The following is a 576,716-nucleotide window of genomic DNA, read 5'->3' as shown; positions in this document are numbered from 1 at the left end:
AACTTCTCAAATTCCAGCCCCCACCCCTCTTTTTAGGGGTGTTCCGCTCACCCTGGACTTCCAGCCCCACCTATCATACCCATGCATGATCTCTAGGTTGTTCACCTTCCAGTCCACCACAATTTTACAGTGGCTCCAGTGCTTACTTTGTAAATAAATAAATAAACAAATAAATAAAAAGTGTAGGAGCCCACCGTCGGCGCTGCCAAACGGGGGCTGCTGAGTACCTCACTGCCTAGTCTTGATTCCACCTCATGTCTCTTTCCTTCCCACTCTACTCTTCCTCTTGACGATTCTTCTCCATGCCAGCTTTCTCCCTTTGTCACTCTTTTCTATTCTTTCCCTTTACCTTTCCCCTTTCCTGCCCTCCTTTCTCGTGCTCTGGTCTGATGATGTGAAATAAATCCTAGGCCTCAGAAATCAGTGCTGGTGCCCAGCACGTGCAACCACTGGTATAGATTAAGCAATGATTGCTTTACCACTAGCTGGCTCAGTGAGAGACAAGCTGCCGGTCGGCGTGACTGGGCAAGTAGCTCTCCCTGGGTGGAGGAAAATGTACTCTGTCCCTGTGGAAGCATCACAACCTCTTGTGCCCCAGCTCACTTTCGGTTACTTGGACACGCGTCCCTCCAAGACTATCATGTGTGCTGTAAAATATATCTGCTGTCGGAGTGGACAACACTGACCGCACACAAAAGGACTATAATGTGGGGTGCAGCGAATGCCCCTGTGTGAAGCCCTAACTAATCTGTGCTCTTACATAACCTGCGACCTACCCACACATATTCCGAGGCGCCCCATTGTCCATGGAAAAGGACATGGAGGGAGGGAAAAGATACAACAGGAACTGATTTGATTCCGACTTTGTTTTATTGTTTTATATAGACACATAAACAACCCACTGACATCTTGGAGCATTTGACAAACTAGGATTCTGTCACGAGATATGAATGATGACAAGTCATGACTCAGCCAAGCAAACATTAATATTTTCCAAAGGATAGTACGTTAGAAGTATCCTGGTTTCCAGCATGCATATCCCATGTTGCGTTTGCCTGCACTGGACAATTAGTACCAGCTTCCTCTGGAAATGGGTTTAAGGATGAGCATAAAATGTTCATCAATACACAAGCAGGGGCACCGAATGTAATTCCCTCCCTTGCTTCAAAGGACCTGTGATCACCCGGATATCTGATGGCAAGGAGTGCCTTAACTGCTCCCTAAGGCATACTGGAAGGTAGTGTAAGGATTTCAGAGGGAGGGAACAGAGTTATTTTTTTGATCAGAGTCTTGGTGGACGCTGCATTTTGGGTCACTCAGAGTCCCTCGAGCTGTTTAACAAGACGGATCCATAGAGAAGCGGTACACTTCAGTGTTACATGTACAGGATCCCAGCTAGCGGTCTCATGATGGTTGACTGTACAACTGAAGAACCACGATTGAGCGCACTGCCCAGATGGAGGACTCACACGTCGATCAGCAAACCCCGGATGACTCGGGTCCTTTCCTATCACTATGGAAGATGATGTATGACCAGAACGTCTATGTGTGTATGGATTACACATGTGGAAAACCTAACGAAAGAACTTGGGTCCTTAGTTAAGGCATGGTCGACTTTACTCCATTCCCCCAGATCTGCAGAGGAATGCACTCCACTGCCGTGGCAGAGTACAACCTGCCAAATGGAGACATCTCCTACAGGCAGGCAGAGACCTTTGTGCCTACAGAAGAGCTTTGAAAACCAAACTCCACAAGAAGGAATTTGCTCTTGAAAAACAAGAAAAACAAATGCCCCAGCCATGCTCAGAGATTTTCCCAGCATTTATGGAATACTCATTTGTTTTTCTGGCGGTCTCAGATATGAAAATATTAGAGCTGAATTTTCATCTTAAATAAGGCAAGCAGTCTAAGGTACTTCGACCATAGCCTAATGTGAGTCAGACTGCTGGTCCAAGGCTTCCACTGGCAGAGCCAGTGGGGTCTCCCCTGGCAGGAACAGAGCAGGGGAACTGCGAGCCTTGTGGACAGTGTGCTTGCGGCTTCTGTGGGAGAGATGCTGTTTGCCAAAACCCTAAATAAAACCCTCGGTACTTGTTTTACTCACTTTCAGACCTCCAGACCCCATGTACTCCATTACAGCAGAATACTCACATGCCACACCAAATCCCGCCAGTGGGGTCACTCGAAGACAGGTAGGGTGAGTAAAAGCACAGTACTGGGCCCTGAGTCGTCTTATCAGGTGTCTCAGACAGATGTTAATTATCAGAGGGTGTGAAGGGTCACAGGGGCACCCTCAATTTTTGCACTGATGAAAACACAATGATCTTCATTCTTGCCCACTGATCCCCATTCTGACAGAAAGGATCAGAACCACTCTATGACATCCACTTGTCCTTAGCCAATAGTGGTGCACCAGCCAATCCAATTGGAAGGTTGCATCTTCAAGGTCGAAGGTCGCAGGCATGCCTAACCTGTGGAGGAGTGAGGTCACCTGTTGTCAGCCTGCTCTAAGACGTCTTCACGAATGGGCCCAGCATTGGTTCACTCATCCATGCACACAAATCTTGACTGGCGATACCCTCTTAGATTTTCAATAAAAATACAGCTGATTTATGTCTGCCTGTTTGTTCTACTCGCGAAGAGCTCTCTAACGCCCTCCCAACCCCCTGGAGTCACGCAGCATTATTCAATAGCATCTGAACCCTCGTACTTACTAGTTATACTCACTTAGCATCAAAGGGCTGAGGCCTGAGTGAGGGATTTACAAAGTTACTCACCGCTGCCTTAGACCTGCTCCTAAGCCTCAGGGACTCGGCGATGGATCGATGGAGTAAAAGTCTATCGATCAGTCGGCCTCGTGTGGACTTAGGAAGTCGGAACCTGTGTCCTCGTCGCAGCGCATATAACGGGGAATCCCCATGACTCTCATCGTCAGTGTGGGTAAACTCGGCGGACCAATCAGTGAGACTGGTAGAGCTGTGCTAGAGGAAGTGAAATGTCAGATAAACTTGGCAACTCCGACAGAGCCAAGGCCTTGGAACGTGAGGATCAGTCACTGGGCAGTCAAGAACTGTGGTTGACTCTGCCTAAGGAGTTTCGGGAGCATGCAGACACATTTCCGTACAGGCGGTCCACCTCTAACAGCGTGATTTGGTGACTTCTTAACTAATTGGTAACCAGTGTATCTCCCTTGGAAAGTTATACACCTGATTTTTAGGTCGAAGACTACTACTACTGATAACAACATCAGGGACATTCGGAAAGCTTCCCTGGGCAAGCATTGCTTACCATTGCTTACCATTGGCTTTGTGGTTTGTATCTCACATTTGCCTGCTATTTGCTGGTCCTGTTTGTTTTAGGCTGATCAAAGCGAGAGGGTTTATGTGACAATGCTCGCTCCTGCTGGCTTGAGGAAGGTTGTGCGATGTTATTTTTTTATAGCATAACACTTCACAAAATTTAAATGTCTGTAAATAAACTGTGCAGATATTTCAGAATATGTCGGAATTAGGACAGCACAAACGAAGCACTTTTTTTGGCAATTCTGAAGTGTGGTGGAAACAAATATTTTAAAACTATCTAAACAAATGAATAACTACAAATGAATAACTAGGTGATATCTCTTCCACAGGTCATTGTTTGTGCGCTGCATTCTTTTATCAGTTAAACTGTATGTCTGTGCAATTGTAATTGTAATTTCAATTGAAGATGTGTTGTCTGTAATGGCAGTAAACTACTTCACCAGGCATACTCCACTTTACCCAACTCCACTGTACTCTACACCACTCCACGTCACTGCACCATACTCTGTACCACTGTAGTCTATGCCACTTCACTCTGTGCCTCTCTATTCTTCTCTATGTCACTGCATTCTACCCCACACTACTCAACTATGCACCACGGCACTCTTAGCCACTGGATTCTATACCAACTCAGTCTACTCTGCAACACTGCACTGTACACCACTACTCTCCGAGCCACTCTGCTTTGGATTGCTCCACTCTATGCCACTGAACTCTATGCCCTTCCACTGTAAGCCACTCTAATTTACTTTGCAGCCTACGACACTCAACTCTATGCCACTGCACTCTATGCCACTCTATACCATTCCATGCCACTGCAATCTACCCTGCGCTACTCCACTCTATCCCACTCTATTTTATACCACTGCATACGTTACTGCACTACACACCAATCTACTCTACACCATTGCACTCTACATCACTTTACTCTGTACCGCTCCCTGCCACTGTACTCTACACCAATGAACTCTATGCCACTCCACTCAACACTACTGCACTTTACAACACTATACCCTGCAACACTGCACTCTCTGCCACTGAACCCTATGCCACTCTACTCTGCCCCACTGCACTCTACTCTAAGCCACTCTACGCCAATGCACTCTACGTCATTACACTCTATGCCAATTCACTCTACGCCACACTAATGTACTGTGCACCACTGCACTCTACTCCACTTCACTTTACGCCTCTCTACTCTGCTCAGCACCATGCTACTCTATGCCAGTGCACTCTACCCCACTCTACTATGCACCACTGCACTCTTCACCACTGCACTCTACACCACTCCAGCCTAGGTCACTTCTCTCTACATGACTCCACTCTATGCCATTCCACTCAATGCCACTCTACTCTGCATCACTGCACTCTATGCCACTACTCTATGTCACTGCACTCTACCCTGCACTACTCCACTCTATACCATTTCACTCTACTCTGAAACAATATATTCTATGACTCTGCACTCTATGCCACTCCACTCTACTCTGTCACTGCTCTCTTTGCCACTGCACTCAACTCTGCACCACTCGACGCCACTGTATTCTACACAACATTATTCAAAACCAAAGCACTCTATGCCACTGCACTTTATGGCAACTACTATGCACCACTGTACTCCATGCTACTATGCTCTACTCTGCAGCACTTTACACCACTGCATACTATGCCACTCTACACTACTGCACTCTCTGGCATGCTATTCTATTCTTCACCATTGTCAACACCACTGCACCCTGCACCACTGCACTTTACAACACTGCACTATATGACACTGCACTCTATGACACTACACTCAATGCAAACCATTCCGCACCACTGCGCTCTATGTCACTGCATTCTACTCTGCAAAACGTAACTCAATGCCACTGTGCGCCAATGCAGTATGCCACTACACTCTATGTCACTCTAGTCTGCATCCATGTACGCTACACCACTTTAATCTATTCTGCACAACTGCACTACATGCCACTGCACTCCATGCAAATGCACTCTACTCTACACCACTCTACTCTACACCTCTGCATTCTAACCTGCACTACTCCACTGTTCCCTGCACCACTTCACTCTATGCCACTACACTGTACTCTGAAAAAAATCATCTCTAAGCCACTGCCTCTGCACCACTCCACTCTGACCCATTCATTGCCATTACACTCTACGCCACTGCAGTCTCCTCTGCTCCACTCTATGACACTGCATTCTACGTCACTCTACTCTACGTCACAGCACTCTACGCCAATGCACTCTACACCACTTTACTCAAAACCAATGCACTCTGCACCAATGCACTCTACGCCAAGCTACTCTGCACTACTGTGCTTTACATCACTTCACTCTAGACCCCTCTACTCCACTCGGCGACACTACACTCTGTGACACTCTACTACATTCTATGCTACTCTACAACAATACTCGACTCTATGCAACTGCCTCTACGCCATTCCATGCCACTTTACTCCATTCTATTCTATAACACACTACTGCATTCTGCTCCTCTCCACTCTATGCCACTCCACACAGCTCAACTCTACAACACTCGACTCCACTATATGCCATTCCACTCTCCTATACTTCTCCACTCTATGCCACTCAACTCTATGTAGTGTAAATAACAATTTTTTCCTGCCCTCCCCCCTCCCAACAATGCAAACCTTCATGTGATCACAACAATATTGTAAGCAGAAAGGTACATGTAGGGTCACTCCATCACTCATAGTCCTTAGACTCTCTTCCATTGTCAACTCCTCCACAGGAGTTAAACAAGCAAGTATTGGCAAACTCAATCGTCTTCTCTTTAGTATAGTGGAAAACAATCTATATAGCATCACTAAAAACACGCTGCACAAGTACAGCATGGAAGCAGTAGCGCAAGGTTCGCTAGTATAAAGAAAAGATACAGCATAGGCATCAGCAGTGCAAGCTTCCCTACGACCAGCAGCACACTTAGGGGCTTAATTACAAACCCCTAGCACCACTGGAGCATCACTTTTAGTAGCACTCTTGTGGCGCTGTCCCATTTCCATATTCCCAAGGCAGAGCTAAGCCACTTTGCGTGGCTTAACAGCACCTTGTAAATATGGGCCCCCTGACGCAGTGTCCTGTGGCAGAGGGCAGTGCAATGGGTGTTGCTGTGGGCTTTTCTACGCAACACTCATTGCTTTTGACACTGCCGCAGATCTTTGAGAAATGGTAAATGTGAAGCAGCGCCAAAAACTAACGCCACCCCCGGGATGGCATTAGAGTGGCGCAATGAGGAGAAATACTTTTATTTCTCATTTTTGCTTTTTGTATGTGTGTTGCATTATGCAGAAGGCATAGAAAAAGCAAAACGCCATTATTGATTGTTTATCTGCACATAAGCAATCATTAAATAATGATGATTTGCTACTTCTATGTGTGGTGCATTATGCAGCACACATTGAAGTAACAATTCACCATTATTGTTTGTTTTTTGTGCAGGAAGAAACACCGTCCTGCACATAAGCAATCATTCCCTGCAAAGCACTATGGTGCAAGGGTGCCTGCGTTGGTGCTAGGCAGCTAATTATAGTGCCGGCGCTAGGAAAAACACAGGGGTGTGCCATATTTTCATAAATATGGCACATCCCTGTGTCTCTGAAGTGCAGTGCCTAACTGGGCTGCTTTCTTGTAAATGAGGCCCCCAGAGTGAAAACATCAGTGTTGCATGTTTCTTCTTCTTAAACATCTGTCAGTTCCCATTGGATGCTATTGGATGACCTCAAAGTAGGCACATAATAACACAAGACGTTTTGGAGAGCAGGACAAATAGTGGGGTACAGAGGGAAACCTCGTAAAACCAGTGGGATAGATAGACATCACACAGTGCTGCATACTTTGCTAAAAGGACTAGCTTGAGTATTGTTTTGTGATCTCAAGTATTCATCTGGAGTATTGCTGCGATCTTTAAACACCATTTTTAGGATATTGCTTCCCAATTTGGAGACCACGTTTTATGTGTTTTCTGGTTCTGGAGAGCTCCACTGGGGTCACTGTGTCAAATGGTTGAAGTCCCATCTGGGGTATTGTGTCCACTTCATGAAGTATTGCCCCTACTTTTAGAGGCCATGTCTGCCACATTTTATCTCAAGTGGTCATGTTTTGCAAAATGCCTTGTAGTGGAGGCTGCACCTGAGGAACTGGTGTCTAGTTCTCGAGGCCACCCCTGGCATATTGTGTGCAGTTCAAGAAGGGTCATTGAAGGGGTCAGCTGGAGTCAGTGCTTAATTTGTAAAAATAAGAAAAGTGAGGGGTTCCACAATGTTTTTCTTAGGAGGCGGCTTCCCACTTCCACCTCTTGTACTGTCTCCGCCTGCATGAACAGTGTCCAAAGCCTACTGTAATACCTCTCCTGAATTGCACTCAGTGAGCCAGCCTTGCTCAAATTTGAGCTCTGAGGGAGGTCTCCTTGTGAAAACTTTGAAAAATGGGGTAAAGTATTGCCTTTCACGTAACATTTTTTACTTACATTTGCTAAAAAGCCAGAGACTCTGAGAGAGCACTCGGGACATCTCAATATAACCATTTGTGGGGCCTTTGGTTTTTATACCTCCACAGATTTCCTGGTGGTTTCCACTTTAGGTAATAAGTGTGAGTGTGTCTCACTAAGGGAAAAGATCAATTCCCTGAAACAAAATGTGAAGGTACACCACAAGATAAGCATGTTCTAGAACAACCTATTCATTTACCCCAAGTAGCTCAGTATGAATCTGACAGCTTAAACCAGTCACGCCTTTTAATCACACAGTACACTGCAAGCTTGGTGTTTTGAGCTCATGCTTACAATTAAAATTGAGAGCCAGGGAATGCAATATGTTGTTGGCAAAAAACCCAGGACTGGCAGAGAGTGTCAGAAGCAACATGGGACCGTGTAGCTGCATTGCATTAATGTGGTTTACTTGGGAATAGCTATTATTAAACACATTTACCAAGTACCAGTTTTGCAAACTAGAAAATAAAAACCTAATGCAAATGTACAAAATTGTTATGGATAATGATGGTTTGCCCTGTAAAAAATATCCTTTGTCCCTGTGATATGACACAAATCAAAGATAGTCGGATAGGAGGTCTGTGTAAGGGGAGCTGGCTGGGCCTGGGATGTAGATATCCATGCCCTGCATGGAGCCTGTGCTCATTCAGAACCGAAAGTAGTCCCTCTCTCAGTCAGCTCTGTTAAGAGACAGCATCTTAACTTACATTACCCACCCAGTAACTCTCTCAGCAAGTAATCACCTACCATTAACCATCTCTCCCCAGTGCTATCCCTGCTCTTCATCCTATCTTCCTCACAATAACTCACCTAACACATCAGTACCTGTATCCTTCATTAAGTACCTTTCTCTTTCAGGGCACACAATATACTACCTCCTCTTCTGCAGCTCATCTGTTCATCAAGGTACATGTATGCACTATTCCAATATTACACTTCCTATTCCTGTGTATCCCAACCCCTCTATGTACTAGTTATTATGCCAGTACCTACGACTCTTTCATTCCTGCTCACCATTGTCAAAGCTTTCCTCACTCAAGGATTCTTTCCAGAAGTTCTCAAGACTGGCAGATCGTTTTACTCCTAAAAAACCTACACTAGAACCTGAGGACATCAACAACTGCAAGGCCATCACTCATGCCCCAGTCATCAGCAAGATCACTGAAAAAGCAGTCTACGTTCAACTCCAAGATCACATTAAATGCTAACCATGTTCTTTACCACTACGAGTCTGGCTTCAGATCATGCTGCAACATGGTGACTGCTACCTTGCACATCGTGGATGATGTTCTCCTGACCAATGGCGGATATGACCCAATCAATCAATCAATCAATAGATTTATAAAGCGCGCTATGTACCCGTTAGGGTTTCGAGGCGCTGGGGGGGGGGGGTGGGTGCTGCTATTGTTCGAAGAGCCATGTCTTGAGGAGTCTCCTGAAGGTGAGGAGGTCCTGGGTCTGGCGTAGTGAGGTGGGGAGAGAGTTCCAGGTCTTGGCGGCGAGGTAGGAGAAGGATCTGCCGCCAGAGGTCTTGAGGGAACGTAGAAGTTGAGTCTGGAGTTCAGGTAGGTGGGTCCGGTGTTGTGCAGTGCCTTGTGGGTGAGGAGTTTAAAGGTGATCCTCTTGTCCACGGGGAGCCAGTGGAGGTTCTTCAGGTGGAGGGAGATGTGGCACCGGCGGGGTACGTCGAGGATCAGGCGGGCGGATGCGTTCTGGATGCGTTGGAGTCGTTTGATGTCTTTCGTTGGGATGTCTGTGTAGAGTGCATTGCCGTAGTCGAGTCTGCTACTGACGAGGGCTTGGGTCACCGTCTTTCTAGTTCCTGTTGGAATCCACTCGAAGATCCTGCGGAGCATGCGGAGGGTGTTGAAACAGGAAGAGGAGACAGCGTTGACCTGTTTGGACATGGTGAGAGCGGAGTCGAGGATGAAGCCTAGGTTTCGTGCGTGGCTGGCTGGGGTGGGTGGGGGGCCGAGGGCGGTGGGCCACCAAGAGTCGTTCCAGGCCGAGGGGGTGCGCCCGAGGATGAGGACTTCCGTTTTGTCGGAGTTAAGTTTCAGGCGGCTGTTGCTCATCCACTCGGCGATGGATTTCAGTCCCTCGTGGAGGTTGGTTTTGGCGGTGAGAGGATCTTTGGTCAGGGAGAGGACTAGCTGGGTGTCGTCGGCGTAGGAGATGATGTTGAGGTTGTGTTGGCGGGCCAGTTGTGCGAGGGGGGCCATGTAGACGTTGAACAACGTTGGGCTGAGTGAGGAGCCTTGGGGGACGCCGCAGATGAGGTTGGTGGCTTTGGAGCGGAAGGGTGAGAGTCGGACTCTCTGAGTTCTGCCGGAGAGAAAGGATGAGATCCAATTGAGGGCTTTGTCTTGGATGCCGGCTTCATGGAGACGGTTTAGTAGGGTGCAGTGGCAGACTGTATCGAAAGTGGCTGATAGGTCTAAGAGGATCAGGGCTGAGGTTTCGCCGTTGTCCATTTGTTGTCTGATGTCATCTGTGGCGGCGAGGAGTGCAGTCTCAGTGCTGTGGTTTCGTCTGAAACCAGATTGAGAGGGGTCTAGGATGGAGTTGTCTTCTAGGAAGTGGGCGAGTTGTGCGTTGACGATCTTCTCGATGACTTTCGCTGGGAAAGGGAGGAGGGAGATCGGTCGGAAGTTTTTGAGATCGTTGAGGTCAGCCTTAGGTTTCTTGAGGAGAGGTTGGATTTCTGCGTGCTTCCAGCTGTCCGGGAAGGTAGCGGTGTTGAAGGAGAGGTTGATGATCTTGCGGAGTTTGGGGGCAATGGTGGCGTCGGCTTTGTTGAATACGTGATGTGGGCAGGGGTCAGCGGGAGATCCTGAGTGAATGGAGTTCATGGTCTTTCGGGTTTCGGCATCGTCTACTTGAGTCCAGGTGGTGATGCGGTAGGCGTGGGAGGAGTTGTTGGGGGTGGGGTCCGGCAGAGGTGAGGTGTTGAAGCTGTCGCGGATGGCTGCGATTTTCTGGTAGAAGAAGGTGGAGAGATCGTCGCAGAGTTCCTGGGAAGGAGGGACGTCGTTGACGTTGGCGTTGGGGTTGGAAAGTTCCTTCACGATGCAGAAGAGTTGCAGTCGTGAGCGTTGTTGTTGAGGAGTTCTGTGAAGTGGGAGCGCTTGCCGAGTCGGATCAGTTGGTGGTGTTTACGGTTGGCTTCCTTGAGGGTGGCAAGGTTGTCGGGTGTGCCCGAGGATCCATTTTTTCTTGAGTTTCTGTCAGGTGCGTTTGGAGGTGGTCAGTTCGTCTGTGAACCAGGCTGGTTTTTTCTTATCTTGGTTGGCGGTGGGTCTCTTGAGAGGAGCTAGGATGTTGGAGCAGTTGAGGATCCATTGATGAAGGTTGATGGCGGCGGAGTCCGGGTCGGTGGGGTCGGGTGGTGGGGTTTTGGCGAGGGTGCTGGCTAGTTGATCTTCGGTGACTTTTCCCCAGCGGCAGTGTGGCGGTAGAGAGGTGCGGTGGTGTTCGGTGTTTTTCTTGAAGGTGAAATGTACGCAGTGATGGTCGGTCCAGTGGAGTTCGGAGGTGTGGCTGAATGAGATGTGGTTGCTTGAAGTGAAGAGTGGGTCAAGGGTGTGTCCGGCGATGTGGGTGGGAGTGTTGACCAGTTGACGGAGTCCGAGGTTGGAGAGGTTGGTGGTCAGTGATGCGGTGTTGGCGTCATTGTTGTTCTCCAGGTGGAAGTTTAGATCTCCCAGGAGGATGTAGTCTGGAGAGGCGAGGGCGTGGGTGCTTGCGAGGTCGGAGACGGTGTCGCTGAAGGGGGCTCTTGGTCCTGGAGGACGGTATATGAGGGTTCCTCTGAGGGTAGTGTTGGGGTCCGTGTGAATCTGGAAGTGGAGGTGTTCGGCTGACTTGAGGGTGTCGTCCGTGTGGGTGTGAATCTTGAGGGTAGATTTGTGGGCGCTGGCTATTCCTCCGCCGATTCCGTTGGTGCGATCTCTTCTGGTGATCTTGTATCCGTCAGGGATGGCGATGGCTATGTCAGGGGCCGAGGAGTCGTTCCACCAGGTTTCGGTCAGGAAGGCCACGTCTGGGGCGGTGGTGTCGAGCAGGTCCCAGAGCTCTATGGCGTGTTTTCGTGCGGAGCGTGTGTTGAGGAGGATGCAGTGCAGGTGGTTGGTGTTGGTTGTTGCTGGCTTCGTTGTTCTGTTGCAGGAGAAGTTGCAGGTGCGGCAGGAAAAAGGTCCTTTGGTGTGCTTCGGGCTGGCCTGGAAGCACTCTGTGGAGGGGCCAGGTTTGAGGGCGAGGAGTTCGCTGGCCGAGTAACGAAGGCATGGGGCGCGGGGGCGCGAGGACCGGGGGGATGGCGCTGGGCGCGGTTCCAGGCGCGGACGGGCGCAGACGGGCTTGCCCCTGGCGCGCCTCCGGCGCGCCAGTGGCGCAGACGCGCAGCACCAGCCATTAAGAAGGGAGGGGGGAGTAGCTGGGAGGCGGGAGGGAGTGGCGAATGGGGGCGCGAGGGGGGCGGGCCGCAGGGAGGCAGCGGCAGGGAGAGAACTGCAAGGGGGAGCGCCCAAGGGGCGAAAACAAGAAAAACAAGGCACAAAAAAGTCGGGCACAATTTGAAAAACAGTCACAAAAATACACTAATGGCACAAAATACAATCGGGGTACAGCAATCAGAGGGGCACAACGGGGGCAGAAGCGCAAGGAGGCAAGGCGCTGAAAAATAGGAAAAACCCTTACAGGACGGCGAAAAGCGGCACACGGGTCAAGTGAGGCTTACCAGGGCCTCGAACACGCTAGCAGCAGCGTGGGTGGGGGTCAGGGGCACGAGACAGCTGGGTGGTGCTGCGGACGTGGGGGGCGAGCTCTAGACCTAAAGCAGGTCAGAAGTCGCTCACTCGCGACGCGCAGCGCCAGCCATTAAGAAGGGAGGGGGGAGGGAGGAGCAGCTGGGAGGCGGGAGGGAGCGGCGAATGGGGGCACGAGGGGGGCGGGCCGCAGGGAGGCAGCGGCAGGGAGAGAACTGCAAGGGGGAGCGCCCAAGGGGCGAAAACAAGAAAAACAAGGCACAAAAAAGTCGGGCACAATTTGAAAAACAGTCACAAAAATACACTAATGGCACAAAATACAATCGGGGTACAGCAATCAGAGGGGCACAACGGGGGCAGAAGCGCAAGGAGGCAAGGCGCTGAAAAATAGGAAAAACACTTACAGGACGGCGATAAGCGGCACACGGGTCAAGTGAGGCATACCAGGGCCTCGAACACGCTAGCAGCAGCGTGGGCGGGGGTCAGGGGCACGAGACAGCTGGGTGGTGCTGCGGACGTGGGGGGTGAGCTCTAGACCTAAAGCAGGACCATGCCTCTTGACAATTGCTTGGCCTCTCAGCTATATTCGACATAGTCAATCATTCCACCGACAAACACACCTTTGAGTCTTGAATGGAATTCTCCTGCAATGTCCTTTCCTGGTTTTCACCCATGCTTCCAACCAGCACCAATAAGTTCACATAGGTACCTCCAGGTCCCAAACAATTCATATCACCTGTAGAGTCCCCCAGGGTTCCATACTGTTCTCTGTCATCTTCAGCATCCACATACAGCGATAGGTACACCTCACACGATTAATAAGAAGATTCACCAATATGCTGATAATACCCACCTTTTCTTGATAGCATCTCCTGCGTCAGGCATCCAATGCTGCAAAAACTGCCTACACATGCCCAGACCTGGATATCCAGGGCATACCTGAACGTCAACTCAACTGGGACAGAATTTCTGTTATTTCCCATGAACAACGAACAAGAAAGTGTACAAACCTGGCTCAATGACATGAACCTTGAACCTCAACTTTCACCAAATTCCAAGTCACATGGATTCACCCTGGACACTAACCTAACTCTCAAGAAACAATAATTCCAAATAAACCAAGACAGCCTGTTACCAGCTCTCGCTTCTAAAGAACGTGAAACTGTTTCTTCCAGAAAACGTCATCAGAACTGCTGTTCAAGTAGAAGACGAAGAAAAGGCACTTGTGGTGGCACATGGAGCTGTAATGAGAGAAGTAGGCACTGTGCAGGATTAGTGGTGGAGCCACCTCGACGGTGTCCTGCTAGGCAGAGGGGGCCCAGCCACCAAATACACGAGACAGGTCAACTCGGCTGAGGACCACACACAAAGACTGAGGAGGATAGGGCCGGGCATCCCATTCCAGTGTACATTACTGCTCCACACTGATGGTGGGTGGGCACAGGTCAGCAACCCACAGCAAGCTTTTGGTGAGGTGTAAGTAGCCCAAGAAATAACTCCTCATGGCAAATCTAAATCACTGTAAACATATCTTTGTGTGTTTTACTTGTCACATGTTACAATCCCAAGAAAATAAGTGCAGGATGATGATGTGTTCGTGAGAGAGATTTGTGTGCAACCTGTATGCCCCAGGTTTCAAAATGAATTTCGACTTAGCCTTTCATCTTTCCAGGGTGAGAAAATGAGCACCATTGAGCTCAGTAAGGTGCTGTGGAGCAGTCAAGAGATGCAACTACTGTCCCGTACCATGGCAATTTTGGACAGGTGGCGGTGGGACTGAGATGGTGAAAGAAATTAATAGATAGGAAATTCAGGGATCTATATGGCATAGATAAATGGAGGCAAAAGGACTGAATGAGACTGCTAGCTGGGGCGAATAAGGGTCAGGGTCTTTGGAGAAAGTGGAAAAGGACAAAAGGAAAAAAGGAAAAAAGGATAGGGAGCGAAGAGACAGAGGGACAGATTAAAGCAGTAAAAAAGAAGATAGAATAGTAGAGGGGATGTAGCTAAAAGGGAAAGGAAGATAGCAGAGGAAATAAGCAGAATGAATGTAGAAATAGTCAATATTTATCTAAATCAAATATGACTAAAATGACAAAAATCCAACATACACAAGCAAGGATATGAATTTTAAAAGATTAAATCCCAATAAAAACACTTAGAAACATAGTAACTACAATTGGGGCTATCATGACGTAGTTGACAGAGTGGTTCCCAACAGTCTGACGCAACTCGCGGGGAGGGCGGTACCAGTCACGGAGTCCCATGGACTCCCAGGTACAGTACCTTTGGTAACAAGGAAAACAAGTTGGTGCTCGGAGTCGGTGAGCTGGTGCTGGATCTGCTGCAGCGTCGGCTCTTTACTGCAGAACAGGAGAGGTGATGCGGGGTTGGTGCGAGGCATCGGTTCCTTACAATCCGCCGGAGTCAATGAATCTGGTGGGTCAAGACGCAGTGGGGAGACCTCTCAGGGTTACACAACCGGGGTACAGGTGCCACGGTGGAGTAAGGTGTCACGGACATCAGTGACACGGCACTCGGGACTCACAATGTCATGGGACTTCAGCGAGGCTGCGATGGCATCGGGCCTGCGTCATCTTGTCAAGGTCGTTGCACTCCACAGGTTGTCAGGGCTTTGAGTTGTAGGCAGTGGCACGGAATCATGAAGCAGTGTGGGTTCTGGAGTTGCCCGGAGATGGTGTGCCTGGTTTTTCTTGGTTTCAAGACAGTTTTCAGTCCCAAGGGCCCAGGAACTGGATTGGCACCACTTGCCGAGTCAGAGTCCTCAGCAGGAGTACCAGGTGCTGGCAGGTGAAGCTTTTGATGTCCCTGGGGCTTCTAAGCAAAATGCAAGCTCAGTCCAAGCCCTTGGAGAATCTCCAAAAGCAGCACAAGCAGGATACACAGCAAAGTCCAGTATTGTCCCTCCCAGAGCAGATGTAGCAGCAGTAGGCCAACACATCAAAGCAACAGGCAGAGTGACAGGTCCTCCTCAAGCATCTAACTCTTCTGTCTGGCAGAGGTTCCTCTTGATCCAGAAGTGTTATAAAGTTGTGGGTTCAGCCGTCCAATACTTATACTCATTTCTGTCTTTGAAGTAGGCAATCGTCAAAGGAAAGCCTTTGTAGTGCACAAGTCCCTACCTCCTCCTTGCCCTGCCCCAGCCATACTCTAGGGGGTTGGAGGCTGTATTGTGTGAAGACAGGCACTGCCCTTTCAAGTGCAGGTGTCAGCTCCTCCCTCCCACTCGTAGCCCAGAAAGACCCATCAGGAAATGCAGGACACACCTCAGCTCCCTTTGTGTCACTGTATAGAGTGAATTAACAAACAGCCCAACTGTCAGTTTGACCCAGGTGTGTATTCAGCAGCCAGGCAGAGGCACAGAATGGTTAAGCAAGAAAATGCCCACTTTCTATAAATTGCATTTTCAAACAAACAATCTAAAAAACAACTTTACCAAAAAATGTATTTTTAAATTGTGAGTTCAGAGACCCCAAACTCCACATCTCGATTTGCTCCCAATGAGAAACTGCACTTAAAAGATATTTAAAGGCAACCCCCATGTTCACCTATGGGAGAGATAGGCCTTGCAATAGTGAAAACTGAATTTGGCAGTACTTCGCTACCAGGACATGTAGCACATACCAGTATATGTCCTACTCTTTAAATACACTGCACCCTGCCAATGGGGCTACCTGGGGCCTACCTCAGGGGTGCTTACATGTACTAAAAGGGAAAGTTTGGGTCTGGCAAGTGATACACTTGCCAGGTCGAACAGGCCTGAGACATGTTTAAGGGGGCTACTCATGTGAGTGGCACAACCAATGCTGCAGGCCCACTAGTAGCATTTGATTTACAGGCCCTGTGCACACATGCTGCACTATACTAGGGGCTTACCAGTAAGTCAAATGTGCTAATCATGAAAAACCAGTGACCAATATCTTTTAGACAGAGAGCACTTGCACTTTAGCACTGGTTGTCAGTGGTAAACTGCCCAGAGTATCAAAAGCAGCAAAACGAATTACAGCGCAGAATCCAAAAACAGGAGGTCAGTAGCAAAAGGTACAGGGAAACCGCAGCAAGAGCTGCCAGTTCTAACAAATAGGTTCAGCTCTCAATACAAAAATCTACCTTGCTGTAACTAAACCAGTCCCTGCTCACTATTGCTATGGCAACGAGCAGCCAAGGCAGGACACCGCAGCTACATGTGCACTGGGCCCTTGTGCCCTGCCAGCTCTGGGACCTGGTGCATAGTGCACTACGTAGCCTGGTTGTTAGGACGGGGACAGGGGAGCATGACAGCTGTGTCCTGGTTAAGAAAGCAGCAGGGTAGGCAGGAAGACTGACACAAAATCCACTACCCTACATGCTGATTCCCAGCCACGCCCAGAACTACGTATGCATGACTAACATCACAGTGAAGCCCTAAGCCAGTGGCAGGAGGGACAGGGCACACTCAATAGGGCCTGGGTGTATGATGTTTCTTCACTACGACGGCCTTCCTCGTGATAGACTGAAGAGATTCTGTGAGCAAAAGGAAGTGGGGGGGCACTAGCAGAAATTACACAAGCTAGATACATTCAGGGCCAGTGTTTTTGTTTTTACTTATAATTACTTTAGAGTTGTCTTTGCACCTAAAGCATGATATGGTAGCAGGAGCAAATTAAACACATTCCATCTCTATCAGATCCCATCTCCTGCCAATGCTTTAAAACATTCCTTTTGGAGTGTTTTGTTTTTCTGACTTGTTATTTCACAGAATACCAGATTGTGTCCATTTGAAATTGTTCTGTATTTTTTTTACTTTTTTCTTTCTCTCTTTTTCTGGTTCCTAGTTTTCTCTCTCTCTCTTTCTCTCTCTCTCTGCCTCTCTCTCTCTCTCTTTCTCTCTCTCTCTGTCTCTCTCTCTCTCTCTCTCTCTCTATCTTTCCCCCACCCCTGATTGACTTTGTAAGCAGTTCCCCTTAGTACAATGGTAAAGTGTGTTTTTGCACCCAAAAAATCTCTTTGGCCTGTAGCATTTTTTTATTTTACATTGAGAGGGCCCACCATATTCCAAAACAATAGCATTTTGCAAAAAACATGACAAAACAAGAATTGCCAGAAGCCTGTTGACCAATGCCAGATCTATTGGCTTTGCCAATGCTTATTCCTAAATTTGCCTTGTCAGTAAAAGATCTAGGGATGATGCCTCCTCTTACAACATCCAGGTCTATTGAATTTCATCAAAAATGAACCAGCATGGCAAGTTTTCACCAAGGTGCTCTTGGATCAGATGCAATGAGAGGTAATGGATAAGGGAGATGAACGGACTGGGACTCAACCAGACAATGCAAAGGAGATGCTAGGGTAGGTGAAGGATTGTATTCCTGTAGGCCGTCATATCCCAGGATTTAGGAACCTTCCCTGGACCCTGAAAACCAAATCTGTCTGAAACAAGCTGTCAGTAACTAGAGGAGAAATGATTGTATGACCAACCACTTACACTCCACCTAAGAGTCACTTCCACCACTTGAGCAGGGCCAGTGAGGAGTCTCTTTATCCATCTTCTGAGTCTTCTTCTTAATCAAGAGATGGGGCAACCCTCAATTTGCAAGCTGGCCACATGAATTCCATGGAACAATGTACAATGGAGATTACACAAAGCACATACATTCACTGAGTGACTGTTATGAAAACAAGAAACGAAGGGGGTCTGTGAGCCGGCTGCGGCAAGCTGGCAGTGGAACAACACAATGCTACAAAAAAGAGCATTTGAACATAAGCAAATGGAGCTGAAGAGAGATAAAAAAAAGTTCAAAAAGAGCAAAAAAACATCTGAAGAAAATAGTCCGGTCTTGCACAGGAAGTCTTCAAGCATGAGGGAAGTTGTTTCTGATACACACTGGTGGGTGGATAAAATGGAAGTGGGAATGGTGTGCACCAGCCTCTGGAAGAGAGGCACCACATGCTGACGTATGCTTGCATGTAAGGTATCAAACAGCTACCAAAACAGTTTCCATTCCGACACTAGGTAGTATTGTGCAAACAGAAAATTGTGCAAGTTGAGGTGCGCCCGGAAAGATGGTGAATATGAAGCATCAAACTAATGAAAAATAGATTTTTCTTTTAAGACCAACATCAACCATGATTGAACCTCAGTCATGGAAAAGAGATGGATGTCACCTACATTAATAATGATCTATAGCGGGGTTTCTGAAACTACTTGGCCATGGTTTTAGCATCTTTAATGGGAGACTGTATATATATATACATATATATATATTAGGTATTTTTATAATGTGAGCCCAGCCAAAGGGCAGAAAATCCCTGCACATGGTCAAGGGTAAAGTCAACGAGCAATAGGAGAGGAAGTTGGGTTCTGGGTGGCTAATGCATTGTGATGTAGTGTACGTTAAGAAAGGTGAGTTTTCAACTATTCCTTAAATTGGAACAGCGTTATGGCAGTCCTGCTTTCTTGTTTTTCCCTTTTTTATATATTTCTTAGTCTGCAGTCTGCTGGTGTACGGGCTCTGGTTGCGCCGGGAACCCCCAGATATGGTGCGCTTCTCTGTAAGATAAGGGGTAGGGGGGAGGTGGTCAAGATGGCTTTGTAAATGATGCAGCTGATTTTGAAGATGGGACGAGTTGGCAAAGGAGCCAAAGGAGACCCATCAGAATGGGGCTGATGTGATCATATTTCTTCACGCCATTGATGAGACATGCTGCGGCTTGCAGGATGCCCCAACGAGGTGCAGGTGTGGAGCTTTACCGCCATCAGATGCTAGAGTAGGAGAGTTTTAAGAGCAGTCAGAAGTTGCTTTCTGTGAGAAACAATTTGACCTCTGTTAGAAGACAGAGATGGTACCAGGTCAAATTGGTTTTTGGCAATGTGTTCCTTAAGGGTGAGGTTGGTGTCCAAGGTCAATCCAAGTGACTTGGAGTTCGGTGAAAGCTGAGGTTTCATAAGTTGCTTCAGGTCTTTTCCAGAAAGAGGGGAACCAACAATCCTATTAAGGCAATGGCATTCTCCGTCCACTACACTCAGGGCCTCATTTACCAGGCCTGAAGAGCAGGGCAGCGCAGTAACTATCTTGCTGCGTCACCCTGCGCCAGCCAGAAAGAACAGAAATGCACTGTATCTACAAGATACAGAGCATTTCTGTTCTCTCACCCTGAGCTGGCGCACATATTGCTGCCCAGCGCCAATGCAGGCACCCTTGTACCATGGTGCAAAGGTGCCTGTGTGGTGGGGATGATTGTTTTTGTTCAGGAAGGGACACCTTCCTGCAGAAAAACAATCACAAAAGGTGTTTTCCCTTTATCTATGTGTGCTGCAGAATGCCCTGTTGCGTCATTCTTAGCCGCTCCTCAGGTGACGTAGGAATATGACACATTCCTAGACTTGTAAATCTGGGCATGCATCAGATTCTTGTGGGTTCCATTGGTGTTGCGTGGGAACTCGGCAAGCAGCACCAATAGAATGCCCCTTTCACGCAGTGTCATGGTTGAAATGGGTCCATATTTACAAGGCCATGAAAAGCCTCACAAGGTGGCTTTGCGTGGCCTTGTAAATATGGGCTGGCACACTGCGCAACCGGAGTGCAAAAAGGAATTACGCTCCAGTGCGCAGTGTGCGGCTACGGCCTCGAAAATGAGGCCCTGAGTGTGGAGCCTCCATTGTCCTTATAGTTTACTATGAATCACATATCAAGCCTCTTCTTTGTCTGGCCTCACGTTTCATGTAATTATATACATGGTCTGTAGATAGCTCACAACGATATCTACCGCTCCCCTCATCAATACTTGGTGCTTAATCAACATCTTCAGTAGATTCAGGGTATGCTGCAAGAAAAGGAAATTTACACAGCATTATGTGACACATTCTATGACAAGACTATCCACCGTGCTTACTTTGAACCGGTCGTAGCCGGTGGGGGGCACCGGCACTCATTTTTCGGGATTGGCACTTAATTTTAACTGGTCAGGCATTTCTCGAGAACAAGATAATGAAAAAACATAGAAAGGGGAAGGAAAAATGGAGATACAGATGGAAAGAAGTCCCATGGGGAGAAAGGAGGGCCAGGGGCAAACAGGGAGGGGGGTGTCTGGTAGAGGATTAAAGAAGCATGAGGTGGATTGAAGAATACGCAGCCCTGGTATTCACGCACCGACATTTAGTAGTGCCGGCCCCAGGCTTCTGAGCACAGCTGTGGGCACCAGCACTTGTGCTTTTTTTCAACTTAAGCATTGACTAGTTCACTATTTTTTCATTTAAGACACAGATATTTAAGGCATCCTGATACTGTGCAAAATGCAAATGTGTCTTATGGAAGGAAAGTGTACATATTTATCTTATTCTGTTGAAAATGTTATTCACCAAGAAATAACCATGCCATCTTGCCCAGTAGCAGAGGGATGCCATCATTCTAACACTGTCCGTGAATACTATCATACTAACACTGTCCCTTCTAACTCCCAGAGAAAAATAGTTTGTGTAAAACATTCGATGTTGCACTCAGCATCAAATCAGATGCACGTCACACTTAATGTAACGAAAAGGGTGCCTCTTTTATTGTGTGTATCCTAGTTATGTTTTAGAACTGGTCTTCGGTTTTAATTGTACTCTGTCCACGCCATAGGCCACTAGAAGCACCTATGTCCATCATATGTTCTATGTCCATCAGAAAAGTTGTGGAGAAATGAATTTTACATTGCAGACGTATGATGTACGTGTGTTGCCAGGATGCGCTGTATCTTCAGAAACCAGAAATGAGGCATAACATGCAGTATTAGAGTTTGTGCACCTTTTGTTTTGCTTCTTGCAAACATTTTATTCAGGTAATTTCAGCTTTGCCTTTTCCTCCTGAACTGTGTCTAGACAAAAAAATAACTATGAGCGATAATTACAACAAAAGTTGGAACTCTAATGTGTGCCCTTCCTTGTGTTTTGTGCCCGCGCAAATCCATATTTCAGCAGGACTCAGCACAAAGCAGAGAAGCCCTCCTTTAGAGTTGGGCAGATGACCACCATCTGCCAGGGGGCGGAGGGAATAACACTCCCCGGTTGGACTCCCACCCTCCGTATTTAAAGGCCTCTGGTTACCAGGCAGAGCTCTCTGTGCCATCGGAGTGGCCGCCGCCACGACCCACGGCAGTACAGATATTAAAAGGCTGCAGAGCGGCCCCCAGGTTTCATGCAGGCACCCACCAAACCCTTTTGCTTTACAAAAACAGAGTTCCAAATCGGAGGAGGTTTGTGTTCGTAAAACAAAATAAATGATGACCATTACAACCTGGGGGTTTTCTCTCAGGGTCTAGCGGTCATTTTTATATTTTTCTGTTCGGGCCCTTCAGTATTTCCTTGGGGGTCTCAAACGGAAATAAATACCCTTAAAAGGCTTGGGGGTCTCAAACGGAAATAAATACCCTTAAAAGGATGGACAAAGTGCGGTAATTAACCCTAAGGCTGCTAGTTCGTCTGCTGTCGAGTAAGGTTTCCAGAAGCAGAGGCAGGGGGAGCACCACTGGCGGAAACCAGAAGGAAATAGAGTGGGCAGACCGTCAGCCAGGCGGAGGGGGTACCCCGCCACACACTAGTGGAGTCCCCTGTCCACCAGACTCTACAGGAGGTCCAGAGTCTTATACCTGACATGCACTAAGGTAGTGCCTCACACACTATGCCAAAAGATGGGATCAGTAGATCCGGCATACTGTGAAGGTGTCAGGAGACCCGACGCGACTCGGGTCACCTGCTTGTGTGGACTCCGAGACAGCACCACTGCAGAGACCCCTTCATCAGACTGGGGGTTGGCTGGGAGCAGCTTAGACAGCGACGGAGGTTTCCAGGCCTGCAGGTGACTTAGGGCTTGTCATACTGTTTCTGGAAGTAGGGGCTCGGGCAGGAGGACATCGGCGCCACTGAGTCCATGTGATGTGACATACAAGACGCCTTTATGCTGCATAGAAAATGTTGTATGAACTTGTTTCTTCTTTAAATTTGCATATTTTGTGACTCTCAAGATCATCATACATTATACTTCAGAACCTTCCAGGCCTCAAAGCTCATTATGACAACCAGCTAGTCTGTCTCATTCTCCGAGACTGAGTATCACTCAGTAGGAGAGCTCAACCCTACCCTTGGATACTCTCAGTGGTCCCATTGTTTTTAAATGACCCACAAACCTTTGATTTTTTTTCTGGTAGAACTTGCTTTTGTTACAAAACTCGCAAATCTCACTCCTGCAAACACATTGAGCCCCGTCCGCAGTCTTCTTACACTTTTTAAAGCCTTGCCAGAGTTCTTTGCTGGTTCTGGTATTTGCGCACAACTCCTCTCCCAGACGCGCAATAGTGGGGAACCATGGTCACGGGGTACAGTGGTGGGGCAAGGAGGCTACTCAGCATCTCTTCTAAAGGACACTTCTCAAAAATACAAAATAAGTGCTACAAAATAAGTGCTCCTTTTATTCCGATTCCAGTCCAGCCACTCCAGAGATCGTTGGGCTGCAGACATCTTCTAGCCAGGGTTACTACATCAGTGGTGATTTATAATGTGTAAGTATTTGTAACTTGTGAAGTAAGAGGAGAACTGGAGGGTTCGTTTATAGCACTCTGAATGTATAGGGCACATAGCAAGGCGCTAGGCATTGCCCAGGATAGGTGCAGCAGAAGTGCACATTACCCTGGAGTGCAAGTGTAGCCGGAGTCTACGGGTACAGCAGTATCGTTGACGTGGTGAAGGCCGTGGTGTGCTGTAGGAGAGTTCGACTAGCAGAAGTACAGCCATCAGATATGCACAGCGAGTGTTACACACGACTGACTCTGTTTCAGCCCTGCTGGCCTTGCAAAGCCACATGCCGTCAGCGAAGCTCCATATTTCCCAGGAGGCCGGGCCATCTCTTACACCAGAGTGGACCATTAACGTCGTGCCAGATGTCCGGTCCTCCATACCTTGCGGCCTGACAGCAATAATCAACCCCCATTAGTGTTCCTACAGTCAATGCTTTTTCACTTAAAAATCGTATTCCGTTTAGGGGCCTCCACTGTGGGACCTCTCAGAACCCCTCAGGAAATTCACCACTGTTAACAAAAAATCAATAACGAGGGCAGATCGGCACTGCTCCGCTTCTGGGCGCCATTTTGCCTTGCTTTTTTTGTGATGAGACCCTGGTTATGGCGAGAGCGTTGCCGCGATAAATTGGCAAGGATGAATTTGCCATCGCAGGGTGTGAGCCTTTGAAGCAGGGAAGGGACGTGTGCCAAACGGGTAGATGGGGGAGCAGATGCAGTCTTCCTAGCCTTGAAAATGGCGTCTGCCAGTTGAAGAGGACGGATCGTGTTGCAGCCGGAGCCGGCCTGCTGGGATCAGACTGAGTGATGATGCAATATTGATGCAGAGTGGATTAGGAAGCTGTATTGACGATGCGCATTAGTTGGAAAGGCTCATTGCACCAGATTTCATTCTCAGTAGGCCTTTGAAGACTAGCGGGGCAGCCTGGGAGCCCGTGCTGGTGTTACTGCGTTTCCATGGGCTGTCCAAGTCACAGGACATTGTCTAGATATAGAGTCCCGCTGCTCCAACATCTTTGTACCCATCATGCGTTTTTCACCTAATAATAGCGACCATTTATATAGCTCACACAACCATTGTATTATTTCTTAGTGCTTCATAACAGGTGTTTGAAATCACTCAGTTCAAAGGTATTCATCTCATTGACCGCAGATGGATACAAGACTGAGCTACCCCACCCCTCGCACCTCTCCACAGGGTGGCAAACTATACGTTTCATACATGTCTCTGCAGCAGGGCACTTAACTCACTGAGCTTTCTTACATAAGGTACATGATCATATGTTGTGGAGCATGAGATTGTGTTGAACAACATAATAATGTTCTAAAATGCGTGTTTAATAACTTTGTTTACCATCAGTTTTGTTTTCTGTTTTTATTTTGAACTTATCTTAATTCAATTACTTTGTAGTCATTTGCGGTCTTTTTGTATACAATTTTGCACTCAGATGTTGCATCCAGGGGAGGTGGTGCTGCGTTAGCACCCCCAAAATAACCATGCTCGAGTTCCTAAGGTGAATGAGTAATAAGGCCCATATTTATACTTTTTGACGCAAAACTGCGCTAACGCAGTTTTGCGCCAAAAAAATTAGCGCCGGCTAACGCCATTCTGAAGCGCCATGCGGGCGCCGTATTTATTGAATGGTGTTAGCCGGCGTTAGCCGACCGGCGCTGCCAGGTGTGCGTGAAAAAAAGACATACACCAGGCAGCGCCGGCGTAGGGAAAAATGGCGTTTGGGCGTCCCAAAATGGGGCAAGTCAGGCTGAGGCAAAAAAATCGTCTTAACCCGATTTGCGCCATTTTTTTGGGGCGCCCAGACGCCATTAACATGACTCCTGTCTTAGCAAAGACAGGAGTCATGCCCCCTTGCCCAATGGCCATGCCCAGGTGACTTATGTCCCCTGGGCATGGTCATTGGGCATAGTGGCATGTAGGGGGGCACAAATCAGGCCCTCCTATGCCACAAAAAAAAATAAAAAAAATACTTACCACAACTTACCTTTTCTTCCCTGGGATGGGTCCCTCCATCCTTGGGTGTCCTCCTGGGGTGGGCAAGGGTGGCAGGGGGTGTCCCTGGGGGCAGGGGAGGGCACCTCTGGGCTCATTCTGAGCCCACAGGTCCCTTAACGCCTGCCCTGACCCAGGCGTTAAAAAGAGGTGCAAATGCGGTTTTTTTTGCCCCGCCCACTCCCGGGCGTCATTTTTGCCCGGGAGTATAAATACCACGCACATGCCTGGGAGTCATTTTTTAAGACGGGAACGCCTACCTTGCATCTCATTAACGCAAGGAAGGTGTTCACGCCAAAAAATGACGCTAACTCCATGAACTTTGGCGCTAGACGTGTCTAACGCCAAAGTATAAATATGGAGTTAGTTTTGCGTCGAATTTGCATTGAAAAAAACGACGCAAATTCGGCGCAAACGGAGTATAAATATGCCCCTAAGGCCCGTATTTATACTTTTTGACGCTAAACTGCGCTAACGCAGTTTAGCGTCAAAAAGTTTTGCGCCGGCTAACTCCATTCTGAAGCGGCATGCGGGCGCCGTATTTATTGAATGGCGTTAGCCGGCGCTAACAGACCGGCGCTGCCTGGTGTGCGTGGAAAAAAACCACGTACACCAGGCAGCGCCAGCTTTGGGGAGAATGGCGTTAGGGCGTCTTAAAATGGTGCAAGTCAGGTTGACGCCAAAAAATCGCCTCCACCCGATTTGCGCCATTTACATGACTCCTGTCTTAGTAAAGACAGGAGTCATGCCCCCTTGCCCAATGGCCATGCCCAGGGGACTTATGTCCCCTGGGCATGGTCATTGGGCATTGAGGCATGTAGGGGGGCACAAATCAGGCCCCCCTATGCCAAAAAAAAATATAAAAAAAATAAAAAATTATACTTACCTGAACTTTTCTTCCCTGGGATGCGTCCCTCCATCCTTGGGTGTCCTCCTGGGATGGGCAAGGGTGGCAGGGGGGGTCCCTGGGGGCATGGGAGGGCAGCTGTGGGCTCATTTTGAGCCCACAGGTCCCTTAACGCCTGCCCTGACCCAGGCGCTAAAATCCGGCGCAAATGCGGGGTTTTTTGTCCCGCCCACTCACGGGCGTGATTTTTGCCCGGGAGTATAAATACGACGCATTTGCGTCGCAGTCATTTTTTTAGACGGGAACGCCTACCTTGCATCTCATTAACGCAAGGAAGGCGTTCACGCAAAAAAAAGACGCTCTTTCCTCATACTTTGGCGCTAGACGCGTCTAACGCCAAAGTATAAATATGGCGTTAGTTTTGCGCCAAATTTGCGTCGAAAAAAACGACGCAAATTCGGCGCAAACGGAGTATAAATATGCCCCTAAATATCCCTTAAAATTTGTAGCCTGTCACATAGGCAGGCGTCAAATGTCAGGCAATGCCTTCTGACAAATTACTGCTTATTCGATTGGTGTTTACTTTTGTATCTCTGACTGCAAGTTAGAGGATTTTGTAAGTGAACTGACAATCTTGTTTGGGTGCAGGGATATGAAAGGAGAGTATGCAGGATGTCATTTTTTTCCTAACACACAACCAGGTTTAGAGACCTGTAAATGAACTGTGCACGTTTCAAAATATATCAGCAGTTAGGAAAAGCACACGAGGCACATTTTTGGTAATTCTAAAGTGTCACGGAAACAAGGATTTTAATAGGGTCAAAACAAATCAAGAGACTTTTCTTGGCGATGTACAAATGTTAAATATTTATGAAACTTGATTTCCTCACATTATCTATGCTATGTAGTTCTACATATCTTTGCTATAAAGTTTTATCGGTAACACTGAATGTGTGGAAAATGTGCTGTCTGTAAATGATGGCGCACTACCACACCAAGCTTTAGTAATACATTTGAGGCAGTGTGTTTCAGAATGCCCCCCAGCTACGTACCACACCCTTACAACTCTCCTTCTGAATGGAAGTGACTCATTTGATATACTTGTTCTTTGTGCCACGCTTGGATTTTTCACACCCCTATGACTTCAGTGAAGTAACACTGATGGCGGCAGCTCCACTCTGAAAATTGTTTTAGCACCACATGATATACTGCTGTCTGATCCTGCATGTGACAGTCCTTGAAAAGTGGGTCTGCTGTGACAACAACTGAGCCACACTTTTGTATTGTATTGTATTGTATTGTAATCGTATTTAAATAGCGCTTACTATCCCTGACGAGGCGTCAAAACGCTTTTCGATGAGTAGCACGCTACTCTGGAACCCAAAAAGAATTAGTGATGGATTAGTATCAGGAAATAATGAGTAGAGTTTTAGTATTATTATGAGTTAATTTGAGCCATGGATATGAGAGTTTGTTAGTTAGATTGACTGGAGTAATGGAGGAGGAAAGAAATCCAGAAGTGTTAATTGGGAGTATATCCTTCATTTACTCAACCCAAAGGCTTGGGATGAGTAAAGGGGGGTGGAGGAGGGAAGAGTATGTGGAAGGGTTAGGGAGAGCATAGTAGCAGGGCGAGAGAGATAAATGTGGGAGAATTTAGTAGGGTTGTGTGGGAGGTCACAGAGGTAGAGTGAGGTTTGGTGAGTTAGATGTGGAGGTGGAGGGAAGAGCTTAGGCAGAGATATTTAGGAGATTCAAGTAGTAGAAGGGATTTGGGATGAGTCAGAGTGAGAATGGAGGATAGTTTGATAGAGACATGACATATGATGATGAGTAGATAAGTGTGATAAGATGAGAGCAGGAATTCATAGATATCTAGTATAACAACCCACCCAGGAGCCATGCAATGATCCACGAACATGCCAAGCACAGAAACAACATATACACATACATATATATATAAACACACACACACACACACACACACATGAATACACACACATATGCACATACAATACATAATTAGAACCATGGGTAAAAAATACTTAGTCAAACAGGTTTAAAGAGTGTGTGTGTATTTTATTGTTATGACATAGTAGCAATACATATTTTCTAAAGAAACTATAAATAAATAGAAATATACACATAATCTGAAAAAATATTTATCAACATAGGCATATACAGTTCATAGTTGTTTGAATATGGTGGTTATGAAGGAAAGAGCCAACTCTTGAGTAGTTTTCTGAAGACAAGAAAGTTATCTGTTATCACTTCTGACACTTAGAACTTCACACACTTCTCAATCCAAGTGAAGTTAACGATCCGGTAGCAGGGACTTACAAAATCACATGGTGTGTTAAGTGGGAAAACCACAATGGTAAGTCAGGCCTCGAAGATAGGAGTGAACCCTTTCTGGTTGTTCCCCACCAGGACTTTTGTTAACCCAAATTTGCACAAATCAAATAAACGTTGGCAAAGCCAACAGGTCTTACCTATGTGAGAGCTATTTGTTTGTTAAAGTATTTTAGCCATGCAGTAGACCAGAGTGGCTTCTTACAGAATGACTAAAAGTTATTTAAAAAAATGCAATATTACACAGAAACAGAAAACTAAAAAACGCATGGATGCAGCCAGATCATTGTGCTTTTATGGTCTGGATTCACAGCAAAGCTGTCACCAAACAATTATGTGAGTATCACCAGAAAAGTGGCTTTGACTAATACCACATCTTGGAAGCCACAAGTACAGGTTTTGTTTGGGTAGACGTTGTGTGCTTCCACAAAAAAGTGCTTGCTCTCCACACAGCTTTCATAATTTTGTTTATTTCGGCATCTTGAACTTTCAGAGGGCACAGACATGGCAGTGCAGTGCTATTAAATTGTCTTAGATAAATAGATAAGGTATGCTGTTTTTCTCTGGCAGCAGCACAGATGTCAGGTGGGCAACCATTGACCTACATGAATTATTAGGTCTGGCTTGACAGAACAACTGTCAGCTGACATTTTAACCTACACCAATAATATTCTACAGTTCTTTGCATCCACACAAATAATTACCCATTCCCACACTTTTTACTTGTAATGCTTCACGTTTCCATTACCATGCAACATTCCTTTAACGACAGATCTATTGACATTGTGAATGCTTGTTTTTGTCTTATGAGTGGTTGGGGCAACACAGTCAAGGGAAGTGTAGGGGTGAGAGGGAAGAGGCAGCATGGCCAGGAAACAAAAAAACCTCTATGACGTGGCCAGAGCTGGTCAAGTCATAGCGCATTTCTTTCTTATGTAGGATGGGGGTGAGGAGGCAACACAGACAACAGGTGGCTGGGGGATGGGAGGGAAGAGGCAGTATTGACAACGGGAGGATGGAGGGTGAGAGGGAAGGAGGAACACAGACAATAGGGGTGCGAGGGGTGGGAGGGAAATTGTATCATGTATGACTGCACCAGCTATAAAGAAAAGAAAATAGTACCTTCATCACACCAGCAGAGGAAGGACCTTATTCAAATGAAGCAAACCGCACTTGGTCCATGCTCCAGATGAAAGAAAAGGAAGGGAAGCCGGCATGTATTGCCCAATTAGGAAGGATCAAATTAGAGTGAAAATGAAGCCCAAAAATGGGAAGCAATGGGTGGGCTCCAAGCCCCTTGTTGAAAACAATATATCTCGCTTGCAAGAACTCATGCGCTTGTGGTTACATTATCGTAGGTGAGACCTAGAAAGGGTCCAGAGATGACTTTTTGTATAGCTCCGTGGTACTCAAAGTACGGCCCGTGGGCCGCCAGCGGCCCCACGGACCTACCTTGGCAGCCCGCAGACACGTTGGACAAACGCCATATGATAATGGCCGCCGTACATAAACATAGAAGAGGGCCGCGGGAGCATGCGCAATAGTGGCTTCTTTGCGCATGCTCCAGCGGCCCTCCTCTATATTTACGTACGGCGGCCATTATCGTATAGCGGGGTGGTTGTGCCCCCTGTAAGCCCCACCCCCGCTGTCACTCCAGTGCAGCCCTTGGCCGCAAACCATACTGCAATTTTGGCCCCCGAGCAAAAGTTAGTGAGTACCCTTGGTATAGCTGAATTTGCATTCTTAATAAACTGTCAGATTTTTTTTTTACATTGTTTGCGTGGTAAACATCACATTATGAACGTTTTCTCTCCATGATCTCATTGGCCTTAAATTTTGAAAAATCTGATTGTGATACTTAAAGGGAATGTGACACTTAAAGACCTTAACTAGGTTTTTCAAACTTTAGAGGTTGGGAGAACGAACCTTCAAGGTCATAGGGCCTCTGCTTCAGTGAACCGAGCGAAAATGTGAAGCTTTTATTTTCAGAATTTTTAATAGATTAATTTTCATGGGACAGAATGTATGCTGAAGAGGAAAGAGTTTAGAAGTGGGGCCATTGCCCACTTGTAAATATTTGGTGGACACTGTGACATAAATTTGAAATGATAAGATGCTGCAGTGTTATGAACTGGGCCAGTCGCAAAGAGGGAAAGAGGCAATAGAGAGCCCAGCGGAGAATATCATTTGTTTTCATAGAAAAGAGGTGTCTCTATGTGAACACAGTTGTGGTTTGTAGGCCAGAAACCAATAGATTAAAAGCTTTAGGCCAGGGGAATAGCAGGGAATGGGTCATTATTTGATTTGATATTTGCTAGCAGGGGCATACACAGGGATTTTGGTGGGATGAAAAAACAGGGGGCAGGGGGCGCTCTGAAAGAGATGTGACCTAAAAAGTGTAACTAGGGAACCTTTCTTAGAAGCATGGCCTACATATAGAGAGTGTGGCTTAAAACATGTAAACTAAAGTCCTCTGCTTTGGCTTGTTGAGTAATTAGGTCTGACCTAGAGACAACTTGCAGTCTTAACTGCCTCATGTTTTCCAAAAAAATCATAAAAGTACACATACATATATATGCACATAGAGGAACTTTAGGTCACCCCTCCACAATAACTGGTCTGTTCAAGTGTCATTCATATTTTGCTTCAAGCCACCACAGTATACAGCACATGGCAATGGGTCAGCTGCCCTCTGCAGTTCACTCTCTTCACTTTTGAGATGGTATTTTGGTCTTGCACATGTACACATTCTTCTAAAAAGTAGCCCACATCAGTGCTAGGGACCACAGGCCAACCAACCTATGCCTTCATTACACCCTTTTTTATTTATGTTTGTGAAGTGCTAGTTTTTACTTTTTTTATTTACACTATATTTGGATGTTCACATTGTTACTTTTATTACTTTTACCATTTGAATGTTTATTACACTTGCCTGAAAACAAAATGAAAATCACAGCCTTGCCTAAGCCAGACCTGTTCGCTTTCCAAATGCTTGATCTGTTATGGGCCCCAGGGTGGCGAAATGGATCATGATCTGCCTAAGTGACTGGAGACATCCTGTGTTCGTAAAGAAGGAAGGGCGTTGGAAATCAATGAAGGGTCGTAAAGGTCAGAACTGTTCTTTTAGGTCTTGCATTAGCCAATATCTTTTGATTTTACCAAACCTATATGTATAATATACTTTAATATTACTGTTACTGTATCATTCACATTTTCCTTCTGCACACTACGGCAATCAGCATGGACAATGGCTCAGCCCACATACACATTGCTGTGAGCAATGGCATTCTTCCCTTCCACAAATTGCACATCCACACACAAATTAGTTCTCTTAAGTACCAGGGAGTACCATGGCAATATATTTTGAGACCAAAAAATATCTTAGTTTTTTGGCAGTGTAATTTTTTAAAAAGTTTTAAAGACCGATGAGGGCCCCACAGTTTCCCAAACAATAGCCTGTTACTAAAACCATGACAAAGCAAAACAAGCATTGGCCAAGCCAAAAAGCTGGGCACCAACACCAGATCTATTGGCTTTGCCAGTGCTTGTTTTTTAAGAACCTTAGCAATAGTTTGAGGATTGACTGTAGGGGAAGGATTCCTGTTGCAGATGATACTGACAAATGTATCACAAAAGATACAGTTTTAGCATCAGTGCAGGCAAGTCCTTATTCTTCTAAGTAGTTCATGTCTGTTGAAAATGCCAATATATTGGGCCAATCATCAGTAAAGATAATTAAGTGGGAGGGCAGCTCTAGAAATTAATCACATTTCTATTCTCTGTTTTTAAGAGCTTGAAACAATATTACAATTTATGCATCCATTGGAGTAATATAGGTTTTAAATATTTGGTATGTATGCAACCACAAATAATATATTTTAATGGTGATGTCTATAAATCATCGTTTAGTAAGGCTGGCTGAGAGCTAGCTTTCTGAAACCAAACATTGTGCACGCATTTCGGGTAGACTATGCCCCCCTACACAATTGTACAAAACCTGACTTTGGGTGAGAATAGGATGTTATTTATGGTGATAGATAAATATTATTGTTAGCTTTTCTGTTTATATGACATTGTGATACTGTATTTTTTTTGTAGATGTTCTTTTTATTGTAACCGTAATGGTATGGTTTACTATTTGCTAATATATTTCTAACTTCAACAGTTTTACCTGTGAAAACAATCTCTGGTAAAGTCAATTGGTCTGATTTGCATTTTGTGTTCTAACTAATACACCAAAAAAGGCTACTGCATTGAAAAAAACAAAACAAAAGGTGTTACTCTCTGTATACAATGTGAGTATGAGATAAAGAATGTAGGGCCATATTTATACTCTGGTTGCGCCGAATTTGCGTCATTTTTTTCGACGCAAATTCGACGCAGAACTAACGCCAACTAACGCCATATTTATACTGTGGCGTTAGACGCTTCGGGCGCCAAAGTGCCCGGAGTGTGCGTCATTTTTTAGCGTGAACCCCTTCCTTGCGTTAATGATATGCAAGGGAGGCGTTCCCGTCTTAAAAAATGACTCCCAGGCCTTTACGTGGTATTTATACTCCCGGGCAAAAGAGACGCCCGGGAGTGGGCGTGGCCAAAAACGGCGCATTTGCGCCGCTTTTTAACGCCTGGGTCAGGGATGGCGTTAAGGGACAAGTGGGCTCAAAATGAGCCCAGAGTGCCCTCCCCTGCCCCCAGGGACCCCCCCTGCCACCCTTGCCCACCCCAGGAGGACACCCAAGGACGGAGGGACCCATCCCATGGACATTAAGGTAAGTTCAGGTAAGTATTTTATTTTTTATTTTTTGTGGCATAGGGGGGCCTGATTTGTGCCCCCCTACATGCCACTATGCCCAATGACCATGCCCAGGGGACAGAAGTCCCCTGGGCATGGCCATTGGGCAAGGGGGCATGACTCCTATCTTTACAATGATAGGAGTCATGTTGATGGGGGATGGGCGTCGGAAAAAAATGGCGCAAGTCGGGTTACGACGATTTTTTCGACGTAACCTGACTTGCCCCATTTTAAGACGCCCATACGCCATTTTCCCCCTACGCCGGCGCTGTCTGGTGTACGTGTTTTTTTTCCACGCAAACCAGGCAGCGCCGGTCTGCTTGCGCCGGCTAACGCCATTCCATAAATACGGCGCCCGCATGGCGCTTCAGAATGGCGTTAGACGGCGCAAAATTTTTTGACGCTAAACTGCGTTAGCGCAGTTTAGCGTCAAAAAGTATAAATATGGGCCGTAATGTGTTATGATTCAGTTAACTTTTCAAACATGAAAGTGTCCTTTATGCATTGCAATGCAGGCACTCCATAGAAGTCAGAATTATATACCAAATAGCCAACAGCATGAGGTGAAAAAGTAATGCTCCTCTGGGAGGAGCCAAAGTCCAGTCTCTGTATATTTTAAAGACTTGGGGTCATATTTAGGAGAGGTTTCTGCCACCGCTGCGACACTTTAAGTGACTCAGCTGCGGCGCAAACCTCTCAACCATATCGATGAGGCCACGCAAGGCCACTTTGCGTGGCTTTGAATGGCCTCATCGATATGGAGTAAGGCAAGGCAGTCCAAACCGCTGCGTTGCCTTGCTCTGCATTACGGAGGTGTCCTGTGGGCATTGCTTTGAGTTTTCCAACGCAACACCCATGGATTTTAACACATCGCCAGATTTACAAGAGCTTGTAAACCTGGGGATGCGCCAAAAACATACGCCTCCCCAGGGGAGATGCACCGAGGAGGAATATATATTAATTTCTCCTCGTTTTTAACTCTTTCTATGTGTGCTGCACCTGCGTTGGCACTAGGCTTAAAAAATGGTGCCAGTGCATTTGGAAGGGACAGGAATGTACCGTATTGCATAGAGATGGTGCATTCCTGCCCTTTCCTCTTGATGCAGATCAGCGCGGAAAGATGACTTGCTGCTCTGCCCTGCGCTACATTCTCATAAATTTAGCCCTTAGTAACAATATATTGTGCAGAGAGATGCACTACCATGTCAGACCTAAAAACAGAATTTAAAACGAGCCTATACCTGGTCCTATATGCATGTTGTGAACTTTACACGTGTTGATTGCAATGCAGCGCACCTGATGCGCGGGGATTTCCTGGGCCCATCTGCCTATGTCGCGCGGTGCTATCTGCCATAAGGGGGCTGACTCGGTAACAAATGGTACATGGAAAAATTGACATTTCTAGTTCAAGGTGAAAATAGCATATTATTACAAACTTGCAGAAAGGGCATGTACAATTGTACTGAAGAAAATAGGATAGATGTCCAGTAACATATATTAGAAATTTAAACAACACTGCAGACATTGCACCAATTCACATACATTATTCAGGCATCTGCAAACATGTCATCCGACGAAAGAGCCAGTGTAAACGGTAATACATTTCAAATTTAAACCATAAGGTTCATTTTCATTGGTTTGCTTGTTAAGTATATGTTTATGTGGCCTTGGCATGTTAGTAACTGTGGACACCTTTGCATTAACAAGTTTTTTGTGTCTTCTTGTTTTGTCTTATTTTTAGCAATATGATGTAAAAAGGTCACCTGTTTAGCTTAGATTGGTTCTTAGTCTAGGAGTCATGGCACCCCAACTTTCAGCTCTTTCCTGATCAGGGGCGATGGAGTCGGTGTACACCCATCGTCATCTCACTGCCGCAGTAGTGTCCACCCCACAATGTTGTTCCCCGTACTCCTCCATCCCTAGTCCCAGGAAGAGCGCTCAAGGAAAGCAACTGGGACCAGATAAAGATATCAATATTGCTGTTCATTTATCTGATATTGAATAAACAATCAGTGCTAAAACCCATTAGCATAGCCACAGGTCTGGCATGCTTCTAATTGTACCTGCAGTGTTTTGTTGTGTGGTGTATTTGGACGCATAAGCAGAAAATGCAAGGAGACAAAGGCCAGGTTGATTGCTGTATCAAGCACAGGATTCTTGTTCATATATTCTAATCTACTAACTTTATCACCTAGGAAACTCCTCATCCAAACCTTTTTCATTCTCCTTTAAGCACTAAGGATCCATAACACAAGCTAAAGTAACATAACAATTTTCTCTTGAAATCGAGGTGTGCAGTCATGTAGGAAAAATAAAATAATTTCTCCTTTTTACACCTGATTGAAAGAGGCATTATTTTTTAGACCAAAACCCTAATATTGTTAGTAGATAGGTTTTGCGTCAAAAACCATGGGTGGTTGCATGAGAACCACCCATGGAACATCCCCATAGTCCAAGGAATCGCAAAGCAGTGGTTTGCACTTCGGTGCCTTAATTTGAAGCAACTTTCTAGTATAAAACGTGTTTTGCTCTGGAAAGTAAATAAAAAAAAAACATGTTGTGCAGATTTGCATCACAAAACCCAGCCCAAAATGTTTGTAAATGTGGGCCTAAGTGTGTAGCATGACTATGAGAAAAGAATTTGACGCATCAGTTTTGTTTACTCATATTAATTAGGCATACTTTTAAAAGCAAAGACTTACATTTTTACAACGTGGATGCAAAGTTGCTAAGTGCGGCACTTCTTAACTTCTCATACGTTTTTTTTTTAACCCCTTGGATGCCCTGGACGTAACGGTTATGTCCTCGGCTGCAGCACTGCTATGCCGAAGACCTAACTCTTACGTCCTGCACCCGGCTCACAGGGGGACCTATAACGCTCCCCGTGGGCCTTCCACCCCCTCCCCTGGGCAGGGATTGAAGAGGAAGCACTTCCAGTTCCACCCCTAACCCCCCTCCCCCGGCATCTAATGTCCCCAGCGCGCACCACACGCTGACATCTTCAGAGGCAGTCGGACGCGCTGGAAGTCATTGCTTCCAGCACGTCGAGGAGTAAACAGGTGAGTATCTCCTCTGGCCGGGGCCGGGGGTCCTCTGAAAAAGGCATCGGGGGAAAGGAAAGGCTTTTCCTTTCCCTCAATGTCTCTTTCAGCATTCCTGCTGCCCGATCGCACTTTTTTGTCTATTTCATTTGGGAGGAGAGGCCCCTTGGGCAAGGGTCGCTCCCCTTAGGGGACCATATTGTTTTAGGCCATTTCAGATCGGCCTATTATTTTTAGGCGGACCTGCACCGGAGTAGAAGCCACTAAGGCACCAGGGATTTTTTACTTTTGTTTTTTGTTGTGTGTGCGGGGCGGCACCCTTGGGCAAGGGTCACCCCCACGAAAGGAGGCACAGCACTGTTGGCCATTTCTGCCCCCCATGGGGGCAGATCGGACTATTTTATTTTGGCTGAAACTACTTAGGCACCAGGGATCGTGTGTGTGTTTTGTGTGGGGGAAGGGCTGCCCCTTGGGCAAGCGTCGCCCCCCCAAAGGGGGCACATTACTGATGTCCATCGGCCTATTTTATTGAGGCCCATCTGCCCCCAAGGGGGACAGAAGCCACCAAGACACCAGGGATTGTTTTTAGTTTTGTTTTTTATGTGTGGGGGGTGGCACCTTGGGCAAGGATCGCCCCTAAGGGGGGCACACAACTGCTGGCCATTTCTGCCCTCCTTGGGGGCAGATCGTCTTGTTTTTTTTTTAGGCCCACCTGCCCCACCAGGGGGCAGAAGCCACAAAGACACCAGGGATTTTTTCAGTTTGTTTTTTGTGTTTTTTTTGTGTGGAGGGGTGACCCCTTGGGCAACGGTAGCTCCCCAAAGGGGGCACACAGCTGTTGGCCATTTTTGCCCTCCTTGGGGGCAGATCAGCCTATTTCTTTTAGGCCCCTCTGACCCCAAGGGGGACAGAAGCCACCAAGACAACAGGGATTTTTTTTAGTTTTGTTTTTTATGTGTGGGGGAGTGGCCCCTTGAACAAGGATTGCCCCGAATGGGGGCATACAACTGCTGGCCATTTCTGCCCTCCTTGGAGGCAGGCCGGCTTATTTTTTTAGGCCCATCTGCCCCCATAGGGGGCAGAAGCCACAAAAACACCAGGGGTTTTTTCAATTAGTTTTTTGTTTTTGTTGTGTATGGGGGGGGGCGACCCCTTGGGCAAGAGTTGCTCCCCAAAGGGGGCACACAACTATTGGCCATTTTTGCCCCACTTGGGGGCAGATCAGCCTATTTCTTTTAGGTCCATCTGCTACCAAGGGGTGCAGAAGCCACGAAGACACCAGGGATCATTTTGTTTTATGTTTTGTTTGTGTGGGGTCGGCCCCTTGGGCAAGGGCTCCCACCCAAAGGGGGCACTTGACTGTTGCCCATTTCAGCCCCACTCAGGGGCAGATCAGCCTATTATTTTTAGGCCCTTCTGCCCCCAAGGAGGGGCAGAATCCACTAAGGCGCCAGGGATTTTTTTAGTTTCGTTTTTTTGTGTGTGGGGGGGCAGCCCATTGGGCAAGGGTCACCCTCCCCCCAAAGCGGGTGCACAACTGTTGGCTATTTCTGCCCCCTGGGGGCAGATCGGTCTAGTTGTTTTAGGCCCATCTGCCCCCAAGGGGGGCAGAAACCACTAGACACCAGGGAAAATTTCAAAATTTTTGGTGGCGGGGTGTTTGTCAACTGGTGAAGTATTTTCATTTGTGATTATAACAGTTTATTTCTCCTCTTTGTTTTAGTTCAAAGCTTTTGCTTCCTTTGCTGTGACTCCTTGTGGTCTTGGCAGTGGTTGACCTGCAGTTTGCGTAGCTGCATGGCTTAGGTAAGAAAAAACAAATTCCTCCAAATGAGCGTTGTGCCATGTATGAATGACATTTTTGTAAGTGGTGTACTAAATGCAGGATTGTGTGTGAAATTGTCCTTTAATTTGTGCACAATGATATTTGTGTTGTCTAATGTCTAATTTTCTTTTCTTTTTTCTTTTCAGTGGGATATAATTGGTGATTGCTGTGTCTGTGCAGAGTAGTTTCTGGTGAGTCTATCTTTTTCAGGCAAGTGAGTGTTAAAGTTTTTTAATATAACTCTTTGTGATTGGGTAAGAAAATGTTGTGGGATCCAAGCAAGCCACACCTCCCTGGACTCCACCGGATGTCTAGTTTTCAAAAATGTCTGGGTTTGGTGGGCTTCCCTAGATGACTGCCACACCTGGGATCAAAAACGCAGGTGCTCCTCTCTTCAAAAACAGGTAGTTTTGTAAAAGATCATTTTGATGTGTCCACGTTGTGTTTTGGGGTATTTCCTGTCACAGGCACTGGGTCTACCACACAAGTGAGGTAGCATTGTTATCGGGAGACCTGGTTAAACGCTGGGTAGAAGAAAGCTTGTGGCTTCTCTCAGCTTTCATAACTTTGCAGTGCCGAAATGTGGGGAAAAGTGTTTTTTGCCACATTTTGAGTTTTGCAAAGGATTCTGGGCAATAGAACCCAGTGAGAGCCCCACAAGTCCCCCCATTCTGGATTCCCCTATGTGTCTAGTTTTGACAAATGTCAGAGTTTGGTAGATTTCCCTTACTGCTGGTTGAGCTGGAGACCAAAATCTACAGCTAGGCATTTTGCAAGAAACATGTCTGTTTTCTTTGGGAAAATGTGATGTGCTCACGTTGTGTTTTGTGGCATTTCCTGTTGCGGGCACGAGGTCTACCCAACCAAGTAAGGTACCATTTTTATTTGGAGACTTGTGGAAATGCTGGGTGGAAGGAAATGTGTGTCTCCTCTTGGATTCCAGAACTTTCCATCACCAAAATGTGATGAAAAAGTTTTTTTTTGCCACATTTTGAGGTTTGCAAAGGATTCTGAGTAAGAGAACCTGGTGAGAGAGCCACAAGTTACCCAATCCTGTGTTCCCTTAGATGTCTAGTGTTAAAAAATGCACAGGTTTCGTAGGTTTTCCTAGGTGCCGGCTGATCTAGAGGCCAAAATCCACAGCTAGTCACTTTCCTAAAAACAAGTCTGTTTTCTTTGGGAAAATGTGATGTGTCCACGTTGTGTTTTGGGGCATTTCCTGTTGCGGGAGTTAGGCCTACCCATACAAGTGAGGTATCATTTTTAACAGGAGACTTGGGAAATGCTGGGTGGAAGGACATTTGTTTCTCCTCTCAGATGCTAGAACTTTCCATCAGTGAAATGTGAGGAAAGGGTGTTTTTTCTGTCACATTTTGAGGTTTGCAAAGGATTTTGGGTAACAGAACCTGGTGAGAGAGCCACAAGTTACCCCATCCCGGGTTCCCCTAGATCTCTAGTTTTTAAAAATGCACAGGTTTGGTAGGTTTTCCTAGGTGCCGGCTGATCTAGAGGCCAAAATCCACAGCTAGACACTTTCCAAAAAACAAGTCAGTTTTCTTTGGGAAAATGTGATGTGTCCACATTGTGTTTTGGGGCATTTCCTGTCACGGGCATTAGGCCTACCCATAGAAGTGAGGTACCATTTTTAACAGGAGACTTGGGAAATGCTGGGTGGAAGGAAATTTGTGGCTCCTTCCATATTCCAGAACTTTCCATCACTGAAATGCGAGGAAAAGCGTTTTTTGGCCATATTTTGAGGTTTGCAAAGGATTCTGGGTAACAGAACTTGGTGAGAGCCCCACAAGTCACCCAATCCTGGATTTCGCTAGGTGTCTAGTTTTCAAAAATGCACGTTTGCTAGGTTTCCCTAATTACTGGCTGAGCTAGAGGCCAAAATCCACAGCTAGGCACTTTAAAAAAAAAACCATCAGATTTCAATGTAAAAATGTGATATGTCCATGTTGCGTTTTGGGGCGTGTCCTGTTGCGGGCACTAGGCCTACCCACACAAGCAAGGTACCATTTTTATCTGGAGACTTGAGGAAACACAGAATAGAAGAACAGGTGTTATTGCCCCTTGCCTTTCTCTACATTTTTCCTTTCAAATGTAAGCCAGTGTGTAAGAAAGAAGTCTAATTGAGAAATGCCCTGTAATTCACATGCTAATATGGGGACCCCGGAATTCAGAGATGTGCAAATACCCACTGCTTATCTTGTGCCCATTTTGGAAATACAAAGGTTTCTTTGATACCTATTTTACACTCTTTATATTTTACCAAATGAATTACTGTATACCTGGTTTTCAATGAAAACCCATTGCAAAATGCAGCTCATTTATTGGCTCTGAGTACCTAGGGTTCTTGATAAATCTACAAGCCCTATATATCCCCACAACCAGAAGAATCCAGCAGACATAATGGTACATAGCTTTGCCGTAGTTGAAAAAAGTTAGAGAAGAAAATGAGGACAAAAATGGCCCTTTTACACCTCAATTTCAATATTTTTTTTATTTTAGTTGTTACTTTGTGTAGGAAAACCTTGAAGGATCTACACAAATTACCCCTTGCTGAATTCAAAATGCAGCACACATAGAAAGAGGAAGTGACATGGAGAAATAGAGATAGATCTCCTTGTTACGCCTCACATGGGTAGGTGTAGATTTTGGTGCTTTCCCAGTTCTACCACTTTTGGTAAATCTGGGGATGCATCAAAATTCATTGGTGTTGCATAGGAACACCCAGGCAACACCTATGGAACATCTGCCTGGGGCAGAGTAACACAACACAGCAATTTACACTGCATTGCGTTACTCTGGATTTATCAAGCCGCTCAGGGCTAAGCAAGGTGGCCTTGCGTGGCTTCATACAGTAAATCACATTTTGGACTTGCGTCATGCAATCACTACATTTTCTGATGCAAGAGCAGTGCAAACCCTCTCATAAATATGCACCCAAGTATCTTTTAAATCTGGAGAGTTAGCATAATGCAAACAATGCCAGTGGGGGAAGAATTTTGATTCATGAAGAGCAAGACATTTTGTATGTCAGAAAATGAGTGGAGTCACAACTTAGAGAATATGTTTTTCAGCTGAGAGATGACAATAAAGTCCTAGTTAGAAAAGCATTCAAGGGACGTCACCTGGGGAAGCCATGTCCTCACCCCACAAAAAACACTCACCAGACATTTTGCTGTCTCATTGAATCGCGCAGAGCACGTTTCTCCAAAGATCAAAGATTAGTTTAGCAACTGGAGGTAGACCTAAGAGGGGATTAGGCTCTACAAAAATAATACTTAGACTTGCATAGAAACCACATTTTTGACCAATAGGGCGGATCCAACTGGGATTGAGAAGCCTGTCATTTATTACTAGGAGGTGGGAAGCAGATAGCAGGAAATTATCTCCGGCATGCCCAGTTCACCATCCCAAGGTGATTTACAACACCCTCATACAGTAAGTCTTGAAACAAAGCTATGTATATTTTAAAAAATGTTTAAAAAATTGTAACAACAGGTTACAGACTGCAACGCTGGTCAAGTCAAAACCTAAAAAAATATGATGGCCGAGGTATCCCAGAGTTAAACCACCCGGCAGTGATGCAGAGTAGGATTTCACCTGCCACATCAGTAACAGGAGAAGCCACATTTTTTAGGCCAGGAATAATATGGTTAGGATATAGCTGGCCATGTGTCACACCAATCGAGAGAGGAGGTAATCAAATGATAATCTTTCAACGCGTTTGTATTGTTTCCAGGGGAAGCAGAAGAGAAGTGCACTTCACAATTTGGGGGCATAGGTAGACTTAGGCAAAGACTGCTAAGAAAGATGCAGAGAACCCTGTTGAGCTGGGGGTCAGGGCTGGAGATGAAAAGCCACATCTTTGCATGAAGCGAGACCACATCTACTATATGGTTTGCAGAAATAGAGGAGGTAGAGGCACTGCATTTCGGTGACAAGGTCCTCGTTGTGTTGCTAACATATAATACGAGATTGAGAAAGCAGAGTGAGTAGAACCCGACAGCTAGCCGTGGTTAGATCCATCAGGAACATAAGCAAAAGAGATAAAACCCATGCTTTATACTAAGCTCATAATGGGACGGCCAAGAAAGAGGAGGTAATGGCGGAAGGGGGAGACTCAAGGGAGATATTCCTAACCAAATTGCAATGTGGGACCTGGAGAGTGCCTCGTGATTTCCCAGGGGGGTTAAGAGGGTTTGGGCGGGAACAACATTGCAGCAGTGTGCCAATGGCACTAATGAGAGCAAGGACAATGAGCACCTCTGCCAACTGAATGGGAAGTGAACGACAGCCTGATTGGTGTGCAGTGGGTCTCTCAGACTTCTAGGGCCAAAAGTATCTGCTCCACTCATGAAAGCTATGCCAATTTGTACGAGGTAGCTTCACAGAGGGTTTTAGCAACCTTTACAAGTTCCATTTGGGGCACGCGTGGCAAACAACTAGAAAACTAGCATATTGCATACTAACAAGCTGCTGGGAAACAGAGGAGAAATGGAGTCTGAGGAGAGTTGCAGTCTCATTCATAAAAATGTTCTTCTAGAATTTCCAGGTGTGCAACCTGGTGAGATGCCACAAAAAGAGCTGGAGACTTCAGGGTGTAACCCTTTTTATCACTACCTTGAGTTGGAGGACTCTAAGGCCAATTGTACCTTCACTGAGGAAATAGAAAGAATGGCTGGGGTAGAGTAAAGAGGCTAAGAGCCAACATAAATTCAGAGTTTAGATTGTCATTGCTAATTTACAGACCTAGCAACCTATTTGTTTCATTATCAAGGCTATTGCTATTTTGAAACACCCTGTACTGCTTACCTTGTATTGTTTACATGGTTGTGTTATTTTTCACCTTAAGATAGCCCTACCACTATTCCTTACCTTGCATAGTTAACGTGGCACTTTTAAATATAATACCCATCCTGCCCCTTACGTTTTTTATAATTACTTTTTGTTTCCTTTTAAGTAATATTATTCCAATTATTTAAATACTTTTATTTTTCTTTTGAGTAAAATGAAATGGTATATTTGTAATATTATAGTATAACTTAATAATTCTATTACCATTTCTATTATGTCTATTAATACTTTAACATTTCCATTATGTGCATTAATAATAATACTATTAGAATCATTATATTTTGTGGGTCACCCCAACTTTCTTTGTATTATTTGTTATTGAATTTAACAGGTTACCTTTAATATTGTACTATTAAATGTTAATAGTAATATTTTGTAGTTGAACTATTTATTTAATATATATTTTTTAAATTATTAACTCACCTCTTTCAATATTTTTACAAGGTTAAATTAAATTTCAAGTATTAATATTAATATTTTTTTTATAATATACTATTTGGTGTGGACACCAACAAACCCCATTCTTTGTAAAGTGTATTTTACAAAGTTGCTTAATTTAAATTGTACATACCTATAACAATGTACTGCCTGCTATGCAGTGCTGGTATTGGTGGCGATGCAATGAAGTTGATGTAGTTGGAAATACCACGTGAAAAGTCATTCTGTCAATCATAGTCGCTGATGGCGAGGGCCTACAATGGGAGTGCCTCCTCTTAGCACCATGTCTCTGTGGCAGCCGGTGTAAAGGTGGTTTACAAGTGGACATCTGGGGCCATATTTGTGAGCTAGTTTGTGTCTCACTTGCACCACGCAACATGGTGCAAGAGCACTGCAAACCTTAAGTGAAATGTATGAAGCCACGCAAGGCCCGATGCGTAGCCCGGCATGGCTTCATAAATCTTGAGTAATGTAATGCAGTGCAAATTGCTGGGCTATATTACACTGTGCCAGGGAGGCGTTTCCATGGGTGTTGTGTGGGTGTTCCCATGCCACATTCATGAATTTTGACACATTCCCAGATTTAAAAGAACATGAAAACCTGGGAGTGCACTAAAAAGATACGCATCCCCAGGAGAGGCGTAACGAGGAGAAATATGTTTATTTCTCCTCTTTTTTCCTTTGTCTATGTGTGCTGCATTCTGCACACAAAAGCATATCTGGATTGCTTTTGTGGAAGAAGATTTCCCTTCCTGCATAAACACAATCCTGCATGAAACGTAGGCACCCTTGCACCATTCTGAAAGGGTGCCTGCCTTGATGCTAGGCTGCCCAAAGGGCACCAGCAGAGGGCGAAAGGATAGGAATGTGCTGTATCGGATAAATAGGCACATTCCTGCACTTTCCCTGTGATGCAGGGCAGCGCAGCAAGGTGTCTTGCGGCACTGCCCAGCGCCACAAAGCCCATAAATATGGGCCCTGGAGTCTAACAGTGGCATAAGGTAGGAGTGTGAAACTGTGGTGAAGGCACTTTCGGAAGTACCACATCAAAGATGGGCCTCAGTGTGAACATACAGTGACCCATCAAAGGCTGCACCAAACACCTCCTCTGGTTCAGGCCTGGTGCAAAGTGTAAGAGGATTTAAAACCCAGTCACCAACCCTAGATGAGTAGCAGGCTCAGCGTCAGTAAAGATCTGTTGCATCTACTGGGGGTTGACAGGTGGTACCAGCTGATCATCAGCTAACACAAACAACTATTTGTGGGAAGGAAGTGATATATAGTTGCCTGGGAGCGGACAGTAAACGGAAGTGTCAGCCAGCAATCTTAAATGGACAGCAGTTATGTCTGGGTCATGGACAATACGCGCCCATTTGAAGGGTTACAGTATGACATCACAAGTGAGGCAGTCCCACACTGCACCAGCTTGTTCATTCAGTTCTAGCACAGTATCCTCTTCTGCCACCTAGATCTTTACAAGCTCTTAAATTAGTAAACAGAGAGTAAATGACTCCTTGAAGACCATCTTATTTAGCATCTATGGGGCAGGTTCTTACAGTATCCTGCACCTCTTTGTCAGTTGCACGCCAGTCATTCATTTACAATGGAATTCTGAATTTTCCCTCTCCCAAAATGTTAGCTTGCTTTAGTCACCTAGACTGTGTAAGATTTATTTTCTCTCCCCATCTTCGCCCAGCCTCTTGTCTGAGGTTCATCTGGCACAATGAAGTCTCTATATATGGTTTGGTTTGTAATATGTGCAGTGCTTGAAATTAAGGGGCATATTTATACTCTGTTTGCGCCGAATTAGCGTCGTTTTTTTCGACGCAAATTCGGCGCAAAACTAACGCCATATTTATACTTTGGCGTTAGACGCGTCTAGCGCCAAAGTATGGGCAAATAGCGTCATTTTTTTGCGTGAACGCCTTCCTTGCGTTAATGAGATGCAAGGAAGGCGTTCCCGTCTAAAAAAATGACGGCGACGCAAATGCGTCGTATTTATACTCTTTAACGCCTGGGTCAGGGTAGGCGTTAAGGGGCCTGTGGGCTAAAAATGAGCCCACAGGTGCCCTCCCCTGCCCCCAGGGACCCCCCCTGCCACCCTTGCCCACCCCAGGAGGACACCCAAGGATGGAGGGACCCATCCCAGGGACATTCAGGTAAGTTTAAAAAAAATTTTTTTTTTTTTTGGGTGGCATAGGGGGGGCTTATTTGTGCCCCCCTACATGCCACTATGCCCAATGACCATGCCCAGGGGACAGAAGTCCCCTGGGCATGGCCATTGGGCAAGGGGGCATGACTCCTGTCTTTACTAAGACAGGAGTCATGTAAATGGCGTCTGGGCGTCGTTTCAAATGGCGCAAATCGGGTTAAGACGATTTTTTAGCGTCAACCTGACTTGCGCCATTTTAAGACGCCCTAACGCCATTTTTCCCAACGCCGGCGCTGCCTGGTGTACGTGGTTTTTTTCGACGCACACCAGGCAGCGCCGGTCTGCTTGCGCCGGCTAACGCCATTCAATAAATACGGCGCCCGCATGGTGCTTCAGAATGGCGTTAGCCGGCGCAAAATGTTTCGACGCTAAACTGCGTTAGCGCAGTTTAGCGTCAAAAAGTATAAATACGGGCCTAAATGAATAACAAAAGGATGAGCTAGAGAAATTTTATGTTTTCAAAGCTTTTCTGAATTTTCGGTGAGCAATATATTCAGTTGAACATGTATTTCCGTTCAATTATGGAGCCTGAGAACAAATCGAGTCTTAACGTGGCCTCCACTGTCACGCATAATTAAGTAATTTTCAGGCTTATTTGTGTTTTGCAGTGAACTTTCTCATTACTTTCTATCGAAAGGACATTTTATAGAAACTGTCCTTTTGTAAACCTTTCATTAAGTTTTACAACTAGAAAGGATTAACTAAGTTCTCAAAATTGATACCTCAAAAGATCTCGTAACTAATGATGCGATGAATATAAATAAAAGCAAACACTCCTTTAACAGCTAAATTCTGATTCGAGTGAACCAACTACAGAAAATTGAAAGAGAAGAGAAAGAAAAGAAAAAGTAGATTATTTGTGCTCGAGATCATTAGCCTACATATGTGTTGTACTACAACAAGAACGTTCTCCAGTAGAAACTCCCCTGTGGCTATAATTGAAGCAATTCCTTCACACCAACCTTAATTACCTACTCATAATAACTCCATAAGAAAGTTTTTATTTCATTTAGATACTGTGTTAAACAGTGTATTTGGCTTATTACTTGATCAACTATACCATATTTTGCTAAATACTTGACCAATTTTATGGCCAATTAATTAGCTATATGAGAGCTGACCGAAAACTTGACCATTTTCATAGAGGTCTGCCAAAAAGTTGACAAACTGTTCAGTATTTGGGCAGCTACTTTACCATCTTTGTGGCATTGGACTGAATACAGAACCACTGTTTTGGTCTTCCCCTGAATATTTCACCTTTTTAATTTTTATCTAAATAATTATTTGTGAAGACGAAACACTTGCACCGCTCTCTGGTATTTAGGCAAAATCTTCACCAGTAGTTCATCATTTTGCTGAATACTTCGTCATATATTTGGTTCAATACTTGACCTGCTATTCCTTATTTGAAAGCCTTGTTGCCCACTATTAATTATGGCAAAACATTTCTAAAAATGTTCTGCATTAGACCAACCATTTCACCAACATTTCAGTGTTGGACAACCAGGACTTGTCCAACTCTCTGTTATTTGCCTGACCACAGGCCAGAGAAAGGGTCCAGGACTGAGCCAGGGCCTATGCCCAGCAGGTCAGCGCCCTCCCATCGTGACGAGGTAGGAAGCAGGCGGCCCGCTCCTGTCAACAGGCTCGGTTCTTTAATCAGAACCTTATGCATTAGTAATGGCAAACGATATGGCCGCCCTGCTGCATCCTTTATCTGAGTGCGGAGGCTGCCAGGGAACCCGAGACCCGCGAGCAGGATTATGATAAAACAGATTGTGTGACACACAATGCACGCTCTCGGTTTCATCCGTGCAAAATTTATTAGCTGCCCGGTTTCACGTTGACGTGGCTTGGGGCACAAAGGAAAATGCACAGGATCATCTCCTTCTCAAAGGCCCTGCGTAGGAAAAGGATGGGGAGAGGGGTGTCGCGCTGGCACGAGCCGAGCAGGGTCCAATTGAGCCAGCTCAGCGGCTCTTCAGCGCATGCGCACTAACGTAACTTTTCATGCGAAGTGCGGCATCGCTCCTTGTCCTATCGCCCACCGCACTGTCCCATCTGTGCATAGTACCTGTTGTCTCTGTTTACATTTACTACTCCCAGGAAAGGGGTTTCTGATGTGATTACTTGTAATAATTTTTTTTCCATGGCACTATCAAATAGTGATTTCCAGGGCTAGAGAGGTCACTAGGCAACAGGGAAAATCCCGGGTAGGCAGGAGGCTGGGGAGTTACCTTCAGCGCTGGTTGGGGGGTGGATAGAGGCTTAACCTTTAGGGCCTTATTTATACTTTTTGGTGCAAAACTGCATTAGGGCAGTCTTGCCCCAAAAAGTTTTGCACCGGCTTGCACCATTTTTTAGCACCAGCTGGGCACCATATTTATGGAATGGTGCAAGCCGGTGCAAAGGGTAGGCTAGCTTAAAATAAAATGACGTTAGGCAGTTTTGAGTCAAAATAAATGATTCTGACTAGATTAGCATCATTTTTTGACGCTAAGGGGCACATTTATACTCTGTTTGCACTGAATTAGCGTATTTTTTTTAAACTCTAATTCAGTGCAAAACTAACTCCATATTTATACTTTGGTGCTAGACCCATCTAGCACCAAATTTATGGAGTTAAAGTCATTTTTTGGAAGTGGAAAACTACCTTGCCTTAATGAGATGCAAGGTAGGCGTTCCCGTGCAAAAAAATGACTCCATGGCCTTAACACCATATTTATACTCCCATGTAAAAATGGTGCAAGGGAGGGAGGAGGGGTCACAAAATGGGGCAAAGCTTGCTTTGCCCCATTTTTTAAGACCAGGGTCAGGGCAGGTGTTAGGCGACCTGTGGCCCTATTTCCATGGTGGAAAACCATGGAATAAGCCCAGAGGTGCCCTCCCTAGGCCCTAGGGGCACCCCCACCCACACTAGAGGGACTGCGAGGATGGGGGACCCCATCCCAGGTAAGTACAGGTAAGTGCATTTTATTTTTGAAAGTGCCATAGTGGTCCCTGAAATGGGCCCCCATACATGGCACGTGGTGCAATGGCCATGCCCAGGGGACCCCTGTCCTCTTTGCTGGCCACAGGGGTGGTGGGCATGACTGCTGCCTTTTCTAAGGCAGGAGTCATGTGGCATGGTAGGTTTAGCACCATAAAATGACGCTAATCTGGTTGAGTCATTTTTTTTTTACACTAACCTGCCTAAAGCCATTTTTTGGTGCTAAACCCTCTTCTTCTATACTGCCAGCCCCACCCAACTAAAGTCATTTTTTAAAACTCTAGCCTACCCTTTGCACCGGCTTGCACCATTCCATAAATATGGTGCCCGGCTGGTGCACAGAAATGGTGCAAGCCGGTGCTAAACTTTTTGGTGCAAAACTGAGTTAGTGCAGCTTTGCAGCAAAAAGTATAAATAAGGGCCAATATTTTGTAAGTTTGCGCCACTTTTGCGTCATAAAATGACGTTAATGCGGTGCAAAAAAAGTTTAAATCAGGGCCTTGGTGCTAGATGAGTCTAGCACCAAAGTATAAATATGGAGTTAGTTTTGCACCGAATTAGAGTAAAAAAAAATGACACTAATTCGGTGCAAACAGAGTATAAATATGCTGCAGAGTATAAATATGCCCCTAAATATGGCGTTAAGGCCATAGAGTCATTTTTTGCACGGGAACGCCTACCTTGCATCTCATTAAGGCAAAGTAGGTCTCCACTATCAAAAAATGACTTTAACTCCATAAATTTGGTGCTAGAGGGGTCTAGCACCAAAGTATAAATATGGAGTTAGTTTTGCACCGAATTAGAGTTAAAAAAAATGACACTAATTCGGTGCAAACAGAGTATAAATATGCCCCTTAATGTCACCACGCACATTTTGGCCCGTATTTATACTTTTTGACGCTAAACTGCGCTAACGCAGTTTAGCGTCAACATTTTTTGCGCCGGCTAACGTCATTCTGAAGCGCCATGCGGGCGCCGTATTTATTGAATGGCGTTAGCCGGCGCAAGCAGACCGGCGCTGCCTGGTGTGCGTGGAAAAAACCACGTACACCAGGCAGCGCCGGCATTGGGAAAAGTGGCGCTAGGGCGTCTTAAAAATGGTGCAAGTCAGGTTGACGCAAAAAATCGCCTCCACCCGATTTGCGCCATTTTTAACGATGCCCAGACGCCATTTACATGACTCCTGTCTTAGTAAAGACAGGAGTCATGCCCCCTTGCCCAATGGCCACGCCCAGGGGACTTATGTCCCCTGGGCATGGTCATTGGGCATAGTGGCATGTAGGGGGGCACAAATAAGGCCCCCCTATGCCACCCAAAAAAAAAAGAAAAAAACATTTATACTTACCTGAACTTACCTGAATGTCCCTGGGATGGGTCCCTCCATCCTTGGGTGTCCTCCTGGGGTGGGCAAGGGTGGCAGGGGGGGTCCCTGGGGGCAGGGGAGGGCACCTGTGGGCTCATTTTGAGCCCACAGGCCCCTTAACACCTACCCTGACCCAGGCGTTAAAAAGTGGCGCAAATGCGGGGTTTTTTGACCCGACCACTCCCGGGCGTGATTTTTGCCCGGGAGTATAAATACGACGCATTTGCGTCGCCGTCATTTTTTTAGACGGGAACGCCTTCCTTGCCTCTCATTAACGCAAGGAAGGCGTTCACGCAAAAAAAATGACGCTATTTGCCCATACTTTGGCGCTAGACGCGTCTAACGCCAAAGTATAAATATGGCGTTAGTTTTGCGCCGAATTTGCGTCGAAAAAACGACGCACATTCAGCACAAACAGAGTATAAATATGCCCCTTTATGTATGCACTGCTATTATTCGATGCGGCAGAGTAATAAGGCCCCCACTGCTGTGGTGAAAGATGTAAAACATTTCTAAATTGAACTAAAACATGTTTTTAGGCAGCAATACGTTTCTAAGGCAGATATTGGCTTCTCTTTTGAACAGCCTGTAAACCTCAGACCTTTAGCCAGGGTATTTGGGAAACAGTGCTGTAAAACTAATCATTTGTACCATTTTCTTACCTCTCCCCAAACGCCCCTGGAGGGTGTGGTGATCCTTTAGTGAGCCAGGCTATCTTGGTGCCAGTTTTGAAACATTTTCGAGCACTGTTTTTACTTGCCGGTATAGTCCTGGTGATGTCGCAGCACTATGCAATACACAAGGGGCCAGATTGACAAGAAACTGGCGCAGTACAGAGCTACGCCAAAATTAGCAACACTGCGCTGCGCCAGTCTTGAAGCGCTGGGATGCGCCGTATTTACAAGAATACTGCACATCCCTGCGTTTCCCCTTGCATTTCCCCCTGCGCCGGCACTAAAATAAGCAGCCTGCCCCAACACAGGCATCATTGCACCATAGTGCAAGGGTGTCTGCGTTGAGGGGTGTGGTTGTTTAGGTGCAGGAAGGCATACCTTCCTGCACCTAAACAATCATCCTTGGCATTTTGATTCTTCTATGCAGGGTGCATCACACATAGAAAAAGCAAAAAACGAGAGGGAATAAAAGTATTTCTCCTCTGTGAGCCATGCTAACGATTTTAGCACTGCCTCAGATTTACAAATTCTTGTAAATGTGGGGCAGCGTCAAAAGCAATGGTTGTTGTGGTGCAACGCCCACTGCAACACCCATTACATGCCCCTCTGACACAGAAAACTGCATAGGAGGGGCCCATTTTAACAAGGAGTCGTAAAGCCACAAAAAGTGGCATTACACCTTGTTGTAAATATGGAGAAGTGGTTATCGCCACCGGAGCATCGCAAAAAGTGACCCTCCGGTGGCACTAGGGCCTTGTACATCTGGCCCAAGGTATGAGTGTAGGAACGTGGGACATAAGGGGAATGTTATCCCACTCCACATATTTTTAGGTAGGGTAGATGTAGGGGGCAGAATCACCAGCAGATTTTTTAGTGACAACTTAAGATAAACAATTGCAGATAGAACGTTTCTCTGCCTCCTTCAATCGTTGTAACCAGAGGAGCAAATTATATGGGGTCTGCAAGACCTCTTTGATTTGTTAATTCTTTAACTGAGGTGATTAAAGTGTTGAACCTCTCCTAGAATTGCTCTGTTTGTCAAGCCGGGGGAGCCATCAGAATAAGGACATTCAAGAGGTCTTCTTTTATGTTAATATCACTGCTATTTATGCTGACATGAGAAACAGAAGGATTTTAGGAAAACCTCAACACCTGAATGACAGCAATTACATAATTAAATAATTAGCACAAAACACAAAGGTCTGAAAGCCCCACAGAGTTCACTCTTTAGTTTAAAGCTCTTTAAGGCGACACTCCTAAAGTGCAGCATATTTTTGGACAGGCATTGGCTGCCACTATGTTTTATCTTCAGTGCCTGTGGAAACATTCAAAACAGAAAATCACACATATAAATGTTATGACTACACACATACAAATCTTTACTGCTGCAAGACCTAGTTTTCCTGCCTCCCCCCATCCCTTCTTTTCATTTATTCCCTTCTCCCTACCGGCTCTCTCAGACACAAGTTGTGGGTTAGAAATCTGAACACACCCTCATCCAGGTTTTCTAATTTGGTGGTTGCTGGGCAGCCACTAGGATGGCACTTCAGGTTAACCCAAGAGCCTGAAAGAGGGTCATGACCCCACCACCAGTTTATGCTAGCCCTTTTCCCATGGCATCTCTGCCTGGGCATCAAGGCGAAGAGGGGAGAGGACAACAGCGTCTTCCCTGTTTGGGCCTGTTTGGGTTTTAACCAGGAAACAGCTGCAACAACTAACATGCACACTATCGCTTAAAAAAAAACACCCATCTACCACACCCAGCAAGAAATGTCACTCCAACCAACCCTCACCCACCAGCTACTATCCCTCTCTAAAGAACACTCCTACATACCCTTCTACGCCATTCACTTCTACATACACTGAAACTCTATGCTGAGACTATCTCTACGGTACCATGCCCCCACACTGTGTATATCCATAGCTCCCTTAATCTCACGCACCCTCTTCCTTTTATGTCTAAATCTTTTACTACCCTTTGCCAGCTCCAAATATTGCCCATGCCCTCTCTCTCAACTCTCTGTTAAACCCTCTATCATACCCTCCTCTTCTTGCTACCTAAAGCACACAGAATGGAAGTAGGCTCTGTAGGGAGCAGGATAGGACATGCAACAAGGACGCACATAAGTGGTGTTAGAAAAGGGGTCTTTGGTTGGCAGTCAGGTTACCCCCTGCCCAAGCAAGGACCATCACTCTAGTCAGGATAAGTCACACACAATCCAAATTATCCTGTGCCCACCCTCTGGTAGCTTGGCACTGAGCAGTCAGGCTTAACTTAGAAGGCAATGTGTAAAGTATTTGTGCAATAAATCATACAATAACACCATATACTACCACAAAAACACACCACACAGTGTTTGTAAAAATATAGAATCTTTATCTGAATAATTGCAGGTCAAAAACGATTAGAATGCAATAAGTATACATTGAAATATTACTGGAAAAGTAATATAAAATGTCTTTAGAATTGTAATATTACTGCAAAAGCAATATGAAGTGTCTTAAAGTCTTCTAGAAACAACTAGTGTCTCTTGCAGGGCAAAGTACCTGGTTTGCGTTGAAAAATCCTCGGAAGGGGCCGCAGAGGAGGAGATGTGTGGGAAACAGGTAGGTGTGCGTCGGTTTCGCCCCTTCGCAAATGGACTTGTGTCGATATTTTCCACGCGGGTAGCCGTGCGTCGATTTCTGGCACGCGGACTCAGATCCTGTTCGAGTTGCGGGGTTTTCGGACGCCCCCGGGTCAATGCGTGGAAAATCCTGGGCTTGTGTCGAAGTCACAAGCGCTGCGTCGATTCCAGTGGCCGATGCGTGGAAATTTCTCCCACACGGTAGGCGCGGCATCGATTCCTCTCTGGAAGTCGGGCTGCGTCGTTCCGGGTCGGCTGTGTGTCGATCCAGTGGGCCGTGCGTCGAAGGTCCAGTCGCGTCGCTGGCACTGCGTCGATCCGCCTGTTGCGGAGTCGGGCAGCGTGCAGGTTCTGGTTCAAGTTTCTTCTCCAGGAAGTGTCTCCCTAGGTAGGGCAGGGGCCCTATTTTTATACCCAAAAGTGTCTTTGAAGTGGGGGAGACTACAAAGAGTGGCTCAGAAGTGCACAAGTTTTCCTTTCAGTTCAATCCTGTCTGCCAGGGTCCCAGTAGTGGGTGTGGCAGTGCTTTCTGTGAGGGCAGGCTACTGTCCATTGTCATGTAAGTGTCAGGCCCTCCATCTCCCAGCCCAGGAAGACCCATTCAAAATGCAGATGTATGCAATTGAGGCTGAGTATCCTCTGTTTGGGGTGTGTCTGAGCGAATGCACAAGGAACTGTCATCTAAACCCAGCCAGACGTGGATTATAAGGCACAGAAAGATTTAAGTGCAGAGAAATGCTCACTTTCTAAAAGTGGCATTTCTAAAATAGTAATGTTAAACCCAACTTCACCAGTCAGCAGGATTTTCTATTACCATTCTGGTCATACTAAATATGACCTTCCTACCCCTTTCAGATCAGTAGCTACCACTCAAACACTGTATGAGGGCAGCCCCCATGTTAACCTATGACGGGAGCAGGCCTCACAGCAGTGTAAAAACGAATTTAGGCGTTTTACACTACCAGGACATGTAAACTACACAGGTACATGTCCTGTCTTTTGTCTACACAGCACCCTGCCCTATGGGTTACCTAGGGCATACCTTAGGGGTGTCTTAGATGTAGAAAAAGGGGAGTTCTAGACTTGGCAAGTACTTTTAAATGCAAAGTCGAATTGGCAGTGAAACTGCACACACACGCCTTGCAATGGCAGGCCGGAGACAAGGTTAAGGGTCTACTTAAGTGGGTGGCACAATCGGTGCTGCAGGCCCACTAGTATCATTTAATCTACAGGCCCAGGGCACATATAGTGCACTTTACTAGGGACTTATAAGTAAATTAAATAGTCCAATGGGGTATGATCCCATGTTACCATGTTTAAAGGGAGAGAGCATATGCACTTCAGCACTGGTTAGCAGTGGAAAGGTCTGCAGAGTCTAAAAACCAGCAAAAACAGTGTCTAAAAAGTGAGGGAGGCAGGCAAAAAATTAGGGGTGACGACCCTAAGGCTGTCAGGTCTAACGAGTGGTATGCCATAGCATTGGCATTCACTAAGGAGTCCTGCCCCTGATGAGGTGCTGGGGGCTCTGCAGATGGGCAGCCTTCTTCTACATTGGATGCTCACATTAGAGACTTTTTTTTTGCTTCTGGAATTACAGGGTGCCATGCTGATTGTCACACAGTTAAACTTCGTACTTGTATAGCACACTACTCACCCGTTAGGGTCTAAAGGCACTGTACGCATACCGCTGTGGAACCCCTCCTGGCTTTTCCCTGTGAGGTGCCCAATCCTGGGTAACCTCCAAGGTGAAGCCAGGCATCCCAGTGCTGTTGGGGCAGTTGTGGAGATTAACCAAGCTATTGCCCAGAGTTACAGAGTGGGACCCATGAACTAGATTAGGCACCGATGCGAGAATAATCAGGTCCGAGGAAATTGAGCCGAAGACCCACCAAGGCGGAAATTGAACCCTGGTCCCGGGCCAGATTTCTGCCAGATTTCTGCATCAGGGTCTGCCGCTCTAACTATTGAGCCACACATCTCCACACAGTTGTAATTCAGTTTGCAAAAACAATCTATCATGTACCTTGTCATACAATTTGTTATATAGTCATGCTATGAAATAGTTGTGCACGGCTGCTGCAAACATTTATGTAAACATCATGCACGCTGTCATGCAGTATCTTAAGGATAAGCAGCCCAGTAATTCACGCAGTAATTAAAACAAGAGCTGCAGTGGCGGTTCCTCCATGGGAGCGGAGGAGCATCGCCATCTTGCACTGCTGTGCGGAAAGCGTAAAAAATAAAATGGTAATAAAATTATTATATTACCATTTTATTTTTTACGCTTTCTGCCAGCAAGCAAAGTAGGAAGGCTGGGCAGGGCCAGTGCATCACTGCTGCCAATTATAGGCAGCAGTGAGGCATGGCCCCTTTATTTGAAGTGCGCATGATGGTTTGGCCGGCTACCTTACTACGGCCAAACCAACGCTCGCATTTCAAACCTCTCTAACCCGGTTGTCTTGGACAGCTGAGCTGGAGAGAAGGCACAGGCATACAGTGCCTTTTGAAGCGTGGAACTGGCCCACTCAGCCAATCAGGACACTTTTTTCATGCTGCTTAGCAGCATGAATAAAGTGTCTTGATTGGATGAGGGAGTTGGCTTTGGGCTTCGCGCTCCGAAGACATGTTGCAGAATGAGGACATGCTGCAGGACCTTGAGTAAGGTAAGTGTTTTTTTTAAATATTTATATTGGTGGTCATGTTAAGTGTGCATGTTATGTGTTTATATTATGTATGTTATGTGTGTATGCTATGTTGTGTATGTCATGTATGTTATGTGTGTATGTTATGTTATGTGTGTATGTTGTAGTTTTATGCGCCCCTCCAATTTTGGATAGCTCATGCTGTAGCATAGTGGTCTTGTAGGTGGTCATGAAACTTGGTCATGCAAGTGCATTTATAAAGTATAATATGTAAAGTTTCACATATTACTCAGAGTTAAGGAAGACTTTTCTTTGAATATCAGTAGTAATATTTTTTTCTCTTAAGTAGTCTCCATTATTTGATGTCATCCCTTTGGGCCGACTACTGCTAATCACATTGAATCCATCTATTTCAGCCATGTCTGCCACTGCTCCTTAAGTGGTTCTTTATTGGAGTCTGAGCATAAAAGTTCTTTGCAGTGTTTTCCATTCCAGTGGTTTTGATGGTATTAGTGGGTTTAAAGCATAATCCTTTCCAGTACTGATACAGCGCAATATCCTTACTTTCCTTACTGAGTTGCATTGAACTGGTCTGGTCTGTAATTACTTGTGGCATTAGGGAGAGAAAAACTAGGTCTTCATCATCCTCCTCAATTCCAGGTGGATGTCAAGGGCCCTGGTGATTGCCGGAAGCGAGTTGCTGAGGTTTGCTGCTTGTGTGATGAAAGAAGTGCCAATTATACTATTTTTCTTGTAAAGTGGTGGAGCTATCAGGATAACATTGCCTTTTTCTCTTGATTTTTACTCCCAGGAAAGCTGGATCCTTGCTATTTATGGCCCTAGGTGTAACACACAGTGTCGTGTAAGCAGGTGTTCTGGCAAGAGAAGCAAGTAAGTCAGGGGAGATGTAGTCCCATTTATTTGCATGGAGAAGTTATGTCGCCGCTGCTTTCTAAATTCTTTGTAGGGATTGCATTACTTAAATTGAGACCTGATGGTACAGTCCATTTGCATAGATGTGACATAAGAAGGTGGGAATTAATATTTTTTCATTAGCACAATGTTAAACAGCTTCAAAAATGTGTTTCTGCCCATGCTAAAAATGTTTAAAAGAGATGTCCATCTCTGGCATTTTTAGCGTCTTGTTCACATCTTGGCTTCTGGGACGAGAAATTGATTATTAGTTCGACCAACTGAAATGTTTTCATTATTGTTACAAGCTGGAGGTCATCCTCTTCCTTTCTCATGATGTCAACCCCTCAGATAGCGGATATTTTGTTACTTTGTCATGTGTTCCCCATCGCAGATCCATTTATGAACTGCTATAAATGTCTCTCTTGTCTTTGCTGCATACCTACCAAGTGCCAGGGGCGGCTCGCCCCCGCCAGCAGAAGGAGCTGCAAAACTTTTATAGAAAAAGCGTAATAAACTCAGTTTATTATGTTTTTATTATAAAAGTGGGTGGAGCCACGGGCGTGACAGAGAGGGGGTGCACAGCACTCCCCCTCAGTGCGCATGTATGTGTGGCCAGCCAAACACACATGCACAGAAGGCTCTCTCTAGCCCAGCAACACAGTTGCCGGGCTGGAGAGAGCAAGCAGAGGCTCCCAGTCTGCCTGAGAGAGCCCTGGCTGGGTGCTCCCAGCCAATCCTGATGCTGCTCTGAGCAGTGTCAGGATTGACTGACGGGCAGGCTGGGAGCTTGTGCCTGCAGCAACGGGGCGGAGCACAGTGAATGGGGCAGCGCAGTGTGTGAAAAAAGGTACGTTTTATTTTTATTATTGGGTCTTTCTTTTGGCCCCTCACCACGCCCACACGCCACCCTGCCCCATTTCTATCCTGCGAGTTGTGCCTGCCAAGCGCCATCCCAGCATTCTGAGGAGCACTGTGGCAGGCTTGATCTTTTTTTTTATAAGACCATTACATTTTCTTTAAGTTAATAACCCCGCTCATACCTCAACTGGTATGTGAGCAGATTTTCATTAACAGATCTAGTGCAGTTGGCTTGGAAATGCTTATGCCTGACCAGATGCAGGGATCAAGGTTAGACCATACACTACATCTTAGTCCCAGCCACCAAAGTAAAGGTGGAGGATCCTCTGTGGGGAGCCTGAGTGGAGAACGTCCCATCACTCATCTTGCCAATCAGATCAGACAGTGCCCACGTGTTTTCCAATTCATGAAATGCAAAGTCTGATTGTTTTTATTGATTGTGTAAGAGTGTTTTGTATACAAAACTGAAATATTGCCATCGGGACATGGGGGTGGAATGCTATAGCTAGCGGTGTGCAAGAAATACATGATTTAAGAGCAGAATGCTCTATGGAGGAACTGAGAGGTAAACGGTTCCTAGGACCCCTAACACAGACCATAACAGATGAATGTGTAGAGGTGCACAGATCCTGGCACCTCTGAACTTCTGTGTGCCTCAAAGGCTGTGACCAAGGCTTTCTGGACACAAGAGGGTTAATGTCTGAGCACGAGTACAAGTTCCACCTTCCCGCATGAGCTACAGATGAAAAGATCAGTTAGACCCACCCTTTCCCTTTTTACCCTTCTAACCCACCCCTCCACGGGACGAACTGCAACAAAAAGGGCTCACCCCATATGATGTACCATCTGTGTTCAGAACACATGCAAGTACACTGAAGATTGCATCATTTATGAATTGTTTTCCTAAAGAAGGGTCCTTTGAAATTGAGCACTTGAATATCCTTAAGAAACGGTTGACCCATCCTAAGCATTAGCCCAGTCCAGAACAATGGACCGCCTTTCTAACTTATGAAAGGATCCATTAAGAAGCCGTGAAGTGAAAGCAAGAATTTGAGATGCAGGGATTGAAAGATACCCACAAGAAACTGAGATACCAAAATAGTCACATGAGGGCTTCTGATATACTGCACCACCTCTTCCTTATAGGTCCTCCCAAATTATTAGAGAAATCACAGAAATTGATGATGAAAAGAAAAAAATAATAATACTACATGTTCTGAGTTTCCCCACACGAGCAGGAGACGCACCCCAAGGGGTGCCTGGGAATGGAGCACTACCGGTCAGTGACCTGGTGCGACAGGCAAAGCCCACAAAAACCATCACACTGAGCACAGTGAGGGCTGCGAATTTGGCGAGCAATAGTGCGACTAGTGCAAGAGTGAAACAAGAAACTGTTGCCAGGACATCCTTCTTACTGCCCCTCTCCTGGTCCCCTACCATTGTAAGACAGTGAATCGGAGCAGTCAGGCTCATAGTCCAACTATCATGCGGGAATGTCTGTGGATGACTACAGGATGAAGGGAGAGAAAGCTTGAGAGGGCAGCCCAACATGGACAACACTCTCTCAAATAAAGAGAGAGAGACAGTAACGACACCAATGACTTCTCACAAACCTAAGCAGATGCCCTTCTACCTTTGAGAGCACCCAGGACTTGGATTAGCACTGTAGTCTAAAATATGCTCAATTGACCAAAGGCTAGACTTACTACATTAGGAATACCAATTTCCTAATTTCGATTCTCTTTGAATCACAATTAGGAAATCGGTATTCCTAATGTATGAAACTCCTTTGAGTTTCATTAGCGATTCCTAGGGGGTCGCAGATAGACCTACCTCATTCACATTACTGAGGAAGGTCGCAATTTGTGACCCGTTAGGAATCACAGCCATCACAGGGATGGTGGCCTGCTTGGCTCAGCAGACCACCATGTCTGTGATTGTTTTTAAATGAAGCAATTTTTTAAAATGCAGCCCCTTTTCCTTAAAGGAAAACAGGATGCGTTTAAAAAGAAAACATTCACTTTGCTTTTTCTACCACTGCCTACTCTTAAAAAATATTATTATTTACATTCTCAAATCAATTCTTTCTTTATTCGATCACATAACAATGGATTGTGAAACAGCACATCATAAAATACAATATATAATAACAATGATAAAAGAAGGATAAAAATAGATAAGAGCAATAAATTCAAAATGTTCAGTATACAAATGACAATGGCCCTGTAAAAAAAAAAATGGAAGGAAAACAGTGAATTCTTAAAAAAGTACATCCAGTGAACACATAACAATAACATATTTTTAAAAACTGACCAAGCGTGAAAAAGTTATGTCCGATGGTGGGCATTATTGAAATAACACTGATTTAGGCATCCGTACGGCATTTTAAAAAAAAGAACTAGCCACTTTTTTTAAACCAATTTTATTAATTTTCTTATTCATACATACAGGTCATTATTAATACGTTTGTGCATTTTATACAGAGGTTTGTTTGGTGTGTAAGTATATATGTATAAATATACTAACGGTAAGGCAAGAGTCGTTGGTTCAAGGTTTAACAACATTAGGAACGAAAGAAGAAAGCATTACTTCAAATACTCAAAAAGGGGAAATAGTTGAGCACATTTGCATCACTTTGTTAATAAGTGTGTTACATTAGTCAGCAATATTCATTACAAACTACAATTGGCAGGACACATGGATGGTTGCAATACAGAGACTGCTTCAGTCCATTCCTGTCGGTGTGTGAGGTACAAGTGAATGCCGCCCGCGAGTCTTGCATCATAGGATAGCAGGCGGCTCCTAAATAGGGTTATTGGGAGGGACCTAGACCCTCATCATGTTGCGCTGGGTGTAGTCTGGTCCTGCTGCCACAATGTAACGACCAGGGCTGTATCTGAAGAACCAACCACTTTACTTACTAGGTGACCCTCGGGCTGTTGGAGAAAAATCAACACAACTTTACATCTCCTAATCTTTTGATTTCCTAACAGAGGGATTAAATACTGTTTAGTCAAGGGGGCATACAACTTACCAAAAAACACAGAGTGCAATAGTGACTGGGGAGGGGTTTCATAACAGGGACATAATAAAATATCAGCAGGTGCAAACTGACCCTATGGAAAACACAATCGAACCGGTTCGGAATCGCGTCAGTAGCAACCATTCCCAGGAGTTCTGAACAAGCACCAAGTAGGGGGCGACAGCATCCACTGTTTGGACAAGGCAAAAATCTCTAATAGATGGTTTAATTAGCTCCTCTCTCTCTTGACGGACCTTTCCATAGACAAGAAAGCGATCCTTCAGCAGCCCTTTGTCCCTGTTGGTGTTTTGGACCTCATTTTATTCAAGGCCAAGCTCCTGATGAGCTAAGAAATTGGAGGTAGACGGATGAACACCCGCAGCCATCGACAGACTCTGTTCTATTCCGCTTGTACCAGTGGCGGCTGGTAATTTTAGGAGGGAGGGGGCGGGCAGAAAGCACACTCGCACTCATTCATTCATACACACACGCACATCCATTCACAACACTCATCAATTTTCAAACAAACACGCATGCACCAAACATTCATATAAAAAACACATACACACTTACCTTCAGCTCGGAGGTCCCAGGAGGGTTGGGACTGCTGCCTTCCCTCACTAGCTGACCTTAGATCAGCCAATGAGGGAAGGCAGCAGTCCCAACTTCGTCAGAGTGGGATGGGGTCAGTGAGACTTCTGATCCCACCCCACTCTGTGACAATGTGTCACTGATTGACACTCGCCCAGGGCGCTTCAAGGCTTAAACCTGAAGCGCCCATGTCAGTCAATGGGTGACGCTTCCCTCGTCACCGAGGGGGAGGGCCTCGAGGCACCATTGCTGAGCTGAGAAGGTCATGCCCATAGGAGCTGGGCCCTCTTCAGCCCAGCAAAGTTCAGTTTAGGCAGCCAGGAGTCTGTGCATGTCTCGCTCCTGGCTGCCTGAGCTGAACATGAAGAGTGTCTGTCAGGCTGACCTTTGCTCAGCCTGACAGGCACTCTTCATGAGGGGCAAAAGGTGGGGGGCGTGGCTCCTCCGCCCTAAAGGACGGGCCGCAGCTGGCTTGTACCCTTGCGGTGTCCCCGTATCCCCAGACTCCTAAGCCATACACAAGGGAGGGGATAAAGTTCCTCCTATTTATTTCTAGAATAGGGGTAATGGGCTTCCCCTCACGCGTAGTGGCCAAGGAGATGATGGTGCCTTCAGAACAAGAATACCAACTTTACATTCTATAAGGTGGAAAAGGTCTCATGGAGGCTCTTTCCCTTTGCAAATGGGTTACCATCAGTTCAAAACTGGTGGTAAAGTATCACTGTTTCGTAACTGGAATTCAGTCGCAAAATGGTAATACATAACATACTGAATCAGTATTTTGAAGGGACACCTTAAACACCCCTCTTCGAAATACGGAATCGCAAAAGCAAAATGAGAGTCGGTAACAAGTTAAGGAGTCACATTTTGCCTTTTGTACATTGGAAAAGGCATTTTTCTGGTAGCAACTGGAAAGATGCTTTGTACAACTGGCCCCAAATCTCATATTGATGCACCCTTACCAAACTGTGTTCTTGTATATTATGTTGACTGTTCGTGTATTAGGAAAGATAAAGACATTTTTCTCATTGAACTTTCCATATTGTCCCCCCGGGTAAACATTAGCTCTCAGCTGTTGTTTACTAGGCTGACCAGAATAAAAAGGCAGAACCTATGAAGCCCCTTTACAGAGCTCTGCATGCAGTAAACAAGCTGTGTAGAGGGGTGTTTATATGCATGGGAAATAGAATAAGAAGCTGTAGCACACAAGGTTTCTTGCAGTGCTTTGGGGCACTTTTATCTACATACACACTATTAGGGACTACTGGGAACCCTTTAAACTAGCCAATTTAATGTTTTTGCTTGTCATTGGACTAGTGATAAAAACAGCCTGGACTGATGCTGAGTGGATACATAACATATTGGCAATTTTGAAGTGTCTGAAAAAGAAAAGTACAACACTGTGATTCGAGAATTTATTTATTTATTTCCCACCAATGAGGATTATTTTGGAAGTTTGATATTTCCACACAGTGGTACTGAAACTCTATTTTAAAGGCTTAGAGAGACCACAACACTAAATAGTGCATTATTATGCTCCTTAAATCGACAGCGGTGGTCTAGTTGGCCATTATGTCACAACCATCCCCATTTAGCCCAAAAACATGGTGAAACCCTAATTATATATGAAATAAAACTCTACTGGGGGCTGTGCTAGAAATATGAACTTAGTGTTTAATTCTGACATTGAACCTGTTTCGAAATTCTCATATAATAGCAGAAAGGAGACAACTAAACAGGAAGAGCATGATTTGCCTAAGACCAAACAATTTGGTTGAGTAAGAGAGTCAAGGCAGCAATGTATGACTGCTTATTACTTGTTTATAACCTTACCATTATACCAAATGTTAGTGAGTATACAATAACACTGGGCCCTGACTGCACCAAAGTAAATCCAATATATGTTGGGGTCCAGTCTTATTTTGCTATTGCACACTTACTCCAAACAATTAACCAGATTATCGGGTTTTACATTTTTGTAAAAGAGAGTAGAGGAACCTATTAAGAATGTGATTGCATAAGATCACACAATTTGATCACTGCAGGTAGCACATTAATATGAGCTATAGGCTAGAATTTGGTGGACAAGATACACTATCACAAGCATGACAGAGCCTTGGCTAGTCTATTCAGTTATGAGTCACCAAACCATCAGTTTTCTGAAGGGGGTGTGCCACAGGTGGCTCCACCATTGGAAAACCTAATCCAATGGCCCATGGAGGAGGGGCCATTGGATTAAGAAAACAAAATAATGAACCTACACCCCGGGAGAAAACTTCCTCTTTGAGAGTTTGATTCTGCAAAACAAAAAAGCTTGGTGCCGTGCTGTGAGAAACATGGTGGACGAGCTCCAAACGTTTTGTGCCTTCAAAGGAGCTGCCATGATGGCAGCATTTGTGAAGGCACAAAGATCACCACAGTGCTAGCGGTGATCTCTTAAGACGGTATGGGGGTGTGTGGCCAAGCAGAATGGCCAATTAGACGTTCCTACCCAAGCTCCCGTCTAACCCATATACGTCCTGTAGTAATCCTACCTTTATTGTGGCCATCCTTTTCCCCCACCATCCTACGACTGCCTATGGTATAGTGGAGCACTGGGGAATCTCCTGTGGCCCTTGACTGCAGAAAGAAACCGACATTTTTTGACCCGAGCAATGTGGGGGCTGGCTTATGCTTGTGGTGGTGAGTGGCCATGGCCACTGGCAAGGATTTAGGGGCTGACTGGGGAGCCAATGACTGCTGTGCTCCCCCATAAAAGCCCCCCGGACATGAGTGGCTCTCTGGGAGCCCTAGGCGCCTAGTGATACCAGAGGCCAGCAGGGAGACCTGACGTGGGTGCTGCCTTAGGCCCATGAGTGACTGTGTTGGGCCACGACTGAGTGCGGCAGCCCATGTGGTGCAGTGCCCTAGGAGCTTTGCGGCCGGATTCAGGGACTGTGCTCTGGGGATGGGATTGACTCCCGACCCCAGCAAACAAGGTCCAGCTGCATCCGGTGGGCCCCTGGAACGTGACCTCAGAGTGGGGCGCCTGAATCAGGGTCGGGCTGCAGAATCCCTCTTGTGGGCCACGGCAGGCTGCTCCCAAAGTCCCACCTGATGAACTCATCCTGCGGCTCGGGGCACCACCCTGAGCCATGTTAAAATAGTGGACCTTCAGGTGAGCATTATCCCACTCACAAAATACTGTGCAACCTATTGTTGGCCCCGGAGGAGACCTGGAGGTTGCACACTTTTCCTAGCTCTGCAGTGAGGGTCTGGAGGGTGACTAGAGACGGTCTTATGACTGGGGCAACACAGTGGTGGCTCTCACTCCTTGCATTTGGCACATCCGCGTGGTGACGGGGCCAGTGGGGGGAGAAACAGCTCCTGACATTCAAGAATGGCTGTGGCTGCGGACTATGGATACTGGCTAGCAATGTGAGCAGGGCCAACTTGGTCCTAAACTCCAGAGTGTGGGGCGAGTCCCATGTACCTTTTCCCCTGAACATGACCGACATGGCTGAAAACCTCTACCATATATCATAGAGCTGGTGCCCCTCCGGCGGGAGAGAGCAGACCGTAGGATTCAGAGATGGGGAGCCTTGACATGGCCTACTTACTGGCGCTCTTGGACGGCACTGATGCCCCTGTAACCTTTTGAAGACACACCCCAACCTGAGGATACACTTGCAGAAACTTTACTTCTGGCTAGAGCACCCCCTTAGTGGCTGAATTGGCTTTGCCTGGGGTGGGAGGTGAGCCTATGTAGTCGGCCAGGGGGGCACAAGGCCTATCCTCCTGCATTTAAGAGTCTGGACTTTGGGATGCTGAGCACCTATAGCACTATTCTTCCTTGGAGTGACTGTCCTCACTGATGGTGTTCGTGGATTTGTGAACAGCCCCCCGCTCCCTCCGTCAAATAGTTGTCCCTTTGTGCTCTGGAACAAACGAACACAGCTGCAGCTCCTGCTTGTTGAAGATTTCTGGGGTGACTGTGAAAGACTCAGGGTGCCGCTGGACCCGGACTGGTGCCGACATTGTTGGTCTGGCATTGGCTACTCGCACCACCATGTTGAAGGAGTTAAGGAAAAGAGATCCAAACCTGCCCAGGCGAACAAAATCATCAGCTACACCCACACGCTGCAGCCTCCAGCCATGGTTGAAGATGGTGGGGTCCAGGGCCCCGGAGGACGTGGCAGGGGTGGAGGATACTTCCCTGTCTCTGGTGGATCTCATGGCGGCAATCCAGGGATCCAAAACAGAAGTGGTCAACAATATTGATGCGATCGCCATCGACATCAATCTGATCCCCACGGACCTCCAAAAGGTGTCGGTCTATGTGGTCATAGCGGAACAAAATGTGGACACCCTGCAACTCAAGGTCTGCTGTTTGCGGACCATAGTCTCTGACTTACAGAAGTTGAGAACACACCTAGATGAATGCACTGAAGACTCCAAAGGGTGATCCCCGAGAAACAACCTATGCTTTGTGGGTTTTTCAGAGAAAGCGGAGGGGCAGTCAGCTGAATTGTTCCTGGAGGAGTGGATTACCACAGCCCTTCTAGCAAAACGCCTTCACGATCGAAAGGGCTGCAGGGCTCTGGCTCCTCCACCAAAACCGGGGGCCCCTCTGAGAGCCATAATTGCCTGACTGTTTAATTTTCGCAACCGTGATGCCGTTCTGCAATAGGTCAGAGTGACAGGCCCTCCATTGTTTCAGGGGAACCCATCTCTATATTCCTTGACTACACCCAGAGCGTACAAGAACAGAGAAAACCGTTTCCTGCTGCCAAGAAGCAATGAGGTATATGAACTTGAAATACAGCCTACTATTACTATTTGAGTCCAACATGGAGGGTCGGTCTTGTTCTTTTTTAGCTCTGTAGAAGCCAATGACTGGCTGGACACCCTCCTGCAACCCACCGGCCAAAGCGCGGGTCAGGAAGATCAACGTCTTCCCAGCACTCAGCAGCAATCTGTTCTTCTCCAAAAGTGTAAAGGGCGTCAGAGGAGCCTGGAGAGCAGTTGTCAATCAGAATGGATCAAGATCTGTTCTGATGGCATACTACGAGTTACAGACTAGATCCCAGATTCAAGGGAGTCTTTCCAGCGACACCGCAGTGATCCTAATACTGCTAGCGACAGTACTGGAGAAGGATGATTCCAAGGGGTTGCACAACAAACTGTGAGTACTGGGGGTGACCAGGGATAGGGTCCTGATGGCATGATATTTTTCACTCCCTAAGATGAAGCTATATGGAACTCTCTCAGCTTAGGGGACACTATGGCCCATATTTATACTTTTTGACGCAAAACTGCGCTAACGCAGTTTTGCGTCAAAAAAATTAGCGCCGGCTAACGCCATTCTGAAGCACCATGCGGGCGCCGTATTTAATCAATGACGTTAGCCGGCGTTAGCCGCCGGCGCTGCCTGGTGTGCGTGGAAAAAAACGACGTACACCAGGCAGCGCCGGCGTAGGGGAAAATGGAGTTTGGGCATCAAAAAATGGGGCAAGTCAGGCTGAGGCAAATTTTTCGCCTCAACCCGATTTGCGTCATTTTTTTTCACTCCCAACCCCTATTGAAATGACTCCTGTCTTAGCAAAGACAGGAGTCATGCCCCCTTGCCCAATGGCCATGCCCAGGGGACTTATGTCCCCTGGGCATGGTCATTGGGCATAGTGGCATGTAGGGGGGCACAAATCAGGCCCCCCTAGGCCACCCAAAAAAAAAATATATATACCTACCTGAACTTACCTTAAGTTTCCTGGGATGGGTCCCTCCATCCTTGGGTGTCCTCCTGGGGTGGGCAAGGGTGGCAGGGGGTGTCCCTGGGGGCATGGGAGGGCACCTCTGGGCTCCTTCCGAGCCCACAGGTCCCTTAACGCCTGCCCTGAGCAGGCGTTAAAAAATGACGCTAACGAGGGTAGACGTCATTTTTTTTGACCCGCCCACTCCCGGGCGTGAATTTTGCCCAGGAGTATAAATACGACGCACATGCCTCTGAGTCAATTTTTTAGACGTGAACGCCTACCTTGCATCTCATTAACGCAAAGTAGGTGTCCACGCTAAAAAATGACGCAAACTCCATGGACTTTGGCGCTAGACGCGTCTAACGCCAAAGTATAAATATGGAGTTAGTTTTGCGTCGGAATTGCGTAAAAAAAAACGACGCAATTCCGGCACAAACGGAGTATAAATATGCCCCTATGTGTGGACAATAATTCCTACTTCACTATCATCGGGGGCGTGGATGGACAATCATAATGACTGTTGGTTATTTTCTTGTTGTCTTAGTATTTTGACGGGAGGCTCTAGATGAGAGCTGAGAGACGTAGTGAGGGAGCTTGAGTGCGGTCTGGCTCACACCCCCTCTCACATCCTCACCTCTAGCATAGCATAGAGAATTATTACTTTGCCATGTTTTTGATTTAGTTTGCTTTTTACTTTGGGGTAAGAGGGCAGCCTTTGCTGGCCTTCGGCTAGCAAGATGCTGGGTGAGAGGTCATAGCGCTGCTGCCCTATGGAGGGTGAAGTTGGTAAAAAGTTTTGTGTTTATGGGGTTAATGAGTTGGGGTTTTGTGTGTTGCTGCCAATTGCAAGCCCAGCCACGGTTTCTGACCCACTTTATTGGGGAGGTGTTGGAGATGGGGCTATCCCAGATGGGAGAGTGGGAAGGACTACCGAGATGGCAGAACACACAGCTAAATTTATGACATGAAATGGCCGTGGTATAGCCCAGCTGGAGAAGCTTAGGAAGGTTTTTGCCTACCTCAAATATTATAGGATCTCCATTGCATTCTTGCAAGAAACCCTCATTTGGGGTGATGGTATACCATCTCTCTGAAAGCGCTGGAGGGGGAAGCTATATGCCATCTCATACTCTGGTTAAGCCCAAGGGGTGTTAATTTGGGTGGATCCAGGAGTGCCCTTTCTTCACCATCATATCCTGGACCTTGAGGGTAGATTTATAATCCTGCCTGGTACCCTGGATGGTCAAGAGATTTGCTTAATTAATGTGTATGCACCCAAAAATGAGTGTCCTGCTTACTACACTAACGTGGCACAGGTGGCCTCCCCCTGTCTAGCAGCTGATGTTGTCCTGGTGGGGGATTGTAATTGTGTCTTGAATGGTGAACTTGGCCAGGTTCCCGACAACGCACAAAACCCTATATGACAGAGACACTACATTATATGATATACGAATTGCACCTTAGCGACATTTGGAGGGTCAGACATCCACAAGTCAAACAGCATTCCTGTTACACTCCCGCTGTGGGTACCGATAGTCAGTTTGACTATTGTCTGGTCTCCAATGCCTTGGCACCACAGGTGTCCCGTATCTCCCTCGCTATTTGTTGGACCATTCTCCTGTTCTTTTAACTTTCAGAAGAGTGACTGGAAGAGCGGCAATCCCGTTGTGGCACCTCTGTGCGGAGGCATCAACAGAGCCCTCTTTAGAAGTCACAGTTGCAGACACACTAGTGCATTATTTTCACGAGAACTGGGGTACCTCAGGAAGCAGGGCAATGCAATGTGGATGTTTAACTGCAGGTTAAAAAGCAGGAAGCCTTGGGGTTCCCAGTTTATAATCTGTGAAGGGCGTTGCAGGTAGTAGGCAGCAGGCATTATTTTTGGGGACTAGGACTTATTTCTCATCAGCAGACCTTGAACCATAAAAAAGGGAGAAAAAGGCCAAAATGGAGAAAGAAGGTGCTGGAAAAAATAGAAAAACAGGCAAAGGGAGAAAGCAGGGTTGAAAATGAACTCCTAAGAGTGAAATAAGAGGTGTGGTGGAAGAAAGGTACCCGTGATGCAATCAAGACTAGAAAACCTTGGTATTCGGCAACCATGGCATTTTTATTATTATTATTATTATTATTGTTATCATTATTATTTTTGTTTCAAATATAATATTTTATAGGTTAAGCACTGCTTGGAGCACATCGCAACATGCTCCCTTTTTGCAGGAGGGAATAAAACTACTAAAGGGTTACTTCAGATAAATTAGTGACCTCCACCAGATGCTTTAAAGAAGAGCATGAGCTGCAGCATTAAGTAATGTTCCTAGGTTGCTAGGTCTAACATGAGTTGCAACTACTATGGTCCTTCCTTATCCTGGGCTAAGATATCTAAGATATTCACCACTGCTGTCTTCCTCCCATATTTGATTCTCAACCCTAATTGCGCAATGCCTGTAGCTCCTTTTTTTCCTCAGGCACTGTATTGTATAGGTAATGCCAATATTGTTCGGTACCTGCATGTCTAAAGCAGGTTTGTTGATAAGGGTTAGTAAGTATTGAGCTTTTTATGGCTGTGGGGCCTTTTAGTGGATCTGTACGAGATATGTGTCCACAGAATAGTGCTCGATTAACATTTCCTGGCTCGCTTTCCAATGTATGTTCCATGGCTCAATGTCGCATGGATATAACATTGTTAGCATCAAAAGTGTATCCCACAGCTCAGTATCTGTGGCTATTCAATGGCTCAGTATTTGGTTGATATTCCATGGCTCATTATCTGATGGGTATTCAATGGCTCAGTTTCTGGTGGATATTCAATGGCTTTTTGTCTACTAGGTATTCCATGGCTCAGTATATGGAGAGCATTTTTAACACACTGCTTCATATTTTTCCTTTTATGCTAAAATGCTCAGAGTTTATAGTGAAACAGTACCTGATTGTCATTTCGTGGCTGTAGGATGTTGGCTCTGTATATACCATCTCAAAGTGAGAGATAGTGTGCACAGAGTCCAAGGGTTCCCCTTAGAGGTTGATAGTGGCAAAATTAGATAATTCTAATGCTCTATTTTGTGGTAGTGTGATCGAGAAGTAGGTTTATCAGAGGGTAGTGTTGAGCATTTGTTGAACACACATAGGCAATAAATGAGGATCACACACTCAAACACAACTCCAGGCCAATAGTTTTTATATAGAAAAAAAAATGTTTCTTAATTTATTTTAGAACCACAAGATTCAAGATTTGAAGTAAAGACATAAAATGCAAGGTACTCCACACAGGTAAGTAGGGAACTTTGAATTAAAGCAGTAGTACACACAGTATAGGTTAAAATGGCAATAAGCTATTTTAAAAGTGGACACTGCAAAAATCAACAGTTCCTGGGGGAGGTAAGTATGGTTAAGTTTCTGAGGTAAGTAAAGCACTTACACAGTCAGTCTCCTGGGCATAGGCAGCCCACCGTTGGGGGTTCAAGGCAACCTCAAAGTCACCACACCAGCAACACAGGGCCGGTCAGGTGCAGAGGTCAAAGGAGGGCCCAAAACACATAGGCCACTATGGAGAACAGGGGTGCTCGGGTTCCGGTCTGCTGGCAGGTAAGTACCTGCGTCCTCGGGGAGCAGAACAGGGGGGTTTCGTAGAGCACTGGGGAGGGCACAAACAGGCACACAAAACACATCCTCAGTGGCACAGGGGCGGCCGGGTGCAGTGTGCAAAGTTGGCGTCGGGTTTGCTATAGGAAGCAATGGAGGGACCCGGGGGTCACTTAGGCGATGCAGGCAGTGCACAGGAGGGCTTCTCGGGCCAGCCATCGACTGGGCTAGGAAGAGGGCCACCTGCTGGACACTCATACACTGGAGGGTGGTTCCTCTCGGTACTGGGGGTTGCAGGTGCAGTGCTTGGTCCAGGCGTCGGGTTCCTTGTTACCAGGCAGTCGCGGTCAGGGGGAGCCTCTGGATCCTCTCTGCAGGCGTTGCTGTGGGGGTTATTCACGTCGTCGCAGTCACCTGGGAGTCCTCTCTGCAGTGTTTGTTCTCTGGAGCTCGAGCCGGGGGCATCGGGTGCAGAGTGAGAAGTCTCACGCTTCCGACGGTAAGGGAGAGTTCTTTGGAAGTTGTTTCTTTGTTGCAAAAATGTTGCTGTTGGTGAACAGTGCCGCTGTTCTCTGGAGTTTCTTGGTCCTTCGGTTTCAGGGCAGCCCTCTGAGTCCTCAGAGGTCGCTGGTCCCTGTAGGATGCGTCGCTGTGCAGGTTCTTTGAGTCTGGAGACAGGCCGGTAGGGCTGGGGCCAAGTCAGTTGTCGTCTCCGTCGTCTCTGCAGGGCTTTCAGGTCAGCAGTCCTTCTTCTTTGTGTAGGTTGCAGGAATCTGATTTCCTGGGTTCAGGGTCTCCCCTAAACACTAAATTTAGGGGTGTGTTTAGGTATCAGTGGCTACACCCTCCTTGTGCCTCCTCCCTCAGGGGAGGGGGGCACATCCCTATTCCTATTGGGGGAATCCTCCAAAACCAAGACACAGGATTTCTAAAGGCACGGGTCACCTTAGCTCAGGGCACCTTAGGGGCTGTCCTGACTGGTGGATGACTCCTCCTTGTTTTTCTCATTATCTCCTCTGGACCTGCCGCAAAAAGTGGGGGGGGTATCCAGGGGGTGGGCATCTCCACTAGCTGGAGTGCCCTGGGGCATTGTAACATGAAGCCTGAGCCTTTGAGGCTCACTGCTAGGTGTTACAGTTCCTGCAGGGGGGAGGTGTTAAGCACCTCCACCCAGTGCAGGCTTTGTTTCTGGCCTCAGAGAGCACAAAGGCTCTCACCCCAGGGGGTCAGAAACTTGTCTCAGTGGCAGGCCTTCACAGACCAGTCAGTCCTGCACTGAAGGATTGGGTAAAATACAGGGGGCATCTTCTAAGATGTCCTCTGTGTGCATTTTGTAATAAATCCAACACTGGCATCAGTGTGGGTTTATTATTCTGAGAAGTTTGAAACCAAACTTCGCAGTATTCAGTGTAGCCATTACAGAGCTGTGGAGTTAGTTTTGACAAACTCCCAGACCATATACTTAATATGGCCACACTGTACTTACAATGTCTAAGAATAGACTTAGACACTGTAGGGGAATATTGTTCATGCAGCTATGCTCTCACCTGTGGTATAGTGCACCCTGCCTTAGGGCTGTAAGGCCTGCTTGAGGGGTGACTTACCTATGCCACAGGCAATATTTTGTGTGCATGGCATCCTGAGGGGGATGTCATGTCGACTGGGCCTTTTTCTCCCCACCAACACACACAATCTCCAATGGCAGTGTACATGTATTAGGTGAGGGGTCTCTTAGTGTGGCACAACACATGCTGCAGCCCTTAGGGACCTTCTCTGGTCACAGGGCCCTTGGTACCACTGGTACCTTTTACCAGGGACTTATCTGTGTGCCATGGGTGTGCCAATTGTGGAAACAATGGTACATTTTAGTGAAAAGAACACTGGTGCTGGGGGCTGGTTAGCAGGGTCCCAGCGCACTTCTCAGTCAAGTCAGCATCAGTATCAGGCAAAAAGTGGGGGGTCACTGCAACAGGGAGCCATTTTCCTACAGTGGCACAACACATAATATAAATATTACAGTGAAGACTAAAAATGTATTACAGACTTATCAGACTGAAATTTCAAAACAACTCCAATGGGCTTGTCTCCCATCTCAATAAGCTATGTTGGAGCTCAAATCAGACTGTTTGGGGTTTAAGATGATCTCTTGCTAGGGAAGGAGGTTTTCTCACCTCCCTTTTCTCTTCCTTTGACACTGATATTTACGGGTTGAACTTCCAATGCGCATTGGAAAGAGAAATTATACTGCCTCAGAACTGCAGCATCCTTCTCCAGTCTTAAAGCGATAACCACACTGTTTAATTGTCTCCTTTCGATAGCTATTGGTGAAAATACGCTCTAGCAGGGCCAGACAGGCATTTTATGCCTCCTGATATTTCTCCGGTGACGATTTTCAAACCCCAGGGCCCTGGTGCCTTTGTCACTTTCTCCAGCTCCTCGAGGTTAACTGCAGCCGGCACAGGGAGGCTTCAAGTGAGCGAGAGACAGACGCAGGGAGAGATGGTGAACACAGAGAGAACGTGATAAGAGAGGTAGAAGATAGAAGAAGAGAAAGAGGATGAATAGAAAGAGAGAGGTGGCACAAGGAGACAAAGGGAGCGGGACTGGTTTTGAATTATGCCAGGGCTGCTTTTGGTTCCATAGTCCGGCCCTGCATACTAGCAATAATCAGTTTTGCTTGCCTATGAATCACCTCAAAGATGCTATCACTTTAAGTTCTTGGTCTTGACGATGCCCCCGATAATTTATGTTTTATGGGTCCAAACATCAACTGCTATAGTAGTGGGGTGTCTATCAATCACAATTATAAGGGGATGTAGCAGGGAAATGAACAATCATCATCAATAGCCTCTAGTTTCCAAAGTATTGACAACCATTGTTTCCCTTTAGTGTTTTGTTTCTGTTTTATGGTTTCTGCACTTCTGCATTTATCACTCGAGCACTGCGGCACCAGCCACTCAGCTTGGTAGCACCTTTTTTAGTGTTTATTCTATTGAGATTACTTCAGTTGTTCTCACAGTATATATATATATTCATTCCATCGCTTATGGTGCTTGCCTTATTTAATGAATAACTGATAAAGGATTCATTCTTTGGAACCACCATTCATTTTACCTCCACTGTATAGTTTTCATTCCATATTAACTGGTCAAAACTACTGAGCTTCTGCATCAGTTTGTTGACTTCCTGCATAAATCTTCTGCATCCTTGCTACACACTGTGATTCTCCAGCTGTGCCAATAACTCTTTGCATACCAGCCACCAAAGCATCATTGTGTCCTTGCTACGTGCACAAGCAAGGAAGAGGCCTCATTTATTTATTTGTTTGTTCATTTGTAAAGCACAAACTGTTGTCTACAGACATCCCGGTGCTAGGGCTGGAGAGGCAGAAGGTTGTGCAGAAACTAGCCTCGTAGGCAACATAAAGGAAGAATCGGAGTGGTGGAGACAAGAAATGGCACCACAGAAGCACAAATGAAGAAGGAAACAACAAAACTTCAATGAAATAAGAAAGTTTCCATTTTTTTTGTAAAAGATCTGGTCGGAGGGTGTCTGGAGAAGGTGGAGAGGAAGGTTCTTCCAAAGTTTACACCAAGGATACTGAAGGACGGTCTTGCCTTGTGAAAGCGAGAGATTGAGAGTACTAAGAGGGAGCAAGAACCAACCCACCACGGAAAACTGACGCTACAAGCAACAAAGCGTGACCACACGATCCCAAACTCCTAACTGAGTGTGCTTTCTTCATGCTACATGGGGAGAAGGGCTATACGTGTTGGAACACAAATAGTACATGGGAGGTGGGTAAGATGACTGCTGGATATACCTCACTGTAAACAAAGTGTAAAAGCAAATAAAGAGTATTTGAAAAAAAGAGACAGCATGATCTACGGAGTGTGCCTTAGTCAAAGAAGATAGGAGTTTGGGGCTCTTGAGATAGCCTGATGGACCAAGCAGAGGACCTTCTTCAAATATTCTACTTGACTTTTGCGCACCTTCACCATCTCCCATGCCCATTCCAAGACCGAGATTTATTCCAATGTCTTTATCCTCGAGGCACCTCTACATATTTAAACAGAGACAATATCCAGCCCCATAGGAGTATTATTGTCTATTCTTTGTTGTTATGTTCTTTCACTACATTACGCCTATTAGAAGACATTTCTCACAGTTAAGGATCAGTGATGCTGCAAATGAAGACATCAAGCTTAGTGAACACACAACACCCCATGTTCAAACACCAAACAACATACACACCACCTCTTATAAGAGTGGTCATTTTATTTATGATGCTCACTGTGAACTGCAACAGTTCCTTGTGCTCAAAGGAGGGGAGCTATCACTATTCAACTATTTAACACTCACATTTTGAACCTCGAAATGGATCAATCCTGCATCAGTCCGGGCACAATTTGCACCTGGAATGCCCGAACTACATGTAAACCTTTGCGACAGGTGTTTTTACCCTCTGAACCATTTTACTGTACAAACTCCTCTCCCCCGTTACATTCCCAATCCCCACCACCTTCTAAGTCGTCTTCAGCTGAGATGTAACTCTGTGCTCATCTCAACATCCACCCACCACGGATAAAGGAGAAAAACCTGCACTAGCATTTTCTCTTTGAATGTGTGCAGCAATGGCTAACTGCTTCCTGTTCTCTGTGGTTTCAATCAATGACTTGATGTTTTTAGATTTTCTGTTTTTAGATGCAGCCAAGAGACAAATGTAGCTGCCTGCCCAGCCTTATTTTTGTAAAATAAACACAAGAAAAATACATGAATATTTACAGACGTACAGGGGCTTTTCGTTTGTTCGTTCGTTAGCTTTATTTCGGTACAGATATATACCATAAAAGCACACCACAAATCACAAATTCATAATTTTACAAAACAACAAGCTCATGCACAGAAATCCTCGGATATAAAATGTTGGCCTACATAAAAAACTTTAGACATAAACATTTTCCTTCTAAAAATTTATATATATTATGGGATCATGCGAAAATGCAGAGTTTTTCATGATGGGTATCAGGAGTCAGATACATACCTAACTAGACACAATAAATAAAATAAGAATAAAACATTTCTAAAAAGAATAAAAAATATATGGACATAAGAAATTTGTTAGACAATAGACAATTGATAAAATTGATAAATGCATACATTAAAATTCACAAATGAGTTCGTCAGTGGCCACTCCCAACATCTATTGTTGGATTTTCCCCTATTTCTTTAAGCATATTCAATCTACAATGCCAAATGGAATCTAAATATTTTGCCAAACAACAAGCCACTAAAACAGATGGATCAGATTTAAGAACTCTCAAAGCCAGTAGACAATTCCTAAAACCCATTTTCCTACATAATGGAATAATCCAACGAGCCCTCTGTTTGTGGTATGCAGGGCATTGAAAGAGGACGTGGGTTATGGATTCTTCCCTGGCACAGCCCATCGGGCCCATCTTAGAGGTACAACTAGTATTAGTCCATTTGTGTGTTAGGATGCGCAAAGGAAGAGAACCTATCGTAAATCTGATATACAGTGCACGTGCATGTGGAGAGAGTACTGTGTCCATATATTGCTCAGATTCATAGTGGCATTTGATTTTTAGAAAGCTGCCAGTCATAGATGATGGTGGAACTGCGAACAGTTGTGCAAGATGGACATTAAGCCAAAATGCATCCTTCAGGGTCTGTGATACATTTTTTGGAATAGATGACGGGTCCTTCCAATATGACCCCAGACCAAGTAGTACGAGGGTCTGTTCTATGTGCGCACACCACTTGATTTTTAGGCTAGTGCTATTGGCCATCAAGTTAGCTAGCCCGCATCTATAAGGAATAAGGGAATCTAGTGACCATAGGCGGATCCAATACAACAAAGGTCTGAGAGCAGCGATCTGGCTAATGGGAGGCAAATTTAAATCCATTCGAATAGGAAGCATTGGGGTCCTAGGGGGAACTCTTAATAACGACCTTAAGAAAGAGGTTTCCACCCTTGTCAAATCGTCTAAATTGCAATGGCCCCACAGTTCAGCTCCACAGAGGGCCCCCCCTCCTTGCTTGCAATTTGTAAATTTCAATAGCGGGCGTCATGGCAAAGCTGGGAGATCTAGCTGCAAATCTTACGATACCACTCGTCCTTAGTTTCAAGCGGAGGTTTGCTTTCTGGAGATGGGAATGCCACTTGTGTGAGTCTTCTATTTTCAGGAAGAAAAGACTATCGAGGGTCCCTGGTATAATGCGTAGCCCATCCAGGGAAATACTTGAGTACAAGAACAGAGATTGAGCTACAACTAATGTCCACTGCTATCTACAATTGTAGAACAACAACAACAATCAAGATAACTGAAATACACAAAATGATATTTATTACATATGTATGTACAACAACAAAAGAACATAATGATCAAGATTAAATATAAAATATTTACATATTCACAGGGAACGACACATACATTTATATATAGTGAATAGACAGAGACAAAGAATTATGCAAAACAAAAACACAACAAATAATGAAAAATAATAGAAACATAACATTGAAAAAAGGAGCAAAAAATCCAAGTTATCCAAAATACAATACAGTACAATTTAGACATATACTTTCTCTACAACATTATTTTAAAGCCTTACTAGTATTCACAGTTTTAACATGTTAACTTAGAACCAGATCGTGTCTCCACCTAATTCAAAAAAGAAAAATTACTTGGACCCTAAAATTCATATTCCATTATAACAACTGTAGGAACTAAGCCTACGCGCGTTTCGGCGGTAAACCTCTGTTTTGTAAAGCCGCCTTCATCAGGGCAGTTCCTTTTTGATGTTAGGTAACTGATATCGCAGATCTTTTAGATTCTCGTCTTTCCCATCCGAATGTTAAAACTGTGAATACTAGTAAGGCTCTAAAATAATGTTGTAGAGAAAGTATATATCTAAATTGTACTGTATTGTATTTTGGATAACATACATATGTAATAAATATCATTTTGTGTATTTCAGTTATCTTGATTGTTGTTGTTGTTCTACAATTGTAGATAGCAGTGGACATTAGTTGTAGCTCAATCTCTCTTCTTGTACTCAAGTCTTCTATTTTCAGACCTAGGTAGTTAAAATCACCAACTCTTTCCAGCGCGGCACCCTCTAAGTAAATAGGTCGCCGCATCCTGCCTTTTTTGTCCCCAAACACCATACAATCAGGGCCAGATGTACGAAGCCGTTTGCATGTCGGAAACTGCGAAAAACGCAGTTTGCGCCATGCAAGCGGCCGAACGCGATGCTCATTCCCAAATTGCGAGTCGGTACCGACTCGCAATTTGGGAATGCGACTCGCAAATAGGAAGGGGTGTTCCCTTCCTATTTGCGACTCGCATCGCAATTCAGAGTTGCTTTCCAACTCGCAGTTACCACCAGTGTCACACTGGTGGTAACTCATTCGCAAAAGGGAAGGGGTCCCCATGGGACCCCTTCCCCTTTGTGAATGTCGACACAAATATTTTTTCAGAGCAGGCAGTGGTCCTATGGACCACTGCCTACTCTGAAAAAAACGAAACCAAATGGTTTCGGTTTATTTTTCATTTTGCAACTCGTTTTCCTTTAAGGAAAACGGGCTGCAAAATGAAAAAAAAAACTGCTTTATTTAAAAGCAGTCACAGACATGGAAGTCTGCTGACTTCAGCAGGCCACCATCCCTGTGAGTGCAGGGACTCGCTATGGGGTCGCAAAATGCGACCCACCTCATTAATATTAATGAGGTGGGTCTTTGCGACCCCATAGCGAGTCGCAGTCGGTGTCTGAGACACCATACTGCATCCGGATTTGTGATTCGGTAATTGCGAGTCGCACCGACTCGCAATTTCCGGATTGCAAATCCGGACCTTCCTACATCTGGCCCCTAGTTTTTAGTCGATTGATTTCCAGGCCATGGTCATTGCCGAAATCCATGAACCTCGAAAGCAGGGTTGAAAGGCCTGTAGCTGTTTGGGATACCAGCAAAGTGTCGTCGGCAAATAGGAGGCAAGGAATCTTCTGCCCTCCTATTTTGGGGGCATCATTGGAACACTCCATGAGATAGGGAATGCATGTATTTATAAATAGAAGGAATAAGGTAGGGGCGAGTACACAGCCTTGTCTCACGCCACGGGCAGTAGGAAATTCTTCAGTTAATTCACCTTGCCGCCCCATCTAATTCTAGCATAATTTCCAGTATAGAGATCTCTAATGATATTTAAAATAGAGCAGGGGACTCCCAGTTTGGTCAAGACCTCCCACAATTTGCAGCGGGGTACTAGATCAAAAGTTGATTTTAAGTCAACAAATGCTACGAATAGGTGGCCTAAGTCCACATCAACAACTTTCCATTTAATAGGAAAAAAAACGGAAAATCTGGTCTATTGTACTGACTCTTTCCCTGAAGCCCGCTTGGAGGTGGCTTAGGATTTGGTTTTCCACTATCCATTTCCTCAGCCTGCTCAACAATTGGTGGCAAAATATTTTTTGAAGATTATCGAGAAGGCTGATAGGTCTATAATTTCCCGGGGAATTCCTCTCTCCTTTCTTGTAGATGGGCACGATAATTGCCTCTTTCCATGAGTCAGGGTAGGATCTAGTAGTCAGAATGGCGTTGGAAAGCCTATTAATATACGGACTCCAGATGTTCTGGTCCGCTTTGAACATATCTGAGGGGATCCCATCCGACCCTGGGGCCTTCGCTGCTTTTTGTGCAGTAATGGCCAGCATAGTTTCGTTCAATGTGAAGGGAGGCAAAGGGGGCATAGACGAATAAGATGCTGTCAGCTCTCCCAAACTTGGTGCATCACAGGCCAAGGGAGCCATAAAGTTCCTTAAAATGGGAAAGCCAGGCATCGGGAGTAATATGGGACTCCAGATAAGGTGCTCGGTTCTGGTCGCTACGAGAGACCAGAAGCCAGAACCGTTTGGAGTCGTGGACCCTAGCTGCCTCAGATAGTTAGCTCCAAAGCCCCTCTTCGTACTCATGTTTGCTCTTGTTACATATGGAGACATAATGGCACCTAGCATTAGTAATTCCTAGTCTATCTTTTGTCCTTAACACATTAACCAAGGTATTTTTTCCCTCTCTACACCTCTTGTTGAACCATTTGCTGCAGGGTTGGACACAAAAATTAGTCAATGGCCTAACGCATTTAGAAAACAGCTCTTTCAGGATTGCAAAGAGGTCGAAATGTAAAGATGTAACTTCAGATGGGGCAAATATAAGGCTATCGTTGAATAGCTGGTGGATAGAAATTAGAACACACAGTTTGTCTCGAAGCTTATTCGATCTCTGAAAGGAGTCCCATCTTACCGTGCACCTATTGCTAGATAACTCCATGTCACCAGAAGGAGCAGAAGAGAATGCAGCTCCTGCTAAAAGATATCTCTTATACGTAATCTGAAGAGCGGCGTGGTCACTGGTATATGGATTACCCACTTCCACATCTAATATGTGGTGCCAAACTCTTAAATCAAAGAAAATGTAATCCAATTTATTACTGTATAAGCCCCTGAAGAAAGTTGGTCTGGCAGGAATATCAGCTGGAAAGCGGCCGTTACCAAGACGGAGACCATGAAGTATAATAAGGTCTATTATCTGCATAGCCCTAACACAAGGTTTGTATGAGTTTTGTTGTATGGGATGGGGGGGATATTCCATATGCTGTCTTCAGGCTGCATAACCTCCATGAGGTCTGAATTAAGTTCGAGTTGGACATTAAAATCCCCTGCTATTATGATGTAGTATTTTAAACGGAGGTCCGGGATTGAAGTATTCAATAGCTCAATAATAATTGAACGATGATTGGAAGGACCCGGCCTGCTATAGATATTTATACAAAGAACAGGGGAGCCTGAGATTGATTGGATAGCAATGGCCAAGATATCGGGGGAATCTACATATACCTCCTTAATTCCTCCCACCTCTGTCGATTTTACCCAGGTACATAAGCCCCCTACTGCCCTACCTGCTAAAGATGGCTTAGCTGGTTTAAAAAAGGAGCTAAACCCCTGTCTATACGTGCAGTGTGTTGCCCAAGTTTCCTGAAACATACAGACATTAAAATGTTCAACATATGCCCCCCACTCAGTGTCAGCAAGTTTGCCATTAATGCCAGCCACGTTCCAGGACAGAAGTTTTGCTGTCACCTGAGCGGTGGAGCAGCTACATTTCCTAAGAATGTCATCTGGGGGATGACTGTCAATAAGCTCCTCCGGAGGTGAATTTGTAAAGTTATTGGTAATATCGGATTGTAATTCCAGGGATGGCACGGCACCTCGACTGGATAAATTAGGTAAAGGACCTGTAGCCGGTGAATCTGGAAAAATAGAAATATAAGAGTTGGGAAGACATAGTCAATCAATGTCAGAGGTAGCCCCTGGGAAATCAAGTTTGCATGCTGTTGGCCACTGAAAACAGGACCGGTGCTAGTCGTGGGAGCTTAATCAGATGCTGTGCCTTTGGAAACCTGACGGCCTAGTGGCCTGAAATCTTGATAATCTGCAGAACAGCTCAGAGCCAAATTGGCTGTTCTGGGAAAAGGATTCAGCTGCATGTGGCCAGCAGAAGGGCGACTGTCGCTGAGAAAGATAGCAGAAGACTTCCTATTTGTGTTACGTGCTTCCATATCTAGGAGACCTGTTACCAAATGGGGATTTTTGAGATTAAGTTTTATGAAGTCCCAGCTACCAGGTAAGCCATTTACTCGTTCGGCAGATAGAATATCATCATGGATAACTGAGCCACAGCCTCTGACGTGTCTCAACCAGTGTGAGACCTTGTTAACGAGTTAGTCTTTGTCTTCCCGTGTCTTTGGGGGCAAAGATGGAACATTACACATGTATATATGATTATTATTAGTTAGATATGAATTCTGACAAAAAGCCTTTGTAGTGTCCCATTTGAAAAGAACATTGGGAGAAAGAGAAGTGTTACTTTCAGAAGGGGCGCTCATGCCGGCTGTAGAGACACTGCCTTTCCATGGGGCCTGCTGCACTTGCTGGCGATGGCAGGGGCCCAGTTGTCAAAGCGCCTTTTACAAGCGAATGTTTGATTGTCACAGGGTTTGGCTTGGGCTCGCAAGTAAGGGGGAGATGTTTGCTTTTAAGAAGAGTGGTGATTTCAAGCAGTAAGGATTTCAGCTCGCCTACTTCGTTCTTGAGGCTAGATACCAGTGCTAGCAAGTCGTCTTGCAGGGGAGCGCTCTCCGTATGTGACAAAGTCATGGGAGTTTGTTGAGGATTTTCCAGATCTTGGGGGGCCAGGGGAGAAAAGCGGTTGGAGCAGGGAATTGTGAAATTCGTTGCATTGGCATTTAATGCTTCAGATTCACGATGAGATGCAAAAAGAATAGAAGAGCTAATGATTTTGGTAGAGCCTTGGGAGGCTAACATCTGGTAAGGAGAGGTAGCTGTTTGCGAATTGGGAGCAGTATGTGATTTTGAAGTTAGGAACGGAATGAGAGTACCGGTTTTAGGCTCCTTTTGTCGAACTCTCTCCTTATTGTTTAAGATCTGTTCCACCTCTGCGATCAGGTCGTCGATTTCCTTAGCAACACAATTGGTGTGGGGTAGCACAGCCTTGTTGGTTTTGGGTATTTTAGATTTAACAGAGCCCAGTGCAGGGCTGCCTTTCGCCTTGCGCTTCCCCATTAGAGAGTGAAACTACAAAACAATATAAAAAGAAGGTTTTTAAAATAATATTCAGCACTAGGTAGCCTGACGCCGTACCTTAGGGCCCAGAGGGGGGGCCCAGCCCGGCCTCCTTCAGTCTCTGATGGGCACGGACGGGCCTGCCCTTGACCCGGGCTTGGCCCGGGCGCGTCCCGCGCAGCGGTGGTGCGCGGTGCGCTTTATAGCGCCCACGTTGTTCAAGTGGCCTCAGGTAAGGGGCAGCAAGGAAAAGGAGCCTGGGACTTGGAGTCCCACCAGGCTTCAGCAGCAGGCAAGGAGCGGTGGTGCGCGGTGCGCTTTATAGCGCCCGCGTTGTTCAAGTGGCCCCAGGTGAGGGGCAGCAAAGAAAAGGAGCCTGGGACTTGGAGTCCCACCAGGCTTCATCAGCAGTCAAGGAGCGGTGGTGCGCGGTGCGCTTTATAGCGCCTGCGTTGTTCAAGTGGCCCCAGGTGAGGGGCAGCAAGGAAAAGGAGCCTGGGACTTGGAGTCCCACCAGGCTTCAGCAGCAGGGGCTTTTCGTCAGGTCTTTTGGTCCTTTTGTCTATTCAGCTGTCACTCACATTTTTATTCTGCCCATCACAGCATGAGGCAATAGGTCAGCCCACTTTCTCCACTGACTGTGTTACACTGTGACTCATGGCATTTTGCCTGGTCACAATTGCGCAACCGCCTGCAGAGAAGTGTCTTTCTGTGCTAGAGCTGGTGTGCCTGGGCTGCTGGGCCATTTCTATTTGTAGGTATGGCCTATAGCGCGGCTTCATTTAAAAAATATCTTAAACCGAAATACATAAGTACATGTATATTTCGGAACAGCCCTATTAATTTATCCAACTGTTCAATTTTCATTCACATTTTGCTTCTGTCCATCGTAGTCAGCGCTTTAAAAGGAAATATAGAAGTGTAGATACTATTTAGAGTACCTGTTTGCTCCCGAGAAGTGCCAGTACTCGTCCATTGTAATGTGTTGCAACAGTGCTGAGAAGTGCAGGTACTCCGTACCGAACAGTACCTGCCCATTTAAAGCACTGATCGTAGCAACCATCACGGGGCAATGTGGCAGCCCGCTTCAGACACTGGCTCTCTAGACTTCCTTGGGTGTTTAAACTACGCCTTTAGGTGGCAGTAATTCTTAGCTGATATTACCTTTTCTTTGCACCAATAAAAGTTTAAATTTAAAGGGTTCTACGCCTATACTCAGTGCACCCCCCTGCTAGAATATACCCACTCTGTTCTAATAAAGTTATATGCTATGTTTTTCTTTTATAATTTTACATTTTGCATGAAAACGTACCGTTTAGGCTGTACATGTTTTCTTTAATTTGTTTATTTTTATTTTGTGGCATGTGCTTGTAATATATATTTTTTTTAAATACTCTCGCACAGGCTTCCTAAAGTAAGGACTATTGGCTTTGTCAATGCTAGTTTTATATGTTTTCTATTTTTTTTTCATATGCTGGCAAAAAAATGTAAATTACATGCTTGCGAAGAGTAAGACCAGACTTACTGGCTTTAACAATGCCTGTTTAAAGATGTGGGCTACTGCTAATGGGCAGGCATCGTTCACTTTTCTGAGCCCTTGAACTACAATGAAAATGTTGCCAGAGACTAAAAGCTGGTAACAGAACAGCGGAACCTGTACATTGGTTTACTGCTTTTAAATACAGATCAAGAATAATTATGTTCTACTTTTCGTTTAATGCGCACACTTTGGAATTTCGCTCGACGTCCCTAAATGACCCCGTCCAAGCAATAATGAATGTATGTGCAGTACTTCAGAGATACCTTGAGGGAGGGGTAAACTGTGTTGCAGTCAACAGAGCATGACCCAAAAACTGCAGGCCAGCGATATTTTATTCCTTCTGCCCAGAACTACTTCTGTGGTGCTTGATGACTTGTAACCTTCCGCAATATGTGCTGGCACAGTGGCTTTCTGGTCAAGGAGAGCTCCTATAAAAAAGGACAATGTATATAGGATTACCTAGGTGTGCTGCTTCTCATCGACTCTAATTTCAAACTGTATTAAAGGTGGTTGCTGCTGGTGCTGGTGATGTGTACTGAATTCAAGTGTCAGCGTCTTCTTCAAAGCCCTTTAATGGCAATTATTAGGTCTGGCTAGACAGCACAGCCCCAAACATGCCCCTTCCAAATACTAATCTGCAAATTGCGATTCGGTAACAGGGGACTGAGGGCCAGATGTAGCAATTCCCAATTTTGAGATTCGGAAATTGCGAGTCGGTGCGACTTGCAAATTCCAAATCGCAAAATCGGATGCAGAACGGTGTCTCAGACACCGTCTGCGAATCGCAATGGGGTCGCAAAGACCCACCTCATTAATATTAATGAGGTGGGTCGCATTTTGCGACCCCATTGCGATTCCCTGCACTCACAGGGATGGTGGCCTGATGGAGACAGCAGACCTCGATGTCTGTGACTGCTTTTTAAATAAAGCAGTTTTTTTTTTTTGTATTGCAGCCCATTTTCCTTAAAGGAAAACGAGTTGCAATAAAAAAAAATAACGAAACCATTTGGTTTCGTTTTTTCAGAGTAGGCAGTGGTTCATTGTACCACTGCCTGCTCTGAAAAAACATTTATGGCAACATTCACAAAGGGGAAGGGGTCCCATGGGTACCCCTTCCCTTTTGCGAATGGGTTACCACCAGTGTGACACTGGTGGTAACTGCGAATTGCCTTGCGACCGCGTTCGCGGTCACAATGCAATTTAGCATCGCAGTGCGAGTCGCAAATAGGAAGGGGACACCCCATCCTATTTGCGAGTCGCATTCCCATTTTGCGAGTCGGTACCGACTCGCAAAATGGGAATGAGCATCGCGATGCGCGTTTTGCATGGCGCAACCTGCGATTTTCGCAGTTTGCGCCATGCAAAACGCTACCTACATCTGGTCCTGAGTCACAATTTGGGCTTTGTACATCAGAAAAGGCATTTTTTTGTTTGCAAACTGCCCGATTCGGAGAAATGGGCTGATTGCGCATGCAACATTTTTTGTATATCTAGCCCTTAATCTATTACATGCACTTTATATAGAAAGCAATCACTGTTTGCTACTTCTTCCCCCATTACTGGCAAAGCCAATAAGTTAGGCTTTCATGTGATAAAAAAAGTATTTGTGTACACCTGTGTTTACATATGTTGGTGCATAAAGCCAATTGTTTTTTCCAGTGCTTATTTAATCACAGCAAAACCACCATATGGAAAGCTGATGGTTTGGCACTGCATGGAAGGAAGGTACAGGACAAACTCCTATAACCCTACCTTGTCACTTTTGCCGAACAGTCCTTACACTTTCTCGTCATTGCCTTCTTCCAATGACTGCCCTGTGAAATGAGCCAAGACACTGAAATATTGCATCTTTTTACAAATCACTTTAGGAGCCCAGAACTGTATATATCCTAGCAGTACAGTCGTGAGCTACAACTGACGCGTGCTCCAGCACTCCCCAACATTTCACTCATACTTCATACCATAACATTCTACTACTAATATTCTACCCCCTCAGCCACCTAGCATTTAACACATTACCCTTCATTTAAAATAAGATGAGTGACAGTCAAAACGGGATCTAAACTAAAGAGTTTTCTCCTTTACTATCCCTGCTGCCTTCCGCCTTGCGTGTTCTGCTGACAGCCATACTGACCCATCCTCGACTACCCCATTTCTTTCCATTTCTGGATGAAAACATGGCACGCCCTTAAGTGATGTGGCCCGGTTGGGGATAACACCTCAATCTTCTTCCTTTACATCACACTCCATCACTCCCTGGTGTTTATGCGTTTTCTCATCTGCAACAGTGCAGTTCTCAATGTCTTTGTGAAGGGTTTTGCTCAAAGGAAAGTTCTTGAGAGTGGATCCACACTAGTTGTACAGATAGTTCTGTCAGCCAGATTAGTTCCTGAAAATCCTATACTGGAGATTGATACACCAGAGAGGCTTGCATCTCATATTTTTGGCCCCAAGTTAAAGGGGAATATTTAGATGCGCACTGACTTTAGTAGGAGACAACATCAAGTGCATATGCATCCACCACACCTTACTGCTGAAAGGAAATGCAGTTTTGTCCACTTGGAAAGCACTTTTCTACAACAGGACTATCAAAAAGCAGCAAGCATCACATCAGTGTTGTGATACTTTTAGGTCTCCCTACAAGTTGGAAACACTGTGGAGTCGATGTCTTTGTGAGTGAGTGGAAGACTTCTTAGGGTTCTACGCACAGATCACTCCATGAGTGGATCACAACAAACATGGTCATGAAGAGGTGTAAAAGTTGTACCTTTTTGTTGAGAGGCAATTGGCCACTTTTCAGACTCTTAAAAATACCAATAGGTTCTTCAACACCTGTTTTCTTTTTTGCAGGTACAGTGGTCACTTACACACAATCCAGACTTCCCTACTATTTGGCCCGACCGCACTTAACAAGCTCTGCAACATATAAATCCACTTAAACTTGCATTTCTACCCAAGAAGCAGTGGATATTCCTCTGAAATCAACAAGGAGCTGTTTCCACAATATGAGTGCACTTCCTTCCAGCTTTTCTCGTAGCTTTTCTCTGTGACACACAGTTTTCCTCATCTACGACCAATCTTCCCACCTCGGACCATGTGCTTCCTCTACTGACATCAGCATGGGAGTGCATCACTATTTAGATGGCACGTATATGAGGCCAGAGCATATGCCCTGGTTACTTGCCAAACCATATGGCCAAACCCCTGCACGCGCCACACGTGCACCATAAATAGGCTCACACTTTGGTGGTGGTAGATGCACAATTTTATGCAAATGTACGTGTTGGGTGTTTTCATTTCGGCAACTGTAGAGCCTGGTGCTCTCTCTACCCACTACCTCATCATTCCTTAATGAACCCACATCAGTCAACATTGGAACTGCCCTCACTGTCATCTGAGACTTAGAAAGTCATAGTGTGCTTGTTTTCTGTTTTCCCAAAACCCCATTTGTGGAGTAAGACAAGTTTGCCATCGTTGAGAGTGCTGATTCCACTTTGATTAATTATTAATCTCTCACCTTTTTAGGGAGTTCACCTCTCATGGTAAAATTGGATCGAATTTATCCTTCATTGAAACAGGCTAATTTGGATTTATCTGTTATCGGCAATTGCACGAGCACCACCCGTTTATTTCCTGGTGAAGTTATTGAGAAGGTAGATCCATAGTAAGCAGGCCACTCGTCTGGCCCCTTTGATTCTGGCTTCTAACCCGTGCACAGCAGAGTCAGCTGTGCTTCATGTGAAGGATGTCCTGCTTAGCCTTGCTGTTGAGATAGACTCTCACTTGCTTCTGATGTTCGGTCACTTAGCATTCCATTCTGTGGTTACAAAGCATATTTATCTATTTTTGTTGGTAGCATGTGTTCAAATGGTAAGGGCCTCAAGTGGTTTTCATGTTTCCTCTGAGGATTCACTTGAAGCAACCAGATGGATCCCTCAAGGTGCTACCTCTGCCTGTGCTCTTTGGGGTTCCTAGAGAGTGCATTTTGCATCCAAGGGCCAGACTTATGAATTTTTCAGGCATCTCAGTGCAGCATCCAAATGTGCTGCACTGAGTTGCACAAGGGTGAATACAGAGGCACAATATACTTAGATTGGCCAGTTCCTGGTGTCATTGCCTGTGCTAGTGCTCTAACAAGGTTACCTTGCACACACACAGCCTCGCACCATGGTGCACAAGTAAGTGTGTGCTGTTCATCAAGGTATTGTATTTGACACATGCTGATCCAGTACAAATTCCTATGCTTAGGCAAACTCCGAAGGTTCTCATCACACATAGGATTTTTGTTTTTGTTTTTTAGAAATGAACACATTTCCCCTTTTTTATGCCTAATTCAAGTAGGTTTTAATTTTTGATGAACAGTCCAGTCTGACTATCTTAGTAGTTTGGGCCTTGCATCAAAACCTACTGGTGTTTGTGCTGATATGCATCTTTAAAGACCCCTTGAGACAAACAAAGTTGAAATCTGTTCTTCCGCTGTGAAAAATGCATCTTTTCAGCACAGAAATCCTTTGGTGCTGGACAATAAATAGCATGCATGCACCGATTTGCATCACTCTAAGTCTGGCACAGAGACACAGTACATCTGGGTCCAAGTATTTCTAATGTGTGGATGAAACCACAGAGAGATATATGAGTGCTCGGGGGCCCCCATTCATCAGCGTGCTTCTGACACTGACCAATATCTTTAGGTGTCATCCGAGGTCAACACCCATAACCTCAAGAACTGTCACTCTGTGACTGAGGCTTGGATGAAGGTTGAAAGAATTAAATGTAACTGAAAAATAATTGTTGATCTCTCTTAATAATGCTAATCATATAGCACAATCATGGTGTCACCATACTTGGCAAGGATGGAATTGATCTTCCCAAGTGACATTTTCCAAGTCCCTGGAGCTTTTAGGAGACTCAAAACTGTCCTCTACCTCCACAGTACTAAAAAGCAGCAAGATATCCTCTGAAGGTGTTTAAACGAATTACGCTATATATTTCACCAAGTTTCAACCAAGACAATCTCCAAATACTGTAGATTACCATGTGGATGGTGGCTGTCCTCTTTTGTTAAGTGTATCTAAGTCTGTACTTCTATCTTTAAGGCTTGTTTTTCAAGCCACAATCCAACTGAGGATGCAAGAAAACTCAATCACTTTAAACCTTTCTTTAGTCACTGCGTTGGCTTCCATTGAGTCTTTCGTGTTTTAATTTGAGATGGGATGCCATTCCTACAAGGCTTTCATCTTGTCACCGTCCCTGCACAGTTCCAACACCTAGAAGAGAATCTGGTTAAATTGTGCACCTCTTGTTCCACCAGCTGCTGAGATCAGTCATCCCCCAAATGTCCAAAGACACAGATATTGCCCCAAGTGTTTTTGGGTGCAGCACCTCTTTTCACTAATTCCCTCCCTTGCTTGCCACCATCACATTCCTGCTTTGGGGGCCAACTGAATATTCATTGGTTTTGCTAGACGTGCTCAAGGCTCAGGTTTCGTTTTCTTTTTGTTGATGTGGGCTGCTTTTTGAGGAATGCTCGTGTTAGGCTGTGCTGTTGTGTATATTTGTAAAGAGAGTTGTTCTGTTACTACTTTGTATTATTTTCTACCGGGTAGCACAGTTCAAGCCAACCATGACAAGCTTCTTGGTCAATCAAAAATATAACAAGTAATATTAGCTTGTTCTGTTAATATAAAACCATCAGTGCTCCTGGCAACACAAGCCCAGCGTGAGCCCTGCTGGCCTGAGTCTGTGCTTAGTGTGCATGTTTCTAGCTTCTTACAGCCTATAGCCGGCATTCACCACTCTCTTTATCAAATGAGGCCAGAATAGCTCTGGGTGGAAATACAGCCGTCGGGGCTTGTTATCCTGTGGTTACCGGTGACTGCATCTTGTCTAAAATTTCATGGCCGTCCTAAGCATGCTCAGAACTGTAATCTTCGCGGGGAGAGGCCTAGCAAGGTTATTGTGCGACGATGAACATCACGTGGTCTGACAACCCTTGTCTCTGGCCTATCAGAAGACACGCTATTAACTGCGCATTACATCACCCCCAATAAATAGCTCTTATATGCCTTTCCCACTTGGGCACCTCCTCGGCCCTCCTGCCCCCTCCAGAATAACGCAATGCGGACTGAGTGCCTCTGAATAATTGATCGGAAGCTGATGTTGCGCCGACCCTTCCAGGATGCAATAACACCCATAACCTCTGCTTAAAGATCGTAAGGACGAGAAGAAAGACAGAAATAGAGGGGCGGCAATGTCTCTGTGTGGTAGGCCTCACGACTCTGGAGGCAGTGGAAATACGGGTGACTAGGCGGGGAGTGCCGTAGGACCCCTAAAGTAACAAGGCTGGAGTTCAGAAGGTGAATTATCAAACAGGATGCCTTTAAATTTTGTTTGTATCATGTCACAGAAGTCAAATGTCAGGTTCGGACTTGCCATAAATTGCTGCTTTTTATCTTAACATGAAGATGGTGCTTTCTTTCTGTGGCTGCAAAGTGCCAGGATTTTGCTAAGTGAACTGTGTCTATAGGGAGTGTGAAAGGAAAGGCTGTAGAATGTCAGTTTTTTTCTAACACACAATCAAACTTAAATACTTGTAAATTAACTGTCAAATATTTCATAACACCTCAGCAGTTAGAAAAGCACACATTCATCATTTGCTTTTGTAATTTTGAAGTGTGATGGAACCAAAGATTTAAAAAAAATCAAAACAAACCAAGACACTTTACTTGCTAATGGGCAAATAAATATTTACTGTAGCCCAATTTCCACCCTTTTTTTCATTTGTGCATCGTATAGCTAAACTGCTTGTCCACGGAAACGTATTGGTCCTTTCACTGGAAAATGTGATGTCTGTAAATGACAGTGTGCTATCACACAATGCTTTATTAATAATTTTTTTACACTTTTATTTTATTGGCATTTCAAAGTAGGTGAACAAAGCACAATAGAACTTATTCAACCAGTACATACATTTGACAATAATATAAGCGATTGTACTCAGGGCTTATTGCATTTTGATAAAAATGTAACGCCTATTGCATTCTCATTATCCCTTTATGATAACACCCCTCTGGTAGGGTGTTTTGTGAAGTTAAAGTGACCATGATGACATATTAGAGACTATGGTTGGGTGAGGGTTAAGATATAAGTGAGCATGTAATATAGGACTACTGTTCATCCATTCATCTGGTTAGCACAAGCCTGCAGTGTAATACTAATCAACTTCTCTTTAAGAAACAAAAGAAACAAGAAACTAGTTACTTGCTGGTGGTATAGATATTTGTGCAGGCCACCAAGTTGACAGCACCAAAATTACATTGCATGGTTCATGCAGTATCGCCCAGGTGCTCTGTGGGGGTATTTCCCTAGGGGGCGGTGGGGTAGGTATCACTCTGACCATGCTCCTACCTCATCTAAAACTTTGGCTGTTATAGAAGCACCCTTCCGTCAGGCCACTTCTACCGGCTTCTCAGTGCTCCCTGTGTCACTCTCGGCATCTAACACGTCTCTCATACTTGTGCTCTCCCAACTATCGATTACCTGTGTCCACAGAGGGGCAATCGGCCTGCGCCTCATCCCTCTACTTACTTCTCTCCTCAGAGCCCTCTCCTCTGCTCTACCCCATCTCTTTACATCCATTGTCCAGGCTATCAAGTTGGGACCCTTGTTATGTTTCCAAGCCATCAACACTCTACGCTTAGCCAGCACCCGGGCCAGGTCCGCAAAACTGTTTCCAATTTTTAATGCTTTATTCATACGTTAGTGACAGTGTCCTCCAAAAGGCACCTTCAGCTACAGGCCACACTCTTGTACTTGCACTTTGTGTGATGCTTGTATGTGTCACAAACCCTTTGGCTGCAGTGATATAACACTGATGGCACCACCCCCACTCAGAAATTGTTCCAGCACCACTGCACGGCTCTGCTTCCCCAACAATCAGTGGTAGAGATTTGGCCCTAGTGCACACTTCATCTATTTAAAACACATTGATAGAAAAGCCAGATTTTGTTTTCTCTCTGCGGCCTCGGCTACAAGATCATGTGACTCCAAGGTCATATGTGGAGAGAACAGAGAACAGTGGAGTTAAATGTGTATACTAAGTAGCCTATTTAAAGGAATTTTAGAATACGTAAAGTAGTACTCCTATAGTACTATTTTAGTTATTCTTACATACCTTTGTAAATTGGACCACAACATCTAAAATGTTAACAAAATGGGAGTATCTACACTTTATTACTTTACAATTACTACATTCACAAAGGAATGTGCCCTCTATGCACTTTTACTAATAGGGAGTTGGACATTTCAGGGTTGATTCACAAAGGCGTGCCAGGGAAACAGCCTCTACAATGATGTCTTTACCATGCAATATCTTTAACATGAAGACATTACCATGCATGCCTTTACCACTCATGCTAAGTATAAATGAGGTAAGTATATATATGAATATGTATGTGTGTGTGTGTGTGTGCATATATAGATAAATATATATATATATACATATATATATATATATATATATATATACAAATATATATATATATATATATATATATATATATATATATATATATATATATATATATATATATATAATCTACTGGCAGATGCCAGCAGTTGGTAGTTATAGTTAGTACCTAGTTTCCATAAAAAAAGTATATTTTCTTTTGCTACTAACTTTTCCGCTGTTTGACAAATCTTCACTAATTTTTTTAAACTAGTGAGGTAGTCACTTCAGCTGCTGTCTGAAAAGTTTTAGGTTTATGAGTGAGGCGGGGGCGAGAAAAAGGTGGAGCCCCAAAACACATTTTTCCCATACAATTTCCCATAGGGATTTTAGACATGTCTACAGCCCGAACTACTGAATGGAATTATATCACATTTGCCAGGAAGCTAGATCTTGGTCCAAAAAGAGCCCTCGCCAGGCCTATTTTGGCCCTGGGATGCCATCGCTGGGGCCTGGCCTTAAACAAATGTGGGAGGAGAGCACCCGCCCCCCCTCTCTTGCTGATTTCAGCCCCGGGTACACCATTCCCCAGGACCCGGATGTATTCAAAGAGTGGGAGGGGGCACATGGGCCCCCCCTTTCCGGGCCGTTTTTGGCCCCAGGGACCCCATCTCTTGTGGCCCGGCTGCAATTACAAAGGGGAGGTGGGCCGTTCAGCTCCTTTCCATGAGCCATTAATGGCCCTGGGGACCCCCACCTCTCAGGGCTAGCTCACATGCTATGTCCTGGGGTGCCATAGCATTTTCCCTGCCTGCACTAGTGCGGGCAGGGAAATGTGTTTGCTCTCACTTGGCAGAAGCAATTTCAAAACCCCTGCCAAGCAAGAGCAAACACTAATTCCGGTCCCAGTGGGTGGGAGCTTGAAAAATGTCCCCGCCCCTAGGAGCAGACTTTTCATTTGTTTCTGTTGCATTTTTAGCTGCTCTTTGTGGGTGGGAGCAATGCCGGCTCCCACTATCGGCGGTGAGCTGTTGGGGCCAAGGACACCATGAGGCTCCCCATGCAGCTCCCAACCATAATGTGGTGGGTACCCTGGGTAGGCACCCTTTGTTGGCCGGGTATGGGGATCCCGAGGAAGAAATCAACCCTTTTGGACATTGACCCAGCCCGGGGGATGGGTTACCCAGGGTCAATATCAGTCTGGGGAGGGGGGTGCTGGCCCCTCCTCCTCCTATTGCAATACAGCTGGGCCCTGGGGTATGGTGTCCCCAGGCCGAAAATGGCCCAGTGAGATGGCTGCATGCCTACTTCCCCTTTTTTGCAGTATAGTCTGGCTTCAAGGGATGGGATCCCCGGGGCCAAATGTGGCCCAGGGTGGGGACCCTGTGCCTCCGTCCCCCTACAAAATTCATGGGGCCCGAGGTATGGGGTCCCTGGGGCCAAAGGCAGCCCAGGTAGGGGTCCCACAGGTTGGCTGCCTTTGTGGGGTTGGCCACAGGGTCTGGCCATAGGCCAGGTACTGTGGCCAACCCACCCGCTGCGTGGGGTTGGCTGTATAAAGGGGTTGCCTGCAGGGCATGCGCGGGGGTGGCTGCCTGCGGGGGGTTGGCCGACGGTTGGGTTAACATATGGTAATTAAATATTATCTAAAAGAGAGGCAGCGGGCTATAAGACAATGCACCTAAGCTAATTGAATATTACATTATATTTTTTAAAACCTAGAATTCACTGAAAAAACAAAGGTTACAGGTACGCTATAGTGAGGAAATAGCATTAAAAAATCCTGGAAATTCACAAAAAATCCAAAAAGCCAAAGGTTACAGTTAAACTTAAAGTTATTTGTGTCCTAAGGTAACTATAGTGCGCACCCTCGCCATTCACTGCTAATTACCCCACATATTACATCAACCATGACATCTTCTGTGACATCATTTATAATATCACTGCAACATTTGCAATAAAATTATTGATGAGAAAACTGCATGGTGGGGGCACAAGTTATAGCAACCTTAGTGCACGAGTTATAGTTTCTTGAGATAACTATAACTGCTGAATTTCTATGGTTTTATGTGTGTAAAATCTAAACCTAACTATAACATCCCCGTAACCTTTGGTTTCTTTAGTGTGTGGAAATATATATATATATATATATATATATATATATATATATATATATATATATATATATGGGCCTCCCCTTCCCATTTGAAAAAATTACAATCCTTGGGGATTTGGTCTTCAGAGCCTAATGAGGCTGCATGCCCCCCTCCTCTTTTAAAAACACATCAGTTGCTTTTTTTTTGGAGCACAGTCTCTTCTGTATTTAGTGTCCATAACAAGTGGGTTATTTCTTGTGATCTCCTGGTCTGAGAGCAAATTCCACGCTTCTCTATTTTAATTACTGCTGAGTATGCAATGGCGCCAAATCGCCTACAAACTGCACCCATTTGGCCACTCTCCTTCCATGTTAGTAGTATGCAACAGTATTCCTGCCATTTTCTAGGCTGATAGTGCGCTTTCTTTATAATAACACGTTGAAAATCAATCTAAAATCCTTGATGGAGGTGAAGTGACTGTCCAGGACGAGTGGGTGTATACTACATTTTAGTAGAATTGACTGGCATAGAGTGGAGTAGTGTACAGTGGAATAGCGTACACTCCAATGGTGTCCCATGAAGTGTGGCATATTGCAGTAGCATATAGTGGAATAGCGTACAGTGGAGTTGCATACATTGGAATAGCATACAGTTGTGAGCAGTATTGCGTAGGGGCATTGAGTAAAGTGACATACATGAAAGTGTAATTTAACACTGTAGTGAACAATATAATAGCGTACAGTATAGTCGCGTGCACTGTAGTGGCATACAGTGGAGTTAGGTGAAGTAGAGTGGAGCAACGTACAATGGTTTAGAGTAGAATTTAGTGGTAAATAGTGGAGTATCATAACAGTGTAGAGTGCAGTGACATAAAGTCAACTCATACAGGAATGGAATAAAGTGGAGTGTATAAATTAAATTAGAGGTTTCATAAAATCATATGGAAACATGTCAATATTATGGGGGTCATTATGAACCCCGGCAGTTCAGACTGCCATGCCGCCGCCGCCGGCAAAGAACACCACCGGCACAGCGGTCTGACTCCTCCACCGCCAGGCTGCCACCAACAGGCAGCCTGACGGTGGAGGAAATCATTTTCGGATAATGATCCCTTTTTCCACCAGCCTTTCCCTGGCGGGTTCCCCCACCAGGGAAAGGCTGGTGGAAGTGGTGCTCCTGGGCCCTCCTGGGGGACCCTGCTCTGCCCATGCACTTGGCATGGGCAGTGCAGGGGCCCCGTGCAGTGCCCCATCGCGGAGGTCACTGCCAAATTACGGGCATTGATCTGTGCGACGGGTGCTGCTCCTGTCAATGTTACGGCCCTTTTCCCTGCTGGGCCGGTGGGCAAAAAAAACACTGTTTCTTGCCCGCCGGCCCAGCGGGGAAAACATTATACGGCCAGTGGGGGGATAGTTGCGCTGAGGGTTTTCTATTGACATACTTATATAGTACACCTTGTTCCGTTGATGGTATAGTACAATAGATGGGGCTTAGAAGGAGTGATGTGATAAGTTGATGGCTGTATTAACCAAAGGTAACAATCAGCCATGTAGTTTTTATCGGAATTTTGCATTATTATTATAATACAGTCAGCGTGTTGCTGACTTGTGGGTTAGGGTGTTACATATAATTATCTTATAATTGTGATTATTGTTAATAACCCATTCCACTTTATTTAAGTAGTAATAGGTTAATTTGTTTTTAAAATTTTTAAAGATTATCCCCCTATGGATTAGTTTAAAATGTATCCCTTAATAACTTTGCACCCATTTTAGGAATATTGACAGATTTTACCACACGTCTTCTAGTGGCTAATTCTTGAAGAAGTCACACTTTTGAAGGTTTGGGTGAACTGGGTGTAAACTAAAAAGGGGGGTCCAAAAACACGTTTTAATCCAATGTACTTAACATAAAGTTTTATATTTTATATTTTGTGTTGTGCCAAAATTGGAAGTGGCATTTTGTTTAAATTTAACAGGAGTAAATGTAATGTTGCATGGATGTTATTTTGTCTAGTGCAGGTAAGCAATGTCATTATTTTGTAAGTTTAATGTATTTAAAGTTAGTGATATCTATTATTGTGGGATTTTGGTGGGAGTAATTGGCTTTAGTTCAAAGGTACATAGTTATCACAAGTCATTAGCTGGTTATCATTGACTTTCCAAAAGTTAAAGGCAGCCATGTTGTTTTTAGGTACAGTTTCCCCGTGCATCATGCCTTCTGATGTAGGTAAGTATAAGGTTATGTATTGTTGCCCTAGCTATTATCACTTTATTAAAGTGATAATAGGTAGAACAAAATAGTTATAACTTTATGTATCTTGTTTATAACTACAGGGTAGTGCGGGAGTTCTGCAGTACCCCAAAATCTTTTTCAAAGGTTAACATTTTACTTTATGATTTTTTTTACATTTGTATACCACTGTACAGTGAAGGGCTTTTTTTTTTTTTTAAAGTAGTGGTAATTTTTTGTAATTACTGCCCCACTCTGTACACTTTTATGTGCATATTTAAATATCTAAAAAATGTAAAAAACACTTTAGCACACTATATTAATAAAATATAGAGACAGATTTACAAGGCCATAGCACCTCCTTGCGCCACATTAGCGTCATTGTTGGGTTTTTGCGCTAACAAGACAAAAAACGCCGAGCCATATTTACAAAGTGATGTGATGCAATGCATGCTTTGCACCACTTTGCGACCCCTTGTGCAACATTATTCCTGTGCCAGGCATAAGGTATCCAAGGGGGCGTTCCGGCGTTCAGAGGCCCGCAAAAATGGCGCAATGAAATCTATAAGATTTCATTGGGCCATTTTTGGCATCATTTGTAATGCCTGCTCAAAGCAGGCTTTAAGAGGATGCACCCATTGAAGTCAATGGGCCTCCTTGGACTTTGCTGCACTAGCGTCAAAATTTATGATGCTAGTGCAGCAAAGAGCCACAATAGCATCAAAACTATTGAAGCTATTGGCCTAACGTGCGCCATGATGCTCCATATTGTAAATACTGCATACCCGTGGTGTTGTTAGGTGGCGGTGGGGTGGCGCAAGAAATCTGGCACATCACGCGTCACATTCTTGTAAATCTGGGCCATAGTGTCATACAGTGTGGTTCTATTTTTTATTTTATTTTTTACAGTTGTGGTACTGCAGTACTCCTGCAAAACTATGCATTTTTTAAACATATATAAACTTATAAATCTTTTTCCCAACCTAGTACCACTTTACTATAGTGATAATAGGTATATGAAAAATAGCAAACCTAATACTTACATATATATATATATATATATATATATAGAGAGAGAGAGAGAGAGAGAGAGAGAGAGAGAGAGAGAAACAAGTTTTTTTTTTGCCAATAAATCTTTTTTCGCTACTGCATGACCCTGAGTGAGAATTTCCTTGAGGATCTTGTTGTGCTGAAGTTTATGTGGGCGGCTTGCTCCGCTGTATAATGCTCTGCCCTCCATGGCATGGGATTTCCAACTGGAGCTGCAGACTGGAGAATATATATATATAGATAGGTAGATAGATAGATAGATAGATAGATAGATAGATAGATAGATAGATAGATAGATAGATAGATAGATAGATAGATATTTATATATAAATATATATATATATGTATATGGATAGAAAAAAAAAATATATATATATGGCTTCCCTTCCCAAGCCTATTTTGGCCCTTGGAACCCCATCCTGGTGGAGAAGTGTGGCTCAATGGTTAGAGCGGCAGACCCTGAAGCAGAGATGTGGCTCAAGACCAGGGTTCAAGTCCTGCTTCTGCAGGTCTTGGGCTCAATTCCCCTTGACCAGATAATTCTTGCCTCGGTGCCTAATCTAATTCATGGGTCACACTCTGCAACTCTGGGCAATAGCTTGCTTAATCTCCACAACGGCCCCAACAGCACTTGGATGCCTGGCTTCACCCTGGGGGTGCTCAGGAGTGGGTGCCTCACAGGGAAAAGCCAGGAGGGGTTCCATAGTGGTATGAGTACAGCGCCTTGAGACCCTAACGGGTGAGTAGTGCGCTATACAAGTGCTAATTTACATTTACAATTTACATCCTGCAGGTCTGAGTTTACTGTAGCTTGGATATATATATATCCACACACTAATAAAACCAAAGGTTATAGGAACTTTATAGTTAGGTTCAGATTTTATACACAAAAAACCATAGAAATTTACCAGTTATAGTTATCTCAAGAAACTATAACTCATGGACTAAGGTTGCCATTACTCGTATATATTTCCTACTGGCGGTTGCCAGGAGGTAGTTATAGCTAGGACCATATTTCCATAGAAAAAGTGTTTTTTGACTTGCCTATATCTTCGGCACCGTTTGATGAATCTTCTCAAAATGTTTTTTAAAAAGTGGCCCGCTGATTTTTGGTGCGCAGGTAAGGTCTCGGGGTAATCCATCAAGCAGGGGCCAACAAAAAGGGGACTCAAAAACATTGCATTTCCCATTGTAATTCTCATAAATTTTGTCAACATGTCTACAGCCTGAACCGCTGGACGGAATGACACCAAATTTGGCAGAAAGCTAGCTGTTGGTACGCTGATTGTACTTTTTGTTACTTGCTGTAAATCTGATTAGTAATTTTTTGAGAAATGTAAGGAAATTCAAATTTTTATATCTCTGACAGCAAAGTATTTGCGAACAAAGGCGAGCACGTGAAGGGAAATGCACAGCTCTGATTGGCTGCCAACACTTCAACCAGGAAGTGTTGGCAGCCATCTTGGGGCTCGGCTTGAGCCGAGTCCCAGAAAAAAAGTTTTTTAAAAATGAAAGGGGCCAGGATAGAGACACCCTGACCCCTTAGCACTGGTGGGGGAGTCCCAAAGGGATCTCCCCCAGAGCAAAAAAAAATTTACAACTTTTTTTTTGCCATGAAATCGCAATATTCACGATTTTGCAGCAGAAAAATAAAAAAAAAACAAGCATGGGCTCCCACCACCGCCCAGGGCCAGCTCCTGCTATGTCCCGGGGTTCCCACCCCCAGGACATAGCTGTTTGCTGTGGCTTGGCTGCAGCTCTGCAGCTGCAGCCAAGCCACAGCAAACACTTCACGTTTTGACAGAAGAACCTATAAAGCAAGTCCCACTATCAGTGTCTGAAGCTTTTATCTCTGTCCCCTGCATGTGTGCAGGGGACAGAGATGAAATGCTTCAGCAAGCACAGAGCTGCTGCAGTGAGGAAGGAACCCAAGTCTAGGCAAACCCTGACCACTTAGGGCAAATTTAGGGACCAGGGAGGACATCATCCTTTTGTGTTGCTAAAGTCACTTTAAGTGGGAAGGGTATGCCCAGACATTGGTCCCCTGCTCACTGTGCCACTGAATTCAAGCGAATGTATGATGGAACAACTAATGCGAGAACCATGCATGCCTGAACAACACGGTCAGAAAAATGACCGCATTGTTACCAAGAATGCCTTTACCACGCATGCCTTTACAACGATTTTTCGTTCTAAAAGCATGCCTAGTAAAGGCATGTGTGGGAACGGCATGCGTGGTTCTTGTATACCACCCCCCACCTGACTTAAGGCCCAGAAGTACCCCACTCCTAATACTAAAACTACCCCGATCCCAACCCTTGTCCCTAAAAACAAAAGTACCCCAACACCTCCCACCCACCCTAAACCCTAACACCTTCCCTGAACCCCCCACCCGTCCTAAAAACAACCGACGCCCCACCCCACCCCTAAAAACAAAAGTACCCTGACCCCACCACCCCTAAAAACATAACTACCCCAAACCCCCACCCGTAAAAACAAAACCACCCTGATGCCGCACCTGCCCAAAAAACAAAAGTACTCTGAACCCCAACCTCTGAAAAAAACAAAAGTACCCCAACCCCTAAAAACAAACTACCCCACCCCTAAAAAACAAAACTACCCCACCCCTAAAAACAAAACTACCCTGATCCCCCACCCTTGCCCCTAAAAACAAAACTACCCTGCTCCCACACCCAAAAACAAAACTACCCCACCCCCCACCCCTGCCCCTAAGAACAAAATTACTCCACCCTAAAAACAAAAACTTCCTGCCCCACCCCTAAAAAAAAAAAACACCCGCCCCTAAAAACAAAACTACCACGCCCCCACCTCTTAAAAACAGAACTAGCCTGATCCCCCACCCCTGCCCCTAAAAACCAAACTACCCTGACCCCCAGCCCTGCCCCTAAAAAGAAAACTAATCTGCCCCACCCCAAAAACAAAACTACTCCACCTCTAGTAACAGAACTACCCCAACCCCCCACCCCCACCCCTGCTCCTAAATAACAAACCACCGGACTCCCCACCCCACCCCTAAAAACTAAACTACCCCACCCCTAAAAACAAAACTACCCCGATGCCCCACCCCCTAAAAAATTCCCCCAACCCCACTTACCTGACCGCGTCCTTTCCTGATCCACTCTGCCTTAACCACGCATGTGCGTTGTTCAGCATATGCGTGGTTAAGGCAGAGAAAAAGGCAATTGTTGTTTCGGCAAGCATGGTTACGCTTGCGTTGTTCACAGCATCATTCTTCCGGAGTCGTTGTTGAGGACATATACTGATTCAAGCTAGCCTGGCTGATGATGGACGGAGTGTTGAAAGTGTTGAGACGTGGGTCCCTTGCTCACTGTGCCACTGGAGTCAAGCTAGCCTGGCTGATGAAGGGTGAAACCCTGAAACTGGTCCCAGGATGCTTGTTTCAGGTCCAGGGAGGACATGGCCTGGCAGTTCAGACTGGACTGTTCCCATGGGGAAAAGGGTCAAGACTGATTTGCTTATGGCTTGGTCCAAACTGAGGTGGCATGGTGAGCAAAACAACAGTGGATTAAACCCAGATCTGTGACTGGGGATGAGTGTTTGAAAGGTTCCAGAACTCCCTCCATCATCCTTTTGTGTTGCTAACGAACAGCATTGTGTCATTCATTTTCTACATAAATGTAATTCCGTTTGACATATTCTTCTCAAATATACCAACTCGAAAGAGTTACCTATTTTGCCACAATCCTTCTTTTAGGATCTTCCTCATATATTCATTCACCAGGGATATTTTACACAATTATTCATCCAGACAAAAAAACTATTGAACATTGCCATTAATACTGAAATATCATACCTGTTTGATGGCTGTCACAGTAATTACAAAGAGTAATGGAAGTCCACTAAATACGGGACTGTAGGGATAAAAATCATTTGTTGAACAAGAAATATTAATTGGTGGTGGAATATTGAGCAGCGGCTACTGCATGTGCAATAGCATCCAGTATGTAAACAAGCATTTGCAATGCAATGGCTCTCGCGTTTGTTCGAGTTAGAGCTATTAGTGTTGTAAATTCCTAACTGGATTTTTCTTGCGACATAAATTGAAAATTAAAAGTAAAACAGTTGACATAAGCAAGCCGATTCGAAGTGCCACTGCCGCCATGAGCGCGAAGGAGAGACACAAAAGGAAAAAGAAGTATGTTCGCAGTCAAACGTATCAGCAAACGTGCAATTACCCATGTATCAGGGTAGATGGCCAAGGCGGCAACAAAAATGCCCCAAGGAGGGACAAACGTAAAGCATTTACCAATGATAAGAAAGGATTTTTTAAAGGCAAGCCCAGGAACTAGTGATGGTGATGGGCGTGCGGTAGGTTAGGTTAAAAGCCCACAGATAGATTACAGCGGGTCAGAGCGCTTGCGCGCTCGACCTAAAAAACGAGGGAGGAGTGACTGAGCGTTTGTGTATTTATTCTATCTCTCTTGTTTTTTATTCGCACTGTTTTTTGGTGGGGGGGTTAGGACTACATATAGACCGCCGCCGTAGTTCTTTACTAGCAGTCACAAACCTCAGCACGTGCCTGCGAAGTTATAAAAAAAAAGCAAATGGCAACAATCCTTAGTGAATAACTCGGGAAAATATCGCCCAGCACAGCTGCAACCTGGGGAACAAGAGAGCGTGTCCTGGGCATTGTTTGACGCCTCCTGAGGCTCCCTACCTGATACCGCGGCCTCCAAGCACGCGCCATCTGCAGTGCCTGGATACATGGACAGGTGGGAACCGCGGTCCCTCGGTATGAATGGATGACGACTTCGCTTCTCCCTACAGCAGCTTCCGGGTCTGTCTTCTGTCGCTCACTGTAAAGCGTAAGATGTGAAATGACCTCCCTGGTCACAGCCTGGCCTGGATTTCAGGAGGGGTGCCTGTTTTCATATTAGGATGCTTAACGGCCGCTGAATAAATCTATTGCCACTGATATCGCAAATCCATTCGAGCACGCGTTTTATGCTTCAAAGGAGAGTTTAAGGAAAGGTATTTTAAACAATAAACCAAATAATGGGCAAAACATACTTTGTTCTTTATTTTAAAAAGTACTAAAATATCTAACTCACATAAGTACTTTTCTGGAGAAAAAAAAACACCATGCACATATATAGATAGATATTTGCAATGGCAGTGAAAATGAATTAAGTCCAATGACACCTTAATCCCTTGCAAACTGTTAGTGGATAAACAAATACAAACAAGGGTTAGCAAAGTGAAAATGTCTCAGTTTCGATAGCATTACTCAGCGTACTGACTTTGCTAAAGCTTTTTGCCGAAAATCATGATACACAATGGTCCCTGTGGTGACAAAAATACTGGATAACCTATGTTTTAATATTTAGTCGAACATTGATAAAAACGAATTTGTACCTGTATGAATGAGGAGTAAAAGACGGTGTTCAAGCAAATGCGACACAGTGTCTTCATGACAGCATATATGTAAGTATTACAGTATTTAGGAAATATGCAACAAGCATGCTGTCAATTAATATTTTCCAGACTTCCAGTGTACCGGGAACCGAAGTAACAATCTCCAACAGTGAAGGTGGGGTGTTTCTCCACGGTGAGACCGCGCGGTGTAGGCCCGCTGCGATGGTACAATGTGCCTTCACCATTGCAGATTTTTCCTCCGGGTCCCGGTTCTACCTTTGAGGCCGTCTTGCAGCCATTTACGAGCAACTATACTGGAAGTCTGGGACCATAACTCCCAGTCCTTGATTTTGCAGTCCACAGCTCTGAGGCAACCTCCACATACTTTACTTCTTGAAATGTTATCTCGGCTAAGTAATCTCTGTCTCAAATTTACATAATTTAGAGTCCTGATGATGTTCCCACAATTCTATCAGTCCTTAATCTGTGCCGGTGCTTTCCGGTGGGGAGCATCGGCACTTATTTTTTAAGACCGGAACTTATTTTTCTGCACCAGGCGTTTACTTCGAGCAAAAGACATACATGGGAAAGACGAAGGAAAGAAAGAAGGAAGAGTGTCACAAAGGGAGAAAGCAGAAAGCTGCAAGAGTGAACTGGAGGGGCAGGGAGTGGCTGTAAATGGAATAATGAGGCCGAGGTGGCTTTAGGATTACGCTGCCTCAGTATTCAGAGCTCGCACATTTAATTGCAGCAGTCGCGTGTTTCAGAGCAGAGCTTTGGGCACCAGCACGTTTTTATTTACAACTTAAGCACTGAATTCTATGGGATGGAAACAACATCGACACATAATACGGACCTGTCCAAAATATTAATTGATAATATACACACTGTGTGTTTTCTATATACTGTGATACAGACATATCTGAATTCCCACTTATGTGCCACATCTGCTTGAGAACTGAGCACGTCTTTTTCACCTCACTCACACTATCTTATACATTTGTTAATTTTTATCAGCGTTTGACTGATTATTAAAATATTGTTTGGTTATCCAATATTATCGAGTGTTGCTGTCACCACAAGGATCACTGTGTACTACAAACTACTAGACAGGCAAGGTCCCTTTGGAATCCTGGGTCTCCCTTGTGCTATATAACGCTGTTCTAGTTACAAAAAAAATAATTGTTTGTCAATGCAGCGCAGCACTGGTGAAAGCAAGCCACTACCGCTTTATAGCATATATGTGCACATGCATCACAATGCATGCACACATATGCATTATGGTGCAGCGGCCTTTTTTACATTTTACGTTACCATTCCAAGAAGGCAGACAACAATCTTGGAATGTTAGAACCAGTTGGAAATTAAGAGTAACTGGGAGCAGACTGGGCGTAAGACCAAGAGAGATTTGAGAAGTTTAAAAAAATTAAATAAAAAAAAAAGGCTGGAGAGGGGAGGGTGAAGCACAGAATGAGCTTGATTGGAGGGAGGTAAGGAGCAACAGTGGAACTGCAGAGGCAATGGGGAGTTAATAAGGGAGACAGCCTTTGACCATGCACAGCAGGGCATGGCCACAGAATGACCAGGCCCTGCCCTCCACCCACTGCATGCTGTCAACCTTTAATGCATATGGATTCTATTGTACACAGTGGGGGTTGTCCACAGGCTCACATCAGCTGTTTGGACTCTGTTGCATTTAGCACTATTTCTTAGCACAAAGTGCATCCTCGCATCCATTTTGGATGTGAGGGGCATTTTTGCACTAAGAAGATAGTTCTAAATGCAGAATTAGTTGCGTAATTCAAGCGTAATCTTGCAGAATTCTTCTGTAAATCTGAATGATTATGCTACATTGAATTACACAAGTTATGCTGACCCCTATTTGGTACCCAATCTATCCTCATAAAGTGCCAGGCTTAAGGTGTAGCACCTATCTCTGTCCTTAGGCATGGGGACCCTATGTGGGACTGGCTCTGCAGTAACCCAACTGTGTGTGGCCAACATAGGGGAAGTTGCCAACTATCCTGTGCACAGCTGCAGGACAAGGCCTATGGTCTAACCCAGCATGGGTGGCTTACCCCTGTTAAGACGACCAAAAGCTGTGTGCATGAGGAATTAGCTGATGAGCCTAGGCATTGGCCAGGTACTGTTCACAACACCTACCTGCAGCCAAACCCTGTGAGTGGCTGTTGAACAAATGCAGCTGTAGCATGCTAAATTATTTTTGATTTTTTTTTCAGGATTTGGGAATTCTACGCCAGATTCGTCAATCCTGACACTGTAGTGGGCTCCACGGAATCTAGGGAGGGTGATTTTTATAACATTTATTTTCATTTTAGGGCAGCTCTTTGGGGCCCTCACACGTAGGCCAGGGGTGTCTTGGTAGGAATACTGTGCTCTCTTATGCCCTTTTTCTTTTCATTTTTCCCAGTATGGTGCTCAGTGCACCATGTTGTGTAAGGCCAGCCGCAACAGAAATTTTAATTGTCAAGGTAGCTGTATCCTTTAACTCTTTGAAGCTCATCCAATTTTCTTTTTTTTTTTAAAGAGACATTAAGGGCCTGATTTAAACCTCTGCGTAGAGGCTACTCTGTCACAACAGTGATAGATAGCCCATCCGCTGAAATCTAAATACCATTGTTTTCTATAGTGTTTATATTTTGGCAGACGAGATATCCATCACCATTGCGATGGAGTAACCCCTACCCTGAGATGTAAATCAGACCCTAAGTTCTTGAAGACTACTGAATAGATTTACAACTATCCTAGAAAAGGCACTTCTTTACATAAACATCTTCACTAATGCTCAGATTAGTTTATTTCCGCTCAGCCATTTTACCAGGCCTGGTTATATTTTAGTATCCAAGTCCTGCTTGATATGGCCAAGCTGGAGCCAGATGCTTAGCCAGAGCTAGGTTCAACCCCTGCTTGGCTCAGCCACTTCTATTACCATAAGACTGAGATTTTGACAAGGTTAATTTTGAACCTTATATTTTTGCTAAAGCCATCTTTGCAGTCTGTATTTTCACTTGAAGTCTGTTAGCACTAAGGTAGTTTATATTGGAATAGACTTCTGGCATCGTGCATCAAAGCTAACCCCAATGGCAGTAAGGAGATCTTCTGCATAATCAAGGAATTCACCGACCCCGCAAAACCGACAAGGAACATTTCTCCTCTCAGGACCTATGCAACTTCCTCTCAGGTTTCTACCATGACAAAACTGCCAGAATCTACACAAACTTCAACCCCCAATTCAAGCCTGAGGACTTTTTCAATGGCAATACCTCCACACACATGACAATCCCAAGGCTAACCACCTGGAACCACCTCACCACTCAGCACACCATTACCATAATGAAATTCATCCACTCAGGGGGCCCATCTGACCAATGTCCCTGCCACATCTTTAACCTAGGAGCATCCAGGATGGCCTTGAACTTTCCAGCATTCTTAACACCTCACTTGATTTTGCCACCTTCCCAGAAGACTGGAAGCACACAGAAATCAAACCCCTGAAGAAGCCTTTAGCTGCCCCACTGAACTCAGCAACTACAGATCCATCTCCCTGCTCCTTTTCCCGTCCAAAGTCATTGAAAAAACCATCAACCAACATCTCACCATCTATCTGGAACACAATAACCTTCTGGATGACTCCATTTCCAGATTCTGCAGCAACCACAGCACTGAGACAGCCCTGATCGTGGCCACAGACCATACCTGGGCCCGTCTCAACAAAGGTGAGACAGCCACCCATATCCTCCAAGATCTCTCAGCAACCTTTGACACTGTCTCCCACCATACGCTCATCACCAGACTACATGACATAGGCATCCAAGGAGCTGCCATCAGATGGATCATCTCCTTCCTTGCCCACAGAACACAACAAATTAACCTTCCATCCTTCACCCTCAAACCAATCATCTGTGGGGTCCCTCAAGGCTCAACTCTTCTCAGCCCCACCCTCTTCAACATCTTCATACCCTTCTTGCCAACACAGTCAGATCCCACGGACTCAACATGATTTCCTACACCGATGACAGGCAACTCATCTTCCCCCCCTCCGAAAACTCCACCGCCACCAGAACTGACTTCCACTAATGCATGGCCAGCGTTGCAAATTGGATGAGTAATAACTGTCACAAGTTCAACACAGGCAAGACTGAAGTGCAGCAACAACTAACACTCGTATGCCTCCTGGTGGCCCACAAATTTGGGCCCACTTCAACTCTAGCTAAGCATGTCAGAAATATCTGTATCATCTTGGACAGCACACTGACCATGAGGTCCAAAGTCAACGCAGTGTCATCCTCCTGCTTCTTCATCCTGCGCATGTTACGTAAAAGTTTCAAGTGGCTTCCCCAAAATGCAAGATGACCATCACCCAAGCCCTCATCACCAGTCAACTGGACTACTGAAACACCCTCCAAGTGAGAATTGAGGTCCACCTAGTTCAAAGGCTACAGACCATCCAGAACATCGCAGCAAGACTCATCCTGAATCTCCCTTATCGCATCCACATCACCCTCCACCTCAAAAAACTCCATTGGCACCCAGTTCAGAAGAGATGTCCGTTCAAGCTCTTCATCCACACATTCACGGCCCGGTGCCACTCCAGACCTGCCTACATCAACCACTACCTTGAGATTCCACAATCCCTCCAGACACCTCCGCTCCACCTCTCTGGTGCTGGCACATACCCCCATATACAACAAAGGAGGACACTCCTTCTACCTCACAGCCAAAGCCTGGAATAGCCTCCCCTGCACCTCAGGACCTCACTAACTCTTTAAGAGTTCCATAGGACACTGAAAACCTGGCTCTTTAATTGAGATCGTGGACCCTGCCAGCACCTGGCTATCCGCACGAGTAACAAGTCACGCCCTACAAGTCGACTGATTGATTGAACACCACCAAAATATTGAGCCCCTCCCTAAATAAAAAGGGAAAAAATAGGAACAACCCTAATTCAAATATGCCCTGTTTTGTTGTATCATGAACGTAACAACCTGGGTGACCACTGCACTTTTATGACAGATTACAGGTTGTTAATGGAAAATTTGGGCATAAAGAGTGTAACTCAGTTGCCTTTTAATCTGAAACATGTTCTTGCACTTTCTCAATTCTCCATTAACTTAGATATGTCTCTGTCAGTCAAGGGTAAGCTTACTGGCTGGTGACGTCCTTGTTACCTAAAGACCAGAAAAACGCAGAAAGTGCTTTCAGTCTGGTATTGTTAGGTGTCTGTCAGATTTTACCAGGACCTTTTACATACACACAGAAAAAAACACACATACATTTCTCCCTCTCTTGGTATGGAAAGTCTTCAAAAATGTGAGTTATTTTACAAAGTATTGTAATTTCTCTCACTTAGTACCCATACCAATGCGCATTCCTCTCTTTCTTCACTGCCCCTTAAAATCCTCTCACGCGCCCTACTTGTGTAATATATTTTAAGATTATATTGTTGGAAAATCTGAAGCTCACACCCTCCAGTTTTACTGACCAAGCTACCCCTTGGGGCCTATATTTTAGTTTGTCATTGCTTTTATCTTCCCGTTTTTTGTCCTTTTTTCACATTTGCTCATCTTTTTGTATTTAATTTATGTCTTCAAATTACAATAATTCAAAGTTAAAGCTACCTTTTGTTTTGCCAAGAAGAGTCGTATTTTCCTGTCATGTGGATTGAAACTAAAAGGATTTCCATACTTAATCTATGTCGCTTGCCTGCCGGGACATACCCATATTTACCTATTAAAATTATATTTACTGATTATTTTTTATGTTTACATTTTATTGTAAGCATATGGCTGTCACATTTATTTATTCTATTTCACTTTCTTTACTCTGTAGCATACTCTTGCAAGAAGCAAAAAAATAAACAGTTGTATCAGCGAGTCGAGGCCAGATCTATTGGCTTTACCATGCGTTGTGCTTGAAGTAAAAGCGCACACTATTTGTGGAAGGGACTGCGGCCGTCCGAGGTTTGGTGACAGAGGGCAACTGGCATGACTGATTCCACCTCGGCCCGCCGTGCCCTTCAGTGGCACCAGGCATGCTGCTGGTTTCCGTAAAGGTTAGTCATGTACTTGGGCGCGAATCTGCAAAAAGAACATGGGGGAGAGCCGTCTGCGACACAGCGGATACAGTACACATGCGACGCTACAGACACCCCTTCCCCCGCCCCACACACACCCAAAAATACGGAACGTTTCACTGCAGAAGAAAAAAACGTATGTCTTTATTAAAATGTAAAAGATTTTTGGCGGGCGCGACGCTCCCGCCTGCGTGTCAGGTGTGCTCTTTGTTCGCTGCTGGGGCGCAGACAGACTCCGCTTTCACGCGGTGCCCCGAGGGGGCGGCGGCCTCGCCGCTCTGGGCAGGTGAGTCAGAAAGGATCGCGTCAAACAGGCGGGAATCCCATCCTTTTGTCTCCCGCAGGACGAAACGGGGTGTTGATGGGAAAAGCTGAACATTCAACAGAGTTAATAATGGTAAGAAAGAGAGGTCGGGTGTAGAGAGCAGTAAAAAACAGAGGCAGCGTCTGGACTTCACCCGCAACCGTAATTGTACGAGATCTGAGGCGATGAAAAGAATAAACTCAGGGGAACAAACAGTATGTGTTTAAGTCACCGGGGGACCCCCGTGGCACCGATGGTGCAGTTCCCTGGTCCCGGACTGTCCTAACAACCGCGTGCATGCTGGGAGCTCAGGTGCTGGCTCAGCTCAGTTGATCACCCCCTTTTGTTATTACAGGTACTAATTCGAGTGCTGGATTTTAAGGGGTAAAACAAATACATTATGGATGTTGTAGTCGTGTTTTGCTTCAATTGACTGACTTAGACTAATACACATAAAAATCAGGACTTGCAGGTGTAAAGCTCAGAACTGGGAACAGAGTCCTGAACGAGCCGGAGTGAGGTGGAGTGAGGTAGTCACCCCAGTTGAACTAAGATACCTTAAAACTATGAAGAAAGGCTCAGGAATGAAGCGTTGTGGTCTTGGTGAAATGGAGCCACCTGGTAACGTTAGGTATACCTCATTGAAGGCAAACATTTGTAAAACCATTGTCCTTGAGACCTGGAAGCCGTGCTCCTGGCTAAGCATTGCCTACTTACTCCCTGCTGTAATGTGAGAGCCATCTGTAACTAATTTATAAGGTCCATTGGCTGCTTCTCTGGCTTCAACAGCAACTTTTCATCTCCGGAGTAGTGTTTAGAGGGGTACTTAAGGCCACCACTATGAAACACATGGGTACAAAATAAAATGAAGATACACACTTTCTTGACAATCCTTTGGTGCTTTATTTGATGACCGAGTTTTGCATAAATACCTATTTTTTAAAGACTAGTTAAGAGTAGCCTAGTGGTTAGCCCACACAGTGACACTCTCCTTAGTTGCACTGAGGCTGGATTTTAGTATCTATCCCTTGACGGTGGTTTGGCGCTCAGCCTGGGTGGAATGTCAATTGCACTGGAGTAATCAGAATAATTTTGGTAATTCTGAGTTACTCCCAGTGTATCGGATAATACTGGGTACATCATGGTACTTCTCTCTTTCCTCATCACACCCAAGTAACTACACGCCTGCCTTCCATAGCCTCATTCAATATTGACCTAATTATTATGTATACTTTACCGCCTTGAAAAAAACCTCAGGCAAACCTGCCATAGGGGGGTGAAACACGTGTCGGCTTTCTGCTGACATATCTACGATCATCTGTCCAAAAACCTCAATAAAACTTCCTTGAACTTACCATCTTGACTCAACGTGATATATATTACTATATGCCTATAAGTATGAAGCCTTATATGTGGATGCATTGTGGGTTTCGCAATTCTCCTCAGCTTCTCAGTATTTAACACATGGAGGGGTTTAAATATGATAAGAAAGTAACTCAGGCCCAGTACAGTTCACTCACCCACTGGACTCAGCTCTTGTATGAGTGGTTGTTAACTTAAATAAACCAGTCCCTTCCAGTTGAAGACCATCCTTAAATATTGATGTAGTGCTGTCATGTACCCTGTCTGCCATCTCCTTTGGAACGTAAACGTGTATTGTATAATACCAGTCAGCCTAATAACAAAAACTCATAAATTATTCGATTTAATCTGATTACGAAACCCACTTGTTTTATTCCTAACCACAGTCGCCGTGCCGAAAAGCACACGTGATAGGAACCCCATAACTAATGTGGTGTAGTGTTGCTTGGTTTCTGTTTGTCTTTTGAACATATCTTATGTAATTGAAGAGATAAAGCCAGAAGCCCCTCAGATCTGCCCTGGTCCACAGATGCATTATCATATTTACTAATGTATTTTATATGCCATGGATAGAGAACCAGATTGGAGGAGCTGGAGAGAGATGTGGGGGAATAGCTAGAAGGGAGGCGTGGCTGTTTGTGCCTAACTCCAGCTGCCCATAGTATGACGTCATTGTGGATACCTCAAGCGAGCATGATCTCCATGAAAGACAAAAGCCATTATTACATGTTCTAATTGTGAAAAGTCGCTCTCGCAAAATATCTATAGGTAAAACAACATTAAAAACAACACTAAAAAGTGAAGGATCTAGATAAAGAGACCTTTAAAAATGAAAAATGTCTGAAAGTGCTCTATATGAAATGTCATTGCTGTATTAATTCCTGAGATATTCTTGAAGGCTGGAATATTAGTGCAGGCAGACTCACTGAGGATTGCGTTTACCTTGTGTGACACAAGGCGTCACAAAGCAAGTCCTTAACTGGGATTTATTAAGCTACGCAAAGCCACTTTACATGGTTTAGTAATTACGAAGAAACGCAACACAGTACATAGCTCTGCCTTGCATTACTTTGCATTGAGTAGGCGTTACATATGTGGAGCATGGGCTATCCCATGCATCTAGCCAGGCATTTTGATGCAAACCCAGATTTACAAAGACCCGTTAACCTGGTTTGCTCCAAAATGTTGCACCTACCCAACAGAGGCATAACAAAGAGAAATACCTTTGTTTCTCCTCATGAACTCATCTTTCCACATGTACTGCCTTCTGTAGCACATATACAAAGAGGAATATGCCTCTAAGTTTTGTTTTTGGACAAGAAAGTGTCCCTTCTTGCACAAAAACAATCCTCCCCATAACGCAGACACCTTTGCGCTATGGCGCAAGGGTGCCTGAGTTGGCACTATGCAGCACACAGTGCACCAGTGTGAGCAGAAATGCTCCTTATCTTTGTGAATATGGAGGAATTCTGCTCTCTCTCACTTTCACGCAACACTGCACAGCAAGAAGCCTTCCTGCATGTTCTGTGAAAGAATGGTAAATCTACCTCTTGATTTATTGTCAGAGATTGAAAGAGGTCAACCAATCAAATCTTTAATCATAAATGGATCTCTCGCCACATCATATCAGTACATTCAGACACCACTGTTATGTGAGTGAGATACTTTTTGGTAACATTTATACAATATCACATTCGTATGAGTCACAGCGGCTGCTATTCCTGGATGGTCATGCATTGAGCATGCTGACATGAGCATCTATCCACAGACATCCATGGCATGTTTGAGGAGCATCATGTCCATGTATGTATGCCATGCTAGTGCAAATAAACGATGCCCACTCACAAATCACGTAGAGCAAGAGTACTAATAAACACACATTCACACAGTTAATACTACAGTGCACAGTTATGTTATTTCCAAAGAACAGTGCACTTTACGCGAGAACACACTTCCTACTGTCTCAGAGACACACACAAAGACTTTACAGAGGAAATCAGCTCTGCAAATAGGCACACAGTCTATTCAGTATAACTTTATCTCAAAGTATGGGTTTAACACCTTATAAACTTATGCAGGATGAGAGTTTTTCTTCATAATTAATACAGGTGAAAATACTGTATAGTTTAAACCATAAATGCAGACCCACAAAGCTTAATATACTATTTATTGCCAATGTTGTGGGAAAAGAGAGGTGAAAAGTCTCACTCAAGGCTTCACCTCTCATGAATCGTGGCGCTTTACCACACTCAAGAATAAATAGCACAGAATGGTTAACGCTGCAAACTCAAACCTGAAAAGCGCTGTAGTGTACTAGCCATGGTATGCAATGCACCACAACCCTCTAACTCAGGCATCCCCACGCTTTGCTCTTGGGAGGTAGACTTTTTTCCTGTGCCTCGGTAAAGAGGTGTCCTGTGCATGGTGGGCAGCATGAGCTATGGTATGCATTGAATGTTGCTTATCATAACTGGCAAATCCCATGGCATTTTCAGGTTTATTTTCCCTGAACCATGATTAAACTTTGTGGGGGGTTTTCTGTGCTCGTATAGGAGTTTCATCATGTGCACATTCACCTGTCAAGCAGGCAGACAACTTTAACTGCACACAGCAGCCACAGGTGTGTGCATTCTACCAGGACACTGTTCTGACCGTGACCATCCTTGTTTTACCTTTTTTATTTAAAGTTTGCAATTTTTTATTGAAGAGTGAAATTCTGAAATACATTTTTTTTGTTAAATGTGTGATTTCGAGAAAAAAAGTTCTTATTTCTGAATACAAAACGGGGGCAGCATGATTGTGCTTCCATCACATTTGTGATTATACTGTGGCAAATTCATTCGTTTTTCCTCTATTTATCCACCTTTTCCACACCTCGACTATCCCCTAGCACTGCCCTGGTGCTGGGTGCTTCTCATGCTGCACCCTCTTTGCTGTGCGCATTGTCTTATTCCAGAACACTAAAATTGTGATTTTGAACAAAATCATGATTTTTAAGATGATGGAAAAACATGACACTGAGCCCCATCCTCAGCTAACCACAGAAATGGCATTTTTTAAAATCTTCATGTTAATCGAAGATATGTACAAAAGTGTTAACTCTTTAAAGCCCACGGCACCTTTTTCAAATGCTAATATTTTGAAAACTACTGACTGAATTTACAGCAAAGAAAGAAAAGCATGGTGTCTGAGTAAAATTCTACATTCATGTCAAGTTTGGTGTAAATCCGTTAGGCAGTTTCTTCTGTAGCTATAAGCTCAATTTCATATGGAAGCAAAAATAGACACACACCTATTTTGCTAAATCTGACTTAACTTATTTTCTGTTGAAAGCTACTACTGGAAATTTGGCGTACCAGACCTTAAGTGCATAAGCTAAGAGAATGGCAAATTTGGCGCAGATCTCTATATGGGGATCAAAGTTAAAGGTACATTTTAAAAATTGCCTTTTCAATAGAAAGTGCAGATGACCAATAGCTCTATACTCTACACAGTGACCACCACTTTAACATATATATTGCTATACCTATATATATATATCCAGTTCTATATATCTAAATATATGGGTGTGCGTGTGTGTGTATATAACATAGTGTAATATAATGCTGTATAGTTATTTATATATATATATATAGTTTCAAAAGTGCTTCCACTGCTTCACAGTATTGGATATATATCATATTTTTGTTGACATCATTCTTAGGTGCTAGCCTTAGTAGGCCACCTGATACTTTGAACAGCTCCAGGATTCCTTGCAAGTCTAAATAAATCTGGGACGAATGCCAGCAGCTGCATTCACACTATTGCCCTATTGTAACGTTTATAAAACACATATTCAATTTACTCCGACTACATTAAGCACTTAGCGCGCATCTCATGGCTCTTACCAGTTGCCCTCCACTCTTGGTAGCCCAGCGCTTTGTCTTATTAGTTCCTGCTGCATTATCTGGTTTCATTGCTTTCCCCAGATGCCGTCTGTTTCAGAAACTATGCGGTCAGCTTCTTGCAACTCACAGCGTAGAGGCCGGCTGGCCTGTAGGGAAATTGAGCGAAAGAGCCCATCATTTAACGGGACTGACTGCCCCAGCCTTACCAGTCCGGTTATATGACATCCCTTCTGATCAGTCTGTCTTCTGGATGGCCAATGCTGACCATAGAGGGTAAGTGACAGGGTGAGTATCTACCTCCCCAAAGCCTTTAAATTAACCACTGTCTTTATAACAAACCAAAAAACACCAGTATACGATTTTACACACAACTATTTATTACTAAATAACTATGGTAGACGTAAAGAATGCACCACAAACTGTACAGCGCTATAAGCATAATAACATAGACCTGAAACACAGGGTAGCAATGCTTGAGAACTCATTGAGAGTGGTCAGCGATGGGGCTTTGAATACCCGGGCATCCGCACCTCATTTATAGCGGAAGTGATGTCACATTTCCTGCCTGTGAAGGTAGTGATCGGCGAACCATTGTTTCTGTTGACTGACATGGTGTCAGAAGCCCCGCCCTATTCTCTACCCCCACTGACTGCCAACCCTGCAGGGTTTAACAAACTGGAAGAAAGCAAACAATGTCTTCCACGTGCTGAGAGAAATCTCCCAGCATATTAGAGCTATTTTATTTTGTTTTCCTAAAACAACCTATCTCTATTCATACTTTGGAGCGTTGTCTTTGGAAAACAACAAGAATGCTGAAAGGCCAGACCTGTTGGCATGGCTAGGTGGATAGCTGAAGTTGTTTTTTTTTTCTCACCAGCAGGAGCAGTTTGGAGAAAAAACTGCAGCGACACAGCGGCAATCTCTGGATTTGCCAGACACACTGTGACCGCCGCAGCGCATCGCCCAGCCGACTGGCAGCCGAATACCAAACTGGAAACCAGACCCCTAGAGTGAGGGAAGCAGTGCCTGTTGCACACTCCTTCTTTTAGAACATCAGACTGGCATCACGGAGTGTGTAAAACATGGGTGTCCTGAAGTCCCAGTGATCCTTGCACTGTGTTGGCTTCAGAGGACAACCAATGACCTATGTATGGACCAAGAAGAGCTCTGCCCGGAAAGCACATTCCTCCACATCCAACAACGTGTATGGGTGAAAAGGGGGTGCAAACTCACCCAGTCTTCAGGCACAAACAGAGCCAATTGCCTGACAGCAGTGCTTTAAAGTGAAATAGAAAAATACAGGTACTCACTCTTTAGAGTACCTGTTTACTTCTGAGAAGTGCTGGTACCCCCTCAGTGAATGGATTGCAACAGTGCTGAGAAGTGGAGCTACTTTCCCTTTTAAATTAAGAAAGTGCAGCTACTCTTCCTTCTAAATTAAGAAAGTGCAGCTACTCTCCCTTTTAAATTAAGAAAGTGCAGGTACTCTCCCTTTTAAATTAAGGAAGTGCAGGTACTCTCCTTTTAAATTAAGAAAGTGCAGGTACTCTCCCTTTTAAATTAAGGAAGTTCAGGTACTCTCCTTTTAAATTAAGGAAGTGCAGGTACTCTCCTTTTGAATTAAGGAAGTGAAGGTACTCTCCTTTTAATTTAAGGAAGTGCAGGTACTCTCCTTTTAAATTAAGGAAGTGCAGGTACTCCCCCTTTTTAAATTAAGAAAGTGCAGGTACTCTCCCTTTTAAATTAAGGAAGTGCAGGTACTCTCCTTTTAAATTAAGAAAGTGCAGGTACTCTCCCTTTTAAATTAAGGAAGTGCAGGTACTCTCCTTTTAAATTAAGGAAGTGCAGGTACTCTCCTTTTAAATTAAGGAAGTGAAGGTACTCTCCTTTTAATTTAAGGAAGTGCAGGTACTCTCCTTTTAAATTAAGGAAGTGCAGGTACTCTCCTTTTAATTTAAGGAAGTGCAGGTACTCTCCTTCTAATTTAAGGAAGTGCAGGTACTCTCCTTTTAAATTAAGGAAGTGCAGGTACTCTCCTTTTAATTTAAGGAAGTTCAGGTACTATCCTTCTAATTTAAGGAAGTGCAGGTACTCTCCTTTTAAATTAAGGAAGTGCAGGTACTCAGTACCGGATAGCACCTGCCCATTTAAAGTCCTGCCCGACAGTGAGGGTCCGACGCTGGGCACTCGGCACCCATCTTGTAATAATGATAAAGAGAAGCTGATTGAGATCATAAATATATTTAATCAAATCCGCAGAAATCGGCCCTTCCTTCCAGGCTGCGCCGTATTCCAATGATCGCCAACTTTAAGGGCAGATTGAAAGATTCTTTCAGCTGTTCCATTTTCACAAGTTATGTTGTCTATTGTATAATTGTATCTGTTATGCTGCTATGTGTGGTGATTCATTTCATTGTTAGTGTGTTTAGAGTATTGGAGCTTTGATGCTTGCACATAACTGGCAGTGTCAGAAAATAAAGGAAAAAAAACAAGAGGTATAGAATTTTTCAACCCTGTGACATAATGTTGATCCATTCCTTTGGCCCAGCTTCATGTGAAAAGTATACTTTTTACTCCTGACTCAATAGTCCTGTTGAAAAGAAACTATTTAACAAAAATATATTCTTGTCTGTCACTTCTAAACTTTGACACGATTGAATGTCACTTTTTACCACAGCTGGTTCTGGTTCTCAGACCTCCATGATATCATCAGTGTTGTGTCTGTGACATTAATGTAAGGAGCAGTACTGCGAGACTCAACTATCTGCAAAACATTGCTCTGTGTGTCTACTGTGCTCAGGTAACACCAGGCGGCAGCCCTGCAAACCTGTGCTCCAGGCAGTGCAGGGTGGGGAGGTGATGAGCATTTCTGTAGCCACTGTACGTACATAGAGCTTTTTAAGAAGCCCCTTCCCCCTAGGTTGCGTGTCACATCACGAACATCAGCCTCCACACATATGAGCTCCACAGCATTGACCACTGGCATATACATCATCAGGTTAAGCATACTTAGGGAAGCATAGAGTTACCATGCTTGACTTCACATCTACTTACTTTGCTGACATGTGGGTAGCTAATATAATTGCAGATCAATATTTAAACCTCTATCTTGTCGTGGAACCCCCACACACACCCCCTCACATTCGTCACTGTAGAATGTTGCATGACAGTGACTTCAGTCTGCAGTTGTGTGCACGGTGTGGCAATGGGTCCAGAGGAGGGCAGAGGGGAGGCCCACCCCTGTAGCTCTACCTCAGGCTGCTCTGCACATGGTGGCCTGGACATGCACGCGGCTGCAGGTGGCCTCCGATCTGCAAAGGCAGATCTGCAGTTATCTTGAATCTTAGTGACAGGTTAAGACGGGGAATAAAACGCTTTCTATTGTCCATCAAATAAAAACCAGCAATGCTGTGAGAATCAGCTCTACTGGTGTGATAGATGGATCTGTGACACGTCTGTAAGCAGCTGAGGGGACAATGCAACAGTGCTGACTGAAAGAGAATACTGAAATGCAGTTGTGTGTTCCAGAAAACTGCAATACTGCGATGTGAGTCACTAAACCCCAACACTGCTGTGCGAAACAGAAACCAGCCAAACGGCTCCACGAGCCACAGTATTGAGCCACAATAGTATTTTGTACGTTTGCGCCACTTTTGCGTAAAAAAAACTACGCAAATGCGGCGCTAAAAAAGTATAAATATCGGCCTTATTTTGGTATTCAGTCTGTTTACTGATTCTCAAATAATGAATCAGTAAATTATGAATGCAATTGTTAATTGTGTTTGTCACATTTGGGCACTGTTTGATGACCTCACAATACGGAAGTGCTGAAACACATGCCCTGTGGAGGCCTGCAGAACACAGGGAAAGGCAGACATTTTTGAAAGGACAAACATTCAAGGGATTTCTTCTAACCATCTCTTAAAATTGACACCATGTCTAGAGAAAAGTCAGAGAAAAGGCTGTCGGAGGAAGAAAAACAAAACTGAAATTCTGTGAGAAAGTGTTGTAGATACGCACTGAAGAGTGTGCTGAACTTTTTTGGGAAAAGGCTCATTTATTTTTTGCCTGGTTCCCAGAAGAAAAGAATATTGGAAATGTACCAGGGAAAAAATAAATTTGTTTGGAGTAATTCATCATACCATAGAGAAGATTTGCAAACAATGGTATGATATGAGATGAAAAACCAAAAAGAAATTGGAAATCCGCTAGCAGAGGTACATGGTATTGGTGAAAGAAGCTTAACTCAGCCACCACCCCAACATCTCTCCATAATGTTATAGAGTCAACCCTGCAGCCTAAGAGCTTTGTTGCTATTATTGACACTGCTACTCCAACACCCCTCTCTAAATCTAGAGGTAAGTGCAAAGATAAAAGTATTTACATTTAAACTTTGGAGTCAAAACACTATAAGGTAGAAATGTAAAAATGTGTAACATCCACGCCAGATAATTTTTTCATTTTTACCTTGTATTGCATTATGAAATATGTAGTGGTACATAAAATTAAGTATACCTATACAAAAGAAAATATATTTTTAATTAGCATTTAATTATGCACTTCTTTTTTAAAGTAGCAAATAATACAATATTTCTTTAAATATCAGCACACTAACAGAAATTATGTGCCATCGCAGAGAGGGGCAAGAGTCAGACGCAGGTCCTCAAGATACTCACTCTGGCATGGAGGAAGGCAATGAGACACGAGTCACCACGTCACCCCCCTGTGCCTTCAAGGTATGGACCACAAGTTCCAACACTTCCAGAGCGTCCTGAACAGTGTGAAGAACCTAAACACCCAACACCTGCATTAAGGGAAAGACAAATCGACAGGAGGATTTTACAGTGACATCGCACTGCTTTGATTCAAAGATCTTCTGGCCACATAACACCTTATAATGTGGCAAAAACCTCAAATGTGTTTGGTGGTTTGGCGGCTGCCTTGTCAGGGCAGCACCTTCAGAATAAAACCATGAAACCTATTAGCAAACAGTAGGCATTAACAAAAGTATTAATTCCATCAAAAAAGGTTTAGAAGAGGAGGGACAAAGAACACTTTTTGATAAATTTGATATCTTAACAGATGCATTTAAAACATATATTCTGTGCTGTAACAGGAAAGACCCACATATCCTGCAAGTAAAGAGGGGGCAGTATATTGGGGATGAGGCATGTGGGCTTGTACAGGTAACCAGTGCCTTAGAAAACATCTAAACAGAATAAAAAGCGGCTGCTGGAGAAGTAGGTGTTGGTGAAAGTGATGAGGCTTCAAACTTCAGTAACCTCTGTCACTGAAGGCATGAGTGTGCGGCGCACCATTCGTCACGCTGCAGGTAGCGATGTGTCTGGAACTGCTAATATCGCAAAGACGAAAAAGGGAGGTGTTGGGAGTGGGAGACGAAAGCAATAGATACATACTCTCAAATTTGTAAAAAAGTTTGCATTTCTTTCAAATTGTGAACATAATCAATGTAAAGTTTCTTGAGACATTGATAAAATGTTTGGAAAACCAAACAGTTGCACGTTATCATGAGCCTGAAATAAAGGTTAAATGTATGTTTTATAAGGGCAAAACTGCTTTCTTGTATTTTGTAGATACTGTTTTTATAGACTTACCTTAAAAATAATAAGTAGTGATGTCTGAGCCTTGTGCTCTTCCTTCGACACCTCTTTAAGCATCTTGAGGTAGATGAGGCATTGGATGTGGATCTTCTGAATCATAATCCAGGACTGTACCAACAGAGGAGAGTCCCTTTCTAGTGGCTATATTATGCAGCACAGGTTGCAATTATTTTGTAGCATGTCTCTTGGTTATATTGCAGTGCCACCCATTCTTCCAGCCTTTCCATGGTGGTGTTGACCGCCATAGAAAGGCTGGCAGAATGGGACACATAACCCCCAGGCTGCTTGCAGCGCTGCCCTGGCAGATTTGAAATGCTGACCCCGCCATGCAGCCTGGCGGTGGCAGCGTTTCGACACTGGCGGCTCCGCCACAGTCACAATATGGCAGGCGGACTGCCACTACCGCAGTGGTCCGCCCGAGAGCCTTAGTATTTTGACCATTACAATACAAATAGTAATTTGCAGATGGTAGACATATTGCTACATTACTCCCATCTACACAGCCAATGACAGGTGGGAAATGCATAATACAACAGAATTGTAGTTTTCTCTGCTGTAAGTCCTGTTGTGTGTTAGGAAAATATAATTGATTTTTCATTTTTTCTCTCATTACAACAAAAAATGTCTAAATAATCTAGACAAAGCACTTCGTGAAACACCAAATGCTACTGCAATTACACTCTGGTATCTTCCTGAGGCTAATAGGTGAAGAGAACAGAGTACTTGCACATTAGAAAGTTACTTCTATCAGTATTTCTTTGAAGAAGGGGTTTAAGCTAAAAAATGAAGTCTAAACTAACCCAACTACTAAGGGCTTGATTACGAGTGAAGGTGCTATTTATTGCACCTCATAAGTAACGATGCCCTGGGGTATGTTATTTATCTGGTGTGATAAATAGCGTCTATTATGAGTTTTCAGGGAATAACATGCAGATTTAGGTGTTTAACGCACCAAACTCTGCATGTAACAGTAAATACCGTACACATTTCCCCTGTTAAATTTCAGCAAGGTTGACCTGCCGAAATTTAACAAAGGTTGTGGTATTTTACACATCGAATAATTATCAGATATTTTAAATACCTTTCAAATTGTAATTCTAACTCGTGCAAACAGAGGTTTACACACAGCATTACACCGACCCCACTTAAAATCAGGCCCTAAATCTATACTTATCAAATACCTACTCATATGTTTGTTCAAAAAGTGTTATCCTGACCCTTAAAATACTTTCCTGTCTCTGTCTCCATCTCTGCCGGTCAGCCAGTACTCGCATATTCCTCGCTATAACATACAAAGCAGCCATTGTGAAAGGGCCTGGTGCATTCTGGGGCGGTTTACATAGGTTGCACCTGATTACCACCTGATTCCATTTGATGTTAAAGTGCAAAATCAACTTTCTGCGACTAGTCACAACTTGCAAATTCTTTATGCATACAAATAATAAATCACTTTTAAGACATTCGTAATAATGATTTCCTATTTGGAATCGCTGAGTTACTGAGTTGGTATTTATTCGGTAAGCAAAAAAGCAACCGAATGGACTTTTATATATAAGAAAATTCAGTTTTAGCAGTCGGTATCCACTTACGACTTGTTACCAAATTGATAAACCTTCGTACATCTGGCCTCCTGACTTTTAACACTGCTGTATGAGATGCAAAACTGTAGCACTTCTGTGAGACAGAAAAGTGTAACAATGTCAATTAAGACTGAAAACTGCAATGCTGCAATACTGCGGGAAACAGAAAGGTGCAGTCCTGTTGTGTGAGGCAGCAAATTCCAACACTACTATGTGACAGAGGGAAAGAGATCTGTTGTAACACTGCTATAGGAAGAAGATGAGCGCAACACCGCTGCGTAACTTAGATGATTCCACTCTGTTACGTAAGGTATAACATCACAAAACTACCATACACACTACTGTCGAAAAGGTGGAAATAGCAACACTGATGTGGCAGGAAACTTCAATGCAGCTTGTGAGCAAACTGCAAAATTATAACGCTGGCATATGAGACCGGAAATGAGCAACACTGCTTTATGTAAAAACAAATGAAAGTGATGTGTGTGATGAAGAAAAAAGCAAAAGAACGTTCTGCAAGACAAAAAAAAAGCAACATTGTTGCGTGAGATATAAAAAAGTTAAATTCCAATTTATGGGACAGAAAACTGCAACAGTGCAGTGTGAAACAGAAACTGCAACAGTGCAGTGTGAAACAGAAACTGCAACAGTGCAGTGTGAAACAGAAACTGCAACATTGCAGTGTGAAACAGAAACTGCAACAGTGCAGTGTGAAACAGAAACTGCAACAGTGCAGTGTGAAACAGAAACTGCAACAGTGCAGTGTGAAACAGAAACTGCAACATTGCAGTGTGAAACAGAAACTGCAACAGTGCAGTGTGAAACAGAAACTGCAACAGTGCAGTGTGAAACAGAAACTGCAACATTGCTCTGTGGGATATAAAACTGCAACACTGATATGTGAGACAGAAAACTGGCACATTAGCATATGAGACAAAGCAGTGCAGCTAAGCCAAAGACACACTGCAACAAAGCTGTATGAAACAGATATCTGTACCACCACCACCATTTCCGTATGGCTGGGTCCAAACTAGGGGGCGTGGTGAGCAAAAAAACGATGGATTAAAGCCAGATCTGGGGCTGGGGGTGAGTGTTTGATTTGTTCAGCATTTCGTCCACCACCTGATCTTTTTGCCATCACCAATGGTGTTGGCTCGTGTAGGACACTTTGGTGTTTCCTGTAAATTGTCTCAACAACAAGCAATCTGACATACTGGCCTCTCAGCTCAGTCTCCGTACAAAGTCGATCTGCTTCATCAGCGACTCGGATTCATCGCATCACGAAAATAAAGCCAGCATGGGATCAATTCTTTCAATTACGCAAAAAGAAGTTTCAGAAATGCTGTAGACGGTTTTCTCCTACCTGGATGGCAACTAATCCGTGAATGTACCATGACACACATGGCAAATATATTCAATGCTGCTGCCACACACTCAGCAGAGGACAGAAGAAGTTCATTCACCTCGTACCCACCTGGCACCTAAATCAGCAACCCTCCCCTCAGCTGCGTAGGCGACGTCAATCCCCCCTAAGTCACCTTGCATACAACATTGAACTGTATTACCTCCTGCTATCCCGTTCTTCTAACGGCTCTCTTGCACATTTTTGTGCATGTTTAATGTACCCACAAATGTTGGTTACATATTTTCTCTCTGTGCCTTCATTTGCTCACAGAGAGAAAGGATGTTCTGAACATTAGAGACCAGCCGCCATAAAACAGTGTCCCTTTGTTTACAACACAACTTTATTAGAAACCTCAGAGCTTTTTAAGGATAAAACACTTTCATCAACATTAAAATATTTGTACTGTAATTCACGAGTTACAGGCTAAGTATGAGTTGATTAACAAATGTCACAAATTAATTTAAAAAGTACACCAGATCTAACTGAGCCGCATATATTAAATATAGTCCTTTCATACAGTCTTAAAAATGTCCTTCAGCTGCCGTACTCTTCATGCAATATTTACTAAAGTGGTCACAGCGTAGTGCACTACCATTAACTCCCAACACCTTTATTTAACTCCCGTGATTACATTTTGCGCGAGGCAGCTCGTTTTTCCAATATCTGTCGATCGTCAGAAAATGTAAGGTACTCTGTATATGTGCTATCCATCAGGAGTGGGGCTACAAATGGTGCAGCAGGTGCAGTGGAACCGGGGCCCTGAGGGGGCCCATTGAACCCTGACAATTATGTCTTTACTACCGCAGGGGCACTCAAAGGGGCCATTTCCCCAGCATGCACCAGGGTCCGTGGCATCCTTAGAAGGCTGATCAAAACAAGCCTTCATACCGATGCCTGCTCTTTCACATGTAATTGTGTCCAGCCTTCGGGCAGCCCTTCTTTACGTGGCCTTGAGATTTGGGTCTACCCTCCTCTCAGGATCGCCACTTTATATACAGCTTTCACAACATATTTGAAAACTCTCCTCTGCAACGTCATCTCCAATCATGACGACTCAATTGCTCCAGTACTGCATATTGACCATCGGCTTCCATTTAAAGATTTTATCTTCCTTTCTTCGGTATTTATAGATGCTACATAATGTCAACCTGCATTCTCTATAAAGCGCCCCGATACCCCCTCGGTCTTGTATGCGCTAAATACAACTGAAAAAAAGGTAGAGGCTCCAAAATAAAGAAGGCTGGTTTGGAGCCAGGTATCAACAACCGGAGCCGTCCGCAAAGACCGGCAATGCTGCTGGCAGGGCCTGAGCTGGAATGAACGTAAGGTGGGCACGGCTGAGCTGCCGGCTGGCGGCAGCATCGGGCACCCGCACCGCGGCCCTTGCAGCCCACGGCTCCCGGGCACTCAGTGGACTCTGGCGCCCGTGGCGCGGGGCTCGTTGCCCTCTGCCACCCCGTTGGCTGAACGTGGCAGCGTGCGCTCTCTACTCGCAAGTGAGGCCTCACGCGGGGTGTGCGACGGAGGGGCCACCAAGAAAGAGGGGCTCTGAGGAGAGATACGTGTGTGAGGTGTCAGGAGGTTGTGTGGGGGAATTGACTGCCCCCAAGGTAGAGAGAGGATAAGGAGAAAGAAAGGTGCGTGCGAGGTGGCAGGTAAATTGTGTGAGGGAACTGACTGCCACCAGGATGGAGTGTGTCTGAGGAGAGGTGTTTATGAGGTGACAGGTGTGTGTGAGGTGACAGATGTGTGTGAGGTGTGCGAGGGAAGACACGGGCACTACGATGCTGAGAAGCCGAGGGGAGGGGTGCTGAGTGGCTAAGACGGAGTGTGAGCGAAGAGACTGGAAGCAAGACACTGCGGTGGAGGAGAGGTGCGTGTGGGCTGGCAAGGAAGATGTGTGAGGGAACCAACTGCCACCACGACTGAGCGAGCCCGAGGAAAGATGTGCGAGAGGTGGTACGGAAAATACGTGAAGGGAGAGACTGGCAACAAATTACATAGAGGGAGAGGAGAGATATGTGAGGTGGGAAGAAAGGTGCGTTAGAGACGAGATTGAACGCAAGAAACTACAGGCTGAGGAGAGATGTGTGTGAGGAGGAAGGCAGAGAGTGTGAAGGAAGAGATTCTGGCACCAAGCTACTTAGAGGCTCAGGAGAGGTATGTGAGGTGGCAAAAATGGGTGTGAGGGAGGCGACTTGCATCAAGATACCGAGAAACTGAGGAGGGATGTGTGTGGGGTGGCAGGCGGTGGCGTAACACTGCCCGCCACTGTGCGGTGTGGAGGGGGCACGGGCTGCCAAGCTCCAAGAGGCCCCATCAGCACTGTACCCGGGCCCGAGAGCGCCTGAATAAGACCTGAGGGGTCCCTCAATGTACTTTGCGTAATGTTTCGTTACGTCACTGGTGGCGGGGGATTGTGTGAGGGAAGAGCTTCTGGCACCAAGCTACTGGTGAAGCAACTGAGAAGAGATGTGAGTGGACAAAGATCTTGAAATGAGAACACACAGGAGGAGGCCGAGGGCGGGTGTACTGAGGAGGGGAACAGCGATTCAGGAATCAAGAAACATAAAGAGGGAACGATGACAGACGCGTGCGTGAGGAAAAGAGACCTTAATATTTTAAATATATTCCTTTGTCACCACTCGAACTCGATGAAAAGAAATGAATACAACACTGTCCATTTTGTGCCAGGTTGTTTCATCAATTTTTGGCATTAGTTGTTAAATGTAATTTCTGCATGTCTTCTCTGTAGATTTTCAGCACAGATCCTGAAAAAATTTCCTCAGATTCTAGCATAATTTTCTGCAGATATGGGCACCCTCTAATGAGGACCCACTAGTGTCTTGAGACCTTAGTTCTTGTTGAAAACTAATTAAGAATTGTGACCACAGAAACTCATCTGCTCACTAAGCAACATTAGTATGCACGTCACCGTGGTTCTGAATGAAGCGCATTGGCGCTCTCTGGCGAACGACGCCGGTAGTGCAACTGGGGACTAAAGTGTTAGGCGCCAAACCGTACAGGAGCGGGCCAGTCTGCCGGAGCCGGGTATCATGAAACTGCAAATGTGTTTATTTTTTGTATTATTTTATTGTGCGAAACATTCTCGGAGTGTTCCTGTTCCCAGCAAAGTTGTATTAGTGCCTCCAGTTAGCTCTGGGCCCAGGAACGTTAATATCCAGTGGATGTAAAGGTGTTTGTGCAGTGACTGGGGGTTAGACGAATATATGTTTTTGATGGTTGCCGCAATATTAGGTGTCACTCATGCCTCATCTAACCCAGTGCTAGTGGTTCTCTAACTTTCTGAAATAAGAATCGAGAATCAGGTTAACACAGTTCACCCTCAGACTTGACCCTTCTAACCTACTCATGAATTCTAGGGTTTTTCTCACCTAACCTAGCAAAAGCAGCTCCCAAGGGAAAAAAACACTGTAGGCAACCCTTTCAGTCAGAGGCAGATTATACTTCCCTTTTTCGGTATGGCTGGGCACTGGTTGTGTTTGCATTACCTACTGTTACCAATTCTTTAAAATGTACCTAGAGTAGGACGTAGGCTCCGCCCATAAGAGTATTTCATTCTGATCTCATGCTATTGGCTGTTTGGTATATCATCCAGGCCCCATAGGAAGTGCTCAAGGGACTATTCTACATCTGAGGAGTAGGCCAATCATAACACTGTTTATCACATTTAACTCTTTATCGCCTATTTATATTTCCTACAGAAAGCAATCCTTCCCTCTCTTTTTCCTCAGCACTACACGTGAATGGGACTGGCTTTTATATGCTATCCAGCATACATGCATACAACACCTGCAAACAGTATTTGTGGATGCCTGCGTTTACGTGTATTAGCATTTTTAAACCAGGTGTACTGACTGTGCCAAGGTTGGTTCCTCCATGAATTCCACCTACAGCGCAGATTTTGAGTAATCGGTTTGGAGAACCAAAAAAGTATCTAAGCTAGTTACCTGAACTACGAAGAGCCCCACCCACAAGGCAGCAGAGCTGGACCTTGTTGTGGATAATCATCATGCGTCACCTGCTTTACTGTCCTGCCTGGAGCACAAATGCAAGACCGCTGGGGCATTAAAACACCACCATACAAGAAAAATACAATAGGACATCCTTCTCTGTTCAAGCAGCAAAATTATGGAATTCATTACCCCCAAATGTAAGATCCACGGATAACTATCTTGCCTTCAGAGGACTACTCAAAAGTTGTCTCTTTGCTTCATAACCACCATATTCAAACAGCAATGGACTGCTTATGCCTGTGTTGATAAATATTTATAATCTGATTATATGTATATTCTAGATATCTATAGTTCTTAAAGAAATATGTATAGTTACTATTTCATAAAAATAAATTATACACTACTCTTTAAGTCTGTTTAACAAATGTATATTTACTCACAATGATATATATATATATATTTATGTATATATATATATATATATATATGTATATATATATATATATATATATATATATATCACCTCATCGTTACCGGAATCCCGAGGCACACTTCATGAATTACGCATGCAAGTACAAATGTTGTCAGATCGTCGTCTTCGAATTTAGGAAGGCAATTGTTGTATATATATATATATATATATATATATATATATATATATATATATATATATATATATATATGTGTATATATATATGTGTGTGTGTGTGTGTGTGAGAGAGAGTGTTTGTGTGTGTGTGTGTGTGTGAGAGAGTGTGTTTGTGTGCATGTGTGTGTGTGTATATATATATATATATATATATATATATATATATATATATATATATATGTGTGTGTGTGTATATATAGACATATATATGTGTATATTTTTCTGTGTTTAACATGTTCATAGGCCATTGCATAGCTTCTAGATAAGTTATTATATTAGCTATTTATGAATCCCTGCTTTCATTTTTATATCACAATGAGCAAATGTTATCTTAACAATTTAACAGCAATCATTTTGCTATTGAAAAATGGAGGGAAGATAAATGAATGTTAGAAAAGTACACTTATTAATTAACATCAAATATTATAAATCTTGAAAGTCTGTGTTCATAGAATACTACTTTTCTTCTCATATTATTATACACATTATTATGTTCCTTGCACATATATTCCATTACTATGTATTTACATATCTATTTATTACTCTAGTCCTACTGTACTAGAGAAAAAATCAATTAAAATAAATATTTTTAAATCTATAAACAAGATTCAAAATATAAATAATTAAAATACATTAAAAATAAAAAACTATATATATATATATATATATATATATATAATGGATAAATAAAAAATAATATCAATTTTACTCTTTTGTAAACTTTACTCTTTCTCTATCAATCTATCCTCCATCCCCACTCTGACTCATCCCAAACCTATTCTACTACTTCTATCTCCAAATAACCCTGCCCAAGCTCTGCCCTCCTCTACCGCTCCTGGCTCAACCCAAACCTCAGTTTACTTCCATGATCTCCCAAATAACCCTATTGAATTCTCCCTCATTTATTTAACATTTGACTCATCCAAAACCCCTCCTGCTACTATGGTCTCCCTAACCCCTTTTCCCAAACTCTTCCCTCCTCCATCCCCCCTTTACTCATACCAAGCCTCATCCTAATACTATAAAGTCCCAATTAACACTTCTGTATTCTTCCCTCCTCGATCCTTCCATTACTCTAGTCAATCCAACTAATAAACTCACATACTCTGTGCTCAAATTAACTCACAATAATACTAAAACTGAACTCATATATCCCTATATTAATCCACCACTAATTCCTCTTGGGTTCTGGAGTAGCGTGCTACTTGCCAAAAAGCACTTCAACGCCTCGTCAGGGGTAGTAAGCGCTACATAAATACAATTACAATTAAGGCCTCTGCAAGCAGCAGTATTACAGCGCCATCACAGCCAGGTCTGAAGCAATCGCTGCATAAATAGTCAGGATACGGATGGGTGGGGGTGTTGGTTGGTCAGAGTGTGGGGGCGTTACGGGTGACATCCTGACGTCCTAAAGGCAAATTGTAATTTTATAATCAATTCCGAATCACCTCCAAACCCCGTGAAATCATTAGTCGAAATCACTAGCGCACCATGACATCAACAACACATTTTACTTTTTAGATAGTGCTTACTACCACTGCCGTGATCTTCATAGCGCTGTACATAACAACTATTTACATTACCAACCAAAAGGTACCCAATTTATCGACCTAGGAACGTTGTAGTGCCCCTGTAACTCTGGGAATGTCTAGTCTCCCATCCGTCTCTGAAACGGGTGCAATAACATATTGCGCTATCTTTCCGGACAATGAAATTCTAAGCGTGCGCAGTTGTGTGAATGGCTGCCTCTGGCTAATGGTAGTGCAGGGTCCGCCTGTCTTCTTCGCAAACGAGGAACAAAGGAAGAGTTTGAAAGAGAGAAAACACGACCAAAGTTTAAACGTTGCAGTGTTGAACTCTGCAGCATTGTACGCAAGGTAAAGGGCACCACCTAATGGACATAATGAGAATTTACAACTGTGCGGCTACCTGTGTGCTGTTCAAGGTCACCGGAGCACAGCTGCCTTATATTTATTTTGTTGCTTCATATACCTCTCATGTCACCAGAGGTCAATTAGAGTGTTTCAAAGCGCTTTTAAGCCTCGCCGTGGAAACCAACGGTAGAAAAAGACAATGCAAGCAACGTGTCAGCCTTATGCGTATGTTATTGATGAGTTCAAACGAGTTATTTGCAAGGATACAAAGTGAACGTTTACATTTACGTTTACTAAATGTTTACTAAGTAGCTGTAAAAATGTGGATAATGAAGGCAATGCTGTCACCTCTAGCCGATGCTGATGGTAGCTTTGAAAAACCCACATACTTAGAATTACCCTCACTGCTCTTCAGGAGAAAGTGCCAGGGGCATAGCTTGGTCATTAAGATTTGGTTTGGTGTGAACTCAGATTTTCCAGCAAATAGGACAAGCAGGGCACATGAGAGGGGCTAAACAGGCAGAGGAAAGGCAGTGTATTGGCAAGGGCAGTAAGTGAGAGAAAACATAATATTTTGCAACATAACCAACATTTTTGAAGACTTTCAAAGCAGAGAGGAAGAGGGCATGTGTGCTTTTGTCTGTGTTTATGTAAATTTTCTGGTGAAATCTGACAGATACCTCAACATACCGGACCGAAAGCACCTGTACCCAACTATTTGCAGAAGGTACATTTACTAAGGAGGGTGTACACTCCAAACACACCCCCTCGAGCTACGCCCCTGGAAAGTGCATAACTGCCACTGTACCCGAGAGGAACTTAGGAGTGATTAATGTCTCCAACTTGTCCTGTGAATAAAACTGGAGTAACGCGAGGATCAGAATATACCAACCAACTCGTAACCAAGGCCTAAGAGGAAAGGCTGCAATCATGTTGGCTCTTTTGTTTCTAGACTAAATCCCTCTCTATATACTTGGAGGCTCCAGACAATGGAAGTGCATAGCCAGGCAAGCTCCTAATTATGTGTGTCTGGGACCACAGCTCATGGAACCTCACTCCTTACACAGGTTGCTTAGGGCTAGATCCATCACAGTTACACAATAGTGTTAGAAATGGTATCTCTAGTTGGCAGTGTTTTGCACCATGTCCAAGCAGGGACCCTCACTCTACTCAGGGTAAGGGAGTCACACAGCTAAGATAACCCCTGCTCACCCCCTTGGTAGCTTGGCTCAAGCAGTCAGGCTAATCTCAGAGGCAATGTGTAAAGTATTTGTACCCACACGCAGTAACACAGTGAAAATGCCACAAAAGTACTCCACACCAGTTAAAAAAATAGCCAATATTTATCTGAATAAAACAAGACCAAAAAAACAAAAATCCAACATACACAAGCAAAGATAAACATTTTCAAAGATTAAATCTAAGAATAGCACTTACAAGCACAATAGCTCCAACTGGGGCTATTACAACGGCCTGATGGAGTCGTTCCCAACAGTCTGACGCAACTCACGAGGGAGTGAGGGTCAATCATGGATTCAGACGGACCCCAGGTATAGTACCTTGAAAAACAAGGAAACAGAGATGTTGCATGGAGTCAGGGAGATGAGGTGTTGCTGGCGCCTGTACGGCGTCAGTTCCTTACTGCTACTGGGGAGATGATGCGTCAGTTTCTTACTGCTAGGCAGGGGAGGTGAGGCATCAGTTACTTATGGTTGCAGGGGAGGTGATGCGGTGTGGGTGGCGAGACCTCTGTTCCTTATGACAAGGCTGTGTTGATGAATCCAGCAGGTCAAGATGCAAAGCTTCGACATTGAGGTGTCGCAATTGCACCACGGTGCTGTGGTGGAGTTGGGTGTCACAGATGTGGGTGATACAGCACTCGGGACTCACTCTGTGGTGGAACTTTGGAGGTGCTGCAATGGCATCAGGACTGCGGCATCGGTCGCAGTCATTGCACTCAGCAGGGACCACGTTTCTGGTGCGGAGTTGGACAGTGACGCCGGTTCCAAAGTCCCTCTGGAGTTGATGTACTTGGTTTCTTCTTAGTTGCACCAGAACTCACTCCCAAGGGCCCAGTGACTGGATTTGGCACCACTTGGCAAGTAAGGACTCTCAGCAAGAGAGCCCAGGTGCTGGCAGATGAAGTCTTTGATGTCCATGAGACTTCTTAACAGCTCAGTCCAAGCCCTTGGAGAAACTTTTGAAGCAGGGTGTAGAAAGCAAAGCCCAGTCATTTCACTGCCAGGACAGAAGCAGCAAGCAGCAGGCCAGCACAGCAAAGCAACAGACAGAGTGGCAAACCCTCCTACAGCATCCAGCTCTTCTTCTTGGCATGATGTCCTCAGTCCTGAAAGATTCTAACTTAGTGGGGTCAGAGGTCCAGTACTTATACCCATTTCTACCTCTGCAGTAGGCAAACGTCAAAGAAAAGTCTTTGTAGTGCTTTCCTGCCCTGGCCTCATACACACTCCACTCCTTTGTGTAAGGACAGGCACAGCCCTATTCAGGTGCAAGTGCCAGCTCCTCCCACCACTCTAGCTCAGGAAGCCCCATCAGGATATGCAGGGCACATATCAGCTCCCTTTGTGTGACTGTCTAGAGTGAATTCACAAGCATCCCGACTGTCATCCTGACCCAGGACCAGTGTATTCCACAAACAGGCAGAGGCACAAAATGGGTAAGCAAGAAAATGCCCACTTTCTAAAAAATCTTACAATTTTAAATCCATCTTCACCAAAAGATGTATTTTTATATTGTGAGCTCAGAGACTCCAAACTCCATATCTCTATCTATTCCCAGTGGGAAATTACACTTAAAAGATATTTCAAGGAAATCTGCATGTTACCCTATAGGAGAGATAGGCCGTGCAATAGTGAAAACTGAATTTAGCAGTGTTTCATTATCAGGACAGGTAAAACACACCAGTAAATGTCCTAGCTTTTAAATACACTGCACCCTGCCCATGGGGCTGCCTTGGGCCTCACTTAGGGGTAACAAACATGTAGTAAAAGGGAAGGTTTGGGCAGTTTAAAACTACCCACACAGACACTGCATAGCAGGTCTGAGACATGATTCCAGGGATATTCATGCGGGCGGCACAATCAGCGCTGCAGGCCCACTGGTAGCATTTGCTTTACAGGGCCTGGGCACACGTGGTGCACTATGCTAGGGTCTTACTATTAAATCAAACATGCCGATAATCGATAAACCACTCACCAATACATTTTAGACAGAGAGCAATTGCGCTTTAGCACTGGCTAGCAGTGGTAAAGTGCCCAGAGTCCTTAAGCCAATAAAAACAGGTCAGAAAAAATAGGAGGAAGAAGGCAAAAAGTTTGGGGATAACCCTGCGAACAGGGCCATGTCTAACAAATGGGCATAACACATCAAGCCACCTGCCGTACAGGACCACTCTTTCATCAACATTTACTCTGCATGTACTACCAAACAATGGGCCTGATTTCAAGAGGTCTATCAAATTGTGATCACTGCATAAAAACCTATTTCTGCCGCTATTGCATTTCTAAGTGGTGCAATATTGATCACACCCACTATTTGTTGGGAGAAATAAAGTTTGCACCCTTCATTACATTTTAGAAGGGCAAACCCACCACAATTTAACAGGGGAAAAGCCAAGTATTAACCCAGATATATGGATTTTGCCAAGGTAAATATCAAAATCTGCATGTTATTCAACAAAAAGTAAGAATAGGTGTAAATTTATTGAGCCATATAAATGTCAAACGTCTCAGTTTCTGAATTTGTCAGGTCTGATAATTATTGCATATGACAAGGGACACTCATTATCAGGCCCTGTGTCTCCATTCTAAACTTTCTTCACTCTTGGCCATTCTATCGCTCAAGAAGTCTCACACCAGCAGGAGGGCTTTCACAGTCCAGAAGGCAAAGTGTGGAACTAGATTATACGACAATCACTTTCAGAGAGCTTTACAAGTCTGCCGATTTCCATTCTCATGGCACCTAGTAGACAGACATCACCTAAGAAAATGGTACATACCTGCTTGCATGACCTGACCACACCTGTGTTCACATCTTGCTGCACCACCTCATGATTAAGCATAGCTAATAGGTCACCCTAACACGATTCAAACAGATTTCAACTTCTCACACACTACACCCAACACGTCTCATAAAGACAACACTGCAAAACCGTATCCTTATAAACATGCATATCCGAAGGGCATCCCAGGAACCTGATCACGATCAAAGCACCTAGTGGTCTCATCAGGCGTACGAAGCACTATGGCCCATATTTATACTTTTTTAGTGCCGCATTTGCGCTGCTTTTTGACGCAAAAGTGGCGCAAACTTACAAAATACAATTGTATTTTGTAAGTTTGCGCCCCTTTGCGTCAAAAAATTGCGCAAATGCGGCGCTAAAGAAGTATAAATATGCATGCATATCCATTGCTTCTTCAGCCTTTATCACAGACGGTTCATGATTGTCCCCCAATTATGAATAACAAGCATGAGCAAAGCCAATAGGTCTCAACTAGGCAAGAGCTATTGGCTTTGCCAATCTAATTTATCCATATTGTACACCAACATGACTGCTGTTCAGCATAGCTAATAGTTAGTGGCATAGAGGAGAGTGGTGTGGAGTGTATATAGTGAAATGGCGAAGAGTGGAATAGAGTGCTGTAGATTAGAGTGTCATAGAGTGTTGTGTATTGGAGTGGTGTATAGTAGAGTGGACAGGGGTAGAGTGCATTAATAGAGAGTGCAGTTGCGTAGAGTGCAGCTGCATAGAATTCAGTGGGGCAGAGTGCAGCGTCATAGATTGCAGTGACATAGATAAGAGTGTTGCACAGTAGAGTAGAGTGGAGTAGTGCAGAGTGGAGTAGTGCAGAGTAGAGTGGGGTAGAGTGCAGTGGCATAGACAGCAGTACTGTAGAGTTATGTAGAGTGGCATAAAGTGCAGTAGAGTAGAGTGGCCTAGAGTGGTGCAGAGTAGATTATTGTGCTGTGTAGTGCAGTAGCATAGAGTGGAGTGATGCAGAGTAAAGTGGCGTAGAGTGCAGTGGCATTGAATGCATTTGCATATAATGCAGTAGTGCAGAATAGAGTGGCAGATAGTTCACTGGCAGAGAGTGCAGGGTTGCAGACTAGAGTGGCGTAGAGTGCAGTGGTGTAGAGTAGCATAGGGTGCACTGGCGTAGAGTGCAGAGGCGTACAGAGCAGTGGTATAGAGTATAGTGGTACAGAGTAGAATGCAGTGGAATAGAGTGCAGTGACGTACAGTGCACTTACATAGAGTGCATTGGCATAGAGTACAGTGGCATTTGCCACTCAACGGCGGTGGCAGGTGAGACGGGGGTTTTTGAAGAAAAAAAAAAACATTGAAAAAAAGCTTACCTTCGGGGGAGACACGTTCATCTCCCCTCTATCCTCATCCTCTTCCTGGCTACGCAAAGGCTCCCAGCCAATCACAACGCTGCTGTCACAAGCATGACAGGAGCATCGTGACTGGTCTGAGCCGCCTGGACATGTTCTCCACTCGGCTATGCAATACAGTCAGGTTGAGAACATGCAAAGAGTGCATGTCTGTAAGGCCGGCCCAACATGGCCGGCCCAGCAGACATGTACACTTTGTGCAGCAAAAGCCATGCCCCGGGCCCCTCCCTCTCTCCAGGCCACCCCGTCCCTCACTCCCAGGAAATATAAAATTATAATAACATTGTGTTATTATCATTTTATTTTTCCTCTTCCCACAATCCAGTGGGGCAACGCTCCTACACCGTAGTGGAAGAACTGCCCCTGGTGCAGTGATGTAGAGTGCAGTGGTTTAAGTAGAGTGACATAAAGTGCAGTGGCATAGAGTGGAGTGGTGCAGAGCAGAGAGACATAAAGTGCAGCGGCAGAGAGTTCAGTGGCATAGAGTGCAGTGTTTCAGAGTAGAGTGAAATAACGTACAGTGGAGTGGTGCAGAGTAGAGTGGCATCGAGTGTAATGGCATAGAGTAAAGTGGTGTAGAATGCAATTACATAGAGTGCAGTGGAGCAGAGCAGATTAGACTGGGGTACAGTGAGTAGGCATATGGTGTAGGGGTGTAGAGTTCAGTTGTACAGAGTAGAATGCATTAGCATAGACTGCAGTGTTGCAGAGTGGTGTAAAGTGGAGTTGTGCAGAGTAGAGTAGAGTAGCCTAGACTGGACTGGTGTAGAGTGCAGTGATGAAGATAGCTGTGTTGTAGAGTTGAGTGGTTCAGAGTAGAGTAGAGAGACATAACGTGCAGTGGCTCAGAGTAGAGTGGTGTAGAGTGGAGTAGAGTGCAGTGGTGCAGAGTGCAGTGGCATGGAGTGGTGTTAAGTGGGCTGGTGCAGAGTAGAGTGCAGTGATGTGGAGTGGTGCAGAGAAGAGTAGAGGGGAGTAGTGTAGAGTGGAGTATGCATGGTGGAGTATGCATGGCGTGGTAGTACCCTGGCATTTTAGGCATTACATTTTCAATTGAAATTACCATTACATTTCCACAGACATAGCTTTGCTAATAAAACTATACTGTCCACAAACAATAATGTGTGTTATCACCTAGTGTATTGATTTGTTTTGATCATGTTAAAGTGTTTGTTTCCAACACACTTCAGAATTAACATAAATGTGTTTTATTTCTGCTTTCCTCATTCTGATATAGTCTGAAATACTTGCACAGTTCATTTAAATGTTGTGTGCTAGAAAATACCCTTTCCTACCTTCAGTATCCAGCAAGATTGTCACATAAACCACTCTTACCTTGAAGTCAGAGAAAGAAAAGTAAACAGCAAGCTCCCTTGGAAGACAGGGCCTGACATTTGACCTCTGTCTTTGAATGCACAACAAGTGCGACATGATAAGAACAAGATTTACAGGCCTGTTTACAGAAAGGAACACTCGTGGAAGAAAATAAGAAGAGGTAATGTTAAAAGGCTTTGGGAGGGACAAACACGCTGGACAGCGTAAAACAAATAAAGCCAGCAAATAGAAAGCCAGAAAATGAGAGTAACAAACCACAAAGCCAATGGTAAGCAAAGGATGGAATGCATTCCCAGGGAAGCTCTCTGAATAACCCAGACAGCTGCATTGTCTAGTTCACTTCTACCTAAAAATGTGTATCTCTGCGCCACCCCAATGGACCCCTGGTTGCTGCCTAGCTCCTGTCACTGCAAGGCTGTGACTGTCCTATTCCTCAGTGAATCCGCTCGTGCCTTTTGTGCCCGAGATAAACACGGGCCCTTTTCTACTGCCAGTAAAAGCCTTGGTCTCCTCTTCCTCACTCCCATGTAAATCCACAGGCCTTTCTAGTAATGGCCGGAAATGAGATCACAGCAGTCAGTTCATTCTGTCCATGTAAAAATGAGGACACAGATGCTTCCCCTTTGCATCAGGGACATTAAATCCAACAGACAATGGTACATCATAGTGAATTATATTGTAAACGGATCACAAATATATATCTGATAAGGACAGTTCAAAATTTTATAAGGTGCTCCTGTTGAAGAAACAGATCAGGTGAGAACAGTGAAGACAAGAATTGCAAACACAAAGAACAGACGATATGTATAAGAGTCCTAACCACAAGGACATTTTCACATTCCAGACAAATGTTCAGAGTAGTATCAAGTCTAGCAATGAATGAATTGCTAGAACAAAAATGTCAGTGTTTTGATCCCACTGTATGACTTACACGGGTTCTTCTTCAGATCAGAAGGAATAGGAAGCAAGCAAGCTGACTAAGCAATTCTGGAGGAAATCAAGAATGCACCTGCGAAACCAGTTTTGGCCTTAGCTTCAAACACCACTCATGCACTGTGGGGCCAAAACGGAGCTTTGGAATTATGCAGTAGGGGACAATCAAACTATGTGGCAGTGCTGACTAAATTACGTGGCAAGAAAAGGCAATTATGCTGCTCAATGTGCCACATTCTGCAATAGTATTACATAATTTTTAATTTTTACACGTGAACACTATCTTCACAAAGATTTCACTTCACTAGTATCAGTTTGACACCCGAATACAGCAATAAGTAATAAAAAGATGACCAATCAACCTTCAGGAAGGCCTTAAAATGCACAGAAGCACATCACTGCATTTTTTGTTAATTTTGATTCGTTTGAGCTGGAAACACATTTTTTTTAAAAAATCTGCAAACCATGCAGTAGATTATGGATAATGTAGCAAATCCACCAAATCCTTAAAAAAGAAAATGCTACTTCCTCAAAATTATATACTTCCAGGGACCCTGAGTACATTTCACTTTTTGAAAAACCTTGAGAATTTGAGTGCTCCGCAAGGCAGTGCTGATGGGGGTCTTTATTCAGGAGCATTCTGGCCACCTAGGGCTGAATGAGCAGTGGAGATGAGGGAACATCTGTGTCAGCAAGCCACAACTGTGTTCGGTGGGCTAAAGGACCTCGAGGATTCTGAGTTTCAGATCAATGCATTGTACGTGATGAAACATTTTACTGAAATGGAGTTTTGCTGAAGGGGTTGAGCCTCCCAATGAAGCCTGTAGCAGCCTAGCTTTTGGATTGAGCAGCAGAATCTAGATTCAGGTAAAAAGCCTGGGCGCAAAAGGAATCAAAGAATGGTTCAGATCAGCAGTAGATGGATTAAAACTTTGATTGATTTGGCCTTCTAAGAAGTAGGATCTCTTTCTCATTTGAGAGTTCAGAGTAAGTCGACTAGGAAACTGTCAACCATTTTCGCAGAATTACATGAATCCACCATAGCAGACATATGTAAGGCTGCTTCCTGGGCTCCCCCATCTACCTTTGTTAAACCTTGTAGAATAATGCAAAAGGTAGATTTAAAGGATCCATTTGGTTCAAAGTAGGGGTGGGTGATAAATTCCACTGTGCCAGTGGAGTTTTGGCTACTCTGCCTTACGCATGTAACATGGAGTTCTGGTCAAATTCTGCCACCCGCTGAATGGAGTTTTTTGTTGTGCGCGGTTCACCAATGGAAAACTGGTGAGCACCAGTAAGAATTAGTATCCCCAAGAGTGATTTTCAGCTGCTAGGAGAGCACCCGGTGAGATTTTCCCAACGAGAGCTGTTGCGAGTAGTTGTAACCATTGGCGTTGAGAAAGCTTCTGCATTGGCGTTGAGAAAGCTTCTGCTTGAGTAGAAAATCTACTTGAGTGGCAGGACAGGAAAATCAACTTCAGTAACAGCGCCCTCTGACATGCCATGTGGTGGCGTTCATGCTGATTTTTTAGTGCGGAACAAACTCCTGGCACTCCAAGATCAGATCCGGCAGCAGGATGTGCCAATCTCCACCCACTCACGGTACACCATAGAATCTTGCAAAGTTTTCATGTCACTCTGCAGAATTCACGGAGTGAAACTCCGTGAGTGCCGCCCGCCCTTAGCTCAAATGTTTTTTCCTCTATGGACTAATAGGGGAATATTTCTTTAATAATTAAATTCTAAGCATTTATATTTCAGTAGTCTAGGTGTTATTTACTTGGTATTTCTCAATTTGTAAGGAATTACAGCAACGAAGTAATGCTTCAATACCTTAACAGTAATTACATTACTCGGAGCCCTTTCTCACTTTAATTAATTACATCCCTCCCTCTTCACCATGTTCAAGCCAAGTGAATCTCTGTGGCTTATATAGGAAGGTACAGGCAGAAGTTAAAAAGGCAGGGGCTTTTATAATTTTTTGGCATAAAATTGTTGGTGTCTGAAAGGCATGGCTCCCTCAATTTGTAAGGATTTAAATTGGGAAAGGACTCATAGTAATGCAATTTCCAGTAAGTAATTGAAGCATTCTTATGATTGCAATTAACGAATCCGCCCTTTTTCAAGTTCTCTGTCTCAGCAAATTGCAAGTTTCAAAATCCAATAAACATCAACAAAACTCTACAGTCTTTTCGGTACTTATAGCTGACGATCTATGTATACTGTAGGAGGGGCGTCGCTGACATCTTGTGGTGGAATACAAGAATGCAGTTCTAAGAAAGTCGTGACTTAAAAAGATAGCAAGCCCTAAAGGCAAACCAGGGGGTCCTATTTATTGAGACTCGCGCGACGCTGTTGAAATACCAGCAGCGTTATGCAAACCGCCAAATATAGTCTGTAGTGCAGCAGCTCAAGGCTTCTGACTCTCCCACATGAAGTTCATGTAGAGGAGAGACTAATGTTTTCCCTTTATGGTACAATGCTGATAAATACAGTTTTACAGAATATTCGGTGCATGCATGAGTTGTTAAAAGCCTTTGGGGCATATTTACAAGCCACTAGTGTCACCGGAGGGACAATTTTTGTGACACTCCGGTGGCGCTGGTCCCTGCGCTATATGTAGAATGCGGGTGGCGGCTCAGAGGAGCGTCGCCCCCCCCTGCATTGCTGTGCAGAAAGAGTAAAAAATAAAATGGTAATAACATGATTTTATTACCATTTCATTTTTGATACTTTCTGCCAGCAAACAGAATGCAAGGGGATGGCAGGGCCAGGGTTGCACTGCAGTGAGGAGTGGCCCCTTTCTTTGAAGTGCGCATGATGGTTTGGCCAGCTACCTTGCTAGGCCAAACCAACATGCACATTTCAAACCTCTCTAACCCTGTCTTGGACAGCTGGGTTGGAGAGAAGGCAAAGGTATACAGTGGCTTTTGGAGCAGGGAGCCTGCCTGCAGCAGCCAATCAAGACACATTTTTTTTCATGCTGCATGAAAAAAAGTGTCTTGACTGGATGAGGTAGTTGGCTTTGGACTTCGCGCTCTGAGGTTGTGCTGCAGAACATCGAGTAAGGTAAGTTTTTTTTTTTACTATTTATATTAGTGTGCATGTTATGTGTGTATGCTATTTATGTTTTGTGTACATGTTATGTTATGTGTGCATGTTATGTGTGTATGTTATGTTATGTGGTAATGTTGCAGTTTTTTGCACCCCTCCAATTTATTTTGCTTTCTGCAGCACACATAGAAAGAGCAAAGGACCCTTATTGGGTCTCTGTGTGCAGCAAGGTATCCCTTCCTGCACATAAACAATCATTAAATATATGACAATTTTCTATTTCTATGTGTGCTGCAGGAGTAACAAATCACCATTACTGATAGTTTATGTGCAGGAAGGGGCACCTTCCTGCACACAAACAGTAATTTCCTGCAACTCAGGCACCCTTGCACTATGGTGCAGGGGTGCCTGCATTAGAACTAGCCAGCTAAATTTAGCACCAGCGCTAGGGGAAACACAAGGGCGCACCATATTTTTGTAAATGCAGCGCATCCTTGCATTTCTGAAGTGATGCAGCGTGGTGCTGCCAAATCTGGCGCAGCACCATGCCGCACCACTTTCTTGTGTATTTACCCCTCAGGGTGTTATTTACTAAGGTATAGCATAGGTGCAGGTTCGTAACAAAGGCCCCCCCAGCCCCTGCGGTGCAGTGGGGGGGAGCGGCGAGCTCCAGTGGGCCCACTCAGCACAGCACCTGGCCTGTGTGAGTCCAGAGGTGGACCCCTCCATGTTCTGTGCAGGGGGGCTCTCCCAGTTTCATTACACCACTGCGTAGGTGCTCACTTGTTGCAAAGCAACACAACCATTGGCCACTGTAGACCACATTTAGGCAAAGCCCAGATTTTGGTAGTGTTAATTTTGGAGTTTGTTTTTGCAAAATATGTTTTTGAACTGTCTTTTCACATTACTGATAAAGCACCAAATTTGGGCAAGGTTTATCGTAGAGTATGACACTGAAACGTATGCTATAGTTTAGAATGGCAACTGACAGTGATGATATTGGGGTAAGTAGAAGTACTCAAAAAGCTCAAACACTGGATGCAGATCAAGAATGAGGTGCACTGGCTCACATGTCAATATTGTGGAGCTGCAAAGGGGGAGGTTCAGAAAAAAAATTCGGGGGAACTTATTTTTCCAATTGGCTTGCATGGTAGCAGAGGCAACTGTAGACAGGAGACAGCTAAAAAAAGTTGTTTGGGGCTTTAAAAATCGAGTCTCCCCTCGACCTGGGTCTGTTGGCATGAACGGAACCTGCCTCACTGGTACAGCAAAGTGACCAGACTTGCAACTATGCTGCTGCAGGATCGGTTGTCAGAATGGCAAAATATACTTTGTTGTTTCTTCCCTTACCTCTCAAGAGCATGGAGTCAGTGCTATAGCAGTCAGCGAGTGTGACAAAAAGATTGTGTACTGGGCAACAGCAGCAGGTCACTGGCAGTGCATACTCAGAGTAAGATGAGACCACTTACGAGCTTATGCTAGTTCGACACCAACAGATTATCATTCAGCAACCAAGTTTCTGCATGCAGGAATTAAGAGGCGGTAGATTAGCCTTAAAATCAGTAGTCTCCAATCTGAATCAAGAGGGTTGGCATGTAGGCATTGGTAGAGCTTCTGTGCAACTTCAGCACTGAAATAGGTGGAGGTGGTGCAGTCAAAGGCTGAAGTGTACTAGCAGCACTCTATATGGTTCATTGGGGCTCATTTACAAGCCCCTTGCGCCGCGGTAGCATAATTGTTTCTGACGCTAGGGCAGCGCAAATAGTCCCCCACACAGCACCACATTTACAAAATGGCTCAATGGCACCATTGTGCCAGTTTGTAAAGTCTTGAGCCACATTATACCTGCGACAGGTATAATGTATGCAAGGTAAGCATTCCCCCGCAAAGAGGGCCGCAGAAATAGCGCTGTGAAATCACAAGATTTCACTGCGACCATTCTGCGCCATCATAGCGTGATTTTTTTAACGGCTGCTCAGGGCAGGCATTAAAGTGACGCTGTGCTGTTTTCAATGCCCCCCCCCAGCATTGCTGGACTAGCTTCACAATTTTCACGCTAGTCCAGCAATGCTATGGTTTAGCGCCACAACTGCGTCAGAATTTCTGACACAGCTGTGGACACTGTGTGCAATGGAGCACTGTACTGTACATACAGCGCTCCCATGGCATCAACAGGGGGGCACAGGGCAGCGCAAGAAAACGTGTGCATCAATCACAATACGGTAGTTTCTTGTAAATGAGACCCTTAGTGCTTTAAAATGGCTTCACAATAAAACAGGAGAGCTGGGGAATAATGGAGAGTAGACCATATGGTTGAGGGAAGAAACCAAGACACATTATTTTCAAATAAAGAGGGATGGATATTTGCAGAAAGCGAAATGCATACTTTGAAACAAAAAACTACAAAAAATCGAAGAACCATTTCAAACTCAGTTTCACACATAAGTAGAACTAGTGTTGACACAAAAGGCAGATAAGCAGGCAGTGAGATTGCATTGTCTGTTGTGGTTGAACTGAGATTTATTGTGTGTGATTAAGGAATGACACGCCACAGTGACCAAGTCATCTATACTTTATGACAATTTAATCCTGTCTGTTAACATTTAAAATAGTCTTTGAAATCATTTACTAAGTTAAAAAAAATCTGTTAATGTCCACAGTTCAGCTCCATCCGTCTCAGTGTGTTGGCTACTTTTTATCCATCATTGTATACACCGAATGCCTGGGGCCAACCTATGAAGATGTCCCTCCTCCTTAGTTGGTTGTGGGAAGTGTGGGGGAGGGAAGAAGACGGAAGGATCGGTCCAATTAAAATGCAGAAATTGCATTGCGAAATAATGATAGACAGGCGCAAAGAAGCAACTTTAAAAGGTAGAAAACTGTAAAGGCCGAACAAACTGAATCAGCAAAAGTCCGCGGATCATGCAAGCAAATGCAGTTGCCACTAACCAAACAGTTTTACAGTAAGAAGTTGGACCAGAAAACTGTGCCTCAGCTCGAATTGAAATGCAATGAAGAAGATCAAAGCAGGGTTAACATTTCACTGAGGAAAAATAAACAGAGGAGGGAACAAATAGAGTAAACTTTTCAGAAAAAAGACTCACTCTTGGCAATTTACATTGGGAAGGCTAGACACACAAAGGCAGCCAGGTAGCCTTTAACTATAGCCACAGCCAGACCTTACTGCACAAGAGACACTACAAACCTCAAAGTAGGTGAAATGTAAAAGGATTAAACTACTTTCAACTCACACCATTGTGCACATTTGTTCCCACAGCTTGCATCAATGGATTTGGTAACTGGCTTTCTGGGTGCCGAAATGACATCAACAATCTCATCAGGAAGACAAAAGGATTCTATTGGGCACCGTTCAGTCTCCACACAGTGCCTGGGAGACTGGGTTGTAGGACCTGACCATCTTGCAACAAGTGGATATCCACTATGGATTCGAAGGATTCAGTGTGCCAGACACTCCTGATGGACCACCAGCACTTTCTACAGTACTTTAGATAGAAGCCGTTCTAACATAAATGCAATGAGCAGGCACTGAGATCATTTTAACCAGAAAGGTTGACCTGGATAACCATCCATTGGGAAGTTTGTGGCACAAAACCGAGGATATTTACTGTTCTGGCCCATGACAAAGAGAACCATGAATGGAAACCTCAATCTGGAGAACATTGTCATCTAGGCGTGTAGGTTTCACTCAGGGTCCTTCAGCAGGAGACTGATGCATCCACTTCTACACTGTTGGAGCCTGCTACTGGGAAGACTCCCTATTGCTACTTCAATGTTGATAGTTGACTCACTTCCAAACATATAGTTCACCTCCCCACATCACCCTGTTTGTTAATGTAATTGATGTAGAAGTAGTGTTCGCCAATATAATTTGTTCTTTTGCCAATGAGAAGAGAGAAAGGACTGTCTGCAGCTCAATCACACTTATGTGCAAGTGGTGCTCTGCCACGGAACAAAGGCCTCTCACTGTCATGTTGCTCAGATCTGCACCCTCAGTCCAGCAAGAAATCAAATCAAAAACATTTATAAAGCGCGCTACTCACCCGTGAGGGTCTCAAGGCGCTAGGAGAAGGGGGTTACTGCTGCTCGAAGAGCCAGGTTTTGAGCTGCCTCCGGAATGCAGGGTGGTCCTGGGTGGTCCTGAGGTTGGCGGGGAGGGAGTTCCATGTCTTGGCCGCCAGGTAGGAGAAGAATTTCCCACCTGCTGTGGTGCGGCGGATGCGAGGGACGGCGGCGAGTGCGAGGTTGGCGGAGCGTAGTTGACGGGTGGGCGTGTAGAAACTGAGGCGACGGTTGAGTTATTCGGGTCCCTTGTTGTGGAGGGCTTTGTGTGCGTGAGTGAGGAGCCGGAAGGTGATCCTTTTGCTGACGGGAAGCCAGTGCAGGTGTCTCAGGTGGGTGGAGATGTGGCTGTTGCGGGGTATATCGAGGACGAGGCGGGCGGAGGCGTTTTGTATTCGCTGCAGACGTTTCTGGAGTTTAGCGGTGGTTCCTGCGTATAGGGTGTTTCCATAGTCCAGGCGGCTTGTGACGAGGGCGTGGGTCACAGTTTTTCTGGTGTCGACGGGGATCCAGCGGAAGATCTTTCAGAGCATGCAGAGAGTGAGGAAGCAGGAAGATGATACGGCGTTGACTTGTTTGGTCATGGTGAGAAGCGCGTCCAGGATGAATCAGAGGTTGCGTGCGTGGTCTGAGGGGGTTGGTGCGGTGCCTAGGGTCTTGGGCCACCAAGAGTCGTCCCAGGCGGACAGGGTGTTTCCGAGGATGAGGACTTCAGTTTTTTCTGAATTCAGTTTCAGACGGCTGAGTTTCTTCCATTCTGCGACGTCTTTCATTCCATCTTGCAGGTTGGTCTTGGCGCCAGTGGGGTCCTTGGTGAGGGACAGTATCAGCTGAGTGTCGTCGGCGTAGGAGGTGATGTTGATGTTGTGTTTGCGTACGATGTTGGCGAGGGGGCTCATGTAGACATTGAAGAGAGTCGGGCTGAGCGAGGAGCCTTGTGGGACGCCGCAGATGATCTCGGTGGGGTCTGAGCGGAACGGAGGGAGGTAGACTCTTTGGGAGCAGTTAGAGAGGAAAGAGGTGATCCAGTCCAGGGCCAGTCCTTGGATACCGGTGGAGCGCAGGCGGGATGTTAGGGTTCGGTGGCAGACGGTGTCGAAGGCAGCCGAGAGGTCGAGGAGGATGAGGGCGACTGTTTCTCCATTGTCCATCAGAGTTCTGATGTCGTCTGTGAGTGAGATGAGGGCGGTTTCTGTGCTGTGATTGGCTCGGAATACGGACTGAGAGGGGTCGAGTAGTTTGTTGTCTTCAAGGAAATTGGTCAGTTGTTTGTTGACGGTCTTCTCTATGACTTTGGCAGGGAAGGGGAGGAGCGAGATGGGGAGGAAGTTCTTCAGGTCGCTGGGGTCTGCCGTAGGTTTCTTCAGGAGGGCGTTGACTTCCGCGTGTTTCCAGCTCTCGGGGAAGGCGGCAGAAGCAAACGAGCTGTTGATGATGGTCTGGAGATGCGGGGCGATGATGTTGTCGGCTTTGTTGAAGATGAAGTGTGGGCAGGGGTCCGAGGGGGGACCGAAGTGGATGGAGTTCATGGTAGCTTTGGTCTCCTCCGCGCTGATGTGAGTCCAGGCGTTGAGGGTGATGGCTGGGGTAGTAGGTTCTGTGGTGGTTGGCTGGGTCTGGTGTCCGAAGCTGTCGTGTAGGTCGGTGATCTTACGATGGAAGAAGGTAGCGAGGGAGTTGCAGAGGTCTTGTGAGGGCGTGATGGAGTTGGAGTTGGCGTTAGGATTGGAGAGCTCTTTGACGATGTTGAAGAGTTCTTTGCTCTTTTGAGTGTTCTTGTCCAGTCTGTCTGTGAAGGAAGTTCTTTTGGTCGCGCGGATCAGCTGATGGTGTTCGTGTGTGGCGTTTTTGAGGGCAGACATGTTTTCTGCGGTGTGGTCTTTGCGCCAGGCTTTCTCGAGGGTATGGAAGGTGAGGCTGAGGGCTGCGTCGTTGGGGTAGGTGGAGAAGGTGGGTTGGTTGTCGCTGAGAGTGGAGCGAAGCTGTTCCGTGCGGATTTTGTTCCAATGTCTGCGTGGGATGGGTTGTGTGTGGAGGTAGAGAGTCTTGCGTCTGAAGGTGAAGTGGACACATCTGTGGTCAGTCTAGTGTATTACGGAGGAGTGGCTGAAGGATACGTGGTTGCTGGCGGAGAAGATGGGGTCGACCGTGTGTCCGGCGATGTGGGTGGGGGTGTTCACCAGTTGCTTGAGACCGAGGTTGGCGAGGTTGTCGAGCAGGGTGGTGGTGTTGGGGTCGTTGTTCTGCTCCAGGTGGAAGTTGAGGTCACCGAGGAGGATGTAGTCCGGTGAGGCAAGGGCGTGCGGGGAGATGAAGTCTGCGATGGATTCGCTGAAGAGGGCATGTGGTCCAGGGGGTCTGTAGATGAGAGTTCCTCTGAGGGTGGTCCTGGGGTTGGTGTGGATCTGGAAGTGGAAAGCATCTTTGACCACTGTAACCTGAATCTGCAATGGGCTGGATGGGGAATCTTTCAGAGGGTCCTTCCACCACTCCAGATGCTGATATATTCACTGGAAGATCTGCACTTGAGCTGAAATGCTTTCTTATGTTACAGCTACTGCCACCTACAAAACTACTGAATGGCTCTCAGCCTTCACTTGGCATGAGACCCCAAAACGTGCATCAAGTCAGAAGACAGAAGGGCTGCAGGACTAGGATCCGAGTTTGAGTCAGGCATATTGGACTCATTTCCCAAATAGCTACAACCTTTGAAGTAAGCTGGAAAGGCTTTCATTATAACTGTGCCAATTACTACCCCAATAAAGATCAGCAACTGTGTGTAAGTGGGGAGGGACATCTGACTGTCCAAGAACAGAAATACGTAGATTCACCATGTCTATGCAAGGCTGCCACAGTCACCTGCACTTCCGTAGAGATGTGTCTGGCTTTCCTCTCAGATTGCTGGCTTCAGCGGAAGCTAGTAAACTGATAGTGTTGAGACCACGCTTTGAACCTCAACTAGTTCCAGCAGACCGGGAGAGTTGTAAAATGAACATAGACCTCCTAGAGATCCACAGACAACAGTCTCCAGGCAATGGGACCTGGATGACGCACAGCGTGTTGAATTTGCCCTGTTGGTTAAGCAGGTTCAGAAGTGGAAGTTCAAGAAAGGCCTCAGACCCATGTCCTTCTTTAGAACCAAGAAGTAAAGGGAGTGAAACCACACGCCCCTCTCTTCCATAATCTCCAGTTCTATGGCCCCTATGGCAAGCACAGTTCTCCAGGGTTGAGGCTGATGTGCCAAGAATCTCCTGAAGGATTGAGGGGATTCTGGGCAGTGGAGGTACAAGAAGGTAGGGACATAGCTACAGCCGACCAAATGTAAAACCCACTAGTCTGTTGAGAAAGCCTTCCACTGAGAGATAAAATGGGTGACCCCCCACCTCCCCACTGGAAGTAGATGTCGTGAGGAGAAGGAGTCAGCGGGTTTTGGAAGTGACAGAGTACACAGAGGAAGGTAAGAACAGGATCTGCTGCTGCTGTTGATGCCATCTGGCTTCATCCCTGCCACGAAAGTAGCAATATTGTTACTCTGTTAGTGAGATGGGCTAAAACAGATATCTTTGCTGCATTTCTTTCCAAAACGTGGCCCGGAAATGGACTTTCTGGGCCCCCGGTACTAAGGACTTAGTAAATTTGCCAACTCAAGACAGAATGAACAATAGATTGTAACCACTCCACAACCCACTGAGCATTAATTCAGTGATGTGCATTCTAGGTAAAGGTCGGTTCTGTAAGATTTCACAGGGATAATTAGTGGAACCCAGAACTCTCTTTCATCCTTCACAGACACACTCAAGAACACTAGGAAGCCTTTAATTAATTTTAAAGATGTCTTAAGAGTAAACTCCTATCATAGTGTACAAAATATGAATTGTAGCCATCAAAAAATGACCGATACACTAACAACGATCATATTTCAAAAATTATTCTGAATAAATGGACAAATATTATTCAAAAGAGTATACTAAAACAACAAAATGGCTGCCATTGTTAGAACACCACCACCCTAGAATAACCACACATTTCCAATACTGTTGCTGAACCTGTCATTCAGGGGAAGCAGGCCCAGAATGTGAGCTGTAGCTCTGCTGTTCTTGAAACATTACAAGGAGGTGTTGGGGTTCTCTCTGACTTGCTCCTCATCTTCAAAGGACATGTCTATAAAACCATCCTGGATATCTGGAAATCAAGTAGAGCACATACAAGCATTCTGATGGAGTGTGACATTCACAGCCATGCTCAGGATCTGTTTTGATGCATCAAAACAATAACACACGAGGTCAGAGAATGGCTTCTTCCTGAAGTCTGTAAGGCTGATGATCACAAGTTTTGCCTCTTCCGATAGATCTTCAACACAGAAGCCTAAAATGACAGGTGGCTTTAGTTGTGAGGAGAGCTAAGGTACCCGAGAAAAAAACTTTGAAATCCAAGGTGTCAGGCTTTCTGGATTCGATGACTGGGGGAACAGTAGGGAAGGTACTGGGGTTCTATTCTGAAAATTATGTTCCATCAGACACCCCAGTGATGGGTGAGAGGATAAAAAGAGTGTGTCATCCAGTGCAGGCCAGTTGAGTTTGGTGAACCTCCTGTGAACTGCCTGGCCCAAAAAGTGTTTCTCCTATGCAGTCATTCCAGGGTCCAGTAGAACCTCCTTAAACTGAAGCAAGGGCTCTGGAGAATTGCAAGATTTTCATTAGAACATTAAATTTCACTTACAACCAACTGTTGCAAAAAATTAAGTTTTCCCTGAAGCAGAATCAGAGGGGTATGAAATGTTACCCTCTGTAAAAGTATCTAGGTCACTGGAATTTTGTAAGAGGGCAGGAACTGATCAACCAATAGTTCATCACCATCCTCCAGACCATCAAGACAAAGGGATTTCAAACATTCCTCAAGTATACCACAAAAGATGTTTATGTAAGTTCTTCATAAAACATTATTAATTCTTATGACACAAAATTCATCCTTTATATAGGTTCTTTCCCAAGATCAGCATCAATAGCCAACATCTGTTTCATTTTCTATGATGGTACAATAGCAGACTTTATCATGGCTTAAGTTTCAAAAATGTCAAGGCGTGCTGCAGGCTGAATTCAGAGCTCGTGACACTCCATGTGCCGGTTTGGAGTACTCTCCTTGAAACTTATACCCGTGTTACATTGACATGGATGTCACACTTTATACCTTTGTTATACAATTTTAGATGGTTAATATTTGAGGATATAGTGCTCAGAGAGGCACGTCTTGACATATTTGAAGCTTAAGCCCTGATGAAGTCTTCTTTTGTACCATTAACACGGATGAAACATGTGTTGGCTACTGATGCTGATCTTGTGACGGAACCTGTCTGAAGCATGATATGAGTTCTGTGTGATAAGAATAAATAACTTTTGGAAAATGAAATTAAATCAACATCCTCTGTGGTATACTTGAGGAGTAGTTGAAATCCCTTTTGTCTTGTTGGCGGAATACCCGACTCAAGAAGAAGTGGTGGCTCTTAAACATTTCAAGGGTCCAAGTTAATTCTGGACTGAGCTACCTTTGGTGAAGATAAGAACATTATTACTAGAAGTGTGTGCACCATATCTCCAGCCACCAACATGTTTTGATCCTCCAACTATAGTCGTTATCCTCCATAGACAACACATCTGAATCGACAAAACATACATGGAGGTAGCTGTGATTTAAATCAATCACACATTCTCTGATACACTACATTTTTAGCGGTGGTATTTAGTTCTAATATAAGATTATAATGACCATGGACAATGTACTACACTCTGCTACCTATGGGGTGTGACATGCGTAGTGACTATATAAAGGGTTTCAATCCCTTTATGTGGTCACAATGTCACTGGCTATGGGACACTACTGTCATGGGGGTCAGTACCTGCATCTTGAGCTTATCATGGCTTGTTGCCATTTATACATATGAGCGATTGTCTATATGTTTTTGACACAAATGATACCTACCTCCATTGAAATAGATTAATACTACATTTCTATTTGGACGTACCTACCACACATGGAATGTTTACCATACTTTGAGCCATCAGAAACTAAAACTGCATTGACTGCCATTAAGCCCTGAAAAAGTCTGTACCAGAAAAAGCATGTGTTGACTGTTGGTTGGTGGTAAATACACAACTACTTGAAAACTTGAATAAACGTGAAAGAAGAAGCCTTGATTTTTGAACTGCTTGTTTGTCTCAAGGACTATTACTTATTTGAGTGCTCAGGTGGCCTAACGCAGTTTGGACATCCCAATCTGATTAAAAAAATCTCCAAGTATTTAACCCTTTGGGCCTTGGAGGCCTTGTAGATGTGCTCACAATAGGATTCATCATTGAAACTAACCTTGATGTTCTCTTTTGCCTCAAGAGTGATACTTTTACAAATAGGCTCCTTGGCCAGCATCAATATCAACTCTGTTGGCAGCTTCACACAGATTTTGAAATCTGTGCCAAAAAAGGGATGAGTGAAAGAGGGACAGCACCCTAGCTGGTTTGACGTTTGTCATGGCTTTTGGAGCTGGAAGCCATAAAGGCAAAGTGTCAAGAGGCATCAGGATCACAGCCGCCACAGTCACCAAACCTGCAGGAATGGACCCCCCTCCTTGGGGAGTAACCCAGAAGGTTGATGAGTTTTCCTTAAAAAATCTAGCATCTCTAGACAGAAGACCTTGACTTGTGTGCAGTTTGCTAAAAGACTGGGAACATTTGGGTCTCATCCTAGGTACCAGAGAAGGAGAGGTGTTACCTGATGTCAAGGAAGAGGTAGTGTTGGCAAACAAGGTCAAGACTTTGAATGGTCCATGGAACAGGACCACTTCCTTGAGGAAGACGATCTCACAAAAATATTCCTTGCAAGGTGACTTTCTTTTGGAGGAGGAAGTCTACTTTGGAGTCTCCCTGCAGGCTTCAGCCAAAGATATTTGCCCTTCCTCTCCCTGATGGCCTTCAGCGAATGGAGGCACACGAACAGCAGGCCAGAGTGTCATCTCCCGATCCCCTGCAACACATACAGTCATCATGGGGACCTGTAAAGGACAATATCTTGTGGCACTATATGCAAGGCTTAAAGCCTGGATCTCTTTGCACAGATATTTGACCTAGTCACTGTTGAAAGCTGTGGAATTTGTCAGTGAGACACACAAAGAACACTCCTGACTGCATTATTGAGGCAATGAAATCTAAGAACTGGCACCAGCTAGAGCTTTGGTGGGTGCCAAATATTCGGCGGTGATGTCATGTCTAGAGGCAGAGTTGTGGCTGGAGCTTTGTGGTGCTGCCATACTAAAGACTAGAAGAAGGTTAGTAATGGGAGAAATCTGGAGGAAGATGTAATCATCAGAAACTACAAGCCACAGAATCCAAAGTGTTATTACCTAAAATGTCGGAACTAGCATGTCCTAGATGCCAAAGACCTCACAAATAAAATATTGATCACTGGTCTGCCTTTCTTTGGGAAGATAACAAAGAAGGTGGTCACCCATGAAGTCCAATAAAACATCAAGATTGATGTACCAAGAATAGCATTCTGGATTCAAACTACAATGAAGTATGGAAATGAACACCATTTAAGTGATAGACAAGCCTTCCTGACTGACAGACAACAGTGGTCACAGAACTTTCCTCACTCTCGACATCTCCAATACTGTGAAACCATTGACCATGAGCCCTGCCTGACACTTTCACACTCCGAATGACTTTTTAAACAATTTTTGTTTCATTTAGCAAGAATCACAATTGCATTAATAATGACACTGGCTTAGGGACTCAAAGTCAATACTAGGATCCAAGACAATCGGCTTACCTTGATACATATGTTATTAGCTATCATATATTTTCCAGTCACCAAGATACAACCATGAACATAACGCAGCTCATAGCTTAAGTGATTCTCTTGTGTTGGTAGTCAGAACTAACATGGACCATGTTATGTGGTCTTGGAAAGTAGAGTTCCCTGGCCATGGGTGATACAGTATCTATTTTACAAGTCCCTTACAGTCTTCCAAAGACCCCCCCAACACATTTTTAGTGTCCCATTTTGTTTTTTAAACATCTGTTTATTAGTACTTTCAATACATAAGAAACATTACATCTTGCATCAGCAATAGGATAACAAAATCTTGTAGGAACACAAGCCTGCGCACATACCATGGCAAACAATATGTGCTAGCCAGCCAGTAACCAGTTTTTCAATCAACGCACCCAGCCTCTTTGTACACAGATTTTACATGACTTAAGATAGTATACAGTTCAATGCCAACAAGAGGATTCATATCATAGGGGTTAAGATCCCAAAGCCGCCCAAAGGGAAGGCCAACATCTAGTTATCTCTTCAAACTACACCGGAGTATCAGTGGGCCAATACAACAGATCGCTGGCAGATACATAGTATGAGCTCTCCACAGACAACAATAAACCAAAACATGAACAAGAACAGCCGCTGGAGTATTACATGTACAGTCTGTAAAGTGTAATTCAAGCATGCCACCCGGAGTACGCGATTCACTGCGTATTGCTCTGCCATACCATTGTAAGATGGGCTCGCGCGCAGGCCACAACTGTCTGCCACCTTGCGATTATGCAACACTCTGCACTACACCCAGGCCAGCCCAGTCCCACCAACACTCCCCCTCCCCCACCCCAACTCCCAGTCCAGAAACCATCACACATCTGCCTCTGCAGCTAGTCAGATTCATACACACTTGAGCCCCGACTCCCAGCCCGCAGGCAGGCTCCTAGTTCTCCCCACCTGTCTGATAACGGATACTGTCGTAGCCCCAACGCGTCTTCCTGCCTCAACGCCACACCCTCCGCTGCTGCCCACACCCCAAAAGATTGTCTCCAAGCCTGCGCGGCAGGCGGGTCAACTGATTTCCATCTACGTGTTATCAACCGCTTAGCCGTTATCAGGCCTAAGTCCAGGAAGCACACCTCCGCCCTATGCCGTTTACCCCTGGAAAATAGGCCCAGCACAAAGACCTACCAATTGAACGGAACCGGACAGGCCGTGCACTCCGAGAGGCAGTCGACCACCGCCTTCCAATAACAGTGCAGGGATCCACAGGACCATATCATGTGCAGCAAGTCAGCATCCACATAAGAGCAGCGGGGGCATGCCGCATCCTGTCGGGCAAAATACCTGTTAACACAAGCCGGAGTAAGATAAGCCCTGTGAATGATATAGAACTGGATCAGGCAAAACCTGGAATTCCGAGGGACATTAACATGCCCCGAAAGGGCTAACCTCCACTGCGTATCCGCGATTGAGGCAGAAGCATCCCGGTCCCAGGCCGCACATAGGGTATCACATTCTAAGGCCGCTGTGTATGCGCAACGCATCAGTGAACCACCTGATCAGATGCCTCCCTTGTGACATCACCTGTATGTACTGCACCAGCAAATGTGTGGGGGGGCTACCGACATGTCACCCCACCTGGACGCCAAAGACCTTAACAGTGAATTGTATAATAGAAACTGCCCTGCCGGCAACCCCGACTCCTGAACCAATGTAGGGAACGGAATCAGGTCGCCACCCTCATAGAGATCACCCAGCGTGTATAACTCCGCTTCGTGCCACGAGCGCAGCTCAGAGCTTGACGTAATCTTAGGGCCATGAGGAGTTCCCAGTAACGCTAGAGCCGGAGCAAATGGAACCACCCCCCCAGTACGACGCAAGGATCTACGATAGCAGCTACAAGCCACCTTGAGGAATATTTGTCTCAGTGACACCCCACGCGTAAGAGGTGAAATAAATGTGACACTTGCACAAGGGACCGAGGGCTCTCCGTAGTCGCTGTGTCTGCGAGATGAGAGCCCGCCAGCCACTTAGACACCCACTGAAGCTGGGAGGCCAGGTAGTAGTGCTCCAGGTTAGGGACCGCCAGACCACCTCTCTCTAATGGCAAATACAACTTTTTCAGTGCAACCCGGCATCGACCCCCATGCCAGATCAAGTCCCTCAAGGTAGATTCCAGTTTTCGAAAAAAGCTTGGAGGGATATAGTGCATGAGATTAGAGAAGTAATAGAGCAAGCATGGTAAAACTATCATTTTGAGCAGCGCTACCCTGCCTGCCGCTGACATCGGGAGTGTCTGCCAAAATGTCATCTGGGACTTGATCGAGGATACCGCCCTCTTAAGATTTTCATTCATTAGGTCTTCCTCTCCATGGTAAATACGGATGCCTAGGTACCTGAATGTATGAGGCTGCCAGGGAACCACGTTCCCTGCAAGACAAAGCTCCGGATCCGGTAGCACAGGATCAAAGGGGAAGAGGCATGATTTGGACCAATTAACTTTTAAGCCAGACAGCGAGGCAAATTGCTGCAACAGGGTCCCAACCTCTGGGGGGATACTTGTCACGTCCCGAAAATACAGCTTGAGGTCATCGGCATACAGTGACGCCACGTGCAGACCATCCCCAAGGGTAATACCCCAGTCAGTGCCCCTCTTACGCAAAACCGCCGCCAGTGGCTCCATGGCAAGGGAAAAAAGCAACAGGGAGGGGGGGCAACCCTGCCACGTACCTCTACACACCTTAATGGGCTCTGATATAATACCCCCCACCCGGACCCGAACCTGAGGATTAGTATATAGTAACTTAACCATTCGAATAAAGTGAGACCCTATACCAAACCGCGGCAGTACTCTAAAAAGGTACGGCCACTCCAGAGAATCGAAGGCTTTCTCCAGGTCAAGAACAAGGCAGCCCGCTCGCGGACATTCCCGCCTAGCGTAGTGTATGACACGGAACAGTTGCCAGATATTATGTGAAGCATCTCTCACCGGCACAAATCCATTTTGATCTGGGTGCACCAGACCCGGCGTTATAGGTGCAAGTCGTATTGCTAGAGCTTTGGCCAGAATTTTGTAATCCGTATTAAGCACTGCTAGCGGCCGATACGACCCCAGCTCTACTGGGTCTTTGCCGGGCTTGGGAAGGGACACAAGCAGCGCCTCCCCCTGAGATAATGACAAGCAGCCTCTTCGCTCTGCCTCCTCATAAACACGGAGCAACTTGGGCGCCAGTATTAAGCTAAATGCTTTGTATAAGTCGGCCGGCAGACCATCCGGGCCTGGCGTCTTACCAGATGCTAGCTCCCAAATACTGGCCTGTATCTCAGTGAGATCAAGAGGCTCCTCCGTCAGCCATGGGAGCTCCACCCCAGCCGGGAACTCCGCACAAGATTGTCCAGAGGGACTCACCTTTGAGGCATACAAGTCCCGGTAATGCCGCATAAGCGCAGTGTGTATCTCCTTTGGCGTATACAACAGCCTCCCGGAGTCCGAGCGGATCTCCATAATCGGGCCATGGTCACGGTACCCCCTGACCAGCCAGGCTAGAAGTTTAACTGACTTATCCGCCGAAGCATGCGATCTCGCTGAGTGCGCAGCATAATTCAGGCTTCGCAGCCGTTCAAGCAGCGCCAGGTGTTCAGCTCGAGCCCCAGCCAACCAGGCCGCATCCGGGGGGCTTCATGCAGCCTCTCTCCGTGGGTGTAACTGGTCTCATTCTAAGCAGGCTAGGTCATGTTTAATCGAACAAAGAAAGTTCCACTGAGTCCCCATACAATGGCCTTGGATAAATACCTTGAACGCGTCCCACTCCATTAGGCCCGAAGAGGCCGTACCATCGTTATGCTAAAAAAATTCAGGGATCGCTGTTTCCAAGGATGCCTTAAAGGCCACATCTTCTAAGAGCTCAGGACGAAACTTCCAGGTAGGAACAGCCGGGCAGGGGAGATCCCAGCTCAACCGTAAAATCTGTGGGTTGTGATCTGAATGCGTACGCCCTAAGTAATCCACGTCCCCAACCGCCGAGGCCAGATCCCGTGTGCAGAGCAATCTATCCAACCTTACATGGAGGGAGTGCGGGGCAGAGTAGTATGAATAAACTGTATCCACGGCATTCCACAGTCTCCAAATATCTATCAGATGCCACTGTTGTGTCCAATATAGCAACCCACGTGCTGCAACCACCACAGGGGACGTAGGCAAAGGGGGGGAGGAACGATCTAAGTCAACATCAAGCACACTGTTAAAGTCCCCTCCCAGTAACCAGGGATATTCGATCCAGCCCGCTAAATGGCAGGACAGACTACGTAGAAAAGGAGTCTGGTCCACATTCGGTGCGTATATAGAGCCCAATACTATGGCTCGACCCGCAAGTCGGCCACGAACCAGGGCAAACCTCCCCTGCGGGTCTATGATCTGCTCCTCGGATACAAAGGGGCCACCTGTTTTAATCCAAATCAGGGCACCTCTAGCATAAGTGGAGTGCCCCGTAGCATATAGCTGCCCTCTCCAGCGCCGCTGCAAACAAGGGAGCTCCGAATGCACTAAGTGAGTCTCCAGCAAAAAAGCGAGGTGGACCGAGTGCCTTTTAAGGTATGAGTTGATGGAGTATCAGCGCTTAGGTGTATGTACACCGCGCACATTCCAAATGATCGCAACGTAGGAATTCATGGTAGCTTCAATTTAGAACACCCCACCACCACTTCCTGCAGGCTTGCCATTGCACGTGCAGTAACAAGCTCCCAGCTCCCGGGCAAGCACCATACACATAGTCTCCAGCGGAACCAAACAAAATCAATACCATCAGAGCAGATAAACAACCGGTCTCCGCCCAAACCCAGCAACTTAACCATCCAACAACATAATCGCACATTCTAAACCTCCGTTAGTAGGAGATTGGGGCAGGCCAATGCACTCGACAGCAGAAGCGCTTACTACATCAGGCAACCTGGCCAAACCAAATAACAGAGGGGGGGCGGCAGCTATCCGCAGTTTTTGTAAGCAACAGTCAGTGACATCTGTAACACCCTTGTCCATCCGTAGGGCAGGTTCATGTGAATTCCTCTCGCCCCCCCAGCCGCAGCAGTCATTGGCATGTAGTGAAAACTATATGAACTCTGCTGCTTAGGGGGCCCAGGAGGCCCAACTAGGTGATCACAGCACCATCAAGTCCACCAAACAGGGCTCCACCGGGCCTAGAAGAGCTCATCCGCTGTGGCAGGAGTCACCGACGGGCACTCCTGAAAGCTCAACTCCGAGAGTCAGTCTGGCGTGGTCGGCCTGTCAATAGGAGGTTGCGAATTCTCAGTTTCTGATTCCGACGCAGCCGGCGAGGCACTTATAGCCGCGGCCGATTGGATCGCCTCACGCCGCTCCTGTATGACCTGTTCCAGGTCCGACGCATGTGTCACTGCCTCCACATTCGCACCGCTTCCCTTACGGCCTCGTCTCGCCCGACCACGCCTGTTCCTTGATGTGGGCGGGTTCCTCTCTCTCTCTCCCGGCCCGAGACACGCCCTGTCAACACCAACCATTCCCAAGCCGCTTCTGGCGTGGTAAAGAAATGAGCCTTGCCCTCAGCCACAATACGGAATTTGGCGGGAAACAATAGAGAGTAGTCCAGACTCAGAGCTCGGAGTCTGCGCTTCAGGGGCATATAGGAAGCCCGGTCTCTCTGCACCGCCAGCGTATAGTCTGGGAACAGCATTATTTGTGCATTGTCCACTCTGGGCGGCGAGGACGATCTCACAGACTTGAGTATAATGTCACGATCCACATAGTGGAGTAAACGAATTATGAAGGGGCGGGGACCACTCCCCGGTGGTCTGGACCGCGTGGGGATTCGATGAGCACGTTCCATCGAGAAGAAAGGAGTCAGTGCACCAGCCAGCACCAGTCCTCAGAGCAGCACTCCGAATAGGCCACGGCATCCCGGCCTTCCACTCCCTCCGGCAGACCAACCACGCGTATATTGTTCCTTCTGGTGCGGCCCTCCGCGTCTTCCACACGATGCTCGAGCTCCATCACTCGCGCTAAAACCTCCCCCATCGTGGACTCTAAACGCGACGTCACTGGTGTCAGCTCATCCACACGCGCTTCGATCGCACCTGTTTTGTCAACCAGGTTATGGTGGTCAGCGTGCAGGAGTACAAGGTCGCTAGCCACTTTATCGATCTTAGCCTCCAAAGATGTGCGAGCTCGCTCTAGCAAGTCTCCGATGCGCTCCACCGCAGCCAGCACTGCATCCAACTTCTGGCTATCCTGCGCTGCAGCTTCTTGGGACCTCCCAGCCCCAGTACCAGATTGAAGGCGGCCCATCCCCGCCATATCCAGGGTAAGCACAGGCTCCAACCAGCTCCACTCCACTCACTGGTTTCCTCACCACCAGCTCCAATAGTCCAAAGCCTGTCATTGCACACCACCTGCTTCAGGAGAACAGGCCCAAGGGTTGCCGCCTTCAATGCGGCGCTCTCTCAGCAGGCTGGGCCCTCCAAGGCGACCCCCAACCTCCACTGCTCTCCACCTCGCTTTCCCAGGGCCTCCCCGCCAGGCTCTAAAGGGGGCCCCCTCTCCGGCACATTCACCTCCTCAGCTGGCAGTAATGGTGCTCCCCTGCCACCTCCAACTGCGTGCAGTAGATCTTCTCTCCAGGCCTGCTCCCAGGGCCGGGCTGCTTGCCTGCACCTCCAATTGTGAACTGTGCAGCAGCACGAGCAGCCCGGCCCACCGTCGTTCCTCCACTGCCCTCCCGTTGCGGGCCCTCAGGCCTCTTCTCCGTTCATTCAGGCCCTTGCTATGACCCCTCCAAGCCAGCTCCACCCGGGAGAGACTGTCAGCCCAGCCACGTGGTCAGCCGGCCTGGCTCTCCCCTTCTGCTCCAGGCGCCATCAGCAGGGAGCTCTTTCCTACCTCCGCAGAGCTCTCAGGCTCCCCCCGCTCCCTTCCAGCCCCCACCGGGGCAACTGCTCACCTGGGAGGGGGGCTGCCACAATCCAGGTCTCACGGCCCACCCGCGCCGCACCGCACTCGAGCGGCACAGGTAGGCCGCGCCCACCACTCCTGCAAGCCCGCGGGCCACATCCTCGCAGGCCCGACTATGCACCGCCGTCGCTCCCCACCGGGGGGGCCGGACCGGGCTCCACCGCTGCTCGAGCCTCAACGCTACCCAGGGACGTCGACTGCGGGCGCCACCGACCCCCAATGCCCTGTACGGCGTCAGATCAGTCGGGGGGGACGCGGAGCTCCTCTAGCTCACGTCCGCCATGTTCGCCACCGTAGCCACGCCCCCCAACACATTTTTAGTGTCCCATTAGGTCCTTTCCCCTCCCATCCGTCTTAATCAGTCCACAAACATGCTCCTTTCAAGTCAATCTGTGAAGCAGCTTGCCTATCTCAAGGAATGTAAAAAGGACCTCTTCAGATTCATGCACTTTTGGGCACCAACAAAGTCCCTGTTTTCTCCTCTAAAGACTGCCATGTCTTCACTAATAGTTGTGTTTTAGTTCCTTTGCTCCACCTGGTTATGCTAGGGGCATCATACGATTTCCAGATCATTTCAATTGCTCTCCTGGCCATTAATAGAATAACATACAGGAAACTATTACCTTCCTTTTTCACTCTCAGGTGCAGGAACATTCTCAGGGGCCAGAAGTGGGTATGTACAAACACTCCCTATCTTAAGTGTATTCCAATATTATGGTTCCCTCTTCCCAGATGTGGCCTATATTAGGGCAGCCACATCTCAAAAGAAAACATCTAGCATCCAACTGTTTACATCTAGTATATTCTGCTGTATTTATTTTATAAATCTTATGAATTCATTTTCTGGTAAGATAGTTCATGGAAGTAGTTGCATTTTATGTGTTGAAATCTGGTGTATCTAAATGTTTTATGCTGGTATTTCATGCAAATGTTCCTTTCAATGTCTTCTAATTTGCATCCAAGATCTGTTTCTGACTTGGTCCAAAAGTCAGCAAGGCTTATCTTTGTGATAGTGATTAAAGTTCTGTTCAACCAAGTTATTAACTTTCTGCATTTCCATATCTTGAAGAGTAGTTGCAGTAAGTAATGTGTTGCCGGTTCAGGGTCTATGTTACCCCATCCCTTGTTGTGAGCTCTGAATGTTTCCTTATATAATAAATTGACCTGGTGGGAGCCCTTCTTCTTCCTCTGGTGAAGCAAGAGGTCACAGACCCTGAAAAGTAGCAGTTTCCTACCATCATCAATCCCACTCTTGTCATCTTTTTCCCATGCCTATAGCCAGGTGTACCTGAGAATCTAGCAAGCCCACCAGAGGCATGGCCAGACAGAGTAGCATTATCTTGGCCTTAATTACACTTTTATTTTATTTCCAGCATTTTATCGCATTATAAAGTAATCAAGGAGGCTCTGTAGCAGTAGATATGCCACCCATGAACAGAGTGGCTAATGGTCTATCTCCCATCTAATATCCAGGACCGCTATTTCTTTTAGGTGAGTACCATCTAGCCACCTCGCAGCCCGTTGCATTGAGACACCCGAAAGGAAAGTTTAGTGTCTAGTGCCACCAGGCCTCCTTCCGCAACAGGGAGCTTCAGCTTAGTGGGTGATACCCTGTGTTTACTTGTGGCCCAGACCCGGTCAATTATCTAGATCCTTGAAAAAGGTGAGGTGGACCCACGAAGGTAAGTTGATAAAAAATGGTGAGGAAGCATACCGTCTTAGTTAATCGGAGGCAGTCCATTCCCAAAAGGGGCAACGTGTACCAGAAGTAATCACATTTCCCTTAACGACATACATTTCCAGCTTGATGGTCATCACTTGAATGATAAATACACACCCTCAGGTGCCTGAAAGAGTGTAGTTCCCATGCCATTTCAGGGATATAAGGTTTTGAGGGCTCTTTACTCATGCATGGAAAAATGCAGGTCTTCTTCCAGTTGGCCTGAAGTTCGTATCTGTAAACAAATTATTTCAGGCAATTAACAAAGGGTTCCCTACCACCCTTTCTATCCCTCAAGAACAGCAACAGGTTGTCTGTGTACAACACTATGGTACGTATGCCATCTGAAAGTGGCGTGCCTTTCCAAACCCCTTTGATTATTATTATACTTGTAAACAATTCCATCACCAGCACAAATAGCACTGGAGATAGAGGACATCCTTGTCTTGTGCCTGCTGAAATTTGTGCAAGAAAATGAGTTTCCCCACCCTTTCTCTGGTAGTTGTTTTTGAGTCGAGTGTGATCCATAGAAGCATAGACCCATCAAATTCCATACAAGGATATACCCATACAACCGCACACACCAAATGAATGGCTTCTATCAAGTTCTGCCAGCTGAGCATGTCAAATGCCTTTTCTGGGGCCAACAACATAATCAATGCATCTGTGAGGTGCCTCAGTAATTCCCCAAGTAGGAAGAGGAATATGATGTTTAATGATGTGTTGCGTTTGAGTGTAAATCTATTCTGGTCTAGATTCAATAAAGTAGGGATTACTGGGCACATCCATCTAGCCAAGAGCGTGCTAAGGATTTTATAATCCATAGAAGGGTTGAGGGAGCACATTGCCTCTCATCCCAGCACACTTTACCACATTGCATCCTGGTAAATGCAGTAAAAGGTTGCTGTTGTTTTTCACCAAAGTTGGTGCAGATAGTGCTGTTATCTCTAGACACATGTTTCTGGGTTTAGCCCTTCATCAGTAGAGAGCAAAAGTAGCAGGAGCAGAGAAAAGTCAAGCTGATGTTGGTCATGGGCCCAACTGATCAGTGGGGAAAGACCATGACCCAAAGCCCCCCTATACATGCATAGTATGTGTAGTAAAGAACCATTTTTTGTATGATCACCCCCAAGGTTTCGGATTGATGCTGCAAATGTTCCTGCTATGTTGTGGGCTATGCTGCCCAGGCCTCGGTGCAGGTGCTGGAACCCCGAAAGTATGTGGGCAATTGGCTAACACCGGATTGGCTAATTTAACTTACAAGTCCCTAGTACATGAGACAATAAGTACCCAGGGCTAGTAAATTAAATGTCACTAGTGGACTGCAGCATTTAATTGTGCCACCAATGCTGTGACAAGGGGAAAACGTGGCTCTAGGCCTAAGCCACTGCACCCTAGTTGGGCAGAAACCTGCCAACTCTCCATGCCAAAATAAGCCCATCTGCCAATCAAACTCTTCCTTTTTATGGTCTGGCTTTGTCGTAGTTTGGACTCTTGCTCTGAGCAAGACTGCTGGTTTAAGGATGTCAGTACTTTTGTTTGTAGGCGACTGCGTCTTTCCTACAACAAGTCTAAACTGTTGTCCCAACCTTACCGGCTCACTAGCAGCACCTCACCAGAAACACAATAGTAAAGGGTGATTTATGGCAGCCGTTTACGCATGGACTCGAAAATAAGATATCTCAGGGAGTGTCGTGGTTAAACGGAGATTACCCTTTTCTCACAGATATATTATGTCTCATACAAACACAGGCAATGACACAGATGCAGTAAAGTTACAATAGTTTTTATTTAACATAACTGCAATTTGCGATAAGTTGCATGGGCTGCAATGATTAGGATAATGAATAAAGCAAGAAACAGTATTGTGAAGACGAGAGTCATTATTACAAAGACCCCCACCATCTTGCAATACATAGAAAAGATATATGAGATGTAATAGGCCCTAATACCCTAATGTGAAAAGGCCTAACCTCCTACCTAAAGGAGAGCTGGGTTTGTTAAACCTATTCTGCCAATGCCATGTCCATGAGAGGAGCCCCCAACCCTCGTTACCTTGGAATGAGGTCTCTATCTCAGACTCCGCAGGGACACGAAGACTGGGTCAGCGTCAAGATGACTGCAACATCGGTATCAGCGATGGTGGCGATGCCATCTGGTCGGAATCCCTCTGATTATCTGTCTAAAGTGCGATGTATTTATATAGATCTACAAGGACCCCTGACGTAGGTGTGCTCCTAAACAATAGATAACAGACACGCTTGGGACGGCAATTAATATCAACAATCCCTCGAAAGTATAGAGAGGGAAAATCCCTAAGTGTGAACACCTACTGTGCAGCTGTCAAGCCATGTGACACATCACCAGAAGAAGGGCTTTGGCTCTGCCTACATGCTGGGAGTCAGGAGTACATGTTTTGAATGGGCTGAAGTTGTGTGCTTCCACAAAAAAAGTGCTTGTCCTCCACACACCTGTGATCATTTTATTTATCCAGCTGCCTGATGTTGAATTTCAGGTGCATACACATTGTAATGCTATCAAAGTGTCTTGGATAACTAGATAACTTATAGTGTTTTCTCTGTCAGGAAGCACAGATGGGAGGAGGGCAGTGATTAACCTACATGGAGGTTTTGGTCTAGCTTGACAGAGCAACTGTCACCTGACCTTTTAACCTACACCAGTAGTACTCTTTGCTCCCACACAAATAGATATTTATTCCCAGGATTTTTACTTGTAATGCTTCATATTATCTCACAACATTCTATTAAAGCTAGACCTACTGGCATTGACAATGCTTTTTAGTATTAGTAAGCCACCTTACGGAAGGCCTTGGAAGTCTACCAGACAAGGTGCTAAATATTAAAAAGAAGGAAATGTCCTTTTGTGTTTAACATGCTCTGACAGTGAAAATACAAAACTGCTGTTTTCATTGTAGCAATGCTGTTTTCATTTTAAAAAGGCCGGTGGTCCCACTGGCTAAATGGAGTTTCACTAACCACCACAGTAAGTGCTATCTTCCATTTGGAACCACCAAGTATTACCATAAGGTATCAAATTAATTGCTGTATTACACCCAAGACATTGCTGAGATCACATTTAAGGTAACTTTTAATAGAAAGATGCCATTACAGTCACCACTTTTTTGCCTAAACCTCCGGTAGTCTTTCCTAACTATCTAAAGCAGTTGCCGTCAATGACCTCCGCCAGCAGGATGGCTACCAGGCGATGACAAGAGATCACCCAGTTTCAAACAGGCCACAGCCTTAGTGACTAAATGGTGATCACACCTTCACCTGCCCACTCCTTTGTGTATGTAGACAGGCTGGGCTGGTATCTTCTCCAGAGGGGGAAAAGATGTATTAGAACAGGTTTTCAAGGAGAAGCGGCTCATTATGCTGTGCACAGCCAGGGGTACGTTATCTTGGACTCGGGAAAAGAGGGGTACTCTGAGATTGTTTTGTGGCCAAACCTCCAGGAAGTGATGTAAAGTGGGAATGGTGGCCTCCTGAGAACTGTTGCCCCATTGGCTAGTGAGTCCTCCCCTCCCACAAATCGGAAGATGGCATATAAGTGGCACTCCACAGTTCTCAGATCACTACCGGACTGGAAAGAAGACAAAAAAAGACGGGAAAGAGCTCCCTGCTGACTGCCCTGCTGCTACCTGGACCCAGTAAAGAGAGGCTGTCCCAAACACTGGACTGCACCTGCTGCATCTGAGGGGCCCACAAAGAGGACTGTGTCTCCTGTGCTCACTGATGGAAGAGAGCTCCACCTGTGACAATATGGAAAAGTGACTCCAAGGGCTGGCTAGCTGGCCCTCTTTTAGGCTTCAGGACCTGCAAAAGCTAGACATGGTCATCCTTTAAGAGAACACCAGCCCAGGATCACCTGCACACTGCAGGACTTCAATGTCCCTGTTGGGAGACCAAGACCTGACCCTCACAAGGTGCCCCCATGTCCGCTGGGCCCATGACCAATATTAGAGTGTACAGTGGCCCCCAAAAAGAATGATTTACTCACCTGTAGAGAACTGCAGAGATCACTGTAACCAGGAGACGCAATGACCAGGCAACTGGACCTCCACTAGGTTCCCTTGGTGCCTTGTGGGAGATCAAGTGCTGAGGTCCGAGATAAATCCTGAAGCTGATGAAACACAGAGTGACGCAAAGAAAACTCACTGTATCTCTTCTCTTCTCAGTATTCTGCATCCCCAGCATCAGGACCACTTCTTGGCTGCACCACGTTAAAGGAGAAAAAGACAATTAGGACCCAAAAACCTCTGCAAGTGACAGATAACTGTTCCACTGTGCCTGAGTGGTCCTTGTCAATGGCCCCCACCCCAATAAGGTCTATCTAAGTTAAGAGTAGTAGCCCTACTAGCCAGTTGGCTAAGTACTGCTCAACTGATTACAGCGAATTATTGCATCTTTACATAGCAATTCACTTTCCTTTAAAAAATTGCATCACTAATTTCCCTCAATAGATTTTTGTCATTTTGGTGTCTGTTGTAGAATGAAAATACACTATATTTTTGTAAAGTGGTGCCAGATTTTTATTGTGTTGTGGTTCTTACTTATTGACTGTTTTGGTCCTTGTAAATGCTTTACCTTTGATTAAGCCTGACTGCTGTGTGCCACATCTACCCAGGACTAAGCTAAGAGGTTTGTAAAGATCCTAACTGGAGCCGGTAGCGATTGTGACATTATTACATGATGGAGTTGCACAACGACACCACTTAATAATCCACCATTCTATAGTATATGTTGATATTTTTGAAAAAATCAATAGCCTGGCAAGACAACTAAAGCTGTCTCCAAGGCCAGACCTAAATTTGTGTACATGACATGGATCTGACATCCACCAACACTTATACAAAGTGCAAGGCGTAGCCCAATTAACTGCTTCTCGGCTCAAGAGTCTCGTGCAACTGACTAGCCAGTGATTCTTTGACGGAGTGATTTCATCCATACTATCGGAGATACAGGAGGGGATCCAGTAATACAAGTCTTGGAGGCTTGGCTGCTTGCCAAGGTCCGCATATCATCAACATCCTTTTGTAGGGTGTGAACAATTTCGTGGAGGGTCTCTTTTGCTTCTAGTGATCAATTCAGGAAAGTTTGACTGTATAATTCCTATTGGACATGAAAATCTGACAAAGTTAAACACATTAATAGAGGTTACACGTAGAGCCTGATCTTAAAAAAAAGTGATCATTTGATAATGTTACAATTGAACAAATATGCATTTTCATTTAAAACTATTCTAAATGCTTTATAGCTTTTACATTTAAGTTAATTAATGTATTTAAGTTGGGTCATATTGGAAACATGAGAAACATCTGCTGTTGATTAGGTTGCAGGCGCAGAAAAAATAGGCTATATATTCCATAAAAAACAATCCCAAACTTAAAAGGGTGCTGTAGAAATACACAGTTTCAGACTGTTTTTAAACTAAACCCATTTGTTTTCATCCCGGTGAGCAAAGACCCTGGCAGATAAAGGGCAGATGTACAGGACTGACAAGGTGGCCTGTCTTCACCACAGGGAGGGATCAAATATCTGAGGAGGAAAACAACCTTTTGGAGAGAGGAGAGAAAGGGAGATGAGAGGTGGGATGGAGAGAGGAGTGGAGAGGAAAGGAAAGGAAAAGGGAGTAGAGGAGAGACGAATATGAAAATAAGACGGTCCTGGGAGAAGCAGTACTTGCAATTACTTCAATAAAAGAAAAACAAACAACATTTTATGTACACTTTAAGCATAATTTGTTCAAGAAAACATTTTATTTTGGCAATTTGTAAAGCTCAACATATCACCTAAGTCCCCAAACACCATTGTAATATTGCTGTTTTATTGTTTATTAACTGGAAGAATAGATTTTTCCAGTCAGTTATTTTTACAGAATGCATAGTTCGAAACTGCCCTAGAACTGCTCAAGACTGTAGATTGTTCATCCTCCTACCAAAGGCTACTGAAATGAGGAACAATCTCCCACTTGAATGCCATTAGCAAAAATCCCAAACTGGGAGCACTAGCTAGGGAGTATAAATTGAAGAATCCCTACAGATGACAACTAATCTTTCTGGCTAATAATATGGGCGATAGACCCTTAGTTCAGTTGTCGTGAAGTGAAACACAGGAGGAGAAGATGTACACTCAACATGGGACGGCGAGAGTGTGTAGAGTACAAATCCTATCTATTATGTTTTGTTGCTGTGTGACGGCAAAGTCTTAAAAACCTTCAAGTGTGTTGGCCTATTGCACTTACAAGTTCGCATCCAACCCCTGACCTTTAGGTCCAAAGCATTTTGAAAAAAAAGATTGCATTGTCAGAACCTGTTGTATGGTACAATGTAAAGCAAGAATATTTTTGAAAGCTAAACAATTTTTAACGTTTGAATGGTGCAAATTGAGGTATAAGTGCACCTGAAACAGCAAGTTAATTATTAATTAAAAACATATTCATGACATTTTGCAGCTCACTGGAAGTTTATGATATGCCATTAACATATGCTTTAAACATGCTTAGTATGAGCCCCCAATCATACCATAAAATGTAGATTTTCCTAACTATAGTGAAGGAAAGCCTTGATTTTATTAAAAACAGAGAGGTGGGTTGCCAGAGAGCTGGGGGGGCAGCGGCCCTCACCTGAGTGGCCAATCTGGTGTGGACGGTCGGCTCGGCAGGGTCTCTGATGACCAGATTGAGCCCAGACGCTGTTCCACAGGAATCAAGAGGCGAGCTGTGCTTTTGGGCACGGGAAGAAGATGGTGGCTGTGAACTTCGCATGCGGCCACTCCCACTAAAAAAAAATCCCATTTTTACACGCTGGATATGTTTGGAAGGTAACGAGCGCAGCGTTATTCAACAGTGTCGAACCAATGCCCCAGCCCGCTTCATGTTAAATGGTGGTCATAAAAAACAGCAAACATGTTGTAGCCGTGACTAATCATAAATCACCAATCAAATACTTCACAGTGTCATAAACCAAGATGCCACCACTGGTCATAAATTGGACCATAAATCATTCCAACAGGCAGGTAGCCATAAATCAAATAAGGTATTGACACCTGCTCATGAGATACATTGTAACTCACTCCATTAGGTTAATTAAGTTATAAGTCAAATGTACAGACAGTTTTATGATTAATGACGAGTCATAGTATGGCCTGCATCATTGCTGATGACTGGGGTCCTTGAGCTGGAGCTTCGCTGTTTATGTGGGGCAGGGGTACTCCACCATCTCTTTAGTTGTAGGCCCAACTCACTACCTTGGTTATTCAGTGTTCTCCGCCGACCGGCATTCAGGACCGCGAATGCCTGTACTGTGCCCCTCCCCTCTCTTACCGCCTTCCCTGCTGTGAGGCATCCCAAGGCAAGTAACAGGTTTGCCACCCTGCAGTGGCCTTTCAAAAACTCCTTAAGCTCCATTCAAAACCCACACACTCACTGCCACGCTGCACGTGGGCTTACATCCTCGGGCAGCTCCCCCTGCAGACATTGTCTGTTCTATTGGCAACCTGCTAATGCCATGGCCACCCATAGGTTGGACCAAAGTGCCTCTGGCCCTGTGTCAGATAGATGCACTCCGTCCTTTGCAAAATATTCTGGACATCACAAATTATTCAGGCCATGCCTGATAGTATCCCAACCATTTGCAGTACAGAACTTTGTCACTGGCACAGTGAGCTTTTATCTGGACTTCCCTAGGGCGCTGGCAGACCAGTCCCCCCTCCATCTCTGCCCGAGTATAATCTCGGATCATAGTAAGCCAGCGCTGTCTAGAAGCCTGGCTGCTCTAATTAGCCCATGCCTGATGTTCTGCAGTAGTTTCTTACTACCCAGTTGAGCCAGGTCTTTCCCCCCTAGGTGCACCACCAACAAATCAGGCTCCGCCAGGTATTCCTGTTGCAGTGTGTCCAACATATCTTCCAACTGTCCCCAGCACATATCAGGTGTCCTTGACCACCTTATTCTCGTGATGACTGGTTTTGGGAGCAGTGTGCCATGCCTCCCTCCCAAGCACCCACCAACCCTTGGTTCTCTGCACAAAAGAATGTCCGACCATCCAAACTGTTTTTCTTTGGTCACCTGCAAAGACAAACATTGATAAGTTGGTGGCCACTCTTCTTCCTTTTCAAATTTTTTTTGGGGGGTGGGTGGTTGGCTGCTTGTTAAGTTTCGTTACCCGTGGGAGTCTTACATAATGCTTGTATGCTGCTGAGTGGCATTTCCATAATTCTTTGATGGTGCCCTCTGAGAGCCCCCACCTGGCTGTCGTGGTTGCTGCACCAATGCCGAACTAATGGCTGCCAAACTAAACCGCTGGCAAACCAGCTCATGCAAGGGCCATCTTTGATACTGCCTGAAATTTAAATCTGCTCAAGCACCTGTTCCTATGCTTGAACAGGGGGCCTTCCCCCGTTGGACGTAGTGCCTTGCGTTCCCTCCATCCAGTGCACTGGACAGACATCCTTTCTTGACAAGTTCTGCAGCTTTACCAATGCATGCTCCCTTTCTTTGCTAATCAGTTTTTGACCTTTTCAAGATCAATTCCATGTGTCCAGGGCTAAATTACACATCTTGCACCTGGAGGCATGCTCCAGCTGCCTCGTGCTTTGATGAGCCTCCAGCTCGCTCACCGTGAAGGCCCCGCAGAGTGCTGCCCTGAACAGAGTAACCTCAGAGGCATCTTTGCATAACTTTGTCAGGACCTCCAACAATCATGCCAGGGTGTCAAACTCGATGGACTTCCGCTTATCTACCTTTACCCCTTCAAACCACTGACAACCTTTTATCGCCACCTTCAGGCAGTGAGATGCAGTGGGGTCCACCCCAGTGGCCACCCTGGTGCATTGCTGGCAAATGCACCTGCACCCAGGATCTGGATTTGTGCTGATGAAACCCCCACTTCACGAAATGCTCTGCAGACCAGGCCGCGTTCCGTGCATTGTTGAATGACTGCAACCCTGTAACTTTACATACTGTTTTCTGTATGGGGCGTACCTCTGTGCTGACCTGGTTGCCAATCTGTGCTCTACTAGTAGGGTCAAATCTGTCTGCCAGGGACCACAACTCAGCTGGGAAAGGGGTCATGACTCTTTCTGCTGTGGAGGACAGCTCCCTGAATTTATTTCTTCATCTGGAAATGAGAGAGCACATGTTTCAGTTACTGATCCCCTGAATGTGCCTCGCCCTTACCTTGTTCGCTAATTGTAGCTGTACCAGTCTCCTCAGTAATCTCAGGACTATTGGGCATTTGGCCGCCCCCATATTGATGGCGTACACCACTCCTTGATTATCTGTCCACAGGGTCAGTTTCATATTACTTTGCCTTGCTCTCCAGGTTGTAGGCACAAATATGATGGGAAACAGCTCTAGAAACAATATGTTCCTCGTTATTCCTCTCTCTGCCAATTCCAGGGGCCACCTCTTTGCACACTATTTGTCTCCCAGAATCGCCCCAAAGCCCAGGCTGCTTGCGGCATCTGTGTTCAGAGCTAGCTCCCTGTTGGAGACCCATCGATCCCTCCCTATGAGCAACCCATTGAAGTCTTTTAGGAAGGATAACCAAGACCTCAGATCCTGCTTTGCCTCTGCACTCAGCCTGAAGTGGTAATGCTTCTTCTTCAATCCTTTCGTCAGCTGTGTCAACCTTCTCGCGAATACTCGCCCTGCCGGGATAACTCTTGCAACAAAATTCAATTTACCAATCAGCTCCTGCAGCTCACCCAGTGTGGCTTTTCTTTCTTTTTCAGGTCACTGATCTTGCCTCTTATGTCCTGAACTTTGCCCTTGGGGATCTGTGAGGTTCCGGCCATGAAATCGAGCTCTATCCCTAGGAAAACAATTCTGGTAGCAGGTCCCACTGTTTTATCTGTGGCCAGTGGCACTCCCAATTCAGCTGCCAGCTTTTGAAAAGCACTAAGCAGGCTCCCACACTCCCCACTATTTGGCTCACCTACGAATAAGAAATCGTCGAGATAGTTGTGTTTGCCGCCCTGTGGGTGTCTTCTGTTTAGGGTCCATTTTAGAAAAGTGGAGAACTTCTCAAACTATGTGCAGGAAATTGGATATCCCAGGGGAAGGACCTTATCAAAGTAGATCTCCCCATCAAATTGAAAGCCTAGTAAGTGGTAGCTATCAGGGTGTACTGGTAAAAGCCTAAAAGCGGATTCAATGTCTGCCTTTGCCATCAATGTCCCCCGTCCTGCTGCGTGCACCAGATCAATTGCATCCTCTACTGATGCATTAACAATTGCGCAGGCCTCAAAGTTGATCCCATCATTAATAGACTCTCCTTCGGGGAATGACAGGTGGTGAATTAGTATGTACTGGGCCTGCTCAGCCCTGCTCTTTCTTTGGTACCATCCCGAGCCGGGAAATCACTGGTCATTCTGCTTTCCCCAAACCCAAGGGGCCCTCTACCCTGCTAACTCTTTTTCTTTCATGATTTTCTTGTGCACAATTTCTGGGTGCTGAAGAGCTGAGCACAAGGTCTTGGTTTCCTCTGACTTTACATGCTTTATCACTGGAATTCCGAAGCCTTTCTCAAATCCTTTGCATAGTAACTGTGCATGTACCTTATTATCATACTGCTTAGCTAGCAGTCTTAGCCTGTGCGTATTAATGCAGGAGCACACTAGCTGAAAGCCCTCCCATGCAATGCTTGTCACGGAACCCACCAGACAACTTTTTTCTTGTCTTGACTTTCTTTTCTATTTCTCTATCACTATCACTTCTACCTTTCTTGCAGTGGAATGCTGGGTGCCCGCGCCCCCGTAGGTTGCGCACACGTGCCTAATTTTGCAAGCTGAGCCCTAGGTGCTTTCATCTCTGTGGTCTTTGTAACATACAGCTGTGGAACTCTTCCCTAATGCCCACCTTTCCAGTTTTGAAAGTGCTTATGCTTATAGGTGGACTTCTGCTTCTCCTGCTGCCCTTTCAAATGGCCCTTCCGAAAGGAGTAAAACTGCTTTCCCGACCCAGATCTGGCTTCCCTCACTACCATCATTTTATGCATGTAGCTAGATACATCTTCTTCATCCCACTCCATGTATGGGTGAGCCAACATCTTCATCCCAAAAGCTCTTGCCGTAGCCCAACCAAGCTTCTCCCACAAACTGTCTATAGGCCTCATGAATGTTTGACTCATATAACCATAGATCTTTTGCGCAATGGGTGCATTTCTCAGCTATCACGTAGGTCATTATCCTGAAGGCATCCAGACTATTATCGAAATTCCTCTCCTTTCTCACTTGCGCCCTTTCTCTCCTATCCTTCTCTTTCTTGTCGCATGTAGCAAGATCTAGTCCCTCGATTTGGATTTGTAGCAGTGTGAGAATCGTGGATAGAGCTTTTTCTCTAGCACCTGTTCTGTCCATGGCTGTAAGCATGTTGCTTGCCCATACCCTGTCACCCCCCAGCATGTGGCGCCATCCCAGTTGCAAGGGAAATAGCCTTTACAACGAAGGCTGGGAGGATGACACTTCTGGTACCTTGTATTCCCAGGACTTGGACCGGTGCTCTGTAGGACAGGCCAAATTCCTTCTTCATAGCAATCTTCTCTCGAACCAGATCCCGGACTTTAGGAATCCAGCGAGTAGAAGGTGTTGGCTAATCCCTTATTCCTAAAGTGGCAGCACTGGCAGATGAATTATCATCACAAAATTTCTGAAGCTCCTGTAAGACATTCATTTATGTCAAAAGGTGTATCTGCTGCCACCAAACCAGGGCCATCTAGATCTGAGACATACATAGGTATCCCAAACAGAAACTCTTAAGGAATGTGTTTTTCCAAGCAACATCTTGGCAGATTATTCAGCACTCTCTGGGCTCCATATAGGTGATGAAGTCAACTGTGGCCAGAACCTAATATACTAACTGTTAAAGACTTCTTCAGTTCTTGATTTCTCCTGTCCACAACCACATTTCCCTCGTATGGTATAGTGAGGAGTAATGGAGTTCAACACCCATCGTCCTCATGGTGTCCCTGAATGCCTTAGAGCAGAGGTCTTCAAACTGGGGGGCGGGCCCCCCTAGGGGGGCCTGAAGTGATCCCAGGGGGGGCCCCAGACTCTGGCCAAAATAAATATTATACAGATAAAACAAAAGCCTGTTAAGCAGAAGCATGTTATTTCAGTTTTAAAAAGGTAACAGTACTTAACTACAATGTTTAAATAGGTTTAGACATATTTAAACATTGCCATGTTTATAAAATAATTGTGAAAAATTCTGAGGGGGGCCCAATGATTTTTATTTTTCAACTGGGGGGGCGCGGCATTAAAAAGTTTGGAGACCTCTGCCTTAGAGGCAAAGGCAGGGCCCTGGTCCGAATGGAATGCTGCAACTGCATATGTACCAATAAAGATCAGCAAGTCTTTTAAAACAGTTTGAGTATCAGCCGACAGCTGAGGCTATACGCACAGGAATCTAGAACAAGAATCTACAGCGACTAAGATGTATTTGTATACACCATCAGATTGAAGGGGACCACAATGGTCCAGGTACACACATTGTAGCGGCCTATTGGACACTAAGAGGGATGCCGGCGCTGGGCGTTTGATATTTGAGCCCTTTATCTGCTGGCAAATGTCACAGCAAAGAACATATTGCTTGGTTTGTTTGTATAGACCAGAAGCATTTCTGTAAGAGTGTTATTGTGGCCGCAATACCAGCACAGGCAGAGGTTACATCTTCATGCGCTGCTTTGATTAAATCTGATCTCTGGTCTTGGTTGGGGAACACTTCATCTCGAGCCCCAGGAATTTTGCAAAGGCAACATTCTGATGTGGTATGAATATTTTGTAGGGTATGCTTTTGGGAGAGGCTTGCCTTCAGCCGAAGCTTTCACTGCAATCAAAATTTCATTTTCCAATCTCGTCTGAGAACAAGTCACTGCAGCAACAGAAGCCCTAGCTACTGTGGAGTTGGCTGCTTCATCAGCCAAAGTATGACAATAAGGTGTACACCTACACGTTGGTGGCCCAATGTATGGACTACATGAGCATTAGGTAGCTTATCCATAAGATCAGCTACCCTCCCCCACAGGGTTCTGTGTTTTATGGTGTTCCCCTTTGATTCGCTGAACTCGTTCAGTAGCCAATGATTAAGATAATCATTGTAGGACTGGACACGGTAGTACGAATCACAGATAACAATGTGAGTTATTCTGGATCCGTATGTTCTTGCACTAAGAAAAGTGCCTTAAGTTCAGCCAGCTGAGCAGTGCAGTCCCCCAGGGTCTGCGTGTAGGTATTGTGAAGGTGGAATATACCATCCTTCATCACTCCACTCAAAGTTGCGCAAGTTGCTGAGTACTGATGTTTAGTACCTACAGCTAGTTGTGCTGAACCATCAGTGTAAAAGACAGTATAGTATCTGTCAAGCGGCAAGATATCTAGAGGTGCGGGCTACTCCTGTGCGTATTGGAGCAATTCTTGTGTTTGAAGTATTGGATGAAAGAAGTAATCAACATCGGTGGCAATCAGGGAGGTTGCTTATTGAATCCCATGTGGATGTAATGCTGTAGCGTTAGGAACTCTTGCTTTGGTGACGGCCTCTAAGGCTGGGACTTGGGTAACAACAATAATGCATTTCTCTTGGGCAAGTGGCCTCTGATTAATGGCAGCCATCTGTACTGCAGTGAGAATTTTTCTGCTGGTGCAAAGCATTGTTCTACATTGAAATATAAATGTGATTTATATGCTATGGGCACCATGTCTCCCTTGTTAAAGGTGACATAAGTGAACCCACTGGCACCAGCAATTATTCTGATGACCTAATTTGTTTTGTTGCCTTCTAGGTAAATTATGGCGTATTAAGTCAGAGTGGCTTGATGTGTTGTTTATAACCAGGAATGTATGTTCTGCCAAAGTTGAAGAAACCTAGTAAAGACTGTAGTTTCTTGATAGCATTTGGTGGCTGGAGTCAAGCATATTTTTTTTTAAAGTGCAGGGCCAAGATCTTGCCCTTGTTTAATAGCTTATATCCCAGGAACAATACACTTAGAAAGGCTATTTTAGTTTTCCTAAAATTAAATTTGTAACCAAGGGCTGCGAATCCCAGAATGATCCGATCGACCCTGGCAAGATGAATGTTGAGGTCGTCATCTGTGAGATAGATGTCATCACATAAGACGATGCCTCGGGCTCAGTATCATACAATATTGATATTACACGGGCTGAGAACAGCCCTGGGTTGTTCTTGTAGCCTTGGGACAAACAACAGAAGCATTTATGTGAGCCAAATGAGAGTGCTCTTATTTTGTATTGCTTATGTGCGTGTATGACTGTTTAAGTGTCTGTAACCTAAGACTATTCTATATGAATGGTCAGGTTTTGCAATGGAGAATTACAGGTTATTCATTGCCGAGATACTGGGCTCTATTATTCTTTGGTACTCAAGCTGAGTGAGAATTTCCCTCACTGGAACTTTGGCTTCATGTTCAACAGGATATTGGGCCTGAGGCTGGGGTGTAGACCTAATAAGTATTACATGGCAAGGAGAATCCTTATCCCAACCTACATGCCTCCGTTAAAGCTCAGTTGACAGTGTAGGCCTGTTTTACAGCTTCTGGAACAAGATCAGGGAAAGAAGGCAAAATAACATAGGTGGTCATTATGACAATGGCGGTGACTGTTAAAGTGGCAGTAATACCGCCAACAGGCAGGCCGTAATTACCGCCAAATTATGACCATGGTGGTGATAACTCCCATGGACAGCCAATGTACCACACCAACCACCAGGGCGTTAACACCACTGACCATGGTGGCAGCCATCAACAGCCAGGCAGAAGACAAGGTACCGCCCACCATATTATGACATAGCAAACCACCACGATTTCCGGGGCAGAACCAACGCCATCAAAGGTCTGGCGGAAACACAGCACAGAAGATGAAATACTCCCCATCAGAGACACAGAGAAGATCAACGCAGCCATGGAACCAGAACTATAAGTCTTCCCGATGCTCTTCTACGCCATGCTACACCTGGAACACCAACGCCAACAACGCCAACCAACGCCGCCTAGCACACAAGGGAGGGAGGGAGGAAAAGGAGAGTAACGCATGCACACACAAGACACACCATTGAAACACACACCATACACACAACCAGCTGCAGAGGAAAAACAATGTCACAGGACACACGTCATAATAATGCAAGGACAACATATAGATATAACTGATATTGTAATTTGATGCCAAGAGCCACCATTTTGTCCATGTATTAAAAGAAATTGGAGTAAATGTTTTGAAAGGGCCAATGGCCAGTCCAAAGTACAAAAGGCCCACATGGCCGCAGGGCACAGTCCAAGCCCCAACTTGTTGGACAATATCCGCACTACACTGTGCAGGGGAATCATGTTGGAAAAGGGAAGGCACCTCAGGGGGGCACCCCAGCTGAAGAGGAAACTTGCCCACTGGTTCTGGAGGGGGCTCCATGCCCATTTTCCTTTGCTTGGGAGTGCAAGGTCACAGTCCCTCAGGTGGGGAACCTGTCCACTGGTTCTGGAGGGGGCTCCATGCACATTTGCCTTTGCTGGGGAGTGCAAGCTCACAGTCTCTGAGGTGGGGAACTTGCCCACTGGTTCTGGAGGAGGCTCCATGCCCATTTCCCTTTGCTGTGGAGTGCAAGGCCACAGTCCCTCATGTGGGGAACTTGCCCACTGGTTCTGGAGGGGGCTCCTTGTACAACAGTCCTTGGAGGGTGGGCTACATGTCCTCTGCTGGAGGTGAGGGCTGCTGTGTCCCAGCTGGAGGTGAGGGCTGCTGTATCCAAGCTGAAGGTGAGGGCTCCTTACCCACTGCTGTTGGAGGTGTTACCCTGCCAGCCTCTACTGGAGTTGAGGGCTCCTTGGCCACTGGTGTTGGAGGGAAGACTTCAAGTTGGGCAAGGAAAAGCTTCTTAGGGACAGTGGGGCAGGATGAGGGAGGAGGGATGGGAGTGGAGGTTGAGGGAGTGGTTGCTGGAGGTGTACATCTGCTGGACTTGGGTGCAGGTACATGTGCAGTGTGCTGATGTGAGGTGGGTTGCTGTTGGGAGTCTGAGTGCTTGCATTTATGTCTCTTAGGAGGGGGCAGACAGGGTGGGAAAAGACACAGGGGACGCGTGGGTGGATATTGTGGAGGTGTCTGCAAGAGAGGTGTGTGTGCTGCTTGGTGTGGTGATGGTGGCTGTTGGTGCAGTGCATGCAGGTGTGAGTGCGGATGTGACTGTGAGGGAGGAGGAAGAGGAGGGGGAGACAATGGAGGCAGTGGATGTTGTTGTGTGTGCATCGTTTGTTGTTTGTGTGAGTGCTTGTGGCCTGAAGTGTGCTGCCTGTGTTTGTCTGTACCACTCTTTTGTGATGTTTTGTGTGCATGCTTGTCTGTATGTGTGCATGGGATGGGTTGAGGAGACTGGGACTGGGAAGTGGTAGTTGGAGGGGGAACAGGGGTGATGGCTGCCATCAGAGAGGAGGCCAGAGCCTGAAACGATCTCTGTTGGGCCACCAATCGACCGTGGATGCCCTCCAGGAATGCATTGCGTTGCTGCATCTGGGATGCCAGCCCCTGGATGGCATTCACAATGGTTGACTGCCCTACAGAGGTGGATCTCAGGAGGTCTATAGCCTCCTCACTGAGGGCAGCAGAGCTCCCTGGTGCAGGGTCTGAAGTGCTTGGGGTGAAGGAGATGCCCAACCTCCTGGGTGAGCGGGCACAGGCAACTTGGTGAGGGGCTACTGGGAGGGATGTGTTGGTATAGGGGGTGGCGGCTGAACCTGTAGCTGTGGTGCTCCCAGAGGTGTCCGCGACCACCAGGGAGCTTCCATCGGAGGAGGAATCAGAGTCAGTGTTGTCACCTCCCGTCTCTGCCGTGGTGCTCCCCTCACCCTCCATACCACTGGTTCCCTCACCGTCAGTGGACTCTGCCTCCTGGGTCCTGTGGGATGCAGCTCCCTCTGTTGCCGGTGCCACTGCTCTTCTGCCAAATGATGCTAATGCACACATGGACAGGATGACAGAAGAAAAAAAGGGGGGAGAGAGAAAGGCAGCACTGGGTCAATTACAGCACCAACACCACAGATGGCATACACATTACCATCACACACAGGGATCAGGATTGAGTACCATGCATCGCACTGGCATTCCATTGGCTAGGTACCACAGCAAGATGTGAGCCAAACACCACCAATTGCACCCCTCCTGGGACCCCCTAAGCCCTGTCTGACATGGAATGCAACCTAGCTAGGTTACCAGATTTTGTAATACACCCATTACCCATGAGCTGGATTACGCTGCGATGTCTGACCTGGCATTAAGGGGCACCCACTAACTGACACCCACAACTAGGATTCCAATTATAGTTGTAACGCCCACTGTACTCACCCCCTTGTGGCTGCTGTGATGCCCTCAACTGCTTTGGGTAGGCCACCGCCAGTATGTGGGCCATCAGGGGGGTCAGGTTCCAGCGGGCACCCCGCCTTCATTGGGAGGCCATCCCCATCTGGGCCTCCCTGGTCTTCCGGGCCCAGCGTCTCAGGTCCTCCCACCTTTTCCTACAGTGGTTGCTTCGCCTGCTGTAGACCCCCAGGGTCCACACGTCCTTGGTGATGGCATGCCACAATCCCTTCTTCTGATGGGCGCTGACCTGTAGAAGTAATACAGACAGGAGGACACCATTACACATACAATCCAGCCGGTCACACATATGGCCCACAAATCCAATTTCTAACTCCATTGGCAAACTCATCACCCGTCGCCCACCATGTGGTGGTGGACAACATTCAGATAATCAAGAACTGCGGCATTGCTATGATTTGCACATACATTGCCATTCCCATAGTGCTAACACATTAATGCTCAATGTACACTGAGGTGGAGGTTCCATTGTTCAAATTGTGACAACCTACTCTCTCTTGTGTCCTTTAGATACCTACCACTGCAGATGAATAGGAGGAGGAGACAAGACCCTGTGTACAGACCCATTGTGGACTTGGCTACACCGGAGGACAGGCACATAATACTGACCTATAGACTGGACAGGACCACAATCACATGATCTGATATCAGCTATCTATCATCCCACTGGGATCCCCCCTTTTGTGCACGTTCTATCTGTGCTCCATTTCCTGGCAACTGGTTCTTTTCAAGTGACAGTGGGCTTGGCAGCAGGAATATCACAGCCAATGTTCTCAGTCGTGCTAGCAAGGGTTTTGTCTGCCTTGGTCAGGCACATGTGCAGCCATATTGCTTTCCCCCAGGTGGAAGATTTGGCCACTCCCAAGACAGGATTCTATGCAATGGGACATATACCTAATATTATTGGGGCGAGTGACTGAACACATATAGCGTTTGTCCCCCCCACCACAATGGACGGGTGTTCAGGAATCGGAAGAGTTTTCACTCACTCAATGTGCAAATGGTGTGCCTGGCTGACCAGTACATCTCCGATGTCACTGCCAAATATCCTGGGTCAGTGCATGACGCCTTAGTCCTGAGGAATAGCAGCATCCCAAATGCAATGGCACAACTACAGAGGCACAGTGTGTGGCTAATAGGTGAGCCTGAGTCTCCACCCAATGTATGCCAGTGTATGCCTTCGGGAGTTAACCCCATATCATTGTGTAAGGCTAATGTTTGTCCCTCAATACCAGCAGGTGATTCTGGCTACCCAAACCTATTGTGGCTCCTGACCCCAGTGAGGAATGCCAGTACAGGGGCTAAGAATAGGTATAGTGATGCACATGGGCAAACCAGAATAATTATTGAAAGGACCTTCGGTCTCCTGAAGGCCAGGTTCAGATGCCTCCATCTGACAGGCTGAGAAGGTCAGCCAGATAGTAGTAGCATGCTGCATGTTGCACAACCTGGTCCTCAGATGACATGTGCTTTGTCTGCAGAAGGAGGAGTTTGGAAATGCCCCTGTGGCAACAGTGAACCCTGAGAACAGTGAGGATGAGGAGGCAGAGGATGAGGATGTGGACAACAGAACATCAGTTATAGGTCAATACTTCCAATGACACACAGGTGACGCAGTGTAACTGACAATTCCTCTGACTATTGATGTTTTCTGTGTGCCTGTAGCAGGATGGCATTCACTTCCTTTGCATCTCAACTGATTGTCACCTATGCCTTCTAATTTTGCAGATGTTGGTGTTATAACAACTGTGTACTGATGTGATGACTACAGACAGCTACACGTCCTCATTTGTATGCTATCACAGTGTTCAGATCATTGGCACTAGATGTGACTGTTTCCATAATTGCACATTTTCATAACATAAAACACTATCACTCATGTGTTCAAGGGTATTTATTGTAGCGCAAATTATAGACGGTGAGGTACAATGGAATGGGGTGATGGTAGAGGTAAGTCCAGGGTATTGGTCCAGTGTGTTTGTAGCACAGGTCCAGTGTCCAAGGGGCCATAGGAAGGGGAGCAAAAGCAGTTCAGAGTGGACAAGGTGACAGAGTGGGACACAAGAGGGACAATCAGGAGAGTCTCCTTTCCTGGCCGCAGTCTTGATCTTGGCAAGTGTCTCTGGCTTCTGTCTGGGTCGCAGGGAATGTTTGCGGGGTGGTTCACCTTCTGCAAGGGTTGGGGTGTTTATGGCCTGTGGGTCCTGTGGCAGGGCCTCCTGTCCACTAGCTGCAACAGAAGTGGAGGGCTGGTCTGTAGACCAGCTAGTGGTAGAGGCCCGCTGGTGTGCTGTCCATTTCCTCATGATGTTGGCCATATCTGCCAGAACCCCTGCTATGGAGATCATGGTGGTGTTGAGGGCCTGCAAATCTTCCCTGATCTCCTGATGGTGTACCTCCTGCAGCCGCTTGGTCTCCTGCATGTTGGTAAGGATCTGACCCATCTTGTCCTGGGTTTGTTGGTAAGCCCCTAGGACATTAGTGAGTGCCTCCTGGAGAGTCGGTTCTCTGGGCCTGTCCTCCCCCGGCACACAGGTGTCCTCCCAGTGTTCCGGTTCCCCTGTGCCTGTGTTCCCTGAATGGTGTGCCCACTGGCACTTACCCCAGGTCCCTGATTGTCTTGGGGGTGAGGTGTGGACTGGGGTCACTGTACAAGTGGGCACACTGCTGATTGACGTGTCCTGGGGACAGAGGTGTGGGGACTTTGGGTGGGTGCTGTGGTGTTGGATACTGATGGGGGAGGCTGGGGTGGCCTACTGACCAGTGATCCCTGATGGGTCAGGTAGTTCATCCAGATCCTGAAGTCCAGAGTTACTGTCATCACTAGGAGCGTCTTCTGTTGGGGGACTGGATAGTCGTGGCACCTCCTCGCCACTGAGATTGGCTGGGGCACCTGTGGGGATGTGAGTGATGTATTATGCTTCATGTGTGTGACATTGTACATCCCTAGCTTCCCCTCTATCGTTGCTGTTGCCCTGCCACCTTTGTTTGTGTATGGTGATGTATTGTGTGATTTTTAGTTCTCCTTGCTGTTCATGCTTTTGTGATGGATGTACATGCAGGGCTGGGAGGGCTGTACATGCATTGGAATGGCAAGCAGGGCTTGGCATTGGGTTTAGTCATATGTGTTGGTGCACTGTGTGGGATGTAGTGGAGTGATGGGAGTCAGAGTGAGGGGGTGAGATGGCAAGCAGGTATGGGGGAGATAAGTAGTAAATATTGATTCACTAGTGTCCAGTCCTCCGGCTACTTCAGTGAGTCCCTCAGGATGCAGGATTGACAAGGCTTGCTCCTCCCATTCTGTGAGCTGTGGGGGAGGGTCCTTCGCCAGTCCTCTAGATGTCAAGCAGGTGCCTTGCTGCCACGGAACGTCCATTTCCCCATAGGTCATTCCACCTCTTCCTGATGTCGTCCCTTGTTCCTGGATGCTGTCCCACGGCTTTCAACCTGTCCACGATCCTCCGCCATAGCACCATCTTCCTGGCAATGGATATTTGCTGTACCTGTGCTCCAAACAGCTGTGGCTCTACCCTGACTATTTCCTCCACCATGACCTACATCCTCATCTGTGAAACGGTGGTGCCTTAGTGGGGACATGGGTGTTGTGTGGTGTGTGTTGTGCAGAGGGTGTTGAGTAATGTGGTGGGGTGTGGAATTTGGGGTGCATGACGAATGAATGGGTGTTTGTGGTGTGTGTGTGTGTGTAGTCTCTGTGATTTTCGTGTCTGTCTCGTGGCAATTTTTGGTGTTCGTAAAGGGTTGTGGGTAATGAGTGTGTGTGTTTTATAGTGCTGTGGGTGGGTGTGTGTGGTGGTGTATGAATGTCAGGTGTGTGATTTCGATTTGTCCAATGCTGTGTTGATTTGTATTTAGGTCGCCATTCGGAACGCACCGGTGTGTACCGCCAATGGTTTACCACCATTGAATGTCCACTGTGGTGATTCGTGGGTCATAATTTGGTGGCCGTTGTTTTGTTGGCATAACGGTATTGGTGTTCGTACCAACACTTTAACACTGACCTCTGACTTGGCACCCGTCACTGCGGCGGTAATCGGCATTTACCACCAATGTCATAATGAGGACCTTAATCTCCATGTGGGAGCTTACAGACATGCTCAGGTGCCAGTCTCTTTCGGCCAATAGGATATCACAACTTAGTTCTTCCCAGAATATTACACTAATGATGAGCTCTATGTCTCCCTCAATTTGGATATTTAAATAATAAACACTGTCAAGTGCGAGAACGCGCCCGTCCGCAGTCTCGACTGCAATGAAGTCGCTAGTTGCTGTTGCATCTAGATGATTTTTCTGACTCTGGCGACATATCGTGGCTTCTGCCGCGTTGCCCAGCAGTGTCAGTGCCCACATCTTGTTCTTCAGCAATGTTCTCAAGTTTACTGCCATTTTTAATTGAAAATTCTGACACCTTTTTCTTTTTAAACTGTGGCTTTTGTCGTGGGGACATGTCTTCTTTTTTGTCTGAAAACCGCACTGAGTCTTTCTTCTGTTTTACGTAGTCAGGAAGTTGCTCTGACCAGCCCACTTTCTCGCTGTGTCTATCTGGTGCATCCTGAAAGGAACAAGAGGGACGTGAATCAGTATATCTATCAGGAGCTTTTATATTTTCTCTGTTTCTGATATTATATCTCCTTTCGGAGTACTCCGGGTGTGGAGAGTCTGCTCTCTGACTTTGTCTTTAATTTGCTTTTGTTTATCCCAGCGCTTTTGAGAACCCTCCTGTGCTTGTTTGGTACCTTCCTTAGGGGGTGGTACTCTGTATTTCAGGCTTTTTCAGCTTGGCTCCCAAAAAATCCCGTCCTACATTAATATAGGTATCAGAAATAATTTTCGGTATCTGTTTCTCCTGTTCCAAGTGTGGAATCTCTTGGAGCAGTTGGTGTATAGCCAATGCTACCACTCCCCTTTGATATTATTGAGTATTATTGAAAAGACTGCATTGAAGTTACGCATCAGTTTCATCCCCAAATCTAGGGCTGGAGCTGCCCTGTGTTAGTTCGGAATTTGTTTTAATACCTCTGGTAAATTAGCAAGTGTTGGGGTACTATGGCCCTCATTACAACCATGGCGGTCAGTGTTAAAGCGGCGGTAATACCGCCAACAGGCCGGCAGAAAAAAAATGGAATCACGACCATGGCGGAAACCGCCAACATAGACAGCCACTTTAACACTCAGACCGCCACGGCGGTACAAACAAACACCGCGGCGGTAACTGCCCACAGACAGGCGGAGGCCAAAGTACTGCCCACTGTATTTCAACACGCCTATCCGCCATCTTTTCTGGGTCAGAACCAACGCTATCAAAAGCACGGCGGAAATAGTACACAGAAGGGAAAACACTCACCTCTCGACACCCAACGAGGAACCAGAACGCCATGGAGCCCGAACTACAGGTGTTACCAATACTGCTCTTCCTCCTGCTCTATCAGGAGCAGGACAAACGCCGTCGATGACCACAGTGAGTACTGCACCTACAACACAGGGGAGGGGGGGAGGGAAAAGAGAGTGACACACACTCGCAACACGCAATACCCCCACCCCCACCCTCACCCACAACAACATACACACAAATACATGCAGCAACATTACATATACACCCCATCACCCCCTGGAATAATGCAAGGACAAAAGGAAATGATTGTAACGATTGTAATCATGAAAAATCTGATAGTCAAAAATCAAACTTCAGTATATACAAATATGTACACCAACTACACAAGTCCGGATAGTGTACCAATCATTGTCCGTGGACCACTGGTCCCAAAATGCATGGGCGAAGCACACACAAGATACCTGACTTGAAACGGAGAGAACACTGTCGCGTAGGCTCTCATTATCCTAATGAGACTACTGGATTTTGAGCGGCAAGATCGTTCACAGTGTGGGGGACTAAGTCTTACCCACGGTGAAGGACCCTTGTCACTCTAAATCCGGGTTTTGCTCCGGCTAACTAGCAGTGCCTCATCTCTCCCAAAGGGAAGAGACAATTGGGCAGCCGAGTGCATGACATCTTAGCACTTCCCTGGGAAGTCGTGGTCACTCAGGTCACAACCGGTTCTCTCATACACAGTACAGTCTCACATAGAAATTACAAAGGCAGTTTAAGTTTAAAAGATTGGTTTAATAAAACGACTGCATTTTAGATAGCAAAGCGTGAGCTGCAATAACCAGAACTACACAACACAGTAGGATTAAAATAGTAACGATGAGAGTGAAGCACAAGAATAAAGCTATCATAGTGCCGCTAGATTATCTTCTCTCTAAGTTATATTTCGAGCACAGCATGTGAAGCTCTAAGCCTACCTTTCAGGTTCCCCCGGGAGGACATCAACCCTCATACCTGAGCAAAGGCCTGTAATCAGCATCTGCAACGGAGCAGTCAGCATCTAGTTGTAGGTTCCTGGCCGGAATCTCCCTCTGACGTGTACTAGGACTAGGAAGTGTTTTTATATCTAACACGCAGATGTTCTAAGAAAATGTCCCTACGTAAGGATGTGTATTTTCTATGAATAATGGAGACTAAACTTCTACCACGTTTACCGGCAATGTACCAGACTGTAGCCTTGACTGAAGCACAGGGCGATCAAGAATGCATTATTTGGGAACACAGTACTAAGCTAAACAGTGTGATAGAAGGAAATTAAAACAAGACCGTAAAACTGGTTATTGTAAAATAACAGTGCGAGGCAGAAAAATGTATCTAGGGCAAAGTGCACAGCGGCCTAGTATGTTAAACTAACGTGCATGAAGCTATATTAAAAATGGCTACACTACAACACTGCTGGGGCATCAGATCAAAAATAAACAGGCACCTCAGGGGGAGAGGGGGCACCTCAGCCAGATGAAGGCACAACGCCACTGCTGCACGAGGGGGATCCATGCCCATTGCTGTATCCTGGGGAGTGCAAAGCCACAGTCTCTCAAGTCTCTCCAATGGGTGGCTTGCCCACTGATTTATCCTGGGGAGTGCAAAGCCACAGTCTCTCAAGTCTCTCCAGTGGGTGGTTTGCCCACTGCTTTATCCTGGGGAGTGCAAAGCCACAGTCTCTCAAGTGGATAACAGTCTCCACTGGTTCTGGAGGGGGCATTGTTCCCAGAGTGCTTCATCCTGCTGAAGACTGAGGTAGTGGATGTCATTCTCCACTGGTTCTGGAGGGGGGCATTGTGCCCAGAGTGCTTCATCTTGCCAAGGACTGAGGTAGTGGATGTCATTCTCCACTGGTTCTGGAGGGGGCATGGTGCCCAGAGTGCTCCACGTGCAGTGTGGCCGGTACAATTCCCTCACCTGGGTGTGTGTGCCACGAGATTGCCGAGGAACAGGTAGTATGATACGCCATGGAGGCAGCGACATACCCCACACTGCTGCAGCTTCGCCTTCCACCTGCAGGTGCAAACAGTGATGGAAGTCATGCCTCATGGAAGCTGGCCAGGGTCCAGGAACTCTCCTCCAGCCTCGGATGACTGACCACTGGGGATGGTAGCCATGTCAGCGGTGGTGCCACTGTCTGAGCACGTTGCGAGGCTGGTGGCGGTGCTTGCTGCGGTGCTGGCGGTGGTGCATGGGTCAGCACCTGCTGAGGGACACAGCAGGACGTCTCCTGCAGCCTTGGATGGCTGCCCACTGGGGAAGAGGCTGGGGACTGTCGCTGAGGCTGTAGACGTGCCAGTGGCTGTGCAGGTGGCGGTGCAGGTGGCAGTGCAGGTGGCAGTGCAGGTGGCGGTGCTGGTGGCGGGGTAGCTTGCGGTGTTCGCCGCCGTACAGGTTGATGTGGTCGTGGACAGAAGGGGTGACACTGGTCCCTCAGTCGGTGCCACCGTGCCCTGTCCTGACCTGCTCTTCTGCTTTTGTCCCTTCACCACCTTTGATGGTGCCGCAGGTGTCTTGCCACTATCCCCTTTTGTTTTTGCGGACCCCTTGGTGGCTGGTAGGTGCGGCTTCTCCCTCCGGGATGTGGGCACCTTTTTCACCTTGGCAGGTGGCGGAATGTCCTTGCCCTCGCTGCGTGGCACACTGGCAGCCCTGATGGGTGGTGCACTCGATGACCCTGCAGTTGCTGGCACCACTTTGCCTGGGGATTTGGTGGCTGAGGTGCTGGGCTGGGACCTGGAAACCCTGGCCCTAGGGGAAGGACAGGGGAGGTGAAGGGAAGAGGTCAAGGGTTGCCAGGAAAAGATTTTTAGACACACTGGGACGGGAAGATGGAGTGGGTTTGGGATTGGAGGAAGAGGTAGTGGTTGTAGGAGGTGTACGTCTGCTGAATTTGGGTGAAGGTGCATGGGCTGGAGGCTGTTGTGAGGTGGATGGCTGTTGGGTGGGTGTGTGCCTGCGTTTGTGTACTTTGGGAGGAGGGCTCACAGACACACTGGGAGAGGACACAGGGGATGTGTGAATGGTAGTGGCTGAGAATGTAGTGCATGCAGGTATGAGTGGAGACGAGACAGGGAGGGAGGAGGAGGACGTGGAGGAGGGGGACACAGTGGAGGCAGTGGATGTTGCTGTGTCTGCATAGGGATGGTTCTTGTGGGATGTGTGGTGCTTATGTTTTCCTGAGCCACTTTTGTGTGTTGATGTGTGTGCATGCTGGTCTGATGGTGTGCTTGGGATAGGCTGAGATACAGGGGATTGGGTCTGGGTCGTGGAAGATGGAGGGGGTAGGCTGGATACAGGGACAATGGCTGCCATCAGTGCTGAGGCCAGAGCCTGAAATGCTCTCTGTTGGGCCGCCTACCCAGAATGAATGCCCTCCAGGTATGCATTTGTTTGTTGCAAATGCCTCTCAACACCCTGGATGGCATTCAAAATGGTAGCTTGCCCAACAGTGAGGGATCTCAGGAGGTCAATAGCCTCCTCACTGAGGGCAGCAGGGCTGACTAGGGCAGGGCCTGAGGTGCCTGGGGCGAAGGAGATGCCCACACTCCTGGGTGAGCGGGCACAGGAACACACGCTGAGGGGCTGCTGGGAGGGCGGTGCTGGTAGGGGGGGGTGGCAGCCGTACCTGTTGATGTGGTGGGCACAGAGGTGCCCGCCACCGCAAGGGAGCTCCCATCAGAGGAGGAGTCCCTGTCACTGGTGTATGCTCCTGTCCCCGCCGTGAAGCTCCCCTCGCACTCCGTCCCACTGATGGCTTCAGACTCCGTTGCTTCACCCTCCAGGGCCAAGTTGGTTGCAGCTCCCTCCTGCTCAGGTGCTACTGCTCCTCCGCCTGATGATGCTATTGCACACAAGAACAGGGAGACAACAAAAAGGGGGGAAAGACAAAAGAAAAACATGTTCAGTGCAAGCAACACCACTACCGTTGGTGGACACAACACACAGGGAACAGCCCTCAGCACTACGCCATGCACTAACAGTTCCTAGAAAATTCACATGACCATGGGGTACGAGGCCTAAGCCCAATTGCTGCACACCTGGAAGTCACAGGAGCCTGACTAGGTGTAGATGGCTCTTACCAATAGTGGGGTTGGGGTGCCACATAGCCTGCCTCACAAGGGACCTTGCCTACCAAGTTCGCCCTGGCCTAGGGGAACACACTGCCCACCTCCCCCACCCAGACACCTCGTAATGCACGCAGAGCCAGCTGAATGAGAGTGTACTCACCCCCTTGTGGCTGCTGTGATGCCCTCAAGCGCCCATCCAACTCCGGATAGGCCACCGCCAGGATCCAGAACATCAAGGTGGTCATGGTGCGACGGGCACCCCTTCCACGTTGGGAGGCCATCCCCAGCTGGGCCTCTGCCATCTTCTTGCTCCAGCGGAGCAGGTCCTCCCATCTTTTACAGCAGTGGGTGCTCCGTCTGTGGTAGACCCCCAGGGTCCGGACGTCCTTGGCGATGGCACGCCAAATACCCTTCTTCTGTTGGGCGCTGACCTAGAGGAATGGTACAGGGGGTAAGGAAATTACTCATTCCGGTGCCTCCATCTGACAGGTGGTTCCCTATACTACTCACCGAAGAAGGTGTGCCAGATAATCATGGCCTGCTGTATGCTGCACAACCTGGCTTTGCAACGCCAGGTGCCTTTTCTGCAGGAGGATGGGCCAGATGGTGGTCTTGTGGCAGCTGTGGAGCCTGTGGACAGTGAAGAAGAGGAGGCAGAAGAAGAGGATATCGACAACTGAAACAACATCATCATGCAATACTTCTAGTGAGACACAGGTAAGATGTCACTGCTTCCCACATCTCATACTATTGTTGGAGCTAGCATAAGTCTGTCATTTTCACTCAGTGTATGGACACTGACTTGTCACTTTGACTTTCCATTTCACAGATCTGGGTCCCACTTTGTGCCCTCTGCTATGTTTACTCCTGGCCTACAGATGTGTTACATTGGTACGTGAACAAGTAAATTGACATTGCTATATTCCATAGATATTGCAATTACACATTTGTGAAAGCACAGACTGACTCCAGATTGTTTTGTGATTGAAGTGTGTTTATTCCTGTGCAACTACATGGAGGGGGTTGTAAAATGGGCTGGGGTGATGGTGGAGGTATGTCCATGGCAGAGTCCAGTCTATTTGTTTCACAGGTGCATTGTCCAAAGGGGCATAGGAAGTGGAGCAATGGCAGTTTAAGGTGGACCGGTGGGACAGAAGGGTGACACTCATGGGGGTCTTATTTCCTGGCAGGGGTCTTGGCTATGTTCTCTGTCTTGTTCCTGGATCTCAGGGACCGTTTGAGGGGTGGTTCTCCATCTGCAGGGGGTGGGGTGCTGGTGGCCTGTTGTTCCTGTGGCGGTGCCTCCTGTCCACTAGCGCCGGCGGAGGTTGAGGGCTGTTCATCGTCCAGGCTAGTGTCAGTGACCTGTTGGTGTGCCACTGTGTCCCTCCTGGTGTTGAGAAGGTCTGCCAGCACCCCTGCAATGGTGACCAGGGTGGTGTTGATGGACTTCAAGTCCTCCCTGATCCCCAGGTAGTGTTCCTCCTGCAGCCGCTGGGTCTCCTGAAACTTGGACAGTACCGTGCCCATGGTCTCCTGGGAATGGTGGTAAGCTCCCATGATGTTGGAGAGTGCCTTGTGGAGAGTGGGTTCCCTGGGCCTGTCCTCCCCCGTCGCACAGCAGTCTTCCCAGCTTCCCTGTTATCCTATGCCTCTGTCCCCTGAACCGTGTGTCCACTGCCACTGCCCCCAGGTCCCTGATCGTCCTGTGTTAGTGGGGTTGCCTGGGTTCCCTGTAGTGGTGGACACACTGCTGATTGACGTGTCCTGGGGACAGAGGGATGGGCCCACTGGGTGGGTGCTGTGGTGGTGTTTCCTGAGGGACGAGGTTCAGTGGTGGTTTTGTGACTGTGTCAGGGGAACCGACTGTCCCGAGGTCCCTGATGGGCCGGGCTGGTCATCTTGAGCCTGGCGTGCAGAGCTGCTGTCGTCACTGTGGGCCTCTACTGTGGGGGGACTGGATATGACTGGCACCTCATGTCCGGTGACGTTGGATAGGGGTCCTGTTGGGGTGTAAATGCATAGTTATTGTATCTGTGTGTGCCATTTTGTGCAATGGGTGAGTGACCCTCTACTCCTGTGCTTGCATTATTGGCTTGGTCCTTGTGTGATTGGTGATTTTGGGTCATGAGTGAGTCTCTCTATTGGACATGCTTTGGTGATGGGTGTCCATGCATTGGTGTTACATGCAGGGCTTGGTTTTGGGATGTGTGGGTTGTGTTAGTGGGGTATCTGTGGGTTGTTGGGGTGATGGGTGTGAGGGTAAGGGTGGCGGTATGTGATGGCATGCAGGTGGGGTGGGGGGTATAAAATAGTAAAGATATGTCTTACCAGAGTCCAGTCCTCCTGCTACTCCTGCGAGGCCCTCAGGTTGCATGATCGCCAAGACTTGCTCCTCCCATGTTGTTAGTTGTGGGGGAGGAGGTGGGGGTCCACCGTCAGTCCTCTGTACAGCAATCTGGTGTCTGGATACCATGGAACGTGCCTTCCCCCGTAGGTCATTCCACCTCTTCCTGATGTCATCCCGTGTTCTTGGATGCTGTCCCACTGCATCAACTCTGTCGACAATTCTGCGCCGTAGCTCCATCTACCTAGCAATGGATGTATGCTGCACCTGTGATCCGAATAGCTGTTGCTCTACCCGGACGATTTCCTCCACCATGACCCTGAGCTCCTCCTCAGAGAACCTGGGGTGTCTTTGAGGTGCCATGATGTGGTGTGGGTGATGTGTGAGGTGGTATCTGTTGTGATGTGTGAGGGGCTGTGTTGGTGTGTGTTGTTTGAGGTGTGTGGATGTTGTGTAAGTGATGGTGTTGTGTGTCTGTGGATGCTGGTGTTGTTTTAGGTAGTCTCTCTCTCTGGCCTTCTTTCAAAATTTTGGTTGTAAGGGTTTGTGGGTGATGTGGGTGTGTGCTTTATATTGGATTGTGTGTGTGGGTGTGATGTGTGTATGTGTATCAGGTGTGTGTATTTCGAATTGTCCAATGTGGTTGTGTTTTTTTAGTGTGTATGTATTTTGAGCGCGGCGGTGTGTACCGCCAATGGATTACTGCGGTTGAATGACCACCGCTTTGATTCGTGGGTCATGATACTGTGGGCGTATTCCTCTTGGCGTGACGGTGTGGGTTTTGGTATCGCCAGTTTATCACTGACCTTTGGTGTGGTGGACTTGTGTGGGTGTCTGTATTGTGGCGGATTCCGAGCTGTGGGTCGTAATACCTGCAGCGGAATTCCGCGGACGCATCGGTATGTTGGTGGTCTTCTGCACGGCGGAAAGCGGGATTTACCGCCAGGGTTGTAATGAGGGCCTATGTGTGGTAGTATAATTCACAGTACGTACTGTACCCCATGTGGCACAGTCATCCACTGAGGGAACCATCCCGAATGGCAAGCACATTGTGAGAATCCTATGTTTTTCCTGCGGTCCCATGCAGGGAAACACAGCTTCCAGCTGATTATTTTTTGCTGGGCTATCCAGAATGGGATTTTATCTTGTTCCGTGGGTATTTTGGCCATGATAAAATGTATTGTTTGGGGATTAATCCCAGTAGTAGCCAATTGATATCCAGTGGGTGCTGGTGGTGCTGGACGCACTGGTGTTGTCTTCAAAGTTTGCAATACAAACTGAACAAGCCTTCTATATAGTGTTACTAGCTCATTGTAAAGATTGCCCAGATCAGCTGCCAACATGTTTTGTACAACAAGGTGAGGTGTATATGTGACAGACATTGGCCACGTTGGTCCGCCATTACCTAAAGGACCTAATCTTACAGGTTGTATTATGTGTGGTAGGGCGCCATTAAACCAGTTCTGATTTTCTTAATGAGTAATCGGTATTTCAAGATACTTGTATGCTTAGAACCGCTGTGGTACGTTCACAATTCTGTATGTATGGAATGTATATGTTCTAGGGTCTTCCTCAGAAAAGGTGACCCAGGAAAAAAGTGTTTCTGTTTGGTAAGCTTCATGAGCTTCTACAATGAATGTAACATCCCCGCCCTCATCTGACAAGCCATGCCCTATCAGATGTAGTGTTAGTGCAAGTCTGACATTCTCGGTAATGTCTATGGTGTTAGCCATAATATGCAAATGGGTAAAGAGATGGAACACCAAGTGGGGAGAAATTATTTTTAAGAGTTCAAGCAACCTACAGCCTAGTTAGGTGCTCCCTGTTCAGCTGAGGAGGATCATCCCCAAGACCACAGACGTCTCTGTATAATGGTACTTAGGGTACCTGTTGTGTGTGAAACAGTGATACTCAGGGCATCTGTAAATTAGTGCCAACCCACCATCGTTGGTGGCACCATGTCGTAGTTGGACTCTTGCTCTAGGCAATACTGCTGGTTTGGGATGACAGCACTTTTGTTTGTAGGCGACTAGGCCAATCCTATAACAAGTCCCAACTGTCGGCCTAACCCTCCCGTCTCACACGTAGTACCTCACCAAAAACCCAAACAGTAAAAGGTGATTTGTGGTAGCCTTTACACATGGATTTGACAGTGCGACATCTCAGGGGAGTCGTGGTTAAATGGAGATGATCCTTTTCTCACATGACCAACAAGTCTCAGTCACACATAGGCAATGAAGGAGATGCAGTAAAGTTTTCAATATGTTTTATTAACAAGACTGCAATCTACTGCAAATTGCATGGGCTGCAATGATTAGAATAATGAACAATGCAAAAAACTGAATTGTAAAAACAAGAGTCGTGAATATAAAGACCCCCACCATCTTGCAATAACATGAGATGTGGAATAGGCCCTAATACCCTAACACGATGAACCTAATCTCTAACCTGAAGAGAGCTAGGTGTAATAAACCTAATCTGCCAGTAACATGTCCATGAAAAGAGCCCCTCAACCCTTGTTACTTCGGAATGAGGTCTCTAAATCAGACTCCGTGGGGACACCAAGGCTGGGTCTGCATCAACGCAACGTCTAGCATACATAGCGTTTATGGCATCTGGTAGGAATCCCTCTGATAACCTTGTCTGTGTGAGATGTAGTCATACAGATCTTGTAGGACCTATAACGCAGGCATATTCCCAAACAATAGATAAGAAGGCATGCTTGGGGCAGCAATTACGTAAAAAATTCCTTCCAAAAGTACAGTATGTTCCTGTCACACCTAAGTGGGAAAGAACATGATGTGAATTCCTACGTATATCACTTGTCTTTGACGCTGATAGTAATGCCTTTACAGAGATGCACTGATAACATGAAATCAAAACATCTTCCTAACTATAAACATAGTAGTCATCTTGGAAGAAATAATTAAATTAATTAATTGAATTTTGTAAGTTTGCGCCACTTTTGCGTCACAAAAATGACACAAATGCGGCGCTAAAAAAGTATAATTCAGGCCCTAAGTGGGTTAAAAGTCACTAGGTGACAGGGCAAGGGCCTGCAAGCCAGAAGGCTATGCTATCTTCTGATTCCCAACAAAACCAAATAGGATCCACTACACCCCCGGACATAGCAGGAGCTGGCCCTGTGGGGTGTGGCAGTCCCCAGGCCATCAAAGGTTCCTCGAGGGGGACGCGTGGCACCTCGTCAATGTCTGCATAGCCCCGGGGAGGTGGTGGTCCCCGGTGCTTGGGGGTCCCAAAGGGACTCCTTTTAAAAAATATTTGCCCCGGGGAGGTGATGATCCCGAGGGCAGTGGGTGAGGGGGGAGCAAATCAGTTACATTTCACCTCAGGGAGGTGGTGGTCCCTGCAGTAGCAGGAGGGGGCACACGGCCCCCCACATATTTAATCACAGCCCTGGGGAGGTGGTGTCCCCAGGGCAGCAGAGGGACACGTGGCTCCCTGCATATTATTACGGTAATGCCCCGAGGAGGCGGTGGTCCCCAGGGCAGCGGCGGGGGCATGCAGCACCCCCGCATATTTAATCAAAGCCCTGGGGAGGTGCTGGGCCCCAAGGCAGCGGGGGAAACACGCGGCCCCCATATATTATTACGATAACGCACTGGAGAGGTAGAGGCCCCCCGGGCAGCGAGGGGGGGGGGGTATGTGCCACCCCCAGCACATTTAATCAAAGCCCTGGGGAGGTGGTGGTCCCCAGGCTAGTGGGAGGGGGCCATGATCCCCCCGCATTTTTAAACAAATTCAACCAGGACCTGGCCCACCCGGGGGCTTTATAATACTAAAGAGTGGGAGCCCACGCTTCATTTCTTTTTTAATTTTATGGCAGACCTTTGGATCCACCGTGACTCTATTAGTAAAAAAAAAAAAATGCCCTGGGGGGGTCCCTGTGGGACCCCACCACCAGAGCTAAGGGATCAGAATGTTCGTACCCTGGCCCCTTTTCTTTACTGATGGCAGAAAACACTTCAACTGCTCCTGTTGTTGAAGTGTTATCAGCCAATCGGATCAGAGCATGACATCTGGAAGGGTCGCGAATCCTTCAGGTCCCTTTATATACAAATGTGGATTTTCTTTAATTTCTTTAAAACTACTGAACAGAATTACATCAAAACAAAAAAACGTTTTCCCCATTCATTTTTTTCCATAGGGATTTTGAACAGTGATAGCACTGAAATTACTGGACGGAATTACACCAAATTTGGCAGAAGAGTAGGCACTGGTCCAGACAGAAATCCTTTTTTGTTTTGGTGTAAATTCGTTCAGTAGCTTTTGAGAAATTAAGACGAAAATACATTTGTATTTCTAGGGATGCAAAGGATTTGTGACCCCACCTGATCTCGTGCAGAGATCTGATTGGCTACCAACACTTCAACAAGGAAGTGTTGGCAGCCATCTTGGGACTCCGTAGCCGAGTCCCAGAAAAAAATGCAAAAGAACGAAATCTAGCCAGGGTACAGACTCCCTGACCCCCTAGCTCTGGTGGTGGGGTCCAAGAATGTTTAAATTTTCATACGGATATGCGGCTCATTCGCCGAAAGTTTTTAAAAAACAGAAGCGCATGCTCCCACGCTTCAGTATATTATGCCCCCGGTTGGGCCAAGTCCCAGGGGAAATCTTTTTTTGAGCACAGGGGGCCTTCTGGCCCCCCACAGCCCTGGGAACCACCACATCCCTGGGGTAAAATGGAAATTATGTGTGGGGGGTCCGTATGGCCCCGCGCCTCAGGGATCACCACCTCCCTGGTGGGGGAATTGTTTATTGGCATGGGTGAGGCCTGTAGGCCTCCCTCTCAGCCCTGGGGACTTACACCTCCCTGGTGGTGCTTCAATTACTTAATAGGCAGGGGGCCATCTGCCTCCCGCTGTCCCAGATATCAACACCATCAAATGAATGGGAGGGGGGACCCAGCCCCTCCCTCCACCCAAGGGACCACCACCTCCTCAGGACTTCAGTAGCATTTAGTGTGGGGCGCGTGCCTCCCCTTCTTCCCCAGGGAGCACCACCTCTGCAGGGTATAGGTAAAAGAATCCCCCCTGCGGCCAACCCCCCCTAACCACCCAACTCTGAGAGAGAGAGAAACAGAGAGTAATTGGGAGATTCAGAGAGAGCTAGCAATTTAGGCTTTGATGATTAATATATGTAGAGTGAGATATTTTAGGACAAATTAAAAAGAAAAGTGTATTTATCATATAAAATTAGTGGGCTCTCCTTTCATCATGAACCTTTGACTTTTGAAGTTTAAAATAAATGAAAGAAACTAAAAGACCACAGGCACACCTGGAGTAGAATCCTCAACTTTAAGTGTGAGGGCCGGTGACCTTATCCATTACACCAGAGATGAGTCCTTACCATGCTGTTTCCAGACATACCTATGAAATTCAACCCACGCATGTGATAGGAAAGAAACTCAAATGTTCCAGCACTAGGAAAGTTTAACAGTCAAAACACTAGTGAATAAACAAACACTGTGCCAAGTGATACTAGGATTTAAACCTGCAGCCTACTGAGTGTCAACACAAGACCTTGACCATTAGGCCAGACTTGACTCTGTTCCGCTCTGTATCCAAATGTAACTATGACATTTGTACCAAACATCTTGCTAGTTTGACGCTTTGAAGTCATTGCATGGAGGGACCACTACAATGACAATATCTCTCCTTAGAGAGATACAGGGCCGTATTTATACTCTGGTTGCGCCGAATTTGCGTCGTTTTTTTCGACGCAAATTCGACGCTAAACTAACGCCAACTAACGCCATATTTATACTATGGCGTTAGACGCTTCGGGCGCCAAAGTGCCTGGAGTGTGCGTCATTTTTTAGCGTGAACCCCTTCCTTGCGTTAATGATATGCAAGGGAGGCGTTCCCGTCTTTAAAAATGACTCCCAGGCCTTTACGTGGTATTTATACTCCCGGGCAAAAATGACGCCCGGGAGTGGGCGTGGCCAAAAACGGCGCATTTGCGCCGCTTTTTAACGCCTGGGTCAGGCATGGCGTTAAGGGACAAGTGGGCTCAAAATGAGCCCAGAGTGCCCTCCCCTGCCCCAGGGACCCCCCCTGCCACCCTTGGCCACCCCAGGAGGACACCCAAGGACGGAGGGACCCATCCCATGGACATTAAGGTAAGTTCAGGTAAGTATTTTATTTTTTATTTTTTGTGGCATAGGGGGGCCTGATTTGTGCCCCCCTACATGCCACTATGCCCAATGACCATGCCCAGGGGACAGAAGTCCCCTGGGCATGGCCATTGGGCAAGGGGGCATGACTCCTATCTTTACAATGATAGGAGTCATGTTGATGGGGGATGGGCGTCGGAAAAAAATGGCGCAAGTCGGGTTACGACGATTTTTTCGACGTAACCTGACTTGCCCCATTTTAAGACGCCCATACGCCATTTTCCCCCCTACGCCGGCGCTGTCTGGTGTACGTGGCTTTTTTCCACGCAAACCAGGCAGCGCCGGTCTGCTTGCGCCGGCTAACGCCATTCCATAAATACGGCGCCCGCATGGCGCTTCAGAATGGCGTTAGACGGCGCAAAATTTTTTGACGCTAAACTGCGTTAGCGCAGTTTAGCGTCAAAAAGTATAAATATGGGCCACAGAGTGATAGGATTGTGGGGGAAGCCTCAAGACCCCCTGGTCCTAGCTGGCTCCCCATATACTGTGGAAGACAGCATTGCTCCCACAAGCAGGGAGCTGCTTTAAGTAGCAGCTCCCTGCTTGAGGGAGCAATGTTTTCATCAGTTTCCCTGCACACATTTTGCGTGCAGGGAAACAGATGAAAACTTCAGTTTCTGCAAGTGAGAGCAGTTTGACAGCTCTCACTTGCAGAAAGTGAAGTGCTCACTCTGACGTGGTGGGGCTGGGGCAGGTGGGTCCCCACATCCATTTAGTGTCAAGCCCCGGGGAGGAGGCGGTCCCCAGGGCTGCTGGGGTGTGGGGACCAGGTGGCCCCCTGCACTTCATTTATAGTTGCCTCAGGGAATTGGCAGCCCCTGGGGCTCTTGGGGGCCATAGGGCCTCCCCCACATTAAAGCAGAAGTTTGCCCCAGGGAGGAGGCAGTCTTCGGGGCTATAGAAGCCCTAGGAGAAGGGCCCCATGTGTCCCCTTCTTTCTAATGCCCCCAGGACCTATCCCCACCTAGAGTCTTCATGAAAAAGGCTGGAAACTGTCCATTTGTTTTTCTGATGTTCAAAAAAATGCTTTTAAGCCCTGGTGGGGTCCCTCTGGACACCCAGCACTAAAGCCATGCGGCCAAGGTGACTCTACCCTGGCCCCTTTTCTTTCCTTTTCCTTTTTTTTCCTGGGACTCGGCTTCAGAGTCCCAAGATGGCTGCCAACTTTTCCTCATTGAAGTGCTGGGAGCCAATCAGATATCAGCACAGGGCCAGTCGGATCCACTGAGTATCCCAATGCCCAGATAGCTATATTGTTTAAACTCTAATAAATCCAAAACGACTGAACGGATTTACACCAAATCACAAAAGGCCTGCTTTCAGGACCAAAATCTAGCTTTCTGCCCAACCTGGTGGAATTCTAATCATCAGTTCAGGCTCTAGTCATGTTCACAATTTTGAAAAATCCAAATTACATAGAATGAGGAAAAAGCGTTTTGGGACTCCCCCTTTTTCTCAGCCCCCTCTTGACAGATCACACCAAAACCTTCTAGAAAGCAGGTGAACTTACCAAAGTATAAGTTTTGAAAATTTTGCGAAGATTCATCAAACGGTGTCAAAGTATACATATATATGTAAAAGGAAAAGGTTATTTTCAGGGTTCAAGGTGGGTGTGGGGTTTTGTGTGGGAAGAGTGTTTTTAGGGTGGGTAAGGGTTTTTGGATGGTAAGGGAATTTTTAGGTTTTAGGGTGTGTATGGGTTTTTGAATGGTAAATCTAATTTTAGGTATTAGGGTAGGTATGAGTTTTTAAATGGTAAGTTTCTTTTTAGGGTTTAGGGTGGGTATGGGTGTTTGGGGGGTAAGTGTTTTTAGGGTTTAGGCTATGTAAGTGTTTCTGGGTGGTAAGTGTTTTTTTAGGGTTTAGGGTGGGCATGGGATTTTGGGTTGTAAGTAATTTCCTGGAGTTTAGAGTGGGTATGGGTTTTTGGGTGGTAAGGGTATTTTATGTTTTAGGGTGGGTTTCGGTTTTGGGTGGTAAGGGTATTTTTAAGATTTAGGGTAGCTATGGGTTTGTGGGTGGTGTTGTTTTAGGGTTTAGGCAGGGTATGCGTTTTTGGGTGGTAAGTGTTTTTTAGGGTTTAGGGTAGCTATGGGTTTTTGGGTGGTAAGGAATTTTTAGGGTTTAAGTTGGGTATGGGTTTTTGGGTGGTAAGTGTTTTTTAGGGTTTAGGTTAGGTATGGGGTTTGGGGTGGTAAGTGTTTTTTAGGGTTTAGGTTAGGTATGGGTTTTGGGGTGGTAAGGTACTTTTAGATTTTAGGGTGAGTACGGGTTTTTGGATGGTAAAGGTATTTTTATATTTACGGTGGGTATGTGTTTTTGGGTGGGAAGTATTTTAGGGTTTAGGGTGCGTATGGGTTTTTTGGTGGTAAGGTGTTTTTAGGGTTTAGGCAGGGTATGGGTTTTTGGGTGGTAAGGAATTTTTAGGGTTTAAGTTGGGTATGGGTTTTTGGGTGGTAAGGGTACTTTTCGATTTTAGGGTGAGTATGGGTTTTTGGGTGGTAAGGGTACTTTTCGATTTTAGAGTGAGTATGGGTTTTTGGATGGTAAAGGTATTTTTAGGGTGGGTATGGGTTATTTGGTGGTAAGTGTTTTTTTAGGGTTTAGGGTGGGTATGGGTTTTTTGGGTGGTAAGTTGTTTTTAGGGTTTAGGGTGGGTATGGGTTATTGGGTGGTGTTTTTTTAGGGTTTAGCATGGGTATGGGTTATTGGGTGGTAAGGGTTTTTTAGGGATTAGGGTGGGTATGGGTGTTTGTGTGGGAAGTGTTTTTTGGGGTCTAAGGTGATTTATATATAAATATATATCTGCTAAAATATATATATGTATATATAAAATTATATCTATTTACATTTCTAAACATACATTTTTATTTATGTATCTGTGTAGAAATATATATTTAAGATATATATATAAATATATATTTAAGATATATATAATATATATATATATATATACACTATACTTAACACTTAAAGTTTTACCACCCATATGCTTTTAGCGAACATATTTCTACACTGAAATTTTTGTTGTGAAAGCATGCGTGGTAAAGGCATATTCATGGTGAAAATTATTGTTATTAAGGAACACGTGGTAGTGTCATGGCTGTTGTAATGACCGCAGAGTAAGTGCATGCGTGGTAATGGCATGCGTGGTTCCGTCATACAACCCAGTTGCAACAATGTCTGTGACCCTTGTTTGCCCCCTTTTAATATGAGCATTGTGCACTGTGGGTATATTTCAAATATTGCTTAGCCTCCTATTGGCCTGCCATTTTACGCCACTTTGTTGCCTTTGGCACCATGTACCAGCTTGCACCCCCTCTCCTGTACCTGAAGGGGCGGGGTGCCACTTCCACACCCCATTGTCCTTCGTCCCCTCAGGACAATGCTTCCAGGTCTTCGGCAGCGCTTATTGCATCAGCCCCTGATGCCCCCTCCATGTGTGGGCCTCTGCCACGGTTGCAGCACTCTTTGGTGGGCGACATGCTCCGGAGCCATGCCACAAAACACAGGTGAGTGAATCGCCCATACTGTAGTACAGTGCCATATATTGTGGGTCTATACGGCTCAAGAGACACTAAACGATAATCTGCCTTGGGCCTTGTTCCCCCTACACGATAACCTCAGCCCTGACAGCTTGCAGCAGTGGTTCTTCTGAACAACTGTTTGGCCATACTACAGGCATGGTTGTTGCTTGTTGCACACTACAGTTTCACTCCCAGATATGAACTTAGCTGCACTGTATAGATTTAGGCATACTGAACACAAGCCCCCTCTCATTGGATGCAGTCTGATGGCAATTAACTCATTTAATTGAAACTGGGAAGATGTTAGTGCTGCACCACCGTTGGCAGCCATAAATACCCCACAGAAGGCTCACACTCTTCTGAGTGGCACCCTGGGCAAAACAGATCACAAACAGTATTGGCTGCACTCTGACAAGAAGCAGATTGCTTCCCAGGTTGAGAACCATCCAACACTTCGATTAGAAGCATTAGACAGCAACGTCACAGAGTTGCACCATGAGATGAAGGCCAATCTCCACTCAAGATAGACATCCTGACACGCAGAATGGATAGCTTCCAAGAGCGAGGTGACAAGCAAGATGCAAGCACCACCCAGGCAGAGCCTTGCATTTCCGAAGTGCAAGATGTTCAGCAGCAGTGATACAACACTCTTGCTTGACTAACACGTAAATTCCAGGAGGTACGAGCCAAGAAAAAGGATCTGGAGGGCCAATACCACCACAATAATGGTCGTATTTTGGGGGGTTGCAGACTCAACAACAATTGATAACTTACTTAGAACAATTTTTTGAACAGTTCCTGGACTCCTTGTTTGGCATCAAGGGCCAGATGTAGCAAAAATAAAAATTGCGACTCGCATTTTGCGAGTTGATGCGACTCGCAAAATGCGAGTCGCAAATTGGAATGCCAGAAAAAAAAGCGATCCGATTTTGCGACTCGCAGCCGGACTCGCAACGCTGTGTGCGAGTCCGCAGTTTGCGAGGTCGCTGTTTGCGAGTGTGCAAAAAACGAACTCGCAATTAGCGAGTGGGTGTCGCAAATTGCGAATACCTTCAAAATTGCTTGCAGATGCAGCAGAACACTCCAGAAAGCATACCAGAACACCCTGGAAACACTTCCTGGCACATGATGATGACATCACAGCCAGGAAGTTAACAAATACACCTGGGAGGAGGGCTCAACAGTGAGCAGTGTCTCTGCCACTCACAGTAGGGTGCTGAGGAGTGGTAGGCACAGCACCATAGACGCAGCAGGGACCAGCCAGGCTGGCAGGAGGGGCAGGAGATCATAGATAACAGCCAGGACAGATTAATGTGGCACATGGCGTTAATGTGCCACATGACTGGTTGGCATTTTCCTGCCCATGGACAATTTCAACTTGTATATAGTTTCTTCATGACATTAATAAAACAGTTATTTTTGTTCCACTTAACAAATGGTTAATAGGTGAGTATGGTGGGAGTTGACACGTACCGTCCAAAATATTGCGTTGCAATGTGGTCCCGTCTCAGTCTGCCTTGATTAGCTAGACTCCTATCCCCATGATGGCGATGTGGTTGTTCTTGCTCTTCATCATCAGGACCTTGGTCTGCAGGGGTGAGAGGTAGCCCACGTCGGGTGGCTATGTTGTGGAGGATGGCGCATGCGACCACAATTTTGAAAGCGGTAATGGGGGTGTATTGGAGGGCGCCTCCACTGCAGTGGAGGCATCTGAATCTTGCCTTCAGCAGTCCGAAGGTGCGCTCAATCAGGTTCCTGGTCCTCTTATGCGCACTGTTGTATTGCCTCTCTGATTCAGTTCTGGGTGTTAAAAACGGAGTCATGATCCAAGGCCTGAGAGCATATGCACTGTCACCTGTTGGGCACAAAAGTACACGGTTAGGAAGTCCAGATTGTCGTGCACAGTGACCTGTGTGTATGTCTGCAAGTGTCTGTGGCTCTACCTAGGAGGTAACCGTCTCCAAATTCCCCACGTTCCAGGCGTTGATGTATCCCACTATGCCTAAAAATTTATGAGTCATGGGTACTGCCAGGAAACTTAGCTACAATGTCCGTGATGACATAATGGGCATCACAAACAACCTGTATGTTGAGTGAGTGGGTACACTTCCTGTTGCGGAAAATGTGTTCCAGATTAGCAGGGGGGCATATTTGAATGTGTGTCCCATCTACACACCCTATGACATGAGGAATGTGGACAATGCGGTAAAAGTCCAGCTTGGTGCTGTTAATTTCTGCCTCATTCCTTGGTAAGTATATGAAGTGAGACATGTGCGTGACTAAGGCATCTAGGAATGCCCTGAGGAACCTTGACACTGCACTTTGGGATACCCCACCTGCCACGGCAATGACCCCCTGATAGCTCCCTGAGGCCAAGAGGTGCAGTGCGCATAGCACTTGCACATGCGTAGGGAGGGCGCAACCACGCAGAGTCTTGTGTTCTAGCTGTGGTTTCAGTAAATCTATTAATTCTAGTATGGCTGCGCTGCTAAGGCGGTATTTGTCATAGATCTCCTCTTCAGTTTGCTGAAAAAGAGTCTGCCTGGTTCTATATATCTTCTCCTGTCTGTGGCCCCTCCTCCTCCTCTGCTGGGCTGCGTAGACTCTCCTCCTCACTGCTATCAGGTATATCTCCGCCACCTTGAGTAACCCAGATGGCTTCTGGGTCCCCTTTTATACTTTGGTAATGGTTACCACCTGCTCTGAGTTAGTGGTAAATGGGACGTGCAAACTGGGCTTTTTGCGACTAGTCGCAATTTGCGAGTTGCAATTGCATAAGGTTTGCGACTCGCAAATTGCGACTTGCAATTTGCGGGTCGCAAAATGGGGTCGCAACGGATGCGACTCGCAAACGGGTCCCATCGCTTTTTGCGAGTCAGAAATGGGCTTTTTGCATCCCATTTCCGATTTTGCACTGTCGCAAATTGCGAATCGGCCCGTTTGCGAGTCGCAAACGTTTGCTACATCTGGCCCCAAATCCTTTCCAGATGTTTTCTTCATGGAGCGTTCCCAGTGGTGCCTTGCCCCAAAACTCAGCCAAGTCATAATGCAAGGCCCATTATAGTGAGACTCCTAAGGTTCAGGGACGGGGATCAAATCTTTCAGCTCAATGAAGTTACACTGGATCTTCCTTACGATGGCTCACCCATCGCATTTTACCCAACTTCTCTCCCATGGTACCTAGGACATCCTTAATGGATTTAAAGAAAATCTTAGCTGCAAAGGCTGTAAGGAACTGACCTCCCTTTCCAGCTCATTTGCAAAATGAACATAATGATAAAACACACTTTTTCACCCAATCTGATGCTGTATTGAACATTATTAACCTCCATCTTCAGCACATGAATGTTGATAGGCCAGCTGATGGGAGCCCAGCCTCTTTCTAGGGGGGAGGGGGGCGCACACACAGTGACTCTACTCTCAGTGATAGCAATTAATTACAGAGCTGTTAGTTATGTACTTGCATAATACCCCATAATATCCGCTGATGTGAGGTCGGCCCCTGGCCTGCTCTGTGTTGTCAGGGTATTACTCATTTCTTACAGGAGCAGTGGGGTCTGCTTGGGCCTCTACTTTTCGCTTCACACAAGCATTGCTAATTCTTTATTCTTTTTTGCGAAAAAGAATGCACTTATTATGTTACTGTGATTGTTGCATGCCCCATTAGTCAAATACCACACAACACAAATTAATTGCCATTAGGTAACTCATGGCGACTCACTGCCTTGCATAGGAATATTTATGTTTGAGATGCTGTTATGGGTAAAAAGAAAAACCCTGGCCTACTTGTGCTCAGTGGCGTAACGAAACTAGAGCTCCCCCCTCCCCTGCACTGTGCAAGGAGGGGGGCCTCTCCCTGGACTCACCGCAGGCGGTGCAGGGGCCTTTGTTACACCACTGCTTGTGCTCCACGGAGAACACCCACCTGCGTGGATCACACATAATGCATTAATGGTTAATGCTGCAGAGTTTTTTTTCCCTCTTTTGCTATCTGAATTTGGGTGTTTGTGGACATTTGCTGTTGGCACGGATGGTGACCGGGTGACTTGCTTACAAGGGCTGTTTAGATTGCTTTTCTGATCATAGCTCCAACACCAAGGGATTGCTTTTCAGGTCACAGTCAGGCACACAATGATAAAACAATCGGGGTGTAGAACCATACCATACATATTGAGATCATTAGCTAGAACATAAGAAGACAGTAATCCATGTAAAGCTAGACAGGTATTAGTCTGTCTTGTTGGGCATAATATCGAAATGGCTTTGCTACAGGAGACACACATCACCTATGAGCTGCTCCACATTCGCATGTACATGGGGTCCTCATCGATATTTCGTTTCATATGTCGCATGTTCCCACATGTTAAGAATCCCCTAGGATTTGTGATCAAGGAATGTAGAGCAGACGTTGGAGGACGTTCTTTCTCTTTTCTGGGCCTAGTTGGTTGGAACAATCTACCTTTGAATGTGCAACAGATAAATGATGATTCATTATTTAAGAAAAAACTCAAGACTTGACTCTTCTCAAAGTAGCTGTCATCTCTCTTTTCTCTGACTATATCGTGTAGCGCCAGGATTCTTTTTTTGAGTAGCTGTGCACTTTAGAAATGTCTTCATATTAACATTAACATACACAAGCAGCAGATAAGTGATAGTTGCTTTAGTGGTCCATTCAATGCTTGTATTGCTAGTAAACATCTATGGGCCTAATATAGATGTCCCAACCTTTTTCAATAATGTCATTCTTAAATGGGCAAATATTGCGACTGGTCTATGCTGTGTCAAGGGGACTTTATCTGGCAGTGTACTCTCATGCAGACAAGATGTCAGGTGCCTATGAACAACCCACGAAGGCGAGCATGGCACTGCAACATATTATGTGACTATATGGCCTGGTTGATGCATGAAAGGTCCTTCACCCAACCAAAGCATTGCACACGTTCTACTCCTCCAAGCACAACATGTCTCCCCATGTTGATATGTGGCTAATTTCTCATGCTGTGATGGTGGGCTCTATGAGGTTAGCTTTTAACCGAGAATACTGTCAGACCACTTACCAGTCTCCATTAATGTGGAGGATCCCCTCTCAGTCTTTGTAATTTAGGAACTGGCTTCTAAAGGGCACCAAATTACACAACTCAGGGGCTTATTTACAAGCCCCTTGTGCCGCCGGGTGTGAGCTCCCGCGGCCCGAGGGGCTTCTAAATAAGCCCCTCAGTGCTCTGCTCTGAAGTGAAAACCGCTCGAATAGAATACATTATTCTGAATTAACACTCTACGTAGGAGGTCTGGACCCCGTAGGAGGCCTTTAGCGTTTATAGACGTGGGGTCTGTATTTCTAAAGCAGCAGCTATTCTTTGGTCCCTGTGTAGCACCCGGGATCACTTATAAACAAAACTCAACAAATTAGAAGTCGAGTATGCTAGCACAAAAATGAAAAATACATCTCTTAAGCTCCAGGAAATGTTAATAAACTTCTGGGAGGAACCCCAGATCTTAAGATTCTCTGTGTGAGGAAGCATGCACAAAGGCGTTCATTTGGGGAGGAAGACTGACCTTAGAAGACCTCTAAATCCTCTATAGTTAACACTCAAGTCCCCTGTATAAAAACAAGCAGTCATACCCTGTCCTGTTGGCTATTATAGACACATTTGCACAATACTACAGACAATTAAACACAGCCAAGGCCCAATAAGCACCGAATGAAATTGCAGTGTATCTAGTTAACGTGGCTCTGGGATGGATACAGGGTGGGGTGAGAGAGCTACTTAACACCACTGACACTAGCAGTCATGAAAAATGCAATGAAGGCGCTAGTCAGCGGTAAGACTTCTGAGTGGAATGGCCTCCCTACTGAATTCTATAAAGAATTCATAAACGAATTGGCTCCCAAATTTCTTGATGGCTACAACACAGCTATTGCCATAGGCCATCTTCTCTCCACAATGCTGAAACTACAATCGCTGCATTGCTAATTTCAGGTAGGAACTCAATCTAATGCCCTTTTTACAGGCCACTGTCTCTTCTATTCTTCTAAAGACAGATAATAATACATTTGCAAGAATTCTGGTTCCTCAGCATTTGCATTTCCTGTACTAGCAGGCCCATCTGGGTTTTTACCTCAAAGATCTACTGCTTTTACCCTTCACACTTTGATGGCCCGCTCTATCAGGCAGACCCACAATTACCGTCTGCCGTTGTACTATTAGATACTGAAAAGGTGTTTGATGCCTTAGAGTGGCCATTTATGTGTGAGGTTCTTTGTCACAAAGGGCCTGGAATGGCTTTCTTTGTCTGAAGATGAACACCTTACTCTACACAAACCTGCATGCAGGATAAAATTAATAGGAGATATTCAGTCTGAGCAGATACCAATAGGTAGAGGCATGAGACAGGAATGCCCCTGTCATCCTTAATCTTTGCATTAGTGATCCAGCCTCAAACTAATTTCTCCGGTACTCTCACTCCCACCTTCGGTTACATGCCGGTCACACGTCACTGATACCATCTCTTTATGTGGACAATGTGATTCTTTATGTCCAACAAGTGATGAAAACTTCCACTTAGATAATGAAGACTCTCTTGGGAAAGGTTAGTCTCATCCTCTTACATTTGGGTGGGGAGGAGTAGGAAAGTGCTACTATTGGCATGGTTACTACCCCACACTTTGTGCCTAATGTTGATGCCAACTTTGATTGAAAGTTGAAAGTGTGCTGGGAGCCTGCTAACCACACCCCAGCACCAGTGTTCTTTCCCAAAATCTGTACCTTTGTTTCCAAAATTGGCACACCCCTGGTACACAGTTAAGTCCCTTGGTACCAAGGGCCCTGTGGCCAGGGGAGGTCCCCAAAGGCTGCAGCCTGTATTGTGCCACCCTAGGGGCCCCCTCACCAAGCACATGTACACTGCCTTTGCAGCTTGTGTGTGCTGGTGGGGCGAAAAAGGCAAACTCGACATGGCACCCCTCTGAGGGTGCCATGCTTACAAACCATTGCCTGTGGCATAGGTAAGACACACCTCTTGCAGGCCTTACAGCCATAAGGCAGGGTGCATTATACCATAGGTGAGGGCGTAGCTGCATGAGCAATATGCCCCTATAGTGTCTAAGTCCATTCTTCGACATTGTAAGTGCAGTGTAGACAATAATAAGTATATGGTCTGGGAGTTTGTCATTACGAACTCCACAGCACCATAAAGGCTTCACTGAATACTGGGAAGTTTGATATCAAAGTTCTCAGCACAATAAACCTCCGCTGATGCCAGTGTGGGATTTATTGAAAAAAGCACACAGAGGGCATCTTAGAGATGACCTCTGTATGTTAGCCAAACTGCTAGTGTAGGACTGACCGGTCTGTGTCAGCCTGCCACTTTCAGACAAGTTTCTGACCACATTTGTGCACTTGGTGGTCAGAAACAAAGCCTGTCCTGAGTGGAGGTGCTTCACACCTCCCCACTGCAGGAATAGTAACACTTGGCGGTGAGCCTCAAAGGTTCAAGCCTCTGGTTACAGGGCCCCAGGGCACTCTAACTAGTGGAGCTGCCCACCCCCTGGACAAAGCACCACTTTTGGCTGCAAGTCCGATGGGAACATTAGGGTAAACAGGGAGGAGTGACCACCCCAGCTAGAACCACCCCTAAGGTGGCCAGAGCTGAGGTGACCCCCTCCCTGCAGAATCCTCCATCTTAGTTTGGAGGACAGGGACCAATAGGATTACGTTTGTGCCCCCCTCCCCAAAGGGAGTGGGCACAAATAGGGTGTAGCCACCCTCAGGGACAGTAGCCATTGGCTACCACCCTCCAACCCCTAAAACGCCCCTAAATATAGGATTTAAGGGCTTCCCTGAACACAGCTCACCAGATTCTTGGTGACCAGACAAGAAGAAGAAGGACTGCATAGCTGAAACCCCCAGCAGAGAAGAAGGAAGATGACAACTGACTTGGCCTCAGCCCTACATGCCGGTCTCCTGCTTCAAAGAACCTGCAGAAGCCAATCGACACACCCATCGGGACCAGTGACCTCTGCCAAGCTACAGAGGACTGTCCTGCACCCCAAAGGACCACGGACTCCTGTGGACAGCAGCCCTATCCAAAGAAGAAACAACAACCAAGGACTCCAAACCCACTCTGAATGCATGAGTCCTGACCAGTCTGCACCTGACACTGCGTCCAGGTGACCCAACCAGCTAGAGAGGATCCCCAGCCGATTCTGAGCAAGTGCTCACCCCAGGTTGACCTCTCCACGACGATGGCTGCAGAGGGAATCCCGAAGACCCCCTGACCGCGAAAGCTCTGGGCGAAGATATCCGATGCCTAAAGACACACTGCACCTGCAGCCCCCAGGCCTTGGAGAACCCGACCTCCAGGCAGCCCTCCTCCCTGTCCAGCCTGTGATTTGCCTGAGACGACCTCCTGGACCTCGCCTGCAGCCCCTGAGTGACCGCACCCCATGGGCCCCCTCTTAGAGAATCATTGGAGACCCGACACCTTGTTTGCACCCTGCACCCGGCTGCCACAGCGCCGATGAAGTTGTATGTTTGGTGCCTACTTGTGGACTCCCTAGTGCTCCTCTAAACCCTCCAGGTCTGCCCTCCGAAGACGCAGGTACTTACCCGCCTGTAGATCTGAAACCAAGTGCCCACAATCTCCATAAGAGCCTAAGTTAATTTTGTCTACTCTTTGACCTCTGCACCTGGCCGGCCCCGTGTTGCTGGTGGTCGGTGTTTGGGGTTAACTTGAACCCCAAGCTGTGGACTACCTAACCCCCAGAGACTGGAACTGTAAGTGTTGTACTTACCTGCAATTCAATGTAACTTTTCTTCCCCCCGGAACTGTTTCTGAAAATTGCAGATAATTGACAATATTTAAAAAACTGTATAACTTATCAATTTCAAACTGACTGCAATTGCTATATGTGTGAAATACAAAATAATTGAAGTCCTTAGCTACAACTTGAATCTTGTGGTTCTAAAAATAAAGAAAATATATTTCTGATATGTACCATTGGTCTGGAGTTGAGTCATTGAGTATGTGCTTTTTCTATTGCCTATGTGTGTACAACAAATGCTTTGCACTACCCTCTGAATAGCCTAAGTGCTCGACCACACTATCACGAAAGAGAGTATTAGTATTATCTACTTTAGCCTCTGGGAAACCCCTGAACTCTGTGCACACTATATCTCATTTTGATATAGTATGTACAGAGCCAGCTTCCTACATGCCTCCCTAATTATCTTACCAAAATTCTTGTACTTGTTTGTAAATATTCTTGTCTGTATTCTGATGGAATTCTTCTGACAATTATTCACATGGTTGATGTGGGCTAATGAACGACCACATACACATGGTCTGTTCTCATCAGACCCAAGAAAGATGGGCGACTCTGTGCCAGATCCCTATGTCTATTACTAGTGGCACAAGCACGCTATGTCAAATACTGGTGCAATGCTCATGCATGCACATCTACAAACATACTGTCACAATCCACCCCATCACTGGACCATATTTGCCAGAATCCATTACCTTTGGGCGATAATATTGAATTGGCAGCTATGACATGCATGTGTTGGTAAGAATTATCATGCTACTCCAAACTATGACTTGCCTTACTCTCCTTTGCTGCCAGCTATTCATATGCTGCTGCTTCTTTCAACGCAATACACTGCGGCTGAAAATTTTCCTGAAAGGTATTGAAGTGATGACGCTGGGCAACTTGTTCCTTAACAGCTTGTTTATAACCCTTCAGCACTACAAAGCAAAACATTACATTGAACTCATTTTATATTACCATTGTTTACATTCCCTATGAGAAGCACCTTTTCCCAACTCCTGCAACGAACATTTGCTCTTCACTAAGTATATCCAATGGATAGATACAGGTCAATCTGTATCTTCCTTATATTCTGAGATAACCATGCGTAGGTCACACCCCGTTGCAGGTGAGGCCAGACTGGGAAAGGGAGCACTCTTATTTATAAAACTTGGGCATATTGCTCTTCTCAGGTTAAACAAATACCTTTTAACTACAGACATAAATTGATACAAATTAAATTATTGCACTGCTACTTTAATACCCAGAAACGCATGGCCAAATTTACTCCAAATTATCAAATCACATGCAAGAAATGTGGTATGACAATTGTTGCTTTTTGCAGATGGCATGGTTATGCCCCAAAATACATGACCACTGGTCTAATGTGATTTCATCATTACAATCCGTGGTGGATATCCCTCTCATATTGGAACCAGTGTCAGCACTCCTTGGAGCCATTGCGAACATAAGGAAGCCGGTAGCACAGTTTGTTGAAATGGTCGTGAGGTTATTTTAGCATTTAAACGGGCACATTATTTTAGCTCGGGCCTGTGCCCTTTTCCCTAGTTACATTTTATTTTTATTCCTCTTATTAATTTTGCAAAGCTTCTTTTTAGTGTAGATTTTTTTTTTTTTTTATCAGTTGCCCTTCCACGCAGAATTTGTCATTCATTTCTTTGCATGACATTTTCATACTGTGCTCATCCCAAAACTGCATACTATAGTTTACCTTACAAAGAGTAAGATGTCTATCCTACACAGAAAAATATGTGTTGTCACATCTGGGCAGTTCTTAGAACATCAGATGTTTTATTACAAAACACCACACTGCTCCCACCACCTTAGAGAGGACATTCCAGACAGCCAGCCATCTTATGCTGCATGTTGTCATTGCAGTTTCTGTTGAAACTCTGCTTCTTCTCTTTATCCACATGAAAGGACTCCCAGCAAACCAATGGATCTCTTCTCTACTTATAGCATAGGTATTGGGATCGAGTTTCCTTCCATGAACTAGATGGGCAGGTTGGGGATAACACCACTATTGCTCTCCTGCAGAATCTTAGTAGTGCAGGGATGGATTTTAGAATCACTATTGTGACAATGTGGAGGGACTTTTCCTCTGTTTGACTTTTCTAGTCACCGCTCTTCTGGAGTTGTGTTTCATTATCCTAATAATCACAATGTATGCCTTTTTACAAAAAATGCAGTTGTTTCAATAAATGCATTGAACCAAATCATGTTTCTGTTTGTCTTTGCATGTGAGACGTATATAACTGAGAGAAAGGTGCAAGATCTGTCCCACCACGACTTCCATGAGGAGTCTTAGAGTTATGTGAACGGCTGCCACAAATCACCTTTACGTCTGGGCTCTGCTGAAGTGCTGCTAGCTAGCCGAAAGAGTTAGGCCGACAGCTGTCACATGGCGTTTGGATCAGACTCAGTCCCCCACGAATGATGGTGCTGCCACCCAAAGTCCAGTCGTCTCGTTCCTAAAACGAGAGTCCTACAACATTATTGTTGGCCAAAAGGTGAGAGGGAATGTCATGGACGTGCAGAACCACTCCCAAGTCGAGGTATTGGCTCCACATCATAACATATTGTAATGATCAGCTTGAAGTATATGCTGAAAGAATACATTCCAATTCGAATCCAAAAAACTTGTGGGACCATATCCGATTGTATCTGTTGGCAAAGAAGTCATAATGTTCTCATGCAATACTTTATGTATTACCTATCTGTATTATTTTTGCAAACTCGTACTGTAAACCTTGGCTAACTGGGCTAACTGGTACTTATAGATGTGCCTATACCTTATAACATAATACTTAAAACTGTTTCAGATTACTTACCTTAAGACTGCATTCTCTGTATACCTGGTGTTGTCATAGATTGTGATGTACTCTTTTGTTTTATAAACAAATGCATAACTATTTATCTAGCTCTGATTTATTTTTCTTTGTTGCAGATTCAATTTCTTCAACATCTCCAGGGATCTATATCATGTTATTTCCTTCTCCTGGCACCTCAAGTAATTGCTTCTTCTCAAAGATCATTTATATTTTCTGCATCAGTGAAAAAGAAGAACATGCTTGCTACAGAAGAGACTCTTAATAGTCTTGCTCCATGTGTGTAAGGAAATGCCTCCTTGGCATGGTTGCCCCCTGACTTTTTGCCTTTGCTGATGCTATGTTTACAATTGAAAGTGTGCTGAGGCCTGCTAACCAGGCCCCAGCACCAGTGTTCTTTCCCTAACCTGTACTTTTGTATCCACAATTGGCAGACCCTGGCATCCAGATAAGTCCCTTGTAACTGGTACTTCTAGTACCAAGGGCCCTGATGCCAAGGAAGGTCTCTAAGGGCTGCAGCATGTCTTATGCCACCCTGGAGACCTCTCACTCAGCACAGACACACTGCTTGCCAGCTTGTGTGTGCTAGTGAGGACAAAACGAGTAAGTCGACATGGCACTCCCCTCAGGGTGCCATGCCAGCCTCTCACTGCCTATGCAGTATAGGTAAGACACCCCTCTAGCAGGCCTTACAGCCCTAAGGCAGGGTGCACTATACCATAGGTGAGGGTACCAGTGCATGAGCATGGTACCCCTACAGTGTCTAAACAAAACCTTAGACATTGTAAGTGCAGGGTAGCCATAAGAGTATATGGTCTGGGAGTCTGTCAAACACGAACTCCACAGCACCATAATGGCTACACTGAAAACTGGGAAGTTTGGTATCAAACTTCTCAGCACAATAAATGCACACTGATGCCAGTGTACATTTTATTGTAAAATACACCACAGAGGGCACCTTAGAGGTGCCCCCTGAAACTTAACCGACTGTCTGTGTAGGCTGACTAGTTAGCAGCCTGCCACAAACCGAGACATGTTGCTGGCCCCATGGGGAGAGTGCCTTTGTCACTCTGAGGCCAGTAACAAAGCCTGCACTGGGTGGAGATGCTAACACCTCCCCCAGGCAGGAATTGTCACACCTGGCGGTGAGCCTCAAAGGCTCACCTCCTTTGTGCCAACCCAGCAGGACAATCCAGCTAGTGGAGTTGCCCGCCCCCTCCGGCCAGGCCCCACTTTTGGCGGCAAGGCCGGAGAAAATAATGAGAAAAACAAGGAGGAGTCACTGGCCAGTCAGGACAGCCCCTAAGGTGTCCTGAGCTGAAGTGACTCTAACTTTGAGAAATCCTCCATCTTGCAGATGGAGGATTCCCCCAATAGGGTTAGGATTGTGACCCCCTCCCCTTGGGAGGAGGCACAAAGAGGGTGTACCCACCCTCAGGGCTAGTAGCCATTGGCTACTAACCCCCCAGACCTAAACACGCCCTTAAATTTAGTATTTAAGGGCTACCCTGAACCCTAGAAAATTAGATTCCTGCAACTACAAGAAGAAGGACTGCCTAGCTGAAAACCCCTGCAGAGGAAGACCAGAAGACGACAACTGCCTTGGCTCCAGAAACTCACCGGCCTGTCTCCTGCCTTCCAAAGATCCTGCTCCAGCGACGCCTTCCAAAGGGACCAGCGACCTCGACATCCTCGGAGGACTGCCCCTGCTTCGAAAAGACAAGAAACTCCAGAGGACAGCGGACCTGCTCCAAGAAAAGCTGTAACTTTGTTGTCCAGCAGCTTTAAAGAACCCTGCAAGCTCCCCGCAAGAAGCGTGAGACGTGCAACACTGCACCCGGCGACCCCGACTCGGCTGGTGGCGATCCAACACCTCAGGAGGGACCCCAGGACTACTCTAAGACTGTGAGTACCAAAACCTGTCCCCCCTGAGCCCCCACAGCGCCGCCTGCAGAGGGAATCCCGAGGCTTCCCCTGACCGCGACTCTTTGAATCCTAAGTCCCGACACCTGGGAGAGACCCTGCACCCGCAGCCCCCAGGACCTGAAGGACCGGACTTTCACTGGAGGAGTGACCCCCAGGAGTCCCTCTCCCTTGATCAAGTGGAGGTTTCCCCGAGGAACCCCCCCCTTGCCTGCCTGCAGCGCTGAAGAGATCCCTAGATCTCCCATTGACTTCCATTACAAACCCGACGCTTGTTTCTACACTGCACCCGGCCGCCCCCGCGCTGCTGAGGGTGAAATTTCTGTGTGGGCTTGTGTCCCCCCCGGAGCCCTACAAAACCCCCCTGGTCTGCCCTCCGAAGACGCGGGTACTTACCTGCAAGCAGACCGGAACCGGGGCACCCCCTTCTCTCCATTCTAGCCTATGTGTTTTGGGCACCACTTTGAACTCTGCACCTGTCCGGCCCTGAGCTGCTGGTGTGGTGACTTTGGGGTTGCTCTGAACCCCCAACGGTGGGCTACCTTGGACCAAGAACTAAGCCCTGTAAGTGTCTTACTTACCTGGTTAACCTAACAAATACTTACCTCCCCTAGGAACTGTGAAAATTGCACTAAGTGTCCACTTTTAAAACAGCTATTTGTGAATAACTTGAAAAGTATACATGCAATTTTGATGATTTGAAGTTCCTAAAGTACTTACCTGCAATACCTTTCGAATGAGATATTACATGTAGAATTTGAACCTGTGGTTCTTAAAATAAACTAAGAAAAGATATTTTTCTATATAAAAACCTATTGGCTGGATTTGTCTCTGAGTGTGTGTACCTCATTTATTGTCTATGTGTATGTACAACAAATGCTTAACACTACTCTTTGGATAAGCCTACTGCTCGACCACACTACCACAAAATAGAGCATTAGTATTATCTCTTTTTGCCACTATCTTACCTCTAAGGGGAACCCTTGGACTCTGTGCATGCTATTCCTTACTTTGAAATAGCACATACAGAGCCAACTTCCTACAATGTGTATTGACGTTAGATTCTGGGTTTCTATTGGTTGAACTTCTTTCCAGGGCATCTTGGGAAGTGTAGTTCTTAATGATGCATAATAGAATGAGGAAAAAAGCAAAACATAATACTCATATCATTGTTCTTAATAAAATCAACATTTTCTGTCATGAAAGTTAGGAAACTCTAAATTCACAACTTGGGTGGGTAAGAAAGAGACTGCAGGTGGTCTACGGCACAAGAAAGCAGGTCTGTTCTTTTAGACCAAAGGCAGAACCAATGCACCCGTGAATCGTTTCATGGCCACTTAGAAAAGGAACCAGTCAACTCATTCCCTTCCAGTCGCCAGGTGATCCAAATCTTGTGGGAAATTTGGAGCCATCAAAATTATGTACAATACTCATTTTATGAATTTTAGGGAGTGATTAGGGAAGTTTGGAACTCGAAAGAAAATACAAGGAAACAGCTACCCCAACTGATTTGCAATGCATCGCTTTACAAGTCAAGTGCTTTATCCTTCAAAGATTGAAAGAGTTTGCAGTTTGTATGGATGAAAAGTCAAGCAAACCCAGGAAAAGAAAGAAATTATGACTAGTTTTTGTGAAAGTCACTCTCTCTCAGGCACACAACGCGTTATCATGTATCTATTTGTCTGCTTGATCTTAACATCAATAAATGGGGTGTTGGCATTCAATGACTAATGTTCAGAAAATGACAGGACGCACATCTGATGAGAAAGGACATTATTAACATGCAATTAAGGGGTAACTGGTTTTTAAGAGCTGTGGTGGACTATTTACTCTTTTGTGATATTCTTTAAAGAGGCATGTCTTCAGTACTTGCCTGAACAGTAAGTGTTTTGGGCAGTATTGATGTATATGGGGAAGTTGTTCTAAATCATTGATGTATAAATGGAGAAGGCATGTTGCCTTTTTTTGCGTTTCTCTGTCTTCATGGGTCCAGCAGGGTGAATGTGAAGTGGTGATATTTCTTGAGGCCTTTGACGAGGTATGGTGTGGTGTCTAGCTTGCCCAAAAAGGGGTGTTGGAGGTAGTGTGGGGCTGGAAGGCTGTGGTGCACAATATTGCCGCCATCCAGATACAACAGCATGAGGGCTTGGAAGGCCGTTTCGAAGTTACTTTCGGGGAGGTATGGGTTCACTTTCTTTAATAGAGAGAGCTGATCCCAAGCAGTCATAATGTTCTTGGTGATGTGTTCCCTGACGGCAAGGTCGGTATTATTTGTTTGAAAAATTTGCCATTCAAAGCCATTCAAATCCGTGCAGGTTCGTGCTGCTGCAGTGTCTTGAATGAACTCAACAATAGTTTAGTTGGAAAGCGAAGTGGGCTTGTCTCGTTCACACAAATCAAAGATTAATAAAAAGGGGCCTGGTACTGGGAGAATAGAGGTTCTTACCGGCCAGTAGCCCACACAGGTGTAGATGTGGCATTCTCCACCTAAGTTTGGTATTTTAATCTCCGATTCTCTCCCGAATCTACCAATTAGAGAAACTTCTTTTGTGGATGGCTTATTAGAATATGGAAATAAAAACCTTTATATTTATCTACATGGGTAGTCTCCCATTTGAACGTGCCCAGGGAATTGGGGTAACTGACATAAGGGGCTTCAGATACTATTTCAGGATTCTTCAAAGTGGTCCATGCTTTTTTCTCAACGTAAGGCCCATCAGACCAGTTTGGGTATGCAACACAAGCTCTAAAACCATATAATTTTAGGAGCTCTGTGACCCTTTTCAGGAGTCTGGGATAGACTCACTTCAGGCAAAAAGCTGCAAATGTCTGATCCTATTTCCAACTCCTGACAGTACCCAGGAGGCTCTACATGGTCTTCTACATTCCTTTGATAAATAGAGTGAATCAATGTCCCTCATTGATCTGGCTTCATGTGTGCAGCAAGTACACAAAATCACTTGGGCGACTCCTGGTACGTCTTACTATGTCCACCAGAAGAGCTGTGGTGCCAAGCAGTCATTGTTAAAGGCTCAAAAATGAATGGGCATGAAACACTACTCCTTTGACCTGTGGAATCATATTCCTCATAATTATAAAGGATAGTGCAGTCCTCCACCTTTTCCTGTGCCTAAGATACAAGCTAAGAAGTGATTTATAAGGTTTGCCTGTAGCCTATCTCTTTCAGTGACATGCTCATGGTCAACATTTACACATGCTTGCAGTGAGACATACCGAAAATAATTTACTTAGTGGTCACCAACCACATGCAGTATTTCATCAATAAACATGTCTGATGGGATTGTTGTGAATTTGTCATCACCCCTATAAATTTAAATATTGTAACCCAATAAGGAAACATCTAAGTTCGGTCTGACTGAGATGGACACCTTAGTAAATATTCTTTGGCTATCGTAGAATTATTTGGCTTCCTTGTCCAGATAAGGGGAAGACTACAATAGCAGACCTTAGATCAAATATAAGGGAATCAACAATGCAAATGGCTGCAGAGTGGGAAGAAAGGAGGCCCACAACTTGTTCATGAAGGCCTTCAATTTGAACTTGGTGTCAGCTTTACCTCGGTCACCGCCCACAGATCATTGTACTGAACAGGTGCAGCTATCCTTACTTAAACCTCCCACACAAATCAACTGCTTCTTTGGAGAATGTGAGTGAAGCACAACTTATCGTTATCATTGTATTTTCATAACGGCATGCAGCATGCGTAAACTGGTATGAGCATGGTCATTTACTTTCTCATCCAAGTGGTCCTTTCAATAAGTGCTCACATCATTACCTACGAGGCCAAGCTTCTCACCCTCCTACTTCTAGTAGTTGTAAAAGGGATTAAGGAGCAATCAGTTGGTAAACTCTGAACTGGCATGGTCATGAAGTAGTGCCTCATGAATGCTTTAAAGCACCCAGTAGTCGTTGATGGGGGAAAGGAGCAGGAGATGAAATTAGAGGGTGCCTGCATTGAAGCCAAGGTAAGGGCTGCGTAGTCCAAAATAGAACTAGGTAATCCAGATGTAAGTGGTCAGGTTGCAGCAGAAGAGAAATGGAAAACCATAGAAGCATAATTAAAAAGTGCATTTGTAATTTAAATGCAAATTCATCTGATGAATTCCCCAAGTAACCCAAGGCAAGCAGCAGTGCTCCTGTCCACCACTATTCTTAGGACAGAAGCTTCCAAAGGACGCAACACATCGGGTTACTCCATTGTAAAGGGCAGAAGGTGGTCTGGATCTCCTCCTGCCTGTGTCTAGTCATCAACCTTGAAAGGAACAAAGAGGTCCTCCATCCACATTCCCCTGGAGGGCAGACTAGGCAAATGAGGGGGAACAGATACAACACACAGGACACGTGGAAAGGGTGGATCATATTGTGGCACTTTCCGAAGCTGCAGATGCCAGTGACAGCACTCATTCCCGTACTAATGGCTTGGGGTCATAATGTTTGGTGCCAGGGCGTCTGATCATGTCCTGGGGTCCATTAGTGTGCTGGAGGCGTTCACAATACTGTAGCTTTATCAAGTTAGCACAGAGTACTCATCGCATATACTGGAAGACATATGCCTACCTCTTGACTGACACATTCTCTTTTTAGTTAGCAAATTCAGAAAACAGTTCAGTGCTAGAACGTAAAGATACCTTGGAACACAACAGATTGCCTTGGTAAGAAACCTTTCAGCCTCTTCCCCAACATCAAGGACTGTCTAGAAAGAACAGAGCACCTAAACTTGGGAAACGAGACGGACTTTTGAATGAGTTCAGGAGAGCGAGGTCAACTCATTGTGCATCAGTCTTCTATAAAAACACCCACAACTGGGAAGGAGCCGAAGAACCAAAGATGTGTGGCAACCTTTGCAACAATTTCTTCATTGTTGGAACTGAAAAGGTGTTATATAAAAGGCATTGGCAAAGCTAATAGGTCTGGCTTTGGCAAGCTGGTAAAGTTGTTGTTTTTAAAAAGAAAAATTATTACAAGCATGTGAAACAAAAATAAAAAGTAAATATGCTGCTACGTGCTTTCAATAAAATGTTAAATAAAAAATAATGTGGCTGTTTTGCAAGTAATGTTTTTTCAAATAACAAGCCTTTTAGATGGAACATACATTTTTATTTCTGAAAGCGACAAGAATAAAACATCACCTAACTAAGGCCCATATTTATACTTTTTGACACAAAAGCAGCACAAACTTACAAAATACAATTATATTTTATAAGAGTGCGCCGCTTTTGCGTCAAAAAGTGATTCAAATGCGGTGCAAAAAAAAGAATAAATATGGGCTTAAGTGCTTTTGGGAAACAAATGTAATTTTTAGGGTTGCTTATATGAAGGCCACATTGACTAAATTTCCTTTGTTTAAAAAAAAACGAGAATTCTAAATTAAAAAAAATCACTGCTGTGATACAGGTGACAAACTTTCAAACATGTTTTACAAGATAAAGAAAGCATGGGTAATGAAGGTAGGTAGGATGTTAATCTTAGAGGCAGAACACCAAAACATTCATAAAGGAAGCACACAATAAAAGTATGTCCCCCATGCCTTGTGAGTGGCATCCGCCTCAATTTGTTTCAACAGGGACTTACAATCCTACATGGTGTACAACGTTTTCATTCACATCAGGGAGGAGGGTGGTGCTTATGACTTCAATGAAGATTCCTCTAAAGAATAAATACGATTACAGGTAAGACTTTCTCTTCTCGTTTATATAATAGTTCTTGTAGTCATAATCCCTGAATAGAGTAGTAAACACCATTCTTTGAAAAAGCAATAGAAATGAGCATTTGCAATGCTACGGGTCTAGCATTACTTCGAGTTAGACCTATTAGTATTGTAAACTCCTAACCGGACTTTTCTTGCCACATTAAATGAAAAAAAAGGGCACAATCGCGCTGCAAAATGAAGAGAAAAAGTAGTCCAGAAACCATACGGAAAACATGGAGCCTCGTATGTTTCCAGTACTTTACCGGTGCTCTAGAGGAGGGCTAAACACCGGAAAGGGCATGACGTATGCATGCCTTGCACGAATGAAAACAAGCTGATTTTAAAAGCCAAGCCCAGGAACCAATGAAAGTGTCTGACGTAATATGGGCGTTGTTAAAATCCCCCTAAAGAGAGATTAGAAGAGGGAATGAGCACTTTGCGCTTGCCCCTAAAACAAAAAAATATGTTCCTAAAAAGGATTCACATACTTGGGCATCTAGGCTGGATTCTGAGTAAAGACAATAGTGTCTGATGAAAATGAGGACAGACGTCAAGATGGCCGCCTTGAGAATTTTCACAATAGGAATTATTCTTAGTGAAGCAGTAGTAGCAGCTTGCCTAGCCAAGGTCTTCTTATGTTTCCGGAAAAATAGGATGATGCTAGATAACATAATTCTGGAGCTGGACTGCTTTGTGATAGCTACACATTTGAATGGGCCCCATATTTGACAAATAAATACTTATTCTCTAGTTTTGGTTAGGTGAAATGTCAACGCTCTTTTGGCATCCTGTGTGTTAACGTACCTTTCTGCCAGACAGGAAGGATTTTGAAAGAAACACTGTCTCGAAAAGAGTCTAATTACCATCTTGCTAATCTTACATGCATAGGTGATAGCCATGAGTGAAGCGTCCTTCTAAGTAGGGCATTATAATAAAGCTTTTTGTGTAGGTTAAAAAGAAGGTACCATAAGCTTTTCGACAGGACCACCCTGAGTGCCCATGGAAGCAAAGATCTCATGACTGGAGAAAATACTACTTTTTATACCTGCAAAAATGTCCTTAATCAAAGACTCTGAAAAACAGGGTTTGTGAAGGACATTTTCTGTAAGCAGTAATAACTGCAATACCTTAATAGAGAGAGTACTGCTTCCCTCATCTGTACATGTAAAGAACAAATTAATACCATTTTGACAATACTTGGTGGGACTGAAATTATCATGAATGCATTAGATGCAGAATCACCTTGACCCTGGTTTCCTTTAGAATTCCTATACAGTTGTAAGAAAGATTACAATGACCTTTTTGCATGGGTTGAGAAGAACAAGTTGCTCACTTTGGGTAACACTTTTTGGTGGATACTCTACATAACCACATATTACCCAACTTTCGATTACTTACCTTTTGAATTCCCACAGGAGCCACACTGGATTCGGACGTTTTTCCTAGCAATTACTCCCACATGCTGATAGATGGCACCATAGACTGCAAAAGCCTCACACAACGTCCAGGAGTGACAAAATGGAGCTCTACATAGGTACAACCCCTGCACGATGATAGTCTGTCCTCTTTGGAGGGTGTGGAAGAGTCTGAAAAGAAAACCACTAACACAGACTGCAAAAGTGACTGTGTGAACTCTTAACTTGGGAAATTATTAGAAACCCACAAGTCCACTCCACAGAACGGAAAGAAAGAAGGGTGGAGAGACTGCACTGACAGCACCTGTAGCTCACTGATACAGTGTGCAGATGTAATTGCAGTGAGGATTACCATCTTAATGGTCAGCAATCTCAGTGAGCAACTGTGCAAAGGCCTGAATTGCATGCATATCAAGAATGAGAGAACCAAGATAACGCCCCACCGGGGCATAATAAAGTGCGCTCAAGAGAACATTTATGTTTTCCCTTGTAAGAAACACATCAAAACTCATGACTTGAGTAAGACTTGAATAAAAAAAGGTTGACCAGGAGTTAAAAAGGCCAAAAGGGCATATAAATAACCTTTAACATTGGCCACAGTAAAGCCATGCCTGTGACAAAAACATTTGACAACTTAACCTACAGAGGATTAAACTGCAGATCTCCACCCCACAACACAAACTTCGCCTAATGAATAACTAGATTTGGTAGACCGGAGCTGAGCCACAAGGACAACATCTACTACTTCTGGAAATAGGTCAAACCCACTCAGCTGGTTCTGCTCAATCTCCAAGCGTGGAGGTGGAGGTCTAAGATGTGGAAATTTGGAGGCAGAACCTTACCCTTCTTGGCAAGTCAAAATACCACACTCTCCTGGGAGGCACATAGGTGCCCAGAGTCTGACTGCCTGCAGAATGTGCTTCCAAGGGAACTTCGAGGCAGAAACACCAGTGTACAGTAATCATGACACTGCACGAAAAGATCAACCCAAGAAACACTCAACCGGACAAAGACACCTTGAACCATTTCAGGATGCATATTCCTTTTGTGGTCTGCAAGATGACAACTGCTGAGCTCGTCCACCCTGTAGTGTAATAAGCTCCCCAAATGATTGGTCATCAGAAATGCCTTAGAGGTCAAGCACCCCCAGAGTCACATCACTTCCTGAAACCCCACGGCACCATTCTTGTTGCAGTACCACATGGAAGTTGTCCATCAAGACCTGAAAGAAGCTCGAGAGTATTACTGTGATGCCTCTGCACCACAAGAGTGCAAAGGCATCTGATTTACAACAATTTCAGGTAACTGCTCCATGCCAGGAATAATGTATATGTCAATACTGTGAGATCTGGATGGGGGAGGGGTACAGCCTGTTGCAAGTCCCGTCCACCAAACATCCAGGGATGCCTCTTGTAAGATACAGATATTGTTCAAGGGGCACCTGCAGTGTGGGACCCATTGCAGGCTGAGATTCGACTTCAGAGCCGAAGTATGCAGACAGGCACAAAGTACCAGCATGCTGCTCAAGGCAAAAAAGCCCCAGAACAGACTGCTGGAGCGCAAGAATGAGCCAAAGCACCATGATCATAACTTGAACATCCTAGATTTGTTGCAGGGGCGGAAAGGCCTTGAATGCCACCGTGTCCAGGATGACCCTATGTAGGGATTATGAGAATACATGTCCCTGACCTTCAAAGATGGGTCACAATTACTGCCATCACCTTTGTAACCTCCCATAGGGCTGAGGTGAGGGCAGGACAGTAAACAAAATGTAACAACCTCATCATTAATTGAAGGATGTATTTGCCCTATCTGCTCCAACCTCTTTTGCCTCCCTCTTTGTTGCTTGCCCCCACTCCCATACTGCCATAGAAAAAAGCACCCAAACGTCACACCAAGTGGTGTTACAAAATTTCAGACAGCACTGTGCTCCCTGCTCTGTTTTGGCGCTGTCTTCACATGGGGCCAACACAGCGAACTTCAGCTAAAATAATTGAACAAGTGAGATTTATTCTTGAATGCCTTTGCATGTTTGTGAGTTTCAGACATTAGAGCCATGCCATGATCATTCTCATTTTTGACAACTTTAGACGACTTTAAGCAGCCCTTACACCCATTTATGGTTGGTGGTTATAATTTATTTTTGTTATTATTGCTTGATTTGTATCTTGCCCAGCACCTACAGCCTTTGACTCAAATTTACTGACCTCATTAAAGAAAAATTAAGGCTTAACTGTATATTTTAATTTTTCATTGGTTTATGTTTCTTGACAAGTTGGTGTTGTCATTTGTTCATTTTTTTTTATGATGGCAGAGAATAATTCCATACTACAAAAATTGGTAACTGTGCCTCACGGTCACTGCTGGCCAAGTCATAGCACTTCTGGTTTTTTTTTCTACCTTGCAACCCCACTGCTGTACCACATGTCAATGCTTGTTTTGTAATGCTACTGCTTTAAGAGTCTCCACTTCAAATCTTCTATACTGTATCTTCTTGTCAGCATGGCTTCTGATAAGTGTTACCAGAGAATGGAAAATTTAGAAATCTAGGTTGCGCCTCTTAACTTCAGGTATGTTCGATGAAGCAAGGAAGAATGCCCCATGGCCAAACGATGGCATCAGCTCTGCACATCTAATTCTGAGGAATCTGCTGAGGCAAGGATGATATGGCCATAATTTCCTCAATCACGATTTCATTGAAGTCTTCTTTCTGTTAATTGAAGCTTTTCAGCAAAAACGGTAGGGAATTTTACAAAGACCTGTTATACAGGCCATACAAAGGTGTTGCACTAGAAGCGATCACTGAAGTAGCAGAGCTTTCACACTGCTTTCGGAGTCCAGACCGTTGATCACCTTGTCCTGAGGGACAACTGATGAAAGTACAGAACAGCTTTTCTTGTGGTGAAAACTAAGATTGAGTTTGGCTGCACATCCAATCGAAACAAGATGGAATCCCATTGAGATGGCCTGCATTTCCTCTGACGAGAAGGTGTGGCTCTTGCCGTATCAGGTCCCAAGAAAAGTTTCATCAATAATTCCAATAGAATAGGTGTACAAGAAATACAATTATGCAATGGCTCAAAATGAATTACGTTGTCGTACGTTGAAGAGGGGTCAGTGTTTCTAATTTTGCTGCTCTTTTAACTAACGCATCTTAAAATGTATATTAATATCACCAACACCAGCTATATTCAGTGCACATTTCGTTAATGTGGGGGAACACCTCCTGAAGTAAAAGATGCTGATAACAACGTAGCTCTAATAGTAGTGGACCTACATGGGTGAATCATCTTCCTAGAGTGCCTTCTGCAAGGACACCAATGTCTTGAATAGTGCCTGAAAAGCCAAAGGATAGGAGTATGTGTTCATCTTCATGGAGTTGTGGACTTTAGAGCAACTATCACCCAGGTAACACCCACCAATACTCTACTTGGTTGAGACAAACACTGGTGTGACCAGTAATTGTAGGATGCTAGGAGATGCAGGCATAGGCAAAAGATTACACAGCCCTATTCATTTCTCCATGCACCAACCTTTGATTGAATGAGACGTGGTAACTCATATTTACACTGGTATTCTTCACCAGCCACCCTTTTTTATTACTTTAATAATAATTAGGAGCCACCATGTCTTTGCATGCCTTTCAGTTTTAAGAAAGGTTTTAGAGACTGTGGTTTCTAACACTCACAAACACAGCTGAATCAAAAAATTACCTTGACATAATATTAAATTGCATTTGCACCATGGGACCAAGCCTGCTGTTTGACTGCTCCCTCTGCTTGGGAGCAATATGTGTTCGTTTTCCCTGCCTGCATCCGTGTGCGCAGGGAAACAGAACACAAGTCTGCTCCCAGCCAGCAGGAGGATTATTAAAGCTCTCGTCGAGTGGAAGCAGACATAGTGATCGCTCCCATTTGCAGATTTGAAAATGCTCCAGCCAGATAGGAGCAAACACGCTTTCCTGCCTCTTATTTTTTGACACCCTCAATTGTACAGGAAATGCTACTTAACGATTTTAGTTCTTATTGCTTCTTCCCCGTATCAAAATATAATCTGTAAAGCTTGTAAATCCAAATAATTGTTAAATGTAAATTTTATTGACCCATATAAACACAAATACTTGAAAATGATCTTCTCAAAATATATTTCTGAAAAGAACAGGTTACATAGCTTTTGTAACATTAGGTGGCATCATATGGAACCAAGCGTACTGGAAGTGACAGACCAGAGCTGTCAACCCTGAACAGTCAGTTTCTTAACCTTTTCCACTTCCAAGCCCTCAGACCTGGAGAATGAATGATTGTTGGTTACAGCATGCCGAGTACTAACCTGGGATCTTTTGAGATGTTAAAAAGAGACCACTCCACAGAACAGGGTGGGATGAGAGGAATCTCTGGTTACACAGAGCATCCACCATACACAGCATTACCGGAAATAAGTAACTTGTTCTTCTGATGGATACTCCTAACACAGATGTCTTACCTTAGATTAGATACCAAAGTAGTATCTCTCCAAGGTGGTAAGTGCTCATAGAGGGCTCAGACTAAAACGTCTTGCAAAACCGAGCAGGCAAAGTGTGTTTTTTGTCAGACCTGGATGCAGTAACAGTTTGTGAAATTATGCACGGATGCCCACATCACAGCCTGGCTGGTGTCAAGCACAGGCTCCATGTGTGTCATTGCAATGGCCTTAGCCCGGATGGAGTGGGCACTCCGACCTTCTAGAGACTGTTTTTTGCCTGGGGGTTGCAGATCTTAATGCAGAGGACTATGCAGCTCAACAAGGTCCTTGTCTGCACAACCTTCCCCTTTATTTGTTCCAGAGAATCCCACAAAAAAATGACCTTGGTATAACCTAGGTAAAAGCTTAAATCATTTTTGGGATACAATGGCTAGAGCCTCTCTTCCTCTTTTGAGGGATGAAGAGTAGGAAAGAATGCTTGTATAGTGAGGGATTGTCAAACATGAAAGGGAGTCATAACTTTTAGTAAGAAGGCCGTTCAAGTCCTGAAGGCCAATATGTGTGGAAATAAACATGGTGTAAAGCGAGTGCACAGATAGTGCTTGCAATTAACTCGCACCAGTTCACGTAATCACATTGAGGAAGACAGGCTTTAGAGTCAGAAGATGCTGTGAACAGCTATGCATCTGCTTGAAGGCGCACTCCTGAGGAATGTTAAAACCAAGTTAAGGTCCCACAGCAGCAGCAGCATCACAAACAGACTGGGAGGGAATGTATAACATCTTTATGTAAATAGATACAAAAATCTCAACACAAGAGGTGATTTGAACAAGGGTGGTTTGTCCAGAAATCCTAGAATTTAAAAAAGCCAAGAGTACAGATAAATAACCTTTAAGAATGCCTTTTGCAGGCCCTGCTGTGCTAAAGTCAAAACAACAGAGGATGTCCAACAGATTTGTGAGTAAGGTGTTAGGATCAATACAAAAAGATTTCATGAAGCTGGCAGCGAAGAAAACATCCACCACTCCAGGCAGCAAATCAAATGCAATAAATCGTTGCTGCTTATTCTTTCCAAATGGAGATGCAGATTGCATAGATGCAAGGGGAGGACCCTGCACTGTTACTGAGACAGGAGGTTCTTTCAAAGTGGTATACTGATCAGAGGAGACGCTTGTGCCGAGGGAAAAAAGTAACTGACGTCAGCACCAGCGGTGGCACCTGTATGCAGGTCCACATCATCACTTCTGGAGGGGTATGGAGCTAACAAACAGCAGCCCCTAGCAGCATGCAGGAGCACTGCTACAAAAGTCTCTTGATTAAGGCTGGCGTAAGGAGATAGTGTAAGGCAGGCTTCTTCAACAAGTAGGTTGTGAGTTCCTTGTTGGTCTACAGCTACCTGCAAGTCGCTTGCCTTTGTGCAGCTCTTCCTTTAAATTAGAGGCTTTTGCTTGGTTGAATTAACATAGGTATGCCAAAACTGAAAAGCATGTGAAAATGTTCGGATTTCCAGAACTCATAAGCAGATATTTGGAGAGAAATAGCTGACTTTTCAAATATCGGTTTTAAATATATTCTGCATGATAAACCGTGCAGTTATGGGGAGAATTATTACTCATTATTACTTTGTGACCAGACACATTACAGCTATAGCTGCTGTTTTAGGCACGCAGAGGCATGCCAAATTGTTGAATCTTTTTTTTTTGGGTATTTTACATTACTGACTGATTTGCTATTATTATTGGCTGAAGCACGGAGGTGATCACTGCTTGTATTCTTGCATGGGGCGGCCACTAATCTTATCGTGTCTGATATGCTCACTATTACAAAGTAGCTCGGAATGTTACTCACTGAACTTCAGTAGCTCTTATTACGGAAAAGGTTGAAGCCCCTGTTCCAAGGTGGGGAAATATGTAGTTTGAAATATCCATCAGAAAATGTATTTAGACCACACCCAAATAGAACGAATAAACTTAAAAAAAATACTTTCACCGAATTCATCTTTGTTGATTCGTACCTCAAAGTGTGTACCGATAGCCAGTTACTTAGGGCCAGATGTACCAAAGGATTTTACCCATTCTGTGTCTATGGGAAAAAGCTTTCGTACATATGGCCCTTAATTACTTCGTAGTTGGTTTACAAAAAAAAACACAACGTCCTAAAACCACTGGTCATGACATTTCCAAACAAGCTTCTATGCCGTGTCAGCTCATTCAACAATTCTCAAAAAATTCTGCACGTGTGAAGAGAGAATGCTTGCTTTCCACACAATTTACCTCCATCGTGACTGCACTTGTTCGTAGTATACACAACTAATCTCTTGATGGCAAGCTGCACGAGTATCAAAACAAGATTTTTTCAGTAAGTAAATCCATAAATGGAAGTAGACAAGCAAGATTATGTTGCTGGAACATACATTTGGCCTTTATTGTCTGTGAGCCGAAGGGTAACTTGAAGTTCCTTCTTTTTAATAAATAAAAAATTTAAAAAAATGTAGCCTTCATAATCTATACCCTACTTAGAAAACAGCAAATAGTGGATTGCCCACCAGGTTTTCTTTCACTGTGCTGGATCTCACTTTCTTAGTTTATGCATTATAATTTATGACTGATTTGACAGATTCTCTTCATTTTCAAATGTAACGAATTTAGCATATACATCTACAGATGGAAACCGGTCAACCACTTCTCCTTGGAGCATACAGAAGAGAATGTAAGAACCGCATTTTAGTGATAATCTGAAGCTCATGCAAAGGATATTCTGGACAAGTCATCAGTACTGGAATGTTTTATCGTCTCTCTCCATCTATTTACGTGGAGGTTGCTGCAGTTCTCAGTACCAGACCTTTTACTTTACAGGGACAGCCAACACAGCTGGTTGACTCTCTGCAGGCTTGCAGGCCGGGAGTCTGGTCAAGGCTGTATAGACAGCAATCTCCCATAGATCATGCTGCAGCTTCTCTCTTTATTCACCTTGTTGAATGAATCGGAAAGAAATATCACGTGGTCTGCGAGTCATTAGGCTACTTCTGACCATAGTGAGACTTGCGCTTTACACTGTTCGTGGCATGGTCAGTCTGCTGAACAAGACTGATGCTCTCGTGATTGGAGCGAAGCAGAACACGAACTCTGAGACAACACAACCGATGCTGCCTTGAAATAACTGCTCAGGCCTGCAAACTGAAACAGGGCGACACAAAATGTGTCTGCCCCTGTAAATAATATCTATGTTACTGCGACAAACTATGAACATCCGCTCCACGAACATATGAAGAGGAAAAATAAACTATCAGACTAGTAACAGCTTGGCAAAGAAACTCCTGTGTGAAATTGTGTGATAATTGCTACAAAATTTGGAACCTTCATTCTATTTTTGTATGCATTAGCATACCAAGAGAGGATAGCGGCCTTACTTCTGGTTTAAGAATGTACCCAGGATTATATTTAATATAGCCGATAGAGCCACTACAGTGTGGAACCACAGAAACCAGGGGACCTTTTCCTCCCCTTTATTATCCTTGGTGGGCAACATGTGCTTTTAATTTATTTGCACCCTAATTCATTTCTACTTCATAGAGTTAAAATGCGTCCCAGTCCACGAACGTGTAGCAAACAGTAATTCGTGATACCACAATCTTAACAACAATAACTGATTACAGCTGCATAGCTCTCATTTTCTTTTTAGGTGTCTAGCAAGGTCAGAACTATACTGTAAAAAAACAAAACTTAAAGAGTGTTTAATACAGGGATTGCTGGGGCCTTATATTCTAAAATAATAATGGCCCATTATTTTTGTCCTTTGTCTATTTCTTCACCTATCATGTATGCAGGCTTGGGAATAAGAAGATCCGTTTGTTCAGATGAAGGCTACTGGGGGTAGTGTTGAAGAAAAGGAACAGAACCTTATTGATAGAAAAATTCATGAGACCATGTAAGTAGTACGACAAATGGTTCTAAGAACACATTTTCAGACATTTGAACATTTTATGAATGCAGTGATATTGTTTTTAGGTTTATAAGGAGTTCTATAAGAGGGTGGTTGAAATATGCTTTCTCACAAAAGCATGTTGTGAAGGTTAAGATAGGTTTTAAAAAATGCATTATTACATGTGTCAATATTACATAAAAAGTAAAATCATCGATTTACTGAATGGATATTATGTCTTGTATATTTTTACATATACACAAAAATATAAATGTAGTCAGTATAATTTAAAATATTAAAAAATAGTGAAAATGGCTGGTGAATACCTGTGTAAATACCATGGGTTAAATTGGCTTCTCCAGAGATGACAGATGTGTAGGGGATGGTAAACGGAGAACTTCTACCCAGGTATCCCTTCTCTGGTTGCATAGCACATCCTAAATTACTCAGAATCTAAAGCAAAGAGAGGTCTTCTGATTTTCAAATTGCAAATCCACTTTGCCAATAGATGAAAGGATGTACTCACCATCGAGTGATTAGAAGTCTGTGTATCCTTCAATGTCGAATGTCTTTTTATTTTATTTTTGTCACGTGGCACCCGAAAGCAAACCAGCCCTTGACACAAACAAATTGAAACTGTACCCTTCTTTGATGTCACAGATCTCCACATCAAACAGTAGCAGCAACATTCTTCATGACTGGATCTATTTTTGGATAACCCTCTGAAGTAGTCTTCAGAGACTGTGGTACAAGCTGTGATTAAAGAAGCCCTTTTAACCTCTCTAAAGCTGGTTCCTTGTGTTTGCACAGTCTTTTCTTCCCATCAAGTCTAATTTTCTCCATCGTTAAGGATTCTTCTGCATATTGGCAGAGCGTGGATATTCTTCAAGGTGATGAAAGTCAGACAGCTCTACAATAACAAAGATCAAATGGCTCTATTTCTGCCATTCTCTTGCTACATGAAGGGTAGGTATACAAAAAGTGTGGGCAATTCGTGAAAAATAAAAGAAATGGCCAGGATGATCCAGAAAACAGGGTCAAGAATGATTTGTATATGACTGGGTCCAAACTGAGGTGATGTGGTGAGCAAAATAACAATGGTTAAACCCAGATCTGTAACTGAGGGGTGAGTGTTTGAAAGTTAACACTCCTTACATTATTTTATTTCGTGATGCTGCCTGGTCCAGTAAACACTCATATAAGTAGTTAGAGAATGTTTTTCAGCGATGATTCTTGAAGGATTTTCAATAAGGAAAAAAAGAATCTTCAGTGTTCCGAGGATCCCACTATCCCTACGTTTTTCCTCCTCATCATAGCCATAACGTGAGACTGCCACGCCTCTCAACCAGAGCTTTCTTCTATTTCTATTTAAAAAACAAAAAAAAGGACCCACCAATAAGGTAAAAGGTGCCTTCTTCTAAACACTTTGTCACTTAATTTTTCGAGTCATCGATAAAGCTACATTTGACATGTTTTTAAAAAAAATGACTTATTTATATGTTTACAGTTACAGTTTTACCTACCGTTGGTGCTGGGCTTGCACTCCTCAGTCAGGTGCTTGGGGTGGGGAGCTTTTGCGTGTCCTGTCAGCAGAGCAGGTCCAGTTTTGCACTCTGACTGGTCTTGGTGCTTACGTATGATCGCAGGTTGATCAGCCACGCAATCGGACACCACTGCTTTTATTTGGGAATTATGTATCGTAAGCTGTGCTATAGCTGCTGGGCAACCTATTTAGACAGGAAAACGGTGCTTTAACGTGTTTTGCAGATACAAGGGAGCTAATTTCCTGTACTTCTGCAGAGTAGTCAGTGAAGGAAGAAGTCTTGTAAGTCTCTCGCTCTGAGTTGCAGGCTTTAATTGATGACGCTGTCACCTCAGTCTTGGCTCAATCAGTGTCCAAGTAGCAGGAACGGTCGCCTGAGTATGACTCGGATGTGGGTCACAGAGGCAGATATGTCCAGCGCTCTCAGCTTCAGGACATGTTGAAGCATATGAGAGAAATGTTAGGGTTATAAGAGAAGCAATCGGTGGAGGATGAATTCTCCTTACAATACAGGACCCCAGTGGCTACTGACTAAAAGAATGGAAGGAAGTCGATAGGTCCATTTTTTTTCCATGCTTCCTGGCAAAGCGATATGTGCTGCAATCATTTGAGGAAAACTTCCCACAGCAGCCTAAAGTTAATTTTATTTTGGCTAGTATGATTTCCTCTTTGTTTTTAGCCTCTGAGGAGGCATCCTTAACAGATGTCGTTGATAAGAAAGTAGAATCCACATTAAAGAGGTTGTATGCTGCCTCTTAATTTTTCAATTAGGGCAGCTACCTCTGCAGCATATTGATTTTAGACAATGCTGAAAGACTTCCTGATTTCTTTGATGCTCTTCAGAAGCAGGACACTACCGACATTCTAGCTAATACAGAAATTTTGGATCAGTTTTTGTCAGGCGCCTCATTTGATTTTCCATGGTCTTCTGCTACAGTGGCTGGAGCCGCTATTGCTGCTTGTTGCCATCTGTGGCTGACATTGTGGAAACTAGACCAATCCCAAAAAGCACTTCTACTGCAACTTTCTTTTACAGGAGATACATTGTTTCCCCCTCAATTGGAAGCTTTAGTAAAGAGGATGCTGAGGAGAAGATTCTTCAGCCAAGGGAAGAAATATTTTATCCACAAGGAATACGATCAGGTTCTTGGAAGAAAACAGCCCTTTCATGGCCAGGGAGCTGCTGCTGGTGGCAAATCCCAACAGCAGCTTCAAGCAAACAAATGACAATCAGATGTAGTGGGAGAAAGAACAGTCTGCTTTGTTCCGAATTGGCAAGACATAATTTAAGACAGATGGGTACTCGAAATGTCCAGGAGGGCTATCAAATTACAATTCGTACCCCACCTGCAGAACCATTCTTTGTTTAGACACAATTACCAAAGACTCATGTGAAACTTCAGGCCACTCATCTGGGGGTACAGAACTTGCTTCAGAAGGCCACACTTATTTCAGTTTCCCCTCACCAACATCAGCAAAGGTTTTATTCCACTCTATTTGGTGCTGAAACCAAATAGAAGTTTCTGTCCCATTTGGGATTTTAAAAAGCTCAACACTTTTGTACAGTACCTTCCATTCAAGATGGTGACACTGCAGCACATAATCCCAGCTGTCTCGCCAGGGGGCTTGGATGGCCACCATCGACTTACAGGACACCTATTTTCATATCACTGATCACTCAAGATCTCAGAGGTGCCTTTGTTTCATGGTGGCAGACAATCATTTTCAGTTCAGAGTGCTACTGTTCGGCCTGTCATCCTCACCGAGGATCTTACTGGCTCCAGTGGTTGCTCACTTGCATTTGCTTGGGGTTCAATTGTTTCCATATTTTGACAACTAGTTAATTGTGGCATCGTTTTTTTCAAGGCCAGGAAGATATTCAGACTTTTCAACTGCTGTCATCTCTGGGGCTGCTTCTGAACCAGGAGAAATCAAATCTACTCCCTCTACATCAGAGACAGTTAATCGGGCGTTGTTCGCTTCAAAGAAGGCGAGGATTTTCCTGCCGGAAAACAGGATGGACACTCTCCCGTCCAAGCTCAGTCACTTGTTGCTGTAGAGTACAGCTACTGCCAGGCAATGGTTGCAACTCCAGAGTCTCATTTCTGCCTGTATAGCAGTGTTCCTTGGTCACGTCTTCACCTGAAACCATTGATCCATCATGTTCTAGCTCACTGGTCTCTTGCTTCCCTAGATTACAACATTCAGATCCCAATTACACCACTCATCACTCTAGATCTCCAGCAGTGGCTGCCCTTGCGCAAGGGACTCGTATGTCAGATCCCCTTCCCCTGCTCCCTACCACAGACATCAGTCAATGGGGTTGGGAGCAGACTCTAGGTTCTCAGAAGATACAGCAGGAATGGTCAGAGTTGGAGAACCTCAATTCCTCGAACTGGAGGGATTTCGCTGCAATAGAGAGCATTGCTGGCCTTTGAGAGTGTCCTAATGAAACGCCCTGTTTTAGTCAGGACGGACAAGCAGTTGTCAAAGGCAGGATGGACAAGCAGGTGTCAAAGGCATATATAAACAGGGGAGAACAAGGTGTCTGGATCTTGCTTTTCTAGCCCAGGGTATCCTGACTTGGGCAGAGGAGAATCTGTACTCAAACAAAGCAGTATACATTCCACGGTCATTCAATGCCCAGGTGGACAGGCTCAGCCAGAATATTCCACCTTCCATTGAATTCCATCTCTTTCCACAGGCTTTACATCTGGCGAGAGTGCAGTTTGGTCTTCCTGTTCTGGAACTCTCTGCTTCCCCATTGAATACTCTCCTCAGTCTGTTCTGCATAGAGACTCGGTTACCTCAGGCTTGGGGCACAGATGCTCCGACTCTCTCATAGCCACAGGGACTGCTGTACACCTTCCCTCTTTTTCCCCCTCCTCTAGAGCCTTCTTCAGAGGGAGACTGTCACAGTTCTTCTTGTGGCCCTGTTCTGGCCACAATGCCAATGGTTTCTAATCCTGACGCTGCTGGCTTTAGCACCCTGCCTTCACCTTCCTTTCTCTCCGAGACCACTTCAAATCCCGGATCAGACGTTAACTCAAATCCGGCAACTTTATTTGACGGCTTGGCAGTTGAGAGGTCTTGGCTGCAAAACCTAGGTTGCTCTAGAGCAGTTGCTTATGATATCCAGTCAGCAAAGAGAAATTCCAGCCCTTATGCGAAGTACTAGAAAAGAAAATGTTCTTGGTTCTCAGTTAAGGCTCTAGACCCAGTGTCCGGGGAGCCTTTTTTAGATTTTGAGGAATGGGTTTGCTAAAGGTCTGGCTCCTTCCACCTTGGCCTCCCAATGGACAGTCATTAAATCTTGTAGAAGGTTGGGGGGGAGAGGGGGGGAAGAGTTTCAGGCATATTCTCCCTTTAATTCAGAAACTTAAGGGTTTCTGTGTGAAGACAACTGTCATAGCCCCCTCTTCTGAATTCCTGGAATCTTTTGGTGGTTTTGGAGGGGTTGCAGAGGGAACTTTTTGAGCACACTTTAACAAGCTGACCTGCCTTGGGTATGGGCTAAGGTAGTTTTTTTAATTGGCTATTACTTCAGCTAGGAGGTTAGGTGAGTTGTCAGACCTTATCATTAATTACCCTTACTTAAAGTTCTTTCCAGACAAAGCTGTTTTGCATCCAGATTAATTTTTTCGGCCAAAACTTCAGTCAAGTTTTCATACAGATCCGGAAATAGTTCTTCTGGTCCTCACTTCGGATCAGGATGTTTCATCTTATCTGGATGTGAAAAGACCCTTTCTTATCAGGATAAGACTAAACCTTTTAGGTCCTCTTGTTCTTTTTTTTGTGTTTTTGTCTCCTATGCATTGGCTTCCCCTACCATCAGTAGGTGAGTCCGTCAGGCCATTACTAAGTCCTATGACTCTCGGGGTCTACCGTTACATGGAAACGTTTTGGCCAGGTCCACTAGAGCAGTTGCAGCCTCGTAGGGTGAAGAAAGGGGGGTTGGGGAGAGTTGAGAAGAGGTGGATTCCCTGCAGGAAATTTGCTGTGCTGCTACCTGGGGTACACAGCATACTTTTCTTACTCGCTAAAAGTTGAGATGTTTTCTTCAGACACTGATCATTTTAGTCTTTCCATGCTCCGCTTTGCCTTGATTCTGGGCATAAACCTTTTCTAATTTTGCATGCTATAATTGTGTTAGTTGTTCATTGCTAGGGTGAATTCTCATAAGTTATGGCTATGGGGAGGACAAAATGCGTAGGGGCAATGAATGTATTACTTACCAGTGATCTTCATTACCCACCAGTGATCTTCATTACCCTTAGGATAGTCCATCTCATCACATCAGCTTCCCAACCCCCAAAACCTTCTCAACCCACTCTTCCTGGGACACAATTATATGTGACTTAATTACTTTCAGGAAGTGTTTAGAGGGCGATGCCGTTTACCTTATAGGGGGACTTTTTTTTTTTTACTAGAAATAAGAGAAAGCTTTGGTAGTGTTGCCCTATCAACAGGTGAGGGGGCCTCATAGGATATGGCTATGACAAGGAGGACTATCCGAAGGGTAATGAAGGTCACTGGTAAACAATCCATTCATATACTGGAGTCGAAAAAGAACAGAGACATGGCCAGAAAGCATACCGGTGATGGGTGCCCCATTAAAGGAAAGGCACAGTGTCAGTTTTGAAGTCTCTGAAAACTGCAACCCATATGAGGAATAATGCAGGATCAGAACAGGCTTTTTTTCTTTTTCTTCTAAAGAAAAATAAACCAGATTTGGACTATATACAGCTGCCAAAAAATATATACATATTTCATAAACTGCCTTTTCTAAAGAATGATACATGGGTAGGACGATTCAGAGCTTATACCTATTAATCAAGATACCCTAAAGGGACCTCTAATAAGCCATTATGGTAAACTGACCACAAAAAATTAACAGCTATTACTAGCATCATACCCTGTTGTTCTACAGAGTACAAACCAACATCAGCCAAACAATGTATATACATATTTTATTAAAAAGTTATGACAGTTTTTTTCTTTATACACAACTATTTCAGAGGTTATATTCTTAAAGAAGTGGCACGTCATCGGGTTGACAGGCATGCCCAACACATCATCACAACGCAAAACAAAGGTGGGTGGTGCTCGAGGTCAAAAACAGAAATAAAGCTTTGACTGTACTCAAGGGCAAACGGCACCCTATTTTTGTTCATGTATCGCACAGGGTATACCAAATAAAGTTATTAAAAAAGCAATTTCGATGCTGTGGGCACTCACCTGTTGAGGTTTCAGTGGAAAAATCATTTAAATTAAAAAAAATAATAATAACAGATTGATTGTGTTTTTCCATATTCGGGCAAGCCTACGTTTGTAAGGACTATTATAAACTGAGCAGAAAACTAAACTTAAAACAAAGGTGATGGTTTCACCTGTCTTAACTGTGCTCCGCGAGAATTCCTAAGTGTGCACGCAGTAAAGGTGAAAATATACAATTTTAAGTTTTAGAAGCTTGATGGGGTACCAGTGTTACAAAAATAAGTTTGGGGTTTCTTGGACAACTGACAGATGCAACAGATAATACCTAAAAGAAAATGTCAGACAAAATACAACTGCAAATAGAAATGAAACTTTTAAAAGGGTTCCCAAACTGGACTCTTCCCTGAATGCGCAGAACATCACGTATCAAATGATCTTGATCTACGCGCCCATGCACAATTTGCAGCTCTAGGATCTGCCTAACCATCATCTGGTTTGTAAAGCTTGGGCAATCAGATTCACAGATGTCGGTAGTACAACATTTAGACTTTGCTCTGTTACGAAAGTAACTGGAAAAGGGGGAAGATACAATTTTATTCACTGTTGGTATACACAGGAAAATGGCTTTGAAGCCTTCAGTCATTTTGTTTTTTTAGTTGTGCACCTCTAGACAAATGACCTTGGGATACTTAGAGTGATATAAACGTAGGTGTGTACAATGGAAATGTGGGCTCTCATCTCTTACATTTAAGGAAGTTTTCTCAAGCACCGGTCTACTCAGCTTGAAGGATGTCCTACTGTCATATCCTACGCAAGTGGGCCGCTTCCACAAACATATGTTTAATTTCAGGAATGGAGGTTCAGTCTCCTTCTGGTCAAACTATCACTAAACATTCAACGGCATGTGGCAATATCACTGAGATATTTAGACAAGTAAAGCTTGTAGCATTCATATTAAGTGCTATTAATTATTTTTCATGCAGCCTGATCAAGAAAATGTTTGGCTGTTAAGGACGAGAGCATGAAGTACGTCATTATGGTGAGCAAATTCAGCGACCTTTAATTCACTTAGACCTTTATTTTCAATTCCATAAGTCACCTTGCTAACTGCAGACAGGATGGTTGTCCCATAGTAAGGCTTGCTCAATCACATCCATGAAATTCCAGAAGCAAACAAGTTTATCTTATCTTCTACTCAAACATGAGGACTCATCGCAAATTCACTTTTGCACTAAACTTGTGGACAAGTACTACAGTCAAGAGGACAGAGGAGGGATCTTTGGGGTTCATCTGGATGTATAATTTAAGCTTTACAGAGGAACCAAATTTAACCAGATACAATATTTTAGTGGTGTACAAATGGTTGGTTACTATTGAGGAAAAGTTGTCATGCAATGTAGTACCAGAAACTGCATGTGCGATTATCTGCAGTGATCATACTGCAACAACCACACGTTTCTTTAGCATCACTCGAATACCTTACAATATTAGCTTCTCAATGGTTTTCTCCAAAATGTTAAATTTAAGTGAGTGTATGTTCCTTCCGAAGACATGGTCTCACCAGAGATGAGCGATTTTAAAATTATAAAGATCTAAACAACAAAGCAACATTGTGACCTTGCAGCGCCAATGTACTGTTACAAGTTCCTTTTGCAAATTCTGCAATGATTACCAAGAGTTTCCATCAAGCAAGGCTTGAATTTCACATACGAAATACAGGAACAAAAGCCAGTGCTACGATCCCAACCCCTAAGAAAGACCACAAACGCAACCAGGCACTCCTAAGAAAGGCTGATGTGTTGTCTGGTCCAGTGGCAGATACCATAGAAGTTTGCAAAGGAACACTCTTTCCAAATACATTAACGTTCTGGGAGTAGGCATCTTTCTGTGGTTCCAAGGGAGATGCTATTATCTGCTCTCCAGATACAGACCAATCCGAATCTGCAACAGTTAAAATGGTGAAAAGGCTTTACAGGAACAAGTGACCCTTAGGATGTTGCAATATAAAATGCAATAGGAAACAGAACAATAAGAGCTACTGATGTAGGAGTCCAAACATCTGCTTCTACCACTTAATTACCTTAAAATCAAATACATGGTAAAAATAAACAGCAGTGGATTCAGAATTACTGCATTTGTTTTCTCTGATGGCAAGGTAAGTGAGATTCAGATGACAGGGTGACATTTTAAGTGGAAGGATGAGAATATGGTCAAGGAATAAGATGTTAGCATACCAGGCAGAATACATAGCAGTTTAAACATCAAATCCAAAACAGTACATGGCAAATATTCAACTGTTTCTGTTAAGTTAATGAAGCTGTTAATAGGTATTTGTGAAGCCAGTGGCTACCCTGCCAGGACATTCAGCACTGACTATTTAAAAGGTACAACAGAGTTACAATTATCACACTTAACAGAATTACGAAGGGAGGAACATACAAACGTTTTGTATAAATGGGGCAGGGACTTTCGAAAAAGGTCTGCTACTCAATCACCATCATGTAGGGCAGTAAACAGTCAAAACCATAAATGTCAATCACTGTAAACTACTGAGCTCACTAGTCTATAACAATAAACAAAACCTTCGAGCACAACATATGGAAGACCTCAGAACTAAGTACTATTTCATTACATAGTCAAAGGAAAGCTAGTTTCTAGTCATCTTTGAACCACCAGATCTCAAACACCAGCAGAGTACTTGCAAAGATTGTCAACCAACTCATGCCCCTGAATACACCGTAAAGCAAACGATGGCTAGGCTGTCCAAAAAGGAATACCCAGCTAAATTAAACTTTACCTTGCCATTCTAGATACCGTCATCTGATATAAAGCATATTACTTTGACAGTAATCACTGGACCGCCAAGTGTGGAGACATCAGAGCTCCTACATAAAGTCACTGAAGCTTATGTTACTGCTGCCTCATACATAAAGGTGTGACCATGCTATATGCAGATTATCAACCAGTACATGCGTCGAACATGTCATGAGATAAAGGTAGCAGTACTACTGCACAAGCAAAAATCGCCACTTGGAGCTGGCATCTAGGTACTGGAGCATGCACAAGGAAAGTCAGTTTGCCCATGTCACATCCTGAGACCACACTGATGATATAGAGGCAACAGGCATTGCTTTCTACTGCAAAATGTTTTACATTGTTAGACATTCAAATCCCTAATAATCCCCCTTTAGTCTCCCCTCACCCCTCAAATTGCAATGCTTTAGCCTGGACAATAAACCGATATCCACGGCACTTTATTTGGGTTTACCTCTTGGATGAGATCATAGCATTAGCTAGAAACCTTCCCCTTACATATGGCCAATGTAGAAATAGGTTTTAAACCAGGCTGCTAAATATCTTTATCAAGGAAGAATCCGGAAACATTTTTGGCATCACAAATATAAAATCAACAAGAGCTGACTGAACGCTATTTCAGGAAGAAAACTGATGAATGCAACCCAGAGCTGGAAGTACGGAGCACTGGTGGGCAAGTGGATCAATTTCAGTCTTGTGGGCCATTCCCCCCTCATCTTGGTTCCCAACATGGGAGAACAGCAAAAGAAATAAGACTGCACAGAAATGAGATGAGTCAGGTGGTTCTCTAAAATATGGAATGTGCATTTTCAGCTGCCCGGAGAGGACAATAGGTAAGTCATCTGAGACTTAAGTTTGGTGATCAACTTCCTGACATCAGGGAAGAAGATATGAGAGAACCCAGGGTAAAGTTCTCAGAATTACAGGAGGATGCATTAGCTTTACCATCACTGTTTATGGATACTTATCTGGTAAAAATATATCCTTAGTTTATTGTCAAATACTACTTAAAGAAGAAAAGGTTTCATAAGCTACAGTCCAAAGATGTATGCAACACAATAGTTCTAGTCCACCTTGGTTTGCACAAAATAAAATAAGGAAAGTAAGAAATGCATGACACCATGGCTGTTTAAGCAGATCTCCAGGCTCAAACATTTCAGAAGTCAACAGAAGCAATGGATGGTAGACTGAATTAATTTGTACTGACAGCAGCAGTCATGAGAAGCTGGGCTTCAAGCAGCAAATTTGGACATATTTAGGAGAGGAAAGGGAGCAGTGCTATTCTTGTTCTGAGAGATTGTGTCTCTGGTGGTGAAATAAGAGTTTGCTGCTCTCTCCTATCTGGATACATTTGTACAAACGTTCTCACATGATGTATAAAGTGAAAGCAACCATCCCTGACATGGATTTTGGGCAATCTTATTTAGAAGAATAGAGTTCTCGTACCTGAGTGAACATGCATAAGGAATGCGTGGAAGGTGGAGCCAATGCTCAAACATAATGCGACTCCTGATGTGATTCAAAACTGAAGGAGTTTGGCATCAAGTGAGAAAGGGTACAAAGAAGACAGTGTGTAGGGGAATGATGGCACCATTTGCATATGTAGGTGCAAGCACCGTACCCTGCTGTAAGAAAACTAGCCAGGGAGACTTTGCAGAAAAAAAAAACAGGTTCTGGATCCATAACACCGCATTATGGCACGGAACGATGTTCAGAACCTGTAGGGGTAAACACTTTAGAAGGCGCTTCATGAACAAGACAAATTCCAAATTCACTAGCACAAGTGCTAAAAAAAAAACAAGGTAAAAAGGAAAACTAAATCATCCTTTGGTGCCTTGTGTAATCTGTGCTGTGATTGCAAATTTCCGTCATTTAAACCAAGATGCTTATTTCATAAGGTAATTTACTTCAACCAACAAAAATATATAATGCATTTCTTTGTAAATACATTTTTTTTATATTGACACTCATATGAGGCTTGATAGCATAATGAGAAAGGGGTAGTGGCTATGAAAGTTTTGTGCAGTTTGCCTTTCATTTTAACTGCCCATTTCAAGATAGAAAACTATTTTTGGGTGCAAGTTTTGAAATCATTTTGAAGTTTATGCTTCAGGAATCTACAGCAATAGCTGCAAATGGTATTGGATATATTTGAAATCGCTTTCTCCTAGGATCTCTGCATATTTAAGAGCCAAGCTTAGCCTAGATTGACAACAGCAAAGAGCTTGGCAATATCAACAGGTTGAACTCCACACAAGAGAACCTGGGGACTGAAACCACTAGTAGTCAGGTATACATCCTGCTCAGGCAGCAAAACCATGGAAAATCTTAAGTAAAGAAATTAACAAAAAATAGCCATTGAGGTAGGAAATAACACAAATGAAGATACAGAAAGCTTGGTGTTAAGAGGAACTATTGTGTGGTTTTGCAAGCTGTACGTACATTTTATGTGCCCAGAGAGGCCTGTAAGCAGACGTCAATCCTCAAGGTAGAATTAGTAAACTGCTGAAAATATTACATGCACTGGAGAGTCAGTGTAAGAACTACATGAAAAGATGAGGCGTCAAACACTGACAGATGTAATACTAAGGAGCCTTTATAGTGGCTGTTTGGCATACTCTGCTTTCCAAAGGATCCGCTCCATAAATGTGGTTCTTTAAGCAAAGAAAAATGCTTTTCTCTCCCATCACATTTAAAGGTTCGCCAAACATAGTACTTGGACCTAAGTAGCTCGGAATGCCATTGTTAATTCCAATGCTGGTAGACATTTTGAGAGGGTAAAAACAAACTATAATGTGGAGATTAAGCTCTCCAAAGGTGGAGGATATATATATATATATGCACAGCATGAAGGTCTAGAAGAGATTCCAGCTGTTTAAAGATTTAAACTGAACACCTAACCATCTATGCGTCTCCTGCAGTCCATACATAGGGTAAGTCTTCATATACCTTCGCAACTCGAATACTACTGTCATTCTCCTGGCATGAGCTGCACAAAAAACATCGTTTCCCTCTGCCCAAAATACAGCGGTACCAGAACGTTAGTGAAATACACAGTAATTTCAGAAACGTACTGAGTTATGCAGTTGTAGGCAATTATGTAGAAGCAACATTTGTTTTTCCAATGTATGTGCATAAAAATGGCGGGAAAATGAAATAAAAGGCACTCAAACAAGAATCCAGCAAAACGGACGCTGAAAAGATGATCGTACACTTAAGCATACATCAGGGCTTCCTAACGTGCACTTTATCAATGTCCGATTTGTACTTTAGCAAGTGTTCCAAAATCGCCACTTGTGCCCATCATAAACAGCACATTCTGGAAGTCACGTTAGCGCAGCTGTCACATCACCCGATTCATTGGAAGTGCCTCATTGCATATGTTTCACAACTCATTTTCTAGGTGCTCGGAGGAAATCGATAACGCAAAGCTTGGAAGGCGTGAAGCCGAGCAACAACTCATGCCAGGAAACGTACAAAAGAGGTCAGGGTAGGGTTAAGCAAGGATGGGGCGAAGAACTGGTTTAAGTCTGCCTTCAGCAACAGGAGATGGACAATGAAACGAACGATCCCTCACACCCTATCCAAGCAGCCGTGCTACAATAATACGGGGGAAAATGTTACATGAAAACATTGCACAACAACCGAAAGGGACTGAGGGAAGGGGTCCCTCAACTGTAGACAGAGTTTCACCACAGGAGGATATAAGATTTGCTCGAAAAAACTATAAAAAAATGTAAAAAGTTAATATGTTCACACTTCCCCCCCTAACATAACAAAAATATATCTATATATAGTTCATATAACTGAATATCACCACCCATTGTATATATGCCCACCCCTAAATAGCACCTATGGTAACAGCACAAGCAAGCTGCCAGGTCAGCAGTTAAGAAGCACGCCCACGACGGTGCCTGCATCCACCCTTGTGCTCCGACCCAACATACACTAGCTAAAAATGTAAGCGACCGTAACATGATATACAGTTATTACTATCCTTCCCACCAACGGCACAACTGCTAAAGACCTCAGCACGATTACGGACCACAGCTCCATTTAACTGCTCTCTCAATCCCCCTCCAACCCTTGCCCTCCCCAAAAAACCTATGCATCATTCCATTAGTTAACATAAAATAAGGTAACATCTTTATACGTTTTTATTTAGGAAAATAATCATGCTAACGTTGTATTTTATACACCTTTCCAAATGAAACAAAAAAAAGGATTGTGCTCCAAAGATTCAAATAAAAGAATTATATCTCCCCGACCTTGCTGCGTCAATTTCAGTTCTTGAAACAAGCATTATTTTAATTTCCCTAAATTAAAACTTGCAATGACAGGAAAGAGTGTTTTAATGTGTTGGGTGTGCAGGGTAAGATTGCGGAGAACAAAAATAAAAAAGTACTTAAAATAGCTGGTCATGAAGGAGACAATGACATTCAGGAGTCAGTGGCCTGCACAGTGGGTTTTGCTCAATGACCCATAGGTAAACCTAAATTGTGGGCTAAATTGGAGTAGATCGTTGCCAAAAGCATCAGAAAAAATAAAGAAAAAGGCCAACAACATTAAAAACAGATTTCAAACTAGTTGACTCAACAACGAAGCCTGCAGACCCTCAAAAGCAGCTGCTATAAGAGAATCACTTCTCCTGGGCTCTATACTTATAGGGCTTAACGCCATGATGTACGCTTATTCAAACAGAGGGGGGGGGGGGGGGGTCCAAGGTCGCAGTTGTGCTTTAAGGTGAATCACCTTTGCTTAAGAATACAGCCAAAGCATACCAAGGGCTTCCATGGGAGAAATATACAGGTGCCCTCCAACAACAGGTGACTCGATCTTCAAAAGAACCTGCGGCTCCAGCAGCATCGACATCCTGTTACGTATGAACCCCGAGAGGGTACACGAGAGTCGAGCTTGAGTGACCCATCTCTTCAGTTTCATTATCCCATTACAAACCTATATCGAAACATCAACACAGATCACAGCACTACCTTACTAAAAGGGAGGACTAATCACATGTGCTGGCTATGCTTTCTGTGCACGCTAGAAGGATCGGTTCGCGTGTTACTAGATAACTGAATTTTTTCACTCAAATGCCTAGTAGCTTCCTGCAAACTAGGCATGGGAAGAAAATAAATAAATTAAAAAAAAAAAACACATTATCTGGATCCAACTGGTGCCAAAATAAGACCTACATTTTTCACTATGGGAAATACTTGAAATAAACTTAGTTTTACAGTCCAATCTTCAATAAAACAGAAAAAATGGCATTGGGTTTCATTCGCTTATTCCACACCCTTTTGGACAATAACTATGCTGAAAATAACTTATGACGGAAGAAAATATGAAAATGAAATGCCTAGCTGGGTTACCCCCATCACAAGTCGGAAGATGGAAGAGTCAAGGCCATGAGTTACATAGATAGTTCCACTTGGTTTAAGTTTCAAACCACACACAAAATAATCAAGTTTTAACCCCTCGGGCACTGAGGCAGAACGTTTAAATCACTATATAAAACCAAAAAGAAAGCAAAGCAGTAAATATTGACCTCATATGTGCGTGTACACACCTTTAAAGGAATTTACAGCATGTAAAACAGTTTTTGCTGGCATACAAAAATGGGAAAGCCCCATATGATTTCAACGCAAATTTAGTTCTATCCAGATGACTGCATTCAAAGGGGCACACAGACAAATACACTGGTGGTAGCAGGGCCCCCACAGGCTGAGGGGCAGATTCCACATAAAGTGTACTTAGAATCCGGATAAAGTGTCTTTTATGGCTAACATTAATGCTCCAAACTGCTCTGCATTCCCAGTTTTTTTTCCTTTTTAGGTGGAAATATTTCGAAATTACTCCAAGTCAAAAAGAGAATATCCTTAGAAACTCAGAAGGAGCACTAGTCCTTTCCTGGATTATAGCAGAAGCTGGCTTCATTCAGAATCCAATTAAGACTGGGATTTTAGCCTGAGACTGCAGAACATTCCACGTTAGCATCTGGGCTGGTTTCTTTGGGAGAGCCTGTGAAGAGGGCCGTGACCCACACCCTCAGAGTCTACCTATCATCACGGGGGTGGGGTGGGGGGCACGATAGTATTTGGTGTACGGGTCTCACTTCTTTAGGTTGGCGAAGTCTCAGTTGAGCAGAAGTAGGACTTGGCCTACATGAACTGACAATTGCATGCAATGTTGCACACAGCTACCAAAGTGGAATGTGGGAAAACGCAATGCACACTGGGCGGGAAAATGACCAGAAATCAAGATCTAAGTGTGAAATACATATATATGTATACAAAGGTGTCTGTATACATACATACTTCAATGCTATTATTCATAAAAACCTTGTTTAGTAATAAAAAATTGCTTTGTTTAAATATGAATATTATAGTCTGCTTCTCATGGTTAGGAAAAGTCTTTTTTTTTTCTGAAAAGCAGGTCGCTTCTACTACAATTCCATATCCTGCGCCTCGTCCTCCGAAAAGTCAGACATGGAACTTTCTGATGAACTGTCCCCAGTGCCCTCCTCCTGTTCTTTCAGTGCCTCCTCTGTTGCATATTTCTGGATGTACTCTAGGGAAAAGAAAAAAAAAAAGTTTACACACAGAACCATTTTAAGATAGATATCAGAAGCACGTTGCCTATGTGCGTCATTTCACCATTATTTATATAACATGTCTGATTGTGTTTCTTTCAATATCTAAATTGAATCCACAATAGCCAGCGAGTGAAATGGGTCCAGTTTAGGTAAACACATGGTTCATAACAGAATTCAAGGCCAGAACAGAACGAACTGACCTTCACAAGGTGTCTGCCCAATTGACTGACAACTTAGTCTCCAATTTTACTCGTGCTTCTGTGCACTTGCACCGACTTTCAGACAGTACCAGTATGAAGTTGATGACTCAGCACTGGACTCTTAATGAAATCTCTAAAACCATTTTGCTAAATACTGTTCTAATCCCTTATGTAGCTCAACTCTAATCCCATATGTACTCCATTATCCCAATTCAAGCTTCCCTTAGGTCTGGCATGCTAACCTTGCATTAGCGAGACAGCACTTTTCAAGGAAAAGCAACTACATAGTCACCAGTACTGCTCCTTGGTTTTTGCCGGCTAAGACGAAAGCAGCAGCTTAAACATAGGCATGCAACAGAGCCTGCCAAAGGGACACTACTGCCAATGTGGAACGTCTCCAATCCCTTAGTCCAATAGTCTAGACAGATCCCATCTTCGTGAAAGTACGCACCTGGCAGCGGCACTTTTAACTATGATGGGAACAGTGATGGGAAGAAAATCTTATTTACCTGTAACAATCAAATAAACAGGCATTGGCAAAGACAAAAGGCCTGGTGTTGCACGCCAAACTTTTGGTTTTCTCAATGCTTGATTTTTTTGTCATAGTTTCTGAAAACTTTGAGCTGCCATGCCCATGCCTACAAAAAAAATAAACATTGGCTAAAAGCAAAAAATGTTTTTTGCCTACAAAAAAACAACAACATGTTTTGCCATAGTAGTCCCTTGCACCGAAGGGAGCTACTCTGTCGAATACTGTCACTTACAGTAAATGTAACCAATGTCTGAAGTGGGCTGGTTCATTGCCTGTAATAGGTTTGTATCTTGTGTTGGCATCTCGTGACATAGCACAAGACGCACAGAGCAGTTAGTTTGTTTAGTTTTAATGTTGGCCAGGCATTCTAGGTTCAGGTCCATTGCGAGTGGTGGTCAGTTACTTCTGACTGTCCGCTACTCTGGACGTATGCGAGCCTGGTTGTGGGCTCATGTTCGCCAAATCATAATAAACTACTATTCAACCTCTACTCTGGGTCCAGATCATCCTTACTCCACATATTTGGCGATGAGAGAAAACGTTTAAGGAGCTCACCGACATGTTTTCTCCACAAAAACCCAGTTCTCCGTCCATTGCGCCTTTCAATGGAGTCCTGTGGGATCTCATTTTCTTCGGAGCCGCTGTGGGGATCTCATCAGCCGAATCATCCGTCACCGGAGCTTTGTTTTGAGTTGCATTTCGCATATTTCAAGCCGTTTGAGGGCACAAGCGCTCACGGTACAGATGCACACGAGGTTTAAACGCAGGAGAGCTTACAGTACAGTGGGCAAACCACACAAGCTTACGCACGCACAAGATGCTGCAGCACAAGCCCAATCACCGTCAGAAAACTAGGTGTTCAGACACAGGGCTGCCATCTTGCGGGTTTGGATTCACTCCTTCTCCACAGTAATCAGCCGCCAAAATCAGTAACAGGCATATCTGTTCGACTGGTCATCAACTACATATTTGCTTATGTTGTGTTCTACGTGACAGGTACACCTTCAATAAAATAGTCTGTCATGGTATTTAAATGAATTTAAGTGCCAAAACTCATCGGTGACAGGCACACCTCTCAACCTAGTTAGGTACTGTACATTATGTAACTTGAGGAGTATTTCCGAAACAATTCTAACATGTTTTAGTTCTTCCTCTGCCTTTATTCCCTCTTCTAGATCCTTGTCAATTTGTTAAACATACTTATTGATACTTTAAGGTATTACTAGTATTGCTAGCTACTTGTCTATTTGGGTTATGTGACTCATAGTAAGTAGAATAACATTAATTTTGAAAATTCAATGGCACTTTCAAACATATTGCAATCCTCTCAATTAACAACATTCCTGCAGAATCCAGAAAAAACACCAGTTGATTGGAAACATTGGTCTCACAAATTTGAAAATCACTTAGTTGTCATTGATGCAACACAATTAGATCCTAAAAGGAAAATGCCACTTCTCTTCAGCCACTTAGGTCATGGTGGGCAGCAGATATTTGATAACGTACCAGAACTGGATACCCCATCTGAATCCTTTGGCACCTGAAATGAGTATGCTGAAGGAGTAGCGAGATTGACGAACACGTTTTAGGAAAAATCCAGTGTACGTTTGGAGCAATTCCATAAAAAAAAAAATGCAAACAAGGTATTGAGGAATCAACTGAGGACTACATATCAGCCTTAAGGAAACTAGATTCCTCTTGCAATTTTGGGTTTACGCTTGACATCTACATCAGGGATCAATCTGTTTACAGCTGTGTGTCGAAATAAATACAAGAACGTTTATTAAGTTGCAGGGATCCCACCCTAAATGAAGTAATTGATATTGCCAAGGGGACTGAAAGAAGCATTGTTTCAGGCAAACTGATTACTAATGAGGTCTCACAGTAAGCATCTTCTATAGATATCCCTGAAGGGGCAGACAGTGCAGCTGCCATTCACGCAAAGAATAAAACTATAAGTCCCAGTCCACAAAAGAATGTGGGTGTATAGTATCGGTATGGATCTAAAACGCACCTAGCAAACAATTCAAAATGTCCTGCTATCAACAAAATGTGACATTTAAAAGAGAATGTAAGAATTCTAAACTACAGTTTAGAGTTAGTAGTATTGAGATAGACACTGAAAAATGTACCAATGCCTTAGCAGTTACGGTCACACACCGCTTTAGATGAGGAATCCGTAGCAGACAAGGTTAAAGGACCATTGTGTCAAGCCAAAATTGGAGATGATTCCTTAACCATGGTCGATTCAGGGTCCCCGATTATTTCAGACTTGTTGGAACAATACTCCTTTAATTATTTAGTGTGTTAATCCCAAAGCATTCGGAGAACAAGATATACAAATGTTAGGGTACTTTGTTGAGCTCCAAACTTGTCTGGGTAGGAACAGCATTACAAAGATTTATGTGGCAGTGAGGGATTGAGGACAAATATTGGATAGAAGGACCAAGCTAGTCTGGGTAAGATGCTAATTCCAGGTTCTGACAACCCCAGTTGTGTTCTTTGACAGTCATGTATCTTTTATTGAAACTGAGGATGTGTTGTCTGTGAACAATGTTATTTCTACATTTCCACAGGTATTCTCCGAAAGGATAAGTAATAATATCAAATTTGAACACCGCATAAAGCTTATAAAGAATTCTAATCCAATGGTACACAAAATGAGACCTGTCCCAATGAGTGTTAGGAATGGATTAAAAATTTGTTAGAAAAACTGAGTTCAGAAGAAGTCATACACGCCACAGAGTCACAGTGGGTTAGCCCAGTAGTTATTGTTAGGGAAAAAAACTGGAGAAATCTGTTTATGTGTGGATTCACGCACATTAAATGAAAACATAATAGTTCACGGTCATCCTCTATCCAAAGTACAAGAATTACTAGCCAATTTGGGTGGTTTAAAAGTATTTTACCTACTTGACGACAAATTAGCGGTACTACCAGATTCCACTTGCTGCAGAGTCCAGATTTTACCACCTTCATCACTCCACTTACACATTTTTATGAATACCCTTTGCTTTGGTCTCTGCAGCAAGTGTGTTCCAAAACTTTATGGGCACTATTTTGGTCGGAATTCCTGGGGGTCAAGCCTTTCAAGAGGATGATCTCATTTTTGCAGAATGTGCCAGAGAGCATAATCTAATTCAGGAAAAAGTATTGAGAAAATCTGCAGAGGTGGACATCTCTTTGTGAAAGGACAAATGCAACCTTTTGGTCAATCAGTTAGATTACTTGGGTCATTGCATTTTGGATTTGGGAATTAAGCCGAAATTGTAATTAGTACAGGCAATATAAGAAGCAGTTCCACCGAACAACAGAGATATGTTACATTTGTTTCTGGGCCTCTGAAAATTATTCACAGTTCATTCATGGTTATTAAGAATGCTTCTCAAAAAAGAAAAAAAATATTTGGTCTGATGGCGCTCCAGAGGCATTTAAAAAAAAAAAAAATCTTTGATAATGACAGCACCTATTCTGTCAGCATTTACAGCAGGGAAGCCAAGTTTTTAATGGATGATGCTTGCCAACTGGGATTAGATGCAGTGCTTTCTCAATGGGTCAATAATAAAGAACAGACTATCGCCTTTGCTTCACGGTCTTTCAGTGCCACTGAAACCAATTACAGCACTATAGAGTGTGAAGCATTGGCTTGTTCATGGGCTGTAAAAAAAAAAAATCAAGACTTATATGTGGGGCACACAATTTGATGTCTTTACTGACCGTAAGCCATTAATATATATGCTCAATGGCAACGGGACAGGGAAAGCATCTGCCAGATTGATAAGAATGTTATAAAAGCATCATGAGTAAAACTTTGGCATCAAGCATATTCCGGGTGGAAATTCCACTGCAGATTGTTTGACACAGATGCCACTGAATATGTGAGATGATGGTAATCAAATTGATGACGTGGATGTGTTGTGGCACTTGTAGGGGATGGGTGTGCTGAGCAATGTTTTGGGGTGTCAAAAAGGAGTGGCTGGAAGCTTTAGGAAAAGATGTATTGTTGCAGGAAGTTATCAAATTTATTAAAACAGGATGGCCAAATAATAGAAATTTGGAGTTCAGTTTGAAGAATTATGGACGAGTATCTGATGAACTTTCGTTGGTTGATAGTTTTCTATCCAGACATGATTTGTTAATTCCACCAGTGAATCTTAGAAAGTCTTTATTTGATAAATCACATGAGGAACATTTGGGGGTTTCAGCTACCTCACGGAACAGTAAACAGATTTATTGGTGGCCAGGTTTAGATGCTCAAATAAATAAATACATCGCTGAGTGCAAGACATACTTGGTCTTGGACAAACACTAGAAAACTGCAAAATCTAATAGCAATCAGTACCATTACCAGATGGACCACAGGAAAATATTTGGGGACAGGCACTAATTTTTCATAACAGACTTTGCCCCAGATGAAAACTGAGAATAACAGAAAAGGAGAAGTAGGAGAAAGAGAGAGGCAAAAACTGAGACAAAACGAAGCAGGGATGAAAATAAGAATGAGAAAGAGAAAAAGACAAAGAGTCAGATAAAGATGCAGTGTCTGGTGGTGCATAGGAGCGGCATGACTATGCAGCCTTGGTATTCTGCACCTTGACCAAAGATAGTGCTAACTGTGCGATTCTGAACTAAATTTTGAGCCTGTTCTCTTACTCTCTTACAAATTAAGCACTGCTCCCACTCCTGAAAAAATAACTGTGCTCTCTTACAGCAGTGAAATGAAGTGAAGAACAGAACTTCAGGAATCTCGCAGTTTCATATGAAAACCACAAAATCCATGTACACAACCAGTCATTGCAGGTCAGAGGGTTAATCTAGAGAAATACCAAATAGTTTTAGGAATCTCTATCATACGAGAAAGAGGAGACCTTTCGGAGTGCACGAATAGATCTGGTTATGAACAAATGTAATTGGTTCTTATGTAGAATAACATTCCATCACAACCGGGGCACTGACTGCCCACTAGGAACAGTGTATATAAGAACAAGAAACAAATCTGAAACATCCGTTTAAATATAAATGTAGCACGAGTTTTGGATGGGAAATTACTCTGATGACTGGGTCTGATGTTGGCATTGAGCCGGCATTGCATTTTAGAGTGTGTTTTACTAGAAGATCCTGATTATTTACTGCAAGACACCAAATCAGCCCGGACTTAAAGGTTGAGTAGAGGCTCTTTTTCGGCAATCCGCATTTAAAACCCTTCATGAATTCCATTTAAAAATGGAGATTCTCAGCAGGACTCTTTACAGCGAGTCCATAACTTGGTATGTGGAGGTCAGCTTACAACATCTAGGACTAGCTGAGTAAGGCTTTAAACAGGACCGGGAGAAAACTAACGTGCACAAAGACACCGGCAACAACTAAGCTACTTGCAGAAGATGAACTTCTTCCACCTCTACTAACTTGGATTTCCTTAGAAGTCTGACAAAAGATCATAGTCATAAAACTCGAAGGAAATGTGGTGGCCAACTTTCATGTATCAAATTACAAAACTGAATTTCCCACCTAGAGATCTTGTTCACTTCAGGTGAAGTAGAGTACTTCTAGTACTTGATTTAGTGGAGGCTAACCAGATGACTTTTTGCACTCTGCAGCAGGGCCATATTTTGATGCCTTTCATTGCTAAACAGCAGGAAGGAAAGGAAGAGACCAAGTGTCACAATAGGATGCAGAATCCAACTTGACCAGTAATACACTATGCTGCTGTTTCCCTCCTTTGTCGCTTTAAGGTTAAAGAGCACTCAAGCACAATGATGAGCACCAAAACCTTTTCATGACTTTCTCCTGTTGAGATTGAATATTTTGATCAGCATAAACGCACTGCAATGTAACACTGCATTCTGATACCATACCTTTAATTTTTTGTTTGTATTCTTCTGGTCGGTGAAGGTACATCGCTGCAGCGTCTCCATTAAGAGGATCTATGGGATTAGGGTAAGCCAGTAGCTGGGGCAAGAAGGACTCAAATATGTTGGTCAGATCTGAAAAAGAAGACCAGAGAAATTAAGAGATTCAGGCAAGTCAAAACTGTCCTATTTAATTCAGATAAATAAAACTCTGAAATACTGTACAAATCCAATCATCAAGTACATCAGATTTTAAATGTTGAAAACGCAAGCCATATTGCATCCAAAAATACAACATTTGAAACCTACAAACAGGTAGATTTAGTAGTAGTAGTAGTAGCAGCTTTAGATGAACTTGGACTGATCTCAGATACAGGTACTGCGCCAGCACTTACTTTATTGGTTTGTCTGCGAGGCTTAAGTGTCAAGGAAACCGTGTTTTCCAGGTTCCAGGGTTTTTTAATTTCACATACTTAGAAGGCAGTATTTTCTTCTTGTGCCTTCAGTATGCGACTGTGTAAATGCAGAGTGCCTCAGTGTTTTATTCAGTCTCCTCCAGTATGTTATGTACTCTTCCGCTGGCTCACCCGATTCAGTCATTCGGCTCCCCTTTGTGTATGCTGATGAATACCTAAGTTAACTAATGATCTTGATGCCAGTGCTAGTAATGTGTTGACTTGTTTACAATAGGTTGAGGGTTTAATGAGCAGTAAATCAGCTGAAGTCCAACTGGCTCAATTAGGTGTCTGAGAACTTGTGCCTAGTTTCCAAATACTAAATACATGTAATGGCCAAATTTAATTCTCAATGGTCAGAAATTATACTAAGGGCCTAATTTAGAACTCAGCTGGTGGGTTACTCCGTCATAAAGGTGACAGATATCCCGGCTGCCGAAATCTAAATCTCAATCTATCCTATAGGATTTGGATTGCGGCAGATGGGATACCAGTCACTGTTGTGACAGAGTAACCTGTCTGCCGGTTTCTAAATTGGGCCCCAAGTCCTCCACAGGAAACTCACATCTACTTGGCTATTTTACACTACTATCATATCCTTTGCCAAGCAGTCCGTCTCCAGGATCAGCTCACCTCTCCCTTTTCCTCCCGGTAAGGTTTACAGAATTGTATATAAATACATCAAAGAGCGAAGATGTATATGCAGTATCACAGGCAAGTCATTTGTAAGATATATGGATATGTGTAGCTGCATTTATGCTATCATTCAGTCTGTGGAGATGGAAGGAAGTTAAAGGGGGATTTACTAAAACCATCCTCGAACTCAGGATCTACACAGGTTTCAAAGTTCTAGTGTATGGGCACAGCAGCTGAGAGTCACATGCACATTTCTAACATTTTAATACCTGCATTTTTAACTAGATGTGCCTTTGAATCCCAAGAAGGGTTATGTTACTTACCCCGTATGCATCTGTTCGTGGCATGGCATGAAGTACTGTAGATTCACATGCTCTGCACACTCCCACCATCTAGTGTTGGGTCCGGAGTGGTAGAAGTAGTTTTTCTTCCAAGAAGTGTTTCGAGTAACGAGATTGAGTGACTCCTCATCTCAGTGATATTGCGCATGGACATCAACTCCTTTGTTAGATTGTCTTCCCACAGACGGGTGAGAAAGGAGCGAAAGGTATGTGTAGGAGAAGAGATGTCCATGCTAAATGTAATTACATGTTTACATACATATACAGTGTAACTGCAATGGCCACAGGCACCCGGGGAGGGCGCATGTGAATCTAGAGCACTAAATGCCACGAACAGATGCTTACTGGGTAAGTAGCATTTTCTGTTCTATGTCATGTGTGGCTGTAGACACACATTCTTTGCATAGACTGCAAAGCAGTCCCTCCATAAAAGCGGTGGCTAGCCTGTAGGAGTTGCAATTGACTGATAGCGTTCGTAGCACAGCCTGGCCAAAATTGGCTTGCTGGTGTGCTAGCACATTCACACAGTAGTGCTTTGTGAATGTGCCAGCTGGAGGAATGTTTCCAAGAAAGGCCACAGTAGCACATTTTTTCCAATTAGAATGTACTCTAGGGATAATAGGTAACAATCGCTTTGCTTTGGCGTAACAAGTTTGTATACATTTAACTATCCATCTACATATGCCAGTTTTTGGATATTGGACTGTCTTTGTGAGATACTGAAAAAGCTACAAAGAGCTGTTTAAACTCTTTGGTTTTGTTAATGTAAAACATGACTGCTCTTTTCACATCTAGGCTGTGGAGAGCTCTTTTTGTAATGGAGTCAAGTCACGGAAAGAAGACGGGTAGTTCAATGGACTGGTTTAAGTGAAACTGTGATACTACTTTAGGTAGGTACTTAGGGTTAGTGAGAAGCACTACCTTATCCCTATGAATCTGGAAGAACGGTTCTTCCAAGGGTAGTGCCTGAAGCTCAATGACACGCCTGAGTGATGTGATGGCAAGTAAGCAAGCTGCCTTCCAAGACAGGTACTGAAGTGGACATGAATGGAGGAGTTCAAAAGGTGGAACCATGAGTCTGCTAAGCACAAGGTTGATGTTTCACAATGGTACAGGGGAAACCCTAGGTGGAAAGACCTGTTTGAGGCCTTCCCTGCCTTAATGACTGGGATTATGAACAAAGAAATATGTTGTCTGTTCTTTAAACATGCAGCTAATAGCTGCAATATGTAGGCAAAAGGAAGTGTATGCTAGATTTGTTTTTTGTAAGTGGAGCAAATAAACAATCTCTTGAGCAGTAGCTTTCAAGGGGTCAATATGTTTGGGTTGACCGTAGCAAACAAAATGTTTCCATTTTGAAGCATAACAGGCTTGAATTGTGGGTCTACGGGCTTCACTGAGAAAGTCCATACATTCTGCATGCAATCCCAATTAACGAAACTCTATGACCTCAGGAGCCATAGCCCAAAGTTGAGTGACTTAGGGTCTGGATGTCAGATTTGTCCTTGATTTTGAGGGAGAAGGTCAGGCCTATTGCGGAGTTTGTCGTGGGAGACTACTGAGAGGTCTAGAGGTGTGGTGAACCATGGCTGACATGCCCAAGTGGGAGCTTCAAAGATCATGGTGAGAGACATTTTCCTGATCCTCTGAATCAGATATGGAATTAGAGGGAGAGGTGGAAAAGGGTAAGCAAATATCCATGACCAATTCATCCATACAGCAATGCCCTTGGATAGAGTGTGTGGGTATCTGGAGGTGGCGATTAGGTATTTTGCGTCTTCTGCTGTGGCGAAAAGTTCCATCTGAGGAGTTCCCACTTTGCAAGGTATGGTTGAAGGACTTTTGGGTGGAATTCCCAATTGTGGGGCCTTGTTGCTGCATCCTGCTGAGCAGGTCTGCAAAGTTGTTGTCCGTCCTTGTAAAATACTGCGCCACAAGGTGTATGTGGTGGTGGAGGACCCACTTCTATATTGTTTGAGAGAGTTGTGACAATTGGGACGACTGTCTCCCCCCCCCCCCTCTTTTTGCAGAGAATACATGGCTGTCATGTTGTCTGTTCGTACTAAGACAACCTTGTGAGATGGGTGATGAATGAAGGCTTTGAGGGCTAGAAGAACGAGTTACTTACCTTCGGTAACGACTTTTCTGGTGGATACATTAGCTACCTGTGGATTCCTCACCTCATGAATACTCCCATGGCGCCAGCATTCTACGGAAATCTTCTTACTAGTCTCTGCACGTCGACGAGGACGTCACTGTCTCGCACGCGACGCCGTCTGACGTCATACAGGCAATAAGAGGTCCTCGACGACGTGCGGACGTCAGTACCAATCATTTTTTACGTGCATGAGAACAACCAGGCAATGCAATGAAAGAACAAAGCAACATCCATTATAATGTAAAAATACACCACATTGTATGAATAACTGTAAATCTTTTTATGTACATATATATATATATATATATATAAAACTCTCTCTTTTAAAATATATACACACACCAAGTATATACATAAAGATATATAGACATATACCTACATATATATAAATATATTATATATATACATCTATTGCACCCTCAAAGACCAAGAGGAGCACACTCAAGGATTACTTGGCAAGACCATAAAGGCAACGGGGAGGCGGGTGGGACCGTGAGGAATCCACAGGTAGCTAATGTATCCACCAGAAAAGTCGTTACCGAAGGTAAGTAACTCGTTCTTCTGATGGATACAACTACCTGTGGATTCCTCACCTCATGAATAGAGTCCCAAAGCAGTACCACGCCCGGCGGTGGGTGCCTAAATGGTCAAACCAAGAAATCCTGCAGCACTGACCGTGCAAAATGGCCGTCCCTTCTAACCTCAGAATCTAAACAGTAATGTTTTGCAAAAGTGTGAAGGGACGACCAAGTTGCGGCCTTGCAGATGTCGACCACAGGAACACCTCTGGCTAAGGCCGAAGTGGCCGACTTAGCTCTGGTGGAATGAGCTCTAATGCCCTCAGGAGGATCCTTCTTTGCCAAAGAGTAACATATTTTAATGCAAAGAACAACCCACCTGGATAGTGTTCTCTTGTGGACTGCCTTTCCTCTCCTCTTGCCCACGTATCCAATAAACAGCTGATCCTCCAGCCTGAAATCCTTTGTTCTATCGATAAAGAAGCTCAACGCTCTCTTTGGGTCCAGACGGTGCAGTCTTTCTTCCTCTTTGGAAGGATGAGGCGGAGGATAGAACGTGGACAAAGTAATTGCCTGAGCCAAATGGAAGGGTGAAACAACCTTCGGGAGGAAAGCAGCCTTGGTCCTCAACACCACCTTATCCCCATAAAAAGTTGTATAAGGGGGTTTTACTGATAAGGCCTGCAACTCACTCACTCTCCTTGCTGATGTTATAGCTATCAGGAAGACTGTTTTTAAAACCAAATACCTCAAGGGGCAAGAATGCATAGGTTCAAAAGGGGACCCCATAAGGAAAGTCAGGACTAAGGACAAATCCCATTGCGGCATAACGAATGGCTTTGGAGGATATTGATTTAGAAGACCTTTCAAGAATCTGATAACAATAGGGGATTTAAATAAAGATGGTTGGTCTGGAAGACATATGAAGGCTGACAAGGCCGATAAATAACCTTTAATGGTAGCCACTGCACAGCCTTTCTGCGCCAGAGATAGAGCAAAAGACAAAACGTCCGATAGATGAGCATGTAAAGGATCAATCTGCCTCTCTCCACACCACGCAACAAATTTAGACCACCTATTAGCGTAGATAGATTTAGTGGAGTGTCGCCTGGCCGCTAATATAACATCCACTACCTCAGGCGGGAGAGAGAAGGAACTCAGGTTGCCCCGTTCAATCTCCAGGCATGTAGGTGCAGACTCTGGAGGTTGGGGTGTAGAACCTGCCCCTGCGACTGTGAGAGGAGGTCTGCCCTGAAAGGGAGACGGAGCGGCGGGCACGTTGAGAGTTGGAGAAGGTCGGAGTACCACACCCTCCTTGGCCAATCCGGAGCTATTAAGATTACTAGAGCCCGGTCTTGGCGAATCTTCCTCAATACTCGAGGAATCAAGGGTATGGGAGGAAACGCGTAAAGCAACTGGCCGCACCAGGTCATTTGAAACGCGTCCCCCAACGCTTCCTGCATCGGATACTGAAGGCTGCAGAACAACGGACAATGCGCGTTCTCTCGAGTGGCGAACAGATCTACCCGAGGAAACCCCCACTTGTGGAAGATTAAACGGACTTGATCTGGATGGAGACGCCACTCGTGGTCTGCCGAGAAGTGGCGACTGAGACTGTCCGCACGCACGTTCAAGACTCCGGCCAGATGGTTTGCTATCAAGCAAATCCGATGGTCCTTTGCCCAGGACCATAGTCGAAGAGCTTCTCTGCAGAGAAGGTACGACCCCACTCCTCCCTGCTTGTTTATGTACCACATCGTGGTAGTATTGTCCGTTAGGACCTGTACCGACTGACCACGAAGGGAAGGGAGGAAGGCCTTGAGAGCCAGACGTACAGCCCGTAACTCTAACAGATTGATGTGAAAAATCTGTTCCTCTGGAGACCAAAGACCTTTGATCTCCAGATCCCCCAGATGAGCTCCCCACCCTAGAGTGGAAGCATCCGTTATGACTGTGGCCACTGGTGGCGACTGCTGGAACGGCTTTCCTTGTGAAAGATTGTTGCTTGCAATCCACCACTTCAAATCCACAGCAGCATCTCTGGAGATCTTGACAGTACCCTCTAGATCCCCTCTGTGTTGAGACCACTGCCTTCGGAGGCACCACTGAAGAGCCCTCATGTGCCAGCGAGCATGCATGACCAACAGAATGCAGGAGGCAAAAAGACCGAGCAGACGAAGGACCTTGAGGACTGGAACTACCGCTCCATTTCGAAACATTGGAACCAAATCCTGAATATCTTGAATCCGCTGAGGCGGAGGAAAGGCCCGACCCAATGTTGTATCCAGTACTGCCCCTATGAACAGGAGGCGCTGAGAGGGCTCCAGGTGAGATTTGGGCTCGTTCACCGAAAAGCCCAGGTCGAACAACAACTGGGTTGTTGACTGCAGATGACGCAACACAAGCTCCGGGGACTTGGCTTTGATCAACCAATCGTCCAAGTAAGGGAATACTGCTATCCCCTTCCTTCTGAGCTCTGCCGCAACCACCGACATCACCTTCGTGAAGACTCGAGGTGCTGAAGTAAGACCAAACGGAAGGACCGCAAACTGGTAGTGTTGCGATCCCACCACAAACCGGAGATACTTCCTGTGTGACTTGAGTATCGGGATATGAAAGTAAGCATCCTGCAAGTCGACAGACACCATCCAGTCTTCCATGTTCAACGCCAAAAGCACCTGTGCTAGGGTCAGCATCTTGAACTTTTCCTGCTTGAGGAACCAATTCAAGATCCTCAGGTCCAGAATTGGTCTCAAACGACCATCCTTCTTGGGAATCAGGAAATACCTTGAGTAAACTCCTTGACCCCTTTCCTGCTCCGGGACCAACTCCACCGCGCCCTTTAAAAGGAGGACTTCTACCTCCTGTTCTAGCAACAGGAGGTGTTCTTGTGAACAATACGAAGGGCGGGGCGGGATGAGGGGCGGAAACTCCCGAAAGGGAAGGGTGTAGCCTTTTCCCACAACACTGAGAACCCAAGTGTCCGACGTAACAGTCTCCCATTTGGTGAGAAAATGCTGTAATCTTCCCCCTACAGGAGAGGAGTGAGTGGGAAATGGTGGAAGCCTAAGGCTGCTTCCCCTGCTGCACCCCGCCAGAGGATGAGGAAGAGGCAGAGTGCTGCTGAGAGGCTCCCCTGGTGCGGACCCTACCCCTCCCCCTAAAAGATCTATAGGGGTGGGAAGAGGCAGGTTGCTGATATCTTCCCCGAAAGGAAGAGGAGGAAGAGCCACGCCCAAATCCACGAAACCTCCTGAAGAATCTAGAAGAGGCCGTGGAAGAAGGAGCTTGGAGTCCCAACGACTTAGCCGTGGCCCTGCTCTCCTTAAAACGTTCCAAGGCCGAATCAGCCTTAGCCCCAAACAGTTTGTCCCCATCAAACGGGAGATCCAACAATGTGGACTGTACATCTGCCGAAAAGCCCGAGTTACGGAGCCAGGCCTGTCTCCTTTCCACCACAGTTGTGCCCATTGCTCTGGCTACCGAGTCGGTGGTATCCAGTCCCGTCTGGATAATTTGGGTCGCAGCAGCCTGGGCATCAGAGACAAGATCCAAAAGACCCTGGGGAAGCTCTGTAAACGAAGAGGAGATGTCATCCATCAGAGCATGAATATACCTCCCCAGGATACAGGTCGCATTAGTGGCCTTTAACGCCAGACTGCAGGACGAAAAAATCTTCTTCGACTGCGCCTCTAGCTTTTTTGAGTCTCTGTCCCCAGGCACCGTCGGGAAAGAACCAGGCGCTGACTTGGACGAACAGGAGGCCTGCACTACCAAGCTCTCCGGCGTAGGGTGCCTAGATAGGAAACCAGGATCAGTTGGAGCCGTCCGATACCTCCTGGCCACGGCTCTGTGAACTGCTGGGGAAGATGCCGGCCTCTTCCACACCTCTAAAACCGGATCCAGCAGAGCGTCATTAAAAGGTAACAGAGGCTCCGCCGCGGCTGAGGCCGGATGCAACACCTCCGTCAAAAGGTTTTGTTTTGCCTCCACCACCGGCAAAGGCAGGTCCAAAAAACTAGCTGCCTTCCGTACCACTGTATGAAAGGAAGCAGCTTCCTCAGTATATTCCCCCGGGGACGAAAGGTCCCACTCAGGGGAAGTGTCCAGCCCACTGGCCGACTCCAGTCCACGCAGCCCATCACCCGAGTCCTCTAGCTCTCCTTCCTCTAGGGCTCGTTGGTACTCCTGCTCTTCTAGTACCCGGAGAGCACGTCTCCTCGAATGAAGTCGTTGTTCAATACGCGGAGTCGACAATGCCTCCGCCGAAGTCGAAGATCGGCGCCGATCTTCAGAAGCCACCGACGCCGCGTCCGGCGCCACATGTAACTTCGGCGCCGACGAAAGAGCAGCTGAAGCAGATGGACCCACCGGAGTCACAGGCCGAAATCCCGACGTCGACGGGATGGAAATCCCCGGGGCCAATCCTTCTGAAGCCACCGGAGCGGCCACCGGCGCCGACACTGGCGCCGAGCCCACGTTCCCAAACGGGAGAAAGGGCATAAAGGGTGCCGGCCGAAGAGGCGCAGGATCACCCAAAGAAAAGGCCAAAGGCCCAGCCGGAGCACCCCCTGGAGCCATCTGTTGGAAGATGGCATACATCGCATTCAAGAATGCGGAACTATCGGCTCCAGGGGTGGGAAAAGCCGGATACTGGGGTGCCTGTCTCGGAGGCGACCCCGACTCCGGCCTCGGCGTCTGCGCCGGAGAAAACACTTGAGGCTCCAATACCTCAATCACCGACGCCTGTCCAGGCGAAGTTGGTGACGCCGGAGAGGGCAACGGCGTCGAAGGATGCGGCGTCACCGTGGGGCTGACCTCCCATGTCTTTCGGCGCCGATCCGGAGACCTGGAACGAGCCTCCCTTGAATGACGCCGAGATTCTCTACGGCGCCGGGAGTCTCGATGACGCCGATGTTTTGGAGAAGACTTCTTGTGATGCTTCTCCTTTGACTTGGCCATAAACAGCTTCGCCTCACGTTCTTTAAGGGCCTTCGGATTCATGTGCTGACATGAATCACAAGTCGAGACGTCGTGGTCGGAGCTCAAACACCAAAGGCAATCGGAATGAGGATCTGTAAAGAAATGGCTCCCTGTTGCAGTTACCCCCCCACTTTTTGCCTGATACTGATGCTGACTTGACTGAGAAGTGTGCTGGGACCCTGCTAACCAGGCCCCAGCACCAGTGTTCCTTCACCTAAAATGTACCATTGTATCCACAATTGGCACACCCTGGCATTCAGATAAGTCCCTTGTAACTGGTACTTCTAGTACCAAGGGCCCTGATGCCAAGGAAGGTCTCTAAGGGCTGCAGCATGTCTTATGCCACCCTAGAGACCCCTCACTCAGCACAGACACACTGCTTACAAGCCTGTGTGTGCTAGTGAGAACAAAATGAGTAAGTCGACATGGCACTCCCCTCAGGGTGCCATGCCAGCCTCTCACTGCCTATGCAGTATAGGTAAGACACCCCTCTAGCAGACCTTACAGCCCTAAGGCAGGGTGCACTATACCATAGGTGAGGGTACCAGTGCATGAGCATGGTACCCCTACAGTGTCTAAACCAAACCTTAGACATTGTAAGTGCAGGGTAGCCATAAGAGTATATGGTCTGGGAGTCTGTCAAACACGAACTCCACAGCACCATAATGGCTACACTGAAAACTGGGAAGTTTGGTATCAAACTTCTCAGCACAATAAATGCACACTGATGCCAGTGTACATTTTATTGTAAAATACACCACAGAGGGCACCTTAGAGGTGCCCCCTGAAACTTAACCGACTGTCTGTGTAGGCTGACTAGTTCCAGCAGCCTGCCACACCAGAGACATGTTGCTGGCCCCATGGGGAGAGTGCCTTTGTCACTCTGAGGCCAGTAACAAAGCCTGCACTGGGTGGAGATGCTAACACCTCCCCCAGGCAGGAGCTGTGACACCTGGCGGTGAGCCTCAAAGGCTCACCCCTTTGTCACAGCCCAGCAGGGCACTCCAGCTTAGTGGAGTTGCCCGCCCCCTCCGGCCACGGCCCCCACTTTTGGCGGCAAGGCTGGAGGGAACAAAGAAAGCAACAAGGAGGAGTCACTGGCCAGTCAGGACAGCCCCTAAGGTGTCCTGAGCTGAAGTGACTCTGACTTTTAGAAATCCTCCATCTTGCAGATGGAGGATTCCCCCAATAGGGTTAGGATTGTGACCCCCTCCCCTTGGGAGGAGGCACAAAGAGGGTGTACCCACCCTCAGGGCTAGTAGCCATTGGCTACTAACCCCCCAGACCTAAACACGCCCTTAAATTTAGTATTTAAGGGCTACCCTGAACCCTAGAAAATTAGATTCCTGCAACTACAAGAAGAAGGACTGCCTAGCTGAAAAACCCCTGCAGAGGAAGACCAGAAGACGACAACTGCCTTGGCTCCAGAAACTCACCGGCCTGTCTCCTGCCTTCCAAAGATCCTGCTCCAGCGACGCCTTCCAAAGGGACCAGCGACCTCGACATCCTCTGAGGACTGCCCCTGCTTCGAAAAGACAAGAAACTCCCGAGGACAGCGGACCTGCTCCAAAGAAAAGCTGCAACTTTGTTTCCAGCAGCTTTAAAGAACCCTGCAAGCTCCCCGCAAAAGGCGTGAGACTTGCAACACTGCACCCGGCGACCCCGACTCGGTTGGTGGCGATCCAACACCTCAGGAGGGACCCCCGGACTACTCTAAGACTGTGAGTACAAAAACCTGTCCCCCCTGAGTCCCCACAGCGCCGCCTGCAGAGGGAATCCCGAGGCTTCCCCTGACCGCGACTCTTTGAAACCAAAGTCCCGACACCTGGGAGAGACCCTGCACCCGCAGCCCCCAGGACCTGAAGGACCGGACTTTCACTGGAGGAGTGACCCCCAGGAGTCCCTCTCCCTTGCCCAAGTGGAGGTTTCCCCGAGGAACCCCCCCCTTGCCTGCCTGCAGCGCTGAAGAGATCCCTAGATCTCGCATTGACTTCCATTACAAACCCGACGCTTGTTTCTACACTGCACCCGGCCGCCCCCGCGCTGCTGAGGGTGAAATTTCTGTGTGGGCTTGTGTCCCCCCCGGTGCCCTACAAAACCCCCCTGGTCTGCCCTCCGAAGACGCGGGTACTTACCTGCAAGCAGACCGGAACCGGGGCACCCCCTTCTCTCCATTCTAGCCTATGTGTTTTGGGCACCACTTTGAACTCTGCACCTGACCGGCCCTGAGCTGCTGGTGTGGTGACTTTGGGGTTGCTCTGAACCCCCAACGGTGGGCTACCTTGGACCAAGAACTGAACCCTGTAAGTGTCTTACTTACCTGGTAAAACTAACAAATACTTACCTCCCCTAGGAACTGTGAAAATTGCACTAAGTGTCCACTTTTAAAACAGCTATTTGTGAATAACTTGAAAAGTATACATGCAATTTTGATGATTTGAAGTTCCTAAAGTACTTACCTGCAATACCTTTCGAATGAGATATTGCATGTAGAATTTGAACCTGTGGTTCTTAAAATAAACTAAGAAAAGATATTTTTCTATATAAAAACCTATTGGCTGGATTTGTCTCTGAGTGTGTGTACCTCATTTATTGTCTATGTGTATGTACAACAAATGCTTAACACTACTCCTTGGATAAGCCTACTGCTCGACCACACTACCACAAAATAGAGCATTAGTATTATCTATTTTTACCACTATTTTACCTCTAAGGGGAACCCTTGGACTCTGTGCATGCTATTCCTTACTTTGAAATAGCACATACAGAGCCAACTTCCTACATTGGTGGATCAGCGGTGGGGTACAAGACTTTGCATTTGCTGGACTACTCAGCCAATACCTGATCACACGACAAATTCCAAAATTGTCATTAGAAATTGATTTTTGCAATTTGAAAAGTTTTCTAAATTCTTAAAAGTCCTGCTAGGGCCTTGTGTGTTAAGTCCCTGTTTAGCATTTCTTTTAGAGTTTAAAAGTTTGTAAAAGTTTGAATTAGATTCTAGAACCAGTTGTAGATTCTTAAAAAGTATTCCAACTTTTAGAAGCAAAATGTCTAGCACAGATGTGACTGTGGTGGAACTCGACACCACACCTTACCTCCATCTTAAGATGAGGGAGCTAAGGTCACTCTGTAAAATAAAGAAAATAACAATGGGCCCCAAACCTACCAAAATACAGCTCCAGGAGCTTTTGGCAGAGTTTGAAAAGGCCAACCCCTCTGAGGGTGGCAACTCAGAGGAAGAGGATAGTGACTTGGAGGACAATTCCCCCCTACCAGTCCTATCTAGGGAGAACAGGGTCCCTCAAACCCTGACTCCAAAAATAATAGTCAGAGATGCTGGTTCCCTCACAGGAGAGACCAACACCTCTGAAATCACTGAGGATAGCCCCAGTGAAGAGGACATCCAGTTAGCCAGGATGGCCAAAAGATTGGCTTTGGAAAGACAGATCCTAGCCATAGAGAGGGAAAGACAAGAGATGGGCCTAGGACCCATCAATGGTGGCAGCAACTTAAATAGGGTCAGAGATTCTCCTGACATCCTAAAAATCCCCAAAGGGATTGTAACAAAATATGAAGATGGTGATGACATCACCAAATGGTTCACAGCTTTTGAGAGGGCTTGTGTAACCAGAAAAGTGAACAGATCTCACTGGGGTGCTCTCCTTTGGGAAATGTTCACTGGAAAGTGTAGGGATAGACTCCTCACACTCTCTGGAAAAGATGCAGAATCTTATGACCTCATGAAGGGTACCCTGATTGAGGGCTTTGGATTCTCCACTGAGGAGTATAGAATTAGATTCAGGGGGGCTCAAAAATCCTCGAGCCAGACCTGGGTTGATTTTGTAGACTACTCAGTAAAAACACTAGATGGTTGGTTAACTGGAAATGAAGTGTGTGACTATGTTGGGCTTTATAATTTGTTTATGAAAGAACACATTTTAAGTAACTGCTTCAATGAAAAGTTGCATCAGTATCTGGTAGACCTAGGTCCAATTTCTCCCCAAGAATTGGGAAAGAAGGCAGACCACTGGGTCAAGACTAGGGTAACCAAAACTTCCACTGGGGGTGACCAAAAGAAAGGGGTTACAAAAACTCCCCAGGAGAAAGTGGGTAACACTAGAAACCAAGAAAAAGAGTCCTCTGTAGGCCCCCAAAAACCAGAACAGGTGGGTGGGCCCCAGGACACAACCCAAAACAAAGGTGGGTACCAGGGTAAGAACTGGGATGCCACTAAGGCATGGTGCCACAACTGTAAACAGTCTGGGCACCACACCAAGGACACTTCTTGTCCCAAAAACAAACCCCAGAACAAAATTCCTGGGGTAACCAGTGTAGCCATGGGAGATGACTCCTCAGATGAGGAGGTCTTCCTAGCCTTCAACTGGAAACAGGGCCCAACAGGTGAGTTGGAGATTCCAGAGGGAAGCAGACACTTCCACCACCTACTGGTGAATGGAATCCCAACCACTGCCCTGAGAGACACTTGTGCCAGTCACACTATGGTGCATGACAGGCTGGTGCTCTCAAACCAGTACATCCCAGGTGAGACTGCCAGGGTAAGAGTTAGCCTAGACAGGGTCACTAAGAGGCCTGTGGCTTTAGTGCCCATAGAAGTGGGTGGCACTCTTAGCTGGAGAAGGGTAGTAGTCAGTACAGACCTCCCCCTTGATTGTCTCCTTGGAAATGACTACCCAGAGGTTAGTCAGAGCTCAAGAGAGGAACTGGTCCAGTGCCAGTCCTCTCCCAAGGATTCTGGAAAGCCTGCCTCTGCAGTAAATGCAAGCAGGCCCCAGAAGAAGAAGAAAAGAAAACAGAGTAGGAAGGGTGGACAACCTTTAGCCAAGGTTACAGCAAGCCAAGGAGATTCTGCTCCAGTAGGGGAGAACTCCAAAAATGGCCCTGATAAAGTCCAACCTGACCCACAAGAAGTCCTGGCTAGTCAGGCAACTGTTAAACCTGAGTGGGTGGCTCCTCAGCTAACAGAAGAAAGAGTGGAAGAAGGGTGTTTACTACAAGATGTGGTAACCCCCCACTCCAATACAGCAGACAGGCAACCTGAACCCCAAGAAGCCTGTAACTTAGCCCCTTCCCTTTTAGGTGAAGAGCTAAAGGTGTGGTTCTGGGCACTGACAGCTGTCAGTGGCCTCTGCTGGGTGTTAGCCTTTGTGGCTGCACTATCCTTGGCATGGTGGTCAGACCCCATGCCAAATAGCAAGTTAGGCCCCCTGACCCTGTTGGTCATGGTGGGGTTACTCCAGCTCTGGGTAACCTCTTTGGGTAAGCTAGGGATGACCCTGGCTAAGATAAGATTAGCAGAGGTGGATACCTCTAAACCCAAAATAAAAAGAATGGGTGGAGACATTGAAGAAGCAGACAAGAGGCAATTCAGACTAGGTCCTATCACTGTGGAAGTGGGTCAGTTCCCCAAAGGGAATGACCTGAACAGAAGGATGTAAGGCAGAGTAGGCCCTGCAACTAACCAGCCTATTTCTCCTACTCTTCCTCGCCTGACAGACTAGGAAGACTCTCCCAGCTTGGGCTGAGTCTCCTGGCCTGTGGGCTGGGGGGGGCTTGTGTAAAGAAATGGCTCCCTGTTGCAGTTACCCCCCCACTTTTTGCCTGATACTGATGCTGACTTGACTGAGAAGTGTGCTGGGACCCTGCTAACCAGGCCCCAGCACCAGTGTTCCTTCACCTAAAATGTACCATTGTATCCACAATTGGCACACCCTGGCATTCAGATAAGTCCCTTGTAACTGGTACTTCTAGTACCAAGGGCCCTGATGCCAAGGAAGGTCTCTAAGGGCTGCAGCATGTCTTATGCCACCCTAGAGACCCCTCACTCAGCACAGACACACTGCTTACAAGCCTGTGTGTGCTAGTGAGAACAAAATGAGTAAGTCGACATGGCACTCCCCTCAGGGTGCCATGCCAGCCTCTCACTGCCTATGCAGTATAGGTAAGACACCCCTCTAGCAGACCTTACAGCCCTAAGGCAGGGTGCACTATACCATAGGTGAGGGTACCAGTGCATGAGCATGGTACCCCTACAGTGTCTAAACCAAACCTTAGACATTGTAAGTGCAGGGTAGCCATAAGAGTATATGGTCTGGGAGTCTGTCAAACACGAACTCCACAGCACCATAATGGCTACACTGAAAACTGGGAAGTTTGGTATCAAACTTCTCAGCACAATAAATGCACACTGATGCCAGTGTACATTTTATTGTAAAATACACCACAGAGGGCACCTTAGAGGTGCCCCCTGAAACTTAACCGACTGTCTGTGTAGGCTGACTAGTTCCAGCAGCCTGCCACACCAGAGACATGTTGCTGGCCCCATGGGGAGAGTGCCTTTGTCACTCTGAGGCCAGTAACAAAGCCTGCACTGGGTGGAGATGCTAACACCTCCCCCAGGCAGGAGCTGTGACACCTGGCGGTGAGCCTCAAAGGCTCACCCCTTTGTCACAGCCCAGCAGGGCACTCCAGCTTAGTGGAGTTGCCCGCCCCCTCCGGCCACGGCCCCCACTTTTGGCGGCAAGGCTGGAGGGAACAAAGAAAGCAACAAGGAGGAGTCACTGGCCAGTCAGGACAGCCCCTAAGGTGTCCTGAGCTGAAGTGACTCTGACTTTTAGAAATCCTCCATCTTGCAGATGGAGGATTCCCCCAATAGGGTTAGGATTGTGACCCCCTCCCCTTGGGAGGAGGCACAAAGAGGGTGTACCCACCCTCAGGGCTAGTAGCCATTGGCTACTAACCCCCCAGACCTAAACACGCCCTTAAATTTAGTATTTAAGGGCTACCCTGAACCCTAGAAAATTAGATTCCTGCAACTACAAGAAGAAGGACTGCCTAGCTGAAAAACCCCTGCAGAGGAAGACCAGAAGACGACAACTGCCTTGGCTCCAGAAACTCACCGGCCTGTCTCCTGCCTTCCAAAGATCCTGCTCCAGCGACGCCTTCCAAAGGGACCAGCGACCTCGACATCCTCTGAGGACTGCCCCTGCTTCGAAAAGACAAGAAACTCCCGAGGACAGCGGACCTGCTCCAAAGAAAAGCTGCAACTTTGTTTCCAGCAGCTTTAAAGAACCCTGCAAGCTCCCCGCAAAAGGCGTGAGACTTGCAACACTGCACCCGGCGACCCCGACTCGGTTGGTGGCGATCCAACACCTCAGGAGGGACCCCCGGACTACTCTAAGACTGTGAGTACAAAAACCTGTCCCCCCTGAGTCCCCACAGCGCCGCCTGCAGAGGGAATCCCGAGGCTTCCCCTGACCGCGACTCTTTGAAACCAAAGTCCCGACACCTGGGAGAGACCCTGCACCCGCAGCCCCCAGGACCTGAAGGACCGGACTTTCACTGGAGGAGTGACCCCCAGGAGTCCCTCTCCCTTGCCCAAGTGGAGGTTTCCCCGAGGAACCCCCCCCTTGCCTGCCTGCAGCGCTGAAGAGATCCCTAGATCTCGCATTGACTTCCATTACAAACCCGACGCTTGTTTCTACACTGCACCCGGCCGCCCCCGCGCTGCTGAGGGTGAAATTTCTGTGTGGGCTTGTGTCCCCCCCGGTGCCCTACAAAACCCCCCTGGTCTGCCCTCCGAAGACGCGGGTACTTACCTGCAAGCAGACCGGAACCGGGGCACCCCCTTCTCTCCATTCTAGCCTATGTGTTTTGGGCACCACTTTGAACTCTGCACCTGACCGGCCCTGAGCTGCTGGTGTGGTGACTTTGGGGTTGCTCTGAACCCCCAACGGTGGGCTACCTTGGACCAAGAACTGAACCCTGTAAGTGTCTTACTTACCTGGTAAAACTAACAAATACTTACCTCCCCTAGGAACTGTGAAAATTGCACTAAGTGTCCACTTTTAAAACAGCTATTTGTGAATAACTTGAAAAGTATACATGCAATTTTGATGATTTGAAGTTCCTAAAGTACTTACCTGCAATACCTTTCGAATGAGATATTGCATGTAGAATTTGAACCTGTGGTTCTTAAAATAAACTAAGAAAAGATATTTTTCTATATAAAAACCTATTGGCTGGATTTGTCTCTGAGTGTGTGTACCTCATTTATTGTCTATGTGTATGTACAACAAATGCTTAACACTACTCCTTGGATAAGCCTACTGCTCGACCACACTACCACAAAATAGAGCATTAGTATTATCTATTTTTACCACTATTTTACCTCTAAGGGGAACCCTTGGACTCTGTGCATGCTATTCCTTACTTTGAAATAGCACATACAGAGCCAACTTCCTACAGGATCCGTCACCGACATCTTGCCTCCACACTCACGACAAGGCTTAAATCCAGACTTTCTCTGCGACATTATTTCCACGGAGAAAGAGTACGCAGCAAGATACACACTGTAACCGCAAGAGTAACAGTTGCTCCCTCGAAGATAACCGTTTCGAATGCACGGAAAAAAGGGAACTGACGTCCGCACGTCGTCGAGGACCTCTTATTGCCTGTATGACGTCAGACGGCGTCGCGTGCGAGACAGTGACGTCCTCGTCGACGTGCAGAGACTAGTAAGAAGATTTCCGTAGAATGCTGGCGCCATGGGAGTATTCATGAGGTGAGGAATCCACAGGTAGTTGTATCCATCAGAAACACTGCTTATAGCTCAAGGTAATTTATGTGTGGAGGGGACTGGTGACTGGTATCCTACAGGCCCTGTACTGTGAAGTCGTGAAGGTGAGCGCCCAAGCCGGTCAGTGATGCGTTGGTGGTCAGAATAACCTGAGGCACATGGACCAGAAAAGGCCGTCCCTTCAACAGGTTGGTGGTGTTCCACCACTGCAGAGAGCAGTGAGTATGGCAGTCTAACAACACTTGATCCTTCAGGTGACTCAGTAACAGGCCACTGACGAGACAGACACTGCTGTAGGGGACACGTGTAGTCTGGCACGGGGAACAATGGAAATGCAAGACATCATCCCTAACAGTCTCATAACGGTCCTGACTGTGTAAGTATGATTCTCCTGAAAATGAGGGAGAACAGACTGGAAACCTTTGACCCAGGTCGAGTTGTGGTATGCCAATCCCAGCACCGCATTCAGGATAGCCCCTAGATAAGACTGTATCTGAGGAGGCAGAAGGTGGATCTTGGGGAGGTTTAGAGTAAAGCTCTGTGTGTGAAGGAGATCCACTGTCAACTGGATGCAATGTTGGCACTGTTGTAAGGTACTGGCTTTGATGAGTCAGTGTTCTAGACAGGGGAGCATGTGGATGTTCTGTCTTCTGAAGTGTGTGGCAACAACTCCAAAACACTTTAAGACCCTAGGAGCGGTGGTGACCCCAAAAGGTAGGACCTTGAACTTGTCATGTATGCATGCAATGATGAAGCTTAAGTATTTTCAGGGTGGATGCGACTATGAAAGTAGGTGTCCTTTAGATATAGAACAGTCATTAAATCACCTTGCCGTAGAAGTGGAATAACATCCTAAAGGGTAACCATGTGAAAGTGTTCTGACAGGAAGTAGTAGCTTAATGGTCTGAGGTTGAGAATTGGCCTGAGGGGAAATAGGAAGTATAGGGAGTATACTTTTGTCCCTTGGTGCTGCAGTACAACTGGCTCTATGGCCCCTTTGAGAAGAAGGGATAGGACCTCTAGCTGGAGAAGGGCGAGGTGTTCCTCAGATAGCCTGTGACTGCATGGAGGAATATTGAGTGAAGTGGTGAATAGCTCCAGACAATAACCATGTTGGATAATAAAGAGGACCCATTGTCCGTGGTGATACTGACCCATTGTGAAAGAAAATGTTGAAGCCTTCCCCGATAGGTGTCGAATGAGTGAGAGAAAAGGGGAGGGGGTAATCGAAGTTTCATATGGAAGTAGTCACTGCTTTGCAGTAGAGGAAGAGCTACGGGAGGAAGAGCTCCTAACTCGTCCCTTATGGTTGTTACCCCTATAGAAGCATCTGTAGAAGCCTTTGGAGTAGGTGGTTTGAGGCTGGAGTATGATGTAGATGCCTCAGATGAGGTGGTTTTGAAGGAGCCTCTAAAGCTGGGGCGACCAAAAGTGCCTCTGTGTCGGGGACGAGAGGGCACTCATAGCTTTAGCTGTGTCCGTGAATTTGTTTTAATACCTTTTCGATCGTAGTGTCCATTTGAGGCCCAAAAAGATGCTCCTTATCTAAGAACATATTAAAAATCACTTGCTGAACCTCTGGTTTGAAACCAGAACAGTACAGCCAAGCATGCCTTCCGAGAAGTACACTGGTGTTAATGCGGCATGCAGCTGTGTCCGCGACATCTAAGGCACAGTTGAGCATAGACGCCCCAAAGGGCGCTTGGTCTGTGCCCAGGCCGACGATTCAAAGCAAGCACTAAGGTGGAAGAAGCACAAGCCAAAAACAATACTGTTAAAAGTTGGTAAGAGAAGAACAATTTTGAACCAGAGCAAGTCAAAAGACGGAGCAAAGGCACACCCGACGGCAGAGAGAAAACAATTTAGCAAAGAAGTTGATGCCCATGCACATTATCACCAAGAGGAGTCCCTCGATCCCATGACTTGGAATACTTCTTGGAAGAAAACCAACTTGAACCACTACGGACCCAACACTAGATGTCAGGAGTATGCAGAGCATGTGAATCTACATTCACACATGCCATCGAACCTGCTGTTTTCCGTCACCAAGATGTCCTCAATAGCAGTGAGCTTGAAACAGTCAATGTATTTGCCCTTTTCTGTTCATCTTTGCGAATTCATTTGGGCTATAGGCAAACTGCAGTGGGAAGGGTAAACACTCTTGTGCCCCTCCCTGTCCTACTTTCCCAGGTTATTGATGCTGATCCACAATGTGGGATATCAATAGTTGTCCATTAATGAAGTTATGAACCATCCTCAAATACCATTATTTTTAGTCTACAACCTACAAAACAAACTACTTGTGTCAAATGATTTTGGACATCCCGAGATATGAGAAAATCTTCTTTGCCCTTCCTGTCATGGCCTACAATGTATAATGCTTTCTTTGTGTTATTGCTTAGTTGCCTGCTCCTTGATGCGTAAATAGTCATTAGAAAATCTACTTTGGGTACCAAAATCGTTCTCAAAATCTTTGCATTCATACTGAGCAGAGACGGGATGACATGAGTACTGCAATGGATCCTTACTGGGCTGGATGTGTGACATCGATGGTGTTATCACAGATACACGCAAGTCATTAATCATTTCTACAGAATGATTAGACCGAGTGGCAAATGTGTTATAAATCCCAGTGTGAATTCCATCTATTGCAGGCGCAGTGGATCGTTAGATATTTTTATTACTCTGCCTTAGAAATTAGGGCCCCTAATGCCTCAATCAGGGACTGACAGTTGTAATGTAACTATCAAACCTAAGTATTACCTTCCCTTTTACACTCCCTTTGGACCTGTCAAAAATAAGGACCAATGTTTTGAGTTACTTCAATTTTAAGTCGTCTCTTGTATGACGTCTCTTGCTTATCCTTCAGCTCAGTCATGTAGCACCAAAGCTGCCAGACCCTTAATTTGTTAGCAAAGAGACATGATGTAGCAATATTTGTAAGAAAGACATGCCTGCTCCATCTGTCACTAGTTTTTATTTGCCCACTTGCTTTTCTACATCATAACTGATGGGAATATGTATGTTTGCGGTTAGCTCAAAATACTTTTAAATCACCCCTCAAATGAGATAGTGGTGCTTCTCTCATTTTCTTCTGTCAAACTGACTCAATTAAGTGCTCTCAAAGACTGCCTTAACAACATTTAAATTCATACCATCCCTTTTCCTATCCCATCTTTTCCATCAGGAAGCAAGTATTCTTTAAGGGGCTTTTTAGGTTTGTCACTACAAGACGATCAATGAGCAGTGCTTTACACAAATGCATTTCCATTGCATGCACAATTTGTTTCCTCGGAGTGCAGAGTATAAGAGTGCCCTGGTCTAAAGGAGTCATGGACCCTTGTTAAGCCTTCAGAAGTTATGTGCAGCAGAGCAGTAAGCTTTCAATTTGAAAGGGATGCCTAACCCTCTTTGCATCTAAAAGCGCTATCTCCTCCAGTACAGATAGACAATGCTGTACCTCAAAATCGCTGCAGCATTTTAACTGTTTGTAAACACATTACTAAACTCAAGTCCACACCTAACATGAGCGGCATAATCCTTGATAGCATGCAATAACTCGCTTAGGAATTCATGTTGCCCGTGTTTTGGAGCATACATCGATACTACTAGAGAGGTAATTCTCTATGTGTTCCATTTATACCTTGGACTGCTCCTTGTTTGTGGGTGTCTACAAGGTACAGAAAATCACAAACTGTACGAATACCCACCCTGCCACTTTTTTGTGGGAAGCCAACAGTAATTGCTGTGGATACATCCTAAACACTGGCCCTGGCAATCAACATACAACTAGTGTGCTTGCAGTACACATTTTTGTCTTGTAAAAGCTTGTGTGATATTGCTATGTGCTTGGTTGGATTTTTCAGGCCTTGGATTCTTTATGTTGTAATTATAATCATAAGATAGCCATTTTAATTCTCTATTCAAATAGCAGCCGTGTGTAAGTAAATGCCTCTTTTTGTATGGTCATCCCCAAGGTATTTCGACTGATGCTTTTGGCTTTTCAACAGAGTGGACAAAGGCCTGATCATGAGACCTCAAGGCCAATGCTCTGACCCTATAAAGTGTTTGACAAATTGGCTGTACAAAATTGGAAATTGTTAAGTTACCTCTATGTCCAGAGGAAGTGGTACCCTAGGCATTTAAGTTAGAGGGGTACCCCAGGACTTACAGTACTAATTGTGCCACCCTAGAGGTCCCCCAAGTAAAACAAGTGCCCAAGTCTGTCACTGCAGACTGGTAGAGCAATCAGGCACTGCAAGCCTGACTTTGCCATTGAAAGCAACGGCAAAGCCACAACTTCCCCTGTACATGTAAATCACCCCTCCGGCAACTTGTTACATTAAGCCTTACTTGCATCTCAAGTCGAAACTAATGTAACTTGTTGCAGTGTGCAGCTTTAGCAAACATGTCACTTTCTCGCTTTTAAAACTGCTGTGCCTTCCCTGGCATACATGGAGTCTGCCCCACAAGACAGCTTTCTGCCCTCCTGGAGAGATGTGCCAACGATTCTCAGGATGTAGAACAACGAGGGATTTCAGGCCAGGGAGGTGTCTCCTCCTTCCTGCAGGATATCTTGGGTATTAGCCACAAATGGTAGGGTTTAGAGGTGAAGTCGCCTTAAAAGAGCAGATGTGGGAGACCCGGGGGGAGGGTGGTCCCATTGCTGAGGTAGAAAGGCTGGTACAAGAGGCAGAGAGGGGAAACCAGTTGCCAAACCGTTTACCCCAGGGATATGTAGCCACACCTCGGTGTGAGCTGGGGGGGGGGGGGGGAGGGGGGGGGGAGAGGTTTAACATTGAGAGGGGTCACGCCAACCTAGGAGTTGGTTAAAAAGGTGCATCCTGGGATAGGTAGATGTTCACACTCCCCAGGAAGTGGTCACTAGGTGAGAGGGATCCTACTAGCCAATTTGCTACCGACCGCATCTTGCCAGAGGGCATTTTATGAGTAAAAGGGACACCGCTGGCATCCAGGCCTCAGACCTCAACAGACTTGGAAGAAGGACCAAAGAATATGCAGTGGGTCAATAAGAATATCAAGGTGTTACTCTGTTGGGAGTAATGAGGGTGATATCCTGTTGGGAGTATTTGGAGTACCCACGTGTTGCAGTATAATATCTGCCACCCTTGGAGGTAATAACTTATCCAGCCTACTACAGGGTGGCCATGTACTGATGAAAACAAACTAAAGCAGCTTGAAAGCTAAACCCGGAGGGGTGGGAACTGGGCAATACATTGTCTACGTTGGTCTGGATGTGTCAGCTGCATCCCAAACCCTGACAGCGGAAGGCTTGGGGGACTGTCTTCCAAGGTGGTGGGCTGTGATGCAGACTGTAATCCATACCCCTATCTAGCTACAACTATATATTGTCTCTACCAGATAAGGCGTTACTGATGGTAAGTAACTTGTCCATCTGATGGAGACATCTAGTTGCATATTCCTTACCTTAGAATAGATACCCAAGCAATACCATCCCCGGAGGTGGGTCTGCAAACTACTATCACACCAGAAAATCGTGCAGGACCAACCATGCAAAGTGACCGTCCCTGCGGACCTGACTGTCTAGGCAGTAGTGTTTGGTAAACGTGTGCAGGGATGACCAAGTTGCCGCCTGACAGATGTACAGGACTGGGACTCTGTGTGCTAATGCAGTGGCTGCAGCTCAAGCTCCAGTGGAGTGAGCATGCAAGCCCTCAGGGGGGGTTTCCTCCTAGCCAATACATAGCACATTTTAATGGATATTTTGAGCCATTTAGAGATGGTACTCTTCTGCACTGCCCGACCTTTCTTCATACCCACAATGCCATCAAAGGGTTGATCATCCACCCGGAATTCTTTTGCACGATCAAGGTAGAATGCCAATGTTTTTTTTGGGTCCAGGTGATGGAGTCTCCTCTTTCTTAAAAGGTAGGCAAGGTGAAAGATTGGCCTACATGGAACGGTGCGACCATCTTCGGCAGAAAGGAGGTCCTAGTGCAAAGCAGCACTTTGTCAGGATCGATAGAAAGATAGGGGGGCTTAGATGACAGCACCTGCCGTTCACTCATCCTGCGGGCAGATGTAATGGCCACAAGGAAGGCTGTTTTAAAAGTGAGGCGCCTGAGCGGACAATTGTGGTGAGGCTGGAAAGGAGCGCACATCGGAAATTTTTGAACCAAATTCAAGTCACATTGGAGCATAACGAATGGGATGGAGGAAACATAAGTAAGTCTTTAAGGAACCTATGTCCAAAAGGAGATTTAAACAAAGACTACCGATCAGGCAGAGACTGCAAATAACCTTTGAAAGTGCCCAAAGCAGAGCCCTGCTGAGCCAACAAAAGTATAAATAATAGAACCTCACAAAGAGAGGCAGATTTCAACAGACTTGCCTGTGCATTGTGACAATTTCTTCCAACGGCAGGCACATACCGTTTTGGTGGAGGGACACCGGACTGCCAAGATAACGTTACAGACTTCTGGCAGAAAGTCCAAATCTGTCAGCTGTCGCTGCTCAATCTTCACGCAAGAAGGCAGATCCTCCCAAAGGGGGAGTCTAATCGGAGGATTAATGGCCATGCTCAATAGGCTGGGATACCAGACTCTTCGTGCCCAGGCTGGAGCCACAAGGATTACTGGAACCCGGTCGTCTGAATCTTGAGAACTCTGGGAAGGAGTGGGTTGGGCGGTAAGGCATACAGGAAAGCCTGAGCTCCACTCAAGACAAAAAGCATCGCCGAGCGAGTGCTGCCTCTGAAACTCCAATGAACAATACTGCAGACATTGCAAGTTCTCTGCAGAGGCAAACAGATCTAACCAAGGCTCTCCCCACTGCTGAAAGAGACTTTGCACCACCTCCAGATGGAGCTGCCATCATGATAGGCTAAGCATTGTCGGCTGCGTTTGCCCACACTCTGACGTTCAGAGAGCCTGTCAGATGTTGAGCCACCAGGGGTATGCCCTGCTGATCCAGCCACATCCAGAGGCACAGAGCCTCTTGAAAAAGGGTCCATGACCCCAATCCGCCCTGTTTGTTGTAGTACCACATACCAGTGGCGTTGTACATGAACACCTGCACTACTTTTCCTTTGACAGAGGGAAGAAATGCTTTCAAGGCTAGTCTGATCACCCAGAGCTCAAACAGGTTGATGTGGAGTCTGGACTCCGTCAGAGACCAGATGACTCTGATTTTTGCCTCTCCCAGGTGGCCACCCAATCACAGGAGTGACGCATCTGTGGTTCGTTAGCCATCACTTCAGATCTCACGCAATTCCCTCTGAGATCCAGACCCTACTGGAGAGATTCCCTTGATGCTGAGCCCACTGAAACTTCAGGTCTCACTGCAGACCCTGCATATGCCATCTGGCATGAGTCACCAGCAGGATGCAGGTGGGCATGAGTCACCAGCAGGCTGCAGGAGGCAATGAAGCCCAGCAGCCTGAGTCATTCTCACTGAAATCCAGGATAAATGCTGAAACATCAGTATCATAGCCTGAATATTCTTGACTTCCAGCTCGGGAGGATATGCCCGAAAGTGTACTGTGTCCAGAACAGTTACGATGAAAGGGAACATCTGAGAGGGTGTCAGGTGTGACTTCAGCACATTTATAGTGAAACCCAGCAAATGCAGGAGGTCCACTGTAGTCTGAAGGTGTGAGATGACAGCCCGCCTTCAACAGCCAGTTTTCGAGATAGAGGAAGACTAAAACCCCTGATCTGCACAGATGAGATGCAACCACCTCCATCACCTTGGTGAACACCCGAGGGGTGCTGGTTAGGCCAAAGGGGAGCACAGTGAACTGAAAAAGCTCATGCCTACCGTGAACCACAAGTAACGTCTGTGGGCACGCAGGACAGGAAAGTAGACGTAGGCATCCTGGAAGTCCAATGCTACCCTCCTATCTCCTGGTTCAAGGTCAGACATAACCAGAGCCAAGGTGAGCATTTTGAACTTCTCCTTTACTAAGAGATTAAGGACAGAAGGTCTGGGATAGGGCAAAGATCCTTATCCTTTTAAGGCACCAGAAAGTAGTTGGAAAAAACAACCACAACCTACTTCTGGCACAGGGACCCTCTCTATAGCTCCCTTGGCCAAGAGAGCTGTAACGTCCATGCATCGAAGTGCCAAGTAAATGCTCCATCATCCAATCATAGGATGGTGGCATAGATGGAGGAGTAGTCTTGAAGGGGAGAGAGTAGTCCCTTCGGACTGCCTGCAAAACTCACCTGACGTGTTGGACAGCTAGCAGAGCAGGTGATGGCGGATCCTGCCCCAACTAGTTCCTGGTGGGGAAGCAGTAGACTAGGAAGGTTCGGTGGCAGTCGCCGTGGGCGGGAGGAGTGGGAGTGGACTGGCCAGATCACTGACTCCTTGAGGTGGATCTCACGTCCCAGACCTCACAGAAGCTAGGCAGCATGCATAGCACAGTAGCTGGAGGGGAACAGACCAAGCTGGGTGCCCCTTCTGTAGCCACCAAAGGGGTGAAGGGCAGATGGAGGGGAGCAAGGGACTGCTGCAAGGACCAAGGACCTGGCTGTAGCACGAGAATCCTTTAAGCGATCGAGTACCAAGCCTGCGTTCTCTCTGAAGAGACGGGTGCCATCAAAGAGCATGTCTAACAGATTGGCTTGGACATCCCCTGAAAAGCCAGAGGTCCTTAACCAGGCGTGGCACCTAAGTGGCCCTGTCAAAACAACTGTTCTGCCTAGTGAGTCGGTTGTGTCCAGTTCACAGGCAAATGAAACAAAAAGCTGGTTTCCCTTGCAAAAATCTTTAGTTTCCTTTAAGTAACACATTACAGCCCTTTGTACGTCTAGAGCAGTGTTACCTAAAGTACGGCAAGGGGGCCGCATGTGGCCCTTTTGACCTTCACATGCAGCCCCCAGCACACCAGGAGCACAAGGCTGCTGTTTACTGGACTGAGCGCTAATATTAAGAGGACGTTAAATTAACATGCAATCCTTTATTTAAACATTGTTTGAAGTAAGGAAGTTGTCCTGCACTGCTTAACTGCAGGAACACTTTCGTTCTTTCAGAAATATTGTAACAAATGTCTACAACTATGATAAGGCTTCTTAAAAATTCAAAAAGTACATTTCATTAACAAGCAGAACCATTTCATCTTAGTACCTCAGATTATATCAGTGCATGAAGAAGTATTTTTGTTTTTTAAAAAGTGATACATTTCAAACATAAATTCAGAAACATTAATTGATCCCCCACCTTGATAACAATGCCAATAGTGAAATAAGAGGCAAGTCAGTTGTTATACGCACTCTTTGATTGGCCTGATTTCCTACTATATATGAACAACTTCATCATTTATTAAATCAAACACAGAACGGTTTGGACAGCACACATCCTGAGGTCATGCATTGTGAAACCTCTTACTTACAATAATGAAGAAAAAGAAGGGAACGTGAAATAAAACAATTGCATAGGATCACACAATTTGGTCAAGAGGGGAAGCTGGGATTACTGCCAGGTTTTCTGGTTTCACATTGTGTGATTCAGCTACTAGATCTACATGTTTTACTGCCCCCTACACCGGCCATAAGCCCTCCCCACTCCGAGCACCCTCCTCCCTTTGATTACCACTCTGTTAGCATCAGTGCAACCCTCGGTCACATAACAGACCAAACTTTGTGGCCCCTGGGAAAATGTTAAAGAGTACCCATGGTCTAGAGTGAGTAGGGATTTTTCGGCTTGCATGTTTGGTTCCTGAAAGAAAGCCAGTAATTGCATGCTTTGATTGACATGGACCTGTGCTACTACCTTTGGTAGGAAGAGTGAATTGGTTATAAGGACCACCTTGCCCTTGTGGATTTGCAAGTGCGGTTCTTGAATTGCTAGTGTTTGTAACTCATTGACTCTGCATAGTGAAATGGTTGCTATCTGAAAGGCTGTTTTGAGAGTGAGCAATTTTAGTTCCGATTTTTGCATGGGTTCACATGGTTCTAACATTATCTCTGTTACCACCTGAACACGGTACAACTTGAACACAGTTTCATAACTGTGTTGGAACAGATCTTAGTGGTGCCACACTCTGAGCCTTCTAAAAATCTCTTTACTATTGGAAATGCAGAAAGGCTGGTGCCTGATGTACCTCTAGTTTAGGCCACTAATACTGCTAAATGCACCTTCAGTGATGCATAGATGATACCACTGTCCAGCAGATAGGTGAGGTGTATTAAGACAGTTTCCCAATGTGTTTTGAGGCCATTTCATTGTGTTTGTGCACCAGTGGATGTGTCATTTCCATTTGTCTGTGTAGCATTTTCATGTGCTTGATTTTCTTGCTTCCCTCAGGAGTTCCACCGTCCTTGGAACGAGCTGTAGGCAAACAAATGAGCCATGCTGCTAGATTGAGAAGGCTGGGTCTGGGAGGTACATCTCTCAGTGTTGTATCGTCAGTAGGTCCTTTGCTGGTTTTATTGTGATCTGACCCATGGACATTTCCTGAAGGCCTGAGTACCAAGTCTGCCTTGTCCATTGGGGGCTATTAGGATGAGTTTTGTCCTCGATTGCCTGGCCTTCTCGAACACCCTGGAGGTCGGGAGAATTGGAGAAAAAGTGTTTGGAAATTTCCCCGACCAAGTAAATAACAGGAAATTCCTTGTTGACTGGTGGTGAGGAAACCTGGGGCAAAGTGTTAGCATTTTGCCTTTCTTGATGGGACAAACAAGTCTATGCTTGGCATACCCATTTTTTGAAAATCATTTAAAAGACTTCTTGCTTTATCTCTCACTTGTGTGAATTGGTTTCCTGTCTGCCTCTGTATTGAGCTCCCCTGTTAGGTTTTTGCTTGTAGAGTTATCTGCCATTGTATTGCCTAATGTCAAAAGTATTGGGCTAGCTTAGATAGGGTGAAGGATTTTGTTCCCCCTTGTTGTTCAGGTAGAACATGGTGGTTGTATTGTCCGTTTGTATCAAAACATTTTTGCCAGTTAAGTGTGCCTGGAATGCCCTTAGGGCTAGGAAGGCTGCCATCATCTCCAGGTAACTGATGTGTTTCACTGCATCTGTTTTTGCTCCATAACCCACGTACTTTCAGGGGGCTTGTGCAAGCTCCCCAGCCTTTGTGGGATTCGTCCATTGTTAAGGTCACACCTGGAGCTGGTGTCTTGAACGGTCTCTATTTAATTATGTTTGTTGAGTTCCAGCATTGTACCGAGGCTGAGGATGACCAACCCATTCTGAGGAAAATGACAGGACCTTGACACAATCAACAGAAGAGGGATTCGATGGTTATCCTCCTCCCTCATCCTCTCCTCTGATGACCTGTCTGTGTACAACAGCCTTGTCAAAAGATCTACAGAAACCTACAGGGTTCAGCTGGAAGACGAGGAGGAGGAAGAGGAGGGAGTATGCTTTCTTCTAGAGACTAATGCCAGCCCAAAAGGAGAACTGATACCTGCCCTTGCTGCCTAGCACCCTTGATCAAGGTAAGGAGGCCTTCAGGGAACCAGTCACTACAAGGGCTGGTCACACCAAGAGTGAAGAAGATATATAAACATTCCACTCAGGACCCAAAGTTAATCAAGGCAAATGTTGCTGTAGATTCCATTATTGTGACCACTGCAAGGAAAAGAAACAATGCCTCCACCGGGCCACCACCCGAGATAGAAAGTAAGAGGCTGGACTTAGTGGGCAGGAAGATGGGAAGGGAGGCTGCTACCCAGTGGAGAAAATTTGACTCCAGTACCCTCATGAACCAATCTGGGCATTAACAGTGGCAAGAAATAGAGTCTCATGAAACACCTCCCTGAAGAATATCGGAAAAGAATCAAGGCAGTCATACAGGAGGGAAAAAAATATTGCAAACACATGCCTGAAGTCGGCACTGGATGCGTCAGATACAGCAAGCATATAAATGTGCATTGGAACCATCCTAAGAAGGCATGCCTAGCTCCGGGTCTAAACCAGAGGTACAAGCCTCCATAATAAACATGCTCTTCAGGGAGATGCTCTATTCGGGCAGGCAGCGGATGACATGCTGCAACACATTAAAAAGGACAATGAAACTGCAAGGGCAATGGGTGCTACTGGTAAGGGCCTCTTTATGACAGGGCAGCAACAACATCAACAAGGTACCTCGCACCAGGCCACAACAGCCTCCAGCATACAAGCAGTGGCTGCACCCAGTGAGGCAGCCCTTTTGAAGAAAGACAAGAGAAAGGGGTGGGGGTGGGGCACAGAATAAAAGGATTTCTCCAGGAGTGGAGAAGGATAACAGACAAGTGGATCTTGAATATAATCCGTCACGGATATTGCATAGAACTAACAAAAAACCTACACAAACACTTCATAACTGAAGGTTCTCAGGGGAGAGGAATTAATACAACTCGGAAAGGAGGTCAAGCAATTCATCTTAAAAAGGGCCCTAGAACTCGTACCAGGAGGAAAACATGGGGAATTACTCACCATATTGGAGTCCCAGCGCAACATCTAATCTTGAGATAAATCTTGGATATCAGAGTGACAAAATGACATTACAAGAAGTAATACTGCTTCCGTGAAAAATAAATTATTTGGCCACCTTAGACCTAAAGGATGCATACTTACAAATTCCTGTGAACCAAGGACACAAGAAATAGCTCAGTTTTGTTCTAGACAAAAACACTACCAATTCATAGTATTGCACTTTGACATAAAATCTGCACCAAGAGTCTTCACAAAGGTCCCCTCAGCGGTAGCAGCACACTTAAGAAGACAAGGAATTCATGTCTACCGATACCTAGACGACTGGCTGGTAAAAGCACAACCAAAGATTATTTGTCAGAAGGACACAAATGGTCATGCACACATGACAACTCCTAGGTTTACAGATAAACTACCAGAAGTCATCCCCACAACCAGAGCAAGTGAAGGTGTTCCTAAGAGCCACATTGAACTCCAAGCCAGAACTCAGAAGCGAGCAGAGGTGATAGAGAAAGACTCACCTTTATCAGAAGGGTCAGTCTCTGAAAGAGAGGACTATCATGAAACTTACTGACATGACGGCATCATGCATTACATTGATGCCACATGCAAGACTGCACGTGTCCCATCCAGGAATAGATCTGCAACAAATGGTCACAAGCCCATAGGGGGATCTAGGGGTTGTCACAGGAAAAGTACAGAGAGACGGGGGATAAGAGGCAGGAGAAGGAGGAATGTAGTGAATTCTCAGCAATGGATATATGCCAGATTGGGTGTTATTAATTTACTTCAGTTCTGCTCGGGGTCTAGTTGACATCTAACGGAGGAAGAGCGGTTCTCAGCTGTCTCAATTAAAGGCTTTGTCCTGCAGACCAAAGCAGGTTGAGCTTGTCTTTTTACTGTTATGGTTTTATTTACGTACATGAGGTTTTCTCTTGGCACAGCATGTAGCGAGGATAAACCAGAATTAACAGGAGTTCAATCTACAAATGCAGACCAAAACGCTAACAGAGACGTCTGCACACATAACTGGTTCATCTGAAGATCTGTAAACCTCCCGGACTCACCACAATGAATTTCAACAAGCATGAGGCTAAAGTTAGCTGCAGGTCCAAACGGAATTGCACCAGTTTTAAAGGCTGTGTTCCTAGTGAAATCATCTGAAACCTTCCCCTTCCTTGCCCACGTCTTCCTTTACTGATGTTGATAAACCTGCCACCACGAATCTGTTTCAAAGAAAGCAGCTCACCTTTTTCTGGCTGGATTTTAATTACCTCTCATAAAAGTACATGGAATGTTTATAAAAATGAATCTGGATAGCGTTTCACAAGTTATGCTCTTTAATTCGTATAGATAACTGCAGGTCGAGCCTGCTACACTTACAGTCAGGACACAGGCAAGAGACAGAAGGCATTACCAATTTGAGGGTCGTTCGAGAGCAATGTTTTGGGAACTAAAAAGACTCCAAAGGACTGGCAACACGATTAGTGTTTTTTTAGGACTGGCCATAACCAAGTGGAGTCAAGTGGAGTAGCTTCTCCTCTCTGGATGGAAGTGGCCAGGGAAAAAAGGCAAGAAGCATGATGGACTACCCTTTGAGGACGGGTGACACTTTTGGGAGAAAAGATGCATGCGTCATGAACACCAGTTTGTCATTAAAAAAAGGTGGTATATGGTGGATGAACTGACATGCTCTGTGGCTAGCTGAAGAAACGTGCGGATGTGAAGGAAACGAGGAACTTTTTTTTTTTTTTTTAGAGTTAAGAGTGAGAGTACAGCTGTGAAGGGGCCCCAAAAGAACAAACATCAAATGGGAAAGATAGAAAATATATTTTAGAAAATGCTTTGCAATCAGGCAAATTAATAAAGGCCAAACGAGCTGACAAGTACATCTTAAACCCAGATTAGTAACCCTCAACAGTGACCACAGCATAGTACTTCTAGGTCAAAGATAAAAGCAACAAAAGTACATAAGATTATCTAGACTGTGGTGGGTCAACCTGCAGCAACAGGTGACAAACTTGTATCAGTGGTGTAAATAACCTGATTTAGCGGAAGGGTGGAATATGAAAAACCACCTCAGTGGTTAAGTCACAACACCTTTATTTGCTCCACTTAATCTCCACACATGAAGGTGACGACTCAATGGCTGAGTGCAGCACCCAGCCGGGCAGAAGCTCCAGTTAAGCAGTTCGGAATATAACAGACTCTGGGTCAATCTCAGGCCACTGTGCCTGGCCCACCTCATTTTGTCAGGACCCACAGGAAAAGCAAGAGATGTAGAAAAGCATACAAGAGGTCGGAGTCTCATTGAAGGCTGAACATGTGTGCTAGAGGCCCTTGAGGGAGGGAGGGGGGCTCCAGAAAGTACAATGCTAGATAGAAAGTATTTTTTGGAAGTAGCAAGTAAGTCCTGACAGTATACCCCACTGTTCAGAGATACCCTGTGACACCTCTGGGTGCAGACACCACATTTGGATCAGCTGCTGAGTAAGTCTGGCCAGATGCTGAGGGATCTCAGTTGAATGACAAAGAAATCACATGAAATGGTCGCCATTGCCAGAGTCTCACAGCCTCCCGGCAGGGCAAGAGACACCACTGTGCCGTACACCTGTTGCAGTAATACATGGCAGTCATTTTGTACATCAGAACCCAGATAGAAGTGCCCTTGATAGAAGGAAGGCTTTTTAAAGAACAGCGGGGTGGCCTGCAGCACCAGAGAACTTATGTGATGATACAACTTTATCAGAGACCTCTGAACTCCTCACCTGGGTCATCTCCCCAGCCAAGACACAATACATCCATCACAATGGTCAGAAGTAAAAGTGGCAAGGAAATGGAGATTCTGTCCAAAAGGTATTCCTTGTCGGGGTTCACTTCAGCCTTATATTCAATTGCAAGTACTGCATATGCCAACAGGTGGGAGGCACCAGCAAGGCAATGCCAAGAGCCGTAGTAGCCTCAGAACCATCAAGGACGAACAGGAGCTCAAGTCTGAAAAACTGGAGTCCAAGCCTAAATGCCATAGATGTGCAGCGGAAGCTGGAAGACTGGCAGAGCAACTGTGCTGTACTGTCACAATAAACGGAAACCTGTGCACTGGCAGGAGATGGGCGAAAAACAAGAGCTGGACAGTAATGAGAGTTTTTGGTAGATGGCCCAAGACTCCCAGCAGTAAGCATAACTTCAGTAGCCAATTGTTGATATAAAAGAATACGTGTAGCCCTGTACAACAAAAATGTGCTGTAACCCCTGGTGTGAGCTTTGTAAAGATTCAAGAAGCTTATGTGAAAGACAAAGATCAGTACAGTAAACTGGAATTAGTCTGATCCCACCACAATGCAGAGATACTTCCTATAGAACGTCTGGACTGGCTCATGAAAGTAGACATCCTACACTTGGACACTCTAGTCCTCTGAACATCTTGAGGACCAGAGCACCTCCGTACTCTCTCCACCTCTGGTACAGCTCAAGTGCGCCTTTGGCAACCAACATCATAATTTCCTTTGACAGAAATGTGGTGTGATTCGTCAATGTCCAAGAGTAACCGGGGAGGAATTGGGAAGGTGCATCCAGAAAGGGGAAAAAAAAAAATCATAACCAATTTGGATAATCTGGAGAACCCATTGGGCCAGTGTTAGGCAATGTCTGTAAGGCAAGCAATGTATGTTGGATTTTGCCACCTAACAGGCTTACTGTAAAACTGGATTGTTAACTAAAGAGGTTTGACAGCAACACCTAGTGAAGAGGAGTGTTGCTGCTATTGGCCTTTTTCTTTGGAATTTCCTCACCTCTGCCACCATGAAAAGTCAGCATAGGCTGGTGGACAAGCTGAGAGGCTTCATGCTGGTAATAAGGGAGACCCTTCAAGTATTCTTGGATCCTCGTGTATTGCTGAAGGAATGGAGTAGTGCAAGGTTATGCTGCCATCCAACTGAGTTTGCCGATACCAGTGCTGGGGCTCGAGATAATTTAGTTGTAAACAATTACCTCACTTTGAATTAACAATGAAACACTAAAAAAGGAATGCTGTTTATATGTGGTTGGGTGCGAAATTGCAGGAAGCTGATTTCATTTATACGAGTGAATGATTTCATTGGTATTTCAAGTCTTGAGAAAGAAGTCTTACTCGAAACATGTTTCTGCTCTTGGAGCAAAGATATTGCATTTCAGAAAATTGTGCTGTCTGGACTGAAGTATTTAGGAATGAAGAAGACTGTGGAAAACGGGTTTATTAGGGATTTATGGACTATGAATTAATACAGACTAATACTGTTCAAGCAATATAATTGATTAAAAACAGGTGGTTTTCGAGCCTCACATTACGTTTAACTGGTTGATAAAATAGCAGTGTGTGCAGGCAATGAAGCATCTGCCACCAGAGTACATTGCTTATTACCCCAATATTGAGCAGTTGCTGACGGAACTGGCAAGCTGAGAAAAGTAACCCCAGTGAGAGGGCTGAAAGCTACTGTCTTAATTTCTCTAAGGCTGAAACAGCCTTTGTGCTAAAGACCAGCAATTCATCAAATGGCAAGCCCATTAGGGAAGCCTAAATATCCCCTTAGAATCCAATGGAATGCATCCTTTGAAGTCCTCAGAGGATGCTGGACTCAAACTGCATCCTACTGATGCCTAAATAGGTTAGAAAAAAAATGAAACCAGTCTAGAATGCTTGTGCTTCCGTTCAGCACTGACCTTGTCTGGCAGTTCATGATAAATTGTACCTACTAGAGCAGGTAGGAGCAAGGCTGAGTTGTATACGGATGGCTCCTGTCTGGAGTGGCAAGTGGGACAAAGTAATGGATTTGTTTGTGGCCCAGAAAAAAACACCAGTGGCTGATATTAAATCAAGCAATCCACCATCACTTTTTTACTGTCCTCTGTCTCCATTGCGCGGGCAACAGAATCTGGCATTTTAAATCCAGAAGGTAGATTATACTTTGCTGCATTCTGATCAATATGCTCTGTCTGAGTGAAGGTGCTGTGGATGTCCCCTCGCAAAGCCCAGCAACATTTCATGTTTTGTCCCAAATGGCATGTGTGTAAAAGCCCAGGAGACAATCTGCTTTCAGGAAGCTTAACACCAAACTGTCAGAAAAGGACTTAAGTCCATAGCATTACTTCTTTCTGACTCCATCCGGTGGAAAAGTAGGAAAAAGACTAGGGTTCATCTGACTCAGAAACCTGTACCACAAAGCTTTCGGGGCTGGATGTAGCATTTAAAATGTGATCACCTGGAGCTACCATGTGACATCTTGTAATGGGGGGACTCACACCCAGAGTTGAAAATGTTTTTGACTAAACAGCCAGGACCATGTCAATCAAAGCATTGCTGAAATGTAACAAAAACTACAGCCCAGGCTGTAAAATGCCTGATGGAAGGTAAGCCTTAGTCCCTTCTGTGGCAAGCCATTATTCCAGGACTTCTGTTGCGTTGTTAAATATTACCACTAAAGAGGCACTTTCCTCTGTGAGGGCCAGAAACGTGAATCCTTGGTGGACTCCAAAGAGGTATCCAAGCCAATGGCATTTTGCAAATTGAGGTAATTGCCAGCATCAGTATAAGAACTGAAAGCAAATTGCCTTCCTCCTCCTGTTCAACATGCCAGACATGCTGGAGACCTCAAATGATGCCCAAATCAGACATAAATGTCCTTCATCGTCCTGAGATATTGTTGCAGAGACAAAGGAAGGGGAGCCATCATCAGCCCCAACATCTGCCTTGGTAATTGTTTATCTCTACGATGGACGAATTTTAGCTTAACACTGTCCTGGATCAGAGACTGAAGCCAGTGGCAGACCTAGAGCCAGTACTGATGCAATTGTAGCTGTACTGACAGATAATCAGGAGGTAGGAATGAATTTTAAAATCTGCAGCATGGGCTCCTTGAGGGCTGCAAGCTGCTGTGGAGTGAACAATGGTCTGAAGTCTGTGTCTAGATTTCTTCAATGTCAGCATTAAGTCAGAGTTGGACACTGAAGACAGTCTTGTGTTGCGATGGCCAGTTACATGACCCTTCCCTGGATCAAGAGTCTCTGGATGTTGAGGAGCTCAGGCTGCAATTGTGTTTGTTCCTTTACCTGTCCTTGACTTCTCTTTCGAATCTGCCTTAGACTTACCTGATGAGGATGACAGAGGCTGACGTCACTTACGTTCCGTGACATTGAGCTTGGCCTCTTTTACCCTGATGACCTTCTTGTGCATCAACGAACACTTGTTCTGATACTTGGAGTGATGGTTGGTCCTGAGGCAGCTTAAGCAGCTGTGTCTGTCTTCAGCATCTCCTTCAGAGAGACACAATAAGGCTTACATAAGGTAATCTCCTGAGGCCACACCACTCCACACGCCAAAGTATGATTTGAGCATGGGGGGGGGGGGGGCTGAAATTGGTAGAGGCAGAGGTGAAGATCCTAACCTTCAGGCACAGAAAATGTGCAATTCAAATCAGCTTTTAGGGTGGGGCTTTTACACAGCTCTGTCTCATCCTATCCAGAGGCATAATGGAGTCCCAGCGGTGGCAGTGCCACCAGTTAGTGCACAGGAGCTATTGCAAGAGTTTCCGGCTCCAGCACGGTGAGTGGAATGATTCAGAATCTGCAGTTCGAAGGATCCATCAGAAAATGCTTTTTGCACAGGTTTTGCTATTTGCTTAGAAGAGTGAGGAGCAAAGAAACTGCATTCATCCAAATTTGAATTCCAAGAAAAAAAAACTGAGAAAACAGAATTGCTCTACTTCCACTTCTTTCACTTAAGAATTGTAATAAACACATTTCTACAGTTTTAAAACGTAGAAGATGAAACTACGTTTGAAGCAAAAACGGGTTTATTATGAAAAGCAGCATTATCCTTTTTAAGTCAAGGTCATTCAAAGATTATACTCATTTGTTTAAAACTACTTAAACGAGAATAATCATCTAGAAGCAACATATGTTTAACATGTTCCCCATGGTTTAAAAATTCTTCACGTTAGGCCCTGATGCATTTTTTTATGTAACAAACTGCGGCAACCCGTTTGTGGTGGTGGTGTATCACACAAGCCTTGAAAATATGGCAAAGAAACATTTGCTCCGTTTTTGCACTGGTATATACTTTATATAAAGGGCCTCGCGTATCACTGCGTGGTGTTTGACATCTATGCAACAAGGCGGTGGCAGGAGACACATCCATACCCTTATGTGGGTTTTTACCAGGCCTCCTCACGAACACTTACCATACAAAGCTGTCCAAGTCTGATTGATGACATCCAGGCACACGGTTCCTGACCTGAAACACAATGACCAAAATTAGAGTTAAAACGGAGACCACAATGCATTCTGGTCAGTTAAGAATTCCTCTAAGCACCACAATGAGGACGCAGTAACTCAAACATGCTGAGGTGGCATGTTTATGCAGACATGGCAACAGACTACGCCCTGTGCCTTTTGAAGAAAACCACATTTTGAGATCATAGAAGTCTGCGTCTATGAAAGATGGTTGAAATCACAGCCAGGCACAGTAAGTCATTCATACTTTCAAGATACAGGAAATGACAAGAAACAGGTGTGATGTGTGGGCTGCTGTAGGTGCTGGAGTGTAACAGTCTTTTTTGTACTACAAGCATCTAATAGCCGGCTAAGCAATAAAATACCGGACTATACTTTCAAAATCATTAAAGGGACTGCAAACACACGGGAGGTTAGCAGGTAATGAAATAATGCCACTAAAGGCTGGAGTAACTGCCACCTCCTGCAGAAGAGGAACCCGTTTCCATAAGGTGAACCAGAATGTGTATATGCTCCTCCCTTGCCCCCAAAATCAAATGGTCTGAGAAAGAATTGGTTTGTTGTACATTGCACTCGCAAATGAAGATAACAAAAAAGCACAACCACCCTTGTCAGTACAGAGTGTTGTTCTCTACAATCCATCACTATGGTTTCATGCCAGGAGAGGAAACACAATGAAAGTATTAAGATCACAGAAAAGGGCAATACTTCCAACACTTTCTTGCCCCGTAAACTCAGAATCAATTATCAGTCTACATGTTAAGGGTCAAGGCAAGTCTCCCGCAAGTAACGCCTTGAGTCAGCAGAAGGACAGTTTAAGAATGATTCAAGAAGCTGCCTGCATACCTCCAGAAAATTGTGGAAAAATGCAGCAAACTGTTTTGAGCTCCGTAGACAGATCACAGAATAAGAAAAGATGTCTGAGTGGTAATTATAAGAGCATCACTGCACCCAAAATACCTTACTTTCCTTGACATGATCAGCAAGAAAAAAAACTAGAAACTGTACGACTGCAGCAGCCAGAAAAGTGGAACTAAATGGCTCTTGAATCAATACAAGTAAAATTGAAAAGCCTTTGAAAACTAATCTGCAGTAACAGAATATGGCTTCGGTCATAGCAGTAACTAACAGATTGTGAAAGGAAGATTTTTTCGCCCATATTGAAGACTATAAGGATACCCCAAGTCCTCCTGTCAAAACAAATACAATAGAATGATGTCCATCACCACATCTAAACCAAACAGAGCACATTACATTCACTGATTTGCCCGCAAATGGATACGGCAGGAAATATCAATTGTTGAATGTAAGTGGAATACTTACATATGGAATAGCACTCCAAAGGAAAAAGGTTTATGCATATTCGATCACTTAAGGGAAGTGTATCATATAATTTCAATGAATCCATTATTGATAAAACCTCCATATCTGGCAGCGGATATGCTAGAGCCTTACTTCAGTAAATATACAAGAATGAGCTAGGCCAGTAGATTTTGCCTAAGCAAGAGCTATTGGCTTTCTCAATTTTTTTGCACGCTGCGGTGCAACCTGGCTTAAAGTTTAAATTAAAAAAAATACACCTTCATGGTTCAACCAGCATAGATTGCGTCACAGTCCTTTAATCCAAGTTGCAAAGCAATCTGCGCTGCTGTGCAACATTTAAAACAGTAGTGGGGTGGAGGTTTTTAGGAGAGGGCAACGTTGGAGAGCAGGAGCAGGGTGGGTGAAAAACAAGAAAGGGTGGGAGAGTTACTTTTGGATAAGGTGGATGGTCAAGAGTAACAGAAGAGTAACTGGAGGAGGCAGGAGGCAGCAGCCAGTGAAAGGTCACTTCATGGGCACAGGGAAGCCTCTGGAGGAAGCTGAGGCGGGGAGGAGGTGGTGACGAATGGTAAGTAAATAAAAGCGAGTGACGGCGGAGCCATCCAATGGTAAGCAGAGGTAATGTAAGGGCTATAAAGCCCCTTTTAAGATTTTTTTTTTTTTTAAAGAAACATTAACTGTCGCAGACCGTGCATGTGCGCTGTAGGCAAAACCTAAAAAGATCCGGTATTAGCCAGTGCTTTGTTCACATATTGAGCCGCAATGCCGCATCAATCCTGAAGCCTAGAACAACCTGTGAAAATGATTTCAGAGTAGCAATGCAACAAAACGATAATTGTTTGAAGGCAGAAAAACCGTCAATCATGCAGTTCAGTTATTAGTGCATTACACAAAGATCTACAGTGTGCAGCTCAAAGAGCCATGGGTAAATAACCGTATTTCCTCTGAGCTCCTGGAATTCAAAGCACACTGACGCTCATTTATGCAACAGAGGTAAATTCTGGAGCACCATTTTTTTAAATTCACTTTTATGAAGTTGCATAAAGCTCAATACAATATTTACATCAGTGTGCCAGAAAAGGAAAAAAAAACACTAATAGAAAATGTTCCACGTGCTCAATCTGTAAGAAAGTATATTAAGCGTATCAACAGAAACTCTGCAGGCTGATAATCTTAGGGGCGGTGGGGTTACGGTTTGTGTGACACAAAGCAATAAAACTGAATCTGAAAACATAGTATAAAAGCTGTGGCCCAAAGACCAGAGTGGAAGCTCTAACTTCTGTACCTTCTTCTCAGGACCCCAACACCTAACAACCAATGTGTATGAACTACACCACCTTATGAAATGGAGCGGAGAACCCTCGAAGTTACATGCTACAGATGTGTTTGCAGACACCTTCCCAGCCCCTTTTACTATCAACTAAATAACCATTAACAAAGCCAATGGGTCGCGCTTTAATGTAACGCCAAATGTAATCAAAACATATTCGCAAACGATGTTTGCATGTATTGCATTCACAAATGTTTATCACACTGAAGCCTGCCGTACTGGCTTTGCCATTGTTGGAAAAATTAGCAAAAATGGTTGCTTTCAGTGTGGAATGCATACAGGAGAAAACAAATCTGTGACAAACAGCACAGTTGAGTATATTTTTCAGATCTAGGATAGTCCACGATGCGTTTAATGGAATCACTTTTGTAAGGTTTAATGACACATTGCCAGTTAACAGCATGAGCCACAAGAGTAATATTGCTCTGGGTGAATGAAGAAAAAGAAAAGCCCACTATATGCATAGTCGAAATAATAAGTGAAAATGTCATCAAGACATCTACGCTCTCCAGCAAAACCTAAAAATGTGAAGTTTACCTTACAGTTATGAAAATTGTCTAATAGCCATGGATTAATTTTTGCCGTATTTTATCATCAAAAGATAGACTACTTTTGGGGGTTATGTGATAAGCAGTGGAAAAAAAAAATCAGGCGAAACGTCTGTAAAGTAGTTTTCAATGCATTTAACATACTTTTTGAATTCAGAAAAAGTATACTTCATTCCATGCATTGTACTACTGAGCACAAGCAAAAAACAGATGCTTACTTTACACAAAATAGTAGTGAGAAAACAGATAAACAACGCTTACACATTTTCTATCTAAATAAGAGGTAACGTCATGAAAACTGGTTGTGCTAACGCCACTACCGAATCGCGCTGTAAGAGCAAAAAAAACAACTGACTAGCTGTATAGGTGTCCATTAGGGGTGCGCCGTTCTTTTCTCCCCAATGTCATATGCGAGGCTGCTCCACTGTACGAAAACTGTAGAATGAATTCCATAAACGTCCTTCAAAATATGCCCTTTCGAGTCTTAGCGCATGTGCATTCTATTGTTGCTCGACACCCCTACGGGCTCGGTAACAGCCTCATTTAGGAAAAAATACCGTAATGGTGATTAGCAGTTGCCTACTCTAGGCTCTCTCTTACACAGCTCGTGGGGGAAGGAAGCACGGGGTCTGGGATGCCACAAGGTCTTTACAGCAGTGCCCCACTTCTACCTGCTAATATCAAGGTTGGGGCGAGGGGTGGGGGAGAGTTGGATGCAAGATAACTGTAGGGTTAATGACCCCTTTCTACCACCTTTTGGACCTTTCTCTTAGCGTGTCCCTTGCTGCAACTTTACGCGGCTGCGTGTAGCACTGTACCACTCCATCCTCACAATACTTCCAACGACCCGCTAGACATGTCCTACGCCTGCACTTTGGCCAGACAGAATCTGGATCAGACAATATTTGGCCAAATTCTCGTTAACAGATTGAAACCATGTTTGGTACACATTGATCAAAACTGGTTTGTGCCCATGCGAAATTCTACTACTAGTCTACTTAGTCTTTTCCATGTCTCGAACTCAATACCCGCCATTGAAAAATGTGCAGCAATGATATCCTTGGACAAGGAAAAAGCCTCTGACTCACTTGATCTGAGCTACATATTTGGTGTTCTGCATTCTCTCGGGATGGGGGAATTAATTAATCTAATATCAAATTCTTGTACCACTCCCCTACTGCACGTATCACGATAGGCTCGATATCACACTAGAACAGAATGCAGAACTAGGCAGGGATGCTCGTTGCCCCCTTCATTATTTTCCCTAGCAATTGAACCCTTCAATAACTATATGTGACAGATGCTCAATCAAATAGGCTTGAACCTGAGCATACCCACCCATATCTCCCTCTACACAGATTATATCCTGCTATACATTTGTAATGTGGCATGGGTCACGCATTGGCATTCGAAGCCCTGGGGGCCCTGGCCAAAATATCTGGCCAGATGTTGAATAAAATCAAATCTTTTTCCACTAACTCATCCGGGGTTGTGGAGCTGGTTGGGTTGGACACTGGTGGGCAGCAGTTATCTTTACACACAATAAGATATCTTAAGGGGTGAACCATTTACAGACATCAAGCTGAAGTGGTCTTGGGTAATCTGGATAAGGTGCTGGCTTCGGCACAAGCCTCATGGGATTCTGGAAAAGCCTTCCGCTCTCTCCACTGGGCTGGATTGCGAAGTCCATAGTGATGCTTCTGTCCTGACTATTGTATTATTTTATCACCATCCTGATAATACTCAAGAGTTGCTTCATTTGTGACCTTAACATACTACCAGGAGACCTGATTTGGGGAACTAGTAGACACACAGTCACTAAGTTAAATCTTAGACTCAAGGATGGTGGCCTAAGCACACAAAATTTCGAAGCATGTTACATAGTTGCACAGTTGCAGTGGGTAATTCCTTTGTTAAACCCACCTCTGTCTTCAGGGACATGTTATCTACCCCCTCCCCCTCCCCCAATGGGAGTGCCTCAGTTACAAAGCTGTTTAAAAATTGCCCTTGCCCGGGAGAGATGATGGGCCTTTTGTTGATAGCTTTCTGAAGATAACTACAGCAACAATGTGGTGCTAATTTATGAAACTCGTAGGCACCCGAGCCACCAATTATGTCAGTGCATGGGTTTTGGCTGTTCAGTGGAACAGTTACAGCTCTTTGTGGAGCTGTATGATTCCAGTCATCTTATGCCTTTCGGGAGCTGCATCAGGAGACAGTGTTACCCCATGGTCAATGCCTCATGCGTGCCGCATTACAGTATGCATTGAGGGCCATCTGGGGCCTGACCAAAGAAAAGACTGAGACAAATTGCACTAAGCAGATGTTCTTGACCTTTGGTGCAGCTGGCCATAAGGTGGCTCATCTCTTCAGAGGTCTTAACTCTGCTTATTCGTAAAGCCATGCGAACCTAAAGTGAAGATGGAAAACTGACTTGGGCATAACTCTCATTGGTGCTGAAATGGCAAAAGCGCTTGGGTACGTCAGAGGTGTTTCAAGGAATACCTGCCTAAAATATCTACAGTTTAATTACTTACAACAAATTCATCTGACCTCAGCTAGATTACACAATATATTCTCCACTGTGCCTGACATGCCCCAGATGCTCAAGCACTAATGCCACGCACATTCATACACAAAAAGTAAAGCTAACAGATGTTCTCTCAAAATGAACAGCCAGGTGACAACTGCCAACATCTAAGGCACTAAAATTACATGCAGAATTTTAGACTTGGCACTAGCAATAGTACACAAGCCTTAGCGCTCAAATGGAAATCACCTGAGACACCTGCAGTTTATAGGTGTAGATTAGATATGTATAGGTTCACACAGGCAGAGGACACTTTGATCCAGATCTTACACTTCCGCAGATGGTACTAACCAATTGGGACATCATATTACTTCAAATAAATTTCAAATTAACATAACACCCTGAACCAGTGACTCCATATCCCGTGTTCATTAGGAATGCAAAATTACAACTTGAGATTTGCTTTCTAATTGTTTGTTCCTTGCAGCGTATTGTGGCTGTCACTCAGTTGCCTACCGCAATACATGTGTTTGTAAATAGGCAGCAATGCATTTACTCACAAATGTTCATAATTGAGGTATATTCTGGTTCGCCTTATACTTTAACATCTTTTTATCAAGTTGCATGCACCAAGATCTCCATGTGAAACCTCTTTGTTGAGTTTTAAAAACAAAGATAATGAAGAAAAATAAAAAAAAAGGATTGTGTGGGACCGTCACCTAAGTCAAACTTAAAAAATAGTTTTTATAAAAAGAGTTCAACGGAATACATCACTTAGTAGCAGCGGATATAAAAAGGTGCATTTTGAAAAGTTAAATAAATTAAACAGTCGAGCCACTAGTCCCTCCCACCGCGTACAATAAAAAAAAAAAAAAAAAAACAACATCATATCGTAGCCCTACCCATAGTTTCCGGAATTTCTTATACAATCTGGATCTCAATCAGTCAATCAATCAGGAATTTGTAAAGCGCACTTCTCACTCGTGTGGGTCTCAATGCATAAATACAACCCTAAACCCTTTACCTTCACCATTTTGGACCACCAATGTGTAAAAGTAGGGAAGACCTCGGACTTCCACTTTTGAAGAATTAGGGATCTGGCTATTAGTGCTTCTTTTTATCTTCGATCTGCAGCTTGGGATCAGCGGAAACGCCCAGTGTAATGGCCTCAATGTCAAGTGTAAAAATACAATATACGTAATGGTGGCCCAGTACCCAGCAATTTTTGGGCAGTCACAGATAATATGCCGCAAACCCCCTTCGTCCTCCGTTAGACATCTCAAGCATTTAGAGTGTACCTGGGTGTTAATGCTATGTGAGAATTCAGGTGCTCTTTATAGGAGCCACTTCAGGCAGTATTGCATCAGGAGGAGGCTTGCACTTTTTTAATCACATAAAAATTAAATTTATCTTGTCCCAAACCACTCCAGAGATTAATACTCCCCAGCAGACATTTCTGTTTAACTTTATTAAACAGATCATCTTGTTCGAAATGTAGCTATGCAATGTTTGACACGCCTTCGGTTACTGGATTGTTTCAGTTCTTCCACTAGTTCATAACTGCCTTTAATTTTTTATCACGTCTAATTATAAAAAAAAAAGTCAGATACGAATAAAGGACCAGCAAAGGGCGGTCTTCCAGTGCCTGATATCTGGATCTATATCTGGCCACTCTTTCCAGCTCTCCATTCTTAGAAAATTCCTTACCTTTTGATAACCATTTGATTCCCAGTGCACCTGTCAAGCAACAACGGGGTTGTTACACAGATATCGGGGAGGCGGGTGGAGTTATATCAGCAGGTATGCGAAAATACTTGAATAATTGTCAAACTACTTTTGTCCCTTCCTTCATGTCTGTGCAGAGAGTACAGTGGACAAATAGGAACTTCAGAGCTGTGCTGATCAGGTTATGAGCTTGACTGGAACTAATGGTGTGCATCAAGCAAGCTCCTGTTCAAACGCTGAGTTGATTTGGAGGAAGTAGCGGAGGGGTAGAGTAAAACAAATGCTCAATTATGTTAAGCATACATTGGGCTAAAGTTATGCCATGCTCTTGATTTGGAAGAATGAAGCAAGGTGAATTTCATTAATGGTAGCTAGCTGGTTTATAGAGAACAGATAAACCACTGCTGTGGAGGCATATCAGCAGCAACCCCTCTCCAGTTCAGAGGAGCTTACAAGGAAGGCCCAGATATTTGGGTCAACAAGATCTGTTTAGTGTGAGCAAAATTAGTCTAGGCCTCGGATGAAGGCCTCAGAGCCATATAGTAATGTGGAAAGGTAATGCAATGTGCCATAGGAAGTTGGTATAAAGGACTGGCTCTTGCTTCCGCTTTCAAGACACCAAACAGATCTAAACAGTCCTTTGTGGCATAATCAATTATATATAAAACATTAGTAGCTGCTAATCCAAGGATAACAAATTTAAAAAAAAAGTGACATCTACCAAAGCAGGTTTTTTTTTTGCATACATGATAATTAATACATCTTGACAATGCTCTGTGCCCAAGTGAGCACACTGTGCATTAAAATCAAAAGAAACATAGAAGTGTGTATAATATAGGTGATCCTGAATGATGGAGAGACACTCAGTATAACTGATATCGGCATCCTCGACGCATTGGGTAAATATATTTAATCCCACTGATACATTATAAGGAAATAAGGAAAATGTTACTTACCTGTAGACATCTGTTCGTGGCATGTAGTGCTGTAGATGCACATGCTGTGCATAAGCTCGCCATATAGTGTTGGGTTCGGAGTAGTACAACATTTGTTTTTGTTTGAAGAAAGTTTGAGTCATGGGATCGAGTGACTCCTCCTCTCTGTAATACTGCATATGGGCATCAAGTCCTTTGTTAGATTGTTTCTTCACAGGTGGGAGAGTGAAGTAGTGAAAAAAGTATATAGTAGGATAGAAAAGATGTCCATGCAATGTCTTTACATATGTGTATATATATACACACACACACACATTATTATATATATATATATATATATATATGGAAAATGTCACTTACCCAGTGTACATCTGTTCGTGGCATGAGACTCTGCAGATTCACATGCTGTGCATATCCCGCCATCTAGTGTTGGGCTCGGAGTGTTACAAGTTGTTTTTCTTCGAAGAAGTCTTTTCGAGTCACGAGATCGAGGGACTCCTCCCCTTTCGGCTCCATTGCGCATGGGCGTCGACTCCATCTTAGATTGTTTTCCCCGCAGAGGGTGAGGTAGGAGTTGTGTATATAGTAATAGTGCCTATGCAATGTAGTGAGTATGTATGTACATAATGTTATTAAACGTGATATATTTACAAATTTACAAATGTACAAGTTCAATTTTTTATCAACTTATAACGGCTACAGGCTCCCGGGGAGGTGGGAGGGCGCAAGTGAATCTGCAGCGTCTCATGCCACGAACAGATGTACACTGGGTAAGTGACATTTTCCGTTCTATGGCATGTGTAGCTGCAGATACACATGCTGTGCATATGCTAGTAAGCAGTTATCTCCCCAAAAGCGGTGGTTTAGCCTGTAGGAGTTGAAGTTGTTTGAAATAATGTCCTTAATACTGCTTGTCCTACTGTGGCTTGTTGTGTTGTTAACAAATCCACGCAGTAATGTTTAGTAAATGTATGAGGCATAGACTATGTGGCTGCCTTACAGATTTCTGTCATTGGTATGTTTCCTAGAAAGGCCATGGTGGCACCTTTCTTTCTAGTGGAGTATGCCTTTGGTGTAATAGGCAGTTCTCTTTTTGCTTTTATATAACCGGTTTGAATAAATTTAACTATCCATCTGGCAATGCCTTGTTTGGATATTGGATTCCCTGTATGAGGTTTTTGGAAAGCTACAAACAATTGTTTTGTTTTGCAAATTTGTTTGGTTCTATCAATGTAGTACATTAGTGCTCTTTTTATGTCTAATGTATGTAATGCTCTCTCAGCTACAGAATCTGGTTCTGGGACGAACACTGGGAGTTCCACCGTTTGATTTAAGTGGAACGGTGATATGACTTTTGGCAAGAATTTTGGATTTGTGCGTAGAACTACTATGTTTGTGTATCTGTATAAAGGGTTCTTGTATGGTAAAGGCTTGTATTTCACTTACTCTTCTGAGAGATGTGATAGCTATTAGGAAGGCTACTTTCCATGTTAAGTACTGTATTTCACAGGAGTGCATGGGTTCAAATGGTGGACCCATGAGTAGTGTTAATACGATGTTGAGGTTCCACTGAGGAACTGGTGGTGTTCTTGGTGGAATAATCCTTTTCAGACCCTCCATAAATGCTTTTATGACTGGGATTCTGAATAGTGAAGTAGAATGTGTAATTTGCATATAAGCCGAAATTGCTGTGAGATGTATTTTAATGGATGAAAAAGCGAACTTGGACTTCTGTAAGTGTAGTAGGTAGCTTACAATGTTTTTTGCAGATGCGTGTAATGGTTGGATTTGATTATTATGGCAGTAATAAACAAATCTTTTCCACTTATTTGCGTAGCAATGTCTTGTAGTAGGTTTCCTAGCTTGTTTGATGACCTCCATGCATTCTTGTGTAAGGTCTAGATGTCTGAATTCTAAGATTTCAGGAGCCAAATTGCTAGATTGAGCGATGCTGGATTCGGGTGTCTGATCTGTTGTTTGTGTTGAGTTAACAGATCTGGTCTGTTTGGCAGTTTGATATGATGCACTACTGACAGGTCTAGTAGTGTCGTGTACCAAGGTTGTCGTGCCCAAGTTGGTGCTATTAGTATTAGTTTGAGTTTGTTTTGACTCAATTTGTTTACCAGATACGGAAGGAGTGGGAGAGGGGGAAAAGCGTATGCAAATATCCCTGACCAACTCATTCATAACGCATTGCCTTGGGAGTGAGGCTGTGGGTACCTGGATGCAAAGTTTTGGCATTTTGCGTTGTCTTTCGTTGCGAATAGGTCTATTTGCGGTGTTCCCCATCTGTGGAAGTAAGTTTGTAGTATTTGGGGATGAATTTCCCATTCGTGGATCTGTTGGTGATCCCGACTGAGATTGTCGGCTAACTGGTTTTAAATTCCCGGTGTGTATTGCGCTATTAGGCCAATGTGGTTGTGAATAGCCCAATGTCAAATCTTTTGTGCTAAGAGACACAACTGTGTGTCGTGTGTCCCTCCCTGTTTGTTCAGGTAATACATTGTTGTCATGTTGTCTGTTTTGACAAGAATGTGTTTGTGGGCTATTAGTGGTTGAAATGCTTTCAACGCTAGAAACACTGCTAGTAGTTCTAACTGATTTATATGAAGTGGTTTCTGTTGAGTGTCCCATTGTCCCTGGATGCTGTGTTGGTTGAGGTGTGCTCCCCATCCTATCATGGAAGCATCTGTTGTGATCACGTATTGAGGGACTGGGTCCTGGAAAGGCCGCCCTTGGTTTAAATGTATAGTATTCCACCATTGAAGCGAGGAGTATGTTTGGCGGTCTATCAACACTAGATCTTGAAGTTGACCCTGTGCTTGTGACCATTGTGTTGCTAGGCACCGTTGTAAGGGCCGCATGTGTAATCTTGCGTTTGGGACAATGGCTATGCATGAGGACATCATGCCTAGTAGTTTCATTACTAATTTTACCTGGAGCCTTTGGTTTGGGTGCATGCTTTGTATTACGTTTTGGAATGCTTGTACCCTTTGTGGACTTGGAGTGGCAATCCCTTTTTTTGTGTTGACTGTTGCTCCTAAGTACTGTTGTATTTGACACGGTTGTAAGTGTGATTTTTGGTAGTTCAGTGAGAACCCTAGTTTGTGAAGGGTTTCTATGACGTATTTTGTGTGTTGTGAACACCGTTCTTGCGTATTGGTTTTGATTAACCAATCGTCCAGATACGGGAACACATGTATGTGCTGTCTTCTGATATAGGCTGTCACTACTGCAAGGCATTTTGTAAAGACTCTTGGTACTGTTGTTATCCCGAATGGCAACACTTTGAATTGGTAATGTACCCCTTGGATTACAAATCGTAAGTATTTTCTGTGTGATGGATGTATGGGTATATGGAAATACACATCCTTGAGATCTAATGTCGTCATGTAATCTTGTTGTTTGAGCAAGGGGATTACGTCTTGAAGTGTCACCATGTGAAAGTGATCTGATTTGATGTAAAGATAAAAGGCCATATGTACAAACACTTTTTCCCATAGACACAGAATGGGGAAACACCTTTGCTACATCTGGCCCTTAGTGTTCTGAGATCTAAAATGGGTCTTAGAGTTTTGTCCTTTTTGGGTATGAGAAAGTATAGGGAGTAAACACCTGTTCCTTTCTGATGATTTGGTACTAGTTCTATTGCATGTTTTTGCAGCAACGCTTGGACTTCTATTTGTAATAAATCCATGTGTTGTTTGGACATGTGTGTTCTTGGAGGCACATTTGGTGGGAATTGTAGGAATTCTATGCAATAACCATGTTGGATAATGGCAAGGACCCACGAGTCTGTTGTTATTTCCTCCCAGGTTTTGTAAAAATTTGTTAGTCTCCCCCCCACTGGTGTTGTGTTGGGGATTTGTGACACTGAAGTCACTGTTTATTTTGAGGGGTCTTTGGACTTTGGAATTTTCCTCTAGTTTTAGGGAACTGTCCCCCTCTGTATTGTCCCCGAAAGCCTCCTCTCTGATACTGGCTCTGGTATGTGGGTCTGGTTTGTGAGGTTGAGGGTTCTGTGGTTTGGCCCCGAAACCCCCCTCTAAATTGTGTTTTCCGAAATGTGCCTCTGCTCTGTGGAGTAGAGCGCGCCCATGGCTTTGGCCGTATCTGTGTCCTTTTTTAGCTTTTCTATAGCTGTGTCCACTTCCGGCCCAAACAACTGCTGTCCGTTAAAAGGCATATTAAAGCACAGCCTGTTGGATTTCGGGCTTCAATCCTGAGGTGCGTAGCCATGCGTGTCTTCGAATAGTGACCGCTGTATTTACAGTTCTTGCAGCTGTGTCTGCTGCATCCATTGCCAATCGTATCTGGTTATTCGAGATACTTTGGCCCTCTTCCACCACTTGTGCACGCTTTTGGAACTCCTTGGGCAGATGTTCTATGAAGTGTTGCATTTCATCCCAATGAGCTCTATCATATCTTGATAGCAAAGCCTGTGAATTGGCAATGCGCCATTGATTGGCTGCTTGTGCTGCAACTCTTTTCCCTGCTGCGTCAAACTTGCGACTTTCCTTGTCGGGTGGTGGTGCATCTCCAGAGGTGTGTGAATTTGCCCTTTTACGTGCTGCGCCTACTACTACTGAGTCAGGTGTCAGTTGCTGCGTGATGTACACAGGGTCGTTTGGGGGAGGCTTGTACTTTTTCTCCACCCTAGGAGTTATGGCCCTGCCTTTAACGGGCTCCTGAAATACTTGCTTTGCATGTTTCAACATTCCTGGTAACATTGGAAGACTCTGGTACTGACTATGTGTTGACGACAGAGTATTAAATAAAAAGTCATCTTCAATTGGTTCAGCGTGCAGTGTCATTGTGAAAAGCAGCTACTCTGGTCACCACCTGTGTGTAAGCAGTACTGTCCTCAGGTGGTGATGGTCTTGCTGGGTAACAGTCGGGACTATTATCTGATACAGGCACATCATAAAGATCCCAGGCATCTGGATCATCTTGGCTCATCCCTGTGTGCGTTGGAGACTGCATCATAGGTGGGGTAGCAATTGGTGAAGGTTGCAGTGAGCGTTGTGGTGATGGTGGCGGTGTTACTTGTTTTGCCACCTTTGCCTGTGGTTGTTTATCTTTGTCTTGGAAAGCAAGTTTCCTTTTCATCCTTATAGGAGGGAGAGTTCTTATTTTCCCTGTCTCCTTTTGAATATGGAGCCTTCTCTGTAAATAATATGGCTCCCCTGCTTCTAGCTCTTGTCCAAATTTATGGCCTTGCATTTGTGCTGAAAGGCCTTGTTCCTCAGTGTAGGATCTTGTTTTCGGCTCCGAAGCCGGATGTTTCGGTATCTAAACCTTTTCAGCAGTCTTTTTCAGCTCCGAAGCCACTTTTTTGGGTTTCGTTGTTCCGATTTCTCGGTGCCGACTCATCTCGGTGCCGGTATCTCGATGTCGAGATTGCTCTGAACTAGGGTCCCGGTGCCAAGTCTGTTCTGTGCCGGTATCTCGACCGGAGCCGGATGACTTCGACACGTGTGCCCTTTTTCGGTGCCAATGGACGGTCACTGATTTTTCGGGTTAAGCCATGGCGTCCCCTGGGCTTTCATGATTTTTACGTGAGTTTTGGCCGGGGCTGTTTTACTCACGGTTTTCGGCGTCTGCTCCCTTTCGGCCTCGTTTGAGTCAGCAATGGAGAAAGTTTCTTCTTCCTCTAAGTCATGGTGTCCTGACGGCGCCGACACCATTTGAAGCCTTCTTGCTCTCCGGTCCCTTAGTGTTTTCCTCAACCGAAACGCTTGACAGGCCTCACAGGTATCCTCTTTGTGTTCGGGAGACAAACACAAATTACATGTTGATCTGTGTAGGGATACTTGCTGTGGCATTCGGGGCAGAAGCGGAATGGGGTCCGTTCCATTAGCCTTGAAGACGCACGTGGTCGGGCCGACCAGGTCCCGCCGGGGAATCGAAACCCCGAAGGGCCACCGGAGCTTTTCTTGATTCGGTGTCGATCTACGTTAACTAACCCGATACCGAACACAAACAATACCGTCAAATTTTCCGATATCTAACTAAGTTTCCGAACCGAAACACGGAGCGAAGAGGAACATATCCGAACCAGATGGCGGAAAGAAAACAATCTAAGATGGAGTCGACGCCCATGCGCAATGGAGCCGAAAGGGGAGGAGTCCCTCGATCTCGTGACTCGAAAAGACTTCGTCGAAGAAAAACAACTTGTAACACTCCGAGCCCAACACTAGATGGCGGGATATGCACAGCATGTGTATCTGCAGCTACACATGCCATTGAACATATATATATATATATATATATGCATGCACACACACACACACACACACACACACACACACACACACACACACACACACATATATATATATACACATACACACACATACATATAACTAAATTGCAATCTGTATACACTTCCGGGGAGGAGGGAGGGCGCATTTGAATCTACAGCACTACATGCTACGAACAGATGTCTACTGGTAAGTAGCATTTTCCGTTCAATGGCATGTGTAGCTGTAGATACACATGCTGTGCATAGATTGTAAAGAAGTCCCTCCATAAAGCGGTGGTTAGTTTGCAGGGGTTGCAATTGTCTGAAAAAGTGTCTGAAGTACAGCTTGTCAAACATTGGCCTGTTGTCTGGCAAAGACGTCTACACAATAATGTTTAGTAAATGTGTGTGGTGTAGACCATGTTGCTGCCTTACAAATGTCTGCCATAGGTATGTTACCTAAAAAGGCCATAGATGCACCTTTATGCCTAGTGGACTGTGCCCTAGGTGGTACAGGTAATTGTCTCTTAGCTTTAGTATAGCAAGTTTGAATGCATTTCACTATCCATCTTGCTATAGTTGTTCTAGACATCGGGTCTCCTTTGTGTGGTAATGAGAAATCCACAAAAAGTTGTTCTGTTTGAATAAAATCTTTGGTCCTGTCCATATAGTACACAAGAGCTCTTTTGATATCTAGAGTATGTAGAGCTGTTCCTGCCACTGATTCTGGTTCTGGGAAGGAAACTGGCAATTCTATTGTTTGAGTAATATGAGACTGCGAAATGACTTTTGGAAGAAAGTTTGGATTTGTTCTTAATATAATCCTTTCTTTATGAACCTCAAAGAAAGGTTCTTCTAAAGTTAATGCCTGAAGCTCACTCACACACCTATGAGGTGACAAATTAAGAATGCTACTTTCCATGAAAGGAATTGTAAGAGGCAGGACTTAATTGCCTCAAATGGTGGCACAACGAGTCTTGTGAGTACAATGTTTAAGTTCCAAGATGGAGCTGGAGGAATCCTTGGTAGAATTATTCTTTTTAGTCCTTCCATAAGTGTTTTGATAACTGGAATTCTAAACAAGAAAATATGTTGTCTATTTTGCAGATATGCAGCGGAGAGTTCCAAGTGTTATATACCATGGTTGACTTTCCCATGTAGGAGCCACTAAGATCATGCTGAGGGAAAATTGTTTTATCTTCTGTACTAGGAATGGTAAGAGTGGTAAAGGGGGAAAAGCGTAAGCAAATATCCCTGAGCAACTTATCCATAGAGCATTGCCCTTGGACTGAGGGTGTGGGTAACCTGGAGGCAAAGTTTTGCCATTTTTTGTTTTGCTTTGTTGCGAACAGATCTAGTTCAGGTGTTCCCCATTTTGTGAAGTATTGTTGAAGGACTTGTGGGTGGAGTTCCCACTCGCATGTTTGTTTGATGATGAATCCTGCTTAGCAGGTCTGCTAAATGGTTGTCTGTCCCTGGGAGATACTGTGCCACTATGTGAATATGGTGACGATTCACCCATTTCCATTCTATTTGTGCTAGTTGGGACAGTTGCTGTGATTGTGCCCCCCCCCCCCCCGTTTTTGGAGATAGTACATGGCAGTCATATTGTCTGTACGTAATAACTGTGGAAGGAATGCTTTCATTACCAAGAATATTTTTTGCAGTTCTAGGTAATGGATATGAAGAGACCGGTGAGTATCGTCCCATATTCCCTGAACTTTTAGGTTCAGGAAATGAGCTACCCAATCACTGTTTGAAGCATCCATTGTGAGAGTAATCTGAGGCCCAGAGTCTTCATAAGTTTTGCGGTATTCCACCAATGTAGAGAGAGATAAGTCTGGCAGTCCAACAACACTAGATCTTCCATTTGACCCTGTGCCTGAGACCACTGACGAGAGAGACTGTTGAAGAGGACGCATATGAAGTCTGGCATGAGGCACTATGGCAATAAAAGATGCCACCATTCCTAACAGTTCATAAGAGTTCTTACTGTGTATGTTTGGTTCTGTTTTAATGTTGCAAATAATGTTTGAAAAGCTTGGACCCCGTTTTGGTTGGGAAAGGCTATTCCTAATTGTGTATTGAGGCTAGCTCCTAGATACAGCTGTGTGTGCAGAGGTTGGAGATGAGATTTGACGTAGTTTATGGTGAATCCTAGAGAATGTAGGAGATGAATTGTAGTTTGAGTATCTTTTTGACACTGTGGGAATGTATTGACTTTGATGAGCCAATCATCCAGATAAGGGAAAACATTAATTTGTTTTCTTCTGAGATGTGCTGCAACCATTGAGAGGCATTTTGTGAATACCCTGGGAGGAGTTGTGACTCCAAATGGTAATACTTTGAATTGGTAAAGTGTCCTGCTACTACAAATCTTGGGTATTAGCGTGTGCAGGGTGAATGGGAATGTGAAGTAAGCGTCCTTTAGATCTAAGGCTATCATGAAGTCTTGTAGTTGTAATAGAGGAATGACATCATGAAGAGTGACCATATGAAAATGTTCTAATAGAATGTAGTGGTTTAAGGGTCTGAGATCTAATATAGGTCTGAAAGACCAATCTTTATTGGAGATTAGAAAATACAGAGAGTAACCCCCTGTTCCTTGGTATTACAATGGTACTGGTTCTGTAGCTCCTTTTAGAAGAAAGGAATGTACTTCCTCTTTGAGAAGAGTTAGATTATCTTGTGAGTGTGTGTACAAGGGGGTATATTTGGTGGAGTGGAAATGAGCTCCAGACAATAACCATTTTGGATAATTTGAAGTACCCATTGATCTGTGGTAATTTGAGTCCATTGGGGGTAAAAACAATTGTAACCGTACCCCTACAGGGTGGTGTGTTTTAGTACTGTGTCTAGTAAGTCATTGTTTAGTGACGGATGAGGAACCCCTAGATGTAGATGGTTTTTCTCTTCCTTTATTGTTGTTTCCTCTATATGATCCTCTAAAGTATCCTCTGGTGTATTGAGAGGTGGGTTTAATTTGATTTGTGGCTTGTTTTGAAATAATGACCTAAATCCTCTGCTAAACCCTGCACAACGAAAATTACTCCAAAGTGTGCTGGCTTGTAAAGCTCCCATAGCTCTGGCAGTTTGATTGCCCTCATTTAATTTTTCAAGTGTGGTATCCACTTGTGGACCAAATAAGTGCTCCTTATCAAAGGGCATATTTAAAACTGCCTGCTGTACTTCTTGTTTAAAACCTGAACATCTGAGCCATGCATGACGCCTTATGATGACACTTTTATTAATACTAAGTGCTGCTGTATTAGCAGCATCAAGTGCACATTGAATGGGGTTATTGCATATTGTTTGCCCATCATTTACAATCTCTGCCCCTCTTTTACGATGTTCTTCTGGTAGATATTGTAAAAGTTCTTCCATAGAGTCTCAGTGAGTTCTCTCATATCTGGAATGTAAAGCCTGAGCATTAGCAATTCACCAATGATTGGCTGCTTGAGCTGCCACTCTCTTCCCTGCAGCATCTATTTTTTTTACTTTCCTTGTCAGGAGGAGGTGTCTCCTGTTGACTGGCTATTAGCTCTTTTTCATGCAGTAGATGCCACAATAGAGTTTGGAAGAATTTGTGCTCTTATATATAGAGGATCAGTGGGTGCAGCGTTGTACTTTTAATCAACTCAGAGTGATAACCCTTGCTCTAACAGGCTCTTTAAATATTTCTTCTGCATGTCTGATCATTCCTGAGAGCTTTGGAAGCAACTTGCTTTCCATGTGTTGCGCCAAGGGTGTCAAAAAGAAATCCTCCTCTATTGGATCAGTGTATATATTTACATTGTGATATGCTGCTGCTCTTGCTATACACTGTTGGTATGATGTGGAATCCTGAGGTGGTGAGGGTCTAGCTGGGTAAAAATCCAGATCATTTGGTGTAATAGGATCCAGATCGTACTCATCCCATGGGTCTTGCTCTTCTAATGCATCCCCTATATCCTGCGACTCACTAGGTGGTGAACTAGCTGGTGTGAACTCTAAATGAGTGGAAGATGTTGTAGAGAAGTAGGTAAAGGTGGAGATGTACAAGTATGACAAGAAGTATTTTCTTTGGTAGTCTTCTTTGGAGGTGCAGAGGAATCAAGACTTTCTTCAAAAGTTAATTTCCTCTTTAGAGGCAGCGGAGGCGATGTTATAATCCTCCCTGTTCCTTGATGAATTTGAAGTCGGCGCTGCCTAGCGTCCATAACTTCTAAAATTGGTTCCACCTGTGATGTAGGGGATGTTAGACTGTCCAGAGTCACTGAAAGTCTTTTGGTGTTTTTTCGGTTTGGAAAGTTTTTTCGGATGGAAAATCTTTGGTGCCGAAATAGTAGCTGCCCGTTTCTTTTTCAGTGCTGAAGTGGTCGGTACCGAAGCACCATATAGTTTTTGTTTTGTCAGTGCTGAAATGGAGGTACTGGAGGTCGATGCCGAAGACTTCTCTTCGGCTTTTTTCTGTGTTGGAAACTTTGAATGGCATAGAGGGGAAAAAACATAATGAAGTACGTTCCATCAGGGATGCATTGTTCGATATCACGTGGAAGAGGTAGGCCCAAGGAGGGCCTGAATGGGCTTTTCTGTCCCCTAAAGGCTCGAAAAAATTAAATTCAGAGTGTAGAAAAAGGAACCAAGAGTTGAATATTAAGGAGTACGTGTTCGGAAACAATACTGATGACAATAGTAAGGCCGAAAGAATCTTGTTTTAGACTGTTTGGAGCCAAGAACTCTGAGCAAGAGGAGCACAGAACCGAACCAGATGGCAGAGAAAAACAATCTAACAAAGGACTCGATGCCCATGCGCAGTATTACCGAGAGGGGTCACTTGATCCCGTGACTCAAAAACTTTCTTCAAACAAAAACAAGTTGTACTATTCCGAACCCAACGCTAGATGGCGAGCTTATGCACAGCATGTGCATCTACAGCTACACATGCCATTGAATGAAAATGTCACTTACCCAGTGTACATCTGTTCGTGGCATCAGTCGCTGAGATTCACATGGTATGCATGAGCTCGCCATCTGGTGTTGGGTCGGAGTGTTACAAGTTGTTTTTCTTCGAAGAAGTGTTTTCGAGTCACGGGACCGAGTGACTCCACCTTCTGTGCTCATTGCGCATGGGCGTCGACTCCATCTTCGATTGTTTTCCCCGCAGAGGGTGAGGTAGGAGTTGTACTATAGTAATAGTGCCCGCGCAATGAAAAATGTAAGTATGTACCTATTAAAGGATTAAGTAATATATATACAAATGTACAAAATTGAAGGTAACTTCTGAACTGCTACAGGCTTCCGGGGAGGTGGGTGGGTCCATGTGAATCTCAGCGACTGATGCCACGAACAGATGTACACTGGGTAAGTGACATTTTCAGTTCGATGGCATCTGTCGCTGTAGATACACATGGTATGCATAGACTAGTAAGCAGTTAGTTCCCCATAAGCGGTGGTTTAGCCTGTAGGAGTAGAAGTTGTCTGAAATAGAGTTCTTAATACAGCTTGACCTACTGTAGCTTGTTGTGCGGATAGCACATCTATACAGTAGTGTTTGGTGAATGTGTGAGGCGTAGACCAAGTGGCTGCCTTACATATTTCTTGCATTGGGATGTTTCCTAAAAAGGCCATTGAAGCACCTTTTTTCCTTGTTGAATGTGCCCTGGGAGTAATGGGCAGTTGTCTTTTTGCTTTAAGGTAGCAGATTTGGATGCATTTAACTATCCATCTGGCTATACCTTGTTTTGATATTGGGTTACCTGCATGAGGTTTTTGGAATGCAATAAATAGCTGTTTAGTTTTTCTGATGTTCTTCGTTCTGTCAATGTAGTACATTAATGCTCTTTTGACATCTAATGTATGTAGTGCTCTTTCAGCCACAGAATCTGGCTGTGGGAAGAATACTGGTAATTCTACCGTTTGATTTAGATGGAATGGAGAAATAACTTTTGGTAAAAATTTTGGATTAGGTCGTAGGACGACCTTATTTTTATGTATTTGTATAAAAGGCTCTTGTGTTGTGAACGCTTGAATTTCACTTACTCTTCTTAGAGATGTAATGGCGATGAGAAAGGCAACTTTCCAGGTGAGGAATTGTATTCCGCAAGAGTGCATGGGTTCGAAGGGTGGGCCCATGAGTCTTGTTAGAACCACGTTTAGGTTCCATGAAGGAACAGGTGGTGTTCTTGGTGGTATAATTCTTTTAAGCCCTTCTATGAATGCTTTGATAACTGGTATCCTATACAAGGAAGTTGAATATGTAGTTTGCAGGTATGCAGATATTGCTGCAAGGTGTATTTTAATAGAAGAGAAGGCTAGCTTTGCTTTTTGTAAATTGAGCAAGTAATTTACTATATGTTTTGGAGTTGCCTCTAGTGGTTGTATCTGATTATGATGGCAGTACCAAACAAATCTTTTCCACTTACTTGCGTAGCAGTGTCTAGTGGATGGCCTTCTGGCCTGCTTTATGACTTCCATACACTCTTGGCTAAGTTGTAAGTGTCCGAATTCTAGGATTTCAGGAGCCAGATTGCTAGATTCAGCGATGCTGGGTCCGGGTGTCTGATCTGTTGGTTGTGTTGCGTTAACAGATCTGGTTTGTTGGGCAGTTTGATGTGTGGTACTACAGACAGATCTAGCAGTGTTGTGTACCAGGGTTGTCTTGCCCACGTTGGTGCTATTAAAATGAGTTTGAGTTTGTTTTGACTCAATTTGTTTACTAGGTAAGGAAGGAGAGGGAGAGGAGGAAAAGCGTAAGCAAATATTCCTGACCAGTTCATCCATAGGGCATTGCCTTGGGATTGCTTGTGTGGGTATCTGGACGCGAAGTTTTGGCATTTTGCGTTCTCTTTTGTTGCAAATAAGTCTATTTGTGGTGTTCCCCAGAGTGTGAAGTAGGTGTTCAGAATTTGTGGGTGGATTTCCCATTCGTGGACTTGCTGGTGATCTCGAGAGAGATTGTCTGCCAGCTGATTCTGGATCCCCGGAATAAACTGTGCTATTAGACCAATTTGATGGTGGATTGCCCACTTCCATATTTTTTGAGCTAACAAGCTTAACTGCGTTGAATGTGTTCCTCCTTGTTTGTTTAGATAATACATCGTTGTCATGTTGTCTGTTTTGACAAGGATGTATTTGTGGGTTATGATTGGTTGGAAAGCTTTTAGTGCTTGAAAAACTGCTAATAATTCTAGATGATTTATATGCAGTTTTGTTTGATGTATGTTCCATTGTCCTCTTATGTTGTGTTGATTGAGATGTGCTCCCCACCCTGTCATGGAAGCATCTGTTGTTATTACGTACTGTGGCACTGGGTCTTGGAAAGGCCGCCCTATGTTTAAATTTATACTGTTCCACCATAGAAGCGATAGGTAAGTTTGGCGGTCTAGCAACACCAGATCTAGAAGGTGACCCTGTGCTTGAGACCACTGTGAGGCTAGGCACTGTTGTAAGGGCCTCATGTGCAGTCTTGCGTTTGGGACAATGGCTATGCATGAGGACATCATGCCTAGGAGCTGTAGTATTGTTCTTGCTTGTATTGTTTTGTTTGGAGACATGTGTTGAATGACCCTGTTGAAATTGTGGATCCTTTGTGGAGTTGGCGTTGCTACTCCTTTTGTCGTGTCTATTATGGCTCCTAGATATTGCTGTACTTTGCTTGGCAGAATGTTTGATTTTGCAAAGTTGACGGTGAACCCTAAATTGTAGAGGGTTTGTATGACTTGATTTGTGTGGTTTGAGCATTGTGTGAGCGAACTGGTTTTGATTAGCCAGTCGTCTAGATACGGGAACACATGTATTTGCTGCCTTCTGATGTGTGCAGCGACTACTGCTAGGCACTTTGTGAATACTCTTGGAGCGGTTGTTAAACCAAAAGGCAATACTTTGAATTGGTAATGTATTCCTTTGAATACAAACCTTAGATATTTCCTGTGTGATTGATGGATTGGTATATGGAAATATGCGTCCTTGAGGTCTAGGGTTGTCATGTAGTCGTGTTTTCTGAGCAATGGTAACACTTCTTGTAGTGTGACCATGTGAAAGTGGTCTGATTTGATGAATGTGTTTACTACCCTGAGGTCTAGAATTGGTCTCAGTGTTTCGTCCTTTTTTGGTATCAAGAAGTACAGTGAATAAACTCCTGTGTTTATTTGTGTGCTTGGTACTAATTCTATTGCATTTTTTTGCAGTAGTGCTTGAACTTCTATCTCTAGAAGTTGTGAATGGTATTTTGATAAATTTTGTGATTTTGGTGGTATGTCTGGAGGGAATTGCATGAATTCTATGCAATAACCATGTTGGATAATTGCTAGGACCCATGTATCTGTAGTTATCTTGTCCCATGCTTCGTAATATTGATGTATCCTCCCCCCCACTGGTGTTGTGTGGGAGGGGTGAGTGACGTGTGAGTCACTGCTTGTTGGTAGTGGTTTTGGGGCTTTGAAATCTTCCTCTATTCCTAGGAAATTGCCCCCCTCTATACTGGCCCCGAAAACCTCCCCTGTACTGTCCCTGGTAGGTGGGCGGTGCGGACTGTGAGGTGCTAGCTTGTGTGGCCTGACCCCGAAACCCTCCTCTAAAAGGTGTTTTGCGGAAGGTGTTATAAGATCCTCTGCTCTGCGGGGAGTAGAGTGCGCCCATGGCCTTGGCAGTGTCAGTGTCCTTCTTGAGCTTTTCTATAGCTGTGTCGACCTCCGGACCGAACAGAAGTTTCTCGTTTACTGGCATGTTAAGCACTGCCTGCTGAATTTCTGGCTTGAATCCAGACGTTCTGAGCCATGCGTGCCTACGGATGGTTACCGACGTATTAATGGTTCTTGCGGCCGTGTCTGCTGCATCCATGGAGGAGCGTATTTGATTGTTGGAAATGTTTTGACCCTCCTCAACAACCTGTTTTGCTCTTTTTTGCAGATCTTTTGGGAGATGTTCAATGAGATGCTGCATCTCATCCCAGTGGGCTCTGTCGTATCGCGCTAGCAGCGCTTGTGAATTTGCGATGCGCCACTGGTTTGCTGCTTGGACAGCAACCCTCTTCCCGGCTGCATCGAACTTCCTACTTTCTTTATCTGGGGGAGGTGCATCCCCAGAAGTGTGTGAGTTTGCCCGTTTTCTGGCAGCCCCTACCACCACAGAGTCTGGTGGCAGCTGAGAGGTGATGAAGACAGGGTCCGTAGGAGGCGCCTTATACTTTTTGTCCACCCTAGGCGTCACTGCCCTACTTTTAACTGGCTCCTTGAAAATGTCCTTTGCATGGCGTAGCATGCCTGGGAGCATCGGCAGGCTTTGGTAGGAGCTGTGGGTTGAGGAGAGGGTGTTAAATAAAAAATCATCCTCTACTTGTTCCGAGTGTAGTTCCACATTATGGAATAAAGCTGCTCTAGCCACCACTTGTGAGTAGGCTGTGCTGTCTTCCGGTGGTGATGGCCTAGTTGGGTATGTGTCTGGGCTGTTATCAGACACTGGTGCGTCGTACAAGTCCCACGCATCCTGATCTTGGTCGTCGTGGCTCATGGCGGTGTGAGCTGGCGAATGTGACGGGGTGTAAGTTGGCGAAGCCGGAGTTACAGGTGGAGGCGAGGGAGGAGGTGTTACCTTTTGTGTTGTTTCTTGCTGAGGAGTAAACTGAAGCGTTCTCTTTCGTTTGACAGGTGGAAGGGTACTGATCTTCCCAGTCCCCTGCTGAATAAAGATACGCTTTTGCGTGTGATCCACGTCAGTGGATTGCAGTTCTTGTTCAAATCTATGTTTCTTCATTTGAGAAGACATAGAATGCTCTTCGGTATAGGAGCCAGAAACAGGGTCTGATGTTGCTTTTTTCGGCTCCGAAAGCCCTGTCGATTGTTTTTTCGGCTCCGAGGTAACCTTCCTCTTTTTCTGTGCCGAAAATTCTTGGCCTCTATGGTCTTCGGCGCCACTGTCTCGGCGTCGATCGGTGTCGACACCGAACTCTCGGTGTCGATGCTTCTGTTTAGCACTCTCTCGGTCCCGAGGAGGCTGCGTGCCGGTGTCTCGACCGAAGTCGGACGATCTCGACACTGAATGGGCCTTTTTCGGTGCCGATTGTTGGTCACCGAGAATTTGGGTGGAGCCATGGCCGGTTGGCAGTGGCGTCCCCTGGGCCTTCTTTCCTTTTTTAAGGTTTGATCTCGACGTCTTACTCACAGTTCTTGTAGAGTGTAGCTCGTCGGAGTCTGAATCCTGGATGGAAAAGGATTCCTCCTGTTCTTCTTCTGTCTCGAACTGTCGACGCTCTTTTGGCGTGGACGCCATCTGCAGTCTTCTCGCTCGACGGTCGCGCAGAGTTTTTCGGGACCGGAACGCCCGACAGGCCTCGCAGGATTCTTCACTGTGCTCGGGTGACAGGCACAGATTACAGACCGAGTGCAGGTCCGTATAAGGATATTTGTTGTGGCATTCGGGGCAGAATCGAAACGGGGTCCGATCCATCGGCGTTGTCCTCCACGCGGTCGGGCCGACTAGGCCCCGACGGGGTGCCGAAATCTACCCCGAAGGGCACCGAAGCGCTTCGATGTTCAACGCGTCGTCGTATGTGTCTATCTCTAACCGGATCGCAACGATACCGTCGAAAATCTTCCGTCTTCAGCTATCTTTCCGTTCCGAAACTCGGAGCGACATGAACACGTCCGAACCCGATGGCGGAAAGAAAACAATCGAAGATGGAGTCGACGCCCATGCGCAATGAGCACAGAAGGTGGAGTCACTCGGTCCCGTGACTCGAAAACACTTCTTCGAAGAAAAACAACTTGTAACACTCCGACCCAACACCAGATGGCGAGCTCATGCATACCATGTGTATCTACAGCGACAGATGCCATCGAACCATGCATTTTCTTTTCTTTCCTACTTCCTATGGTTGACTATATTGTAGGTGATCTCTAGACACCATGCATAATCGTTGATGACACAAACACCTGAGTAAGTCTTATTTTGTTTTAGGAGGTGACTCACAGGTTGACCAGTTTGATTAGAACATCTCAAGCACCACTTTCTCCTAAAGTAGGGGAAAAACCGTCTCTGCATTAAAAGAAAATAGAAAAGCTCCTGGTATTGCGACAGGAAAATGTCTCTGCAACAGGTTTAATCGGGTCAGTTGGTCAAACCAACCAACAACTGATCAGAGAACGTTTCCTCAAAACAACAGTAGATGTGCCACAGTGGGAAGAAGGCAATTCTTTCAAGGTCTTCTATGGCAGAACAGCTTTCGAGGCAATATCTATTAATACGTGTGAACTGCATTATTATTATTTAAAGGTGCTCTAATGCTTGAACTGATGTGATGTCCATTTCCCTTTTACCAGCATTTCTACTATATTTGGCAGTTGTAAAATGAGAAATATTACATCAAAAAGAAAAGTTTTGGAATTTGATATCTGACAGTTTGTATCGGTTGGAAGAATAACTGATGTAACAAACACTTTCAAATAAGTTTTCATGTAAATTAAGTTACTTGCCAGAACAAATATTAAACAATCATAACATGTTTTAAACGTGTATTTATAAAATGTAAAATACTAGTACATTTAAAATATGAACAAGGCAATTCGGGGAAGTTTTGTTACCGCCTTGGCCAGCTACATTTTTACATGGATAATTGCACGTTTGCCAATACATTTGACTGCAAGCGAACTTCTGTGTCCTTTTTTGTCTCTCCTTTGCGCTCATGGTGGCCGTTACACTTTAAATTGGCTTGCTTATGTTAACTGTTTTACTTTTTATTTTCAATTTATGTGGCAAGAAAAGTCCAGTTAGAAATTTACAACGTTAGTAGCTCTAACTCTAGCAAATGCAAGCCCCACTGCGCTGTAACTGCTTGTTCTTCCTGGATTCTTTTCCAGTGCATAGGGGAACAGACCCAGTTTGAGTTTCAGCTTCCAACTTATAATCCTTCTTGTTTTAATGTGTTGCAAGAAAGACTGGAGATCAACTCTAAAGTTTGTAATAGACTTATGTGTGGGGTACTTCCTTGCCTCACAGCACTCCCAGTCCTTTTTGATAACAGCTTGCTTCCTTGGTCAACCCATTGTTCCACTTTTTTCGGATTTCCTTTATTTAGCAGGAACACAGTTTTATTTCATGGCCCCATTATTTTATACTTGTTCTCCAACCATAATACCCTATGTCTGGTTTGGAAGTAAACTTTTAGTATGCATCTCAGGGACCCCGCTTCTCACTTTATGATGCTAAGACAGTAATTAGTCGATTGTTGGAAGCATCCAAACTTGATGTTATAAGTCCTATCTCGACCCTTAATGCATTGTTTACAATTTCCCCTAAGTAGGCCCGGCCACTTCTTTCAAATATTGGTCTCCACTATCTGGAAACTACTTGAACCTTTTTCGTTACCATATAGAAAAAGGTTCGCTATTTTTAAACTGAAAGACTCTTTTACAACCAATTACTTATGTCCCATTAAGGAGTCCATTCCTTTCAGTGCCCCTGCTGTCGACAAGCAGTGCATATGAGTTTTAAAATTACGATTCTCTGTAAACACCATTCCTAGGTACAAGTATTCATTCCCTGTTAACAATTGTTTCCATTTTAACAACCATGACCATTTCCACTTTCGAATTGTGTTCTTGGAAAAACAACTGTTTTAGAAATGTTACTAATAAGTTAAATTTTGTGTATAATTGCTCTGTAGGATTGCTTTTATAATATCCAAATGCAACTTGTGTAGTTCCCACAACACCTTTCTAGAAAAATGATACTACGTATTACATTCCATGCTTATTATAGTCCGTGCCACACTTGCAAGTTACTACTTTGAAACTGTTGGAAACTGGCCATTTGTATCACTTTGCAGTAATGTGTTTCCCTTTCTTTTCTTTTCTTACAGTTCCATTTATTTTAATCGCGTTTTTGATTTCCTGTAGCCACTTTGGCAGCCAGAAGTCTGCGACCGAAATCCCCTCCTTTCTCCTATAGGTCCCCTTTCTAGACTCTTTGTTTGCTGCTCACTGACATGCAGGCAGGAATGTCCACGTGGCTTATTTAAACCTGCTGACATAGAGGATACATAGCATTCATGTACAGCAGGTGTGCCTGCAGGGCACCAAAGATAAGCTAGTCTGCACAAAGCTCATGTTGGAGGTAGGACCACCTAGTACCCTTTCCATTCAGGACCAGCTTGCAACAAATTATGATTTTGAGTTCCTCCTTAAGCCTTCCGACATTCTAAACCATGAAGCCATAAGGGCCTCTGTTGAGCACACATCCTTCTCCCATGTAAGCAGGTAATGAATCTGCTGATCCCTCCTCTGACTCATTTCTTCTCGGTGCATAATAACTTTCCAGCCATAACATCTAAATTCATGACATATTTACGGACGCTCAATTGGATATTTTCACCATTCCCTAACCTGGCTTAGAGAGCCATCAAGCCCTAGAAGACTTTATAGTTAAAAGGAATTGCAATGACCATGATTTTGGCAATCCTGAAGGATTAGGGTGAAAGGTGGAGGAAGCAAGGGGGTGGCCATCACTGTCCACAGCTTGCCTTGCCCCCACATAGCAGACGTGCTAGCGGTCTCTATTAAGCACCTCTACCCATGCCCACCCTTCCAACACCCTGCACGTCTTTAGTAAAGACCATAATGCTGACAATTGTGGGGATTATTTTTTTTTTTTAAACTTCATTCCCTCAATGAAACACGTTTCGAAAACCAAAATATTAGGCAACTTAAACCAATGGGCAGGCTGCCCTAATTGGCCAGAAGAGTGCCTTACATGCACTCCATTGCCACTGTTCATCTTGAGAAGAACGTTCAGTATCAGAAACAATCCACGTGCAAAACTTTAGCTCTTACATACTTATGTGATCCCAAACATAATTACTATTCAGGAAACTCTTCCTGTTTCCTAGTCAGACTATCATGTGATACCTGGTAAGCATTAAGGAACAATGAGGGCACCATTAAGGCACCATTTTATTATAGTCCATGGTATAAATCGCTCCTCTGATAACTTGTACGCCTAGCTGATCAACACTAAAACTCCTGCCACCCAATCTGACACTTGATCTTCCACATATCAATAAGTAGATCTCAGAAGACATTGTCTTTTAGCAGAATCATCAGCTAAACAACTTTGAGGAGACAATTTTGAACACCCAAGGTTTATCAGCAGTCTCAAATGTCTGATAACATACTTGAACGCAAGATTTAAATTTTGGGCGGGCCTCAAACCACCTGTTCCTCCGCTTGCTAGCCACCAATTTTAGGGTCCATTCTAGTATCAGTTAACAGTGGCCTTTTTACTCTACTGTATTCCAGACATCAACCACATCACATCAACCTCAAGTATATGGTTGGCAAAGCAGCAAATTCTTCATGACTGAACTCCGGGCAAGCAATTAAGGACTCCAAATACCTACGGTCTCTAACCCATACAAAATGCGGCAGACAATTACATGCTTGGGCTCAAGTGATACACAGGTCTTATTCACCCAAGCATTTGTGACTACAAACTGATATCACCACGGGCAAGCCAACAGGTCTGGTGTGAAGTTTTAGTTACAAGACGGAAATTTAGCCTTTGCTAATTAATATGCTTGTTAACCACCTTTTGTTTTCTCATACGCTAAACTGTTAAACATTTGTATTAGCACTGTAGTGGGCGAAGGTAATGATACCAGTCATGTAAGATATGGCTATACAAACATTTTAGCTATGTTTTAGGTCTTACATGTTTTAGCTGCATCTCTTTTATCAGTGACATTTATACACTTTGCTTGCAGGATATTATTCTAGAAATACATTGTACAAGTTGCTTTAGACTTTTCTCAACATATAATAGTAAATTCTGTTTAAGGCTAGGAACACTGTACAATATCTTAGTACGTGCACTGCCCGTTCAGACACAGCGTCTAACATCTAGACATAGCACTGCATTAGAGCTGTGCTTCTAATAGTGTGGCTTTAATTATATAAATGATGCACTGACCAGGAAGGGGCAAAGAGGCACTCCAGCCGTGACAGTCCTGGGACAAATGTGTTTGACATGCAGCTCTGCAGGCGCTAATCTCCCATTTTTCAGAAAGAATTGCCATGTATACTACAGGCGATCCGTGATTCAGTTCTTCAAGTATGGGGGCGAAAGCTATCTTCTTAGAATGGGCGAAGGCAGACGGTACACACAATGATCTGAGTCGAAGCTCAGTGTTGGGTAGAAATCTCTACAAATCATTTACCATGGTTGGATTATTCATGATCTTTGTTTATAACGCTGGATACTTTGCTTTGTTTGATCTTCCTAATTATCGTAGCTCATTCTTCTTATCCAAGACTATGATCGATTCAATAAATATATTGAAAACATTTCTTGTATTTCTCTTGTGTTTCACCTAGGCATACATGAATAATACAACAAAAGGGGAAGATCAGTTTCCACCACTTCCTTTGAAGTCAGTGTCATGTTTAGGTTGTCATATTCACCTTCCACCCTGGTAAGGTTAGAGGTTCATGTGAGGCACTGTGAGCTAGCCAGGAAGTGGGCCGACAGCTCCTGATAGTGTGGACAGACTCAGTCCCCCACATTCTGAAGTTATGTCGTCCTAATATACAGACCTATTATTTAAGTAGGAACCCTATAACAATATGTCACAAAACGAAGTCTGAATCAGGCCGGTCATCAAAGAACCTTATAGTGCTAAAATTAAAGTATTTGCTTCACCTAAAATGAAGTGTCTGAAAAGCTGTAAGAACAAGAAGAATATATTGTAAACATAAAATAGTAAAGAATCAGAAATATATTCACATGGGTATGATTTGCAGAAGCCTTGATGATTTTTGAGGAGATAAGGCTGGCAGACTGAGCATATGCAAGTTTAGGCCTGGTGGGAGCTATGTACAGGAATAAGTGAAGAAGCCGAGCTTAAACCTTGCCAGGAACCACACTGCAAAGAGTGTAGGGCAATACAACACATGCCTGATAAATATAATAAGGTATGCGGAAAAAAAAATAGTAAAAAAAAAAAAAAAAAAAAAAAAATATATATATATATATATATATTAATAAAATGCCACTTACCCAGTGTACATCTGTTCGTGGCATGTAGTGCTGCACATTCACATGCTATGCATAGCTCTTACGACATACAGTGTTGGGCTCGGAGTGTTACAAGTTGTTTTTCTTCAAAGAAGTCTTTTTGGAGTCACGGGATCGAGTGATTCCTCTCTCAGTGCGCATGGGCATCAACTCCATTGTTAGATTGTTTTCCCGCAAAGGGTGAAGGAAGGAGTGATAGAGTATAGGAATACCAAGATGTCCATGCAAATGTAAATGTATATACATATGTACAAATGTTAAACTAAAACAACCACAGGCTTCCGGGGAGGAGGGAGGATGCATGTGAATCTGCAGCACTACATGCCAAGAACAGATGTACACTGGGTAAGTGACATTTTCGTTCAATGGCATGTGTAGCTGCAGATACACATGCTATGCATAGACTACAAAGTAGTTAGTCCACCCAAAAAAGTGGTGGCTATCCTGTAGGAGTTGAAGTTGTTGGAAATAGTGTTCTTAAGACAGCTTGACCTACACTGGCTTGTTGCTGTGAAAAAACATCAACCCAGTAGTATTTTGTAAATGTATGAGGAGTTGACCATGTGGCTGCTTTACATGTATCAACCATTGGTATGTTCCCTAAGAACGGCATTGACACACCTTTCTTTCTTGTAGAATGTGGTCTAGGAGTGATCAAAAGTTGTCTTTTTGCTTTGATGCAGCATGTTTGTATGCATCTAACAATCCATCTTGCTAAACCTTGTTTTGATATAGGATTGTCTTTATGTGGTTGTTGGAAAGCAACAGAAAGTTGTTTTGTTTTCCTAAAATCTTTGGTTCTGTCTATATAGTACATAAGAGCTCTTTTGAGTTCTAGGGTATGAAGAGCTCTTTCAGCCACAGAGTTTGGCTGTGGAAAGAAGACTGGCAATTCCACTGGTTGATGTGAAAAGGAGATACTAATTTTGGTAGAAATTTAGGATTAGTTCTAAGTACAACTTTATGTTTGTGCACTTGGAAAAAAGGTTCTTCAAGAGTGAAGGCTTGTATTTCACAAACTCTTCTTAAAGAATTAATAGCTACAAGGAAAGCGACCTTCCATGTTAAATATTGAATTTGACAAGAGTGCATAGGTTCAAAAGTTGGTCCCATGAATCTGGTAAGTATGATATTTAAATTCCACGATGGAACAGGTGGTGTTCTAGGTGGAATAATGCGTTTTAATCCTTCCATGAAGGCTTTAATAACAGGAACTCTAAATAGAGAAGTATGTTGAATATTCTGTAAGTATGCAGATATTGCAGTGAGGTGTATCTTGATGGATGAGAAAGCCAAATGTGACTTTTGCAAATGAAGTAAATAGCACACAATATTGTATATGGATGCTGCAAGTGGGTCAGTGTTTTTAGATTGACAGCAGTATACAAATCTTTTCCACTTGTTTGCGTAGCATTGTCTAGTAGTAGTTTATGTGCTTGTTTAATTACTTCCATACATTCTGGTGGAAGCTTTAGGTAATCAAACTCTAAGACTTCAGTAGCCAAATTCGCCAGATTGAAAGCATTGGGGTTTGGGTGCCTTATTTGACCTTTGTTCTGTGTTAACAAGTCTGGTCCGTTTGGGAGTTTGGAATGAGGTACTACAGACAGATCTAGGAGTGTTGTGTACCAATGCTGATGTGCCCACGTTGGGGCTAGGAGTATCATGGTGAGTGATGTTTGACGTAGTTTGCTGACCATAAAGGGAAGGAGTGGGAGAGGGGGAAAAGCGTAAGCAAATATTCCTGACCAACTGATCCATAGAGCATTGACCTTGGATAAGGGATGTGGGTGTCTAAATGCAAAGATGTGGCATTTTGCGTATTCACTTGTTGCAAATAGGTCTATTTCTGGTGTCCCCCACTTTTGAAAGTACTTTTTAAGTACTTTGGGGGTGAATCTCCCGTTCGTGAGTTTGTTGGTGATTCCGGCTTAGGAGATCTGCCAGCTGATTGTCTATCCCTGGAATGTATTGTGCCAACAGATGGATGTGATTGTGAATTTCCCATTTCCATATCGTTTGGGCTAGCAGGGACAGTTGAGATGAGTGTGTCCCACCCTGTTTGTTGAGGTAATACATGGTTGTCATGTTGTCTGTTTTTGTGAGAACAGTCTTCTGTTTGAGAAGAGGTTGAATTGCTTTTAGAGCAAGAAATACAGCTAGTAGTTATAGGTAGTTTATATGAAGCTGTTTCTGTTGGGCATCCATTGCCCTTGAATGGTCTGATTGTTGAGGTGAGCTCCCCAACCGATCATTGATGCATCTGTTGTGATTATGGTCTGAGGCACAGTGTCTTGGAATGACCGCCCCTTCTTTAGATTGTTGCAATTCCACCATTGAAGGAACATATGTGTTTGGCGGTCCACCAACACTAGATCTTGAAGTTGACCGTGTGCATGAGGCCGTTGTCGTGAGAGGCACTGTTGTAAGGGCCTCATGTGAAGTCTTGCATGTGGAACTATGGCTATGCAAGATGCCATCATTCCTAGAATCTTCATGATAAATTTTACAGTATATTGTTGATTTGGCTGTATGTGTGGTATGCGATTTTGGAAAGCTTGTATCCTTTGTGTATTTGGATAAGATAAGGCTTTTTGAGTATTTAGGATAGCACCTAGGTAAGGTTGTACTTGTGCTGGCTGAAGACGTGAGTTTTAATAATTGAGAGTGAACCCTAGTGTATGCAAGGTCTCCATGACATAACAAGTGTGTTGTTGGCATTGTGTAAAATTTCTTGATTTTATTAGCCAGTTGTCTAGATATGGAAAGACATGGATGTGTTGTCTTCTTAAGTAGGCTGCTACTACTGCTTGACATTTTGTGAACACTTTTGGAGCTGTTATGCCGAATGGCAACACCTTGAACTGGTAATAATTTCCTGCTATGACAAACATGAGGTATTTTCTGTGGGCTGGATGGATGGGTATGTGGAAATACGCATCCTTGAGGTCTAAAGCAGTCATATAATCTTGTTTTTGTATTAGTGGAATGACATCTTGCAGAGTTACCATGTGAAAATGTTCCGACAGGATGTATAGATTAAGGGGCCTGAGGTCCAAGATGGGCCTGAGAGAGCCGCCTTTTTGGGGAATGAGGAAGTATAGTGAGTATACTTCTGTTCCCTGTTGAGAATGTGGAACCAATTATATTGCTTGTTTTAATAGTAGAGATTGTACCTCTTGTTGCAACAGAACAGTGTTCTGGGGACAATTTGTGGTATCGTGGTGGAATGTTTGGAGGGGTGGAGATTAATTCTAGGCAATAGCCATTGCGGATAATTGAGGATACGCAATTGTTTGTGGTGATATTTTGCCAATGAGAGTGGAATTGCTATAGTCTTCCCCCCACACGAGAAGTGTGGAGTGGAAGGATAGGAAGGAAGTCACTGTTTGGGTTGTGTTGTGGTTTGCTTTGAGGTTTGGCATTTACCTCTGCTCCTGAAATATTGCCCTCTATGGGACCCTCTAAACCCCCCCTCTTTGATATTGGGTTTGTCGTCCCAGCTTTGTTTGAGAGGTGGAAGCATCAGAGGATTGCGGCTTAAAACCTCCTCTAAACTGGGGTCTGCGAAAGGAGCCCGTATATGGTGTGCTGTACAAAGCCCCCATTGCTTTTGTAGTATCTGAGTCTTTTCTCTGTTTCTCTATAGAGGTGCCTACTTCTTGGCCAAATAGATGTTTGTTGTCAAAAGGCATATTAAGTATTGTCTATTGAATTTCTAGTTTAAACCCAGAAGAGCCATGCATGTCTTCTAATTGTGAAGCAGTATTGACACTCCTTGCGGCTGTATCAGCAGCATCGAGGGCAGAGCTTATCTGGTTATTGCTGATAGCTTGTTCCTCTTCCACAACCTCTTGTGCTCTCTTTTGATGCTCTTTTGGGAAGTGCTGTACAAGATCTTGCATCTTGTCCCAATGGGCCCTGTCATATCTGGCTAGAAGTGCCTGAGAATTGGCAATTCTCCAGTGGTTAGCTGCTTGTGTGGCAACTATTTTTCCAGCTGCATCAAATTTCCTGCTTTACTTATCAGGACGAGGTGCGTCTCCTGATGATTAGCTGTTTGCTCTTTTCCTTGCTACACTGACTACCACCGACGATGAGTGATGTAGTCTGGGTCCATAGAGCAGGCTTATATATTTTTTTTAATCAATTGTAGGGGTGATGATCCTAGCTTTGACAGGTTCATTAAAAATGTGGTCCGCATGTTTAACCATTCCAGGCAACATCGGGAGACACTGGTACCTGGAATGAGTAAAAGACAGTGTGTTAAAAATAAAGTCTTCTTCCAGGGGTTCAGAATGCATAAGCACCCCATAATAAGCTGCTGCCCTAGATATTACTTGGGTGTAGGCAGTGGTGTCCTCTGGAGGAGAAGGTTTAGATGGGTAAAGGTCTGGATCATTGTCCGGGATGAGATCAGGGTCATAGAGATCCCATGGGTCTACTGTATCTCCATGTGAGTATAATAATTGTGTTGGAGAAGGCAATGGTGGTGGACTATTGTGAGGTGAAAAAGAAAGCTGTGGGGAGTGAGGAGTAGGGAGAGGTGCTGGCTTCTCCTTTTGTTTCTGCACTTTTGCTGGTGGTTGAATAGAGTCTAGATCCTCTTGAAAAGCCAGCTTTCTTTTGGTTTTTAAAGGAGGTGCAGTGATGATTCGTCCAGTCGCCTTATGTATATGGATTCTCGATTGTCGCTCATCCATAATCTCTAGTATTGGTTCAATCGCAGTTTCTTTTTCAGATGTTTTATGAGATTGTAGCATGGGCTTTGAGATTTGCTTTAATTTTCTCAAAAGTCCCTGTTCCTCTGTGTTTGAGGATTTTTTCGGCTCCGAAGTGTGTTTCTTTTTCGGTCCCGAAAAAGTAGTCGGTTGTCTCGGTTCCAAAACCGACTGCCGAATTTTTGACTCCGAGGAATGTGGTCTTTTACCAGAGTCTGAAGTGGAGGTTTTAGCTGATTTACTCAACTCCGATGTGGACGGAGGACAGCCCTTTTTCCACGCCGACCCCGAAGATCGGTCGCCAACAGTCTTTTTTCAGGCCGAAGCATGGCCTTCTGGCAGTTATTTACCCAAGGCCTTCGAATGTTTTTTTTCTGTAGGGGGTAGGGGCAGACGTACTCACATGCAGTCCAGCTGTGATGGGTCTATCATCTTCCGATTCTTGTTCGGAGTCGGTGTCTTGGATGGAGACTGCTGCCTGCGCATGATGTCGAGATGTTCGGTGCTTTTCGACGCCATTTTGAGTCTTCGGGCTCTGCAATCTCTCAGGGTCTTTTTTGACCGAAATGATCGTCAGGCCTCACAATCTTCCTCACGATGGTCTGGAGAAAGGCACAAATTACAAACCAGGAGTTGGTCTGTATTGGGGTACCTCGCGTGGCACCAAGGGCAGAATCGAATGGAGTCCGATCCATCAGGCTTTCCACGTGGTAGGCCCGAAGGGCGAGATGAAGGTTTTGACGGTGCTACCGGTTCGATGCTAGATGGGAAACATGATTGAAACAATATTATACGAATAAGTAGGTTTTCTGAAGTTTTCCAAACCCAAACCTCAGAGCGAGAGGAAACACGTCTGTACCCAACAACAATGGAGTCGATACCGATGCGCACTGTAACCGAAACGAGGAGTCACCCGATCCCGTGACTCCAAAAATACTTTTTTCGAAGAAAAACAACTTGTAACACTTTGAGCCCAACATTAGATGTCGGAAGAGCTATGCATAGCATATGTATCTGCAGCTACACATGCCATCCAACATATACATATATATACATATATATACACATACATATATATATATACACACATATATTTTCAGAACCTACTGGCAGTCGCCAGTAAATAGTTATAGTAATGACCCAGTTTCCAAAGAAAAAACGTTGTTTTGACTTGTCTATATGTTTGGCTTCGTATGACGAATCTTCACAAGATTTTTTTTTTTTAAAAAGAGAAGCGTGCCCTCTAGGGTCCTGTTCCATCAAGCGGTTGCTGAGAAAAATGGAGGGGGAGGTTAAAAAAATAAAAAAAAGTTTCCCTTGTTAATTCCCATATAGTCTTTACACATGCCTGCAACCCGAACCTCTGGATGGAATAACACCAAATTTGGCAGAAAAATAGCTTTTGGTCCAGAGATCACGCTTCAGTATTTGATGTAAATCCGTTCAGTAGTTTTAAAGAAATTAAAGGAAAACCAAATTTGTATATTTAGAGGAGCGAATCCTTCGCAAATCCACTCACGGCATATTCCCAAACTCATGTGCCACAGCAAGGCCTTATTGGCTGGCGGCAACCTGATCAGGAAGTTGAGGCTGCCATTTTATGTAGCAGGATATGGTCCTGAAAGCTGAAAACAAATATGAAAAGTATGAGAAGGGGTTAAGATGGAGGTACGCTGAACCCAGGGGTGAGATGTAGGTGAGTTTGAGGGTCATATTATGAGTTTAAAAAAATATATATATTTTTTTAACCACGTGTACTATTCGTGAATACTCCGCGACGCCTCTCATGTAATGTCACTATTCACGAATATCGTACAAAAAGAATTCACAGACCCATTCAAACACTCAAGCACCGACTCACACTATTGCACCCACTCGCAGACCCACTCACTCATGCACCCACTCAAGACACTCATGACCCACTTACAGACCCACTCGGACACTCATGCACCACTCACAGACATACTCAGACACTCATGCACCCACTTAGATACTCGTGCACCTACTCACAGACCCACAAATGCATTTCCCACCAATTTTGGATATGCGTTCTTGATGCACAGGAACACAATCACATCCTCAACAAACAAAGCACTTCATGAGTGCCATGGGGGGGATGGGGGGGGGGGGGGGGGGCTGCAGGGCGTTGGCCACAGGACCTGGCCTATGGTCCGACTCTGCAGCCATCCACGTCGTGCACAGCCAAAGGCCATGCATGGCACAAGGTTGGGTGGTTATAGGGGCTTGGCCCCAAGTGGCCAATTGCTATAGTGCACAACCAAAGTCCATGCCCTGCAGTGGTTGGATTAACAAAAAGTAATTAAAATCTCTTTACGTTAAAAAATAAATACATGAATAAATAAAAACAAAATAGTAATTCACTGAAAAAAAAAAAAAAAAAAGGTTACAGGGACGTTCTAGTTAGACTCACATTTTAAATGTACAAAACCATAGAAATGCAGCTGTTATTGTTACAGTTATTTCAAGTAACCTCGCACTGCACATTACCCCAGATATTACAGGACTCATGACATCTTTTAAAACATCTTCTAAAACATCATTGACCATATCACTAACATTTGCAGTGACATTATTGCTGAGAAAACTGCATTGTGTGGCACTAGTTAGTTACCTTAGGGAAATTTACAAATCACTAGAAATCGACTGAAAAAAAGCAAAGGTTAAAGCGATGTTATAGTTAGGTGAAAATTTCAGTAACAATATAACATTTTAAACTGAAATTAACGCTGAAATTCACCAGTTATAGTTACCTCTAGTAATTGTAACTCATGCTCTAAGTTGGGTTTGGACGTGTCCAACTTGTTTTTCTTCTAAAGAAGTATTGTCGAGTCATAGGGTCTAGTGACTCCATCTATTAGTGGTACTGTGCAAGAGCATCAGTTCCATTGTTAGATGTATTATTCTCCTGCATGGAGGGTGAAAGTGAGGATGGAACATAGAGAATACATTAAAGATGACAACGCAAAGTAAAAAGAATAAGAATGACTGGAAAAGAATAGAACCCACAACCACCTCAGGCAACCAGCAAGGAGGGCGAGTACATGAGGATGTACAGCACTATATGCAAAGAACAGATACTTACCGAAATGGTTTCTAACCTGCAGGAGTAAATTTGCAGCTTGAAGAATTTTCTGGATTTGTATGCTGTGCATTATTCCATGGTTGGGTCGGAAACTCTTTGTATAGCAGTAGTCCTTCCTCTCTCCTTTTTTTTTGGTGTTGACGGTCCCACCATTTTGGGCCTAATCCAGCCCTTCCTGACATCATACGCCCTCCCCGGAAACCAGATTTATTTTTTGGTAGTATCGCTTCCTCATTTTCTGGGGAGGTGGGTGGGCACATGAGAATCCAGAACATTCTCCAAGCTAAAAAACTACTCCGAGATGTAAGAAACCATTTAGTTTTGCAGTGTTAATCTTATCTGAATTTGCATGCCGTGGATTGATTTTGAAGCATTTCTTTCAACCGTGTGGTGGTTGGATTGAAAATGAGTTAGATCTTGAAAATAAGTGCTATAGTGCCCTTCGTTCCACTTGAGCTTCTTTGTTCATTTGAATGTGATTCGTAAAAGTGTGCCATGAGGGATCAAGTAGCAGCTCTGCAAATGTCCTGCAATGGTATATTTGCATGAAAAGCTATTGCTTTTTTGTTTGTTTGGTTTTTTTAACAAGTGTGCCCATGGACCGGTCTGGAGATTTACTCCTGCACTTTCATAACGCATCTTAATAGTCTGTGAAATCCACCTAGCAATGATAACTGGTTTTCCTTCAGTGTGGTCTGCGAAAGGCACAAAAAGCAGTTTTCCCCTTCCGATTGGTCTAGTTGTTTTCCATATAATACATTACTGCTCTCATGACATCTAACGTTTCCACTGGAGTTTTTGCATCTTGAAAGAAGCTTGGTATCGTAATTGATTGATGTGGAATAAAGATACGACCTCCGACAAGAAATGCAGGGCTGTCATCATGGCTATTCTGTCTTTGTGTATGTCCATATATGGCTCTTCTATTGTGAGTGCTTGTAATTCGCTTACCCTACAAAGAGAAGTCACTGTCACCAGAAAAGCTGTTTTCAAAGTGACCAGTTTCAAGGATGCTTAATGAGGAGCTTCAAAAGGTTTCCTCATTAGTCGTGCCAACACTAAATTTAAGGTCCATGTTGGTGCTGGTACTTCAATTGGAGGTGGTAATCTTTTAGCTCCCTCCAGAAAACCTTTGATTACTGGTGTTGTGAAGAAACTCCTTCCTATAAGGCCTCTTTTGTAGGCAACTATAGCTGCCAAATGTACTTTTAATGAAGCATAATTCAGTATGCTGTCCACCAGATAAGGTAACACAAGACTGTTGTCTCTTTGGCACCCTGTTGAGTATCTTTTCAAATTTGCTGAGTATCATTTCCTTCTTGCTGGTCTTCTTGCTTCAGTGAGAACCACCATTGTGTTCTCTGGTAGGTTTACATGTCCAAATTCTAGGACCTCAGGAGACAAGCTGCTAGACTTAGCATTTTTGGTTCTGGATGGAAAACTCTCCTCCATGGATTGCAGAGTAGATCCAGAAAGTCTGGTAGTTTATGTACATTGTCCTGTGCAATTTCTATTAAGTTGGTAAAGTAGGAATGTCCTGCCTACTGTGGCGTGATTAGAATAAGTATAATTGGAGAAAGTTTACATTTGTTGATCATCTTGTGTAAATAGTGGAATCGAGGGGGAAAGCATAAGCAAATTGCCCTGACCAAACTATTGACACAGCATTCTCCAGGGATTGGGGGTGTGGGTGCCCAGGCACAAAGAACTGGCATTTTGCATTCTCCGATATTGCAAACAGATCGATGTTTTTCGTTCTCCATTGTCTGAAAATCTGTCAGAGTACTGTTTGAGTTCCCATTCATGTGATGGGGATGCTAGTCTGCTCAGACTTTCTGCTTGTACACTGTCCATCTCTGGCATGTATATTTTTATGTTTATTTGTCTCTGGATGGCCCACCTCCTGATAACTTGTGCTAGCCTTGACTGTGTAAAGGACTATGAGCTATCCTGTTTGTTGACATAGAACATCGTTGTGTTGTCTATTTGAATTAACAGTGATTTTCCCCAGAGCTTTTTCTGAAAGGCTTTTAAGGCTAGGAACATGGCCTTAGTTGTAACACAAAGATGTGCTGGACTGCTTTGTGATCACCCCAAAGTCCTCTGATCTTGAGTCTCCACATCTGAGCTCCCCAACCCATGTGTGAGGTGTCTCTGGTAATGCTTACTGTGAGAGTAAAGTCTGGAAATGGTCTTCCAATTACTATATATCTGTCTTGTTCCACAATTTCATTTCTTCCTATACTTTGTGTGTGACAACCAATAGATCTCAACTCCCTGCGGTTTGTGACAATTGATTTTGAATCCATTTCTGGACTGGCCTCATATGTAGCCTTACATGGGTTATAAGAGGCATGGAGGATGCATTTTCCCCAACAATTTTCCCCACAGTCCACTATCAGAGAATGAAACTTCTGGTACCGGTAAGTTTCATGTAGTAAAGACATTCTTTTCTCACAAGGGATTACTTCCCCTCAACTGAAGTGATTCTCGCTCCAAGAACAGATTTTCTTGTTCAAGCACGGTGACTATTCTTCTCTGTTTAGGGAAAACCCCACAGTGTACAAGGTTGACATAACCGTGTCTATGCGTTGCCTGCATTTGTATTGTGAACTTGCTCTTACCAACCAATCGTCTAAATAGGGATAAACATGTAATCCCTGTGTTCTTAAATATGCAGCTACCACTGCCAAACATTTTGTAAACACTCTTGGTGCCGACTTAATTCAGAATCTGAGCTCCTTCAACTGAAAATGTTCTTCGTTTACTACAAAGCGCAACTATTTTTGTGCCTGTTCATTGGGATATGGAGCTATGCATCCTTTAAATCTATTGTCACCATAAAATCTCCTTTTTGCAGTTCTGGTATGAACACCTGCAGAGTTTAATTTGAATTTCTGTTTTTATTAAATTATTTAGGAATCTGAGATCTAGAATTGGACGAAGAGGTCTGCCTTGTTTTGGTATCAGGAAGTATGTTGAGTAGTTCCTCTGGGTGATTTCGTCCTTGGACACTCTTTCTACTGCTCCCTTTGAAGTAGTTCTTGCACTTCCTGTAACAATCTGATATTTCTTCTTTTGTATGGACCACTTTCTTTGGGCCCCTCCTTGGTGGTGACTTGATTAGTTCTATGCAATAGCCAAATGTTCAGTATCCATTTGTCAATTATTTTCTCCCACTCAGAAGAAATCTTTTATACTCCCTCCTCTATGTGTTGCGTGAGGGAGAGAGGGAGAGAGAAAGAGAGAGAGAGAGGGAGGGAGAGAGGGAGACAGGGACTGACTCAAAGTTCAAGACAAAAACTATTCTTGTGAGGGCCGGGGCGTTACGAGGACCAGTCCCCGTAGTATGTTTAAGTAGTTTCGAGCTAGTGTATACATTTTTTTTTTTTTAAAGTGCAGTTAAATTTGCCTCGGCTTGCTTTATAACATTCCCTACTATCAAAGCGCGCGTGGAGTTAGAATAGTAAATACACACTTCATTACGGTCAATGGCCAGTCCTCCTAATTATAAGTATGTCATGTTGTGGGTGTGTGCTTTTCTTCTTAGCTCTCCCTCCAAAGGAGTGGAATGAAATTGTTACTGTTGTGCCTCAGTTTATGACTGGCTGGAACTTTGCATCCCTTGTGAGGCTGCGCCTTGGAAACTCTCTCCCGATTGTCTTGTAGGTATGGACCCTGTTTTTAGGTTTCCTCTGAAATGCAAGGCCCAATGGATTTTGTGGTCTCATTGTCCTCCTTTAGTTGTTGCAAAGTGTCATCAACTGAAATTTCATACAGATATTCCACACTAAAAGGGGTGTTGATAATATTTTCTTGGGCCTCGCTTTTGAATCCAGACACTCTTAGCCAAGAGTATCTTCTTAGGGTGGTCCCCGTCATCATCTGTCTGCTTGCTGTATCTGCAGCGCTGAGAGCTGATTTTAGACAGATATTTGCTATGTTTTTCTCTCCTCTGCGAGGGACACTGCTCTTTTGCGGTATTGCTTGAGGAGGTGTTTTATTAGCTCTGCCGTTTCTTCCCATTGTTGATAGGCATACCTGTTTAGCTGTGCATTAGAGCTGGCAACGTGCCACTGCGTAGCAGTTCATCTTTCAAAATTCCTTATCACCATATCTATTTTCTTGCTCTTCTTGCCCCAAAGCAGCCCAGATTTGGAAATATTTGCTCTTTCTTGCTGTTGCTGCAATAATAGTGTCTGCAGGTACTGTGCCTCAAATGTAAGGTAGGTCCTTTGAAGTATGCTTATATTTCTGTCCAGCCCTTGGTATCACACACCTGCATGTTGCTGGTTCTTTTAAGGTCTCTCTTCCCTGGTCCAGTATGCTTGGTAATATAGGAAAATAGCTCCTTGTTTGCAGTACCCCCCCCAACACACTTTTTGCCATATATTGATGCTAACTTGACAGAGTGTGCTGTGATCCTGCTAACCAGGCCCCAGCACCAGTGTACTTTCTCTAAAAATGTACCATTGTTTCCACAATTGGCACACCACTGGCACACAGATAAGTCCCTTGTAAAAGGTACTAAGGGACCAGGGAGGGTCCCTAAGGGTTGCAGCATGTGTTGTGCCACCCTACGGGACCCCTCACCTAACATGTACACTGCCATAGCAGATTGTGTGTGTTGATGGGGAGAAAAAGGCAAAGTAGACCTGGCGCACCCTCCCCCGAGTGCCATGTCCACCAAATACAGCCTGTGGCATAGGTAAGTCACCCCTCTAGCAGGCCTTACAGCCCAAAAGCAGGGAGCACTATACCACAGGTGAGGGCATAGCTGCATGAGCAATATGTCCCTACAGTGTCTAAGTCCATTCTTAGACACTGCAAGTGCAGTGTGGCCATATTAAGTGTATGGTCTGGGAGTTTGTCAAAATAAACTCCACAGTTTAATAATGGCTACACGGAATACCGGGAAGTTTGGTATGAAACTTCTCAGCACAATAAACCACCACTGATGCTAGTGTGGGATTTATAAAAAAAAAATGCACACAGAGGGCATCTTAAAGATGTCCCTGTATTTTACCAAATACCTCTAACCCCTAAAATGCCCCTAAATCTTGTATTTAGGGGCCTCTCTGAACGCAGCTCGTAGACTCCGGACAACCTTACAAGAAGGACTGCTGAGCTGAAAACCCAGCAGATAAGTAAAGGAGACAACAACTGACTCAGCCCCAGCCCTACCGGCCCATCTCCTGCTTCAAAGAACCTGCAAAAGAGAAGGGACGCGTCCTGCAGGTCCAGCGACCTCTGAAAAACCTCCAAAGGACGGTCTGCATCACTGAGGATCAGGAAACTCCCGTGGACAGCGGCCTTGTCTAAAAGAAAGGAAGAAGAAACTACTTCTAAGGGACTCCCACCTCACTCCAGAAGCGCGAGTCCTAACCACTCTGCACCCAACGCCCACGGCCCAAGTCCAGGTGGCTCAACCGACCAGAGAGGACCCCCAGGCAATGGCAACCAAGTGCCCACCCTGGGTTGACCTCTCCACCTCTCCGTGACGACGCCTGCAGAGGGAATCCAGAGGACACCCCTGACCGTGACTGCCCTGGACGAAGATAACCGACACCAAAGGACCCACTGCACCCACAGCCCCCAGGCCTTGGAGAAATCGACATAGTGCAGCAATGATCAACAGGCAGCCCTCTTCCCTGTCCGACTGGTGGTGTGCCCGAGACGCCCTCCTTGGACCTCGCCTGCAGCGCCTGAGTGACCCCGGGGTCCCCTCATAGTTTAATTGGAAACCGGATGCCCTTTTTGCACCCGGACGCCCCAGTGACGCTGAGGGTGTGGGATTGGTGCCTACTTGGGGCCCCTCCAGTGCTCTCTTGAACCCCCCTGGTCTGCCATCCGAGTCGCGGGTACTTACCTGCTGGCAGCCAAAATTCCGCGTGCCCCCTGTGTCCATAGGAGCCCACATTAAAAATTGCTCAACTTTGACCTTTGCACCCGACCGGCCCCATGTTGCTGGTGGTGGGTGTCTGGGGTTAACTTGAACCTCCAACGACTGACTACCTAAAACCTGGAGACTGGAACTGTAAGTCGTGTACTTACCTCTAAAACTGTACTTTACTTTCTTCCACCAGGAACTGTTCAGAAAATGCACTGTGTCCCCTTTTAAAATACTCTGTTTTCTTAAAAACTGTTTACTTGACTAAAGTGAAACAAAGTTACATCAATTTACTTATGAAATGAATCTTGTGGTTCTAGTTATAAAGTAACAAAAACATTTTTCTATATAAAATCCTATTGGTCTGGAGTTAAGTCATTGAGTGTGTAATTCTTCCATTGCTTGTGCGTGTACAACAAATGCTTAACACTACCCTCTGGTATGCCTAACTGCTCAACCACACTACCACAAATAGAGCATTTATATCATCTATTATTGCCCCTGTCAAGCCTCTTGGGAACCCCTGTTCTCTGTGCACATTATATCTAATTTTGATATAGTATATACAGAGCCAGCTTCCTACAGGTAAGTATTGAGTTTTGCTCTCTTATGGAAGCAAAGTCTCTAGTAAAACACATGATTGTGCTTTCTCTTCCTCCAATTGTACATTGTACTTATCTGCAGCCATTTTGATGAGTTGAATGTACATCCTGATGTCATCTGGGGGTGAAGGCTTCGAGGGATAGTTACCTATTCCGTCTCCTGCAGAGTCTGCTTTGGGATCTTGCCACTGTGTCTCGAGGTGCTCGGATCCTTCTATGTCTTGGAACACACTCTGTGAGTCTATGTCTTCTTCGGCAAAGATGATGTCTTATTTTTCCTCGTCCAGAGGTTTGGATGTTGTTGGGGGCTCTAGTTTTCAACATCTTTCATCACCTACGGGATTCTGTACATCTTCAGAGAAGCAAACTTTCTTCTGAAGAAGAATTGGAGCCAGCGCTGCTTAAAGATGCTTTTTTTTTTTTTGTTTGATTTAAGCTGACCGATCTTCAGCTTACAACTGGGAGCTGACTTTCTTTGCGACGCTGAGGTCTGGCTCAACTGCTTTTTTTGTTCTCTCACCTTCGGTCATCGTTCAACGCTGTCGACGTCTTCGAAGACATGCCAACTGTGGTATCCTTTAAATGGGATCAGAGTGCTTCTTTCAACGAATGCTTATCCTCGGTCGGCGAGATCGTCGATGTCGAAGCAGCTTTGACTGATTTAAAGTCTGATGAAGGAGACTCCCCTCCACCCACCACATGCTTCTTTCGCATTGAGCTCTTTTTTCCTTCGACTTCTGATGCTCTTTTTCAACATCCATGACCCTCATCTCAACGTCAGAGCCCTTTCCTTCGGCCATCTCGGCAATATTATCTATCTCCTCGTTCGACAACCCCAGGTCCCTCAGAGATGGAGTCTCTTTCTGGCCCTGCATGCCGTGATTGCCTCTGCTTTTCTTTCACCTTGAGTGTTTTTGGTTTGAAAATTGCTAAGGCATTGCAGTCGTCACCTTGGTGATTTAAAGGAAGACACAGGTTACACACCAGGTGGCTATCGATCTGTGCAAACTTGTGACGCCACCTTGGGCAGAATCAAAATGGTGCATTTTACATGTCACCTAAAACAGGGGCCCCTCCTGCCCAGGCATTGTCTAGTGTAACTCGGTGCTCTTGTTGACTCTGTATCCAATGTTTTCTAGTCTTATCTCTCAACAAAGTTTTTTCTATGCTTGAAGAGCATTGATCAATGCATCCAGACAATGGTGCAAAAAAAAAAAAAAAAAAAAAACTGAAGATGGTGACCATGCGGCATTTCCTGTTGCGGGCGCTAGGCCTACCAACACAAGCAAGGTATCATTTTTATCGGGAGACTTGGAGGAACATAAAATAGCAAAACAAGTGTTATTGCCCCTTGTCTTTCTCTACATTTTGTCCTTCCAAATATAAGAAAGTGTGTAAAAAAGACGTCTATTTGAGAAATGCCCTATAATTCACATGCTAGTATGGGCACCCCGGAATTCAGAGATGTGCAAATAACCATTGCTCCTCAACACCTTATCTTGTGCCCATTTTGGAAATACAATGGGTTTCTTGATAGCTATTTTTCACTCTTTATATTTCAGCAAATGAATTGCTGTATACCCGGTATAGAATGAAAACCCACTGCACGGTGCAGCTCATTTATTGGCTCTGGGTACCTAGGGTTCTTGATGAACCTACAAGCCCTATATATCCCCGCAACCAGAAGAGTCCAGCAGACTTAACGGTATATTGCTTTAAAAAATCTGACATTGCAGGAAAAAGTTACAGAGTAAAAATTGATGTTTGTCACCTCAATTTCAATTTTTTTTGTTTTCAGTTGTTTTTTTCTGTAGGAAACCCTTGTAGGATCGACACAAATTACCCCTTGCTGAATTCAGAATTTTGCCTACTTTTCAGAAATGTTTAGGTTTCTGGGATCCAGCATTGGTTTCACGCCCATTTCTGTCACTGACTGGAAGGAGGCTGAAAGCACAAAAAATCGTAAAAATGGGGTATGTCCCAGTAAAATGCCAAAATTGTGTTGAAAAATTGGGTTTTCTGATTCAAGTCTGCCTGTTCCTGATAGCTGGGAAGCTGGTGATTTTAGCACCGCAAACCCTTGTTGATGCAATTTTCAGGGAAAAAAACACAAGCCTTCTTCTGCAGCCCCTTTTTCACATTTTTGGGGAAAAAACCGAAATTTTCACTGTATTTTGGCTAATTTCTTGGCCTCCTTCAGGGGAACCCACAAAGTCTGGGTACCTGTAGAATCCCTAGGATGTTGGAAATAAAGGACGCAAATTTGGCGTGGGTAGCTTATGTGGACAAAAAGTTATGAGGGCCTAAGCGAGAACTATTCCAAATAGGTAAAAAAGGCCTGGCAGCGAAGGGGTTAATCATCTGATTAGGGTGGAAACTGGAGACTACCATAGAAAGGAATTTTGGATTGGTTCCAAGGACTATTTTATCTTGATGTACCTGGAAAAAGGGTTCTTCTAAGGTAAGAGCATGTATCTCACGGACTCTTCTTAAGGAAGTGATGGTCACAAGGAAAGCCACCTTTGAAGATGAGAATTGCAGAGGGCAAGAGTAAAGCGGTCCAAAGGGAGGATCCATGAGCTTAGTGAGGGCAATGTTCAAGTTCCAAACGACAGCAAGGGATGTCGTAGGTGCATTAACTCTTAAGGCCTTGCATGAGTGGCTTAATGGGCATTCTAAATAAGGAAATCTGTTGTCTGTTCTGCAGGCAGGCAACAATGGTAAGTGCAGAAGGTAACAAACTATATCCTGCAATGGTGCTGTGAGAGAGTTAATATGTTTTGGGAGGCAGTAGTATACAAAACATTTCTATTTGGCTGCATAACAAGCTCTATCGGTAGGTCTGCACACCTGTTTAAAAATATATACATACACTCTTTTGATAGGGTGAGGTAACCTAATTCTAAGACCTCAGGAGCCAGACCCCAGAATTGAGTTCCTGAAGTTAGGGATGCCTTAGAGTGCTGTAGTTTTATGTGAGAAGGTCTAGCTTACTGGGTTGCCCTTTTGACACTAGATGTGATAGTCTGGCAGCGAAGTTTGGGCATTTTGAGTTTTCTGCAGTGATCTATTGTGGGAACCCCAAGAGCAGGAAGTACAGGAGAAGGACCTGGGGGTGAAGTTTTCATTTGTGTACTAGTTAATGCGTCATGCTGAGTGGGTCCACTATATTGTTGTCCACTCCAGGTATTGGTTGTATGAGTAGGTGTCTTCTGTGATGTATTGCCCACCCCAGATCCTCCAGGCTACCTTGAATAGCTGTGGTGAATGTGTGCCCCTTGTTACTGTAGGTAGAAGATGGCAGCTGTTTTGCCTGTGCATATCAAAACTGTCTTGTTCTGAAAAATGGGTAGAAAAGTGTGAAAAACAAGGTGGAGCTCCAGGTGATGGATGTGTAGAAATTTCGGGGTAGGGGACCAATTACCTGAACAGTAAGATGTTTGAGATGAGCTAACCCAACCTCTGAGTGAGGCATGTGTTGTGATGGTCTCTTGTTGAACTGGGTTGAGGAAGGGCCGCACCTGAAACTGTATCAGAGCTGCCTACTTGTGAACAAAATCATCTGTGTGAGCAGGGGCCGTGGCCTTGGAGGGGCAGAGATTTATGCTGAGAATGTCCCAGTGGGTCTTCTGCCTTCGTCCCCTGGCCCCATCTACCTTCTCCTGCCACCAAACAAATGAGAACAAAAAGGTTGTTGAGGCTGCTGATGATGTCCTGGGGTGTTTTCACATCCCTTAATGGACATCGCCTGATTGCAGCCTCAAAAGATGAGCTGGAAATCCAATCTCTGCAGTGGTTTCCAGCTCGCCTTGCCTGACTCTGTCTGATTTTGACTCCTCATCAGGTGACCGTTTGAAGGGAGCCAAAATCAAGTGACGCACGGAGGCACAGTGTGAGTTGGCAGGTCTGCTGTTTGTGTTCAACCACTGCAGAGAGTGATCTGTGCTGCCCCAAACCAACACTAGATCTTCTAGGTGACAATCTGCATGAACCACTGTGCAACTAAGCACTCCTGTAAAGGGCGAATGTGAAGCCTGGTATGAGGGATTATATCTATGCAGAACACCATCTTGCCTAGTAGGTGCATCACAGTTCGGACTTACCTGCCAATCGAGCTGAAAAAGAGGTAGCACATTTTGGAAAGCTTCTATTCTGGCTGGGCTACGCTTTTCACACGCGTACATCCAAGATGGCCCAAGGAATGGTTGAACCTGAAGGGGTTGAAGTTGGGATTTGGTCAGATTGATAGTGAAACCTAGAATGTCCAGGGAGTGAACTGTGGTCTGTGAGTGGTGTACACAGAGCTGCTGAGTGGCGCTCTTGATCAGTCAGTCGTATAGGTAAGGAAACACATGGACGCTGCTCTGCTCCTACGGAGATAAGTGACCACCAGTGCCAGACATTTGGTGAAGACTCTTGGTGCAGTGGTAACCCTGAAGGGGGGCACTTTGAATTGAGAATGGTGTCCACTTACCACACCTCAGGTATCTCTGATGTGCTGGGTCGATGGGTGTGTGAAATTAGGAGTCCTTTAGATACAGAGCAGTCATGACGTGACCTTTCTGTAAGAGTGGCACAACGTCCTGTAGAGACACCAAATGGAAGTGCTTCAACAGAATATATTAGTTGAGAGGCCTGAGATAGAGGATGGGCCTGATGGAGCAGCCCTTCTTTGATAAGTAAAGGGAGTATACACCCTTTCCGCGATTTTTGGGGAGAACAGACTCTATGCCCCCCCCCTTGAGCAATACAATACCCATACAACCTGTATTTCGTCTGTATTGGCCACAAGTTCCAGATTCAGAACCAAACCCAACAACTTAAAATGTAAATTTTTTAATTTTTTTGAAATTTGTTATTTTTCAATACACATTTATTTCTTTTTTACTGCACATTTTATCGAAACATTCTATATATTTATATGAAGCAACAAGTCATTAGTTTTGGTTTAGTCGTAAGTGTTAATAAACCAATTTTACATAAATATATATACAGTAGAAAAAGACAACCTCTATACATACACCTTGGTCCACTTTCCCTTCCTCATTCCACACTCATACATTTCCTAGTCACATCTCGCATACATCATAGAACACAGCAGGAAAAGGCCTCAATGTCAACTTTAGCATGATGAAGATGGATGTAGAAGTACTGATCCCCACCGAAACGTGCGTCGACTGCTTTTAGGAGTGTTTCTAGTCCTTAACACAACGGTTGAAGTTGAAGACCTGTTCCCGCTGTGCTATGTGATATATGTAAGATGGGACTAGGACATTTTTGAATGTGGAATGAGGGAGAGTGTGGTGTGAAAGGTAATGAGTGGATTGAATTATGGGAGTGGACCAAGGTGTATTTATACAGATTATGTCTTTCTACTGTATATATATTTATGTAAATACTGGTGTATAAACACTTAGGACTAAAGGAAAAGCAATGACTTGTTGCTGAATATAAATATATAGAATGTTTTGATAAAATGTGCAGTAAAAAGAAATAAATGTTTATTGAAAAATAAAAAATAAATAAAATAAAAATAAAATGTAAATTTTAAGTTAAGTTGTGTTTGGTCCCGGACTTGGCACTTGTGGCCAATAAAGAAAAAAAATATAGGTTGTGTGGGATATTGTATTACTAATGTGGTTAGCTTCTCCCTGATCCCAGGCCTAATATTAATAACTTGAGGAGTCCCTTTCTTCTTATAAAGTGTACTAGCGGTTTTTCAACAGCAGGAATTTGTGTGTCCCCAGAAGGACTTCTTTTTTAATTTTGTCACTTGACATGACGTTTCCTAAGTTTTGTACACTTCCTTTTCATGCACCTGTGGACTTGGAAGATTTAGCTAGGGCATGTGTAAAATTAGGATTGAAAGACCTGGAGACACTTAAAACATTTGTCTTCTCAGATGAGGAATTCACCCACCTTATAGACCATACATCTAATATAGAGAAGAGAGTAGTAGTAACTAACGTAGACAACAGCGAGTGGACCGAACTGGTCAATTTAAATAAAAGAAGCTAAAAGAACAGAATCGCATGCACAATTCATTCTCGAATATCTTTAAGCTGGAGTTATTCCTTCAGGCCCGAGTGTAAGGAATGTTCCCTCGCTATTTGCAGAGATGCATACATTTCTAGAGAAGTGGGCCCAAATTTCAAATAGATGCGCAAGTGACTGAATGATCCTCATTGTGGAAACAGCTAGCGAAGTAGTAGTAATCCTCAACTAGGAGGTCTTAAAGTTGGGAGAGAACGCGTAATCAGACTGCACTGGAAGAGGCAAAGATGAAACTGGAAGAGATTAATGGATAGTTACAGGACTTTGAGGAATAGCTGATATTAAAAGAAGACCAACAAATTGAAAAAATGTATACAGTGGTACACCCAAGAGAAAGTTTATCCTTTCTTGAGCCCCAATTACTATCAGGAGTGGAATCAAAATAATGGTCAACAGGGACTAACCGGAAAGAAGAGGAGAACAATAGTCACCTTCTCAGATAGATATTCAACAAATTCAGAAGGAGATAGCTCAGGTACCTCTGATACTTTGGCATCCAACCAATCATCAGTGAGGGGCATGCACGCTGAGAACTACTGTCATTCTCTCCCCACTCCTTTTTAGGTTGAGCGCGCAATCTATCTGTTGGCTTTTAACCACAGCCACTGCACACCCATCGCTATCACTCGCTCATGGGCTTGCCTTTCAAAAATCCTTTGTTATCACTGGTAAATGCTTTATGTTTGACCTTGCTTGGGGCACTTTTGTTACCGCCTTGGCCATCAACCCTGTTAGATAGATAATTGCACGTTTGCCGATACGTTTGACTGCGAGTAAACTTTTTTCCTTTTGTGTCTCCTTCGCGCTCGTGCCGGCCGTGACACTTCGAATCGGCTCACTTATGTTAACTGTTTTACTTTTCATTTTCAATTTATGTGGCAAGAAAAGTCCAGTTAGGAATTTACAATGCTAATGGCTCTAAATCGAGCAAATGTGAGACCCATTGCATTGCAAATGCTGGTTCAGCCTGGGGTCAGGGCAGAGGACGGAATCTGTTCCAGAGACAGGACAGAGGGAGGTTTTATCACCAGGAACCTCAACATTAGTATCTGAAGACAAGCTTTGTTCCCAGTACCAAAAGCAATATGTTTGAAGTGCACCATGTTTTTTCCTTTTTCAGGAAGATGCGATTGGAAAAAATATTCATGTACTAACCGTTCAGGTTGTAGATCAAAGCCCACATTTACTCCTACATTAGAGATGCTAGGCCTAAAAGTGGCAGTATTTGAAAAATCGTTACTAACAAATCTGAACAACGTCACAAAGTTTATCCTTCCTGTATTGTCCAAATTAAGTAAAGAAAAAATGAATGCTTTTTAAAAAACAAGAAAAATCAAAAGATCGCTATAAAGTCGGTGATAAAGGAGGGGTCATAGTCGTTTGGGACATCAGAAAATATGTTGACAAAGCACAGGAAATTAACAGGTCCCAGAGCATTATAAGTGCACGAAACAAATAGTATCTGACACCATAAAAACCACATCTTGCAAAGAATTTTAACCACCTTAGGGAATGGTGATATTTGCAAAGAGGAATTTAATTCCGGAAACAGTGACAACCCAGTTATCCCAGCATTATATGGGGTACACATAACACACAAAAATATAGAGGACCCCCCTCCCCACCCCTGATGAGAACTATAATTTCCTCCATCAACTCCATAACTGAACCTCTATCTAAATATGTAGATACATACCTCTGCCCCCTAATGAAAACCTATGCCTTATATATTAGGGATACAGGAGAAATGATCTCCAAAACAGAACATGTCCCCGTTTTCAGGTAGAGCTCCTAGTAACGTTAGATATTGAGCCGCTCTACACGAACATCCTCCAATAAGGAGTGTTGGAGGCAGTGGAAGCCCTTTCGTAAAGAACACTCGGCAATCACCCTAATGATTTTATTCTGGAATTTTTGAACATAGTCCTGTTTAACAACTTCTTTGAGTTTAATGGGGACACCTACCAACAAGCCAAGGAGACCAGCATGGGGCCATCTGGTGCCCCCAGTATAGCAAATATCAATATTGGGTGAATGTAAGAGGGAACACATAAAATGAAGCAGCACCATTCTTTAAAAATGTAAAACACTGTTCGCGCTTTATAGACAACATATTTTTTGTATGGTAGGAGGAAGAACAGGATCTACAAGAATTCACCCTATGGCTCAATACTAGTAATAAATAAAAATTTAAGGTTAAGAACAGCAGGAAAAAAGTAGAATTTTTGGACATCTGGATTACGGGAACAAGTGGGTGCTTGCAGGTAAACCTTTACCGAAAACCCATGGCGAGAAATACCATACTCCAACATGCAAGTTTTCATCTGAATTGTCGGAAGAACTCAATCCAGTTTGGAGAATTCTTTAGGATCAGGCAGAATTGTACCACTATTAATGAATTTATAAGAAATGCGGAAGAATAAAAAAAAAGAAAAAAACTCTCCTGAGGTACCCCAGATGCCTTGTCAGGCATGCTTTTAAAAGAGCAAAGTATTATAATCGAGATGCACTATTTGAAGAGAAGACCAAAGGGAATGACAATAGGTTAGCAAGCATTACCAATCATTCCAACATAAATCATTAAGTCAACGGATTTTTGAGTGAAACTGGACCAACGACAAGGACATCAAAATAGAAAAGCCTTTCTTTGCATTCAGACGTAATGCGCATCTCAGAGATAAATTGGTGCAAACGAGACTAAAAGATAACAGGAGTCACCGGGAGGGAAATATCAGAGGTGTTGAACTGATAAAAGGAAACCATTTGTCGCACACGCCATACGTGCAATAGCACCATAATTGAATAATGGGAATATGGGTGGGAGCGGGGACTGGCCCTCTTAAGGATATGACTAACTGTAGAAGTTGTAATGTCGTATATTTGAATATATGTCCCTGCAACTTAGGCTATATTGGAGAAGCTGGAAGAGAGTTCAGGATTAGGTATGGAGAGCACAAATCAGCTATAAGAACATAGAAGCTCCATGCACCATTGATATCCCATTGCCTGGAATATAAACATACAGAGAAGGATTGAAGATGTCTCGTTTTGGAGAAAGTTAGACACATGCAAGAAAAACAAGTGATATAAGTTAGAAGAGAACACTTCATGCAGTGAAGGAGGGTCTCAATGAAGAAATCTTGCGAATTACCACGTAGGAGACTCACAGTGGAACAGGGAGTTTATTTTCATTTGTAATGCTTAACCACTAGAGCAAAGCATTTAAAGGTACCAATGAGTCTTGATACCGTGCCCTCATTTAGGATGTCCTTCTGGGCTAGACATGAGCTTCTATTCTCAACTTTCAAATAGTTGGTAGTCTGTTCTTATTCTTATCAATGAGTTACCTTCATGTTTTTACACCAGACAGTTTGACAAGCCTGCGCAGTCCTTGTGGTCGTTGGACTGATGGGTCTATTTTGAAATCTAATGCTATTTTACCATGTCAAGAATGCAGTATGTATATCACTATTGCATGGTGTGGCCATGCACATCCCCTACATGTTACAGCTAGTGGGGATCCATATTTAAATTGTAGATACACTCTCTATGAAGAAGTTTTTTTTAATTTGGGAAGGCCAAAGGGCACTGACATTCAATCCAACTGCTGTTTGGGTATTTCAGGATATCCAGCGGATCTCCTTTGTATAACCCATCCAGTAAAGTATGCCCTTATAAATTTGTAGAAACACTCTCCAATACGGCACCCATGTTTTCTGAATTATAATTGTACTGTCATGAAGTATTTTTCTCAGCGCCAGCTCACTGTTTACAGGCATGTAGGAATTTGGCAGAGTTTCAGGGCCGAAATACGTGCCCGCATATATCGGTTGGGTCATTCTGCATAGCCTCCCACCGGCTATATTCTATATAGCCTGGGAAGTACATTAAGTTTACAAAATGCCAGCTCCAAGATGGTGCATACATTCACTTTTGCCAGTGGCACCGGCCGGTGATGTCATTATTTGAACCCCTATTAGGTCTCCTCAGGATATTTAACCGAGGATTCGAGATGGAGTATGTGTCAGACTCTCTGCAACCCGGATGGAGTATTACAGAATGGGCCGCAGCTTGATGAAAAATAGAAACATTTAAGGTAAGGATGCATGGGTAGTATGGGCGCACATCAGCCTGAGAACGGGTAGTTGCTCTGGAGCATACTGGGCTCAGTAAGGAAAAGAGTATGTAGGTCCCATGAGTGACGGTCTAAAGGTATTGAGGAAGTAGTGAGCATGTTTTTAACGCATAGCTCCATGAACCGACATTTATGCCAGAACAGCTGTAGATTAAGGTATCACCAGAGACTAATGGAAATTTAGGACTCTGCTTTCCCTGGCCTTAGAACAGAGACCCCATGGGTACCTATGAGTATCACCATTAGCCCACTTTTGCTGCAACTAAATAGATAGTTGGTTTGGCTACTTGAAGAATTTAATGCAGGGCCAGACAGTAAAGGGGTGTCACCGAAGATCAACGCAGATATGGGTTGCCATTCTTCCTGCCATTACAGCAGTCACTTTATGCACACGCACGCGTGCCAACAGTAGTCTAATTATTTTTGCAATTTGGTAAAAAGGAGGAATTGGCTGGCCATCTGCTGATTCTTAATGCTGGGTCAACCATTAGGGACAGGCAGGTGTAGAAGTTGAATTCTCTTTATGAAAAACTGAAAGATAACTTTAACAGATGCTGCATGTGAATCTTGAATTGAGTCATTGAGGAAACCATGAATAGTTAGAGGCCTAATAAGACAGGTATATTGAGAGGGTGGTGAGTTACAGCCAATAATGATAAATATAAGTGTTACAATATGGGCCCATATGGAACTAATTGGGTGTAAAAACGGCAGTGTGAGGCGGTTAAGGTATCAATCTTTAAGAGACACTGATATGTTATCATTATAAATTAAATGTTGAGAAAGATTTCTCTGCTCCATTTTAGAATTTCTAAGTTTGGTGCACTCAAGTGCAGGGGGTATTGCCCTATTGAAGAAATTGCACAGTGCATAATGACTCTGCCTAATAGTTTGAGAGGACGGGAGATATATTGTCAGGTAATCTAAGGTACAGTCATTAGAAAAAGGGGCTGGTGCAGTTCCATCATGCCCTTGGCCAATCTCCTAAATAAAATAATATATATTCTTTCACCTGTTCGGAATCACTGTCTGTTCAATATCAGACGATCTTCACCTGGGATGGATGGTGATCTGGCACCACATGAATCTATATCGCCAGGGAGGACCTGGCTTGGCAGTTCGGGCTGGACTGTTCCCATGAGGAACAAGGTCAAAACTGATTTGCATATGGCTGGGTCTAAACTGGGGTGGCATGGTGAGCAAAAGAACGATGGATTAAACCCAGATGTGTGACTGGGGGTGAGTGTTTGCATTGTTCAGCACTTCATCATCTTTTTGTGTTGCTCATATATAGAACCCAACTGTCCCATGTTGATTTCTGCCCAGCAGGTTAGAAACTCCTGTAATCTTCCCAACAGGTGTGTGTGATTGGGGGAAAAGCTGTAGGGCATCACTGTTTAGGAGATGAGGTGGGGGATGGAGGAGGGTCTTCTTAGGGGCAGAGCCCTTACCTCAACCTCTTCAGTTACTGCCCATATAACAGCCTCTATATTAAGCCCATGCGGGGGAGCTGCTGTGTTGACTTTTTGAAAGTAGAAGAGGTTTCTGGAGTGGGGGTCTTGAATGCACCACAAAACAGTGTGCGCCAGAATGAACCTCTAGGTGTTTGTAGGGCACCCACGGCCTTAGCCATCTCGATGTCCTTTTTGATTTTCTGAAGCACTTCATCTACCCAAGTGCAAAGAGATGCTGACCGTCAAAAGGGACACTGATTAGGTGTTGCTGCACTTCTGGCTTAAAACCCGAAGCAAGTAGTGGGGCATGCCATCTCAGCAGAATAATACCATTAATGCCACAAATGGCTGTATCCGCGACATCCACAGCACAGCGGAAGTTAAGTTAGGGATGATCTTCCTTTCTGCCACTAACTTCTGCCTCTTCTTATGGCACTGCTCTGGGAACTTGTATTTTGCAAATGGAAAGCAGACTGCGCTGCCACACTCTACCCCTTTGCATCAATTTTCATACTCTCCCGGTCGGAAGGAGATACAGCACCTGTTCGAGTGCTGGTGCACTTTCTGGCTGTATGAGCAACCAAAGAGACAGGGGGTAGTTGGCCACAGATGAATGGCGAGTCAGTAGTGGAGGCTTTATACTTCCTATCCACACTAGGCATGATTACTCTCACCTTGACGGGGTCCTTAAAAATCTCAGGTGCACACTTGAGGGTACTCTTAAGCATAGGGAGGTATTGAAGGGAGTGTTGGGTGGAGTGTTGGGTGGAGTATAGGGCTTCCACAAGGAAATCATCCTCTTCTTGTTGCACAGAGTTCTATATTGTGAAAAGTGGCAGCTCTGAATAATACCTCATGGTACAAAGTGACATCATCAGGAGGTGACTGTTTAGTATGGTACAGATCTGGGTCCGCAGGGGGTTCAGCATCATAATCATCCCATGGGTCTGGACCAAGTGAGTCATGAGGGTGGTCATAAGGGAGCCTAGGACTGTCCCCAACCCCTGAACACGAAAAAGCTGTAGGGGAATGCTGTGGCAACCCTAGAGGCAAGACAGGAGACACAAGTGAGGTGAAGGAGGCAGGGAAGGAGAAAAGCAAGCAGGAGACGAAGAAGAGGTTGCCCTGTCATCTCTCTTGCTTTTTGGGGGCTGGACGTTTCCGGTGGGTGGATGGCCTCCTCTTAAGTCAGCTTCCCCTTGCAAGGTGCAGAGTGCTTTGACACGTGTGAACGCTTTGCCAGAATCGGACCTGTGCCTGGTTGGACATCAACGTGCTGTTGTTGAGCATCCAGGTGTTCTTGCAGCCACTCCAGAACTGGCTGATCAAATTCCTCTGAAGCAGCAGAGAATGCCACAGTGGAATGCAGCCTTGATGAGAATGCAGAAGTTCACCCAACTGAGGATGCTGAGCTCGATTTCGGCTCAGGTTGCTGCAAGTCAATGGATCTCGAATATGAATGCTCTGGGGCAGGCTGTCTCGGTTCTTAAGATTCTGGATCAAGTACATGGGTGGCTGAAGATGTGCCTTCAGGTCCAGAGTCAAAGCTGCACTCTCAAAGCTTGGATTCAGACAAGAGGACAGATGAGAACCCCACGAACCAGAGCAGTGAACCTCACATCTGAACTCGGCGGAGAAAAAAAACAAACAAAAAAACACAATCTAACAATGGAGACGATGCTCATGTGCAATACAACTAATAGGAGGGTCAGTAGATCCTGTGACTCAAAAAGTCTTCCTTCTAAGAAACGTAAATTGGATACGCCTGAGTCCAACACTAGATGAGGGGAAGTATGCACAGCATGTGAATCTAAATCTACACATGCCACAAACATATGGCTCAATTTCAGCTTTCCTAAGGTTGAAGAGGCATTATAGTTTGGTTGAAAATGTCAGTTAAAACATACTTACTGAAATTCACCAGTTATAGTTGTCTCCATTTACTATAGCTCCATTTGTAATGTAGAGTTAATACTGTCCCAAGCTGTCTCGAGATGTGCAGTAATTGGGTGGTGTTCCTAATCATTTTAACCTTGTGGACCATTTGCTATCTGAGCCTTTCCCTGTGGAACATGTCATAAAGGAAGAACTACTTAAAGGAGGAACCACTGAACGCCAAAGAAAACTTCTGGATGTTCTGTTTAAAATCTATGCATTTTGTGGTGCGGAGGCAGGCGTCCGCAAGGGGTTGGATGGAGGGCATGGACTCAGGCAGGGTTGGGGCCAGGCCCTGCACCTAACCCCATGCCCCCTTACTGCCAAAGGCTTTGCACAGCAGGGAGGCGGACCAATCCTATGCCACCCATGGCAACACATTACTTTTTTTTTTTTACGTAACAGAAATTTACTGGGAAAAAAAGTCAAAAGGTTTAAGTGACAGGTATTCAAATACGCCTTAGAAATTTACCGAAAAAAATAACCGTTAAAGGTGCGTTATATTTGGGTGTAAATGTCAGTCAAAACATACTATTTTAAACGAAACCACTGAAATTCACCAGTTATAGTTGCTTTCAATAACTAAGTTGTGCCCTAAAGTAACTAGAAATCACTATGCACTGCTGATTACCTCACATATTTCATAACTCATGACATGTTTTATGAGATCATTGATAAGATCACTGCTGCATCTGAAATGATATCAATGATAACAGTGTATGGCAGGAACATATAGGGGTAGTATTAGATGAGTAAGCAGTAAGATGGTGTTTCTTAAACATTATACTATGAACTTGCACACGTGAAAGTGGGAAGATGTATGTGAATGTAAAGCACAATATGCTGCCAACAGATTGTTAAAGACAAGTAAAGCTTTCCATTCACACCATGTGCTACTGTGAATCTCGTAAGGTGCATAGACTGTAAATCAGTCCAAAAGGTAATGGCTTTCAAGCAGCAACTGAAGATGTTTGGAACAAGCTTTAAGTACAGTTAGTCTCCACACAGTAATGGTTAGTGAATGTCTCAATAGTAGATCATGCAGCAGCTTCAGAATGTCTGCAAACAAAATGTTGCCTCCGAAAGCCATAGTGGCTCCATTTGTGCATATTTAATTAAACTCTGGGAACAGAACCATTACTGTTGTGGCCACCTGAGAGCTATAAGGATTATGGTCATGTGGGTGCCTACTGGAACTATAGCAACACAAAAAGATGACTGATGGAATGCTGAACATTGTAAAACATTCATCCCAGTGACAGATCTGGGTTTAATCCATTGTTTATATTTGCTCACCACTCCACCCCAGTTTGGACCCAGCCATATGCAAATCAGTTTTGATTCTGCTCCTCATGGGAGCAGTCCAGCCCGAGCTGCCAGTCCAGGTCCTCCCTGGACCAAAAACAAGAAACCTGGCACTGGTTACAGGGTATCAGCCACCCACTCCTATTAGCCATGCCAGCTTGAATACACTACCAAAATGAGCACGGGACCCATGTCTGGACATACCTTTCCCATATAGGACAACAATAGCAACATAAAAAGATGATGGATGGAATCCTGAACATTGTCAATTATTCACCCCATCAGAGATCTAGGATTAATCCATCCTTTTTTTTCCTCACCACACCATCTGGACCTACGTCCCATACGGATACCCGAAACTGGTCCCAGGGTGCTTGTTTCTGGTCCAGGGAGGACCTGGCCCGGCAGTTCAGGATGAACTGTTCCCACGGGGAGCGCGGTTATGACTGATTTGCATATAGCTGGGTCGAAACTGGGGTGGCAAGGTGAGCAAAAAAAAAAAAAAAAAAAAGATGGATTTAACCTAGATCTGTGACTGGAGGTGAATGTTTGACAATGCTCAGCATTCCGTCCATCATCTTCTTGTGTTGCTATAGTCGCGCTAAGTGGGAAGGGTATGCCCAGATGTGGGTCCCATGCTAACTGTGTTACTGGATTCAAGCTAGCCTGGCTGATTAGGGGTGATTACCCAAAACTGTTCCCAGAGTGCTTATTTCCGGTCCAGGAAGGACCTGGCAGGTCAGGCTGGACTGCTTCCATGTGGAGCAGAGTCAAGAATGGTTTGCATATGGCTGGGTCCAAAACTGGGGTGGCATGGTGAGCAAAAAACAAAAAGGATGGATTTAACCTAGATCTGTGACTGGGGATGAATGTTTGACAAAGTTAAGCATTCTATCATCTTTTCGCGTTGCTATGGATGTCTAGTGCAGTCAAGAATACCAGGGGAAAAAGCATACTGAAATATGTGCCAGCTTATTGAGAGGGCAGTCCCAAGTGACCACGGATAGTCTTGTCTGGATCTGAAGGACTAGCATTTTGCATATTCCACAATAGTAAAAAAAAAAAAAAAAAAAAATAACTTTATCCACTATGGATTGCTTTAGCTCCCACTGACAGTGGATTGTTTACTTTCTTAAATTGTGTGTGTGCATGTTTTCTATTTTTGGGACGCGGTCAAATGAATGTTTCTTTCTATGGCCCACATGCAGATGAACTGTACCTGCTTTGATTAAGGGTAAGACTGTTTCCTCCTGCTTGTTCAAGTGGAACATCATAGGTGTGTGTTCTGTAAGTTAGCTGTCCTCTTGTTTTGAATTTGGCTCTGAAACACTTCAGCACCAAGTAAATATTTTTCATCTCCATATGATTGGTGTCTAGTCACTCACGGATTGGACCACAGTCGTTATCTCTTGAGTACCCATGTGTACTCGCAGCCGAAACGTGATGGATATGTTATGATGGCCTGGGGCATGGTGCAATGAAAGCTTTCCCTTCAGTCTAATACACCATCTCATGTCCTTGTGATATTGTGTGGTACAACCATTAGACCTTCTCAAACCCTATAATCTGTAACCACAAGTCCTTCAAACATTCTTGTGTTAGGAAACAGGTGAATGCAAAAAGCCACCATCCCAAACAGTTTCATTACAGTTCTCACCATCAGATTAAGGCTGCTGATTAAGGTAAGTCTGGTTCAGCACAGCCTCCAATCTCTTTGCGATCAACTAGATCTTTGTGGTGTCTGTGTCAAACTTGCTCCCGGAATGTTTAGTCTCTGGCATAGGGGGAGATTTTCCTTAACTGACTAAAACCGTAGTTGGTGTAAAATTATTACAGCCCTCTGCATACTGTATATGCCCTGCTGGAATGTGTTTGCCTTTATGAGCCAACCATCTAGATAGGAGTAGGCATGCATGGTTTGTCTCTTAAGAGGTGCTGTTACCACTGCTAGCGCCTTGATTAGGACCCTGCATTAAGACTATGCCAAAAGGTAATGAACCCCCTTCATCACGAAACTGAGTAATCTCCTGTGAACAGAAAAAAAATGAGATGTGAAAAATCTGTCTTTCAAATCTACAGTGGCCAGGTAGTCTCCCTTCTCCTGTAATGGTATTTCCTCTTATAAGGTTGTCATCTGGAACCATTGTGTTCTTATTAATCTATTTACAAACCTCAGATGTAGAATAGGTTCCATACCCTAGTTCCATTTTGGGACCATATAGTACACAGTATACATCCTTGTAGTTCTCTCCTTTAAGCAATACTGTCTCTATTGCATCTTTCTGCAGCGGTTATTTAATCTCAATTGCTGTACTTCGAATTGTTCTTTCCTGTATTTGTATTGTTTATTCTGGGAGGCATATGTGAGCATACATTCTGTACAATACATTTGTCTTATCAGGTTTAGCACCAATTTGTCTGCTGTAATGCAATCCCAGATGCTTAGGAATTTCTTTATCCTCACCCCCTATGGAGTTTGTGTGCGAGGGGGCTGTGAAGAGGTTGTGGTGGTGCAACCAGTAAGTCACTTGGAAGAGGCCGGGGCAGATCCTCTGGACACACTGCCACTTGCCTTTTCTATATCGGATAAAAAGGTCTTTGGCTGTTGGTGCTGCTGTCATTGTGTATGTTGGAGCAACTGAATTCGTGCTGTCTCAATGTCTTAGTGTTGTAAAGTGCTCTCAACTGGCTTCTCCTTTCTGATGTGGCTCCCCATCCTATAAAGTGCTTGTAAACCTGCAGGGCACCCATGGCGTGGCTGACTCATTCACCTTCTTTGCTGTCTCTAAAGTGAGACCCACCTCTGAGCCAAACAGATGGTTTGACCTGAGGAGAATGTTCACTACATCAGTTTGGACCTCTGGTGCAAATCTAAAAATACAGTAATGCACGTCTCTTTGAGGTAGTGAATGTAGCAAGCAGTCTGCCTGCCGGGGACAAAGCAGAAACTTAGCAAGAGTTTGCTGTGTTTTCCCCTCCTTGGCTGCTCTAGACCTGCTGGTACTCTTCTGGTATTTAGGACAAAGCCCTTTATGCCCTCCCAATGCTGATTTGCATATCTGTTGAGGAGGAGGAGTGGGGCTATCTTTCCACCAACCACCTTCAATCTCTTGCTTTCTCTTTTTTGGCTACATGTTCAAATTCTAGGAACATGGCTCTTTTATTTTCTGTTCGCACAATGCTACATGTCTCTGTATGTACTTGGGGTTTAGTGAAGCTGCCCTGTTCTACTTTTCAATTTTAAATGTTACTGCTTTATATACAGCAAGCTTAGCAAAAACATCTACCTCTTTCTGTATCATACATGGAAGCATGGGTTTAAATTAATAATTCCTGTAAACCAGGATTAGTTTCACTAACAGGAAGCAGACATCTTCCTTTTCTATCTGCATTATTAGTTAAAAGTCTGCCACCCTTTTAACAAACCCATGACACATGGAACTATTATTTCCCAGAGCTGGCCTTGAGGAATACATTTCCACTTTTCAGTTCCACTTCCTTCTGGGGGAATATGCCTTGACATCTTTCTACAAAGAATCCTCTTGATATATGTCGAAATCTAGTTCCTCGCCGAGTGTGTGTACTGGTAATTTTAGCAATTCTACCTCCTTTTCAATATCCTGTGGGGTGTTCTCTACCTCAGATGTTTCAGGCTTCGGCCTCTGCTCCTTCCTCCCCAAAGGCTTCTATATCTTATGAAGAGACACTGCCTCTCAAAAACAGTCTCCTTCTGGTGTTCAATTTGACTTCTAGTGTCCTCTTACCATCAACATCGGCAATGTCAAAGGTACTTTTGTCTCCTCTGGCCTTTCTTTTTTTGAGTGCCTTTCTTCCCTTATTCCTATTACAAGCTCAATCACCCTCAGATGTCGAACTGACGCTTTTATGCAGATCCTTAATCAGGACTCTTTTGGCCTCGTAGGACAAAAAGTCTAGATCCTTCGATTAAGTTTCTTTCTGCATTAAGGGCTCAAGATTGTGTGATGTTCAAAGGATTTGGCTTCGTCGTCTTAGGCAGCAGAAAGGATGCATTTTCCTTCACTAGCTCAGACAGTGTTGCAGCCCATGTGGCATGGGCCCTACTGCAAAGGAGGAAATGGGCAGCCTGGCTGCTGTTTGAAAACTGCTACCGTGATTCAGTGGGCCCCTCAGGCCTCCGATGCGGTCGTAGGACTCTCGTTATTGGAATGAGTGTGATAGATTCAGAGCGGCAGCACCACCACTTGTGAGTAACAGTCAATCCCACACCGGTTGGCAGCTGTCGGCCCAACCTTTTTGGCTAGATAGCAGCACCTCACCCAAGCACAGAAAGCAAAGGTGATTTGTGACAGCCTGACTCATGAAAATATGTGACCTCTCAGGGATGTTGGGGGTCGACAAATCTCACCCCTTTCTCTGGTTAGCAAAGGGTCTCACACACACAGGCCAAAAAAAAAAAAAAAAATGATGCAGGATGTTTTTCAATACCTTTATTGAAAAGAATGCAATCTATAATAAATATATAAGCTGCAATTACTAGGGCAATGAGGCATAGCAAGATTAGGATTGTTGTGATCAGTGAAAAGGAAATAAACAACCCAAGCATTTTAGAATAACAGGTACATATTAATCCTAACCCCTAACTTCTAGTGAGAGCATAGTGGTGATATCCCAATCTGCCTGTAATTAGTCCAGGAGAGGAGCACCCACCCCCATTACTGGAGAACAGGTGTCTCCCCGCAGTCGCCTTGGCTGGTTGTAGAGGACAAGGCAGAGGTCAGCAGTGAAATGGCATGCATCATGGATGACTATCCTGACCGGAATGGACTCCCTTCCCTGTATGATGTTTTTATAATAAAACATGTTTATGTTCTATTGAGGCCTGACGTGAGCATGTGCTTACGTATCAGACTGTTTGTACACTCGTGTCACAGCAATACCAAATAGATTATCACGTACTGTTTTTGTCAGCCCTGGGCAGAGGTACACTGTGAAATGTTGTGCATAAAAAATATTAACACTTTCACAGAATCACAGCTGATTAAAAAAATAACATACCTGCTTAAAAGCAAGCTGAATTAAAATGAGTAAATTAAATCTGAGCATATATTTGGGAAAAAGGGTACAGACGCAGGCCTAAGCTAAGCTAACATACATGCAGCTCAAGCAAGGTGCAAAAATTAACCCACAACATTGCCACTGCACCTGCTGCACCAAAGGAAACTACACACCTTCACAGAAAGCTTTTTAATGTGAGCACTGTAAATCTGGGGTCTACTTTAGTTCCGAGTCTTAGTTTTCTCTCTGAGTCTCCTCAACCTCCACTGATGGAGCATTTGTGTTCTTCCACCTCTGACATCCCAGCTATGTCTGCCCAATGAACTCACAGTCCCTTATCTCTATGGAACAAAAACCTGGGCTTAAATAACTTATAGGCGAAACAATCCACCAACCTATGCTCCCTTAGGAGAGCAAGCATGAATAATGGATGTTTGTCATGGACAGCAAACTTCCAATGGCAATATGGGTTCAATTTAAAGATTGTGTTCAGAAGGGTGTCAAGGAACCTCAGGGATTGCACCAGTGGTCTGATTACACTGAATTTACCCAAATCAATAAAATGCCCAAAAGCCTTGACTGAACATTGAGAGTTGATCTCTACTGGTTTGATGCCCTAAAAGAGCTCTGACTTCAGCAATTTCTTCAGGCGCTCTCTTGGAGCCTCCAAACCTAGCAGCATAAAAAATGTCAAGCACGTTGTAGGAGGCTGGCTCAGTTTATGGCGTATACTTATGGCGTATCCCCCTATACAAAGTCAAGGCTACCCTTACTGATAGTAAATAGGTGTACGGATAGCAGAAGCTCTCTAGGGGTAGCTGAGGCGGGAAGCTAAAGCTTATCCAGGAGGAATGTAAATCACTTGAAATACCACAGTAACACACTCAGAAGAAAGAACCACACAAGTGTTGCAAAAATAAAGGACATTTCATTACAGCACAACTACTAAACTGACATTGGTATATCTCCATTTGGAGATAATACAAACAATATAGACACAGAATAACCATCAAAAATAGCATAAAAACACACAGGGCCCTAGGGGAGGGCCAAACCACATACTACAAAAAAGTGGAATGTGAAACAGTGACTCCAGCCAACGTAAGTGCGGTAGTTAGCTAGTGGCAACCAAGAGTAAGGTAGCTACTCATCCAGTTGTCCCATAGACTAACAGAGAGTAGTGGTTGGAGTTTGTGGAATTCTGGAACCTTCCTAGTGGACAACGAGGAAACAAACTGGCAAAAGGATGGATGGAGAGTGGCCCCACACCAGGATGCCCAGAACCAGGGACCTGGATGCAGAGCGAAGAAGAGGCTCTCTGAAGACTGTGGATGCCTCAGATTGTCCAACTGCTGTCACGACCTGAGGACCAGGCCGGTGGAACCCAGGGATGGACTCCAGATGTGAAGGACCAGAAAAGGAAGGGGACGGAGTCCATCACCCTTGGAGGTGCAGGTGGCAATGTCCACCCTCCTGAAGGTGACATTCCTGCAAGTCAGTGGAAGGAGAAGTCCAGCTGCGTGGTCCATGAGCTGCAGAAGATCCCAGGAGTCGCCTACGAGCTGTCCCTCACCCGATTGCAGGAGGGTCAGTGACCAGCCAGGTCACCATCAAGCACTGGCAAATGCAAACAGTATTTCCAGAAGAGTTTGCAAAGTTTTGAGACCAGCAAAGTCCAGAAGACTACCCAGGAGGGGGAGTCAGAGCTGGGACTCCGCACACGAGAAGGCCAACAGAAGTCAACGGAGCCCCGACGAGTGAACCACAGGAGCTAGACACGGAGTCACAAGGGGGCCTTACCAGCTCAGCAAAGCAGAAATCCCACGTCGCAGGAGAGGCAGGACAGGAGCTGATCATCAGTTAACAGAGTGCTGGAGGACCGTGCTTCTTGGAGTCTGAAGATCTGCCGGAGAAAGAAGCAACAAGCCTTGGCAAGTGCAACAGTCACGGTGCACAGTGGTGCCAGTACAGAGGCAGGGGAAGGGGCCCACATGTTACTAAGTTGGACAGAAGAGAAGCAAGACACAAAGGAAGCCACACACTCACCACCTATGTTGCAGGATCTTCAGATGTCTGTGGACAGCAGACCCCAGCAGCCCGTCGACCTTGTCTTGAGGTGCCTGCGGTTGCAGGGGAGGGACTCCTTCACTCAAAGGGAGATCCCTTCATGCTCCCAGGTGCAAACTGAGCTCTTGTGAAACAATGTTGCAGTGGGAGTCTTCCCACCAGAAGCAGGCTTGTTCGGTTCCAACGAAGACCACCAGCGGTTCCAGAGGCCAGGAGCAGAAGATGTCTTACAGAGAGTTCCTCGTACAGTCTTCACAAATCTGAGGACCCACCTGCGAGGGAGCCCTTAAGTAACTTTAAAAAGCAGTTGCTCACTCTCTACAGTGACCCCCCCTATCAGAGGGGATCAGGGATGTCATCTACCTGGCCTAATCAGTCAGATGCTCCAGGGGCCTCTGCACATCTTATTTCCAAGATGGGAGAATTAAGTGGCCACCTGGCAGAGCTCTGTGCACCTCCCTAGGGGAGGAGCTGGACAGGGGGTGGTCACTTTCCTGTCCTTTGTGTAGTTTTGCGTCTGAGTGGGAACCAGGGATTCCTGAACTGGTGCAAACTGGATTAAGCAAGGAGGGCACAACATGTGCCCTTCAATGCAGTCTGGTGACGGTCAGAGGCCACCCCACCATAGCCCCAACACACTTAAAACACAGAGAATTGTGGTCACATTTCTTTCCTTGCAGGAAATCCTTTGTTCTGCTCCTCCGGCCTGAGCCTGGCTCATCAGCAGAAGGACAGAATAGTGTCTGTAGTCAGCAGCAGAGTGGGCGGGCAGCTAGCCCCCGTAAGGTTGCACAAGCAGATCTTGGGGATTCTCTAAGGAACCCTCCGAGTACATTGTATCATGCAACTAACACTGGAATTGGTGTCGTTGCATGATTCCAACATGTTTGATACCACACATGCCTAGGTTCGGAGAAGCCATTATGTAGTTGGACCACTCGTGTTCACCAGTGTCCGCGACATACATTAAAATGGCTTCCGTGCACTTAAATTCTTGGAACCGACTTGGGATCTCTAGGGTTACCCTGCTCATGCAGGGGTACTCTCACACTCAGAGACCTGCACCCTGCCCTTGGAATGAAGGTCGTACCAAAGGGGTGACTTATAATGTCTAAGTCCAGTGACCAGGTTTGGCAGTGAAAGGGTGCATGCACCATTTCAAGGAGGCTGCAATGGCAGGCCTGCAGTCACAGTTTGCATGGGCTCCCATCGGTGGCATAATGCATGCTGCAGCCCACACGGACCCTTGGTGTATGAATTGCCCTGGTACCATATAATAGGGGCTTACACGGGGGCACTAGTATGCTAATTGTAGGCTTAAGAAGTTACCAGCAACTACATTTAGGGGAGAGAGCACAATCACTGGGGTCCTGGTTAGAAGGAACCCAGTGAACTGCAATCCAAACACATGGACATCAGGGAATAAGTGGGGGGTGAGTATGCCAGAAAGATGCCACTTTCCTATACATGTAGAGAGGAATTGTGGGCTTATGGTCAACATTATATATCCAGGCTCCAGCTATGTCGAAGCACATTGACAGAGAAAAGTTCTGTGCACAAACATCAATGGACTCAACCACCAGTCCTGGGAACAGTGCAAATGAAATGAACCTAAAAGAGATCCCAGCAACAAAATTAGAAGATCCAGTGCCCTGAGGTTTGGGTGGTAAAACTGATCTTGATGCTGCACGAGGTCTGAAGTTTAAAAAACAAAACAAAAAAGGGATGGGTGGAATGCCCAAATTAATCCCAGTCACTGATAATTTCTCTGGCCACATCCAATTCCATTGTTATTTCAACACCATTTCATCTCAGGTTGAAGCCAGACACATGGTCACATAAGTCTTCATCCTACATGAGGTCTGGGTGAAGTGGTAGCTTCTTGTCGGGATGTACTGACATTTGCAGTCTTTGGTGCTCGTCTCATCTTTCTCACTAAATAGGAGTGAGTGGTAGTGAGGGGAAAGCATAAACACATAGTCCTGACCAATTAATGCTGTTGCAGCAAAGTTGTGATACCACAACTGCCAGGCATTTTGTAAACACTTGCAGGTTGTCACAACACCAAGAAGCAGAACTTTGAACGGATAATGGCATCCACTTACTAAAAGCCTCAGGAACCGGCAGTGAGTTGGGTAAATAGGTATGTAAAAAGTAAGTGTCCTCGAGACAGAGGGTCGCCATGACATCCCCAAAAATGAGCAGTACAATGATATCTTACAGAGCAGTCAAATTCAAGTGCTCTGACGTGATACATCGATTGAGCCCTCGTAGATCAGGTATCAGCTGTAACGTCCCATCTTTGAGGATTAGAAGGTACATAAAATAGATAGTTTTCTGCTTTTTTTCGGAAACAAATTTGATAGCTCCCTTTTGGAGCAAAGCCTTCACGTCTCTTTACAGCAGCCAACAGTAGTCTTGCCTGAAGCTGTGTCAGCATGGCGAAACATTTGGTGGTGGTGTGTAGAATTCAAGGCAATAACCATGGGAGATGAAAAGCACCTACTAGTCTAAGATTATATTCTCCTACTGAAGAAGGCAAAACCCGATAAATTCCTGACAACTGTTGTTGGGTCAAAGGGAATGTAGGTGGTCATTGCTTTGAGGCCGAGGAGCGCCTTTCTGTTGCTACTCCCACAAAATCCATCTCTGGAGTATTATTTGGTGACTTGGGTAAGAAACAACTGCTGTGGCTGGCACAGCAGTCTTTGGGTAGTGCCTACAATTTACATTGCTGACCACATTTACTGCCAGCGATACCTGAACTTCTGGCACTGGTTTTGTAGCACCTCTATTTCCTTCACTGTTTGTGCTTTCCTTGATCTTTCCCAGCATGGAACCCACTTGTTCCTGAGGTTGAGATGCTGTTAGACATTGGGCAGAAGACCGACACTAGTAGCCGAGCAGTCAGCAATTTAAGGACATTGGTTCTGTTCAAGTAAGACCATGTAGGCCACATTGTGAGCCCTTTATAGGCATTTGAAATTGATTTTCCCTCTTAAATAATTTCTTAGCCTCCATTTCTATACACTTCTGAAAGGTATTCGATGACCACCTCTATTTTCTCCCTTTGGCATCTGCCATATTTGGAGAGACGGGTAACTGAGTCAGTGATGTACCACAGCATAGCAGCTGCCAATGTCACCTGCTAACATGCATCATCAATTTTCTTACTCTTATAGTAGAGGCGTATTTCCTCTAGCGTGACGGAAAGAACATGTTCCTATCCTTCGTAACGCCTTATCTGGTGGAGACTAACTGCAGATTCCTCACCTTTGAATATCCCCTCGATATAGGACTGGATTTGTAAAATCTTGAGCAGTACACCTCTGCATAATGGTAGGTGGCATCAACTGGCTCCTCATCAACACTGTCCACATCAAAAGTGATGATACTGTTCCTTAATAGGCGCCACCCCGGCACACTGACATCAGTTTCTTTCATGATTGATTGCCAAAAAAACGCAGAGCCACATTATACCCAATATACCAGTGGTGAGCACTGTGCAGAATCATGCAGGATCTTTTGGGAAAGAGCCAAGTTTGCAAAGCGGGCGATGATAAAGGATGGTGAAGAATCTGCTATTAGATAGAGGCTCTACCTCATAAGCTAGCTATTGAAGGTAAGAAACTTGTTCACCTGATAGAGACTTCAGACCTTAAAGACTCTCCTCACCTTAGAATAGATACCCTAACACATCCCTGCAAGTGGGACTACAAACTGTCCAGAGTCTAGACCAAGAGGTTCTGGGGGACCAAAAGGGCAAAATACCCTGGCTGTCAAGGCAGCGGTGTTCTGTAAACATGTGCAGAGAAGCCCATGTGCCTGCCTAACAGATGACTGGGACTCCTGAGACGTTGAATTTAAGACTACATTTTTTGGCATAGGGGATTACCACTTAGAGGCCGTGCAATGATGTGGGTAGACACAGGGCCAACATAAATCATCCTTTCCTGTACACCCGTTCGATTCACTCAGTCTTGAACAGGGTCGGGTCACTAAGTAGAGCTCAATACCACCTTTGAGGGTGTACTGGGAGTTCACATTGATTCATAGATAAGCTGAGTGGACTCCAGGTGCCAAGGATCAGTAGTTTTGGGTACAGGATTAGGCTTAAAGATTGAGAAGTGTCTGCACTAAACGTGTCTATCTGGCTTGAAGTGGCTTGGTAAAAGTGGGCAAGGCAAACTGGCAAGGCTTCAACTGGTTATCGTTAGGAGTGTAAAGACATGGCTCTTGGTGTAATTCTCTGTACTGGACCAGATGGAAGTTGCTTTGTGCGTGGCGATTGTGAAACCCTAACACATTGTCTTTTGACCTTTTGTGGGCTGTCAAGGACCCTGGGAAAGACTCGCCTCCATAGTCTGAGCCATTAGAGGACCCCTTATGCCACAGACACAAGCCCTTTGAACTTCCTGAATGTCCTGTCTGGATGGTGAGCGGAAGAGTGCCTTGCGGCTGCATCCTATAATAAGCTAACCCACCATCCATCCATCCATCCCTCCCTCCCTTCACTGCCATATGTTCCTCTTGTACTGAAAAGGTTTACAAGCTGAAAATGCTGGTCATGGTCCCTTAGGAGACAGATGTTACAGCCTGATGCAGTCAGACTTTCAGCTTACTATTGCAGTTCAAAATCAAAATTTAAATGACATGGTCTTTGTAACTTCCCTCAACAAAAGTTATTGTAATCCAACCTGACCTGGGTTTCTTCATCTAAATCAGCTTTAAAGTGGTCGATTTTCAAACGAGGCTATAGTGAAGCAGTTGGCTGTCACAAAGATCTCACATGTGAAGTTAATTTTCCAATGTCTCCATGTCGAAAATCTCCTCATTCTCAGATTTTGCATTGGGATAGACCAGGAATTCTCAATGATATGGCCGAACTGTACGGCACAAAAAATAAAATCTAAGGTGGAGTTTGTGTGCTTGTGCTTTGTGGGTTTCAGGAAGGTATCACAAATTACCTCAAAACCGAAATCTCTTTGCAGAAACATAACTTGTAACATCCACATAAACACTAGATACCAGGCGGGTCTGCACCAGGTGAGTTACAAAAGTACATACTGCAAACATGTAGAATCAACAAGCAGCTTTAAGAAATAAATGAATCCAACATGGACCCCAAATGAACTGCTTGAATCTACTTTGTGTTTCTGTACACAACCTACCAAGCCATGCCACTGACATCTATGCAAGAGGTGGGATGTGCAGTCTGTGGAAATTAGGCAGCCTATGTTGCTGGTGGGTTTCCTCTGAGATTGACACAAAGTGATCCAATAGGTCTCCGGTGGTCATGATTTTTGCTGTCCAGATATAGCATCACTGAAGATGCCTGGCAATGAATGTAGCAGCAAACCAACAGCAGCATAAAGGGTGCACAGAATTGGTCAGCAATAGCTCAGCAGCAAGGGGATAACTTGGCACAATGAGTCAGCAGCAGAGGACATGCTCAATGCTCCACCATCACTTCCATCCCATTTGTTTGATATGGTAGCCAATTCACAAACTGAGATGCAAGGGGGCAGGCTTACTTTTTATTTTATTTTTTAACCTAGCCGCCAACTGAAAATCTACAACACAAAAATGTAACCATCCGCAAAACATTGTGTAGGTCACAAAACGTGACACTGACTAAGCAAATACAAAGTCCCTCTCAGGATGTATGTTATGTTGAGAGTTTTGCCAACATGAGAACTGGCGTTTCGCTAAAGCTGTCCATAGATAGAAACTAAAGGATTCTGGCTAACTTCCTTTGCATAAATCACTGGGCAGTCTTGGCAACAGTCCTTCTCTATCCCCATAGCCTGTTTCACGCGTATGGCCACCTTACAGACATTCAGCTCCTCTGAAGCTACCCTACGTCCATGTGCCATTCTTGGAAGCTGCTCATCCCAAAAAGTAGCCTTCTTATGGAAGAATATGCTATTGCTTCCCACTCACGCATATTATTTGGCCTTCCCTAAAAAACTGAATAATCCTATTAAGCTCCTCCTCAAAGATTACTCATCACCCCTGATACCTCTAGAACAAAGATACAGGTGCAATCAAGGACACAGTGTGCATTATAAATGTAATTGAACTATTTTTGTTGTTCTTCCAAAGGCCTAAAGAGACGCTTCATTGATGGCTCCACAATAACAAATTTACTGTAACCTGTGAGCTACACTATACTGGGGGGCTGTTGGGGTTTATGTCCTTTAACAGAATCAGAAAACACTCTAAGACCAGTATCAAACTAAGGCCTAGACATCAGACCAAGGGAAAATATGCTTGGATTTGCAACCAACAGCGGTTTCAAATGCTTACTTTTGCCCTAATCACATGGAATACAACTTGCACACAGCAAAATTGATGTAAGGAAGATCAATAAATGTAATGCAAACGGTAGCTCAAAAGCAATTACCCTAATTTGAAATTTAAGCTTGAAAGCAGTCCTTCAATAATAATTTCACAAAATCATTAACACATTGCATAAGGATATGTTCTACTAAAATAGAGAAAGCTAATGCACATCAAGGTTACAGTGCAAAAACACCCTTATAAATGCAACCAGAAACTTTACATGAACAGACAACTTATTGGGTTTACAGCAACATCTTCTGTAGGATTTTGGACTGGACAGACAAGTGAGTAGCCATTTAAGTATTGTGCTTCCTTCAATTCCACTTCAACATGAGTCACACCTACAAGTGGTAGACAATTCACAGTACACTGAGCTACATCTGTAAAGTTTAAAATTGGCTGGCAGGTATAGGCTAGTAGGCTATGCAAAGGACCAAAAATAAATAGCCATTTCTGCAACCAACTTTGGCAAACATTTTACCTTTTCCAAGAAATATGGCAACTGGGAAATGGACATTGGATATTAGAAACATATGTTTCTAAACCTTACTGAAAAAATAACCAGCAAGTGATAGTTTAATTGCATTTGCCACTATCCCAGTGCAGTTCAATTACTAGTGCATCCTACCCACAACTCATTCACCCTCAGAACTCACTTGCTGACTAGCACGAACTGGATGTCTGCAAAAATGCAAACCACTCCATACTAGTAGGTAATCTGGGGATACAATATATCAATGCACTTCGCCTTGGAAGTCTGTAAATCACTTTGCCACCACAAATAACCCAAAGGGCTTTATGAACATGCCTATCCCTCCAAATACATTGCTTGTTCAATTATAAATACTTCGACTCATATAGGCAGTTTATATAATCACAAATAATCTATTCAACACTAACAAACGCTGCACCCTTGGCACATGAAAAGGGAGGAAAAAACAAACTAAACACTTAGGTGGTCATTTTGACTTTGGCGTCTAAAACCGCCTACCGCCGTTGTGACGGCCATCAAAATACCGCCACCACAGCTATTATCCGTCCTCCATATTATGAGCCCTGCCAGATTTCCGCCACAAGAAGGGCGGAAATCCTGCAGTGTACATGGTGGCGGAAGGTGGTAAGGTAGTGCTGCTACCGCCTGCACCGCCACACCAGAAGAACGCCGCTAGCCGTATCATGACCTGTGATACAGAGGTGTTCTGCTGGCAGGGCACTGCTGGTGGTAGCAGTGACCCTTCACATTCCCTGCCAGAAGATCTCCCCAACAAAGTTAAGTCGGGCATCCGATGGGGGTGGGGGTGGCTGCAGCAGGGGTGAGAGGGCATGGGATGTTGTGTGTGTCTGAGTGTGTGCATGAATGAGTGAGTGTGTTAATCCATCTGTGTGTGTTGTTTGCGTGGTTGTATGCGTGTGAGTGAATACATGTAAGAATGGTGAAGTCAGTGAGTGTCTGCATGTCAGTGTGTAAGAATGTGTGCGTGTATGTCTGGAAGTATGCGTGTATGAATGCATGTATGCCAGTGTGTGCATGAATGCGTGTATGCCAGTGTGAGAGATTAGGTGTATGTGTGGTGCGTGTCTGCGGGTGTGTGTGTACGGGGGGGTTGGATCGGAGGTGTTTGGATCAGAGGGAGAGGGTGTGTGTGTGTGTTTGGATCAGAGGGAGAGGGTGTGTGTGTTTGGATCAGGGGTGGTGGGTATGTGTTTGGAGCGGGGGTGGAGAGTATGTATTTGGATCGGAGGGGGTGGGGGTTTGGATCGGAGAGGCTGAATGTCAAGACCTCACGCTTGACACTCAGCTGACAACATTTTTTTTAAAAAAAATCTGATAAATCTTGTCTCTCACTCCAACAGCAATCATAGGTTAACTCGACCCTCTATTTTCTTTTGCCGTTTGTCTTCTTAGCCCCGCTCCCCTACTCCACAGATCCCTGGTTCTTCATTACTAATAATAGCTGTATCACAATAACTCATCCTAATTTGTCAGCTTTCAAAAAGAAAAAAACTATAAACTGCAAGACATCTTTCGCCTGCTTGCACACAGTGGAGTCCTAACCTCCGTCATAAGCGCTGCAGTTTAAAAGGCCATGAGCTTTTTACATATGGAAGTGAAACCTAAAGAACAATGTACATTTGAAAATGAGAGTTCATAAAAATGTGTTTGAGAAATAATTTACTTACGCTTCGTCGATGTTAGGATGGAAAATTTTGTTCATGAATCCTGTAATGGAACACAAGGATTAGCCTTATCGAAAAAAAGATTAATACATGCAATAATTAACAATTGCGCAGTACTCTGTTTACTAAACAAAAGCCTGCTCTAAGAGACACACTCAATGGCTCAGAAAAACAACAACACCGTAAGATGCAAACAGTAAAGCCGAAAAGTGCATACAGCCTTCTGAAAATGAGGACCCAAATCCTTGATGCCTTTTCAGTATAATTATATATTTAATACCTTGGCAATATATAAAAGAGAATATGAATTAGTCGCACATCTTATCTCATGTAACTGCAATGAGAAAACAAGCAGTGCATAAGATGGGTCCACTGCTTTAACCAAAGTTGCCAAGAGTATTAGAAAAAAATAAAACAGCATTCGGTATGTTATTCCAAGAAGGAAGGAATAGCCACACGAGGATAATCTATTATTTTGTTTATTCCTCACTAATGAATGTGTAACCAGAAATAGCCTAAACTAGTCAACTGCACGAAATGTAAACTCGTATTGCGAAGAAAGCTGAGGGAAGTACAAAGAAGGAAGAGTGAGACAGAAGAAAACACATCAAACGCTATATTTCCTAATTAAATAAAACAATTATATATTTCTCCAATGCTCTAATTTGGAATGATCCCTATCTCTCACTGCGCTGCCCAAGGGCTATTGATATAATGTAGGTTTGTCTTTTTCTCAATCTCAAGCATGCTGAGCGCATGAGAGTGTGGCGGACAATATCACAATACAAATTTATAGAATTTCTGAGATCAAGCCCAGTGCCAAGCCCCTGTTATGGCAGTACACTGCCACTAAACTAAAACCTAAACACCTCCTGAACCTCTTCACTTTAGCAACTATAAAAAGCACCGGCAAAGTCAATAGGTCTCGCCTATACAAGAGCTATTGGCTTTGGCAATGTATTTTTTGCCTTTTTGTGCACCAGTGTGGCTGCTGTTCACCATGGTTATGTTAGTGGTGTTGAGTGTCCTGGAGTGGGGGGGAGTACAGTGTCGTAGACTGGACTTGACTGAGTAGAGTGTCTTAGAGTTGGCTAGAGGGGGAGTAGAATTGAGTGGATTGGTGGCAGAGAATTTCGTGGAGTGTCATGGAACAGAGTGGAGGGGATTGGATAAGGTAGAGTAGGATGGATTGAGTGGGCTGGGTGGAGTGGGTGGATTGGATTGAAATGGGGTGAGGTGGATTGGGTGGACTGAAATAGGGTGAGGTGGATTGGAGTGAGGTATATTGGAGTGGTTTGGGGAGGGTGGATTGCATTGGAGTGATAGGACTGGGGGTGGGGTGGTTTGGATTGGAGTGAGGTAATTAGAGTGGAGTAGGCTGAATTACAGTGGAGTGGATGGGGCTGGGTGAATTAGAATGGAGTGGTCAGGATTGGAGTGGGGTCAATTAGAATGGAGTGGACAGGATTGGGGTGGGGTCAATTAGAATGGAGTGGACAGGACTGGAGTGGGGTCAATTAGAGTGAAGTGGGGTGGATTGGAGTGGGGGTGGGTGGACAGGACTGGACTGGAGGGGGTGGACTGGACTGGAGGGGTTTGGACTGGAATGGACTAGCGGGGTGGGATGGATGGATTGGAATGAGTGGGGTGGACTGAACTTGGGTGGTATTGATTAGATTAATTTGGGGTGGGTGGTTTGGACCAGAGTGGGCGGCTGCAGAGTAGTGGTGTAGGCAAGCAGCCCTTTTGACATATCAGCCCCCATTTTTTGCCTAGTTTCCAATGTGGCTTTGACTGTTAGTGCACTGGGTCCCTGCTAAACAGTTCCTCAGTGCCAAATCTCTTTCCCCAAAGTTGCACAGTTGTTCTGCACAACTGGCAAACTCTTTAGCTACCTCTATAAGTCCTTAGTAAATGGCACCCCTAGTACCTAGTGCCTGGGGTACTAAGGAAAGTCTCTGCGGGCTGCAGAACCAATTGTGCCACCCTTAGGGACCGCTCACCTAACCCACACAGTGCTGTCATTGCAAACTGTATATGAAAAACACGTGTCACACACCCTAAAGCTGGGAGCATCCAGGAACATATGCAGGCATATATGCATGAGCAGATATGTCCCTGCTGTATCTCGGTTGATTCTGAGACATCGTAAGGGGACAGGGAGACCATTTTAAATGCATGTGCTGGACACTGGTCATTACGAGTTCCCCAGCTACATGATGGCTTCTCTGAATCCTGGGATGTTTGGTATCAAACATCTCAGAATATTAAATCCTCCCTGACCCCCAGTGATGGATATATTAATAAATGCACACAGAGGGCACCTTAGAGTTGTCCCCTAAAAACCTACCCAGCTACTGGTGTGTTCACTGATTGGTAGAAACCAGGGCAGCCACCCTCGACTAATTTCTGGCCCCTTGAGGTGAGGGGCCAATGCTCTCAGAGGCCCAGTACAAAGGCCTGCTCTGGGCAAAGGAAATAATACCTTGTCCAGAGCAGGATTGACATTCCATGGTCCTTACCGCCTTTCAAATGCAACCCAGGTCACTCAAGATGGAGATGACAAACCCCACTGTCCTGACCCCACGTTTGGTGGCAGCACAGGCAAGAAAACTAGTTAACTTAAGAAGTGCCCACTTCATGCCAATCCCACCCATACGGTGGATGAGCTGAAGCAGACACTACTTTTCAAATGTCTCCAAATTGCTTGGAAGGAATTAGACCACTAGGGTTAGGGTTATGCCCACTTCCCAGCCAAAGAGGTCATACGAAGGGTGTAGTCACCCTAAAGGTGGCCAGCCCATTGGCTGCAGTCTGGCACTCCCTGTAACACCCCTAAATTGAGTATTTGGGTGTCACTGCTGAACCCCAAAACTCAGATCCTGACTACCTATGAAAAAGACCAAGTGGAGTCGACCCCGCAGAAGAAGTAACTAACCCGGTACCAGTCCTGCCTGCTAACCTCACAGGACCCTGCACAAAAAGACCCATCCTGGGGGGTGTGGCCAGGCGAGCCATCATGGCGGCCGCAGTTTGAGGGAGCTCCCGCTCCGCCGATCCACCTGATGAGCCTGCCTGACAGCTGATCCACCCCGCTGGCTCACACGAGCAGGGATGACGTCCAGGGACGAGGGGCAGCCAGCTGGGATTGACGGTGGAGCGAGGGGAGATAACCTGCAGGCGTAGAGCAGATCGCGTCCTGCGCCTGCCTGTTGGGCCTATACTCGGCCGATCGGAGCGACCTGGGCAGAGGAAAGGACTCTGCATCAATGCATAAAAAGGTGGCCGGGCGGGCAGCGGGAGGTTATGCTGCTGTCAGGCGCGCTGTGACAGTCCCAGGAGAGCCTGGAAGCCGGAAGCTAGCCGGCTGGGCACCCAGGAGTGCCAGCAGTTGAGGCCCAGACGGGGGCCTGGAGAGAGGAGGGCCTTGCAGCCTGGTATGGCCGCACGGGGTCCCTGGCCGCAGGAGACATAGCTGCCTCAGGCTCATCCCGCCCTTCCCGTCAGTATGACACTGCAACTCTGTCCCTGCTGGGATGGCGGCTCTGGCTGGTGGGGCCTGGAGGGCTCTGTCGCCGGGGGCAGACGCGCTGCACAGTGGTGGTGCGGACGCCCCAGAGAGGCTCTATCGGCCGGGCCTGGCTGAAGCCAGAAACCCATGGTGGTTAAGAAGAGGAGTACCAGGGCTACGGAGGACGCTGTAGACCCAGCAGCAGACAGAGGTAGGTGGCACAGGGCCCAGGAGGAGGGCTGTCGCTCCTGGCGGCGTTGGTGCTGACTGAAATTGGCCACTGAGGCAGACTGGAAGAAGCGGCCTGCGCCAGACCCGCACAGTAAGGTGGTCTGCTTGACTGTTGCCTTGCTGGGCCGATGTTGGGGACGCAGGGCCTAGCAGACAGCAATAGCCCTGAATCAGTGTCAGGCGATCGAGGGGATGTGGAAGACTGCGAACCTGTCCTGTAGGAACTGTCTTCGCCTGGTGGGGTTGCCCAAGGAGATAGCAGGAGGCCGAATGGAAGAACTCATGGAAACTTGGTTCCACTCCTGGGTCCCTGAGGGCAAGCTGTGAAGTTACTTCATGGTGGAATGGGCGCATCTTGTGCTTGCAAAGAGGCCTCTACCCGGGGCCCTTCCCTGGCCTGTGGTGTTCAGACTCCTCAACTACAGAGACCAAGACACTATTCTGCGGGAGACCCGTTCCCATGAAGAGGTGCGGTAATCCAATTCTGATTTGCCCCACACTGAGTTGTTCAGCAATGCGGCCGATCGTACGAGGTTGTGAAGCAGAAACAACGGGCGTCGAACGTTCGCTATATGCTTCTTTTCCCGACCAAACTAAAGGTTATCTATAGAACTTCTACTCTGTTCTTTGAAACACTGCAGCAGGCATGGGAGTGGGTGACAGAACAGCGGGACTTGCGTCCCAAGACTGGGCTGGCGACGGGCCTCATGGTTGGTTCAACAGCTCCGCCGACTGGCAGGGAAGCCCATTGGAGGTCCAGGAGGAGGCGCCCCCGGTATGATGGTGGTGTATTGGGGCCTCAGCAAACCTGGCTCCGAGACTGAACTGCCTAGGTAGGTGGATTTCCTTTTCTTACCTTACCCACACGCGCACCATTTTTAACTCTGATGGGGGCCCTCCTTGATTGGGGCCCTAGAGTGGCTTGGTCTATGAAACTGATGCTGGCTTGATACTATGAACTACATTATGTCTGCATAGATGTGCTATTGAATTGGGTTTGTTTCATCATGAGAGGGTTGAGGGAGAGGTTGGGCTGATGATTGGGAGTGGGGTTGTTGATGGCGAGTATGAGCTTCCCATTATTTGTTCCTTGCTAATGTGAATGTAACTGTCAGGCAGTTTATCCTTATATGAACAGGGGGTATGCAGATGTAGTTAGCTGAGCACCCTAACGAGATAGAGTAGTTTAAGATGTTTTCGGGGGCAACAGATGCTTCTAAGGTGGAAGTGTGGGGTGGATGGGTTTGGGGGGATAGGGAACTGTTTTGGTTAGCATAATAGTTTGTACTGCATGTTATCTTCCAGTTCAAAGGAAGACCATGTGTACCACTGATGTCACTCACGAGCACTGGACTCTCTGCACAGTGTAATTCATTTTAGTTCATAATATAATCATAATATAGAGCACCAGCTTCCTAGTGGCATTTTGCAGAGTGGTGGGTTGGAGTTGGATGGACTGGAGTGTAGTGGATCGGAGTTGAGTGGGGTGGATTGGAGTGGAGTGTGATGGATTGGAGTGTGACAGATCGGAGTGTGGTAGGTTGGAATGGGGTGGGGTGGATTGGAATGGGGTGTGGTAGATTGGAATGGGATGGAATAGGGGGGTGGCTTGGAAAGGGCTGGACTGGACTGATTGGAGTGAGGTGGAGTGAACTGGACTGGAGTGAGGTGGACTGGAGTGGGATGAACTGGAGTGGGATGAACTGTATAAGGGTAAGGTAGATTGGATTCGGTTGGACTGGGGCGGATTGGAGCCTGAGTGGGGTGGACTGGAGTCAGAGTGGGGCAGATTGTTTTGAATTGGAGTGGGGTGAACTGGGGAGGTAGTGGGGTGGATTGGGCTGGGGTAGATCAGAGGGTGGACTGCAGTGGGGCAGATTGGAATGGGCAGATTATTTTGGATTGGAGTGGGGTGGACCGGAGTGGGGCAGGCAAGAGTCAGGTGGTTGGGAGGATTAGAGTTTGGCTGACTGGAGTGGGGTGGTTAGGGGTGAGTGGTCTGGATTGGAGAGTGGTGGGTTGGATTGAGTGGGGCGCACTGGAGCGTACTGTACAATTATGTGTTAAATCATCATTACAGAAATTACACACAAGAAACAATGTAGCTTTGCAATATTTAGAACAAGGTAATCCTCATCATTTGAGAACAGCGCTCATAAGAAAAAAAAAAAAAAAAAAAAAAAAAAGAAAATGAGTGCGAAGTGAAAAAGGAAGACTTGGCAAAATAAATCTTTGCAATTTTGTTTGCCCTGTTGGACACGTTTTTGCCAGGCACATGCCTTCTGTTTGCATGGCACTAAAAGTTAAAAAGAGCAAAATAGTACCTCAATCACGTATGGAGCAGCAGACAGGCACTAATTAGGTTGAATCAATCAGTGTTTGGTCTCTGCTCTAAAAAAGAGGAACGGAAATTATGCTTGGCCTACAGTGGCATTTTACAAGGCTGTAAAGGAGAGTGCCAGGCAAGCCAACAAATGGTAGACAATGGGTGGGCTCCAAGCCCTTATTGTTAACAAAAGTCTTGCAAGCTAGTGCAAGCTATCGCAGGCTCGACCCTAAAAATGGATCAGCACTCAATGAGGCTTAACTACCAATAAAACACTGTTGTGGGGGTATTCTTATGAGACTCATTCCATGGGAAGACAGACACTTTATGCACAGTATTTAATTAGGCCAGTTTAGAATCATCTGATAAGGGTATTTTATCTGATACAGATACAAAATAGAGAAATAAAATTGATAAAGAAAAAGATATAAAATAAAAACTAGATTACAAAAGAGCAGGTTTGTCCATTTCTGGTCAGTGAATCCATTTCTTGATTTAGGATATTTGGCATTGGCAGGATCTCAGACACACCTCTTTATGAAAAAGGGTTATTCTGAAACGTGCTGAAAGGGATATTTCCTAGTACATTCAGATTAGACTGGTTGCTGAGGTAAGCACCAACATAAACAGAAGAAAAGATGTGGCTTCCGACAGATAATTAACAAAGGTCTGCCTTCAATTGTGAAAGGCCAAATTGAAGCAGAATTAGTACACTTGACAATACTATTCAACTAAACCTTCTCTTTGACAGCTGCATCTACGGAAAGTCCAATGCAGAAACAAAAATGTATAACTTGCGCCTCTGGCTACTGACTGGGGCATTAACCAAAATAAATGTTGAAAGACATGAACGTGCGACTTAACTACTGACGATCCCTACAAACCTATTAATTTTCTTTAGGGAGAATGTGTGTGTTTTTTGTTTTGTTTTTAATCAAAATTTAATGAGTTGAAACACATGGGCTCTCCATTGCTACATACAGGCCAAAGCATTGTTCGTTTCTCTTCCTTAAAGAACCAGGTCTGGAAATCAGTCCTCCTCCAGTCCATGGAGAGGTGTCCATTCCAGTCATACCACACCTATATCCACCCAGAATTAACCATTTTCTACAATATTCAACTTTGCCTCAGCACCCCTAAATCCACTGTCCACGCTCAATACCACTGTCATGTTCACTTTGAAAAATCATTAAAAAAAATAATAATTAAAGAGTCTCCTTTTTCACTAGAGAGACCCTAAAAAAACATCAGCTCGACTTTCTGACCATTACAAACTCTGCAGATGGCATGAGCTGCTCAAGGAACTTTGGGTATCTGTCGAAGCGCTGTGCCGACCACTAGGTAGAATTGTACCTCTGTGATGTGACTCGTGCGTTCTGGACCTTTTCTGTAAACAAGTTACTAAGTTAGATTAAATGCTAATGAAACCTTGCAGTTAGGTACGGACTATTCTCTACAGATTCAAGTTGAATGCTAGGGTATGATATGCATGGCTTTACATTGTCTTTGAGCAGACATCTCCGATACATACCATCTCCGTTTTCATATTCCTCCACTATTTCAAACTATGCAATGCTTAGTTATCAATCTGTGGGCATACTTTCTTGTATAGATACTTTCAGTACAAAATAGACAAAAATGCACACAGGATTCTCTTCTGAGCGTCAAAGAATGTCTAAAGGTCAACAACGGCTGCTGAAGGTCAAATGCTAGGACTTAGTCTGAAAAATGTCTGTAGGGTGCAGAAGAGTGTCAGCAATGTCTTATTCTGACATAGGGTGTGGTAATCCACAAGTCACTGGATTTGGTTTAGAAAATGTTGATAAACACTATTATAAAGGAAGTCAAAACCCAATGAAACATATCTCCATTATTTAATTTTTATAACAAGGCATTAAAAATAATGTAGAAAGGAGTTTGGTCATAAGCAATTCTAGACACCCTTCCTATAACAGCCCATAATGCCACAGTGAGAAACAGTAAAAACACCATGACTAAAGAGTGAAAGTCTGCCAACTTCTGCAATGGAAGTGGTCCCCTGCTAAAACCAAGACGCACTCGTGTTTGATTAATCAGTAACTATTACAGGACGTGCTACAAAAAGTACTATCATCAGAGGTCAAACAAATGTTTTTCAAACGGGGGAGCCAATGTGGGAGGCACACTGAAAAGGTTAAAACTCAGGAACTAAAAGCAGTGCTGTATTTCAATTGCAAAGAAGGATGCGAGATAGAGATGTCACAAATCATGACAGAAGGCGGAGTGGCTTCTTAACGTCACTAAACCCGAGAGATGGAATTACAGCCGAGACACTGTAACATAGTACCAAAGGTTTCAAAATACTGGGTTCAGTTGACACTAACTTTTGCCTGCACAGCTTCCATTATTGTGTAAAACTCAGGGCAAATACATAAGCCTTTCACTAGAAAAACAAACCAGCATTATCAGCTTTGAGGAACTAAAAAATAATAATAGCCCTTACAATTCAGAATATACCTTCAGCCCAGAGATCACTACCCTCTATTTGTGCTGCATGGTTTTTGGTTTACAATGCACAGGGAAAATAATATTATGTTATTTAAAGTGCAACTGTATAGTGCCTTCTCTCCACTGGGGTGGTCCTGAAGGGCTTTTGGAATATTGGTACCCTTAAAGCATCTGTTAACATTGTATTTAGTTGTGCTTCCTACTGCTTAGATGTGAGTCATACCCGATGGATTGCTCCTGCAAGTTTACAGTAGACTATTGCATAGTACAGTGAAAAATACACTGCATAGTGGCTGCATTCGTTCAGTTAAAGCCAAAGAACGTTGCAGTTTACGTCACTGTGCTGAGATTTAACATTTGCCAACTGCAGGTAGTTGTTAAACCATATTTCCCCAATCACCTGGCCTGTGAATGTACTGCTGAGGTGACAAACACTTAGCCAACTACATGGCTTGGATCTGTGATGCCTAATACATTGCCAGGAGATGACTAATGTCTTCTGTTGGAGGTTGTGTTAATAGTGGGTGTAGGAAAGTGCCTCTTTTGCCATGAGCACTCCCCACCCCACTTTTTGCCAGGTTTCTGGTGCAATTTCGACTGAAAGTGAAATGGGTCCCTGCTAAACAATTCCCCAGTGCCAGATCTCTCCTACCCCCCCCCCCCCCAAACCCTCCCCCAAATTGCAGTCATTTCTCCCAATTGGCAAACCTTTAAGCTACCACTCTAAGTCCCTAGTAATTGGTACCCCTTGTACCAACGGCATGGGGTACTAAAGGAAGTCCCCTGAGGGCTGCAGCTCAAGCTGTGCCACCCTCAGGGACACTCATTAAGTGCACACAGTGCTGCATGACTTGGTGCAGAACTCAAATGAAAACACAACATGGCACACAGCCTGTGTGCCCTGTCCCCTTTACATCGCATGCAATATATGTAAGTCAACCCATTATATTACATTTGAGGGTACACCTGCATGAGCAGATATGCCCCTGATATGTCTTTGTCAATTCGCAAACATAGTAAGTGAACAGGGAGGCTATTTTCACTCTCCCACAACAATCTCTGCGCAAGTCACCCCTCTAGCAGGCCTTCCAGCCCTAAAGGCAGGGTCCATTATATTACATTTGAGGGCATACCTGCATGAGCAGATATGCCCCTGCTATGTTTGTGTCAATTCGCAGGCATAGTAAGGGAGGAGGGAGGCCATTTTAAGTCAACCACTGCACCCTGTGCGCAAGACTCCATGAAGCCAGCAGTCGCGACAAAGCCCCTCCTCACAGGCCAAAGACAGAGAGACCGTTCAACTCAGAAGCCACATAGCTCAGTTGTGGAATGCCTCAGGGATCCTCCCTGAGCCCCACCCTCTTCACTATCTACATGGCCCCTCTTGCAGCCATCGTAAAAAGCCACGGACTCTACATAGTCTCCTACTCCGACGACACCCAGCTGATTCTCTCCCTCACAGATAAACTCACAGCCACCAAGAGCAACTTCCACAACAGAATGAAGGGAGTCACCACCTGGATGGACAGCTGCCTCAAGCTTAACTCAGACAAGACTGAAGTCCTCATTCTGGGCTCCACCCACTCCACCTGGGACAAAACTCCTGCTGCCCTCAGCACACGAACGAACGAACACACACAAGATTCCCAAGTAGGAACTGAAAAGAAAAAAAAATATATATATATATAAATATATATATATATATATATAGCTACATTTCTAGTATTGTGGGGAAATAGGAGAAAATTGAGCCGCAAAAAAGTGTTTTTCCCCCCCGATAAAAATGACAAACAAAAGGTGTGCTGTGCTAAAGTCACCATCTCAGCTTTCAGGAAACCGTTGTGAACCTCCAGGCTGATGACAGAAAGCTATATATTTTGAAAATTAGACAAAATTCTTAATTCAGCAAAGGGTCATTTCTGTAGTTCTCTCAAGGTTTTCCCAAAGAAACTGTTAAAACGAAAAGGAGTAGGAAAAACAGCCATTTGGGACATTTTCATCTAACCTTTTGTTACAACTGTTGATTTACAAAAACAATATACCATTATATCCGCAAGACTCTTCGGGTTGGAGTGGGGGGGAATGTATAGAGTTTGGAGTGAGGTACACAGAGCCAACATCAGGAATCTGAGGAAAGGTGTATGCACAGTTCCCTGACCAGTTTATTGACTGGCATTCTGTAAGGAAATGCCTCCTTGGCATGGTTACCCCCTGACTTTTTGCCTTTGCTGATGCTATGTTTACAATTGAAAGTGTGCTGAGGCCTGCTAACCAGGCCCCAGCACCAGTGTTCTTTCCCTAACCTGTACTTTTGTATCCACAATTGGCAGACCCTGGCATACAGATAAGTCCCTTGTAACTGGTACTTCTAGTACCAAGGGCCCTGATGCCAAGGAAGGTCTCTAAGGGCTGCAGCATGTCTTATGCCACCCTGGAGACCTCTCACTCAGCACAGACACACTGCTTGCCAGCTTGTGTGTGCTAGTGAGAACAAAACGAGTAAGTCGACATGGCACTCCCCTCAGGGTGCCATGCCAGCCTCTCACTGCCTATGCAAGTATAGGTCAGTAACCCCTCTAGCAGGCCTTACAGCCCTAAGGCAGGGTGCACTATACCATAGGTGAGGGTACCAGTGCATGAGCATGGTACCCCTACAGTGTCTAAACAAAACCTTAGACATTGTAAGTGCAGGGTAGCCATAAGAGTATATGGTCTGGGAGTTTGTCAAACACGAACTCCACAGCACCATAATGGCTACACTGAAAACTGGGAAGTTTGGTATCAAACTTCTCAGCACACTAAATGCACACTGATGCCAGTGTACATTTTATTGCAAAATACACCACAGAGGGCACCTTAGAGGTGCCCCCTGAAACTTAACCGACTGTCTGTGTAGGCTGACTAGTTCCAGCAGCCTGCCACACTAGAGACATGTTGCTGGCCCCATGGGGAGAGTGCCTTTGTCACTCTGAGGCCAGTAACAAAGCCTGCACTGGGTGGAGATGCTAACACCTCCCCCAGGCAGGAGCTGTGACACCTGGCGGTGAGCCTCAAAGGCTCACCCCTTTGTCACAGCCCAGCAGGGCACTCCAGCTTAGTGGAGTTGCCCGCCCCCTCCGGCCACGGCCCCCACTTTTGGCGGCAAGGCTGGAGGGAACAAAGAAAGCAACAAGGAGGAGTCACTGGCCAGTCAGGACAGCCCCTAAGGTGTCCTGAGCTGAGGTGACTAACTTTTAGAAATCCTCCATCTTGCAGATGGAGGATTCCCCCAATAGGGTTAGGATTGTGACCCCCTCCCCTTGGGAGGAGGCACAAAGAGGGTGTACCCACCCTCAGGGCTAGTAGCCATTGGCTACTAACCCCCCAGACCTAAACACGCCCTTAAATTTAGTATTTAAGGGCTACCCTGAACCCTAGAAAATTAGATTCCTGCAACAACAAGAAGAAGGACTGCCTAGCTGAAAACCCCTGCAGAGGAAGACCAGAAGACAACAACTGCCTTGGCTCCAGAAACTCACCGGCCTGTCTCCTGCCTTCCAAAGAACTCTGCTCCAGCGACGCCTTCCAAAGGGACCAGCGACCTCTGCATCCTCTGAGGACTGCCCTGCTTCGACGACAAGAAACTCCCGAGGACAGCGGACCTGCTCCAAAAAGACTGCAACTTTGTTTCCAGAAGCAGCCTTAAAGAACCCTGCAACTCCCCGCAAGAAGCGTGAGACTTGCAACACTGCACCCGGCGACCCCGACTCGGCTGGTGGAGAACCAACACCTCAGGGAGGACCCCCGGACTACTCTACGACTTCGAGTACCAAAACCTGTCCCCCCTGAGCCCCCACAGCGCCGCCTGCAGAGGGAATCCCGAGGCTTCCCCTGACCGCGACTCTCTGAAACCTAAGTCCTGACGCCTGGAAAAGACCCTGCACCCGCAGCCCCCAGGACCTGAAGGACCGGACTTTCACTGCAGAAGTGACCCCCAGGAGTCCCTCTCCCTTGCCCAAGTGGAGGTTTCCCCGAGGAAGCCCCCCCTTTCCTGCCTGCAGCGCTGAAGAGATCCCTTGATCTCTCATTGACTAACATTGCGAACCCGACGCTTGTTTCTACACTGCACCCGGCCGCCCCCGCGCTGCTGAGGGTGAAATTTCTGTGTGGGCTTGTGTCCCCCCCGGTGCCCTACAAAACCCCCCTGGTCTGCCCTCCGAAGACGCGGGTACTTACCTGCAAGCAGACCGGAACCGGGGCACCCCCTTCTCTCCATTCTAGCCTATGCATTTTGGGCACCACTTTGAACTCTGCACCTGACCGGCCCTGAGCTGCTGGTGTGGTGACTTTGGGGTTGCTCTGAACCCCCAACGGTGGGCTACCTTGGACCAAGAACTGAACCCTGTAAGTGTCTTACTTACCTGGTAAAATTAACAAAAACTTACCTCCCCCAGGAACTGTGAAAATTGCACTGTGTCCACTTTTAAAGTAGCTATTTGTCAATAACTTGAAAAGTATACATGCAATTGAAATGATTCAAAGTTCCTAGTGTACTTACCTGCAATACCTTTCAAACAAGATATTACATGTTAAATTTGAACCTGTGGTTCTTAAAATAAACTAAGAAAAGATATTTTTCTATAACAAAACCTATTGGCTGGATTTGTCTCTGAGTGTGTGTACCTCATTTATTGTCTATGTGTATGTACAACAAATGCTTAACACTACTCCTTGGATAAGCCTACTGCTCGACCACACTACCACAAAATAGAGCATTAGTATTATCTCTTTTTACCACTATTTTACCTCTAAGGGGAACCCTTGGACTCTGTGCATGCTATTCCTTACTTTGAAATAGCACATACAGAGCCAACTTCCTACATTGGTGGATCAGCGGTGGGGTACAAGACTTTGCATTTGCTGGACTACTCAGCCAATACCTGATCACACGACAAATTCCAAAATTGTCATTAGAAATTGATTTTTGCAATTTGAAAAGTTTTCTAAATTCTTAAAAGACCTGCTAGGGCCTTGTGTTAGATCCTGTTTAGCATTTCTTTTAGAGTTTAAAAGTTTGTAAAAGTTTGAATTAGATTCTAGAACCAGTTGTAGATTCTTAAAAAGTATTCCAACTTTTAGAAGCAAAATGTCTAGCACAGATGTGGCTGTGGTGGAACTCGACACCACACCTTACCTCCATCTACAGATGAGAGAGCTAAGGTCACTCTGTAAACTAAAGAAAATAACCATAGGCCCCAAACCTACCAAAATACAGCTCCAGGAGCTTTTGGCAGAGTTTGAAAAGGCCAACCCCTCTGAGGGTGGCAACTCAGAGGAAGAGGATAGTGAATTGGAGGAAGATTCCCCCCTACCAGTCCTATCTAGGGAGGACAGGGCCTCTCAAGCCCTGACTCCAAAAATATTAGTCAGAGATACTGGCTCCCTCACAGGAGGGACCAGCAACTCTGAAATCACTGAGGATAACCCCAGTGAAGAGGACATCCAGTTAGCCAGGATGGCCAAAAGATTGGCTTTGGAAAGACAGATCCTAGCCATAGAAAGGGAAAGACAAGAGATGGGCCTAGGACCCATCAATGGTGGCAGCAACATAAATAGGGTCAGAGATTCTCCTGACATGTTGAAAATCCCTAAAGGGATTGTAACTAAATATGAAGATGGTGATGACATCACCAAATGGTTCACAGCTTTTGAGAGGGCTTGTGTAACCAGAAAAGTGAACAGATCTCACTGGGGTGCTCTCCTTTGGGAAATGTTCACAGGAAAGTGTAGGGATAGACTCCTCACACTCTCTGGAAAAGATGCAGAATCTTATGACCTCATGAAGGGTACCCTGATTGAGGGCTTTGGATTCTCCACTGAGGAGTATAGGATTAGATTCAGGGGGGCTCAAAAATCCTCGAGCCAGACCTGGGTTGACTTTGTAGACTACTCAGTAAAAACACTAGATGGTTGGATTCAAGGCAGTGGTGTAAGTAATTATGATGGGCTGTACAATTTATTTGTGAAAGAACACCTGTTAAGTAATTGTTTCAATGATAAACTGCATCAGCATCTGGTAGACCTAGGACCAATTTCTCCCCAAGAATTGGGAAAGAAGGCGGACCATTGGGTCAAGACTAGGGTGTCCAAAACTTCCACAGGGGGTGACCAAAAGAAAGGGGTCACAAAACCTCCCCAGGGGAAAGGTGGTGAGACAGCCAAAACTAAAAATAGTAAAGAGTCTTCTACAGGCCCCCAAAAACCTGCACAGGAGGGTGGGCCCAGAGCCTCTTCACAAAACAATCCTGGGTACAAGGGTAAAAACTTTGATCCCAAAAAGGCCTGGTGTCGAAACTGTAGTCAGTCTGGACACCAAACTGGATACAAGGCCTGTCCCAAGAAAAGTTCCACTCCAAACTCCAATCCAGGTAACACTGGAATGGCTAGTCTCCAAGTGGGATCAACAGTGTGCCCAGAGCAAATCAGGGTCCACACTGAAGCTACTCTAGTCTCTGAGGGTGGGGTGGATTTAGCCCCACTAGCTGCCTGGCCTCCTAACATGCAAAAATACAGGCAGCAGCTCTTTATTATTGGGACAAGTGTAGAGGGCCTGAGGGATACAGGTGCCAGTGTCACCATGGTGACAGAGAAACTGGTTTCCCCTGGCCAATACCTGACTGGAAAAACTTATACAGTCACCAATGCTGACAATCAAACTAAAGCACATCCCATGGCAATGGTAACTTTAGAATGGGGAGGGGTCAATGGCCTGAAACAGGTGGTGGTCTCCTCAAACATCCCAGTAGACTGTCTGCTTGGAAATGACCTGGAGTCCTCAGCATGGGCTGAGGTAGAACTAAAAACCCATGCAGCCATGCTGGGTATCCCTGAACTGGTGTGTGTAAAAACAAGAGCACAATGCAAGGCACAGGGTGAAAAAGTAGAGCTGGAGTCTGGAAGAAAGGCCCAGCCTACCAAGAGAAAAGGAAAGTCAGTTGGGAAACCAACTGCAACACAGTCAGAAAAAGAGAACCTCTCTTCTCAGGAAGAAGTTCTGCCCTCTGAGGGAACTGAGCCTTTGGAGCTTGAACCTTATCAGGTTGAGCTCTTAGGCCCAGGGGGACCCTCAAGGGAGGAGCTGTGTAAGGGACAAGAAACCTGTCCCTCTCTTGAAGGCCTTAGGCAGCAAGCTGCTGAAGAGTCCAAGGGCAAGAAAAATGGAACACATAGGGTCTATTGGGAAGATGGACTCCTGTACACTGAGGCCAGAGACCCCAAACCTGGTGCCACTAGGAGAGTGGTAGTACCTCAGTCGTTCAGAGAGTTTATTCTGACCTTAGCCCATGATATTCCCCTTGCTGGGCATTTGGGACAAACCAAGACGTGGGAGAGGTTAGTCAACCACTTCTACTGGCCCAATATGTCCCAGAAGGTTAAGGAGTTTTGCCTCTCCTGCCCCACCTGTCAATCCAGTGGTAAGACAGGTGGGCACCCAAAGGCCCCCCTCATTCCACTTCCAGTGGTGGGGGTCCCCTTTGAAAGAGTGGGTGTGGACATAGTTGGTCCACTGGAACCTCCCACAGCCTCAGGAAATATGTACATCCTAGTAGTAGTGGATCATGCTACTAGGTATCCTGAAGCTATTCCCCTTAGGTCGACTACTGCCCCTGCAGTAGCCAAGGCCCTCATTGGTATCTTTACCAGAGTGGGTTTCCCTAAGGAGGTGGTGTCTGACAGAGGTACCAACTTCATGTCAGCATACCTAAAACACATGTGGAATGAGTGTGGAGTGACTTACAAATTCACTACACCATACCATCCACAAACTAATGGCTTAGTTGAGAGATTCAACAAGACATTAAAAGGCATGATCATGGGGCTCCCAGAAAAACTCACAAGGAGATGGGATGTCCTCTTGCCATGTCTGCTTTTTGCTTACAGAGAGGTGCCACAGAAGGGAGTAGGATTCTCACCCTTTGAACTTCTGTTTGGTCATCCTGTAAGGGGACCACTTGCTCTTGTTAAAGAAGGCTGGGAGAGACCTCTTCATGAGCCTAAACAAGACATAGTGGACTATGTACTTGGCCTTCGCTCTAGAATGGCAGAGTACATGGAAAAGGCAACCAAAAACCTTGAGGCCAGCCAACAGCTCCAGAAGTTTTGGTATGACCAAAAGGCTGCACTGGTTGAGTTCCAACCAGGGCAGAAAGTCTGGGTTCTGGAGCCTGTGGCTCCCAGGGCACTCCAGGACAAATGGAGTGGCCCTTACCCAGTGCTAGAAAGGAAGAGTCAGGTCACCTACCTGGTGGACCTGGGCACAAGCAGGAGCCCCAAGAGGGTGATCCATGTGAACCGCCTTAAGCTCTTCCATGACAGGGCTGATGTAAATCTGTTGATGGTAACAGATGAGGATCAGGAGGCAGAGAGTGAACCTCTCCCTGATCTTCTGTCATCAGACCCAAAAGATGGCTCAGTAGATGGAGTGATCTACTCAGACACCCTCTCTGGCCAACAGCAAGCTGATTGTAGGAGAGTCCTACAACAGTTTCCTGAACTCTTCTCCTTAACCCCTGGTCAGACACACCTGTGTACCCATGATGTGGACACAGGAGACAGCATGCCTGTCAAGAACAAAATCTTTAGACAGTCTGACCATGTTAAGGAAAGCATTAAGGTGGAAGTCCACAAGATGCTGGCATTGGGAGTAATTGAGCGCTCTGACAGCCCCTGGGCTAGCCCAGTGGTCTTAGTCCCCAAACCTCACACCAAAGATAGAAAGAAAGAGATGAGGTTTTGTGTGGACTACAGAGGGCTCAATTCTGTCACCAAGACAGATGCTCATCCAATTCCTAGAGCTGATGAGCTCATAGATAAATTAGGTGCTGCCAAATTCTTAAGTACCTTTGACTTGACAGCAGGGTACTGGCAAATAAGAATGGCACCTGGAGCAAAAGAGAAAACAGCATTCTCCACACCTGATGGGCATTATCAGTTTACTGTTATGCCCTTTGGTTTAAAGAATGCCCCTGCCACCTTCCAAAGGTTGGTGAATCAAGTCCTTGCTGGTTTGGAGTCCTTTAGCACAGCTTATCTTGATGATATTGCTGTCTTTAGCTCCACCTGGCAGGATCACCTGGTCCACCTGAAGAAGGTTTTGAAGGCCCTGCAATCTGCAGGCCTGTCTATCAAAGCATCCAAATGCCAGATAGGGCAGGGAACTGTGGTTTACTTGGGCCACCTTGTAGGTGGAGGCCAAGTTCAGCCACTCCAACCCAAGATCCAGACTATTCTGGACTGGGTAGCTCCAAAAACCCAGACTCAAGTCAGGGCATTCCTTGGCTTGACTGGGTATTACAGGAGGTTTGTGAAGGGATATGGATCCATTGTGACAGCCCTCACTGAACTCACCTCCAAGAAAATGCCCAAGAAAGTGAACTGGACTGTGGAATGCCAACAGGCCTCTGACACCCTGAAACAAGCAATGTGCTCAGCACCAGTTCTAAAAGCTCCAGATTATTCTAAGCAGTTCATTGTGCAGACAGATGCCTCTGAACATGGGATAGGGGCAGTTTTGTCCCAAACAAATGATGATGGCCTTGACCAGCCTGTTGCTTTCATTAGCAGGAGGTTACTCCCCAGGGAGCAGCGTTGGAGTGCCATTGAGAGGGAGGCCTTTGCTGTGGTTTGGTCCCTGAAGAAGCTGAGACCATACCTCTTTGGGACTCACTTCCTAGTTCAAACTGACCACAGACCTCTCAAATGGCTGATGCAAATGAAAGGTGAAAATCCTAAACTGTTGAGGTGGTCCATCTCCCTACAGGGAATGGACTTTATAGTGGAACACAGACCTGGGACTGCCCATGCCAATGCAGATGGCCTTTCCAGGTTCTTCCACTTAGAAAATGAAGACTCTCTTGGGAAAGGTTAGTCTCATCCTCTTTCGTTTGGGGGGGGGGGGTTGTGTAAGGAAATGCCTCCTTGGCATGGTTACCCCCTGACTTTTTGCCTTTGCTGATGCTATGTTTACAATTGAAAGTGTGCTGAGGCCTGCTAACCAGGCCCCAGCACCAGTGTTCTTTCCCTAACCTGTACTTTTGTATCCACAATTGGCAGACCCTGGCATACAGATAAGTCCCTTGTAACTGGTACTTCTAGTACCAAGGGCCCTGATGCCAAGGAAGGTCTCTAAGGGCTGCAGCATGTCTTATGCCACCCTGGAGACCTCTCACTCAGCACAGACACACTGCTTGCCAGCTTGTGTGTGCTAGTGAGAACAAAACGAGTAAGTCGACATGGCACTCCCCTCAGGGTGCCATGCCAGCCTCTCACTGCCTATGCAAGTATAGGTCAGTCACCCCTCTAGCAGGCCTTACAGCCCTAAGGCAGGGTGCACTATACCATAGGTGAGGGTACCAGTGCATGAGCATGGTACCCCTACAGTGTCTAAACAAAACCTTAGACATTGTAAGTGCAGGGTAGCCATAAGAGTATATGGTCTGGGAGTTTGTCAAACACGAACTCCACAGCACCATAATGGCTACACTGAAAACTGGGAAGTTTGGTATCAAACTTCTCAGCACACTAAATGCACACTGATGCCAGTGTACATTTTATTGCAAAATACACCACAGAGGGCACCTTAGAGGTGCCCCCTGAAACTTAACCGACTGTCTGTGTAGGCTGACTAGTTCCAGCAGCCTGCCACACTAGAGACATGTTGCTGGCCCCATGGGGAGAGTGCCTTTGTCACTCTGAGGCCAGTAACAAAGCCTGCACTGGGTGGAGATGCTAACACCTCCCCCAGGCAGGAGCTGTGACACCTGGCGGTGAGCCTCAAAGGCTCACCCCTTTGTCACAGCCCAGCAGGGCACTCCAGCTTAGTGGAGTTGCCCGCCCCCTCCGGCCACGGCCCCCACTTTTGGCGGCAAGGCTGGAGGGAACAAAGAAAGCAACAAGGAGGAGTCACTGGCCAGTCAGGACAGCCCCTAAGGTGTCCTGAGCTGAGGTGACTCTAACTTTTAGAAATCCTCCATCTTGCAGATGGAGGATTCCCCCAATAGGGTTAGGATTGTGACCCCCTCCCCTTGGGAGGAGGCACAAAGAGGGTGTACCCACCCTCAGGGCTAGTAGCCATTGGCTACTAACCCCCCAGACCTAAACACGCCCTTAAATTTAGTATTTAAGGGCTACCCTGAACCCAAGAAAATTAGATTCCTGCAACAACAAGAAGAAGGACTGCCTAGCTGAAAACCCCTGCAGAGGAAGACCAGAAGACAACAACTGCCTTGGCTCCAGAAACTCACCGGCCTGTCTTCTGCCTTCCAAAGAACTCTGCTCCAGCGACGCCTTCCAAAGGGACCAGCGACCTCTGCATCCTCTGAGGACTGCCCTGCTTCGACGACGACAAGAAACTCCCGAGGACAGCGGACCTGCTCCAAAAAGACTGCAACTTTGTTTCCAGAAGCAGCCTTAAAGAACCCTGCAACTCCCCGCAAGAAGCGTGAGACTTGCAACACTGCACCCGGCGACCCCGACTCGGCTGGTGGAGAACAACACCTCAGGGAGGACCCCCGGACTACTCTACGACTGTGAGTACCAAAACCTGTCCCCCCTGAGCCCCCACAGCGCCGCCTGCAGAGGGAATCCCGAGGCTTCCCCTGACCGCGACTCTCTGAAACCTAAGTCCCGACGCCTGGAAAAGACCCTGCACCCGCAGCCCCCAGGACCTGAAGGACCGGACTTTCACTGGAGAAGTGACCCCCAGGAGTCCCTCTCCCTTGCCCAAGTGGAGGTTTCCCCGAGGAAGCCCCCCCTTTCCTGCCTGCAGCGCTGAAGAGATCCCTTGATCTCTCATTGACTAACATTGCGAACCCGACGCTTGTTTCTACACTGCACCCGGCCGCCCCCGCGCTGCTGAGGGTGAAATTTCTGTGTGGGCTTGTGTCCCCCCCGGTGCCCTACAAAACCCCCCTGGTCTGCCCTCCGAAGACGCGGGTACTTACCTGCAAGCAGACCAGAACCGGGGCACCCCCTTCTCTCCATTCTAGCCTATGCGTTTTGGGCACCACTTTGAACTCTGCACCTGACCGGCCCTGAGCTGCTGGTGTGGTGACTTTGGGGTTGCTCTGAACCCCCAACGGTGGGCTACCTTGGACCAAGAACTGAACCCTGTAAGTGTCTTACTTACCTGGTAAAATTAACAAAAACTTACCTCCCCCAGGAACTGTGAAAATTGCACTAAGTGTCCACTTTTAAAGTAGCTATTTGTCAATAACTTGAAGTATACATGCAATTGAAATGATTCAAAGTTCCTAATGTACTTACCTGCAATACCTTTCAAACAAGATATTACATGTTAAATTTGAACCTGTGGTTCTTAAAATAAACTAAGAAAATATATTTTTCTATAACAAAACCTATTGGCTGGATTTGTCTCTGAGTGTGTGTACCTCATTTATTGTCTATGTGTATGTACAACAAATGCTTAACACTACTCCTTGGATAAGCCTACTGCTCGACCACACTACCACAAAATAGAGCATTAGTATTATCTCTTTTTACCACTATTTTACCTCTATGGGGAACCCTTGGACTCTGTGCATGCTATTCCTTACTTTGAAATAGCACATACAGAGCCAACTTCCTACACATTCCCCTTTGATTGGTGGGGTGGAAACGTAGAGGCAAAGTCTTGGTATTTTGCATTTTGTGGGCTTGCAAAAAGTTCTATGCTAGGATTGCCCCAACTTTTAAGATGTTTTCCAATACCTCCTGTTTCATCTCATTTGTGGGAGACACTGTCCTTCTTGCTCAGTCTGTCTGCCTGTGTTTTGTTTTCCTGGTAGGTGCACTGTCTGTAGTGCGATTAGCCTCTGATTCGCGCAACTCTATCTCCTTAGTTAGTTTGGACAGGGTGAAGGACTATGACTCTCCCAGTTTGGTGCTGCAGAACATGGTTGTTATGTTGTCCGTTTGGATCAGTACAGTCTGACCTATTACATGCATTTGGAAAGCTTTCAAAGGCAAGAGACTGTCTTCATTTCTAGATAATTTATGTGCGTCACTGCATTTGTGTTGCTCCACAGTCCTCTGACTGTTAAGTTGCCTGTGTGCACTCCCCAACCCTTGTGGAATGCATCGTCATTATTGTCAGATTAGGAGCAGGTGTTTTGAACAGCCTGCCTGTGTTCACGTTTGGTAAGTTCTACCATTTGCTGTGACAACCATTAGATCCTCCCAGCTCCCTGTGGATTATGACCATCCGCTGCACATCCATTCCTCAATGGGGCACATTTGCAACCTTGCATGCGGAATGAGTGCATACATGATACCATCATAACAAACGTAACATGTATTTGTAAAGCGCATGTTCATCCAGAAGGGTGAATAACAGATGTTTATTGTTGCCCAACTCAACAATATTCATTTTATTGACCTCCGAAGGAGGTAAGGTTGAGTTGACCTAGAGTCTCTTGTAATACCTGTTTCAAGACTATTCAATTTCATCTCTTACATATGGGGTATCCAACACCAACCTGTTTAAACAAATACTTTCTCACTGCACACCTCACATGCCCATGCTGCCCCCAAGAGAAAGCAGACCTCTGCCATATGCTCGGGGCTTGCCCAACACTTCACTCTTACTGGTCCACAATCCACGATACCCTGAAGGAACTGCTAGAACTACCCAACCTCTGTTTTCCTGCATTTGAAGAGGTCAACAGCGCAGGCCTCTTATGTATAAAGTACGATCTCACTTCTCGGCATTTGCACTCCGTAGTAGCAATTCACATGATCACCCTACATTGGCGATCACCCACCCCACCACCAGTGGAAGCCTAGAGAGGGGCCATGACTAAATGGGGCGCAGCAGAGAAGGAGGCCCTGCACAGAGAGGAGATTTGGGGCCTCAGTCTCATCTCAAATCATTGGGTGACTATTTTCGTCCACTTTAGCCACCACCCTGAAAGACACTATACCACCATGAGGCAGAACACCAAAAACAGTTTGTTGCTCCCCTCCGCCCTCTGACGCCACTTCTTGTCGCACAATAAAGTAGTAGAACTCTCACACTTTCAGAAGACCCCTCTCCAGGTTGAGTTGACCTGCCGGGATTTAAACCTGTGACCATGAGGTCAAACACAGGCCTCAACAGTAGACACGTGTAAGGAAATGCCTCCTTGGCATGGTTACCCCCGGACTTTTTGCCTTTGCTGATGCTATGTTTTGAATTGAAAGTGTGCTGAGGCCTGCTAACCAGGCCCCAGCACCAGTGTTCTTTCCCTAACCTGTACTTTTGATTCCACAATTGGCACACCCTGGCATCCAGGTAAGTCCCTTGTAACTGGTACCCCTAGTACCAAGGGCCCTGATGCCAGGGAAGGTCTCTAAGGGCTGCAGCATATCTTATGCCACCCTGGGGACCCCTCACTCAGCACAGACACACTGCTTACCAGCTTGTGTGTGCTGGTGAGAACAAAACGAGTAAGTCGACATGGCACTCCCCTCAGGGTGCCATGCCAACCTCACACTGCCTATGCAGTATAGATAAGTCACCCCTCTAGTAGGCCTTACAGCCCTAAGGCAGGGTGCACTATACCATAGGTGAGGGCACCAGTGCATGAGTACTGTGCCCCTACAGTGTCTAAGCCAAACCTTAGACATTGTAAGTGCAGGGTAGCCATAAGAGTATATGGTCTGGGAGTCTGTCCAACATGGACTCCACAGCACCATAATGGCTACACTGAAAACTGGGAAGTTTGGTATCAAACTTCTCAGCACAATAAATGCACACTGATGCCAGTGTACATTTTATTGTAAAATACACCCCAGAGGGCACCTTAGAGGTGCCCCCTGAAACCTTAACCGACTATCTGTGTAGGCTGACTGGTTCCAGCAGCCTGCCACAACCGAGACATGTTGCTGGCCCCATGGGGAGAGTGCCTTTGTCACTCTGAAGCCAGTAACAAAGCCTGCACTGGGTGGAGATGCTAACACCTCCCCCAGGCAGGAGCTGTCACACCTGGCGGTAAGCCTCAAAGGCTCACCCCTTTGTGCCAGCACCGCAGGACACTCCAGCTAGTGGAGTTGCCCGCCCCCTCCGGCCACGGCCCCCACTTTTGGCGGCAAGGCCGGAGAAAATAATGAGAATAACAAGGAGGAGTCACTGGCCAGTCAGAACAGCCCCTAAGGTGTCCTGAGCTGAAGTGACTAACTTTTAGAAATCCTCCATCTTGCAGATGGAGGATTCCCCAATAGGATTAGGGATGTGACCCCCTCCCCTTGGGAGGAGGCACAAAGAGGGTGTACCCACCCTCAGGGCTAGTAGCCATTGGCTACTAACCCCCCAGACCTAAACACGCCCTTAAATTTAGTATTTAAGGGCTCCCCTGAACCTAAGAAATGTAGATTCCTGAAACCTACAAGAAGAAGAAGACTGCTGAGCTGAAAAACCCCTGCAGAGGGAGAACAGAAGACACCAACTGCTTTGGCCCCAGTCCTACCGGCCTGTCTCCTGCCTTCCAAAGAACCCTGCTCCAGCGACGCTTTCCAAGGGACCAGCGACCTCTGAATCCTCTGAGGACTGCCCCGCTTCAAGAAAGACAAGAAACTCCCGAGGACAGCGGCACTGCTCCAAAAGAACTGCAACTTTGTTTCAAGGAGCAGACTTAAAGACCCCTGCAACTTCCCGCAAGAAGCGTGAGACTTGCAACACTGCACCCGGCGACCCCGACTCGACTGGTGGAGAACCAACACCTCAGGGAGGACCCTCCGGCGACTCCGAGACCGTGAGTAACCAAAGTTGTCCCCCCTGAGCCCCCACAGCGACGCCTGCAGAGGGAATCCCGAGGCTCCCCCTGACCGCGACTGCCTGAACTCCATTTCCTGACGGCTGGAAAAGACCCTGCACCGCAGCCCCCAGCACCTAAAGGAACGGAACTCCTGTGCAGGAGTGACCCCCAGGACGCCCTCTCCCTTGCCCAGGTGGTGGCTACCCCGAGGAGCCCCCCTTGCCTGCCTGCACCGCTGAAGAGATCCCTTGATCTCTCATTGAAATCTACAGAGAACCCGACGCTTGTTTGTACACTGCACCCGGCCGCCCCCGCGCTGCTGAGGGTGTACTTTCTGTGTGGACTCGTGTCCCCCCCGGTGCCCTACAAAACCCCCCTGGTCTGCCCTCCGAAGACACGGGTACTTACCTGCTGGCAGACCGGAACCGGGGCACCCCCTTCTCTCCATTAAAGCCTATGCGTTTTGGGCACCTCTTTGACCTCTGCACCTGACCGGCCCTGAGCTGCTTGTGTGGTAACTTTGGGGTTGCTCTGAACCCCCAACGGTGGGCTACCTTGGACCCAAACCTGAGACTTGTAAGTGATTTACTTACCTGACAAAACTAACAAAAACTTACCTCCCCCAGGAACTGTGAAAATTGCACTAAGTGTCCACTTTTAAAACAGCTTATTGTGTTTTATGTAAAAAGTATACATGCTAATGTAATGATTCAAAGTTCCTAAAGTACTTACCTGCAATACCTTTCAAATGAGAATTTGAACCTGTGGTTCTTAAAATAAACTAAGAAAATATATTTTTCTATAACAAAACCTATTGGCTGGATTTGTCTCAGTGTGTGTTCCTCATTTATTGCCTGTGTGTATGTACAACAAATGCTTAACACTACTCCTTTGATAAGCCTACTGCTCGACCACACTACCACAAAATAGAGCATTAGTATTATCTCTTTTTGCCACTATCTTACCTCTAAGAGGAACCCTTGGACTCTGTGCATACTATTCCTTACTTTGAAATAGTGCATACAGAGCCAACTTCCCACAACACGTTTTCCACTAAGCCACCAAACTCAAATGATTATGCCTAGCAACTTCATGACAGTCCTTACTGTCAGAGACTGACCCCTCTGCTAAAGGCAAGATTGTTTTGTAATTGCCTCTACTCTGTTCTGGAATGGGTATGTTTATGCTCAGAGTGTATGGTTGCTTCCAGGAACGTTTTCACTTGTTCCGGTTGCGGTGAAGACTGTGTGTGGTTTATTGAGAACTGGAGGTTTGGCAATGTTGAAATAATTGTTTGCATGTCTATGTGTCATTTTTCTTTTCATTGTGCCTTTACTAGACATCTAGATATGGGCAGATATAGAATCCTTGTCTTCTTAGGTGGGCTGCTACCCCCGCTAAACACTTTGCAAAAACTCTTGGTGCCAATTTTATGCCAAAGGGTATCACCCTGAACTGGTAATGTCCCTTAACTAATATAAATCTTAGATACTTTGTCTTTGGTTTATAGGTATAGGGAAATGCCACTGTTGGCATGGTGACCCCCTAACGTTTTGCCTTTTGTTGTTGCCAGTTTGATTGAAAGTGTGCTGGGACCCTGCTAACATGGTGCCAGCACCAGTGTTCTTTCCCTAAAACTGTACCTTTGTCTCCACAATTGGCACAGCCCTGGCACACAGATAAGTCCATTGTAAAAGGTACCCCTGGTACCAAGGGCCCTGTGGCCACGGAAGGTCTCTAAGGATTGCAGCATGTATTATGCCACCCTGGGGAACCCTCACTCAGCACATGCACACTGCCTCACAACTTGTGGGTGCTGGTGGAGAGAAAAATACTAAGTTGACATGGCACTCCTCTCAGAGTGCCATGCCCACACCCACTGCCTGTTGCATTGGTATGTCAGCCCTCTAGCAGGCCTTACAGCCCTAAGGCAGGGTGCATTATACCACAGGTAAGGGCATAGCTGCATGAGCACTATGTCCGTACAGTGTCTACGCCAATTCTTGGACATTGTAAGTGCAGGGTAGCCATAAAAAGTATATGGTCTGGGAGTTTGTCAAACACGAATTCCACAGTTCCATAACGGCTACACTGAATACTGGGAAGTTTGGTATCAAACTTCTCAGCACAATAAATCCACACTGATGCCAGTGTGTGATTTATTGAGAAATGCACACTGAGGGCATCTTAGAGATGCCCCCTGTATGCCAGCCCAACTGCTAGTGCTATGCTACCTGGTCTCTGCCAGCCTGCCACTTCCAGACTAGTTTCTGGCCACATGGGGTGAGTGCCTTTGTGCACTCTGTGACCAGGAACAAAGCATGTTCACACCTCCCCCTGCAAGAACTGTAACACCTGGCGGTGAGGCTCAAAGCCTCAAACCTGGTGTTACAACGCCCCAGGGCACTCCAGCTAGTGGAGATGCCCAACCCCCCAGACACAGCCCCCACTTCTGGCGGCACGTCCGGGGAGATAATGAGGAAAAACAAGGACAAGTCACCCCCTCAGCCAGGACCACCCCTAAGTGTCCAGAGCTGAAGTGACCCCCCCCCCACTTGAGAAATCCCCAATCTTGCTTTGGAGGATTAGGACCAATAGGGATAGGGATGTGCCTCCTTCCCCAGAGAGAGTGGGCACAAGGAGTGTGTGGCCACCATTAGGGACAGTAGCCATTGGCTACTGTCCCCTAACCCCAACACCCCTAAATTTAGTTTTTAGGGAGGGGACCCTGAACCCAGATCATCAGATTCCTGACGACCTACAAAGAAGAAAGACTGCTTAGCTGAAAACCCCCGCAGAGAAGAAGGAAGATGACAACTGCTTTGACCCCAGCCCTACCAGCCGGTCTCCTACTTCAGAGAACCTGCACCCCAGCAACGCATCCTGCGGGCCCAACGACCTCTGCAGACTCAGAGGTCTGCCCTGCAACTACAAAGGATCAAGAACTACAGTTGACATCGGACCTGTCCAACCAAGAAAGAAGAAACCATCTTTAAAGGAACTCACCTCACTCCAGAAGCATGAGATCGCCACCACTCTACACTCGACTGCCAAGGGAATCCCAAAGGACCCCCCTCCCCCGACCGCGTCTGCCTGGACAAAGATATCCGATGCCTGGGGAAGCACTGCACCCGCAGCTCCCAGGCCCGTGAAAAACAGACCACTGGTGCGACAGCAGGCGGTCCTCACCCTTGCTCTGTCGGTGGCTGGCCCAAGAAGCCCCCCTGTGCCCTGCCTGCAACATCTGAGTGACCCCTGGGTCCCTCCATTGAATCCTATTGCAAACCCAATGCCCTGTTTGCCCACTGCATCCGGCCACCCCTGTGCTGCTGAGGGTGTGTTTTGTGTGCCTACTTGGGGCCCCCTCAGTACTCTAATAAACCCCCCTGGTCTTCCCCTTGAGGACACGGGTACTTACCTGCCAGCAAACTGGAACCGGAGCACCCCCGTCTCCATAGGCACCCATGTTATTTTGGCTCCTCTTTGACCTCTGCACCTGACTGGCCCTCTGTTGCTGGTGCTGGGTGTTTGGGGTTGACTTGAAACCCCAACAGTGGGCCACCTATGCCCCGGAGACTGAACTTGTAAGTGCTTTGCTTACCATATTAACTAAACTGTACTTACCTCCCCAAGAACTGTTGAAAAGTGTCGACTTTAAAAGTAGCTTATTGCCATTTTATGAAAAACTGTGCACATTACTGTTTTGCTTCAAAGTTCTAACTATACCAATGCAAAGTACCTTACATTTAATGTATTTACCTGCAATATGGATCTTGTGGTTCTTAAAATAAATTACCAAGAGAATATTTTTCTATATAAAAACCTACTGGCCTGGAGTTAAGTCATTGAGTGTGTGTTCTCACTTATTGCTTGTGTGTGTACAACAAATGCTTAACACCACCCTCTGATAAGCCTAACTGCTTGACACACTGCCAGCTTCCTACATCACCATCTAAATCCTCATAGTCCTTGTGTAGTGGAAGACTTATGGCAGTGTGTGTGTTGGCCCTTTTGCACACCTTTGTGTGCAATAATGTAATCTGCCACAACACTGTCCTCGATATAGGCAGGGTCCTGTGAAGAGAGGCAGCACTTCTCCTTCCTTGGTGTTACAGCCTTGGCAGAGGCTAGCTCCCTAAAAGACTATCACTGTCAGTCTAAGAAGCTGGGACGCATGAGAGGATTGTTTATTTTCCTCTGGCATGATTCAGACTGTTACTCTTTCAACTAGACTCCATAGGCACCTACAGTTTTTAATCCGTGCATTGTACACAGTAAAATCGAAGGGAGGTGAAGGTCTGGATGGGCGTGTGCCCTTCCCTTCTTCAGAGGAGTGGTCTTCAGGTCTTGTCTCCCCCTTCTTTGAAGGTTTTAAGTCCACACAAAAAAAGTTGAAAAGATACCCTACAACTGCACATCAAAGATCCTTTGGGTAACATTAATGCTGCAATTATGCAGTTTAATGCCATTACAGAAGCCTTGGATACAATATATCAGTTTTAAAGACAGGCTAAAAACGAAAAAAATTCCAAATTGTGCTCCTGAACTGAGAGAGAATAAAGGTCGGTACCAACTGTAAAAGTTGGCACTGGCCTTTATTCTTTCTCAGTTCAGGAGCTCAAAAGCAACACCTTAGGCTTTTCACCAAATTAGAAACAGGTAGGATTATGTACAAATCCAGCCACAATCTTTGCTATGGGCTTAGCTGCAGTTTTTTTGATAATCACTTTATCTGCAGATGGAGTCCAACAAACACTCTTTAGGTGAGACCTTACTCAACCTTCAGCCTGTGCTCAAGACATCTCTAACACCTTTCCTGTGTGCTACACTGTTAATGTATTTTCAAGATATAATAATTATAGTTTACACTAACTGTGCTTCCCAACTAGCTCTTGATTCTCTTTCATACCTTAATGGAAACCCACCTTCCAATACGGATTGCCCCATTTGATGGACCTTTTCAATATGTCCATCCACTGAGCTGACTTTCCTGCTGGCCGGAAATATGCAAATGTGCTCCCCTTACTTAAAAAGTCATTGGCTAATCCACTGCATCTGTCCAACTTGCAGCTCGTAGCTTTTCCAGAAAAACGTCCTCCTGTCTGGAGAAAAATAATTTGTTGGATTTCCCCCAGTCAGGTTTTAGGGCAGCACACAGCACTGAGAAGACCTTAATGATAGCCAAGGTTAACATCCGGTCAAGTCGTCCTACTTGACCCAGCCGCTGCTTTTGACAGCGTCTCATGCTTTATTGATTAAAAGACTGCACACGTTTACACTCAAATGTCCACAGATTGTTTCAGTCCTTTCTCTCTGAAAACAAAACTCTTGTCTAGTCATCTTCCATCATTTAAATCTAAACCGGTCTGTCCTACAAAGGTCACCCTATAGTCGGTGCTCTTTAACATCTCCATGGCTCTTTTAGCAGCAATTGTGAGAGTGTGTGGGTTCAACACTGCATCTTATGCAGATCTACAACTGTTAATATCCATTGAGGAAAACGCCAAAGCAAAGGGACAAAGGTATTCTGCCCTGTATGGGGGATGTGTGGATGAAGGACAATTGTATCAAAATGAAAAGACAGAGGTCATCCTGTTGGGAAGGCAAATTCAAACTGATGGAATTGGTTAGGACACCGATTTTTTGTTCTGCTCCTATCCCCAAAAAAGCAGCATGAAACATAAGCATTATTGTGGATAGCACATTATTCATGAAGGAAGAGATCACAGCAGTGTTTAGGACTTGCTACAAGATCCTGTGCATGTTGCATCAAACCATCATCCATTCCGCCCAAAGCCTCTACGAGCAGTTGGGATTATTGCAATATGCTTTACGCAGGCATGGCAGACTATTTCTCCAGCTTCAAACCATTCAAACACAGCAGCTCGTATGGTCTGTAATATCCCTTCTAGGTCACCCCCTAAGACACTCACTGGATGTCAGTTTAAAAGCATTCCATCTTTAAGCTTCTTTGCCATACGCTTAGGACTGTCCATTTGTCTGTCCTCATTTGTTTGAAGTAGAATCTTTCTATAGAGAAACTAAAGCGCAATATCTGCAAACCATGCTCTACCACGTACTCACCAAATCCATCTTGCCAGAGTAGAGGGCTGCTCTTTTCTCCTCTGGCAGCCCACAACTGAAATATTAATCCTTGGAAACTTCGGACCACCTCTAGTCTCTCTTTAAAAAGCTTTCAAAAACGTGACTCTTATCAACCTTCTAGGGCTCTCTTGACTGTACCATTCCTTGATGTATTGAGACTTGTTTGCACCAAGATACCCCCCTGGGAGCGAGTCAGAGCAATATCAGAAGCAATTAACCTTCACAGAATATTAAACAAGCCCTGCTCAAATTGACCTTCAAGATGCCTCTCTTCGCAGAGGATTTCCTCTTCCTCCTCTTCTTGGGGCTCTAAAGTTGAAGGCTCTAGATCCATGTGCTCCTCTTCCTGGCCCTTCTCGGAGTCTTTAGTAGGAATTCCACAAGATGTCAAACTCCTCCTTTCTTATGAGGGATTCCAGCTCTGAGTCATATCTAGACATTTTCTTCCCAATGCTAAGACCTTGAGGCCTTCTTCAGCATCCTTCTCTCAAAGCCGTTTATCCTTCCCTTGCTCCCGAACCTCTTTCAGAGTCGAGGCCGGTTCTGAGGTATTTCCACCAATGATATCTTTCAATCATGATTCGTAGGATTCTTTGCGTTTGTGCTTGCCTTCAATCACAAGTGATTCTGAAGTTGTGGTATCGTGGAGTACTTAGAATCCAAATGTTTGGGTTCTGTTCTACTGTGTACCTGTGGTGTTACCTGGCGCTTCTTCACCTTGCTGTCCTTTGGTGTCCTCAATGCTTTCTCTGTCTCTATTTCGAGGAATTCCTTGGCATCAGAGACCTCCCCACTTAACAAGCCAGAGGTTTCTCAGTGATGCTTTCTGCTGTGACTGTCACAGTCTACTGAGCCAACCTCTACTTCTACCTGGTCTTCAGTGCCTTGGGCAGGAACTCTACACAAGTTACAACCTCCTGAGATGTAGTCCTTCGGCAGACATGACTTGAAAAGCTTGTGGCTGTCCTTCTGGGTGAACCTGTGGTGGCACAAACTAAAGAGGGTACCACTCCATCCTTGATATTTCTCCAACCCATGTGGTCTATGCTATTCTGAAGGAAAAAAACACCAGAAAAGTATATTTTCTTCTACGCCAAGTTGATTTCCTGCTGTCATCTAATCAGCAGTTGCCATTAGATTTTTTTTTGTCACTGATCCCCTCAATGGAACTTTGCCTTTTCAACAACTTCCTAGCTCCGGTGGTGCTTCCTGACCTAAAAGGTGGAAAAAGAATCTGAAGATGGTGACCACGCAGAGTGTCTTCTGGGGTGTGTACCTGACACCACAAGGTTATCTATTAATACTTTTTTAATTAAAAAACTATTATATAATAGTTTAGACAAACTATTATATAATAATGCAATTTTATGCAGGAAATTCCAGATAAGATCCTAGTGATCAAACCTTGTCAAGCACAAACACCAAACCTTTGGTGATCTAGGTATAATTAGGACATCTTTTTCTAAAGACTGTCTAAATAGTAGAAGATACGTTGTGATCTTTGGTATATACCGAGCTACCGTTTATGAATTAGCCCATTGTTCATACATTTGTGGTTGAATAGCCTTTTTTATTCTGGTTTACTTAATTTATTTTGTTACAGAACAGAATATGAAAAGTTGGTAGCTTGGTTTGGAGGAAGTAACATAGAACCTGGCTGGCACACCAGTTGGGAATTATTTCACTTGACTCAAACATTCCAGTATGTTAGCATTGGCTAAGGATGGTGAGCGCTCCACATGGGAGTGCATTCAATCTCCTACACAGGGTTCCTTTTCATGGTAGGATGGCAGTCGATTTACTAAAGAAGTGGAATGATGCGCTATTGTGGCAGATGCTAGGTAAGTGGAATTCTAAAGCTATCTGCTTTTTAAGAGGCTGGGAAAGGGTTAATAGATGGCATTCTGCTCAGTCTGCTCACACTAGCCCCATAAAGTGTGCCTTGGCCAGTCACAGCGACCAGATAGGCTGTGTAAGAGGAGGCGTGCAGATGGTGTGGTCGACTGTCTCCTCTTTGGAATGTTCCTGATGTAAGTTGTAAGATGTCACCTCTTTTTCATACCTAGAATTCACTGCAGAAGTCAAACACAGGGTGAAAAAAAGAAGGTTTAGGTGACGGAAAGTTCTGAAATAGGAGACGAAAAGCAAAACTCCCCATCACCCAGTGTTCCCACACATCTACACACAGAAATAGTACTTCACAGGTTTCTGTGGGTCTATCGTAACCGACAAACAAACCAAATGTTTGTTTGTGTGAAGTAAAAAGTGAAAGAAAAAGCTAAAAACATGACCCCCATCAGGTTCAGAATGTTTTACTGGCCGGCAAGACAAGGCAGGTCTAAGCTTATATCAATAGATTCCTTCGGTCACTCACAATTAGAAAATGTGATGTTTTTATACATCCCATACAGTACAGAGTTTGTGGGAGACTCGCTATTTATGGTGCATTGCTGATTTGGTGACAAATACAATTTCACAAGTTTTGTCAAGTGTTACATAATTGATGGCATAGACTATTTCATAGTATAAAATCTCCACTTCATTGTTAAATTCAGGCTGCAATAAGATATTGATTCAGGGTTTTCACCAATACATAACCAAGATTGGGATAATAAAAGCAAGTTGTAAGGGTGCGCACAGTTGTACATGTGGTTGAACAAACTAACCTCGATTTTTTTCTGCAAAAAAAGCTCTAGCACAGAGGCAAACACTCTGGCAACAAAAGTGTTTAGTAACAAAATAGTTTATCTGTAATAGTAATTTTGAAGCTGGAAGAATTTTCTGGATTCACATGCTGAGCATTATTCCGGTATCTAGTGGTTGGGTCTGGAATTTTCCCCTTGCAGCTTTAGTCATTCACTCTCCCCACACCTTTTTTTTGTTGCTGGTCGTGGACGGATTTAACGCCCCCCATTTCCCGCCCCCCAACATGCATCTTGAAAGAAACACTCCCTTAGGATGGCTCTTTTAAAGATTAAAAGGGTCTCTTGTTTGACATTAGTGCAGCTTTCTTATTATTCTAGCGCAGAAAGTGACCATATCAGCCAAAAAACAGCCATCAGATATGGCCGATATAGGAAACAGCCTTTTCAACAAAGGCTGAACTCTGCATGCGACATTACCATGCATGCCTTTAGAACAAATATGCCTTTACCACGCATGCCACTAAAACACATTTTGTTGTAAAAGCATATATTGTGATGGCATATTCGTTGTAAAGGTTTTACAGGTAAGTATTAAATATATCTGTTCAACAAAAACAAAGGTTACATGGACGTTATAGTTAGGCTCACATTTTAAACGTACAAAGCCATAGAAATTCACCTGTTCTAGTTAAAGAGTTCTCAAGTAACTTTAACTCGTGTTCTAAGGTAACTATAACTCGCGCCCCAGCCATGCAGTTTTTTCATCCAAAACGTTACAGCAAATATTACATTGATACTATCAATGATGGTAACAAAGATGCCATGTGTGTCATAATTTGTGGGGTCATTAGCAGTGCATGGTGAGGGAGCGAGTTATAGTTACCTTAGGGCACGAGTTATAGTTACCTGAAATGAGTATAACTATAACTGCTGAATATCTATGGTTTCACACTTTTAAAATGTAAGCCCAACTATAATATCCCTGTAACATTTGTTTTTTAATTGAATTTCTATGGCTTTTTAAATTTTATTTCCTAACTATAACGTCCCTGTAAACTTTGTTTTTTTTCAGTTTATTTAAATGTTATTTATTTATTTATTTTTTTAAACGTAAAGTAATTTTCATTACTCTACATTAATCCAACCACCACTGCGCACCCCCTCGGCTGTGCCCAGCGGGGGTTAGCCGCAAGGCCTGGCCTGCAGCCAGGACCTGTGGCCAATCCCTATAACCACTCAACCCCACGGCCCCCCAAGCACCCCATCCCCAGGGGCCCAGCCACAATGTCGGGGACCACAGGGGGAGCCTAAAGGCCCCCGTTGTCTCAAGGGGCCACCAACCCCCCCCCCCCCTGTGGGAGCTGGCATTGCTGTCACAGAGAGGGAGCTGCTAAAGTTATTTCAATTAACTATAACAAGCACCCTATGGTAACTATAGCTTGCGCACTGACCCTGCACTGCTAATTACCTGAGATATTACAGCACTCATGACAACTTTTATAATGTAAATAAAAATCTCAATGAAACATTAGTTTTAAGTTTTTGAAGAAAAAACACCATGGCAGGGGCGTCAGTTATAGTTACCTTAGGGTGGGTGTTATAGTTACTTATACACACACATATATACATATATGGAAAATGTCACTTACCCAGTGTACATCTGTTTGTGACATGAGACGCTGCAGACTCACATGCTGTGCACATCCCGCCATCTAGTGTTGGGCTCAGAGTGTTACAAGATGTTTTTCTTCGAAGAAGTCTTTTTTGAGTCACGAGATCGAGGGACTCCTCCCCTTTCAGCTCCATTGCGCATGGGCGTCAACTCCATATTAGATTGTTTTCCCCGCAGAGGGTGAGGTAGGAGTTGTGTATATAGTAATAGTCCCCATGCAATGGAGTAAATATGTATTTACATAATGTGTTTAAAAGTAATATATTTACAAATTTACAAATGTACAAGTCAAATTTTTCTCAACTTAAAACAGCTACAGGCTCCCGGGGAGGTGGGAGGGCGCATGTGAATCTGCAGCGTCTCATGCCACGAACAGATGTACACTGGGTAAGTGACATTTTCCGTTCGATGGCATGTTGTAGGAAGTTGGCTCTGTATGTGCTATTTCAAAGTAAGGAATAGCATGCACAGAGTCCAAGGGTTCCCCTTAGAGGTAAAATAGTGGTAAAAATAGATAATACTAATGCTCTATTTTGTGGTAGTGTGGTCGAGCAGTAGGCTTATCCAAGGAGTAGTGTTAAGCATTTGTTGTACATACACATAGACAATAAATGAGGTACACACACTCAGAGACAAATCCAGCCAATAGGTTTTTGTATAGAAAAATATCTTTTCTTAGTTTATTTTAAGAACCACAGGTTCAAATTCTACATGTAATATCTCATTCGAAAGGTATTGCAGGTAAGTACTTTAGGAACTTCAAATCATCAAAATTGCATGTATACTTTTCAAGTTATTCACAAATAGCTGTTTTAAAAGTGGACACTTAGTGCAATTTTCACAGTTCCTAGGGGAGGTAAGTATTTGTTAGGTTAACCAGGTAAGTAAGACACTTACAGGGCTTAGTTCTTGGTCCAAGGTAGCCCACCGTTGGGGGTTCAGAGCAACCCCAAAGTCACCACACCAGCAGCTCAGGGCCGGTCAGGTGCAGAGTTCAAAGTGGTGACCAAAACACATAGGCTAGAATGGAGAGAAGGGGGTGCCCCGGTTCCGGTCTGCTTGCAGGTAAGTACCCGCGTCTTCGGAGGGCAGACCAGGGGGGTTTTGTAGGGCACCGGGGGGAACACAAGCCCACACAGAAATTTCACCCTCAGCGGCGCGGGGGCGGCCGGGTGCAGTGTAGAAACAAGCGTCGGGTTCGCAATGTTAGTCTATGAGAGATCTCGGGATCTCTTCAGCGCTGCAGGCAGGAAAGGGGGGGGTTCCTCGGGGAAACCTCCACTTGATCAAGGGAGAGGGACTCCTGGGGGTCACTCCTCCAGTGAAAGTCCGGTCCTTCAGGTCCTGGGGGCTGCGGGTGCAGGGTCTCTCCCAGGTGTCGGGACTTAGGATTCAAAGAGTCGCGGTCAGGGGAAGCCTCGGGATTCCCTCTGCAGGCGGCGCTGTGGGGGCTCAGGGGGGACAGGTTTTGGTACTCACAGTCTTAGAGTAGTCCTGGGGTCCCTCCTGAGGTGTTGGATCGCCACCAGCCGAGTCGGGGTCGTCGGGTGCAGTGTTGCAAGTCTCACGCTTCTTGCGGGGAGCTTGCAGGGTTCTTTAAAGCTGCTGGAAACAAAGTTGCAGCTTTTCTTGGAGCAGGTCCGCTGTCCTCGGGAGTTTCTTGTCTTTTCGAAGCAGGGGCAGTCCTCAGAGGATGTCGAGGTCGCTGGTCCCTTTGGAAGGCGTCGCTGGAGCAGGATCTTTGGAAGGCAGGAGACAGGCCGGTGAGTTTCTGGAGCCAAGGCAGTTGTCGTCTTCTGGTCTTCCTCTGCAGGGGTTTTCAGCTAGGCAGTCCTTCTTCTTGTAGTTGCAGGAATCTAATTTTCTAGGGTTCAGGGTAGCCCTTAAATACTAAATTTAAGGGCGTGTTTAGGTCTGGGGGGTTAGTAGCCAATGGCTACTAGCCCTGAGGGTGGGTACACCCTCTTTGTGCCTCCTCCCAAGGGGAGGGGGACACAATCCTAACCCTATTGGGGGAATCCTCCATCTGCAAGATGGAGGATTTCTAAAAGTTAGAGTCACCTCAGCTCAGGACACCTTAGGGGCTGTCCTGACTGGCCAGTGACTCCTCCTTGTTTTTCTCATTATTTTCTCCGACCTTGCCGCCAAAAGTGGGGCCTGGCCGGAGGGGGCGGGCAACTCCACTAGCTGGAGTGTCCTGCTGGGTTGGCACAAAGGAGGTGAGCCTTTGAGGCTCACCGCCAGGTGTGACAATTCCTGCCTGGGGGAGGTGTTAGCATCTCCACCCAGTGCAGGCTTTGTTACTGGCCTCAGAGTGACAAAGGCACTCTCCCCATGGGGCCAGCAACATGTCTCGATTTGTGGCAGGCTGCTAAAACTAGTCAGCCTACACAGATAGTCGGTTAAGTTTCAGGGGGCACCTCTAAGGTGCCCTCTGTGGTGTATTTTACAATAAAATGTACACTGGCATCAGTGTGCATTTATTGTGCTGAGAAGTTTGATACCAAACTTCCCAGTTTTCAGTGTAGCCATTATGGTGCTGTGGAGTTCGTGGTTGACAGACTCCCAGACCATATACTCTTATGGCTACCCTGCACTTACAATGTCTAAGGTTTTGTTTAGACACTGTAGGGGTACCATGCTCATGTACTGGTACCCTCACCTATGGTATAGTGCACCCTGCCTTAGGGCTGTAAGGCCTGCTAGAGGGGTGTCTTACCTATACTGCATAGGCAGTGAGAGGCTGGCATGGCACCCTGAGGGGAGTGCCATGTCGACTTACTCGTTTTGTCCTCACTAGCACACACAAGCTGGCAAGCAGTGTGTCTGTGCTGAGTGAGAGGTCTCCAGGGTGGCATAAGACATGCTGCAGCCCTTAGAGACCTTCCTTGGCATCAGGGCCCTTGGTACTAGAAGTACCAGTTACAAGGGACTTATCTGGATGCCAGGGTCTGCCAATTGTGGATACAAAAGTACAGGTTAGGGAAAGAACACTGGTGCTGGGGCCTGGTTAGCAGGCCTCAGCACACTTTCAATTGTAAACATAGCATCAGCAAAGGCAAAAAGTCAGGGGGCAACCATGCCAAGGAGGCATTTCCTTACACATGTGTAGCTGCAGATACACATGCTGTGCACAGACTAGTAAGCAGTTATCTCCCCAAAAGCGGTGGTTCAGCCTGTAGGAGTTGAAGTTGTTCGAAATAAAGTCCGTAATACTGCTTGTCCTTCTGTGGCTTGCTGTGTTGTTAACACATCCACGCAGTAATGTTTGGTAAATGTATGAGGCATAGACCATGTGGCTGCCTTACATATTTCAGTCATTGGTATGTTTCCGAGAAAGGCCATGGTAGCACCTTTCTTTCTAGTAGAGTGTGCCTTTGGTGTAATAGGCAGTTCTCTTTTTGCTTTTATATAACAGGTTTGAATGCATTTAACTATCCATCTGGCAATGCCTTGTTTGGATATTGGATTCCCTGTATGAGGTTTTTGGAATGCAACAAACAATTGTTTTGGTTTGCAAATTTGTTTTGTTCTATCTATGTAGTACATTAGTGCCCTTTTGATGTCTAATGTATGTAATGCTCTCTCAGCTACCGAATCTGGTTCTGGAAAGAATACTGGGAGTTCCACTGTTTGATTCAAGTGGAACAGTGATATGACTTTAGGTAAGAATTTAGGATTTGTTTGTAGAACTACTTTATGCTTATGTATCTGAATAAAGGGTTCTTGTATAGTAAATGCTTGTATTTCACTTACTCTTCTGAGAGATGTGATCGCTATCAGAAAAGCTACTTTCCATGTTAAGTACTGTATGTCACATGAGTGCATGGGTTCAAATGGTGGACCCATAAGTCGTGTTAAGACAATGTTGAGATTCCACGAAGGAACTGGTGGTGTTCTTGGTGGTATTTTTCTTTTCAGACCCTCCATAAATGCTTTTATGACTGGGACCCTGAATAATGAAGTTGAGTGCGTAATTTGCAGATAAGCTGAAATTGCGGTGAGATGTATTTTAATGGATGAAAAAGCTAACTTTGACTTTTGTAAGTGGAGTAGGTAGTGGACAATGTCTTTAGCAGATGCGTGTAATGGTTGAATTTGATTATTATGGCAGTAACAAACAAATCTTTTCCACTTATTTGCAGAGCAATGTCTTGTGGTTTGTTTCCTAGCTTGTTTTATGACCTCCATACATTCCTGTATAAGGTCTAGGTGCCCGAATTCTAAGACTTCAGTAGCCAAATTGCTAGATTCAGCGATGCTGGATTTGGTTGTCTGATCTGTTGTTTGTGTTGAGTTAACAGATCTGGTCTGTTTGGTAGTTTGATATGGGGCACTACTGATAAGTCTAGTAGTGTTGTGTACCAAGGTTGTTTTGCCCAAGTTGGTGCTATCAGTATGAGTTTGAGTTTGCTTTGACTCAATTTGTTTACTAGATATGGAATGAGTGAGAGAGGGGGAAAAGCGTATGCAAATATCCCTGACCAACTCATCCATAACGCATTGCCCTGAGACTGATCCTGTGGGTATCTGGATGCGAAGTTTTGGCATTTTGCGTTTTCTTTTGTTGCAAATAGGTCTATTTGCGGCATTCCCCACCTTTGGAAGTAAGTTTTTAGTATTTGGGGATGAATTTCCCATTCGGGGATCTGTTGGAGAGATTGTCTGCTAACTGGTTTTGAATTCCCGGTATGAACTGAGCTATTAGGTGAATGTGGTTGTGAATCGCCCAATGCCATATTTTCTGTGCCAGGAGACACAACTGTGTCGAGTGTGTTCCTCCCTGTTTGTTCAGATAATACATCGTTGTCATGTTGTCTGTTTTGACAAGAATGTGTTTGTGGGTTATTATAGGTTGAAATGCTTTCAGCGCTAGAAATACTGCTAGAAGTTCTAAGTGATTTATGTGAAACTGTCTCTGCTGAGTGTCCCATTATCCTTGGATGCTGTGTTGGTTGAGGTGTGCTCCCCACCCTATCATGGAGGCATCTGTTGTTATTACGTATTGAGGCACTGGGTCTTGAAAAGGCCGCCTTTTGTTTAAATTTATAGTGTTCCACCATTGAAGCGAGGTGTATGTTTGGCGGTCTATCAACACTAGATCTTGAAGCTGACCCTGTGACCTTTGTGATGCTAGACACTGTTTAAGGGCCGCATGTGCAATCTTGCGTTTGGGACAATGGCTATGCATGAGGACATCATGCCTAGTAGTTTCATCACTAATTTTACCTGTATCTTTTGTTTTGGGTGCATGGCTTGTATTACGTTTTGAAATGCATGTACCCTTTGTGTACTTGGAGTGGCAATCCCTTTTGTTGTGTTGATTGTTGCTCCTAAGTATTGTTGTATTTGACACGGTTGTAGGTGTGACTTGTTGTAGTTGAGTGAGAAACATAGTTTGTGGAGGGTTTCTATGACATACTTTGTGCGTTGTGAACACCGTTGTTGCGTATTGGTTTTGATTAACCAATCGTCTAGGTATGGGAACACATGTATTTGCTGCCTTCTGATATGAGCAGCCACTACTGCCAGGCATTTTGTAAAAACTCTTGGCGCTGTTGTTATCCCGAATGGCAACACTTTGAACTGGTAATGTACTCCTTGGAATACAAACCTTAAGTACTTTCCGTGGGAAGGATGTATAGGTATATGGAAATATGCATCCTTTAGGTCTAGTGTTGTCATGTAGTCTTGTTGTTTCAGCAGTGGGATCACGTCCTGCCGTGTCACCATGTGAAAGTGATCTGATTTGAAGTAGATGTTTAGTGTTCTGAGATCTAATATAGGTCTTAGAGTTTTGTCTTTTTTGGGTATGAGAAAGTACAGGGAGTAAACTCTTGTTCCTCTTTGATGAATTGGTACTATCTTGTAAGGAAATGTCTCCTTGGCATGGTTACCCACTGACTTTTTGCCTTTGCTGATGCTAAGTTTTGATTTGAAAGTGTGCTGAGGCCTGCTAACCAGGCCCCAGCACCAGTGTTCTTTCCCTAACCTGTACTTTTGTTTCCACAATTGACACACCCTGGCATCCAGGTAAGTCCCTTGTAACTGGTACCCCTGGTACCAATGGCCCTGATGCCAGGGAAGGTCTCTAAGGGATGCAGCATGTCTTATGCCACCCTGGGGACCCCTCACTCAGCACAGACACACTGCTTGCAAGCTTGTGTGTGCTGATGAGGGGGCAAAACAAGTAAGTCGACATGGCACTCCCCTCAGGGTGCCATGCCAACCTCACACTGCCTATGCAGTATAGATAAGTCACCCCTCTAGCAGGCCTTACAGCCCTAAGGCAGGGTGCACTATACCATAGGTGAGGGCACCAGTGCATGAGCACTGTGCCCCTACAGTGTCTAAGCCAAACCTTAGACATTGTAAGTGCAGGGTAGCCATAAGAGTATATGGTCTGGGAGTCTATCATGCACGAACTCCACAGCACCATAATGGCTACACTGAAAACTGGGAAGTTTGGTATCAAACTTCTCAGCACAATAAATGCACACTGATTCCAGTGTACATTTTATTGTAACATACACCCCAGAGGGCACCTTAGAGGTGCCCCCTGAAACCTTAACCAACTACCCGTGTAGGCTGACTGGTTTTAGCAGCCTGCCACACTCGAGACATGTTGCTGGCCACATGGGGAGAGTGCCTTTGTCACTCTGTGGCTAGTAACAAAGCCTGTACTGGGTGGAGATGCTTATCACCTTCCCCTTGCAGGAACTGTAACACCTGGCGGTGAGCCTCAAAGGCTCACCCCCTTTGTTACAGCACCCCAGGACATTCCAGCTAGTGGAGTTGCCCGCCCCCTCCGGCCACGGCCCCACTTTTGGCGGCAAGGCCGGAGGAGATAATGAGAAAAACAAGGAGGAGTCACTGGCCAGTCAGGACAGCCCCTAAGGCAACCTGAGCTGAGGTGACTCTGACTTTTAGAAATCCTCCATCTTGCAGATGGAGGATTCCCTCAATAGGGATAGGAATGTGACCCCCTCCCCTTGGGAGGAGGCACAAAGAGGGTGTAGCCACCCTCAGGGCTAGTAGCCATTGGCTACTAACCCCCCAGACCTAAACACACCCCTAAATTCAGTATTTAGGGGCTCCCCAGAACCTCGGAAACTAGATTCCTGCAACCTAAGAAGAAGAGGACTGCTAAGCTGAAAAACCCTGCAGAGAAGACGGAGACACCAACTGCTTTGGCACCAGCTCTACCGGCCTGTCTCCCCCCTTCTAAAGACACTGCTCCAGCGACGCTTTCCCCAGGGACCAGCGACCTCTGAATCCTCAGAGGACTGCCCTGCTCTAGAAGGACCAATAACTCCTGAGGACAGCGGCTCTGTTCACCCAAGACTGCAACTTTGTAACAAAGGAGCAACTTTAAACCAACTTGCGTTTCCTGCCGGAAGCGTGAGACTTGCTACCCTGCACCCGACGCCCCCGGCTCGACTTGTGGAGAACAATCACTTCAGGGAGGACTCCCCGGTGACTGCGAGACCGTGAGTAGCCAGAGTTGCCCCCCCCTGAGCCCCCACAGCAACGCCTGCAGAAGGAATCCCGAGGCTCCCCCTGACCGCGACTGCCTGTTCCTCAGATCCAGACGCCTGGTAAAGACTCTGCACCCGCAGCCCCCAGGACCTGAAGGATCCGAACTCCAGTGCAGGAGTGACCCCCCAAGGAGGCCCTCTCCCTTGCCCAGGTTGTGGCTACCCCGAGGAGCCCCCCCCTTGCCTGCCTACATCGCTGAAGAGACCCCTTGGTCTCCCATTGCTTTCTATTGAAAACCCGACACGTGTTTGCACACTGCACCCGGCCGCCCCCGTGCTGCTGAGGGTGTACTCTGTGCTGACTTGTGTCCCCCCCCGGTGCCCTACAAAACCCCCCTGGTCTGCCCTCGAAGACGCGGGTACTTACCTGCTGGCAGACTGGAACCGGGGCACCCCCTTCTCCATTGAAACCTATGCGTTTTGGGCACCACTTTGACCTCTGCACCTGACCGGCCCTGAGCTGCTGGTGTGGTAACTTTGGGGTTGCTCTGAACCCCCTAACGGTGGGCTACCTTGGACCCAAACTTGAACCCCGTAGGTGGTTTACTTACCTGCAAAAACTAACAAACTCTTACTCCCCCCAGGAACTGTTGAAAATTGCACTAAGTGTCTAGTTTTAAAATAGCTATATGTGATTTATGTGAAAACTGTATATGCTATTTTGCTAATTCAAAGTTCCTAAAGTACCTACCTGCAATACCTTTCAGTTGAAGTATTATATGTAAATCTTGAACCTGTGGTTCTTAAAATAAACTAAGAAAATATATTTTTCTATACAAAAACCTATTGGCCTGGAATTGTCTTTGAGTGTGTGTTCCTCATTTATTGTCTGTGTGTGTACAACAAATGCTTAACACTACTCCTTTGATAAGCCTACTGCTCGACCACACTACCACAAAATAGAGCATTAGTATTATCTCTTTTTGCTACTATCTTACCTCTAAGGGGAACCCTTGGACTCTGTGCATACTATTCCTTACTTTGAAATAGTGCATACTTACTTTCTGTGGGAAGGAGGTATATGGAAATATGCATCCTTTAGGTCTAGTGTTGTCATGTAGTCTTGTTGTTTGAGCAGTGGGATCACGTCCTGCAGTGTCACCATGTGAAAGTGATCTGATTTGATGTAGATGTTTACTGTTCTGAGATCTAATATAGGTCTTAGAGTTTTGTCTTTTTTGGGTACGAGAAAGTACAGGGAGTAAACTCCTGTGCCTCTTTGATGAATTGGTACTATCTCTATAGCATCTTTTTGCAACAACGCTTGGACCTCCAGTTGTAAGAGTTCCATGTGTTGTTTGGACATGTTGTGTGTTTTCAGTGGGACATTTGGAGGGAATTGTAGAAATTCAATCCAATAACCATGCTGGATAATGACTAGGACCCACGTGTCTGTTGTTATTTCTTCCCAGTGTTTGTAGAGCTTGCTTAGTCTCCCACCCACTGGTGTTATGTGTTGTGGATTTGTGACGTTGAAGTCACTGTTTATTTTGTGGAGTTTTGGGACTCTGGAAATCCCTCTACTCTTTGGGAACTGTCCCCCTCTATATTGTCCCCGAAAACTTCCCCGCTGATATTGACTCTGATAAGTGGGCCTTGTTTGTGAGGTTGAGGGTTCTGTGCTCTGTCCCCGAAACCCCCTGTAGGAGGCTGGACTGGCTTGTAGTGAGTACCAAGGGGTACTTGCACCTTGCACCAGGCCCAGTTATCCCTTATTAGTGTATAAGGTGTCTAGCAGCTTAGGCTGATAGATAATGGTAGCTTAGCAGAGCAGCTTAGGCTGAACTAGGAGACGTGTGAAACTACTACAGTACCACTTAGTGTCATATGCACAATATCATAAGAAAACACAATACACAGTTATACTAAAAATAAAGGTACTTTATTTTTATGACAATATGCCAAAGTATCTTAGAGTGTACCCTCAGTGAGAGGATAGGAAATATACACAAGATATATATACACAATAGCAAAAATATGCAGTATAGTCTTAGAAAACAGTGCAAACAATGTATAGTTACAATAGGATGCAATGGGGAAACATAGGGATAGGGGCAACACAAACCATATACTCCAAAAGTGGAATGCGAACCACGAATGGACCCCAAACCTATGTGACCTTGTAGAGGGTCGCTGGGACTATTAGAAAATAGTGAGAGTTAGAAAAATAACCCTCCCCAAGACCCTGAAAAGTGAGTGCAAAGTGCACTAAAGTTCCCCTAAGGACAAAAGAGTCGTGTTAGAGGAATAATGCAGGAAAGACACAAACCAGCAATGCAACAACTGTGGATTTCCAATCTAGGGTACCTGTGGAACAAGGGGACCAAGTCCAAAAGTCACAAGCAAGTCGTAGATGGGCAGATGCCCAGGAAATGCCAGCTGCGGGTGCAAAGAAGCTTCGACTGGACAGAAGAAGCTGAGGTTTCTGCAGGAACGAAAAGGGCTAGAGACTTCCCCTTTGGTGGACGGATCCCTCTCGCCTTGGAGAGTCGTGCAGAAGTGTTTTCCCGCCGGAAGGACGCCAACAAGCCTTGCTACACGCAAATCGTGCGTTTGGCGTTTTTGGACGCTGCTGGGGCCCAGGAGGGACCAGGAGGTCGCAAATTGGACCTGAAGAGAGAGGGGACGTCGAGCAAGACAAAGAGCCCTCACTGAAGCAGGTAGCACCCGGAGAAGTGCCAGAAACAGGCACTACGAGGATGCGTGAAACGGTGCTCGCCGAAGTTGCACAAAGGAGTCCCACGTCGCCGGAGACCAACTTAGAAAGTCGTGCAATGCAGGTTAGAGTGCCGTGGACCCAGGCTTGGCTGTGCACGAAGGATTTCCGCCGGAAGTGCACAGGGGCCGGAGTAGCTGCAAAGTCGCGGTTCCCAGCAATGCAGCCCAGCGAGGTGAGGCAAGGACTTACCTCCACCAAACTTGGGCTGAAGAGTCACTGGACTGTGGGGGTCACTTGGACAGCGTCGCTGGATTCGAGGGACCTCGCTCGTCGTGCTGAGAGGAGACCCAAGGGACCGGTAATGCAGCTTTTTGGTGCCTGCGGTTGCAGGGGGAAGATTCCGTCGACACACGGGAGATTTCTTCGGAGCTTCTGGTGCAGAGAGGAGGCAGGCTACCCCCACAGCATGCACAAGCAGGAAAACAGTCGAGAAGGCGGCAGGATCAGCGTTACAGAGTTGCAGTAGTCGTCTTTGCTACTATGTTGCAGGTTTGCAGGCTTCCAGCGCGGTCAGCGGTCGTTTCCTTATCAGAAGGTGAAGAGAGAGATGCAGAGGAACTCGGCTGAGCTCATGCATTCGTTATCTAAAGTTTCCCCAGAGACAGAGACCCTAAATAGCCAGAAAAGAGGGTTTGGCTACCTAGGAGAGAGGAAAGGCTACTAACACCTGAAGGAGCCTATCAGCAGGAGTCTCTGACGTCACCTGGTGGCACTGGCCACTCAGAGCAGTCCAGTGTGCCAGCAGCACCTCTGTTTCGAAGATGGCAGAGGTCTGGAGCACACTGGAGGAGCTCTGGACACCTCCCAGGGGAGGTGCAGGTCAGGGGAGTGGTCACTCCCCTTTCCTTTGTCCAGTTTCGCGCCAGAGCAGGGGCTAAGGGGTCCCTGAACCGGTGTAGACTGGCTTATGCAGAATTGGGCACATCTGTGCCCAACAAAGCATTTCCAGAGGCTGGGGGAGGCTACTCCTCCCCTGCCTTCACACCATTTTCCAAAGGGAGAGGGTGTCACACCCTCTCTCAGAGGAAGTTCTTTGTTCTGCCATCCTGGGCCAGGCCTGGCTGGACCCCAGGAGGGCAGCTGCCTGTCTGAGGGGTTGGCAGCAGCAGCAGCTGCAGTGAAACCCCAGGAAGGGCAGTCTGGCAGTACCAGGGTCTGTGCTACAGACCACTGGGATCATGGAATTGTACCAACAATGCCAGGATGGCATAGAGGGGGCAATTCCATGATCATAGACATGTTACATGGCCATATTCAGAGTTACCATGGTGAAGCTACATATAGGTAGTGACCTATATGTAGTGCACGCGTGTAATGGTGTCCCCGCACTCACAAAGTTCAGGGAATTGGCTCTGAACAATGTGGGGGCACCTTGGCTAGTGCCAGGGTGCCCTCACACTAAGTAACTTTGCACCTAACCTTTACCAGGTAAAGGTTAGACATATAGGTGACTTATAAGTTACTTAAGTGCAGTGTAAAATGGTTGTTGTAGGAAGTTGGCTCTGTATGTGCTATTTCAAAGTAAGGAATAGCATGCACAGAGTCCAAGGGTTCCCCTTAGAGGTAAAATAGTGGTAAAAAGAGATAATACCAATGCTCTATTTTGTGGTAGTGTGGTCGAGCAGTAGGCTTATCCAAGGAGTAGTGTTAAGCATTTGTTGTACATACACATAGACAATAAATGAGGTACACACACTCAGAGACAAATCCAGCCAATAGGTTTTTGTATAGAAAAATATCTTTTCTTAGATTATTTTAAGAACCACAGGTTCAAATTCTACATGTAATATCTCATTCGAAAGGTATTGCAGGTAAGTACTTTAGGAACTTCAAATCATAAAAATTGCATGTATACTTTACAAGTTATTGACAAATAGCTGTTTTAAAAGTGGACACTTAGTGCAATTTTCACAGTTCCTGGGGGAGGTAAGTTTTTGTTAGTTTTACCAGGTAAGTAAGACACTTACAGGGTTCAGTTCTTGGTCCAAGGTAGCCCACCGTTGGGGGTTCAGAGCCACCCCAAAGTCACCACACCAGCAGCTCAGGGCCGGTCAGGTGCAGAGTTCAAAGTGGTGCCCAAAACACATAGGCTAGAATGGAGAGAAGGGGGTGCCCCGGTTCCGGTCTGCTTGCAGGTAAGTACCCGCGTCTTCGGAGGGCAGACCAGGGGGGTTTTGTAGGGCACCGGGGGGGACACAAGCCCACACAGAAATTTCACCCTCAGCAGCGCGGGGGCGGCCGGGTGCAGTGTAGAAACAAGCGTCGGGTTCGCAATGTTAGTCTATGAGAGATCTCGGGATCTCTTCAGCGCTGCAGGCAGGCAAGGGGGGGGTTCCTCGGGGAAACCTCCACTTGGGCAAGGGAGAGGGACTCCTGGGGGTCACTTCTCCAGTGAAAGTCCGGTCCTTCAGGTCCTGGGGGCTGCGGGTGCAGGGTCTCTCCCAGGCGTCGGGACTTTAGGTTCAAAGAGTCGCGGTCAGGGGAAGCCTCGGGATTCCCTCTGCAGGCGGCGCTGTGGGGGCTCAGGGGGGACAGGTTTTGGTACTCACAGTATCAGAGTAGTCCTGGGGTCCCTCCTGAGGTGTCGGATCTCCACCAGCCGAGTCGGGGTCGCCGGGTGCAGTGTTGCAAGTCTCACGCTTCTTGCGGGGAGCTTGCAGGGTTCTTTCAAAGTTGCTGGAAACAAAGTTGCAGCCTTTCTTGGAGCAGGTCCGCTGTCCTCGGGAGTTTCTTGTCTTTTCGAAGCAGGGGCAGTCCTCAGAGGATGTCGAGGTCGCTGGTCCCTTTGGAAGGCGTCGCTGGAGCAGGATCTTTGGAAGGCAGGAGACAGGCCGGTGAGTTTCTGGAGCCAAGGCAGTAGTCGTCTTCTGGTCTTCCTCTGCAGGGGTTTTCAGCTAGGCAGTCCTTCTTCTTGTAGTTGCAGGAATCTAATTTTCTAGGGTTCAGGGTAGCCCTTAAATACTAAATTTAAGGGCGTGTTTAGGTCTGGGGGGTTAGTAGCCAATGGCTACTAGCCCTGAGGGTGGGTACACCCTCTTTGTGCCTCCTCCCAAGGGGAGGGGGTCACATTCCTAACCCTATTGGGGGAATCCTCCATCTGCAAGATGGAGGATTTCTAAAAGTTAGAGTCACCTCAGCTCAGGACACCTTAGGGGCTGTCCTGACTGGTCAGTGACTCCTCCTTGTTTTTCTCATTATCTTCTCCGGCCTTGCCGCCAAAAGTGGGGCCTGGCCGGAGGGGGCGGGCAACTCCACTAGCTGGAGTGTCCTGCTGGGTTGGCACAAAGGAGGTGAGCCTTTGAGGCTCACCGCCAGGTGTGACAATTCCTGCCTGGGGGAGGTGTTAGCATCTCCACCCAGTGCAGGCTTTGTTACTGGCCTCAGAGTGACAAAGGCACTCTCCCCATGGGGCCAGCAACATGTCTCGGTTTGTGGCAGGCTGCTAAAACTAGTCAGCCTACACAGATAGTCGGTTAAGTTTCAGGGGGCACCTCTAAGGTGCCCTCTGGGGTGTATTTTACAATAAAATGTACACTGGCATCAGTGTGCATTTATTGTGCTGAGAAGTTTGATACCAAACTTCCCAGTTTTCAGTGTAGCCATTATGGTGCTGTGGAGTTCGTGTTTGACAGACTCCCAGACCATATACTCTTATGGCTACCCTGCACTTACAATGTCTAAGGTTTTGTTTAGACACTGTAGGGGTACCATGCTCATGCACTGGTACCCTCACCTATGGTATAGTGCACCCTGCCTTAGGGCTGTAAGGCCTGCTAGAGGGGTGTCTTACCTATACTGCATAGGCAGTGAGAGGCTGGCATGGCACCCTGAGGGGAGTGCCATGTCGACTTACTCGTTTTGTCCTCACTAGCACACACAAGCTGGCAAGCAGTGTGTCTGTGCTGAGTGAGAGGTCTCCAGGGTGGCATAAGACATGCTGCAGCCCTTAGAGACCTTCCTTGGCATCAGGGCCCTTGGTACTAGAAGTACCAGTTACAAGGGACTTATCTGAATGCCGGGGTGTGCCAATTGTGGATACAATGGTACATTTTAGGTGAAGGAACACTGGTGCTGGGGCCTGGTTAGCAGGGTCCCAGCACACTTCTCAGTCAAGTCAGCATCAGTATCAGGCAAAAAGTGGGGGGTAACTGCAACAGGGAGCCATTTCTTTACAGTTGTGAAATAACGTGGACGTTATTTCACTCAGGCTGCAGTGGCAGGCCTGTGTAAGAATTGTCAGAGCTCCCTATGGGTGGCAAAAGAAATGCTGCAGCCCATAGGAATCTCCTGGAACCCCAATACCCTGGGTACCTCAGTACCATATACTAGGGAATTATAAGGGTGTTCCAGTAAGCCAATGTAAATTGGTAAAAATGGTCACTAGCCTGTCAGTGACAATTTGGAAAGAAATGAGAGAGCATAACCACTGAGGTTCTGATTAGCAGAGCCTCAGTGAGACAGTTAGTCACTACACAGGTAACACATTCAGGCACACTTATGAGCACTGGGGCCCTGGGTTACCAGGGTCCCAGTGACACATACAACTAAAACAACATATATACAGTGAAAAATGGGGGTAACATGCCAGGCAAGATGGTACTTTCCTACACCCCCCTCGAAACTGTGATTTTCTAAAAGTGCCTCTGCTCTGTGGGGAGTAGAGTGCGCCCATGGCTTTGGCCGTATCTGTGTCTTTTTTGAGTTTTTCGATAGCAGTGTCCACCTCCGGCCCAAACAACTGCTGTCCGTTAAATGGCATATTCAGCACAGCTTGTTGTATTTCCGGCTTGAATCCTGATGTACGCAGCCATGCGTGTCTCCGTACGGTCACTGCTGTATTTACAGTCCTAGCAGCTGTGTCCGCTGCATCCATTGCTGAGCGTATCTGATTGTTCGAGATACTCTGTCCTTCCTCCACCACTTGTTGTGCTCTCTTTTGGAACTCTTTGGGCAAGTGTTCTATGAAATGTTGCATTTCGTCCCAATGAGCCCTATCATATCTAGCCAGCAAGGCCTGTGAATTGGCAATGCGCCATTGGTTGGCTGCTTGTGCCGCAACCCTTTTCCCCGCAGCGTCGATCTTGTGACTCTCATTGTCTAGAGGTGGTGCGTCTCCTGAGGTGTGTGAGTTCGCTCTCTTGCGAGCTGCCCCTACTACCACTGAGTCTGGTGTTAATTGCTGCGTGATGTACACAGGGTCTGTTGGTGGTGGTTTGTACTTCTTCTCCACCCTTGGAGTAATGGCCCTGCCCTTCACAGGCTCTTGAAACACCTGTTTGGAGTGTTTCAGCATTCCCGGTAGCATAGGGAGACTTTGGTACTGGCTATGTGTGGACGATAGTGTGTTAAATAAAAAGTCATCCTCGATAGGTTCTGCATGCAGGGTGACATTATGAAACGCCGCTGCCCTTGACATCACCTGTGTGTAGGCTGTACTGTCCTCAGGTGGTGACGGTCTCGCTGGGTAACAGTCAGGACTGTTATCTGATACTGGCGCATCATAAAGATCCCATGCGTCGGAATCATCCTGACTCATTCCAGTATGAGTTGGGGACTGCATCATTGGTGGAGTGGCTACCGGTGATGGTTGTGGTGAGCGTTGTGGAGATGGTGGCGGGGTTACTTGTCTTGCCACCTTTGCCTGTGGCTGCTTGTCTTTCTCTTGGAAGGCAAGTTTTCTTTTCATTCAAATTGGGGGAAAGAGTACTGATCTTCCCTGTGTCTTTTTGAATGTGGAGCCTTCTTTGAGTGTAATCTGGCTCTATTGTCTCTAGTTCCTGTCCGAATTTGTGTCCTTGCATTTGTGAGGACAAGCCCTGTTCCTCTGTGTAGGAACTTGATTTCGGTTCCGAGGCCGGATGTTTCGGTATGGAAACTCTTTCGGCTGTCTTTTTCGGTTCCGACGACACTTTTTTGATCTTCGGCGTACTGATTTCTCGGTGCCGCCCTCTCGGTGCCGAGGTTGCTCTGACCCGGTGTCTCGGGGTCGAGTCTGCTCTGTGCCGGTATCTCGACCGGAGTCGGATGACTTCGACACATGCGTGCCCTTTTTCGGTGCCGATGGTCGGTCACCTATTTTTCGGGTTAAGCCATGGCCTGCTGGCGGTGGCATCCCCTGGGCTTTAGTGGTTTTTACGTGAGTTTTAGGTAATGACGTCTTACTCACGGTTTTCGGCGTCTGTTCGGGATCGACCTCGTCCGAGTCCGAATCCTCGATGGAGAAGGTTTCTTCTTCCTCTTCCAAGTGTTATTGTCCTGTCGGCGCCAATGCCATTTGTAGTCTTCTTGCTCTTCGGTCTCTTAACGTCTTCCTCGACCGAAACGCTCGACAGGCCTCACAAGTAACCTCTTTGTGTTCTGGAGACAAACACAAATTACAGACCAGATGCTGATCTGTATAAGGATACTTGTTATGACATTCGGGGCAGAAGCGGAATGGGGTCCGTTCCATTAGCCTTGAAGACGCACGTGGTCGGGCCGACCAGGCCCCGCCGGGGAATCGAAAACCCCGAAGGGCCACCGGAGCACTTCAAAATTAGGTGTCGAGCTGTTGTAACTAACCCGATACCGAACGCAAACAATACCGTCAAATTTTCCGAGATTCTAACTAACTTTCCGAACCGAAACGGGGAGCGAAAAGGAACACATCCGAACCCGATGGCGGAAAGAAAACAATCTAAGATGGAGTCGACGCCCATGCGCAATGGAGCCGAAAGGGGAGGAGTCCCTCGATCTCGTGACTCGAAAAAGACTTCCCGCCATCTAGTGTTGGGCTCGGAGTGTTACAAGTTGTTTTTCTTCTAAGAAGTCTTTTCGAGTCACAAGATCGAGGGACTCCTCCCCTTTCGGCTCCATTGCGCATGGGCGTCGACTCCATCTTAGATTGTTTTCCCCGCAGAGGGTGAGGTAGGAGTTGTGTATATAGTAATAGTGCCCATGCAATGGAGTAAGTATGTATGTACATAATGTGACTAAAAGTGATATATTTACAAATTTACAAGTTTTATTTTTATCAACTTAATAACGGCTACAGGCTCCCGGGGAGGTGGGAGGGCGCATGTGAATCTGCAGCGTCTCATGCCACAAACAGATGTACACTGGGTAAGTGACATTTTCCGTTCGATGGCATGTGTAGCTGTAGATACACATGCTGTGCATAGACTAGTAAGCAGTTATCTCCCCAAAAGCGGTGGTTTAGCCTGTAGGAGTTGAAGTTGTTTGAAATAATGTTCTTAATACTGCTTGTCCTACTGTGGCTTGTTGTGTTGTTAACACATCCACGCAGTAATGTTTAGTGAATGTATGCGGCGTAGACCATGTGGCTGCCTTACAGATTTCTGTCATTGGTATATTTCCTAGAAAGGCCATGGTGGCGCCTTTCTTTCTAGTGGAGTGTGCCTTTGGTGTACTAGGCAGTTCTCTCTTTGCTTTTATATAACAGGTTTGAATACACTTAACTATCCATCTGGCAATGCCTTGTTTGGATATTGGATTCCCTGCATGAGGTTTTTGGAAAGCTACAAACAATTGTTTTGTTTTGCAAATTTGTTTGGTTCTATCAATGTAATACATAAGTGCTCTTTTTATGTCTAATGTATGTAAAGCTCTTTCAGCTACAGAGTCTGGTTCTGGAAAGAACACTGGGAGTTCCACTGTTTAAGTGGAACGGTGATATGACTTTTGGCAAAAATTTGGGATTTGTGCGTAGAACCACTTTATGTTTGTGTATTTGTATAAAGGGTTCTTGTATGGTAAAGGCTTGTATTTCACTTACTCTTCTGAGAGATGTGATAGCTATTAGGAAGGCTACTTTCCAGGTTAAGTATTGTATCTCACAAGAGTGCATGGGTTCAAATGGTGGGCCCATGAGTCATGTTAATACAATATTGAGGTTCCACGAAGGAACTGGTGGTATTCTTGGTGGAATAATCCTTTTTAGACCCTCCATAAATGCTTTTATGACTGGGATTTTGAATAGTGAAGTTGAATGTGTAATTTGCAGATAGGCCGAAATTGCTGTGAGATGTATTTTAATGGATGAAAAAGCTAACTTCGACTTTTGTAAGTGTAGTAAGTAGCTTACAATGTTTTTCGCGGATGCGTGTAATGGTTGAATTTGATTATTATGACAGTAATAAACAAATCTTTTCAATTTATTTGCGTAGCAATGTCTTGTAGTAGGTTTTCTAGCCTGTTTGATGACCTCCATACATTCTTGTGTAAGGTCTAGATGTCCGAATTCTAAGACTTCAGGAGCCAGATTGCTAGATTGAGCGATGCTGGATTCGGGTGTCTGATCTGTTGTTTGTGTTGAGTTAACAGATCTGGTCTGTTTGGCAGTTTGATATGAGGCACTACTGACAGGTCTAGTAGTGTTGTGTACCAAGGTTGTCGTGCCCAAGTTGGTGCTATAAGTATTAGTTTGAGTTTGTTTTGACTAAATTTGTTTACGAGATACAGAAGGAGTGGGAGAGGGGGAAAAGCGTATGCAAATATCCCTGACCAACTCATCCATAATGCATTGCCCTGAGACTGATCCTGTGGGTATCTGGATGCGAAGTTTTGGCATTTTGCGTTTTCTTTTGTTGCAAATAGGTCTATTTGTGGTGTTCCTCATCTTTGGAAGTAGGTGTTTAGTATTTGGGGGTGAATCTCCCATTCGTGGATCTGCTGGTGATCCCAAGAGAGATTGTCTGCTAACTGATTCTGAATCCCTGGAATATACTGTGCTATTAGGCGAATGCGGTTGTGAATCGCCCAATGCCATATTCTTTGTGCCAGGAGACACAACTGTGTTGAGTGTGTTCCTCCTTGTTTGTTCAGATAATACATCGTTGTCATGTTGTCTGTTTTGACAGGAATGTGTTTGTGTTTTATTATAGGTTGAAATGCTTTCAACGCTAGAAACACTGCCAGTAGTTCTAAGTGATTTATGTGAAACTGTCTCTGCTGAGTGTCCCATTGTCCTTGGATGCTGTGTTGGTTGAGGTGTGCTCCCCACCCTATCATGGAGGCATCTGTCGTTATTACGTATTGAGGCACTGGGTCTTGGAAAGGCCGTCCTTGGTTTAAATTTATATTGTTCCACCATTGAAGCGAGGTGTATTGTTTGGCGGTCTATCAACACTATATCTAGAAGTTGACCCTGTGCCTGTGACCATTGTGATGCTAGGCATTGTTGTAAGGGCCACATGTGCAATCTTGCGTTTGGGACAATGGCTATGCATGAGGACATCATGCCTAGTAGTTTCATCACCATCTTGACTTGTATCCTTTGTTTTGGATACATGGCCTGTATTACATTGTGAAATGCCTGTACCCTTTGCGGTCTTGGAGTGGCAATCCCTTTTGTTGTGTTGATTGTCGCCCCTAAGTATTGCTGTGTTTGACACGGATGAAGGTGTGACTTTGTGTAGTTGAGTGAGAAACCTAGTTTGTGGAGGGTTTCTATGACATACTTTGTGTGCTGTGAACACCGTTCTTGTGTGTTGGTTTTGATTAACCAATCGTCTAAGTACGGGAACACAAGTATTTGCTGCCTTCTGATATGAGCAGCTACTACTGCCAGGCATTTTGTGAAAACTCTTGGCGCAGTTGTTATCCCGAATGGCAACACTTTGAATTGGTAATGTACCCCTTGGAATACAAACCTTAAGTACTTTCTGTGTGAAGGGTATATCGGTATATGGAAGTATGCATCCTTTAAGTCTAGTGTTGTCATGTAGTCTTGTTGTTTGAGCAGTGGGATTACGTCCTGTAATGTCACCATGTGAAAGTGATCTGATTTGATGTAGGTATTTAATATTCTGAGATCTAATATGGGTCTTAGAGTCTTGTCCTTTTTGGGTATGAGAAAGTACAGGGAGTAAACTCCTGTTCTCGTTTGGAGGGAATTTGAGCAATTCTATGCAATAACCATGCTGGATAATTGCTAGGACCCAAGTGTCTGTAGTTATTTCCTCCCAATGTTTGTAAAACTTGGTTAGTCTTCCCCCCCACAGGTGTTAGGTGTTGGGGATTTGTGACTTGGAAGTCACTGCTTGTTTTGAGGAGTTTTGGGACTTTGGAACTTCCCTCTACTCTTTTGGAATTGTCCCCCTCTATATTGTCCCCGAAAAGTTCCCCGCTGATATTGGCTCTGATAAGTGGGCCTTGTTTGTGAGGTTGTGGGTTCTGTAGTTTGTCCTCGAAACCCCCCTCTAAACTGCGTTTTGCGAAATGTGCCTCTGCTCTGTGGGGAGTAGAGTGCGCCCATGGCTTTGGCCGTATCAGTGCCTTTTTTAAGTTTTTCGATAGCAGTGTCCACCTCCGGCCCAAACAACTGCTGTCCGTTAAAAGGCATATTAAGTATGGCTTGTTGTATTTCCGGCTTGAATCCTGACGTACACAACCATGCGTGTCTCCTTATGGTTACTGCTGTATTTACTGTCCTAGCAGCTGTATCTGCTGCATCCATTGCTGACCGTATCTGATTATTTGAGATACTTTGTCCTTCCTCCACCACTTGTTGTGCCCTCTTCTGGAACTCTTTGGGTAAGTGTTTGTAAGGAAATGCCTCCTTGGCATGGTTGCCCCCTGACTTTTTGCCTTTGCTGATGCTATGTTTACAATTGAAAGTGTGCTGAGGCCTGCTAACCAGGCCCCAGCACCAGTGTTCTCTCCCTAACCTGTACTTTTGTATCCACAATTGGCAGACCCTGGCATCCAGATAAGTCCCTTGTAACTGGTACTTCTAGTACCAAGGGCCCTGATGCCAAGGAAGGTCTCTAAGGGCTGCAGCATGTCTTGTGCCACCCTGGAGACCTCTCACTCAGCACAGACACACTGCTTGCCAGCTTGTGTGTGCTAGTGAGGACAAAACGAGTAAGTCGACATGGCACTCCCCTCAGGGTGCCATGCCAGCCTCTCACTGCCTATGCAGTATAGGTAAGACACCCCTCTAGCAGGCCTTACAGCCCTAAGGCAGGGTGCACTATACCATAGGTGAGGGTACCAGTGCATGAGCATGGTACCCCTACAGTGTCTAAACAAAACCTTAGACATTGTAAGTGCAGGGTAGCCATAAGAGTATATGGTCTGGGAGTTTGTCAAACACGAACTCCACAGCACCATAATGGCTACACTGAAAACTGGGAAGTTTGGTATCAAACTTCTCAGCACAATAAATGCACACTGATGCCAGTGTACATTTTATTGCAAAATACACCCCAGAGGGCACCTTAGAGGTGCCCCCTGAAACTTAACCGACTGTCTGTGTAGGCTGACTAGTTCCAGCAGCCTGCCACACTAGAGACATGTTGCTGGCCCCATGGGGAGAGTGCCTTTGTCACTCTGAGGCCAGTAACAAAGCCTGCACTGGGTGGAGATGCTAACACCTCCCCCAGGCAGGAGCTGTAACACCTGGCGGTGAGCCTCAAAGGCTCACCCCTTTGTCACAGCCCAGCAGGGCACTCCAGCTTAGTGGAGTTGCCCGCCCCCTCCGGCCACGGCCCCCACTTTTGGCGGCAAGGCTGGAGGGAACAAAGAAAGCAACAAGGAGGAGTCACTGGCCAGTCAGGACAGCCCCTAAGGTGTCCTGAGCTGAGGTGACTCTAACTTTTAGAAATCCTCCATCTTGCAGATGGAGGATTCCCCCAATAGGGTTAGGATTGTGACCCCCTCCCCTTGGGAGGAGGCACAAAGAGGGTGTACCCACCCTCAGGGCTAGTAGCCATTGGCTACTAACCCCCAAGACCTAAACACGCCCTTAAATTTAGTATTTAAGGGCTACCCTGAACCCTAGAAAATGAGATTCCTGCAACTATAAGAAGAAGGACTGCCTAGCTGAAAACCCCTGCAGAGGAAGACCAGAAGACGACAACTGCCTTGGCTCCAGAAACTCACCGGCCTGTCTCCTGCCTTCCAAAGAACTCTGCTCCAGCGACGCCTTCCAAGGGACCAGCGACCTCTGACTCCTCTGAGGACTGCCCTGCTTCGAAAAAGACAAGAAACTCCCGAGGACAGCGGACCTGCTCCAAAAAGACTGCAACTTCGTTTCAAGGAGCAGCTTTAAAGACCCTGCAATCTCCCCGCAAGAAGCGTGAGACTTGCAACACTGCACCCGGCGACCCACGACTCGGCTGGTGGAGAACCAACACCTCAGGGAGGACCCCCGGACTACTCTACGACTGTGAGTACCAAAACCTGTCCCCCCTGAGCCCCCACAGCGCCGCCTGCAGAGGGAATCCCGAGGCTTCCCCTGACCGCGACTCTCTGAAACCTAAGTCCCGACGCCTGGAAAAGACCCTGCACCCGCAGCCCCCAGGACCTGAAGGACCGGACTTTCACTGGAGAAGTGACCCCCAGGAGTCCCTCTCCCTTGCCCAAGTGGAGGTTTCCCCGAGGAAGCCCCCCCTTGCCTGCCTGCAGCGCTGAAGAGATCCGTTGATCTCTCATAGACTAACATTGCAAACCCGACGCTTGTTTCTACACTGCACCCGGCCGCCCCGCGCTGCTGAGGGTGAAATTTCTGTGTGGGCTTGTGTCCCCCCCGGTGCCCTACAAAACCCCCCTGGTCTGCCCTCCGAAGACGCGGGTACTTACCTGCAAGCAGACCGGAACCGGGGCACCCCCTTCTCTCCATTCTAGCCTATGCATTTTGGGCACAACTTTGAACTCTGCACCTGACCGGCCCTGAGCTGCTGGTGTGGTGACTTTGGGGTTGCTCTGAACCCCCAACGGTGGGCTACCTTGGACCAAGAACTGAACCCTGTAAGTGTCTTACTTACCTGGTAAAACTAACAAAAACTTACCTCCCCCAGGAACTGTGAAAATTGCACTAAGTGTCCACTTTTAAAGTAGCTATTTGTCAATAACTTGAAAAGTATACATGCAATTGAAATGATTCAAAGTTCCTAATGTACTTACCTGCAATACCTTTCAAACAAGATATTACATGTTAAATTTGAACCTGTGGTTCTTAAAATAAACTAAGAAAAGATATTTTTCTATAACAAAACCTATTGGCTGGATTTGTCTCTGAGTGTGTGTACCTCATTTATTGTCTATGTGTATGTACAACAAATGCTTAACACTACTCCTTGGATAAGCCTACTGCTCGACCACACTACCACAAAATAGAGCATTAGTATTATCTATTTTTACCACTATTTTACCTCTAAGGGGAACCCTTGGACTCTGTGCATGCTATTCCTTACTTTGAAATAGCACATACAGAGCCAACTTCCTACAGTGTTCAATGAAATGTTGCATTTCGTCCCAATGAGCCCTATCATATCTTGCCAGCAGTGCCTGTGAGTTGGCAATACGCCATTGGTTGGCAGCTTGTGCTGCAACCCTTTTCCCCGCAGCGTCGAACTTGCAACTCTCCTTGTCTGGAGGTGGTGCGTCTCCTGAGGTGTGAGAGTTTGCTCTCTTGCGAGCTGCCCCTACTACCACATAGTCTGGTGTTAATTGCTGCGTGATATATACAGGGTCTGTTGGCAGCGGCTTGTACTTTTTTCCTAATCTTGGAGTTATGGCCCTGCCCTTCACAGGCTCCTGAAACACCCGTTTGGAGTGTTTTAGCATTCCAGGTAGCATAGGTAAGCTTTGGTATTGGCTATGAGTGGAGGATAGTGTATTAAACAAAAAGTCATCCTCAATAGGTTCTGCGTGCAAGGTGACGTTATGAAATGCAGCTGCTCTTGACACCACCTGTGTATAAGCTGTACTGTCTTCAGGTGGCGACGGCCTCGCTGGGTAACAGTCTGGGCTGTTATCTGACACTGGCGCATCATAAAGATCCCATGCGTCGGGATCATCCTGACTCATTCCAGTATGAGTTGGGGATTGCATCAGTGGTGGAGTGGCTACCGGTGATGTGTGCGTTGATGGTGGTGGGGATGGTGGCGGTGTTGTTTGTTTTGCCACCTTTGCCTGTGGCTGTTTGGCCTTTTCTTGGAAGGCAAGTCTTCTTTTCATCCTAATTGGGGGAAGAGTTCTTATCTTCCCTGTGTCCTTTTGGATGTGGCGCCTTCTCTGAGTGTAGTCTGGCTCCATTGACTGTAGTTCTTGTCCGAACTTATGTCCTTGCATTTGGGAGGACAGTCCCTGTTCCTCTGTGTAGGAACCTGATTTCGGTTCCGAGGCTGGATGTTTCGGAATTGAAACCTTTTCGGTAGCCTTTTTCGGCTCAGACGACACCTTCTTTATTTTCAGCGTCCCGGTCTCTCGGTGACGACTTGTTTCGGTGCCGCCCTCTCGGTGTCGAACTTGCTCGGACCCGCTGTCTCGGGCTAGAGTTTGCTGTGTGCCGGTATCTCGACCGGAGTCTGATGACTTCGACACATGCGTGCCCTTTTTCGGTGCCGATGGTCGTCACCTATTTTTCGGGTTAAGCCATGGCCTGCTGGCGGTGGCGTCCCCTGGGCTTTTGTGGTCTTCTCGTGAGTTGTGTGTGTCGACGTCTTACTCACGGTTTTAGGCGTCTCTTCGGGATCGAGCTCTTCCGAGTCCGAGTCCTGGATGGAGAAGGTTTCTTCTTCCTCCTCCAAGCGTCTTTGTCCTGTCGGCGCCGACGCCATTTGCAGTCTTCTTGCTCTTCGGTTTCTTAGTGTCTTCCTCGACCGAAACGCTCGACAGGCTTCACAAGTATCTTCTCTGTGTTCTGGAGACAAACACAAGTTACAGACCAGGTGCTGATCTGTATATGGATACTTATGACATTTGGGGCAGAAGCAGAATGGGGTCCGTTCCATCAGCCTTGAAGAGACACGTGGTCGAGCCGACCAGGCCCCAACGGGGGATCGAAAAAACCCCGAAGGGCCACTGGAGCTCTTCAAAAGTCAGTGTCGATCTGTTGTAACTAACTCGATACCTAACGCAAACAATACCGTAGAATTTTCTGAAATTCTAACTATCTTTCCGAACCGAAACACGGAGCGAAAAGGAACACGTCCGAACCCGATGGCGGGAAAAAAACAATCTAAGATGGAGTCGACGCCCATGCGCAATGGAGCCGAAAGGGGAGGAGTCCCTCGCTCTCTTGACTCGAAAAAGACTTCTTCAAAGAAAAACAACTTGTAACACTCCGAGCCCAACACTAGATGGCGGGATGTGCAAAGCATGTGTATCTGCAGCTACACATGCCATCGAACACACATATATATATATATATATGTATATATATATGTATATATATATATATATATACATACACACACACACACACATACATATACACACACACACACACACACACACATACACACACTGGGGAAAGGCCATTTTTAGGGTGGGTATTGGTTTTGTGTGCCTTTTTTGTTTCAGGGTTTAGGGTGGGTATATATTTCTGGGTGGCAAGGGAATGTTTAGGATTAAGGGTGATTTTTGGGGGGGATCATCACTAAGTCAAAAGTCAGGGTTTCTAAAGAAATTGCCCATTGGCCTATTTTCTCAATGTTACTGAACCCTTCCATCTCCTATTGTTTTGGAATTTAAGGTAAAATTTGAGGTCTCTGACCATCTGTCTGCAGGAAATTCTGCTTCCAAAAGCAATTTTTTTGAAAGAAGTTAGTTGAGTTTGCTTAAAGAACTAAGCCTCTGTAAGACATTTCAGGTAATTGTCAGGAAAATATTGCCGAAAAACCCTTGGGCAATTTTGCGACTCTGGTCTATGATACAACTGTGTTGGAGAGGCTGGATGTGGTTAACCAGTTTGGGCCAAATCAAAGTTGGATTTTAAATGTTCCAGAAGATGCATAGGGCAGCAACATGAAGCCTTTTTTTAATAAACTTTACAGGACTGTGTTATAGTATGATTTGGCTAATACCCTTTACCTTGAAATACAAAGGGTTCATAGGGGCCCATTTAGATTGAACTGAAACAGGAGAAAACAGAGGAAGATTCTTGTGAACTGCCTAATGTATTTGGTGAGAGAAAAAAATCTTGTCTACTGTCCTCAAATCAAAAACCGTTCAAAGTCAATCTATTCAGAGAGAGGACTGACAATGGGAAAAGGGGAAAAGAATGGCGGAGCCCAAAGATTTGAGCTACTCCAGAAACGGGTTGCTCTGCAATGCTCAGGACAATGAGTTATAACAAGATGAGTGGTTTAACAGCTGACAAATATTGAAAAAGGGGGCATGGGGTGGATTAACATTCGTAGCCAAATTGGAGTCTATGCTGGGAAAGGAGGGAGGTGGGTATTATCATGGGGGCTTCACAGGGCAAGAGAGCAAGGTCAGAATGTAATAAAATCCTCATGTGCCTCATCAGTGCCATTGCCAATTCATTATCCCATGCTTTTGACAATGCTGCATCACTGCCGACGATGGATAGGAACGGAGCAACAATGTGAAATGTAAATGGGTCAACAGTTGCCCCAAAATGTGCAAAAATACTTGATACTTCAAGAGACAAAAGAAACACTTTGCCAGAATTTGTTTGAAGAGCTGCATATTTTATTTTCAGACCACTAACACCAATGGTGTAGCACTCAAATACAGCTTTAAGGCAACACCGGCCCAAGTTTAAATAGATAATGCAGAGCAGTAGAGAACTGGTTATCTAATTACTCAGTAGCCTCCTATGGATCCACAGCAGCATGCTTCAGAAGCATTTTGACAAAATACTAGGGTTTCCATGCTTGAATACGACAGTGGGTAATTTCAATCCCATAGTGAAGTGTGTGTTAGATTGCTCATCCACTGTATCAAGATACTGTAATCTTGTGCGCTGTTATATAGGTAGGTAAGGAGGTTAGCTTGACTGATTCTCGGGGAACAAAAATGGTCAAGTGTTGTTATACATTTCATAATAAAAAAAGCCATCACCTTTTCAAGGCTAGCTTATTTTTTAATCTACAGACACTTAGAGGTAGCTCTCAGAGACATACATTCATTGTCCTATTCACCTTTACGTTCAAGCCAGGGTCAGAAAGACTTTGGATATTTTATCTCATTCCATGCAAAGAAGGTGGACCCTTGATAAACTAAAGGATTCTTAGTCGGTCAATGATCTACCAATTAATTCTTGACATGTAGTTTAGTTCCGGCTTCCTCCGTTTGGTGCGGGATGCTTGGAAGACATTTTTCACACAAACACTGACCCAGCAGTAAATATCAGTAGCTAATAAGTGTAAGAGTACACAACTGCAGGAAGCCCAGATTCGATTAGTTATTTAACCTGGGATCTCCTCAAAATGCTCAAGGAAGAAAATGAATGACATTTAGCTGGGCCTTTGCCACAGGTTAGATGAGGTGAATACCAAGACGTGGAAGATGAGTCAAGAGCAACAGACTGAATATAGTGAAACATGCAGTTCCCCAATAACCTGGAAGGCGAAACCAGATGTAGAGAAGTTCCACATTTGAGCAATGACTGATCCAGTTAGCAAACCCACGACTGAGGCAAATATAGCCATTTTTCTGGGATATTTTTAAAATACGAAAAAAACAGGATTTGCACCCCAAAAATGTTGAAGGTAACCAATTGACTGGCTGAGTTAAATTTGTCGCTGCCAACATTGGAACAGGTGCAATTTAAGTTTCATATTTTGGAATATGTCAGGGAAAATATTAGGAACGTAAACTGGCAAACCAACTGGCACTGGTATCCTCAAATGTGTTACTGATGACATTATGTTTGTGTCCTAACAGGGGAAGGGGAACCCCCTAAGGCTTAGGTGCTAGCAACTATTAGATTAGTCTTGAAAATAAATGAAGACCCCCTACTGCTGTTAGTGGTAGTGACCTATCTCCCCACTTAAGAATAATTGCAAGTCCTAGTCTGGTCAACAACCAAAATCAGAAAATATATTTTCGTGTACACTGGGATCAAAAGGAATTTATCCTCTCGAGAAAGTGGATAAAATTTATAGAACTGTTGGATCTATTAACTTCGCTGATGTCAAGTAAGTCCCACTGGCACTGGACATCACTAAGACCTTTGACCAGGCTACGCTGAAGTCCATTTGTCTGGGTGAGCAAATAGTAGCAGCACTAAGTGTGAAATAAGGCTCCTCATGCCTACATTTTATAATAATGGGTGCTTGATAGATATACACAATAGCCAGATCCAAAAGATGGGAATGTCCTTTCCATCTACTGTCCTATTTAATTTATACATTTTAACTCTAGCTCAAATGTTAAGATTAGATCCTGAAGTCATCTCATGCAGCTTTTTTGGTCTATGTAAACAACTGACTCCCTAAATACCATTCCTCGAGAAGATAACGTAAGTGCTGAGTTTTATGAGCTATCAGCCTAATTATAAACTAAGAACTTATAAAATGGCATGAAACCAAGATTACACTTCACCACAAGTGACAGATGAAATGAAGTATTTGGTTATTCAGATAACAGGTTTTACTGCCATACTTCTCCTTAATTATAGGAAAAAATAATAAAACAAGTTGAGATGCCATTAAACTGATGGATCAATAGCCCCCTCACTTACTTTGGTAGAGCAAACCTGCTGAAGATGATATCCCAATTATAACTTTGGGTGTATTATACTTTTCATTAGTGAAGTTGAAGCAAATAAAATTCTGGGAAAACTTAGATTCTTCTGGGAGTCAAGATGCGGGTCTTGCCTTCAAGATGATCAAGGGGTCTTTACAGAAATGGGGATGCACAACCAGGTTTGCTATTACACTGTTAAGCTATTTAGAGAATACCATAGCAATAAATGGGATTACTGAAAACAGTGCACCAGAGCCAGTAGCAGTAGTGTTGCAGGCTCTGGCTAGAAACTCTTTACAAACATTTAGCCATTACATTTTTAAATAAAGTAAGATTGAAGACCGAAATCAGTCATCCTGCTGCATATGCAGACTAGCAACTGGTATCCATTACTGTGGTCTCACGATCTGAAACTAACTTGGTACCTCAAAATGTTTGGATTGAGTGTTTGTATCAGACAAGCGTGTTTTAGAGTTTTCAGAAGACGTGCCTTATGGTGCAATTTGTTCTTGGTGTGGGTTATGTGAGAGCACTGGGTTCAAACTTTCCAGATTTAAATATGTGCTTCATAATCAGTGTTGCTTTCTGCACTTAAACATCAAGTATACAAGGAAAGCAGTCATAAAATTGAAAGTACTCATTTTGCCAAGTCAGACCGTGAAGGTAAAGGGCAAATGGTGCAACAAACTACAAGATATTGTTGCATTAGACAAAGGTCTGGGATGCTTGCCAACAGTGAAGGTTGTCTATACTATAACCGGCATGTTTCTATTGATCTTCACATATTATTAAAGCTACACTGCTAAGGAGAAACCATTTCTTTTCTATCCACAGCTGACAAGATGACAAGACACCTAAACTGAGAATGAATCCAACAAATGTCTGAAATGTAATCTACCAGATACCAAAGTTCGCATTTATTTCCATCTCTACGTCTCGGACTCTTCTGGTGTTCTCTAAATTGCAGAATGTCCGATAGCTTAAATGAATATTGTGATAGGCAAACCTTTATTTGTTTTTGGTTTGTTGTTATGCAGCTGTGCCAGGTAGTAAAAAGAGCCCACTTTACTCTGATTCGATTAGCAAGACAACAAATATCCAAGAAGATCAAAGATGATATTACTCAATTCTTATTGAGAGAGAAGTCCAAAATATACATGTATGAGGGACATCAAGCAAGGAACGTCCTAACACCAGGTCACCGGTCACCATATGCTAAATGTTTTGAATCCGAAAATTATCAGTAGTGCATAAGTCATCTAGAAACAAATTGTTGGGTGATTCATTAAGCAATCAAAGGAGGTTAGAATTCTATGCAGTTTGAATGGCCTTATAATTATGTGCCAATTGTTACAGATCTTGGGGGAGGGGATGCCCCAGATAGACCTCTATAGAAAGAATAGGCTTGACCGATTTCTTAATGGTCAAATGGTTATTAATGCCCCCCCCCCACCCTCATGCCTGCCTAATAGCAAACAATTAGTACATGTAACATCACTTTGCTCAACCAGTCAAATACACAAGTAAACTCACCATAAAGTGTCCGTAAACCTTAAGTGGTGCAAAACAGATGTTAAACGTGACCTATTTTTCACTAGCAGGACCATATCAAAAGAAGAAGTTGCATTAAAGAAATACAGCAAGCAACAATTAGCAGTGCCCTGATTCAGACCCAAGAATGTGGTGGCCTTGCGCTCTGCACTTCATACACTTCCCTGCACATTAGTGTAACAGACACTGCTGAATCACTTACCTATTGATGGAGATTTAAAAGGGTATTTATCAGGAAGGTCCACTCGAACTTTCCACACGCCCCCTTCATATGGTGCTTAAGAAAAAAAGTAAGGGAAAATACCAATTACTGAAAGTCTGATTTCCAGACCTCCTTGTAAGACGCAGTTAAGTGGATAACCAACTTAAGAAGCATCCTTCATCAGCGTAATGTACAAAAAGACAATACTTCCTGAAGCAAGACGTTTAGATGCATAACAAGTCATTTTCTCATTTTTCTCATTACACTAGGATTCCCATGTAGATAGGTTAAGTCTGGAATAAGATCAATCTCTGATCAGAAATGGGGAAGACTCAAATAATTTCACTATTTGAAAAACACCTAGCACTAGTAAAATGGAACAACAATACTAGACAGGCACTGATAAAGCTTAGACAGTCTGCCTATAGTAAGGCTGTGTGGTGTCATTACTAACTGCATTGTAAGCAGTGCTAGCTTTGAACCAGAGTCACAAACGTACTACTTTTCTGGCAAACAAAATTAATAGCAAACACATTTGATATACGGTACACTTACTTCCTTGTGGTCCGTAAAACTTCACTACAAATTCATTGAGTCCTCCAAGGATTGTGACCTCATGTTTGCTCTCAATGCTGGCACTGAGTTAAGGCAAGATACGCAGGTGGCATTAAAGTAATACAGAAAAGCAAAATATAAAAGAGAAGGCATTGGTGTGGGGGTGGAAAGAACAGGTGGTTAGAAGGCAGGGGTAGAAGGGGGTGGGGGAGGGCTCTAAGATTATATGAATACTTAGAGCATCTGTCTGGCTCAAGCCGGCATCATCACATTGGAAAACATATTCAATTGCTCCAGGGAAAACAATTTGTTTCTTTAAGGCATACTATCACACCAACACACTTTCCCTTCAACTACAATCAAAGCAATCATTAGCAGCAAGGACATTTAGACACATGAAGGAAATGGTGGTGCACAGTGGCATACTTAGATCTATCGTCCATCCAATTCCCTTTCTCCTAAGACAACGTCTAGAACTATAATGCTCAACTGAGGGAAAAACAAACAAACTGCTAACTTAAGACCGGATCATGTCTCACCTTCTTTCGGACCCAACACGAACTGTAGGCAGTCAGAGACATTAAATGAACGGCTGCACTGTTAACAGCCATGTTCTTAAATTAAGAGTCATTTTTCCAAATCAATAACTTCAAGCACAATGTGCCTGCAGACAATATCTGATAATGGCAAGTAAAGTAGCAAAGATACCAACATTTATACAGGTTAGTGAATCTGTAAGAGCCCTCTCACTGCATGCTGAACTGTGGAATTAATCTATTCCCTTTACCGTTGATAACAGATAGTCGCTTTAACTTCCATAGGCCAGTGGAAATCTACTTCTCGCCTTCTAATGTGGGATGTACGTGGTAAATTCTTGGGGGGCGGGGCTAAGGGGGGGGCAGGAAGACATATTTGGAATTATACACTTTAGAACGACCCCCCTCAAATAGGGCTAGTAGGAAACTTAGTGCAAATTGGCAAGTTTACAGCATCCAGCGGTAGGATTGGGTGGCAAGTCAGAAAAACATTAATCGAGTCAGAATAAACACCATCAAGTCCAACAGCTCCAAATACACCTCTTCTTAAGACCTCAGATGTGGCCTACACCAATTTAAAAGATTCAATTTGATGGACTCATTGTAATGTGGTCTTCTGCAGACTCCAGTTGCAGACCATCAATTTATTCAAAATTGTGGCTAAATTAACAATACATTCAACATAACTACATCTGTTCTCCAATGTTTCAGAGCTCCCCACTGACACTATAGCTCAGTGTGTCCATGGATCTGCCATACCCACATGCATGACTGATAGTTGAACGTCAACCCCAAATCTAAATAAGACCAACTTGAAATCTAACTTTAAATAATCTTAAAATGATTTAGATAAATCAAAGAAAGCAAAATGTCCTCTACCTCGATTGTTGCTTTAATTCATCCTTTTCAATGAAAGGTTTTGACAATACATCAACTGGCGCAAATCACAACTTCAGTGTCAAAAAACAATTGTTTCAGCTAAAATATTCCCGGCACTTAATGCCTACTCGATCATCACTCAAACATGGGCTTCTCGTCACTTACATGCCCAAATCCAATAATTTTGGCTCTATATTACTGAAAGACTAACCTCGTTAGACCTACCACTGCACAAATACTCTCTGTGCCAGCCAATACATCAATGTTACATTCTATAAAGTTTCTCAGACGTTCTTATAACCATGAAAAGATGCTCAAGCTTCCACAAAGACAGTGCTCTCCAACACTATCTATCTTACATTCAACTCCCACCGAACATCTTCCGTCCTGCAATTGACTTGCTCATGGTCTACCACCCACAACAACTGAATCCATTTTCTTTTATGGTCTACCACTGCAACAACTGAATAAATTTTCTTTTAATCAAATAAGATCCCCTCTACTTCCTACCTTCAATTTGAAACTCTTAGCCCATGTCAATAAAGTGTCTTACCAGCTACCTCTAGAAACCTACTGAACTACACAGCTTTTGTTCACAGGTTTCAACTTCTCATAACCAAAATGCCCCCAAAATATTTTCCCAAATCCTCTCTAGCCCTCCTTGAAGCACAAGCCCTGATGAGAACTGTTAGAAATGGGGTCTCTACATGGCAGTCTGCTTGCACCCTGTCCAAGTAGGGAGCCTCACTCCAGTCAGGATAAGAGAGATACCCGCTCAGATAACTCCTGCTCACCCCCTTGGTAGCTTGGCACGAGCAGTCAGGATTATATCAGAAGCAATGTGTAAAGCATTTGCACATAACACACAGTAATACAGTGAAAACACTACAAAATGACACCACACAAGTTTTACAAAAATAGCCAATATTTCTCTATATTAAACAAGACCAAATACAATAAAAATCCAACATACAATAAAATAAGGTCAAAATTTTGCAGGAATTCCTTAAAAAGACAGTTCCTTGAAGTTGATAGCTCCCGTCTGGGGCTATCACGGTGTGGTGAACATCAAATCCAACAGTTCAAGCCGGTTGCGGCTTTGCAGGACAGCTACAATGTCGGGAAGACCCGCAAACAGTACCCTGAAAATGCATGGCGTCGTGATCCTCGCAATGAGGTCTGGAGAGCGGCATTGCGGTGTCTGTTTCGGAGGTCGATGCGGGGGTAGTCGGGCGCTTGAAGTCACACGCGTTGCAGATCCAACTCCAGGCTGATGAAGTCAGGAGCACTGGTGTGGATAGCGCTGGGACTGCGGTGTGAAGCGGGACGATGCGAAATGCCGTGCCCACAGATCACGGTGCAGGCAGCAGCTCTGTGATGGCGTCCAGCGGCGTGGGTGAGACTAGAGCTTCTGTGTGAAGCGGGGCACTGCGACGTGCGGTGTCACCAGGGCACGGTACAGGCAGCGGCATAGTCGTAGCTGAAGCGCTGCCGTCTGCAAGCCCAAGTTGGCGGCGCGTGTCGGGCCCTGTCCACTGGTCGTCGGGCAGAAAGGGACACCTGGTGATAACACTGGAGTCGATGGTGCGAGGCTGCGGTGCGGAATGGGACGGTGCTTCATGTACCTCAGAAGCGGTATCCACAGGCCACGGTGCAGACAGCGGCGCTGGTGTCAGATGGAGCAGCGGCATTGGGGATGCCCAGGCTACGCTGTGAGCAAGGCGATGCTGAAGTACTGGGCCCACAGGTCACAGTGCAAGCAATAGCTCTGTGGCAGCGTCAGATGGCGGCTTTGGTGAGACCAGGGTTGAGGTTTGAAGCAGGGTGGTGCGGCTCTGTGCAGTGTCTGCAGGTCACTGTGCAGGCCAGCGGTATCGTTGGTGGGATTGCAGTGGTTTTTCTTCTTGAACAGCACAGAACACAGTTCCCAGTGCTGCAGGCAGGTGAAACTGAAGTTTTCGGTAACCCTGAGACTTCCAATAGGAGGCAAGCTCTACTCCACCCCTTGGAGAACTTTCTCAAGCAAGATACACAGCAAAGTTCACCCTTTGCTCTCTTAAGGCAGACGCAGCAACTGCAGGCCAACCCAGCAAAGCACACACAAACACACACACACACAGCAAAGGGGCAGTGCTCCTCCAGCTCTTCTCCTTGGCAGAGGTTCCTCTAGATCCAGAAAGATTCTAAAAGTTTGTGATTTTGGGTCCACTACTTGTAACCCCTTCCTGCCTTTGAAGTAGGCAAACTTCAAAAGGAAAGTCTTTGTTGTTGACAAGATCCTGCCTTGCCCAGGCCTCGCCTCAGACACACAACAGGGGGTCAGAGACTGCATTGTGTGAGGGCAGGCTCTGCCCTTTCAGGTGTAAGTGACCACTCCTCCCTCCACACTAGCACAGATGGCTCATCAGGATATGCAGGCAACACCCCAGCTCCCTTTGTATCACTGTGCAATGGAAATTCACAAACAGCCCAACTGTCAGTCTGACCCCGACGTGTGTGGAATACACAAACAGGAAGAGTCACAGACGAATTAAGCATGAAAATGACCACTTCTGAAAAGAAAGTGGCATTTTCAAACTAACAACCTAAAAACCAACTTCACTAAAAGATCTATTTTTAACTTGTGAGCTCAGAGACCTCAAACTCCATATTTCCCTCTGCTCTCAAAGGGAAACTGCACTTTAAGGATATTTAAAGGCAGCCCCCATGTTAACATATGAGAGAGAAATGCCTTGCAACAGTGAAAAGTGAATTTGGCAGTATTTCACTGTGAGGACAGGTAAAACACATCAGTACATGACCCACCTTTAACATGCACTGCACCCTGCCCATGGGTACCTAAGGCCTACCTTAGGGGTGCCTTACATGTATAAAAGGGAAGGTTTGGGCTTACAACTGCACACACAGACACTGCAGTGGCAGGTCTGAGACATGTTCACAGGGCTACTTATGTGGGAGGCAGAAGCAGTGCTGCAGGCCCACTAGTAGCATTTGATTTACAGGCCCTAGGCACCTCTGGTGCAATTTACTAGGGACTTACCAGTAAAGCAAATATGCCAATCATGGATAAACCAATCACCAATACAATTTACATAGGGAGCACTTGCTCTTTAGCACTGATCTGCAGTGGTAAAGTGCACAGATACAATAAACCAGCAAAAAACGATCTGAAAAAAATAGGAGGAAGAAGGCAAAAAGTTTGCTGATAACCCTGCCAAAAAGGCCATTTCCAACAAGAATGTAATGGTCAATCCTTAGCCTCTGCACTGGTATCTCACTAACAACATTCACTGAAAAGAGAGATATAAGACAGCACTATTGCTATGTTTTAGTACTGGGTTTTGTTCTGCCAATAACTGATGAGCCATAATGAAAATGTCACTTACCCAGTGTACATCTGTTCGTGGCATCAGTCGCAGTAGATTCGCATGTTCTGCAATAGCTCGCCATCTGGTGTTGGGCCGGAGTGTTACAAGTTGTTTTTCTTCGAAGAAGTCTTTCGAGTCACGGGACCGAGTGACTCCTCCTTTTGTCTCCATTGCGCATGGGCGTCGACTCCATCTTCGATTGTTTTTCCCCGCAGAGGGTGAGGTAGGAGTTGAATTGTAGTAATAGTGCCCATGCAATGGAGTGACTAAGTATGCACCTATTTAAGGTTGAGATGACACATATATAAATAATTGAAGGTAACTTCCAAACTGCTACAGGCTCCCGGGGAGGAGGGTGGGCACATGCGAATCTACTGCGACTGATGCCACGAACAGATGTACACTGGGTAAGTGACATTTTCAGTTCGATGGCATCTGTCGCTGTAGATACGCATGTTCTGCATAGACTAGTAAGCAGTTATTTCCCCAAAAGCGGTGGATCAGCCTGTAGGAGTGGAAGTAGTCTGAAATAATGTTCTTAATACAGCTTGACCTACTGTGGCTTGTTGTGCGGATAACACGTCTACACAGTAGTGCTTGGTGAATGTGTGAGGCGTAGACCATGTGGCTGCCTTACATATTTCTTGCATTGGGATGTTTCCTAGAAAGGCCATGGTAGCACCTTTCTTTCTGGTTGAGTGTGCCCTTGGTGTAATGGGCAGCTGTTGTTTAGCTTTAAGGTAGCAGATTTGGATGCATTTAACTATCCATCTGGCTATACCTTGTTTTGAAATTGGGTTTCCTGCATGAGGTTTTTGAAATGCAATAAAGAGTTGTTTAGTCTTTCTGATGTTTTTTGTTCTGTCAATGTAATACATCAATGCTCTTTTGACATCTAATGTATGTAGTGCCCTTTCAGCTACGGTATCTGGCTGTGGAAAGAACACTGGAAGTTCCACTGTTTGATTTAGATGGAACGGTGAAATAACCTTTGGCAAAAATTTAGGATTGGTCCTTAGGACGACTTTGTTTTTGTGTAGTTGTATAAAAGGTTCCTGTATTGTAAACGCCTGAATCTCGCTTACTCTTCTTAGGGAAGTAATGGCGATGAGAAATGCCACCTTCCAGGTTAGGAACTGTATGTCGCAGGAGTGCATGGGTTCAAAAGGTGGACCCATAAGTCTAGTTAGGACAACATTTAGGTTCCATGAAGGAACAGGTAGTGTTCTTGGTGGTATAATTCTCCTAAGGCCCTCCATGAATGCTTTAATGACTGGTATCTTATATAGGGAAGTTGAATAGGTAGTCTGCAGGTATGCAGATATTGCTGCAAGGTGTATTTTAATGGAAGAGAAAGCTAGGTTAGATTTTTGTAAGTGAAGCAAGTAACCCACTACATGTTCTGGAGTTGTGTGTAATGGTTGTATTTGATTAATATGGCAGTAGCAAACAAACCTCTTCCATTTACTTGCATAACAGTGCCTGGTGGATGGCCTTCTGGCTTGTTTTATGACTTCCATACATTCTTGGGTAAGTTGTAAGTGCCCGAATTCTAGGATTTCAGGAGCCAGATTGCTAGATTCAGCGATGCTGGATCTGGGTGTCTGATCTTTTGGTTGTGCTGTGTCAACAGATCTGGCCTGTTGGGCAATTTGATGCAGGGTACCACTGATAGGTCTAGCAGCGTTGTGTACCAGGGTTGCCTTGCCCAAGTTGGTGCTATCAATATGAGTTTGAGTTTGCTTTGACTGAGTTTGTTTACCAGGTAAGGAAGGAGAGGGAGAGGAGGAAAAGCGTAAGCAAATATCCCTGACCAGTTCATCCATAGGGCATTGCGCCTTGGGATTGTTTGTGTGGGTATCTGGATGCGAAGTTTTGGCATTTTGCGTTCTCCCTTGTCGCAAACAAGTCTATCTGAGGTGTTCCCCAGAGTTTGAAATAAGTGTTCAGAATTTGGGGGTGAATTTCCCATTCGTGGACTTGTTGATGATCTCGAGAGAGATTGTCTGCAAGTTGATTTTGGATCCCTGGTATAAACTGTGCTATTAGGCGAATTTGGTTGTGAATTGCCCAATGCCAAATTTTTTGTGCTAGCAGGCTTAACTGCGTGGAGTGCGTCCCCCCCTGCTTGTTTAGATAATACATTGTTGTCATGTTGTCTGTTTTGACGAGAATGTATTTGTGAACTATTATTGGTTGGAAGGCTTTTAGTGCTTGAAAAACTGCTAGAAGTTCTAGGTGATTGATATGCAGTTTTGTTTGATGTACGTTCCATTGTCCTTGTATGCTGTGTTGATCGAGGTGTGCTCCCCACCCTGTCATGGAAGCATCTGTTGTTATTACGTATTGTGGCACTGGGTCTTGGAAAGGCCGCCCCTTGTTTAAATTTATGTTGTTCCACCACAGAAGCGAGAGGTAAGTTTGGCGGTCTATTAACACCAGATCTAGAAGGTGACCCTGTGCTTGAGACCACTGTGATGCTAGGCATTGTTGTAAGGGCCTCATGTGCAGTCTTGCGTTTGGGACAATGGCTATGCATGAAGACATCATGCCTAGGAGTTGTAATACCATCTTTGCCTGTATCTTTTGTGTTGGATACATGCGTTGTATGATGGTGTTGAAATTTAGAATTCTTTGTGGACTTGGAGTGGCTACTCCCTTTGATGTGTCTATTATGGCTCCTAGGTATTGTTGTACCTTGCGCGGCAGAATGTTGGATTTTGTAAAGTTGACGGTGAACCCGAGTTTGAAGAGGGTTTGTATGATCTGATTTGTGTGATTTGAGCACTGTATGAACGAATGGGCCTTGATTAGCCAGTCGTCCAAATATGGGAACACATGTATTTGCTGCCTTCTTATGTGTGCAGCGACTACCGCTAGACATTTGGTAAAGACTCTTGGTGCGGTTGTTAATCCGAAAGGCAGTACCTTGAATTGGTAATGTATTCCTTTGAATACAAACCTTAGGTATTTCCTGTGCGATGGGTGTATTGGTATATGGAAATAAGCATCCTTGAGGTCTAAAGTTGCCATGTAGTCGTGTAGTTTTAGCAATGGCAATACTTCTTGTAGTGTGACCATGTGGAAGTGGTCTGATTTGATGAAAGTGTTCACTACTCTGAGGTCTAGGATTGGTCTCAGTGTTTTGTCCTTCTTTGGTATCAGAAAGTACAGTGAGTAAACTCCTGTGTTTATTTGTGTGTTTGGCACTAATTCGATTGCATTCTTTTGCAATAGTGCCTGCACTTCTATCTCCAGGAGATTGGAATGGTGTGTTGTTAAATTTTGTGCTTTTGGTGGTATGTTTGGAGGGAATTGTAGAAATTCTATGCAATAACCATGTTGGATAATTGCTAGAACCCAAGTGTCTGTAGTGATTTTCTCCCATGCTTTGTAATAATGACCTATTCTTCCCCCCACTGGTGTTGTGTGGAGGGGGTGAGTGACATGTGAGTCACTGTTTAGTAGTAGGGGTTTTGGGGCTTTGAAATCTTCCTCTATTTCTAGGGAATTGCCCTCCTCTATATTGTCCCCGAAAACCTCCTCTATACTGTCCCTGGTAACTGGACGGTGTGGCTTGTGAGGTGCTGGCTTGTGTGCTTTGACCCCGAAACCCCCCTCGAAAGGGCGTTTTACGGAATGTGCTGTAATTCCCTCTGCTCTGCGGGGAGTAGAGTGCGCCCATGGCTTTGGCAGTGTCCGTATCTTTTTTGAGTTTCTCAATCGCTGTGTCCACTTCTGGACCGAACAGTTCTTTTTCATTAAAAGGCATATTGAGAACTGCTTGTTGAATCTCTGGTTTAAATCCAGACGTTCGGAGCCATGCATGCCTTCTGATAGTTACAGATGTATTAATTGTCCGTGCAGCTGTATCTGCAGCGTCCATGGAGGAGCGTATCTGGTTGTTGGAGATGGTCTGTCCCTCCTCAACCACTTGTTTTGCCCTATTTTGTAAGTCCTTGGGCAGATGTTCAATGAGATGTTGCATCTCGTCCCAGTGGGCTCTGTCATAGCGCGCAAGTAGTGCCTGGGAGTTCGCGATGCGCCACTGGTTTGCAGCTTGTGCTGCGACTCTTTTACCAGCTGCATCGAACTTGCGGCTTTCTTTATCTGGGGGTGGTGCATCTCCAGATGTGTGAGAGTTGGCCCTTTTCCTAGCTGCTCCTACAACGACAGAGTCTGGTGGCAGCTGTGTAGTGATGAAAACCGGGTCCGTAGGAGGCGGCTTATACTTTTTTTCCACCCTTGGTGTGATTGCCCTACTTTTGACCGGCTCCTTAAAGATGTCTTTTGCGTGCCGGAGCATACCAGGGAGCATAGGCAGGCTTTGGTATGAGCTGTGGGTGGAGGAGAGTGTGTTGAATAAGAAATCATCCTCGACCTGTTCTGAGTGGAGGCTTACGTGGTGAAATTGTGCTGCTCTAGCCACCACTTGAGAGTACGCGGTGCTGTCTTCTGGTGGAGATGGCTTTGTAGGGTATGCCTCCGGACTGTTATCTGACACTGGGGCGTCGTATAGGTCCCATGCGTCCTGATCTTGGTCACCCTGGCTCATGGTGGTGTGAGCTGGGGAGTGTGATGGAGTTTGTGCTGGTGAAACGTTAATCACGGGCGGAGGAGAGGGTGGTGGTGTAACTCTTTTCACCACTTTTGGTTGTGGTGTTTGTTCCGTCTGGAACTTCAACCTTCTCTTTCTCCTAATGGGGGGAAGGGTGCTTATTTTTCCTGTCCCCTGCTGAATGAAGATACGCTTTTGCGTATGGTCCACATCAGTTGCTTGTAGCTCTTCCTCAAACCTATGCGTCTGCATTTGGGAGGTTAGCGAGTGCTCTTCTGTATAAGAGCCTGAAGCTGGGTCGCTTGCAGTTTGTTTCGGCATCGAAACTGTCTGCGTGTTTTTTCGGCTCCGAGGTGACTTTTTTCCTTTTCGGGGCCGAAACCTCTCGGCGTCGATCTGTTTCGGTGCCGCTGTCTCGGCGTCGAGCCGTGTCCACACCGGCATCTCGGTGTCGAGGCTTGTCTCCAGCACTTTCTCGGTCCCGAGAAGGCTGCGTGCCGGTGTCTCGACCGGAGTCGGACGATCTCGGCACTGTTTGGGCCTTTTTCGGTGCCGACGGTCGGTCACCGAATTTATGGGTCGAGCCATGGCCTGGTGGCAGTGGCGTCCCCTGGGCCTTGTAAATGTTCCTCTGAGTGGATTTCGACGTCTTACTCACGGTTTGTGTATCGTCGAATCCTTCGGAGTCTGAGTCTTGGATCGAGAAGGTACCTTCCTCTTCCTGTTCCTCGAACTCCCGTTGGGCTGTCGGTGCGGACGCCATCTGAAGTCTTCTGGCTCGACGGTCTCGGAGTGTTTTTCGGGACCGGAACGCACGACAGGCCTCGCAGGTGTCTTCGCTGTGCTCAGGTGACAGGCACAGGTTGCAGACCAAGTGTTGGTCTGTGTAGGGGTATTTATTGTGGCATTTGGGGCAGAAACGGAACGGGGTCCGTTCCATCGGCGTTCTTCAGCACGCGGTCGGGCCGACCAGGCCCCGACGGAGGATCGAAAAACTACCCCGAAGGGCACCGGAGCTCTTCGATCTTCGATGCGGTGTGGAATCTAAGTACGCCGATCCCGAACGCAACAATACCGACGAAAATCTTCCGAAATTAGCTAATTTTCCGTTCCGAAACTCGGAGCGACAGGAACACGTCCGAACCCGATGGCGGAAAAAAAACAATCGAAGATGGAGTCGACGCCCATGCGCAATGGAGACAAAAGGAGGAGTCACTCGGTCCCGTGACTCGAAAGACTTCTTCGAAGAAAAACAACTTGTAACACTCCGGCCCAACAACAGATGGCGAGCTATTGCAGAACATGCGTATCTACAGCGACAGATGCCATCGAACATGGCTTTTTACCTCATTTGGAGTAAACTAAAAATATGGCAATGATATACAATGTTTGCCAAGGCTTAGGTATTGGTTCAATTTAACATACACACGCTTATGCACAACCAAATGAGCCTTATGATCTTTTAACGCGTTGAATACCGCCTACAAAACACCAACAGTAATCATACACGTACCAGAACAATGTTGTTACTTAGAAGAAGGACTGTTACGTCAGAGCACACATGGCTTCAAATGAAAACATCACCAGGGTCAAGGGGCATGTAAGACAGAGTAAATAGGAAGTTTGTGTTTTTAGATAACTAAGATTTGTGACCTGGTTTGTGTTCACCCTTCTTAGGGTAAACCCATGTTCCGACGACCAGACATCAACATAGTAAAAAAGTAAACAGAGGCTGCACCAGGATCCAAAGGCTACTCCTTAACCGTACTGACTCCATGCACAGATAACATTGAACCAAGAATGGAAAGATGCATAACCTCACGCCTCGTCCATCAAAGTTGAACACCACAGGATTAGTAATACAGACTCTGACTGGAGGCACAAGGTCCTCTTGGAAGCAATCTAGGCCTACATTTTGAAGCAATTGGGCACTGGTGTTCAAAAGAGTCAAAAACTGTTTCTGAAAATTCTTTGAAGCATACAGGAACATACATTTCAAAGCAGTATTTGTATGCAGTTTGCAAAGGGGGCAGCTAAATACAGTGAGTTAGTATAGATAGGGTATGCTTTACAATGGCAGCACCACTGCTCCGAAGCACTGGGGAAAGGGCTACAGTGACAGTCATGGAGTGAACAACATAATTAGAAAGAATGACTGTTTTTAAGTTGGATTTAAATGATTTTATCTTAAGACGGAGAACAAGAAACCCAGGTAGGAGTGAACAGAGTGAATCCTATGGCACAGATTTCTCATCAATAAAAGTGTGTCTATTCTGATGAAAGAGTGCTTGGGCTGCTTCAAATACTCTTTTGAGCCTCAAAGGGATGATCGTTACCCCAATACACACCATACTCATGCTCAATGGGTAGCGGGTGTTGCAATCCCCTGGGTTCTCGGTCTCATGTTTGTAAACTGACAAAGCATCTGATGCAAAGGCGTCCAGAGAAGATTCCTCAGGCGTTCTGGAGTGAATTCAAAAAGATTTATCATTGGTACTCATGCACAGGGCTGATCTTTGAGTAATCTTGAATGACAACAGATTTTGCAAACTATTACAGATAGTGGAGGTGTCCGTTATAATATTGGTTTCCGTCCATCAGTTCAAATAGGTGCTCCCTCTATGCACCGTGTGTGTCAGGTGCTTGACTAAAAAGTTACGTACCTTTGGCTACTCTTTTTCAGGTGGATACTCAATCTAGTCGCAGATTCCTCACGTTCCTAATACCCCCAGGTGTCAAACTGGTTGTGGAGATTCTCAGCAATTCTCTCGCCGGAAGGTAGCACCCTATAGCTACTCATCGGATCAGTCTCACACCAGAAGGCACACTGGGGCCACAATATAACTGCCACCTCTGTGACTAATGGCAGTTGCTTTCAAATATTTGTCTGCAAAGTTGTAAGTGTAGCCCTTAGTAATCATAGTCCCAGTGTACACATCTCCAATTGGATTTTTTTTAATATGGATTAGAGGAAAATTTAACAGCATGGGGAGGTGGGTGGGTTGGTGAGGAATCTTGGGATATAGTATCCCCCAAAAAGAGCGATACCGAAGTAACATGTTCTTCTGATGGATACGCCTAACCATAGATTCCTCACCTTGTGAAAGCTACCAAAGTCATATTTTCCCAGGTGGCGGGTCTATGAAATGGCTCAGACCAGAAAACCCTGCAGGACTGAATGGGCAAAATGTCACTCCTGCCAAACCTGGCTATCCAAGCAGTAGTGTTTCATGAACATGTAGACTGACGCCCAAATTGAGGCCTGACAGATACCTGGAAAGGGGACACTTTGCGTGCCAGCATAGTGGTAGCAGCTTTTGCTCTGGTGGAATGTGCCTGCAAGCAGGCCTTCCAGAGGCTTTTTCTTGGCAGGTCTGTAGTAGATCTTTATACAACGAGCAATCGATCTGTAGATGTTCCATTTCTGAACTGCTCTTTCTTCACACTGGGGAAAAAAAGAGAGAAAAAAAAACAACCGCTGATCCACCATTCACTGATCCTTGGTGCAATCAAAATTGAAGTTCAGACCTCTCTTCAGGTCTAGGTGACAGAGGCTCTTCCTTCTCGGATTGATGGAGAGCAAAGAATGTGTGCGGGATGATAGACTGTTCAATGTGTGAATGTGTGTCAACTTTTCAAAGTAACACTGCCTTGGTCCTTAGCACTAATTTGTCCAGGAAAAACATGATGTATGCTTGCAGCGCATTCATGTGACAAGTAGGCATGATGGCAATAAGCTACACTTCTTTTATCATGAGCAGCCTTAGAGGACAACTGCATCGAAAGGAGTGAACTGCAGTTCTGGCAGTGCTCGGCTGAGGAAGCATGTTGCTTTGCTAACTTTGAACTGCTCCAAACCTGAGTCCACTTTGTCTGCGAAGAGGCAGGTGCCGCCAAAGAGCATGTCCATCAGTGACTGTTTTACATCACTCAAAAATCTTGTGCAGCATACAAAGGCACGGCCATGCACATGCTGGTACCAACTACCCTAAGCAGAGAGTCAGCGGTGTCCAGGTCCGATCTAATTAAATATTTTGCTGCATTTTACCCATCCTAAATGATTAGTTGAAGGTTGGCACAATGGTCATCCAAACCCACTGGCAAGATATTGGTCTCCATGCTCCACAGCGCATGCAAATAAACCCTGGGAAGCTACCTGAAGACACAGACCGGAGTGTAAGGCTGTCAGATGAGAACATGCGATTTACAAATGCTTCCATGCATTTAGAATGAGTTTAACACATCTGGGTTCACCCTACTTTTGGAGGTCTGAACTACGAGATTAATGTACTGGGTGCTGCAGGAGAAAACATGGGTTCCCCCGGAGCCCGTGAATGTCTCATGGCTACTTGGCGGTTGATGGGACAGCTAGATCCTAGCTTTGCCCAGGCACCCCGAGTACTTCCAGAAATACTTCATTGAAGAGGATGACTGGCTCTTCTGATGGCTGCAGACTTCGTTGAGGATCTCTGTTTTCATCTCGGAGGGTAGTTATAAGTCAAGGACATTTTGCTGCCCTCCTAATCACTGTGGCAAAAGAAGCAGATTCCTCTGTAGAGGGACGAGGCAGTGAGTTGAGGCCAGTATCAAGGGATGTGTCAAGGCCACTGGCCTCCTGGAGGTCCTAAAACCAGACATCAACATTTTTGGATTTATACAGGTTATTGTCATCTTGTGGATCAAGATTAGAGAAATGTTGTGGTAAAGAAGCGGTATGTTTGAATTTTACTGATTGAGCTCAAGGAGGGCGCTACTACATCCGAGGACGATGCAGATAAGTCTCACAGAATTATTGGTTGTCCCTACAACATTCTTCCTCCACAGGGAACCAGTGCCAATCTAGACACTGAATGAAGAGTCCGGGTAGGCACTAGCATTGGACTCAGAGGCAGGACATACCCCAAAACGGGTGTCAGGAGGCAGAGTTTGCATCAGGGAGTGATCTGGAAGCAGAAATCCAAATGGTGGTCTCCTCAGATAGGTAGGGCCCAGAGGTACACCATAGGAAGGGTCCAAATAATGCACAGCATGGCTTCTCCTAAAGCCTGGATCTGCTGTCACATCGCCCACAGACCCCAAAATTCAAGCTGCATTGGAAGATTAGAAACCAGATCCGAGAATGGGACCGGGACCAAGACCATGAAGTACCCAACTTCTGCCCGACGACTCCTGAGGATAGAGCAAGAAGGCGGCAAAATCATAGTTTGACTTCGTGTTTCTTTTTGGATTTGGACTTACCCGACAATTCTGAGTGGGGTTACGACCTCTCGGAACCAGCCTCAAAAACACATCCTGGATTGGGACTTTCTTTTCTACAATGCAGAGTAAGTCCTTGGAGGGGGATCAGTCACCAACATCGGTTTATGGCAATTTCTGCAGGGTTTAAATCCTGTAATGTTATTGGGGGGTGGAGGGGGAGGTGGTTGCGGACATGTCCCTTGCACACTGGAAAGATTTTGGATGAAAGTTTGTCAGGTGACTGGAGCAAGACACCGAATGCCGGATCAGCACTGAAAGGCACAGAAAGAAAGTAACCAACATCGATGCAGAGTTGGTCCCAATGTTACTTTCAGGGAGGGACAGATCTGAAACGGAGCCACACGATGCCACCATACTGGCAAGCAAGGAATTTGCTGAGAAAAATCTACAGATCCAGTCTGGCACCTGATGGTATTCACTAGGTCAGGAATATACAGTTAGAAGCATTACAAAATGTTTTATCCATTTTAATTACAACTTTAAATATGTTTTATAATGGTACACCAATCTATTCTGATAGAACATTTTAGGGCACTGCTTATACAACACCTCTTGGATAGGGTTTTTTTCAAAATTAAGGGGGTGGGGTAGCTTGCTGTAAATGCACATGCTGCATACCCATTTAAGCACAGTGGAGTTTAACCTTTTAGATCCAAACCTGGGAACTTTCACATACACAGATTTGCTGCAACATCTGCTAATTATGAACCCCCAACATGACTTAGAAGTCCGGATAGATGTCAAGAACACCAAGCATAGTGTAGTGCACAACTACCTCATGTAGTACAGAATGTGAGATCAGGGTTGTTCCCTTGTGTAACGAAGGCCTATCTTGCCCGTATTAGGTGTATATCCAGTAAATCTGCCACCTTCAGATTTAAGACACTTATTAAATCAGTAACTATCTAGGAGACGGACAGCTTGTTTTACAATCGACTGACGGGCATTTGCTCCTGGCCCTACACAATAACCTATCCTGCAGTGCAGGTAATTAGTCCACAGACTATTAGTGCTATCGAGGGCAAAGCGCCAATAAAATGACACAATTCCATCTTCAACTGCTTGCAGAACTAACCTGCTAGAAGTGGTCTATCCTTGTGCAACACCCCGGGATAAACATCGGGTGCTAGGAACAATACTTGCATTTATCTATTATGCTGTGCATTGCACACCCTCTTTTAGAGGCATTAACGGAGGCATTAAAACAAATACAGAATAAGCACAGAGCTGCAGCAGCTCTTGGTTTAAGAATAAAACTAACAGAAAATTCTGGTCCAGGGTCTTTGATAGCTCTGTGTAAGATTGAAATTCATTCCTGAGATACGGGACACCCATTGCAAAATACAGGAGCAAGCATACTGGACAAAATTCTTGGCACGCGGGGCACCTATGGCAAAATGCTGGCATAGTGGAAATAATTCTTGACATAAGGGGAATTCACTGCAAGGTGCTGCATTCTGAAGGTAATGCTGGGCATATAGCGAAATTTCAAAATGCTAGTGCTGACATACAAGATGTATTTCTTGGTATTATGGACAGGTAACAGGGCATATGGGAGTTAGGGGCAACCATGACAAAAAAAGCTGAATCTACCATACTCGAGAGAATTTTGACATATGGGTCACCCATAATGGGACACCAATGCCCTATGGGGTACACCCATGACAAAATGTCGGTCCTGGCACAATGGAGGTAATTATTGATAATGTGTGGGTAGAGTGAAAAGGGGGGGCTCAGGCCCCTTACACATTTAGAAAGAAATAGGGTGAACTCCTGATGAACATCACACTTCATTTGTATGGCACACCAATGGGCTGTTGAGCAAATGTTTATGAAAAATGTGCTTTAAAATGCAATTTCAGCCCATCTATTCAAGCTTTTTTTTTTTTTTTTTTTTAGGGCTAACGTGTTAACAGCGCTAGAAGTAAGACCCAATGTCTGGAATTCAGTAAGAATAACCCAACCACTTTCAAAGATAACCAGACGCCAAAGCTATTTGTGTAGTAATATGTAGTGGGAAAATACAAGAAGAAAAGGATATTGAGGGAACAGAGAGGTTCACTCTATTCTGACCAACATTTTCAGAAATAAATACATGGAGCCCATCAAACAATCTGGTAATTTGTAAAGGAAGAAGGAAGGCAAGTGTTTGGAGGAATTCAAGTAATGAATTACGGTAATATACCTGCAGAATTACAGTTATCGGACGTCATTTATAGATTCGACAATGAGTAGGTACACACCTACTTTGTTTATATGCCGCCACCACGTGACTGTCTATAAAGGCAAGTATAATATAGCCTTAGAACCCTCCATAGCGGGCTCTACCGGCTATTAAAGGCCCAAGCGGGCATTTAACAAGGGAGAGGGATTTTAATAGCCAGTAGAGCCCGCTACGGCGGGTTCTAAGGCTATTAGAACATTCTGCCACTCAGGGCAGAATGTTCTATTAAAAAAAATGTTCACGGAGCCCGAGGGGATTAAAATCCCCTCGGGCTCCGTGAGGCTTTGTTCACAGCTGCTGCTGTGAACAAAGCGAACATTGGAATGTTGGCGCTGCGGGCTTTTACCGACCAGTAAAAGCCCGCAGCACTCCATTGTTTTCAATGGAGCCCCCAGCATTCCAATGTTCTAATATAGCCTTAGAACCCGCCGTATCGGGCTCTACCGGCTATTAAAGGCCCGCTCCCGCGTTAAATGCCCGAGCCGAAGGCGAGGGCATTTAACAAGGGAAAGGGCCTTTAATAGCCGGTAGAGCCCGCTATGGCGGGTTCTAAGGCTATTAGAACATTCTGCCACTCAGGGCAGAATGTTCTATTAAAAAAACAAATTGCTCACGGAGCCCGAGGTGATTAGAATCCCCTCGGGCTCCGTGAGGCTTTGTTCACAGCTGTTGCTGTGAACAAAGCGAACATTGGAATGTTGGCGCTGCGGGCTTTTACAGGCCAGTAAAAGCCCGCAGCACTCCATTGTTTTCAATGGAGCTACCAACCTTCGAATGTTCTAATAGACAGTAAACTCAGTGGGGTGCAATTTAGTATCATGTCATCAGCTTGCCATTTGTAGCAACCTCACTTAATGTCCCCTAATACTATTTAAATGTATATTAAAATATGTCATTTACTGCCATCCAGTAACCATTCACGTCAGAAGCAGTTATTGCGCTGAGGTAGCCAATATCATGTATTAGTGAACATCAACTTGTGTTAAGGTACACCCCATCACGTGCTAATTAACTAAATTTTATGATCAAATACTATCATACACACTCATTTCCTTCCTCACCCTTACTAGCAGGTGGCGAGGCACGAGACAATTTTTGGTGGTTTGGGAAAGTACAAACAATAAATAAATAGGCCTTTAAATTCTCTGTTTGTCTTGTGACATTTGATTGTGCTTCAAAGAGAGGTCAAATATCAAGTTATTTCCTCTGTCCAATTGCTGTGTATACTTTTAACATGGGGATTGGTGTTTTCTTCTGACTGCAAACTGAGATGAGTTTTTAAAGTGAATTATGGGACAATCTAAAAGGAGTACAGGGCGTGGGAAAGGAAAGGTTGTAGGTTTTTTTTTTTGCAATACACTACATTATGTTAACACTTTAAGTGACCTTTAAGTCTGCTGGAAACATATGTTAACAGGATCTAAACAAACCAAGACACTTTAGCTCATGGTGCACAAGTGATAAATATTCGCAGAAACCGTATTTCTGCACATCAACTGTGTGCTATATAGTTTTATCAGTAAAACTATCTGCAAACTTAATAGCCATTTCAATAGAAAATACGCCATCTGTAAATAAAAATGCACTACCACACGTTGCTTTAGTGAGTCGAAAGTAGCCCCTCAGGTCCATTAAAGGTAGGTGGGTCTCAATGGTTTGTCATTCTAAACAGTGGGTGTGGTTCAAAAATGTTTGGGAGCCACTCCCAGAGGGCAAGTAATCAAAGCAAGGGCAGAGTCTGGTGCGAATGACAGATTTGATTATACTGCTTCACCCCTCCCATACAAATTTTCCACCAAACCCACTCAGAGGCTGATCCTGATAAGCTCTTTACAGAAGTCAGCCAGTGAAAGAGAACTTGCCAGGCGATATGTTGCACAAGACTGGGGTAGAGGATTAACACACTTCCGGTCCACGCATGCAAGGAGTGCGTACTGATTTCTCTCGGCTGATGAAAAACCCAGCTTAGGCAACCTGCTTAATGCAGTAGCAGCAGAGATCACAAGTGGTGGTGCAACACCATACACACCTTTATGGGCAAACTTCCAATAGGAGTTTACTTACATCTTCCGCGATCCAGGTCATCATCTATGGAACTCAACCACTCTCAGGACAAGCAGCCATGTGGTACAAAACAAACTGATGCACCTGTAAGACGCTTTAGTTCCTGTATAGGTTCTATTAAAATGTCAAAAACAACCAGCTACATTTGACATTAGACAGTGACGTTCTTGACAGCGTGCTCCCACCTGAAATAAATTGAAACTATGTTTCATCACATTACAGATGTACAAAATCTTAGCAATAGTTTTATCCAGGACACCGCTAGGTCAAAATGCTACATTTTTTACTCTAAATCTTCAGTGTAAAAAGTAAGTATCTGAATAAGATGTCAAAGGATCGAGTGCCACTACAAAATTTCGGCAACTCCCAACAATTCTGAAAATTAGGATTCCTTCAGCCAAGAATTCCCTTTCACTCCTCAAAGAAATACGTCCAACACCAAATGCTTAAAAATCACACACAACCTCAGCTTAGGCCGTGGTATTATTTCGCTTATAGTACTTCTACAGTATAAGGACCTCAAAACAGGTCTCCAAATGTTTTTGAGTTGATGTACAACTGGGCACTTAGTACGATCAAAGCACAAAATAAAATTCATAACCATCATCAGACCACATAACTCAAGAGTTTAATTTGCGCAAACCAAACACATCAACCTTCAAAGTGCTCTACCCGATTTTCAAAGCATTCTTTGCAAAAGACCTAAAAACCTGAAGGAAACGGCCCATTTTACAACTGATTGAACAACTGTGGAAGAGCAACCAGAAGATTTGTCGCATTATCTTTCTACAAGCACTGGCTAAGACAACAGGTCTAAGTTAATGTGCTGACACATAGAAGTAACAGCGTTGGCATATTGAAGACAGACTAACCTAAAACGAGAGCCGCACCACACTGAAGGCTCCATTGCGTGCCTGTTATTTCTGTGTGAAATTAAGATCTAATGGCAAGAAAGCCTTCATTACAGTCGTTCTTTCATTTCTGTGGTACAAAGAACTGAAGGACTATGCAGATCAACCTTTATTCCATGAACAAGAGGGCCTTGATTACAGTCTCCAGTGAGTCGAGCTCAGACTCGTTTTCAGAGCCAGATTATGGCTAGTTTGTCATATATGAACTCCTTCTTCAGCTCTTCTTGATAAAGAACGGACTAAGTTTGAGATCTTCTACCAAGAGAGCACACTCCTAAAAGACATGGGCTGTAAAGCACATCTCAAGTTCTCATTTAACCGGACAATGATCAGCAGTGCGTTTATAACAGGGCCAAAGACAGTTAGGAATGAAAATACGCAGCGGTCTGAAACAATAAAAAAAAAAAGCTCGGCAAAGTTTTAGATGGTACAAGATACTTAATTAAGACACTTGACAAACTGCATGTACTTGAAGCTAGTTGAACTCTGCCTGACGCACACCAGCACATACAGTTCTAACCATGTGACCACGAACATCTGACCAAGGCACACTGCATTATGTGATGAGTCACGTCTCTTAGTGCACAAACAAGTTGACTTTCCAGATATCAAACGGGTTCTGGTGAATAAGTAAATGTCAAATCAAAAATCAAGCATAAGAGCACAGGATAGCAACACAAACCACATTCAGTTGTTTAAAGCTTTAAAACGTAACTGCATCAGGCCTCCTCAAAAACAGCAACCTCGACTGGGCCACTGTGGACTGCATGCTTTAAACGTTAAAGCTTTGGCTACTGTTGATTTGGTTACATCTTCTGTACAACAAGAAGTTTAACAGTACAGTTAAATAGCAACACACACTGCTCTATTATAACTCCAAGGCCAGATACAAATGCACTGAACAAATGCTTTGAAAACTTTCATAATTAATCTGTGAACAATGTTACATTGTGAAATAGACTGGTTATGTTACGTGACAGTTGCAAGGAACTAAAGTCTTTTCAGTTACAGGAAACTGCTCACAAATAGATCAGATGGCTTTCTAATGGTACCTATTTCTGGATTAGCGACATCTGGTGGCAAGGACTAGTTAAACTAGCATACCATGGGGGTCCAGCCCAACTTTAGTCTATATTTCAATGAGGCTTCAACATCGATCCCAACAGATTTTGGTTGGCCGATTAGTAAACCTGAAAATAAACTCAATCACAGCAATGGGAAGGTTACAACATGATACGTTTCCGTTATCATGAATAAACTTGTAAGGAAATGCCTCCTTGGCATGGTTACCCCCTGACTTTTTGCCTTTGCTGATGCTAAGTTTTGATTTGAAAGTGTGCTGAGGCCTGCTAACCAGGCCCCAGCACCAGTGTTCTTTCCCTAACCTGTACTTTTGTTTTCACAATTGGCACACCCTGGCATCCAGGTAAGTCCCTTGTAACTGGTACCCCTGGTACCAAGGGCCCTGATGCCAGGGAAGGTCTCTAAGGGCTGCAGCATGTCTTATGCCACCCTGGGGACCCCTCACTCAGCACAGACACACTGCTTGCCAGCTTGTGTGTGCTGGTGAGGACAAAACAAGTAAGTCGACATGGCACTCCCCTCAGGGTGCCATGCCAACCTCACACTGCCTATGCAGTATAGATAAGTCACCCCTTTAGCAGGCCTTACAGCCCTAAGGCAGGGTGCCCTATACCATAGGTGAGGGCACAAGTGCATGAGCACTGTGCCCCTACAGTGTCTAAGCAAAACTTTAGACATTGTAAGTGCAGGGTAGCCAAAAGAGTATATGGTCTGGGAGTCTGTCAAACACGAACTCCACAGCACCATAATGGCTACACTGAAAACTGGGAAGTTTGGTATCAAACTTCTCAGCACAATAAATGCACACTGATTCCAGTGTACATTTTATTGTAACATACACCCCAGAGGGCACCTTAGAGGTGCCCCCTGAAACCTTAACCAACTACCCGTGTAGGCTGACTGGTTTTAGCAGCCTGCCACACTCGAGACATGTTGCTGGCTGAGGTGACTAACTTTTAGAAATCCTCCATCTTGCAGATGGAGGATTCCCCCAATAGGGATAGGAATGTGACCCCCTCCCCTCGGAGGCACAAAGAGGGTGTACCCACCCTCAGGGTTAGTAGCCATTGGCTACTAACCCCCCAGACCTAAACACGCCCTTACATTTAGTATTTAAGGGCTCCCCAGAACCTAGGAACTCAGATTCCTGCAACCTAAGAAGAAGAGGACTGCTAAGCTGAAAAACCCTGCAGAGAAGACGGAGACACCAACTGCTTTGGCTCCAGCTCTACCGGCCTGTCTCCCCACTTCTAAAGACACTGCTCCAGCGACGCTTTCCCCAGGGACCAGCGACCTCTGAATCCTCAGAGAACTGCCCTGCTCTAGAAGGACCAAGAAACTCCAGAGGACAGCGGCCCTGTTCACCCAAGACTGCAACTTTGTTTCAAACGAGCAACTTTAAAACAACTGCGTTTCCCGCCGGAAGCGTGAGACTTGCTACTCTGCACCCGACGCCCCCGGCTCGACTTGTGGAGAAACAACACTTCAGGGAGGACTCCCCGGCGACTACGAGACTGTGAGTAGCCAGAGTTCCCCCCCCCCTGAGCCCCCACAGCGACGCCTGCAGAGGGAATCCCGAGGCTCCCCCTGACCGCGACTGCCTGCTTCCCAGATCCCGACGCCTGGTAAAGACTCTGCACTCGCAGCCCCCAGGACCTGAAAGATCGGAACTCCAGTGCAGGAGTGACCCCCAGGAGGCCCTCTCCCTTGCCCAGGTGGTGGCTACCCCAAGGAGCCCCCCCCCTTGCCTGCATCGCTGAAGAGACCCCTTGGTCTCCCATTGGAAACCCGACGTGTGTTTGCACACTGCACCCGGCCGCCCCCGTGCTGCTGAGGGTGTACTTTCTGTGCTAATTTGTGTCCCCCCCCAGTGCCCTACAAAACCCCCCTGGTCTGCCCTCCGAAGACGCGGGTACTTACCTGCTGGCAGACTGGAACCGGGGCACCCCCTTCTCCATTGAAGCCTATGCGTTTTGGGCACCACTTTGAACTCTGCACCTGACCGGCCCTGAGCTGCTGGTGTGGTAACTTTGGGGTTGCTCTGAACCCCCAACGGTAGGCTACCTTGGACCCAAACTTGAACCCCGTAGGTGGTTTACTTACCTGCAAAAACTAACAAACTCTTACTCCCCCCAGGAACTGTTGAAAATTGCACTGTGTCTAGTTTTAAAATAGCTATATGTGATTTATTTGATAACTGTGTATGCTATTTTGATTATTCAAAGTTCCTAAAGTACCTACCTGCAATACCTTTCATTTAAAGTATTACATGTAAAATTTGAACCTGTGGTTCTTAAAATAAACTAAGAAAATATATTTTTCTATACAAAAACCTATTGGCCTGGAATTGTCTCTGAGTGTGTGTTCCTAATTTATTGCTTGTGTATGTACAACAAATGCTTAACACTACTCCTTTGATAAGCCTACTGCTCGACCACACTACCACAAAATAGAGCATTAGTATTCTCTTTTTGCCACTATCTTACCTCTAAGGGGAACCCTTGGACTCTGTGCATACTATTCCTTACTTTGAAATAGTGCATACAGAGACAACTTCCTACAAAACTCAACTCCACCTTCACTGGAGTGAGAAAGGGGGCTCTGAGATGCCATCAATTCAGAACCACAAAAAAAAAAAAAAAAAAAAAACCTTTCACATCCAGATTGTATAGAATCTCTTCAGGCAAACTAGATTGGGGATTAAAAATGAAATTTAAAAAAAATATTGTCTCTCAGAAGATTTATTTGGAAGTGGTAAACTATCTCTAGGTTGATGTTGAAATCCTGAAGACTAGTCAAATATGGAATACCATGTCCGTGAAGAAAAAAAATAACGCATAGTCAGAAAAAGTGTGCAGCTCATCTCCTGAAAATTAATAAGTCCGTATAGTAAGCAGTATTCCAAGCAAAAACAAATAGCCATAGGAAACCTATCGCCACCGAAGTGTGGACCCTGATCTATCAGAGTGGTAATTACAATAATAAAAACCAACAGTGCATGTGGTTCTCAATAATGACATTAGTTCATGAATGACTTTTCATGGATTCAACCAATAATATGACTTCTCTAGCTCTCTATCGGCTGGTGTGGCTACATCAATTTGAATACCTATCAGATAAGATGTGTATGCTTCTGTAAGGAGATCTGGTAGAGTCCTTCATACATACATTCACTTTGCTGAATATTTTAGCCTCTCAGGTCTTCTTTAAGTCACCAGAGAACCGGAGTATTTGCCATTTGTAAACGAAAGTTTAAAAATAGATACATACCAATTCTGCAGCTCGATTTACTGGTTTGTAATTCACATTCTGGTCTCAGAGGAATGAACATCTTTATGTGAGCCATTAGCTTTGAATAACCTGGAATTCTGCCCTGATCAAACTGAAGTCTATAACATTGTCTAGGATAGTCTCATTTTTTGCCCAAGGATTTAAGAATCATGTTAAGAAACATTTTATAGAGTATACTCTACCAAAAGCATTGCTTCCTACACGTAATGCAAGTCTATATGACTTTCAAGATTTTGTATCAACAGTTCAACTAAGGATAATTATTTGTGTGGGGATATGTTGGTTGTAAGATTGGGTCTTTTTTTTCAGTGATGTCACCCACTATCTTGTCAGGAATACCACACACAACATTAGATTTGTTTTTCCTTTCAAAAGCTACCTTCCCTCGCCGAACAAAAACATCTCCATATTATACTTTCCATTGGCTGGTTGAACAGTTCCATCACAGCCAAGAACACAGTTTACAGATGGACAGAACAGGACCTTCTATAGGCAAACATAATTCTCCTACCAAAATAAATTATACCTTTTCCAGCTCAGACCTTGGACATACATTCTCAATTTTGGGACTAAACTTTAACAAGGGGCACTCATCCAACCTTTTTTGCTACCATGTAACTTTCAGGCCTAGAATTTGTGAAAAGGAGGTGAATGACTGCCTATGTAGAGACTGGACATACTTTTAAGATCCTGTTCCAGCATGTTATTACTCATTTCTCATGTGCACGCTCTATAACGAGTGAGACTACCGTCAGTATATTGGAGTGTAGAGGGCTCTCAGTGGTGGCAGCAGCCATCAGTCTTTGGCAAGGCAGGTCTTTTCAAGTGTCCATGCCAGCGAGAGTTGCTCACTGGCCTCATTTTATTTATTTAAAAAAAAAAAAAAAAAAGAGAGAGAGAGAAAAAAAGTAAAAAGAAAGAAAGAGGTCAGCCAGTTCCCTGCACCCAGGCAATAAGGGCCATGGATGACACATTTGTCAAGTGCTCAGCATCTGTACAGAATGTTTCCATGTATCATGCATGACAGGTGGCCACTCTAGGATCCACTGTGATTTGCTACATTCAAGTGGTACCTAGGTTGGCGGGAGGGACTTAGCTGAAATAAATGCCTTCCCCCAACAGACGGTAGATTCCCTTGATTGTGTACTTGTTTTTGGTTGGCAGATTAATTCCACCCCCTCCTTGCTGCTCACTAAGTGTGACAAAAACCTTGGATTGACCAGTCTGGGAAGACTAAACATGATGTCAGAGCAGACTGTTAGAAGAAGAAAGGAGAAATGCAGTTAACATCTGTGTAACAAAATGAACATAAATATCATTTCAAGCCATTTTTACTGTCAACTGTAAGTTACAAGTGCAATTGATCTTTAACACAATTGAAGATTTGACTGCTGTTAAATCACAGTCAAAATAACGAATTGTTGAGTACGGATGGGGTGAACAAAAAATGTCTGGATTTTAAAAAAAGGATCAATTTGGTACTAGCATATATTCTTCTGTAACATCGATAATACAAACTACAAAATAATCCAATAAAGAAAATGGAGCAGTAAGAAAACGTGGTTTCGGGATCAGCTATATTGAAGGCTGGCCTGCACTCTAGCTTTAACATTCGACAAGCCCTCCATCAGTAATAAAGTGGCACACACATACAAACGCGCATGCATGCATACACCTTACCCCTTCCCCTCATCCCCCCCCCAACATGATTCCTCACCAGAATGTGATGCGGCCTACCTTCCTGATGGCACACCAGAAGCCCAGAGCTGACGCAATCAAAGATTGGCTAAGGTATCCGGGTCTTGGACTGTGCATTACCCGAGAAGGTCTGGTGGCAGCAGCTGTCTGGAGGCCCAAAAGATCCTGGTTGTCCTGGTGAGAGTGGGGGCCCTGCTGTAGAGGGGTGGTGGCGGCTGCCAGATTGGTTGTCGTGGTGAATGCAGCTTGTACTTTATCATTTGGGGGCCCCCTCCTTTGACCCCACTCCCTCACCCCACCCCGCACCACAACCAGCAACCTGGACTAGGCTAGAAGGAAGGAGGGAGGGCGGGAGGCATCTGTTGCTTGCTGAACCCAAATGTGCAGTAAGGTGCTTGACTGCGGGAGGAACCAATTCTGTGGAACATAGAAGCAGCACCAAAAGTGTGCTACAGGGCACACATGGATGGAAGAAAAATGTCCCTATAATCAGGACCATAGACACAACTCAGCCAGACGAACAGTAGGTGTTTTGAATACTGCCAAAAGATACCCCCCCACACCTTTTATGACTGTTCATGCTGCCTCATTTACCAATGTCCAAGAGAGGAATGGTGAATCCGTGCTGGAGACAATCCAATGGATGTCGTGCTCATTGCTGCCCCCTGCCAAGCAATGGGCAAAGATAAACCACATTTGTCTAGCAAACAAGGCACCTCGACCAAATATGCCCATAATGGAGATCCTGCACATGTACACACTTTCTCACGAACAGAGGGAGTATATGTAAAGCTCATGGCCACAGGCATGGTTACACTAGACATTGCAAAAATCCCCGGCCTGCCCCATGTTATAGTTGGGCTGCTGAACCATCATGATAGGGGTGCAATTCTTCACTTAACTCGTGACTAACAACCTCACCACTTTGAACCCCACAATGTCAAAATTCTTCTTGTTTATGCACAACTCATAACAGCAGCGACAATCTTTTGTGGAAGCCAAACAGAAACTTCATAGCCTTAACAACCTCGATCTAAGCTTCAAGCCATCTCGCAGGGACATATCCTCTTCTTTTAGACATCCAAAGAGGTATGGGTGGAAGAGAGAAGAACTCAGAACAAACGCTGTACCAATGGACAGAGATCTTCCCCTACCAGCACACTTCAAAGGGCTGCACCCCGTTCGCATACCTGTCCCAGTAATAGAAATCGGTCCCGGTTGACGCAACAGAGGAACTAGACCACCCAGATGGCATATATATGTTGCTAAATGGAGGAAGGGATCTTGCTGTCCAGACTTATCCTCCCAATGAATCAGTTCCTTGTTCGCAATCCTAGATTGTTGGAGCTCCCCTCTCAGCATCCGAGAAAATTTAAATATGATGCAGAATCACTATGCGATACTACCATGGTTGGCTTCCCCCGTGCCCCCCACCAGAAGCAGGAGCTGCAAACCTTTAAAAAAAAATAACACTATAATAAACTGTGTTTATCATCGTTTTATTTTTAAAGAGGCGGGCCATGGGGGTGAGAATCAGTGAGGGGAGTGCACAGAGCACTCCCCTCAGTGCGCATGTATGTTTGCCCTGCCGCCTTGGGCCGGTCAAACACACATGCGCACAAGGGCTCTCTCCAACCCAGCCTGTGTTGCCAGGTTCAAGAGAGCAAGCCCAGACTCGTAGTCTGCATTGGAGCACCCAACCAGGGTGCTCCAGCCAATCATAAAGCTGCTTTGAGCAGCGTCATAATTGTCAGCAGGGCAAGCTAGGAGCCTGCAGTGCAGCAGAGAGCAGCGGAGACTTTCAGGTAGTTTTTTTTTTTGTGTTCATTTCCCCCCATTCCGCCACCTTTCTAAGTCACCAGCTGCAACTGGATACTACCACTGATCTGAAGGAGTTGAGACATCAATACTTAGGGGGTCAACTATGGCGGGTATATTCCCTGACTCCTTTACTCGCTGTTTTACTTTCCTTTGCTGATTACATATTCTCTTTGATAGAAATCGTTCATATCAGTTTTTGGGGAACTGAGGGCGTTTTGGGCAAGGCGGGCCAGATTGTTGTTGCCTGATGGCCCCACAACAGATACCTCTGATTCCAGAAGTGTAGTGTGTGAGGGGGGGAGGGAATGTGGGGACGGGTTGCGGGGAGGCAAGGATGAGTGGGGTTGAGATTTATTTAATGGTTGAATTTGTTTTTTTGTTTAACATTAAAAAGATATATCAGTTTCACGATCTCCATGGATGATTGCCTGCCCCAATTCATCCCTTCATCCAAGCTGGATGGGGGAGGGGAATAACTCAAGTACAGGCCTCGTGGGGAACCTCTCGTGGAACGTGAATGGGTTATTTGACAACATTAAACAAAGTGCAATTTCACAAGCGGCAATACGCTGTAATCCGGAAATCCTTTTCCTGTAAGAGATCCACCTCTTGGTTCATAAACGCCCCTTCATGCCATGTATGGTGTTTGTGCAGGTATGCCAAGCTGGCTTCTCCAGAGGGTCAAGGGGGATGGCCATTTTACTCCACAAAGGCTTCCCGCTAAAGTCTGACCGGGAGCGGTAGAACAGCTTAGTAGATATGTTGCCATAACCGGAGTGTTATATGGAGAGCATACTCCCTTCTAGGGTCCCCCTCACAGATGATTGTAAAGAGGCACTCGGTGCCTTAATGGAGACCGTAATCGCACCTCAATTTCATGTTATCCTGCTGTAATTCCTACATCACACTTACTTTACAAGACGGACTATGGAAGAGAGGTTTAACAGGTACCCCACATAGTCTTCACTGTGAGACACACAAAGGGGAACTGCTACATACGCTGTGGAGTTTAAATTGGGCACGATTCTGGGAGGAAATTATTTTTCCGAGATGGATGAGGTCCTGGATTGGCAGTTTTCACGGGACCCTATGCTGATGATCCAGCATACAGGTGAAGCACTAGACACTAATAGGTACAAAACGCTATTGCTCTGGGTTTCAATCCTAGTCAAGAAGAAAAATCTTGTTCAAAACTGGACAAAATACTGGGGCCCCATCATTGGAGCGTTAGAAGAAAGGGCTGGGCAATTCAATGGGAATGGAAGGTATGAACAATACAGCAAGAAGATACCCCCACAAACATTCCAAAATATGTAGACAGAGCTCGTCCAATACAGAGGTATCCTGATTGAACTCAAAAGGCAAACGCCCATGGTCACTCTAAACAGAGTTCCTTCTTCGCTGAGTCACTGTAGACCAGCATGAACTGCAGGGAGGTGGGTAAGATAACTATGCTGTAATACGTAGCCCAGTGTAGTGGGGAGCCAAAAGTAAACACATGTCACTTGTTACAGGAACAAAAAACAAAAAAAACAAAAAAACTTAACATATGTTTGAAGAAGAAATTGGAAAACGTTTGGCTTTTTGTTTACTTAAAGACCACTGTCCCAGAAAACCATAAATTGGGCCACAATACAAGTGACCTGCAGAAAGGCAGACCACACATGTAGAGATATAGCATTTCATTCACTCAAACCACCCGCTGTCAAATTGAACCTTAGAACAAAGAGAAAGGTTGCAAGAACACTGTACAATATTAGAGAAATTATAGGCACAGCCTGCAAATAGCTTCTGGGAATATGCAAGAGAACATTTGAAGAGTACATTAGACCTACCCCATATGTACCTCTGGACACATGGACAAATACTGACCACCTGACAGGTGATTAGAATGAAAAGCCATTCCTCTCATCAATATAATAAGAAGGCAGCAAGAAAGCAAGTGTGATAAATAAATCATGGGCCTAAATGAAGTAACAAAAACAATTTTCTGAGGCACACAGAACAGGAAAGCAACTTGACCCCCAAGCCTCAATGGCAGAGTCAGCTCAAATCAGAGTAATTCCAGGTAAGATCTGGTAAAATAAAGAAAAGAGGTGAGAAGTATCAAACGGGAGGAAAACATTACCCTCTTCGTTAATAATTCTAGGCCCACCAGTTTGTACCACAACCAAAAATGCAACACTACATAGTGCGACTGCCAAGAAAACAATGTGGTCTCATCACTAAGATCAGTGCCAACCGCCTGAAGTGGCTAGGTCAAACCCACATTGCCTGGCTGTTTGTGCAATACCCAAGCATTTGAAGACCTACACAATCTGTCCCCCTCTTGAGCGTGGGTGGCTTCCTTGAGAACAGGCTAGTTATGCCTAAATTACTTGAGCAAAATAAAAAACACTTATGCCTCTATCACCCCCTCCAGCAAAGACAGTAGGAGTTCCACCAGGCAGTATTTTGCCATGACAAATACTGCGTTGCTAAGGGACACTGTCAAAGAATGCACCCCCTACACATCAATAGGAGGGCAGTTACATCAGCAACACAACGACCCTCACTCCTGCTCCTCCTACTAGAGAAAAGCTCTACTTATTAAAATACAAATGAGTATTTACGTTCCAGATTTAAAAAAATGAACCGATTTTTACAAACCTGTCAAAAAGTAAAGACAAAACAAAGAAATTATTCTCTACATAGTTCAGTCTGGTTCACTTTCACCCATTTATAAAACACTTAGATGGCGTGCGAGGGAAATGCTGCCAGGCATTTAATACATATCTACAGATAAACATACTGCAAATCTATAACCTATCTCAATGGATTACTAAATTTCAAGTTGTAAGAACTGTTAACTGACAAGCATACACTACATTTTAAAACATAGCAAAGTCCTGCACCACCAAGATTCAAGCAACATCAGCAAGGCCATCATCGCTTCATCTATTAAACATGGGCCCTACCAAAACTTCTTACCACTATAACTTAGGTGTCAACACGACTACCTAAGCTTTCCCTATAGGCAGGGAACAGATCTCTTGATATCAGTTCATGGTCCCAACCTCAAGTGTTCACAAAACAAAGAATCCACCCATTTATCTGACCATCCATAGGTCCACTGAAGGTCCCTTTGCACCCACGTTCTAAGCTGCACAATCCCTACAGGAGAACTAAATAAGTGAAAATCAACTCCAATGCTACAGTAGGAACCATGTTCCAAATAACTGCAAAGTTCCCCAGTGAACACACAAAGGGTGTATATTAAGGCTCAAACTAACCTGTACCACAAGTAATCTTGCAGCTGTGCTCTATAATAGCTGCATGCATCCATGAATCAGTAGCTTCAGACAGCTTAAATTCCCTTGGCAAGACAGCAGTCACACATATAAGGAAATTATCTATATACAAGGCATTCAAGACACTCAATATCTAAAAAGCTCTGGGTGTCCTTCCAAGGCAGGTCAGAAATTTGTTGTGCTAACAAATTATGCCAAAAATTGAAAACTAGGTGCAGATAAACTTCAGACTCTGAAATCACAACACTGTACTGAACCAAGCTTATTAATGGCGTAATAAAATCCCAATGGGAAGGAGATGGAGTCTGAGTGTATAGGCTTTCTTCCAACCTAGGATAACTTTTTTTGAGGGAAATCAATAAAATCAGCAGCATAGGTCTCACAATGTGAACAGAAGACTGCCTTACTTAAATAAAAATGTCCCATAGACATGGCAGGCACTGGAATTATTTGACTTATGGACATGAAGAACAAGTTACTTACCTTCGGTAACGCTTTTTCTGGTGGATACACTAGCTACCTGTGGATTCCTCACCTTATGAATTCGTCCTTGCGCCAGCATCCAACGGAAAGTCTTCTTCCTAGCTGTCCAAGTCGACGAGGATGTCATAATGGCACGGCTCCACGTGACTCCCTCTGACGTCACCGTGCCAATAAGAGGTCCTCGTCGGCGTGCTGACGGCAGTTTCACCTCTTTTTTCATGCCTTTGAGGCGAACAGGTGAGAACCGACCCATAAAAAACCATAAAGAAAAATACATATACACAAGAACATTTCCCATTAACGCATATATTCCCATGAAATATCAGAATATTAGAATATTAAATGACATCCATAAATATAATGTCACTTACCCAGTGTACATCTGTTCGTGGCATGAGTGGCTGCAGATTCACATGCTTTGCACATCCCGCCATCTAGTGTTGGGCTCGGAGTGTTACAAGTTGTTTTTCTTTGAAGAAGTCTTTTCGAGTCACGAGATCGAGGGACTCCTCCTATTCCGGCTCCATTGCGCATGGGCGTCGACTCAATCTTAGATTGTTTTTCCCGCAGTGGGTGAGGTAGGAGTTGTGTATTATAGTAATAGTGCCCATGCAATGGAGCGAATATGTATGTACATAATGTAGTTTAAAGTGATATATTTACAAAGTTACAAATGTTCAAGATCAACTTCGAAACGGCTACAGGCTCCCGGGGAGGCGGGAGGGCGCATGTGAATCTGCAGCCACTCATGCCACGAACAGATGTACACTGGGTAAGTGACATTTTCCGTTCGATGGCATGTGTAGCTGCAGATACACATGCTTTGCATAGACTAGTAAGCAGCTATCTCCCCAAAAGCGGTGGTTCAGCCTGTAGGAGTTGAAGTTGTTTGAAACAATGTCCATAGTACTGCTTGACCTACTGTGGCTTGTTGTGCTGTTAACACATCCACGCAGTAGTGTTTGGTAAACGTATGAGGCGTAGACCATGTGGCTGCCTTACATATTTCAGTCATTGGAATATTTCCTAGAAAGGCCATGGTAGCACCTTTCTTTCTGGTGGAGTGTGCCTTTGGTGTAATAGGCAGTTCTCTTTTTGCTTTGAGATAACAAGTTTGAATGCATTTAACTATCCATCTAGCAATGCCTTGTTTTGAAATTGGATTTCCTGTATGAGGTTTTTGGAAAGCAATAAATAATTGTTTTGTTTTCCGAATTTGTTTGTTCTGTCAATGTAGTACATTAACGCTCTTTTGATGTCTAATGTATGTAGTGCTCTTTCAGCTACAGAATCTGGCTCTGGGAAGAACACTGGTAGTTCTACTGTTTGATTCAAGTGGAACGGTGATATGACTTTTGGTAAGAATTTAGGATTTGTTCGTAAGACTACTTTATGCTTGTGTATCTGAATAAATGGTTCTTGTATGGTAAATGCCTGTATCTCACTTACTCTTCTTAGAGATGTGAAAGCAATTAGAAATGCAACTTTCCATGTTAAGTATTGCATTTCACATGAGTGCATAGGTTCGAAAGGTGGACCCATGAGTCGTGTTAAGACAATGTTGAGGTTCCACGAAGGAACTGGTGGTGTTCTTGGTGGTATAATTCTCTTTAGGCCTTCCATAAACGCTTTAATGACTGGTATCCTAAATAATGAAGTTGAGTGCATAATTTGCAGTAAGCTGAAATTGCGGTAAGATGTATTTTAATGGATGAAAAAGCTAGCTTTGACTTTTGTAAATGTAGTAAGTAGCTTACAATGTCTTTAGCAGATGCGTGTAATGGCTGGATTTGATTATTATGGCAATAATAGACAAATCTTTTCCACTTATTTGCATAGCAATGTCTAGTGGTTGGTTTCCTAGCTTGTTTTATGACCTCCATACATTCCTGTGTAAGGTCTAAGTGTCCGAATTCTAAGACTTCAGGAGCCAAATTGCTAGATTCAGCGATGCTGGATTTGGGTGTCTGATCTGTTTGTGTTGAGTTAACAGATCTGGTCTGTTTGGTAGTTTGATATGAGGCACTACTGAGAAGTCTACTAGTGTTGTGTACCAAGGTTGTCTTGCCCAAGTTGGTGCTTTTAGTAGGAGTTTGAGTTTGTTTTGATTCAATTTGTTTACCGGATATGGAAGGAGTGGGAGAGGGGGGAAAAGCGTATGCAAATATCCCTGACCAACTCATCCATAACGCATTGCCCTGAGACTGATCCTGTGGGTATCTGGATGCGAAGTTTTGGCATTTTGCGTTTTCTTTTGTTGCAAATAGGTCTATTTGTGGTGTTCCCCATCTTTGGAAGTAAGTGTTTAGTATTTGGGGGTGAATCTCCCATTCGTGGATTTGTTGGTGATCCCGAGAGAGATTGTCTGCTAACTGATTCTGAATCCCTGGAATAAACTGTGCTATTAGGCGAATGTGGTTGTGAATCGCCCAATGCCATATTCTCTGTGCCAGGAGACACAACTGTGTCGAGTGTGTTCCTCCCTGTTTGTTCAGATAATACATCGTTGTCATGTTGTCTGTTTTGACAAGAATGTGCTTGTGGCTTATTATGGGTTGAAATGCTTTCAATGCTAGAAATACTGCCAGTAGTTCTAAGTGATTTATGTGAAACTGTCTTTGGTGAGTGTCCCATTGTCCCTGGATGCTGTGTTGATTGAGGTGTGCTCCCCACCCTATCATGGAGGCATCTGTAGTTATTACGTATTGAGGCACTGGGTCTTGGAAAAGCCGCCCTTGGTTTAAATTTATATTGTTCCACCATAGAAGCGAGATGCATGTTTGGCGGTCTATCAACACTAGATCTAGAAGTTGACCCTGTGCCTGTGACCATTGTGATGCTAGACACTGTTGTAAGGGCCGCATGTGTAATCTGGCATTTGGGACAATGGCTATGCAGGAGGACAACATGCATAGTAGTTTCATCATCATCTTGACCTGTATCCTTTGTTTTGGATACATGGCCTGTATTACATTGTGAAATGCCTGTACCCTTTGCGGTCTTGGAGTGGCAATCCCTTTTGTTGTGTTGATTGTCGCCCCTAAGTATTGCTGTGTCTGACACGGCTGAAGGTGTGACTTTGTGTAATTGATTGAGAAACCTAGTTTGTGAAGTGTTTCTATGACGTACTTTGTGTGTTGTAAACACTGTTCTAGCGTGTTGGTTTTGATTAACCAATCGTCTAGGTACGGGAACACATGTATTTGCTGCCTTCTGACATGTGCAGCTACCACTGAGAGGCATTTTGTGAAAACTCTTGGTGCAGTTGTTATTCCAAATGGCAACACCTTGAATTGGTAATGTACACCTTGGAATACAAACCTTAAGGATTTTCTGTGTGAAGGATGTATCGGTATATGGAAATATGCATCCTTTAGGTCTAGTGTTGCCATGTAGTCTTGTTTGAGCAGTGGGATTACGTCCTGTAATGTCACCATGTGAAAGTGATCTGATTTGATGTAGGTATTTAATGTTCTGAGATCTAATATAGGTCTTAGAGTCTTGTCTTTTTTGGGTATGAGAAAGTACAGAGATTAAACTCCTGTTCCTTTCTGTTGAATTGGTACTAATTCTATTGCTCCTTTTAAGCAGCGCTTGGACCTCTAGTTCTAGAAGGTCCATGTGTTGTTTTGACATAGTGTGTTTTTGGTGAGACGTTTGGAGGGAATTGGAGAAATTCTATGCAATAACCATGCTGGATAATTGCTAGGACCCAAGTGTCTGTTGTTATTTCCTCCCAATGTTTGTAAAATTTGGTTAGTCTCCCCCCCCACAGGTGTTATACGTTGGGGATTTGTGACGTGGAAGTCACTGCTTGTTTTGAGGAGTTTTGGGACTTTGGAATTTCCCCTCTACTCTTTTGGAACTGTCCCCCTCTATATTGTCCCCGAAAACTTCCCCGCTGATACTGGCTCTGATAAGTGGGCCTTGTTTGTGAGGTTGTGGGTTCTGTAGTTTGTCCTCGAAACCCCCCTCTAAACTGTGTTTTGCGAAATGTGCCTCTGCTCTGTGGGGAGTAGAGTGCGCCCATGGCTTTGGCCGTATCAGTGCCTTTTTTAAATTTTTCGATAGCAGTGTCCACCTCCGGCCCAAACAACTGCTGTCCGTTAAAGGGCATATTCAGCACGGCTTGTTGCATTTCCGGCTTGAATCCTGACGTACGCAACCATGCGTGTCTCCTTATGGTTACTGCTGTATTTACTGTCCTAGCAGCTGTATCTGCTGCATCCATTGCTGACCGTATCTGATTATTTGAGATACTTTGTCCCTCCTCCACCACTTTTTGTGCCCTTTTTTGAAACTCTTTGGGTAAGTGTTCAATGAAATGCTGCATTTCGTCCCAATGAGCCCTGTCATATCTTGCCAGCAGTGCTTGCAAATTGGCAATGCGCCATTGGTTGGCAGCTTGTGCTGCAACCCTTTTCCCTGCAGCGTCGAATTTGCGACTCTCCTTGTCTGGAGGTGGTGCGTCTCCCGAGGTGTGAGTTTGCTCTCTTGCGAGCTGCCCCTACTACCACAGAGTCTGGTGTTAATTGCTGTGTAATATATACAGGGTCTGTCGCCGGTGGCCTGTACTTTTTCTCCACCCTTGGAATAATGGCCCTGCCCTTCACGGGCTCCTGAAACACCTGTTTTGAGTGTTTTAGCATTCCAGGTAGCATAGGTAAGCTTTGGTATTGGCTATGAGTGGAGGACAGTGTGTTAAACAAAAAGTCTTCCTCAATAGGTTCTGCGTGCAAGGTGACATTATGAAATGCTGCTGCTCTTGACACCACCTGTGTGTAGGCTGTACTGTCCTCCGGTGGCGACGGCCTCGCTGGGTAACAGTCTGGGCTGTTATCGGACACCGGCGCATCATAAAGATCCCATGCGTCGGGATCATCCTGACTCATTCCAGTATGAGTTGGAGATTGCATCAGTGGTGGAGTGGCTACCGGTGATGTGTGGGTTGATGGTGGTGGAGACGGTGGCGAAGTTGTTTGTTTTGCCACCTTTGCCTGTGGCTGCTTGTCCTTTTCGTGAAAGGCAAGTCTTCTTTTCATCCTAATTGGTGGAAGAGTACTTATCTTCCCTGTGTCCTTTTGGATGTGGAGCCTTCTTTGAGTGTAGTCTGGCTCCATTGACTCTAGTTCTTGTCCGAACTTATGTCCTTGCATTTGTGAGGACAGTCCCTGTTCCTCTGTGTAGGAACCTGATTTTGGTTCCGAGGCTGTATGTTTCGGAATGGAAACCTTTTCAGTAGCCTTTTTCGGCTCCGACGACACTTTTACTTTCGCCGTCCCGGTCTCTCGGTGCAGACTTGATTCGGTGCCGCCCTCTCGGTGCCGAACTTGCTCGCACCCGCTGTCTCGGGGTCGAGGTTGCTGTGTGCCGGTATCTCAACCGGAGTCGGATGACTTCGACACATGCGTGCCCTTTTTCGGTGCCGATGATTGGTCACCTATTTTTCGGGTTAAGCCATGGCCTGTTGGCGGTGGCGTCCCCTGGGCTTTTGTGGTTTTGTCGTGAGTTGTGTGTCGACGTCTTACTCACGGTTTTAGGCGTTTCTTTGGGATCGAACTCGTCCGAGTCCTGGATGGAGAAGGTTTCTTCTTCCTCCTTGAAGTGTCTTTGTCCTGTCGGCGCCGACGCCATTTGCTGTCTTCTTGCTCTTCGTTCTCTTAATGTCTTCCTCGACCAAAACGCTCGACAGGCTTCACAAGTATCTTCTCTGTGTTCTGGAGATAAACACAAGTTACAGACCATATGCTGATCTGTATAAGGATACTTGTTGTGGCATTTGGGGCAGAAGCGGAATGGGGTCCGTTCCATCAGCCTTGAAGAGACACGTGGTCGGGCCGACCAGGCCCCAACAGGGGATCGAAAAAACCCCGAAGGACCACCGGAGCACTTCCAAATATCGATGTAGATCTGTTGTAACTAACCCGATACCGAACGCAAACAATACCGTCGAATTTTCTGAGATTCTAACTATCTTTCCGAACCGAAACGCGGAGCGAAAAGGAACATTTCCGAACCCGATGGTGGAAAGAAAACAATCTAAGATTGAGTCGACGCCCATGCGCAATGGAGCCGGAATAGGAGGAGTCCCTCGATCTCGTGACTCGAAAAGACTTCTTCAAAGAAAAACAACTTGTAACACTCCGAGCCCAACACTAGATGGCGGGATGTACAAAGCATGTGTATCTGCAGCTACACATGCCATCGAACATATATATATATACATAAACAAATATAAATCATTTACAAGATAACCGTGAAATCAGGCAGGCAACGGGGAGGCGGGAGCGACAGTGAGGAATCCACAGGTAGCTAGTGTATCCACCAGAAAAAGCGTTACCAAAGGTAAGTAACTTGTTCTTCTGATGGATACAACTACCTGTGGATTCCTCACCTTATGAATAGGGTCCCAAAGCCGTACCGCACTCGGTGGTGGGTGCCCGCCTGATTAAACCAAGAAATCTTGCAATACCGAGCGAGCAAAATGACCGTCCCTCCTCAACTCAGAATCCAAACAATAATGCTTTGCGAAGGTATGGAGGGACGCCCAAGTTGCCGCTTTACAAATGTCCACTAATGGAACTCCTCTCGCTAGGGCCGAAGTGGCCGACTTAGCCCTACTAGAATGGGCCCTGATACCCTCAGGGGGAACTTTCTTCGCCAGAGAGGAACAAACTTTTATAGACAGGATGACCCACCTGGAGATTGATCGTTTCTGGACCGCTCTGCCCTTCCGCTGTCCAACATACCCTACAAACAGCTGATCATCCAGACGAAAGTCTTTTGTTCTCTCCAGGTAGAAACTCAGAGCCCTCTTAGGGTCCAACCGATGGAGCCTCTCTTCATCCTTAGAGGGGTGGGGAGGAGGGTAGAACGAGGGAAGGGTAATAGTCTGACCCATATGAAAAGGAGTGACAACTTTTGGCAGAAAAGCTGCCCTGGTTTTCAACACCACTTTATCAGGAAAAAACATGGTAAATGGAGGTTTAACAGAAAGGGCTTGAAGTTCCCCAACCCTTCTAGCAGAAGTAATCGCAATCAAGAAAACAGTCTTTAGGACTAAGTATCTCAACAGGCATGAATGCATAGGCTCGAAAGGCGAACCCATCAGAAATGTCAGTACCAGATTCAGGTCCCACTGATGCATGTGAAAGGGCGTGGGAGGAAACCTATTAACTAAACCCTTAATGAACCCATTTACAATCAGAGATTTAAATAAAGAAGGCTGGTCCGGAAGGCAAAGAAAAGCCGACAGAGCCGCCAAATAGCCTTTAACTGTAGCTACCGCACAGCCTTTCTTTGCTAAATCAAGAGCAAACAAAAGAACATCTGAAAGGTGGGCCTTTAAGGGATCTTTTTGATTCTCTCCACACCAAACCACAAATTCTGCCCACCTACCGGCATAAATGGATTTAGTGGAGTGTCGCCTGGACGATAGAATAACATCCACTACATCCGGTGGGAGAGAAAAGGAACTCAGGTTGCCCTGTTCAATCTCCAGGCAAGAAGGTGCAGGCTCTGGAGGTGGGGGTGTAGAACCTGCCCCTGCGACTGTGAGAGGAGGTCTGCCCTGAATGGGAGACGGAGCGGAGGGCACTGAGAGACTTGAAGTAGGTCTGTATACCATACCCTTCTCGGCCAGTCCGGTGCCACCAAGATGACTTGGGCCCGGTCTTGACGAACCTTCCTCAGAACCCGAGGAATCAAGGGTATGGGGGGAACGCGTAAAGGAACTGACCACTCCAGGATATCGGAAACGCATCCCCCCAACACTCCTTGCAACAGATACTGGAGGCTGCAGAACAATGGACAGTGCGCGTTCTCCGAGTGCCGAATAGATCCACCTGAGACGTACCCCACATACCGAAGATGTAGAGGACCAGGTCCGGATGGAGACACCACTCGTGATCTACTGAGAAGTGACGACTGAGACCGTCCGCACGTACATTCAGTGCTCCGGCCAAATGATTCGCTATTAAGCAAATCTGATGGTCTTGAGCCCAGGACCAGAGTCGCAGAGCCTCTCTGCAGAGAAGGTACGACCCTACTCCTCCCTGCTTGTTTATATACCACATTGCGGTAGTGTTGTCCGTCAGGACCTGAACCGACCGACCGCGAAGGGAAGGGAGGAAGGCCTTGAGCGCCAAACGTATCGCCCGCAACTCCAACAGATTGATATGCAACATCTGTTCCGCTGGAGACCAACAACCCTTGATCTCCAGGTCCTCCAGATGAGCTCCCCACCCTAGAGTGGAAGCATCCGATATTACAGTGGCCACAGGCGGTGGTAGTGAAAACGGTTTTCCTTGGGAAAGGTTGCGTCCACCAATGAAGATCTGCTGTAGTGTCCCTGGAGATCTTTATCGAATCCCGGAGATCTCCTTTGCGCTGGAACCACTGCCTGCGGAGGCACCACTGAAGAGCCCTCATATGCCAGCGTGCGTGAGTGACCAACAGAATGCAAGAAGCAAACAGACCTAGCAGGCGTAAGACCTTGAGGACTGGAACTGCTGCTCCAATTTGAATTGGAATCAGCGCCTGAATGTGCCAAACCCGCTGAGGCGGGGGGTAGGCCCGAAACAATGTTGTGTCCAATACTGCCCCTATGAACAGGAGGCGTTGAGGGCTCCAGGTGAGATTTGGGTACATTTACTGAAAAACCCAGAATAAAAACAACAACTGGGCTGTCATTCGCAGGTGAGACAACACAAGCTCCGGAGACTTGGCTTTGATCAACCAATCATCCAGGTAGGGAAAAAACGCTACTTCCCTCCTTCTGAGATGTGCTGCAACAACTGCCATCACCTTCGTAAAAACTCGAGGTGCTGAAGTAAGTCCAAACGGAAGGACCGCAAACTGGTAGTGTTGCTTCCCGACCACAAACCGAGATACTTCCTGTGCGACTTGATTATCGGAATATGAAAGTACGCATCCTGCAACTCGACAGACACCATCCAGTCTCCTTCGTTCAACGCCAATAGTACCTGCGCTAGGGTCAGCATTTTAAATTTCTCCTGTTTGAGGAACAAATTCAAAATCCTCAAGTCCAGGATCAGTCTTAGATGAACCTTCCGCTTTGGGAATCAGGAAATATCTTGAATAACACCCCTGACCCCTTTCCTGCACCGGCACCAACTCTATTGCGCCCTTTGACAACATGGTCATAACCTCCTGTTGTAACAACAGAAGATGGTCTTCTGAACAAAATGAGGGGGGGGGGGGGGGAGGGGAGGGAGGACGGGACTCCTGAAAGGGGAGAGCATAACCTTTTTCCACAATTCTTAACACCCACGAGTCCGTTGTAATCGACTCCCACTTGTGGAGAAAAAGACTCAACCTTCCCCCTACAGGAGAATTATGAACAATAAAGTGGGGAAAACTAGGGCTGCTTCTGCTGTTGTCCACCGGAGGAGGAGGATGAAGATGAAGGTTGCTGGACTGGCCCTATAGCTCTACCCCTACCCCGCCCTCTAAAGGCACGATAGGGCGGATTGGCAGGTTGCTGGGCCAAGTATTGGGGCCTCCGAAAGGCAGAACCACGTGTAAACCCCTGAACCTGCGAAAAGGTCTAGAAGATGCAGCAGTAGCAGTCTGTAAGCCTGCCCGACTGTCCTTAAACATTTTAAGGGCAGAATCCGCCTTCTCTCCAAACAGCTTTTCCCCATCAAATGGCAGATCTAAAAAGGTGGATTGAACGTCCGATGAAAATCCAGAGGACCTTAACCAGGCATGCCTCCTAGTAGCCACAGATGTCCCCATGGCCCTGGCTACCAAATCAGACGTGTCCAGGCCAGACTGTATAATCTGTTGTGCAGCCGCCTGCGCATCTGTAAAAAGAGACCCAAAGGACCTTTGTACCTCCTGCGGCAGATCTTTGGCCATTTCTTTAGCGGAGTCCATAAGGGCATGGACATACCTGCCCAGCACACAGGTAGAATTAGTAGCCTTGAGCGCCATGCTACAGGATGAAAAGATCTTCTTCGAAGACTGCTCCATCCTCTTGGACTCCCTATCAGTTGGAACTCCAGGGAATGTTCCAGGCGCAGACTTCGTGGAGCAAGACGCCTGGACTACTAAACTTTCAGGAGTCGGATGACATGACAGGAAAAACAGATCTCCTGGTGCGCCTCTATGCCTCCTCGCTACTGCCCTGTTCACTGCAGGAGTCGTAACTGGCTTCCTCCACAAATCCAATATAGGCTCAGTTAAAGCCTCATTGAAGGGCAGCAAGGGATCAGCGCTGGACGCAGAAGGATACAACACCTCCGTGAGCAGGTTAGTTTTCACCTCCGCCACAGACAATGGCAAGTCCAGAAACTCTGCTGCCTTCCTGACCACCGTATGGAAGGATGCGGCCTCCTCTGTAAACTCACCCGGAGATGCAATGTCCCACTCCGGGGAAGTATCCAGCCCGCTTGCAGTGGCCAGACCTTGGTATGCATCAGAAGGCTAAATTTCACCTTCCTCCAACTGTCTGTACTCTTCCTCCTCCAAAAGTCGTAAAGCCTTTCTACGAGACCGAAGGTGTGTCTCCAAAGTCGGCGTCGATAATGAAACCATCAACGCCGAAGACTTCGAATCCCGGAAAGGCACAGGAAGAGATTGGTGACTCTTAGCATCACCCGGCGCCAACACGGACTGCAACGATTACCTCCGCGGAGTCGGTTGGCAGGAAGGCGATGGAGCCGGCCTGGAAGGAGACATAATCGACGTCGAATGGCACGGCGATGGCGTCGGCTGATGCGATGGTGGAGCCACCGTCACAGGTGGTGATATCCTTGGCGCCGATCAGACACTCTCAGCCAGACAAAAAGGCATGAATGGAGCCGCTTTATACAGCGCCGGAGAGCCCAAATCAAATGCCAATGGCCCCGTGGGACCCGCCGGTGCACCAGCAGGGGCCATGGACTGAAAAACGGCATACATTGCATTAAAAACTGCAGCCGGATCCACCCCTGGAGCCGGGAAAGCAGGATATTGCCGAGTAGATGACTGCTGTACATCAGGCTCCTGCGACGCCGGCGAAAATTGAGGACTATGATGAGCAACCTCAAAGACCGAGAGTCATGACGGCGCCGTGAATCATGATGACGCCGCTTCTTATGCTTCTTTGGTGAAGCATGGGAGGATTCCCTCTTATGGCCCTTCTTCTTTGCTTTCGCCAGAAAAAGCTTCGCCTCACGCTCTTTTAGAGCCTTCGGGTTCATACTCCGGCACAACGAACATCCTTTAACGTCATGCTCAGAACGAAGGCACCAAATACAATCCGAATGTGGATCGGTCACTGACATCCGACCTCCACATTCTCTACATGGCTTAAAACCAGACTTCTTTGGAGGCGACACTGTAACCACCAAAAACGCAACAGTAATCAACGAGCCAGGAAGAAAAACCGTTGGCGTCGAAGGCACGGAAAAAAGGAAAACTGACGAGGACCTCTTATTGGCACAGTGACGTCAGACGGAGTCACGTGGAGCTGTGCCATTATGATGTCCTCGTCGACGTGGACAGCTAGGAAGAAGACTTTCCGTCGGATGCTGGCGCAAGGACGAATTCATAAGGTGAGGAATCCACAGGTAGTTGTATCCATCAGAAATACATAGAAAGGTATGTGAAAAAGTATCAATAAACCATTAATAAAACAGGAACTGGATAGTTATCTGCATGCCAATGCCCAGTTAACAAAATACTGACGAAGAAAAGAATACACAGAATGCATGACCAAATCCAATATCAGACTGATGCTATACAACAATAGTAACCTAAGGGGCCCTCAAATCATCCCCCATGTCAAGCCAAAAGCTGATTCTCAGTGTGTAAGCTGCCAAAAGAAGAAGGGTCTATTGATTACACTTCACCCAGCATTCTCTTCAGCCAAGGGTTTGCTTAGTAGTAGATTCCAATAAAAGGCATTTCCCATTTACTTCTCTATCAAACTGCCATACCCCACTACAGAATTACCCATCCTCGGCAGAGTCCAGGGTCTACCATCATTCACTTAGCTGCATATATTTAATACCACACAGTAGTGTAAATAAAGGTCAAACTACGATACTGTGGTCTATAAAAACTCTATATTACCATATCAGCTGGCAAATAAGGGAACATTCAGAACCTGGTGCCTTCTCATTTGATGACATTGTGCAGTGTGGACATGTTCACCATCAGTAACCAAATACTATCCATCGTCAGAGTTGGTTGGAAAGTCTTGAGGGAGAGATGGTTTACTCCGTTCCAATGTACTGATATGGTACATGCATTCCACATTCAACCACATTCCTTGCAATGTTAAATTCAGAAGATAGCCTACCCGCCCCATCAATAAGCCAACCATCACAACTGTAAGTTGAAAAAGTCCTGGAAAGGGATTACTTTGAATAGGCTGAACCTCTTGCGCCAACATGTTAGATATTATCTCGCTAAAAGAGCTCATCTTTCCAGTTGTCATTCCATTTGCACCACCGATCTTCTGGACACTCCTTGTAAAGTGTAATATGGACCCTTGTGTTTGGTACAACATAAATGCAGGAGCATATCAATCCAAGAAGGCATGCTATCGGATAGGCTGCTGGATAAGTGATATTCTGAATTAAACAACATTTCAGACAGGTGTAAAAGACTCTCTCCTCCAAAGGAGCCAGTTCTCAGTTTGTGTCTACACGTTGCCCCTGTATAAGTCAGGATTTGGACAGGTATTGATGTAGATATCTCAAGAAGTATACTATAGCCCAGGCAGTTAAGATAAGAAGTTGTTGTGTTAATTCCTTGTAGAGTTTTGTTTTTTTGTATAAAATGAGACTTTATTAAACACTAGTTGGGATAAGGGGGAATATACATTTTTGGCTTGTCAAGAAAGGCACCCACTTAGAGAAAGCCGAAGGGTAAAGTTTAAGGCCAAAGGGATGAACAGTGTATTGTTATTATGCTTTTGTTATTTTGAACTTTAGGAGTTTCCCTGATTCTCAACAATGATATGTGGAAGAATGAATATCACAAATACACTGCACACATTCCAGTCCCATTTATTGGGCTGAGAGAAAACATCAAATGCTAGCATTCAAACTATTTTCTTCTTGATTATCGGTTTGCTATCCTGAGATCTCCAATAGGTCTGAATTCCTGCTTTGGTCCTCATTTGCGTACCAAAAACACCTCAAATTTATTTTCTCTCTTAGAGGGACAAAGTGGCTCTACTGCTTGCTTTCTGTGACAGCTTTGCACGGTTTCTCTTTAACAAGAACAGTTGATGTTTTGGTTCAAGGTTTGAAGAAACACATGGGGGAGTTGATTGAAAGTAAAACTGTGTAGCCTTTGTAGGACAATTAAAGGCTAATTTCTTATTGGCGACGGATTGCCACTCTTTCAGATGTTCTGAAACACACTGTCCCACCAAAATGGTGTACAGAAAGGAACTGAGTCAGTAATTATCTGGAGTGTGTTTGCTTTTTTTTGCCAGATGACGACTCTTGTCAATTTCTTTTGATAAAAACATTTGTGTTCACTATGTACCAGAGTTTGAAATGGCCACTGTGGGAGTGTAACCCCTCCCTAGAATGATACTGGCAGTCAGTTTTTTTTCCTGTTACAGGCAAACAGCTTTCAGAGTTGCTGATTCATTCTTCATGTGCTGCATTTCACCATCAATATGGTGATCAAACAGAACCAGAACAATGAAAGTCAAATTCATATTTCTGAGCTGGATATCTGGCTTTTAATGTGTTAGATGTAGCCATCACAACCTTCTTAAACATACTCGGTGGCAGAAGCCAGAGATTTCCAGGTCCAAATCCTCGACAGTGCTGATGTCCTGACTGGAAATGAGCATTCTAGTTACATAAAGTATTTCTCTGAAAGGAACGTCCGCAAAGGTATGCAAGGATCCCCTCATCACACTGTCATATTTCCCGGTACAGCTCTAACACTAGCTGCCTTAAAGGCGGTTGCCACTGTGCCACAAAACTTCCACCCAGACCCATCTATTCTCTTCCTGTCCCTATCAGGAGGAACTGACGTATCTGATGCAGATGAATGTTTTTCTTCTGACAGCCGATACAAACAAAGAATCTGCTTTCTCTTCCATACATGTATATAGGATGTTGACTGGGTGTCTTATATTTTTTAGAAGCCTTTGGGTAGCTGGGGTAAGGAATATCTCCTTCACAAGTTCTACAAAACGTGGAACTAAAGGTTTTAAAGATCTGGGTAAGGCTCCAGATTTAGTGTCTCGATGACTACCAATACACAGTTCAACATTTGTTTTGCTCCCCATTGCTAGAACACCCTAAAAGAAGTGTTTTTTTCATTATCACAATTAGTTTCAAGGGGGAATCAGATCAGTCAGGGATTACTGGGCTCTAAGGGAATCAACAATGGTGTCTTGGGGCCACAGAACTACTGGACCCCAAATTGGATAACAAAATATTCTTCTCCAACACTTGACTCTAAGGGTAGTTAAACAGAACAGTCCAAAGCTATAAAGTACTGAACAATCCACTGGCCGATGAGGACAGGTTTTTTTGGGGGGTTTTCTAAAATAATTTATGGAAAGGCCACTCCAAACAGCGAGTCTGCTACTTTTGAATCACAGGTGTCACTCCAATCCTGAGGGCATATTTCCTTCATGTATGCTGTGTGATCCTTGGACTGGAAGATCCGGATGCCCTTGTTCCCCGTGTTTCGGTACCGGTGTGTGCTTTCACTTAAAGGAATGTGAACTCCAAGCTTGGAGGCCTTGACACTCACTATGTAGACAAAGTCCGAGCTAAACATAGATAAGGCAAGTTCCTTCCCCAATACATCAAAGCTTCTACAAGAAAGACGGAGGGGCACAGCATAGCTAGACTAATCAGCAAAACAGACACAGCAACTCTGTTTCAATTAAACACAATGGCTCAAACTACCCACACCCAGTGAGCACTCACTTTAAACAAACACATCCCAACATAATAGAGGAGAAAGGAAGAGAGGTAAATAAGACTGCACTGACTTTGCCAGGAAGAAGCGGACACAACCCCTCCCAAAGAAGGAGCTACCCCAGGCTACAAATGAATCCTGCCACCATGAGCATCGGCGCAAAGGAGAGACACAAAAGGAAAAAGAACTTTGCTTGCATGCAAACATATAGGCAATCGTACAATTATCCATGTAACACTGTCAATGTCGAAGGCGGTAACCAAACGGCCCCAAGGAGGGACAAACGTAAAGCACTTACCAATGATAACAAAGGATTTTTGAAAAGCAAGCCCACGAACGAGTAATAGTGATGGGTGTGCGGTGGGCATGGTTAAAAACCCACAGATAGATTACAACAGGTCAGAGCACTTGCGCGCTCGACCTAAAAAGAGCACAAGACCATTTTATTCCCCCTGTTGCTCTGTGGTGGCTTAGACTTCATCATATATTTTTAGTTCTATAAATAACAGCTTGCACTCAAATGGTCAGTCTATGAAGGATAGTTTTACCAAGAACAATCAAACCAAATGTATTTGCATATTGGTCCAACTGATCAAACCTTACAAAAAACAAATGTATTAGAAATACTAATGGCATCTGTCGAAAGGGCAATATTTCAAATGGGCAGGTACTTCAAGTCCAGGATACCTACCTTTAAAGACCGTGTGCCAGCACCTGAGACAGCTGTTATCTAAGGAGCTACAGGCAGATCACAATCTGAATCAGAAGAAAATCTAGCTACTCTACAAACTAAGGAGGTGTTTGCACTGCACAGAAATTGTCAAAAGACCAGGTGCAGCAGTGTTCTGGCGCCAGACAAGGTCAATTACACAAAAGTTTCAGGTACACAGCCAATGTCTCGATCTCTACCTGAAGGTCAAAATGTGAGAAAGGAATCTTGGGTTTCTTTAGAAGGTATTGAATATCGGTGGTGCTCACACCTTTTAAGGTCGAGCAAGAAGAGTTTAGTGAGCCAGTTTCTGAAGAGCACCGAGTTTTAACAGGATTAACCAACATTGACCAAGGAAGATATGGTTTGGAAAACGGAAATTTGGTTCTCTTAATGGTCGTGTTTCTCATTTAACAACAGCCTTAGGTAGGAGCTGATGCATATTAGTGTGTGATGTTACAATTAATGGTGTAGGGGATTTGGTGAGCAAAAACTGCTATATCCAGAAAGTATCAATTAGGAATTATGCACAGCGAAAGCAAGAACCAAATAAATACAGTGTACTCGAAACAGAGTGAAGAAAGTATGATTGCATAATCCTCATGGACTTGGAATGCTACCATTTAAACCAACAAGGGAGACCTAGCAGAATACCACCAGTCATCTTCCATTCCACCACTTTGTTGGAGACCTGGACAAGGCACTCCCCCTTGTTACTTCACAACAATGGAAAACAACTTATTTCTCCACCTGTCTTAGGAGCAGTGAAAATCAAGCTTCAAAGCACATTCAAGGCTAGGGCTTCCAATGGCCGCTAACTATAATAAACAGCTTTTTTCAAGGTAGGCCACAATCTTTGCAAAATAAGAAAACCGTTAGTGTTGCTTGCCATCACCTCACTTACTCCATAATCCTCCAGGCTGAAAAGTCCAGTTAGGTAGGTTTGTCATAGAAAGATTAATTTACCTACATAGGCGACTCAGTACTTTCAACTCTACGGACCATGTTGCTTTGGCATGCACCTCAATAAAGGGAGAAAACAGCTGTAAGTCTGTTTCCTCAGAACACCCTTCATAACCAAAACTATGGGATTTCTTAAACCCAAATAATTAGACACAAGTATTTTAGTGTTTTTTTATAATCAGGGTTGTAGATGTTCAATCAAGAACAGATTCTTACCTTTGAAGTCCACTTCCAAACGTTTCTCCTGCTTGTCATAAATCAAGGCAGCTGGCTGTAGTTCTACTAAAGAATAGCCTGTATTTGATGTTAAGTTTAAGAGTCAAACCCTGCAGCTATATGCTCCAGTCTATCATGTGTCATACGTTACAAGACCTAAGGTTATACATTCCTGCTCTAAAGAATAAGACTATTTGTTATTTTGAACCAGTATGGTTAAACCCTAGTCCAACGGGTACCTAGGCATCTATTCGGCAGAGAGTTAGGAAGCCAACTAAGGGGTATTTTATAGGGATAGGTCTTTTCGTTCAACACTGAGAGAAAAGGCAGCTTCAATTCAAACTGAGCAGTAGGGGTTTGCATGATGCAGCAAGCAACATGAACCGGCTATGGCAGGAACCTCTATCAATAGTAAGTAAAAAAATTAAAAAAAATAAAAAGCAGTTATAAATGGCTCCCGGGGAGAGCAAGGACTGCCATCATGGAGAAAAAGGTAGACTGGGAAGCATGTGAATGTTTACAACAAAACACTTGTACCGCAACAGGTACGTGACCATTCATGTAAATGTATCAGCCAAACATCAACTAGAAAATGACAAGTGTAGGAAGTTGGCTCTGTATGTGCTATTTCAAAGTAAGGAATAGCATGCACAGAGTCCAAGGGTTCCCCTTAGAGGTAAAATAGTGGTAAAAATAGATAATACTAATGCTCTATTTTGTGGTAGTGTGGTCGAGCAGTAGGCTTATCCAAGGAGTAGTGTTAAGCATTTGTTGTACATACACATAGACAATAAATGAGGTACACACACTCAGAGACAAATCCAGCCAATAGGTTTTGTTATAGAAAAATATCTTTTCTTAGTTTATTTTAAGAACCACAGGTTCAAATTTAACATGTAATATCTTGTTTGAAAGGTATTGCAGGTAAGTACATTAGGAACTTTGAATCATTTCAATTGCATGTATACTTTTCAAGTTATTCACAAATAGCTATTTTAAAAGTGGAGGGCAGACCAGGGGGGTTTTGTAGGGCACCGGGGGGGACACAAGCCCACACAGAAATTTCACCCTCAGCGGCGCAGGGGCGGCCGGGTGCAGTGTTAGAACAAGCGTCGGGTTCGCAATGGAAGTCAATGAGAGATCAAGGGATCTCTTCAGCGCTGCAGGCAGGCAAGGGGGGGGCTTCCTCGGGGAAACCTCCACTTGGGCAAGGGAGAGGGACTCCTGGGGGTCACTTCTGCAGTGAAAGTCCGGTCCTTCAGGTCCTGGGGGCTGCGGGTGCAGGGTCTTTTCCAGGCGTCGGGACTTAGGTTTCAGAGAGTCGCGGTCAGGGGAAGCCTCGGGATTCCCTCTGCAGGCGGCGCTGTGGGGGCTCAGGGGGGACAGGTTTTGGTACTCACAGTCGTAGAGTAGTCCGGGGGTCCTCCCTGAGGTGTTGGTTCTCCACCAGCCGAGTCGGGGTCGCCGGGTGCAGTGTTGCAAGTCTCACGCTTCTTGCGGGGAGATTGCAGGGTTCTTTAAAGCTGCTCCTTTGGATAAAGTTGCAGTCTTTTTGGTGCAGGTCCGCTGTCCTCGGGAGTTTCTTGTCGTCGTCGAAGCAGGGCAGTCCTCAGAGGATGCAGAGGTCGCTGGTCCCTTTGGAAGGCGTCGCTGGAGCAGAGTTCTTTGGAAGGCAGGAGACAGGCCGGTGAGTTTCTGGAGCCAAGGCAGTTGTCGTCTTCTGGTCTTCCTCTGCAGGGGTTTTCAGCTAGGCAGTCCTTCTTCTTGTTGTTGCAGGAATCTAAATCTTTAGGTTCAGGGAAGCCCTTAAATACTAAATTTAAGGGCGTGTTTAGGTCTGGGGGGTTAGTAGCCAATGGCTACTAGCCCTGAGGGTGAGTACACCCTCTTTGTGCCTCCTCCCAAGGGGAGGGGGTCACATCCCTAATCCTATTGGGGGAATCCTCCATCTGCAAGATGGAGGATTTCTAAAAGTTAGAGTCACCTCAGCTCAGGACACCTTAGGGGCTGTCCTGACTGGCCAGTGACTCCTCCTTGTTGCTTTCTTTGTTTCCTCCAGCCTTGCCGCCAAAAGTGGGGGCCGTGGCCGGAGGGGGCGGGCAACTCCAATAAGCTGGAGTGTGCTGTGACAAAGGGGTGAGCCTTTGAGGCTCACCGCCAGGTGTTACAGCTCCTGCCTGGGGGAGGTGTTAGCATCTCCACCCAGTGCAGGCTTTGTTACTGGCCTCAGAGTGACAAAGGCACTCTCCCCATGGGGCCAGCAACATGTCTCTAGTGTGGCAGGCTGCTGGAACCAGTCAGCCTACACAGATAGTCGGTTAAGTTTCAGGGGGCACCTCTAAGGTGCCCTCTGTGGTGTATTTTACAATAAAATGTACACTGGCATCAGTGTGCATTTATTGTGCTGAGAAGTTTGATACCAAACTTCCCAGTTTTCAGTGTAGCCATTATGGTGCTGTGGAGTTCGTGTAAAACAGACTCCCAGACCATATACTCTTATGGCTACCCTGCACTTACAATGTCTAAGGTATTGCTTAGACACTGTAGGGGCACAGTGCTCATGCACTGGTGCCCTCACCTATGGTATAGTGCACCCTGCCTTAGGGCTGTAAGGCCTGCTAGAGGGGTGTCTTACCTATACTGCATAGGCAGTGAGAGGCTGGCATGGCACCCTGAGGGGAGTGCCATGTCGACTTACTCATTTTGTTCTCACTAGCACACACAAGCTGGCAAGCAGTGTGTCTGTGCTGAGTGAGGGGTCTCCAGGGTGGCATAATACATGCTGCAGCCCTTAGAGACCTTCCCTGGCATCAGGGCCCTTGGTACCAGAGGTACCAGTTACAAGGGACTTAGCTGGATGCCAGGGTGTGCCAATTGTGGAGACAATGGTACATTTTAGGTGAAAGAACACTGGTGCTGGGGCCTGGTTAGCAGGGTCCCAGCACACTTCTCAGTCAAGTCAGCATCAGTATAAGGCAAAAAGTGGGGGGTAACTCCAACAGGGAGCCATTTCTTTACACAAGCCCCCCCCCCAGCCCACAGGCCAGGAGACTCAGACAAAGCTGGGAGAGTCTTCCTAGTCTGTCAGGCGAGGAAGAGTAGAGGAAATAGGCTGGCTTGTTGCAGGGCCTACTCTGCCTTACATCCTCCTGTTCAGGTCATTCCCTCTGGGGAACTGACCCACTTCCACAGTGATAGGACCTAGTCTGAACTGCCTCTTGTCTGTGCTTTTTATGTCTTCACCCATTCTCTCTATTTTGGGGTTAGAGGTATCCACCTCTGCTAATCTTATCTTAGCCAGGGTCACCCCTAGCTTACCCAAAGAGGTTACCCAGAGCTGGAGTAACCCCACCATGACCAACAGGGTCAGGGGGCCTAACTTGCTATTTGGCATGGGGTCAGACCACCATGCCAAGGATAGTGCAGCCATAAAGGCTAACAGCCAGCAGAGGCCACTGACAGCTATCAGTGCCCAGAACCACACATTTAGCTCTTCACCTACAAGGGAAGGGGCTAAGTTACAGGCTTCTTTGGGTTCAGGGTGCCTGTCGGCTGTATTAGAGTGGGGGGTTACCACATCTTGTAGTAAACACCCTTCTTCCACTCTTTCTTCTGTTAGCTGAGGAGCCACCCACTCAGGCTTAACAGTTGCCTGACTAGCCAGGACTTCTTGTGGGTCAGGTTGGACTTTATCAGAGCCACTTTTGGAGTTCTCCCCTACTGGAGCAGAATCTCCTTGGCTTGCTGGAACCTTGGCTAAAGGTTGTCCACCTTTCCTACTCTGTTTCCTTTTCTTTTTCTTCTGGGGCCTACTTGCATTTACTGCAGAGGCAGGCACTCCAGAATCCTTGAGAGAGGACTGGCACTGGACCAGTTCCTCTCTTGGGCTCTGACTAACCTCTGGGTAGTCATTTCCAAGGAGACAATCAAGGGGGAGGTCTGCACTGACTACCACCCTTCTCCAGCTAAAAGTCCCACCCACTTCTATGGGCACAAAAGCCACAGGCCTATCAGTGACCCTGTCTGGGCTAACTCTTACTCTGGCCATCTCACCTGGGATGTACTGGTTTGAGAACACCAGCCTGTCATGCACAATAGTGTGACTGGCACAAGTGTCTCTCAGGGCAGTGGCTGGGATTCCATTCACCAGTAGGTGGTGGAAGTGTCTACTTCCCTCTGGAATCTCCAACTCACCTGTTGGGCCCTTTTTCCAGTTGAAGGCTATGAAGACCTCCTCATCTGAGGAGTCATCCCCAATGGCTACACTGGTCACCCCTGGGATTTTGCTAGGGGGTTTGTTTTTGGGACAAGAAGTGTCCTTGGTGTGGTGCCCTGTCTGTTTACAGTTATGGCACCATGCCTTAGTGGCATCCCAGCTCTTACCCTGGTACCCACCTTTGTTTTGGGTTGTGTCTCTGGGCCCACCCACCTGGTCTGGTTTTTGGGGGCCTACAGGGGACTCTTTTTCTTTGTTTCTAGTGTCACCCACTTTCTCCTGGGGAGGCTTTGTAACCCCTTTCTTTTGGTCACCCCCAGTGGAAGTTTTGGTTACCCTAGTCTTGACCCAGTGGTCTGCCTTCTTTCCCAATTCTTGGGGAGAAATTGGACCTAGGTCTACCAGATACTGATGCAACTTTTCATTGAAGCAGTTACTTAAAATGTATTCTTTCATAAACAAATTATAAAGCCCAACATAGTCATACACTTCATTTCCAGTTACCCAACCATCCAGTGTTTTCACTGAGTAGTCAACATAATCAACCCAGGTCTGGCTCGAGGATTTTTGAGCCCCCCTGAATCTAATTCTATACTCCTCAGTGGAGAATCCAAAGCCCTCAATCAGGGTACCCTTCATGAGGTCATAAGATTCTGCATCTTTTTTAGAGAGTGTGAGGAGTCTATCCCTACACTTTCCTGTGAACATTTCCCAAAGGAGAGCACCCCAGTGAGATCTGTTCACTTTTCTGGTTACACAAGCCCTCTCAAAAGCTGTGAACCATTTGGTGATGTCATCACCATCTTCATATTTAGTTACAATCCCTTTAGGGATTTTCAACATGTCAGGAGAATCTCTGACACTATTTATGTTGCTGCCACCATTGATGGGTCCTAGGCCCATCTCTTGCCTTTCCCTTTCTATGGCTAGGATCTGTCTTTCCAAAGCCAATCTTTTGGCCATCCTGGCTAACTGGATGTCCTCTTCACTGGAGTTATCCTCAGTGATTTCAGAGTTGTTGGCCCCTCCTGTGAGGGAGCCAGCATCTCTATTATTTGTGGAGTCAGGGCTTGAGAGGCCCTGTTCTCCCTAAATAGGACTGGTAGGGGGGAATTTTCCTCCAAGTCACTATCTTCATCCTCTGTGTTGCCATCCTCAGAGGGGTTGGCCTTTTCAAACTCTGCCAACAGCTCCTGGAGCTGTAGTTTGGAAGGTCTGGGGCCCATTACTATTTTCTTTATTTTACAGAGTGACCTTAGCTCCCTCATCTTAAGATGGAGGTAAGGTGTGGTGTCGAGTTCCACCACATTCATCTCTGCACTAGACATTATGCTTCTAAAAGTTGGAATACTTTTTAAGAATCTAAAACTAGTTCTAGGTTCTAATTCAAACTTTTACCAAACTTTTAAACTCTAAAAGAAATGCTAACAGGGACTAACACAAGGCCCTAGCAGGACTTTAAAGAATTTAGAAAACTTTTCAAATTGCAAAAATCAATTTCTAATGACAATTTTGGAATTTGTCGTGTGATCAGGTATTGGCTGAGTAGTCCAGCAAATGCAAAGTCTTGTACCCCACCGCTGATCCACCAATGTAGGAAGTTGGCTCTGTATGTGCTATTTCAAAGTAAGGAATAGCATGCACAGAGTCCAAGGGTTCCCCTTAGAGGTAAAATAGTGGTAAAAATAGATAATACTAATGCTCTATTTTGTGGTAGTGTGGTCGAGCAGTAGGCTTATCCAAGGAGTAGTGTTAAGCATTTGTTGTACATACACATAGACAATAAATGAGGTACACACACTCAGAGACAAATCCAGCCAATAGGTTTTGTTATAGAAAAATATCTTTTCTTAGTTTATTTTAAGAACCACAGGTTCAAATTTAACATGTAATATCTTGTTTGAAAGGTATTGCAGGTAAGTACATTAGGAACTTTGAATCATTTCAATTGCATGTATACTTTTCAAGTTATTCACAAATAGCTATTTTAAAAGTGGAGGGCAGACCAGGGGGGTTTTGTAGGGCACCGGGGGGGACACAAGCCCACACAGAAATTTCACCCTCAGCGGCGCAGGGGCGGCCGGGTGCAGTGTTAGAACAAGCGTCGGGTTCGCAATGGAAGTCAATGAGAGATCAAGGGATCTCTTCAGCGCTGCAGGCAGGCAAGGGGGGGCTTCCTCGGGGAAACCTCCACTTGGGCAAGGGAGAGGGACTCCTGGGGGTCACTTCTGCAGTGAAAGTCCGGTCCTTCAGGTCCTGGGGGCTGCGGGTGCAGGGTCTTTTCCAGGCGTCGGGACTTAGGTTTCAGAGAGTCGCGGTCAGGGGAAGCCTCGGGATTCCCTCTGCAGGCGGCGCTGTGGGGGCTCAGGGGGGACAGGTTTTGGTACTCACAGTCGTAGAGTAGTCCGGGGGTCCTCCCTGAGGTGTTGGTTCTCCACCAGCCGAGTCGGGGTCGCCGGGTGCAGTGTTGCAAGTCTCACGCTTCTTGCGGGGAGATTGCAGGGTTCTTTAAAGCTGCTCCTTTGGATAAAGTTGCAGTCTTTTTGGAGCAGGTCCGCTGTCCTCAGGAGTTTCTTGTCGTCGTCGAAGCAGGGCAGTCCTCAGAGGATGCAGAGGTCGCTGGTCCCTTTGGAAGGCGTCGCTGGAGCAGAGTTCTTTGGAAGGCAGGAGGACAGGCCGGTGAGTTTCTGGAGCCAAGGCAGTTGTTGTCTTCTGGTCTTCCTCTGCAGGGGTTTTCAGCTAGGCAGTCCTTCTTGTTGTTGCAGGAATCTAAATCTTTAGGTTCAGGGAAGCCCTTAAATACTAAATTTAAGGGCGTGTTTAGGTCTGGGGGGTTAGTAGCCAATGGCTACTAGCCCTGAGGGTGAGTACACCCTCTTTGTGCCTCCTCCCAAGGGGAGGGGGTCACATCCCTAATCCTATTGGAGGAATCCTCCATCTGCAAGATGGAGGATTTCTAAAAGTTAGAGTCACCTCAGCTCAGGACACCTTAGGGGCTGTCCTGACTGGCCAGTGACTCCTCCTTGTTGCTTTCTTTGTTTCCTCCAGCCTTGCCGCCAAAAGTGGGGGCCGTGGCCGGAGGGGGCGGGCAACTCCAATAAGCTGGAGTGTCCTGCGGTGCTGTGACAAAGGGGTGAGCCTTTGAGGCTCACCGCCAGGTGTTACAGCTTCTGCCTGGGGGAGGTGTTAGCATCTCCACCCAGTGCAGGCTTTGTTACTGGCCTCAGAGTGACAAAGGCACTCTCCCCATGTGGCCAGCAACATGTCTCTAGTGTGGCAGGCTGCTGGAACCAGTCAGCCTACACAGATAGTCGGTTAAGTTTCAGGGGGCACCTCTAAGGTGCCTTCTGTGGTGTATTTTACAATAAAATGTACACTGACATCAGTGTGCATTTATTGTGCTGAGAAGTTTGATACCAAACTTCCCAGTTTTCAGTGTAGCCATTATGGTGCTGTGGAGTTCGTGTAAAACAGACTCCCAGACCATATACTCTTATGGCTACCCTGCACTTACAATGTCTAAGGTATTGCTTAGACACTGTAGGGGCACAGTGCTCATGCACTGGTGCCCTCACCTATGGTATAGTGCACCCTGCCTTAGGGCTGTAAGGCCTGCTAGAGGGGTGTCTTACCTATACTGCATAGGCAGTGAGAGGCTGGCATGGCACCCTGAGGGGAGTGCCATGTCGACTTACTCATTTTGTTCTCACTAGCACACACAAGCTGGCAAGCAGTGTGTCTGTGCTGAGTGAGGGGTCTCTAGGGTGGCATAATACATGCTGCAGCCCTTAGAGACCTTCCCTGGCATCAGGGCCCTTGGTACCAGAGGTACCAGTTACAAGGGACTTATCTGGATGCCAGGGTGTGCCAATTGTGGAGACAATGGTACATTTTAGGTGAAAGAACACTGGTGCTGGGGCCTGGTTAGCAGGGTCCCAGCACACTTCTCAGTCAAGTCAGCATCAGTATAAGGCAAAAAGTGGGGGGTAACTGCAACAGGGAGCCATTTCTTTACAACAAGCATTTGGCAAAATTCCTTAGACAAGATGACAATAACTTAACTGGCAAATATAGGAAGTCTGTACAATTCATGCTCAGAAGATGTATTAGTACACGCAGGAACATAGGATTCACAAGGGCCTATGAGATCACAATGAGCAGAAATGCTGCCAACAGGCAAAATATCCATATTGATGAAAGTGGGATCATTCAAGCTTCACATCTGATTTGCCAAATAGAAATGATGCAAACCTGCTAGGAAAACAAACATCGACAATAAATATAGACAAGTGCTGAAAGCTTCCTCCCACGAAAGGGTGAAAATAAGACTTACTGAACTTATTCTCTGACCAAGTAGCAAATAAAATGATATAGGCAATACCAGTTTTGCACAACCAAGATACACACGGTCCCATATGATGAAGGGTGGCACTATTTGGTATGAACAGATTAAGATAAATATTGCAGAAAAACCCAACCACAAATGCACTCATTTATGCATCACTTAAGACTTAAGCAGCAAGTACATAAGAATTGAAATCTATAAGCTTAAAGTGTCATAAAGGGCAGTAAATGAAAATTATTCAAGATAAAAGGTGAGATTGGTTAAAATCCTTGTCATTCGCTTGGATTTATTTAGTAACAAAACAAAGTTATTAATACATTTCTATGGAATGAGGAAAAACACATATTTCATTAAAATAAACTAAGGCTCCTCAAGGAACTGGGAGGTATAGATTTAGCAGATTTTGACCAAGAAAGCCATTGGTTTAAGAACTAAGAAACGTACACCGGTCCCTGGATTACTTTGGCGCGGCTATCTCTAATGTCTGCACTAGCAATAAGAATAATGTACACTGCAAAATGTAGTTATTGCCTCTGAGACCCAATTAAAAAAATAGATAACATCTACTTCGAGGTCAAAATCGTCAATCTGAACACTGAGCTACTTTGGGCAAATAAGATTAAAGTAGACAAATCATACGCCCAAAGACAAATGGTGTAAGAAAAATGGCCTTTATATTAAACTAAAGGTGTCCATTTCTAAACACACTTCCTTCTCCCGCCAAGATCTATTATTTCACTATTCAAGAAATTGAGAAAAAGTTTCCATGTGGCTTCCAAAACGTATGCATTACTAAAAACTTCAACATATATTCTATTGGAAGCTTGTAGGAAGTTGGCTCTGTATGCACTATTTCAAAGTAAGGAATAGTATGCACAAAGTCCAAGGGTTCCTCTTAGAGGTAAGATAGTGGCAAAAAGAGATAATTCTAATGCTCTATTTTGTGGTAGTGTGGTCGAGCAGTAGGCTTATCAAAGGAGTAGTATTAAGCATTTGTTGTACACACACAGGCAATAAATGAGGAACACACACTCAAAGACAATTCCAGGTCAATAGGTTTTTGTATAGAAAAATATATTTTCTTAGTTTATTTTAAGAACCATAGGTTCACATTTTACATGCAACACTTCAAATGAAAGGTATTGCAGGTAGGTACTTTAGGAACTTTGAATAATCAAAATAGCATATACACTTTTTACATAAATCACATATAGCTATTTTAAAACTAGACAGTGCAATTTTCACAGTTCCTGGGGAAGTAAGAGTTTGTTAGTTTTTGCAGGTAAGTAAACCACCTACAGGGTTCAAGTTTGGGTCCAAGGTAGCCCACCGTTGGGGGTTCAGAGCAACCCCAAAGTTACCACACCAGCAGCTCAGGGCCGGTCAGGTGCAGAGGTCCAAGTGGTGCCCAAAACACATAGGCTTCAATGGAGAGGGGGGTGCCCCGGTTCCAGTCTGCCAGCAGGTAAGTACCCGCGTCTTCGGAGGGCAGACCAGGGGGGTTTTGTAGGGAACCGGGGGGGGGGGGGGGGGGGAATGACGGACACAAGTTAGCACAGAAAGTACACCGTCAGCAGCACGGGGGCGGCCAGGTGCAGTTTGCAAACACACGTCGGGTTTCCAAAGGAAATCAATGGGAGACCAAGGGGTCTCTTTAGCGATGCAGGCAGGCAAGGGGGGGGGCTCCTCGAGGTAGCCATCACCTGGGCAAGGGAGAGGGCCTCCTGGGGGTCACTCCTGCACTGGAGTTCCGATCTTTCAGGTCCTGGGGGCTGCAGGTGCAGTCTTTACCAGGCGTCGGGGTCTGGGAAGCAGGCAGTCGCGGTCAGGGGGAGCCTCGGGATTCCCTCTGCAGGCGTCGCTGTGGGGGCACGGGGGGGCAACTCTGGCTACTCACAGTCTCGTAGTCGCCGGGGAGTCCTCCCTGAAGTGTTGTTTCTACACAAGTCGAGCCAGGGGAGTCGGGTGCAGAGTAGCAAGTCTCACGCTTCCGGCGGGAAACGCAGTTGTTTTAAAGTTGCTCCTTTGAAACAAAGTTGCAGTCTTGGGTGAACAGAGCCGCTGTCCTCGGGAGTTTCTTGGTCCTTCTAGAGCAGGGCAGTCCTCTGAGGATTCAGAGGTCGCTGGTACCTGGGGAAAGCGTCGCTGGAGCAGTGTCTTTAGAAGTGGGGAGACAGGCCGGTAGAGCTGGGGCCAAAGCAGTTGGTGTCTCTGTCTTCTCTGCAGGGTTTTTCAGCTTAGCAGTCCTCTTCTTCTTAGGTTGCAGGAATCTGAGTTCCTAGGTTCTGGGGAGCCCTTAAATACTAAATTTAAGGGCGTGTTTAGGTCTGGGGCGTTAGTAGCCAATGGCTACTAGCCCTGAGGGTGGGTACACCCTCTTTGTGCCTCCTCCCAAGGGGAGGGGGTCACATTCCTATCCCTATTGGGGGAATCATCCATCTGCAAGAAGGAGGATTTCTAAAAGTCAGAGTCACCTCAGCTCAGGACACCTTAGGGGCTGTCCTGACTGGCCAGTGACTCCTCCTTGTTGCTTTCTTTGTTTCCTCCAGCCTTGCCGCCAAAAGTGGGGGCCGTGGCCGGAGGGGGCGGGCAACTTCACTAAGCTGGAGTGTCCTGTGGTGCTGTAATAAAGGGGGTGAGCCTTTGAGGCTCACCACCAGGTGTTACAGTTCCTGCAGGGGGAAGGTGATAAGCACCTCCACCCAGTACTGGCTTTGTTACTAGCCACAGAGTGACAAAGGCACTCTCCCCATGTGGCCAGCAACATGTCTCGAGTGTGGCAGGCTGCTAAAACCAGTCAGCCTACACGGGTAGTTGGTTAAGGTTTCAGGGGGCACCTCTAAGGTGCCCTCTGGGGTGTATGTTACAATAAAATGTACACTGGAATCAGTGTGCATTTATTGTGCTGAGAAGTTTGATACCAAACTTCCCAGTTTTCAGTGTAGCCATTATGGTGCTGTGGAGTTCGTGTTTGACAGACTCCCAGACCATATACTCTTATGGCTACCCTGCACTTACAATGTCTAAGGTTTTGCTTAGACACTGTAGGGGCACAGTGCTCATGCAGTTGTGCCCTCGCCTATGGTATAGTGCACCCTGCCTTAGGGCTGTAAGGCCTGCTAGAGGGGTGACCTATCTATACTGCATAGGCAGTGTGAGGTTGGCATGGCACCCTGAGGGGAGTGCCATGTCGACTTACTCGTTTTGTCCTCACCAGCACACACAAGCTGGCAAGCAGTGTGTCTGTGCTGAGTGAGGGGTCCCCAGGGTGGCAAAAGACATGCTGCAGCCCTTAGAGACCTTCCCTGGCATCAGGGCCCTTGGTACCAGGGGTACCAGTTACAAGGGACTTACCTGGATGCCAGGGTGTGCCAATTGTGAAAACAAAAGTACAGGTTAGGGAAAGAACACAGGTGCTGGGGCCTGATTAGCAGGCCTCAGCACACTTTCAAATCAAAACTTAGCATCAGCAAAGGAACAAAGTCAGGGGGTAACCATGCCAAGGAGGCATTTCCTTACAAAGCTAAACAAAAACATGGTCTGCAGACTGGTCAGTAGATTATAAAGTACCTATATCAGACAAGATGTGGTCAAGGATAGTCACTAAAATGATTCCTCCCAACACAGCTCAGACCAAATACAGCTTAACAGGACCTTTTGTGCACAAGATACACTTACTAAACTAGGCAGTTCTACAAATAAAATTTACTGGAGCTGTAAGCACTGGAGACCTAGCATGTTTGTTTGTGAATGACCATTACACCAACAATTCTGGGACAAAATATATTCATACACCACAGAACATACATAAATGTTCTCCTCCAAAGAACTTCAGGTACATGGTTTTGGGGCCCTTCCAAGGTAAGGGCCTCAATACTCTAGACAATGACTTACTCTTACTAGTCCTTATGTTCACCCATGGACATAAGACAATTGTAGGTAACTAGAAGTATTTTGAGAACACCAAATCATTCATGATGTGAATGGCAAAGATACATCAGGGGAGCAAAGCATATTATGGGTGAACAGTATCCTTGGATTTCAGCAAAACATCCTACCTGGAACCAAGTGGATGTATACATGGAGAAAGGTAAATCACCGTAAACACATTGCACAGTAATGGAATAATGGGCACTAATAACCAAACACTGGAATGCAAGTTTCTGTATTCCCTTTTCTGCATGATTATATGTATATGTATGTACGTATCTCTCTCTCTCTGTGGCACTCTGCATCTTGCATTTCGTTAGGATTGCAATGATGGAAGATAGCACATTATTTGCTGATGTGACTATATATAATCATAATATTAACGAGTTAAACCTTTGAAAGCATTTTTACTAAGAAAAGTACCTAATTTTTGTTACAGTACTTCTTTTAATAAAGTTAATTCAAGTAAATGATCAAGTGATCATACAAATTTTAATTTATTACAAGGTTATTACGTGATTTGGATGTTCATGTTGCCATAAGGAGGGTTGATTGCATAAGAAAAGCTCTATATGGTATTACACGTGGTTTGTGTGTGTTGACACCTTTAAGAGAAGGTGTGGACAAAAAAAAGAAAAAAGAAAAAAGAGAGAAGGTTCCTTTAAATCTATGTTTTGCACTTCACTATGGGATTACCCAGTGGAAGGCTTTTGCCGAAACGCGTAGCCCCAGGTTTTCCTTGTGGCACCTCGCACCCTTTTAAAAGCAACTGAATCGAACTAGATTTGTGCAGTCTCTAGGAACTGCCCGGAGAACAGTGAACGGATTGGGGCAGGTTTCCTGGGGGAGAAATCTATCTATCTATATATATATTGCAAAAATGGTACATAATAGTCAGTACTGTCAACTGTGTAATAAACCCCCTTCCCCCCCTTTCCCAGTACATTTTCTTACAATTGCAGTACATGTGAGGTTCCAACGTGGTGGGTGTTCAACACATCTCCATGGAGCCGCCAGTGTCTTCACCACCCCCGCCCCCCAACAAGGTTCACCGCAAGCCCGCCTCTCCCCCTATACACAGGCCCCCTATGAGGTCCATAAGCCTGCTGCAAATATCCATATGCCGCCAACACTGCCTCCCATCCACCCCATAGCTGTGCATATTTCTTTTTATTGCCTCTACTTCAATATACTTTTTTTCAGTGTCCGACAATTGTTCATGCCCTCCCACCATCCTCGACATCCCGGAGGTGTCCCCGATCCCCATTTCCTAGCAATGTCTCTTTTAGCCACCATGTAGCCAAGATTTGTCTGTAACTTGTGGTGTCTAGTATGATCAGTGTGTCTCCAGATTCCCAGGCGGGTCGTCTCTGAATGTAGCTCCAGGGGAATGCCCCTGATGTCCTCTAATGTCCGTCCCACCTCCCTCCAGAACGGTTCAATCCTTGGGCAGTTCCATAGTGTGTGCTAAAATGTGCGGTTTCCTCTGCACCCTCAACGGAACTCCACACTAGTCATCCTTCCCACCCTGCAAAGTAGGGTATGGGTGTAGTAGACACTATGTAATAATTTAAGCAGGCTGAGCCCAAGCGATGCGGGTATGGCCACCTCCACTGGGAAAATAAGTGCCTCACCCAGTCTGCCTCCTCCAGGTCCCTACAGTCACCCTTCCATTTCTCCCACACAGCATCCGGAGGGGTTGTGTGGTCCTCATTAATGTATTGTATGTAAGCGATATAATTTCTCCGGTACAGTACCATCTAAGTCTCCGCTCCATTGAGACATCTTATTGTGTCTCCACCCCTGCAGGGATACTAAGGCACAGGGCTTAGCTGTGCGTAATGCAGCCACTGTTTATTGAACATTTCGTATTTTTTTTGCAGGTGTATGAAGGGTACAACCCCTTTGGCATCCCACACCTCAGCCAGAGTATATATCCCTATAACTCTGCCGTGTATGGTTAAGGAGGAGGCAGTGAAACCAATCCCCCACAGGAGTCCCATTGTGTCCAGATTGGGCTTATTCCAGTTCAGTTAGTGCTAGTCACCGTCCTAGCCCAGCAGGTCTGCCGTCCTTAGTGTCACCCTCAGAAGTTACTGCTCATCACATCCGCGGTCCTACACCAAATGTTCCATGCCACTGCCACTAGTCTCCAGGGCGAGCACACGCCAGCTACTGGTCACCGAGATTGCGCTAGTGTGCTTAATGTCTTGCAGGGTTTTAAACTGTGCAGCATTGATTTGTTCCCGTGTTGGGGCAGTTCCATTTCGTGCATTTCCCAATCTTCCTTGTCTAACCCCTCTCACTGGCCTCCCCCAGCAGAAGCCCATGGCAAAGCCCCTGTGCATATAGGGATTCCCAAGCATCCTGCCAGGTTGTTAGGAAGTGGATCTTCCCTTCTTGCCCCCCCTCCAAATTCCACTCTCAGCTTTGCCGGATACAGTAAGGCATACTTTAAGTTCAGCTGCCGCAAGACTCTTGACAGAGAAATAAGCCCCCCGCTGTTGCTGGACCAGGGCTGTGTAAACTGGGTATATATTAATGTTCTGTCCTTTAATGCTCCAAGAGACCTTCTTCCTTGCCGTCTGTCTAATCATGTCACGATCCCAAAAGTTCATCAATCGTGAGAATACTGGCCGTGTTGGGGGGAATTTTCGGCAGCCAAAATCCAATGGCCACATTCCACCAAGAAGAATTTTGAAGGCACTCCTCCCAGCATTGTGTCCCTCAACCAAGCCTCAATGTATAGGTCCAACAATGGCCACTCCATTCTTGGACCCCCACCAGGCATATATTATGACGCCTAGATCTGCCCTCCGCATCCTCCTGTTTGCTGGCCAGAGTGTTCAGTTCCCTGCCCAAGAGGGCAATCTTTTGATTGAGGTATTTCACTTGAGGCACAGTGGTCCCCAGCGTAGTCTCCATGTCTTTGATGTGGTCAGCCAACTTACTTTGGTCCTCCCAAAGCAGTTCCAGCAGACCTGCCAGCATCGCAATCTGCACCTCTAGAGCAGTCTTCGTCTCTTTAATCACCTACAAGATTGCAGCTGTGTGTTGCGCCAGAGCTGTAGGGTCCTGCCCAGTGTCCCGTGGGGGCTGTAGGGGGTGCACCCTCTGAGTGAATCTCCTTACCCCCATTGTTTGCAGATTACTGTACTCCAGCAGCACCCTGGTGTTCGTCCAATTCACTAGTCCTCCACTGCTGCACCCACCCCCCTGTACTGTCCTAGCGAGACACCCATCTCCCCCATCATGAGGCACAGAGTGGGCACTTAGGAAGAGGTGGGCAAGCAGGGGGACCTCAGAACCCCCCAAAACTTACCTTATAGGTACTTTATGATCTAGCTGCTCCTTTTCATCACATGCCCCTCAAGATCCAGGGGAAGTGTCTCATATGCCCCCCTCATGAAACCATTCTAATGTATTACAGAGGTGGGGGTGGAGAGGAGCCCCCCCCCCAGGTGTATCTGTCTTGGGGGGCAAGGAAAGGGCCCTCCATGTCACCGCCACCAACCGACTGCACTCACAATGGGCACCTCAGGGCTACCTGGGGCCACACTAGATGATTCCGGCCCATGGTACTGTACGAGTCTCTGCTCTCCCACGACCTCTGACCACCCTTCGCTGAATTCAGCCATGTCTCCCTTGAAGGGATTTGGGGGGCGAGGGGGGTCTGCCATGCTTTAGCCGAGGGTCATCTCCACAGGCCCGGGTCAGCTCAGGTCCATGAACCACACGCCTAGGCCAGGATCAGACAGCCTCTGCAGGATAGCATTGGAAGATGGCGGCCACAGTCTCTGCTCACGCTCCTCTGTCACCACGGGGCAGTATCCCCTGCAGAGTCAGCCAGTAGTGATGAGGCCCCGGTTGCACTTGTTCTGGGGAACCACACATGCCCACGGCCGGTGGCACCTCCAATGCCTCAGCAGGGCTCCGCCTCTAACCTAGACTGTCCGGGAGACGCCGCTGTGCACCACGGGTACTCCCCTTGCCGCAGTAGGGCTCCCAGCCAGTGTCGCTCGTTCAAGTCTCCAGCGACATCACTCATCGCTCATCAGGAGTCCAGCGGGAGGGGGGTGCAGTTATTGAGGCTCCGCCAAGCCTATTTTAGCATATATGCCCCTTTATTCAGGGGTAGGCGAGCGGAGCGCCAGACTACACATCCAATTCCATAGCCACACCTCCCTTGACCATGATTTTAAATGTTTTAATGAACATTGTCATAACAGACATGATGGCTGTAATTTCAGATTGTTCAATATTGAAATTGATTATACTTTTCTTCTTCCTCCTTTTTCTTTTACTTAGTTGGATTTCTCTGGTAAGTATTACATATAATTTCATCCTCATTCATATTTTGAGAGTTTTAATCACTCTCAAGTGTATAATTTTAGAGTATAACCGCCAGAAATGCTTAATTTATCTGCATCAGCCCAATCAAAAAGGTAATGAGTTATGTGTCAAAGTCAATAGTGCAGTTTTAAGCTTGTAACGTGGACCTTAATATGATAGTGATAATGCTCATCTTCTGTATTGCTTTACATACATTTCAATAAATAATTTTACACAAAAAAAAAAAATCCTTGCAGAGTCCCTGTCATGACCTTTAACACTTTCTGTAATGTGCATGCAGGACAGTGACCACCTAACTCCAAGAGCAGTATATATTCACTAAATTATTAGAACACCAACAATGAACTGACTTATCTTAACAAGGTGGTTTTATGAATTTCGATTTTGTCAATGGTCATATTTTATTATGAATAAACAGCAATTGTAAAGGTTTTAACAAACTATGCAATAAATGTATTCGCTAAGCCTAAAACTACTGAAAAGTGCAACTTTCGACTGTTAAGATGTGGGAACAGAAACATAATGAAGTTCAGGTATTTTCCTTTTATGAATGAGCACTCAGGCAAATAGAAACAAAGCGTTCAAACTAAATAGTGCCCCGGTCAGATAACAGTTAGCAGGTGCACTGTGCAATTTCATCAGCATACGCAAGGAGGGTATGTGTGCAAGAAGCCATGTCCAGTCAGCATTAAAAATAAGCTCTACCTACTTAAATGAAAAACCACAATTAAAGGAATTGCTATAATAAGGTTGAATCGTTTGTTAGATTTCCTCACTCAAGTATGATGGGCTCAGTCACTACGATGGACTTACCCAAATTGTATTTCAACACCAAAAGGAAACAAAGCATCCAATAACCCAACAGTTTCTGCAAATCCACTGCACGAAAAAGGGTAACAGGACAAGTTGCATGTTTTAGGGTTCAGCTCTATCGTAAATAAGCATTTTAAAAAATAAAGGCATCAGACCCTTTAATAAGAAAATCAAGCAATTTTCTATTTTGTTTAAGTGCTCATGAACACTCTGACCTAAGAATGGCCGTTGCCCTCCCCCTACTCAAAAAATGGCTGACAGCACACAACTACTATTGACAACTAGGCACCAAGCAGACAGAATAAAGCTGCATATCTTTATAACTGCTAAGAAATTTACCACACAGTTCTATATGACAAAAAGGAGCGGATCTTCATACGTGTTATAAACAATTCAAGGAGCTAAATCCCATATTTAAGAACTTTCATAAGGAGGATATACTGGCTCATATCAAAATCACCTGACAATCTTTTTTTATTCACAGAATAAAAAGATAGCCCTACTTCGAAGCGTTGAAACAATATATCAATTTCAATCAATTTATTTATCAATTTAATCAATTTATTACAATTGTATCTCAAAATATCACACACTTTGATATTTGTGAATATAAATATTCTACAATGATAAATATACACTAGAGCAGCAGCTCGCAGCTTGTGGTTCAGTTATCCTTCGTGGTCTGCGAAGCCTGCTCAAGTGTTTAGCGCACCTTAAATAAAATTAAATAATGTTAAGAGATTAATAACTTGTATATAAGCAACAAAAAAAAATAAAGTGTAAAACTGAATATTTGTAAACGTTCTCTAAATGTAAAGGAAATTTAAATTTGGGGCTAAAAATTAAGTTTGGAATCCTCAGATTGAGTCACAAGAGAAGTGCAACTGCATCAAGCAAAATACAGTATGGGTGGTAAGTGGCCGTGACTTATTTCAGGAAATCTCCAATCTTCCCATTAAAATTAAAGTGTTGATGTTTTTATATTGGTTTATTAAGTAATTAAAGTTTGTGTATTTGTTTGATGAATGCTTGTTTCTGTATTGTTTTGAAATTGCTTAGGCCATGATCCCAGCCCTCCAGTATTGATCAATGGGATCTCCCGATCCCAACAATGATAAAGTGGGGGCTCCTCATACATTAAAAGGGTAAGAACAAATGCACAACAGGGTAACCTAGGTGCACTGACAGCTTCGCTGCTCTCACGGATAGCTTTCTGGGGAGAAAAGAAATACCACTTGCCAGGTAGCTGTATCACTATTTTTGTGCTGTTACCTAGGCTGGTCTACCATTTTGCTAATTTACCAGTGACAGCACCCATATAAATCATTTGAGCACCCATAGAAATCATGTTGCTGGGGGACTGGATATGGGGACAGAGAGGAAATTATTGGCATTAAGCAAACTGAAATTACAAATAGACAAAGGTGGGTGGAGTGGCCCAGATATGGGGTGTAGGAAGTTGGCTCTGTATGTACTATTTCAAAGTAAGAAATAGCATGCACAGAGTCCAAGGGTTCCCCTTAGAGGTAAGATAGTGGCAAAAAGAGATAATTCTAATGCTCTATTTTGTGGTAGTGTGGTCGAGCAGTAGGCTTATCAGAGGGTAGTGTTAAGCATTTGTTGTACACACACAGGCAATAAATGAGGAACACACACTCAAAGACAATTCCAGGCCAATAGGTTTTTGTATAGAAAAATATATTTTCTTAGTTTATTTTAAGAACCACAGGTTCAAGATTTACAAGTAATACTTTAAATGAAAGGTACTTCACTTAGGAACTTTGAATTAGCAAAATAGCATATACAGTTTTCACACAAATGACATATAGCTATTTTAAAACTAGACAGTGCAATTTTCAACAGCTCATGGGGGAGGTAAGTGTTTGTTCGTTTTGCAGGTAAGTAAACCACCTACGGGGTTCACAGTTGGGTCCAAGGTAGCCCACCGTTGAGGGTTCAGGGCAACCCCAAATTTACCACACCAGCAGCTCAGGGCCGGTCAGGTGCAGAGGTCACAGTGGTGCCCAAAACGCATAGCCTTCAATGGAGAAGGGGGTGCCCCGGTTCCAGTCTTCCAGCAGATAAGTACTCGCATCTTCGGAGGGCAGACCAGGGGGGTTTTGTAGGGCACCGGGGGGACACAAGTCAGCACAAAAAGTACACCCTCAGCGGCACGGGGGCCGCCGGGTGCAGTGTGCAAACAGGCGTCTGGTTTGCAATAGGTTTCAATGGGAGACCAAAGGGTCTCTTCAGAGATGCAGGCAGGCAAAGGGGGGGGGGGGGGGGGGGGGCTCCTCGGGCAGCCACCACCTGGGCAAGGGAGAGGGCCACTAGGGGGGGGGTCGCTCTTGCACTGGAGGTCGGATCCTTCAGATCCTGGGGGCTGCGGGTGCAGTTTCTTTACCAGGCGTCGGGTCTTTGAAGCAGGCAGTCGCGGTCAGGGGGAGCCTCAGGATTCCCTCTGCAGGCGTCGCTGTGGGGACTCAGGGGGTTCAACTCTGGCTACTCACGGTCTTGTAGTCGCCGGGGAGTCCTCCCTGTGGTGTTTGTTCTCCACAAGTCGAGCCGCGGGCTTCGGGTGCAGAGTGCCAAGTCTCACGCTTCCGGCGGGAAACGTGTGTTGTTTCAAAGTTGCTTCTTTGTTGCAAAGTTGCAGTCTTTGGGGTACAGAGCCGCTGACCTCTGGAGTTCTTGGTCCTTCTAGATGCAGGATAGTCCTCTGAGGCTTCAGAGGTTGCTGGACCCTGGGAACGCGTCGCTGGAGCAGTGTCTTTAGAAGTGGGGAGACAGGCCGGTAGAGCTGGGGCCAAAGCAGTTGGTGTCTCAGTCTTCTCTGCAGGTTTTTCAGTTCAGCAGTCCTCTTCTTCTTAGGTTGCAGGAATCTAGTTTCCTAGGTTCTGGGGAGCCCCTAAATACTGAATTTAGGGGTGTGTTTAGGTCTGGGAGGGCAGTAGCCAATGGCTACTGTCCTTGAGGGTGGCTACACCCTCTTTGTGCCTCCTCCCTGAGGGGAGGGGAGCACATCCCTATTCCTATTGGGGGAATCCTCCAAAATCAAGAAGGAGGATTTCTAAAGGCAGGGGTCACCTCAGCTCAGGACACATTAGGGGCTGTCCTGACTGGTGGGTGACTCCTCCTTGTTTTTCTCATTAGCTCCCATGGACTTGCCGCCAAAAGTGGGGGCTGTGTCCAGGGGGCGGGCATCTCCACTAGCTGGAGTGCCCTGGGGCATTGTAACACGAAGCTTGAGCCTTTGAGGCTCACTGCTAGGTGTTACAGTTCCTGCAGGGGGGAGGTGTGAAGCACCTCCACCCAGAGCAGGCTTTTGTTTGTTCTCAGAGAGCACAAAGGCCTTCACCACATGGGGTCAGAAACTCGTCTCGCAGCAGCAGGCTGGCACAGACCAGTCAGTCCTGCACTGAACAATTGGGTAAAATACAGGGGGCATCTCTAAGATGCCCTCTGTGTGCATTTTTTAATAAATCCAACACTGGCATCAGTGTGGGTTTATTATTCACAGAAGTTTGATACCAAACCTCCCAGTATTCAGTGTAGCCATTATGGAGCTGTGGAGTTCGTTTTTGACAGACTCCCAGACCATATACTCTTATGGCTACCCTGCACTTACAATGTCTAAGGTTTTGCTTAGACACTGTAGGGGCATAGTGCTCATGCACCTATGCCCTCACCTGTGGTATAGTGCACCCTGCCTTAGGGCTGTAAGGCCTGCTGGAGGGGTGACTTACCTATGCCACAGGCAGTGTGAGGTTGGCATGGCACCCTGAGGGGAGTGCCATGTCGACTTAGTCATTTTCTCCCCACCAGCACACACAAGCTGGCAAGCAGTGTGTCTGTGATGAGTGAGGGGTCCCTAGGGTGGCATAAGACATGCTGCAGCCCCTAGAGACCTTCCCTAGCATAAGTCAGCATCAGTATCAGGCAAAAAGTGGGGGGTAACTGCAACAGGGAGCCATTTCCTTACATGGGGTATAGCACTTATCTGCACAAGATGGTTTGCTTGAGTTAACAAGGTAGTTCGATCATGGAAAGCCCAAGAAAGGGTTTTCACTAACTAGTGTGTAAGAGGGCTTTCTATGTAATATGCTGCTGAAAGAGACCAGACCGCCCTATGTCAAGACTACTCCGAGTAGCAGTGCTCTGCTGCCATGCAGCCCTATATATAAAACTCATCTGGGCACATATTACGGACCAGTAGAGCTATTAAAATACCTCACGCAAAAAAAATATATATATATATATACAGGGAGTGCAGAATTATTAGGCAAATGAGTATTTTGACCACATCATCCTCTTTATGCATGTTGTCTTACTCCAAGCTGTATAGGCTCGAAAGCCTACTACCAATTAAGCATATTAGGTGATGTGCATCTCTGTAATGAGAAGGGGTGTGGTCTAATGACATCAACACCCTATATCAGGTGTGCATAATTATTAGGCAACTTCCTTTCCTTTGGCAAAATGGGTCAAAAGAAGGACTTGACAGGCTCAGAAAAGTCAAAAATAGTGAGATATCATGCAGAGGGATGCAGCACTCTTAAAATTGCAAAGCTTCTGAAGCGTGATCATCGAACAATCAAGCGTTTCATTCAAAATAGTCAACAGGGTCGCAAGAAGCGTGTGGAAAAACCAAGGCGCAAAATAACTGCCCATGAACTGAGAAAAGTCAAGCGTGCAGCTGCCACGATGCCACTTGCCACCAGTTTGGCCATATTTCAGAGCTGCAACATCACTGGAGTGCCCAAAAGCACAAGGTGTGCAATACTCAGAGACATGGCCAAGGTAAGAAAGGCTGAAAGACGACCACCACTGAACAAGACACACAAGCTGAAACGTCAAGACTGGGCCAAGAAATATCTCAAGACTGATTTTTCTAAGGTTTTATGGACTGATGAAATGAGAGTGAGTCTTGATGGGCCAGATGGATGGGCCCGTGGCTGGATTGGTAAAGGGCAGAGAGCTCCAGTCCGACTCAGACGCCAGCAAGGTGGAGGTGGAGTACTGGTTTGGGCTGGTATCATCAAAGATGAGCTTGTGGGGCCTTTTCGGGTTGAGGATGGAGTCAAGCTCAACTCCCAGTCCTACTGCCAGTTCCTGGAAGACACCTTCTTCAAGCAGTGGTACAGGAAGAAGTCTGCATCCTTCAAGAAAAACATGATTTTCATGCAGGACAATGCTCCATCACACGCGTCCAAGTACTCCACAGCGTGGCTGGCAAGAAAGGGTATAAAAGAAGGAAATCTAATGACATGGCCTCCTTGTTCACCTGATCTGAACCCCATTGAGAACCTGTGGTCCATCATCAAATGTGAGATTTACAAGGAGGGAAAACAGTACACCTCTCTGAACAGTGTCTGGGAGGCTGTGGTTGCTGCTGCACGCAATGTTGATGGTGAACAGATCAAAACACTGACAGAATCCATGGATGGCAGGCTTTTGAGTGTCCTTGCAAAGAAAGGTGGCTATATTGGTCACTGATTTGTTTTTGTTTTGTTTTTGAATGTCAGAAATGTATATTTGTGAATGTTGAGATGTTATATTGGTTTCACTGGTAATAATAAATAATTGAAATGGGTATATATTTTTTTTTGTTAGGTTGCCTAATAATTATGCACAGTAATAGTCACCTGCACACACAGATATCCCCCTAACATAGCTAAAACTAAAAACAAACTAAAAACTACTTCCAAAAATATTCAGCTTTGATATTAATGAGTTTTTTGGGTTCATTGAGAACATGGTTGTTGTTCAATAATAAAATTAATCCTCAAAAATACAACTTGCCTAATAATTCTGCACTCCCTGTATATATATATATATATATATATATATATATATATATATATATATATATATATATATATATATATATTACACTGCGAAGGATCCAACATGATGGAAAGAAGTGTGAACAAACACAATAGGTGAGCTATTTGGTTAATAGGCTGCTGTTACTTGAAAATCTTATGAAGAATATTGCAATCCACAAAGGGCAATTTCTGAGTTATAGGCGACTTCTTAAAGCAATTGAACAACGCTAGACAATGAGTGAAATTCAACATCAAAGGCAAGTCGATATGCAGACCATACTTAAAACAAGCATTTAATAACATGGATAAATTTGCCCATGCAACAAGCCTTAAGAGACCCAACGACCAACTTAAGACGACCATGGGAAAGATGATCTGAACAGGAGTTTAAATGATGAAGATCGGTCAACAATAATCCCATATCAACATAGTTTTAAATATATTTAGTTTAATGTAATACATTGGTTTGCAAGTCACCCAAGATCTTTAATAAGATTTACGCAGGTGCAACATTGAAAGGCTCTCTTTGTGGATCGTAAGAGTCTGGGTTCTGGCAGATGTTGTGGGTCTGTCAGATTGGTGAATACTGGCTTTAAAATACAAATATTCCTCCATGAGTTACTAATAGTCATATTTTGCTTAACGTAATAAGTTGCTTGCCTGGAATATTCCCCAGCCTGCATCTTGTAAAGCAGAATGTAAATTCCTCTACCTTGCATTATTGGTAGCTCAGATAATGTTTACCATGATCTAGAAAGCCAGAACCAGGCCCTCTGTAAAAAAAGGCGACAACTGGAATCAAAGAGATGGACTAAGAGGAGACCCTGCTGTTGCATAAATAAATAAAGGGCTAAGGAGGATATGCATGTCAAGATAGTTAGAAGAAATTCTTGAGCTGGTTATGTCCCTTTTCAAAATGAATAGCTGCCATAGATGTACTGTGTAGACAAATAAATATGGAGTAACCAAGCCATTAATAAGCAGATTAACTGTGATAATTATATGACGAAAACAGCAAAGCATAAGATAAAACAGATACAATCTTCCCACAAGTGCTATAGTTGAATAACGTTTCACTGCGACAGCCATAGGACATATCCAAACATGACTGAAAACAAATTACTATAGTGTCCTGAACAATACACACATCTGGATAAGTTAACTTAAGCGAAGATACTTTGCTATAAAAGTTTACGTTTTAACATCACTGGCTGTCTTCCCAGCACGGGTGATTATGTAAGTAGGGCACTGTAACTAGCGCTACTAACCTTCAAGTTAAGAATATATCTAAGACACATCAATAAGTTCCAAGACAAGAATGTGATAAAACAAGAAATGACATTACACTGAACGCCTATAGGATAATACAATCCATTAAAAAGAACTCAGAACCCATTTAAAATAGTCAAAAAAGAAAATAAGGCATTTCTACAAACAAGCTGCCCAGTTAAGTAACAAGTCTTGAACTTCTCATTAAAGAGCAAGAGCAAGATCACACAAGTTAGTGACAAGCCACGAACACTGCTTTCCTTTGAGGCCCCCGCCAAATGCAGCTTCAAGTATGGTGCTTACCCTAGAAGGTAAGCCGAAACGGTCAGTTTAAGCACCTATTTAAAGAGCTCATCCAATGGAAACTTCTCTATTGGATCAGTAACCCAGATAGAAAGTAAATATTGACAGAATTTGAAGACCACCTTACAGGAAAATTGGTGACACTTCCTAAACTTTGACAAAGTACTGCACTTGAAAGGACAATGGGCAGTAAAATAACAAAATAAAGTATGCCAAACAAGACTTGAGGGTCTGGCGGTTCTCCTGCAAATGAACCCCTGAATTTAGAGGCAAGTGTCACACTGTTCATAAAAAAAAAAAGAAAACTGTAGTCAAGACACACATGATAAAAGCAATAAGCATAGGATCCCGGTCAGTTTTCACAAGGTGTATGCACTAACTTCTAATGGAAAATGTGGTTTGTGTTCCTTAACTTGGATGTACAACAAATGCACCACCAATAAAATTCATACAAATGCATGGTAGCTGCAGTATTTGGCATCTGGAGTAAATAAAATATGCCTTTAAAATTTAGAAATCTGAACTAGGGGTTAGAAGTTAATTGAGGATTACTTCTAACCTTCTTCTGGGCCTCCAGGTTCTCAACACTTGTGTGGCAGATGAAGTGGTGTTGTCTCTCTATCTTGATAGTATTGAAGGAGCATGTGGGGGAGGCGGATAGATTTAAAAGGTGTTTTTCTGTCAGTTTGTTTACATATGACAGCATCCCGCGGACATTTTGCTATTTGTAAAAATAAAAATACACAAACAGGGCCAGTAGCACAAGTTTAAAATAAAACTTAGACCAAATGAAATACCACATTACAAGAAGGTGGGGAATTATTCCATGGTTTTCTTGTGTTACACCCCATATAAGGTGTACAGAGAAGTCAGAAACGTAAAATACTGGAGTTTGGCAGACTGCCCAGTTCTGCATGGCCTCACATCTGTGTGTTTGTGCGCTCATATAACAGCGCCTATATTGGAATATTTTAAAACAAAGGAAAACGTTTCAGAATGGCTGCCTGTGCATGGCCTGCACATAATGTAGCAAAGGCCATTTTGGAATTTATTTTTTAACTAACTTTCCTGGACAATACAAACCAGCTGTGGCAAAGCCAATAGCTCTACATTTTCTCATAAAAGGCAAGACCTACTGATTACACAAATGCATGCTTTTATAGCTACATAGCAACTGTAATTGAGAGTTTTCTAGTCACTACATAGGAATATGCCCCCAAGGAATATCCTCATTATGTATTATTTGACAGCGGGGTCAGATTTTTAAGGGCTTTAAAACATAGAAATTGTTTTAAATTTCTATTATATACTGATACTTTCCCTTAAGACTCTACAGAAACCAAATAAATCAACAAGTTCTAGCAAAGCCAACCTGTCTGGCTTTCATATTAATACACACAGCAAGCATAGGCTGGAACCATTATCACATTCACATGAAATAATTTAGAAGAAAATAACAGTAGACATCACCGATGGGATGTACCCATGAACGATGTGCCACAGCCTATACTGTACTGATGTCACTGCCTATCCTGATGTCTCTAAGATTTGCACCAACAGCTAAAGTGGATGTGGCCAGGCACGAAAAACAGAAAAAAAGTGGACAGACCTCAGATAATGAAAACTTCCACATGATTTAGAACTTCAAAGGGTTTCTTTCACCTGAAACATGCATGCCCCAACAAGGGACCAGATAGGCACCTCTACATAATACAGAACATGTACATTACATTTAAGAATCACAGCACGATATAATTCAGGAAAATAAATCATAGTTCATGGGCCTAGAGGGTGAGCAGCTGCAACAAACAAAGAATTTTATTATATGAAAAGATGTGATGTTATTCCCCATGTCAATTCATCCATGTCTTGAACATAGAATCAGAGTAAAGCAAAAAAACTGTTTTCCATATGCTGAAGCTGGGCATATCTTACATAAGACCTTAGATGTGCATCAAATTTAGCAATCAGTATATCTAAAATCAAATATTAACAGTTTTATTTGTTTTTTTACCATGAATGCATCTAGATCTATCTTTTTAGCGAGGTTCAGAAACGACCCAAAAAGTACTCACGATATTGTGAACGGATAGCAATCAATGAAGAAAACGGTCTTTCGTTTGCTTGAGCTCGGGCAATTAGCATTGTAAACTCTTAATCGGACTTTTCTTGCCACATATATTGAAAATGAAAATAAAACAGTTTCACATAACTAACTGGACTTTTCTTGCCATATAAACTGAAAAGTAAAAGTTTCACATAAGCGAGCTGACAGCGCCATCAGTGCAAAGGAGACACACAAACGGAAATAACAGTTTACTCGTAGCGAAACCTATCGGCAAAAGTGCAATTATCTACGTAACCGGCAAAAGTGCAATTAACTATGTAACAGGGTCGATCTCATGCAAAGCGCTTGACTTCTGCCAAGCGGGATCACGCTGCGAAAAAAGAGAAAAAGTAGCCCACAAACCGGATGGAAAACAGACTTGTATGTTTCAAGTACTTGCTCGCTGCGCTCAAGGAGAGCTAACCACTGGAAAAGGCATGAGGTATGCATGCCTTCCACTAATGAAAGCAATCAGATTTTAAAAGGGAAGCCCACGAACCAATGAAAGACACTGACGTGACATGGGTGTGGTTTGAAGCCCAAAGAGAGATAACTACACGGAACGGAGCGCTTTGCGCTCGCCCGTAAAAAACCTGCTAGCATACATCAATTTCTGTGAGATATAAACAAAGTGGGCACTCTTCACATGTACAGTAGGTACAGCAGAGGTAGAATCTATTCTGCTCAGCACAAAGGCATGAAAAACCTTCTTAAAAAACTTCCATGTTGGAGTGAATGTCCTCAGCTCGGACTTCTAAAAGCCCAACAAGGACCACCCTCAGTGGCATCACTTCTGGCCACAAAACATATACCCTTAGATAAGAAAAAAAAACAACAATGAGAGAACTGAATCCACTCACTTGTCTAAAATCAGTGCTTACTATTCAAATTTAGAGATGCCTCAGTTAGCATAAAACAGGTCAGGTCAGGTCAGGCCAGCTCTTGCATAGTCCCAATATATTCTAGACACATTCCTTGCCAGCGTGTAAAAATATGAAGCCTCCAATAACTCACTACTTTTTTTTATTAGTTGTTTTTTTTTTTGTTTTTTTTTTTTTAAAAGAGTTACAAAAACCGTCCGAAGATATAACAGTGTACTAAAGATACAAACAAGCAGAGCAGTATTTTAGCCAGGATTCAAATCAGTATTCAGTAACAAATTTCAATGCCAGTGTCAAGGCCAACTTCCCCAGAGGTACATCACCAGGCAATCGTGGGGTAGGAAATTAATAGTGAGAGGGCTGTTGGGAGGGGATGAAGGAGGGGAGGATGCGCTCTCTTCAGGCGTAGGGATGCCAAATGCAGCAGGCACCATGGGTGGGTCCAAGAGTGAGGAGAAACGGGGAGGGGTGGCAAAAGTCTGCTGGGTGAGAGCACAGTGGCATTAAGTCCCACAGCAGGGCAAGCTGTTTATGGAAGCAGGCTGCATTGTGCAGCCAGATGCTGAGGGGTGAGGCAGCAGCTCCAGATTATTGCAACTCTGCAATTTGCCAAAAGTAGCAGTATTGCTGTTAGGCATCCAACACTACGGGGAACCTCGCTTACATCTACCAGGGGAGTTCCTGCAGACATTGTAGTCGCTAATGGCCGCAAAGATGTCATACTTAGAAGTCCAGAAATAGGCCACTGAAGGACACACCCATGCCAAGAGAAGAAAGGAGGCGTTGTCTGCTCCACATCTGCAGCACTGCGCATCCTCAGAGGCGCCCATATGTTGTAGCTGTGTGGGGGTGCTGTATATCCGCTGGAGAAAGCGAGATGCAGATGGGGGAGAGCCTTTGGTCCGTGTGTAGCAATACCGCCACTGGTCCTCAGTGGGTGGGGGTCTGGGTTCTGCTGCCCAACCAAGATAGGCCCTGGGAGTACACACAGGTGCACTGGTCTACATTGTAACAGAGGCATGATTAGCTTCTGGTGGGATGAATTGGTCAATAACATGTCAAGTGCATAAAGGGTGGAGTGCTTTGAGAAACGTGTTGTGTAGGTTTCTGAAGGTCACTCTGAATCTGTAATACGTGAAGTCGTCCAATCGAGTGTGTTCAGGGAGCCCAAGTATATGCTGTACTGGAATGAAGTGCTTGCCAGGATAGAAATCACCCACAGTGAGGAGCTGCAGTCCGGTGAGCTGGCGGCACACCCGGTCATCCCCTGTTGCCAGTATCAGAGGGTGGCCATTAAAGGGTATTGTAGTATGTATAGGAATATAGAATTCTTGGGAGTGGAATAGAACCATGTGATGACGGGGATGAGGTCATGAGAGAGCTTGAGGAGTCCGATGCAGGCAGTTGGATCTTGGCTGGATGGGACCTCTGTTGACTGGAATAAAGCTTGCCTCGTGATCTACACGCCTCTGACATCTTTATTCTGCAAAGGCATCTTGATTTACCACAGGTATATTAGGGGAACAGAGAGAGAACAGAACGTGTGAACTCAAATTCGTAGATAGTCCCACACCCATGTAGTGCATGCCAAAGTGCCCACTCCCGCAGGCAAACAGATAAATCGCAGTACGTAACAGGCAAGATTAAGTGCATTCTTCCTCGATAGCACAGGGCAGCTGGAAAACGGTGGGGCAGATCCAGAATTGTGCTTGCGAGTAGTAGTAGTATCTGAGGGCACAGGCCACCCCGCTCAAAGGTAAAAGTAAACTCCCTACTTAAGGGACCATTTCTTCTGAATGTAAATGCAATTGTTTCCTTGTATTGGTGCTAAAGTGTCATCGTGTACAGTACACAAAAGCTAACAATAAATATGCCAAAACACAAAAAATGGTAGTAATAAAACACACTGCAAGCATCACATGAACACCAGAGACCAACACCAGATTGAACATCTGCACTTGATGTTTAACTTCCTTGATTTTGTGCAAACTTTGTGTTTAGAGAACCATTTGTTTCCAAATTCTGAGCATATGTTCAAACTAGGGTGAATTTACCATTAGCTTGTGACAAAAAAAACATAACAGAAAACATAAGCACTTATGTCTCTATTTTTATACGTTAATTTGGTGTACTGGATAAAAACAAAAAAGCGAATTATCCACCTTTGTGCATTTGGCCATTAAGAATTTGTACCTAAAAGTAATGTGAGATTCAGAATGGGGTACAGAAAAGTGAAAAGGGAGAGAGATGACTGGATTTAAATTTCAATCGTGTCAACGTATTTGTTTTTATGTTCCTGCAACTCAACTCTGTCCTTACACTTTAGGTAAAATGTCAAAATAAAATTCAGGGTTTTTCATCTCACGTTAAATACAAATACATATGTGTATGGTTGGAAATTTTAGGATACAAATTAAATAAGCATTTGCAATGCAATGGGTCTCGCATTTGTTAAACTTAGAGCTATTAGCTTTGTAAAGTCCTAACCGGACATTTCTCGAGGCATAAATGGAAAATGAAAAAGTAATACAGTTTTACATAAGCAAGCCGGTTTAAAGCACCACACCATAAGCATGAACGTGAAGGAGCACACAAAAGGAAACAGAAGTTAGTTTGCAGTCAAATGTATCTGCAGTTATGCAAATATCTACGTAATAGGGTCCATGTCATGCAAAGCGCACAACTACTGCCCAGCGAGATCGCTGTGTGTAAGGGGAAAAAAACAAATTCCACATGGAGCCTCGTATGCTTTCAGTAGCCTACCAGTGCTGTTGAGGAGGGCTAAACACCGGAAAAGGCATGACGTATGCATGCCTTTCACAAATTAAATCAAGCGAATTTTAAAAGGCAACCCCACGAACCACCAAAACTGATGGGCGTGGTTAAAAGCCCACAGAGAAATTACAACAGGGGCCAGAGCGCTTGCTGCTCGACCCTAAAAAGCATGACATTGAATGTTTAACAAGCACATGCAACAGAAATAAATGCTTTAGTCCACTTCTTGCCTATCCTAGAGACTTTAAACGAGCTGTAACGTCTATGAAAAGATCATTTCATGTGGTACATAGTAATGTCTTTTGTATCTTTCCTGTAAACCTGTACTATAGGGCAGAGAAGGGGTACAAAGACTATGGTACACAAAAACAAAATCTTGAAAAATTAGCTGTGGGAATGAGTGGTAAAATGATACACATATGGTGTCAGTGTAAATGTACACTTTGTAAAGGCAGAAGGGAAAAAAAATAAACCACAAATGTAGGGAACCCACGACGGCCATGACATATTCCTGATCTTAGCCCCAGTTCTCAGCCTGCTGCCACTTATCAGAGGATCCTGTGATCACCAGGTCAGGAGAGGTTTGATTAAACGTGTGGAGCCTCCAAAGTTGATCAAACAAGCTACCTGACCCTGTGTAATTGCTTGCAAAGGTCTCCTACTTCCCCTCTCACCAATTACCGTCCTCTTTCAGTTTAGTCAATGTGTAACATTGTGCATCATGCATGGAATAAAGAGGTAGCCAGGGATGGACAGAGCCTCAAAAAAGGGGTTGGAGCACATTAAGAGTATTCAGTGGTGCTTCACAAAGGGGACACAGAAGCAAAGTAAGCAGAGGAAAAGCAGCCTTGACAAGATGGTGACCACAGAGCTTAGGCTATAACTCCCTGGTGTCTTAGTGCAATCTGATCACAAAGTCTCTACTCATTTAGCTGACTATGTTGTTACCTGGCCTACCACGTTGACCCTAGGGGCAGTGTTCAGGATAAGGAGAAACTATGGTGCGAGTTCTTGAGCAACGTGAAAGATGCACACACTTCTTAGAAAAAAGAAACCATGCCAACATTGAAGGGAAAACTAAAGGTTCCACTTGTAAAGGGCAACAAACGAGCAGGAAAAACAAGACACGTTCTGAGCCACACACCTGAGGCAGAAACTGTGCTGCAAGCTCTCTGCAACTTCAAAGTCAACCCCATACTAGTACTAACATGCCTTGAGATCAAGAGAGAGGGCCTTGACAATTGATGAGATGGATGAACTACGGGGTCCTGAGGTCTAGGCACACACACAAGCAGTTAGAGCAAAGCTCTGGATCCAGCAAATGTTTTGAAGAGACGGTTTTCAAGTACACACGACTGACACGTACCTTCATTTTATAAACCAGGAAAACCACTTTACTAATTTACAAGCTCATTGACTCAAAGGCTCTTAAAACTTGACACAAACATGTTTAATCCAAGTATAGCCAGCATATTCGTTTATACATTACCCATTTCTAAATGATAACGAGACAACTTTGAAAAATCAGGGCTTGTGTGCTTTAAAACAATCTAGGGCATTATTCCTCATCTTCATCTATCAAAGTGCTACACAAACAATTAATAAAGGAAGAACAACGGCTGTTTTACATATGTTTCATGTTAGGCATTGCTCACTATGTGCACCAAATAATGATCAGTAATGTTTAAATACCCTTACTGACTTCTATTGGTTGTATTCCCATGAATAAACATGAATTTAAATTAACTACTCACGTTAAATTCACCCTGTGGTCGTAGGATTTGCGCATAAAATAACCTATGAAATCCACAGACTTTTAAAATCTGCTTTCAATGTGTTAGGTCAAGGCAATAAATAAGTGTTCTCAGCAAGGGCATAGCTGGTGATCCGTGATGACATCTATGATGCAATGAGTACTGTTCCCTTTTTCAAACATGCAAAGTACATAACTTGCATGAGCTTGACAGATGTTTTTTTAATATGAATCTTGTGATTATCCACATGTGTGCCAACTCTTTTCTACACTGTAACTTGTATAGAAATGGCCTGACTGCTCACATGGGGTTAACACTGCAGTATGTTCCATGCATGACTGATGTGGAGATAGCAGTGTCCCTCTTCACAGACACAGTTCTCCCAGCCAGGGCACAATGATTAATTTGCTAGGAGACAAAGACGAAATTTAACACCAATAACTCCAAGTCAACTAAATCAGAAATGGGGCAAAAAGTGGACTCAGGGCCTCATTATGAGTTTGGCGGTCGGAACGGCACACTCCCTAGCAGTCAAACCGCCAGAGGACTGCCTCCAACAACAGGATCATAGATCCTGACTGGATAGCGATGGGCGAAGTCGTGGTCAGCCATGGCGGCACTGAGTTCAGCACCGCCGTGCTGATCACCACTTCCCTTTCTGCCACCCTTTTCATGGTGGGGATCCGGCCATGTTAAGGCTGGCAGAAGGCCACTGCTGGGGGCAACCTGGGGAGGCCCTGCACTGCCCACAACCATGTCTTGGGCAGTGGAGGGGCCCCACTGTCCAGCACCCTCAGAATGTGCACTGCACTATGGCAGACAGTGCCCACTTCGAGGGTGTTGGGGGTGCCCTCTGTGCGAAGGCATTGGCCTCTGCTCCCTGAGGAGCTGAGGCCAATGTCGCTGCACTGTTTCCACTGGGAGACCAGGGGAAAACTCCTAATATGAAGGTTTCTGCCAGTCAGCCCAGTGAAAACATTGTAATTGGGCCAGAGTGGAGACCGTCAACTGTGCAGCGGTCTGCTCCCCACGGGTTTGGCGGGCCGGCTGTCGGCCCGCCAAACTCATAATGAGGCCCCAAGTTTTTCTTTGCATTTACAACCATGACTCAATTCCCATATTTGATTCAAATCGCAGTCCTGGACTTTTGGCACAACAGATCACAAAAGGCAGGACTTGAAACTATCTCTAAGAGGCAGGAGAAGGTGTTTTAGGAGTTTAACTTAGGGCGACCACCCGTCCATAATTTTCACAGACTGCCCGTAATTTCGCCCTGCCTTCCGTTGTTTGTGATGAAAGGCTAAACGGACAGCATTTGTCCGTAATTTTAGCCTTTCACCTAAAGGACAAAATGTAATTAGGGCAGATCAGTTCCCCCCAGCTGGATTGAAAGATAGGGAGTCTCCTGTGCTCGGAAGGAGGGAGTGGCAGACAGTAAAGAAAAGGCCTTCTTGCCAGGGTGTCTCCTTCCCTGAAGAAATGCAAATGTGCGCAACTCGTAAATCTGCAAATGTAAAGGGGCTTGGAAACCTGCACTGACTTTAATCAAAGGAGTCATTTGACACTTTCTGATGACAAAGATATCTTCTTTTAGAGAGGTACTGTAAGGGTGTTCCAAGGTGAGCTGTGGGTTTGCTAGAGTGTTAATGAAAATGTCACTTACCCAGTGTACATCTGTTCGTGGCATTAGTCGCTGCAGATTCACATGTGTGGCACAGTCCGCTGCCTGGTGTTGGGCTCGGAGTATTACAAGTTGTTTTTCTTCGAAGAAGTCTTTTTGGTCACGGGACCGAAGGACTCCTCCCTCCTCGGCTCCATTGCGCATGGGCGTCGACTCCATCTTAGATTGTTTTCCCCGCAGAGGGTGAGGATGGAGTTGTTTGGTATAAATAGTGCCCATGCAATGGAGTGAATATGTATGTACGTTAAGAGTTTTTAATAATTATTTACAAATGTTCAGATGTTTAAGATTTATGATCTACTTCTAAACGGCTACAGGCTTCCCGGGGAGGTGGGAGGGTACATGTGAATCTGCAGCGACTAATGCCACGAACAGATGTACACTGGGTAAGTGACATTTTCAGTTCGATGGCATATGTTGCTGCAGATACACATGTGTGGCATAGACTATAAAGCAGTTACCTCCCCTAAAAGCGGTGGTTTAGCCTGTAGGAGTTGAAGTAGTTTGGAATAATGTTCTTAGTACAGCTTGGCCCACTGTAGCTTGTTGTGCATTTAGTACGTCTACACAGTAGTGTTTAGTAAACGTATGAGGCGTAGACCAGGTTGCAGCCTTACATATTTCGCTCATAGGAATGTTTCCTAGAAAGGCCATTGTAGCACCTTTCTTTCTGGTTGAGTGTGCCTTTGGTGTAATAGGCAATTCTCTTTTGGCTTTAAGATAGCATGTTTGAATGCATCTGACTATCCATCTAGCAATGCCTTGTTTAGAGATTGGATTTCCTATGTGTGGTTTTTGAAAAGCTATGAACAGTTGTTTTGTTTTCCTGATTAGCTTTGTTCTGTCAATGTAATACATTAGTGCTCTTTTGATGTCTAATGTATGTAGTGCCCTTTCAGCCACAGAATTTGGTTGTGGGAAGAACACTGGCAATTCTACTGTTTGATTTAAATGGAATGGGGAGATTACTTTTGGCAGAAATTTTGGATTTGTTCTTAGAACTATTTTATTGTTGTGTATTTGAATAAATGGTTCTTGTATGGTAAATGCCTGTATTTCACTTACTCTTCTGAGGGATGTGATTGCAATGAGAAATGCGACCTTCCAGGTTAGATATTGCATTTCACAGGAATGCATGGGTTCGAAAGGTGGACCCATGAGTCTTGTTAAGACGATGTTAAGATTCCATGAAGGTGGTATAATTCTTTTTAGCCCTTCCATGAATGCTTTAATAACTGGTATTCTAAATAGAGACGATGAATGAGTAGTTTGTAGGTAAGCAGATATTGCTGCGAGGTGTATTTTTATAGATGAAAAAGCGAGATTTGCTTTTTGCAAATGTAGTAAGTATCCTACTATGTCTTTAGTAGAGGCATGTAATGGTTGTATTTGATTGGAATGGCAGTAGTAAACAAATCTTTTCCACTTAGATGCATAGCAGTGTCTAGTGGAAGGTTTTCTAGCTTGTTTTATGACCTCCATGCATTCTTGTGTGAGGTCTAAGTGTCCGAATTCTAGGATTTCAGGGGCCAAATTGCCAGATTCAATGATGCTGGGTTTGGATGCCTGATCTGTTGTTTGTGTTGTGTTAACAGATCTGGCCTGTTGGGTAGTTTGACATGCGGTACTAGTGAAAGGTCTAGTAGAGTTGTATACCAAGGTTGTCTTGCCCATGTGGGTGCTATCAGTATGAGTTTGAGTTGGTTTTGACTCAACTTGTTTACTAGATATGGAAGGAGAGGGAGAGGGGGAAAAGCGTACGCAAATATCCCTGACCAACTCATCCATAGAGCATTGCCTTGTGATTCGCGGTGTGGGTACCTGGATGCGAAGTTTTGGCATTTTGAGTTTTCTTTTGTTGCGAACAAATCTATCTGGGGTGTTCCCCAAATTTGAAAGTACTTGTTCAGAACTTGGGGGTGAATTTCCCATTCGTGGACTTGTTGGTGGTCTCGCGAAAGGTTGTCTGCTAGTCGGTTTTGTATTCCTGGAATAAATTGTGCTATTAGGCGAATGTTGTTGTGAATCGCCCACTGCCAAATTCTTTGTGTTAGGAGGCACAATTGTGTTGAGTGTGTTCCTCCTTGTTTGTTTAAATAATACATTGTTGTCATGTTGTCTGTTTTGACAAGAATGTATTTGTGTGTTATTATGGGTTGGAAGGCTTTTAACGCTAGAAATACTGCTAACAGTTCTAGGTAATTGATATGAAATTTTGTTTCGTGTATATCCCATTGTCCTTGAATGCTGTGGTGATTGAGGTGTGCTCCCCACCCTGTCATGGAAGCATCTGTTGTTATAACGTATTGAGGCACTGGGTCCTGAAATGTCCGCCCTTTGTTTAAATTTTTGCTGTTCCACCATAGAAGCGAGAGGTATGTTTGGCGGTCTACCAACACCAGATTTTGAAGTTGACCCTGTGCCTGTGACCATTGTGATGCTAGACACTGTTGTAAGGGTCGCATGTGTAGTCTTGCGTTTGGGACAATGGCTATGCATGATGACATCATGCCTAGAAGTTTTAGCACATGTTTTGCTTGTATCTTTTGGTTTGGAAACATAGCACTTATTACCTTGTGGAATGCCTGCACTCTTTGTGGACTTGGAGTGGCAATTCCTTTTGATGTGTTGATGGTTGCTCCTAGATATTGTTGTGTTTGACACGGTTCTAGGTGTGATTTTGTATAGTTGATGGAAAACCCCAGTTTGTGAAGGGTTTGTATGACAAATGTGGTGTCGTTTGCGCATTTTTTTACTGTGTTGGTCTTGATTAGCCAATCGTCTAGGTAAGGGAACACATGTATCTGTTGTCTCCTGATGTGTGCTGCTACTACTGCTAGACATTTTGTGAACACTCTTGGTGCAGTTGTTATTCCGAATGGCAACACCTTGAATTGGTAATGTATTCCTTTGAATACGAACCGTAGGTACTTTCTGTGAGAAGGGTGTATTGGTATATGAAAGTACGCATCCTTTAGGTCTAATGTGGTCATGTAATCTTGCTGTTTGAGCAGTGGAATGATGTCTTGTAGTGTGACCATGTGAAAATGGTCCGATATGATGTAGGTATTTAGTGTCCTGAGATCTAATATTGGTCTTAATGTTTTGTCTTTTTTTGGAATTAGAAAGTACAGGGAGTAAACTCCTGTGTTTTTTTGTTGTACTGGTACTAACTCTATTGCATCCTTTTGCAGTAGTGCTTGAACTTCTAGTCCTAAAAGTTCTAAATGTTGTGGTGACATTTTGCGTGTTTTGGGGGGGGATGTTTGGTGGGAAGTTGTGGAATTCTATGCAATAGCCATGTTGGATTATTGCTAATACCCAATTGTCTGTTGTAATCTGTTGCCAAGATTGGTAGAATTGGCTTAGTCTTCCCCCCACTGGTGTTGAGTGAAGGGGTTGCGTGACTTGAAAGTCACTGTTTAGGTGGAGGTGTTTTTGGAGTCTGGAATCTTCCCCTACTCCTTGGGAATTGACCCCCCCGATATTCCCTGAAACCTCCCCTTTGGAAGGAACCCTGATATGGTGTGGTTCTTGTTTGTTGGCTGGTGGTGTCTGTGGGTTGGCCACGAAACCCCCCTCTAAATGGAGTTTTTCTGAAAGAGCCTCTGCTCTGCGGGGAGTAGAGTGCGCCCATGGCCTTGGCCGTGTCTGTGTCCTTTTTAAGTTTTTCAATGGCTGTATCCACTTCAGAGCCAAAAAGTTGTTTCTCGTTGAAGGGCATATTAAGGACAGCCTGCTGGATTTCAGGTTTGAAGCCTGAAGTGCGTAGCCAAGCGTGTCTCCTTATGGTGACAGCAGTGTTGACTGTTCTTGCTGCAGTATCGGCTGCGTCTAGTGAAGAGCGGATTTGATTGTTTGAGATCGTTTGTCCCTCTTCCACTATTTGCTGCGCCCTTTTTTGGTATTCCTGGGGAAGATGGTCTACGAGAAGTTGCATCTCGTCCCAGTGTGCTCGGTCATATCTGGCCAGCAGCGCTTGTGAATTTGCGATGCGCCACTGGTTGGCTGCCTGTGATGCTACTCTTTTCCCTGCCGCATCAAATTTTCGGCTTTCTTTGTCCGGAGGTGGGGCGTCGCCAGATGTATGTGAATTTGCTCTCTTGCGAGCTGCCCCTACTACCACGGAGTCAGGTGGTAACTGCGAAGTAATAAACACTGGGTCTGTGGGTGGTGGTTTGTATTTCTTATCCACCCTTGGGGTGATGGCTCTTGATTTTACGGGCTCTTCAAAAATTTGTTTTGCGTGCCGTAACATCCCTGGTAGCATTGGGAGACATTGATATTGGCTTTGTGTAGCCGAGAGGGTGTTAAATAAAAAATCATCCTCTATAGGATCGGAATGCAGTTGGACATTGTGGAATTCTGCTGCCCTAGCCACCAGTTGCGAGTATGAGGTACTGTCCTCTGGCGGTGACGGCTTTGTGGGGTATGACTCGGGATCATTGTCCGGCACTGGGGTATCATACAGGTCCCAAGCGTCTTGATCCTGATCGTCATGACTTATGGTAGTTTGCGCTGGTGAGTGCATTTGTGGCGGTGTTTGTGCCGGCGATGCCTGTGGTGGAGAGGGCGGAGTCGTGACTTTTTTAACCACTTTGGCTTGTGGTTGTGCGTCATCCTTTGGAAGTTCGATCCTTCTTTTCCTCATGATTGGGGGAAGGGTTGATATCTTCCCTGTGTCGTGCTGGATGTACAGTCTCTTTTGTGTGTAGTCCGATTCTACACTTTGGAGCTCTTGTCCAAATCTGTGCATTTGGCCACTTATTCCTTGTTCCTCTGAGTAGGATGAAGGTGTGGTATTTTTCGGCGCCGAGAGAGAATCTTTTTTCGGTTGCGGCACCGACAGAATTTTTGTTCCTTTCGGCATGGATTCTCGGTGCCGATGTTTTTCGGTGCCGGTATCTTGTTTTTGTCTCTCGGAGCCGCTTTCTCCGCTCCGAGGTTGCTCCATGGCGGTCCCTCGACCGGAGTCGGGTGTCTTCGCTATGGGCGTGCCCTTTTTCGGCGCCTTCGACGGGTCGCCTGTTTTATGGGTCGAGCCATGGCCTGTTGGCAGTGGCGTCCCCTGGGCTTTCGGTTTGTCGATGGATTTACTTTTCGACGTCTTACTCACAGTTTGTTGCTGTTGTTCGACGTCGGAGTCTCCGGATTCTGATTCCGGAACCGAGAATGTTTCCTCTTCCTCGTCGAAACGTTGTTTTGTCGACGTGGACGCCATTTGTTGACGCCTGGCTCTTCGGTCCCGGAGTGTTTTTCTGGACCGGAAGGCTCGACAGGCTTCACAGGTATCCTCCTTGTGCTCGGGGGACAAGCACAAGTTACAGACCAAGTGCTGATCTGTATAAGGATACTTACTGTGACATTTTGGGCAGAAACGAAACGGGGTCCGTTCCATCGGCTTCGATGTCGCACGCGGTCGGGCCGACCAGGCCCCGGTGGGGGATCGAAACTACCCCAAAGTCTTCCGATGATCGGTGTCGATGTACCTAACTATCCCGATACCGAACGGAACAATACCGACGCTTTCTTCCGAGATTCTGACTAACTTTCCGAACCGAAACACGGAGCGAAAAGGAATACGTCCGAACCCGACAGCGGAAAAAAACAATCTAAGATGGAGTCGACGCCCATGCGCAATGGAGCCGAGGAGGGAGGAGTCCTTCGGTCCCGTGACCAAAAAGACTTCTTCGAAGAAAAACAACTTGTAATACTCCGAGCCCAACACCAGGCAGCGGACTGTGCCACACATGTGTATCTGCAGCAACATATGCCATCGAACAAAATGTTAGTACTTGGTATAAACTGTATATTATTCAAATCTGTATTTTAGAAGGACTTTTTTATTTTTATTTAACAGAGATGTATTTGCGAATTTTGTAGCAGCCTATATTATGATGTGTGTAATGTATGTTTAAAATAAGGACTTACACATTCAGAGTTCTTTCAGGGAGCTCGGTACTTCAAAGTACTAACAAACATTGGCGAAGCCAATAGGTCTCGTCTACACAAGAGTTATTGGCTTTGCCAATGTGTTTTAGCCATGTTCCCACACCAGAATGTCTGCTGTTCCGCATGGCTAAAAATTTGTGGCATAGTGGTGTAGAGTGGAATAGGAGCAGTGGCGTGGAGTACAGAAGTGCAGAGTAGAGGGCAGTGGCGTACACTGCAGTTTAGAGTGCACTGGTGTAGAGTGCAGAGGCATGAAGTGGCGTGGGACAGAGTAGAGTGGCATAGAGTGCAGTGGAGTAGAGTGATATACAATAGAGTGGCAGAGAGTGCAGAGTGGTACAGTGGCAGAGTGCAGAGTAGACTCATGTGGCATAGAGTGTAGAGGCGCAGAGTGGAGTAGTGTACAGTGTTGCAGTGAAGAGTAGAGTACAGTGGCATAGAGTGGAGTGACGTAGAATGCAGTAGTACAGAGTAGAGTGGTGTAGAGTACAGTGGCTGAGTGCAATGTTTCAGAGTAAAGTTTCAGTGCAGTGATGTAGAGTGGTACAGAGAGCAGTGGCGTAGAGTACAGTGGTGCACAGTAAAGGGCAGTGGTGTACAGTGCAGTTTAGAGTGCATTGATGTGGAGTAGAGTGGCATACAACAGAGTGGCAGAGAGTGCAGTAGTGTATAGTGGTGCAGTGGCATAGAGTGTAGAGTAGGCTCAAGTGGCATAGAGTGCAGTAGCGTAGAGTGGAACAGTAGCATGGTGCAGTGCAGAGCAGACCATAGTGCAGAGACGTAGAATGGAATTATGCAGAGGAGAGTAGTATAGAGTGCAGTGGAATAGAGTGTATTGGTGCAGAATGCAGTATAGCGGCAGCCAGGGCAGTGTTGCAGAGAGGAGTGTCAGAGTGCAATGGGGTATAGTGCAGTTGTTTACAGTGCACTGACGTACTGTGCAGTGGTTTAGAGTGCAGTGGCATAGAGTGGAGAGGTGTAGGGTAGAGTGCAGTGGCATAGAATGTAGTGGCGCAGAGGGTTGTTGCATACAGTAGATTGTTTCACAGTAGAATGAAGTGGGGTACAGTGGAAAGGTGTAGGGTAGTGTGGAGTGGCATAGAGTGTGATGGCATAGATTAAAGTAGTGTAGAGTGCCTGTGGCACAGAGGAGACTAGAATGACTACAGTGTATTGATGTAGAGTGCAGGGGCGTTAAGTGTTATAGAGTAAAAGTGCACTAGCATAGGGTATATTAACAGAGTGAAGTGGCATGCAGTGGCACAGAGTGGAGTTGTGCAGACTATATTGATGTTGCCTAGACTGGAGTAGCAGCGTGCAGAGGCGCAGAGTGCAGTGATCTAGAGAAGCGTAAAGTGCATTGGTACAGAGTAGAGTGGTGCAGAGTAGAGTAGAAAGGCGTAATGTGAAGTAGCATAGAGTGCAGTGGCATAGAGTGGAATGGTTCAGAGCGGAGAAGAGTGCAGAGTCCCACAGTGGAGTGGTGCAGAGTAGGGTGCAGTGGTATAGAGTGGTGCAGAGCAGAGGAGTGGACTATGCATGGTGTGGTAACACACTGCCATTACAGACAACACGTTTTTGATAAAAAATGACCATTACATTGCACAGACACACAGTTTTTCAAATAAAACTATACAGTGGACAGATGATGTGTGGAAATTGCATCACCTAATGCAATGATTTGTTTTATTCATAGAAAAGTATTTGTTTCCAGCACAGTTCAGAATTAATAAAAATGTGCTTCATTTGCATTCCTCATTCTGAAGTTTATTTAAATGTTGTCATGTGATAGAAAAAACTCTTTCCTAACCCCAGTATCCAGCAAGATTGTCGCATAAATCCTCTCACTTTGAAGTCAGAGAAAGAAAAGTAAACACTAAGTTCCCATCGAAGACAGAGCCTGACATTTGACATCTTTCTTTGAATGCACAGCAAATGTGATGAGATAAGAACAAGATTTACAGGCCTGTTTACAGAAAGGGAGCACTCGGAAGGATATTGTAAATAAGGTTTGGACAAGGGAAGGGACAAACTTAAGTTGCATAGCCTAAAACAAATAAAAGAGAGGGTCCCACAATCCGCCAAGGGGACAGGGCACCAAGTCGCAATGATAGAAGAATAAAAACCCCTTGGAGGGAAACACCACCGCTCCCTCCCCCCCCAAAAAAATGTGCGGTCGTAAAGAAGGAATGTAAAAAAAATATATATATATGTTTTAAGGTATTTTAAACGGTTTTATTGATAATCAATGAAAATTATAATAATAAATGGCCCCCACATAAATGCTATTAAAAAATAAGTGAGGTAAAATGCATGGTTATTAAAATACCCACTAACTCACATTAGTACCCACCATAAAACAAACACATAAAAATGTATATTAAGAATATTTCATACCCAAACCCCGTGGTATCCCACACCCTAATAGCATAACTAGAAGCTCTGCACCATAAAACGGTAGAAGGCAGGACAAATAGAAGGAACCCCGGAAAAAGACTTGGTATTGTGAACCAAATTGGGGGCACATTTCTCAGCACTAACAAAGGATCTGAATTCAATGCACCAAAGGAATTGAAAGGAGAGTCTGGTGCTGAAATCTGAGAAGTTGAACATCCTCTCTGGATCCAAATGTGATTGATTTATGACAGATGTATTTTGGAAATAGACATGAACTAATGGACTGGGAGAACATATGTTTGTCCTGAGGAAGGTGGTGAAATGTTTTTAAAAGACCATCGAAATGTGTTGACGCCAGTAGAATAGCTGGACTCAGTGGACTTGGCCAATAACAGATGACAAACTTGGTGCTCTAATCTATCGGCATGTTGATACCTAAGTGGGACAGCTGTGCGAGACAGACAAAGGAGGGTGTCGTGTGTGTGTGTGTTACCTCCCTTTGATGCCAGTGTTTAGGGTGCAAAGCTTCTAGTGATGCTATCAGGGCGTGGGATACCAAGGAGTTTGGGTATGAAATATTCTTAATATAAGTTTTTATGTGTTCATTTTATGGTGGGTACTAATGTGTATGTGAGTTAGAGGGAATTTTGATAACAAAATGAATTTTACCTCACTTCTTGTTTAGTAGCATTTATGATTATTATATTTCTTATTGATTATCATTAAAACCGTTTAAAAAATATTTTTACATTCCTTTATTGTGACCACTCATTGGTGTGTGTGTGTGTGTGTGTGTATGTTTGATAAGAGAACAGTGTGGTGTTAGAATATGATACTTCCCTCCAAGGGGTTTTTATTCTTATATCACTAAAACAAATAAAGCCAGCATATTGTAAGCAACGAAATAGGAGTTGCAAACCACAAAGCCAATGGAAAGCAACAGGCAGAATGTATTCCCAAGGAAGCTCTATCAATTTACTTAAAGTGACAGCTGTGGGATACTTTGTGGGAAACGTCCAGTATTTTAGTCCAGTCCGTATCTTGCAGAGGTTTGGCCACATCAATCACTCTAGTATGACGAGAAGACCTTGTCGCAGGAAAGGTCTGTGCACCCATTCTATCAATTTGCCACCAGTGCCTATCGTGTAGAGCTTCTGGCACATCTTATGTAGGGTTAGTGCTAGGTGGCAGACATGAAATAGTGCATTTAATGAAAGCTTAAGGTGGTTGTAAATAAGGAGCTGACCGAGGTGAAGATGATAGTCTACCACAAGGGTTTGGAAATTTAGTAGCTCGCCGTCCAGAAACAAATCCCCCAATTTTAAGACCACTGATGGAGTTGCTTTGAGCACAGACATCCGGTGCGACCAGGAAAGCTTAGCAGAGGTAGTGCAAGAGCACAGGGTTTCTTCGTGTCCGTGAGTTTACATGTTCTAGCAAGGCAAGAGAAAGGTGTGCATGATAACCCGGATACTGATCTGTAGAATGGCCCTTAGGAAACAATGAGCAGTGCAGTAAGCCCTCCTTAAAAGTATTTACGGATAAACCCCATCTCATGCGGGGGGCCAGGCAGAAAGCCAGCGAGCCACCCAAGGGACCTGTGCAGCTGAATACTAGCGTTCTAAGTCCAGAAGGCCTAATCCACCTGCAGTCACAGGTAGCTTTAGAGTAGAAAGAGCTACCCGAAGGCGCCTCAGCGACCAAATCAGATGTATGGCATGTCTGAAGAAGGAAAGAAGTATGAGCAAGGGAAGGTTTGCAAAATAATACTATCATCAGGGTAGCACACCATCTTCACTAGTGCCATGTGGTCCATTACAGAAAGCAGAAGAGAAGACCAAAAACAAACTGGGCTCGGAGGGACAGTGACGCTCTGCCAAGATTTCCAGCCTGCAAATTAGTGGGAGAACGGTAGATACTAATCACTAGGTATCAAAACGTAACTGGGTCCCAGTTCAATCTGAGGCCTAATGGTATACAAAGGGGAAAACAGTGCCATATGTTAAAGAAACACAAATTACATTTTTACATTTTGTTTGTGCAATTTACATCCCAAATATTTTGAAGATTCTATGTGTACTTGGCACTTAGGGATAACCCAGGTCACTAGTTTGGCTTTTGCTCAATTTCAAAACCATTTTAAGACATGGACAAAGCAGGCAATTGCCTTGCACAACCCTGCAAGGGGTCTGGCCCCTGCTCACCTTTCACAAGCACGAACAGCAGACCATTGCACCTGGAGGGTTTGCCAAGGTGGGAGTGTGCTGCTTGTTCAACCACTTCGCAGTGCCTCTTCTGTTTCTCTCCTGTCTACAGAGACAACTCCCCAGGTACCCAATACTTCCCGGTAGTCGTGGAGGACCCATCTAGTCTGATTTTCGGAATTGTCCCACCTTGTTCTTCTCTTCCTTATTTATATGGTTCTTAGCAACAACCTCCCATTTGATCTCAATTTCATCCTCCTCTTTTATTATCTTTGATTGGTAGTATAGGCTCCAAGTTCGGAGATAAATGTAGAGTCCCAGACATACACTCTAGTGCTGTGAAAACTACAGACAAGTTGTGGGTACCTCACATCCCGAGATTAGGTGTGAGACTGTCACCCACACCATCTTCCCTGCCTCATTAAAAAAAAATTAGGTTGAAAGTTCAGGGGCGGTTGGGGTCAGCCAGATGTTTTTGTTCAATTTGTTTAAACTAGCATAAGGTTAATTTCCTTCTTGTTTCCCAAACTGTTTGCCAGAGATTTTAAAATGTTCAGAAACATAATCAAAATGTTGTTGTTAATTTCTCTTTAAGAAAGATTCGGTAGATTTGGGTAGGGGTGATGGCCTTGACAGTGCTGAAGAGCATTAATTTACTACTGAAAAAGGACGTAATGTGTCACCTGAATGTAGCATACCAGGAGGTAATCACAAAAAGATCACAATGAATAAATAGTGCTATGTTAAAAAAAAAAAGAGTAAATAAATGCATTAATAACGAAATGGGTATGGTCTCTCTTAGGTGTGCCTGTAAAACGGATGTTTGTTCTTGAATTTTTGTCCTGAATTTTGACCCTCCGTCCTGAATCTTTTTACAGTCCTGTCCAGAATTTGCCTCAATGCCAGGTGGTCACCCTAGTTTAACCATTGAGTAGATCACTTGTCCAAAAAAATAATGATTAAAAAAATATATCTATGGTAGTATTAGATCCTATGCATAAGGTTAAGCTATGGGGCTGGGAGAACAGGCAACCCAGTATGACAGGGAACATGTTTGGCTTGGAATGTATCTGAGCACTCAGGCAGAGTACCAAGCATGGACAGACTGATCTGCCAGATAGTGGGTCAAGTGCAGTGAACTTCTATTTAGAAGCAATTATGAATGAACCCCGGTGCAGTTACAGAACAGAGAGCCCTTAAGCATGGTGCTCTCATATAACATCACTCATGACTGTTGTACATCTTGAACTAGTACGTTATATCCAATACCTCAAAGAAGGCACAAAAGGCAAACTTAGAATCTATAATGATTTTGTACAGAAAGCCTCAAAAAGAACACAGTGATGGAATTAAACAGTCAGGCTAATATAGTTAGTTAAATGAACAAAGGTCTTTGAAAGCAAGCTTGCCACGTATAAGCCGTACTCCCTGTAAAAGTGTACAATAAATTTTGTCAGCCAGCTCTCTACCTGCAAAAGCAACGAGGACCAGGAAATACCCAGAAGTGCACTGTGGAGACTGAGCGAAGAAAACAGCGACACATTTTTTCTTCTCCACTGCTTGGATGGGAGATTATGTAGTTTGGGGGACAAAGATCAATTCTACGTTTTGGGGAAAGCAAATTCCATTAAGTCGTCCATGGACCTACTGACCGCCACTCGTAACCCCAGTAGATTATACAATAGCACAATTTATTTTCAGTTTGGTGGAAGCAAAAGGCATTTATTATGTGCCAGGCAATTGTCTGAAGGCAGTACAGACAGTCTGACAAGACATGGGCTGACATATCTAAATAACATACTTGAGGTGTAATCTTTAATGATGGACTGGTTTCAATTAACTTAAAATCTATTATTCTTGGATTTTTGTGAGTTAGTGCATTATTTCCAATGTGTGTGCCCTACTAAGCTGGTCAAGTAATCCCCTTAAAAAAAAAATAAAAAAAAAAAAAAAAGGGAAACATCAATGCTTAGTAGTACACATCCAAATTGAAAATGTGTTAGGCAGACTTTCACAGAATCCTTTTATATTTTAAAATCACCAATCAGCAATCAATCAATCAACAGAAATAAAACATCATAACTCTAAATTAACAAGGAATAACCACCTTCTCTTCTAAACCTACCCATTAGCAAGTTGGCTTAGAGTAAAGAACAGACAAGATTATTGGTTTAAACAGCATCTTAGTGAACATCTAATGCCCCTTCAGTCTCAATGCAAATATAGTGAGAAGCAAAAAAGATCATATTTGATCAAGTTAACGTAATCGCCAAAAGGGAGGGCATACGCTCAGGTAACGGACATATTTATTTTGAAACAACTAGTTTAGTTTCTCTGCCGGCATCAGCATCTTTGAATACTCTTTCTTCCAACTGCTCATGATCCTGCTCCCTGTATGTCTGCCATCACCATGCTCATATCAACATTGCATACATTTGATTTTATTCTACAACTCCAAGAACATTGCAGCTAGGTCATTCACTATTAACATACTTTTCAATGCGAATTTCCTTGCTCACGAAACACACCTTTGCTTGAATTTGGCTCACCACTACTTTTTTTCTAATATACGAATGGTATGTAGACATATTGTTTAGGTCTCCTGTACCCTTGCGCTATTCAGATTTCCAATTATTGAAACCTTAAATCAAATTGCTTTGTACCACAATGTTGTTTACTCCCCTTTTGACTACATCCAAGGCAACTTTTTCCAACTGGACAGGTGGTATATAAATAAGCAAAATACCAGAGGCTTTTTTTCTTGGCTTTATCCTAGAAAACGAATGCACAGAGAGAAACCTTAGTCCGCTGTTTTACTTTTATTTTTAATTCTAGCCAGGAATCTTTAATATTAGAAGGAATTGTATTTATTTATTTTTGGAAATTGTACTAGCCGCAGATATTTGTTATGTTAATTTAGTACTTCTGCTTTCTAGTGAGCAACAGGAAACCGAAGAATTGGTGCTTTATCAACCCATATAGCAGAATTTCCAACCATTGCACAAAGTACCAGACAGTACAGACAGACATCACCCCAAAAACACCACCCATCACTACATCAAGCAAAGCAGAAGGCCAGCAGCTACAGTCTGAAAGAAGACCGCAAGCATCGCAAACCAACAGCAATGGAAAGATGCTGGTGCAATAAAGCAAGATGCTCGCTGCCAGCCTGATCAAGACCCAAAGGGTCTTCCTAAAGTCTGCGATAAAAGCAATAAATGCACTGGGTAAGTGTGATAGTGGTGACATAGGATTTCTGGTATGGGTATGCTCCCTTTTCTCCTTGAAATGGGGGCCATAAATAAATTGGCTAGGTTAGGAATGGTAGTATAAGTTTTAGAGCATTGGTAGGGAAAACAACAACAAAACTGCATAAGTTAAATATCAATTGTTCGTTTTCATGATAAGTTGAACCTCAGCATACTGAAAGAATAACAAGATGAATATTTAGGGTTAAAAATGAAATTGAGTAGAAGAAGCACAAAATAGAGCTTAAGACCAGAACAAGCCGGTTTCTTTTACGGATGTCTGAGAGATGATCTAATGATGGGTAGTCACAAATAATGCTCTATTGTCTCTAGTATCATTCAGAATGGCTGAATAACCAAGCTGTTATTTTTTGTGAAACTATTATTTTCTCCTAACTAATGACCTAGCAATTCATGTATGTACTAAGGATGAAAATGCGTTGATTCGCTGACAGAAGGAAAGTTTTTTGTTTTTTTTAAACCTCTGCCCTTTTTATATTCAATATCAACGGAAGATCCTTGTGGTACAGACAGCTACTTCTGGTTCACCACCTGCAACCAAGTTAATTTCAGAAATTTGCAATGCATTTGACAAAGTATTTCAATTCCAATGTAGAAAGATGCACAGGTGGGGAGGAGACTTGGTGAGTAGACATCTAACCAGTCACTGTCTTCCATCACTTCTTGACTTAGCAGCAACAGCACTAAAAAATAAAATTAATGAATGGCAAGTGGTCCATGGACACAAAAAGTTGATAATTACCAGACATTCCCACAGTCCCACCCAGATGCATAAAACCCAAGAGTAAACTGTTGTAAAACATGGTACTGGCAAGTGCAACAATAAACATAAAATAAAAGAAAACTAGTGGAGGAGAAAAAAAAAAGTCTGATTTGTTTTTCCAAAACAACAGGTTTTATCGTTGGTGGTGGGATATAAATGTTACCACACTCAGTAGGGTGTTCAGTTACAATGTTGGCTAAAACATTATTTGAAAGTGCTGACTTTATGGCCCGCGGGTAGACATTATGTGCAGAGATCCAGGATAGCATAAGGTTCAAACGTGAACCTAATTTACCCTGAGAAACATCAAGGTATATAGCTGCAACCAAAGATCTAGGCGGGTATTAAAACAGTACAGAAAGAAGAAGTAGCGGCGCACTCTTACAATGCCACTAATGTAATTCTTTAAAGAAACTAAGGTCCAGGAATAAGTCATACAATCTCCATGACATTCATAGTTAAGAGAAGAGCAAAAGTTAGTATAATACCAGAAGAAAGCATTCAAGAAGAAAAATTCCTTAGAAATGAACAATCTATTTCTACTTAGCAAAAGGTTCCTTTACATATGAATTATAAATATGTAAATGTATACAACAGTATAAACAAAAATTATGTTTTCAGTCTGGATCAGAGGATTCCAGCCTCTCAGCCTTGATCAGAGAGATTTCCAGTCGACACGCGTTTTGTTCCTTACTAGAGACTTTTTCAAGCCTGAATGTAGGTCAAATTAGATCCTTGTAATCACTAGATCAAAGAACCATCAACACCTATAAAAAAGTTGACCCAATACCAAGCAGGGAACATCCTGGCTCCAATGTTCCTTTGTCCTAATATCTCTGATGAAAGTATCCTCCAACATCAAGATACGGTCCATACATAATCAGGGTCTGTTTTCAGAAATGTGTAGTAGTGGTTCGCAATGTGCTGGCTACCAAAAAAGTGGGTTCTGATCAGTAGTTGGGGCGCAACCATTGAAAGAAAAAGGACCCGGATAAGTCCAATCAAAGTACTGTGTTCGACATGGACATGCAGAGTGACCTGACCGTCTTCTCTTAAGTACAAAGAAAACAGGTTGGGACCAGTAGAGCAGTGGCAAAGTGGCTGGGGTGAGTAGCTTTCACAGTTTCTCAAATTTGAAAAGGAGAGGGACTGAAGAGGAAGAGAAATAAAAAGGGAGACCAGAAAAATGTGTATCTGTCAGACTACAATCAGACCCATAAACAGGGGCACTTTCAAGTAGCCAGTAAAAATATCACTGTAAAAGTAACCCTCAAAACTCCAAAGTTGGCCACTGACCCTGCTAACATTCATACTTTCTCGAAAGGAAATTAGTTTCAAGCCATAAAGAGAGACAGATTAATTCATGCTAGCACCCATTAGGAAGACCGCAAAACAATACACTTGGTTGTACATTAAATATTACACTTTATTTTTACACTTCTCGTTCATTCTTTAGTATTAGACCCAACAATGCACACCACAAACGAAATAGTATGTTCACGCTTTGGTAAGTGATAGCAAGGACAGCGAAGGGAAGTGAGAAGTCTTGATGCAAACCCGCTACCATACGGTTCCCTGTTCCATGCCACAGGGCAGGTTGATGAACAGTTCACCAACTTATCAGCCCTTAGCTGTTTCTGTCCATGTTTGAGGGTGCTGTCACCATTCGCCAATCCCAGCAAACAAAAACTCAATGCGGCATTCCCCTGTGCTCTCAAGGGCTACACTTAGATTCCAGGGAATATGCTCCTTTTCAGTTCCTAATCTTCTTTCTCCTGTCCAAAGTCGCACACACCTACAGATCTCTCTGCCCTTCCAGCTTTGGCTACTCCAGAGGTAATGGCTCATTCATGAGACCAGCAGGCAGAAGCCCTTGGTGAGTTACTTGCTGGTGAACGGAAAGGGAAGAATGATGAGGGAGGCTCCATACAATTCTTAAAAATTTGAAGAAGGCTGAAAACGCTGCACCAGCAAATTAAGAAGGTGAAACAAAAGCGGTCTTCCAAGGAAGCCTCAATAAAGTAGATAGGGTCAAGAAAGTAGCAGATGGAGGACAGGACGATCTGGGCACAAGAAAATCTGAAGAAGCCACGTAGAGATGAATGGGCGAATGAACTCTGCAGTCTCCTTTCTCTTATCAGTAAACAAGGTGCTGGAAAACAAGAGAGGGCTGACCAAATTAGAGTGCTGGGATTCCGGGCAATTCCTCCTGAGGACTCACTGATAGAGGCTCGGAAGGTGCTGCTTGCAAAGCACTGGGCCCTCCTGGATCTGAAGACGGCAAACTAGTAAGAATAGCATAGGCTCCCACCGAGGAAGAAAGGATCCTGTAGACATCCTGGTTGTTTGAGACCCAGTAATGTGCAACTCTAGCCTGAGTAAGGTGCAGGTGCTGAAAAGGGCTACAAATTAAGGGAAGAAAAATCCTTTTCCCCAGAGCACTTCTCAGCAACGCAATCTCAGGGGTGGATCTTCATAAAGGTACAACTGTTGAATATAACATAGCTTCCTCAATCTAATAACCAGCATGACGTTTAATTTCTCACTGCTGGATGTTTCCCCCTTTCGGGTTCAGGGAAAGTCACAATAAATTTCTCCAATTTGGAATCAGGTGAGGGCGAGCATGCAGCGCTCTGAAGACTTGGTCTGTGAAGCCAGATTCTCTGGGGGCTGGTAGGCTACTTTGAGGGCTGGCTCTTTATATGTTGGTTTAGATATTTATGTGTTCTACCGGTACCTCTTGGTAAAGAACAAAGACAGCTTTTACAACATGGTTTGAACCACGCTGGCCTTAACACTATGGTACGAACCGCAAATGTGCCTTTATAACGCACTCTTTCACCAGTGTCATCGTTACAATGACTAGCCTTAACGAAACGTTGTTGGACTTTATGTCCAACACGTTCCCTACTGTTGCCAGACTGAAGTTGGAATAGAAAATGATACTATTCCAAAGTCTACAGCTTTCCCTATGGCAAGTCACTGTATCGACTTGCCTGGTAAAAAAGCGAGGTAAATGCCTGCATGGTTCTGACATACAACCAGTAAAAAAATAATAATAATAATAATTTAATTGAAAAATGTGTAAAGAAAAAAAAAAAAAAGAAGACCGCCTCATTTTTCCAATCTCTTTCTTCTGCAGCTGTAACCCCCAACCCAGCTGCCCTTGGCTACCCTCTCTCTAGTGGTATCATTTTTTTTTCTTCCTTCATGCCTTTCACCAAAGAGATTCTCACAATGCTGTTAAGTTTAGTGTGAAGTATTAATTTAACGATTTAGGTGGACTTCTCTAAGGCCGACACTGTTTATGCCTGTTTGCTCTTGCTGGAATCCGTTTTGAGGTTGCTAATCTGTTCTGTCTAGCTTTTGTAGTATTAGGACAATAAAAAGAGTAGAAAGTGCAAGGAAAGCTATATCTAGAGTGAAAACAAAAAGCTGTCCACTGAAAAGAATAGGGCAGAGGTGTGCACGTGTGTTCTCAGTACATCGCTACAATCTGCCACGCGAAATAAAAAACTTAGGCAAAACGTACTTTATTCTTAATGCAATTTTCTTGTTAAATCAACATTATTGGTTAAACAAAGCCGAACAAGAAAAGGCCTTCGTATTCAAACCGGCACATCCGGGCGGAAAAAAATAAAGCCTCTTATTCACTAAGAGTGTCACATTGGATTCCAGACGGTCCATTCTGTTGTGGTCCTTTCTTCGTCTCATCAATCATGGATATGTCCATGGAGGATTAAAGAGTTACAGGCACTGGGGTTACAGAAAATATTTCCAAGAAGTTCCATATAATAGTCCGAGTGTGCACCTTGGGTCTCATTGTTTACACGTGGGGAATACTCAAGAACCTTCGCATTTCTGTCTAAATGCTACTAGTTGTAACGCTGGCTAAACACCAAACCATTACTCAGTTATGGTATTCTGCAACAGGACTGTTTTCGTAAGACTGTTTTCTGTGGCAATGCCACCCAAATCCAGTTCTACCAGCGCAAGGTGCGATAAAAATGGCAAATACAGCCAGCTGCATACAAATACTGACCTTGGGGATGTCAATGCTTTACTGCATTTCAATAGACTCAGCAATTAGTAACTAGCTCGGTTACTTGACATGAAGGAGGCTTAGATCGGGAAGTAAAATCCGACTGGAACCAGATGCTGAGGCAGACTGGACAGAAGAGGACAATGGCGGCGTAAAAGCATTTATTTGGCTAAGGTGCCAAAGAGATATGCAATCAACCCATCTGTTAAGAGGGGTTAGTGCGTGTTTTTCTCTGAAAAGAGTGCTGTAAAAGAAGAATAAGCTACTCCCTGTGGCGAGTAAGGCACGTTTATGCCTCGAGCCTCTTGGATCCCACTTCTGGACTCAGGCAACAGTAGCTAGCAGAGCGACAACAGTGGCCACCAAGCCCATAATAAGCAGTTGAATTTCCAGAACATAGGTCAAATCCTATCCTACTATAACCGGACCTTCACACATACAAGCCTCTTAAGACAGTACCCTTATCCACGTCTATAAAGCAATCAAGTCCCCACCACTTTGCTATTTTTGTTATAGTCTGTAATTTCTCTTACGTGATACTGTTAGTGTTCCTAGTGTACTCCTACAGAGGAGAAACCTTACCTATATGAGTCATATGTATGAGTGTTCTCACCAAGCCAGGTTCCCACACTATACCTGTTTCTCTGGCTGGCCTCCTACTCAAACAGGAAGCCCACCAGTGGAACGCTGTTCTTAGCCTGTCAATGCTACATTTTGAACGATAAAAAAGGTGACAGTAACTCCAAACAAATACAGGCAGTGAAGTCACAGCACCTACAAGTGGATACTTTGGTGGTATCTCCTTTCCCCTCCACCAGGGCTAGCAGTTTCTTTCTACAAAGAGGCGCGCCTAGAAACTTTCTCCTGATCTGGTTACCTGCTTGACAATGAGTGGAGAGGAGGCATGAAAATATAGAATTTTGTTCACCTTTGGCTACCGGCTTTGGAGAGGGCTCAAGTTGGCACTTTTCCTAAATTCAAACATAACTGTGTCAAGATAACCAAGGAGCCTGAAGGAACGAACTCTCTCTCCTCAAAGTACTTTTGCTTCTTGGGCTCACCAAGAAAAAAGTTGATGCAATAGTTTGGTAAGACCTCCTTGGAGCAGAAGCCTTACTTCTAACGCTACTTGCTGGAGCAGCAAACTTGGAGTTTTAACATTCAAGTACCACGTGGGAAAACGAAACCTACACACAAGGACATAAAGCATGGGAAAGACAGGCTGAGAGGGATGTTACAAACTGAGTGAACAATCCCAAGGAATGGGGCGGAGGAGGAAGGAATTACCACATCATGATGAACGTCCCCTTTAAGCCATGGAAACTGAAAATAGGGATGATGTGAATAACTATGAAGCGCTCCCATTTGATAGTGTGCCCACTGACACCTTAAGACCACACATGAGCAAAAGTAGAAATTTAGGCCAATCATTTGTAAAGGTAGAGTGGGGAGTCTCATCATTGACCTGCCTTCCATGCCCCATAAGAGCAGACAGGGCTACGGATTCTGACCATCAAGGAAGAGGTAGGGGTATGAGAAATAAAGAGCACATGGCGCACACTGTCCTTAACTAAGGGGCCGTCCAAAGCATTTTTGCTCCTAGTTATTAAGAGGGGCTGAGCTTGGGTTTGTTACACTGCCAATTACAAACTGTTAAGGTCCATAAGCAAAGTTGAGTCAGGTGGATTACTTTTGGCCAAGGTGAAGAGTATGCAGGGTTCCCATGGATCTGGACCTTTGAGGCCAGAGGCTAACGATATGCTGGAAATGAAAGCAGTAAGCCCATGTAAAGTGGAGTTCTTCCTTCCTTTAGGAGGAATCCACGAGGCATCCCACTTTTGAATCCTCAGTCTCGACAGGATGCCAATACTGTCTGCACTCTGGGGTTTGGTGAGTACATAAGCTTGCAGACCAGTGATTTTAGAGCACATTTCAAGAAAGCTCTCCAAGAAACAGCCTGACAAACGTCAGGAAACAAAGTATTCCCTACTGCCACAAAGCATGCTCCCTCTTCAACAGGGTGGCAGGAGAAGGGAGAAAGCAACCAGTCACTTAAGTGACTCTAAAAACATGAGAAGCAAGACAGTTGTTGCTCAGGGTTGCTTTTCTCAAACAAAACTTAACGTTGCCCGGCAAGGAAAATGAACGCCCGATTTGGGTTATATAAGTAATCCTAAATATGGGGCTTGTGTAAAGCATCTTAGAACTTCGGGTGAGAGAACCACCACCAAAGTCACAAAAGCTGGTGTGCATAGTTAAACAAAAAAGGAGGCATACGAGTATTAAGATTACCATGATGTAATGTCACATCACTGTACTCAAAAACAATGCAACTGTTTATGTTTCGTGTGTTCTTGCTCACCTGAATACTACAGTGTTAAACAGTCACCAGAATTCACAGAGGAAGCACTGCTTTGGTAAAAGTGACTATGGCATTTTTTCCATTTTTAACTGTGCCGAATACAGTTGCTCTGAACTGAGAGCCAACATTTCCCTTGAGAATTCTTGGAATCAGGTGCACCCGAGAGCAGTGTCACAGTATTCCCAGAGACACTGCTGAATGGGCTTTACCCACCTCATTATCTTTGCCAGTCCTACAATCAGGCTTTATCCTGCAGACAAAGACAGGGGTCTTTTCTCAGAGGACAAAGCATTAAACTCCTGCATGGGCTAATTATACAACAATCACAATTCTTCCGTAAAGCAGACATTACTAAAAGCAATCATCATAGCTAGCAGCTGATACGGTTTTTTTTGCACCTACATTTTCTTTTGGTTTAGAAAGTTCATACTTTTGGTCCAACTTTTTTTTTTTTTTTTAACACAAAAAAAAAAAAAACCTTTACACTTGGGTACCTGTAACACACACAGATGTGTCAACATCTGCGTGCCCTGTTCGTAATAGCAGGAAATTAATTTCAAGTGAGGAGAGTTCCTAATTTGAGGATTACAAAAGAAGAAACAAGGTATTTTGCTTACCCTGTAATGTGGCTGTCCCCATGCAGGCAGCAGTCTCTGGAGCATACTGTACTCCCATGGGAGGAACGAGGACTCCAAAACGTATAAAACAAAGCAGTATTGTACATTTCTGCATATTTCCATATAGGGAGGCATCAAGAGAAGCTAGAACAATAAGTAATTAATGTGTTCTCTGGCAAATGCTCCACGCACCATTCACTATACAGATTGTAAAAGAGTTGTTAGCAAATTTTCTCTGGCAAAGAGGTTCTGCAAACAGGCCCTCTCATCCAGGCAATACACGCACAGACATGTGGAAGGGTCAGAGTAAAAACCCAAGCGAAACTCCAAGACATCTGGTGCAAGCTTTCTCCCCATCAGAATGAGCCCCAGTACACAGGTCCCGACAGCAAATCGCGATGGTCATGTGGTCTCCTCCCGACGGCCACCATGCCACTGGCTCAGGGTGGACACCAAGGTGCAATTCCTTGTCAAATAACACCCAACTCAAGTAGTTTATATTACAGCCCAACTTCTGGCAACGGCACAACCAGCTCCTCAGTTCTTAAATCACTGCCTCAAGACGTGTGCGAGTTTACACTCTCCTCAGCCAGAGATTGTGCATCTCTTTCCACTGGAGTTCTATTAATCAAAGTACAAAATATCTATTGGAATTCCACAAAACGTTCAAAGATACGATGAAACAACTTGGGTACCTCACAAGAATGCGTAGGAAAGAAAAAAAACTCGTCTTGCTTGGAGTGAAAGGCGGCATAAAACGCATGAGCATAATCTTCACATCTATCAATTCTCTCAGTTCAGCGTCTCGTGAAAACAGACTGATTTGACTTTACACGCTAACTCAGTTAGCTTTAGTGATTTTCATAGTGAAGAGAGTTGCCATGGGTCTCTTCTTCTAAACTAAAAAAGAGATAGGCTTTCATAGATTGTTCATAGTTGCAAATTTTTAGCATCAAATGGCACAAATAAGCATCTCAGTCCTTGACCATACAACCTTTTCCACTTCGCCCCGTTCCACACTTTGTAACTACTGCAGAAAGGTAAATATGTCACTGTACTAATGGTCTCATGCCAGGGCCAAAACATATTAATAATGTCAGCTGGATACCAGAAGAATGTTAGAGTTCCGTTATAAGACAACCCGTCCGAAACAAAACAAAAAAGGCTAGTAAAATTTCATAAATGAAACCCTTGTCATAAAATAAGGAACATCTGAAAAAGAGTCCTTGATCACGTAAATAATGACCCTTTCACCTTGGAGCATTTTTGACCTTTCCAAATATGCATGCAAGACATTAATATGATATCAGTAAAAATGAGGATTCAAGTCCTGAAATTAAGGCACGCTTGAAGAATCTGAAATTATTTTGACCACCCTCTTACACTTTTCAGGAGCAGACTTGTGCTCCAATCAAGGTAATTTTTATTCCTGTCCTACATCCAGGTTGGCCCATGCACAGTGAAGCAACAGACAGGAGCAACATCAGATAGTGCAACTGATCCCATAGAGAATCCAATTAGTAAATAAGGGGAAGAACATAAAAGTACTTGAGAACTCTGGTTCGGTATTAACCTATGTTATAACGAAACTCAGGCTCCAGGAGGTAGATTTGAAGCAAAACCAAAGGGTCTCAAGAGCAATCGTAAGTACTTGCTGTTAAAGAAGAAGAAAAAGGTGCATCAGTATGAAATCTGAGGTTAGGAAAGTGAACAAGCACTTGCAGGACTGTATGCCACTTAGTAGCTGACCCAGGGAAAGTATCCATCGATAACTATTTTTCTATTAAACAGAGTGTAAAGAAATGGCTCCCTGTTGCAGTTACCCCCCACTTTTTGCCTGATACTGATGCTGACTTGACTGAGAAGTGTGCTGGGACCCTGCTAACCAGGCCCCAGCACCAGTGTTCCTTCACCTAAAATGTACCATTGTATCCACAATTGGCACACCCTGGCATTCAGATAAGTCCCTTGTAACTGGTACTTCTAGTACCAAGGGCCCTGATGCCAAGAAAGGTCTCTAAGGGCTGCAGCATGTCTTATGCCACCCTAGAGACCCCTCACTCAGCACAGACACACTGCTTACAAGCCTGTGTGTGCTAGTGAGAACAAAATGAGTAAGTCGACATGGCACTCCCCTCAGGGTGCCATGCCAGCCTCTCACTGCCTATGCAGTATAGGTAAGACACCCCTCTAGCAGGCCTTACAGCCCTAAGGCAGGGTGCACTATACCATAGGTGAGGGTACCAGTGCATGAGCACTGTGCCCCTACAGTGTCTAAACAAAACCTTAGACATTGTAAGTGCAGGGTAGCCATAAGAGTATATGGTCTGGGAGTCTGTTTTACACGAACTCCACAGCACCATAATGGCTACACTGAAAACTGGGAAGTTTGGTATCAAACTTCTCAGCACAATAAATGCACACTGATGCCAGTGTACATTTTATTGTAAAATACACCACAGAGGGCACCTTAGAGGTGCCCCCTGAAACTTAACCAACTATCTGTGTAGGCTGACTGGTTCCAGCAGCCTGCCACACTAGAGACATGTTGCTGGCCCCATGGGGAGAGTGCCTTTGTCACTCTGAGGCCAGTAACAAAGCCTGCACTGGGTGGAGATGCTAACACCTCCCCCAGGCAGGAGCTGTGACACCTGGCGGTGAGCCTCAAAGGCTCACCCCTTTGTCACAGCCCAGCAGGGCACTCCAGCTTAGTGGAGTTGCCCGCCCCCTCCGGCCACGGCCCCCACTTTTGGCGGCAAGGCTGGAGGGAACAAAGAAAGCAACAAGGAGGAGTCACTGGCCAGTCAGGACAGCCCCTAAGGTGTCCTGAGCTGAAGTGACTCTAACTTTTAGAAATCCTCCATCTTGCAGATGGAGGATTCCCCCAATAGGGTTAGGATTGTGACCCCCTCCCCTTGGGAGGGGGCACAAAGAGGGTGTACCCACCCTCAGGGCTAGTAGCCATTGGCTACTAACCCCCCAGACCTAAACACGCCCTTAAATTTAGTATTTAAGGGCTACCCTGAACCCTAGAAAGTTAGATTCCTGCAACTACAAGAAGAAGGACTGCCTAGCTGAAAACCCCTGCAGCGGAAGACCAGAAGACGACAACTGCCTTGGCTCCAGAAACTCACCGGCCTGTCTCCTGCCTTCCAAAGATCCTGCTCCAGCGACGCCTTCCAAAGGGACCAGCGACCTCGACATCCTCTGAGGACTGCCCCTGCTTCGAAAAGACAAGAAACTCCCGAGGACAGCGGACCTGCTCCAAGAAAAGCTGCAACTTTGTTTCCAGCAGCTTTAAAGAACCCTGCAAGCTCCCCGCAAGAAGCGTGAGACTTGCAACACTGCACCCGGCGACCCCGACTCGGCTGGTGGAGACCCGACACCTCAGGAGGGACCCCAGGACTACTCTGATACTGTGAGTACCAAAACCTGTCCCCCCTGAGCCCCCACAGCGCCGCCTGCAGAGGGAATCCCGAGGCTTCCCCTGACCGCGACTCTTTGAACCTAAAGTCCCGACGCCTGGGAGAGACCCTGCACCCGCAGCCCCCAGGACCTGAAGGACCGGACTTTCACTGGAGAAGTGACCCCCAGGAGTCCCTCTCCCTTGCCCAAGTGGAGGTTTCCCCGAGGAACCCCCCCCTTGCCTGCCTGCAGCGCTGAAGAGATCCCGAGATCTCTCATAGACTAACACTACGAACCCGACGCTTGTTGCTACACTGCACCCGGCCGCCCCCGCGCCGCTGAGGGTGAAATTTCTGTGTGGACTTGTGTCCCCCCCGGTGCCCTACAGAACCCCCCTGGTCTGCCCTCCGAAGACGCGGGTACTTACCTGCAAGCAGACCGGAACCGGGGCACCCCCTTCTCTCCATTCTAGCCTATGTGTTTTGGGCACCACTTTGAACTCTGCACCTGACCGGCCCTGAGCTGCTGGTGTGGTGACTTTGGGGTTGCTCTGAACCCTCAACGGTGGGCTACCTTGGACCAAGAACTGAACCCTGTAAGTGTCTTACTTACCTGGTAAAACTAATCAAAACTTACCTCCCCTAGGAACTGTGAAAATTGCACTAAGTGTCCACTTTTAAAACAGCTATTTGTGAATAACTTGAAAAGTATACATGCAATTTTGATGATTTGAAGTTCCTAAAGTACTTACCTGCAATACCTTTCGAATGAGATATTACATGTAGAATTTGAACCTGTGGTTCTTAAAATAAACTAAGAAAAGATATTTTTCTATATAAAAACCTATTGGCTGGATTTGTCTCTGAGTGTGTGTACCTCATTTATTGTCTATGTGTATGTACAACAAATGCTTAACACTACTCCTTGGATAAGCCTACTGCTCGACCACACTACCACAAAATAGAGCATTAGTATTATCTATTTTTACCACTATTTTACCTCTAAGGGGAACCCTTGGACTCTGTGCATGCTATTCCTTACTTTGAAATAGCACATACAGAGCCAACTTCCTACATTGGTGGCAACTCAGAGGAAGAGGATAGTGACTTGGAGGAAAATTCCCCCCTACCAGTCCTATCTAGGGAGAACAGGGTCCCTCAAACCCTGACTCCAAAAATAATAGTCAGAGATGCTGGTTCCCTCACAGGAGAGACCAACACCTCTGAAATCACTGAGGATAACTCCAGTGAAGATGACCCCCTGTTAGCCAGGATGGTCAAAAGATTGGCTTTGGAAAAGCAGCTCCTAGCCATAGAAAGGGAAAGAAAAGAGATGGGCCTAGGTCCCATCGATGGTGGCAGCAACTTAAATAGGGTCAGAGATTCTCCTGATATCCTAAAAATCCCCAAAGGGATTGTAACAAAATATGAAGATGGTGATGACATCACCAAATGGTTCACAGCTTTTGAGAGGGCTTGTGTAACCAGAAAAGTAAACAGATCTCACTGGGGTGCTCTCCTTTGGGAAATGTTCACTGGAAAGTGTAGGGATAGACTCCTCACACTCTCTGGAAAAGATGCAGAATCTTATGACCTCATGAAGGGTACCCTGATTGAGGGCTTTGGATTCTCCACTGAGGAGTATAGAATTAGATTCAGGGGGGCTCAAAAATCCTCGAGCCAGACCTGGGTTGATTTTGTAGACTACTCAGTAAAAACACTAGATGGTTGGTTAACTGGAAATGAAGTGTGTGACTATGTTGGGCTTTATAATTTGTTTATGAAAGAACACATTTTAAGTAACTGCTTCAATGAAAAGTTGCATCAGTATCTGGTAGACCTAGGTCCAATTTCTCCCCAAGAATTGGGAAAGAAGGCAGACCACTGGGTCAAGACTAGGGTAACCAAAACTTCCACTGGGGGTGACCAAAAGAAAGGGGTTACAAAAACTCCCCAGGAGAAAGTGGGTGACACTAGAAACAAAGAAAAAGAGTCCTCTGTAGGCCCCCAAAAACCAGAACAGGTGGGTGGGCCCCAAGACACAACCCAAAACAAAGGTGGGTACCAGGGTAAGAACTGGGATGCCACTAAGGCATGGTGCCACAACTGTAAACAGTCTGGGCACCACACCAAGGACACTTCTTGTCCCAAAAACAAACCCCAGAACAAAATTCCAGGGGTAACCAGTGTAGCCATGGGAGATGACTCCTCAGATGAGGAGGTCTTCATAGCCTTCAACTGGAAACAGGGCCCAACAGGTGAGTTGGAGATTCCAGAGGGAAGTAGACACTTCCACCACCTACTGGTGAATGGAATCCCAACCACTGCCCTGAGAGACACTTGTGCCAGTCACACTATTGTGCATGACAGGCTGGTGCTCTCAAACCAGTACATCCCAGGTGAGACTGCCAGGGTAAGAGTTAGCCTAGACAGGGTCACTAAGAGGCCTGTGGCTTTAGTACCCATAGAAGTGGGTGGCACTCTTAGCTGGAGAAGGGTAGTAGTCAGTACAGACCTCCCCCTTGATTGTCTCCTTGGAAATGACTACCCAGAGGTTAGTCAGAGCCCAAGAGAGGAACTGGTCCAGTGCCAGTCCTCTCCCAAGGATTCTGGAAGTCCTGCCTCTGCAGTAAATGCAAGCAGGCCCCAGAAGAAGAAGAAAAGAAAACAGAGTAGGAAGGGTGGACAACCTTTAGCCAAGGTTACAGCAAGCCAAGGAGATTCTGCTCCAGTAGGGGAGAACTCCAAAAATGGCCCTGATAAAGTCCAACCTGACCCACAAGAAGTCCTGGCTAGTCAGGCAACTGTTAAACCTGAGTGGGTGGCTCCTCAGCTAACAGAAGAAAGAGTGGAAGAAGGGTGTTTACTACAAGATGTGGTAACCCCCCACTCTAATACAGCAGACAGGCAACCTGAACCCAAAGAGGCCTGTAACTTAGCCCCTTCCCTTTTAGGTGAAGAGCTAAAGGTGTGGTTCTGGGCACTGACAGCTGTCAGTGGCCTCTGCTGGGTGTTAGCCTTTATGGCTGCACTATCCTTGGCATGGTGGTCAGACCCCATGCCAAATAGCAAGTTAGGCCCCCTGACCCTGTTGGTCATGGTGGGGTTACTCCAGCTCTGGGTAACCTCTTTGGGTAAGCTAGGGATGACCCTGGCTAAGATAAGATTAGCAGAGGTGGATACCTCTAAACCCAAAATAAAAAGAATGGGTGGAGACATTGAAGAGGCAGACAAGAGGCAATTCAGACTAGGTCCTATCACTGTGGAAGTGGGTCAGTTCCCCAAAGGGAATGACCTGAACAGAAGGATGTAAGGCAGAGTAGGCCCTGCAACTAACCAGCCTATTTCTCCTACTCTTCCTCGCCTGACAGACTAGGAAGACTCTCCCAGCTTGGGCTGAGTCTCCTGGCCTGTGGGCTGGGGGGGGCTTGTGTAAAGAAATGGCTCCCTGTTGCAGTTACCCCCCACTTTTTGCCTGATACTGATGCTGACTTGACTGAGAAGTGTGCTGGGACCCTGCTAACCAGGCCCCAGCACCAGTGTTCCTTCACCTAAAATGTACCATTGTATCCACAATTGGCACACCCTGGCATTCAGATAAGTCCCTTGTAACTGGTACTTCTAGTACCAAGGGCCCTGATGCCAAGAAAGGTCTCTAAGGGCTGCAGCATGTCTTATGCCACCCTAGAGACCCCTCACTCAGCACAGACACACTGCTTACAAGCCTGTGTGTGCTAGTGAGAACAAAATGAGTAAGTCGACATGGCACTCCCCTCAGGGTGCCATGCCAGCCTCTCACTGCCTATGCAGTATAGGTAAGACACCCCTCTAGCAGGCCTTACAGCCCTAAGGCAGGGTGCACTATACCATAGGTGAGGGTACCAGTGCATGAGCACTGTGCCCCTACAGTGTCTAAACAAAACCTTAGACATTGTAAGTGCAGGGTAGCCATAAGAGTATATGGTCTGGGAGTCTGTTTTACACGAACTCCACAGCACCATAATGGCTACACTGAAAACTGGGAAGTTTGGTATCAAACTTCTCAGCACAATAAATGCACACTGATGCCAGTGTACATTTTATTGTAAAATACACCACAGAGGGCACCTTAGAGGTGCCCCCTGAAACTTAACCAACTATCTGTGTAGGCTGACTGGTTCCAGCAGCCTGCCACACTAGAGACATGTTGCTGGCCCCATGGGGAGAGTGCCTTTGTCACTCTGAGGCCAGTAACAAAGCCTGCACTGGGTGGAGATGCTAACACCTCCCCCAGGCAGGAGCTGTGACACCTGGCGGTGAGCCTCAAAGGCTCACCCCTTTGTCACAGCCCAGCAGGGCACTCCAGCTTAGTGGAGTTGCCCGCCCCCTCCGGCCACGGCCCCCACTTTTGGCGGCAAGGCTGGAGGGAACAAAGAAAGCAACAAGGAGGAGTCACTGGCCAGTCAGGACAGCCCCTAAGGTGTCCTGAGCTGAAGTGACTCTAACTTTTAGAAATCCTCCATCTTGCAGATGGAGGATTCCCCCAATAGGGTTAGGATTGTGACCCCCTCCCCTTGGGAGGGGGCACAAAGAGGGTGTACCCACCCTCAGGGCTAGTAGCCATTGGCTACTAACCCCCCAGACCTAAACACGCCCTTAAATTTAGTATTTAAGGGCTACCCTGAACCCTAGAAAGTTAGATTCCTGCAACTACAAGAAGAAGGACTGCCTAGCTGAAAACCCCTGCAGCGGAAGACCAGAAGACGACAACTGCCTTGGCTCCAGAAACTCACCGGCCTGTCTCCTGCCTTCCAAAGATCCTGCTCCAGCGACGCCTTCCAAAGGGACCAGCGACCTCGACATCCTCTGAGGACTGCCCCTGCTTCGAAAAGACAAGAAACTCCCGAGGACAGCGGACCTGCTCCAAGAAAAGCTGCAACTTTGTTTCCAGCAGCTTTAAAGAACCCTGCAAGCTCCCCGCAAGAAGCGTGAGACTTGCAACACTGCACCCGGCGACCCCGACTCGGCTGGTGGAGACCCGACACCTCAGGAGGGACCCCAGGACTACTCTGATACTGTGAGTACCAAAACCTGTCCCCCCTGAGCCCCCACAGCGCCGCCTGCAGAGGGAATCCCGAGGCTTCCCCTGACCGCGACTCTTTGAACCTAAAGTCCCGACGCCTGGGAGAGACCCTGCACCCGCAGCCCCCAGGACCTGAAGGACCGGACTTTCACTGGAGAAGTGACCCCCAGGAGTCCCTCTCCCTTGCCCAAGTGGAGGTTTCCCCGAGGAACCCCCCCCTTGCCTGCCTGCAGCGCTGAAGAGATCCCGAGATCTCTCATAGACTAACACTACGAACCCGACGCTTGTTGCTACACTGCACCCGGCCGCCCCCGCGCCGCTGAGGGTGAAATTTCTGTGTGGACTTGTGTCCCCCCCGGTGCCCTACAGAACCCCCCTGGTCTGCCCTCCGAAGACGCGGGTACTTACCTGCAAGCAGACCGGAACCGGGGCACCCCCTTCTCTCCATTCTAGCCTATGTGTTTTGGGCACCACTTTGAACTCTGCACCTGACCGGCCCTGAGCTGCTGGTGTGGTGACTTTGGGGTTGCTCTGAACCCTCAACGGTGGGCTACCTTGGACCAAGAACTGAACCCTGTAAGTGTCTTACTTACCTGGTAAAACTAATCAAAACTTACCTCCCCTAGGAACTGTGAAAATTGCACTAAGTGTCCACTTTTAAAACAGCTATTTGTGAATAACTTGAAAAGTATACATGCAATTTTGATGATTTGAAGTTCCTAAAGTACTTACCTGCAATACCTTTCGAATGAGATATTACATGTAGAATTTGAACCTGTGGTTCTTAAAATAAACTAAGAAAAGATATTTTTCTATATAAAAACCTATTGGCTGGATTTGTCTCTGAGTGTGTGTACCTCATTTATTGTCTATGTGTATGTACAACAAATGCTTAACACTACTCCTTGGATAAGCCTACTGCTCGACCACACTACCACAAAATAGAGCATTAGTATTATCTATTTTTACCACTATTTTACCTCTAAGGGGAACCCTTGGACTCTGTGCATGCTATTCCTTACTTTGAAATAGCACATACAGAGCCAACTTCCTACACAGAGGCTTCATTTGCAGGTCTGGAGTTTCATGGTGGCACAAACTCTTCTTTGGTCTTGCAGTCATGGATTTAGTCCGACGGGCATAGCATATAACGCAGCTGTAATCAGTATGACAAACTTATTTGGGCAGTGAACCAGCGCTCTGCTTTGACCCCTCTTCTGGGAATTGAAAATTATGACAAACTTTTAGAGAATAGCAGAGTATGAGTTGCCAAAAATAAATGAATAAATAAATAAAAAGAGTGCTGGGGAGTGCTCATAAAAAGGAATAATTCTTCTTCGATGTGTACGCAATAGATGCAGAAGTAGCTGTTTCCAAAATGCTCTTCCAAAATGGATGGACCTAACACACTATGATCTCCCACAAAACAGGTGGATCATTTCTGGGGAGTATGAAGTATGGCAAACCAACAGAGAGCCCACTTTGAGCTGTGTGTCCTTGACAACAGTGTGCCAGCGTCAGGCAGGTTTAATGGGTAGTCTTCCATAGAAGCAACATAGACAAATTAAGGGAGACAGGAAGGAGTGAATCGATACAGCTGTGGGAGTGTGGGCACATCTAAGCCTGTAAAAGTGTTTTTAGCCTCAAAAGCATGCTTAGTAGTGAACAGGTAGCACTGGAATAAAGGTGAAATGTCGATCCCCAATAAGAATTAGAAACCATTTCCATTGGGTCCATTAAAGTATGCTCCTCCGGTGCTAGCAGATCCACAGTGGTCCAGGAGACTTGGTGACAAGTAGCAGGAGTTAGGGAAAACGCAATCTTAGCTGAAGCATTCTATGGTCCCTGCTCCAGGTAGTATCTGGCAGATCATTTTAGCTGTACTCTCATATGGTTTCTAGTACAGATTACAATTTCAAATACAAGGGTTACCCATGCTCAAACTGACGTACTTGAGGCTATTATCATTATTTAAGACCATGGACTCCTTCCATCCATTTCACAGCACATGAATTCTACTGATACGTGGACACAATTTCTTCTAGCAGCACACGGTCTACTCAAATATTAGCAAAGAAAACTGAATTCCTCTCTACACCCTGTTGTTCTGCTACCACTTTTCTGCCCCTTTTACTGTTACTCTATCAAAGATAAGCAATAAAACCAGGGTGCACCGAAAAAAGCAGGAGGGCACACAATACACAATTGTAAGCTAGTATCGCCCAATGTCAACTGGAGAAGTTAAACAACTTTACAGAGCACAGAGAAAGACCTGCAGGTTTAGAAAGCCCTGCCCCTTCAGTAAGAACCCTACCTTCTCGGGTCATTTCACAAACAATACGGAGTACACAGATAACTCCACAACAATACAAGGTCCAAAACCACAAGTGGTGTCAAAAAAACAAATCTAATGACAGACAAAAAACTCAGGTACTGGTTTGGCCAAGGGAAAAAAAAACAAAAAACACAGGATGGATGGATGGATATGAGCAGCAGGGCACAGAAACTTTGCTGTGGAATGTGAACAAGAACATTCTCATTTTCAGCCTTATAAAACTTTCCGAAAGACTCCAGGATATTGCTATGATAGGGCACATTTTATAAAAGATGGTCCGTGGAAAAGCCCAGCTAAGACACCGAAACCGCAGTAGAAACCTTTCATTAGAAATTAATAGAAACATTTTACTTTTTTTTACCGAAGATAAAGGAAAAACTCAAAATTGATACATAACTGTGCCCGAATCGAAACCCACAACTCGTGTCTCTGTGTCGGTATTAAAACTACAGAGAATATTTCAGAGTTGCAAATAAGGTCACCAATGCGAAGCGGTTTTACTTGAAACCATTGTTAATGCTGGCATCACAATATGAACTTGATAAATGAAGTATTCATTTTATGATTATGCAACTGAAATACGTTTAAGCTGGCAACACATTTTCAAAACATGAGAAGGTCACAAGAAAATAGTATGGACATTAAAAGGCCGTGCATTAAATAAGGTGGTGGATAGTGATGAGTGCCCCAAATGCAACATGAGTGGTGCACAATACCATCTAATATGGATCAATGGGGTTTAACTACATCCTTTTAAACACCTAGCTACTTGTCTGGGGAGCAAGGATAACATATGCAAGTACGCTTCACGTCAAATAATACTGTTTGCACACTTGCTAGGCTGACATCAAGTGTGTAAACATAGACCAGCAGGGAAAGGCTGTCATTTTCCGACGTACACTGCAATACAGTAATGCTTACGCATAAACTAGTACATTGTGCTCAAGCTATTCTTCTGCCTAAACACCCTTTATGGGGGATTACATTTTAGCGTTATTTGCCTCAAAGCAATTTTCAAATTGGCTATGCCTTTGTTTTTGAATTCTGATAAACCCAAGAATGTGTGTCTCGACTTCACAAGGTACTAAAAGGTTACCTTGGTAGTGAATGGGAAGGGTTTACACCCATGGACCCAATCTGTGGGCTGCAATACAGGAGGGGTTCTTGTGAGGCCATACTCTTTTGTACAATAGCACAATTGTGGGCGACTGAAACAACTGCATAATGGTGCATTAAGCACCTGCTCGAGATGTCACAGGTATCACAAAAACGCATGCGTTGCTTGCGCAAATTCCACATTAAGATTACGAGTGGTCTAGAAAAGCTTGCCCTACACTACAAAAAGACAGTATTTCAGTTTGTGGGTGTGCCCCTAAAGGAGGGACTGGATCCAGACAGGTTTCGCTGCAACGATAAAAGCACAGCTTGGTTTATACAAAATGTTCTAGTTTACTAAGAGGCGTAACGCGATTAAAAAAATATACACACACAACATGGGCTGAAGTTCTAAACACGTCCTAAAGGAGTTCAGAAAAAAAAACTCCAGCCAGTCCACGAGTCCCTGCAGTTGAGCGTCGAATAAAAAAAAGTTACACGGCTTACTGTGCAAGGGATCAAGCAAGGTAAATTTGGAGATGTGATGCACCAACCATGTGCTACGAAAGCGTGAAATACTTAGCAGAAGGAAAATTCAGCTGTGCGCAAACGATAGTTGTCACGCGTAATGCAAATTATTACTGGCGGAAGGGCAGCAAAAGATGCGTGTACTAATTCTAAACGTGCACAAAACCCACGTGACACTTTACACTCATATCAATATATTTGGCAAATATACATGCCAAAACGAGGCTGAAAACTGTCTCTACGATCGAATCCAACTAAAGCTGAGGCCGCAGCCTCCCCGTCCGAGCCCTGTGTACCAGCACAACTGTACTTCAGGCTCTGCCTTGTTACGGCTGAAACGGTGTTTGTACTGCCAGACTTCCCCCGGGCTACCAGGCCCCCCTCTCTTTCCCGAGGCTGGAAGAAGCATGTTCTTGTCACTTCAATCAGCTGTTGACTGGCTCCTCCCCTCTTCACGCTTCCGGGTAGTAACAGGCCATCCAATAAGAGTAAGCGGCCGGACCCCAGTCCTTGCCCCCGAGAGAGACTTTGCCCAAGCACCAGATACCATTCAGCAAAGTAGGATGGGGGATGGGTCAGGACCCATTTTCTGAACTGTGTGAACTCGACACCCAGCCTTAATGGAAAAAAGGTACAATGCATAAACATCACACAGCAGGTTTTCCCTTGGATTTACAGCATGCGTTCAAAACCTACAATCTAACAACCTCTCATTCGCACCATAAAAATACACACTCTGAAAGAAATATTTGTAGTTCTAAACAGCTTCGGAGTCCCTTGCCAAGTTCATCCACCAAAAAGTAAACTAAAAACAAGGCCACACAAATGCCTTGTTATAGCAACCGCTTCAGGATTAAGTGCAAGCTCAAAAGTCTTTAAAACACTCTGGCTTCGGAGCTGGGCCAGTCTTGTTTCGTGTTGAATTGGTTGGGTGTTTTATACTTAATAAATTGGGCTTAAAAAGCAAACCTCACCAGGAAGGTTCCACCCAGTGTTTCCTGAAGTCTGCTGCTGTCCCTACAAGGTTAAGACACAGATCGGCTGGTCCTATATGCGCATGCGTGGAAAGTGGGAGAAAACGTACGCATAAGAAGAACAGCCCTTCTTCTGCAAGTAAAGAAAAACACGACCCCGGCAAAATTATAAAAGACTAACTATACCCTATTAATTTATATAAAACATGCTCTCCTTATCATCATTCGCCGTCTCGATTATCAGTGAAATAAACACACGAATCAGCGCACATCTTAAAATAGAATGACTGAATGAAGGGAACAAGAAACTTGAAGGGAGGGCGACCACAGACAAATGCGAAATAGGAGGAGGGGTTTAAGAGAAAAACAACTCCAAAAACTTTGCCTCAACTCCTCCCCCAACTCGGACATAAAATTAGAAAGGCACAGACTTGATTATATTAAACTTCATAAAAAACGCAATTTTTTTTCTAGTGTTTTAGTGAGAGTAAAACCGACAAACCTCCATCTAAACAGAACTGTCGTGTTAGGTTTGGGTATTTTTGCACAAGAGAAAGGGAGTAAAAAATAAACAAATAAAAAGACACTGGCTGCTGGATGGTATCACCTCCTCCCCCGAAATAGCAGGTTACCTAATCTATCTGCCAACAGCTAAAAGGGAACAAAGGAAGCAGCTTCTAGTTGGTCGACTGCGGCCTTTCCCCCATTTCCTCTCGACACTGGTTATTTTCCACCCTATTCTCATGCGTGTACGAGCTCTAGATTAAAATATGCCTTCAGAGGGCAATCCTAAACATAGCTATCTATAGCTCGATTCTCTCTGCTCAACTGAGACGGAATGTCATAATTTTCTGATTCTTGAAATCAGGACACAACTGAACCCTATTTTGTAAAATACACATCAAAAGCAATCGACATAAACATGCAGATCGATTTTTCATTGGAACATCAATCCATTTCACCCCTTTCCCTTCCATCAATCAAACAATCCCGAGGGGTGTCACTGTTTACGTTTTTGCTGGGGAGTTGAGGGGGGGGGGGGGTAGACTGGGCAGACGTGTCGTATTTTCCTTGCTGCAAAGCCATACAGCACAGGAAAAACGCATACATAGATCTCTTTCGAATGAATCGCTCCATTTCTTCCTGTGTGGAGTGTCATGGCAGAAAATGCATTTGTTTACATTATAAACTAAACGATTTATCTCAATACCTTATGTAACAATAGCTATCTTTCAACGTTAAATGCCCCGCGTCCTATTCATGTAAAGACTTTAAATAATGTAAATAACCACTTGGACCTAGTGTCAGACGCAGAGACATTTCGAAATTTCACTGTTGGGGGAGGGGCTCTATCCTCTCACCTAAATTGGTATTGTGCATTCACACTGGATCTATGACGATAAAAAACAACCTTCCTGATTTGCAGGGTGAATCATATCAGACAAAACACACAAAGCTCAAGCTGAACACAAGAAAGGCCGAAAATACACAAAGGACCCCTTTTCGTTACATGAGACAGAAGGGGCATTCTTCCTTTATAGGAAGCTAATTGCCCGGCGCTTGGAACAGAGGGGGTGTCCACGATTCAAATACCGACACACTTGTGGGCAACATAAGACACTTAAATATATGGCCCCGGATGCCTACATCTCATAAACAAAAGGAGTCTTGCATCATCAGAAATCAGATGGTATGGGCCTCAAAACAACAACGTTACTGTGAAAGGTGTGTGGTGAAAGGGTAAGGGCTCAATTAATCGACACTGATGCCATCACTGAGTGCCGACGGCAGAGACTAATAGGTATGAAGTATCAAACTTTACCACTGAAAAAAAAAAAAAAAGGGGGGTACTCCAACAGTAGTCACAGACAACATATTCAGCTGAAGCCTCTCTTCCATATACTGACTACTGACACATATCTGATAAGTATACGTGATTCATTTTTCGCACATTTAAAAAGTAAAGCGAGCCACTCTATTAAGGGGCACTTCTGATGGTTCACAGAGTGGGACTGGTGAGACAGTAGCCAGTGTTTAGTGTATGCATTTGGATGAGGCTGTAAGAGCCATCATTATCACTTAAGCCTGCTGGTTTGGTTGACAAGAGCAACAAGAGAGCACCCGACCCCACTGTGACAGCTGTGCTGCTTTGCTATTATGGAAGGATACAGTTTGACGACATCAGTGTCCATCCGTCTCTTGCCCGGGCTTGGCGAAGACATGGTGCCCCCTCTTCTTCCTGCTGTTCCTGGTCACACGTTCCCTGAAGAGGAGGCTCCTCCTCTGGCGTCTCAGGTCCCCCTATGTCTTCTATGAGGAGGGATGGCCTCTGGGCCGAAGAAATACCAGTGGGGCCCTTACACGTAAGTAGGGCCCCGTAAATAGGGCACTGGAACAAGTGCCCCCTCCAAAAAGCAAAAATGAAGAAGATCCACTACAAAAAAGTATAATAAAGGATCCACGGTAAGAAAAAATAGAAACAAGGGACAGAATTTGAAATAGGGCTAAACAAGTCACCTTTGGGAGAATCCTACAACAAAATAAAAGGACCCGAAATTAAGACACTCTTAGAAAAATAACACGGTCCACAGCATTGGTGCCAAATCTTGATGCCCCGGTAGTGACACAGGACCCCCTAGCACCCGGCCTCTTACAGTGTCAGGGGCCACGGGACCCTAATGGTGCTACAGCCACCTGGCAATACCTTGTGCCCTTACTAATACACAGAACCCTGGCGGTGTCTTGGGCGACAATAGTTAGAAGCAGCCCCCACTGAGATGCCCAGCGCCATCCGCGTTCTTTTAAACCACCCTGTGACCCGCTGCCCCTCGCTGCTGTCACAGGCCCACGACCACCCCAGCTTGCGCTCTCTCCAGCCGCTGCTGCCCGTCTCCAGCCGCTGCTTCTGACTGTCTATAGACAGTACCAACCCCAGCTTCCCCACCGCTCCCTCCACCTCCTGCGCAGTACGTCACCAATAGTGACGTTTTTACCGCCGAGGAGCAAACTGGGACTTGTAGTCCAGTACCATTAATACTGAACTAGGACGAGCAGTAAGATGCAACTGATCCTCAGAAAAAAATACTGTAAAGGAGCACTACAGACCGTTGTATTAAAGAATTCTACTCCATGCCGAGAGGAGAACATACTGAGTCAACAGCAAACGAGAAAGGCGAAAGTAAGAAACTACTATAAACAGAAAAGAAAGACTAAAGTATAATGAGGGGCCGCTGCGGCCCTAAAGTATTCGTCAGTTAGGCTGCCATCTTAAGACGGAGAACTTTATAGCGTAGTTGAGCACACGGTGGCCCGTGAAAAGAGTCTCACAGAGCTCATCTTTTCATCAACCTCTTAAAATACTGTACAAAAAAGCAACAATTTGCTTTATTAAAAAAATACATTTTTTATAAACGACATACAGTGTGAATACCCATTAACAAAAGTCTTACAATTCAGTGTGCAAGATTTCTCTGGATATAGCAAACAAACAGATAACCTAACTTCAGTAAGCCTCTTCTACAATATTGCATTTTATTTTCATTATGTCGAGGGCCTTCCTTTGTGTAGAACTGGGACTGCGCTAAGTTCAAAATAGTCGCAACGCCGACGTAAATGCAGCCTGCGTTCTTTTAATCAATTCTATTTTTGGTAGTAGGCTTGTAGAGACACGTCGACGAGGTGGCCATGTTGGAACGGGTTAGTTTGAATGGCCAATTGAGGAGCACTTACATGCTGCAATAGGTCTCCGGTACATTGCAATCTTGACGTGGTGGAAAGTTACTGCTAATTACTACGAACACTTTTTACAAGCTTAACGTTTGTGGCGTTTTTAGTACAAGTTCCTTCTTTAGTACAGGTATTAATTTGACCAGTAGCCTGGCACCTCTGTGTACAGAGGTCTTTGCTTTGTCAACGCGAATAATAAGATTACAACTTTTACCATGGCTGACACAGCATCCCTCTGTATTGTGTTTCCATAAATGCCAGCATTTTAAAACAGGAAGGTGGGAGAGTTTGAAAAAATATTGGGGGAATGTAGTGTCCCAATTGACTTCCATTGAAGTAGAGGCAATTTCAGGCAAGAGACAGCTCAGATAATGCCATTTTGGGCTTCATAAATCAGGAGTCTCCCGCCTGGATCATGCCTGTTGCCATGTATGTGTCTTTTATGTGAAGTTTACATTCTTTATAGTGTATTGTTGTCCCCGCAGTTTTTTTTTCACAGCTGTTGGATTGCTTGCATGGGGTGCTGCAATGGACCAAGGGTGCTGTAGCGTCCTCTCCAGTCTAGGTACCCGTCAGTGACTACGCCACACACGGAGCAATGTATTACAAGTCTTTTGTCAGCATGTAGCCACAAACTCAACATTTGAAACCTACGTTCACTTCACTACCTTCTAAAACGTACATAATCATTCTACAGAGTCTTTCACGATCCAAAAAGGTTCCATCATACATACTCACAAGACACAACATCACCCCCTGTGTTAAAACAACATATACACGTTACAGCCTTCTTGATGCTTTGATGACTCGTCTGGATCGTGTCTTTGGAAACTGGGAATCAGTAATCAAAGCATCCATGATTTGATTTGGTGATGTAGGAGGAATGACAGTCTGGGATTCTCCATTTGTTCTCTCTGAGCCAGTCTCTAGGTTGATATTAGTGTCCGACGAGCGCTGGATTTCACCATTGTGAAACTTTCCCTTTCTGATTGTGAATAAGCATGTTCAGTCTAGGGCAAACCTTAAACTGCATAGGTCACAATATTTCTTCGAGCATTTGGCTGACCACTGTGTTCTGCAAGGATGCGCCTAACCTAACTGGGCTATCACCAACAACAACTTCAGTATGCAACTTTGGATCAAAATATGCCATTTCAGTAGTGTTTTCAATAGCTTGTTCAATTCTTTCAAAACTTTGCTCACATTCATGTGACCAATGAAATGAAACATTTTTTTTCGCCATCTCTCTCAATGGAGCACTCACAGTGGCAAAAGCTTGTAAATAACTGGAACAGTAACTGGCCATGCCAAGGAATGAATGTAACATGGAAACATTGTGTGGGGGACTGGCAGTTGACATTGATTGTACCTTAGCTGGATAGGGTGTCATACACCCATCAGAAAAAATATGGCCAAAAAACTTTAGCTTTGTCTTATTGAAATCATATTTCTCAGCATTTAGTGTTAAACCTGCATCCACAAGTAAACAACACACTTGTCTTAAAGCTTTGTCATGTTCTTTCTGTGTAGCTCCGAAAATCAATATGTCATCAATATAGTTGAAAGCATTTCCACAGGTTGTATGATACATCTAATGACATCTTGAAAAATCTCAGTAGCTGATGACACATCAAAACATAGAGCCTGATTTAGAGTTTGAAGGAGGGGGTGGCTCTGGCACAAACATAATGGATATCCCGTCCGCCGTATCACAATTCCAATATAGCCTATGGAATTCATAATACGGCGGATGGGATATCCATCACATTTGTGACCGAGTAGCCCCTTCGTCAAATGCTAAATCAGGCCTTAAGTCTTGTATCAAAACAGATCAATATGTGTAGAAAAGATTGTAATGTACCTTAAATTTTCCTTGAGTTTCTGCTGATGATATCCTTGATTTAAATTAAGGTGAGAGAAGACTTTTGCACCGTTCAATTGTGTTATCATGTCAGAAATGTGCAGACCTGGATTTCATTCTCTTGCCTTGTTCCCTTGACGCATATCGACGCAGATGCGTACAGCTTCTTCACAGTCTTTTTTGGGCACTACCACTATGGGAGAAACCCATGGCATTAGACTAGTAGAACACTCAGTGGTATCATGCTCAAGTAATGATTTGAGTTCCTTTTCATCAGCTTCTTGAAAAATAAATGAAATTCTTCTGTGTTTTTGAGTAACAGGACAAACATTCTCATTGATAAGCAACTATACTTTCATAGTCCTAAGTTTTCCTAACCCATGAAATAATGAAGGGAACTGGCTTACTATTTTTTGATGAGCATTCATATTGTTATTCAGCGATATCAGTCCCATATCAGCAGCTGTGCTCAAACTAAGTAGACAGGCACTTGATGCTGTATTTTGAAGTATGTGAATGTGAATGAGCACTTGCACCATTGTTTTCTTATGCTTCATAGTCGTTACAAATAAACCTTTACTTTTCAAAGGTGTCAATGCAGCCCATGGGTACACTTTTGTTTTTGATGGCATCAGTTGTGGTAGTGGAGATAGTTTATTATATTTCTCCTCAGGCATAATAGGTATAGATGCACCAAATGATAAAAGGTATTGTACAATCATTTATTTTCAGTGTCATCTTTGAACATTGTTTGAATGACTTAGGTGCTTTCTCATGTCAACTTTTCATTGACTGGTACTACTCATCACATGCAGCCAGTCCAATATGTGTGCATTCCTCAGAGGTAAACATTGATATTGCACAATCGTCTTCTTTACTTTAACTCGGTACTGATACTGATAAAACCTTTTGAGGATGATTTAGATGACGATCAACTGTGTCAGTTTGTCTCAAATAATGCTGCTTGGCCTTGTGGGCGTCCGTCTAGCCTTGATTCTGGAACATTCGGACAGCCATTTTGTCTTCTCACTGTGACACAATTACTTTTTATTTAGCCTTGCAAACCATCACAAAATGGTTCTTTTTACCATAGCCTTTGCGTACCTGTCTAATGGCGGGACATTTACCTTCGTGTGGAAATGACAATCCACATCTGAAACTTCTTTTTCATGGAGACATCACCTTGTGTCTTTCAGCTTTGTTTTTCTGCTTATTTTTCATGTTAATGACAGACTCACTTTCAGCACCTCTGGCCTCCATGTTAGCAGCTTGACGATCAGCATGCTCTTTATCTCTGGCAGCCATGAGAACTCGCTCCAGACTAAGGCAGACATTACGAGTTTGGTGGACTTAGGACTGCATGTTGGCGGTGGCAGTCGTACTGCCAACAGCTGGCAGAGAAGACTGCCAAAATATGACCATGGAGGTATTCACAACAGAATACAGCCAAACCACCAACGGCACCGCCACTGCGTTCAGACCTCCATGTTCAATGATAGCCACCTGCAGGCCGGCGTAGACCATGTTCCCATAGGGCATATTACAAGGCTGCACACCACCAAGGTTGGCAGAAACCAACAGTATAAATGGAGACACACACCATCGGGAAGCAATACCCTTTCGGAGCTGCTATGGAACTAGAACTATATGTCATCCCACTGCTCCTGCTCACCCAACAACTACCGAACCAGTGACTACACCCACTTACCTGTCACTGTTGCAAAATGTTGAAGTACCTACGCACGCTCAACATACCAATCGGAAACGGGTGGTGAGGGCAACACACACAAGTAACCTCACACTAACACGCACACTCACAGACAGCCACATAAACACCCATACATACATAGAACACACACTAAGGCCCTCACACCCACACACACCAAAAACATGCACCAACCCCCAGATACACAGCACTGGCGCAGTCACAGACAACAACACATAACATCACCAAATGACACACCCACACCACAACCGCAACGCCACAAGAGCACCGTTAAGCACCCACAATGCACACCACCACTTGACTAATCATACATACAACACAACGTAACAACACCAGAGAACTAACACACACAATCACAAATCCAACAATGAGGCATCCGTCATATACCACAAACACACCTGACAATGGATCTGACATACCAATCTCCACACACACTCACGCAGACAGTACAACCACACAAAGGCACACCACACTGCAAATAACACATGTCAACACAAACACCACACAATACCAACACAATAACATGTCTACAACATGTACATGCTCGTCACACAATATACACCCATCACTGCAGGACAAATGCTATGCACACAACCACACATGCTGCCCAGACACAACTGGTAGCACAACCACCGCTTACACAAAACTAACTCACACACAAACAAAATCAGCCAAGACCAAAACTGCCCTAAAAAAAATAAAAGCAAGACAAAGAAGTAACCTTAAACCAACAACTGGTTGGCTGTGATATATATATATATATAAACAGACATTTGAGGTGAGCAAATTTAGAGTGTCGCTGGTGTTGCAGGGTGCTCCTTACTAGAGCTGCTCTCCACCTAAAATTGGGAACTTCCCAGAGTTCTCCTTTGTTTTTTGCATATATATATATATGAAGTGCAAAGCCTGCAAGACCAGTAACAGTTGCAGGACATTATATGTTCCAGGAAGGTTAGACAGCTTTGTAATTAGAGGTAATTACAATTGCAATACATCTTACTGTGTGTACTGTCTGATATGCCCATGTGAAAAATTGTATGTGGGCAGTACGATACATAATGCAAAGAAAAGAGTTTTAGAACACAGACGAGCCATTAGAAATCAGGATAAAAACTATCCAGTAGCTAGGCATTTCTTCAGCCATCATTTTGGCAATGAGAATCTGCTGAAGTTTGTAGTTATAGACCAAGTAAGGATGAGTAAAAGGGGAGGCGATAGAGAGAGATTGTTACGTGTTTTAGAGTCTAAATATATAATAGACTTCGAAACGTTGGAACCTGTAGGGCTAAATTCGAGTGAGGAGCTGAGCATCCATCTAGGGTAATCGATACTTTGTTTGGTGGGTGGTCATCTGATAGAGAATGTGAAGTAGGGGTGATTTTTTGAATCCTATTTGATTCTTAGTAGAAAGGTACAGGTGTTGGGGTCTATAAGGTTTCTACAGTAGAAGAATTTGTTCGTCTACCCACTTGGGTAGAGAAGCTCCATATACCAATATGAGATCCCCCAAAAATATGAGACCCCCCAAAAGTTTTGTGTAGATGTACAGGTCTATTTGGATGGTATAGGATGATATGTAATTAATTTAAGCATAGTTAATAATGTTCAGGATTTAAGTGATATATTGAATTTTAAATTTTGAAAACATTCATAGTTAACAAACTTTTATAATGCAATGAATTATTCTATTTACAATTTTTGTATTTTGGCAATTGAATTTTACTCTATTTATTGTGCGAAATATGATATCACATTAATTTAAAGATTCTGATGGATTTGAACAATAATTTGAGTTGTATTTTGATAGGACTATGGTACAAACTACTGTGAAACTTATTTATAGATGCACTTTAAGATGGCCGCCACATTTTGTGTCTTTTGGTGGGGATTTGAGATTTTGTCTGTTTTTTATGTCTAGGATTGCATGGTTTTTAACTTGGGGCACTGTAACAATGATGTATCCATGAGTAAGGCTGCTGCCGAAACGCGTTGGATTTGTGTGCTGAAATAAATTGATTTGCACCTTGGAGGTGTCCTGGGTCTCCTGTGATTTGGAGGAGAGTTGGAGGATTTATTAGGGCCTCTCGGAGCCCACCCGGGACCGCTGTGTGGTGTTCCTGCAGTCCGAGTGTTTTATGTGAATTATATATATATATATATATATATATATATATATATATATTTATTTATGTATAAATATATGTACATCAAAATGTACAAAGAATAAGGACATAGGCCAGTACAAATAGACAAGTGCAACTTGCACATGTTGCAATTGTAAGTGCCACAACTTGACTCCTGACTGCCATGTAACCTCCACAGGTAGGGGCATCAAGGGGGCAGGCAGGCACCTCAGGGATTAGGGGAAGGGATGGAGGTGGGGGTTAGGCTTAGGGTTGGGAGGGGGACCTTTGGGCTTGGCTTTGAAAGGGGGGGCTTAGGTCAAGGGTTAGGGGAGGGTTGGGAACGCTTGGAGGGGTAGACATCTTGGTGGGGGAGGGGCATGGGTACTTGCAGGGGGAGCAGGGGAGGTGGTGGAGGTGGAAGGACTGGACTTGGGGAAGGACACAGAGCGTCTGAGGGTCACACAGGGTGGGAGAGGAGTAGGGAAAAGCTTAAACTCTTAGAGGAAACATTTTTTAGACACACGGGGACAGTCATGGCAAAAGAGTTTGGGTGGAGGGAGAGGCAGTGGTTGTCTGAGGTGGTTTGGTGGATGTCGTGGGTGCATGTGGGTGCACAAGGTATGCTTGTGGGTGCTGGGTGGGTGAGTGTGGGCATTTATGTGTCTTGGGAGGAGGTGGGGTGGAGGTGCTGGGAGAGGCCGTGGTGGATGGGTGACTGTCTGTTGGGGTGGTTACTGCAGGCATGGTGGATGTGCTGCATGTAGGCATGTCTCTGTTTGTGGTGGGTGCGGATGTGGTGACTGGGGTGGATGTCCGAGGGTCTGCTGTCGTGATGTCTGTGTGTAAAATAGGTATAGTGGCTGTATCAGTGTATGTTGGTGTGGTGAATGCAGGTGTGTTAGGTGTTGTATATGTGATACTGGTGGTGGTCTCAGTGCAGATAGTGACTGTTGAGGTGTCTGCAGGTGGATGTTGCTTGTGTGCATGCTGGTGGTGAGTCTTGTGGTGCTTGTGTTTGTCAGCACTACCATTGGTTGTTGAGGTGGATGCATGCTTGTTTGTTTGTGTGCTTTGGCAGGGTCGGAGAAGAGGGGTTTGGGATTGGAAAGAGAAAGGTGGAGGGGGGACTGAAGACAAAGGGTGACTGGCTGCTGTCAGTGTGGAGGCGAGAGCCTGAAAGGATCTCTGTAGGCCAGCCAGCCAGGAGCGGCTCCTCCGCAGTGGCGGAGGGGCTTCGTCCACCTGGATGAGCGAGCAGATGAAAAATAAACCGATAGCTTGGTATCGCTTTATTTATTATTTTTCATTTGCTGGCTCACCCAGCAGGTCCAGGAAGGGGAGGGGCCACGGGCAGGTGGGAGAGTGCACTAAGTGCGCAAGTGTGTTTGGCCGACTGTTTCAGGCCGGCCAAACACACATGCGCACTTAGGTTTTACCAACTCAGCTGTATACACAGCCGGGCTGGAGGAACAGCACAGACCCCAGGGTTGTGTGTGAGCAGAAGTGACTGCCACTCAGACTAATCCTGACGCTGCTTACATGCTATGTTTAGCCTGTAAGCAGCACCAGGATTGCTGGGGAACCTGTGCTGGTGTCGTTCGTCCCCCCGGCTTCCTTCCTTGACTTATGGGGCGGCCGCCACTGCAGCCAGTGCATCATGAATGCCCTCCAGAAATGCATTACTCTGCTGGACTTGAGTTGCCAGCCTGTGGATGGCATTCACAATGGTCGACCCACAGACCCATAGCGATCAACCGCAGGAGGCCAATAGCCTCCTCACTGAGGGCAACAGGGCTCACAAGGGCAGGGGCAGAGGTGCCTGCGGCAAAGAAGACACCCACCCTCTTGGGTAAGAGAGCACAGACAACTGGGTGGGGTGCTACAGAGAGGGCGGTGGTGTTAAGGGTAGTGGCGGGCAAAGATGGTGCTCGGGTGCTCCCGGATGGGTCTGCCACTGCCAGGGAGTGTCCACTAGAGGAGGATTCCGAAGATTATGTGCTGGGTTCAGTCTTCCCTCGTGGCTCTCCCCTTACCTTCTGGGCCACTGGGTCCCTCGCTGTCGGTGGTATCAGCACTCCAGGTCCTGTGGCTGGCAGCATCCCCACTTGCCTGTGCCCCGTCTCCTTCACCTTCCGATGCTGATGCACACAAACAAAGAGTGAGAGAGGGAGCGATATAGAGGGAGAGAGAGGTGATAATATTCTTCACATACACACATTACAATGTGCACAACTGTAAGTATACAGTTGACTGATAACTTCACATTATGCATGTCCCAAATCAACACCTGACCAGTCCATGTCCATAATTCATGTTCCATGCAAGTAAAGACAACTCCGTTCACTAACGACAGCACTTGCCATTGCAATCACATACCAAGCTGATCCCTCTGTACATATACGACACAATGGACACACTCTCTGTTGAAGACACAACATGTGGCTGTTCCATACAGGTGCCATCACATTTTTACATTCCATGTCTGGAAAACAGCTATGTCACTACATGAACCAAATCTTATAGGAATAGCTGGAGTCACTATTCACAGATACTCCATGTCACACCATACGTGCATGTACAGCTACAGTGGCCTACCTAGCACACATGAGACATACACTGACTATCATAGAGAGCAGTGTTGCAACAACTAAACAAAGGGCAGCCTACTAATTCGTAATGGGGCAAATTATATTCCACCGACATGCAGATACAGAGCCACAGCATAATAACATGAGTACTCCAACATCACTCACACCATTCTTGACATGTGATTACCAGTAGCTAAGTCCAGATAACAAACATATTGGCATATGGCACTCTGTGATTCTCCTTTAGCCAGTGACCATGCCTCCATTAATACGGTGGACCTGTTTAACAAATGGATTTCTACCTCTTTAAACTCAGTTTTGCCTTGCAAACTGAGGGTGAAAAAACCTGCTCATAAGTCTAGTCCCTGGTTTTCGTCTTCTCTATTGGACCTTAGAAAGAACTGTAAAAAATTGGAGAGAATTTGGAGAAAAGATTATAATCCATCTGCTAAAGAAGCCTATAGATCAGCTATTAGATCTTACCATCATAATATTAAGACAACACAGCTCTATATTACAGCAGTAGAATAGAGAACTCGTCCACTTCTCAGAAATAAATCTTTCAGATCTTCAAGGAGCTCACTTTACCCCCTATGCCGCCCTCCCCGGTGGAAGCTTCTATTATGCATAATAATGTATTAGCGGCTCACTTTCAAGACAAGATTAACAAAATATACTCCGGTTTTCCTCCATCTCCCTCTCAGAATAATCTCATGGGGCAGGAGATGAATTCTCCTACGGGTATGACCCAGTTAACCAATTTTTCCCCCCTCACAGGTACTCTGATTGGGAATTTTCTTGCCAATATCAAATCGGGTTCTCCCTTGGATCCGGCCCCTCCTTCTATTCTTTTGAAGGCAGCAGATATTGTTGTTGGTCCTTTGACAGAAATACTTAATAATTCCTTGTCCGCTGGTATTCTTCCCAGTTCCCTCAAACATGCAATCATAAAGCCTCTCTTAAAAAAACCTAGGATGGATCCCTCTGTCTTGGATAATTATCGACCCATTGCCCTTCTTCCTATATTGGCAAAAATTCTGGAGAAGCACGTGAACCTGCAATTGACCAGGCATCTTGAGAGCCACAATCATTTACATCCTTCTCAAATGGGTTTCAGAACCCATCACAGTACAGAATCGGCACTCCTTACTGTAACTGAATCTGCTCGGCAACTTCTAGATCAAGGTGGTCATGCTGCTATTATCCTCCTTGATCTTAGTGCAGCATTTGACACTGTCGATCATACTCTTCTCCTTGATAGACTTTCCGAAATAGGGTTAGGAGGTCCAGCCCTTGCCTGGCTCTCCTCCTTCCTCATGGGAAGATCCTTTCAAGTTTTGGATTGCTCTTTTTTGTCTGACGTCAGGTCTCTATCTTGTGGAGTCCCGCAGGGTTCATCTTTAAGCCCCACCTTGTTTAACATCTATCTGTCATCCTTGGCCACAGTAGTCGCTCCTTATAACCTCTCTATGGTCACTGATGCTGATGACACGCAATTGGTGGTTTCCCTCTCTAGTAGTAGGGACTCCCCCTCTGCCAACCTGGCCGACTGCATGAAAGATATTGGGGACTGGATGACCCTGTCGAAACTGAAATTTAATGACAGCAAATCAGAGGTAATGATTATAGGTAATGGCGCCCCTACCGCCCCTCTGGCTATGTACTCTGAGGCTTTTAACAGCCTGCCTCCTCCAATAACACAAGTAAAAAGCCTCGGCTTTCTGCTTGACCCACGCTTAACTATGGAGCCACAAGCTAAAAGAATCTCCTCGATCTGCTTCGGCTTAATTAGAAGTGTCAGGAAGATTCTTGGACTTCTGCCATTCGCTGCCAGAAGAATTCTTGTACAAGCCCTAGTTCTCTCCCGCCTGGACTACGGGAACTCCCTATATCTTAGTTCTCCAGATTATGTAATAAAGAGGCTGCAGGTTACGCAGAACGCAGCAGCTAGACTTCTCATGAATACCCCAAGGCATCTTTCCGCTAAACCAGCACTTGCAGCTCTTCATTGGCTCCCGATTAAGCAGCGCATTCAGTTTAAAGCTCTGTGTCTTGTTCACAGAGCCTTACACAATAAGGGTCCCCTTTCCCTTAGAAAACGTATCTTTCTTTACTCGCCCCTTAGATCTCTTAGATCTCGTTCTTCTCAACAGGTTTACATCCCTTCGGTCAAGAGATCATGGGGAGGTAATTCGTTCTCCATCAGGGCTGCTCGGCTCTGGAATGCCCTGCCCTTTGAATGCCGTCAGGAATCCTCTGAACTTCTCTTTAGGAGGAAGTTGAAAACCATTCTCTTTCCCAGTTAATCTGCTTCCCCTGGCTCTTCCGACATTCAAGGTGTACTTTAGCGCTGGGATGCCCCCGGGTAGCCATGCGTTCTACAAATCTATAAACTAAACTAAACTAAACTAAACATATCCCACTAAAAAGACATGTACATATTATGTACACATGGACCTACACGACTGCCATTGAACTGGCAACATATTCCACAACAACACCTGTATAATAAATAGTAGTACAGCTAAACCATGACATCTCGAAATATGAGGTGATTCAAAACCAATTTCTGTCCAAAATGCCCACATCAGCTAGGCTAAGGGTAGCAATCCTTGCCCCACTCAACACGATCTGCCCCCGAGTAACCATTGTGACATGATGTCGGCAGCTAATACCACATGTTGCTCTATTATTGGTAGGGCATTGGCACATATAGCATGGGCATTGTACATTGTCAAAGGGTAGGACAGCCTAACCACTTTCCTCCTCTAAAAAAAAAATCATTGGAATAAAAGTGCTTTGCCCACATTTCAATGGCATGGAAATGCATGGTAAGAGCCAATAGACAAAATCAGACACCCATAGTTGAATGTCCTTCCGACACAACCTTCACATACCCCATTGCATGAATATGAAGAGATAATGGGGGCACCTCCACAAACCCATCTGAACAGTCCAATACTGGCCATACCTATTGACTGAATGAGATGGCAGCCTCACATGGATTCAAAACATGTACCAGGACAATTGGTAACTAGGCCCTGTAACAAATATGTCAGTCACTATGTAGCAAATACAGCTGATCTTCACTGATAGAAGTGGTCAGACACCGTAGAGCTACATACTCATATATTCAGAATAATGGACCGGGAAATACTAGATAGGTAGGATGATACAGCAGCTTACATACATACATATGGCTGGGTAGAGTCACACACGTTGCACTGCCAGTTGTGCATCTCCACATGCAGTCATAGAAATTCCTTGACACAGGCGATCTAAACGTACACATGCGCAACCCTAATGCCAGATCTCCATCAGGCAACTTGAGTACTATGTATTCACATACTACAGTGTCACAGCTGCTAAAGTATGACAGCAAACACCTAACTACCAGAGTAAAGTACATGGAGTCAGTCAGTACTTACCCCCTTGTGGCCTCTGTGCTGCCATCAAACGCCCATCCACCTCAGGGTAGGCCAATGCCAAAATGCGGGCCATTTGGGGGGTCAGAGTCCGACAGGCACCTCTCACTCGTTGGGAGGACATTCCTAGCTGGGCCTCAGCAGTCTTCCGGGCCCAGCGTTTCAGGTCCTCCCACCACTTTCTGCAATGGGTGCTCCGCCGACTGTGAACCTCCAGGGGCCGCACTTGCTTGGTGATGGCACACCAAATCCAAAGATGGGCGTTGACCTGCATGGATAACACAGACAAAAGGAGAAAGTCATGTACACATGCGCCATACCAATAGGAGTGGTGAGTACACATTAGTTACAGCATGTAGGCTCACCTACCCATCGTCTCTGCACACATGCCTTCACATTATGCCATCTGCATGCATCAAAACCCTCACGAGTTCACATGCCTGATGCAACATCACACAGAACACCTATCACACATGGCTAGGACATTGGACTCACCTGCTCCTCTGATGCCCCATATACCTGTCCATACAATGGTAGGACCTCCTCCATTAGCCTCTCAAGCTCTTCCGGGGTGAAGGCAGGGGCCCTATCACCTGCAGGACATGGCGTGATGGCTCCCAGAGGCAATACATAGCAGCTCACGTCATGGAGATCTTGCTGGCAACAGTGTCAGGAGTCAAGTGAGCAATAGTGTAGAAGATGGCAGTCATAGCCACCATATACATGACCGTCATTGCCGGGGGACAGCACCAATGGCCCAAGTCCACCAAAGGCAGCAATGTTTACCAATGGCAAGTTACACAGTGGTTGCGACTGCCTACCACCATGATGACTTCCGCTGGCAGACTTAGGTCACTTCCACCTGTCCAGTACAGTAGGTCAGGCACCTGCCATTTTCTGCACTTTTGATAGTTGGAAGTGTATACTAATATGCATCATTCACTTACTCCCCTGAAATGCTGTATATCTGTATGTACTGCCATCAAGTTTTTTGTAACATATTGTGCAAATGTGAAGTAAAAGTTGTGTTGAGTGATTAAATATGGTACTAACTTTGCACAGTTACTCAGAGGTTCCTTGTCCACGGAAAGATATTGATCTATTCCAAGACATATATGTGATTACTCCAGGACAGCTAAGTCTTACACACATATCATCTAACATTGTAATCATATGTACAATCCCATTGTCATAGTTGCCAATGTGCACCAAGGAGGGTGAAAGCAGTGCATACCTTTGGGCTGTACTGTACATGCCAGATGTGGTAGACATCCTCTGCAGATGTTAGGTAATAAACAAAGTGTACATGATGTGTGCATACTGCATAACTCATTGTATTTTCATTTCTCCCAACATAGTTATGCTGCCATGAGGAGAGTGAGACAACCACCAGTGTACCGTCCACTAGTAGACCTGGACACCATGGAGGAAAGGCATGTCATCCAGACATATTGTTACAAATGGTTTCCCTGGTTGGCAGTCAATTTGCACTGCGTCCAAGCAGGGACCCTAACTTTAGTCAGGGCAATCGAGATACACACTTAAATAACCCCTGCTCATCCCCATGCACAAGCAGTCAGGCTTATCTCAAAGGCAATGTGTAAAGTATTTGTACCAACACACACAATAATACAGTGAAAACACGAAACAATAGACACCACACCAATTTAGAAAAATAGGCGATATTTATCTAAATTAAACTAGTCCAAAACAACAAAAATCTAACATACAGAGGTAAAGTTTTAATTTTTTTAACTAAAAGATTCTTACTCCATAGAAAACAATGGAAACATTGTTGTTACACAAAGTACCTGGTTTGCGTAAAAAATAAAGCAGCACAGGCGAGCTTGTGTCAAAAAAGTCAGCGATGTGTCGGTTCCTTACTTGCAAGTGAGGCTGTGCATTGTTTCTTCTCTGGTCGTGTAGACGATGTGTAATTTTTTTCTCCCACAAGAGAGCGATGCATCGATTTCCGGACAGGACACCTCGGATCCGTGTAGGTTCATGATGACTTTGACACCCAGCAACGATGCGTGAGAAATCTGGCTGCACGATGATAGAAAACCGCGCTACATGGGGTGTGCGTCATTTTCAGCAGCTGCTAGCGGGTGTTGCGTCATTTCTCCAGCCGCGATGCAGGTGGTGCATCGAGTTCAGCCGCAAGGGTGTGACACGTCGTTTTCACAGCCGCATTGCAGGTGGTGCGTCAAAAGTTTTCCCGCATAGCTTCCTTTCAAGGGCCCAGGGACAGGATAGGGCACCACTTGGCAGGACAGGAGTCTCAACAGAGAGTCCAAGTGCTGGCAGAGGAAGTCTTTGATGGCTGTGACACTTCAAAACAGGAGGCAAGCTCAGTCCAAGCCCTTGGAGATTCTTCACAAGCAGGAATATACCACAAAGTCCAGTCTTTGTCCTCTTTCAGACAGAAGCAGCAACTGCAGGCCAACCCAGAAAGGCACAGTCACAGGCAAAGGGCCAGTACTCCTCCTCCAGTTCTTCAGCTCTTCTCCTCGCCAGAGGTTCCTCAGGGATCCAAAAGTAATCTGAAAAGCTGGGGGTTTGGGTCCACTACTTATATCCCTTTCTGCCTTTGAAGTATGCAAACTTCAAAGGAAAGTCTCTGTTGTCAATATCCTGCCTTGCCCAGGTCTTGCTCCAGACTAACACCAGGGGGTTGGAGACTGCATTGTGTGAGGGCAGACACAGCCCATTCAGGTGTAAGTGACCACTCCTCCCTCCACTGTAGCCCAGATGGCCAATCAGGGTATGCAGGCTACACCTCAGCTCCCTTTGTTCCACTGTCTAGAGGGGTTTCACAAACAGCCCAATTGTCAGTCTGACCCAGACAGGGCATTCATAAGCAAGCATACTCACAGAATGGTTGAAGCAGGAAAATGCCTACTTTCTAAAAGTGGCAGTTTCAAACTGACAATTTAAAAACCAATTTTACCAAAAGTTGTATTTTTAAATTGTTAGTTCAGAGACACCAAACTCCAGATTTCCATCTGCTCTCAAAGGGAAACTGCACTTAAAGATATTTAAAGGCAGCCCCCATGTAAACCTATGAGAGAGATATGCTTTGCAACAGTGAAAACCAAATTTGGCAGTATTTCACTGTTTAACATACATTGAACCCTGCCCATGGGGCTTCTTAGGGCCCACTCTTAGGGGTGGCTTACATGTATAAAAAGGGAAGGTTAGGGCCTGGCAAGTGAGTACACTTGCCAGGTCGAATTGGCAGGTTAAAATTGCACACACAGGCACTGCAGTAGCAGGTCTGAGACATGTTTACAGGGCTACTCATGTGGGTGGCACAACCAGTGCTGCAGGCCCACTAGTAGCATTTGCTTTACAGGCCCTGGTCACCTCTAGTGCACTTTGCTAGGAACGTACTAATACATCAAATGTGCCAATCATGGAAAAGCCAATTATGTATACATTTTACACAGGGAGCACTTGCACTTTAGCACTGGTCAGCTATGGTAAAGTGCCCAGAGTACCACAAAGAGCAAAAACAGAGTCCATCACACAGTCAAAACATGGGAAGCAGAGGCAAAAAGGACAGGGGAGACCACGCCAAGGATGCCAAGTCTAACACATATCATCTTAATTGTCATACCATCATGGATGTTTTTACTCAGTTAGAGCCAGCTCTGATGCCTGCCATTCGCAATCCCTATGGCATACCTCACATCGTTCAGGTCTTGTCTGTGCTACACTTCCTGGCCACAGGCTCCTTTCAGAATACAGTGGCTTTAACAGCAGGGATGTCTCAGCTCAGGTTCACTCTGGTTTTGAAGGATGTATTGTGTGCATTGTTGAGACACCTGGACAGCTACATCAGGTTTCCTCACCGAGCAGATCTGGCCTATGTGAAGGCAGACTTTTATGAGATGGGACACATTCCACATGTAGTAGGAGCCATTGATGGCACCAATGTAGCCTTGGTCCCTCCCAGTGCCAATGAACATATGTATAGGAACATGAAGAACTACCACTCAATCAACGTTCATGTGGTGTGTCTGGCAGACCAGTACATCTCACAAGTCACAGACAAGTATCCAGGATCTGTGCATGATTCCTACATCATGTGGAACAGCAATGTCCCACAGGTAATGGCATGACTCCAAACAGAGAGGGCCTGGATGGTTGGTAAGTTTCCACTGTAGTGTGTGTTTGTGAGTTATGCCTCCTGTCATCACAATATAGTCAGTACCACATACATTTTTTAGGTGTTTATCCATTGTGTTCACAGGTGACTCAGGCGATCCAAACCGCCCTTGGCTGTTGACACCAGTGAGATACCCAACCACGCCAGAGGAACTACGTTATGATGAGGCCCACGGGAGGACAAGACGTGTTATTGAGCGAACATTTGGGCAATCCTGAGGGCAATATTCAGGTGCCTGGACCTATCTGGAGGAGCTCTTCCCTACTCACCCTACAAGGAATGCCAAATTATTATTGCCTGTTGCATGCTCCACAATCTAACCCTGAGACGTCAGGTACCATTGATAGCAGATGGGGGGAGACAGCTTGACCAGTGGCTGGAAATGCTGATATGGCAAGTGATGAAAAGCCCGAGGAAGAAGGAGCAGGTGACTCTAGTGCAGATCTCATCAATCAATCAATCAATCAGTATTTCAACTGACATACAGGTATGTGAAGTGGACCTTTTGTTCTGATGAATGTGCACAACTTGGAAGTAGATGACTGCCATTACACCTCCTTTCTTGCTTCATCAGTGGGGGTGTCATGAGCTCCAATGCCTATGTGAGTTGTGGCTGCAGACTGATAGATTGGAATGTGTACAGGACATTGGGGGTGATTCTCACCCTGGCGGGCGGCAGAGTTCCCCCCTCCAAAATACCGCTCCGCGGTCGTGAGACCGCAGAGGGTATTCTGGCTTTTGCACTGGGCTGGCGGGCGGCCGCCAAAAGGCCGCCCGCCAGCCCAGTGCAAAAGAGCCTTCCCACGAGGACGCCGGCTCAGAATTGAGCTGGCGGAGTGGGAAGGTGCGACGGGTGCAGTGGCACCCGTCGCGTATTTCAGTGTCTGCAAAGCAGACACTGAAATACAAAGTGGGGCCCTCTTACGGGGGCCCCTGCAGTGCCCATGCCATTGGCATGGGCACTGCAGGGGCCCCCAGGGGCCCCACGACACCCCATACCGCCATCCTGTTCCTGGCGGCAGAGCCACCAGGAACAGGATGGCGGTATGGGGTGTCAGAATCCCCATGGCGGCGCAGCTAGCTGCGCCGCCATGGAGGATTCTACAGGGCAGCGGAAAACCGGCGGGAGACCGCCGGTTTTCCCTTTCTGGCCGCAGCTGAACTGCCGCGGTCAGAATACCCTGTGGAGCACCGCCAGCCTGTTGGCGGTGCTCCCTCCAACCCTGGCCCCAGCGGTCCATGACCGCCGGGGTCAGAATGACCCCCATTATGTTCTGCTTTTTCATGTATTGTTACAGCAGAGGCTAACATACACTTCTGGTTAAGACTTCTCAGATTTGAGGTATGTTTTGTGCAATCTCCTATCCTCTTTTCCTCCCACTCACTGATTTAGCTGTGTCATGTTTGGCTCTGCAACCTAGGCTTGAGGTATTTATTGTCAGTAGCCAATAGTACTTGCTGACAGACATGAGAGGTGTACCTGACAGATATCTGGTGAAATTAGTTTAGTTTCAGTGGGGTGTGTACCAGAGTGTCAGTAATGGAGAGACACACAGATCCGTATATAGTGATTTATTAAGGAAGATACGAGCTTTACGGTCTTTGAGTCCTTTATATTCTTTTCCTGATTTTGGGTTCTTCGTCTTTATCTTTCCATAGGCCTTCACACCTTCTCTTTTTTCTCGTTCTTCTTTCTCCAGATGGAGACTTAGGAGGAGCATGTAAAGAAAGAAGAACACAAGAAGGTTGGTATGTATATTTCACACTTTGCTTCCCTTCTTTCTCCTTACTGTTTCTGACTCTCTTTTCTATCTCTCCGATCTTCCTTTTTTTTTACTTTGCTGTTGTTTCCACTTTCTTCTCTGAAGCTTCTTCTTTCTGTCTATCTATCTTGTGGCCTTTCTTTAATTCCTGTTACGTTTTTTCCCTCTATATCTTCTCTTTGTCTTTCCTCTATCTATCTGACTTATTTTTTCTTTTCCTTTGTTGGGTTTTCCTCTTTGTCCTGTTTTACTCCCTGAGTTTGTTCCTCACAATACGTCAAGGTGTCGAACTACACCAAAATAATCATATATATATATATCTATATATATATATATATATATACATATATATATATATATATGTATATATATATATATATATATAGAGAGAGAGAGATTAGATATCTAGCATAAACTGCGTAGTCCCATCAAAAGATGCACAAACCAAAAGAATAATAAAGAAAAGGAAATATATTACTGTGGTTAACCTCAGTTGCTGCTGTTTCACCTTTATCCTTCTTAATGTTTGAATAAATGGAAAAAAAGAAGAAAAATTAGAAGTAAAGCAAATATTTTCTTTCTCGTCTTGTACCTGGTTAGGCCACGCTCTTCCTAGAGTGTGGCCGGCCTCAGAGTCTTGCTGCCTCCTGTTCATCTCCTCTGCTGCTGTTCCCTGGCATAGTCGCTTCTCCGTTCCTCGTCGCGGTCGGCCTCTCCTCTGCCATCTTGATGAGTGAATTCGGCGGCTTTCCTCCAACGCTGGTATCGGGCAATTTAACCACTCCCCCACCTCCATCCGGCAGTACTGGTTCCCGTGGTGATGGGGATAGTACTTCCCGGTTGAGGCAGGGACCGGAAGTACCCCCTGAGTATCGGCGGTCTGCGGACGTGCCCCCGGGATATCGGGGCCCGGCGTTTGCTGGAGACACTCCGTTACAGGGTGGTACCTTGATAGTTTAGATTCCATACAAGTGGGGTGGTAAATCTTTAGTCCTTTTCTTTTACCTATGGGGTTGAGGAGGATGTAAAATGGTGTAATATGTGTAGTTTGTGGCACATGTGTGAAGGTTGGATCATGGTCTCTCGCTTCATAACGGGTGAAGTACTTTGTGATGGCCATGGGACCTAGCTGTGTTTGTGTTCTAACTTTGCTGTCCAAGGTGTATGTAACTGTATACTGACATAGGTGACTGACAATCCTACAGGTATGGGGCCTATGTTAGTGTATGTTTTGAGTACTGGGTTCCTCTGTCATGTTATTCGTGTATTCCATGAGATATGTGAATTTGTTGCTATGGTATGGGTATGTGAATAGCTTCTACCTGGTGATAGAATAGACCTATTTGTGTGCCTCTGCTTTGTAGATAGTTTACCATGAGCCTGACGTCTATAACTTGTATATGTGCATTGTATGACACCACAGATTACATCCTGATGGTACTCTGTCACGCTCTATTTGCAGAATGGAATACTGACTATACAATTTTGTTGACCTGGATTTCAACCTCTCCGACATCTGTCCTGTGACATTTCTGTTGTAATTTGCCTCCTGCTGAGGGAGCCTCTGTCTGATGACCATTACAGTGGCTGTTCGCTACAGGGGGGCATGACCAGATAACAGTTGGCAAGCATGACTATTGTAGATGTATTATAAAGGACACATACAGAGTAGCTGTGTTTAAGTGTGATTCATTGTGCATATCAAAAGACTACCAGTAACAATTAAAGTGCATAAATGAAAATAAAAGTGATGAGTGAAGTCATGGTTGATGTATTCATCAGGGTAGCTGCTACACCAGTTGGTTACACAAGTCCTGTGTCCTTGTACCATGGAACAATTGAGTTTGGTTTCTGAATAGTCAGCAGGGTGTATCAGTGGCACAGAAGGGTGACAAATCAGAAGCAGTTCACTTCCTGGCAGTGGGTTTGGTCTTGGCATCTGCTCAAACTGGATGTCTGGGTGGATGTCCCCATTTGTGGTGGGTTCTTCAGCTACAGAGGGAGGGCTGTCTGAGGCATGAGGTTCCTCTGGCAGGGATTCCATTCTACTAGCTGCCACAGATGTAGAAGGGGCAGATGTAACATTGCTAGTGGAAGGGGCCTGATGTGTGTAGAAGGTCATCAGGGTAGTATTGATGTCCCTTAGCACCCCTGCAATATTAGCCATGTGGGTATTTTGTGCCTGCCACTGCTGCATGACTTCCTGGTAGTGTTTCTTCTGCAGCCTTTGATTTTCCCCCAGCACGGTGATGATTTGGTCTATCCTGTCTTGGGAACTTTGGTATGCTGTCAAGACTTGGGAGATGGTTTCCTGGTCAGTTGTGTCATTTTGAGGCCCTATCTCCTGGCCCACAGCATTCCTCCCATGCACCCTAGCCCCACATGCCTGTGCCCCTGACACGGTGTGCCCACTCCCAGTGGTTGCAGGTCCATCATTGTCAGGGGTGTCAAGGTTAGACTCATGTCTCTGTACTGTGGGGCACATAACAGATTGAACAGTTCTTGGGACACATGTTTGGGGACTAATGGTTGCTGTGATGTAGATGCAACAGGTATGGGATGGGTTGAGGTGGGAAGTGTGAGACTGAGAGTCGTAGACTAACTAGGTGTCCCAGATGGGCCAGGTTGTTCGTCAGTGTCCAGACATCCAAAGGTGTTGTCCTCACTTGAGCCTTCATCCTGAGGGGGACTGACAGTCTCAGGTATCCTCTCCATGGTAGAAATGGCAAGGTTACCCGTGGAGGGAGTGAGACACAGAGTTCAGGTTAGAATGTGTGTTTGGTTGCGTATTTGTGAGATGCGGACAGTGGCTTTACATGATTCCCTGCAATGACATTGACAGCTGCTGCACAGCATGCCTTAGTTGTACATACGACTCTGTGACTTGTTTTACTTAATCCATATTGTGAGCTGTCATACTAATTGGGTACAGGTTTTTGTGCAGATGCAATCTGATTATGTCTGATATATGGCATGACTTTTCAGCTCTGTTACCTAGTGAATAGTCAGGCTTGTGCTGCACAATGCACCATGGTGTCCTAGTGGGTACACAGTATTTGAGTATGCAGGGGAAATGGTCCTGTAATTAGATGTTGTGCATGTGCATGGAGCCTGCCATCTTACTTTCCAAACCAGGTCTGTCTATTTCAGGTTTGGGATCTTTGATCTGTGACCATTGGGAATGGTCACTGATCTGTAGCTGTGTTGTGCTTAGGTTGCTATTGTGTGTGCCATTGCATTGCGCATTGCTGTCATTGCCATGTACTGGTCCTCAGTATAACAATTTAGTTGGTGTAGCTAGTACATTAGTCATACATGCATGAAATATGATGTGATGTGCACAATCCACATTTTCACAATGATGGATTAGTGCATTCTGGGAGTCGTAGTGATCTGCTAAGCCTGTAGTTAACGTGCCCTTGCCAAGGGCTGAGGGCAGTTGGGCTGTGTAGAGAGGTGGCATGCAAGAGAGGGGCATTAGGTGATTGGGTGAGAGGTGTATTGGCACAATTAGTTCATTAGGGAGGGTTTGGGTGGTGAGGAAGCATACTGGACTAGTCAATAGTGTGGCATGGATGTTGTGGGTACTTACCAGACTCCAGTCCCCCAGGTATTCCAGTCAGGCCCTCAGGATGCAGTATGTCCATGATCTTCTCCTCCCATGATGTGAACTGTGGGGGAGGAGGTGGGGGCCCTCCGCCAGTCTTCTGCACCACTATCTGGTGCCTCGATTCCATGGAATGGGCCTTCCCCTGTAGGCCGTTCCACCTCTTCCTGATGTCGAGCCTTGCGCATGGATGACTGCCTACAGAACTGACCCTATTGGCTATCCTTTGCCACAACTTCATTTTCCTGGCAGTCGATGTTTGTTGGACCTGTGCTCCAAACAGTTGAGGCTCTACCCTGACAATTACATCCACCATGACCCTCAACTCTTCATCTGTGAAATGTGGGTATTTTTGTGGGGACATGGTAGTGGTTGTGTAGACAGTGTGTGGGGGTGTTGTGAGTGTATGGGTGCAGTGTTGGGTAATCGCTAAGGTGTGGGTGCTGCGTTGTGAGTGGGAGACGATTGTAGCGGACTGTGTGTGCTAGTGATATGTGTATTGTAATCTTTGTGCTGATCTGAGGTGTGTGCTGAGTGAGATGTGTATATGTACCTCTGGTGCAAGAATGCTATTTCTATATTTTTGCCTTCTCTGAGTATCTGAATGGCGTTCTGTTTGCAAAGGATTGTTGGTTGTGTAGGGGTGTGTTATATAGTGCACTGAGTAGGTGTGTCAGGTGTGTGGATGTGTGTCGGGTGTCAGATATTCAAACTATCCAATGTGGTGTTGTGTTCTGACTGATGTGAGTTGAGACCGCCACGGTTCACACCTCCAATGGTTTTCCACCATGAAAGAACTACTGTGGTGATTTGTGGCTCATAATCTGATGGATGGATTTTAGTCAGGCTGGTGGTGCTGGTAATGGGACAGCCTCTTTTCTGTCCTCCTGTGTCCTGGTGGTTTTGGATTTTTGACTGTTTTTTGGCGGTCATCACAGTGTGAGTTATAATACGGCAGTCAGATTTCCGCTTACAATTGGTGGTCTTTTGGCAGTCACCACCACTGCGGTTTTTCCAATAAGACCACCAAAGTTGTAATGAGGCCCAAAGAGTTTTTCTCAGCATTCATTGTCTGAATAAATCTGACAAACATCTGTCAATAACTCTGAGACGTTTTGCTTCTTCATCATTAAATTATTATCTTTGGTTTCATCAACTCTGTCATTCTTGACTGAAAATGTACCTTTCGTAATCTACATTTGCCATCTGATTGAACTTGAGAATCAAGTCTTCTTTCATTTGACAGTACATGACTTCATCATCTTGCAGCATTTTCTTTAAGACTTCTTTTACACTATTACCAACGAGATTCTTGAGGTATTTAATAATCATTTTGTTATCTGTTTCCTCTAGCGTATCAACGGAATCATCACATGTCTATCCAAGCAATTTATCTTTAACTAATATTCTGCTATTTGGTGGTGTCAAAGGGTGGTGGTGGTTTCAGGAAGACAGCATCATTGTAACTGATCACAGCATTGACTGATACTGCTACTGGAGCTCTCTCTGACTCCCTGTGCCAGAAATCAGGATCTGTTCCATTCATGCCCCTGCCCTGGCCCTGCGATGCGCCTACCTCATGGTGATCTTTTATGGTCTTTATTGGCAGAATGGCATTCTGCTGAGCCTTTCGTCGCTGCAGGTTTGCACAGCTCTGTAAGCACAACCCCAGGCATTTCTCTTGGAGTCACATTCGGCAGCAGTATGATTCTATTTATTCAGTTCCAGTAAGCAAATGACCCTTTCACGCATCTCAGTGGTCATATTTTCAGTCTTTCTTTTTGTTTTTACCACCTGGTTGATCTCTGAATTGCAGCACTTCTGATTATAGCTTTATTGTGTAGTCTGCTGTTGCTCATTGCTGCGCTTTCAAAACATGGTTGTTTCCCCCTCAGCAGAAGCGTTCCATTTACTGTGTAGCTTTATATTGTGTAGTAGCTCAATACCTTTCATTATGGCCTTGTTCATACTTTTTTTAACCAATGATGCGTAGACGTCTCAGTAAAGCTTTCTTTATCTTCAAAAACTTTACATCATCTAGAGTTGCACTTTGACTCTACATACGTGAACCGTAGATTCAGCACTTCGATGAAGGCACAGGTGGCACTCACAAGCAGTTTGCTTGGACCATGGCAAACTCTCTGGGAGAGTGTAGGAAAGTGCCTCTTTGGCATGGTTACCCCCCAACACATTTTGCTTGGTTTATGGTGCAATCTCCACTGAAAGTGCACTGGGTCCCTGCTAAACAGGTCCCCAGTGCCTGATCTCTTTCCCTAAAACTGCACAGTCATTTAGCTACAACTATAAGTCCTTAGTAAATGGTACCCCGGACCTAGGGCATGGGGTATTAATGAAAGGTCCCTGAGTGCTGCAGCACAAATTCTGCCATCTTCGGGGACCCCCTCACTAAGTGCACACAGTGCTGCCTTGGCAGGCTGCATGTCTTGGTGCAGACCTAGAATGAAAACATGACATGTTACACAGCCTGTGTGTCCTGTCCCCCTTGCACTGTGTGAAATTTATGTAAGTCACCCCTCTAGAAGGCCTTCAAGCCATAAAGGCAGGGTGCATTATATTACCTGTGAGGGGATACCTGCATGAGCAGATATGCCTCTGCTACGTCTTTGTCGATTTTCAGACATAATAAGTGAACAGTGAAGCTGTTTTAAGTACATGTGCTGGACACTGGTCATTACAAGTTCCCCAGCAACATGACGGATTCACTGATAATAGGGATGTGTGGTATCAAACATCTCCTATTAATAAACCCTCACTGAATCCAGTGATGGATTTATTAATACATACACTCAGAGGGCACCTTAGAGGTGCCCCCTGAAAAACCTATCAACTCTTAGCGTGGGCACTGACTGGTCAAAACCAGTACAGCCACCTTAAAACAGGGTTATGCCCCCCTGAGGTGAAAGCCAATGCTCTAGAGGGCTCAGAACAAAGGCTTGCTCTGGGCAGAGGTGTGACCTCCTCTACCAGGCAGGATGGACATTCGAGGGTGGGGAGCTTCAAAGGCCTTGCCACCTTTGAAATGTGACACAGACCTCTCCTAATGGTGAAGGAGGTTGACCTCCAGCCCCTGACCCCAGTTTTGGCAGCAGGACTGGCTGGAAAATTAAGTAAATTAGGAGTGCCCACTTTATGCCAGCCCCACCCCTAGGATGGACGAGCTGAATTGGACACTACTTTTTAAATTCCTCCATCTTGCATGGAAGGAATTAGGCCAACAGGGTTAGGGCTATGCGACTTCCCAAAGGAAGTGGTCATAGAAAGGGTGTATTCACCCTAAATATGAGTAGCCCATTGGATACCACCTGGCACTCCTGCAACATCCCTAAATTCAGTATTTAGGTGGCACCCCTGAACCCTCAAATCAGATTCCTGCAACCTAAGAAGAGCCGGACACGTCACTAGGAGAGAAGACTGAAGACAGCAACTGACTTGGCCCCAGCCCTACTTCCTGTCTGCAGCCTTCAAGGAAACCTTCACCCGGAAGACAACTGTCCTGCAGCCCATTGACCTCCAAAGCCTTTGGAGGACTGCCTGCCTTCAATAAAGGCCAAGAATTCCCGTGGACAGCAGACCTGTCCAGAAGAAACCATCTTTAAAGAAGAGGAAGCTCGCCTGAGGAACTGCAAAAGCTGACACCAGAGGTGACCACTGCACCCGACGTCCCTGGCATGAGTCCAAGTGGGCCACCCATCCAGTGAAGGTTCCCCGGCACTTCCAACCAAGAGACAACTGTGGGCTGACCCCTGCTGGACTCCACAGCGATGCCTGCAGTCTAAATCCGAGGGCTTACCGTGAT

The 576,716-nt window shown here is 45.1% G+C and overlaps 1 protein-coding gene across 1 annotated transcript; it reads right to left on the bottom strand.

The window, feature by feature from the left end:
- Positions 1 to 235,508: 235,508 nt before the first annotated feature.
- UBE2H (ubiquitin conjugating enzyme E2 H) lies at positions 235,509 to 550,845 on the bottom strand. The gene is made up of 7 exons (XM_069229338.1): positions 550,076 to 550,845; positions 430,382 to 430,458; positions 429,827 to 429,901; positions 364,629 to 364,668; positions 289,069 to 289,121; positions 251,769 to 251,897; positions 235,509 to 245,156 (listed from the first exon to the last, which is right to left on the bottom strand). The coding sequence occupies exons 1-7, from the start codon at positions 550,126 to 550,128 to the stop codon at positions 245,032 to 245,034; spliced, it is 552 nt and encodes a 183-aa protein (XP_069085439.1). The 5' UTR covers positions 550,129 to 550,845; the 3' UTR covers positions 235,509 to 245,031.
- Positions 550,846 to 576,716: the final 25,871 nt, after the last annotated feature.

Source organism: Pleurodeles waltl, chromosome 4_1 (genome assembly GCF_031143425.1).
Source record: "Pleurodeles waltl isolate 20211129_DDA chromosome 4_1, aPleWal1.hap1.20221129, whole genome shotgun sequence".
Lineage (NCBI taxonomy): Eukaryota > Metazoa > Chordata > Amphibia > Caudata > Salamandridae > Pleurodeles > Pleurodeles waltl.
The sequence above is the reverse complement of the archived record's forward strand: the minus strand, read 5'-3'. Positions and strand labels throughout refer to the sequence as shown.

What these genes read in the sequence shown, in the direction of transcription:
- UBE2H (XM_069229338.1), bottom strand. Translation starts at nt 550,128, where the DNA reads ATGTCTTCGCCAAGCCCGGGCAAGAGACGGATGGACACTGATGTCGTC. An exon ending in GTTTTACGGACCACAAGGAA is followed by an intron (nt 429,902 to 430,381) that starts GTAAGTGTACCG and finishes TTTTTTCTTAAG; the next exon opens with CACCATATGAAGGGGGCGTG. An exon ending in CATCCTAACATCGACGAAGC is followed by an intron (nt 289,122 to 364,628) that starts GTAAGTAAATTA and finishes ATTGTGTTTCAG; the next exon opens with GTCAGGAACCGTGTGCCTGG.